The sequence below is a fragment of the Mauremys reevesii genome, linkage group 2 (assembly GCF_016161935.1).
Source record: "Mauremys reevesii isolate NIE-2019 linkage group 2, ASM1616193v1, whole genome shotgun sequence".
Taxonomy (NCBI): domain Eukaryota; kingdom Metazoa; phylum Chordata; order Testudines; family Geoemydidae; genus Mauremys; species Mauremys reevesii.
In genome coordinates this window covers 207,885,249-208,451,803 of record NC_052624.1, presented here as the reverse complement: position 1 = coordinate 208,451,803, position 566,555 = coordinate 207,885,249, and the positions used below count along the sequence as shown (strand labels likewise).

General features: G+C 42.3%; 7 protein-coding genes and 1 long non-coding RNA gene across 21 annotated transcripts; 2 read left to right on the top strand and 6 right to left on the bottom strand.

Annotated features, from left to right (window-relative positions):
- Positions 1-12,646: 12,646 nt before the first annotated feature.
- Positions 12,647-70,288, bottom strand: IMPACT (impact RWD domain protein). Of its 4 annotated transcripts, none has more exons than XM_039527198.1 (11): positions 70,093-70,283; positions 61,966-62,094; positions 61,013-61,065; positions 60,334-60,396; positions 47,784-47,869; positions 45,217-45,348; positions 44,779-44,873; positions 32,277-32,350; positions 26,614-26,704; positions 18,982-19,116; positions 12,658-13,768 (listed from the first exon to the last, which is right to left on the bottom strand). In XM_039527198.1, the coding sequence occupies exons 1-11, from the start codon at positions 70,126-70,128 to the stop codon at positions 13,700-13,702; spliced, it is 963 nt and encodes a 320-aa protein (XP_039383132.1). In that variant the 5' UTR covers positions 70,129-70,283; the 3' UTR covers positions 12,658-13,699. The 4 variants fall into 4 exon arrangements, with proteins under 4 accessions (XP_039383135.1, XP_039383134.1, XP_039383132.1 ...); XM_039527199.1 differs by having other exon boundaries at positions 45,217-45,345; XM_039527201.1 differs by lacking the exon at positions 18,982-19,116 and having other exon boundaries at positions 12,647-13,768; positions 70,093-70,288.
- Positions 70,289-79,438: 9,150 nt separating this feature from the next.
- On the top strand, positions 79,439-202,322 carry OSBPL1A (oxysterol binding protein like 1A). 4 transcript variants are annotated; one of them, XM_039523378.1, is made up of 28 exons: positions 79,439-79,588; positions 87,369-87,491; positions 93,610-93,695; positions 99,952-100,026; positions 103,853-103,964; positions 107,265-107,350; positions 110,423-110,567; positions 112,630-112,697; positions 112,784-112,828; positions 114,227-114,300; positions 114,395-114,458; positions 118,435-118,533; positions 120,323-120,445; positions 127,255-127,336; positions 130,877-130,983; positions 165,375-165,537; positions 171,619-171,796; positions 176,543-176,618; positions 180,230-180,364; positions 181,110-181,207; positions 183,267-183,449; positions 184,222-184,329; positions 184,415-184,504; positions 184,797-184,923; positions 191,380-191,496; positions 192,469-192,592; positions 194,392-194,482; positions 201,155-202,322. In XM_039523378.1, the coding sequence occupies exons 2-28, from the start codon at positions 87,371-87,373 to the stop codon at positions 201,255-201,257; spliced, it is 2,880 nt and encodes a 959-aa protein (XP_039379312.1). In that variant the 5' UTR covers positions 79,439-79,588; positions 87,369-87,370; the 3' UTR covers positions 201,258-202,322. The 4 variants fall into 4 exon arrangements, with proteins under 4 accessions (XP_039379312.1, XP_039379311.1, XP_039379313.1 ...); XM_039523377.1 differs by having other exon boundaries at positions 120,305-120,445; XM_039523379.1 differs by lacking the exons at positions 194,392-194,482; positions 201,155-202,322 and adding an exon at positions 193,922-193,983 and having other exon boundaries at positions 120,305-120,445.
- Positions 202,323-202,984: 662 nt separating this feature from the next.
- Positions 202,985-211,982, bottom strand: CABYR (calcium binding tyrosine phosphorylation regulated). 5 transcript variants are annotated; one of them, XM_039523381.1, is made up of 6 exons: positions 211,873-211,982; positions 210,839-211,020; positions 210,677-210,730; positions 206,799-207,728; positions 204,531-205,178; positions 203,703-203,795 (listed from the first exon to the last, which is right to left on the bottom strand). In XM_039523381.1, exons 2-5 carry the CDS (start codon positions 210,984-210,986, stop codon positions 204,535-204,537), a joined length of 1,776 nt encoding a protein of 591 aa, XP_039379315.1. In that variant the 5' UTR covers positions 210,987-211,020; positions 211,873-211,982; the 3' UTR covers positions 203,703-203,795; positions 204,531-204,534. The 5 variants fall into 5 exon arrangements, with proteins under 5 accessions (XP_039379318.1, XP_039379315.1, XP_039379317.1 ...); XM_039523383.1 differs by having other exon boundaries at positions 204,531-204,683; XM_039523385.1 differs by having other exon boundaries at positions 207,456-207,728.
- A 14,255-nt stretch (positions 211,983-226,237) lies between these two features.
- On the bottom strand, positions 226,238-300,200 carry TTC39C (tetratricopeptide repeat domain 39C). Its single transcript, XM_039526872.1, has 14 exons — positions 299,831-300,200; positions 277,029-277,077; positions 274,988-275,116; positions 267,845-267,959; positions 262,351-262,705; positions 260,689-260,857; positions 246,338-246,431; positions 242,882-242,989; positions 242,271-242,380; positions 241,467-241,590; positions 238,923-239,020; positions 236,936-237,040; positions 228,435-228,473; positions 226,238-227,939 (listed from the first exon to the last, which is right to left on the bottom strand). Exons 1-14 carry the CDS (start codon positions 300,163-300,165, stop codon positions 227,850-227,852), a joined length of 1,920 nt encoding a protein of 639 aa, XP_039382806.1. The 5' UTR covers positions 300,166-300,200; the 3' UTR covers positions 226,238-227,849.
- On the bottom strand, positions 286,157-295,047 carry LOC120399017. Its single transcript, XR_005594887.1, has 3 exons — positions 294,991-295,047; positions 286,675-286,788; positions 286,157-286,553 (listed from the first exon to the last, which is right to left on the bottom strand). It is a non-coding gene; the product is annotated as an uncharacterized LOC120399017 (long non-coding RNA).
- A 20,861-nt stretch (positions 300,201-321,061) lies between the features above and the next one.
- On the bottom strand, positions 321,062-377,119 carry LOC120397875 (laminin subunit alpha-3-like). Its single transcript, XM_039524489.1, has 38 exons — positions 376,883-377,119; positions 374,151-374,264; positions 370,946-371,055; positions 367,073-367,153; positions 365,263-365,369; positions 360,882-360,932; positions 360,372-360,523; positions 359,690-359,800; positions 359,473-359,584; positions 358,806-358,973; positions 356,664-356,860; positions 354,827-354,943; positions 354,397-354,551; positions 352,658-352,799; positions 352,097-352,196; positions 347,957-348,073; positions 347,692-347,871; positions 346,668-346,810; positions 345,296-345,472; positions 343,171-343,322; positions 342,909-343,059; positions 342,536-342,669; positions 341,864-342,011; positions 339,774-339,896; positions 337,828-337,952; positions 337,117-337,237; positions 334,220-334,360; positions 332,346-332,476; positions 331,220-331,354; positions 329,398-329,542; positions 328,939-329,108; positions 327,507-327,696; positions 326,662-326,802; positions 325,631-325,790; positions 325,297-325,427; positions 323,721-323,814; positions 323,217-323,336; positions 321,062-321,433 (listed from the first exon to the last, which is right to left on the bottom strand). The coding sequence occupies exons 1-38, from the start codon at positions 377,045-377,047 to the stop codon at positions 321,288-321,290; spliced, it is 5,157 nt and encodes a 1,718-aa protein (XP_039380423.1). The 5' UTR covers positions 377,048-377,119; the 3' UTR covers positions 321,062-321,287.
- Positions 377,120-383,325: 6,206 nt separating this feature from the next.
- Positions 383,326-497,979, bottom strand: LAMA3 (laminin subunit alpha 3). Its single transcript, XM_039523014.1, has 39 exons — positions 497,689-497,979; positions 488,482-488,634; positions 465,388-465,505; positions 464,422-464,540; positions 462,344-462,514; positions 458,165-458,262; positions 455,623-455,738; positions 448,240-448,358; positions 446,015-446,105; positions 445,377-445,508; positions 439,243-439,305; positions 437,776-437,814; positions 437,501-437,638; positions 436,238-436,372; positions 427,859-427,993; positions 426,088-426,225; positions 425,518-425,564; positions 420,540-420,639; positions 418,987-419,039; positions 418,563-418,668; positions 416,643-416,742; positions 415,281-415,437; positions 412,061-412,199; positions 410,251-410,393; positions 408,362-408,462; positions 408,095-408,248; positions 406,002-406,162; positions 403,611-403,719; positions 401,445-401,542; positions 398,620-398,863; positions 396,952-397,078; positions 396,733-396,872; positions 395,291-395,406; positions 394,546-394,757; positions 393,537-393,741; positions 389,712-389,856; positions 388,432-388,572; positions 386,528-386,692; positions 383,326-383,384 (listed from the first exon to the last, which is right to left on the bottom strand). The coding sequence occupies exons 1-39, from the start codon at positions 497,977-497,979 to the stop codon at positions 383,382-383,384; spliced, it is 5,022 nt and encodes a 1,673-aa protein (XP_039378948.1). The 3' UTR covers positions 383,326-383,381.
- A 21,513-nt stretch (positions 497,980-519,492) lies between these two features.
- Positions 519,493-559,569, top strand: ANKRD29 (ankyrin repeat domain 29). Of its 4 annotated transcripts, none has more exons than XM_039521271.1 (10): positions 519,493-519,745; positions 531,901-532,011; positions 533,996-534,094; positions 539,562-539,660; positions 545,037-545,168; positions 548,768-548,866; positions 553,899-553,997; positions 554,762-554,857; positions 555,867-555,965; positions 558,654-559,569. In XM_039521271.1, the coding sequence occupies exons 1-10, from the start codon at positions 519,725-519,727 to the stop codon at positions 558,735-558,737; spliced, it is 939 nt and encodes a 312-aa protein (XP_039377205.1). In that variant the 5' UTR covers positions 519,493-519,724; the 3' UTR covers positions 558,738-559,569. The 4 variants fall into 4 exon arrangements, with proteins under 4 accessions (XP_039377205.1, XP_039377207.1, XP_039377206.1 ...); XM_039521272.1 differs by having other exon boundaries at positions 519,498-519,745; positions 545,037-545,135; XM_039521274.1 differs by lacking the exon at positions 519,493-519,745 and adding an exon at positions 529,748-529,878.
- Positions 559,570-566,555: the final 6,986 nt, after the last annotated feature.

The following is a 566,555-nucleotide window of genomic DNA, read 5'->3' as shown; positions in this document are numbered from 1 at the left end:
AACATGAGGACACATTTTCAGCCTCATAACTATATACATGAAATTACAACCTATCATAGGTACTGACTCCGTGAGTGCTCCGGGGCTGGAGCACCAACAGGGAAAAATTAGCAGGTGCACTGCACCCACCAGCAACCAAGTTCCTCCCTCCTCGTCTCCTTTTCCTCCCCTCCTAGCATGCCGCATCCCCACTCCTCCCCCTCCCTCCCAGCACTTCCCACCCCTCTGCTGCCTAACAGCAGTTTGGTGGTGCTTAGGACTTTCTGGAAGGGAAGGGGAGGAGCAGGAACATGGCACGCTTGGGGGGAGGAGGCAGAGAAGAGGCGGGGCAGGGACAGGGACTAGGGGGTGGAATGGGGGTGGGGTGAGGGCAATGCAGGGACGGAAAGAGGCGGGGCAAGGGGTGTGGGGGGGTCGAGCACCCACCAGGCAGAGGGGAAGTTGGTGCCTATGCAGCCTATAACATTATTAAAACAACAATGCTCAGTGTATTATGAGCCTTCTGAAGACACCCAACGTGACAAACTTTGTGTTAGATACCACACAATCATTTTATAAGGATGAACATAGGGGTGCTGGGTGTTCCCTCGAGGTACAGAATGTCACACTGTGTTTCCTTCAGGATGATCCTTATCAATGGAGGTCAGAAAAGCTGCCTTGAAAAATTGCTTTCTTGCTCACTCTTTCTTATTATAGACAAGAATTTTTGATGGTTAGCATAGTGTGCGCACCAGATTTTCTCTGGAATTTGTTTCCCATTTATATGTATTTGCAGGGACTTAATTCTAGGGAAGAAAAATAGGTTTACTTTCTAATTTCTTCAGTATTTATTTAGCAACAACAAATTATTATTTCTATTGCTGTAGGACTGAGGTCCCATTTGCTTGATGATGTACAACCATATAAAATGATGTTTTCCATGTCATGGAGATCAGAATTATTTATCTTTTTTTATTATTTTTATTATTTTTTAAAATATTTTCCTGTTCATACAGTCTCTATAGTTCAAAGCTCATATACAGAAAAATTATATCTGATATCTTTTGGACTGATGTTAACCAATAAGAGTCTAATCCTGCGCCCAGTGACAGGCATTGACTTCAGTGAACCAGGATCAGAAGCTAACTTCCTGAAAACGGGGGAGAAATCCTGGCCCTGTTGAAGTCAGTGGGAGCTTTGCTTTTGGCTTCAATGAGGCCATGACTTTGTAGGGCTGGTGATAGAAATGGAGTGCCAATTGTGTGCACACGGATTTTTATTTATACATAAGCCACTCATCGGAAGCTGTGAAACAACTCTGAAAAATCAAGACACTTTTATTCAGAAGCTTAAAAATGGTTTATAGGGTCTAACTTTAGGTACCCAAGTTTGAAAATGCTGGTTTCAAGCTTTGACTCTAGTTACCCATCTTCAAAATGGGAATACAAAGATTTACTCTAGAGGGTGTTGGAGTAAATTCATTATTGCTTGCAAAATGCTTTCAGATAATCGTTGGATAGAAGGCACTATAGCAGGGGTTGGCAAACTATGTCCCGCGGGCCGGATCCGGCCCATCAGGGGTTTGGATCTGGCTGCGGGATTGCCAGCCCTGTGGTGCTGCAGGCCCTGCACCCCTCCCTGAAGCGGCCAGCACCACATCCCTGCGGCCCATGGGGGAGTGGGGAAAGAGGGCTCCGGGAACAGGAAACCATGGCCAATGGGAGATTCGAGGGAGGTACCTGCAAGCGAGGGCCCTCTGCCCCTCCTCCCTCCTCCAGGGTCCGCAGGGACGTGGTGCCTGCTAGTTCCAGGAGTGGTGTGGGGCTAGGGCAGGCTGGAAGCCTTTCCTAGCCCCGCTGCGCGCCACTGCCACCCAGGAGCCGCTCCAGGTAAGTGGTGCCGGGCTGGGGCCTGCACCCTGAACCCCTCCTGCACCCCGCACCCTAACCCCCTGGCACACCCCTCCTGCACCGAGCCCCCTGCTGCACCCCACCCCCCTGCCCTGATCCCCCTTCTGCACCCTAAACCCCTGCTCTGAGCCCCTGCCACACCCCACAGCCCTCCTGCACTCCAGCCCCTGCCCTGAGCCCCCTGCTGCACCCCACCCCCTGCCCTGAGCCCCCTCATACACCCCGCAACCCTCCTCTGCACCAACCCCTTCCCCTGAGCCCCTTCCTGCACACCTCATGCCCTACCACACCCCGTACTCCCTCTCGCACTCCAACCCCCTGCCCTAGCCCTACATTCATGGCCCTGCATGCAATTTCCCCACCCAGATATGGCCCTCAGACCAAAAAGTTTGCCCACCCTTGCATTATAGACATAAAAAACGTTATTATTCATACAAAATCTGCACACTATGTAAGTAATACCAGAATGTAAACTATATAAGAAGATACTCACGTCTACTTTGAGCATTATCTCATTTCCAGGCATCGTTGTACAAACCACAGATCTTAACAACTGCTAAGCAGTGCTGCAACCTGTTTTCTTCTCCCTGCTACCATATACTGAAGTTTGATCTAAAGTAAGCTAGCTGGATCTAATTCAACATGGGATTATCTGGTTGAAAATGAAAAGGAGTAGCATCCCACTAATTCCATATATAGTAATAGAAATGACAGCTTTCATTTAGACATGTGAAAATTTAAGAGACCTGCTTACCATTAGAATTTTTCTTCCTATTATGCATACATTAGCAAAGAAATCCATTAAATTAGACACCCAGGTTAACCTTGTCAGAAGTTTGGAAACATCTTTTTGTTGGATGTTTGCTGATTATAAGACTCAGGCAATGCTTAATAGGACAGAAAAGGCCAGTAAGCAGCCATCAGATGGATCAGCAGAGTGCTGGAAAAGGTATTGGGAGCAACAGGCTGTTTATACTAGGGCTCCAAATACTGTTAGCAACACTGATGTTTCAAAAATATTCCTAATGTAGTCACAATTTAATCAGGGATCCATTCTATTAGTTATTAGAAGAGTTCTGCTGCAGCATTGTAACTATGATGAAACTGGGAGAGAAAATTATTAGCTAGACAATTACTAACTATACTTGAAAGCTTAGGATTAAATAAAATTGTAAATAACTAGGAGAATTTCTAAGGCAGCTAACTGGTACCTAATAGATTGCTGAACATGTGCCTCCAGCAGGATATTGTGTGAAAGGTTTAGTGACAATTCTATAAAAAGAGCAACTTTACTATCTAGCATGTTGATTTGAATGAGAGGTGAAAATCTAATATGCTCAAGTGAGCACAGTCAGTTATGTAGATTTTTTTCCTTGCAGGCATTCTTAGTGAAATTATTCCCGGGGGGAATTCTGCACCACTGCACATGCACAGAATTCATAACCCCTGCAGAATTTTTTCACTCACCGGGGCTACCCTGGTGCCAGAAAAAAGGGAAGCCGCTCCTGGTAGGGAGCAGCCAGCTGCCAAGAGGGAAGTGGGAGAAGAGGCTGCGTTCCTCAAAGCACCTTGCTGGTGGGGCCAGGTGAGGCGGCACGGGATATGGTGGGGACAGACAGTGTGGGGCACCTTGGGCTGCTGCAGGGGGTTGCAGACTGGTGTTTAGAATGGTTATAGCAGTGGCAGACAGGGGTGAGGGCTGAATATTGGTGCAAGGCCACCTGGGGACAGGGCAGATATGTCTGACTGAATGATAGGCTAGGGTTAGCCAGTGTCTGCATGGGGGAGGCTCCGCAACTCCCTAATAATCCCTTCCTCCTCCCCCAAAAAACTGTTCCATACTTCTCCCACCCACATCCAACGACCCTGCAGGTTCACTCCAAGGCTTCTTGCTAGCAATTACTTCCCTCTCCCTCAGCTCCTCCATTAGCCCGGATTCCCCTAAACCTTTGCACTGTGGGAAATACATTTCTATATTGTAGTTTAAATGAATTATTACTCAAAGTTCTGTATTAATATTCCTATTAAGGAATCTATTTGTCAAAAAACATTTCCTAAACCTTTTTTTGTTGTCTGTATTATTACAGACATACTTGCTGACAGGTATTTTGAAATAAATTACCAAAATAATTGAAACTGGTGTGATTATATTGTGGTGTTTTGACAAATAAAATATGTAGAATTTTACAGAATTTTAAAATAGTGTGCAGAATTTTTAATTTTTTTGGTGTAGAATTCCCACAGAAGTATGAACTGCAAATCTAAAACTGTACAGTAATAGGTAACAGAGCTGCACTAATGCCTTTTCAAAGAATTAAGACATTACAAGACCAAACTATTACTACAATTCAAAATTTAAAATTGCTATGTTGGGATAATAAAATGATTTTTTATCTCCTGTAAAAAATAAAAATGGTTTAGGAACAAACTAATCCTTTTTAGATTTATGTACTGAAAAATTCTGAGTACATGTTAGGAGTGTTGGATTAAATGTTTTATGCTATCTTTTTTTCAACTTAAATAACTTTGCACTGAGGGTAATCAAAGTGCATCCTGCATACCATCTGGCCGCAGGACCTTGCAGTTTATAAGACTAGCAGGAACTAGCTCTCAGTATTCTGTCATTCCTTTTGAATTCAACTTGGCTCATGGAGAACCCAGCACTTTGCTAGAAAAGGCTTTTCTAACAACGTTGGGTTTGTTTGTTTGTTTGTTTGTTTGTTTGTTTGTTTGTTTGTTTGTTTGTTTGAAAAATCCATATCGGAGACCAGACTACAAATGTCAAAGGGGCTGTTGGCAGAATGACATCATTTAAATTTTCAATTTAAATACAAAAAAAAAAGGAATGCAGATACTGTTTCTAGGCACTTCGGGGTCCTAGAGTGGTCAATTGGGTTTCAGGTGCAGTCTGATTTCCTTCCAATACAGCAAAGTCATTGCAATCAAAATAATAAAAACATTTTAAAGCACCCTTCCTCCCCTCTGTTCTCCAACTGCAGTTTGCACCCTTTTATGGGCATATTTATATGGAGGAGGTGGCTGTATTTAATGACTTGAGTTGGGATTAATGCCATATTAATTTCTCTCTCTGAATTTTCTTCTGATAAACAGATCACTCAATTTTTCCAGCCTGCTGGAAAATCCTTTCACATTTATTGGATGAAATATGTATTTAGTCCATAATTTGGTATCTGAATTACAGTGATAGGGGACATTTAACAGCATTTTGTTTCTTTGCTTGTTTAAAAGCACCATTATATTTTATTAGAAGTATAAAATATATTTGGATAATGGCTTTTAATATAAAGGAATTAGAATGACTTTTGCACATTTCTTGTTTGATCCTATTTGCCAGTTAAAGTCCTACAAGATTTGTTTAAATCTAGCTGATCCCATAGTAAATGAAGCATTGTTGTGTTCAGAGGGGGAGCATTGTGCTGTATTTAAATTTTGTTTTGTTAATTTTTAAATTCATCCATCCAAACCCTTATGAAAATACAGTACTGTAATATTTTGCGGCCAAGTTCCAAAGCACAACAGCTTGCAATAGTAAGTAATGCTACTGCAATGTTTGTGGCTATTACTTTAGGATACTGAAATTCACCTAATTAAGATAATAAAATGTTTCACTATTAAAGTGAAATATAGGAACGTCTATTTATTTTGGACTAGACTGTGACTTTGCCAAAAGCCCTGATGAGTTAAGGGGCTGACCAGGGACCAAATTCTGACTTAGTCTCAACATACTGCCTCTTTCATCCCTTGCTCCATGGTGGGAGATTACACTGTGCCAACCCTATCCCTGACCCAGATTGTTTCCCCCACATGCTGGCTGGCACAGCTAAACTGGCATGGAGAGAGCAGAGTGAAATCTCCATCCATTCCCTGCCAATCTGCATGGGATGGGGGAAAATCAGCCTTGTAGAGGCTGCTGTTCCCTTGGATATCCTTATCTCACACAGAAGAGACAAAGGGTGTCTTACTCCCCTGTACTCCTCTCAATGGGCGCATACTACAGACCACAACTGTGCCTTTTATTGCCCAGAGCCATATCTCAAAATCACCAAGAAGTTGGATTACATCAGAGCTGTAAATACTAACAGACTATCACAGCTAGAGAGATTAAAGCTAGAAAGGTTCCCTATAATTTATTGATCAGAACAAAACTGACATCCATCTAGAATTTACTAGCACATTAAACTTGAATTAAATAGCACATTCTCAGAGTTACACAAGTTGTACTCCAGCAGAGTATATCCTGGAACACCCTGCACATCGTCATTGTCAGATTTCAATAAATATCTCACTTGTCTTGATATCTACATCAATCCTAAACCTTTTGACATCTGACCTAAGCTGCCCTTCTATGCTTTAAAGGACAATGAAGAGACAGTTGTAGGCAATCAAATGATTGAGCCCAACCCCCTTGAAGGTCTACCAGCAGTTCAAAGTATTACAGGGAACACAAGTTCTTTGTCTGTAAGATACATTGAAGCATTTCTCACGATGTTTGGAACAAAAATCTACTCTCATGCTTTATTGCAAAACAAGTGTTTTGTGGAAAGCCACAAGTAAAACTTTGCTCTCAATCACGCAGCTTTAAATTAGAAAAATACTTTAAAAAAAAAAGAGGATATAACTTCTCTTATCTTATCAGTCCAAAAGAGGTAGTTCACCAGCAGCTAACATTCTGCAGAAGAAACAAATGCAAGCATGATGGCCACTGTCCTGGAGGTGACACAAAGGGGACTGAACTGGGAACATCCAGAGCTAAAAGCAGGAGCTGCTTGAGCTAAAGAGACAAGGCTCAGTAGCTGGCTGCTGTAACAAGTCGTCTATTCTCTGGACTGGCACAGACGGGGATTTACACACCAGCAGTTACACAAACACATACATACTGTCATTTTGACTATTTGCTCTCAGATGTTATTTTCTACCTCAATTAAATGGGATTGTTTTTGCTCACTGATTCGTTGACAAACTTTTGTAATAGGAAAATAAAAGGCAACCAACACTTATCTGAATTTTCAGCTGAATAATTATTTGGGCAAAAATTCATGGAGCTTTTGGGATTCTCTAACATCTTCATAAATAAATTGGCATTGGTCAAGGTATTCAAACAACAAACCATATGACACCATGAATAAGAGCTTAGCAAAGTTACCACATTTATTCACTAAAATATTTGCAAATCATTTTTAGTATTATTTGAACAGCTCTAACTTGGAGACTTCCATTGTTATATCCTTGGGGGCAGCCGGTTTAGGAAGAAATCACTTGAGGCCAGGCAGCAGACAGCTAACAAAACTACCATTTTATTTACAGACACAGAGCTCACCCAACCGGCCGAAACAGGCTGGGCTATCCCCTAATAATCTAACTCAGTTGCCATAGCAACAAAAACCATGACAACCAAATACACAACATATTCCTCCCCCCAATAAGAACAGCCCCTAAATAAAACACACACTAGACTAGAGAAGGAGGGTAAACTGCCTCCATTCCCGGCTAAACCCTGGGGATTATTTTGCCCCATAACCGTGGGTTCGCCCTAGCTAAAGATCCAGCCGATCAGGAGGCCTTCTGTCTCTAGGTGGATTACGGCGAACTACTGGTGTTGTTGCACCCGAAAGTACCATGGGCTCAGGGTCCGCAGCACGAACAGGTGAGGAGGTGGTATCAGCTCGTGCTGGGCAAAGGAGTATCACAGCCGCCGGCAGTAATGGAGGAGAACAGTCAGGAACAGGTGATTCGTGATTCGGTGTCTCACCAGAAGAGGTGAAGTCAGACCCCTCAACTGCAGATGTGTCCTGAGGACTGGCATGACCTGGCAACAGCTGATCTACATGTCGCCGCCAGGTAAGATTCTCTGCAGTCCGGACTGTGTAGGAAACAGGTCCTGTTTGAGTGATGATTGTGGCAGGGACCCATTTAGCTCTGGAAGTATAATTCCGAGCCAAAACTGGCTGTCCCGTGCTAAAGGTTCGGTCTTTTGCTCTGGGTGCCCATCTGATGACTTGATATTGCTGCTGATGTTGCACAATTTGTCGGGGTTCAGAAGGTTTCAGCAGATCAAAGCAAGTGCGCAGCTGTCGTTCCATCATTAGAAAGGCCGGGGATGCCTGGGTCGTAGCATGAGGTGTGTTTCTGTAGGAAAGTAAGAAGGTATCCAGACGCTTTTGAATGGAGTGTTGTCCCCTTGCTGATTTCAAAGCGTGTTTCATTGTCTGCACAAATCTTTCAGCTAATCCGTTGGTGGATGGATGATATGGTGCTGACATGATGTGGTGTATCCTGTTTGCCTTCATAAAATTTTGAAACTCCTGAGAGACGAACTGCGGTCCGTTGTTGCTCACAAGTTGTTCTGGCAGACCAAAATGACTAAAGAGTCCTCGTAGTTTTTGGATAGTACTCTCTGCAGTAGTGGACTGCATTATAGAGACTTCTGGCCATTTAGAATGGGCATCTACTGCCACCAAGAACATGCTTCCTTCAAGGGGGCCAGCAAAGTCAACGTGAATATGTTGCCACGGGTTTTCAGGCCAGTCCCATGGGTGTTGGGGTGCCCATTGGGGTGCATTCCTCACACCCTGACATGACATACAAGCTTTTGCCTTCTCTTCAATAGCACTGTCCAATCCAGGCCACCAAAAATAGCTTCGAGCAATTTCCTTCATGCGCACTATTCCACAGTGACCGGAATGTAGCTGTTCTAACATCTGTGATCTCAATGGTGGTGGAATAATGACACGTCTCCCCCACAACAAACAACCAGATTGGACCGATAACTCCGTCCTCCTGGACATGTAGGTAACAAGGTCGGGTGAGACCGGAGAGGTTTGTCGAGATTTTCCATGCATCACCAGGTCCATAACTTGGGACAATACTGGGTCAACGCGAGTTGCCTTCTTTATCTGAGTAGCAGTGATGGGTGTATTCTCTACCTGGTCAAAGTAGAAGATTTCCTTTTGGGCACTATCTTGATGTTTGACTGGCAAAGGCAACCTTGAGAGGCCATCTGCATTGCCGTGCAGAGTGGATTTCCGATATTTGATTTCATATGTGTGCGCTGAAAGTAACAATGGCCAACGTTGCATACGACTAGCAGCTAATGGGGGAATGCCTGTGTAAGGTCCAAAAATTGACGTCAGAGGTCGATGGTCTGTGAGAAGAGTAAACTTTTGCCCAAACAGGTACTGATGAAACTTCCAAATTCCAAAAACAATTCCTAATGCCTCACGTTCGATTTGGGTGTAGTTCGTTTCTGCTTTGCTTAGAGTGCGTGAAGCAAAAGCAATAGGTCTCTCTTCTCCCGAAGGCATAATATGTGACACGACTGCTCCCACTTCATAAGGGGAGGCATCACAGGCCAATTGCAGGGGTAAGTATGGATCAAAGTGTGTTAGAACTTCAGAATTTAGCAATGCATCCTTAGCTTTGTTAAATGCAACATCACAGGCTTCAGTCCACTTCCAGGCCTTGTTCTGCCCAAGGAGCTCATGAAGTGGTTTTAGCAGTGTGGCTAACTGTGAGATGAACTTTCCATAATAGTTCAGTAGTCCTAGAAACGAGCGCAGCTGGCTTACATTTTGAGGTGGGGGAGCCTCCACAATAGCTTTAACTTTTGCAGGGGCCTTATGAAAACCTGCAGAATCAATGATGTGTCCCAAATATTCAACAGAGGGCTTGAAGAATTCACACTTGTCTTTGCGAACTCGTAGGCCATACTCTTCCACTCTTTGTAGGGTAGCCTCTAAATTCTTTAAGTGATCCTCTTCATTTCTTCCAGTGACCAGGATATCATCCAGATAGCACTGAACTCCTGACAAGCCACACAAGATCTGGTCCATAGCCCTCTGGAACAGGGCGGGAGCAGACGTTATTCCAAAGGGTAGGCGACAGTATCAATAAAGCCCCTTATGAGTCACAATAGTCAACAGCTCTTGGGACTTTTCATCGACGTGCATCTGTAAATATGCTTGACTCTGATCAATCTTACTGAACTTTTGTCCCCCAGCCATGCCTGTGAAGAGGTCATCAATGCGGGGAAGTGGGTATTGCTCTGCACACAACACTGGCAGTGACTTTAAAATCACTGCAAATCCAGAGAGAGCCATCTTTCTTCACTATTGGAATGATAGGAGTGGCCCATGAGCTATGGGTAACTGGTATTAGGACTCCATTGGTGACCAGGCGCTCCAGGTCTGCTTCAACTTTTGGCCTGATGGCATATGGCACAGTTCGGGCTTTCAGATATTTTGGTGGACTGTCAGGTTTAATGTTCAATGTCACAGTGATTCCCTTCATACTTCCCAAATCATCTCCAAAAACAGCAGCATGTTTCCTTAGTATAGGGGTTAGACTGGTTTCTTCTTTAGTCATCCGGTGCACTTCTGCCCAGTTCAGTTGAATCTTCCAAGCCAAGACCTACCCATTAAGGCTGGGTAGTTACCTCTCACCACAAACAGTGGCAATTTAGCAGCCTGTCCATTGAGCTCCACCTTAACATCAATAGTGCCCAACATGGGCACAGCTTCTCCCGTATACGTCTTCAGAAGTTTTTGTTGCCTTAAGCGGAAGATGCTGTAGCTTTTCTTTATACACAGTCTCGGAGACCAGTGAGACGGCTGCACCGGTGTCCAGTTCCATGCGTATAGGTTTGCCATCCAACAACGGGGTTACCCAGTATTCATGTGAGCCCACTGCCAAAGACAAAACATGCAGTGGCACTTCCTCTCGCGATGAGGTGTCACCTTGATCATCCTGGGTCTGCTCTAGGGTATGCAGGGTTCCTCTTTTTGTCGGCCAGACCACAGGCCTCTTTTTCTTTTGTTTACAGGCACACTCAATGTGTCCCTTTTTGCCACAGTGTCAACACACCAGGTCTTTACACCAGCATTCTGATGCCTGGTGACCCGGCTTACCACAGCGGTAACATTCTTGACTCTGCATAGTTTTGTGGGTCGGTTCTTGTGACACTTTTTGCACGCTAGGGGATGCACCGATGTATTGCACCTCCCTTGTAGCCAGTTCCATGGAGACAGCAATATCAACAGCCTTCTGTAATGTAAGCTCAGTCTCTATCAGTAGGCGCTTCCGTATAGCTTCACTGTAGAGGCCACACACTAACCTGTCACGCAGGGCATCATTTAACATCTCTTTAAATTCACAGTGTTCTGCTAGCTTTTTTAAAATTGCTACAAATTGTACAACTGTTTCATCTTCCTTTTGGTCTCTTTTGTGGAACCTATATCTTTCAGCAATTACCAGTGGTTTGGGGGAAAAATGGGACCCCAGGATTTCCACAATGTCACTGTAAGATTTAGTCTCAGGCTTAACAGGGTGTAGTAAGCTGCGTAGCAGGGAGTAGGTTTGAGCCCCTACAACACTTAAGAATATTGGCACCTTCTTCGCTTCTGTAATGTCATTTGCAATAACAAAAAGCTCAAAACGCTCAGTATATACATGCCACTGCTCTATATTCTCATCAAAAGGTTCCAGTGGCCTGGTCAGAGTAGCCATGATTTTTAGTTTCACTTTCACAGTCAGTGCAAACAAGCAGGTTTTTTGTTTGTTTGTTCTTTACCTTGACTTCTACTTCCTTCTGTTACTGGAGCACCGGAATCCCACCCTCATCACCACTTGTTATATCCTTGGGTGCAGCCGGTTTAGGAAGAAATCACTTGAGGCCAGACAGCAGACAGCTAACAAAACTACCATTTTATTTACAGACACAGAGCTCACCCAACCGGCCGAAACAGGCTGGGCTATCCCCTAATAATCTAACTCAGTTGCCATAGCAACAAAAACCATGACAACCAAATACACAACATCCATGTCAACCTTTCCTAAAGATTCTCAAGTCTCTTAGCTTTGCTAGTCTGCTTTCCAATTTCCTTCAACTTGAGGGTTGATTTGTTATAGTTTATTTTAGGAAGAATATAGACCTACATTTTTAGAAGTGACCAAGGATTATGAGTTCCTCAATTTTGGGATGCCTGACTTGACACTCCAGAAAGGCACTTGCTTTTTAGGGAGTAGGGGCTCAGCATTTTCTGAAAATCAGACCCCTTTAAGGTATCTCAACTTGGGCATCTACAAACTTAGACACTTAAAATCACTAGTCACTTTTGAAAACATAAGCTAAAGTGTTCATTTTGGAAGGAGTGAATGAAACATACATATCATCATGGCACTGGAATCGATCGTGTTTGTAAAATATCTGAAGCCCAACCTATTTTTACATAAAATAATTGGAGCAATTTCTACCTCTAAGGAAAACACTGGAATATTGGGAATATTTGTCAACAGTTTACCAGAAGTAAAGGACAGTGTTTTGGCTTTAAATGAATCCATCTGTAAGATAACTAAGCAGCTGCAAAGGGATCTGTGGGTGTTCCATTCTTTTGGAAATGAGGCCATTAGATGACTTAACATGTTTAGTCATGCTAAAGTTATGGATATGAGATTTCTCCATTGCTCTGTGACACTCTGGTGTAACTAGTTTAATCAGCCCAGGTCTATGGTAGAAAATGTTTGTGGGTATAACTGTACCAGCAACTCAAGGGCAGATTCAAGTTATACTAGCAAAAAAGTGCTTTTGCTGGTATATTTTATATCAGTTTGGTGAGCAAAATAAACTATACTGTCAAAGCACTTTTTTTCCTGATACAACTACATCTGCACTAAGGCTTTTGCTGATATATAAATGCCATTTTAAAAAAGCATACCTCTCACTGACAGTGCTATACCACTAAAAGTTTCTAGTGTGAACCAAGCCTATGGAAGTGGCTTTATTGTTAGAACTCAAAAAGAAACTATCAACCCTAGCAATTAAAGATCATAAAAGTTAGAGATGAAAAAGATCCTCAGTTAATTGAGTACATCCCTGAAAGTGAGAGATACAGGAAAAAAACCTCAGGATCTACATGGCAGGTCCTTAATGCATAACAGGAATCCCATTGACTCCCTTTGCAGGATCAAGACCTAGATTTGCATTATAGTGGAGAGAAATCTGGAAGTTCTATGAGAGAGGAAAAATTATTGGCATGAAAGATTCTATACAATTAACAAAACAGAAACACTTGTACGGATACTTGGTATTTAATATTCATTATTAGGTGCAATACACGATTTCAAAATTGCTGTTTCCTGTTTCACAAACATTTGCTCTTCCAATTTTAGGGCACCTCACCTACACAGGTTTCAGCGTGACATGCATGCAACAAAGTTCTCAATGGATTGACAAAGTGACTTTTATAGTCTGTGGATTGCCACCTTTTCTTTTTTTTCTTCGTGATAGCTCTTGAGACTCCATCAAGCAGACTCTGAATTGTATGCTCAAGGACTAGATACACAAAAGAGCCTATCTGCTTTTTTTGTTAGGTACAGAAAGCTTTAAAAGACAATATTCTTTACCAAAGTTTTCATGTCTTCATCCCAATGCTAAAGAACCCTGCTGACTGAGTCCCAGTCCAAGACAGGCACTTGACTAGTGACCTGATTGTATGGAGGACAGTTAATCCATGTTATGCCTGAATCAACTGTAGTTGACAAAAAAAAATGGCTCTGGGTATGCACAGGATCCAGTTTAAAAGTATGAGAGTATGGAAAACTCATTTGTTTAAGCTCTCCATTCCAGAACAGCTGAGGCAACCACAGAACAGAAAGAACATATTTCTAAACCCTTGTTGAATTTTTTACTGAATAAAAATATACATTTCTGAGGATCTTTTCTACAGAGAAAAGATTCATGTTTAATTTTATATAAATATGTGTAAACTAAACGTTTTATGTTATTTTTAAATGAATTAATGTTCAGTTCTCTTCTTGTCCTTTCTTACTCTTTTGTTCTTTCCCAATTGCTTAGATGATTCTTCCTGAAAGAAAAAAAATCACACAAGTATGATTTCAGTAATCTCTTGCCTTCTAGTAAAGACCACCATGCTTTTCTGTGCACTGCTAACATTCTTTTGAGGTGACTCACTACACTACACTTAATAGTGTAATTAGTTTAAAATATTCATAATTCAGAGATTTTTGTGACCATTCACACTTGTATATTTAACAAGCTAACTTGCTTATTAGTAAATTTTTGTCTTGAGCAACTCTAAAACCTTTATTCATAGTTACCAAAAAGGAGTTATTGCCCTGGCTCTGACCTCGCTTACAACCGCTAAGCTCTTCAGGGCAAGGATCTTATCTTCCTCTGTTTGTACATCAACTAACAGAATGGACTACTGAACCTAATTGGGGGCTCTGGGCACCACCCCAATAAGCACTCAGATACTAAGGAAGAGAGCTGAATGAATAGATAAGATAGACATAATAACTTCACACTGGTGTGACTTCACTGTGTTAACTGGGAGTGGATCAACATGTGTGCTTCACTTCACTCACTATCTTGCACTTCAGGACCAAAAAAGAAAGTAAGTGCTCACCCCAATGGGCAGCTGGGGTTTTGGTGGAGGCAGGAACAGTGGAGACAGTTCTCAACCAGAAGCAGCTAATGTAGTGTTCCACATGCCCCCTTGCTTCCCACACTCCCCCTCACCTCTGGTGAGTGGGGGGATAATGCTTCACTCTTCTCCTTGTTTCCCTTTCCCCAAGCTACCTCTCCCAAGGGTGGAGGACTTACATGTTGCATCTATGGGTATGTCTAGACTACCCGCCGTATCAGTGGGTAGCGATCGATTTCTCGGGGATCGATATATCACGTCTCATCTAGATGCGTTATATCGATCCCCGAAAGCGCTCCCGTCGACTCTGGAACTCCAGCAGCATGAATGGCTGTAGTGGAGTCGACGGGGAGCCGCGGACGTCGATCCCGCGCCATGAGGACGAGAGGTAAATCGATCTAAGATACTTCGACTTCAGCTATGCTATTCACGTAGCTGAAGTTGCGTATCTTAGATTGATTCCCCCCCCCCCCCAGTGTAGACCAGCCCTGTGTCCAGGCTGTGGGGCATGACAGGCTCACTCCTGCTGCCACTGGGTAGGTGGACGGAGGAGGGGTGCAGGGTTGGATGACTGGCTCCCATCTGGTGCAGTGGGGGAAAGGGAGTGACAAGGTTTGCTTCCCAGGTGGGGAAGCCTTGCAGGCTCTCTGTTTCAGCCCCACTTTTAAGCTACTAATGCTGGATCTCCTCTGATGCCAGGGGCTAACCTGACTGCCTGTTCTGGAGGGAAGATTTTTCCCCACCTGGTGAAATTAGCAAGTTGCTGTGTGAGTTTTTTCACCTTCCACATGGCATCCAGGAGGTTTGGCTGTGGGAGATTTAATTACAATTATTATAACTTTGGTGTGATCTGGTGTGGCTGGTGGATTAGGAAGGATACAATTAAAGGCCCTAAACCCAGCATGCTGCCTGGGCATTGGTCCTGAGCACTTTCATGGAATAGCCATGCCTATATGTCTCATGGAGCTTGTGCCTTCCCTCTTCGCGTGTCTCCTACCACCAGCATGGAGGAAAGGAGGGGGTCAGGACTCTAGCTTCCAGTCTGGGGTGCCTGGCAGACCTAAGGGTGGCCTTCACTCTCATGTTCAGGTTTATAATACATTGGGGTGTGGGGTGGCTTACCCTAGTATGGTGTGAGTTGTTAATAAAAATACAGCCTCCACATTTAATCACATTATGGTGTCTGTGTCTCACTGTTTCCGTGTTCAAATCAACACACAGTGTTTACGAGCTGAGCACTATGAAGGGCCTCCAGTTTGTCATGTCTGGCATAAGTATCAAACACATCTGAACCTGTTGTGAAAACCTGTTGCCTTCCTACTGGCATGCAATTCTCACATTTTATGCATAATTTACAAAATGCCTTTAATCCTTTACTGGAAACTAGCTTTTAAAATGAAACAGAAAAGTTCATTATTGGAACACATTAAAGAGTACTTTTGCATCCTGATTGCCATGCTGAAGAAAATTAGCAAAAAAGAATACTTTTCCAAGAACCACAATTGCTATCTACAGTACGTGTATCTTTATCAAATGAATGCTAAACAGTTCACTGAATGATGTTAACCTCTATAAAGCAGATCAAATTACACATGCCTTAAAAGGAACCGAGTCAATCTGAAATGAAGTCATTAAAAAAAACGCACCAAAAGTAAATCCTGACTCCCTGAGGACAATTTTCTGTTTTACAATCACATTTTCCTATTTAAAAAAAAATATTTTTCTCTCCCCTGCTGCTGTGTGAACAATCCACAACCCACGCAAAAGAGAGGAAATGGATTGACTATACAGTATAAGCAAACAGTGAAACTCAATATACACAAACTGCTGTGAAATGCACAAAGTAAACAAACAGAAATGGGGGAAAGAAAATTCTCATCTCTTTCAGCTATAACCATCTTAGATGTACTTTGTATCAGAAGTAAGAGAAAAGTTTCATGCAAAAAGTATGATTTTTGAAGTATCCCTTAAACAATTGGTTCCAAGTGTCTGGATCCTTTTAGAGTTGGCAATTACATATCATATACATACATGCATATTTACAAACATAATTTATATCTTCTAGAGTGAAGAGGAGGAAGGGAACAGAAACATTAAGAGACAGGAGAAGCTGGCATGGATGGTAAGGTGCCAGAGGTAGGGAACTTGAAGTTTCAATATTTGAACTGTTTGGGAAAATTAGAGAAGGATATCATTTTGATACTTAGTACTTATACACATAGGTGCCAGCTCCGTGGTTGCTCAGAAATGGTGGGTGCAGCCAGACTCCTCCTCCCGCCCGCTGGTGGCCCTGCCAATCAACTCCTCCCCCTCTCTCCCCGCACATCCTGCCCACCGTGATCAGCTGTTCCACGGTATGTAGGAGGCACTGGGAAGGAAGGGGAGGAGTAAGAGCAGTACACGCTCAGGGGAGAGGGCAGAACGGGGCAGGAAGAGGCAGAGCCAGGGAGTCAAGCACACACCCCAGCACATTAGAAAGTTGGCACCTCTGTTTATACATAACTTCTATTTCAGTACTTTGCAAATATTAATTCATCCTGTGTGAGCAAATATTATTGCTTACACAATGTATTACATAAGTAAGAATTATTATCTGAACTTTACAGATCAGGAAACAAAACCCAGAAAAGTTTAAGAGACTTTCCTATGGTCACACAGGGAGTCTGCGCAGAGCTAGGACCAGAACTCAGATCACCAGACTTCAAATTAGCAGAGCCCTGCAAACCCGCAGGTATCTGCTTTATATCTGTGGAGCATTTTTGCGGATAGCAGCACAGATGCGGATACAAATTTTGTATCTGCGCAGGGCTCTGACGGTAAGAGACGGGCAGGCAGTTGTGAGGAACCCGGCACAGATCCTCCACCTGCCCTGGGCGGGGGACTGGGACACAGGTCGGAGGCTGCTCAGGCTCCCCACCCAGGGCAGGTGGAGGGTCCGCAGCAGCTCCCCACAGCTGCCAGCGCAACTCTCCTGGACCCAACTCCAGCTGGGGATGGGGGGTGGCTCAAAGCCACTGCCTGGCCATGGTAAGAGCCTCCCCTGAGCGGGGGGCCAAGCAGCCCCCGGGCAGCTCCACAGGTCTTCCCCTTCCCCTGGCCAGCCAGCATGGAGCCCAACCGGGGAGCCATGGGGAGTCGCAGCGGACCCTCCACAAGCCCACGGTGCGGGGGTGGGGAGCTGAAAGCAGCCCACAGCCATGTCCCCTCCCCCCATGCTCCCTGCCTGGCCGAGGGCAGGTGGAGGGTCTGGGACTCCGCGTGGGATCCCCACAGCTGCCCACGCAGCTCTCCCCAACCAGGCTCCGGTGGTGGGGGATGCCTTGGAGCCTCAGCCTGGCCCCCAGTGTAGAGCCCTGCTAATCCGTGGATATGTGCAGATATCCGCATACACGGATGCGGATAGCCACAGATAATTTTTGTGGGTCGGATGCAGATACACATTTGTGTATCCGTGCAGGGCTCTACAAATTAGATACTTTAACCATAACCAACCTTACTCTTTCTCATGGCCCTGTTAAGAGTAATGCTCAAACTGGAATATTACTCTGGAAGACTACTTAAAATCATATACATTTTATTGCTGGGATTCTGTGCTAAGCATGAGTGTGGGCAGTTAAGGGAAGATATAGGCGAGGGAATATAGTTTCACCCTAGACTTGAGAGCAACACCACCAGGTGGTTTGTTATCAAGCTGTAAAATGTTTATATCAGCATTGTATAGTGCGCTAAGGTAAACATTTTCAAAAGCAACTAATTGATGTAGGAGGCTAAGTCCCATTCAAAGTCAATCCACTCAGGTGCTTTTGAAAAAATTTTACCCTTAGTCTTTTCTTTGTTCTTGATTTCCACTCTTCTAATCTAGTTTTAAAAAGGGAAAAGTTTGGTGTTTTATTGTTTATGAATTGTTTACATGTTTTTCTGTACATATAAATTTCTTCTGAGAGCTGCCTTCTCTTTGATAAAGCATCAAGAATGTTGAATTGTACAATCAGTGTAGAGTGAATGGTATCATTTCTGAAAAACAGCTCACTGTAGTTAAATAACCTGAGATTCATACTGTGTATCAAAATGAGGTGTTTAAAAAGAAAAAAGAAATAAATATCAGACCAAGTCCTGACCTCTTTGAAGTTAACGTGAAAGCTTCCATTGATTTCAATGGGACTAGAACCTGGCCTCACTCAATCTCTGAGTCATTTGAGGATATGTCCCACGATGGTGCCTATTTGGTTATCAGGCACATACTCTAACTCGGGGATCTCTAACGCCATAGTCTTTACCCATGTAAGGCAGTCAGGTATTTACAAATTAACTTTTTTTCTTTTTTTAATTTTACATTTAACAAGCAATAAAACCAAAATTACACAACACAAGGGAAAATTCCAAAGAAGTAAGAAAACAAAGGGGAGTCTATGGAATCTTAATAAGGAGAAAAGTAGTGAAAGAATCTTTTTAACTGAGCTCTTAGGTTTAGCATAAGCACTCAAAAATTACCAATGGAACAGATCCTCAGCTGGTGTAAACTGTCATAGCTCCATTGACTTCAGCTGAAGTCAACTATGACAATTTCCCCAATTTAAGTACATGGCCCTGTATGTTCAGATATCAACATTGTCAATCTACCAGTAATAACTTACAGCTGAATTTGTATAACTGTATTCCACTAGTATATTTCTGGCACAATTGTTGATGTGTTTAAAGCGATCTGGTCCTAGCAGGATACCTCCATACCAGCGGGATACCACAACCAAAACATTACGGACATTCAAAATCTGTTTTAAAAAAAAACAAAACAGAACATCATTTTAAATAGATAAACACATAAGTCAACAGTGAAACTAATTTCTTTTGAATAATGAAATCTTTTTTTTTCCCAAAGGAACTTGCAAGTGATATTATTAAAGGGATACCTGTTGATTCACATTTATTATTTTTAAATATTATGCATTTTTAATTACTATTTGTATTGAGGTCTGAATCCCTGCCCCATGAGCAGAGCTTCTAGCTGCATTTTTAACTTTATCCTGAAACACTGTGGGGGTTAGGGTAGGTAATTGTCTTGGGTGGTTCTCTGAAGACCTTTGTAAGCTGCATGTGGGGCGTAGTCCAGGTGAATGCTTCTCAGAAATGCTCCAGGCCTGGGCTGCTGCCACTTGCAGGGCAGCAACAATAGCAAATGGAGAAGACATGAAAGGTAAGGAGCACTTCATGTCCGAGTTAGGGTCTCTTCGCACCCTGAAAAAATAATTCTGGTGAGGAGGACTTGATTCTCATCTCTCCACTCAAACAGAAAGTTAAGGCAAATATTGGCCATTTGCCTCTTTTATCCCTCAAAAATACCCTTGCCTAGTTCCTGTGTTTTTCAGTTAAGTCAAATGTATCTTTCCGCTTTACTCCCCCACACTCCCGCCCCTCGCATTCTCTTTTTATAAGTGCACTGGAGCCAGAGAATTTTGCCTCCGGTTCATAGCCCCTCCCCTGGCTTTATGGGGCTGTGCCGCCTTGATCCCCCTCTGTTCCTTAGCATTGAAAGCCCAGACACTAGACTCCGATGAAGAGGAGGATGGGTTGTGGAATACATGTCTGCATCACATCTTGAAGAACCACAGTGACCGTAAGTAACCATTTCTTTTTCAAGTAGATGCAACCATGTATTCCACTTAGGTGACTCACAAGCAGTACCCATAGGAGGCGGAGTCTATCTAAATAAGGATTCCAGGATTGCCCTTCCAAAGTTTGCATCAGCTCTGGAAGATGCAGTAATGGCATAATGGTTCATAAACATATGTATGGACGACTATATGGCAGCCCTACAAATGTCCAATATTGAAATATCATCAAGGGCCGCTATTGGCATTGCTTGCGCTCTCATAGAATTAGCTCACACCCACTCAGTGGGTGTAGTTGAAGCTATTTTATATGAAGACTTGATACAGGACGTTATCCATCTAAAGATTGTTTGTGAAGAGACTGCTCGATCCTTCATACGATCCCCATATAACACAAACAGGTGAGGCAAAGCACAAAGTGGTTTAGTCCTGTCAAGATAGAAGGCTAGACATCAACTGACATCTAATGTATGGAGACGCTGCTCCTCTTGAGATGAATGCGGCTTAGGAAAGAACACAGGTAAATATACTGCCTGGTTCAAATGAAACCAAGAGACCACTTTCAATAAAAATTTTGGGTGTGGATGTAAAGTCAATTTGTCCTTGGAGAACTGTGTATAAGGTGGTACTGCAGTCAGAGCCTGCAACTTGCAGACTCTACTTGCAGATTTTCTCACAACCAGTAACACAGTTTTCTCGCACAAAAGCGGAAAGAAACAAGATGCCAGAGGCTCACAGAGGTCCCACTACGGCTGCCAGAACTGTGTGAAGGTCCTACAGAGGAACCAGCTCTCAGACTGGAGGATGGAGACAAAGAAGCCCTTTTAAGAATCTTGCTACCATGGCACTGGAAAAGACTGATCTTCCAGGAATGGGGGGAAGAAATGCTGAAATTGCTAACAGGTGCATTCTCAATGAGCTAAGCACAAATACCAATGATGCAGGAAGTACTGGTTAGAAGCCAGCATCAGTTGAACTCTGCAGGCTGACAACCACATAGAAAATCATTTCCATTTCACCAAATAGGCAATTCTGGTACAGGACTTTCCACTGTTGAATAGAACCTGTTGAAAGCTACTGAACAATGCTCTTCCTCCTCATTCAACCATGAAGCAGCCAGGCAGTGAGAAGGAAGGGAGCTGACTACGGGGTGCAACCTGTGACCGTGATTCTGCATGAGGAGGTCAGGAGGGAGAGGAAGAGATATGGGAGGCTGAATCAGGAAGGTCATACAACCAAACACTGCTCGGCCATGCCAGGGCAATGAGGATGAGCTTGACCTGATCCATTTTCAGCTTGAAGATAACTTATGGAATGATCAGGTCTAAGAACCTAACTCTTTATATGTCCATCAGGCACCTAGCAAAGTTTTAGAGAACTTGATAAACAGTAACAAAGTGAAGGTAAAAAGAGGGAAAATAGGAGCACTCAGTTATCACAAAATCAAGATGTTGAAAATAAAATTAATCAAAGAACCAAAGGACATGAAAAGAAATTCTTTTGAATTGCTCACACTGCAATGCTAGGAGCCCAGGTAATAAATCAGAGAAATTGAAATTGATAATTTATGAGCATAAATTTAATCCCATTGATATTACTGAAACCTGGTGGGATGATCTGCACAACTGGAATGTTAAAATCAATAGTTATAAGCTATTTAGGAAGGATCGAGTGAGCAAAAGGGGAGGGAGAGTGGCACTCTGTCAAAAATAGCATTATCTGTTTCCGAGTCACAGATAACTCTGAAGAAAATGATCTTAATTGCATTTGGAACAATGTCCTAACAGATAAAGCACAAGATAGAGTACTAGTTAGTATCTGCTACAGATCACCAAATCACACTAGAGACAGACACATAAGGAGTCAGTCATTCTATCTACAATGTGTAGGGAAAAAAGCAGCATGATCACGAGGGACTTCAATGTGAATGACATATGTTGGTGGTCTTATGCTGCCAATACTAAAACATCCTTAGAATTTCTAAACATTATGAGATTTTTTTTTTTTAATAGGAGATATACCAATCTCCTAGAACTGGAAGGGACCTTGAAAGGTCATTGAGTCCAGCCCCCTGCCTTCACTAGCAGGACCAATTTTTGCCCCAGATCCCTAAGTGGCCTCCTCAAGGATTGAACTCACAACCTGGGTTTAGCAGGCCAATGCTCAAACCACTGAGCTATCCCTCCCCCCCACTTTTCCTCACTCAAAAAGTGTTGCAACCAAGAAAGACCTTGCCCTAACAGATAAAGAGGAACTGATCACAGAAGAGAAGGCTGGGGCAATAAGTATGACACTGGCTTGTCCTCTTTGATCTTATGTAAGATTCTGCATATCAGTGGGATGGGCGGAAAAGCATACATGAGTGTCTTGTTCCACAGAATGAGGAACGCGTCTCCAAGGGACACGTTCCGAGTCCCACTCTGGAGCAGAATTTGCAGTTTTGTGATGTGGCAAACAGGTCCACCGATGGGGTGCCCCAGTGGGAGAAGAGCTGTCACAGAATCATGGGGTGCATTTCCCATTCGTGTTCTTGTGAGAAGAGTCTGCTGAGTGTGTTGGCGGTAGTGTTCTGACAGTGATCTCTATGCAATGTTGTATGCATCAATTCCATAGTTGGATGGCTTCTGTGCACAGGGAGTGCGATCCCGCCCCTCCTTCCCCCCACCCCCGTCTGTTGATGTAGAACATGCATATCTGACTGCTCGAAGCTCTAGAAGATTTATGTGCAGATGCATCTCTGACAGGGACCATCAGCCCTGTGTTGTGTGAGCTCCCAGGTGTGCTCCCCAGCCTATCAGGGAAGCATCTGTCGTGAGCATGAGCACAGGGGAATTTTGATAGAAGGGGATGCCCGTGCATACGTTTCCCAGTTTTGTCCACCACTGCAGAGAGACTAATACCTTTGCTGGAGGAGTCAGCATCATGCGGAGGCTGTGCCTGCTGGGTTTGTATATGGAGCTAAGCCAACCCTGAAGGCACCTCATATGTAGTCTGGCATATCTGACCACAAAGCCAGTGGCCACCATGTGACCAAGAAGCTGCAGGCATGTTCTTGCCTCTACTCTGGGACAAACAAATAACATGCATATGAGGTGTAAGATGGCAAGGAATTTGGTGTGTGGGAGTGGGGCTCTGGTCAAAATTGAGTCCAGATGAGCCCCGATGAACTTGATTTGCTGTGTAGGTATCAGGGTGGATTTTTGGAAGTTTATTTGCAGGCCTAGACTGTGGAAGAAGGAGATGGTAAAACCAGTGGCCTCTAATGTCTCGTTGTATGAATGGCCTTTGATAAGGCAGTCGTCTAGGTAGGGGAAAAGTACAATTCTGTGTTTGCGTAGGTGGGCCACCACTACTGCGAGAGTCTTGGAGAACACTCTAGGTGCTGTGGCGAGTCCGAATGGTAGCACTCTGTATTGGAAGTGTTTGTGCTCTACTGTGAATCACAGAAAGTGTCTGTGTGCTGGGAGAATAGATATATGAAAATAGGCATCCTCTAGGTCGAGGGATGAGAACCAGTCCCCTTGTTCCAGCGCAGGTATTACTGCACCCAATGTGACCATCTTGAATTTCTGTACTTGTACGAATTTGTTCAGTCTGCGTAGGTCTAGTATAGGCCTCCATCCCCCACCTTTCTTCTGGGTCAGAAAATATTGAGAGGAAAACCCTTTTCCCCGATGTTGTGGCGGTACAGGTAACACTGCACCGAGCTGTAGAAAATGAGTCACCTCTGCTTGAAGTAGGTGCTCGTGAGAGGGGTCCCTGAAGAGGGACAGGGAAGGGTGGGTAGGCATGAAGTGAAAGGGATGGAGTAGCCCAATTGTACTATTTCCAGGCCCAGCAGTCCTGTGTGACCTGTTGCCAGACATGGTGGAAAAACTGGAGGGAGTGGCCAAATGGGCAAATAAGCAGTGGTGCCAAGGGATGGTCGCTCTGACCCCTGACCAAGGCTTCAAAATTGTTGTTTGTTTCCTGATGTGTGGGATGTAGTCAGTTGCCCTTGGTTGTGTCTGTGCCTGGGAGGTCTGTTGCGGTTCCTCCCATTATCATATGGTCTCGACTGGGGCCGGTGATCAGAGGAAACAGAAGAGCCAATTGCTAGCTGAGATGGAAAGTGTCAGTCAGGGAGCCTGGACCAAATTGCACGTAATGATAAATATAATGAACCTAATTCACCCCAGTGTAACTCCATGAACTTCAGTAGTTACAGTATTGCAACTCAGGCATAAAATTGGAAGTTGTCCAGTGGAAAACATATGGATACATGCGATCCAACACAAATTCACCTGCAATTGTTTTATATGGCAATTTATACAGAGAAACCTTATTTATGTAATTGTAAAAATATTGTCAAATTGTTCTGCCTTTGTATGTGGAAACAGGAATTCAATAAAAATTCCAGAATAAAAAAGAATAAAGGGGCTATGTGGCGAGGTAGTTACCCGCTCCAGCCCTGATAGGGTTAAAACCAGCCCTGACAGAGGGCTGGAGAGCTGGGAGAACAGCTCAGGCTGAGTGGGAAGCAGGCTCAGCTGGGGCCACGCCCCAATTAGGGCCCAGCTGGCCCTATAAGGGCTTGAGCCAGGAGCTCAAGCAAACAGTCTCTCTCTGGCTGTAGAGGAAGATGGGCCTGGCTGCAGGGAGCTAGAGACAGGGTACCTGAGTGGAGCAGGGCTGGGGAAAGGCAGAGGGGCTGGGGACCTCCAGCCTGGAAAGCCCCAGGCTGTGGCCTAGCATTGGGCTAATAGGTACTGGGGGTTGCACAGGGCAGCCAGGGGTAGGCAAAGGCAGCAGGTTCAACCCAACTTTGTCAGCGATGAGTAGGCTGATACTGCAGTCTGCCCCAGGGCGCGGGGGCTAGACAATGACTAGCAGAAGCTGTATACTGAGGTGAGGTGGAGATAGTGGGTGGGGGTTCCCCGGGGAGGGGAGACCCTAAGACTGAAGGGTTACTGCCAGGGGGCAGCGCCCCAGATAACAGGGCACCGGGTCTGGGAGGGACACAGGGGCCAGGTGGCAGCGGGACACCGGTTTGCAGAGGGCGCTCCGGATGGCTGGTGAGCTAATTCCCGAGGACGACCAGCAGGGGGCGCTGCCAGATGAATCTGCACGCTTACTAGCTATCTAGAAAAGAAGCGTTGAGACAATTTCAATACAGTTCATGTTTCACAATATACCATTGTGAGCTCAGTGAATTAACTCTAGCAAAGCAATTCCAGATATCAATTGTTCATAGTAAGCAGGATGCCAAATGGCATTAGGAAATTTTTGAGCTCTCTATCATTTTAAATCTAAAAAGTGTGCCTAAAATATTGTTTTTTCTAACCGGAAAGTACTATCTTGATTGAAGTGGTTTTAGTTTATCTTAGATAAGATAAGAGTCTTACAGAAGAGAAGACCACATCTTCACCGATCATATCACTAGAACACAGTGATATGATCATAGCACTTAGAACCTAGGTGATAAAGAAATATGCCCAAGTTTGTGCAAGAGCTGGGGTAGTTGTTTTTTTTTTAAATGATGTAACACAAGTTCCCCAAACACCACACTTTCCTCAAAACTATTTTTATTCATTCTTCATGAGAATAGGGAAGGATGAGCCATAGTATAGTTATAGCATAGAGTTCAATCCTCCTCCCCAGGCATGAAGTATAATACTTTGTTCAGTTCTATTAGTGGTAGAAGTTAATTTAGTCTACCTTGTCATTTTGGGTGAAGTATCCTATAGAGCTGCTATAAGAATATGGAAGAATTAAAAAGATAGGTAGAATTTATGAAAAAAGAACAAGGAGTACTTGTGGCACCTTAGAGGCTAACAAATTTATTTGGGCATAAGCTTTCATGGGCTAAAACCCACTTCATCTAATTCTGCTCCAATGAAGTGGGTTTTAGCCCACGAAAGCTTATAAACAAATAAATGTGTTAGTCTCTAAGGTGCCACAAGTACTCCTGTTCTTTTTGCTGATACAGACTAACACGGCTACCACTCTGAAACCTGTCACCATGCAAAGTAGAATTTATGGTTTAACTTCTTGCCTCATCAAGTTTCAGTAGAATAGAGACTGCTTAGATTGCAAATGATATACTAACCTGGAAAAACTGCAAACCCCCAAATGAAGATTAAAACAGAAAGAGCAGAAGTGGGTGAATTTCCCAATTTACATTATCAGTCATACGTGTGTTTAAGCAGGAAGTCAAGAGATCTCACCAAAGAGCTACAAATAAACTGCTACTACTCAAGTACTCATATGCTTTTCTTTCCTCTGGGAACTATGCTTTCCTGATCTACACAGAATAACTCTCAAATATCTAATTGATGTGGTGTTAAGCAAAGTGATGGTCCTAAGTAGAATCTTACAAGCTGGTGTGTACTGTTCCTTTGGGAACAGCAGGCCTGATAATTCGATGAGTATTCAGTGGATAAGGGGCTGGACACTGCAGGGAATGCTCTGAGAACCTGGGAGTTGGTGTGTGCCTATCATTACCTAATAGAACTTTTTTTTTAAAAGCCAGGTAATACACAGAATACTAAATCTACAGGGCTATTTGCAGAGCAAGAATTAGAATCAGCTTAAGTGCATAAAGCTGTGAGCCTTATTTATGATCTATGATTTTTTAAACACATTTAAAACTATCTAAAGACAAAGTTTGTTTCCTTTAACCTGCATAAGATGGAGGAGGCGTCCACCTGCTGCTGTCTCCCCATCATCTTCACAATCCTGTAAGTATGTCTGTTTGTCCTCACAGTATATTCTGAAAACAAGCAACAGTATTAGAACCTAATCCAAAAATATCAATCACTTAATATTTTTACAGTATGACACCCTGGCACACCCCAATATTCACCACTCTCATGTAATGATGATGTTTTGTACAAAGTATGCCTTGTGAGGTATCATGCTAAAAGTCTTGATCTGCTAGACAGTAATACCTCATTGGATTGTATGTGCTATCATTGTATGTGAAGTTATGAAGTTTGGCTATGTGTGTGCTACTGAAACATGTTGTGAAGTTGAAGACACCCACAAGCAGCCTTTCAGGTACAACAGTAAAAAGGCCAAGCAATGTTAATAGCTTGTTGAGGAAATGCACACAAGCACAAGTATTACCCCAGGAACTGTGTACCACAGAAACCTCTCAGAGATAGCACTACACAATGGGAACTATTTGACCAAGGTCACAGCAAAAGAGCTTTCAAGCAAGTGGAAAGAAGATATAAAAGGGGAACAATGACATCATGATGGTACCTCAATCTCCCTGGAAACACCTGAGGGGCAAGGACTGAATTGTGGAAAGTGATGGTCCCAGGCTCGAGGGATTTTTAGCCTGTGTATGAAAACCTGCGAAACCCAAGGCAGCTTGTGCCTTAAGAAAAGACCAGCCTGTTTATCATCAGGGTGAGAATCTGTTAATTCATATCCTACTTATCTAATGTGTTAAGCTCAGTTTGCAATTTTGTTTATTTACTAAGGTAATCTGCTTTGATCTGTTTGCTATCACTTAAAATCTATCCTTGTGTAGTTAATAAATTTGTTTTTGTCTAAACAGTGTGTGGAAATTATAACTTGGGGCAGAAAACCGACGCATCTCTCTCTCTCTCCACATTGAGGGAGGGGACAAATTTTATGAGTTTACGCTCTACAGTTCCCTGTGCAGCACAAGACGATATAATTCTGGGTTTACACTCCAGAAGGGAGTGTGTGCCTTAGCAACTGGAAGGTGCCTTAGCTGAGCCTTCTCATGCAGAGCTAATCTCAGAGAGAGTGAGTGAGTGAGTGTGTGTGTGTGTGTAGCTGCAGCTGGGTATGTCCCTATCCGTGCGTATGCTGGTGAAAGAACAAGCTTGAAGAGCTTGGCAACTTATCACAGCACCACAGTGAAAAAGGAAGCCCAGGCTGGTTGGTAAGGCAGGCTCAATGGTACCCTAGTTCCAAGTGGCACCCCAGGGGGAACCTATCACATACAGATTTACTGATATCTTCGAAAACTTTCATAAACACTGTGTAATCAACAACTTTGTTTACCAAGGACATCTGCATGAAAACAGGATTCCTGTTTCTTAAGAGCCCATCTGTAGGGACTGAATGTCTCAGGAGGTTGGTAATGGAAAGCACAGTTTTTTCACTTCTTGGACACTGGCTCATGTCATCCAGGTCAGTAGTGAGTTATTAGCATTTGATGACTGTTCTGTCTGATAGGACTAGGACTCACACATAGACAGAAACTCATCTGAAGTCCCAGGCTAAGCAAAGAAAACCCTCATCAGAGTTCTGCATTTATTTACAACTTTTTTTATGTGACCAAAATAAAACACTATAGAATATGTGGCCACATTCTCTATATGCAGCTCAATAGATTTTAAACACTAAATCAAATAATACAAACAAAGCAGCTCTTATCTCTCCCATGAGAATACAGAATAAAAACACACCTTTTTTCCTATGGGTCCCCTGCAGAATGTCAAAATGTTATTTTGAGAATACAAAGGTTTGTGGTTTACCCTAGTCTAAACCTTAGAGCACATCACAAACATTTATCTGTACCACAGAACAAACATTTGGGGAGTGTCTACCCTTGTTTTTACAAAAGCATTAACCACATCAGGTTAACAGGCAACCAATTAACCTGAGATAAAAACTCTAGTTTAAACAAATCCTTAGGTTCTGAGCCTAACTAGGTTTAGCTGAACTGAATTACATCACAGTACAGGTAGAAGTTATAGATCAGAAAGGGAGTCTCAAGTCTGGTCTACACGGAAAACATACATTGGCATAGCTACATCTCTCAGCAGTGTGAAAAATCCACGTACGGATGTAGGTAGGCCAACCTAATCCCTGGTGTAGACAGCACTAGGTCGACAGAAGAATTTCTTCCATCAATCTACCTACCAGCTCTCAGGGAGGTGGATTAACTACAGTGATGGGAGAACCCCTCCCGTTGCAGTAGTGAGTATCTACACTGAAGCACTACAGTGGTGTAGATGCAGTGCTGCTGCTGCGTTGTAAGTGTAGACATAACCTTCAGAACTCTAATAAAACTATTTTTGCCATCAGTGGAGTCATGATTTCACTGTCAATCTGAAAGTACGAATGAGATTTAACTCAGATTCCCCCGGTCACTCTTTGTCTCTGTGGGGCTTCCCCCGCCTCCAGGAACAGCTCTAGGGCAGGTTGTGTCACGAGTAATGCTCAGATTTTGTCACAGATACAAAATGGGGAGGGATGGCGGTCCAAATGGGCTGCTCTGGGGAGAGGGGGCCCTCACCGCACACCATGGCTGAGCAGATGTGGCGGGACCCCTTGCCACCCACTGTGGCTGAGCAGCTGCAGGGGGGCTCCCACCACCCGCCGTAGCTGGGCAGCTGTGGAATCCACTCACCGCCCACCAGAGCTGCGCAGCTGTGGGGTCCACTCACTGCCCACCAGAGCTGGGCAGCTGTGGGGAGCCCCACGGCCTGCAGTGAGTGAGAGCTCTGGGTTCCCTGTGCTGCCCTTGGCGGCTGGAAGCTCCAGGAGACCCCCCACCACCCACAGGGGCTGGAGCTCCAGGGTCCCCCTGCTGCCCATCATCTAGGAGCTGCCTCCTCTTCCTACCATTTTGCTCTTTGGTAGTACCACCAATAGATATAACTGTCTAGGTCAGTTTCCATGCTTGGTGTTTCAGATCATTTCCTTCTCTGCTAAGACTGCCAACAACGGATAACTGCTAGTATCAGTTGTAGTGATGGCGGTTTCTGTGATGTGGATCTGGATTGAGATCAAGTCATATATGAAGCCTATGTGAAATGAGTTTATGATAGGTAGGGCTGCTGGTAGCACTCATTAAGGTTGCCCAAAACTTCCCATATTAAGACCCCATTTTCAGTTACTTATAACTTTGCCAAATTTTTACCATTTGGGTGAAAGTTTCCATGGCAGGTGTCTGCCTCTGGCTGAATTTTTTTGGGAAAATTTCAGCCAAAATGCTTCATCTGCTTCCAAGAACGAGGCTAAGAAATAATACTTTTTGCACAGATTCAAAAATTCTGGCAACCTTTTTTTTTTTTTTTTGAGAAGCTCTAGTATCCTCATGTTTTGGAGAATGGACTTGAAATTTGGCAGAGGACTGACTTTCACATCAAGGACGTACTTTTTGTCATCCTCATTAAAATATGCCCAAATTTGGTCAAGATATAAGCCTTTTAAAAAAATCACAATTTGCACATGTTCAGCCTTAAACCTTCACGGCAAAACCTCTTAAGATTCCATTCACACTGGGCATACTCCAGCCCAGGGATGAGCAGAAATTTAATGTGCAACCTTAATTCATCCCTCTGGTGCATATGAATTATGATACAGTTCTTAATAAAATGATGACATACTATCATTTCCACACGACCCGTTTTATTCAGTGCACAGGATGGACAGTACTCAATGACTGACTGTTCAATATTTTGTTTCATCCTCATTGTTCGGTGTGTGACGCTAGGCCTTATTTACTGCACACTATTCAGATCCTACTCTGAAGAGAGGAAACCTTAATTCTGGTATTTCCTAACTTTTCAGTGCCTGACTTTGCAACCTTAAAAATGGTTCTTTTAATGTCATTTTTTTGCAAGTCGTATACATAAAATGTATGTTTGTGTGTATGTGTTTGTTTCTCTCTCTCTCTCTCTCTCTCTCTCTCACACACACACACACACACACACACACATAGTTTAACAAACACTCACAAATCCACTGGAGTGTCTTTTTGGAAAACTGGAAATAACCCTGCATGCAAATATTCAGCCTAGCATATTTTATCATCAAAATAAAATAAATAGAAGTGAGGATGTTTAAATGTAGGCCAGGAAAAGAGTTTATGGGATGTTTTACTTTATATTTTATTTATATGTACAATAGAGTAATTGTACATTATCTTCAAAGCAGTATGTCTCTAATGGATTTTGACCATGGAAACGTGGCTGAGATAAAACATTTTTGTCCAAGTACCATCTACACAAACTGATTTTAGACATTTCCTGAGCAGCTTTTAAATATACTGTCCTCTATGTCCCTCTTCGCCATGCTTTGTCCACATGTATGTGGTGTGTGCAAGTGTGCATGTGTGTGTGTATATTTATTTCTCTTCCCACTCTATTCTTCTGGTACCATACATATTTATTATTTGTATTGCAATAGTGCCCTGGGACTTCAGTCAGGGATGGGGGTCTCATACAGATACATAAAACAAAAAACAGGTTTCAGAGTAGCAGCCGTGTTAGTCTGTATCCGCAAAAAGAACAGGAGTACTTGTGGCACCTTAGAGACTAACAAATTTATTTCAGCATGAGCTTGCGTGAGCTACAGCTCACTTCTTCGGATGCATAGAATGGAACACACAGACAGGAAATATTTATACATACAGAGAACATGAAAAGGTGGAAGTATGCATACCAACAGGAAGAATCTAATCAATTGAGATGAGCTATCATCAGCAGGAGAAAAAAAACTTTTGAAGTGTTTTTGAGAACACTTCAACCTCTCTAACCACTCAGTGACAGACAAAAAAACTTCAAAAACAGACTCCAAAGAGAGACTGCTGAACTTGAATTAATATGCAAATTAGACACAATTAACTCAGGCCTAAACAGAGACTGGGAATGGTTGGGTCATTACACTAATTGAATCTATTTCCCTATGTTAAATTCTCCTCACACCTTCTATGGGTCATCTTAATTATCACTTCAAAAGTTTTTTTTCTCCTGCTGATGATAGCTCATCTCAATTGATTAGACTCTTCCTGTTGGTATGCATACTTCCACCTTTTCATGTTCTCTGTATGTATAAATATCTCCTGTCTGTGTGTACCATTCTATGCATCCGAAGAAGTGAGCTGTAGCTCACGCAAGCTCATGCTGAAATAAATTTGTTAGTCTCTAAGGTGCCACAAGTATTCCTGTTCTTTTTGCATAAAACAAAATGTTTACTATCTATTTTTCTTCCTATTTTCATTATGAATTAGTGGACTCTGCTGGAAGGACTGTTTTCATCCAATAGCATTCCAAAGGTGTATGAGTAGATTCAGAATGATCAGTAATTTTCAGACTATATGGAATCAGTGTGTACACTTTTGACTTGTAGTTGTAGATCACTCTTAGGCGTTGTTTGAATCCAAATGCAGTGTAAGAAAATGATATGATGTAAGAAAATTATATGACCCCATAACACAATTTCTGATTTTTATTTTATATCTGTGATCTTCATGGTTTCTATGAGTATGTGTACCCATAACAAAAGTTAATACTCTTAATGTATAGTTAGGGTCAAAGTTACTGAGGCTGAAAATTCTACTCTTCACTCACCTGTATGCATATATGTTGTGGGTAGCGCTTGCTATTTTCTTATTCTCATACAATTTGGCAAGAACCATTTTCACCTTGGAAAAACAACAACAAGGTTTGTAGGCATCATTTGTAAAGGATCTGTATACAGAAGTTAAAATAAACAATTATCTAACATTAATCTTGAATTGTTTTAATGTATCAAAAGAAATTGGTGTTTAAAAAAAATAAGTAAACTATCCAACATAGAAGAACAGATACTTCTATCCCTATATACTCTCGATCGCCCTGATTCAGCAAGGTACTTAAGTATATGCTTAACTTTAAAGCACAAGATGGGACTAGTCAGAGGTTTATGTAGCTTGCAAAATCAGGGCCTATAAGCATTTCTAGAGCCCTCATCATCCTAGAATTTAAGCACTATAGTCTACTGCATACTCCCTTGAAATGCAGGTGTAACTACCTAAAGCAAGCAGTGGTGATTATACAGAGCATGATGTAAAGAAGATACAATAATTTCTTTCTATAACATCAAAGGTGTTTACTTCTGGAAGTTAAGAATGAATTTGCTGATATGTCTCTTCTACATCAATATGCAAAGCATCTGTTGTTCACACTGTTCGTGCAAAACACTCACATAACATATGGGATGGTCTTTAGAGTTGCACATTACACAAGTTGCACAAGCATAAATTTTGCAAACTCAGCAGATTACTAGAATTCTATGATGTATTCTGGGGACAACATGAGGAACAGTTCTAATGTTTTCTTAAAAGGTGATGACCAGTTCATTCAGTAGAGCTTCATTTATTCATAGAGCTTCACTCTGAGTTGAAAGAATTTAAAATTGCTTTTGTAAATGTGGAGGAAGCAGATTTATCTCTTTTAATACATAACACAATATGTGAATAGCGGAGCCAGGCCATCTCTTATTGACTATTGTTCCAGTTGAGCATACTGTTCACATTGTAAGAAATTGATAGGCTGAAAAGGATAGACCTATTTAAATATATAGTATTGATGACTTGGTAATGTTCTTGTTTTACTATGCTGAAAAATAATCTCTTAACAAGTTGCTATCTGTTTTTAACAAATAGCACTTTTTAAAACATTTAGTAAATCAATATTAGTTCCTCTTCTGTGTCTAATTAAACAAAATTGCAATTGTCCTGCCTTTATCAAGTGGGTCTAGCAAAAAAAAGAGCTTTGCTAAAGACACTGTTTTAGTAAACAATGCATGATTAATATTACTTTAAGCAAAATATTATTAAAGTTGTGAGAGCTTAAGAAAGCATACCTGGCAAGCAAATTGTTTTTAATTCAAAAGAAAAAATGTCTGTTTAGAGTAATCAATATACAGCTTCAATATTAATCGTTGCAGTATGGTGCTATACCCATTTTTTTCCACAGTGAAATCAGTAAATGCACTGCCAAAATAGATCTAAATAATACATCTCAACAAACCATTTACTGCATCTCGGAAGAAAACGCTGCTTCAAAAACCTATTTTCCCTCAACAATTTTGTTCCTTTTTAAAAAATATATGTTGAAGTACTATTTATATCACTTTACACACTTTCAGAGCTTTGTCTGAATGGATGCAATTAAATTATATAATGCACAGAATCACCAGTTTTGAGACTGCTTACCCAAAATAGAGCATTATTTATTATCCGTCAGATTCCCAAAAGCGTGTAATAAAGGTTCATTCTAAAGAACCTTCAAGACAGGCACATAAAACTAAGCAGTCAGATAAATTTTTTTGTAACCCATGTCCTCTCTTTATTTCCCCTCCCTACTGATCCTACTTGTTGCATTTTTTGTATATTCAAAACTGTAAGCTACAAGAAGCAGAGAACCTAACTCTTTATATGTCCATCAGGCACCTAGCAAAGTTTTAGAGAACTTGATAAACAGTAACAAGGTGAAGGTAAAAAGAGGGAAAATAGGAGCACTCAGTTATCACAAAATCAAGATGTTGAAAATAAAATTAATTAAAGAACCAATGGATATGAAAAGAAATTCTTTTGAATTGCTCACACTGCAATGCTAGGAGCCCGGGTAATAAATCAGAGAAATTGAAATTGCTAATTTATGAGCATAAATTCAATTCCATTGATATTACGGAAGCCTGGTGGGATGATCTGCACAACTGGAATGTTAAAATCAATAGTTATAAGCTATTTAGGAAGGATCGAGTGAGCAAAAGGGGAGGAGAGTGGCACTCTGTCAAAAATAGCATTACCTGTTTCCGAGTCACTGATAACTCTGAAGAAAATGATCTTAAATGCATTTGGAACAATGTCCTAACAGATAAAGCATAAGGTAGGGTACTAGTTAGTGTCTGCTACAGATCACCAAATCACACTAGAGACAGACACATAAGGAGTCAGTCATTCTATCTATAATGTGTAGGAAAAAAAGCAGCATGATCATGAGGGACTTCAATGTGAATGACATATGTTGGTGGTCTTATGCTGCCAATACTAAAACATCCTTAGAATTTCTAAACATTATAGATGAGAATTTCCTCACTCAAAAAGTGTTGCAACCAAGCAAGACCTTCCCCTAACAGATAAAGAGGAACTGATCACAGAAGAGAAGGCTGGGGCAATAAGTATGACACTGGCTTGTCCTCTTTGATCTTGCGTAAGATTCTGTGCATCAGTGGGATGGGCGGAAAAGCATACATGAGTGTCTTGTTCCACGGAATGAGGAACGCGTCTCTGAGGGACGCGTTCCGAGTCCCACTCTGGAGCAGAATTTGCAGTTTTGTGATGTGGCAAACAGGTCCACCGATGGGGTGCCCCAGTGGGAGAAGAGCTGTCACAGTATCATGGGGTGCATTTCTCATTCGTGTTCTTGTGAGAAGAGTCTGCTGAGTGTGTTGGCAGTAGTGTTCTGACACCCAGGCAGATAGGAAGCAGTGATCTCTATGCAATGTTGTATGCATCAATTCCATAGTTGGATGGCTTCTGTGCACAGGGAGTGCGATCCCACCCCTCCTTCCGCCCACCCGTCTGTTGATGTAGAACATGCATATCTGACTGCTCTAAGCTCTAGAAGATTTATGTGCAGATGCATCTCTGACAGGGACCATCAGCCCTATGTTGTGTGAGCTCCCAGGTGCGCCCCCCAGCCTATCAGGGAAGCATCTGTCGTGAGCATGAGCACAGGGGAATTTTGATAGAAGGGGATGCCCGTGCATACGTTTCCCAGTTTTGTCCACCACTGCAGGGAGACTAATACCTTTTCTGGAGGAGTCAGCATCATGCGGAGGCTGTGCCTGCTGGGTTTGTATATGGAGCTAAGCCAACCCTGAAGGCACCTCATATGTAGTCTGGCATATCTGACCACAAAGCCAGTGGCCACCATGTGACCAAGAAGCTGCAGGCATGTTCTTGCCTCTACTCTGGGGCAAACAAATAACGTGCGTATGAGGTGTAAGATGGCAAGGAATTTGGTGTGTGGGAGTGGGGCTCTGGTCAAAATTGAGTCCAGATGAGCCCCGATGAACTCGATTTTCTGTGTAGGTATCAGGGTGGATTTTTGGAAGTTTATTTGCGGGCCTAGACTGTGGAAGAAGGAGATGGTAAAACCAGTGGCCTCTAATGTCTCGTTGTATGAATGGCCTTTGATAAGGCAGTCGTCTAGGTAGGGGAAAAGTACAATTCTGTGCCTGGGAGATCTGTTGCGGTTCCTCCCATTATCATATGGTCTCGACTGGGGCCGGTGATATTGTTGTGCGCAGGGCCCCTGATAAGGTTGATACCCTTATCGCCTGGGGAGGGACGGGTATATCCCAAGTGTGTGCAGAGCGGCCTTGGAGTCTTTCATAGTGTGAAGGACTTTTTTTTTATTTTTTTTTTTTTTTTTTGGAAAAAAGTTTATCCTTCTCAAAGGGAAGGTCCTCTACATTGATCTGCAGATCCTTAGGGATGCCAGATGCAGACAACCAGGAAGACCTGTGCATCACTACTGCGGTGGCGGTAGTACAGGCTGCTGTGTCCGCCATGTCCAAGGATGCTTGTAGCACCATCCTAGACACCAATTTACCTTTAATGAGGACTGATTTAAAATCTGATCTTCTCTTCTCTGGGATATGGGAGGTAAATTCAAACAACTTGTTGTAATTGTCATAGCTGTAGCCTGAGAGGAGGGCAGAGTAATTTGCAATTCCGACTTGCAGAGTGGAGGAGGTATAAACCTTACAGCCCAGGAGGTCAAGTCCTTTGAGGTCCTTATCTTGTGGAGTGGGCCGGTATTGTGGTTGCTTTGTTCTGTGGGTCGCACAGAGAGTTGAGCTGTGGGTGGGAAGAGAGTTGGGCTGTGGGTGGGAAAATAAGAAGTCTACGTCCTTAGCCGGTACATAATATTTACGTTCAGTCCTTTTACATGTTGGTGGGATGGAGGCAGGGATCTGCCATATAGTGCCAGTGGGTTCCAGTAGGGCCTTGTTTATGGGTAGTGCGATCCTTGATGGCGTAGAGGGTTGGAGGATTTTCAGGAGTCTCTGTTGTCTGCTGCACTTCCTCTAAAGCAGTGGTTCTTAACCTTTACTGCAGCCTGCACCCCTTTGGTTCTCAAAAATATGTTCTCTCACCCCTTATCAAAAATCATTGAAGTAGGTCAGTTCTTTAAACCTAGATATATCATAGCTATAGAATGAAAGAGAGAGAATTATATATTTATTTTAATTTTGCAGTTCAAATTTAATCATTAAATGTATAATGTTAATACATAGGTTTGATTAAACAAAGTAGTTGTACTTACGTGCCTGTGCTTAAATCTGTGTTTTAGATTATTTACCTTCTAAAAAAAATTTGGCATGTTTCGCACCCCCGGAAAGGGCATCTCGCACCCCTAGAGGGTGCGTGCACCCCAGGTTAAGAACCACTGATCTAAAGGAATGTTCTGACTGATTGCCACTCTCTTAAAAAGTTCCTGGAACTGCTTAAAATCGTCCACGTTCTGTGGTGGTGGCATGAGAGCTTCATTTGCAGCTGATGGAGAATTATGATGAGATGATTCAGGGAAAGGTTCATAGCCCACTTCTTTGGGGGTGGGGCTCAGGAGCTCTGGATGTAGATGGAGCTGGAGATAGAAGTGCAGAGCGAGTCTGAGGTTTGGTGGAGGGTCCGTAAGAAGGATTGGCATCATGGGCAGACCAAGGGTACCACTGTGGCCACTGCATAGGGTATGAAAAGTGGGGCCCCGCCTATGGGGGGACAAAGCAGGGAAATTCAGGCTCATTCTTGTGGGGTGCCATGCCTTGAAATAGGTATGGCTCCGGAGGGGGAGGAGAGTCAGGTGGGGAAAACTCTGCCTGCTGTGGCATGTCATTCTCACTGTCAGTGAGTGCAGCTGATCAAAGAGTGAGCACTTGGTGCCTAGGAGAGGAGAGTCCGGCTCTGGGGCCATGGAGATGTCAGTATGATTTAAGAATTGTTGCTGCCCGGGTCTTGGAGCGTGAGCCGACGTCCATAGCAATTTCTGTTTAGCTGGCAGCTGCCTATAAGTGCCCTCCAGCGGTGGCATGTCTGCAGTGGGGGTTATTGTCAGTCTTGGTGCCGACGGTCTTGTCGGTGCCGGGGTGGACCACGCATCCGGTCCCAAGTCCATTCGCGGTGCCGGCAGGGTCAGTGTCGAGGAAAGCTGACGGCTGTGGGGGGTCAAATCCTTGTTTCTGTGCCCTGTGTGAGCCATGTTTGAGGTGCTGGGGCAGTCGGCTGTGCCGGTTTTTGGTGCTGTTAACACTGGGGGAAGTGTCTTCACCGGAGACCTTTTTCATTTTTGTAGGTCTCTATGTGGAGAGGTTGGGGCTTCCTGCCTCTTTGCATGAGGGGGTGAAGCTGCACTCCTGGTCGGTTCCGGGATATTTCTAGCTAACTATTTCTGCTTGTTTCCTTAAGTCACTGGGGAAGAGGTTCAGCACTGCCACAAGTCCCATCTTCAGCCGAGGACGGTTGAGAAGGAACTGAGGAGGTGCAGGACACACACACACAGACAGACCCTAACAGACAGACCCTGCGTGAGACAACAGCTGGGCATGGGCGTCCCAACCAGGCACTGACACCAAAGATCTCCGATCAATGGCACCAGGGCGCACTGACACCTGGAGTGGAGCACCCACAGAGACAGCTTGAGTGGAGCACCCACAGGGACAGAACTGGAAGAAGAACTAAAAATTAATGGTATCTTAGGTATAAACGATCATGACTTCATCACATTTACAATGTGCAAGCAGAATAAAGTCCAGAACAGTAATATATCTACTTGGTACTTCAAAAGGGCCAATTTCACAAAGATAAAAACAATTGTGTGGCACATCAGCTGGGAGAAACAATTTAATCAGAAAAACATGAATGATGATTGGGAATCATTTAAGAACACCTTATTAGATCTCCCAAAAAAACAGGATCCCACAATCAAAGAAGAAGGTTGTGCTGCTTAAAAAACCAGCCTCGGTTAGCGGAGAGATGATGGCAACTGTAAAAAACAAAAAAAAATACTATATAACAAATGGAAGAAAGGTGAAATAATTAATGTAAATCAGAAGTTAGTAATTGTAGAACACTGATAAGGGAAGCCAAGGGACACGACAATATATGACCAGCAGAGTTAAGGACAATAAGAAGGAGTTTTAAAAATATATTGGGAACAAAAAGAATCTTGACACTGGTATTAGTCTCCTGCACTTCCTAGATGGAAATGGTACAACTATCAATAATAATGCAGAAAAGGCAGAAGTGTTCAGTAAATATTTCTGTTCTATATTTGAGGGGGAAAAAGATGTTATAGTCTTATATAGTGATAACACTCTTTCCATTCCTCTAGTATCTTGGAAGGTTATTAAACAAATTAGACATTTTTTAAATCAGCAAATCTAAATAACTTGCATCCAAGAGTTTTAAAAGAGCTGCCTGAGGAGCTTGCTGGAATGTTAATGTTGATTCTCAATATGTCTCAGATTACTGGGGAAGTTCCAGGAGACTGAAAGAAAGCTAATGTTGTGCCAGTTTTTTAAAAGGGTAAACAGGATGACCCAGATAATTATAGGCCTGTCAGCCTGTCATCAATCCTAGGCAAGATAATGGAGAAGCTGATACAGGACTTCTTTAATAAATAAAGGAGGGTAATGTGATTAATGTAAATTGACATGGGTTTATGGAAAACAGGTCCTGTTTAACTAACTTAATATCTTTTTTATGAAGTTACAAGTTTGGTTAATAAAGGCAACAGTGTTGATGTAATATACTTAGGGTAGGTTTACACTTACCTTTCGGGTCGATGCGGTGAGTTCGACTTCTCGGAGTTCGAACTATCGCATCTGATCTAGACGCGATAGCTCGAACTCCGGAAGCGCTGCGGTCGACTCCGGTACTCCACCACTGCAAATGGCGGTGGCGGAGTTGACGGGGGAGCCGCGGAGTTCAACCCCGCCGCGTCTGGACGGGTGAGTAGGTCGAACTAGGGTACTTCGAATTCAGCTACGCTATTCACGTAGCTGAATTTGCGTACCCTAGTTCAACCCCCCTTCTTAGTGTAGACCAGGCCTTAGATTTCTGTAGGGCTTTTGACTTGACACCATACAACATTTTTATTAAAAACTGGAACAATATAAAATTCACATGGCACACTGTAAATTGCTTAAAACTGGCTAATTGTAAATGGGGAATTGTCATCAAGAGGGTCCATTTCCAGTGGGGTCATGCAGGGATTGGTTCTTGGTCCTACACCACTTAATTTTATTAATATCCAGGAAGAAAACAAAATTACTACTGATAAAGTTTGCAGATGACACAAAACCTAGGGGAGTGGTAAATAATGAAGAAGATAGGTCACTGATTCAGAACAATCTGGATTGCTTGGTAAACAGGGCACAAGCAAACTATGCATTTTAATATGGCTAAATGTAAATGTATACATCTATGAAAAAAGAATGGAGGCTATACTTACAGGATGGGAGATTCTATCCTGGGAAGCAGCGATTGAAAAAGATTTGAGGGTCATGGTGGATAGTCTGCTGAACATAATCTCCCAATGTGATGCTCTGGCCAAAAGAGCTAATGAGATACTGGGATGCATAAAAAGGGGAATCTCAAGAAGCAGAGAGGTTATTTTACCTCTATATTTGGCACTGGTGTGACTGGGCTGGAACAGCGTGTCCAGTTCAGATGCTCACAATTAAAGACAAATGTTGATAAATTGGAGAGGGTTCGGAGAAGAGCTATGAGAATGATTAAAGAATTTGAAAGCATGCCCTATGCAATAGCTTCAAGGAGCTCAATTTATTTAGCTTTATAAAGAGAAGATTAAGGGTGACTTGATTACCGTCTAAACGTATGTACATGGGGAACCAATATTTAATAATGGGCTCTTCAATCTCACAGAGAAAGGTATAACATGATCCAATGGCTGGAAGTTGAAGCTAGACAAATTCAGACTAGAAATGAGGCATACATTTTTAATGGAAAGAGTAGTTAACCATTGGAACAATTTACCAAAGGGTGTAGTGGAATCTCTATCTCTGACAATTTTTAAACCAAAATTGGATGCTTTTCTAAAAAGTATGCTCTAGGAATTATTTTAGGGACATTGTATGGCCTGTGTTATACAGAAGGTCAGACTAGATGATCATAATGGTCTCTTCTCCCCTTAGAATGTATGATGTACTATTTTAGGTGATATTACACATAACAGAGTTTCATTCTGTCCATTCAGATGCAAACATGTTATGGCACAGATTTAAACTGTCATCCAACATATACAGACTGAGAGTGAGCGCAGTTATTTCTAGTACAAGTTTTCCAGGATGCTCCATGAATTTTATTTACAGCAGATTGTGAGCAACAGCATGAGGGATTTTTTATTTTTAATCTCTAGACCATTATTTGGGCAGATCTCATCTGTTATTTCAAACAGATGTATCTGGAATGTTTTATATTTCATAATGATTTAATTTTCCATACTCATTACTAGGATACAAAATTAGAAGCCTGAAGTTCTGTTCATTTCAAATTTTGTATGCTCCTAAAGAATTTCCATTAAAAATTTGGGGAGTTTTTCCACACATTTCCCTCCTGTGCTTTTTCAACTTTTTAACTCTGCAATCAAGTTAAATACATACACATCTTTTCCATAACCGATTTAAATCAATTTCTCCCTTATAAAGACATAATCAGTAGCATACAATAGATCTGAAAATTTTTCAGTGTGATTTTACTAAATTAGCTTAATCTGATTTCACACTAGTGGCTAGATTGTTCCCCACACTTCTGTGGGCAAAGGAATGGAACCCAGTAGCTCTCTCAGTTGGGACATACAGGGAGATAAGTAGCCACTGCTTGGCATTTTTTTACCTGGCGCCACCCTAGGATTCCACAAAAGCTCTAGTGGAGCTCTGAAGGATCTGAAGGATCCTTCTTCCAGACTATTTTGGAAGTGGGGCCAAAGGAGGTGGAACAGCACCAGTCTTCTGATGCATCATCCCTAGCTGACCATGCAGATATCTAAGTGGATATCCAATTGAGAGTTAATACAGCATTAACTCCTTAAGAGCTTGGCTTCTCTGTAACTGCTACTGCACAACTCCAGAGGGACTCAACCAATGGATGCATGGGCCCTGAAGGAGACATACTGCCAGGGCTGGGGTGGAAGTCAATGGAGAAGCATGGGGAGAAGCCAGCCCCCCAAGTGGACACCTCTGAAACCACAGCAAGAGGGTTCTCTTTGACTGTGAACCATCGGAATCTGCAAAATTAGGAGCCCAAACACTCAGCCCAATCCTTACTTCCTAAACTCCTCCCAGTAGAAGGGACAATTATCTGACAATCTGGAGTGTAGGCACATATTTTCCTGGCCTTTTGCCCTCCTCCTGTGGGTAAGCACAAACTAGCTTAGGGAATTCATTATTACTTTTTCATCTCCCCAGTAAGAATTTATGAATAATTTTTTCATTTATGAATTATGAATAATTAATTTGTTTGGTGGAAGAAACGAGGATACTCAAAGGGAGATAACACTTTCAAACTGGATTAGTATTTTACACTTTCAAGTATATTTGTGGAAAAGAAGCCAAGTAAAGATACTTTCCAGAATGATCAAACAATCCAGTTGCATAGACTATATATGCAATGTGCATGTTTTGGTTTTCTAAATTTCAAAAGAATACATTAACACAAAATATTAAGTCAGAATAATAAATAACACCCAATGAATGTAGACCCAGGGAGGGTAAGGAAGCCCCTTTGCAAATGCAAAACATAACTTTTGGTCTTTTATCTTCCAAACACCAGGTCAACTCTTTTTAGCACCTTTCAAAAATTTAAATACCAATCATGGAAGCTTTGTGGATTTTAAACACCTAATCCCTTCAGCAAAAGAAGAGTAGAAAAAGTAATGCTACAAAACATATTAAATTGCAGCCATTACCTTTGTTTTCAGTTTTAAAATAATAATTACTATACCAATTAAAAGTACCGGTAATATTATTTAAAACCATAGTAAAGGTTAATTGAAACTGTTAAAAAATGTGAAATACTGAACAATAATTAGAAGTTACATAGCACTTTACATTTTCATAGTGCTTTACAAATATCACTTAATATTATGAGGTAGGCAAAGTGTTATGAATAGATGCTACTCCCTCCATAGTTACTGATGAAGCTAGTTTTTGTTATGATCCCAGTTTTAAACACACATACCATCACTTTAACTTTGCCCAATCAAAACCCTGTCTGTCTGAAATTTCCTAAGTATTTTGAGAGGAGGGATGAAGGGAGGAAAGGAGAATTATTATTTAGTTTTCTGCATAGGTAGCTTTAAAAACCTGTTCAGATGAGTACATCTCTGTGGAGATACTATTGTGCACATCACAAATATATGCTTTAGGAAGCGCATACCCATTGGTTATGGGCTTCCTCCAATCAGTATCTGTGCTATGCATAGCTTAAGAACTGTGACCAATAGGTGCAAGTATCCTAAAGCAAGAAGAGGAAATAACATTGGTGGTACTGATTCCCTCTTTCCTGAAGTCATATTACCCAGAGGGACTTAGTGCCTCTCTAGCCACCATAGTCAAAATAATATGTATATACCTCTACCTCGATATAACGCTGTCCTCGGGAGCCAAAAAATCTTACCGTGTTATAGGTGAAACCGTGTTATGTCGAACTTGCTTTGACCCACCAGAGTGCGCAACCCCGCCCCCCCCCGGAGCACTGCTTTACCGCATTATATCCGAATTTGTGTTATATCAGGTTGCGTTATATCGGGGTAGAGGTGTATGTCAAGTGATAAAGATTCTGTAGCTCACATTATGCCCTCCATGACAACCATGCAACTCTATTACCTCCAACAGGTTTGTTCTATATATCTTAAGTACTCATATGGCTCCTGTTGCCACAGAATCTCAGCACTTCACAATTTTTAATGCATTTTATGCTCAACATGCCTGAGAGGTAGGGAAGTACTATTAGCCCCATTTTACAGGTGGGAAACAGAAACATTGACTTAGTGATTTGCCCAAGATCTCACAAACTTCTTGTGGTGGAGCAGGGATTTGAACTCCCAAGTTCTTGGCTAATGCCCTAACCATTATAACCCTCTTTGTAGCAGCTGTCAAAAACGTAAATGCCAACCACAAAAGTGTTGTGCATTTTAAACAACTAATCCCCTTATGAGCAGAAAAGATAATGCTACAAAACTGGCTAAATTGCGCCCATTACTCTTGTTTTCTGCTTTTGTTCAGGTATAATAGACACAAATGTTTTTGTTAATGATGCACTAGACTCCAGATCACTTTGCCATAGCTGTATTGGCTACATAGTACCAAAGAGACTGAAAAATAATTATTTGTATCACTAAAATGAGAAAATGTGACTAATACAAAAAGATTACAGATGTTGAACTAGGAATTTAATGTGTATATAGTCCCTTTCCAGAGCAGAAACACACTTTAACTGATTTGCCCAAGGTTACACAATATGTCAGTGTCACAACTAGGACTAGAACAGGGGTTCTCAAATCTGGGAGTCAGGACTCCTTGGGGGTCATGAGGTTATTACATGGGGGGGTCGCAAGCTGTTAACCTCCACCCCAAACCCCGCTTTGCCTCCAGCATTTATAATAGTGTTAAATATATAAAAAAGTATTCTTAATTTATAAGGAGGGGGTCACACTCAAAGGCTTCCTGTGTGAAAGGGGTCACCAGTAAAAAAAGTTTGAGAGCCACTGGACTAGAAACCAAGTATCCTCACTCCCAATCCCATGCCTAGTCCACTTGAAAGCAAGTGATAATACTTACCTTCTTCAACAATGAGATGGGACAACTGCATTAATGGGAAGTATCACAGGGAATATATTAAAAAAATAGTGAATGACAATGACTGGTTCTTATCAGAGCAGTATTAGCATATATTTCACAAAATAGAGATGCATTCAGATAGTTCCAAGTACATCAGTGGTATTTAATCAGGCACAAAACTGTAGGATACAAATCTGTCTTACAAGCTTTACTAACCTGTTTGAGGCTCACTATAGGAGCCAGATGTGCCTGAAAAGTACTCCTTCGGTCCGAGATTGGGTTCCCATGATTAATTGGTGGCAGTTCTTCATCTACCGATTTAAAATTAAGACCTCTTTATTTATATTTTTATTTTGGGGAGAAATATGTCTACAACTTCCTAACAGTGTATTTAGCTAGCTAGGAAATAAGGCATACCTCCAAATTCTAAAGAACAACTCAGAAAAAGCTGAAATGACAATATCTCACACACCACAAAAAAAGGATGCTTTATAGTTACTATACAGTACTATAGGCTAGGGAAACAAAATACTTATTTTTAAACCAAATATTGCATAATTATTTGATAAAATATAAAGGATGGTGATAAAAAGTAGAAATATAAAGGTTTTCTCTTCTAAATTTTTACATTAAAATTAGCAGAGATTCTTTTACCTTCTTGGCTTTCAGATATAACAAAATTCAGTGTTTTAATTGTATCTTCTTGAACTGGTTGATACTCCAGGGAATAATCATCTTCATTATCTTCATCAATCTCTTCAGTAATTTTCTCAATGTTTGGTCCTGCTGGTGTAGACAAATAGAATTTGTAACAAATTTTATCAGGGTTGTCTGGCACAAAGTATAAACTCCAATCACTTTGCTCAAAAGTCTCTAAAACCGACAGTACGAATCAGTTTTATGACTGTGATTAAACTATTAAATGTATTTGACAATAACATTAATTACATTACAACTGGTATTTTTAGTGCAATATCTGTGATTGCAATCTTGCTAAAAAGTATTACTGTAATACTGGCAGTATGGTAGACATATGCAATAGGTTATAAAACATGTTCTGTTTTAATATTGGTTTAAAAAAACTGAAGAAAATCATTGTCTACTATTTAGATCAAAAGATTAAAATGTTGTTGTTATTAAATGAATAGTAAGATGAGAATGAAAACTGAAGTTTAGTCATCCAAGTGTCATCCACATTAAACAGGGTTCCATACCACAAAAACAGTCCACATAATTTGGCAAAGATTATATGCTTTGGTCAAGAAAGTGTGAAGACTGACCTACTCACAGAATCAGAAATGAGATGAAAATGTCCTGGTAGGTTATCAAACCTATCCCCCCTGCTAAAGTAGGATTGTTCCCTACAGTGCACTTTTAGTATTTTGTCTACTCTATTTTTAAGTATAAAGACTAAGCTTAGTGACTGTTAGTGACTATTCCCTCCAGCTCAGGTGATTTGTTGAGCATCGTAGGAAAGATCTGAACCTAATGCCCAACTCTAACTAGTATGGGGTAATAAAATACTTCAGGTTTTTTACTATTCCCAATTCCTTTCTGGTCACGTTTAAGTTCTATGTTGGTGAAACATGCTACACTGATAGTGTTGGAGATTGAAGTCTTTTATTCACTGGAAGGATAGTCTCTCTTATGGTTGGTGGCAGTGCCAGTTTCCTCAGTAGCATAGCTACAATGGTGTGAGAGGTGCTGTCATATCAAGGCCCATAAGGTTATGGGTGCCCAACCAGCAGAGGCTGCTCTACCTTAGGGATTGTTGTACTTACACCATAGTCTACCTACAGGCTGACTAGGCAGCTGACAATCAGCTGGGGCTCCAAGGAACAGGAAGCAGCCCCTAGCTGGGCTTCCAAGAAAAATGCTCCCAGAGGCTCTGAGGACCAGGAAGCAGCACCCAGGCAGGCTGTCAGAGAAGCATTCCTGCCCTCTCCACAGCCACTTCCTGCTCCCAGCATGGTACGATCATGGCTGTGGTTCAGGCACCGAGCAGCTCGGAGCTGCTAATGGAGGCACCGCAAATGCTGCTGGGCCTTCATGTTAGCGTCCCAATGCACATGCCATTCTGAAGCCAGACCCCATGGGCCCTGCTGCTTGGCAGTCCGCAGCCCCTGCCCCAGTTGCTGCCTTGGGTTTGCACTATAGTCACCAGTGAGAAGCTCATCTGGAAAGTTGTGTAGGGAGGACTGGTGGTGTAGGGAACCAGGCAGGTAGTATGATGTAGAAGAGGCTGAGGGTGTTGAGGGTGTGGGCTGGTGGCGTGAAGTGCAAGAGGCCAGGCAGAAGATGCAAGATGGGATAACCTGTGGGAGTGGAGTGTGAGGAGGCGAGTGTGGGGTACATGGTGCAAGTATGAAGAGCCAGGCAGAGGCTGGGATGGGCTTGGGGTGCAGGGGGCTCCGGGGGTAAGAAAGGGGATATAGAATAGAAGCAAGGCTGGTGGTGTCCAGGTCCCATTGTGGTTGAGCTGAGTGGCTCCAGGGGCACAGATGGGAAGCAGCCCCTGATTAGAATTAATCTCTTAACTCTGTTAGAATGTGTTTCTCCTAACTAAGCTATTTTCACTGGTGTTAGGTTTTATAACATGGTAACCCATTGAGAAGAAAATTGACTGAGCCAACTAACATTTTTTAAAAAGCCAAGAAAATTTTGTCATATGAGAGTAAGTAATGACCAGAGGTTGTTGCCAACACTTTTAGAGTCATTCAAGCCTTAATATCTCATTATTTATGTCTACATTATTTATTCCTACAGACATCCAGTTGCCTTTTTAGTTTTTACACTCAAATATTCAAAAATTTCACTTTTCAGTTTATTATGGGCTACTGAAAACTAATACTAGATTTTTAATGAAAAAAAGAGTGGAACTATACACAATTAGGAACAATGAATCACAGAAGAGAACTGCTATTGCAGTTGCAGACATAAGACGTAGACGCAAAAGGACAGGCACTCCGACCAACCATCACAGGCAGTAAGAAGGAATGGAGGGCACAAGGCTGGCAGCGCCTCATGTACCAGCGTGATGTGGGACTCAAGAGCATCAGAGCCAGCCCTATGGATATCACTAAGGCAAAAAATTCCAACAGTGGTGCACGTGGACGCGCACACATCCAGTATGGAATCGACATGAGCAAGCGTTCGAAGAAGAATCTTACTTTAAAATTAAAACAAGAGTAAACCGAAAACACCACATTTTTCTACATTACCTGCATCAGATGACTGAGACTTTTCTATCAGAACTTCTCGTATCTTCTCCACCCAGAGGTAAAGGATGCTTTCACCAAGATTCTTCCTAGAAGTTATACAAAATTCACAGTAAGTAAAAGGGCCTTTTCGGAGGCTTCACTTGGGAAATTATTTACATTCAATAAATAATATGAACAAATTTTAGAACTACATTATAGAAATATTATAGACTGAAATGCTGAAGGATTTACACATGCATGTGGGAGTAGAGTTCTTTCTTGAGGCCTGGTCTACACTACGCGTTTAAACCAAATTTAGCAGCGTTAAACCGAATTAACCCTGCACCCATCCACACAATGAAGCCCTTTATATTGATATAAAGGGCTCTTTAAACCGATTTCTGTACTCCTCTCCGACGAGGGGAGTAGCGCTGAAATCGGTATTGCCATGTCGGATTAGAGTTAGTGTGGCCGCAATTAGACGGTATTGGCCTCCGGGCGGTATCCTACAGTGCACCATTGTGACTGCTCTGGAAAGCAATCTGAACTCGGATGCACTGGCCAGGTAGACAGGAAAAGCCCCGCGAACTTTTGAATTTCATTTCCTGTTTGCCCAGCATGGAGCTCTGATCAGCACGGGTGGCGATGCAGTCCCAAATCCAAAAAGAGCTCCAGCATGGACCGTACAGGAGATACTGGATCTGATCGCTGTACGGGGAGACAAATCTGTTCTATCAGAGCTCCGTTACAGAAGACGAAATGAAAAAGCATTTGAAAAAATCTCCAAGCTATGATAGACAGAGGCCACAGCAGGGACTCAGCACAGTGCTGTGTGACAAGCATAACGGAAAGCCAAAGAATCAAATGGACGCTCATGGAGGGAGGGAGGGGGTACTGAGGACTCCAGCTATCCCACAGTCCCTGCAGTCTCCAAAAAGCATTTGCATTCTTGGCTGACCCCAAGATGCCTGATGGCTCCCAATGCCTGATGGGTCAAAAACATTTTCCCGGGTGTTTGTCATCAATTTACACCCTTCTCCCCCCTCCCCCGAAAGAAAAAGGAAAAAAATCGTTTCTCGCCTTTTTTCAATGTCACCCTATGTCTACTGCATGCTGCTGGTAGACGGGGTGCTGCAGCGCTGAACACCAGCCTCCCCTTCCCGGTGGCAGATGGTGCAAAATGACTGGTAGCCATCATCATCATCAGCCCGTGAGTGCTCCTGGCTGGCCTCGGTGAGGTCGGCCAGGGGCACACCTGGGTAAAAATGGGAATGACTCCCGGTCATTCCCGGCAGACGGTACAAAAGGCTTGGTAACCGTCCTCATCATAGCAGCTGGAGGCTGAGCTCCATCAGCCCTCCCCCCTTTCATGTCTAAAGAAGATTCTGTACTTCCTGGACTATCATAGCAGCGGGAGGCTGCGCTCCTCTCCCTCCGACCCTTTAATGTCCTGCCTGGACTATCATAGCAGCTGGAGGCTGCCTGCCCCTCATTTTATCTCACTAAAAACTCTTGTGTTTCTTATTCCTGCATTCTTTATTACTTCATCACACAAATGGGGGGACACTGCAATGGTAGCCCAGGAGGGTTGGGGGAAGAGGGAAGCAACGGGTGGAGTTGTTGCAGGGGCACCCCCTAGAATGGCATGCAGCTCATCATTTCTGCGGGATCTCTGGGGCTCTGACCCGGAGCAGCTATGCTCTCTGGTTCTCTAGTACACTTGCCCCATATTCTAGGCAGGACTGACTCTATTTTTAGACAAAACATAAAGAAGGGAATGACCCAGGGAGTCATTCCCATTTTTGTCCATGCGCCCCCCGCCGACCTCAGCGAGGCCAGCCGGGAGCACCCATGACAGCAGCAGATGGTACAAAAGGATTGATAACCGTCATCACCAATTTCCAATTGCAAATGGTGCAAAATGACTGATAACCATCATCTCATCGCCAATTTACAATGGCAGACGGTGCAATAGGGATGGTAATCATCTCTGCTACCTTGCAAAGGCAAATGAATGCTGCTGTGTAGCACTGCAGTACCGCCTCTGTCAGCAGCATCCAGTACACATACGGTGATAGTGACAAAAGGCAAAACAGGCTCCATGGTTGCCATGCTATGGCGTCTGCCAGGGCAATCCAGGGAAAAAGGGCGCAAAATGATTGTCTGCCGTTGTTTTCACGGAGGAAGGATTGAGTGACGACATTTACCCAGAATCACCCGCGACACTGTTTTTGCCCCATCATGCATTGGGATCTCAACCCAGAATTCTAATGGGCAGGGGAGACTGCGGGAACTATGGGATAGCTACGGGATAGCTACCCACAGCACAACGCTCCGGAAATCAACGCTAGCCTCGGTACATGGACGCACACCGCCAAATTAATGTGCTTAGTGTGGCCACGTGCATTCGACTTTATACAATCTGTTTTAAAAAACCGGTTTCTGTAAAATCGGAATAATCCCGTAGTGTAGACACCCTGAGTGGTGGTTTACAGTTTGAAATTATTGATCACTTCCATTACAAGGTGCTGCAACTGGGGCCTGGTCTACACTACGTGTTTATACCGAATTTAGCAGCGTTAAACCGATTTAACCCTGCACCCGTCCACACAACGAAGCCCTTTATATCGATATAAAGGGCTCTTAAAACCGATTTCTGTACTCCTCCCCGACGAGGGGAGTAGCGCTGAAATCGGTATTGCCATGTCGGATTAGCGTTAGTGTGGCCACAATTCGACGGTATTGGCCTCCGGGCGGTATCCCACAGTGCACCATTGTGACCTCTCTGGAAAGCAATCTGAACTCGGATGCACTGGCTAGGTAGACAGGAAAAGCCCCGTGAACTTTTGAATTTCATTTCCTGTTTGCCCAGCGTGGAGAGCTGATCAGCACAGGTGACCACTCAGAGCTCATCAGCACAGGTTAACTATGCAGTCTGAGAATCGAAAAAGAGCTCCAGCATGGACTGCACGGGAGGTACTGGATCTGATCGCTGTATGGGGAGAGGATTCCGTGCTAACAGAACTCCCTTCCAAAAGACGAAATGTAAAAACATTCAAAAAAATTTCCAAGGCCATGATGGAGAGAGGCCACACCAGGGACTCAGTACAGTGTCGTGTAAAAGTTAAGGAGCTCAAACAAGCCTACCAGAAAACCAAAGAAGCAAACGGAAGGTCCGGGGCAAGGCTGCAAACATGCCGCTTCTACGCTGAGCTGCATGCAATTCTAGGGGGGTCCGCCACCACTACCCCACCTCTGTCCGTGGATTCCGAGGTGGGGGTAATCTTAGCCTTGCCTGAGGATTCTGTGGACGGGGAAGATGAGGAGGAGGAAGAGGAGGACGAGTTTGCAGAGAGCACACAGCACTCCATTCTCCCCAACAGCCAGGAGCTTTTTCTCAGCCTGACAGAAGTACCCTACCAGCCCTCCCAAGCCACTATCCCAGACAATGAAGCCAAGGAAGGGACCTCTGGTGAATGTACCTTTGTAAATATAAAACATGGTTTAAAAGCAAGCATTTTTTAATTTGCCCTGAGGACTTGGGATGCATTCACGGACAGTAAAGTTACTGGAAAAGTCTGTTAACATGTCTGAGAATCCTCCAGAAATCCTCCAGGGACATCTCCATGAAGCTCTCCTGGAGGTACTCCAAAAGCCTTTGCAGAAGGTTTCTGGGCAAGGCAGCCTTATTCCGTCCTCCATGGTAGGACACTTGGCCACGCCATGCATGTAGCAAGTAATCTGGTATCATTGCATGACAAAGCCTAGCTGCATATGGTCCCGGTGTTTGCTGGCATTCAAGCAACATCCGTTCTTTATCTCGCTGTGTTATCCTCAGGAGAGTGATATCGTTCATGGTAACCTGGTTGAAATACGGGAATTTAATTAAGGGGACAGAGATGGTTGGGCTGTTTGCCTGTTGCTTAAAAGAAATCCTTCCCTGCATTTAGCCAAACAGGGGGAAGAGGGGGGGTGATTGGCGCTGAGCTTTTTTGCGTTTGGCTAGCTGGGATCTTCCCTGCTACCAGCCACGTGGTGCGGGGGAGGGTGGCTAGCAGCGATCTTCCATGATACCAGCCACACGGTGGGGGGAGGGGTAAAGCGATCATCCCAGAGAATTGGATGGGAGCGGTTCTGGTCCTGCACGTTAACAGGATAGAAGCAGCACTCAACGGGCTTTGCTTGCTATTTGGGAAAGGAGGGCACTGGATATATGAAGGCTGAAGAAGCTGAAAGACAATGGCTTACCATGGCCGCATGCAAGCCGAATTCTGCTGCCCGGACCTGCGTCAGTGATCTCTAACACCAAAGCCGCAGGCACTCAATATTAAGATGCAAAATGCGACCTTGTAGTGAGATCACATGTGCTATGTAAGGTGAATAGTGTTGTTCACCGTGAAAGAGTATAACCATTGTTCTGTAAAATTTATCTTTTTAAATACTTCTCTCCCTTTTTTCCCTCCCTCCTGTAGCTGGAAATTTTTCAAGTCTCCCTCCTCCGTCCCAAAGGATATCTCAGATAAGGTGGTGGAAAAAAAAGACGCGAGACTAAATGTTCTCGGAAATCATGGAAGTGACCCGCAATGAAAGAGCTCATCTGAATGAGTGGAAGGACGTGGTATCAAAGTACAGGAAAGATGCCAGTGAACGTGAGGAGAGGAGAGATGCTCGAGATAAGAGGTGGCGGCAGGAAGATCTGAGGTGTCGGGATGCAACTCTGGGGCTGCTGCGTGATCAAACAGACATGCTCCAGTTTCTGGTGGAGCTTCAAGAACAGCAGCAGGATCACAGAGTGCCGCTGCAGCCCCTGTATAACCACCCTCCCCCTTCACCATGTTCCTAAGCCTCCTCACCCACCGGACGACTAAGAACACGTAGGGGGAGGCTCCGTGCACCTGCCCATTCCACCCCAGTGGACAGCCCAACCAAAAGGCTGTCATTATTTTGAAAGTTTTTTAGTGGCCTTTTCCTTCCCTCCTATCCTCCTCCCAAACCCCACCCGGGCTACCTTGTCAGTTCTCTCCCTCTTTTTATAATTAATTAATAAAGAATACATGATTTTTAAATGAGAGTGACTTTAATTTCCTTAGGAAGCAAGCAGTAATCGAAGGGGGAGGGTGGGTGGCTTACAGGGAATGAGTCAATCAACGGGGGGGGGGGGTTATCAAGGAGAAACAAACACAACAGTCACACCATACCCTGGCCCATGATGAAACTGGTTTTCAAAGCTTCTCTGATGCGCACCGCTTCCTGGTGTGCTCTTTTAATCGCCCTGGTGTCTGGCTGCGTGTAATCAGCGGCCAGGTGATTTGCCTCAGCCTCCCACTCCGCCATAAAGGTCTTCCCCTTACTCTCACAGAGATTGTGGAGCACACAGCAAGCAGCAATAACAAAGGGGACATTGGTTTGGCTGAGGTCTGAGCGAGTCAGTAATGTGCGCCAGCGCGCCTTTAAACGGCCAAATGCACATTCTACCACCATTCTGCACTTGCTCAGCCTGTAGTTGAACAACTCCTGACTATTGTCCAGGCTGCCTGTGTATGGCTTCATGAGCCATGGCATCAAGGGGTAGGCTGGGTCCCCCAGGATAACTACAGGCATTTCAACATCCCCAACTGTTATTTTCTGGTCTGGGAAGTAATTCCCTTGCTGCAGCCGTTTAAACAGAGTAGTGTTCCTGAAGACGTGAGCATCATGAACCCTTCCCGGCCATCCCACGTGGATGTTGGTGAAACGTCCCTTGTGATCCACCAGTGCTTGCAGCACCATGGAAAAGTACCCCTTGTGGTTTATGTACTGGGTGCCCTGGTGCTCCGGTGCCAATATAGGGATATGGTTTCCATCTATCGCCCCACCATAGTTAGGGAATCCCATTGCAGCAAAGCCATCCACTATGGCCTGCACATTTCCCAGAGTCACAACGTTTCGTAGCAGCAGCTTAATGATTGCTTTGGCTACTTGCATCACAGCAGCCCCCACAGTAGATTTGCCCACTCCAAATTGATTCCCGACTGACCGGTAGCTGTCTGGCATTGCAAGCTTCCAGAGGGCTATCACCACTCGCTTCTCAACTGTGAGGGCTGCTCTCATCTTGGTATTCTGGCGTTTCAGGGCAGGGGAAAGCAAGTCACAAAGTTCCAAGAAAGTGCCCTTACGCATGCAAAAATTTCGCAGCCACTGGGAATCGTCCCACACCTGCAAAACTATGCGGTCCCACCAGTCTGTGCTTGTTTCCCGGGCCCAAAATCAGCGTTCAATGGCTAGAACCTGCCCCATTACCAGCATGATCTCCAAAGCGCAGGGGCCCGCGGTTTGAGAGAATTCTGTGTCCATGTCCTCATCACTCTCGTCGCCGCGCTGCCATAGCCGCCTCCTCCTCCTCAACTGGTTTTGCAGGTCCTGGTTCAGCATTGACTGCACGAGAATGCACGAGGTGTTTACAACGTCCATGATTGCTGTTTTGAGCTGGGCAGGGTCCATGCTTGCCGTGCTATGGCGTCTGCACAGTTCACCCAGGGAAAAAGGCGCGAAATGGTTGTCTGCTACTTGCAAGGAGGGAGGGGTGAGGCAGGGGTGAGGCTGTACCCAGAACCACCCACGACAATGTTTTTTGCCCCATCAGGCACTGGGATCTCAACCCAGAATTCCAATGGGCAGGGGAGACTGCAGGAACTATGGGATAGCTATGGGATAGCTACCCACAGTGCAATGCTCCGGAAATCGACACTAGCCTTGGTACATGGACGCACAACGCCAAATTAATGTGCTTAGTGTGGCCGCGTGCACTCGACTTTATACAATCTGTTTTAAAAAACCGGTTTCTGTAAAATCGGAATAATCCCGTAGTGTAGACATACCCTTAGGCTTTCTTCAGCTCCAAGGGTACCACTCAGATCTCCCTTAGCATCCTAGGGATTTATGTACGTTCATGACTCCCATTACTGCATTGTACATGAAGCCTCTTTAAATGTCTCAAAATATTGTACAATTCTATAGTATAAAACCTGAGTAGAATATTGTCCCTACTCAGAAGGTGATGGTCCTATTTTTGACTTCCATGTTTTTTCCTAAACCTCATGATCTTCAAGGTAAAGCAAGGTTGCACAGATTGCAATCTATAAGAACGCTCAGATCCTGATCCTGCAAACACTCTGAACATGCTTAACTTTAAATCAGTAGTTCATATTGACTCCAATGGAATTATTCATGTGCTTACAGTTAAGTCTGAGCATAAGTGTCTGCAAGATTGGACAGTTAATAGTTACTATTTGGAAAGAACAAAACCTTTCCCAACTCTTTACAGATTAAGGGGAGAAATCCCAGGTAAAAGCCCTTCAACATAAACTTTAATTAAAATGGATCATCGATGGTGTACCTGTACAGGATGGGTTGAAATTAAATTCTAGGAGATTTATTATTATAATCAGCTACTACTTCTATGAAAAATCTCTATATTCTTGAAATAAGGCTGCCCTCTACTTGAGACTTGGAGTTCAGTTCCTACCTTAATGAAATATTACTCTCAATTCTAGAGCTAGATCAGATTCTTGGTTTCTGAAGCTAATCCTTTAATATCTGTTTTAATTAAGCACTCCTCAACCCACCTCCTGGACTGTGATACTTCTACGTAATCTCCTATAGTGTGGATCTGCAGAGGCAATTCAGGATGAAGAAAGAAAGATTACCCGTCAGTAAATGGAGTTCTGGCTGTACTGCTTCTGCAGATCCACACTGATAATTCTTCCTTACTCTATTTTTGAAGGCCTCCGGTGAATATTTGAAGGTAGAGAGGAACTGAGAACTGCTATAAAGACTGCCTTTAGCATTTCCTGGTCCTTGCACTTTCAGATCTTAGACAGACACAAATAGCTTCTAAAACTTTATAACTATCAGCGGTTCCATTGCTCACAAGACATGGCACAAAACTTCTATGATGTGGATCTGCAGAGGCAATAAATTTGGAAAATTCCAATTATTGGTTATGAATCATGTTACTTGTTTTAATTACAGGTGAACAGACTTGCTGACAATACAGTTATTATTTCATAAGCAATAAAGGAGACCATGACATATGTACAAAAAAGCAGATTGAATGCTGCAGCAAATATAAATACTATTATAAAATTAAATCAATTATTTGTTTTTAATTATTTTGTAATCATTGATCCATCTTTCCTCCAAACAATTCAGGAGATCCAACACAGGGAATGAGTCCCTCAATTTCTCTCTGTTTTTTCTTGTGAGTCACAATTCTATAGTGTAAATTTATTTTTATAATCATTTTGATTAAATATGGAGTTATTTCAAGGATTCATACCTCAAATGCTTTTTATTATGTATGAAAATATCCTAATTTATTAAAATTATACAAAGTCAGACACAGAAATCAAGAAAGTGTACTGATAAGGGTGAAACTTACTTCCAATAATGAAAGTTAAATAATTAATTAGAAATAAGTTTATAAATGTACCTCAGTGCCTCTGGGTGTTACAGACATGGTACAGCATGTTTATCTTTACCTGTATATATTCTTTTCCTTCACGTAATCATATTTTTCCCTGAAGTAGTTAAACGAATAACTTGTAAAACTGTACTTGTAATTTACACAGAAAGGAAAATACTTATTCGGAACACTTTTGTATTTTGCACAGAATTCAAAATCTATTACAAGCTGAAACTGCATGTACTAGAAAATGAAAATTTAGAACACTGTAAAAAATTTTTCCAATTATGATGTTTTTTAAAGATGCTTAAAATTCATATGTTTGCCAGGGTCACAAGACCAAAATGCATCAAATGTGCAAGCTCAGGCTTCACTTTCAATAACTTTTTTCAAGCTACTGCCACCTTCTGGAATAATAATGCATAAGTAAAATTCTGTGGCAGAAAAATAGGTTTAAAAATGTAAACTTTCAGTAACTCTGTATATTACTACTGAACATAATCAAAATATTTAGGCAGTAATATTACTAAGAAAAGACTCAAACCAAGAATCAGGAAACTATAGGCTTGTAGCTGTGACCTCAGAATCCAGACATACTCTAGAATGAGTTAAGTACAGTGAAACCCCGCTATAACGCGATGTTTGGGGTCCAAAAAATTCCCTCGCGATAAATCCGGGGTCGCGGTATAGTGGAGTTTCAAGCGAGTCAGTTTAAGTCAGTGGTCCCCAACGCGGTGCATTGATGTGTGCCGCCTAGTGCCCCTAGTGCCTAATGCCCAGCAGGGGACAGAAGCCGCGGCCCCATGCCTGCCGGGGACAAAGAACTCCAGGGCTGCGGGCGCCAGTGCTCTCTGTCCCCGGCAGGCGTGGGGCCATGGCTTCTCTCACCTGCTGGGCACTAGGTGGGGGCACATCAATGTCCTGGTGGGCGCCATGGCATTGGGGACCACTGGTATTAGGCCTTAAAGGGGAGCCAACTTATGATCGCATTATATGAGATTTCGTGTTATGGCGGGGTGCTTTATTGCGTGGTTTGACTGTACCCTGTTTCATGCTTCTTTCTGACTAGTATGTATACCAGTACCATTTTTAATACTTGCCATTTATTACATTCTGTATAATGAAGAGCAAGAATTTTAACTATAGCATCATGAATAATTTTGTTTAGCCGTTCTATTCATTATATTTAATGTTTCCCACTTCATAGCAGATTTCATATTACTGAACACTCATTAGGAAATGTTTTGGAAGGGTGAGATCAGACAAATTTCATGCGGTATCACTGATGAGTCCAGGGAACTCCCTGAGGACTTCTGGAATATTAGACACAGTGGCAGTGAGCAAAAGTCAGACAGATCACTTAAAATAATTAGTGAAAGTTTTGAGAATATAAGTTATTTATGTTTAACAGAAGATTATCCAAGGTTTGGATAGGTCAGAGCTCAGAGCCCTCCAGAAATAAGTAAGTGCTGTAGAGCTACGGTAGTCAATCCTCCTGCCACCAACTTAAAACTGAACCAGGGCAGGCCCAGCGTGTTAGAGACCACTGCTTTTAATACAGACTGCCGAATGAGCTAGAAGGACAGATTTGTTGCTGCAATCAGTTTCTCCTAAGCAAAACAAAGAGGTGGAAATGTCAAACAGACAGTTACATTTCCCAGCCTGGGGACAGTTCTAACTTGCACCAGCTAACTATAGTCCATAAGGGTCCATACACCAGCTAGGAATAGTCTGATGGCTTGTCTACACTGGGTGGTGTGGGGGGGGATCGATCTAAGATACGCAACTTCAGCTACGTGACTAGTGTAGCTGAAGTTGAAGTATCTCAGATCAATTTACCTTGGGTCCTCACGGCGCGGGATCGACGTCCACGGCTCCACCGTCGACTCCGCTACCGCCATTCACGCTGGTGGAGTTCCGGAGTCTACGGGGAGCACGTTCGTCTAGATGAGATGCGATATATCGATCCCTGAGAAATTGATCGCTACCCGCTGGACGTACCCAGAGTATATCACACCCTGGCCACTGCACCCCAAACCCTGTTCTAAATGCTGTGAGTCAAAAGGTGCAGAAGCCAGCTACTGTGTATCTACACATGCTGGAGACTCCCCCATGCCAAGCATCACCCTGGCTGGGGAATCTCTGTTCCATCTGCACTGCTGGGGAATGTATGGTCATTAAAGGTCCCTATAGCACTTTTCATTGGACTAGAGCTGTTAACTCACATGCTGTTCAAATTTTAACTTTGGTAATTACATTCTGCCTGCCTAGCTTCTCCAGGGCTTAGTTAGATAAGGTATCTGCTTCCAGGCCCAAACTAACTACTGTGTTGTTTTGTGCCATTTAAAAGCAACCATAGTCCCCACCAAAGGTGTTTGTATTTCAGTACTCAATGACATGACTTCTGTGCTTAATGTGTATTTCACTTTTGTTAGGTTCATATCACGCTTTAGGATCTGACTGGATAAAATAGACTATATAAAATTATTGTTTCTATTATCCCATGCTAATACCAATAAAACCCGCAAAAACACAGTCTGAGCATTTCTAAATATTTATTTATTCTCACACATTATGAGAAGTTCTGTTATCTGCACATTAGGTTAACAAGCCTCTTCTAGCTACTGAGTGGCTTTATAGTTAATATTTTCTAAAGCTACTTTTATTTAAAATTCACTTTTTCTTTAGCTGAAACATTTGCTTTTAATAAAAACTGGTTTTCTGCCTGTGTTCAAAGGCCTGAGTAGGTATTTTCAGATCCTGCAGTTTAATATATGGATATAGATTGGAATTAAGGAATTTGACTTCCTGGGACCAAACTCTAAAAGTAACCTAACATATATTATAAGTCAAAATAAAGAATTCTATATCAATGGTACAAAGGGTTTAAAGAATATAATTATGATAGAAATTATCCATCAAGATTAATGCTTGTAACTTTATATAATGCCCTGTTCTCAACATAATTTAAGATATGTACAAAATGTACAGTAAATATCTATTTGATTAGATTGTTTTATTTATGCACAAGTCTTACTTCATTTCAGCTGTTGCAGCAATTACCTCAATCCTTCCGATTCATGCATCTAGTACTCCTGGGGGAATTTTGCATCACTGCGTGGGTGCAGAATTCATGGCCCCCGCAGACTTCTTTGCTTACCTGCAGAAAAATGACTTCTGACGGTGACGCAAAGGGAAGTCGCAAGAGCGGTCATGCATCCACTCCCTGGCAGTGCAGACAGGTCAGTTTGGGCATCCAGAGCAGCTGGTAGAGACATAAATCACCGCCGGGGAGGCATGGGGGCTGGGTAGTCATGTGTGTGAGAGACACTCTGTCCCTCTTGCTCGCTATTGCAGCACACTCGGTGTGGAGGGGCAGGGGTCTGGGGTATTTCTAAAGAAGTAGGCGTGGGGCAGGCTCTGTTCCCTGAGGCAGAGCAGAATTTAGCAGCCTGCCTGCTTAATGAATTGTTCCCATTGTTCTTAGTGAATTTCCCCAGAAGTATAAAACAGGTGTAAAATTTTTACGGGTCCTTTACATTGCCAGAGTGGTGTAAAGGAGCCTTATTGTAAAGGACCGTATGACCTTATAAATGCTTATGGTGCTTTAGTGATTAGAACTGGCCAAAATTTTTTGACTGAAAAAATTTCCTATCAAAATGAGCTCCATGAATTGTTTGCTACTGACCTTTTTGGAGATGGTCAGTAGCCAGTATTGTGAGTTTGAGTCCCCAGCCCTCCCTTCAGTTACCTATGATGTAACACTGAGCATATGGCTGCATATATTTGTTGACTAATAATTAGAAGTAAAGGGTCAATACTAGCTACATTACTATTAGACAGAGGGGGTTTGGAGATTTCCTCCAATGCTCCCCACTCCCATTCTCCATCCATTGTATTGTAGTTTAAATAAATTACCAAAATAATTGAAACTAGACAGATTATATTGCATTATTTTGACAAAAAATGCAGAATTTTGAAGAATTTTTAAATATTGTGCGCATAATTTTTCATTTTTTGGCACAGAATTCCCCCAGGAGTAGTTTTGTTAACATAATAGGTTTAGAGAGATGTACAACTGAAAATACAATAAGTAATTTTTAGAATTTTCCATCTTCTGCCACTTACACATAGATTTCTTCCAGGCTATTTGTTAGTTCAATATAATCCTGTCCTCGAAGCCAAGGGGCACTAGAATGACCAAAAAAAAAAACAAGGAAGTTAGTGCCTACAAACTGTGAGTTTTGGTGTCTTTGTTTAGCTCGAAAAATGATTGATTTAAAAAAATTACACTCAAAAGTAAAACCTTTAAGACAAAATATTGTCAGCTGTTCCCACTAATAAAGATTTTGGTTTTCTAACATCTCAGGTTAAGCAGTCTTCCAAGATATTCTACTGCTCCCCTCTAACGCCCTACTTTGGGATTACGCCATCACTCCATTTGAAGAGGGCTCAACACACTTTCCATTAGCATGGTTCCAGAGTTGCTCTGAGCATAACGTAAGCTCTCTCCACTGCCTCCCCAAAAGCTGTGCATGCTGCTGCTTTTGTTCTCTCTGTCCCTGCTGCCATCCTGGCCTAACACACTTGCCCAGTGATCCTTTAATCCTGTAGTGCTAACATTTCAATCCCAAATTAAACTGTAAACTTTACAAAAGTTTGTTAACATCTCTAATTCCCAGGATGTATATGCAATTCAACCAGAGCTACCTTAAACTTCTACAAGCAGCTGCAATAATAATAATTTGAAAAAAAAATGCAGTAAATGTGTAAAATAAAAATCTGTTAACAAAGAGACATCATTTACTTCAGTTGATAAATAGGTGGGGCTGAAGCTGGATATTCAGAAGGGAGAATCACCTAAAAAGAACGTTAAATATAAATATTCATCAAGCTGGACCTCCAAAACTAGCTAAATTAAAAATGGACCATGACAGAACCAATTAGAGTATTTGGATAGTAAGCAGTGTTATAAAAAGGAAGAAATAGGTTGCTCCATTATTATGTGATGATACAAAGGCTGTATTTCTATTGTGAGCGTATAATTCAGGCTTTTGCCCATCTGTGATACAAACAAAGTATCATATGGTCTCTGTAAACAGATAAACATACTCTCTGTAAATAGATAAAGTGGCATACGATATATCCTTTACTATAAGCAAAAAAGGTTAGAAGAAATATAACTGTTTAGGTGGCTATTTGATTTACTAAGAAGTATACGTAGATACTTCAGCCCTGTCTACACTAAACAAAAACGTATTGCAACAAACTATTGCTTGGAGTTCTCTTGGCTTGTAATACTGTACAAAACCATGTAGGACAGATATCCTAAACATTTTAAAAACACTGATTGCAACACCTAATAGAAAAATCTTTCAGTCAGGTCAGGCTGAACTGTAATGCAGTCTAAAATGGTTTCTTTCTAATTCTTGAATAAAGAAATAAGAGAACCAGCTGCACCAATTCAGACAATCCTTCTATGCAAAATACAGTATATAAATAGATAAATAGTGAAAGACACTTTTAATTAAAATATTTAAGGATGTGGAATAAGCAAAAATAATTACTGAAAAAGTTAGCAGATACTGATATTTTATGGAGACAATAACTGAACAGATTGTGAAAAGCCTTTATCCTATGACTGGATCCATAGGAGCAGACCCTTGAGCCTATATGGAGCCCCATTAAAAAAGGCACAAAGATCCACCCTGCATGATTCCGATAGCTGAATTTGGGCCAAACTCTGTACCAACACCATACCTGCAAACGGAGAGTCCATTTTGGCTGCTCCAAACAATCACTAATCTTAATGCAAAATATCCTTTCATCTTCATCAACAACACACCAGTCATCACCATATATAGATGAGAGAGCGTCAATTTCATCAATCTACAAAAAAAGAATGTTAAAAAACTGAAATCCTCTAAAAAAAAAAATCCTCTAAGGCAGTGGTTCCCAAACTTGTTTCACCGCTTGTGCAGGGAAAGCCCCTGGCGGGCTGGGCCAGTTTGTTTACCTGCTGCGTCCGCAGGTTCGGCCGATCGCGGCTCCCAGTGTCTGCGGTTCGCTGCTCCAGGCCAATGGGATCTGCTGGAAGCGGCGTCCAGTACGTCCGTTGGCCCGCGCCACCTCCAGGCGAACCGTGGCCAGTGGGAGCCGTGATCGGACAGACCTGTGGACACGGCAGGTAAACAAACCGGCCTGGCCCGCCAGGGGCTTTCCCTGCACAAGCGGCGAAACAAGTTTGGGAACCATTGCTCTAAGGTGCTGAGCACCCTTGATTCCCAATCACCAGAATTGTGCCCCTATCTGTACATGAAATGAAAGTTGTCAAACACATAATTTTCTGCACTGATATGATTTTTGCATCTTTTCAGTGTAACACATCAAACATTTTAAATGGACACCATCAACTTGAAAAAAGATGTCTAAAAATGTCATACTATAGGTATCCACCTGCATGGAGCCCAGTTAAAGTCAATGCAGCTGGCTCTATGCAGTCACCGGAGTCTGCAAAGAACTCATTGCAGGATTGGGCTCTATGTAAACACATTACTCTGAATTTACCAATTATATTGACAGGACAAATGGTTCTTGAAAAATGATACAGCAGACAAAACATTTAGATTAGATATGGGGTCTCAAACACACGGCCCCGGAGTTATTTCTTGCAGCCTGCCAAACTCCCATCCCCTCTTCCCCCCCCCCACCGCCCCCAGCGCGCCGCGTCTCCGCTCACCCGCCTACCTCCCAGCACTTCCTGCCGCCAAACAGCTTTAACAGAAGTAATTCTAAAAGTAAGTGTGTGTTTTGTGCTTTGAGTGAGCTGCATTACTGAGTGGTTTTTATTTTATTAAAACCCCTCGGAAATTACTTTGGCATCAAAAAAAAGAACACTCATGGAAGAAAAGAGAGTTTTCCCAAGACAAATGGGAGAATTTATATTTTTTTACAGAGGTAAAAGATAAAATTCAATGGCTTATTTGTCAGCAAATGATTGCTGTTCCCAAGGAGTATAACATGCATCGGCACTACGACACGATGCACCATGAAAAATATGATGCATTCACCAGAAAAAATCCAAGAGGAAAAAGTTCGGCAATTTAAAGCAGCATTTGCCAAGCAAAGAAATTTCTTTTCGGAGTTTAACAAGTCTAGTGAAGATTCAGTAAATGCAAGTTTTGTGATAAGCGAAGTAGCTAAATCATTGCTACCTTTTACAGAAGACCTATTCATAAAAGAATGTCTTGTGAAGGCCAGCGAAATTTTATGTCCTAATAGGAAGAAAGTTTTTGAAGGCATAAGCTTGTCTGCCAATACAGCTGCCTTCAGGATAACAGATTTAGCAGATAATGTGCAAAAACAATTGATTCAAATGGCAAAAGACTTTGAAGCATTTTCAAGTGCTCTTGATGAGAGTACAGATGTATCACATACCACACAGTGTGCAGTGTTCATTAGAGGCTTGGATTGCAATTTGAATATAACTTAAGAATTGCTAGACTTATTGCCACTGAAGGGTACCACAATAGGACGTGACATATTTCAAGGACTGTAAGAGTGTATTGAAAAAGCTGCGCTGCCATGGAACAAACTCGTATCTTTGGCTACGGACGGAGTGCCATCAATGTGCTCCGAAAATGTTGGTGTGGCTGGATTATTGAAGACCATACTGAACAACCTCAATACACCAGGAATTAGCTTCACAAGTATACACTGCATTTTGTACCAAGAAGCCCTGTGTAGTAAAAGTCTACAAATGAAGGAAGTTATGGATGTAGTTGTTAAAACCATTAATGCAGTGGTCCCCAATGCAGTGCCTTTGGGTGCAATGGCACCCGCCAGGGCATCTATGTGCACCCGCGTACCGTCCAGCGGACAAGCATCTGCTGAAATGCTGCCGAGAAGCAGCGTAATCCAGATGCGTCACCGCCGAAATGACGCTGATTTTCAGTGGCATTTCGGCGGCGACACCTCTGGATGACGCTGCTTGTTGGCGGCATTTCAGCGGCAACGCCTATTGATGTTGCCGCTTCTCAGCGGCATTTCGGCGTATGCTCGTCCGCCGGCCACGGTCCTTGGTGGCTCGTCGTCCGATACCCGCCATATGAAAAAGGTTGGGGACCAGTGCACTAATGTTATACATGCACGAGGGCTGAATCACTGACAGTTCACTTCTTTTCTAGCAAGTATGGACAGAGAATATGGGGAACATCTGTATCACACTCAAGTTAGATGTCTGAGTCGTGGAAATGTTTTGAAGCGTTTTTTGCATTTAGAGAAGAGATTGATTCCTTCATGAAAATGAAGAACAAGGAGGTTACACAGCTTGCTGATTCCACTTTTATCTGCAACCTTGCTTTTCTAACAGATGTACCTGATCACCTGACTGCACTGAACTTGAAGCTCCAGGGTAGAAAACAGGTGATAACACAGATGTATGATGTATGTTAAGTCACTCAAAGTCAAGCTTACTTTGTGGGGGAAACAGCTGACTGCTAGCAATTTGGTCCATTTCTTGACTCTGAATTCCTTAGGAAAAGTTGAACCTAAATCCTTGAAAGAATATGCAGATATCATTTCTAATTTACGCAAACAGTTTAATGTGCGGTTTAAAGATTTCAAGGCACTTGAACACCATTTGCTGTGGAAATTGACAATGTTGCAGAGGAAATGCAGATGGAGTTAATGGAGCTTCAGTGTGATACTATTTTGAAACAGAAGTATACAGATGTTGGAATTCCAGAATTCTACCGGTTTCTTTCACAAGAAAGATTTCCCAGGTTATTCTCTGCTTCTGCAAGGGTAATGGCAATGTTTGGAAGTACATATATATGTGAACAGTTTTTCTCTTCCATTAAGATTAACAAATCTGTGTTAAGGTCAAGGCTCACTGATGAACATTTGAAAGCAACACTGAGATTGGTTTCGTCTCAGGATATCAAACCTAATATTGCTGCTCTGGTTGATGCAAAAGGCTGCCAGCTAAATGGCCAAAATTAGAACTGACTTTTCACATTACAATTTTTAAAACATTAATATATTGCATACTATATTACTCTTAATTTTTTTTCATTTTTTACTATACTTTTGTATCGTTGTATTAAAAGGTTGCCGTGATGCGGCCCACGGGCCAATGTACTAGTCCTCATGTGGCCCTCGTGGTGATTTGAGTTTGAGATCCCTGGATTAGATGCTGGTTTCTTGGGAAATAGTAACAGTTTGACAGCTTTAATGTAATGACTTTTCTGCTTTTAAACTCTCAACAACAAACTTGCTTTATGCCTGGTCTATACTAGGAGTTTATGTTGAATTTAGCAGCGTTAATTCGACTTAACCGTGCACCCGTCCACACCAGGAAGCTAATTAGTTCGACCTAGAGGGCTCTTTAGTTCGAATTCTGTACTCCTCCCCGACGAGGGGAGTAGCGCTAAATTCGACATGGCTATGTCGAATTAGCCTATGTGTGGACGGAAATCGACCTTAGTAGCTCCGGGAGCTATCCCACAGTGCACCACTCTGTTGACGCTCTGGACACCAGTCCGAGCTTGGATGTTCTGACCAGCCACACAGGAACTTATGGGCTGCTCCCAAGCCGAGGCGGCCCAGCAGAGCCAGTGGAGGGAGAACCTCTCTCAGTACCAGCGCTCAGACAGCGAACGGGAGGAGAGGTGGTGTGAGGAAGACAAGCAGGCACCTCAAACGCTGCTTGGACTAATGAGGGAGCAAACGGACATGCTCCGGCGCCTTCTGGATGTTCTGCAGGACCGCAGGCAGGAGGACAGAGCCCCCCTGCAGTGTATCTGCAACCGCCCTCCCCCGCCACAAAGTCCCACACCTCCCGTCACCCAAAGTAACCAGAAGGAGTGGCGCCAGGGGCCGTGAAAACTGTCACTGCACCCCAGCACAGTGCTCAAGTACCCAAAAGCTCTCATTCCCTAAATTTTGAGAAGTCCTTCCCTTCCTGACTCACCCAAGCCCCAATCCCAGTTTCATCCCCTAACTGTCTAGTTGATTATTAAAAATACTTTGCTGTTAATTACTGTTTCCATCATGTTTTTGTACAGAAGACTGTGATTGAAGGGGGGGTGGGGGTGGGAAGGGGGTTGGTAATTGCATAGGACAGTCACCTTTACCAGGGTACAGACACGGGGGCAGGATCAGCAGGTCACACACACAGTGCAGTCAGTAGTGGGGTACGTGACTTTGTAGCGAGGGAGGGCAGTTACAGATCTTATGCAGCGGTCCTTGTCCTGGACCACTGAGCCACACAGCAGGGGAATCTGTATCCGTCCTCCTCCGCAACAAGGTCACATAGCCCCCGCACACAGAGTCCCAAAAAAGGAGGGATGGCAGGCTCTCTTGAAACAACCAGTGTCATTCCTCGAGTTTAGAGGCGGTCTTTACATCACCGCACACCCTACCCAGCACAGCCTGCGTCCCAGTTTCAACCCTTTAACGCAAAGTCATTAATAAAGAAACCTTTGTTAAGTAACAATGGACCATGGATTTTATTTTTACACGTGTGTTGGAAGGGGGGAAACGGGGTGAACGGGGTATGTAACTGCAGAGGATAGTCAACAGTAACTGGGCAAAAAACAGGGGCAGGTTCAGCTTTTCTGTAAAGAAACTGAACAGTCACAGGTCACGCTGCTCGCTGAGGAACCTAGCTTTCAAAGCCTCCCGGATGCACAGCGCTTCCTGCTGGGCTCTTCTAATCGCACGGCTGTCTGGCTGAGCATAATCAGCAGCCAGGCGATTTGCCTCAACCTCCCATCCCGCCATAAAGGTCTCCCCCTTGCTCTCACAGAGATTGTGGAGCACACAGCAAGCTGCAATAACAATGGGGATATTGGTTTCGCTGAGATCCGAGCGAGTCAGTAAGCTTCGCCATCTCCCATTGAGACGTCCGAAAGCACACTCCACCACCATTCTGCACTTGCTCAGCCGGTAGTTGAAGAGTTCCTTGTCACTGTCCAAGGCGCCTGTATAGGGCTTCATGAGCCAGGGCATTAGCGGGTAGGCTGGGTCCCCGAGGATCACAATAGGCATCTGCACATCCCCAACAGTTATTTTGTGGTCCGGGAAGAAACTACCTTCCTGCAGGCAGCTAAACAGACCAGAGTTCCTGAAAACACACGCGTCATGAACCTTGCCCGGCCATCCAACATTGATGTTGGTAAAACGTCCCCTATGGTCCACCAGTGCTTGCAGCACCATTGAAAAGTAGCCCTTTCGGTTAATATACTGGCTGGCCTGGTGGGCCGGTCCCAGGATAGGGATGTGAGTTCCATCTATAGCCCCACCGCAGTTTGGGAATCCCATCGCGGCGAAGCCATCTATGACGACCTGGACATTTCCCAGGGTCACTACCTTTGAGAGCAGTAGCTCAACAATTGTGTGGGCTACTTGCATCACAGCAACCCCCCCGGTAGATTTGCCCACGCCAAAGTGGTTCGCTACTGACCGGTAGCTGTCTGGTGTTGCAAGTTTCCAGAGGGCTATGGCCACTCGCTTCTGCACAGTTAGGGCTGCTCGCATCCGGGTGTCTTTGCGCTTCAGGGCAGGGGACAGCAAGTCACACAGTTCAAGGAAAGTGCCCTTACGCATCCTGAAGTTTCGCAGCCACTGTGATTCATCCCAGACCTGCAGCACTATGCGGTCCCACCAGTCTGTGCTTGTTTCCCGGGCCCAGACTCGCCGTCCCATAGCATGAACATGACCCATTGCCACCATGATCTCCGCGGCGCGGGATCCCGTGCTTTCTGAGAGGTCTATGCCACTCTGAGACTTCATGTCCTCACCGTGCTGCCGGAGCCTCCTCGCCCAATTTCTCAGCAGCTGTCCGTGGAAGAGGTGGACGATAAGGTGCAAGGAGTTGACAACGGCCATAAGTGCAGCGATGATCGCAGCGGGCTCCATGCTCGCAGTGCTGTGGCGTCCGCGCTGTTACTGACCAGACAAGTGCGCGAACAGATTTCCCGCCGGCGCTTTCAGGGAGGGAGGGCAGGAGTGACGGTTGAATGATGACAGTTACCAAAGACCACTCTCGACACATTTTTTTCCCCCAGCATTCATTGGGGGCTCTACCCAGCATTCCAATGGGCAGCGGGGACTGCGGGAACTGTGGGATAGCTGCCCACACTGCACCGCTTCCAATGTCGACGCTTGCCCCGTTAGTGTGGACTCACAAAGTCGAATTAGTGTCCTTAGCGTGGATACACAAATTCGACTTTGTAAGGTCGATTCCACAAATTCGACTTAAGTTGAATCGAACTACTCTTGTAGTGTAGACATACCCTTATTGTACATTTGATTTCCCTGCTTGTACATATTTTTAACAGACAAAAACAAAGGTGGTGCCTACTACAGTAGTGTGTTTGGTAAATTTCCCATTGTCCCACCTGTGGTAACAAACTGTGCCATTCCTAGCATAGATGAGGCTCCTGCAGCCACTGGCATTTTTAATACACAGTGGCTCTACATAGCATAGCATTGAACACACAGACATGCAAAGGTGAAACTGTGCCAGTGGTAGCAGCCGTGCTGGGAAACGTTCCAGTGGTTCTCAGGCTTTTTGAATTGGGAACCCCTTTCACACAGCAAGCCTCTGAGGGCAACCCCCCCTTATACAGCTCACGACCTCCCAGGTAATAACCTTGTAACCCCCTGAGGGGTTGCAACCCCCAGTTTGAGAACCCTGGTTAAGAAAAAGCTTAGTGGAGCCAAGGACATGGACCCAGCACCCCTGGAGAAGGCTGCTAGGCCTTACAATACACATGATAATGTGAATGGGGACTGGCCAGGCCCCTGGTCCCATGTAACAGCCATACTGTGAGGGGGGGGGGCCCACAGGGGGAAGAGGCTGGCAATTGAGGGGCACGGCCAGGCCTCTCAGGGCACTGGGGGTGGAGACTGAAGGCTGGGTGAGGGGCAGGGGTCTATGGCGGGAGGCTGGTGGGGAGGGGGTAGCCTGGCAGGGCTCACAGGGGGCTATAACCTGGCAGGGCTCACGGGGCTATGGAGGAGGCGGGGGCAGCGCGATAGCCTGGCAGGGCTCGTGGGAGGCTATGGCAGGAGGGGCGATAGCCTGGCAAGGCTCGCAGGAGCTGTGGTGGGAGGTTGGGGGAGGCGATAACCTGGAAGGGCTCACGGGGCTGTGGCAGGAGGCAGGGGCCAATAGCCTGGCAGGGCTTGCAGGGGCTATGGCGGGGTGCGGGGGCGATAGCCTGGCAGGGCTCGCGGGGGTTATGGCAGGGGCGGGCGGGCGATAGCCTGGCAGGGCTCGCGGGGGCTATGGCGGGGCGGGCGGGCGATAGCCTGGCAGGGCTCATGGGGGCTATGGCGGGCGATAGCCTGGCAGGGCTCGCGGGGGCTATGGCGGGGGCAGGGGGCGATAGCCTGGCAGGGCTCGCGGAGGGCTATGGAGGATGGGGGCGATAGCCTGGCAGGGCTCGGGGGCTATGGAGGGATGGGGGCGATAGCCTGGCAGGGCTCGCGGGGGCTATGGAGGATGGGGGCGATAGCCTGGCAGGGCTCGCGGGGGCCATGGCGGGGCGGGGGCGATAGCCTGGCAGGGCTCGTGGGGGCTATGGCGGGGGGGCGATAGCCTGGCAGGGCTCGTGGGGGGCTATGGCGGGGGGGCGATAGCCTGGCAGGGCTCGCGGGGGGCTATGGCCGGGGCGGGGGGGCGATAGCCTGGCAGGGCTCGCGGGGGGCTATGGCGGGGGCGGGGCGGGCGATAGCCTGGCAGGGGGCTGGGGAGCTGGACGGGGCGGGTCTCGCAGGAGGAGCCACCCCCGGCGGCGGGGCAGCGCGCCCAGCCCGGCCGGGGCAGGCTCCGGGGCCGAGCCCTGCGGGTTTACCCCCCGCGCCCCCGTCACTCACTTGTCTCTGGGCCGTTTCCGGGTCACTCGCCGCCATTGCCCCCCCCCCGCGTGCACGGTGCGAAGGCGCATGCGCGGCTGGACTGACAGGTGGCGGCGGAGGCCTTGGGCTGCTCCGCTGATGAGCAGCGCAGCGTCCCGCGGGCAGCGGCGGGAGGGTGGCCCCGGCGGGGCGGGGGAGGGGATCAGTGACCCCAGCAGATGGAGTCGGTGCAATCGGATCTGCTAGTTAGTAACCCGCGGGCCGGCTGCGCTGTTCGCCGTGAAACGTGCCTAAAACCCCCGCTCAAATCCATCCAGCGTGTTGCTATTTCCCTGCCCGCCCGTCCAGCGTCTGCAGCACCAGCCTCTCTTAATTCAGTTGTAAGCACTCCAAGGCCTGGACTCTTTTAAAGTGAGTTCCAAACACGCAGCACGATGGGGCCCGATCCTGATTTTAGCCTCTAGACGTTAATATACGGTGACAAAACTCTCAATGTTTTAATTTCATTAAAGCTGTCACATAATTCGGAGGCAGCCATAGCAGAAGGCAGGGAACTGGTGTCACAGTCACAGGGCCAGCTGCACCTCTGTCCCCTTCCTCTGGTCTCTCTCAGCGCACACAGTTGTCTGGCCTTGTGCCCTTACCTTTTCTAGGAAGGAACTGTGCAATTCTCCCACTCCTAGACTAGGCCCACGGCTTCAGTACTCTTTATCAACCATGCTTGCACAGTGATGAGGGGTTGGGACATGTAGTTCTTCCTTTCAGGAGTCTGTGACCAGTAGAATGCAGTGTTCAGGCAACCTTTTTAAACAAAAGACCTGTTTATTTTAACAGTAGGAAAAAGCATCTATTATTATATTACTGTAGCACTTAGCAGAGCTAGTCATTGACTAGGACCTGGTGCCCAGCAGTGCACAAGCACAACGAAAAGACAGGCTCTGCCCCCAAAGAGCTTACAAACTATAACACGAGACAACAGACAGAGACAAACAGATAAGGGAGTACAAGGAGTCAGCATTATAGGCAATGGTCTCAATCCAGTGCTCTGGGCAGCGGGGCAGACCTAGCTTCTTCAGACATCATAGGTCAGGGGTGGGCAAACTACGGCCTGCGGGCTACATCTGGCCCGCGGGACCATCCTGCCCAGCCCCTGAGCTACTGGCTGGGGAGGCTACCCTCCAGCCCCTCCCCTGCTGTTCCCCCTGGCCTGCAGCCTCAGCTTGGTGAAAATTCTTAGAGACCAGGAATGGGCAGGATATGTAATGCAGTCTGGGGGCAGTGAGTAAATGTGAGATATACTGTTGCATTTGCATTGAGTTAAGTGGAAGTTCTGTGTTTGCAAGGAATATACTTGACCTAAATGGAAAATATTGTAGTTATAGACAAAAAATACTCAGATAATTGAGTCCATTTCCATGAAAAGGTGGGACACATTCCTCCGGTTGAGGTCTTTTTAAATATTAAACTGATACTTCAATCTTAGCAAAAAAATCCTCAGCAATGTTTATATAGCCATTTTGCAAATAAAATGTTCCTTGAAGGAAGAACTTTTTAAAATTGTATTTGTAAAACTTCTGTTTAATTAATGTGTGTGATCATGAGTCAGGAATGTACTTTAGCATTGACTTCAGTGGGACTTCTCATATTCTTAAGTTCCCTTGAATTGGAGCCTGCATGTATAATGACTGCAGCTATATACAGATCAGGGATCAAACCAAAAATCTTCAGCACCAGACTTTGAGAGATCTTTCCTATTTGAGCTAACAAAGAATTTGTTTAGCTGCAAGTAGCAAGCTATTACAGTTGCTGGTGTCATGCACCAGAGAAAGATGTGATTACACACACTGAGGATTTGATCAAAAAAGAAGTAAAGGAAAAAACTCCCTTTGACTTCAGTGAGAGTCAAATAGGATCCTACATCAGTATTCCATATACCTAGTCTCTTCTTTAAATCTTCTGTAACTACACTGTGCATGTGTAATGCAGACTGATACCTCTCTCTCATGTGCAGTTTTAGAGGCTCTTAAAAAATATGGTATGTTGTTCCTTACATTGTTCTAGTTCTAAATAAACACTAATATAAAAAAGAAAACAGTTATGCTCTGTACATGTTATGCAATTTTATAAATTAGTAGAACCATACACAGTGCAAAAACTGCTAGAGACATTTACACTTTGCTATCAAAATAACTGCTCTGAGGGCCAGGAGCTCCTTGTACCAAATGCACATATACACCACCAGCCCACAGGGCAGGTAATCATACATGCTGCACTCAGCACAATAAACTGGATAGCCTCCACTCTGCTGCTGGGCTTCTGCCTGCATTCTCTCCTACAGCTACCTAAGTTAATGAAAGGGTTTTGTTTAAATCAAGAAGTTTTGAATATAGATTGGTTTACAGGTTTTAAAGAACAGCAAGCAAACCTTGCCCCCTTACAAAACTCCCTGTTAGCCACTCCAGTTGTTTGCTCACTGCTTTATAAAGCCCTGGCCTTCTTGATAGCCCCGCCCACTGACTAAGACTCAGCCAATTAACAGAGGCTTTGAGCTTTCAACCCTTACTTTGAAGCTCACAGCTTCCAACTACAGCACAGGGTCCTTCAACTAAACAGACAGACAAACAAACACAAGCTCAGCACACAGCAAGTAACCCCCAAACACAAACACACACTACAGACAGCTACTTACCCAAGGGTCCTGTATTTGCTCCTCTTTCACCTAGAGAACTCCCTTGCAAAACTCCCTGTTAGCAGCCTTGGTCACAGGGTGAGGCATGATTTCACCTTACAAAAACCATGTTGAATCTTCCCCAACAAATTATGTTCATCTATGTGTCTGACAGTTTCAACCAGTTTGCCTAGTACTGAAGTCAGGTTTACCAGTCTGTTTAAGGATTAGGTATTTCCTCCTTATGTACAGTTTTATATTTTTCCAGGAAGAAAAAAAGTCTTAATGGCCCTTCATTGTTCTCTGAAGGTCTGGTAATACTGGGTGTCCTAGTCAGTTGATTTCTTTTGTGTGTTTTTATGTTGTGGTAAGTGTGCGTGTTGGAATAGGCCACAGATAAAAGTGGTATAAAAATGCTAAAGACTGAAGTATACAGATGAAAAGACCAGGTAAGATAATATTCAATGTGGCATTTGCCATCTGTTACGATGCTGCAGCCAGCCACATGTTCCCAAATGATAATTGCTGAGTCATCATGGTGTATGAATGCAAAATCCCAATTGCTAACATCATAGCTAGGGTGTTTGAAATCCTTGCCTGTTGAAATTAATAAGCCACCTAAAATAATATTAAAAGAGCATAAGATATACAATGAAAGCTTGATAGGGCTGGTGCAGACTATTGTGCATATTAGTGCAAGGGAAAAAGGGATTAAAAAGAGAGAGTGCGGTAGAACACAATCCTCAATTAGGCCCTGATCCAGTAAAGCACGGAAACACTTGCTTAACTTTAAGCATATTAGCAGTTTCATTGACTTCAATAAGATTGCTTGTTTAAAGCCAATAGGACTACCAGAGGCATACCTGATCTGGCTTTTGGCCAATGTGCTGCCTCAGTTTCCCTCAATAACACACCTTATTTTCTCCTCAGATGGTTTTCTGGCTCTCAGTACCATTAGGTTGCAGAGGTAACTTAGACCTCTGGCTAAATCATGAAAGTCTACCTCTTCAGAGAGTTAATACAACCTCCCAACAGAAACACAATCCCCACCCCCAAATCTTCTGCCCCAGCCTGTGCCGGGGATAATTTCAGAGATGCAGGATTAGGCCATAATTACCTACCACAGAGTGTCCTCAAAATTTTTGCTTCCTCTCTAAGCATTAGTGACCGCAAGGAAATCAGCTGGCTTGGGAACCATATCAAGATTTTAGAAATACCTTTTTGACTTTGACAATTAATTATAAGGTTTGAGCCATATTTGACAGAAGAGGTGGGGAACAGTACCAAATGCAGAGCAAGTTCTGATCTCTGTTCTGATTGCTCCCATTTTAGTTCAATCTTTGTGTAAATAGACATTTTGCCCAACTCTTGACCATGTTTAAGAATGACCTCTTGATTTACACTGGCAAAGTCATATCTGCTTACTTTAGCACCAGAATAAAGTTCCTTTTAACAATGTAGGCAATGCTTTGAGACATAAAACTGGGCTCTGTTCTGGATCATGCATAATTAGAATGATTGTTAAGTAAGTTATCATTGCAGGGCCAAATCTTGCCCCAAGTTATCTCCATGAATCTATACTGAAGAGAATGGAGCCCCATGACTCAGGGGCTGCCCCAGGGCCTAGGGGCCGCAGAGACCTGGCGGCCACTTCCGGGACCCGCGCAGAGCTAGGGCAGGCATGGAACCTGCATTAGCCCTGGGTCCCTGCTGCGCTGTTGACTGGACTTTTAACAGTCCGGTCAACGGTGCCGACTGGAGCAGCCAGGGTCCCCTTTTGAAAACCGGACGCCTGGCAACCCTAATGGGGAGAGGAGAGCTAAAATGGAAACAAGAAACTAATACATATGTATAAGAAAAGATAACAAAAAGTTAGAAATAAGTTTGTGTAACAAAGGGAGGTTGAAACTGTATTGTCCAGTGCAGCTGACTGTGATGGCATCGTCCTAATGAGCGTCCCACTTGTAAGTAATGGATCACTACTTGCTGAGTGTTTTGCCCTAATACGTATTTGTTAGACCCATCTGTTGATTAAGTGCAGGGGCGGCTCTAGAAATTACGCCGCCCCAAGCAGGGCGGCGCACTCGCCGCCCTTCCCCGGTCCCGCGGCCGGGGCAGAAGTGCCTGCGGACGGTCCCGTGGTCCCGCGGCTCATGTCCGAGCCGCGGGACCAGCGCACCCGCCGCAGTCATGCCTGCAGGAGCTCAAGCGGAGCCGCGGGAAGAGGGGACCCTCCGCAGTCATGGCTGCAGCAGGTCCGCTCGTCCCGGGGCTCCGGTGGACCTCCCGCAGGCATGACTGCAGAAGGTCCGCCGGAGCCAAATGCCGCCCTGCCGGGACAATGCCGCCCCACGCGCCTGCTTGGCGCGCTGGGGTCTGGAGCCGGCCCTGATTAAGTGAATCTCAGCCCAACTTCAGTACATGGTTAAGTACTTTGGTGGATTAGGGGCTAAATCACGGTGAAACTGCTGTAACACCATTGTGTGCACACCTTAGTCACTATCTTGTATTTAAGACTGAAACAAAACTGCTTCTGTTATTTTAGCAAAAAGACACAATAAACAGGCCCAGATCCTGGTCTGTGGCCAAGGACCATTTGGTGCATCTCAGGAGAATTGTGTGTAAAGGTGGCTTTAAGCCACCTTTGTGACCCCCCCCCCTCCGCCCCTCTGATCTTGGGGCCGTCTGTGTGCCAGTCCAATCTTCTGTGTAACTTAGAGAAACCTGAAAGCTTTTCTAAATTGTGGTGGCTGTCAATGGGCCCCAGGGGCCACCCCAGCAACTGAGCATTAGTAAGTACAGGCGCCTTGGCCATGCACATTTTCCTCTGGCCATGCCCATGTGTCATTTGGGAAGGGCATGGCATAATAGCCAAACCAACAGCTCTATATCACCTGATTCACCTCTTCAGGGGGCCTCCTCTAGCGGCTGGCTAAGATCGCTTTAGTACTGTTTTGCGCAGTACAAACTAGTCGACCCCATCAGTAAGTTGGGCTCACAGTGTTCACAAAGAGACCATGCAGCAGGCCTTTCCATTTTGTCTTCCTGTTGGCATGCATTCAGATCTACTTTACAAAGGTTCATACGGGGTTCTGTTGGAGAACGTGGGCCTCAGGCTATGGCTACACTTGTATTTCAAAGCGCTGCCGCGGCAGCGCTTTGAAGCGCTAAGTGTAGTCAAAGCGCCAGCGCTGGGAGAGAGCTCTCCCAGCGCTGTCCGTACTCCACCTCCCTGTGGGGAACAACGTACAGCGCTGGGAGCCGCGCTCCCAGCGCTGGGGCTTTGACCACACTGGCGCTTTGCAGCGCCGCAATTTGCAGCGCTGGAAAGGGTGTGTTTTCACACCCTGCTGCAGCGCTGCAAATTTGCAAGTGTAGCCATGACACTCTGTTATGCCAGTGTAAATCCCTACACTGGCATAAAATGTGTGTATTGGAGTAGAGGACTAGACCTCATGTTTCTATCCTCACTACTATGCTTTCCAAGCAAAAGGGAACTAGAAAAAAGGAACAACTTTCCCAGGAACCATACGCACAATGACTACATACTAGCTATTAGAGCACAGTTTGTCACACTACCATTTGACAGTTCATTTAGTAAACATTTTACTGAAGGATAGCATCTGTACAACAGATCAAATTACAATATTTCAATAGTGAATTACCAGTGTCCAGTAGGGTTGTAGAGTTGGCAATAGTGAATGTATGCGACATATATTTTTTCTAGTTTGAATATGAAAAAGAGAACAAGATCTGGAGAAGTGCACAAAGAAGATGAGGTGTCGGAGGCAGAACTGTGGACGTTTTGTGGAGAATACAGGGGGATATAATACTTAGTAAACCTTAACCCTTTTCAGTTCAAAACACTTTCCAAATATTATTCCTCACTTCATCCCTGTATAAGCAAGTATTAGTACACTTAGTCAGTTGTGCAATGCTATAAAGGGTGTACATGCTTCTTCCTGGCCTGTCTAAGCTATCATTGGTGCCCTGAAGCACGATAAATTATCACCTTTACACCATCTTGCCTTGTATGGCTCCTATTTTCAAACCATATCCAAATTAACTAGTAATTAACATGATTATTTTAAATTGTCCAACCCTTTTATAAGTCTTGTAACAGGATTTGACCTCCTGCGGCAGTGAATTCAACAGATTATGTGCTTCATGAAGTAGAAGTTCCTTTTATTGGTTCTGCATTTACATCCCTTTTAGCCAAGGCTCTCTTTGGTCTTGTATTCTGGAGCAGGATAAAGAGATGGCTTGATCCTTCAAAACTTTGAATTCTTCAGTCAAGTTGCCCTCAATGCTTTACCTTTCCAGGATAAATAATCCTGGCAGAGGAGATGGTGTAAAATATATTCTGCTACAAGATAATCATTGACAAAACCAATTCACATCATACACATGAATTTTATCCAAAGGTGGTTGCCAACACATTCAACCCCAACATAGCTTGTTGGATGTTCCACTTATTATTAACTGCAGCAGGCCACCTAAAAAAGAAAGAAAAAGATACGCCCAAATCATGGGAAACCCATGGTCATGGCAACACTGCTTCCAGACTTTAAAGAGCAAAACTCACTAGATTATTATTCTTTATACAATGCTAGGAGTGTACAACAAGGGGCTGTCAAACTGGTAAACTATGATGAAGAAATAACAGGACTCTGCCTTGAAGAATTTAGAAACATGAGATAATCTAGTTAGCTGCACTACAGACACTGTGTTGTGTGGTAATTATAGCTGGGAAGAGCTAAATTATTGACTTTTTCTGAAGTGAGAATGTGGGGCTTGGCTTTAATGGGAGTCTGTTCCAGACAGTCAGGGTGTTGTGAAAGATGGCACAGAGCCATGAGTGGGCTAAGGAGACAAAGGGAGAGAAGCTTAGGTGGAGCCAAGGGTGTGGCTGGATGTGTGGGAGAGAGGTGCAGGCAGAGCAGTTACGGAGTGCTCTGAAAATGAGAAAAAGGTTGGAGTTAATATGGAAGAAAAGGAGGCCAGTATGAGCGTGGAAATAAGTGAACCCCTTCAGATAGTATATACTAGAGCTAGGAAGGAAATGGGTTTCCTGTCCTAGGAAAACATAGATTTTTTTAAAAAATTTCCATACCGAATCAGGACAAAAAGTCGCAGTCTCAAAAATGTTCACAAACTAAAAATTAAAAAAAAAATTAGGTCAATTTAAATGTTTCCTTTTGATTTCAACCTTTTTATTTAATTTTTTACTGTAAATTAAATTTCAAAATGAAAAATTGTTTTGAAGCAAAAAAATGAGAAAATGTTAACATTTGTAGAAATCAAACCTTTCCCATGAAGTTTTGGTTTTGACAAATCAGCATTTTTTGACGTTTAGTTGTAAAATTCCTGACCAGCTCTATTGCATACCCATTGCTAAAGCCCATCTGCAGAATGATGCCTTACTTAAGATCAGAAAGAACTCATTCTCCAGAGACAACACAAACCAGAACACTAGGTCAGCAAATTCTGATTATTCATCTGTATAGATAGGGAACTACTATATTTCCTCTTTTTATATGCTGCAATTTCATTTTTAGATTTATCATATTTTAATATGTAGAAAATAAATTAAGCAGAGACAGTAATCTACAATAATACATGCTTTCTTACACCCACTTTATGTCATCTTGGTTTCACAATAATTGCTAAGGTTTAAATTTGCCCATTCCTGGAACCCGATGATCCACCCTACTGGGTTGAATGGTTTTCTGACTGCACTTGTAGATCCTGGCCTTTCACCAAATGCAACACAGAGTCACTAATATCTCAACACAGTAAACTACTATAATATTTACCAGCTTCACATGCTCCTGCAAGGCTTCAAGCAGCATTGTGGGAGCATTGTCCAGTGCTGAAGGCAGAACTGCAAATTACCAGATATTATGGGGATTAAATATGGGCAAAAAGGTGGAACAGATCTGGGAAGAGAGTGGTGGAACTTCAGCCTCTGTGGCTGTACAGTCACTCCGAATTTCCTTTCAGTGATATTGTATTTGTATATAAACTGAAGTAACTGAAAAAAAAACAACAAAAAACGTATTTTTTCTGATGACTTTATATTCTTTTTTGAGGGGTTACATTTGTCAGAGTTCTTGTATCTTCAGTGTTATTTAAGCTGGATCAGATATATTGTGCCCTCTTTGTAAGATAATAGGTGGTTGGGTCCAAAACTGATAGACGGGAAACCTAACTCTGTTCCCCACTCAGCCACTCGGTGTGTGGCCTTAGGCTAATGACTTAACATCTTTGTGCCCCCTTTCCCCCCCTCTATAAAATGGGAACACTCATAATTTTAAACGGCTTTGAGCTCATCAAAAGAACGATGCTAGATAAGTATTATTTATTATTAAGGTCAGTAGGCCGTTTAGCGTCGCTATGCCGAGCCTCCCTCGCACAGCAAGGTCGCTTATCAGTTCATTCCCTGCAGTACTCTCCCAGGGCGTTCACACGCACAGCCTTTGGAGAGGGCTCACGTGCACATCAGCAGAACCACCCCGTGCGCGTGCGGGGCTGCGGGAGGGCGCGGACGCCTGGCTCCATAGAACCCAGGGCCCAGCTGCTGCGGCTCCGAGCACGCGCAAGGGACACGGGAGGGGCTGCGGCGCCGCCGCTGGGCGGAGCTTTGCCCCCTCTAGCTTCCCGTTGGGAGTGTCCGTCAGCCGGCGGGGGCGGGGGTGGGAATCCTCCCGGCGGGGGAGGGCGAGCCCTGCGGCCGGTCACGTGCGGGGTGGTTGAGTATAAAACAATCGGGAGGGCGGCCCGGCGCGTGAGGCCGGCCGGGAGCCAGACGCGGTGGTGCGCGAGGGAGCCCGCCTGCTTGCAGCGGTGAGGCGGCGGCGGCCCGGGGCCGGGAAGGGGGGCTCGCTGCTCGCTGCCCCAGCGGCGTTGTTTGGCCCTCGGGGGGGGGCGCGGCAGCCGCGGTTACAAGGCAGCGATGAGCCGCATTGTGCAGGGGGCTGCGGAGCCCTCCAGCCGCGGGCCCCAGGGCTGTGGGGAGCGCAATGAAAGCGGAGCGGCGGGTTGGATCTCCGCGCCGCTTGCTGCCCCCGGGGGACTGCTTTAGTGACCCGTCCCGGGGCTGCGGGATCTTGGCAGAGCGAGCGCCTGCTCCTTGCGGCGCACAGCTGTGTGCTTGGCTGGGTTTCCAGGGCTGCTCGCTCCTGTGGTGCCCAGTGCGTCCCTCCAGTCAGCCGTAGGCGTCTCAGGTGCCCAGTTTCCCAAGTTAAGTCAGACAGTGTTGGAACAGTTTGTATAGTGGGGCTGCTGAGAGCCATTGACCCAAGCTGTAAACCCTGTACATAATGGCAACCACTTCAAGCCAGAGGATGCTGCAGCACCTATGAGTTACATGTTTCAGAGTGGTAGCCGGGTCAGGCTGTATCTGCAAAAGGAATGAGTACTTGTGGCATCTTAAGTACTCCTTGGTTTTTTTTTTATGACCTATGTGAACATCATCTTTACAAGCTGGAGAGCTGTCCCCAGAGACTGAGCCCTGTTCCTTTGCAATAGGAAACATACCCTCCCCTATGACTGATTACAACATACTGCTGGTTAAATGTTGGTTTATAGTTGCAGGAGAGGATGCCGGCACAATGTGAAGCGGTATTGGTCTGTCAAATCATAAGACTTGCTATCAGTAAAAAAAATCTAAACTGGCTGCTTGATGCTCAGGCCCTCAGGAAGTAGCTGACTGTGTTAGGCTAGCCCCGGCACATGCACACACAAAAGAAAGTGAATGTACAGTTCAAGTGATCCCTCCTCCCATTACTGTATAGCTCAAACAATCCGAGTTATGTGCCTGTTGAGTGGAGAACTGTCAGGGTGGAGGTGTCCAGTATTGCTGGTGTTTGGGGCATGACTGTCCATTGTCTAGTCTTGAACGTGCTTGTGTGTGTTGCAGCTAATGTGATCTGCAAGCTTGTTAATCTTCCAAAGATCACTATAAATAATTCGTTCCAAAATGACTGAAACACCACTATCAAAGTAAGGCTTGAAGTCAGTTTGCTACTTTAGGACTGATAGAAGATCTTTACATTCTCAACTCTGAACTTCCTTGCAACTGTACTACCTTCTGCTCTGCTATTAGCTTGCTGGGTGACCTCAGGCAAATCACTTTACTTTTCTGTGCCTCAGTGTCCCCATCTGTAAAATGTGATAATGGTACTGACCGCCTTTCTAAAGGCTCTTTGAGATCTGTTGATGAAAAAAGAACAATGTAAGAGCTAGGTATTTTGCTGTGATCCTGATGTGATCTTGTGAACTGTAGTACAGTTGGTCAGATTCTTGGCTATTTTTAGCATTATATAAGGTTCTGCATGGATTAGTGCTGGTGGCTTCAGTAGACCGCACTCTTCCCATGGCATGGAAGCGAACCAATACCTCAGAGTGGTAAGCTCACGGGCCTGAGTGAGGAACAATCTTCCTGCAGAGAGGTGAAGCCATCCTGGCTATGTGTGAAAAGAGCCACTAGATCTTTAAGAGTATAGGGATTAACCTAAATATCTAGGCCAAAGTCAATGTGATTGCCATCAAAGAGGTGCATTGTTTTCACCCAGGTTACTTATGCTTCAGATGTGGGTGAAATGATTTCTATATAGCCTGACACTGAGTACTCTGAGACTGTGCTATGAAAGTGCACATCTCTGGATTTTAGCCTCTTTAATTTGAAATGGAACATGTTGCTTGCTATACAATATAGTTGGACACTTCAAACTTCTCTCCATTGCATACCTAGTAGCAACTGTAGCAGCCCTAGAGTATCTGTGTTAGTAGACTACTTTGGTTTGTCCTTTATTAAAGCAGCGGCAGTAGGTGAGTGCCATCAAAATCTGCAGAACTTTAACTTTCAGTTAACTCTCTGTTTGAAGTATCAGGTCCTCCTGGTGCTGTGTGTGTTAATCTACCAGAGTATAAATCGGTGTAGTGTTTTAGGATTATTGTCCATTGATGTAAATGGAAAGCTTCCCATAATGTCAGTGGTTACTGGGTCAGTCCCTGTGTGTAAGAATGGCCAGTTTCAGTGCCGCTGTTGCTCCTACTCTTGTCAAGCTGCAGCAGAGTGAAAAGCAACCAGATTCTTGTCAGCTTTTAGTGCTGTCCACAGAGTTGTGAACAGTAGCTGTGAAACAGAGAAGAATCTGGTTGGTGTTCAAATTAGGACTGTCAAGTGATTTAAAAAAATTGCAATTAATCATATGATTAAAATTAATTGTGATTAATCATGTGATTAATTGTGCTGTTAAACAATAATAAAATACCATTTAAATATTTTTGAATGTTTTCTACATTTTCAAATATATTGACTTCAATTACAACACAGAAACCAAGTGTATAGTGCTCATATATTTTATTACAAATATTTGCACTGTAAAAAGAAACAAAAGAAATAGTATTTTTCAGTTCACCTAATAAAAGAAGTGTGCAGTCTCTTTATCATGAAAATTGAACTTACAAATGTAGAATTATGTACAAAAAAAACCTGCATTCAGAAATAAAACAATCTAAAGCTTTCTTTAGTGCCTACAAGTCCACTCAGTCCTACTTCTTGTTTAGCCAATTGCTCAGACAAACAAGTTTGTTTTCATTTGCAGGAGATAATGCTGCCCGCTTCTTGCTTACAATGTCACCTGAAAGTGAGAAAAGGCATTAGCATGGAACTGTTGTAGCCAGTGCCACAAGATATTTACGTGCCAGATGCAGTAAAGATTCATATGTCCCTTCATGCTTTGACCACCATTCCAGAGGACGTGTCCATGCTGATGATGGGTTCTGCTTGATAATGCAAAGCAGTGCAGACAGATGCATGTTTATTTTCATTATCTGAGTCAGATGCCACCAGCAGAATGTTGATTTTCTTTTTTGGTGGTTGTGTCCATAAAGAGACTTTTGTGTGGGAGAAGAACAGACACTTCTAATAAGGCAAGAGAAATACAATAAAGAGATGTCTTCAATGCCTGTTTCCTACTCTTGCTCCTACAACACATGGAAAAGAAGCCATCCTCTATCTTAAGAATTTCAAAAGCAAGAGACTTAAGTAGGAGTGTTTTGAGTAGTATTGGATATAACATTTGACATATGCCACTGATCTGTTAAATTTATTCTGACAAATACTTTCTTGCAATATTAACATAAAACTATTGCATTATATTGGGCAAATACCTTTATGCCTTCATAGCTACTAGCATTCAAATGCTTTTTAGCATTGATGGGCAATATTACACTGAAAGATAGTACACGCTTGCCTTAATCCTTTAAATTGTTGGTAATATGATGGAGTTATGGGTAGGCATGGTTGTCAATACATATTTTACCCTGGCTAGTCAGTTTGGTTCTCAAGTTGGTAGGTGTTGGAGGGGGGAGTTACAGGGGGATGACTAATTACAAGTTATAACTTACAAATTATTCTTGCTGTGTTGATCCACATTAAATAAACTATGAATCAGTCCTTCAGCTTCAGTTGGACTGTACCGCCTTCAGGTGACTGGATGGTTCAAGGAATATGGAGCTTTTTCACCACTAAACCACCTGGCTTAGGAATTGCAGCCTCACCTACAATGGAGAGTTTTGGGTGTGATTAAATAAAATTGACTTGTGCAATTCCTAAATGTTACCCTTACCCAGTGCTCTTGTAATGAGAGTTACTAGTGCAGATAAGAAGCATTGGCTGTCTACTATGAGTATTACAAATGTCCTGCAGCATACCAGTCATTCAAGGGCATATTAATTTCCCATAAGCCAATGCACATAGTGCCAAGAAATGTGGGATAAGTGCATTGCCTTCTGGAAAGTGTCTATGAGGATAAATGAAAGCAAAATAGGATTGGTGGTATGAACTCCCTGTAATGTGCCAGGTACACATGGGCCAGTAATAACACTTAACTTTCATGTGGCACAATTCTCCAGTGTAAACAAGACTTAAGCTGCCACCATTCAAAGACTCTCTCTGTATGGGAATGGTCTCAGCCTTCATATTAGTAAGTGCGCACATTAAACACCCACCACTGGCTGGCATTTTGGTAGTTTCAAGAGAGGACTGAATGCAATTCAAATTTCCCTTCACTCATATTTTCTTGGCCTCTTCAGGGAAGGGATAAGGCAGTCTGGTGGAGGACTCTAATCTTTAGTACTCCTGCCAGGCTGTGTACCTGATCTGTAGATGAAGAGAACTTAATTAACCAGGACTGTCAATGTGGCACCTTCTCACAACTGCTAAACTTGGTGAGAAGGGTTTGGGAAGCACAACTTTTTCTCTCTCCTTGCATGCCTGCCCTTGCCCTTGGAATTTCAGGATTGCCTTTAAACTCATAATACCTGTAACTTGTATTGACTTTTACTCTTTGCTCTCTATTAAAAACAAGATAGGTTTTCAAATAGGGTATGAAAGTCTATCTTCTCAGTCCCTTGTCATAAACTATGCTTTGTGGACATGCATACTAAACTGAATAAATGTCTTTAGTTCACATTTAGCTCAAATCTTAAACTGGAAGAGTGACCACAGGCAGATTCACTTAAATGTGTAAAATTTTCCATATAAATAATCCCGAAGTGGCTATGATGAATAGCCACTCATTCTTCTGCACCAGTTCATATTTTACACTGTGGCTCTAGGTGCTTCAATAATACAAATAAATAATAAAGCTCCTTCTAGGAGGAGAGAGAAGCTAGATAAGGAAGTTCCTGAGTAAACAAACCTTGTTTAATTTTAGCACAATATTTTTATTACTCTTCCAGTGTATACAATTGCAAGAGCAGAAATTGTTTACCTTGAGATAGTAAATCAAGATTTAAACAAACTCTGAATTCTAATGTCGGTTTCTCCTAGGCAAGTGATGCTTGCCCAGTGACTCCACAGCCTTGCTGGTTCTCAGTAGGTCTTGTTAACACTGGCTTTTAGCAGAGTGCTGATCAAAAGGGCACCAATTTTTGCTGCTGCATAAGCACAAAGGAGTGCTGAGCAAATGGACCATTTACAGGGTTCCCTTCTCAACTGCCCAAAGGCAGGGGAAGGGAAGACATAGTGCCAAATGGAATGGCAGAATTGCAACAATTTATGTTGAAAGTGTGCTGCAGTGTTTGCACATTGTCAGCATCCCTTGTTGACAAATGATGCAATGTTGTGATATAAACATTACAATGGAATGTCCCTCTGACTTTAAATGGATTGAGAGTATACTTGAAGAACTGACTTTGTTTTGGACAGGTGGCTTTCCTGCTTTTTCATTCTGCTGACCTGTCCATAAAAGGTTTCCCTCCTCATGGCTGCCTCCTCCTAGGTTCTCACTGCATTCTGGGGGCCACCAGGAAAGGCATCATGCTTCATAGCTTGAGAAGCAGTGTTCCAGACTCTTCACTGATCACACTTCACTCATATTGTCTTGGCTTAAAATAAGGCTTTTGTTCCATGACCTCTGTCATGGTTTGGGTATTCCTAATATACCTGTCCATTATTCCTTGTGTGTACCTGTTCTCAATGTGTGGTAGACTTGTCTGTGGAAGAACTTCTAGTCTGGCATGATGGTATTGTTAAATTGTCTGTATTTGACCCGCATGTGATTGAGTTCCTTCCCTTTAGGAAGTGAGTTTTGTAACATAGTTTCTAGTATTATGGGTGTTGCACAACTAGCATGTGTTTAATGGATACAGAAACTCTGTCTTTGAGAACTAGTACAGCTGCAAAGTAAAGAATGGTACATTACTGAAAAAGGGTCATTCAAGAAAGGCTAGTTCCAGGGCATGAAGATTACCAGAAACTTGTTAGTCAGAGACAGACATAAAAGATGAGGAGTGGCAAAGCCCTGCTAGCAAGGTCCAGTGGTAATGCCTTCTGAGAAGACAAGTTGTGTGCATGATGCCCCCCCCCTTACAATTCCAGTCTGCTGGGATTTAAATCAGGTTACTCTTCCTGGACCCTGCTTCGGGGAGAGGGGTTGCTCAATCTTCCATGCTCGCTTCTGGCAAGGAGGCTTTTGATTCAACCTGAAGATTCCTCTTTCCCCCTCTCAGCTGCTCATCTATCTTCAGAACCAGTGTCTTTGGGAGGCTTTCCTCTGCTACTGTACATTTCCCCAGCCTCTTAGGGTGCTGCAACGTATGTGGTTTTATGTGACTTTCACAGTTTACTCCCCCACCCCCCTTAGCCTTCCTTTTTCTGGGTCCTTCCCATGAGTAGCTCCTTGGTAAAGGGGAGGCCCTTCTCTGGCTGTGGTCCCCCATTGCTGTCCCTCTTCTTTGGCTGGTGCAGTGAGAGCTCCCTACTATTGCAATCTACTGTAAACACTGCTCACAGAACTGTGAATAAGTGTTATGTAACTCATCAGTCTTGCTAGCTTTCCCAAGCACCCAACTGAAATTATGAGACGCAGCAGAACTACTGGAGATCTCTGCTGGCAGGAAAGCTATGCTGAATAGTAAACTCAGTTAACACTTGGTAGTCTCTTTGCAACCATAGGGGCAAAAAGTTAACTTTCACTTACTGGAGATTTTGCTTCTGCAGGATTCAGCATAGGCAATCCTTGCATGTATCTAGTGGTCTTGTCAAGACCTGGTTTCTTTCCTCTGCCAACCTGCTAGTCTGCTGATGCTCTTGGCAACAGTAACTTTCTGCATATTGCAGAAGAACACTCTGCAGGCTATTGTATAAAAGTTGCTCCCTGACTTTTCAAAGAGGTCACACTTCACTTATGATTTGAGGATTTCTTGCAGGTAGTTTTGAGTTGTGCTGTATCTTGAGGCAGTTTTGTTGTAGTAAGCAGCAAGCCAGGAACACATTTTCTGGTGTATAATTCATGGGACATGTGCATGTGTGAGGACAACAAATGGACTCAGTCTTGTTTATATAAGAAAAAAATGCAACATTTGAGAGAAGAATTTGAGTAAATGGTACTGTTGCCCACCCAGTTGCTTAAATTTTTCCATTGGGTTAGCATTGTGCTATTGTCCCTTTTATGAGGTCCTAAAAGTACAACAATCATACAATCTTGGTAATACAAAACCCTCTAAAAGAGCACCCAACAGTGCTGAGCAGGGCCAGTTTTAGTTCACCTCTCACTGATGGGCCTTTTTAAAATAAAGGATTAAGTCTCTTGTGGATGCTTATTTCAATGGCTCATCCTTCCTGTCACCTCAGGCAGCCAGTGGACAATTGGAATTTCCATGCATTCTCATCCCACAAACACTAACTGGCTCTGTTCTCCAGTTGATTTCTATTGCTAAATGGGCTCCAATTAATCCCCAGCCAAGCACTCAGACTAAACAGTATAAACTATGTATGTTGTCTCAAAGCTTTAAGAGGTGGATGGAGGAAAAGGGGAAAGTCATTGATTATATATAGATGACATCTGTAGCAATAGTGTCGTTTGTTCATTAGGTATCTGAACTGAAAGTGGCCAGTAAGTAGAACATCTTTTTCATCTAAGCTATATCTGTGCAGTCTTCAGTATTCTAAATATTCATATCCCAAGCAGAATGAGCCTAAGTGAGCGCACAGCCAAAATATATAGTATATCCTGTTTTATCTTGGCGTGAAGTTATAGTATAACTTTTGTCCTGGGGAGGAGAGGGGGAATAAAGCTATAACAACTAACAGTTGGTATTTATAATCTATTAGGTATGATCACTGAAGCAGAACAGCAGCTTCTCCATGATGCTAGAAATGGAAACTGTGAAGAGGTTAGACAACTACTGGAAACCATGGACAAAGGAGAAGTGGTTGTTGACATCAACTGCAAAGGTTAGTATGATTAACTCTTAGCCGTTAAGGTTATAAACCTTAAGTGATGTAGTGCCCCCTCATTTTCCTCTAAAAGGTACAGTATCAAACTATAACATACCAGGCATGTATTTTTGTTTGGATGTATGTACATATAGAGCAGCGTGTATACGAGCTTCACATAGGGGGTACAGTACAATGCTTTGAAAGTTCTCTTGTAAAAGCGGAGTGAACTACTATATAAAGGACCAGAAAGACTGCAGGAGTCCAATATGTTGGACTGCATATCGTTTCTTGGCTTCCGTGAGTAAGTGGTGCCATTTGCAGAGAACACTGATGCCATCTGCCAGCATTTCCAGTGATGGACATGCCCTAAGAAGTCTTGAACGTGTTCTGCTGTAACTGCTTGTCTGTATCTTGCGTCTTTCAGTCTTTGAAGTACAGCATGCCCCCACTCAATACTTTATTTATAACTCACTGGAGAGATAAGTCTACATATTTGATATCTGTAGAAGTTTGAGATAAATAGAACTTGCACAGAGTAAGAGGGACTCTAGAAAGGGAGGGGATGGGAAGAGATAAATAGCTGATAATGTAGTGTTAACATTACATTAGGGCCTGGAGACGCCAACTGGGACTAGGTACCCCATTGTGGTATACACTGTACAGACACATGACAGTTGCTACCCCTAGTTGGATGAGACCCATGGTGGAAGAGTAAATGGAGGTTTCAGAGAGGTGAAGTGATTGACTTGACCAAAGTCACACAGCAGGTCACTGGCAGCAATGGCAATAAAAGCCAGATATCTTGAGTCCAGTCCAGGGCTTTGTCCCCTGCACCATGTTGTCTCTCCTGTCCATTAATAGGCTATGGATGCTTCACTTATTAATGCCTCCACCTGTAAAATATCTAACTAGCTAATCTCCAAAAAGAATATGCATTTGTTCCACTCTTCTCACTGGGAAGTGGGGAACAAATGGTTTAAGTAGCAGGGTTTTTTGTTTAAGGCTGATGGCAGGATAAAAGCAAAGCTCTCTTAAAGGATCTTGTGTATAACTCAAGCCAATGGTATGTATAGTGAAAACTACACTTATAAACAAATGGACTACTAAGCATAAAGATTCTTGCCTCAGCTGGATTTGTCATAACAAAAAGGTACAGCTATACCACCATTCAACTACCCATTATGAATTAACTTCCTCTGTTATACACATGTATCTATCCACTATTGACATGGTATTCTCGTTTATATTCAGGTGTGAACATTGAGACTAATGCTATAATGTTAGAAGAAAAATGTGCATGGTTTCCCCATTTTTTGAGTTAAAATTTCGGACAAAAACAAAGTAAGCCCTGCAAAGTCCACTGCAAGCTCCACCTTGGGGGAAGAGCTGGATCTCTGCTAGAAAATCAAGTCTTTATAGTCTCCCTCCTCCTCTTCCTCTCTCTCCCCTGCCCCCCGCAAACAGAGGCAGCAGTTAGCTGGACCAACAACCCCGATTTGATCTTCTAATGAATCTCAACTTTTCTCTTGAAGGACCCTCTGAGGTGTGGTTCAGGTACCATGCTAGTTCAGTTCCTGGTCTCTGCAGAGATTGTCAGTAGCATCATTCCACGTGGTGCTGCTTTTATGAAGTGCATACTTGTTCATTGGAAATGGACTGAAGGGTCAGCTTATTTTTCATTAGGCTAATAAACATAAATTAGCCAGTAAAAACCCTGGATTCTATATTTAATATGACTCTCAAGATTGTACTAGGCACTGTAGAGTTAATAACTTCCCTGCCCTATATAACGTCCTGCCTAAAAGAAAAGAGGTGAAGGATACAATTTTAATTTTTGATCCTATGCTCTTTTTTCCTTATCAGCTTTCATGGTCTGACTCCTTAAACTTTTTCCACACTCCCTCCCAGTACTCATTGCCTCTGTTTATTCCAACAAAATGAGTTCAGTGTAAATGAAAAGTAGTGCTGCTGACATTGGTGGGCTGTACATAAATTCACTGTCCAGTTACTGCCTTTCCAATTTCATATGTTTCTGCTTTCCATTTAGCTATTCTGTAGCGGATGTAGTGACTTGCACAAAATGTAAACAGGAAGGATGATCTCTTTTGAGTGGTGGCTAATGAGAACTTCCTGAAAGTACTGTTTCTATTTGAACATCAAAGGCTTTGATGACCAAGAGAGCTTGTGGTTTTCAGTTCTAGGGCTTTCCCCTTGGCACCTTCTTGTATTGTCTGCTCTTCTTGTAAAACACACAGTTTTAATGTGCAGGTATGTCAGCCAACTTCATTCTTTATTTTTGGCTACCTGTGTGCTCCACTAAGCCTTCTCCTAACAGATGGTTTACACATTACTAAACAGTTTGAGATGGCTGATGGAAAAACATTGCTGACCCTCTTCAGTCTGGGTATAAGAATCCAGACTTCAATGGAGTTGCAACAGCTTGCACCCACTGAATTTGGCTCCCTCTTCTGTGAAGCAGTTTTATCCATGCTACAATGGCATAACTCTTCAGATGAATGCAGCATGATACTCCAAGGTCATTTTGTGCTAGCTTCCTTCTCATTTTACATACAAGCACTACAATAGAGCAACTACAGTAACTTGCAGCAAGAACTTTCAGACACTAACCTTAAAGGGCTTCAAAAATGATATACAGTAGTTGTGGCCTTTTAATAAGTTTACTTATAGGAGGCTTATTTGGTAGAGAAGTGACAAATTAAATCACTACTATAAAACCGAAGTAATGCTTCACTTTGCTAAGAATCCCCTTCATTTATTCTGTACAAATGCCTCAATGGCATGTCAATATTGCATAAAGCTACATTTAAAATCTACATGAGTGACAAGCTTCCCCCCTCCCCCCCCCCCCCAGTGTTTCAGACTTTAGAATGCATAACATGCCATTTTTCCCCAAACACCACCTCTGGAGTGGGCAATGCTTCTCTCTCTAACCCACATGTGAGGAGGCAGGCAGGATTTAGTAACCAGAACTAACTGAACTGTCAAAGTGAACTCTAACTGAAGGCACTGCAGTTCTTCAAAAGATGCACAAAACAAGGAGCCTGTTGAGCCTAACCAAAGGGTTCTGCATGAAGTTGAGCTGAGGAAATAATCTCAAATCACTTTCATTTGAGAGGAGATTGCACAATGCTTTACTTTTCTCCTGGATGGCAATAGGAGCTGTAGAGAAAGAAGGAGGAGAGCGTGAATTCCTGGTTCATCTGTTTCAGGGGCTTGTCACAGAAGTCATAACTCAGTTTGACTTGAAGTGCCCAGTTGCTGTTGTGGCATCACAGCCTCTTGGATAAAGGAGTTGATGATCCAACTTTCTTGGATGAGTGAGTTAAACTGTGCCTGTCGGGGTTCCTTCCCCACTCTGAACTCTAGGGTACAGACGTCGGGACTTGCATGAAAACCCCCAAGCTTATTTCTGCCAGCTTAGGTTAAAACCTGGTACGCTGCCACCACTAAGTGATTTAACAAGAAACAGGGAACGGACCACTTGAAGTTCCTCTTCCCCCCAAGCCCTTACATCCCCCTTCCTGGGGAGGCTTGAGAATAATATCCTAACCAATTGGTTACAAAGTGATCAAAGACCCAAACCCCTCGGTCTTTGGACAATGGAAAAATCAGTCAGGTTCTTTAAAGAAGGATTTTATTAAAAAGAAAATGTAACAATCATCTCTAAAATCAGGATGGAAAATAACTTTACAGGATAATCAGATTGAGTGCCCAGAGGGACTCCCTCTAGCCTTGGTTTCAAAGTGATGACAAAACAGGGATAAACTTCCCTCCAGCAAAGGTAAAATTCTCAAGTTGAGAAAACAAAGAAACTAATACACCTTGCCTGGCTGTTACAAGTTTGAAATATGAGGTACTTGCTCAGAAAGATTTAGAGAACATGGGCTGATGTCCGGTCCCTCTTAGTCCCAAGAGCAAACACCACCAAAACAAAGAGCACAAACAAAAGCCTCTTCTTCCCCACCTTCTTCTCCCCCCCCCCCTCCACTCCACAAGATTTGAAAATATCTTGCCCCTTACTGGTCCTTTGGGTCAGGTGTCAGCCAGGTTACCTGAGCTGCTTAACCCTTCACAGGTAAAAGGATTTTGGTGCCTCTGGCCAGGAGGGATTTTATAGTATTGTATACAGGAGGGTTGTTACCCTTCACTTTCTACTTATGACTTGCCAAGACAGTGTTTAGAGGAATGGTTCTTCAGCAGGAACATATCTAACAAATGCTAGAAGCTGACAGCACCAGACGCCTAATTTGAATGGCTAGGAAAAGTTAGTGTTTTGGTGTTTGAAAGTCTGATACCCTTGGTCATATCATTAATGTGGGTTGTTTAACAAAAACACAACTTTTCACTCTAGCTGCTTCTTGCCCTTCAACTCCTGAAACTGTCTCTTGTGCAGAGAAGGAAGACTTTCCAGGTTAACACAATACTGTTGGGTGACTTGTAGAAGTAAGTGAGATTGGGGTGTGTTTTGCATTACTCAGAGTGCCAATGAAGTCTTGGGTTTTCCCCCCCCAGGCTTTAAGTTTTAAATGAAGGCTTCATACTGTTGGCATCTGGGACTTTAGAATATGCTCCTTTCAAAACAATACATTGTAACTATATTTCTGCATTTGAGTTATTGCAGCACAATTTGCTGCTACCCTTTTAAAAAAAAATCAGGCTGGATCACTCTGAGTGTCAAACTCTCTGGTAAAGGCTGGCCAACATGTGCAGTTCAGTTGAGATTCTGCCCTTGGGCCTTAGCAATGACTGCTCTCTCATACATGGCATTCCAATTCTGTGACATGGATGTCATGTTTTGTGTGTTGGGGTTTATAATAAGGGATGCTGGGTGCAGGTTTAATGCTGTCTTAATAGACATTGTAGCAATCCATTTACTTACATTCTACACTGAACATACCAGCAAGTGATTAGATGGAAACAATACAAGTCCTGCCTGAAGAGAACATTGTTACAAGGCTCATGTTGTATGTTTGCTTCAGTTGCTTCTATGCTACTTCTGGCAACCCTTATGCTCATTATTCTTCCTACCCCCTCAGTGATTATGATCCTGCTTTAGATAGTGAAAATAGAACATTAAAACCCTACAGACCTTGCACTTCTGTTCTGTAGGCTCCTGTTTGTTGTGACTGATAGTTGTTGCTCCAGAACTAATACACAACCTGCTGGTGGCATTCAACATGGAATACAGTATATCTTGGTACTAGAGGAATGAATAATTTTCCCTTAGAGAAGCACAATGTCAAATTGTAACAGACAAAAATCAGCAGTAAGGGAGAAGAAGCAGAAAGTCAAACATGCAGCAGAATACACAAGTCCTAGTAACGTAAGATGGTTACTATGCCTTATTAAAGGTTACATATAGCATTGTGTTCCAACAGAACATAAAAAGGCAGACTTAACAATTGTGCTTGCTTTTGTGGGTTTATATTGGGACCCCAATGTTACATATAACTCTTATTTCTGCTGGGCTGTCACTTTAGTGGAGGAGGGCTGATCACTAACAGTCTGCTTCTACCCTTGACTGAGGATGTTACCTCTTTTTAAAGCATGAAAGCCAAAGCCCTGAAGTTGGGAGGGGCAGGGGAAGAGATGCTGAAGACCACCTCAGGAGGCCTGCAGCTGAAGCCTGCTGCCAGAGTCCTGCAGCTGGGTGAGGGGGGACTATAGCCCGTCGCCGGAGCCTCTTGCTGAACCAGGGGTGGAGGGAGGCTGAAGCCTGCCCCTGAGCGCTGCAGGGAGGGGCCACTGCTTTGCTCCCTCGTCCATCTCTGCACAAGAGGCTGTTGTGGCCGCAGGAAAAACCTCAAGTGGCCACATGCAGCCACAGTGGCTGCATTTGAGAAACGCTGATCTGGTTCAACCACAAGCTATGGGCTTTGTGCAGTAATTAGTGTGTGGAAATTTTTATTTTATTATTCTGCAGGAGGTCTGACTAGATATTTATAGTCCTTTTTGGCCTGAAATCTATAAATGGCTGCTCTCGCTGTAGAGACTAAGTGTGCCTGTTTTTTGTGTGAGAGTTCGCAAGATGTTACGGTTTACACTGAACCGTTCCTACTGTCTTGTATTACAAAAGCATTTGTTTACCTGATGTTCTGTTTCATATTTTTAGGCAGAAGTAAATCTAATTTGGGTTGGACGCCTCTTCACCTTGCATGCTATTTTGGACATGGCAATGTGGTCAAGGATTTGCTGAAGGTATACTTAATGCTGTCTATTTCTAAATGAGTCTGAAGATCCTACCTTACTTTAATACTGCTGTTTTATGATACCACAAGTTGTTCAGGTGACCAGTAGCTAGTTGGCTACTTCTGAAACCTCAGAATAAACAGGAAAAGTGGTTTTTCTACTAAAGTGCAAACCGTTTGCTTGAAGAGAAGCAACTGAATTCTAAGCGAAGGCAATGAACTATGCTTCCCACTAGTCATGTGCATGCTTGTATTTAATTACATGCTTGCACATGTACATATTTGCATGGGAAAATAGCAGGGTACAGATTATCCAACATTCTTGGAATGCATGGGAGACAACTCTTTGTTACAGAGGGTACGGAAAGCAACTAGGAGAAGAGGCTATTCTGGTTTTGATACTGACAAACAGAGGAACTAGTTGAGAATTTGAAGTGGGTGAAAGTGATCATGAAATGCAATCGCGTTTGATTCTAATGAATGGTATGAGGGAAAACAGCAGAATAAAGATGATGGGCTTTAAGAAGGCAGACTTTAGCAAACTCACAGAATTGGTAGGAAAGATCCTATAAGAAGCAAGTCTAAGGAGAGAAAGATTCAGGAGAGTTGGCAATTTATTAAAGAAATATTATTAAAGGCACAAGAGCAAAAGATCCCAATGTGGTAGGAAAGATAGGAAGTATAAAAGACATCTTTAATGACCTGAAACTCAGTGTCATACAAAAAATGGAAACTACATCAAATTACAAAGGACAAATATTTAAAAACAAACAAAAACACAAGCATGTAGGGACAAAATTGGAAAGATGACTGCACAAAACAAGATTAAACTAGCTAGGGACATAAAAGATGATAAATCTATGAGAAGCAAGGGGAAGACCAAGACCAGGTAGGTACATTATTCAATGTAGAGGGAAAGACTATAACAGAAAATGCAGCAATTGCTGAAGTGCTAAATGGCTTTTTTCACCAAAAAAGTTAGTTAGCTGTGATTGGATAACTAACACAGGGAACATCACTGTAAATGGGGTAGGATCTGAGGCTCAAATAGGAAAAGAACAAGTTAAGAATTACTTAGACAAATTGTGTCTTCAAGTATGGAGGGGTGGATGAAATACTTCCTAGAATATCTAAGGAACTAGCTGAAGAGATCTCTGATCCATTAGCAATTATTAAGACTACATTTTAGTCATGGGTATTTTTAGTAAAAGTCATGGACAGGTCACGGGTCGTAAACAAAAATTCATGGCCCATGACCTGTTCATGATTTGTAACTAAAACTTGGGCTGGGGCTCCGGGGGTGCTGAGGGAGGGGAATGGCCCTGCGGGGAGGGAGGAAGTGCCTGCCCCGGCCGGAAGTGCCTGCTCTCTAACTCCCATTAGCCAGGAACTGCAGCCAATGGGAGCTGCAGGGGCGGTACCTGGAGGCAGGGGCAGCACACAAAGCCACCTGGCCCCTCTGCCTAAGAGCTTCAGGGACATGCCGGCTGCTTCCGAGGAGCCCCCCCAAGGTAAGCGCTGCCCCACACCCCAACCCTGAGTCCCCTCCCCAAGCTGCTGCGGCCGGGGGGAAAGGGCACAGTGGCCCAAGACTGCCCCAACAGCAGCTGGTGCGGCTGGCCCAGGAGCTATCTGAGCAGCTGCACTGGCCGCTGCAGAAGTCCCAGTCATCATGGAAAGTCACGGAATCCACGACCTCCATGTTCTCAAACTGGGGTAGGCCTCCCAAGGGAGGCGCTGGAATGTGTTGGGAGGTGTGAGATGTGCGCTCTTATTTTTAAGAGCTCTGGCTCTCAGCCCCAGGTGCAACCTGGGCTTGAGTCTCCATCCCTGCCCCCTGGGAGGTGGCTCAGACTCTCCTTGCCACCCCTCCTTCAATCCCTCACTGGGAAGTGCAGCATGGGTTCAGGCTCTCCTTCCCTCTCATCTGAAGGCAGCAGGGCTCTGGCTGTCAGCCTTGGGGTGGCAGTAGCAGCGCAGAAGTAAGGGTTGCAATGGGGCGCTAAGTCTGCTATGAAAAGTGATATTGATGAATATCACTTTTTTTCACAGCGGACTTAGCGCCCCTTGCAACCCTTACTTCTGCTACTCATCAGTATCACTTTTTACATTGCCTCCCTTGCTTCTGCGCTGCTGCTGGTGTAGTGCTGCCTTCAGAGCTGGGTGCCCAGCCAGCAGCCACTGCTCTCCACTCTGCCTTCAGAACCGGGTGGCAGCATGTATGTGGAGGGAGGGGGCCATAAACTGGAAACTACATCAAATTACTACATCAAATCAAATTCAATGTAGAGGGATACTGCAGACACAAAGAAGGGGTACCTGGTCAAATAAGCTTGAGAACCACTGGTCTGGATTATACTTAGTTCTGCCTCAGTGCAGGGGACTGGACTAGATGACCTGTCAAGGTCCATTCCAGTCCTACTTTTCTATGATTCTATGTGTTTGTGTACTATTGCACTTGAAGGCAGCTAACGACATACTTCTGAATGTGTGGCTTGTTCATGCACACCAGATGGTTGCACACACCTAATCTTGAAAATTTGGCACAAGAAGTCTAAAGTCTTTAGTTTAGACAAAACCTTGAAGTAGTTGAAGGGTGGTATTGGCAGGTGTGAGTTGATATTCTGAAGTCTAATGTAAACAAGCTGGTTTGGCTAAAGCCTAGGATAATGTATTTGTTTACACTAAACCACTTTTAAAATGTTGGCTAACAGAGTAATGTAACTTTAAATTCAAGCATTAGGAAACAAAATATGCCTTCAGGTAGACTGAATAAAACAATGATCAAGTATAGTAACAGGAGTTTTATGTTCACCAACTTGTTGAATTCAGTTACATCAGCCTAAAACTCAGGTAATACAGTGAGTTAGGCCTTGAGTCTTTTCAAGAAACTTAGTACCTGCAGTATTTGTCATGACTAGTATTTCAGACCTATGGGATGCAAAAGTCTGAGCTACCTTAACACTTAATTTTAAATTCCAAATAGTTGAGACTGACGTGTGCCATTGATAAAATAAGTCAATGATACTACTATGTCAGCAGAGGAAGCACATAAGCATGTGTATACATTTTCAAAGAAGGATCAGTGTGTGTTTGTTACTTCAGGCACAAGTAATAAGGCTTAAACGAGTCTTTGCTCAAACTTCTTAGAAACATCAGGTTAGTGGAGGAGACCCTCCTTTTTATTTTAATCTATTAATGCTAACGTAAAATAAAGCTTTGTCTACGCTGACAAGTGAACAACAAAACTTTTGTTGTTCAGAAGGGTTAAAAGGAGAAAAAAAACACCCTGAAAGACAAATTTTGTCAAGGAAAAGCGCAGGTGTGAACAGTGCTTTGTTGGCAGGAGCGCTCTCCTGCTGAGAAAGCTACCACCGCTTGTTGTAGGTGGAAGTTTTTTGTCGGCGGGAGAGCTCTCAGCAGCACAGTCACATCGCGAAAAGCTGCATGGTGTGGACAAAGCCTAAAGCTAACCTGGCTGCTTCTGGCATAGCCAAGGCTACGTTTTAGTCATGGAATTTTTAGTAAGTCGTGGGCTGTAAACAAATTCATGGGCCCGTGACCTGTCCATGAATTTTACTAAAAATACCCACCCTGACTAAAACTTGGGCAGGGGGCTGTGGGTGCTCGGGGGAGCAGGGCGGGACCCCCCCCCGGTACTGTGGAAGGCGGAGGGCCAAGTCACAATGCGTGGTCCGGGGCCCCTGCTGATACTGGGGATGGGGGTGGGGTTAGGGCTGGCAGGGGCTTCCTACCCGACTCTGTCCACGCAGCTCCTAGGTGGCAGAGGCAGGGGCCAGGGTGGGGGCTCCATTGCTCCAGCCACAAGGGCTGACTGCCGCAACTCCCATTAGCCAGGAACCACAGTCAATGGCAGCTGCAGGGCTGGGGCCTGTGGGGGCAGGCAGCGGGCTGTGTGGAGACCCCACCTAGGAGCTGCAGGGAGGGCATGCCAGTGGGAGCCTGAGGTCAGTGCCCCCCCCCACTCCCCAACTCTTTGCCCCTAGCCCTCTCTCACACCCAAACTGCTGCTGCTGGCCCTGTGACCTCCGTGACAGACTCGAAGCCTTAGGCATAACCACTGTTGGCAGTTGAGCTCCACAAAAGCTAACCAGCTATTTGCAAAGTGCAGCTAATTGCAGCATTCAGATACATGCACCAAAAACAAATGTGGCTTTTTTTTGCTTTTTTCCTGAAAGCCACAGTGAATGGGAGGGGTGGCTTCTTTTAAACTGATTGGAAATAAAGAGTAAATCCAGGTAAACTTGGACCTGGTTCTACATGGAAAAAACTAATAATCAGGAGATTCTGGTTTGGAAAACAGACTGAGATTTTTCTACACGGATTCCATCAAACAAAGCTAGTATCAACAAATGATACGGTCCCTGACCCAAAGACTTTGCTTACAACATAGAATACACAAATGGCAAGCCTTCAAGGTGGGAAGGGGGGAGATAGCAAAAGTATGTGTTTTATTGTCAAATGCTCTTCATCCATGGATCAGTGTTTTACAGAAGTGGGTGCGTGCTGGTGCCCTTCTTACAGATGGAGTGATGAATGGAGGTTAAATAGATTGTGACTTGCCCTAGGACAGTGGTTCTCAACCAGGGGTCTGGGCCCCCTGCGGAGGGCCCACGAGCAGGATCCAAGGGGGGCTGCCAAGCAGGATCAGCGTTAGACTTGCTGGGACCCAGGGCAGAAAGATGAAGCCCCACCACATGGGGCTGAAGTCCAGGGCCCTGAGCCCTGCCACCTGAGGCTGAAGCTAAACTTAGCTTTGTGGGGGCCCCTGTGGCATGGGGCCCCAGGCAATTGCCCTGCTTGCTGCCCCTTAATGCTGGCTCTGGCTTTCATATGCAGAAAACCAGTTTTTAATAGCACGTTGGAGGGGTCTCAGAAAGAAAAGGTTGAGATCCCCTGTCCTAGGGTACTCTGTGGCAGTCAGAATAGAGCTCATCTCCTGACTTTAGTCCTCATGAGCTCAATCACTAGATCAGTGTCCCAGCTATAGTGAAACCATATAGTCCCATTAATTCTGTTGCATATGCAACTTGTCCTGATCTTTCTGACCATTTTAAGAGTAGGGTTCAGCAGGAGCAGTGTTTGAAGTGGGATTTGAAAAAAGACTGAGAGCAAGGATCTCGGGTGCAGGAAAGGAATGGGGACGGCGGGAAATGGAGCTGAGATTCAGAAAGGAATATGGAGGTACATTGCCTTTATGGTGTATAGAGGAGTTTCCACTTGATGTGGAAAGGGGCAGAGAGCCAGTGATGAGATCATGAAACCTGCTAGTTGTGGCCCATTTAATCTCTTGAAGAGGAGACTGCACTACAGTGTGTGTGTATATATAGTACTACTGTGTGATGTCTTTCAACTAGAGTGAAATTAAAGCTTTAATGGCTGCTGTATGCAGTTTTTGTGTGGAGATGAGTGACAGCAAAACAAAGGCCATGTCTACACCTAAAAAGTTAGGTTGACCCAGCTATGTCACTCAAGAGTGTGAAAAATCCACACTCCTGAGCAAAGTGGTTAAGCCAGCCAAACTGCTGGCATAGACAGCTCTAGGGCTGTGTCTACACTACCACTTATGTCATAACTTATATTGCTTGGGGGGTGAATAATACCACCCCTACCATAAGTTACACCAACATAAGCGCCAGTGTGGACAGTGCTATGTCGGCAGGAGAGTGTCTCCTGCCCCCATGGCTACCGCTGCTCGTTGGTGGTAGTTTAATTATGTCGACAGGAGAGCTCTCTCCCATAGAGCGACTGCACTAGAAGTCTTATAGCAGTGCAGCTGCATTGATAGTGGTGTCACACTAAACTCTCTAGTGTAGCCATAGCCTAGGTTGACTGAAAGTCTTCTGTTGACCTAACTACTCCCTCTCAGGGAAGTAGCTTAACTACAGAGATGGGAGAACCCCTCCTGCTACTGTAGTGAATGTCTATGCTGAAGCGGTAGAACAGCGCTGCTATAGCTGTTTAAGTGTAGACATAGCCCCAGTTTGAATTTGCTCCCTTTCACAAGGGCTCCTTGTTGTAGATTTCCTTTCCTCTAAATCTTCCCACGTTCTCACTGATTAGGCTTTACAACTATACTGGGACACACAGAGAGCCGCCTAATTCATGTAATTCATTCTTGACAAATAGATTATAAACAAAGAGGTGTCAGTAACACTGAGTTCTTTCTGGAAGGAATATTTTTGTAGAGGTAACCTATTGACCTGCCTATGTTTCCAGCATTACTTAACTGTCTATCTTGGCAGGCTGGTGCAGAAGTGAACGTGTTAAATGATATGGGGGACACTCCACTGCATCGTGCAGCCTTCACTGGACGCAAGGTAAAAATACACTATTTTCTAACTACTTATATTCCACCCTGTGTGGTTCACAGGATGCATAAGGCAACCCAGCATAAGATCGTGTCCCCTAAAGGGTGCTATAATGTGTCAATGGCGTCTAAAACTGTTAAGTGGTTTAAAGTAGTAACACGTTGAAGCCAAAGCACTTGAGGTAGGAAAAATCCTTGTAGCAGCGCATTCCAGAAAGCTACCAAAGAGCAAATTTTAATGTGCCTAAAATCTAGATGGTCTAATCCTCTGATTTGGTTTTGGCTTTTTTGGCAGAAAACTGTTTTTTCCACCTGGAAGGCTAGGGGAAATATCAGTCTTCCTTCTCCATAGCTGCTCTTTCCTTTTTTGTTCTCCAGGATGTGGCTGGCAGCTAGAAAGGGTGAACATAGTCATTTTCCTCTGTTGAAGCACTTTACCTGCACCCCTGTCTGTGCAATTACTTCCTATGTTACTCTTGCTATGTGCCTGGGGTAAAGCGCCTTAGTGTGGGAACATAGCACTAATCAGCCTCTCAGCTGTAAATGCTGGTTGTCAGATGGAAGCCAGTTTGGAGGGATGGGAAAAGTAGGTGTTTCTGCATGCAACTTGACAGACCACTCAGTAATCCCTCACAAACCATATCAGAAAGCAGTGATGCTCAGACCTCAGTGGTTCAGAAGCCAAATTAGTGATCAACATTACCCAAATGAGCCACAGTAGTGTGAATTAATTGTTTCTCTTACTATAGTACTATATATTCCTATTTAAACAGTATGATGGAAAATATTTAGTTTTTACTTGTGTGTGTATATATATTTACTTATCTCATAGAACTGGAAGGGATCTTGAAAGGTCATTGAGTCCAGTCCCCCGCCTTCGCAGCAGGACCAAGTATTGTCCCTGACAGATTTTTGCCCCAGATCCCTAAATGGCCCCCTCAGGGATTGAGCTCACAACCCTGGGTTTAGCAGGCCAATGCTCAAACCACTGAGCTATCCCTCTCCCCCCCCATACTTTCCCATCATACTGGTCAAATAGACTAGAATATATATTCTCACAGCAAAATAACTAAGTATTTTATCAACTACAACTGGTTAATAACCTAGTAGAAGCATTCTGAATGGTTAATCATTAAATCAGTATTTTAATATGTGCTGCAAAGAGCCTCTGGAGATGCATTAAAGAGCCCCTAGCAACTCGAGACCCTTGGTCTGAGTATCACTGGCATAAAAATCATTAGACTTAAGAGAAGAATGGCCATACTGAGTCGCACCACTTGTCCATCTAACCCAGTATCCCGTCTCCAATAGTGGCCAGTCCAGATGCTTCAGAGGGAGTGAACAGAACAGGTCAATTATAGTCATCCCTCTCCTGTCATCTAGTCCAGCATCTGGCAGTCAGACGTTTAAGGACACCCAGAGCACGGGATTGCGTCCTGACCATCTTGGCTAATAGCCACCGATGGACCTGTCCTCCAGGAACATATCTAATTCTTTTTTTGAACCCAGTTATATTTTCGACCTTCACAACATCCCCAGGCAACATCTGTGACTCTTCCCCAACATCGTGTTCATTCATGTGTCTGATAATTGTGTTCTAAACTGTAGCTTCAACAAATTTGCTGGATACTGAAGTTAGGCTTACCAGCCTATAATTGCCAGGATTGCTTCTGGAGCCTTTTTTTTTTTTTAAATTGGTAGTGTTGACTATCCTACAGTCATGTGGTACAGAGGCTGATTTAAGTGATAGGTTCACAGTTGGTAGTTCTGCAACTTCATATCTGAGTTCCTTCAGAACTCTTGGGTGAATACCATCTGCCCTTAGTGACCAGTTACTAGGGCCCTACCAAATTCACGGTCCATTTCATGGTCATAGGAATTTAAAAATCCCAAATTTCATGATTTCAGCTATTTAAATCTGAAATTTTATGGTGGTGTAATTGTAGGGGTCCTGACCTAAAAAGGAGTTGGGGTGTGTGTCACAAGGTTATTGCAGGGGGTGTTTTGGTACTGCTACCCTTACTCTTGCAGCACTGTCTTTAGAACTGGGCAGCTGGAGAGCTGCAGCTGCTGGCCGGGAGCCAAGCTCTGAAGGCAGAGTGGCCGCCAGCAGCAGCGCAGAGGTAAGATGGCATGGTATGGTATTGCCACCCTTACTTCTGCACTGCTGCCTGCAGGGCTGGGCCCTCAGTAAACAGCCACCTCTCTCTGGCCTCCCAGCTCTGAAGGCAGCGCAGATGTAAGGGTGTCAATACTGTAACCCCTCTAAAATAACCTCTTGACCCTGCTGCAACTCCCTTTTGGTTCAGGACCCCCATTTTGAGAAATTCTGGTGTCATTTCTCCCCCCTGTAAAATCTATATAATATAGGGGGAAAAGCACACAAAAGACCAGATTTCATGGGGGGAGATCAGATTTCATGCTCCATGACACACTTTTTTTTTTTCCCCATGGCTGTGAATTTGGTAGGGCACTACCTATTACTGTTTAACTTGTCAGTTTGTTCCAAGCTTCCCCTGAGGCCTCAATCTGGGATAATTCCTCAGAAAAGTCATTTTTTAAAAGAGGCTCAGGTGTGGGAATCTCTCTGCAATCTCCTCTGCAATGAAGACCGATGTAAAGAATTCATGGGTGGCAGGTATAATAGCCCAGGGAAGGCTTGGCTGTCTCTCATGCTGCTGCTGACCCACCGCTAGACACCTGGGCTGTGGTGGCCCTGCCCCTTCCCCGAGGCCCCCACTGCCTGCTGCTGCCATGTTTCCTCGGGGGGGATGGACAGGGGAGTTGAGGAGTGGCACACAGCCAGCCGTGGGTGGGGGAGTGAGGATGCTCCAGCTGGCAGGCCAACCCAGTATGGTGTGGGGGGGGGAGGGGTTGGGCCATGTATGGGGGGGCGTGGAGGCTGGGGCTCCTCTGGTCAGGGGAGGCCTCTCAGGGCTTCTGTTGGGGGTGGGGGGGCTGGAGCAGAAGGGACAGAGCCAGTGGGCTAGCCTCTCCAAAGCAGGGTTTCATCTGGTGCTCATGAAATAATTCATTTAGCTTTTCTGCAATGGTCATGTTTTCCTTGAGTGCTGCTTTAGCACCTTGATCATCCAGTGGCCCCATTGGTTGTTTAGCAGGCTTCCTACTTCTGATGTATGTAAACATTTTTTGCTGTTTGTGTCTTAATTCTTTTTTTGGCTTGCCTAATTATAGACTTTAAGGCTGACTTGTCTGGATTAGTTGGACACTAATGCATAGCTAAAGGGGATTGAAATCACTTGTTAAGTGCTTGTTCATATGAAGCACTACATCCAATAAGCATAGAAACAGTATTGTAAATACTGGTCTCCTATCCACTTACTACATAGAATACTAGAATTAAGATGAGTCGATTCAGTAGCTAATTAATGTGAACAGCTTGTTCTTGTTCAAACAGATGCCATTTGCCTCTTACATGCTTATGCCTACACAGTATTAAAGTGTAGAACTGATTCTCATATGACCATATGGTTACACTGCAGAGAGTGTTCTCTGCTCAGATTTAAGTGATACTTAAAGTTCTCCAGTACAAGATTCCTTATTAAGTGTTTGTCACTCTTTAGTAAGATATCTTTATGCCTGACTTTACTGCTGTGTATCTTCAAGTCCAGTCCAGTATCTGTAGTCCACTTAGTCAGAGTCCTGTTGTATTATTCGGACTATCTCTTCCCTTGCCATATTTTACAAACTCATTGTCGCAGTGAACCATTACATGCTGCTAGGTTCAAAAGGGAGGGTTACAAAACAGTGGACCAACCCAATTCTAGGAAAGTGCCATTGTGATAAAACATCATAACTTTTAACTTGTCTTCCAGGAGGTGGTGATGCTGCTCTTACAGTATGATGCTGATACTTCTATTGTTAATGGGGGTGGACAGACGGCAAGAGACGTTACACAAGATAAAGAGATCAAAAATATGTTGGAAGGTAACTTCCTGTGTCTTCGCTGCCTTTCATAAGCATTTGTATCTCTGAAGAGAGCTGCTTCACCTACAAATTCACTTGATTTCAAAATAGCTTCTGGTTAAAAACCAATGTTCAGTCACTTCTATTGTAAAAGAACACTGACCAGTCAGTACAACAGGGCTGTTTTAGTGCCTTTGAAAGAAGCCTTAACCTATTTGTAAATGCTGTTTCTGATTGAAGTTAGGGCCTTAAAGGCAACACAGTTTTTTTCTCTGAGCCCTTTAATGATGTAGACTCTGTGTAGCACTCAAAGCCCTAGCTTGCTGCATAGGGGAAGTAATCCAAGCACATGCTGATAACAAAAGCTGCTTTGTGTGTAACAAGCTGGGATATAAACCACTTCACTTGGATGCAAACTGTAATTTCTAGCATTTTGCAAAAATGGTGGGCAAACTTGCTCAGACATCAGTGACTGTACTAGGTGTCACAGGAACTGGAAACAGAGCTGAAGATCTTTCCTGCAACTCCCCTTCTCTAACCACTAGATAATGCTTAGAGAATAATAATGATCTCTCCACTCTAAAATTCTAACATACACAGAGGCCAAGTAGGTTGTGGGGGCATCTTTGGGCAGATTTCCCTTTTCTATTCTCCTACAATTTAACTTTGAGTACAAAATAGTCAATGGGAGAAGACTAGCTGAATCATTCACAAACTTACCAGGTCTTGCTCCAGACTGTTTCAGCTCTGAAAATGGAGACCCTGTCCAAGTGATTTTGGGTCTCCAGCCAAGGGCGGCTCTAGACATTTCACTGCCCCAAGCACAGTGACATGCCGCGGGGGGGGGCTCTGCCAGTCACTGGTCCCGTGGCTCTGATGGACCTCCTGCAGGCATGCCTGTGGGAGGTCCACCGGAGCCCTGCCTGCTGCCCTCCTGGCGACTGGCAGAGCGCCCCCCGCGGCATGCCGCCCTAAGCACGCGCTTGGCGTGCTGGGGCCTGGAGCCGCCCCTGTCTCCAGTCTGAGATGAAGCAAAGGTGTGACTTCCATAGAATAGGTGCTTCCGATTTAAAAAAAAAAAATTGAGCTTCTTAAAGGTGTCCAAAGCTGAATACCCAAAATTGATTTACTTTTTAAAGTCTTGACCAACACCACTTTCAAAAAGCAAGTATTTTTTATGTATTGATTCACTACTTATGCTATCTGCAAACAAAGGGTAAGAAAGTAACTATCACTTATTCCTGGTGACAATACTGAGCTACTTTTTTAGATGGGGGGTGGGTTCTTGACAACATAACCCTGAATAGACTTTTGAATTAAGATTGATTATTCATAATGTAATTCTTTAGTCTGAACAGATGGTACATGTGGCTCTTACATTCAGAAGTAAAGACTGGAAAACTAAAAATTTCCAAATGAAATCATTACAAGCAGTACTTTTCCAGAAAACATGCTATTCCTTAATTGTATACGAAGTTACAGGCAATTATCATAAACAGATGCACTAAAGATAAATTCTTAAAATGAGTGCACTTGTTAATTCTCCTCATGGTGAAGCATTTATTAAAGCCTTATTAATCTGGCTAACAATGTCAGTTTCACAGTTGTTGCTATGGTTGCAATCTGACTGCACGTGTCTGAAAATCAAGACTTCCTTAAAGTCTGATTAACTAGATTTAAGGGAAAAAGTAAATCCCCCTGCAGGTTAAACTTCTTAAAACACTTGATCCAATTCTGTTGTCCTCAGTAAATGAAGACAAATTTACCAGTGGAATTTACTGTGACATATTTATTAGGGAAACAAGATACATCTATGTGATGGCAAAAACTTCTGTTGTATACGGAGATAGTGTAGAAACACTTACATATGTTTGCACCAAGGGCCTGGAATTTTTTTTAAGAGGATCAAAGCACCCCATCTCCAACTGAAGTCAACGATTTGCTCAGCATTTCTGGAAAAAAGGTCCAAATCGTACAAATGTGCCTAAACCTCTGGCTCCATAACTTGGAATCCCTGGAGTACATATCAATATGTAAACTGAGGAATTCCTGAGCTTTGTCCTCTACAGCACAAACTCATCTACCTCCGTCTGTTATACAGATAAATCAGTTTTGGTATCTATGAATAACAGGAAGTTGAAACAATAGCATCATCTTAATTTGTCAAATGATTATGCCAGTCACATGTCTTTTGACTTTATATGCATGTAAATAAATCACCTTAATAGTAATACCTAGTGCTTTTTTCACTGCTCCTTATAAGCAAACCATTCTTCTCGGAGCATGCCTTTAAAAATAAATAAATCTGTGTGCAAAGCTTGACTATTTCAGTCCAGAGGAGAACTCTGTGTAGCATGGATTGTGCTTAAAGCAAGACTATTTTGCATAGGCTCTTATTAGACACTAACACACTAGGGCTTGAAAAATCCTAGCCCTTGTGGTTGGGAAGAGAACTTTCCAAATGTGACTAGTGTAAACCAGTGCTGTGCCATCATCTCAAGTCTGAAGTCAGTTCCAGTGCTGGTGCTCGTAGCATTGACAAGCACCAGCAGAAGGAAAACAAGCCAGTATTAGTTTTCTCTATTACTATTCAGAAGTACACTGGGTAGTTGTGAAAAGGACAGGGCTGCAACAACACTGCATACAAGACTGGGAGTGGATGGGTCACTACAAAACCTAATTTCCCCCTGCTGATACTCACACCTTCTTGTCAACTGTTTGTTTGAAATGGGCCACCATGATTACATTGGCCTCATTAGTACTACAAAAGTAATTTTTCCTCCCTTGTCAACTGTTGAGAATAGCCCACTTCCACCTTAATTGAATTGACTTGTTAGCACTTACCCCCCACTTGGTAAGGCAACTCCCATCTTTTCATGTGCTGTGTATTTATACCTGCCTCTGTATTTTCCACTCTATGCATCTGATGAAGTGGGTTTTAGCCCAAGAAAGCTTATGCCCAAATAAATTTGTTAGTCTCTAAGGAGCCACAAGGACTCCTCATTTTTTTTGCTGAAACAGACTTCACAGGTTTCAGGGTAGTAGCTGTGTTAACTTGAGTAACATCAGAATTTTTCTGCAGTGATTTGTCACCTTTTAGTCTTGTGCACTGTATTTAATTGACTCTGAAGAGCATGGCTCTTAAGTGTATTTCACCCTGTCTGGTAGGCATAGCCTTCAAGTTAACAAGTGTTGGGGAAACTGTAGGCCCTGTATATAGTGTTTGAACATTCGTCATAGACAAATATCACTTTGCTGATGTAACGTGTTCCTGTGAGAATATTACTGTGGTTGCTGAAGCTATTTTCTCTTTGAAAACAGCAGTGGAAAGGACACAAGAAAGGAAACTGGAAGAACTGCTTTTAGGAGCAGCAAGAGAAGGGGAGACTGCAAAACTTTCAGCACTGGTAAGAATTTGAGATGTTTGCTACATATGCTACCTTCACACCCAGCACCCCTATTGCAGGCAACAGTCCAAACTACAGTGCTTCCTTACTGTTGAAACTCTCCTTTTATTACAGCAGATTACGATGCAAAATTTTCAAGTGTTTTCTAATATCCTTCCTGAGTTAGCTAAAGGTTACTGTGAAATATTGCTTGTTAAATTTCTACATTACCTCAGTCATAGGGCTTACCATGAGAAATATCTGCTGCAGCTGAAATTAGTATAGTACGTGACAAACATTAGTGAGTGCAAAATGCATGAATGCAGCACTAAGTCTGAGACTTCAAAAACACCTCAGATTCATTGTGTATATCTTCAGCCACAAAAGAAATTCAGTCCCTTGTGTATATTGCAATACAGTGGACCCACGCTAGAACGCGGGGTTTTGGATCCATGCGCAGTCCTGCGTTAACTCAGGGACCACATTATAGCAGGAACTGCATTACCATGGATTCCAATGAAGGTAATTAAATTTGGGATCCATGCGCAGTCCCAGGCTATAACTGAATTTGCGCTATAAAGTGCGCGTTCTAGTGAGGGTCTGCTGTACTTGCAGCCAACAACAGATACTGATTCTGTGTCTCCAAGAGAAACTGGTCTGGCCATGCTACTCATCTGTGACCTCCAAGGAACACTTTAGTTCTAGTGGACTTAACATCTATACTGAACCAGTGCCCCTAGGGTTAACAGCCACTTTACTGCTGGAGGTACTTGCCCTTGGATGAGATAGGAAACTAAAATTGATTACAAAACACAAACTTCCATCACTACATGTGATGTGAAACTTGTTACTCATCCACTACATATAGAAAGTTTGCAGACTGAGTAAATCGAAATGTCTTAAATGTGTGGCTAGGAAATATTTTTTTCCATTTTTTTTTTTCTGGGGGGGGGAATGAGATGTTTTTCCCCCTGGTCTACACTAGGGTGGGGTCGAACTAGGGGTCAGTAGTTCAGCTATGCGAGCTGAATAGCGAACCTGAGTTCACTGACTACTTGACTCTGACTTCCCTGCGCCGCGGCGGGTCTCCTCCGCTCTCTCCGCACCGCCGCATCCGCCTGTGGTTGGGTGTGTTCGCAGTCATCGAGATGGCGCTTCGAGACTACATATCTCAGACGATCAGATATCATCCCGATGAGTCGAAAATCGAAAACGACGGCGACCGCGGCGTGCGGTGAGTATGGACCTGCCCTAAAACAACTCTCCAAATGTAATATCAAACATGAAACTTTGTTCAAATGGTATCTTTCTGGGAAAGTTGCAAGTCCATCTTGCTTTAAAGCTTTGAACTAGTCACATTTCATGACATCTGAAATCCAGAAACCCCATCAAATGTGTTGCAATAAATTGACAATCTGTGGCGGTGTGACCTCTACCAATAAGGTTACCAACAGAATTGTATTAAAGATAAACTGACTGCATATGGTAAAGCTTCTCCAGCAGCTTTCCAATCAGTACCTGAATGAGGAAATGGTTCTACCACTTGTATTTTTCTTGACCATGTACCCTTCTCAGTCCAGTTAGAGCTGGAAGGGAACCAATTCATATCTGGGGTTGCTAATTACTTAGAATATTCCTGTCCGTAGTCTTGATGGACTTCTATGGCCTGTGTATATACAGGATGTTTGAGCTGATCAGTGTTCCCCTCTGTCCTTATACTCTATTAACACAGTGGTTCTCAAACTATGTGGTGGGCTCCCAACGGAGGCACAGGAATGTGTCAAGGGAGGTGTGAGCTGTGTGCTTTGTTTTGGAAGAGCTCTGGCTGTCATCCTTGGGTGGCAGGGGTTTGTGCAGAAGGACTGTGCACACTCAGAAGGTGGGGATAAAAGGAGACAGCCAGAACCCTGCCACCTAGACTCAGGCTCTTCTCCCCCAACCAATCCCTCACCAGGAGAGGCATCTTGGGCTCTTCTCCCCCCACCCTATCCCCATTCCTCACTGGGAGGCGGCAGGGCTCCAGCTGTCAGCCCTGCACTGCTACTGCCACCCCAGAAGTAAGGGTTGCAATGGGGTATTAAGTCTGCTGCAAAAAGTGATATTGATGAATATCACTTCTGTGCTGCTGCTGGCGGGGAGCTGCCTTCAGAGCTGGGTGCCCAGCCAGCAGCCTCTGCTCTCCACTCTGCCTTCAGAGCTGGGTGGCGATATATGTATGGGGGCTAGCGGAGAAGCGTAAATAACTACAGACACAAACAGGGGGGCCTGATCAAATACAGTTTTTGAGAACTACTGTATTACCACAAATAGCTTCAAAAGAGTAGGGAACTCTCATGGCAGCAGTTTCTCTACTAGCCATGTACCATGTTACAAAAGACGTATCGGTTTTCTCTTGAATCTGCTCAAATTGTTTATGTATATTTGTTAGTCTGCTGCCCAAGGGACCGAATAATCCCTTCCCTAATGAGTTAGGGTTTCCTGTGAATCTTGTCTTTTATGCACTGGGTTTTTATTAGCAACTGCTTCAGTTTTCCCATTGAGTTTTTTATACTCCTTCCAGACATGCTTCTGAACAAAATGAGAATATCTTGGACACAAGTGATGGGTACACACCTATCTAGAATTACAGATACAGTGAACTGAACACTTTTTTTTTTTTTTGGTAGTACTGTCCTTATTAACTTCAGAAGCCTCGATGGTAAAAGGTTCTCTATTTTAGAATCTCTAAACTCAATTTCTATTGTCTTCCTGTTCTCAAAGGAACACAATATTTAAACTATTAAGAGTACCATAGAAATGCAGCCTGTTCTGTGCTACATTGCACATGGGAGATGGGTTGGGGATACTTAAGCCAAGAACACAGGGAAGTAGCTACTTGTAACTGAACCTCTCACTTCACTGCTGTAGCCCTTGCACTTCCCATAGCATGACCCCCTTTCATACCCTACTTTTCAGTGCTTAGTCTATATTTCAAGATTTCAGGGTAGGGAGCAGATACTTGACCCTAAATCGCTCAGGTTGTGTAGTGCAATAGGGAAAACTAAATTAACCTGTAAATATAACAATCTGGCTTTTTGTTTTGGATTTTTTTAGTTGAACAGGCCAAAGCCTCCTGATATTAACTGTACTGATCAGATGGGAAATACGCCATTACATTGTGCAGCATACCGTGCTCACAAGCACTGTGCCTTAAAACTTCTAAAAAATGGTGCAGACTCTAAAATCAGAAACAAAAATGGTAAGTAAAGTTCTTACAGTTTAAATATGAAGCAAAGGAACTGAACCGGTGTCATTTTATGGAAGTACTCGTTAGTCACTGCTTAACTATTAGGTGTGAGGGCTTCTCTGCATGGTGCAGCAATGTGAATTGCAGGCTATGAATTCTAATGCAGTGGTTCTCAAACTTTTTTTTTGCGGACCTCTTAATGATCTTTCCAAATGTTGTTTGTTCCATTAGCTAAAACTATTGTAAAGCGCTTTGGATAAAAGCGCTATATTTAAAAAACAAATAACAAAAACCCCAACCTTTTAAAAATCTTTTTTTGTTCTACAAATAAAAGCACACACCTCGTATTTTAATATCAGTAGTCTTACCTTTCTAATGCGATGGATGTGCCCTCTCTCCCCGACCACGGCAGTCCCTGACCTGGGGCTGGGAAGGAGGGGAGGTCTCTCCCTCTCTCCCCTGCTGTGGCAGCCCCCAAGTTGGGGCTGGGAATGGGGGGACTCTCCCTGGCAGCCACTGCCTTGGAGCTGGGGAAATGGCCTCTTTCTCTGGCCACCACAGCCCTGCACATCCCAAATTCCACCCACTCCCTCTTCTCACCCCACTGCCCCCTCCCACCTAGCTCGTATTCCCCCGAAGGCCACCACCTCACCTTACATGTGTCTTCTCCAGGGTTCAGGCACCTAATTAGAGGAGCCGTGCCTGTGCGGCTCCACTAATTAGGTGGGTGGCCCTTCATTCTCATGTGCGGCCACCCAGGTGTGCACCTTAGAGGGAACTATCCATGGACCACCTGAATGGAGCTTGCGGACCAGTGGTGGTTCGTGGACCACAGTTTGAGAACCTCTATTCTAATGCACACCAATGTGTTGGATGGTAACTGGCTTATGAAGACCCTGTTGAGGTACACTAAAAGTTCCCTATTGCACTCTAACTCCTATACTAAATTAAAATGCAGTAGGGAGCTCTTAGTGCTCCCCAGCAGTGTCTGGAGGGGCCAGTAAGTGTGCATCATGTTGGTGTACATTAGAATTCACACCCTTGCAGTCTGTGTTGCTGCACCATGTAGACAGGTACTGAGTCACTTCTTGTTGACTCTGCCAGAGATAAACATAATAATTGGAGATATACCAATCTCCTAGAACTGGAAGGGACCTTGAAAGGTCATCAAGTCCAGCCCCCTGCCTTCACTAGCAGGACCAATTTGTGCTCCAGATCCCTAAGTGGCCCCCTCAAGGATTGAACTCACAAGCCTGGGTTTAGCAGGCCAATGCTCAAACCACTGAGCTATCCCTCCCCCCAAAGATAAGCATAGGAGTGTAAAAGCAGAGGATAGAATTTTCAGTTCATGGAAAATCATTGGGACTGATGCTCCTGTGTCACTTCAGGTTCTCTTGAAAATCCCACTTGTTGAGTTTATCTTGTCACTTTTTATTAAATTGACTGTAACACTCTGGTTAAATAACAAGTAAATAACTGTTGCTACCTGCCTCTGGAAATTTCCATTACATACATCTGACGAAGTGGGTATTCACCCATAAAAGCTTATGCTCCAGTACATCTGTTAGCCTTAAAGATGCCACAGGACTCTCTGTTGCTTTTTAAGTAAATAACTGGCAGATGTTGATTAGAATAAAACTAGGCTTCTGTAATCCTAGCAAAACTTTTCCTTACCAATTCTAGCAAAATTCAACTTGCCCACGGTTTTAGCATAACAAATATAATACAATGTATTGGTCAATTAAGAATTGCTCGTCTGGCAAGTGAGCAAATCTTGTAAGGTAGGAGTATTGGTATAGAAACATAGGAAGTTCAGAAGGTGCCTTACTGTAGGAAGTGAATCATAGCTCATATACCGCTCTCCTGCCAGCTCTTCTTTCTATCGATAATGTTCAAACAAGCAAAGGATTGCCATTGCTTTCCCTCAGAGCTGGATAGAAATCATATGCCATATTAAATACATCCAGTGTAATTACTACATAATACCGATCCACAGCATTAAATGTCCTACAATAGATCTAACTCCTAATTAAAGCTAAACTCTCTTCTGGATTTTATTTTGGTTATTAAACAGACCAGACACCGTTTGATCTAGCCCAAGGTGCAGAAATGAAACACATACTTGCAGGAAGCATTGGAAAGGTGGGTACAAAAGATCCTATATTAAACTGTTCAAGAAACAATCAGTTGGATAAGTTTTTATTTTTTAAATATTTTATTTTATATAGGTGATCAACAAACGCCTGAAACGATATGAAGGTCTCCTGTGGAAGGTATGTTTTTCTTTTTACTTTCCCTTTTCATAATATGTAAAACAACCCAAACATTGTTTTCCAAGTCTATCCCAGCAGATTGTATTCTCTGTTCTTGAGAGGGGGCTGATGAATAGTGGCTTTTCTGTGATATCTTGACTGGTATATTACAACATATTTCCAAAACTAATCCTAGGATAGGAAGGCTGGTCCTGGATTCAGGACATCTAGGTGCAATACCTGGCTCAGCCACAGGCTCCCTGTGACCTTGGACAAATCTTGCTTCATCTACCCTGTCACAGTTCCCATCTGTACAGTGGGGAAAGTGCTTGCCTACCTTTTAAAGATCAACTCCATTAATAATTGGGCTGTGCTTCTACTACAGTTTTGAAGGCCACATTAAGATCTAGGTAATCTGACTACTAGCTCACTGCTATTCAGCATTATCATTAGATAAGCCATTCCTAAAAAAAAAAAAAAAAGAAAAATTAGGAAGAAAGCAATAAAAAAATGTTTCTGTTCTCTGTTCTGTCCAGTCCCCAAAAGATGTTCTAGCTCTCATGATTTATTATAGGGAAAATCTTTATGTAACTCCTCTCAATCCTATAAAGATGTGTTTAAGTACAATACATGAAGCAACTTTCTCTCAAGAACTTTTGAAGAGTATATATTTTTAAAAAATCTTGCAAATACTTTGACTTAAACCAAAGTTCAGTGTAATAATTCACAAAGTTGGTTAACTGCTGATATAAAACCACTTATTTACATCCTAAAAACCAAAATATTAAGCTGCAGCTTGTAAAGCGCACTCTCCTCATGCTATCTAATGGGCGATTTAAAAGGCTTGATTTTTTTAGGCATCTCTTAACATTGCTATAAACTCTTAAAAGCAGACACTACTGTGCATCTGGAAACCCTTCACTTCCTACTATCTGCATTCCATCTTCAATTTTTTTGTTGCACGTGTCAGATTGGTTAGCTGAGTTACTTTGATTATAGTAATATGTAAGAAACCTTTATGGTAGTTACTAACAACCACTCCAGTATACGGGATCAGATATGTGGATGGCCATATTCAGTGCTGAACTACAACAAAGCTAAACTTAATTGACTAGGAAGGTTCCTATTGAGTAACAATGCTTCTTAAAACTCCATAAATGTTGTTGTCCTTGTGGATACAACCAAACTTGTACTTGGTTTTTATAAATGTTCTCCCACTTCTTGGGGAAGGAAATAGAATGGTTGAAAAAAGAGATACTGATTTAATGTTAAGAGTTTTAATAGATATGGCTCTTGGATCACATTTGAAGTTTACTTATAGCTTGCAATATTTTTTAATGTAGACTGTTAACTGATAGCAGTACTTGGTGGCTATCAGGAGTAGCAATGGGCTTTGAAATGACTAACATTCTCTTTTAGAGTTTAAGGTTTTTTGGCTGGAAACTTTACTGGGTAGTACTAGAACATGGAGTCCTTTCCTGGTATCGCAAACAGTAAGTGTCACACTTAATTTCTTGATAATTAGAATCTTAATGATCTTAATGACCCCTACCTTTCCACTTTAAAATCTTTTTTTATCTTCCAAAGGGCTGATGCCATAAATAATGATCATCGCCAAGGATGCAAGCACCTAACACAAGCTGTCTGCACGGTAGGATGTGAAGCAGGGCTTCTAAAATACCAGTCATACACTGGTATTATGCACATAAGACTATGAATTCCTTGGCTAAGTCACTACATATGGCTTCTGGCTCAGTTCCTTCAATTTTTTTCCAGATCACTGTGGATTAGATGACTTCCCATATTTCATGCCTTATATGATGCCTCTCTGTAATGTATAGTACAGAATCATTATTTTGTTTGTAATATGTGGCATGAAGTAGCACTTTTTATAAAGAATTTTACACTTTTTTGTAACTATAAATCTACGTCTATACTTACAGCAGTGTGTAGAGTGCAGGCACTACAGGTGTGTGTACATGCCACAGTGCAAGGCAGGCTGCATCCATATTTATCATTGCACAGCGCTACTATATGCTGCTAAAGGCTCTGGCAGGGGGAGGAAGTAGAACACTACGCACCTTAAAAGTAGCAAGATTGATATGGGAGGCACTATCTGGGCATGTAGAAAGCCATGTGTAGGGAGTATACTCTGGGGGCTCAGGTAACAAGCAATAAGTGTAAGGAGTTGAGACGGGGACTATTCCAGTTGCTTTGAGCCTACATCTCAAGTCTGCAATATCAGGTTAAAAAAAAAACTGCCCTCTTTAGTGCTTAATAATCTTAATAAGCAATCTTAAAAAACAAACTCTAACCTGCTATCTAAAGAGAATGTGAAAAACTGTTTGTTAGACTTCTGGCAAAAAATTTGCAGTGAAGAGGAGCTACCTGTGATTAATTTTTAATTAAACATAAATGGTTGGCTTTTGGTTTTTTTAGAAGTGGAACTTCAGAAATATGGTGCTCAATATATGCCTCTAGCAAAATCTAATCTATTTGCAGTAATGACATTACTACTTTGGGTGCGCGTATATGTACATTACGCTGTGTGTGTATCCTGTGCCATGGTGCTGGAGAACTTTCCCTAGTGCTACACATAGGGGTGAGAGTATAAAGGACAGAGAGCACTGCCTCTCTAGTTCCTTCTTACATCCATAGCTGGAGCATTGAGTCGTTCACAAGGAACACCAATCTACCTAGTATTACTCCCCTCCACCCGCAAAAAAAAAAAGCTCTTGATCCTTTTTCATTTTGATTTAGCCCTTCTTTTGGGGTCCTTCCAGTCTGGTGGGTCTTTGGACCTTGCCTGGTACCAGGGAACCTATGCCGAGGTCCCAGGGGTTGAAATCTTACCTAGGCTGTGGGAAGCCTATACTTGTTAGTGACAACCTCCCCCCTCCACCACCAATCCCTCAACTGCCTCAAGTGTTTGGGTGAAGGCTGCATCAGAGATGTAGATCACCTATCTGTTAGTCTTCAGGACTTGGACAAAGTTGAGGGGGGAGTGCCTCTATTATATTCTTATGGAAGCTGTTCTTAGACCAGCGTTGGAGCTACCATCATCTAAGGGAAGCTCTTCAAAGCCTCCTTCCCAAAGTGCTTCCCTGGTTATGTCAGCTGAAAGAGGCTGCAGAAGATCTCAGTCTCCAGGACTGTCCTCTTCAAGGCCACGGAACCTAAGTCCTGGCCTCAAAGCACAAGTCTATGTCCACTTCTGGCTCCTTGAAGCATAGGGTATGGGATTCTTTCACAAAGGATCCTTCAGGTACTGATGGTAGAGTGCATCCTTCGACCTGCTGCTCGCCAGCACAGACTCACTTAGACCTGAGACATTGACCCTGGTCCCCTATCAGGGACCATTGTGACAGGCTACTTCTCCAGTGGTGACAGAGCAGTCTTGGCTGATTGCTGTGGGTCAGCATCCTGTTGGTACAGACTCAAGTGGAGGCTGATGCTGCAGCTAGATTTACTATGCCTGTCAGTATCGCTGTCGTCTCTGCTTCAGTGTGAGCACCCTCACCTGTCACTGACATGCCTTTTAGAGGCACTGGGTCACTTGTCCTTGGCATCGCTTGTCTTAGGCTCAGCACTGCCACATTCCATGGGGACAGATCAAGATCCCCTGTGCCAAGTACTACTGGCTTGGAAGCTGTCCATGCTGCTCCAGTACTGTGCTTCAGGCATAAGTCCCAACTGAGGTCACAGAGAACCTCTGCCAGCACCATACCTCACCAGATTCTCCAAGTGCTCCAAGACTTCTCCAGAATTTCGGGTTTCCCAGTACCAAGAGCGTAAAAACCACTGTTTCTCATTGCTGGGGCTCGGAGGCGGTCTGTCCAGGGATTGGGACACTTGCCCCAGGCAAGCCTGGGGCCTGGTACCATACTAACCCCTCACAATGGCCCTATTGGTTGCAGCTGTCTCCAATTTCCAGAACCAATTCCTCTCATATGAATGTTCCCACAGGTGGGACACTTCTACCAGCTCTGATGGAGAGTGTACACTGCAGTTAGACAACCATGTCTGGCCCGTGCCAGCTGACTCTGGCTCCCACCTCACAGGGTCCCCGAGCCCAGGCTGCAACCTGAGTCTGAATGTCTATACTGCAATTAAAGAGCCCCTTTGCCAGAGCCCTGTGAGCCCGAGTCAGCTGGCACAGGTCAGCCAGGTTTTTTTTAATTGCAGTGTAGATGTACCCTGAGACTGGTGATGGTACTGATAACTCATACATTTGACTTACTATTGCTAGCTCTGGAATAACCACTGGTATTGTAGCCTGTATTGGTACTGCAAGACCAACTCAGAGCCATCTCCTTTGCCTCTGCTGTAAACCACTTCCTCTTCTCTGGTACCAGGGCCTCACTAGAGATGTCATTCCTCCAGTACCAGATAACTACTGGTATCCTTTAAAGTCACTCAGGTCAGTGGTTGCCTCTCCAGACATGCAGGTGTATTGCAATGGCTTATACTGTTAAGAGGAGTAACTCCTCCTCATAGGCTCACAGTGCTGTCCACCAGAACACATTCAACTTCAGTGACATTTCTGGCACATGCCCCAGTTGTGGACATTTGTAGACCAGTGATATGGTCCTTGATTCATATTTTTACTAGATATTATGCACCATCTGCAGCTTCAAGGGATATAATGCAAAAGCAGGCAACGTGGCCATACATCCCTCTTCCAGTGAGCATGAGCTCTGCCTCCTGGGGTAACAGCTTTGGAGTCACCTGCAGTGTAGTGCACATATGCAAGCACCCGAAGGAACAACAGTTATGTAACTAGTTTTTCAGGATGGTTCCATACATCCATTACACAACCACCCTTCTTCCTTGTTGCATCAGAGTCTACCATTGGGTTCTGGTACAAAGGAACTGGAGGAGGGGTGGGGCATCTCTGCCCTTTATCCCTTGCTCACAGCACAGGGAGCTGAGCATGGCTTCCCCTGCGGGTACTGCTAGGAAAAGCTCTCCAGCACTGGTGCATGAAGCGCATGCATACCGCCAATGTTATGGACATATGCAATACATCTTGTACAACAGTTAAGAGAAGGTAAGTACCAGTTTCTTACTGCTTGTGTTTAAAACTATATTAAACTGTTTCTTCAAAGTGAATTTCTAGTCTGATAAATGACTCTCACATTACTTTATGCAGGTCTGCTTCTTGTAGATGGTCATAGCAGCCTTTTTTACTACTCCCTAGTCCAGACGAATGCATCCATAAGCTTGCTAAGTTCCAACTGGCTGTACCTGTGCAAACCATTGAAAGCAGTAGTTGCACAGGGGTTGCAGAGGACTTAAATTTGACGATATTGGGGCTGTGCAGATTTAATAGCTTAGTGGTCTGCACAGGCTTTACTTGTGATGCATGAGATAAGGGCAAGGAACAGCTTTGCTTAGACAAAGCTCCCTTTGTATGGCAGGTGGCTAGTTTAAGTCATCTTTGCTTGTAAACTGAGCACATTTGAATTGAAAACCAGGGCAAACATAACCCATATTACCATTTGTAGGTACTTTAGAGTAGTACTATGCTCTAATATTTTATAACTGCCAGTAAAACTTTTTTTTAAACCTTAGTTGCTGTTTCTGGAATCTGTAAACTCATGATTCTTTTTTTTTTTTAATCAAAGGTAAAATCTACAGACAGCTGCCTTTTCTCTGTCAAATGCTTCGATGACAGTGTTCACAGTTTTAAAGTTCCTAAAAACTCTCCTCCTAAGGCTAGAGAGGTAACTACCAATTTCATTAAGTCTCTAATCTTGTAACTTTTTTGTGTAGATGGACGAGAGAATCTAATTTTGGTTGCATGGACTTTCATGGAGCTAACTCTGAATCCTTGAGCTGTGTATATTAATACTAAACTTTTGGATTCACTAGTAATATAGAGACCTGGCTCATGATGGACACACGGCATTCAGAATAGTTGTATGTTTGTTGCTGTTCCACTGCTGAAATAGCTGGTTATAGGAAAACCTGTTCAGTCTTTTGGCATTGCCTAACTAGTGAGAGGTTGTTTGTTTGAGCTCCTAAACTTCTGTTGCAACTTACTCGTCCTTCATCCCAAAGCAAGAGAGGAGTTAATTAGTGTATTCTTGCAAATAGGTTCAAAGCTGTGGTTAGGACCACGCCTTCTAAACAAGGGATAATGTCCTACCCCAAACTGGGAGCTGGGAGAACTAATAGCACTATTGTGACTAGGGCTCCTAGGTGCTACAGTAATAAATGTATTGAACATACTATTTATCCTTCACCTATAAAGCATGATTCAAGGCTTCTGGAGGTGAAGAAATCTGGGTACAAAAACCTTTTATCTGGCAGTAGTGCCTAAAAGCCCAACTTGGACTTGAGCCCTATTGTGCCAGGCATTGTACAAACAAAATGGCAAAGCAGTCCTTGCCCCAGAGAGCTTGTCATCTAAATAGACAAGACACAGGATGAGAGAAGTATAATCTCCATTTTGGAGACTGGGAACAGAGGCACAGACTACTTGTATGACCTCCAGCAAGTCACTTGGAGTCTAGCAAAACAAGGAAGCTAACTCAGATCAAGAGTCCTTGTCACAAGAACAGCCATGCTGGGTCAGACTAAAGGTCCATCTAGCCCAGTATCCTGCCTTCTGGCTGCAGCCAATGCCAGGTGGCACAGAGGGAATGAACAGAACTGGTAATCCCCAAGTGATCCATCCCCTGCTGCCCACTCCCAGCCTCTGGCAGACAGAGGCTAGGGACACCATCTCTGCCCATCTTGGTTAAAAGCCATTCATGGACCTATCCTCCATGAATTTATCTGGGGTGTGTGTGTATTTTGGTGGTTGGGGGGTTGGTTGGTTGTTTTTTGTTAGTCTTGGCCTTCACAACATCCTCTGGTAAAGAGTTCCACAGACTGACTGTGTTGTGTGAGGAAATGCGTCCTTTGGTTTATTTTTAAACCTGCTGCCTTTCATTTGGTGACCCCTAGTTCTTGCGTCATAAGAAGGAATAAATAACACCTGTCCAGCAACTTAATAACCAAGCCATTCTCCTTTGTGTATTATACACTTTTTGGGAAATGGAGAACTGTCTAAAAACACTAGGCATTTTCTAACAATGTCAAGGAGTCTTTGCTTTCTTCTGAGGTACCAGCTGGCTCTTACATGCAGGGCCGGCTTTAGGCTGATTCCCTGGAATCAGGCCCCATGCCTTAGGCACCTTTTTAATTAAAAAAAATTTTTTTACTCACCTGGTCCGCTCCAGGTCTTCGGCATTTCAGCAGCAGTGGGGGGAGGGGTCTGCTCCGGGTCTTCGGCAGCATTTCGGCAGGGGGGGGGAGATCCTTCGGTGCCGTGGAAGACCTGGAGCAGACCCCCCCACTGCTGAAGTGCCGCCGAAGCCCCAAACCGCCGCCGGGTATTCAAATTGGGCCCCACAGTTCATAAAGCCGGCCCTGCTTACATGTGCCAGTGTTCAGCTGCTGCTGAAGTAGAGGTGTGCTCTTTAAAATGAGTGTGCTGAATTCTTGCAGTGGCTGCTTTACTTTCAGAACTGGCTAGAGGCAATAGAAGACCACTCTGCATACAGCACTCACTACTGTACCCAAGAACAGCTGAGTGATGAGGAAGATGATGATACAGTATCTGTTGCAGAATTGCAAGAAACGCTGGAAGTATGTATGGGAATACATGGCTTTTACATCTGGCAAACTTATAAATTGGTGCTTGCTATTCTTTATAGAATTCTAGAGATCTATTAGAGCAACTGTACCATTTCTAGTTTGGGTAATATTTACTTGGATGTTCTCAGTGGACACAAACACTGATGGCATTTAGAATAAAGTTTGTGATGTCTCATTCATGCTCAATACTGTGTATATAAAATAGTGAATGTATACTACTACTACTACTACTACTTTAAGAATGTACACAAAACTGAACCGTTACAAGGTAAACTGTTTTGAGCACTTTTGGCCAGAAGAGGGAGCTTAGAGGACACTTAGTCAAGTTCTTCAAGTCTTAAAGTCTTCACTAAGGTATTCCAGACTTTATAGTATGTAACCCTCAGCAATATACTGTTCTGATACAGTATGCTTTTGATTTATATATGGCTTAGAAACAAGAGTTAATGTATAGGGCCCTCATCTGAATTGACTTAATGCAAGGCATTTCATATAACTTCAAAGTTGCTTATGAGAGGGTCTTCAGTTTACTATGAAACTGAGTTCTTGCTGTGGTGCTGGCTCTACCATAGAGGTGGGCAAACTACGGCACGTGGGACCATCCTGCCCAGCTCCTGGCCTGAGAGGCTAGTCCCCAGCCCCTTCCCTGCTGTCCACCCCTCTCCCGTAGCCTCAGCTCGCTCGCTTCAGCACAGTGCTCTGGGTGGCGGAGCTGTGAGCTCCTGGGGCAGTGCAGCTGCAGAGCCCAGTCTGACCCGGTGCTCTGTGCTGCTTGGTGGTGGCGGCATGGCCCGGCTCCAGCCAGGCAGTGCGGCTGTAGCACTGCCAGCCAACGGTGCTCCAGACAGCGTGGTAAGGGGGCAGGAAGTAGGGTGGGTTGGCTAGAGGACAGGGAGTTTGGGGGCAGGGGTGTGGATAGGGGTCAGGTGGTTTGTGGGAGAGGAAGGGTTGAATGGGGGGTCAGGGGTCGGGGGGGCAGTCAGGAAGGAGGGGGGTTGGGATGGGGCGGCAGGGGGCAGTCAGAGGCAGGGGTTCCGGAGGCAGTCAGGGGACAAGGAGAAGGGATGGTTAGATGGGCAGGGGTCCCGGGGAGGGGGGGCATCAGGAATGAGAGGAAGGGTTGGATGGGGTGGCGGGAGTCTGGGGGCAGTCAGGGAGTGGGGGTCTGTGGATGGGGCAGGGGTCCCAGAGGGCTGTCAGGGAACGGGGGGGTTGGATGGGGCAGGGGTCTGGGGGGGAGGGGGCAGATAAGAGGTGGGGGCTGAGCCATGACCCCCCTCCCCTAACCGGCCCTCTATACAATTTATAAAACCCGATGCGGCCCTCAGGCCAAAAACTTTGCCTGCCTCTGCTCTACCATCAAACTTCTGCCTTCAGAAAACTTATCTAGTTTATTAAGGAAAGTAGCGGGGTACAGAAAAGTTCAAGGTTACTAGACAGGAAACTCTGAAGGCTACACTAATGAAAAGCAAACCTTTATTTCATTTACATTTTAGTCCTGCAATTTACTGCAATAGTTTAAATACTGACTAGAGCTGATTGGGGGAGACTTTTCAATTTGGAAATGGTGGCTCATGCCCTGTTCTTCACTGTGGGCTGCGCTCCCCAACCAAATTACATGTCCTTTGACGTACCACAGTGTTTGCTTTTTGTTGAGTTGCTGTGGTGCATCATGGGAGAGAGGCCCCTCAGCCAGACTGGCCCGGAGAGGAAGATGGGATGCATGACACCTCAACTATAGCTCCCAAGAGCAGGATGGATTTGATTTAAATCATAACTTAAATCACTAGTCAGGAAGACTCTATTTAATCGTGAATTTCTACATAAGTGCTTTCTTGGTGGTGGTTATAACCTTAATGCATATTCTTCACAACTCAGAGATAGATGTAGGTTTCATTTTAAAAATGATTTATTTTTAAAACTTTTCAGATTAGTTTTACAGCTATATCAGAAAATGAATGATTGTTTGGTTATTTCATTTACCAAAGGTAATTGAAGCAGATATTTATGAAGTCATTGGGAGGTGAACGATTTCCAATTCAACAGGTTAATTAATATTTGGAGGATTTTTTGCCATGCTGTATTAGGAGACTATCACCAGATAGACATTTAATTTGTTTTTAACTAAAACAACATTATGTATTCTGGATTTTTTCCTTCAACAAACATAATATTTTAACAAAACAAGCATATGAATTTTTTAATTTAGTTAAACATTCAAGCTTTTTAAAATCAGGTTTGTTTTTGTTAAAATTGTTTAACTAAAATTAGTTAATTTTTTTTTATATATTTATATATATATATATATATATATATATATATAAAAAAAATAACCAACTGTCAGCCAAGTCAACATGAGAAACTTAAAACACTGGCTTCTGCAGCTAACTCAGTCGTCTTCATCTTGATTTTCCGGTTTATTCATAATCTGGAAAAGAAAAACAAGCTTTCCTGCTTTTTCAGGTCCCAAATGATTTCTCAATTTGGAATGAATTAGTCCAAAGGAAGAAAATATTCTTTCTACACCGGCAGAAGAAGCTACTGCTGTTAAAAGTGAGACTATCACTTCTACAGTCTCTGAATCCAAGTACTTAAGTGACTTCCACCAGTTCACTGGTGTTACTTTCTTTAAAACATCATCAGCAAACATTTCTTGAATGGTTCTTATTCCCAAATTGGGTCTCTTTTATGGCCTGCTGCCATTATAGGTTTCCCTTCTAGTGAGAGAATGGTATGGTAGATCTCAAATCAATGAAGGCTCCACTCAGAAAGACCTCCAGACTTCTGGAATATGCTGCTCAAACAGTTTCACTTTTGTTTCTACTGCCTGTCCCTCCCTTCTCACATTTATCTCCAGACTTCTTCTCCTTGTTCAGATCTATTCTGCTCCCAACCATCTTCTATTCATTGAACTTTTTGAAACTTTCTACTTTTAGAGAGAAGTAAGGGATTGACTCTGTGTACACAAATTTGCAGAGGGACAATAGGATTGAGGTCTGTTATTTCTCACCTCCTATATATTTATTTTAAAACATTTTTTGCTGTTAAAAAGCATGTTATCTCTGGAGATACAAATCCACAGTTTGAAAACTGCAAAACCTAAGCACCTGATATCTTCTAGACTGAGCACCGAGTCCCATTGGGTAGACAGATTAACGTAAATCTATACAGAAGCCCCTGGAACCCCATAAGATTGGTTCCCTAATCCATGAACTATTGGAACTCATTTACGAAACTTTTCTTAAACATTACATGAATATATTGTCTCATACTATAAAATTAGAATTTATAATCCATATTCTATGATGAGATACATTATAGCTCAAAGATATCTTAATTAAAACTATATTTAGATTGGATTTTTTTATAAAATGCTTTGAGGGAAAAAACTATTTTTTAAATTTATTTTAAATCATTGATTTTTATCCACCCTACCCAAGAGGCACTGTGGATGGAATTCCAAATCTTAGTTTATTTTTGACAAAGGTCTAAATTTTTCTGTGGGGAAGCAGACACTTCCCCCCCTGCAAAAAAAACTAATCAAAAACCCAGTTTGCTGTTAAAACAGTCTTTTGATGGAAAAATTTTAACTATCCTTAATATCAATACACTCCTAATTATGTAGAAAAACTACATGAAATGCACATGCTTTTTGGTAAAACGCAACCTTATTTGTGTTCTGGTAGTGTCCACGAAGGAAGAAAATAGTCCCTCCTCTCAAGACCTTATAAAAGAATAATCTGAAGAGAAGCAACATGCAGAGGATGAAAGGGGGTGGAGAGGACAACTATATACATGTTGATCTTTAATTTTATAAAGTTGTATATAATCATAGTTGAAACTCCTCATTCCTTGAAGACTTTTCAGCAAGGGTTCTGAAGAGTCTTTAAACAAGTCCCTGGGCTTTTTACCATGTAGTTTTCAGTCTTGAATTTGACATCTGAGTGGAAGAACCCCCCTGAAACTAATCTCCTCACAGCTTGCTCCACTACAACTTCATTTGTCTAATGAGACAGGGTCACCATTGTTCCTTGGCTACCCCCGGCACTTTATTTCAAACCTCCACGCTGTCTTGCTGCCACCAATGAGAATGCTAGTCTAGAAAGTCTGCTGGAATTTTATCACTGTCTAAATCTTCTTTGAGCAGGGTAGCTAAAATGTCAGAGGCCACTGTACTGGAGGATTCCCACATAAAACAGCCAGCAGCAGGTGGTGCAGTGTCTTGTCCCACACAGCTGGAAAGATGATGATCAGCCCAAACCAGCTAATCATTAATGTCCTAGTCATGCTGCAAAATAATGAACAAGTTACATGAAGACAACACTGTGCCAGCCTAGCCATCTGTTAAAGATGACAGTTAGTTGAACAGATTACTAACCATTTTAACCAGTTTGAACACACCACATTTAGAGCCACTATTCCAGTAGTGTATACGTTCCCTAGTTAAAGTAACTTGAGTGAATTGGTAACGAACACCTTTTGTAAATGCTCATGTGGACCCTCTGTTCCAGGCTACAAACAGATTCTTTACCTTAAGTTGATCCCTCTTTAATTTGAGCAAATATGGGTTTTGGGGTTTTTTGGGTAGGTATTTCTCTTTTCTTAAAGGAGTAGAAGTGCTGGGTTAGAGTTCTAGAGTAGCCTTTCACTCTTAGACATGTAGGCCCAAACAGTGGCTTTCTTTTAAAGAGTATATTTGACTGATGTGCCTCTTCTCACCCCTGCTCTCCCTCCTCCCCCGACAACCTCTTGTCGCAAAGGGTAATACATGTAACTGTTGCCACATGAAATGTTGTCTAGAACTATGTGATGCTTTTTAGCTTTGAAGTGACTTATTACAGCCTGAATGTCCTATATATTATGTAGTATTATGACAGGTTCATGCCAAATAACTTGTATAATGCAACAGCACTAGAGCACTGTTCTCTTTACTGGAGAAACAGCATCATATGTCACTTACATGATTAATGAATAATTCTGCTCTAGTTAAACTAAACTTACTTCATTAGTGCTTAAATTTATGCTGTGAAATCTAAGCGTTCTTAGCTGTGTCACCTTGACAGACTTGTACTCCCAGAGACTGATGCATCTCTGGCAGTAGAAAGCTTTGTTTAGCTATAAATTTCATGAGTGGTCTTTATATTCCCCCTACAAAGGGAGTTTACAGACTCTATTTCTTTTCTTTAACATGTTAAATCAAATCTGAAGTGATGCCAAGTGTCCTAGTTACTCTGACAATACAGCAATGCATGCTGTAATCACTATTCAAAAGCAGAGTGTATTTGGGACTTCACTGGAATGGGGATGTTTTGTGTAAGTAGATGCCTCCAAACTACAATGGAGCCTAAGGACCTGATCCTGAGAGGCAATGTCTTCCCCTTCCTGTGCGTTTGGATATCCAAAAATGAAGCTCTGGGTTTAACTCTTCACTTGCCAGCATTTGTCCACTCTAATCAGCTAAAGCGCTGAAGGAAGCTGCCTGTGATTAGCGTATGTCTTCACTGCACGCTAAGGCACGGCTTGGACTCTGATTTGAGCCCAAACCCCCTTTCCATCCCCACATAAATCAGTCTCACTCAGGTCAGCAAGCACTCAGGACCCATGTTGTAAGGCGTGGATCAGAGCCAGCGTATCACTACGATTCAGGTCCAAGCCGTGTCATTTTGCAGTGTGGATACAGGTCAAGGTGCAGACCCATGTTGAAGGTCTACGTAGTGCAATATGGTCATGTTAGCACAGCTGTGAGAGCTGGGTCCAGCAACTGCAAACTCAGGTTTCTGTTGCAGAGTGGATGCTCAGTCACAGGCTCGGAAACAGAGTTCATGTTCGACAGGCCTGGGCTTAGAGTACAGGGTAGACATACTCTAAGTGGCAAGACTAAATTGGGAGGAAAATAGCTTATGTAACCGTGGGTCTCTGAACAAAACTTGATTTCAATAAACTTTTTAGAAGCAATTTATATACTGTAATTAAAGTGGTTTGGGATATAGCCATTTAAATGTGCAGTGATCCTTCTTGAGAGAGAAATACAGATTAAGCTTTTTTACACACTTCTGAGTCGGCGACATGTCGGGGATGGGGCATGGAGGGTCCAGTGGCCCCCCCACCAGTAGCCACCTTGGTGGGGAAAGAAGGGGTGGGGCCAGAACATCTCCAGCCATGCTGGGACGCTGCCTGGTGCAGCCCAGTGGCTGCCTGGGAGAGGACCTGGCTGTGGTGGTGGCAGGTTGCCCCCTACCTAGGCTCAGCTTCCAGGGACAGCAGCCAAGCGAGCCAGAGGCCCTCCCTTCTCCCTGGCATGCTTGGCCCCGATCTCCGGAAGCTGAGCCTGGGCAGGGAGTTGGGCTGCCACTGCCGCCACCCCTCCCCAGTAGGGCTCCCTCCCAGGCAGCTGCTGCTGCTGCAAGGAGCAATGACTGGGAGCAGCTCTGTCCAGCTCCCCACCTAGGCCTGGTTGCCAGGGAGAGCAGCTGAATGTGCTGGGGGGAGCCAGCGCAGTGGGAGGACAGAGCCCCTCCCCCCTTGCAAGTAATGTGGGGTTGGGGAGGAAGAGCATGGGGGGGCCCCAGGTTGGGGGCAGGGCAGAGGTTGTCCTCCCATTTAGCTGGTGCCCTCCCAATATGGGGAGGCACCAGTCATCTATTGATTTACTGTATAAAATCACATTTTTCTCATCAGAAAAATGAATTTTTTCAAATTGTTAGGTATCTCTAACTTAACTTTAGTATGTTTAATAGAATGTGTGAACTTTTTCCATTTAGAAGTACATGTTTTAAATAGCTGTTTATCTTTGTTTGCAGAAGGCACAAACATGTCAACAAAGGCTAGATAAAGAGATTTCCAACTTCCTCACAATGATTAAATCGTGCAACACCACTAAAGGTAACACTGTTAGTAATTGCAATTCTTTCTGCAGTTTTATGATGTGCTCTGTGTTGGATAAGCCACCTGGTTTTAAAAAATAAAATAAAATCAGGAAGTCCACCCTTTTGTCAAATAAAACTTTTCCAAAATGGAAACAAGATGCCTGTGAGAATAGGACCACTGCTTTTCAATTAGAAATTGAGACTGAATATTTCAGTTTTCAAATAACTGTCAACTTATTACTTACAATAGCTAGTGGTTCTGCTGATGCTTTACATCAGTTGAGGTGGTTAATACAACTTCCTAGAGGGTTAAACTATGGTGAAACTTGTCATAAATAGTATTTTCAGGATAATTGAGTGTATAGGTGAGCTCCTCCTGATCTGGAATCACTTGTAGAACCATATAAATAACACGAGAGCAGTAGCTTTTATTGTCCCCTTAAAGGTACCAAAATCCCTCTTGCTACTCTCCCTACTGCCAAGAGATCAGCTGCTGCTTCTAGTTTCTCTCCTCCCTCGATTTGTATGATGTATTTGCTCATTGTAGTAAAAAAGCTGTGGTGAACTGAACTTGTGGAATAGGGATGCATTAAATGTAATAAAGAAACTAATGGGTCAGTGAGATGACATATATTCCAGTGTCCTTGTATAAAGGTGTCAAAAAGGGGACACAGTGGGTTGGAGAGAGCTTACAAATTTTTTGAAATCACACACTGTTTCCACTGGACACTTGCATACAACAGCAGAGTTCCAGTTTATTGGCTATTATGTACAGGCATCAAACTTCTTAAGAGATACTGACTTACACTTGTTTGAGGCTAGTGCCTTATGTATACATATATGCATAATATGAAATTGAAATCAATGGATTTTTAACTTCTGAAACTGGTAATTTGAGAATTAAAATTAGATTATAATATGAGAAGTGGGGGCTTTAAAAACAAACATCTTTAATAAACAGATCTGGCCTATGTGTGTCCTTGCTACTTTTAACAGTGGTTAAAATTTAGTAAGCTCAAATTAGAGTGCTAGTTGTTAATCGTAGAATTGTAGGACTGAAAGGGACCTCGAGAGGTCAGCTAGTTGAGGGGTTCTCAACCTTTCTCTTGCTATAAACCTTTCTCAACATGCTATAAAGAGGCCAGGGCCCAGCAGGGGTGTGTGTGTGTGTGGGGGGGGAACTTGAGGCTCCAGGCTGGGGGCCACCATTGGGCGCAGGCATAGTTTTACTTCTATGGGGGCGGGGGAGAAGAGCTGGTGGGGCTCGAACCAGCTCCACACAGTGGGGTCCAGGGAGGGAGCACCACCCCACCCCCTGACTCACTCAGGAGGCCACCCAGTCAGTCTGGGCTGTGGTGGGACGCAACCAAAAAAATAACTTAAGGGGGGTTCAAAAGTTTGAAAACTGATCAGGGTGCAGGCAGGAGGTAGCTAGGGGCTGTGTGCAGGCGAAGGGGGGTGCCCAGTGCGGCTCCAAGCTTGGGGGGGAGGAGGGAGGTTTGCTGGCTTCAGCCCTGTGTCGCTTTGGGAGGGGGGCAGGGGGGGCAGCGGCTTTAGCCTGCACTGCTCCTGGCTTGTCACCTACCAATTTCTGTTTGTAACTTGATTTATCTAGGACTGAAATATAGACAGCACATTCAATCTAGGGCACAATCCCAGTGGCTCACCACAGAAAGCATTGCACCAGTACATTTTGGCTTGCACCTCTTCTCAGATCACATACCATTGCCCTGAATTGGTGGTGTCTTGATTTGAAGGACTTCAGTGACTTGTGGTCTGACTGCGTCAGACAACCATGCTCCTATGGGGGCAGTATAGCTCACCTTTCCCAAGGTGAAACTCTTGTGAACTGAAGATGGGACTTTTGCAAGATGGCCCTCTATTGTAGACCTAACTACTGGAAAAGCCTAAAATGAGCCTAAGATTGGCATAGTTGGACCATGTTCTAAGCCTTTTTTGCCAAACATTCAAAACAATTTTGGAGGAAGAGCTTGGGTGCATGTCATTCATATCAAGTAAGGAAAAAAGCAACTGAATGTAGGAGAGGTGAAAAGTAGACTGTATTGTTCATTTTGGAAGGTGCCTATCCAACTTGATGGTCACAGTTAGAACTGTTGAGTCCACCCTGAGTTTTAATTAGGGGCTCCAGAGATGGAAGCCCTTGTATTACACAATATATATAGGTCTAATCAAGCCAAAAACTTTCTTGCCATGTATCAAAGTACAAACATGCACGTAATATCTAGGGTAGTTTCTAGCATGTTGAGTAAAAGTGGTCTTGTGTGGCTTGTAAAAGACACTGGAGGGTGTCATACAACTGGCACCACTGAATTTTCAGACTCTTGTATTTGCACCAGGACAGTACTTACATTTTTAGTGAGATTGATTGTGGTGGTACTTGTATTCTGTGTAGTCACTATCAAGGCCATCTGACCTCTTTGAAATGCTGCAAACTCAGACACCTAGTTCAAACTTAACCTACTTTCTTTCCTGCTTTTGTAGCAGTAGTGCAATGAATATAATGCTTGTAGATGGTTTGTGTGACAGACACATAAGCCAGGCTTGCCACAAACCACTATATAGCATAAACATACTCTTCTTTCAATTTACTACGTAAAGAGTCTATCACTTTTTGCCAGCAGATTCATGGATGGGTGTTTAATTTGCTGTTGCCCAAATGTACAACATAGTTACTGCTGGTGGTGGTTTTTAAATGAACCCTATTTTTTAGGATGAAATAAACCTATTTCTTCTAATTTGGAATGAATAATTCCATTTTTAATATGCAGGAATAAGGGGATTACAGCAAGGACAAAGGGAAACTTGAGTCTTGAGTTGTATCCTGCATAACAGGCTGACATTTATAGTTACAAAATGACCTGAGTACTAATGATTCCAACCTCTATTACATATCCATTTGAGATGGTTGTATTCAGGGTGAAGTAGGGATATTTTTTGCTGTTTGTATAATTTACTCCATCAGGTATTGTCTTGGCCTTATTCAAAGATTTTTCCCCTTCCCCTTGATATTTACCACCAGTGTCTCTTCTGATTCCTGTTTTTGGTAACTCAGTTGTCCAACTTGTGTGGCTTCTTGGTTTTTCTTCAGCTTCCTGGTGTGCCATGATGGCAGTAACTGCACACTATCCTTAGACTACGGATCATGCAATACTTTCACAGGAGAGGTCTTCACACTTTACTCCAGGGGAAGGGGTAAAAAGGAGAGATCAAGGTTAGGGCTGGGTAATCTTATCATGAAGGCCAGAGTTCTCCCATCTTGTGTCCCTAGCCATGCTGTGTGGTGGAACTGTATCCAACTCTATGAATAAATTACCTTTTGCAGCCTTTCCCAAGCTCAGGACAAGGGGAAGGAACTTTCCCTAATATTAACTTGTGCACTGTACTGTAGAAAGAGCATTTTCTAATGTTCTGGCATTGATGTAGCACACAATTCAGTTAGGATTTTTAGTTGACAATTTGGGAGTAAACAATTATGCAAAATCAGTAGTTAAGATGTCTCCTAAAACAGCTCACCTTTGGTACTTTTGACTTTCAGGAATGCCTCCTTCATTTCTTCAGAAAATTGAAGTGGTCTCTGAAGTATCCAAAGAAACTTGTGAGGCTCTGGGTAACTGCCTTAAGCTCTTCACAAAGCAGGAAGGGGTATGTATTGCTGTACTTCACATCCTTATTGCATAAACTATTTTAATGGCATCACTGAAGCCAGAACTAATGTGAGGTAGGGGAAAGGGGGACAATTGTACTGGGGCCCCCAAAGTTTCTTCAACATCAGTATAAAAGAAATGTGCAGGGCAGAGACCCCAGCAAACATGATGTGCCAAGGCCCCAAATTTCTCTTCAGGCCTGCAGCTGCCTTGCTTACTTAATGCACTGAACCAAATACACCTCTAAGGCTTCTGCCTTTACTAGATGGGTTATCTTTCATTTTGCTAACCACCTAGTGCAGGGGTGGACAAACTTTTTGGCCCAAGGGCCACATCTGGGTAGGGAAATTGCATGCAGGGCCATGACTGTAGGGCTGGGGTAGAGGTTGGGGTGTGGGAGGGGGCTCAGGGCAGGGGGTTGGGATGCAGGGTGCATGAGGGGCTTGGGGTGCCGGCTCTGGCCCAGTGCCACTTACCTGGAGTGGCTCCAGCGTGGCAGTGGCATGCAGCAGGACGTCCCTGCGGCCCATGTGTGTTGGGGGGGAAGTGGGAAGTAGAGGGCTCTGTGCACTGCCCTTGCCTGCGGGTACCTCCCCCCGAAGCTCTCATTGGCCGTGGTTTTCCCCCTTCCCAGCCAATGGGAGCTGCAGGGGGTGGTACCTGCAGGCAAAGGCAGCACACACACAGCCCTCTTCGCACCTCTTCCCTCCCCCCCAATGGGCTGCAGGGATGTGGTGCCAGCCACTTCCTGGAGTGGCGTGGGCCGGATCCAAAGCCCTAACTGGTCGGATCCAGCCCGTGGGCTGTAGTTTGCCCACCCTAGTGGAATCTGGTACGTCAAAGAAACATTTTCCTCTGCAGCTAGAAATCAATACAAAAGAGAATCTTGGGTTTGTTTGCATATTGTAGATTAATTGATCTTTTTTCAGCTGTTCTGCTGCCTTCCATGTGTTTTGACAGGTCTCTTTTGATTTAGATAAGCAATTGTTTTCATGGACAGTTTTAAAAAAGCAGTGTCCCTTTTATTGCATTTATTGTTACTAATGTGCAGGGCCCTATGCAGATGGTTCTTCCCTCTATCTGGAATTGGTTAAATCCAAAGTATTAACAGCACCTTTATTCCAGGGAATTCCTCTTTTGTGTATTTCTAGTTTAGATACCCCACCACCACCACCATTGGACTTATCATAGTAGTGCCCTGTGTGTTTATACTATTGAGTGCAATTCCAATACTTCAGTGGAAATGTACTGCATGTTTGTTCATGTTGATCTCTGGAGGGTGCTTCATAACCAAGTTACCATAGATAGACTTGTTCTCCTGACCTGTGGTGACACTCTTCAGTTCAGCTTTGTCTTCATCAGCCATTTGTATTTCAAAATAAGGAAGATTGTGTTGGTGTTGTGAGTCGCTTCCAGCTCTTTAGCAATGAGCCACACACACTGGATCCGTTGTCAAGGCTTGGATAGGAATGAAAAGTCTTAATGCAAACCTCCTTCTTTACTCACAAGCCTGCTATACTTGCATGAGCGAAAATACAACATAATGGAGTGAGTGGTGAAAGATCTGTTTATCTTGTCATAGATCTAGTTTAATTTTCCTTTACCCAGTAAACTTATACCTACTTGTGAAAACTCCATTCGTGAATGAGGGAGATGGTTTTGTGTGGTGGTTCTTATTCTGTGATTATATTTGGTAGGTATGCTGCTCTATATGAAGCCAAATTCATTCCTCTATTTCTATTTTAATGACCAAAGTAGTGTTTTTATAAATACCATATGATGCTAAGAAAAGGGTACCAAACTTTAAATTGTTCATATTTGTAACCTTTATAGTTTGATACAAATAAGAGCTTGATAGCATAATTGTTTCCATAAAAGAGGTGGCAGTGTGGTTGTGGGGTTTTTTTTGTTTTTGTTTTTTGTTTTTTTTTGACAGTTGTCATTATTGCACTATAACTATTTCATGTCGGTAATCTGTTTCGCCCCCCATTGTGTTTGAATAGTTTTGGTAATCATAATAAAGAATCTTAAAATGCCAAGGCAATGAAAATTCTAGTTCAGTTTCATAGCATTGCTCTAACCATCTCATTTCTTAATATAGAAAGCTCTTGAAATATTGAAAAGGAGATATGAGCTTCATGCATTACAGAGCACTTTTAGTTGACAGCTCCTGTCCCTGATGAGCTCAACTTAAACTAATATTGCTACTAAAAAACAGAACTTAGCTTTCTATTGGAAATTCCATTCAACAAAAGCAACATTAATGCTACATGATTAGTCTTCTTCCTGTTCCTGCTGATCTCTCCAATGCAAATGCCATATACTTGGGCTCTGCCCTGGAAAAATGATTTGGCCCTAGCCACATGTTTCTAGCTTCTGCCAGCATGTGTTGAATACTCTCACTACTTTTGTGTAAACCAATGGAGTTCTTCTCATGTAAGGTTTTCATGTGAAACACATATCTAGATGGACCGTGAGCAGAAGAGATTCCAAGAATGCTATCACAAAATCAAGACGCTTATTTTCAAAAATTCCTCTCCTGACACACACCTCTCTAACAGGACACTGAAAAGCAGAGTTAATGTAGGGTATGTCTATACTACCCGCCGGATCAGCAGGTAATGTTCAATGTATCAGGGATTGATTTATCGCGTCTCGTCTGGACGTGATCCGCCAATTGACACCCATACTCCACCTTGGCAGGAGGAGTAAGCGCAGTTGACAGGGGTGCCATGGCAGTTGACTCGCTGCTATGAGGACGGCCAGTTAAGTCGAACTAAGATACTTTGCGTAGCTGAAATTGTGTATCTTAGTTTGAACCCCCCAGTGTAGACCAGCCTTTAGGCTGTCAAACTCCTTTCATGAAGAATCATTTTCAAAGGGTCTTGCAATCTCCTTCAGATGTGTTGTGGGCTTCTTTGACAGTATGTCTGCTGCAATCTCTGGGCCTCTTTTCCTAATCACTACCTGTTTTCATACCCTGTATAGATCTAAGTTCCTTGCCCTTTTTTAGGGCTCTTTGATCAGACTTCTTCCTTGCCTAATGTCCACTGTCTCACTCATTTTACTGTGTCTACTGCACTAATTTTGTTGAATTTTGCAGCCAGTAATCTATTTAAAGCCACCTATCAAACAACAAATTTGTAGTTGTGAAAGAGAGGCCTTATCTCATGCTCAATAGTTTATCTAGTTTTTATCAAAAATTGATTTTTTGCTAGTGTCATAATTTAACTTTTTCTGGTACTAAAAAGTGCAGCTTGCAAACTTGTTAGAATGCAAAGTTAACTTTTAGAATGCTGCTGTGTGTCTGTTGTATTGGGTCCAGTTTTTGACCTTTGAAAAAATGTTAACTAGCAAGAAGGAATGTCCTTTTCTCCATAGCCCACAGTTGTAGCATAATTATACAGTACCTACACCAATGGTACTCCTGTGTCTGAGAGTCCTTACTAATGCATTATAAATCATATGCCTTCCATCTCTGAATTTTTTTAAACTAGTGGGGGAGTTCAGCTTCCTCCACCTGGTTGTATTGAGAACTTCAGCCTGGCCCAACCCCCGCACCCCCCACAAATCACATCAGGTTGGGCAAGGGTGACTTGTGAAGGGTAAAGCTGAGTTGGAGGAAAGCCTTAATCACCCTTTACAAACGTTGCATGTTCTGGATGAATTGGTAAAGGTCGGTCAGTGCCTGGCTGCAGCTTGTCAGAAAGCTAAGGCGGCACTTAGGAATAAGCCAGGGGCAGTGCTGTGAGGATAAGGTTACGCATGTGGAACTGATGCACAAAGTGTGGCGGGACCTTAAAAGAGGGACTGTTTAGTCAATTTCCTCCCCCTTTAAGCCGACCCCATTTTGCCCTACGAGCGCTTTAGGGAGAAGGGCTGCAGCTCCCGGCCGGGCTGGCTCTGAACACAGCGCTCGCTAGGGCCCTGTGGGCACTTGCACCCAGCATAGCCGAGCCCCCGCCGTTAGCCTCTGCAGCGCTGTGGGAATCACCTTCCCCGACCCGTCCGGCCGCGGGTCTCTGTCTCCCGCCCGCGGCTAGAAGGGGCGCGCGGGGGATGGGGGCGGGAGCCGCCCGGGCAGCCCTGCCCCTCCCCGCGTGCTGGCGGCTGCAGCGCTGGCCCGGGGGCATTTTGGAGTGGTGCAGTGACCCCGGGCCCGGGCCGGGAACCGGCTTGTCTGCGGCGGGCCCCGCTCGGCTCTCGCGATACGCCCCGCGGGGGGCTGGGTGCCGCCGCTGCAGCAGCTGGCTGGGATTTGGAGCCGGGAGCTGGCAGCGCTGCGCACGGGTGCCGGGCATGCCCCCGCCGGCTGCGGAGAGCCGCGCCAGGGCACTGCGGGACCCGGCAGCCAGGGCACGAGGTACGGCTGAGGCGCTCGCGTCTCCTCTAAGCTGGGGGGAGCAGCGGCAGCAGCCTGTGGGGGCGAGGTGGGGGGCTGCTCTTATCCTTGCACACTAGGAGACTGGCCCTCAGCGTAAGGCCGGGACACGGGGCAAGGTGAACAGGCTGGACCCTCCGGCTTTCGAGTTGCTTAGCTGCTAACAGTCACTTCATTCATGGTGTCTTTTTTGCAACTGCAAACCTGTCAACGTGCCTGCCTTGGCGTCCACCCTCTGAAAGTTAATGGGTTTATTGCTCTCCTTGTTGACGTTGGGATGAAACCCTCAACATAGAGCGGCTAAAACGTATTCACTAAACCGTTAAAAAGACTAAAGAGTGATTTGGGAAGCTTTTCAGTTATCTTCAGGCTGAATTTTTACTGAAGCTTAGTTTGTCATTGAAGCTCCATCGTCAGAACAAGTGTAACTTGGAATGTTTGTGGTGGTGACTTTGGCACAAGGTTAGTAAATCTCGTTGAAAGCAAGCTTTTTCCTCTTGCTGGATCCAGTATCCTAGCTGAACTTGGGTTCTAACTACAATCTAGGGGCAGTTTAACCTGGTGTTGACAGTGACATTAGTAACATATTGCTACAGTGATACAGTAATTTAGCACAGTTAAAGGGGCTCTACTTAAATGTCCCCAACATTATAAAATTGCATACTGATGGCTACATTCAATATAAACAGGTTTTAAAATCTGAAGTTTGATTAAACACAAGCAAAGCTGATCTAACTTTTTTTCATCCTCTAGCACTATAGAAATACAAAAAGTATGCTGAACAGTAATTTAGATCTTTGTAAAACTCACTTCTTATGATCAAAGGTGGCATTAGTAACAGAGGTAGTAACCTCTTTAAACAGCATGATTTTAAAATTGACATTGCTCCTTTTTAAAGATTGAGATATTACTTGCACTCTGCTTATTTTCAGTTTCAACAGTTTTCTCCTTAGTTAACTTGGCTGAATCTTTCTCACTGCCTGTGGTAAACATTCCAAAAGATGATTAACTGATAAATGACTGAAAGATTTTATTAAAGATGGCAAATGGGGAAATGCAAGTTTATTTTTGCAGATTGTTAGTCAATGTTAAATATCAGGCTTGGTGTGTACATAATCCAGAATAATGCACTCCTTATTTGCATTCTCTGCACTAACTTTTGTCAGGAACTATTCACAGTATATTTAACTTGGGTAGATGTATCAAGGTGTGATTCTTCACTAGTCACATGTGCATAATTAGCACAATATGTTCAGATAAATGCATTTGTAATTTGAATGATCATAGGGCTTATACCAGTTGTTAGTGTAATGTCTATGTAGAAGGCCAGTGGAGAGGTGATTGCTTTTTGTTTTTCATGTTGCTTTAAATAGCTTGGAAACCTCAAGCTGTGCCCAAGGCTAGCCTTGTAAATGTTTGTCGGTGTTGCCTCACTCTGTTCTCATTTTACACTCCTATATTTAAATTGGATTGCATGCTCTTCCAGTACTTTAAACTCTTTCTGTCCTGTACAGCTACTCGCGCAGGGGTGTCCATGTTGTGACTCAGGAGCCCGTTGTGAAAATCAGAGCTCTAAATTATTCTTCAGGGTGGCTGGTAACTGACTTGATTGTGAATTGAAAACTGAACTGCCCCCAGTTTGATTTGTACTGAGTATTGAATCGGCCCTACTGCTTCCTATGGGGAGAAAGTAAGGGGTGCCTCCCCTGCAGCCTCAATGCCCTGGGCATGAGCACTGTTAGAAACTGCAGCAAAGGGACAGCAGCTTCCCACCCCCGCCAGCCCAGTGTATTGCAGGAAAGTAAAGAAAGCAGCTCTGGTTGCTATATTGCCTGGCAGACTTGTGGGACCCTTGAGACAGAAGGATAAAAGCTCAACTGGCTCTCTGAGCCTAGGAGAGCACCTAGTGAAGGATGCTTCACAGCCATCCAGGATATCTGGGAGATGGAATAAAGGTGAGAACCAGCAACCAGTTGATTCCATGATTCCCTTTTCCAGCTGACTCTCAGGTTAGAGCAGTCTGCATGCTGATGTACTTAAACTGGCTGGTTGTGATCCCCAAGGGACCTTGTGCACTCTGAGGTTAGCCAGAATACAGTGTGCTGTGGCCATGCCCTCTTCCCAACCTCTGACTTGCCACCTGTCATGAAGGAGGCATGGAAGCTGGCTTTGGAGCACTGGGGATGCTCCCTTCTTTGCACCCAGTGGGAAACTTGCAGGTCACTTCTGCTGTCTTTCCACCACCCGAGCACAGCAAAAGGGATAGAACAGGACTAAAAATCTGCTGCAAAATAGATATTGTGCCTCCTTTGCCCCTTTAGAGTAGTGTTTTTCTTTGGGCTGAAAACATTTGACACTGACTGGGACCTGTGGTACAACTAAAATGTTCTGATATACAGCTGGCTTCTCTGCTGTTGTTTGTCAGGTCTGAAGGTGCTTCCTATCATAGTCCATGTCATACAGTAAACTTTGCATTCAGCATGGTGATAGGTCCCTACCATTAGGGTTTGCGGTCTGGATTAGGGCTTGTCTGCTTCAGCAAGTTTTACCAGTAATACTAATCTAGTTACACCAGTGTAATGATATTGATATAACATTCCCCGCCACATCCTAGTCTAGACACTCTCTTCTAGAGGAATAACTCTTTTCAGTAAGTAGGTAAACCCCATTTCTCAAGTGACAAACTGAACCAAAGAACAATATTTTTTTTATACCAGAATGAATGTGTCAACATAAGCAGTTAACGTGGTTAACCATATTGGTTTAAATTCACACCTTGGGTTATACCAAAAAAGTAACTACATACATCAAAGAATGACACACCCATATGGTATGGGAGGACAGTTACTGATGAGATAAGCCTTACTATAAGCTTATCACTAACATATTATATTAGTGCTCAGAGGCTCCAGGCATGGGAGATGCTCCTTGTGCTGAGCTGAGGATATGCATACTTAAAAGAACACCTGGTCCTCCTTGCCCAAAGAGTTTAGTGTGAAGAGACAGATGAGTGGGAGGGAGAGGAAATAGACTACTGCATGTGAGAAAAGGTGTAAGGGTGAAGTTGAGCACACATCTTGTTGGTTCCAAGTTTCTATAAAGTCTGTCCTGACAGCATGGTATGTAATATTCTTTTCCACCCCTGCAGGAGAGCTTAAATTTTTTTTTTCTTCCCATGGATGTCCTGAGAGGGAAAGCTAGCCATGTTAGAGGGTTCCTCTTAAGGGGAGAGAGCTGCTGAAGTCCAGTAAGCCCAAGGCCTTAAGCTGCCAACTCTTGAGTAGGGCAGTTGAGGAATGTTCTTCTGATCCCAAGCCTGTCTGCCTGGGCCAGGTTTAAAGTATGTCAGCTGTCTGCAGAACAGCTGATAGACCGTGTATCCTAGTGGACAGACCAACCTGTTCAATAGGCAATTACACAGTCAAAGCCTAGTACCATTATATATTTTTCTGTTGGTTCCATTATGCATGTTGTTGCATATTTCTTTAGAGCCTTGTTTTTAACATTCTATAAAGTTAATTTTTAAAGAATACTATATAGCTACCAGCAGTTCTTGGCCCTACAAGATAATTTCAAATTTCCATCAGGTAAATAGGGCATTAGCATAGGAAAGCTTTTTTTACTCAGAGGCTAAAGACTTACACTTACAGTGCACTATTGCTGTTGTAAGTTCTTTGGAGCGGAGATCCTTCTTTTGTACAGTGCCTAGCACAATGGGGTTCTGACCTGTCACTGGGGCTCCTAAGTGCTACTGTCATACAAATAACTGATATGCTTCTGTTTTTGATAGTTGAAATGCAAACTCTGATTGTTACTCCCTTGCCAAAAGCTCAATTGATGCTATATTTTTTCATTATGCTTTTTTGAAGAATGAATTTTGATTTAAGGGGGGGGGCCTTGACCTCTCAGCGATTTGATTTTTAACTGTAATAGGTAGTATATTTGTATCAACAAAATTCAGCATCTCTAGCTGTGTAACTGCAGTGGAATTCTGTGGGTGAGTTAAACTAGCCTGTGCGAAAGTTTGTATCTGGCTTTGATCAACTTGAGATACGAGACTGAAGGGAAAATGCCTTCAGCCACTCCAGTGCATTAGTTGCTTACTAATGCACATACTGGCATGGCTTATTGCTGATGGAGTATAGCTTGTTAGTTTTATTCCATTATTAAACAGTCCCATGGAATTCATGCAGCGTTTCACTAGGAACTGCTTTACATGGGACTCTGGAGTTTGAGGGATGGTTGAAAACTGTCCTTTTTCTTTAATGTAGCCTTTCATTCTTCCACTTCTTGCTTCACCTCTGTTCCCCACAGGCTGCCCCAGGTAAATATCTTTCCTTTCCCCCTCCATTAACAAACAACAAAATATCCCCACAGCACTTCATGGCTAGAACCTCAGAACGAAATCTTAGAGTTGGTGTATAGCTGTGACATCATAAAGGCCCAAACAGCTTAAAGAATGTGGTTTTGCAAGCAGAGACTAAATAATCCGTAGAATACAGAACCCCTCTACTCTGGAGTGAACAGAACTATTTTTTAGCTCTAGATGGGAAGAATGGAGGCCAAAGAGACAAAATATATTTTATATATATTATAGGCCTACACTACAAACTTTGGTTGATTCGTCTTAACGTTGACATAAAGCAGCCTCAGTTGGTATATTGTTTGTGCACATCCATACCTGGCTCCTTGCATTGGTGCTGCACATATTCATCAGGAATGCTTGTTGATGCAGAGTGGCACACCATGGAAAGTGTGCTGCTTCTTTGAGTGCTTGTTCATGTCCGTTCCAATCAGGTGTGTGCGTGCTGCCTGCACAGTTGCCGGAAATCTTCCCCCTCCCCAGCAACTCCCATCAGGTCTGCTGTGGTGCCTTCATGGTGTTCAATATATAACCCTGCCAACCCAGCCCCTCCTCAGTTCCTTCTTGCCACCTGTGACAGTTGTCGTAACTGCAAGTGGCTTGCGTACAAGTTCTACTTGCTTCCCCAACTTTCTAGTGTAGTTTTTCCTCAGTTTATAGTTCTAGTTTTATTAGTAGTTCTGTTAAGAGTGGGAGGGTTTCCACACTGACATTTCCCCTTGGAGACCTAAGGGCATGCCTCGATCCCCAGGGTTCAAGTCCTGCAATAAGCCCATGCCAACGGGCGATCCCCATGATGCTTGTTTTAAAGTGTGTCGAGGAGGCTCACCAAGCTGATAGACGCAGGATTTGCAAGGGTTTTGACCCAGGACAAAAAAAGCGGGATTTCAGGTTGAGACAGCTCCTCGTGGAGGCAGCTCTTAAGTCGCAGTCTGCCTCGGCACAGCAGGACCCAGCACCGAGCTCCTCAGTGGCAGAATTGGCACAGCAGAAGATCTCAGAGAACAGAGACTCATGGCACCGCCAATTCCCTGTACCTAAGCTTGTGGGAACTGCCTGGTGCTGGTCTCACTCTCTGCTGCTGCAGAGGAAGCGTGCCAAGCAGAGTAGAGGCGGATCTCCTGTGAGACCCTCCCCTGCAGTCTCGGCCAATGGGTCACATCCCAGAGAGGATCACCCGGTCCTGAGACCCTTGGAGTCAGCACCGGGAACTTCAGACCCACAAGGAGTACTGTTGAGCCCAGGGCCGTTGGACTCCCCAATCCATATGGTGGAGGAGGCAGGGCTACCGTCTGCCCTAGACACGTTTGAGGCTGCGCTGGACCTCATTGCCCTGATGGCACCACTGTCCCTGACTCTCCACGACAAGCCCCTGGCACCGCCGAGGGCACTACCGTCCCACGGCAAGCCTACAGTGATGCGCCTGTCTGCATTGCCAGGTCACCGATCCCTGGCACCGAGTGAAAGGAGGTGTCCTCATGAGTCCTGGAGGTGCCGGTCCCTGGATCGTCGGAGGTCCCACTCCCAGCGCTGATCATCATTATGTCTCCAATCCCCTCAGTAGAGATCGAGGTCTCTGCTCCGCTCCCCTTCTTTGTGCCACCTCTTGCCTGGCCAGCTCTGATTGGCACGGCCCTGGCCCTCTAGATCCTGGTCCCCTTCCTCAGAATCAGACACGGGGTCTAGATACTCACACTGGAGCTGGCAGCAGTCGGCACATCGACAGCCCGACGCAGGTACAATGGCAAGGACTAGCACAATGGCCTTTTTTGACTCCCTGGGCATATCACCAGTCACAGGGTACCTTGTCCAGGGGCTCCTGGTCAGTGGCATCTGAGCCCAGGCTGTCAAAGGCCTTGGCCAGCTGCCCCATGCCCAGAGGTGTGGAAGGGATTCTAGCTATAGCACCTTCACCAGCACAGACCCCTGCCTCTACGGTGGAACAGGTGGTCACCGACCCAGAACAGCAGGTTGAGCAGGAGGTCCCCATGTACCAACAGGCCCAGGATGACCCAGTTCCCCTGCCTGCGTCCTTGTCCTCTTTCCCCAGACAAGGCAGTAGAGGGAACTTCAGTCTCAGGACCACCACCCATAGATAGTTGCGCCAACCAGGACCTACTCTGCAGGCTGGTGCACAATATGGGCTTACAAGCAGACGAGGTGGTGGAATAGGAGGACCCAATGGTAGGTATTTTGGCCCTAGAAGGCCCATCCCAAGCTGCACTGCCACTCATTAGGACCATTCAAAATAACACCAAAACTGTGTAGCAGATCCCGGCCTCTAGCCCTCGATGGCCGAGGGAGTAGAACACAAATACTTCATTCCCTCCAAGGGTTAAAGTATCTATAATCCCACCCACAACCCTGCTCCTTGGTGGTGTCTGCGGTTAATGAATGTGAAAGGCAGGGGCAGCAGGGACCCACACCGAAGTTCAGGGACTTTTTTTTTTTTTTAACCTTGACCTTTCCACCAAATAGGTCTATTCCACAGGGGGCCTACAGTTGAGGATTGCTAATCAGCAGGCAGTCCTGAGCAGATGTAATTTTAACTCATGGAACTCCATGCTCAAGTTTAAGGAGTTAATACCATCTGAGTCCAGGGACAAGTTTGGGGTCGTTGTGGAGGAGGGCAAGATAGCCGGCACAGACCTCACTGGACGCCACTGACTCGGCGGTGTACACCTTGTCCTCCGGCATAGCCACAAGGAGGACCTCGTGGCTTCAAGTTTCGAGCCTACCCCCCCAAAGGTCCAGCAGATCCTGCAGGACCTTTCCTTTAATGGGACAGGATTATTCGCAGAGCAGACAGACTCCAGGCTACGCAGCCTAAAGGATTCAAGGGAGACAATGAAGTTGCTGGGGTGCATACCCCAGCCAGTCAATGAAAACACTTTAAGCTCAACCCCCTCAATGTCCTTACCAACCTCACTAGGCAAGACTTTTCTAGAAGGCGAGGTAGGAATGGCAGGCATAAGCCGTCCCAGCCCTCGTAGTCATAGGGCCAAGTGCGCACCTCCTCGGCCTCCAAGCAGGCCTTTTGAAGGTGCACCCGGGGACGACGTGCCAAATGCTGTACTCTGCTTTTGGAATCATCTATCCCACTTCTACCATGCATGGTCCCAAATAACGTCAGCCCACTGGGTTCTCCACACGGTAGAACTGGGATATTCTCTCCAATTCTGCTCCTGCCCTCCCTCCCACCCCCATGTCCCATTGCTCTTCAGTGACACTTCTCACGAGCAACTCTTTATCCAGGAGGTGCAATCACTCCTTGCCATAACAATGGAGGAGGTTCCTCAGAAGCTAAAGGTCAAAGGGTTCTACTCCTGCTATTTCCTAATCCCCGAGGCAAAGGGAGGTCTCAGATCCATTCTAGACCTGCGAGGGCTCATCATGCAGAACTTCAACTTCACCATGAACCTGGTCTCCCTGAGCACTATTATTCCTTCCCTGGATCCAGGAGGCTGGTACACCACCTTCAGCATGAGACGCATACTTCCGCATAGCTATTCAGCCTGCACACAAGTGATTTCTGTGGTTTGTAGCCAGCTACAAACATTATCAGTTCACGGTCCTCCCCTTCAGTCTGTTGACAGCCCTCCAAGTGTTCACCAAGTGTATATCGGTCATAGCAGCCTTACTCTGCAGGAGGCAGGTGCAGGTATATCCCGACTTTGACAACTGGTTACTCAGTGGGTGCAACAGGGAGCAGGTGGGGTCTCAAGTCTGACTAGTCAGAGCAACTTTCCAGAGGCTGGGATGACTCCTCAGCATGATCAAGTCAACCTTGTCACAGACTGAAAGAGTAGAATTCATTGGTGCGGTGCTGGACTCGGTGCAGGCAAGTGCGCTCCTGACAGATCCGATTTCAGACCATGACCCACATTATCCAGAGCCTCAGGTGGTACCCCAACCCTCTACTACAAGGGGATGCCTGAGTCTCCTCGGCCACATGGCAGCCTTCACTTATGTGGTCTGGCATGCCAGACTGAGGCTCAGACCAAGTCAAGCATGGCTCGCGTTTTTATACCGCCTGGGGCACAACAGCCTGGAATCTGTGGTCACGGTGTCAGACCAAGTACTTGAGTCGCTCCAATGGTGGCCTGACCCTCGCACAGTGTGCAAGAGAGTCCCCTTCAACAGCCCCCAGCCCTCCTTGTCCCTAGTAATAGATGTGTCAGCTCTGGGTGGGGGGGCGCATTTGGGAGAGCTCCAGACACAAGGATTATGATCGCAGGATGAGCTCTCCCTGCATATCAATGTCAGAGAGCTCAGAGCAGTATGGCTAGCATGCCAAACCTTCCTATCCTGGCTCCAGGGCCAGTGTGTACAGGTAATGACGGACAACACCACGGTCCTGTTTTAAATCAACAAGCAAAGTGGTGCCCACTCTTCCACCTTGTGTCAGGAGGCCCTGCAGCTATGGGAGTTATACATAGAATTCCTCCAGGTGAATGCAGTGGGCTATCTCCCAGGTGTGCAGAACAAACTAGAAGATCACCTTAGCAGATTGCTAAACAATCATGAGTGGGTCATCTGTCTGGATTTCATATATTCCATCTTTCAAAAGCGGGGGTTTCTCCAGGTCGATCTGTTCGCCACCCAGAGGAACAGGAGGTGCCCAATGTTCTGCTCCTTTCAGAAATACAGCCCAGGTTTGATCTTGGATGTGTTCCTGCTTCCCTGGGGAGACAGTCTCATGTATGTTTTTTCCATCATTCCCACTCGTGCACATAGCACTGCTGAAAATCCGCAGAGAGAGCAAACTGCTGGCCCTGGCATGGCCCCGCCAACATTGGTAGACCACGCTTCTGGAGTTGTCAGTGAAAACTCTTATTGTGTTACCACTCTACCCCGACCTGATCACACAGGACCACAGTCGCCTTCACTACCTGGACCTCCAGTCCCTCTATCTCATGGCTTAGAAGCTTCATAGCTAATCCCAATGGAGCTTATGTGCTCAGAACCAGTAAGGAAGATCCTGCTCAGCAGCAGAAAACCGTCGACCAGGGCAGTTTATCTGGCCAGGTGGAAGAGGTTCACTTGCTGGTGTGCCAACATCACTCCAGGAGTCTATACTACTCATCCTGGAGTACCTTTTGCACCTCAACCAACAAGGCCAGGCAGCGTCATCCATCAAGGTACACCTTGCTGCTATCTCGGCCTTCTATCCAGGCACCTCTTGGATGCTCCATGTTTGCTAACCCTATGGTAGGATGTTTCCTTAAAGGCCTGTAATACCTATATCCTCGGGTTAGACAGCCCCTCTGGCATGGGACCTTAACCTGGTTCTCTCCAGACTAATGGGACCCCCATTCAAACTGCTGGCAGCTTGCTCTCTTCTCTACTGGTCATGGAAGGTAGCTGTGACCAGGGTCCTAGTGGGGAGCCACCTGTGGTCATTCAATTAGGGTGAACTGCAAAGAATGTGGCAGACAATCCCCCATAAAGCTGGTGGATATTCCAATACTTATATTTACCAAGCCAGCATAAAACAGGCCATTTGCTTGTTCCTCCACCATTCACAGTACATTTCAAAGAGAGATGAATACTGAGATATCCCATGTGTTCAATTCATTTACATGATAGGATGTTCTTTTGACCTCTGAATTGAGAATACAGCATAGACAGGGACTGTTGATTACATTGTCCACCTACTCATACATATGTTTGTGTTTTTGTGTATTTATGTATCTCCCTACATGTCTTTTGAGGGTTATTTATTTTGCAGGATGTTTAATTCTTTCTAGCCATGTGTCACATCCCCTACGTGAGACTGGTGTGGAAGGGCAAAATTTGAGCTCCTGGATACACCTTAAGGACCTTACAACATTGATATGAGCTGTGTTTATATTGAATTCTTTGTAAGGCCAAATTATTGATGCATGCTTTGGCCCGACCAAAAATTTAGCCCATACTTTGTGAAACACTTTCATGATTCCAGGGTTTGGTCTGTTTGTTAACTTAACATAGCCATTCATATTTTTTAAAGAGCCCTTACTCTGGCATTCAGCCATGAAGGCTGTGAGGTGTTGTACCTCAGTTTCCCTTTGCGCACAGTACTTCAAGCTTGTAGTGTTTTTTCTGCTGTGTACAGTTTCAAGATTAGATACAGGCACTAACGGTGAAATATCAGTATTATCAGGCCTTTTAACATAGCATGTGTTGTGTAATGAAACAGTATAACCAAGAAGGCTTTTACAACATAATTTCTTGTGTATCACTCCAAATATGTTCAAGGGTTTTTCCAAAAAAAATGCACATTGTACATTTTTACAGTTCTTGGTATCAGCAACAAGTTAGTTACAGTCATTAGCAATAATATCTGTTTTATCACAAGTGTAGATTTACAATTTTTTTTGTCATGCCAAGCCTTTGGTTTAGACAAATCATTCTTTAGGTCAGCTTGTTCAATATCCCTTTTGAATCTTTGTAGCTTTTTCTTGACCTCAGGATCTTCCTTGACATAGGCTTTCAGTTTAACTACTTCCTTGGTGTCTTTATATTTTAGGGTTGACCTGTGGCTTTTATTTGCAAGGTTTAGTCCTTTCCTTCCTCCCTGTCCAGTAGGGTCAAAATCTGAACTCTTTTTTGTGTGTAACAGAATCCATTGGCTAGCTGGGTACATCCTCTTTGCGAATGGCTATGGGCAAGTCTTTGCGCCCCCCCGCCCCCGGGTCAGTCAGGTAATTCGCATCAACACAGACATTAGCTTGTTTACCAGCTTTCAGATCCTGAAGCTTTAAGACAGAGTCCAGCCTTGGAACTGGTGAAGAGATACCATCCATTTTCACTAGCATGTTAGACTCAAGGTTCTTTTGTCCTTCCCTTAACAAACTCTGCTTCCACATGGAATCAGATGTTAAGTCCACTAAGACTACAAGTCATATCCAAAATATCTAGAGATGAGTTTGCCTGCTCTCCCCTTCATCTTTGTAACCCAGTTTTTTTCCCCTCAATACCTGAGTCAGACTGCTTACTTAAAGAATTAACATGGAGACATTCATGTTCCAACAACCTTGTCTCCCCAACAAGCTGGTTAAGCTCGTAGGGAATATAAATAGCCCTAACCATTTTTATTTCATTTGAGACCTTTTCAAAGCTATCCACACTGGGTCTTTCTAAAGCAAAGTCAGTGGATCTATACACCTCAGAAAGACTCTGGCAATTAGGAACTGGAACAAGTCTCCCAAACAAACGGTTGCTTTCTTCTATACCGTGATTCACTGAACACAAATCACTTCCACACCCATCAGTTGCAGCAGACTGCTTGCAAAAACTACCCTGAAGATTTTCCTCTTTAGAAATCTTTCTAAGCAATAACCCATTTTTCACAAAAATTCTGCCCTTATCCTTTTCACCTAGGACTTGCTCTAAAGGAACATTTTTCTGAGCAACAACAGGTTTTTTGGATTTCACTTAAATCCAGAATCACCTCTGTCCCATCAGGAGGATTTTCACAAAACCCCCTTTCAAATAAACTGCTATACTTCATAGTCACAAGATTAGAAGCATTCTCTTCCCTGTTACAAGTTTCCACATTGTCAGTGGGTAAGACGGTCAAATCATCTTCATGCTTTCCTTGTGCCCTGGCTATATCATCACCCTGATCAGACAAGGTTGTTATATCTTTACTCAGCAACACACTAGCAACAAGCAAAATAGAAACACCAGAATTGCTTGGTCTCTGGGGATTATTTATGACCTCATCTGGATGCAACCTCGTTGCAATGTCGTCATCCCTAGCAGACACACATTTAGGATTACTTCCTTCCTGGGCTTTAGTTGTGTCCAAAACCAACTTTGGGTCAACTGATAAATTTTCAACCATCATAGGCTGACAAGCTTTTTCTGTCTGCTCTGCAAACAAAGGAGCTGGAGAACCATTCCCCTTTAACAGACAAGCAGCTTGGGTTATCCTTTCCTTTGTCCTAGCACACATGGCTGGTCATGGACAATTGCTTGGAGATTGGGGTAGCTCCCTTCATTGGCAAGTCATTACCCCTAGCAGACAATTCTTCACACTGGTAACAGGCAAGGTATAGGGATACTCATGTTCCACTAACCTTGCCTTCCCAAATTGCTCAGACAAAGCCATCAGCTCAGAAGGCTGTCTCTGCTCATATAAACGTTTTTCCCTTTCCCTCCCTTAACAGATAAACTGCTGTTTTCCACAAATAGTGTCTTATTACGCTGAGCTACTTTAAGCACATCACTTTTACCTGGGTCAGGCGGACTTTCCCAAGATTTATTAGCCAACATTCCATCACCCATAAAAAATTTACCCTTTTCTTCCTCAGTTAGGGCTTTACCTGATCACCAACTTTAATTTGCTCCTAGAGAAACATCTTCCTGAGCCTTATCTAATGCCAGATTCACTTTTGAGATACCAGACAGACAATTAGGAATTTTTTCCACATATGCACTGCTTCTTTGCACAGATAAATAGCTATCTTCCTCATACAAACATTTGGAGAAACCCTCCCTAGGCAAATCCTTGCCCCTAGTGGACAGAGGCTCAGGATTATTTCTTTCATGTGACTGGTTTAAGTTATCAACTTGGCTGAACAAAGTTTTAATGTCATCCCCAATCAAAAGATTCTTAGGCAGTAACTTCCTTACACCAGCTATAACTTCATGTTTAACACCATTCCATTCAAGAAAGATTCTGGCTAAAGGCACACTTTCCATAAACTCATGGAGGATTACAATATTCACTCTCTGGTAAATCTTCCTCTTTGACAAAATCTGTTCTAACAAGTGTCATGTTAGAAGCTGTAATTTCCCCCAAGCAGGGTTTGCCATTGACTTTTACATTCTCTGCACAAGTTATGGGGTTACCTTCACCTGAGCTCATAGTAAAAGCATTTACATAAAAGGTGGCAGTGTTGGTGTAAATTTGGTTACCCACAGACAACTGCTTAGAGTCAAACATACCAACATTGTTACAAACTGGATAGATTCTATTCCTATCTTCATTGAGAGGAACTGTTTTTTTCAGTATGATACAGTTCCTGTTTCTTTATTCTCTTGAGTTGGAGCTTATGTCTGTCCACTTTTGCCTTAGCTTCCAGTTCCTGCAATTGAATATATGCCATTTTTGTTCATGTTCAAAATAGGCATTTTTTCACCAGCTTTTCCTTTGATATCAACTATTTTTTGCTTTTGTTCAAGTTCTAGCTGCTGGTTTCTCACTGCAAGCGTTTTTGCTGGGTCTGCTTCCTTATCACTGGCAATTAACATATCTTTCAGTTCCTGCTCTGGGCAACCCTCTCTGTAAGCACAATTCTCCCAGGTTTTTCTGTCAGGATCTTGATCATGGGTCACTCACTGTAACTGACTTTTAACCCTTAAACTCTCCAATATCAATTAAATTTTGACAAATGTGTGGCTCTGGTCCAAAAACCCAATTAACCTATGGTAATGTGTATCCTGCCGACTACGCCACTGTGACTGGGGCCCTAGTGGGGCGCCAGCTGTGGTCGCTCAATTAGGGTGAAGAGTGGGGCAGACAGTCCCCATAAAGCTGGTGGATTTTCCAATACTTGGTAAATCTAAGCCAGCATAAAACAGCTTCCTTATTACCTTACTGGTTATTCAGAAGTCCAAACAACACAGTTCTCTTAAAGTGATCCAGCCTCAGGCCTCCATCCATTTTATTCAGTAACTAAACCAGTGCAAAGAATGCTTTTAAATTGCACAGACAAATACATACAAAAACTTAATGGAACGTAACTTAACAAGGGGAGAGAACATTCACATCCATTTTACCTATACTTACAGCAACTGTTGCTTTTACAGGTTGGCATATGTGAAGCTGTGGTTGTCCTTGAAGTCCCCTGGGGTAGAGGGGTAGGAATGGGGCCTCTGATACTATGTGGAACATTTGGGGGGGGAGGGGTGTGCTGTAATAGTTATCCATGGACTGCAAAGGGAGGCAAAGCTGGGATTTTTGAACTTGTAGGGCCACCAGAGTCTGCAGCATCTGCATTTGATGCCAGAGAAGCCCCATATATGTCCTGGTGCATCTCCCTTTCCTTTTCTTGATGGGACATCTGGGCCTTTCTCCTCTGTTTTTTCTTCTCCAGGCTGTCTGCAGTGTTCACCCTCCAAGCCCTTTGCTCATAGTCTGATGCAGGATCTCATAGAATGTGTCCTCCTGAGTCCTTTTTTTTTTTTTCCTTCTCCCCCCTCCCCAAATCTGGCTCAGGGATTTGATGGTGTTGAGTGGGAGTCCCCTCACAGCTGCTGCAGCAGCAGTTACAGATAAAACAGATATCATTGTCAATCTAGTTATGATGGAAAGTGAGTTAAGTCAGAATTCCCTTCCCTTGCTTCCTTGAAGTTTTAACAAGACATGTTTACTGACACCTCTGTTTTGGAGTGCTTGTGCGTGGCACCCCTCACAGCTCCAGCCATGGTGAATGTGGCTTGCTGGGATGAGGGAAATGGGGAGGGAATTGCTCAGTGAACATAAGAGTGACTAAACTGGGTTAGACCAATGGGCCATCTAATCCAGTATCCTATATTCCAACAGTGACACATGCCAGGTGCTTCAGAGTGAATGAACAGAACAGGCAATCAAGTGATCCGTCCACTGGCAGTCAGAGGCTATGGGTACTCAGAGCATGGGGGTGCATCCTGGCCCTTCTTGGCTAACAGCCATTGATGGAACTATCCTCCATGGATTTATCTAGGCTAGGTCTGCATTACAAACCTACATCTGCATAACTGTCACTCAGGAGTGTGGAAAAATCCATACCTGAGTGGTGTAGTTATACCACCCTAACTCTACATGTAGACCGTTCTATGTCAACGGGAGAGCTTCTCCCACTGACACAGGTAGCGCCTCTCAGGGATGTGGATTAACTGCACTTCCAGGAGAGCTTTTCCCATTGGCATAGGAGCGTCTTCACTAAATCGATACAATAGTGCTGTACATGAAGAAAAGCCCCTAGTTCTTTTTTGAATCCTGCTATAGTCTTGGCCTTCCCATTATCACCTGACAATGAGGGCCACAGTTTGTGTTGTGTGAAGAAATACTGCCTTTTGTTTTAAATCTGTGCCTATTTTTTTAATTAATTTTATTGGGTGGTTCCTGGTTCTTATGTGAAGGAGTAAATAACACTCACTTTCTCCACATCAGTCATGATTTTAGACTTCTGTCATATCTCCTCTTAGTCATCTTTTTCCAAGCTGAAAATAATCTCTCCTCATACGGAAGCTGTTCCATACTGCTAATCACTTCTGTTGCCTTTGTGTACCTTTTTCCAATTCCAATATATCTTTCTGGAGATGAAAACTTTTATCACAGATGGAATACTACTAAACTTGAAGGCTTTTGTATCTTAAAATGTAGTTCTAAATATTACTGTTAATTGTGCTGTTCCAACTTATTACCTTGTCTTCTGAGAACTTTATTTTTTTAATTCTGATTGCATTATTGCAGCTATTGTTAAAGGAATAGCTGGTGAATACTAGATTACTCACAATGATATAACTGTGTACATTCTGAAAACCGCTATTATAGTTTGTGCACATCACCCTCATAGAACATTTTTATATATTACAGCCAGATATCTTTCAGTAAATTGCAACACCTATGTCTGTAAAGGGCACTTATGCCACTGTTTATTTGACTTGCCTGCTAAAAGGTTTAAACTAAGTCATACACTTCCGTGAATAAATGTTTTTTGGCCTTGCACCAAAAGGATAAATGACGGCATTGTCATTATGTGGGCAGAGCCAATCAGCACTCTACAAACAAAGTGTCACTTGTGTGAAAATTAGGGGCAGAATATGGCTGCAAATGAGCAATGACCTGAAGGTCTTGTCTTAAAATAGTAGCGTATTCATGTTTTGTCCCAAATATCCTGAATAGCAAGGATAAGAGGAGCATTGCCACTGTAAACTTAGCTTTATCTGGTGTATTTGAGTACTCACCAATGCAGCTGGCTCTTTTTACTCAGTATAGTGCTGATGACAACTGCTGGCTTGACAGCTCTGGAGATAGAATTTCTCCATCACAAATGGATATTCCAGTGCAGGCTTCCTCACACCCTTCTGCTCGTGTGCTCCACCCTGACCTTGCAAGGGCCACCTCTTTAGGTAAGGGGTAATTCAGTCTCCATGCCCACCCACTGTTTCCTGTCTGAGACTGCCAATAGACATGACTCTTGTAGAGGTAGTTGTATGGCATGGCACTTATCCAGTAGAAATTCTTCTGTTAAAATTGCAGCTAGTCTCTAATTGAAGCTTCTTGGGTGTTTGTTCAAATATATCTACTAGGTGAAACTGACTAGAAACTAAAGTGAAAATTGATTATCTGAAGGGCTCAAACAAAATATCACAGTGGGGAATACAACTATAAATATTCATTCTTTGAATGCTCTTATGTCTTCCAGATCTAACAGCCTCACCTAGGCTAAGGGACAAATTTTGCCCTCAGCCATATGCTATGCCTAGTGGCTTCAATGGAAATTTCATGCAAGTAATGAGCTGACTGGGCTGTAAAATACTATCCCAGAGCTGTCCCTCCTTCCTGCCCCCCAAAAACACCATCTCCCGCATCCATATAGAGTTCACGGGGAACAACTCCACCCTACAGAGTAGCTGTAGGATGGACTATTCAGAGTATCTGAGATTATGATAAATGGTCAGTTGGCTCATGGTACATGATCTTTCTTCAGAGACTTCCCCATTTACCAAAAATACATAACAAAACCAAGTTGTACCGTGGAAATAAAGCCTCAAAGTAAATGTTTTCAAACACACACTTTTTATAAAAGATTAAGAAACGTGCAACATTGACTATGGAACAGCTTTTTATAATATTGGCCAGCCTTCATAAGTAACTAATGATAGGTTCGGAATCTGGAACTTGTAGCGTGGAGAACTAAATTTACAGGTAGGATGTCATTGAAAGCAGCCAGTTTTGCTCAGTTTACTCTAAAACTTTAAACACATCTGTGTTAATTATGCTCAAATCTCTGTGCAGCAGCATTTTTTTTTTTTTTAATTTTTGTGGGCAGAGAAGTTTGTCAAAATCAGCTAAAGAACCTGATAGTTGCCTGGACAGGAAAAGCACCAACAAGTGATGTTGAAATAAGTGGACATATTCATATTTTCCCCTGACGAATATGAAATAGTTATCAGAAACACAATCATTGGTATTTTGAAAACTTAAATGTATTAAGGGAAATATAGCTTATCCTAAACGCTCCTTTTATTTCGTTAAACTTTATAAAATCTTAACATTAAAAAGGAAAATGTTACCAGTTTAAAAAGTGCAGTGTCAAGGGATTTTTTTAGATCTTTACACCTTGGTGAGTAAAAGTTAACATTTCATTCTCACAGGCATCCCTTTTATTCACTTGACCATCACTGAAAATCTTCTAAAGTTTATGGCCTTGGCCTGGTTTAATGCTTAACATGTAATCTTATGTATGCAAACAGTTCCATTGATTCTACTGTTTGATGCATGAGGCTATTCATGGGTGTACTGTTTTGAAGGAAGGGGGCCTCATTTTGTAAGGGCTACTCTTTATTTTAAAAAAAAAACTCACTTCTGGCTCTGCAGCAAGTTACACTAACAAAGCACTACTTCCCAAAGATGTGCTGACATAAGTGATGCACAAAGACTTTTGGCATAAGGTACAATGGAGTTGCACCAACCATATTGATTTCAGTTCAACTCAAAATAGCATAGCAATAAAATACTAAAAGGAAATGGACAAAATTGATTCATTTGAATGAGTCTGTGTTTTGGCTAATCAGTATGTGACTAAAAAGATTGGAGTAAATAGAATGGGGGCAATGCACTATTTTGGCATCTTCTATCACTGGTTTTAACCCCAAATTAGAGTTTTTTGTATATTGCTGAACCTCTCCTCCCACAACTGAGTCATCTAAATAAAAGGCAAGTGCAAAAATACTCTGAAGGGGGACATGGCTACATGTGTACCCACTGCAGATCTCTCTTTTTAAAAAAAACCCACCTGAAAGGGGTCTGTGTGGTTGGTTATTTGACTTTGATAAGCATGCAAGGGTTCCTATCCCAGATTTGACACCCATACCATACCATTGGTTAGAAGTACAATGCAAAAACCACTGTAGAATCAAAACAATAGCAGTTCTTCCCCTAAATACACCTACAAGGCAGGAAAACACTAAACAAATCACTGTTCTAATCCCAGCTACTTCAGCCTTCCCCAGAGGCTTTCTGGAAAAGATGCACTTTGCCTCGCCCTGGCTCTCAACAAACTATGGGGTGTATTTCTCCTGCAGGGGTGGTTGGGGTGAATTTCAGTCATAGGACCTTCTTGGAGAAGGTCCTGCTGATAGCAGCTCCCTCTTGTATACCAGAGAGATTCCAGTATTCTTGCTGATATTAACTGAAATAGGATCTTGCAAGGAGAGAATGGTCCCAGGCCATATGACTTTTTAGTTCAAAACAAATTCATGAATTGCAGCCAGTTCAGATTGTGGAGCAGTGTGGTCACATGCTCCAAGAGGGCTACGTAGTTCAAAACAGTTTGTATTTTGTACCAACTTAAACCTATTCAGAAGTTGCAGTAGAACATATTGCAGTAGTCAAGTGTAAATGTGAAAGGTGAGGATTGTGATAGCAAGGCCCATGTCCAAGAGGAATGGTCACAGTCTTCTTTTCAGAGATAAAGGGTGGGGGAGAGTCTTGGTCATTGAAATATTGATAATCTAGAAGCTAGGAATAAACTAGTCCCCTAAGTGGCGAATGTTGGCCATAAATGTGGCCTCAGTTGAAGGAGAGGTGCTAACTAACCTCAGCCAAATCCTCTAGGTGCCTCCCTAAACCCCACCATTATCACCAAGTGTATTCAGATTGATACCAAGCTGACTGAGATGCATCCTAGCCCCAGTCTGAGCCTCTTGCAATTTCTGGGCAAAAGTGGTTTATCAGCATAATGGTAAGTGCAGTGATCAAGAGCACTCTGGTGTCTTGTGGACTTTTCCTATAAACTGTAGGATTTAGTAGGGCTACTTTAAAGTGCTGGGGTGGGCTGTGCTGGTGGCTTGTTTACAATGGGAGAGACCTTATCCACCTGGTAACGGATGTGGACCCCACAAGGGAAGGGGTTGGTTCTTGAATTCCAGGTCACGGTATGGCAGACTGTATGGATAGACACTGTTTGCAAGACTGTGGAGAGTTCCTGCAGGAAGCTTTGGGGCATTGTTTCAGAAGTGTCAGCTGCCTGGTGGGGCAAATCTCTAGTGTGAGTCTTGTGAAATTGACCATCTGTGTGTTTCTATCACCACCTCTGCGAAGCCTGTGGTGTCTTCAGTGAGTTTTGGAGCAGGCTGAGGTGATATAGATTGTCAGGATGCCTGGATTAGTTTTTGGATTTACAGATTAGGTGGCCGTAATGAAGAAACTTTCGATTTGAAGTGAGTATTTCCTGCATTTGAGCCAGGAAGGGAAAGGAGTATCATCTTTGCCTAATGAGTTTTCTGGGTCTGGTTGACTAAAGTATCCTGGCCATGAGGTGGTGAGCAACTTTGAGCCTCTGGTATCGATCAGCCATATTTCCATGATGCAGACCAAGATGCGCTTTTGTAATACAGTCTGTAACATTTTACCTGTCAACAATGTTCTTGGCTTACTTCCTTGATTAGTCACAACGTCGTGTTTTGTGTGTTTGAAGTGTACCCGTTAGTAACAGCATAAGTTGCTTGTTAGTGACACACAACTATTCCTTCTATAAATTTATCTCTGAAATGAGTAAACAGTAAATGTTATCAGAGCTGAGCAGGCATCTCGCTGAGTACGAAATGATTGTTGTAACAAAGCATGATGGATTTAAAAAAAATTGGCTCAGTGTTTCAATGCACTGGCTTACACCGACATGACAGTAATGGTTTGAGGAAAAAATGTTTACTAAAAGCTACAAGGAGGACTTACTGGAATCAGTAAAGGCTCTTGCTGTCTTGCTTTGACAGGGTGAGGCCACATAATGGGTTGTAATCTTCCTTATTGTTAGTGGGTTAGCTTATATGAGAGCTACCGTTTTTAAAGCAATAAGTTGATGAAGGCGTCTCAATGTGTATTTTTCTGTATTGGAAAACTCTTAATACTCCAGGAATTCTGCTATGCTATCTAAACTTTTACATTGATAAGTCTTCATTCTATGATTCTATTATCTTCAGAATAATTGCTTTCACTGAAACTCAAATGTATGCTTAAAACCAGGAGTACTTGCAATATAAACTTATAACTGCGTTCTGCTGTATATGTACCAAATGGCTTCAGCTTTCATTTCAGCACACACCTAGACCAAACTTTCTCAGTCATGTACTTATGTAGTGGAAAATCTAAAAGCATGTCATCATGCCACTGATGCTGGGCACCTTTATGTGACTATTAACATTCAGAAACATGTTAATTAATAAGAAAGGACTCCGTGCCGTCTTTGAAATCTCCACATATTTACACTTGTGCTGCTCAGAGGATGTTGGGAAGGTTTCTATAATCCATCTTATAAATGGGGAAGATACTGAAAGATGTCAATCACTAGATGTAGCTGAACTTTTTAGGTTTGAACAGAAAGCTAGAACTGTATAGATGCAAGAAACTCCAAATATTAAATTTGGAAGCTGTAAGAAGTAGAATGATAAATTACTCGGCACTAGTTCAAACTGGTAGTGACCAAAATAATTCAACTATGTGGGAAGAAACTGGTACTGGGGAAACAATGAGCTGTATTGTAGCAATCGTGTGGGTTTGTTTTTGTACTGGAATATACAGTTGTGTTCATGTTTCAGATTTCTCTCTACGGTTGAAGGCTGACTTAAACTGTTACTCTTAAGACTACCACCAAGGAAGGTTTATATTTAATGCTAAATGTCACAAGTCAAAGAATCCCCTACTTTGATTCCTACTGCTCCTTGTATTGGTAGCTTTACATAAGTTCATGATGCATATTTGGACTGGAGCTGGCTGCAACACTTTATTTAAATAAAAAAAGACTAGCTTTGTAGGTCAAAATAAAAATTCTCTGCAAAAGAACTTTTATTCTAGAAGATGGTTCTGATTTTGGTAAACTTCTACAAAAACTGTTTGGCTTTTCATGGGAAACTAAAGCTAGAAGTTTATCTTAAAGCATATATGAGCAGTTCTAAATATGGTGAAATACTCACTCATGCTACAAATTCATTTTAAATGTTGTAACAAAAGAGTATTAATCTTTGTTATAAAGAAATTGAAACTAGAGAGACATTTCACCTTACATTGCAATACTATAAATGTGTCCAAAGGGTTGGTCTTATCCATGATACCATGCTGTCTATTGGAATACTTGTTTTTTGGTAAATTTAATAGTATTCCTCAAACAGCAGTAGGGTGCAATGCAGAACTTGCAAGTTGAAGGGCTGGTAATCAGAACTAGTCTTGAAGTGGACAACAGGGCAAAATTGATTAAAGGTAGAAAGATTGAGAAAAGGAAGGTTTAAAAAAAACCCACTTTTTTTCTAAAGTCTGGTAGGTGGACATGGATTCATCACTGTGATTCCAACCTCTGAGACTTGCCATAAAGCCTGGGTCTTGTACCAGAAATAACTGCTGGCCCAAAGAACAAGCAACCTGTTTTAAAGACCAGAACTTCTCCAGAACTAGTAGAAACTAATTCTGTACCTCCATCAGAAAGCTGGTAATCTACTGGTGTGTAATGTTGCTTCTAGTCATGGTGCTTCATGATATCAAACCTTAATTGTGCCATTCCATCACCATTTTGCAGCTTATCTTTTTTTCCTCAGTTGTGACCTGACTCTAAGTAGCATTTGAGCAGCGATCAAAAATTCATGCTTTGCTACAGAGTATTTGCTGAGTGGGCAGTGATTTTTCCTGTGCTCATGGGTTATCTACACTCTATAGTAAGTATTCCAAAAAGACACTAGATTTCTTGCTGCTAGATCTTTGAGATCTCAGGAGAAACTGAAGACACCATTACCTTGATGGCTCAATTTATTTTTTCTGGCTAATGGAGGCTTATTAGTGAAATGTACTCTTGCCCAAGGGGTTGTTTGAAGAAATACTATCTGGCTGTGGAGCTTCTTCAGTCATTCTGTTAATACTAATGTGCCATTCTGTAGTGCCTTTTAATGTGTATTACAAACACACAGTCTCAACTATTCTCTGATATAGGATGGGTATTTTTACATAGTCTCTGGGGAAAAAAAAGTTGACTCTCTCCAAGCTAGCACAATGAATAAGTGGAGAACCTACTTGGTTTAGTTGGGAACTGGTCCTGCTTTGAGCAGAGGCGGGGGAATAGATGACCTCCTGATATTCAACCCTGATATTCTATGAACCTAGAAGTGGAGAACTTAGAACTTCTGTCATGGTAGACTATACTACTTTAGGTAGACGGTTTAAACAAGATTGGACAATGAATACCTGGAAAAGTGCAGTATTATAATGTGTTTTTTGAAGCTGGGCATTACTGCAGATAATTCCAGGGAAATATTATGTTTAGGAAGGAAGAAGATCCTTCTTCACAACTCAGAATGTCCAAACGTAAAGCTTCTATTAACTCGTCTAAGATTGTGTTCTTTCAGAAAGCGAAATGAAATGAGCCATCTTGCCCTCTTGACTGCATAAAGACGGGTAATATTTCAGAAATGCCAAAAAATTAAGTCTTGCGCTATTTCAAACTTTATTTTACTCATCTCTCTAACAGCTGCTGGCCTAGTTCTCTTTCCTGAAAAGTCTAGATTTCTTCCTTCCCATCTCTGTCCATCCTCTCCAGCTGCCTCCAGACCTTGGTTGATAAGCAGTACTTCCATAGCGCTGCTTGCAGCTGTGATAGCATGCCACATAATGATCCCATGTATTTGTGGCACTGAAGTCTCAAACATCAGTGGTATGATTCTGCCTGTTTTTGGAATATGCCATTGTTAATGGACCTCAGTTTAAATTTAAACTTGGAAAATAAAATACCACAGAAGGCATTAGCTCTATTGAATTGGGATATATATGATATGAATTGGAAGATGAGTACTGGATTACAGCAGTCTGTAATCCAAACTGCTCTAAATACCAGCAGGTTTCAGGGAACATTTTCTTTGGCCCAGCAGCTTTTCTTTTCATACTTACAGCTGTAATTTGAACTCAGTCCAATGAAGGCTGCAGAATTTTCTGTTTAGTAACTGGAGTTCTTGTGCTGTCCCACTGGGTAGCGTGTATATATTTATTTTGTATTACTGTAGCACCTAGGAGCCCAGTCATGGATGAGGAACGCGCTGTACTGGGCTCTGTACAAACACAGAGTAAAAAGATGGTCACTGCCCTATTGACCCATGTAACTGAAGACTGTGTAGGTATTAAACTTTAACAACAATTGCAGTGACAGTAGTACAGTTCATAGTCTCACAGGTAAAATCATTGTCATTCTTTCTGAGCTAAAACTAGATGGATCAATAGTTTCAACTAGTAACTATCAGATTTACAAACTGTTACTGTAATGGTGTACTCTGTATCATGATACAGAAAGCCTAACTGAAATAGTTAACTTGTCTTAAACCCATCTCGCTGAACTCAACTCTCATAATTCAGCAGTGGAAAAGTTGAGATCTGTATTCTTGACCTTCTACAACTCTACCACAAACTGCACTTTACAGAGCTTATGAATGGAATACATGGTAGGGTACATTACTGTAGTACTTGGACTGGGTTTCCAGAGCTGCACGCACACTGAGATGGATAACATTTCAATCCCAATGTGAGATTACATTAAAAGCAACTACTGAACTTGTTCTTACTGCTGTAAAACAAAAGGTGAAAGGGAAGCAAACAAATGAGACTGCACAAAAGGGAATGAGACAAATACAAGGAAACTCCTCTGGAAACTGTATCATGCTGAGTACATTCCCTTGTCTGTCTGCAAAGTCTAGTTGACAGAAATGCCAGTAATATCCAATAGAATCTTATTTATAAATGGTGGGGAGGCAGGGCCCTGAAGATACTGTAGTAGGAAAGTAACTCTCTAAATTGCAGTGGAGGTTCTGCCTTGCTTTTCTGCTGCTTCATCAGTACTTATTGGGACACTTCTTCAGACCGTTTTTTGAAGACTTTGATGGGGAAAGGGATGGTCATTAGTGCCAATTTACTTTTGTTAATCCTGAGCCAGTATTTTGTATTAGCATTCAAAATATGAATTTTGGACTGAGTTTTGTGAACCAACATAGCAAATGGGCAATTTTGTAAGACTCGAGTAGAAGTGGCCTTTCTTTACAGAAGGCTGTAGTTCAAAATGATTGAAAAATCAGTTGCTTTGTTATGTATTTTTGCTCTTTTTTTTTTATATGCAAAAACTTAATGAATGTAGTGGAAGGAGTGGCTTGCCTTGGAGCAATGCTCTAACTCCTGCTGGTAGAATCAGGGACCAGGCCCATTTAGCTCTAAAGAAAAGTGGCCTGTCTCTGCAAGCAGCTTATTACAAGGTGGGTTTGTGAATGTTGGAGAACCTGAAACGCTCTTGTAGAAGAGAAGTAAATAATGTATGCCTGGTCATTAGCAAGTAGGAAGAAAATAAAATAGCACTGAACATGAATGGTACAGTAAATACATTGCATTCTTTACTTGGGGGAGGGCTGTTAAGTTTCAAATAAGTTTCTTTCAGTGGTGGTTGCATTTATATAGTTTATTTGGAGGCTGTGCAAGGGAACTACAACTAGAGTAAAAAAAAATAAGAGGCTAAAAGTGGAAGGAGGACCAATTTTTTCACTTTAAAGGCATTTCACTCTTTAAAATAGGATGTTGGTTCTATGGAATTTCAGCTGCTTTTTGGAATCTAATTTCATTTGAAAGTCCTTCTTCCTCTTTAAGACTTGCTCATTTAGGCTTCTGTCCTGCATTGAGCTCCAAACTGGTGGACTTCTTTAAATTCTGGGGCTCTGTGTGGGTGTAGGTATCTGCCCACTTCATTAAACTTATAAGATCAGGGCCTGTATTTTCAAGTCACCTTTACAAAGTATCACTGGTTCTCAAGCATCAGCTAGGGCTAAAAGGCACTAAAGCGCATTAAAAGGGTTGGACAAATATTTTCCGTCAACTTTTTTTGGATCGAAAACTAGAGGTTTTTAAAAAGCAGAAAAAATCACGGACAGTGTCTGCTTTCCTTCAAAATTTGTTGTTTTTTGTGTTTTTAATTGAAAAGCTGAAATTAGTCTGCCAAAACCTGAACATGGTTTGGGGTTTCAGAAGCATGTGGCCAAATATTTGCTGCTTGCTGTGTTTGATGGTTTAAAGAAACCATTTAAAAAAAAATTCTGCTTAAAAAAAATCCAAAACTTTTGAACCACCTCAGCTGTGACCAAACACCTGAGCCAGTCCAGTCAGAGATTTTTCCAGGTTTCTGATACTCTGCTGGCTTCCTTGACTCATATCTGTCTCCATAACTTTGGGTTAATTTAGGTTAGAACATAACAATGGCCACACTGGGTCAGACCAAAGGTCCATCTAGCCCAGTATCTGTCTACCGACAGTGGCCAATGCCAGGTGCCCCAGAGGGAGTGAACCTAAGAGGTAATGATCAAGTAATCTCTCTCCTGCCATCCATCTCCACCCTCTGACAGACAGAGGCTAGGGACACCATTCCTTACCTATCCTGGCTAATAGCCATTAATGGACTTAACCGCCATGAATTTATCTGTTTCCTAGAGACTGCTCCATGGGGTCCTTCACAAACTGGAGACAGTTACTGTGGGCTTGTCTTTAGTATAGCTTATGTACATACTCCACAAACTGAGCATTTGAGCTTGTTCCAGAATCTGGGATGAGCCTCTGTTGTGAAAACTGAAATGCTCAAAATAGCACATGCATGTGAATGGACACAAGGTGCTAAAATTAAATTAACTCAGGGGTCTTAAACTGGGGGTTGGGACCCCTCAGGGGGTCATGAGGTTATTACTGGTAGTCTCAAGCTGTTAGCCTCCACCTCAAACCCTGCTTTGCCTCCAGCATTTATAATAATGTTAAATAATATAAAAAATGTTTTTAATTTACAAGGGGGGAGTCTCACTCAGGTTTGCTATATGAAAGGGGTCACCAGTACAAAAGTTTGAGGACCACTGAATTAACCCCTCTGGAGCCTCAGGGAATGCGGGGTGGGGCGGGGGAGGGAATCTCCCTTGGTAGGGTTGGGAAGGAGGTAGGTGGTGTAGGATATTGCTCTTCTCATGTGATCCCTCCCCCATGGCTCTCTTGGCTCTATCACTGTTGATCTAAAGTGGCTAATTTTAAATTAAGCTACCCTCCCCTGACATGAATCTCCCTATGGCACTGAAATTAAATGTAGAGTATAATTTGGCATTTGAGAAGTGAAAGGGATGGTAGCCTTAAGGGAAAAGATAACAGCTTGGCTCTTTGTGTTAAATAGCTGTCTGCAAGCTTCAAACTGCTGAATGAGCTTTTGGGGAGGCACAACCTTCCCTACCCTAACAGCCTGGCCCTGCCCCCTATCTGACCCCCACCCACTTCCTGCCCCCGACTGCCCCACTCAGAATCCCTGACCTATCCTGCTCCTTGTCCCCTGACTGCCCCCCGGGACCCAACCCCCCCAGTCCCCTGACTGCCCTGTCCCCTATCCACTCCCCTACTTAGTCCTGACAGACGCCCAGAACACCCACAATCCAACCCCCTGTTCTCCATCCCCTGACTGCCCCCCCTGAACCTCTGCCCCCTCCCTGTGCCTTGACTGTCCTCGGAACTCCCCTGCCCCTTATCCAACCCTGGCCCCCTTACCATGCTGCTTACCCCCGCCTCCCCACTTTCTGGAGCCTCAGCACGCCAAATCCAGGAGCAGCCCTGGACAGCGCTGTAGTGGCATGGCTCCACGGGACCTGAGCTCCCACCGCTTGGCCATAGCTCGCAGCCCCACCCCTTTACCACGTGGCTCTGAGCGGAAGGAGCTCAGGCCCCGCCTGAGCCACACTGCTTTAGCTCTGTCCAGGCCGCTCCTGGATGTGGCACGCTGAAGCGCTGGGAAAAGGCAGAGGTGGGGGGGGAGCCTCCGACATTCTTGTGAGGGGCCCCTGCGGGGCCTAGGGCAAATTGCCCCACTTGCCCCCCCCCCCCCCGGGCAGCCCTGCTTTGTTTACTAATTTATCTTTTAGCTGCTGTCTAATGCTACAAGGATCAGGGGAGAAACTTTTTATTTAGGTATTAGGAGCGTTACGTTTTTGTTTGGATAAGCGTTCAGCAGCTGTGAAGCCTGACAATTTATGGAAGACAGTTACTGCTGCAAAGCTGGCTATTTTTGAGAAAGGAGAATTCACTTTTGGGGCATGGTACTCATTACACAATTATGAGTAACATTCCATGAATGACCAAGCAGACGAAAGGATTGTAGAAGAGCTGTTTTAAGATTCTGACTCCACCAGTTAAATAAAAGAAACTCAATTACTGGACTTGGTATTGGAGCACATATGGCATGTAAGCCTCACCTACTGTTCCTCAAACTGTCATCCTTTGGTGCTGCGGAAATCTTCTCACAATAAAACATTTAGTTGAGACTTCCTGGATTTTATTAGCTCGAGTTAATTACTTTTGGTACAATTTTCAAAAAGTGCATAAGTTCTATTTGACACAGGCACTTGGGAGCTGAAATCACTTTTGAAAATGGGATGTGGGTGCATTTTGAAATTTTTACCCTTTATCACTATGTTGTGGTAAAGCCAGGAGGCTACATTTTTGCTTGCTATCTTTTATAATAATTTAGATATCTTTCTAATATTTTTTCATGGATAAAGTTGCAACTTTAAGATTTCACCTACCTGAGAAGTTAACATTCTTGCTATTCAACTGGCAAAATTTAAGGGAACTGTCTAACATACATTTTGTTAAAATATCCCCAAGTGAAGTGTTGCATTGAATCTTTTTATAAATTGTGGGCACAGATGGCTTTCAGTAAACATTCAGCTACCTTGTTTGAGACCCAAAGATTGTAGCACAAAGATGCTGAAAGTGAACTTAGCTATAAATAAAAGTGAAACTGACCTAATCAGCTTTCATTGTTCAAGCAGAGATTGATGCAAAAAGTTTGCGAAAAGCACAGAGGCAAGTAAAATACATGTATAAAATTATGATTATAAATAATCTTAGGGCTAGTCTACACTTACCTGCCGAGTCGATGCGGTGAGTTCGACTTCTCGGAGTTCGAACTATCGCGTCTAATCTAGACGCGATAGTTCGAACTCCCCGCGCGCTCCAGTCGACTCCGGTACTCCACCACTGCAAACGGCGGTGGCGGAGTCAACCTTGGAGCCGCGGACTTCGATCCCGCGGCGTCTGGACAGGTGAGTAGTTCGAACTAGAGTACTTTGAGTTCAGCTACTCTATTCACGTAGCTGAACTTGCGTACCCTAGTTCGACCCCTGCCCTTAGTGTAGACCTGCCCTTAGATAATGTTGGTACATGAGCAGTTCTTGCTTACAAAATAAGCTGAAATCGAGTCACTGTAACTCTCTAATGCTGTTTCAGTTAACTACATGTGAGAACTGGGAAGGCTGCGAAGGGGGATACAAAGTGGACTCTGAGAAGGAAATGAGGGGAAAATGGTAGCAGGGGAAGCTGAATGCCTTTACACTGGGTATCTGGAGGAAAAACAGAGTGTGGGGAGGAGGTCGAAGATTGAAGCAGCCTTTGGATTGGAGGGAAGGCAGCAGGTGGAGGGCTTGTGGGGGAGGCTCTCTGGGAAAGGTCCAAGTGTAAATCTTCCCCTAAAAGGAAAGAAAAGGAGGGAATAGCACAAGGAAGAGGAGGAGGGTTAGTAGGGATATGTTACTGTTTTCATGTTAGTAGTTCTTGGAGTTCAGAAGAGATTGACACTTGTAGCACCACAGGAAAATAACAAAGGTTTAATATGTGTGGGGGGGGGCTTAAATGCAAAACCCATCTACTCGCCAGTCTCCTCTTGTCCTCTTCCCTCCCCCAACCCCCTTCTCATGTCAGTTTGTGGTGGTTCTATGAACAGTTTACAATAGGGTGGTAGGAACACCACATCAGAGACAAATCAGCCGGTCACACTTTCTCCTCCTTTCTTCTCACCTCTTTCACTTCCTTAACTTACTTGCAAACAGTAATCCTAGGGGTTAACAAGCTCCAATTTTAAAAATGTTAATTAAATATTAGCATTTATGTAACTCTCACCTGCTGAGAAATGCAGTTCAAATTATACTAGCTGGCCCAAATTAGAGCAGAACAGTAGAAGTGGCTTACTGCATGTGGATCCAGGTTAAACGCTATAACAGGCTTTTTTATTCTGACTACCAACAAATCAGGGAAACATTGTTTAAAATGTAGTAAATGTTTGGAATGTTAGCCAGTCAGAAGCTGTGTGTTGAATCCAGTTGCAGAATTCTTATATATAAAACTTTAATCTTTTTTTTTCCAAGAGACTTTTCAATAGTTTAAAAAATGTTGACCAAAAAATCATGTGATGGGAACAGAATTATCCTGTAATATCGCTCATTTAATCCACAAGTAACTCAGCTATTTCAGTTTCTGTTGTAAATAACTGGTTCAAAGACCAGCTAAAATCTCATCTCTCCCAAGAATGTGTGGCTCAAAGCTATTTAGAGGATAGATTCTATTCATACATGTGTCTACTTATAGGTGAGGAATTTGAAACTGGAGCATGAGCAGGAGAAAAACAAGATCTTGTCAGAAGCACTGGAGACACTAGCCACCGAACACCATGAATTAGAGCAGTCTCTAGTTAAAGGATCACCACCTCTAAGCATCCTTAGTGAGGAACTGTTCTTCGATGCTGTTTCAGGTAAGCAAATAACATCCAGAACTTGAACATGTGGCAAATGTCTATATATTTGTTTCTTTAAAAATGGGATGGGCCCAAATCTAGTTGTACCATCTAGGGCACCTGTATGGAAAGGTACTTCAGCATTTGGTTTACTGCAGCAGGACTTCTCATGAAGGGCCTCCTGCTGCCTGGTCACTCCTCTTGTACTTGTGAATTTTGGCTTCCACTATGTGGACTGGCTTTCTTTGCAGCTAGTTAGATATTCCCCTTCCTCTCTAATGATCGATCTGTTTGTGACAGAACATATAATAATCAAAGGTCTTACAGAAGAGCACTAGAGCAGCTCCAAATCTGACTGCTGTAAGGGAGGGGTTATTGTATGAATACAAGGGATTAATTCAAGAGGGGTTGGCAACAGATACACAGTAAAGATGACGACAATAGCTTTCCATGCAAGCGGGAGAATAGTAGACCCATTTGATGTGTCCCATCACTAACCCCCTATTGAGCTCAGCGAACTAGCTTGTTAAGATGAATTCCAGTTTAACACAGGAGAACTAAAAGTCCTAGAAGCTGAGACAGAACTCTGTGGGAAGGGGGGATAAAAGGAGAGGGGGTGAATGGTTGTGGAGAGTTGCTGACGAGAAGTGGCTCTCTCAGACCCTAGAAGTTAGGGGTCTTGAGTAAAGACGGACTTGCCTAGAGTATGTGCCGAGGGATAGCAAGCCTCCAGGTAAGATAGATAAGCATATTTTCTTTTATTCTTACGATGGTAAATAGACAATACTTTGTTTGGAGAAGTCTATCTGGTCACTGTTTACCACTGGTCACAGGTTCCAAACCTAGTTGGGCCTACAGAGTAATCATGGCTGATAGATTGTGCCCTGGGCTACGGCCCCCTGTGGGAGAATCACAAGATTGCACCCTAGGCAAGGTAAGGGCATGAGACCGTACCACCTGAGGGGCTGTATTCAGACCAGAGGGGGTCAAAGGTTAAAATAGCCTTGTAAGTGACCAACCATGCAAACTGTGTATATATGATAAGCAAGTCTACCTCTTCCTTTTCCCCTCTGGGGTCTTATGGCATATCACAAGTGTATTGTATAGTGGAATGTATTGGAGACCATTTTTGATATCAGAAGGTGGAGAAAGCTGCTAGGGGAGAGGCTGTTCTTACTTGTCAAAACCAAATCTAGGAGAAACTGGTTGAGAATTGGAAAGTGGAAGGTAGCTTAGGTGAAAGTGATCATGAAATGGTAGAGTTCATGATTCTAAGGAATGATGTTAGGGAAAATAGCAGAATAAAGATAATGGGTTTCAAGAAGGCAGACTATAGCAAACTCAAGAAGTTGATAAGTAAGATCCCATGGGAAGCAAGTCCTAAGGGAAAAAACCGTTCAAGAGAGCTGGCAGTTTTTCAAAGAGATATTATTAAGGTCACAAGAGTAAACTATCCCACTGCGTAGGAAAGATAGGAAGTATGGTGAAAGACCACCCTGGCTTAACCAAGGAGATCTTCAATGATCTGAAACTCAAAAAGAGTCCTACAAAAAATGGAAACTAGAACAAATTACAAAGGATGAATATAAACAAATATACTACAAATATGTAGGGACAAAATTAGAAAAGCCAAGGCACAAAATGAGATCAAACTAGCTAGAGATATAAAGGGTAACATTCTATAAATACATTAGAAACAAGACAAAGACCAAGGACAGAGTAGGCCCATTACTTAATGGAGGGGAGGAGGAACAAATTACAGAAAACGTGGAACTGGCAGACATGTTAAATGCCTTTTTTTGTTTCTGTTTTCATCAAAAAGATTAGTAGCAATTGGATGTCTAACATAGTGAAAGCAAGTGAAAATGAGGTAGCAGCAGAGGCTAAAATAGGGAAAGAACAAGTTTAAAAATTACTTAGACAAGTTAGATGTCTTCAAGTCACCAGGGCCTGATGAAATAAATCCTAGAATATTCAAGGAGCTGACTGAGGAGGTATCTGAGCCATTAGTGATTATCTTCAAGAAGTCATGGAAGATGGGAGAGATGCCAGAGGACTGTAAAATGTCATTATATTTGCCCATCTATAAAAAGGGGAATAATGACAACCCGAGGAATTAGACCAGTCAGCTTAACTTCAGTATCTGGAAAGATAATGGAACAAATAATTAAGCAGTAATTTGCAAATACCTAGAATATAATGTGATAAGTAACAGCATGGATTTGTCAAAAACAAATCGCATCAAACCAGCCTAATAGATTTCTTTGAGAGGGTAACACCTTGTGGATGGGGGGGGAAGTGGTAGATATGGTATATCTTGACTTTAGTAAGGGTTTTGATACTGTCTCGCATGACTGTTTCATAAACAAACTAGGGAAATACAACCTAGACAGAGTTACTATAAGGTGGGATGCATAACTGGTTGAAAAACCATTCCCAAAGAGTAGTTACACTGGTCTACAATTTTTGAGAAGTCGTCTGCTTCAGAGATAAAATGTGCTATTTATTATGTATTTTGATGTGCTGAATTCAAATATGACAATTAAAACAACTGGCTACTGTTTCTAAGATATTTAAGTTTTTACATTTTATGTCTATGTATATTGTGTAGATAGTAGAGTTTTAATCATAAATTGTAAACCTAGTTCTTTTCATGTGTTTATGGTTGCTTTACATGATAATATTTCACCTGTCCTGTTTATGTAACACTTTAAAAATCAGCAAAAGGGTTATATAACTAAAATTTATTATGAAACAAAAGGCAAAACTATTATGTACATAGTTTAGTCCTATTCAGTGTCTACTCGGCGCTTCTTGGCTTGTCTCTTGTATTCATTAAATGGAGCATCTCTTGTCATTGTCCAGCAATAGTCTGCAAACATTGATGGGCTCCATTTGCCCTGATAGAGTTTCTCCATTGTTGCAATGTCCTGGTGAAATCGCTCGCCGTGCTCCACAGTTCGGTGGAAAAAAATCTAGATGAGAGTGCAAAAAATGTATCTTTAGTGACATGTTGCAACCAAGGCTTTTGTATGCCTTGAGGAGATTTTCCACCAACAACCTGTAGTTGTCTGCCTTGTTGTTTCCAAGAAAATTTATTGCCACTAACTGGAAGGCTTTCCATGCCGTCTTTTCCTTGCCACGCAGTGCATGGTCAAATGCATCATCTCGAAGAAGTTCACGAATCTGAGGACCAACAAAGACACCTTCCTTTATCTTAGCTTCACTTAACCTTGGAAATTTTCCATGGAGGTACTTGAAAGCTGCTTGTGTTTTGTCAATGGCCTTGACAAAGTTCTTCATCAGACCCAGCTTGATGTGTAAGGGTGGTAACAAAATCTTCCTTGATTCAACAAGTGGTGGATGCTGAACACTTTTCCTCCCAGGCTCCAATGACTGTCAGAGTGGCCAATCTTTCTTGATGTAGTGGGAATCTCTTGCACGACTATCCCATTCGCAGAGAAAACAGCAGTACTTTGTGTATCCAGTCTGCAGACCAAGCAAGAGAGCAACAATCTTCAAATCGCCACAAAGCTGCCACTGATGTTGGTCATAGTTTATGCACCTCAAAAGTTGTTTCATGTTGTCATAGGTTTCCTTCATATGGACTGCATGACCAACTGGAATTGATGGCAGAACATTGCCATTATGCAGTAAAACAGCTTTAAGACTCGTCTTCGATGAATCAATGAACAGTCTCCACTCATCTGGATCGTGAACGATGTTGAGGGCTGCCATCACACCATCGATGTTGTTGCAGGCTACAAGATCACCTCCCATGAAGAAGAATGGGACAAGATCCTTTTGACAGTCACGGAACATGGAAACCCTAACATCACCTGCCAGGAGATTCCACTGCTGTAGTCTGGAGCCCAACAGCTCTGCCTTACTCTTGGGTAGTTCCAAATCCCTGACAAGGTCATTCAGTTCACCTTGTGTTATGAGGTGTGGTTCAGAGGAGGAGGATGGGAGAAAATGTGGGTCCTGTGACATTGATGGTTCAGGACCAGAAGTTTCATCCTCTTCCTCTTCCTCATCTGACTCAAGTGAGAGTGATTCTGGTGCATCAGGAACCGGCAGTCCTTCTCCGTGGGGTACTGGGCGTATAGCTGATGGAATGTTTGGATAATGCACAGTCCACTTTTTCTTCTTTGACACACCTTTCCCAACTGGAGGCACCAGGCAGAAGTATCAATTGCTGGTATGATCTGTTGGCTCTCTCCAAATCATTGGCACTGCAAAAGGCATAGATTTCCTTTTCCTGTTCAACCACTGGTGAAGATTTGTTGCACAAGTGTTGCAGCATATGTGTGGGGCCCACCTCTTGTCCTCATCTCCAATTTTGCAGCCAAAATAAAGGTGATAGGTTTTCTTAACCATAGTGGTTATACTGCGCTTTTGTGATGCAAAAGTCACTTCACCACAAACATAGCAGAAGTTATCTGCACTGTTCACACAAGTACGAGGCATCTCTGCTCACTTTGGCTAAACAGAAATGTGTCCCTTTGCAAAATCAAACACTGACAAATAAGAGAGCACGACACTGTGTGATTTCTAGAGCTGATATAGGGCAATTTGTTCAGCAGAGTGATGTAAGCTTCGTTATGATTGCATCATCCATGACTTCTAGGAATAACATGATGCAATTCATATCATGTATGACGCAATACCAGCTTCAGATTACATCATTCATTGTTTTGCCTAAAAAGCAAGTACTGTCCAAACCCAGTCATAGATTTATTCATAGATCCAGTCAAAGTTGTATTTTAGTCATTTCTGGTTTAAATTGAGATCCCTTCCCTTTATAACTCACTTATCCTTCGCTATTCCCAAGTCAAGGGTCGTATATACTGACCCAATAGCATACCTTGAAAACTAGAGCCAATCAACAATTTTAAGCATCATTTTTGTTCAGTGACCCGGAATTAGTAAAGTTGGACTACATTTATTTCAGAAGCATTTTGCCTGTAGAGCAGTGTTATCAGTGGTTCACAGTCAAGCTGGAAGGGCATATTGAGTGGAGTCCCTCAGGGATCAGTTCTGGGTCCGGTTCTGTTCAGTATCTTAATCAATTATTTAGATAATGGCATAGAGAGTGTACTTATAAAGTTTGCGCACGATACCAAGATGGGACGGGTTGCAAGTGCTTTGGAGGATAGGATTAAAATTCAAAGTGATCTGGACAAAACAGTCTGAAGTAAACAGAATGAAATTCAGTTAGGAAAAATGCAAAGTACTCCATGTAGGAAGGACCGATCAGTTGCGCACACACACAAAATGGGAAATGACTGCCTAGGAAAGAGTACTGCAAAAAGGAATCTGGGAGTCCTAGTGGATCACAAGCTGAATGAGTCAACAGTGTAACATGGTTGCCAAAAAAAAAATAGGGCTGTCAATTAATCTCAGTTAACTCACATGATTTAAAAAAAAATTACGATTAATCGCAATTTTAATTGCACTGTTAAACAATAGAATACTAGTTGAAATTTATTAAATATTTTGGATGTTTTCTACATTTCATATATGTAATTGAAATCAGAGTAAATTACTTTCGATTATCATTTTTACAGTGCAAATATTTGTTAACAAAAGAGATCTTATTTTTCAATTCACCTCATACAAGTTAGAACAAATAAATTTAACACGTACTTCATGTGCAATCTGAGTAGGGGAAGAACAAGAAATTGTTCATTTAAAATGAAACTCTGAAATACTGACTTTATTAACTAGCACTAGTTTCTGGTTGGCTGAACCAATAATTTTAATATGACCCTGGCGCTGAGTTTTAAACGAGCTAAAATGGATTAACTTTAACTAAAAACTGACAACTTTTGGTGTGTGTGTTAGTGGGTTTCAGTATCTTTCCTATCTTCTTTCTTCCCCCCCCCCCCTCAAAAGATCCAGGATCCTTTAATCCATCTCTAGGCATGGCGTATCGGCAGTCTTGAGGTACTAGTAGTTACCAGACGGCTGCTGTCATCAGAACAAAGTAACCTACTTAGGTTTCAGAGTTTTTTGCATGAGGAAGAAGGTGTCCGTTAGTCTGTGAAGTCTGTCATTGAAGTTTATATTCATTAACATGCACCTGCTCTCTTGCAGATTCAGAATCTGAAAAATCATTAAGTGGATTTGAAACAGTAACAGCGTACTCATTAGAGGACAGTGTGGAGTCAAACAATACAATAACCTCCAGCATGTCCGAAGAAAAGGTCTGTGGTGGAGGTGGAAAGGTCTGTGGTGGTGGAGAGTCTCTGTCTAATGGCATCAAAAAACACAGGTAGGATGTTGCCTAATCTTTTTAAAGATATACTGGAAACTTTATTGCCATGTAGGCAAAAACCATAAGAGTCCCATGAAAGATAATTGTAGATATTTTTCCCTTGGGTATAATAACTTAAAAGCAGATAGTCGCTCTGTGCTTTTAATAAGGAATCCTTTCTCCTACAGTAAGGCTGTCACCATTTTGAAGTAAACTATTATTTACCATTTCATTTTGACTAGTAAGCAAGAGTATACATTTTTATATATATATATGTAGATAGCAAATGCTTTAAAATGGACGTGGTTTAACTCATTTAAACAAGTCTTGTTGAAATCGATGCTGACTCTTATTTCTTATTTCATCATGTATTTTTAATTGTGTATCCTATTGCTTTTTCAGTTTCCAGTCACTCGATCTCCCTACTTGTATTAAGAATGAATGGCAATATTCCTAGCTTGACATCACAATAAACCGAAGTCTAAACACAACGGTTTTATTTTAAAACTTATGTACATTGCGTAGGTTCATTTTATGCTGTCAAATTAATCCATTTTTGTTTGTTCACGTCTTTGCCAGTAAAGGAGGACAATAGGTCCAGAGTTAATGAGCTGTAATAGATACCACTATTCTCAAGTTTCAGTGCAGAGGCAATTTAACATGTACATTACAGTCCAGTCCCAACATTGACATGTTTTTAAAGTACCAATCTATAACTGGCCCTTTGGAAATAAGCAAGATCACAATTACTAACAGATGAGCGAAAATGCTATTTTAATGCCTGCCTTAAAAAGTATTATCCCAAGTGCATTAAGAGGTACCTTAGTTACTGGACATCTGCATTTTTATCTAAATCTCAAAGGCCATTGCAGTGCATGGTAATGTAGGAGACTTGATGTCAGGTTCCACCTCTGAACATCAGCTCCTCCCAAACCAAGCAAAGACGAAGGAGTGATGAGTACTAGGGTCAGGCAAAGATGCTGACTGACTATATTGTTTTTTTAAGACCCCTTCCTGATTAACAAAAAAGTATTATTGGTGATCTCTTCTCTACACCTTCCCAGTTACAGATGAAAGTCCTGTAGTGGCAGCTGGAGGGAAGGAGGAAAATGGTAGGTGAAAGTGGAGGTTTCAGAATGGAGACTTGTAATCCCCCTTTGTTGCCTTAGAAACTGGGAAAGAAAAGTTAAGACCCTCTGTAAAAATGACAGCTGTATTTGTTTGCTACAGAATATAAATACAATCCATTGGAAAAGTTTAAATGAGAGCCAGTTTTCTCGAAGTACAGGAAACAGTAGCTTGGCTAGTTTCCACAAGTCTTGTTATAAAACTACATTGTCAGAATTGTAAACAAGAGGTGACTAGAGCCTCTAAGCTCCATTATTCATTCTTCAGTCCCCTGATGCTACTCCACTTTCTGCCTACAAATGTCTCTCATTAGACTTTTTGATCACTAGGCTCCCTTTCCATCCCTTAGCTGCATGTCCTGCCCTGTATCCTTTAATGTTTAGTGCTCTTTCTAAAACTGGTACAGCTGTGACCATTTTTGTAACAATTTCTAATTTGCTGTGGCACATGGCTTGAAGAAAGGCTCAGATAGCGAATATATCTTGTATATTGCGTAGTAACATCAGCTCTTTACCTGGCACCTTGGCAACGCTTTGGGATTTGGTGTCTGCAAATATAGTGTTGCAAGTCGGTTCCCCCTCAGAGCTCCGCCAATCTAAATTTTGCCTAGAAGAGAACTTTCCATGGGGGAAAATGTTGTTCAGTGTTTTGATCTCTGTCTTGGGATTCTTGGTCAATGCTAATGCATTTAGCTGCATGACATACCGTATATACTCGTTCATTAGCCTGTTCGTTTATAAGCCGACCCCCCCCCCCCAAGATGGTTAGGTAAAAAATAGCAAAAACCGTATGACCCTTTCATAAGCCAACCCTATATTTCAGAGGTTGGCAAACTTTGGCTCCCGGCCGTCAGGGTAAGCCGCTGGTGGGTCAGGATGCTTTGTTTACTTGAAGCGTCTGCAGGCATGGTGCCCCTCAGCTCCCTGTGGCCACGGTTTGCCGTTCCCAGCCAATGGAAGCTGCGGGAAGTGGCGCCACTTCCTGTAGCTCCCATTGGCTGGGAATGGCGAACCACGGCCACAGGGAGCTGAGGGGCTCCATGCCTGCAGACACTCCAGGTAAACAAAATGACAATGTATTAGATATTCAATTCAATGATTCCATAGAGTTTTTAAAATCATCAAATTTTGGTGTAGACCCATTTATAAGCTGACACCCGCTCTTTGACGCGTCACTTTTTTACCAAAAATATTCAGCTTATGAACAAGTATATACAGTAATTACACCACAACTGAACTACTGTTCTGTTCATATTATATAACTGGACTTGTAGGCACACTTTTTTTTTTTTTTTACACAAAATGCTGTTTAAATGCAGACCACTTGATGCTTATTTTAGAATATATCCCTTAGATGCAATCTGTCCTCAAAGTGCAAAAACTTAGTTTGGTGATCACCAAACTAACACAAATCTTAGAATGCTTTGAGGAGATGTATGTAGCACCTAATAAGAGAAGTGAAGCTAACAGAGGTTAAGTATGCAAGAGGAGAACTGAATTGGGCTCTAAAAGGCTTAAACAGATTCATCTTCATAGTTTGACATAACTGCTGGCACTTGTTACTTATCTGATTTCCTTTATATTGGACACCGTTCAGACTAGTATATCTCAGTGGCCTCAATTTTTTTACTATTTTAACTCTTGCTTGCTTTCTGGTTTGCCTTTCAACTTAAGTCTCTTGCTGGAGATCCTTGAACAAATGTTGCATATCCAGCCTGCTAATATTTTTACCAGCCCCATTCTCCAGTGTTACATTTGTTTGCTGTCAAAAGCATTCTGGGTTAAAAGTAGCTTGTTACAGCTGCCAGTGAGTTTCCCTGCCATGGTGGGGGTGTTTTTTTTTTTTTTTTTTGTTTGTTTTTAATGATTAAAAATGTTTTGTTTTTCTTTTCTTTTTTCTTTTTTTATTCATGGGTCTTTCTCACACGAGAGAGTTTGTCTATGGGGAGACAGTGTAACAGTGTAAAATGCATAAAGTAAACAAGCTGAAAAATAAATATACTGTAACTAAATATTAATCTTGTGTTACCTACTAGTAATGCTTTTCAGACAGAAGTGACTTTTTTGAGGCGCGACCCTTTAAAATCATGCCACTTTCATTGCTGCTAGTTATCCTGTACAGTAGAACAAATATTTTCATTATGCAAAGCTAAAGTTAACTTTCTGAAACTTTCTTGATCTTGTTTGCCTTCTATAAATGACTTCTGAAAGGAAATCTGCTTACAGATACTGAAGGTAATCTTCTAGTTTACAATCCTTCTCGTATTTAGTGGGACACTGTCAATATGGGTTGGCCTAATATTTGGCTATCTTTATTTTTCCATATCTGTAGGTCTATAATTTTTACTCCCTGAAAACATTTTGATCCATTCAAAATTTGTATTGTAGCAACAAAATAAATGTGAGCGCATTATGGAGAAAAGAGCAGACATCACTTTCAAATGTAGCTGATGTAATTATAAGCAATGAAGGAAATGGGCTTAATCATGAAAGATTACTTTCACACACAAGAATGATTTTTTTTTTCTTTTCCCCTGGCTTGGTGGGGAAACAATCCCTTGCCGATTTACACATTGCTAGCAGCCAGTGATTGGATACTTTTATTGAAAAACAAATATTCCTCTCTTAAACCCACCCTCGTATATAAATCGGCAAGGTAAAATATATTCATAGCTTTCTATGCAGAAGTGCTCATTGCTAAATGCAGATTCACAGATTGTCTCTGTTCCAGTCTATTCTTTAATTAAATACTACAAGTAGATCAAATTTAATTACTTGGTGGACACTGTCCTCTTCTGGACACACACAAAAGCATCAGCAAAGGAAGTGTTTACACTTAGTAGGCTTCAGGATGACCAGTTCACTTCATTTCAGCTTACTGAAGTTTAGAATAGCAGATCTATTAAAATATGTGATTCCTTTCATGTTTGATCCACAAGGAGCTTTCTATTCATTAACACCAATTTCCTCTCTCACTGAACTCCCACACTTCAAAAGGTGAATAAATATTATTGTATAGTTTGTAGCAAATTAGTACAAAACTTAATTTGTTTTCCACAGATTCCTATATACCAGGAATCGGTAGCCTTTGGCACGCGGCCCACCAGGGTAAGACCCCTGGCGGGCCGGGCCAGTTTATTTACCTGCTGCATCTGCAGGTTTGGCCAATTTGCGGCTACCACTGGCCGCGGTTCGCCGCTCCAGGCCAGTGGGGGCTGCAGGAAGCGGCGCGGGCCGAGGGACGTACTGGCCATCCTTTCTGCAGCCCCCATTGGCCTGGAGCAGCGAACCGCGGCCAGTGGGAGCCGCGATCAGCCAAACTTGCGGAAGCAGCAGGTAAACAAACTGGTCCAGCCCGCCAGGGGCTTTCCCGGAACAAGCAGCGGCCCTAGTTTGAGAACCACTGTTCTAGGGGGACTAACTGAAAGTTACCTAACAATTTTTTCATGAAAGCTCCCAAAAGTTACCTGTCGTAACATAAAGAACACTTAACTTGTGTCGGCCTGTCTTATCAATAAGTCAATTCTGAGCGCCTTAAAACTAGAATAGTATTAATACATTCTGCAGCCTTGTTAACAACTGAGATTATTTTGATAAGAGATAAAATAAATGCAGTTTGCTTTTTTCCCCCCCTTAGAACAAGCTTGCCATCTCCAATGTTTTCCAGGAATGACTTCAGTATTTGGAGTATCTTAAGAAAATGTATTGGAATGGTAGGTAAAATATATAAGTTGTGATAAGTTATGGTTGTGGCTATCTCAAAAGAGGACCAAAATGTGAACTGAGAAGTCTGAGTTTTTTTGTTTCGTTGTTGTTTTTTTAACTTGCTGATTATGCTGTGTTCACAACCGAAAAGACCAAGGGTGACTCCAAGAGCCAATCGATTCAGTAGAGCAAAGGCATTTTCTCTTTAGTCCTCCGAGGATCCTGTAACATCCAGAGCTCTCCCCAGTCTCATTTTATACTTGTAGTAGAAAACTTTCCAGATTCACCACAGTACTTCAGATGGGTTAGTGACTAGGTCTGTTGAATCAAATCTGGGAAGCTCAGTGACAGGTCAGCCAGGATCATTCTATTAGATCAAGGTATAATACAAGCCAGTGGTTGGAGATTTAAGTTTGATAAATTTAGAATAGAACTAAGGGCTTGTCTTCACTACCAGGGAGGATTGACACTGCTGGAATCAATGCAGTGGGTGTCAATTTAGTGGGTCTAATGAAGACCCACTAAATCGATGGCAGAGTGCTCTCCGGTCGACTCCAGCTCCCAGAGAAGAGTAAAGTAAGTCACAGCACAATGAAGACACTGGGGTAAGTCGACCTAAGCTACATCAACTCCATCTGTTATTCACTTACCTGTAGTAGCATGACTGAGGTCAACTTACCCCCATAGTGAAGACAAGCCCCAAGTCACAAATATCTAATATACATTCAGAAAAGTTCTTTGGCCTCTGTTATACAAGAAGTCAGACTAGATGATCGCAGTGGTCTCTTCTGCCCTTATCTATGAATCTTAAGTCTACTCCAGTTAATGGGTAATTGGGAAGGCTTCTTTTCTTTCCATTATGAAACCCCACCACATAGGCAGGTTCGTCTTGGCCTCAATGATTAGGTTTCACACTCTAAAGTGCAATGTACCAAACTGAAAGTTACACTGTTGCCTTACTAGAGAATCTGCATAGCTACAAGGTGAAAGCACTTTCTGGGAGTAAGTTTCCTGTGTATCAGTATTACATTAACTTCAAAAACTTGTTCCCCTCTCGCTGCAATCAGAAAACACACAATATGCAAGAAACCTACTGAAAGTCCACACAGGAGATAAGTTTCAGAGTAGCAGCCGTGTTAGTCTGTATCCGCAAAAAAAACAGGAGTACTTGTGGCACCTTAAAGACTAACAAATTTATTTTAGCATGAGCTTTCGTGAGCTAAAGCTCACTTCTTCGGATGCATAGAATGGAACACACAGACAGGAGATATTTATACATACAGAGAACATGAAAAGGTGGAAGTATGCATACCAACATGCCTGTTGGTATGCATACTTCCACCTTTTCATGTTCTCTGTATGTATAAATATCTCCTGTCTGTGTGTTCCATTCTATGCATCCGAAGAAGTGAGCTTTAGCTCACGAAAGCTCATGCTAAAATAAATTTGTTAGTCTTTAAGGTGCCACAAGTACTCCTGTTTTTTTTACAGGAGATAAGATTGCTCAGGAATGTTGTTTTGAACTCTAGAGCACATGGACTTTCACAGAAGCTTTTCAACTTAGGAAGCATTATGATTCTTATCAGATAAGAGTGTAACCTGAAAGCTACAAAAAGGGCTGTTGGCAGCAGGTCTAGCTTGCTCTGCAAGGGAGCTCCTCTGTGCTGTGCACAGAAAGACACCTGATAAAGCCTCAGTGTAATCTGGAAGAAGGAACCAGTTAAAATGAAGCCAGTGCTTTTTTAGGCTTGAGCTCTGCTCTGTCAAATTGCTGACACAGATCATTGAGATCTGTTTGTCCTGGTCATGGATAGGCAGATTTCTCCCTACTCTGTGTTTCCCAAAGAGTATGAACACCATATTGGAAGTAGGTGTCGTGTTGGGCAATTTCACAAGTGGTGCATGATGCTGAGAGGAAATTGAAGGGCAGGAAAAACTGCATTTGGAGAATAAATGACCATGTACTAAAAAGTTACAACACTAAAGGTTTATATTTAAATCTGTCGAAGTATGGGTCGTCTGACTTTTTTACTCTATTCTTTCTATTTTTATTAGACTTAAATACTCTTTGCCAGTTTCTTATCCCCATACTTAATGGGGCCCACTCTTAATAGTAAACAATGTTTCACAAGTAAGTCTTATCTAGAATGCCAACTTTGAGAGAGAGGGGTTTTAACTTGAATGTTAAGTTTACTGTAATAGCAACTGAGCAAAATTGTATTGTATGTTTATAAATTAAATCATTATTTTAAAAAATGTAAAAGCTTGACTAGTTTAGAAATAAATCGTTAGAACTTGGAATATATTCCTTAGTCATTTGGGCCCAAATTTAAACTAAATTTTTAGGTTTTATTCATTTTCATGCTGACTGCCTCGAAACATGGTTGGTTTTTTTCCCCTCTTTTGGGGAGTTGAAGGTTAGTCATTTCTTAGGCCTTGTCTACACTGCCACTTTACAGCGCTGCAACTTTCTCACTCAGGGGTGTGAAAAAACATACCCCTGAGCACTGCAGGTTTCAGCACTGTAAAGTGGTAGTGTAGACAGTGCACCAGCACTGAGAGCTGCACTCCCTGCGCTGGTAGCTATGCTCCTCGGGGAGGCGGGTTTTTACAGTGCTGGGAGAGCTCTCTCCAAGCGCTGGTGCCGCCTTAACATTGCTAGTGAAAACATACCCTTAGGTTGCTATTGGAACTGTCTCGATTTACAAACAAAAAACCTTCAGATGTTAATTTGCATAGGTTAATTAATATAAAATCTGTTGGCAATTAACATAAAGATTATCTAGCACAACCATTATACTCATCCATTAGTGAAAGTAAACACCTTTCTTCTTGCTGAAGCTTGACTGCATGCTCTCAGAACTGTACTAAGAATGAGTCTTAGATTGTTATTCTACAGTGCTATTGCATTAAAGCAAAGTTAAATAAATCCCTTAATTTTTTTAACCCTATAGCTGAGTTTTATCTAATCATACTAGTCTTCCCAACGGATGTAATGAATGATGTAAAATAAATTGTCTGAACTGGAGATGAAATATTCCAGATTCATTAGGTTGGTCAGTTTTTAAGGCAAGAATGTATAGATTTCTTTCAAGACTTTACATAACTTATTCATATTACACACCAGACCTTATTAGCCTTTTTTGACCTGGATTCTTGTGACAATATTTGATCAAGTATGGTTCATTTCAGAAGCTTACTCCTATCACTTCTCATGCCTGTCCTTCCTTCCCGCCCCCGAAGGTTGCCTGTTTGACTAATCAGATGGCCAGTACCTGTTCTAAAAATAGTGTTTCTGAATCGTGGTGTGCAAAGCCTTTCAAAAGAGAAGTCCTGAGAATCTCCTCTCTTCTATGTCCACCATCTTCCTAGTCCTCCTCCCCATTAGGGATTTAGATACACTTCTCTTTTTAGCCATCTTTTCACTAATGCAAGGGAGAGGCTTAGCTTGAGAGATGTGGGTCTCTTTCTTTCAGAACTTGCTGGCCAGGTCAAGGGATGTTGCACTGCCACTAGGCTAACCTGACTTATCTCTCTAATAAGCCAATTAAATTCTTGTTACTTAGTTCATGGTGTTTTAATCTGTTCAGTTTTAATACAACTTTCTATCCTGTGTCAGGAGCTGTCCAAGATCACTATGCCTGTTATTTTCAACGAGCCGCTGAGCTTCCTACAGCGACTTACAGAATATATGGAACATACATACCTGATCCACCAGGCCAGTTCACTTTCTGGCACAGTTGAGAGGATGCAGGTACTTTACTCTGTAGTAGTGTCTTAAAATGCTTCTGGTGGTCTGTTTGAACAGGTTGGACTGTGGTACAACTTTATTTCATCTAAGAACATAAGAACGGCTATACTGGGTCAGATCAATGATCTGTCTAGCCCATACCCTGTCTCTAACAGTGGCCAGTGCCGCATGCTTCAGAAGGAATGAACAGAATGGCAATTCTAAGTGATCCATCCCCTGTCATTCAGTCTCAGCTTCTGCAGTCAGAGGTTTAAGGACACCCAGAGCATGGGGTTTCATCCCTGACCATCTTGGCTATTTCTCTTTTTAACCCTGTTGTACTTTTTGCCTTCACAACATCCACCGGCAGTGAGTTCCAAAGGCTGACTATGCATTGCGTGAAGAAGTTACTTACATTTGTGATTAAATCTGCAGCCTGTTAAACATTCTGTTGGAGAGAAGAGATGCTGTAACCTGCTGCACATGGAACTGCTTTGCTAGTTGTGTTAACTAGTGCTGTTCAGTTAACTCAATGTGTATTCAATTTTTAAAGGCTTTAATATTTCTTAAGCTTTTTGCAAAAAGCTTATAAGATCTGTTGCACTCTTTCCAAAACTTGCCAGGCCCACCTGGGAGGCAATTTATATGCCAAAAACAGAACTAATTTAACAGAGAAAGATGAAGTGCAATAGAAGAATTTTATATTTAAAGTAGAGTATCAAAGGGAAATCCAACAAGGTGAATGTATGTTTAATATTCTGTTGAACAGTGTGTAGCTGCATTTGCTGTGTCCGCTGTTGCCTCACAGTGGGAACGCACAGGAAAACCATTCAACCCACTTCTTGGAGAGACGTACGAATTAGTCAGGTAACAAATAGAAACTGCATTTAAGACCAAAGTGTATTTTATGGAATTTGCGGGTTTATGTAAACACATTGTATGGCTTGTGAATTGCTTTGTGTGTTTGAAAATTGGCTGCATTTTAGGAGCAACTGTTACAAGTGCTCACACTGCAGGTTGTCAGCATTTCTGTTACTTCCCCTTTATGGGAGTCTAACTTGCCTGTAAAAATTGCTCTGGGTTGAAAAGTTATGAAAATGTCTTTTACTTGAAAGCAGCCTTAATATAACCTAAGTGATCAGAAAAATATCAGGGTTTTTTTAGTGTATAAACCTAGGTTTCAGATCTATACTAAACAAAAACTTACCATGTAAACACACATTGCCTGAAAAGAAATTACTTAAATAGTAATAGTTCTTTAAACTATTACACAAACTTAGATAATATATACAGATCTTTTTCGTTAAGAACTAAAAAATAATCTAAGCCCCTTCTGGTTTTGGCCACTCTGGCCTGCTTATTACGTCGGGGTCTCATCAGTCAGATACACACATGTGGATGCTGCAGTGTGTAGTCAAAAATTTGTCATTTTAAAATAGTTAAGCCTGTTAGTATTTCTGCTGAACTTGGAGGGGATGAGGGACACACACACACACACACACACACACACACACACACACACCATAGCTACAATGGTGCAAGTGGTGCAGTCACACCAGAACCCTGGAAGTTATGGGGGCCCAACCACTATCAGATGCTGCTGCTGGTGGCAGTAATAAGGCAGGTGGCACTGCCCAAGGTGCTGTTCTGCTGCCCACCCTGCACTGCGGAGTGCCTGGCTGCTAATACCACTGTCCCAAGCTTGTGCAGGAGCCTGACTGCACTTGCCTGGAGGCTGAGTCACATGGGGCCTATGCACTGTGCTGCAAAGGTGCACAGCTACCCGCACTCAGGCACTGAGCTGCCCTTGCAGGCACTAATGCAGGGCCAGGACATAGAGTACAGAGTGCACGTGAGGAGGAGCCCAAGGGAATGGGTGAGGGAGAGGCTGGTGATGGGAACAGGAAGCCAGGAGGAGTGGGGTGGGGTTCAGTATTGAAGGTGAGGGAGCTGTCAGAGTGGCAGTAGGGACTGGTAGGGGTGTGGGAGCAGAACACCCAGTGGTAGGGAAGAGGAAACAGGCAGCAGCAGGGCACAGGGCTGCTGTGGGGTGAACCTAGGCAATGCAGCACAAAGTGGGAGCAGTGGAGACACAGCTGCCAGCACAGGAAGAATTGGGGGTGGGGGTCTGAGCTGCAGTGTTAGAGGCACGGGAGCCCTTTTCCTGTGACTTGCCTCTCAGCAGAACCCTCCTTGTGTGTATTCTGGTACCAGCACCTAGTACAGTGCAAGGAACAGAAAGCGTGTCTAAAGGCTCCTTGACCCACTGCTCTAATGGCCATGGGAGGATGATATGCTGGGGATGCTAATATATTTTTCCATTTAAAAACACCTCTCTTGATTCTTCAGAAGCTTTCTTCCTCTAATTCAGATCCTTAAAATTTCCAGACCATGTATTCAGGGTGGGAACAAACATTCCCCATTGCCAACATTCTTCCTTGACTTTTTGGGATTAGGGGTCATAGTAGAAACATCTTGTATTCCTGTAACTTTTTTGCATAACTAGTTTAGGAATTCAGTTTGAAGTTCCTTTCTCCCTCTCTTCCTGAAACTTAATTTAAAACTAAGCAGAAGCTGTGGGATGGGAGGGCGGGACTGGAGCTATGGGAGAGTTAGAAAGGAGTTGGAGAGCTGGACGGGGTAGATTTCAGAATCAGGAAGAGACCCCCTAACTTATTCTTGCACCAGGGCCTTCTGGGGGCTTGCAGCATTACAGAGAGAGATCTATATTGCAGTGAGTGTTTTTAAACTAATTGGTAGCTTATATATCTAAATCCATACATAATTGCTATAACTTTTATGCATTCTGAAACATAAAATTAAAGGAAATTCTTTCACTACAGTACCAATTGTATCAGTGAAACTCACTAAATTTGCATTTCAGAGAACAGTGATCCTGAAAACTTTATTTTTATTTTATTTTTAGAGATGATCTTGGGTTTAGACTCCTTTCAGAACAAGTTAGTCATCACCCACCAATCAGTGCTTTCTATGCTGAAGGCTTGAATAACGATTTTGTGTTTCATGGCTCAATCTATCCTAAACTCAAGTTCTGGGGCAAGAGTGTGGAAGCAGAACCTAAAGGGACTATAACTCTGGAACTTCTTGAGTAAGTTGATCAGATTACTGTATTAGACTTTAGTTTTGAGGTTGTGCAGAATAAAGGCTTATATAATGGTCTCCAGTGCTGCAAGATGACTTTTAATATAGCCACTATTTCATATAGATGAAGCAGATGGCATATTTTCTGCTTTTATGGCTCCTTACAATAATTTATCACACACCCTACTGCCTGTTAACCCTTATTACCCACTTCATTTTTACTGGTCTCATACAGCATGTGTGACCACTTATGCTTAACAATGTGTCCTGCCTTGTATTTACCTTGGACACTCCAGTTGTCTTTTCCAGACCTGAGGAAATGCTCTGTGAAGCTGAAAAGCTTGTCCCTTCCATTGGAAATTTATCCAATAAGATATTACCTCACTTATCTTGTCTCTCTCATATCCTAGGACCAAAATGTCTTGAACTTCATTGCAAACAGAATTGTACAGTTCACTGGCACCCTTGAGTTGTATAGGCTTCAGATAATTAAAGCCTTAATCCTGCAAATACTTGCGTGTGCTTAACTTTACTACTGTAAGTAGTCCCATTGATTTGCCAGTAGTAGATGCACTGAAGCTGCCATGCTAAGCAGTTAACAAAATCAGGCAGTGTCTCCTATTTTTGCCACACCATGCATGGCTGGTGCATCTTGTTTCCTTGATTTGTTGCCAGTAACAAAGTTCTAGAGCCAGTTACTTGCTGTAGAGTCATTCAGGTATATTGTTGAAAGGTGTGATTATGCCAGCAGTTGTTGTCCCTCTTTTTTTTTTCTTCAGACACGATGAAGCCTACACGTGGACAAATCCTACTTGCTGTGTGCATAATATTATTGTGGGTAAACTTTGGATTGAGCAGTATGGAAATGTAGAAATAACTAATCACAAGTAAGCTGGCATATGACTTGTTAATTTACTACGTTTTTAAAACAAATTATTGAAAAGTAATTTGAGCTAAATGTTTCTTCCTTAGAACTGGCGAGAAGTGTGTATTAAACTTCAAACCATGTGGGCTTTTTGGAAAGGAGTTACACAAAGTTGAAGGCTACATTCAAGACAAAAGGTAAAAATTCTGTCTTAGATCTACTGTTCAATAAAATGCTACTTAAATATCTAATACAGATATATGTGGGAACTGTTGGAATTAAATACTGTAATAATATTCTTTGCCAAGGACCTTTTATGTATGTATGTATGAATGAAGGTAACTTGTTAGTAACTGTAATGTATAGTAAGATGGGGATTCGGTCTTAAATCTGTTCTTAGAATTCTTTTCATAATATTAAAATCTGAAAACACAAACTAACTTCATAACTTGTTTAAGCTCTTCCTAAAATTAGTCCTTTTTCTGACAGCAAAAAGAAAGTTTGTTCACTCTATGGGAAATGGACTGAGTGCTTGTACAGTGTTGACCCAGCTACATTTGAAGCTTACAAAAAAAATGACAAGAAAAATACAGAAGAGAAGAAAAACAGTAAACAGGTATTAGACATGTAAAGAGGTGGTGTGTCAAAGGCACAATAGAACACTTAGCAGTCTAAGGTGCCTTTAGGCTTGTTACTGTTTTATACTTTTTCCTTAGACTTTTTCTTAGTAGGAACTTAGTAAGATTCAAAAAGGGTTTGGACATGTATTATGTGGATTAATTATAATAATTCTGGCTATTATCCAAACAGTTTTGGAAGGGTTAAAATCCTTGTGCTTCAGGGTTTAGGCCAATATCTAATTATTAAGGATTAGAATGAAACTTTCATGAGAGCAGATTTCCCCATATCTGCCTACTATTGGGTTCTTTCACCCTCCTCCAGAGTCACCAGGTGGGATAGTGGACTAGAGGGACCATGGGTCTGATCTAGTATGGAAACTCCAACCTGATGCTTTCCAGGCCTGTAAGCAGTATAGATAAGGGTCTGTTTAGAAGGATTTCATAACTTGGAGGAATGTCATATTCTGAAGGTTTTGCAAGGATTTTTACAGTCTGCACTGCCACAGGAAATCTTACTCTTCACGTTTCTGTAACCCATTATGTTACTCCTTAACAATTCTTTCAATAGAAAACTGCTTTTCTAAACCAATGACAATGAAGGTTCTTACAATAATTATACATACATGTATTCATCTTAAATGACTAGAGAAAACATTTTTACTTAAAAATTTGAGAACCCCTCCATGCCACTGAAGATCACCATGCTTGCTTTACTCCTTTGCCTGTTAGAGTCTAACCTTTCTAAAGGCAAGTATGCCTGTGTAGATTTACATTATTGCTGTACAGGAGAGCTCTAAAGCTCGGGGGATTACCACCTTCTCTTTGAGGCTGCATCTCTGAGCCTTTGGGAGGAGGAGGAGAAAAGAAAAATATACCCTGCACACTTGTTATCTGCTTGTTTGTTTTCCCTTGCAATACTGAAGATTACCCTGAATGAAATACTTTTGTGTACAAAGCTCAAGTTTCAGGTTACTTTTGGCTTCTCATGGGCTTTTAGTTAGTAAAACATACTTGCCTACTTTGCCTTTTCACCATTTAATTCTTAAGAGAATTTTATACACCATTTCACTGAATCTGCTGCTCAGAATTTTATTCTATTCTCTATAGCTCAACTTTTGAGTGTCTTTTTCCCTCCACTTCTCTGACTGGAAGAGGATCTTTGACATCCAGATCAGGTGTCCAGTCTGTCTGATCTTGGGAGCTGGCATAATAACTTAAAATGCAAAATCTGCTGAAGAATGTTAATTATAACTAGAACTGCTTTGAAAATTGGCAAATGAAACTAAACAAAGAATCTAGTGAAACCGTGTTTTTTTCGGACAGCATCTTAGAGCTGTCAGGACTCTGAGAGAAGCACAGTCTTTATTTAAATTAAAACAAAAACATGCACAAACAGCAACCTGGAAAGTGCCACTGAGACACCCACACTCGGTTGCTGCCTAACTCTGTAGGTGCCTAAATTCCCTAGGTGCTGAAGTTTCCACTAATAGAATCCCCTAGACACCTGTGTTTCTGCCAGTGGCATTCACAAAGTCAACTAAGTCCTGATGCTGCCAAGCAGTTCAGTGCCCTATTTCATGTCTAAGACCTGGCAGGGTTGTCAAACTGGGCTTTCCCCCATTATCTCACCTGCAGGACCCAATCCAGTAGGTGTGCACGGGGCACTCCTAAACCACACAAAAGATAGTCCGGAATGAGCATTTTCATGGTGAACCTTGTTATAGTCGATAGTTATAGTCTTTCACACACCAAGTGAGTGCCTAAATCACCAGTTTATGGGATATTCTGATGTGGGATTCCGTCTCTCCGGTTGAAGCTGTTCCATTTTCTATAAATTGACTATTCGTTGGGCCAGAGAGAGTGACCATATAGGGCACACTCCTGGAAGAAAGGAGATCTGGGTTGCAGTCCTTCCCCAAATCAGGGAGAGTAGAGATTTGAAAACAGGTCTCCCACATCCCAAGTGAGTTTTTCATAACCTTTGGACTACTAGCTAAAATGGAGTAGGGGGGTCTCTACTGGTTTTTTGCAAGAGGACTAACCTTGCTTAGGTCCTAACTCCAGGAGTGTGCTTGGTACTAGTCAATATATTCATTAATGACTTGGATAATGGAATGGAGAGTGTGCTTATAAAACTTGCAGATGAAGCCAAGCTGGCATGGTTTGCTAACACATTGGAGGACAGGATTAAAATTCAAAATAACCTTGACAAACTGGAGAACTGGTCTGAGACCAACAGGATGAAATTCAATAAGACAAGTGCAAAGTGCTTCATTTAGGAAAGAAAACTCAAATGCACAAATACAAAATGGGGAATAACTGGCTAGATGGTAGTATTGCTGAAAAGGATTGGTGGGCGGTAGTGGATCACAAATTGAATGAGTCACCAATGTCATGCAGTTGCAAAAAGGCTAATATAATTCTAGGGTGTATTAACAGGAGTGTTCTACGCAAGATATGGGCAGTAACTCTCCCTCTCTACTCAGCAGTGATGAGGCCTCAGCTGGAGTGCTGTGTCCAGTTCTGGGCACTAGACTTCAGGGATGATGTGGACAAATTGAAGGGCATCTAAAGGAAAGCCACAAACATGTTAAAAGGCTCAGAAAACCTGACCTATCACCCTAAAAAAAAAAAAAAAAAGGGGGGGGGCATGTTCAGTCTTAAGAAAAGATGACGGGGGCGGGCTTCAGATATGTTAAGGGCTGTTATAAAGAGGATGGTAATCGATTTTTTCGCCCCCCCCCATGTCCACTGAAGATAAGGCAAGAAGTAATGGGCTTAATCTGCAGCAGTAGATGTTTAGGTTAGATATTAGGAAAAACTTTCTAACACTAAGGGTAGTTAAACTCTGGAATAGGCTTCCAAGGGAGGTTGTGGAACCTCCCATCACTGGAGGGTTTTAGGAACAGGCTGGACAAACACCTGTCAGGGATGGTCTAGGTTTACTTGGTCCTGCCTCGGGGCAGGGAGCTGGACTTGAAGACTTCTCGAGATCCCTTCCAGGCCTACGTTTCTATGATGGCTGCGAATCCTGACTAGCGATAGGTGCCTCCCTTGGGCCAAAAGTGGGTGTCTGGCTACCTTTCAGTTTAGGCCCCTCCGGGCGCTCCCCTCTCCTCAGCATTTCTTACTAGCTATCTTAAGCAGCTTGCTGATTTCTGTGAATCCCATGCTTAGGCATCTCATTCTCTTCCTGCATTGTATAGAGAGCTTGTGTGCCTGGCTGAGGGTTCCTCCAAATGGCAAGGTGCCTAAAAGGTAGCTGTTGCAATGCCTAGGTCTGACCATGGATCTAGCCCCTTGGTTCTTAAGGCCCACAAAGGATTTCAGTTCCTCTTAGTTTCAAAAACTCCACTGCAGCCCACTTTTCACCTTCCAGTGGTGATGGCACAATGTCAGTGCTTCAAGGAATTGATGTTGCTGTAAGCACACTCTGAGCTTCCAAGTGATGTAAGGGTTGCACTAAGATGTGTCTCACCACTTCATGCTCAAGTGATTTGCTTCAGTACCATGAAAATATATAGTCTGTGGGAAGCCGTACCAAGCCAATTTTTCCAACATCTCATGGCTTCCTGCTACTTCTGCTCTTAGTACTGCCATCATGTAGGTTCACTTCCCTTTTCTTTAGGGGACCTACTTGGATGTGCTGCTGGGGGCCAATGTCTCATCGGCAGATTAACCTGGACCTTCCCATAAAGCCTTTGATTGTATAGGGATAAAATCTTTTTGTGGAAAAACTTGCTATCCTTTTCATCAAAAAGATGTTGAGACTTTAGACCTGTCTCTATATATGCAGAGATGGATATCCTATTAACATACAGACGGATTGAATGAAATGAATACTGCTCCTTCATTATATTAAGGCTGTAACACCATTTAAACCAGGGTGACCAGCTGTGACCCTGGAAACTCAAGAGACTTCTCTGATCAAGTGTGAGCATTCCATGCTGCAGACTGCACCTCTGCATTAAAGATGAGGGCAGTTGCAGTCAGCTTTCTTGTGCATGCTGGGTGCAGTCCTCAGATAAGATAGGTGAAGTCTAGACCCTACTGGATTTAGGGGTCCTAGAATCCTACAGAGTGAAGCTAGAGTGGTATTTAACAATCTGGAACGATGATGTTATTAATATACAAAGTAGTGACGGGTATGTTATTTCAGTGGTTTTCAACTTTTCCAGACTACTGTACCCCTTTCAGGAGTCTGATTTGTCTCATGTACCCAGAGTTTCACCTCACTTAAAAACTATTTGCTTACAAAATCAAACATAAAGATACAAATGTGTCATAGCACACTATTACAGACAGATTGCTGACTTTCTCATTTTTTATCATATAATTATAAAATAAATTGGAGTATAAATACTGTACTTACATTTCAGTTTGATACTTGAGTCTGTTTTTCGCTTGTGAGCCTTGTCGGAAGACAGAGCCCCGAGTGGTGTGGCTGAAATGCAAGCCCTGTCACCTAGGGCTGTAGCATGTAATTTAGCTTTGCCGGGCCCCCTGTGGGATGGGGTTCTGGGCAACACCCCCAAACCATCTCTCAATCCCCGGGTTGAGAAACACGGATCTAGATGAGTTGAGTACCCCCAGGGATATGCGTACTTCTGGTTGAAAAACAGTGTGGTGTTCAGTGCTATGCATCAATTGAGGTGATGTCCAGGGAACTGCTGAGAATGGCTAAAATGTGCTTCTAGTTTGTAGTCACTCTTCATTGTAACGCCAGTGATGTTTATGTACATATTGAAACACAATCTGAAACACACAACCAACTGTTGACAAGCTTCCATGGAATAGAATAATTTTATAAAAGATCTGGTGCTTTGTTTATGGATTAGTTTGTTGTTGATGCGGGGCTTCCTTCTTTTGATCTAGTAGCATTTTACCTCAATTTCTTTGTCATTCTGTTCTGTCGGGGATACTAACAACTCTTTGGAGTCAGTGTGCTAGCACAGCCTAGGAATATCCAAGTGAGAGCTGCACTGGCAGATTGATAGCAGCCAAGGGATTAAATCTACTATGCATGATATTCTGGGCTACTTTGCAGTTTATCCTAAATATTGAAAGCACTAGACCAAAATAATCTCATTACTAAACCAAGTTCTAATAGTTTGTCTTGGTAGCGTGGATTGGCCCAAGTTATGTCAAAAGGGTTCAAAACCATACTCTAGCCGAAGTTTCTCTCTGTGCTGAAATGCAGATACAGCAATTGGCTTTGTCCACATTGCCTGGCCTAACTACCATAGAACCAAGTTCATTCACAAGAGGGCTTAGACTGTGCTTATGCATAACTGGAAACTCTGTTCATTGTGCTCATCTGTCTGCTTTGTTTAGTAGAAATCCATCTCCAAAGAGCTCTAAAGCTTTTCCCATGCTAGGGTGGAACCAAATTGTATCTAGAACTAACCTGTAAACTAACACGCTGGGACAAAAATTGCCATCCAGTACCGCAGCATAACAAGTTACGGTTTAGTCTAGCAGTATAGGGACTGACCAAGCTGTTTGCCCTGTTGTGGCTGAGCTGTTACCAAACCATGCCAACCACTTGGGACTTCAGGTTTATAGCGCAGTTTAAGGACATTGGTTAATATGTGTTTCAGTTCTGTCTATGCTGCTGGACCAAAGCACCTTTTAACCAATTGGAGAACAGTCTGCCCTACCATTATCCTCTACTACTCTAGCTAGTTTGGATGGAGACTTAAGCAGTATTTCCAGAAAGGTATTAACCATGGTACAGCACTGTCATCCTAGCCAGTGTGCATCAACCTAGACTGTTCACAATCAGCCTTCTAGATTGGGTAGCCTCTTCTCAGAAGAGCATTTGTTTAATATGTTTCTTGTTTTCACTGTTGACATCATGTCAATGGAGCCTAAGACTCCACTTGCTGAACATCAATAATGCAGCAGTTACACATGCACAGACTATAGGATGCATGTTTCCTTAATGTCGGAGAAAAAAGAAAAGATGGTCTGCACTTTCAGCATAAATAAAACCAAAATTGATCTATATTTTAAATGGGGAGGGGGAACCCCTAACATTAGTGTTCTCTGTGGTGGTGAGAAACACATAGTAACTTCAAAATGTGGATTTGAAAGCACCTATTTCTCAGTAGCTGCACGCTGAATGAATAAATGTAAAAAAAAACTATTGGCAGAACTATCTAAATAGAATGCTTTTGTTTTTAATTTCTCTGAGGAGTTGATGGCTCTTCTAATCTTGACATGCATCTAGAAAAGCCAGTGGGTGTTAAAATCATTACTTAAGCCAAGGGGACAAAATAAGTACTGGGGCAATGAACGTGTGTTCTCTGTTGGTATGTTTCATGCATTTTTATGGGTTCATGTCTTAGTCTCATTTCACTATAGCTTCTGTGTAGGACTGTTCTATGGTTTATGTTGAAGCAAACAGCCTGTGACTCAGATAAATTTTCTTGTATTTGTGCTTCTTATAGGTGGGCAATTCTGAAGAACCAGATGAGATGCCTTTGCCAGATTCTGAAAGTGTGCATGTTATTCCTGGAAGTATTTTACTCTGGAGGATAGCTCCAAGACCTCCAAATTCAGTACAGGTTAGCCAGGGCTCTGGTTAAATGTTTGGTACTTTGACAATTTGTTGTTAAACTATAAAATGTACAGTGAACATCTTAATCACTGACTTCCCTTGCTCATGATGCAGTGGTTAAAAACTTTTTTTACAGTAAAATCAATTTTTGCTGCAATGATCTTGAACTTCCCCAACACAAACTGTAATGAGCTATGTAATGTGGAACTGAATATGTAGGCCTCATATTGTAGATGGACAGGCCAGCGTGCCGACGTGGCTTCTTTCTAGCTTAGCTTAACTTCTCTACAGACTCACTGATTACGATGAATTAGGCAATTGCTCTACTTAGCGGTGGCCTGGAGAATTCACTATCCCACTCTGTTGCCACTTAAGTACTGCCATCCATTTGGGAGGTGGGTTTAGTGCAGGACAGCCAGTGCATGAGACCTCTCATCAGAGGTGTCCATAGAGGAGCAGAGTCTGCAAAAGCTATGTAAGACAAACCATGGAGTACAAGAACCCATAAGTCAGAGGAATGCTACATAGCATGAGTGGGTAAATGAATATCTACTGAGCTGGATAGACAGCTGAGCAGCACAGATGAGTAGATGTCTGGCTAGAGAGATCTGGAAGCAGCAAAAGAAAATCAGGCAGGGTGGTCATGTAGGTGCATATAAAGAGAAGGGTAGGTTGCTTTAGTAGAGGTGGTAAGGAAAGCCCCTGGAGGATGAATAAGGACAAAGAGAGGGAGGGAGAAAACCTATTTGGCTAGTCAGATCTCATTCTAATTAGACATGAGCATAAATGTTCACCCATGTATACCTGGCACACTTTCACCTTGCATAATAGTTCAGCAATTAGAAAGTTGCTACAATTATATGTTACTACATATCAGTGCTCTTTTGATTTTTTGAAAAGCTCTCTTTTTATAAGTGAAGACTCTTTTCAGCCAAAACTTTCATAAAGCGATCCTTTAATTTTTGTTTGTCTCTTTCAGATGTACAACTTCACTAGCTTTGCTATGGCTTTGAATGAATTGGATAAAGAAATGGAGAGTGTTGTTCCTAAAACTGACTGCCGGTTACGGCCAGATATAAGAGCGATGGAAAATGGTGAAATAGGTAACTTTTTTAAAAATAAAAATACAAAATAACTTGTCAAAGTTGAAAGACTTATGGGAACTCCTACCAAAAGGTTACAGATACTACCTTAAGCAATAACAAGCCATCTTTACAGATAAGCTTTTCTTTTTTTTGGTGGTGGTGGAACATACCTTTGAAATATATCCTTGTGGAGGTGAGTGAAAATGTTTAAATGTATAAGCTTTGTCAGGCATGTTACCCATACCTGCATTATAAGCATTAATTTTTTTTATTGTTAAATTAGAGTGAAGAGACTGAGGCCAGATAGAAGGCACAGAGTGCTGCTTTGTCAAGCTTTTTAATTGGGCCTTTTATGAAGGGCAATAGCAAAGTTGTGAAGTTTGCCATGATTAGAACTTGCCGCTGTACAAAGTCTTTCATTATTCCACTCAAAAATATTCTTTCATTACATCAACCAATCCAAAATACCAATTTCAGTAATGTGATTGAAACTACTAAAGTTAAGTTTCCCCCCTCAAAAGAAGTGCATGCTCACTTGAAAATTGTTCACAGCAAAAGGGAGAGGAAAAAAATAGACTTCATGAGGAAGAAAAGCAATTCCTCTAAAAGTCTGTTTAACTAGTACAAATTGTATGTGTCTCTTAATCTAGAAGTGTCGAAGATGCCTATCGCCATGGTGTCAGTGCAGTGTTTACTGCCTTTTCTATAGTGAGTTTGGTGCTTGATGCTCTGATTTGTAACACTTGTTTGAATGAAAGCAACGTGACCTGGAGGATGGAACTCAGGGACTAAAGACTTGGGTTATATTCCCAGTTGTGTCTCTGGCCTGGAGGGTGACTATGGGAAAGTTACTTCACTCTGTGCACCTGTAAAATGGGGATAACACCTTTTCACTTGCTTTAAGCACTTTGAGATCAGTGACTTTAGAGTAGCTGGGCATTATGATGCTGTGGTACTGAGGAGTTCTCAAAGATGGGCAATGAGATCCTTTGAGGCTTTTTAAAATACACCGTAGACGAGTTGCTTCCTTTGACCAGTCTGATCAGTCTCAACCTTTCCCTGTAAATTGGATTATTCTGTGACTAGTGGAAGTGACTCATACTGTGTTGCATCCTTATTTACCCAAAGTATTTAGTATTACATTCTTAATTTACAGAGTGCACTAACATTCAGTGATCTGTCAATATCGGCAAGCTGTGTAGTGGTGGTATATCTGTTTGTTTCTGCCCAGCAGTCATACTGCCACACGCTGAGTGCTGCGATAAGCCAGTGGAGCTGGAGAAATTAGAGAGGCTGTAAATCAGGAGAATCACTTTGGTAACAATTTTAAACTCTGATCATTTGAAGATTGTCTCTGTCATGGGGAGTTGAGGCCCAAATATGAAGCAACTTGACAGAGGTCACACAAATTTGTGGCACAGGTGGGGACTGAATCCAGGTCTTAATCCAGTCCAGTAATGTAACCATTTTCTCTTTTGAAGGGAATCTTAAAGCCCCTCTTCTCAAGAACTGCAACAAATTCTCAGGTTCCTTAAGTCCTGCCTCAACCCACAGTTTGGCGTACACCGAGACCTGTCTTTGATCAATCTGACTGGTAGAGCTTGTCCTCTAGTTGGCCTTACTTCTAAAACAGAAATGCTTCTCGTAATATTGCCTCTCTACTTTGCTGGGTCTGCTCTTTAGAGGAGGCTTTTAAAACTGGCATGACCTGACAAAACTAGTATTGGAAACAAGTTGAGTCTTCAGTATAACAGGGGCTTCAATAAAAGTGATCAGGAATCTAAGATTTTTTTTTCCCAACTTCTGTTCCTTTTCAGATATAGCTAGTGAAGAGAAAAAAAGGCTAGAAGAGAAACAAAGGGCTGTCCGCAAAAACCGGTCCAAGTCAGAGGAAGACTGGAAAACAAGGTTGGTGCATTTGATAAAGTTCTTGGCTGTTCAGATTAGGTGTCTGTCCACGCACAGGTTATTCTCAATCACCAGAAGAGTTGATGACCTCTCCAGCTCTATTACTATCCTATTTGAGATTTTGGTCAGAGTATTTGTCATGCCTGGTTTAGTGAAGAATGTACTGGGCTCACTACAACATCAGCCCTGTTTCATTTTCTTGCTTAACACCCTCCTCCCCCTTCTCTAAACAGCCTGTCATGCCTCCTGAGTATCACTTGTTCTGTCAAGAACACAGCTGTTGTCACTGACGCCTGCTCACTGTGACACGTGCAGTCTGTGATGCTGTACAACTGACCAATACACATGTGCTTTGCCATACAGTAGAAGAGATTCTGGTTTGATTTGATCTCCTTACACTATCAGTAGATGAAAATAGCAGAGGAGACAATGTGCTTGGCCCCAGAGAGAAGGGAGCTCCTATCTTTTTAATGATTCTTCCAGTTAACTATTATGTATCGTCACACCCATGACCCCCTAAAACCACCCACTTTTATTCCTGTGGGTGCACAGTGGTGCCAAAAACTAACCAAAGGATTGTTCCTTTTCGACTATATTAGAAAGCAATCAAGCATATTTATTTAAAACAGTACTCGCATTATACAGCCTATGATCGGTTTTGCTTCCTGCAAGTTAGTGCAATATGCTGCCTGGTCCATGTACCTGACTGTTGCAGCTGTTTATGATCTAACTAACTTCACAACTAGAAGGGCTGGGAAAAATACTAAATGAGAGCTGAGATTTCGTAACTCCTTTCCCTCCCACCACCTCAAGAAACACTTTGCAACCGATGGTGGCCATGATTCCTGGGTGTTGAACTGTTTCTGTGACCTTAAAGTTTTCTTCTTCACAGTCTCTCCCGACCTCATGTGTCCTCCCGGAAAGCCAAGCATTTTGAAGGGATAAGCCTGTGTCAATAGTAGATGCTTGACCATAAAACCTTATCACAATTTGTGAGCCAATTATGCAGATTATATAAACAAAGCTTTGAGACTTGAAGTTCTGTCTGTCAAGCTCTGTCATTCTGCTAGATTTTTTTTTTTCTTATTTAGGTTACTGAAGTGAATTTTAAGCAATCTAACTCCATATACATATGCTCTTGAATTCCTCACTGAATAAAGAACAGCTTTAGAAAGTGTTCTGCTGGTTCTCCTTGCTCTTCCAGTGTCTGTTAGGTTCTGTTATACAGACAGATTGTAATAATAGAAACCTTAAGCCTTCTCTTTCTAAATTTAAATTTTAATAGTTTCACTGAGAGTTCTGTGACCTACATAATACATAGGTGTCCCTCATAAGGATACTTGGGCTCCCAGTATTTGACATTAAAACCCTTCAGTCCAATAACTTACCACCACCCTGCTGTAGGTAGATGATATGGGAAAGCAGAAGGGCATTGGAGCATTTATTTATCCATTTGACTTTCTCTTATCTTTTTGGGGTTGCACATTAACCATAATGGAGTCTAAGTGCCACCCACAGACTCACCCTTCTCTCAAGAGTTTCACGTAGGCTTCCTGTTACCCTATTGCCAACTAAACTTAGTTGCAAGTCGTTAGAATCTTTTTATAAATTAGTAAAATGGGGCTCCAGTTCTGCAAAGCCCCCAAATTCCTTTCCCCCCCTCCAGGACTGAGAATGTATCCTACTCTTCATCTGGATATTTAGAGCCTTTAAAAAAAAAAAAAAAAAAAAAAAGCTGCACCTGTACGGGACACCCTTTTACTGGGAGGGTCACAGCTGCCATCTGGAATTAGATGAGTCTACTAATGGCTGAGCAAGATAAGAATTTAAACCCACATAAGACGTCTTCAAAGCAAAAAATATCTCTGGACTCAATCAACACATGCTACAAAGTCATAGTCCTTCTGTTTCTCTTAAATTCATCAGCATTATTTTTTTAAAAATACACATTGCAGTAAGGATGTAAGTGCTATTCCATGTTGTTCATGCATGAGTCTAGGAATCCATTAAAAAGCTTTGGCAATACCATGCAGTTCCCTGAAAAGCTTCAGCCTTGTTTGATAGTGCTTCAGGAGAGTAACTTCCACTAAGTGCTGTGGTAACTCAAGGCCACTTTACAGATAACTTGAAGGGGCACCTGCCACCTGCTGTGCCAACCCTTCATCACTCAGTCAGGTGACTGTATAGTTAGTCTTATCAGGCTTTGAGCAGCTCCCGTCCTTCTGGATTAGAAGATTAAAGTGCCTGCCACCCCCCTGGAATTTGAAAACTGATGCCAGCTTCAAAAGCACTACAGCATGAAATATAATGAGGCTCCTCAGTATCTGCAATTCACCTCTGCTTCCAGACTTGAAGACCTGGGATAGTAAACCTGCTGGTTGTTTGTTGCAGAGAACTAAGTGCCTGTTTATATAAACCGGAAATACTCTGGCAGTGGGGAGGAATTTCCTCTCTGTGCTAGGATTCCTATACGCTAACAGCCTTGTTTCTCCTCTCCACCCTCCCCCACGACCCCTCCGGTGTCCAATAGCATGCCACCTTTGATGTAATGACTAGAATTGGAAGCTCCACTGTGGCCCTCAGTGGTCCACAGCCACTATTCTAGCCTTTCTTCTGATGTCAAGGAAGGTATATCTAAGGTGTGGGGTGGACAGCCGAAGTCCAGCTGCAGGAGTATGAAGCCTAAAATTAAGCCCACTGCAAACTTTCCCTATTCCTCATTTCAGTCAGCTTATTTTATTTCCAGTCCTTCCCTGCCATTGAACCCCAGTTTGCCTTGTGCATGAACAACTTATTTTGCAGTTGTTTTCGAATCTCATTAGTTTTGCACTCAATACTGGGATTCGACAGTAGTGCAAAACAGCACAGCAAAAGAAATGTGAGTGAGGAAACCTGGGAAGCAATAGGATGAAAGGATTTAAATCCCCACCCCGTGGGGGAAAAGGGAATTTAAGAGTAAAGGATTTGCGACATGATTCAGAAAAGTCAGTGGGGAATGGACCTTCCAGAGTACGTCTTTGCTGAGCCTCTTACTGTCATTCCTACCCTTTAGCGAGCCAGTATTGCTCTACCCTGACACAGGCAATTGTGCTTTGGAATTTAGACTAGAAAAATCTAGCTGAAAGTTTCCAGTGGGCTCTGCATCAGACTCGTGAGGCTCATCATCCTATTTCTCTTTACCAGAAATTGAGCTGTGCTAACTAGCACACAGTTGGGTGTGCTGGGCTGTATTCCACCCTTTGAGAAATGTTTAATGATCTTATTCCAAGACAAGCGTTGTAACAGTGCTGCTCCATGTTTCTGGAGTGCCACATAGCCTCTGGGGTTGGGTCTAGAAGTAGTACCTTTTTTGAGAACTCTCCACTGGTCAGCAAACCCAGTGCTTCTGCACACCCACATTCTGAGTGGTAAAACCACTTAATCATACTGTTTGTTTTACACAGACTGTCTAGTAGTAACTTTGAGTTGCATTTTTTTCCCCTTTTCCATCTGAAGTCATCTGACAGCCCAGGGTCCCAGGTTTGGACTTGTCTGATGTCCTTCTCTCCCCTCCCCACCCCACCCCACCCCCACTTTTTGCTTGCTTTCTCGAAGTGCTTGGCTTGGTTTGCCCTAAGACAAGCATAGAACAATGTTTTTGTAATTCTTCTGAGTTAATATATGGTGAAGTTCTGGACTCAATTGGTCTCCTCTCCCTTGTCAGAATGCCAGGGCTTATTTGTTTCAGTGACTGTGAATAATCCAGTGTGTATTCTAGGTTTCCTTACCTTAACAATTACTATCAGTATACAAATTGCAGTAGATAGGCACTGCATGCATTCAAGACCCTTCCTATCACTTTCCCCATTCTCATTCTATATCAAGAATTTGTCAGTTTACTTGAAATAAAAAACAAGGGGGAAATTTTTTCTAAGATTGCTAGGATCTAGAAACCATCTGTTGGACAATGGCATTCACATTTGGCACTTCTGATAAGGAGATCAAGGTGTGGTCATGGGAAGCTAGATTGCTTTATGGTCTCTCCATTTAAGAAAATTATGCAGAAAACAATCCATATTTTGAGATGAACCCTTCTACATATTTCCAGGAATATTAGATCCTCTGTTTAGGGAATACATAGCTTAATGTCTGCAACCATCATTAACTACACACTGTAGAGAAGTGCACTTCTTAGGGCAAGATCCTTATCCTCTTGGTCTACTACTTTTCATAATGGGCAGGATTTTCATAGGGTCTAGTGATTTTTGGGTGCCCAGTTTGAGACACCCTAAAGGGGCCTGACGTCACAGAGAGTTGGTTGGTTTGTTTCTGGAAAATCAGGTAGCAAATAGAGCCCTAAAGTCACTAGTCCACTTTTGAAAATCTTGGCCAATGGTCTAAAGACCATGTTAAGCTCCTTGGTGCAGGGACCTTGTCTGTCACTAAAACACAATGAACACCTATGCTGTTGCAAGCAATATTCATGCTCTCCTCTCCCTTCTCCTCCAATCGCTGCAAGGTAGTGGTTGATCCAGTATACTCTCTATCCTTCTCAACCTTAGCCCCCCCTCCATGCTCACTTCATTAGGTGCATGAACTCTAACAACACTAGTCCCAGTAAGCTAAATTTTGCTTCTACAGCACCACCCACTGGAAATAAGGTGTACATTTTTAACAGGAAGGGCAATTAACCATTGGAACAGCTTAACAAGGGCCACGGTGAATTCTCCATCACTGGCAATTTTTAAATTGAGTGAATGTCTTTCTAAAAGATCTGCTCTAGGTATTATATTGGGGCATTTCTATGGCCTGTGCTATACAGGAGATCAGACTAAAGGAACACAGTGGTCCCTTGTGGTCTTGAAATGTGTGAACTAGTACCAGTAGATCAGATACAAGTCGTGCAACAGTTTTGCTGCATCTTCCACAGTCCTTCCTGCTCACCTTAACTAGTACACCTCCACCCAGATACAACGCTGTCCTCAGGAGCCAAAAAATCTTACCGCGTTATAGGTGAAACCGCGTTATATTGAACTTGCTTTGATCCACCGGAGTGCGCAGGCCCGGGCCCCCCACCCTGGAGTGCAGCTTTACTGCGTTCTATCCAAATTTGTGTTGTGTTATATCGGGTCGCGTTATATCAGGGTAGAGGTGTACTTGGCACAGGATAAGAATGATTGATTTAAATACTTGGACAGGTTTTTACATTTTCTTTTAATCCATGCTACAGTTCACCACCTCATTTTATTATGTAACGACTATATTCCATAATAGAATGCACTGTGTGTGTATATAAATATAAAACACTACCAGCCTTTCTGTTTTTTTAAAAAGCAACATTTAATTACCAAACGACCCCAATACGCTAAACTTCCCTTATATTAAATCTTCCTGAAACCTTACGATGATCCTGAAGTGTGTCTCATGCTTGAGACCGTGTTAGTTGCAGTGGCGTATACAAAGCAAGGATTGTTCGGTGGTGAATTAAGCTCCAAAAAGAAGCTGAGGTGTTAACCATAAAGCAGTTTACAGCAGGTGAACTCAGATGCCATGATCATTGTTTATTGTGCAAATACAGCACGCAGATTTAAAAAAAAAAAAATCTAGTTCACCTTTCTGAGGGCTGGTGCTGTGTAACATGTTGGTGTGAGGGAGAGATGTCTAACTGGGCACAGATTTGAAAGTGAATAAAGACTAGGGAGAAGGTTGACATATTGCACATTATGTTAATAGGGGTGTTTGTATTGGAGGGAATACCTTTGAGACTTATCTGGGCAGTGGTAAGATGTGCTTCTTGACATATAACGTACAAAGGAACACATACCATAGGGTATCTTATGTAGTATTGCTGGCGTGAGGGGAGCAGAGTTGCTGACACTCAAGCCATAAAAGGGGACTCCATGCTACATCAGAAGCGTACTTACCAATAGTATGGCTCCTTAGTTACACATTTGTAAGGTAAGATGTACTATCACTGTTCGTGTATATACTGTAGAGCTGGAAACATTTACAGACTTGAATAATAAGTGAAATTATAGTATTTCTGGCAACAGGCAAGCAGCATCTACCAGGAAGCATGAAAATAACTTGATGCAAATGGAACCAATGTCATGCCGTAGAATGGCTCTACAGTGTATGCCTCGCATGTATTTTATAACTATGCAGAAAACTTGCTGGAACTGTTCTGTATGATGTGTTCCCTCAAGAGCGCTGATTTGCTGTTGGGAAGCAAATCACCGATCTCCATTATTGTGAGCTGTGGTATTTGACACTTACCAAAATAATGGTTTCAAAATCTTGGGGAAATCAGAATGCTGGTGAAATAATAGACTTCAGCTTTCAGGAATGCAGTGTATTCGCATCCTTGTGTAATAAATTGTTCTTAAATTCATGCCAAAAATGGCTTGTTCAAAACTGCTTTGAAGTAAATTGTTTCTTGTACAATAATCTCTACTACCTACTCATCACAACATATCCGCATGGATTTCAGCCAGAAACTATTCTGGGATTGTAATGGAGAAGTCTAGCAAATCAAGACAGTCTGAACAGACTTAAAACAGTGCGGGATGCAGCATTGAATTCTCAGTAGACTAGTTTGAAAACCAACATGAAAGATGCACCAAAGCAGCTTTGAACTTTGTTACACTGAAATGTGTTCTAGTCTCCTCACAGCCGTCCTGTCCTCTCTTACAGGTGGTTCCATCAAGGTCCCAATCCCTACACTGGTGCACAGGACTGGCTTTACTCTGGCAACTACTGGGACAGAAACTACTTTAATTTACCTGATATTTATTAAAATGTCAAAGGGAGCCCATGACTAATGCAAATTAAGTCTTAATCTTTTTAATTTTCCTTGTTTCTACTCATCTCTTGGAAAAACTGACAAGTTACTGAACAGTATATTAAGCATCTGCAGTAAATATGGTGGTACAGGTCTGAAAGTGTATGGAGAGGGGGAACATGGACAAAACTGCTCAGAGCTGTCGTTTTTCTGATGGGTTAGTGCTGTCATATTTGCTGAATACATCTGTTAAGTCTCGGTGGATAGCAAATAGAACATTTGAAGGTGTTCTATGAATCCTTTCTTTTAATGATTATGCTGGCACAACAGCCCTTTGGGGTGGATTTATTGTGGCACAGACATGTTTAAAAGCACAGGTATGAATTGCATTATTCTGTGCTTGAAGCTAGGAGAGGGCAAGTTATTTTTGTAAAGATTTACTTAACTTTCATAAGATGGCTTTCTATGAAAATAACTCTCAAGAATCCTGGATTCTGGTCAGTGATTCCAGAACTAGTATCCCCAAATGTTCATGCTGTAGGTAACACTGGTAACATTACTCCAAGTATTTATTCCATGTTTAGTGCAGTGTTTTGAATTTGTTCTTTCATGTTTTGTTACCAACCTCATTTTGTTAAGGAATTAAGAGCCATTTAAAAGTTTAATCTGAACTGAACTCTAGTAAGAGGTTTAAAAAAAAGTCTGTTTACTGCACTAGAAACTATAGGTGCTTGGCACCATTGTTGTACAATTGCAAAAACTTTTTTTAAAAATCAGGACCCAGTAGAACATAACTACTGGAGAAATTAAACTGCACCTGTGTATGCACTGTACAAATGCACAAGACTTCCTCCTAGAAAGTGTGGTTTGGAGTCAGTAGGGCACCTGTATGGAGACTGCTGTACACACCAGCTTTACCCCTTTAATTGGGGTGCATTAAATCTTATGGAAATACATATTTATACAGACCTGGGGTACAGAGCTTGCAGCTGCTCTTTGTATACACTTTTAATTGCTGGCTGGAGGTTAGTGTTAATTACATTAATTGCTACTTAATAAAGGCTTTCAAATGTTCCAATGCTCTGATTGCTCAGATTCATTTTTTTAAATACTAGGGGTTGCATCAGCTGATCCAAGCAGATGCCTTTGCACCTATAAAGTCATCCTGCTGAGTGTGGCTTTCAGCTGATGTGTCTGAAAGCTTGCAGTTCTGTTCTCATAAAGTATGTGTCACAGTGGTTTCCCTGGAAGAACTGTGCTCAGCAAATAAGGAAGAAGCTTTCTAACTACAGAGGCTGAATCACACTGGCATCTCATGCATCACTGCAAGAAATCTGTTCTACTAAAGTTGATGTCTCAAACTTTGAAGGGTTTTGCTATCCTGAAATGAGTCTAGAAACTTTTTTTGGCCTCATTTGGGAGATATTAAAGATTTATTACAATCCTCCCCCACCACACCAGCCTCGTGTGACACCCTTGGGGTGCAACCCACTGGCTCAAACACTGACCTACTGGGGTTTGAAACCCATTAAGTTCCAGGGAAAGGATTCAGTTCCAAATGATTGTTTGGAGAGATTACTGGATAGAAATAGAGAAGGAAGCATTGAGCGGCATATGCCTCCCAGGTAAGTTTCTTCTCCAGAAGCAGATAGCTACTCAAAAGCCCATCTCCTAGTGATTTCCTTTATTTTCAAGCTGGGACAGAGGAGATGGTCCCTGCTCTTCATTTTTCAAAGTAGGAAGCAGGTCAAGAGAAGGAGCAAAGACTAGGGCTCTTAAGAGAATAGAGGCTGATTTTAATTATCCAGTGGAAATTGCTTAGTGTCTGCATCTTCTCTAAACACTTGAAATGACACCACCCCCACACTCAGTGACCATTGACAGACTGAAATAAACTTGAGGCTCCAAAGCTACAGCAAAACTATACAGTGTTTTCCATAGCAACTCTAAGGTCCATTAGAATGGGTTTTAACAAACTCCTAGAGCGCTGGCTTCATGTGTGGCACAGGCCAGCATCTGCCATCTGTTTAGTGACATTTTTACCCTTAATCTCATTGACCACCTCACTTATACTTGGACTGTCCCAAAACAAGAAATTATAAGGACATTGCTTAACGAGTTTAAGGCCACAGCTTTGACTCTGTGCCAGGAACAGATCTGTTGCATGAGAAGTGACCTACGCTGGAAAGGGATTGCGTGGAACTAGTGTGAAACTGAGGGGGTTTTACGGCTGTATGTTTACACAATACTACATGATCAACTTGTCTTAACTAAACATCTCTAAGGGGGCTCAGACATTACTTCCCCCCTGGAGCAGAGGCATTTGGTTTTGCTTTTGGTTATTGCCTGTGCTGCTGCTGATTTTCCCCACCCCCATGGACACTTCATTATATACGTATCTTCAATAATCTGTTTGCATTTCCAGAGCCTTGGCAGAATACAAAAAGGCATTCTAATGGATTGCATTAGTTTTGAGTGCTTGTATTAAGTTAATTTATTTTAAGATGCAGATTTCGATCCTGGGGTGTTCACATGACATCATCTCCTCTCAACCTGTTAAAGAAATAATTTGGTTAAGTATAGAGAGCATTACATTTGTTCTCCCACCACTCCAACACACACATGGTCACTTCCAATCCTTTCCAGAAGGTGGGATGTTGACTACCAGTCCACAGGGGGCAGTTGTGAAATAGGCATGAGCAGTGTCCAGGATGTTGGAAGTGCTATGTCTTCAAGCTACAATTTATACTTTCATGTACCATGCACAGTAACCTGGGGTATAAATCTACAGCGCATGTGCCTGCCGCTGTGATTTCCCATTTCAAACATCTGGCAGAGGATGAAAATAGGTTTGAATTGCTAACTCACGAGTTGCAAATGCCAGGTACAGAGGAGAAACCAGCTCCAAACTTTTCTGGAGTAGTTTTATCTAAAATCAGAAGTCGTACTGAACCTCCATCCCCTAAATGAAAGTAGTGAGTGTTTGCTCTGTCTGCCAGGTAGAGTCGCTCTACACTAGTGCATCAGAATGGGAGGAGGAATTAGGCTGTCCCAGCCACTGTCAAACCAGCTTCAAGTCAAATACACTGGTGGCTAGAATGGTAGCCAAAGCCCAGCAAGCTTAGGTTCAGTGGAAGTTATGTCCTCAGCAACTCTGAAATCCAGGCTACAGTTTGGGAGCCTAACTTTAAGCATCCAAGTTCAAAAACTTCAGCCTCTGGTTATAAAGCAAAACTTCAGCTGTGACCATCTCCCTAGCAGACACGAGCACAATATGAAACTGCCTACCTTGTCACGAGTCTGCTCTGCGGACCGGGGCAGAAGTAAATGTAATCTCTCCTGCTATACCATAGCTTCCTGCAAAGGGATTTATGCCTGCTTGTTTATCACCAGCTGCCGAGCCCCTCTTTGCAGACATTACCTCGTCTAAGGGTATGGCAACTGAAAGAAAAACTGGGGTTGGTGGTCTAGCAGTTTCTTGTGCAGAATTAGAATTGGGGTTTGGAGTGGCCATTTTCAGATCTGCTGGCCTGGCAACTGGTACGGGTACTGTAGTGAATCGCCTCACAGCACTTGTGTCATGCTGTGTAAGGACCGCATGGCCAGGAATAGACTTCCAGTCCTGTACATTCTGAACTGTAGAGCCCACTAAAATGAAAGGTGGTGCATTTCCCCTCTTGCCTTCTTCCATCATCACATAAGTTGGAGAGGATACTTGTGGTGGTGGACCTTGTGGTGTCAGCTGCTGTTGTAGGAATGGTTGTTGCTCCTTCCCACTAGATATATAGAGGGTTGCTTGGGGATAAGGAGCACCAGTTCCAGCAGGAGGAAGGGGTGGTGGTGACTTTCGACCTTGTTGGCTCAAATCAGTTAGACAATAGAGAGTCCACACATTAGAATATGGTGGTGGTTGTCCTGCTTCGGTTGTTGCCATTGCTATAAAATAAAAATTTAAAAAATTGCTGGTATCAGGAGCTATGAATTGCAATCATATTGCAGACTCTTACATATAACATGCCTATACTTACGTATGCCATAAGAAAGCATGTTAGAGAAGATAGATGGAGATTTTTGCATGGCTGAAGTGAAAAGAACAGCAGCAGAATTGGTGCTAGAGTTATGGCCAAAGAGACCATAACTCTTCCAGTTCTAAGTCCCGCTTTTCAGTTGCTTATAGACATTTTCCTTTTAGGCTGCCAAGCCTCAGAGATTCTGAATGACCAGCACAAGGGGAATTGCAACAGTCTGCCCCCCACCCAAAAGTCAGTTTTGTCAACACTTAAATGTTTTGGTTTATTAAAACCATACAGAAAAATGCATCTGGATTCAGGGTAATATATTTTTACAGCTGGACAGCCAGAGTTAGACAGCAATTTCTATTTAGCTGCCACGCAAAGTACTGTGGGCGCTTACATTTTACAGCCAGTGTTTTCAAAGGATAGTTTTATAAAGAAAGTTTATCAACACCTGAACAGGGATCGGAACAAGCAGGCTGCATCCAACCATAACTACAGCACCACTGCCACATGCTACAACATTGTTATTCCTTCGTTTCAGCCATGCAAATCCCTTGGTGTTGCTTGACAAAATAGTTTGGTAACATGCTTTGATACGTCTTACCACCTCTACCTTTCCTGAGGCCTGGAAGGGGCTCCGGAGGGGTTCTGCAGTAGCAGGGGGAGTCAGGCAGGCACTTCTCACTGGAGAAGGGGACACAGGAGGGATTCTCCAGCTGGGAGCAGGGGGTGGGCTTGGCACTTATCACAGAGGATGGAAAGAGCAGGTTTGCAGCTGGGAGTCTGTGCAGGTACTTGTCAGGTGAGGAGTTTGTTCCAGTGGCACTTCACCAGGAAGACAAGTGCCAGGCCCTTTTCCCATCTGCAGAACCCCCTGCTAAGTGCCTCGTCCACCCACCTCAACCCATCTGCAGAACAGGACAGTGCAGGCAACCACCACCATTTCTTTTTTTAAATGCAAAAACTATGTTAATGCAATGGCTAGGATTTAAATCTTTCAAAGTGAGGCCGCATTCAAAGTTCTGGCCACCCCCATCACCCTTCCTCAGCCACAAGGCACATGTATTACACCTTCAATCTCTGCCATTGCCTCAAACTGTGTGGCTCACTTTCAGCAAGACGCTTTCAGGGCTGCTCAAAGGCAAAACACCTCCATATACCTTTTGTATGTGCCACATACCACTCTGGCTCCTGGAGTAAGTGCTGTCTGCACCTCTGATGCCACAACAAATCAATGTGCAAGAACTTGTAAACACACATTCCCTCTGATACAGGCAACACTAATCCAAGAGCAGTTATGGGTCTTGCTCACAATTAGTCACACATTGTGGAACAAATTGCAGAGAGATCTAATACCTGTGCATTGGGGCCAGGCGATTGCAGAGGAAACCAAAGCTCCTTATGTGCCCCAAAGCGAGGAAGTTCAATCTCTTCCATAGCTTTGCACTGGCATAGGTTCTTGCATTTAATAATTCAGCAGCTGAGTTTCAGCATTGTCAACCTGGAATATGAAATTTTCATTAAGATCCGACTTTCTTACCTGACATAATAAAACCTTGCTCAGCTGATGCCATTTGCGCTGTAGTTTCCATTCTTTCAGGGTCACATTCTGCATCATCTGCAGATGGATCTAAGAGCTTAGTGCATGTAAACTGACCTGCATTTAGCGAAGGCATTAGTGGCTGCTGAATTTCTATTAGACAAGCTACTTGTTCTAAAAAGGGAATGACTATTTGCTGCGGGAACTGCTCTATGTAAGGTGGAACCTCTCCTTCAGTAGCGAGCTCATCATCAGTATGTATTGGCATAGCCTGAATGGTTGATGTAACCTCAATTTCGCTTTGGGAAGGCACAGCCTGTAATGGATCTTTAGGAGGTGGTGGTGGAGGAGGAGGTGGTGGAGGAGCAGGTGGTGGTGGTTCATCCTGCAAGGGGGTTGAGGAAGCTTGATCTACATCACTTGTTGCTTGTTCAGCCTGACTGCTGGAGGACCCTAGGACAATGGAGGCCTGACTCTGAACCGCTGACTCCAACCTAACAGACTCTGCAGAACCCTCAGCAGCTGGGGTAAGTGTAGCGTCTTCAGCAGCACCTTCTACTGGTGCAGCTGTTGTGTCCACTGAGCTCAGAGACAGTTCAGGTAAAGATTGCACACTTGTTGCCACATCCTTCAGAGAAGGAACAGAATCAGTGTTACCTAACATCTGTGCAGCAAGCTGTGCAGGATCAGCTGGGACATAGGCAAGTTCAGGTCCCTTAGGGGATGATTCATTTTCTGCAAGTTCACAGTGAGTCGATGGGTATTGTGTAGTTTTGCTGCTGTATTCAGGTTCAGGGCCTTCGTGCAACTGGTCCTCCTCTGTGTCTGTGGATTTTTCCTTTCGTTTGGGTTCCTCAGAAAGTGGAGACACTACACTTATGTCTCCAAGGTCAGCTCTCTTTTCTGGCAGTCTATCAGTCCAGCCCTCTACTAATTAAAAGAGCACGACAGTAAGTTAGTAGGTGCTTCCAACAACCTCTGTACAACCTGCCTGTTTAACACTTCATCAAGCCTTTAAAGCAGGGGTAATCAATAGGCAGATTACGGGCCAAATTCTGACTACCAGAGGCTTTGCACGGACCCTGAAATCTTTTCATTTATTTTTATTATTTTCTCTAGAGTCTGGACCTTGTGCCCTTTGACCTGGACATTTGGATCGTGACAAAAAAAATTGACTACCCCCTGCTTTAAAGTGAATTTGTCAGGTCATTCTAGATTCAAGAGGTACATCAGTTTAAAATGGGATTTCTGTTTGCCTGTTAACATACAGGCTAAACGTCATGGAGCAGGATATGTAAAATTTTACTAGTGCTAAACCCTCTCTTCCCCCACATCATAGCCACTATCATCTTCCCCACAGCATCAAAAAAAAAAAAATTAGCGGTCAAAAAAATAGTCAATAGGAAAAAGCAAATCAAATACTTAACTGAGAAATGTATCATTCCCTTTGGAACCTACCTAGAGCATCAAAGCATTTTGGATTCATACAAAATATGTTGGACACACACCACAAATCCCATGAAACTGGAGTGTTTGCATAAACCCTGCCCTATGGGTCTTACCTAAAGAAGTAGCGTGTATGTGTCAGTGGGAGGCTCGGAGCAAAGTTTTGGCAGTAGAGATGGAGGGGTGGATTTTGGAAAGAGAAACAGGAAAAATTGATGGGCTTTTCATGGCTCTCATGGTTGAAAACATGAAAAACAGAGGAGAGAAGGAGCTCTGTTTTTATTGTGTTTAGTCTGTTGGCCACTGCACATGCAAAAATGGCACAGCTGTAGATATGGGACAGAATGGAGGAGCATGGGAGACTGCAGGAAACAGAGGTAGATCTTGAGTTGGTGGTGAGATGGTACCTAATGTCATGTGTGGATAAGATCAGCCAGAGGAAGGAGCAGGAATGCAGAAGAGCTACAATAAATCTAGAACCCTCTATTCATGGCAAATTTAAACTCTAATAGCAGAAACTCTCTAAATTACACACTCTGAGTGGCAACCCAGCCTCTCTCAATGCACACACCATTTACAACCCAGCACCACACTCAGAAAGCTCCCTTCACAGCTGCAGAAACAATAGTAGATCACTTACATGTGTATCTCCAGGCACAGCAGCTGCCTTGTGTCCTTAGCACCTTCCTCCCCCACCACCCACTCTGTAGCCTTCCCAAGAGCATTTGTTCTGTGCTGGGGCATAGCTGACTAATCCTCTCAAAAGGCAGTTATCAGTTTAGGACACAGCATCTGCGTGCTGAGGATCATTCTCCCTGTACTTAATGTCCAGATGTGCAGCACACTGCTTAATAAATTACATTGTTCTCACCTTTCAGTCCGTCATTATTATTCGTTTTTACTGTAGCACCAAGAGGCTCCCACTGAGATTGGGGTCTGTGTGTTAGGCACCATTGTACAGACTGTGAAACAAGCCCTGCCCCAAATTGCCTACCACAGGGGTAGGCAACCTCTGGCACACATGATGAAGGTGGCACGCGAGCTGATTTTCAGTGGCGCTCACACTGCCCCCGTCCTGGCCACCAGCCCAGGGGCCATTCAATTTTAAATGAAGCTTCTTAAACATGTAAAAAACCTTATTTACTTTACATACAATAGTTTAGTTATATATTATAGCCTTATAGAAAGAGACATTCTAAAAACGTTAAAATGTATTAATGGCAAGCGAAACCTTAAATTAGAGTGAATAAATTAAGACTCAGCACACCAGTTCTGAAAGGTTGCCGACCCCTGGCCTACAGTCTGAAAAGATGGACATAGAGCAGGACATGAAAACAGAGCAACAGAGGCAAAGTGACTTTCCCAAAGTTGTAGCAGATAACGGGGTAGCACTCAAGTCTTCCGATTCCTACTGTGGTATGTAGCCACTGGACCACCTGGCCTCCTGTCAGTTCTTAGAAACTGAACCAGTAATAATTTATTCTCTCAGAGCACCAGCCCAAACTACCAAAATAGCTTTAGAGTCCTTTTAGCTAGAGCCAGGTGCATTTTCAAACCTTACTTTCTGCACAGCTCTACCAGTGATGTCACAAAGACAACTTGCAAGTCTGAGACCTGGTCCAGGCCTGTAGCATCATGACAAACTACTGACGGGGGGTGAGGGGCGAAAGAGACCCTTAGCTTCCGAGAAGCACCATTTCCCCTTCTCTAACTGCTGGGAGGAGAAAAGTCTGCCATTTTTGTGGCCTCCGATTGAATACCTTTCCAACAACCTCCTTCACAGCTCCAGCAGGGTCATATGCAACTGAATAGAAGGGGAGGGGCAGGGATGAGCAAACAGACGAGAAAACTGTGTCATAATGGAGTCAATGGGTGAGCAAAATGTCAGTTCAAGATGATGCAAGCAGGTGATTGATGGGTCTCCAGGCCAATAAGACAGACTAATTTTGGCTATATGACATCACTAATGCAACACCTGCTAGTACCCTACAACGGAGATTTGGCCCCTTGTGACACAGTCATGTTACAATCTCCGCCAGAGAAATTCTTTGCTAAATGGAAATATGGCACTTCAAGTGCCAAAAACAAGCATTATGTAGACAAGACCCTAAACGAGAGCCTGTATTTCCCACTACCCATCTGCAGCACCAAAGGCGTCTGTCTGCAGGGATTCCTGTATGTACTTTAGAGTCCCATCCTGTGAGGCATCAAAGGAAGGCATTTGGCAGTTTATAGCATTAGGCCCATACTTTGTAAAGGTACATTGTGATGACAGGTGCTAAATAATGTTGTTACTATTCATAATGAAAATGGTCAAAAGATCATTTAAAGGGGATTGTTCATGACTATGTAGGTTTGATGCTCATAATCACAATACACTGTATTTTAAAACATAGTTGCTTAATAAGAGCAGCATTTGACACATTTCTTACCTCTGGTGAAATGAAATTCTCTAACCAGGTCTGTTATATCCAAATTGGGATTTTCTGGAGGTAAAAGTATAAGTTAAGATGGACAGTTTGATTAGCATTCTGCACTAACCCAGCTTTTCAAATGTACTGAATGTGTATCACAGCATATAAGCAGGAACAAACCTTCTCTAAATGCAATTAGCTCTCTGAAGTAGAGAGCTGCAAACTCAGTGATATTGCTTGGACTGGTTTTGAGAACCGCTCTGCTCACTCCCTCGAGTAAAGTCTTGAGGCCATATGGAACAACAAGCCTGGGTTTTGAAGAATGCATCTTCGTCAACTGGAGACAAATTACACTCTCACAACTACAAGGAAAAATATCTGAGTAAGTAACTGTGTGTAGCCCACTAGGGTTCCCATAAAGCCTGGAAATAGACAGGTGTATTATCACCATGGCAGATGATGCTGATTTCTCCTGGGCCTTCTCAATCCCCAAGACCCGTTAACTACCAATGGGTTTTCAGTCCATTATAACAACATATACTACTTCAACAATGTCAATTTCCTCTCCGTTTTCACGTGCCCAGATAATCCCCACTCACAAACCTGAAAGACAGTTCAAACGTGGGGCCGGGAAAAGTTCAGCCACTGCCCAAAAGGAAGTCAGCGAGTTCCCATTAAAGCACCAGCTCTTAGGGACATCACCAGTTTTTTAAGCAATTTTTCATTCTTAAACGTCTGTTTGGGGTTATTTTAAACATCATTCAGCCACGAATTGTATAAATCCAGATTTTACAAGACACTGAGCTAAAACCGGGGTCTCGGTTCCCCCGGCTGCAAGGTGGGATCTGCACAGCCCTCGCTGCCGGGCTGGGAGATCCCTGGTGAAAGGGGCGGCGTTACACCCACTTATTAGCGAAGCGCTTCCTCGCAGCACCCGTGGGTGGCGTAGTCCGTCGCCACCACGCCCGGCTCAGCCCGGCCAGGCAGCGCCCCGCACAGCCGGGACCGGCGCCGCCGCACCTCTGGCGCTGTGGGCTCCCTGCCTGCGCCGGGTCCCCGGGAAGGGACCTGACCAAACCAGGGGCGAAATCGGGGCTGCCCGGCCCGCGCTCCCCCGCCCCCGGGCGCAGGTCTTGCCCCCTGCGGAGAAGCCCGTTTCCTTCCACCCTTTAGCCCCATCAACCGGGGCGAGGGGCAGCGGCTCCGGCCCAGACCTTTGCGCTTCCTCCTCCGCCTCCCTTGCCGGAGCCTCCTCTACAGGGGTCCGCAGCAGGCGGGGCCTTTTATAGGTGGGGGGTCGTGGTGGGCGGGGCCAGGGGAGGTGACGGAGTGCCATTTGTGAAGTCACAAGGGCTTCTCCGCACAGACCTACCCGGGCAGGGTGGGCACCAACGGAGAGGGGCGTGGCCGCCGCTGGCTCACAGCCAATGAGAAGCGGGGCTGGCCCATCGCTTTCCCTGGCGGCTTGGGTTGACCCTCCAGCTGTTAGCAGCTGGCTTCAGGGCACAGGTGGCGGCTTCTTGGCCCCGCTACGCCCAGAGCCAGGCCCCCCCTCACTCTCGGCAGCTGGGAGACACTGGCAAACTGGGCCGAGCTTAGTTTTTCCTTCGTTTCCACAATGGGTACCAGGCTGGGTCTGGTTTACCCAAATACCTCTGAAAAACCAATGATTGATAGAGACCTGACCGCCTCCAAACCAAACTAGAGGTTAAGGCTTTCCTTGCATGAGGCGGGGGAAACGTCTGTCGTCAGGAACTTTAATGTTTTTATGCCAGTATAAAAGTGTCCCCACCAGTTAACTCTAATTTTTGAAAGTTTCAGAAATGCCAAAAGTTCAAAACTAGCAGCAAAACGCACCTTGATGAGGCATCTGCCCTAGGCTTTTTCCTGATTCTACATTGGCGCTTTTAGGCAGAGCGGTGCCAGCCCAGTGGGGGGCCCTCAGCAGGAATATCCCCCACCCCCACACTGCAAAGCTGCTCCAAGCCCTTATGCCAAGTACCGGCTCTGCTTTTAGGGTTTTATGTAAGCAGGAGGAAGTGCTGCCGCGATTGAATTGTAGTAGTGACTATTAACCAGGATTGTATTAGCTCTGCTTTCTTACATAACTCAGCCCTTCACATTTGAACAACATTAAAAACTATTTATCTGACAAACTAAACATACCAAGGTTTCTCATCCCCATTGCATATAAAATAATAGGAAAGGCGAAAAGAGAGGGGAGTAGTTAAAACAGATTGGAGATTTTGCTACACTAGATTTCACTTTCCTTGACTATGACAGACTGTCAAAGTCAGCATAATCCTAAAAAATTAGACTTTCCACTTTGTGCTGGGTCGAGGTGGGGCTCTGTCCAAAACATGACCCAGAATAGTATGAGTTCAGATCTGGCTTGCCTCAAGCTGGAGAGCAGTCTTTCTCTAATAGGACTGCTGCTGTACCAGGCTCCCAAACCAAATTTCCATGTCATAAAGGGCAACTTCTTTTCTGGTTTGGTTGTAGAAGCAGAAGACAATTCGTTACATACAGGGGCTTTGCCAGCCTCCCATGGCTATCTTAGGGCTTGTCTTCATTGCAACAGTTAATTCTGGTTGGATTAGTCCAAGTGACTCCTTTGGCGCTAGTTCAAGTGAGTAGCCACATGGCCAGTGATTTGGTTAGCAGAGTAACTGGATTAGTAGTTGAGTTGTAACTCAGCTGCCGTATCCCCTTTGCATTACTAGCTTGAGCCCAGTGCTTAATTTGTAATGAAAGAGTTGCTCGGGCTCAAGCAAGTAGGTGCTGGGCACAAGCAATTTTTTTACTTTCATAACTGACACGGCAAGCACAGAGGTGCCACGGCTCTGAAATGCCAAGCCTGGAGGTGCCAGGGTGCAGCCCTGGCAAAAATTAAGCACTGCTGCAGCATCAGCAGCACTCAAGCGCACCCCATCCCTAAAGGGCCAGTTAGCACCACTTAACTTGAGCTAGAAAGCTGTGCATGGATGGGGATTGCGTTAGGGCAGGGGTGCGCAAACTACAGCATGTGGGCTTTCCCCCTGTGGCGCCGTGGGCCCCGCGCCGCTCTAGAAGCGGCCAGCACTGCAGCCCCCGAGCAGGGGGTCAGAGAGATCCATGCTTTGCCCTTGCCTCCAGGCACCGCCACCTGCAGCTCCCATTGGCCAGGAAGGGGGAACTGGGACCAATGGGAGCTTCGGGGGAGCGGAGCAAAGCGGAGCAGGGCCGGGGACAGGGCAGGGAGCTAAGACAGGGCGGGCATGCAGGGAGCCTGCCCGGCCCTGGCCGCTGCCACGCCGGAACCGCTTTAGATAAGTGGCACCAGTCCAGAGCCTGAACCCCACCTGCACCCTGCCGCCCTAAGCCCCCTGCCTGCACCTCACACCCCTCCTGCACCCCAACCCCCTGCCCTGAGCCCCCTCCTGCACCCCAACCCCCTTCCCTGAGCCCCCTCATGTACCCTGCACCCCTCCTCTACCCCAATCCCTTGCCCTGAGCCCCTTCCTGCACACCACACCCCCTCCCACATCCCCTCCCGCACCCCCAACCCCGCATACAATTTCCCCACCCAGCTGTGGCCCTCGCGGCCCAAAAAGTTGAGTTATAGCTCAAGCTACCATGCGGTGAAGACAAGCAAGTGGAGCTTTATTTCATGTTCCTTCCTCCCCCGCCCCCCTCCATTCTGGGTGCTGAAGGAGTTCTGTAGTTTTAATATCCCACCTATATAGACTACCGACAAATTTACGCTATGGGGATTGTAATGGCATTGCTACAGTACCATAGTTATGCCAGAGTAACTCTGTAGTGTAGACACAGCCTACAGCAATGGACAGGGTTTTTCTTTCCCTGTAGGAAGGAAGGAAGGAGAACGAACACACCCACACCCCTCCCCCCCCCTCGAGTGATGGTAGGTAGGCCAACAGAAGCTGTCTTCCCTCAACTAAGCTGCATTTACACCAGGCGTTAGATTGGCACAGCTATCGTGCTCAGAGGTGTAGATTTTTCATACCCCAGAGCACCACAGTATGTTGACATACATTTTAAGAGTAGCACAGGCCTACATTTTCCTAACAGCACACACTGAATCGCTAGCAGGCACTTCCTCTTTGCTCTTTTATCAGAGAGTAAAATAGGAATTCTTTGGATCACTGCTTACATCAAAACCGGCCTGTAGTGACAGGGTGGTTTTTTTAAACCTACCATAGATTAGGATGTCCAAATGTTGTTAGCAATTTAGACTAAGTTGTATATTTCAGTTAAAAAAACTTCAACATATTTTAGTGCCATTAAGAAAGACAAACATTTGAAGCAGGTCATTATTTTGTTGCTTAAAGCTCTTATATAAAGTTTAAATACAATATATTAAACTCAGTAGGAATTCATTCACAAGTAACAGATCCAACCACATACTGTAATTTTATTACTGTTGTCTCTGGTCATGACACTTACATAAGAACAGCTGTACCGGGTCAGACCAAAGGTCCATCTAGCCCAGTATCCTGTCTACCAACAGTGGCCAATGCCAGGTGCCCCAGAGGGATTGAACCTAACAGGCAATGATCAAGTGATCTCTCTCCTGCCATCGATCTCCATCCTCTGACAGAGGCTAGGGACACCATTCTTACCCATCCTGGCTAATAGTCATTTATGGACTTAACCACCGTGAATTTATCCAGTTCTCTTTTAAATGCTGTTATAGTCCTACCCTTCACAACCGCATCAGGTAAGGAGTTCAAGTTGGCTGTGCGCTGCGTGAAGAGCTACTTCCTTTTATTTGTTTTAAACCTGCTGCCTATTAATTTCATTTGGTGACCCCTAGTTCTTGTATTATGGGAATACGTAAATAACTTTTCCTTATCCACTTTCTCTACACCACTCATGATTTTATATACCTCTATCATATCCCCCGTTAGTCTCCTCTTTTCCAAGCTGAAGAGTCCTAGCCTCTTTAATCTTTCCTCATATGAGACTGTCATAAACAGATAGTTAAGGGTTAATGTCTCTTTTACCTGTAAAGGGTTAAGAAGATCAGTAAATCTGGCTGACACCTGACCAGAGGACCAATAAGGGGACAAGATACTTTCAAATCTTGGTGGAGGGATGTCTTTTGTTTGTGCTCTTTGTTTTTGGGGGTTGTTCGCTCTTGGGACTAAGAGGGACCAGACATCAATCCAGGCTCTCCAAATCTTTCTGAATCAGTCTCTCATGTTTCGAACTTGTAAGTAATAGCCAGGCAAGGTGTGTTAGGGTAGATCTATACTTCCCGCGCGGGTCGACGTGGAGAGTTCGACTTCTCGGAGTTTGAACTATCGCGTCTAATCAAGACGCGATAGTTCGAACTCCCCACGCGCTCCAGTCGACTCCGGAACTCCACCACCGTGAACGGCGGTGGCGGAGTCGACCTTGGAGCCACGGACTTCGATCCCGCAGCGTCTGGACGGGTGAGTAGCCCGAAGTAAGGTACTTCGACTTCAGCTACACTATTCGCGTAGCTGAAGTCACGTACCTTAGTTCGACACCCCCCCCCTTAGTGTAGACCAGGCCTTAGTCTTATTTTTGTTTTCTCAACTTGTAAATGTTCCTTTTTTGCAGAGAGGATTTGCTGTAACTTTAAACCTAAGACTAGAGGGGGTTCCTCTGAGCTATACGAATCTGATTACCCTGTAAAGTATTTTCCATCCTGATTTTACAGAGATAATTTTTACCTTTCTTTCTTTAATTAAAAGCTTTCTTTTTAAGAACCTGATTGATTTTTTCCTTGTGTTAAGATCCAAGGGGATTGGATCTGGACTCACCAGGAATTGGTGGGGGAAAGGAGGGGGGATGGTTAAATTCTCCTTATGTTAAGATCCAAGGGGTTGGATCGGTGTTCACCAGGAACTTGGTGAAAAAGCCTCTCAAGGCTGCCCAGGGAGGGGAAGGTTTTGGGGGGGACAGAAAGTGACCCAGACACTGAAATTTCTGGATGGTGGCAGTGTTACCAGATCTAAGCTAGTAATTAAGCTTAGAAGTGTCCATGCAGGTCCCCACATCTGTACTCTAAAGTTCAGAGTGGGGAAGGAACCTTGACAGAGACCCTCTCCAAACCCCTAATCATTTTAGTTGCTCTTTTCCAAACCTTTTCTAGTGCCAGTACATCTTTTTTGAGATGAGGAGACCACATCTGTATGCAGTATTCGAGATGTAGGCGTACCATGGATTTATATAAGGGCAATAATATATTCTCAGTCTTATTCTCTATCCCCTTTTTAATGATTCCTAACATCCTGTTTGCTTTTTTGACCACCTCTGCACACTGCGTGGACATCTTCAGAGGACTATCCATGACGACTCCAAGATCTTTTTCCTGACTCGTTGTAGCTAAATTAGCCCCCATCATATTGTATGTATAGTTGGGGTTATTTTTTCCAATGTGCATTACTTTACATTTATCCACATTAAATTTCATTTGTCATTTTGTTGCCCAATCACTTAGTTTTGTGAGATCTTTTTTAAGTTCTTCACAGTCTGCTTTGGTCTTAACTATCTTGAGCATCTGCAAACTTTGCCACCTCACTGTTTACCCCTTTCTCCAGATCATTTATGAATAAAGTTGAATAGGATTGGTCCAAGAACTGACCCTTAGGGAACACCGCTAGTTACCCCTCTCCATTCTGGGAATTTACCATTAATTCCTACCCTTTGGTCCCTGTCTTTTAACCAGTTCTCAAGCCATGAAAGGACCTTCCATTTTATCCCATGACAGCTTAATTTACATAAGAGCCTTTGGTGAGGGACCTTGTCAAAGGCTTTCTGGAAATCTAAGTACACTATATCCACCTTGTCCACATGTTTGTTGACCCCTTCAAAGAACTCTAATAGATTATTAAGACACGATTTCCCTTTACAGAAACCATGTTGACTATTGCTCAACAGTTTATGTTTTTCTATGTGTCTGACAATTTTATTCTTAACTATTGTTTCGACTAATTTGCCCGGTACCAACGTTAGACTTACCCGTCTGTAATTGCCAGTATCACCTCTAGAGCCCATTTTAAATATTGGCGTTACATTAGCTAACTTCCAGTCATTGGGTACAGAAGCCGATTTAAAGGACAGGTTACAAACCTTAGTTAATAGTTTCGCAACTTCACATTTGAATTCTTTCAGAACTCTTGGGTGAATGCCATCTGGTCCCGGTGACTTGTTAATGTTGAGTTTATCAATTAATTCCAAAACCTTCTCTAGTGACACTTCAATCTGTGACAGTTCATCAGATTTGTCACCTACAAAAGCCAGCTCAGGTTTGGGAATCTCCTTAACATCCTCAGCCGTGAGGACTGAAGTAAAGAATCCATTGAGTTTCTCCGCAATGACTTAATTGTCTTTAAGCGCTCCTTTTGTATCTCGATCATCAAGGGGCCCCACTGGTTGTTTAGCAGGCTTCCTGTTTCTGATGTACTTAAACATTTTGTTATTACCTTTGGAGTTTTTGGCTAGCCGTTCTTCAAACCCCTTTTTGGCTTTTCTTATTACAGTCTTGCACTTAATTTGGCAATGTTTATGATCCTTTTTATTTGCCTCACTAGGATTTGACTTCCACTTTTTAAAGGAAGTCTTTTTATCTCTTACTGCTTCTTTTACATGGTTGTTAAGCCACAGTGGCTCTTTTTTAGTTCTTTTACTGTTTGTCTTAATTTGGGGTATATATTGAAGTTGGGCCTCTATTATGGTATCTTTAAAAAGTGCCCATGCAGCTTGCAGGGATTTCACTTTAATCACTGTACCTTTTAACTTCTGTTTAACTAACCCCCTCATTTTTGCATAGTTCCCCCCCTTTTGAAATTAAATGCCAATGTTGGGCTGTTCAGGTGTTCTTCCCACCACAGGGATGTTAAATGTTATTATATTATGGTAACTATTTCTAAGCGGTCCTGCTATAGTTACCTCTTGGACCAGCTCCTGCGCTCCACTCAGGATTAAATCTAGAGTTGCCTCTCCCTTTGTGGGTTCCCGTACCAGCTGCTCCATGAAGCAGTCATTTAAAGTATCAAGAAATTTTATCTCTGCATTTTGTCCTGAAGTGAAATGTTCCCAGTCAACATGGGGATAATTGAAATCCCCCACTATTATTGAGTTCTTAATTTTGATAGCCTCTCTAATTTCCCTTAGCATTTCATCATCACTATCACTGTCCTGGTCAGGTGGTCGAGAATAGATCCCTAATGTTATCTTATTAGCGCATGACATTTCTAGCCATAGGGTTTCTATGGAACATGTGGATTCACTTAAGATTTTTACTTCATTTGATTCTACATTTTCTTTCACATATAGTGCCACTCCCACCCTCCCCGCCCCAACCTGTTCTGTCCTTCTGATATATTTTGTACCCCGGAATGATTGTGTCCCATTGATTGCTCTCAGTCCACCAGGTTTCTGTGATGTCTATTTTAATAATATCCTCCTTTATCACAAGGCACTCTAGTTCACCCATCTTATTATTTAGACTTCTAGCATTTGTGTACAAGCACTTTAAAAACTTGTCACTGTTTATTTGTCTGCCCTTTTCTGATGTGTCAGATTCTTTTTTATGTGACTGTTTATCATCTGATCTGGCCCTTATATTATCCTCTTCCATCCTCTGCTCCTGACTATAACCTGGAGATTCTCTATCATTAGACTCTCCCCTAAGAGAAGGCTGTGTCTGATCCACATGCTCCTTTGCAGCAGTCGGCTTTCCCCCATCTCCTAGTTCAAAAACTGCTCTACAACCTTTTTAATGTTTAGTGCCAGCAGTCTGGTTCCACTTTGGTTTAGGTGGAGGCCATCCCTCCTGTATAGGCTCCCCCCATCCCAAAAGTTTCCCCAGTTCCTAATGAATGTAAACCCCTCCTCTCTACACTGTTGTCTCATCCACGCATTGAGACTCTGAAGCTCTGCCTACCTACCTGGCCCTGCGCGTGGAACTGGGAGCATTTCTGAGAATGCCACCATAGAGGTCCTGGATTTCAGTCTCTTCCCTAGCAGCCTAAATTTGGCCGCCAGGACATCTCTGCTACCCTTCCCTATGTCATTGCTACCTACATGTACCACGACCACCGGCTCCTCCCCAGCACTACACGTAAGTCTGTCTAGATTCCTTGAGAGATCCGCAACCTTTGCACCAGGCAGGCAAGTCACCATACGGTTCTCCCGGTCATCACAAACCCAGCTATCTATGTTTCTAATGATCGAATCTCTCATTACTAACACCTGCCTTTTCCTAGCTAATAACTTATACTTAAGTATCTGGCAGATTTTCTATTATTTTAACTCTTTAAATCAAGATTGGACATCTTTCTAAAAGATATGCTTTGACTCAGTCAGAGGTTATGGGCTTTATGCAGGAATTACTGGGCAAAATTCTATTACCCGTTCTGTGCAGGAGATCAAACTAGATCATAATGGTCCTATCTGGCCTTAAAAAAAAAATCTATGAATAATTGCAATTTGTCTCTGGACTGCCGCCAAGCCAGGGAAGGCTCAGCAGCTGTCATCTGATGCAATAAGAGTCTGTACTGCTTGATACTACTTAGGCCTGGTCTACACTGGTGGGGGGAGAAATCGATCTAAGTTATACAACTTCAGCTACTTGAATAACGTAGCTGAAGTCGACATACTTAGACCTCACCGCGGTGTCTTCACTGTAATGAGTCGACTGCTGCCACTCCCATTGACTGTGCCTGTGCCTCTTGTGGTGGTGGAGTACAGGAATAGACGGGAGAGTGCTCAAGGATTGATTTATTGCGTCTAGACTAGAGCTCCAATGAATTCGATCTGCTGTGTAGGTGTCAGGGTGGATTTTTGGACATTTATTTGCAGTCCTAAACTGTAGAAAAGGGAGATGGCGTATGAGTTGCCTTTGATGAGGCAATTGTCTAGGTAGGGGAAAAGTATGATTTCGTGTCTGTGGAGGTGGGGCACAACTAGGGCTAGGGTCTTGGAGAATACTGTCGGTGCTGTGGAGAGTCTGAAAGGGAGTACCTTGTATTGAAAATGGTCATGTCCGAGTGTGAATCATAGGAAGCGTCTGTGGGCTGGGTGAATGGATATATGAAAATAGGCATCCTGTAGGTCAAGGGCTGTGAACCAGTCCCCTTGTTCCAGTGCAGGTATTATTGTGCCCAGTGTGACCATCTTGGGTCAGAAAGTAGTAGGAGTAGAACCCTTTTCCTCGATGTTGTTGGCACAGGTTCCACTGCACCTAGCTGTAGAAGATAAGTCACTTCTAGGTGAAGTAAGTGCTCGTGAGAGGGGTCCCTGAAGAGGGATGGGGAAGAGGGAAGGGTAGGATATAAAAAGGATGGAGTAACCAGACTGAATATTTCCAGGACCTAATGGTCCTTTGTAATCTGCTACCAGGCCTGGTGGAAAATCTGGAGGCGGTGGCAAAATGGGCAAATAGGTGGTGGAGTCAAGGGGTGGTCGTGCAGACTCTCGACCAACACTTCAAAATTGTTTATTTCCCTATGGGTGGAAGGTAGCTGTTTGCGCTTGGTTTTGTCTGCGCCTAAGAGGTCTAGTGCGATTTCTGGGTATATTGTATGGTCTGGGCTGAGGCTGGCGATACTGCTGTGGGCATGGCCACTGATAAGGTTGATATCACTGTCTCCTGGGAAGAGATGGGTAAATGCCCAAGGTGCGCAGCGTCGCTCTAGAGTCTTTCATGGTGTGAAGGACTTCATCAGTTTTCTTGGAAAAGAGTTTCTTTATCAAAGGGGAGGTCCTCCACTTTGGTCTGCAGGTCTTTAGGGATGCCGGATGCAGAGAGCCAGGAAGATCTGCGCATAACCACTGCAGTTGCGGTAGTCTGCAGTCTGCTCTCCTGTCTTCTGGGATATGGGAGGTAAAAATCAAAAGAGTTTATTGTAGTTATAGATGTCGCAGCTTGCAAATAGGGCAGAATAGTTTGCAGTTCTGAATTGCAGAGTGGAGGAGGTATAAACCTTGCATCCCAAGAGGTCAAGGCGTTTGAGGTCCTTGTCTTGTGGGGTGCGCTTTGTGTGGCTGTTTCGTCCTGCGTCTTGCTACATCCACTACAAGAGAATTCAGTTGTGGATGAGAGAAAAAGAAGTCTATGTCCTTAGCAGGAACATAATATTTACATTCAGTCTTTTTGCAAGTCAGTAAGATAGAGGCTGGGGTCTGCCAGAGTGTCAGCTGGTTCTAGGAGTGCTTCATTTATGGGAAGCACAATCTTTGAGGGTGGAGAGGGTTGAAGGATTTTGAGGAGTCTGTATTGTCTCCTGGACCTCCTCTAAAGGGGTCTTGGCTGAGTGCCACCTTCTTGAAAAAGTTCTTGGAATTGTTTGAAGTCATTCACATTCTGTGGAGGCAGAGGCATGAGTGCTCCGTCTGGAGCTGATGGAGAGTTAGGAGTCAGTGAATCAGGGTATGGTCCATAGCCCACCTCTTCAGAGGGGGGGTTCAGGCGCTCTAGAAGTTGACGGAGCTGGAGACAGAGGCACAGAAGGAGCTTGTGGTCTGGTGGAAGAAGCATGAGGGCGAGTGGCAGTAGGAGCTGGCCAAGGGTACCACTGAGGCCAAGGCATAGGATAAGAAAAGTTAGGTTCCGCCCATGGGGGGGGGTGAAGTAGGGAAACTGAGGCTGGTGGTTGTGAGCTGTGGCCTGAGGTCCAAAAGGTTCCGGTGGAGGAGAAGAGGCAGGTTAGGAAAAAACTGCCTGCTGCTGCATATCAGGCTCGCTGTCAGTAAAGGTAGCGAGTTCAGGTGGTGAGAGCGGCTGGTCAAAGAGTGAGCAGTGTGTGTCCAGGAGTGGAGAGTTAGGCTCAGGTGCCACTGAGAGGTCATCCTGACTTAGGAACTGTTGTTGCTGCTCCTCGGGCTGTAATTCCGCTGAGCGCGATCTATGCTCAGAAGTGCGCACATACTTGTTTGGCTTTTCCTGGTGCTGTGGGTCACTTGTAGGCACCCTGCGGGAGGTCCGCTGCTGCTATCAGAGTGGCGGACAGGCTTGGTGCCGATGTTCTTGTCGGCACTGGGGCAGAGCGCGCTGTCGGCACCAGGTCTATTTTCGGTGCCGAGGGGACCGGTGCCAAGGAGACCTTCCCAGCACGGGATGTCGGGTCCCTGCCTCTACGCTCCGTGGGAGCTGTGGCTCAGGTGCTGGCACAGTCAGAGGCGCCTGCCTTTGGCGCTGTCAGCACTGAGAGTAAGGATCTCGCAGGAGATCCTTTATCCTGCGAAAATCTCTGCCCGGAGACAGTTGGACTTCCTGCCTCTCCGCCTGAGAGGCGGAAGCCATGCTCCCAATTGGTTCGGACCTGGCAGGGGAGTGTGAGGGAGAGAGTTTGCCATTGACCGTCTCCAGAGGCAGCTGTAAAGATTTCTGCATCGAAGAAGAATTACCAGCTGCCTTTCCCTAGAAGAACTACTATTGGGTACAGAGGTTGAATTAACCTTCAGAGAGAATATAAATTTGTAAACACACGATTACAGGATTTTAGTCTTTTTTAAAATGGTTGCATTGTTTTTCCAGTGTATCTTGTAAATGGGGCTCACAGATTCATAGATTCCAAGGGCAGAAAGGACCATTGTGATCATCTAGTCTGACTTCCTGTATAACATGGGCCAGAGAACTTCCCCCAAATAATTGCTAGAGCAGATCTTTTAGAAAAACATCCAATCTTGATTTTAAAATTGCCAGTGATGGAGAATCCACCAGAACCTTTGGTAAATTGTTCCAATGTTAATCTACTCTTACCGTTAAAAATTTACACTTTATTTCCAGTCTGAATTTGTCTAGCTTCAACTTCCAGCTCTTGGATTATGTTATAACTTTCTCTGCTAGACTGAAAAGCCTATTATTAAATATTTGTTCTCCATACAAATACTTACAGATTGTAATCAAGTCATCCATTAACCTTCTCTTTGTTAAACTAAATAGACTGAGCTTGTTGAGTCTATCATAAGGCATGTTTTCTAATCTCCTTTAATCATTCTGATGGCTCTTCTCTGAACCCTCTCCAATTTATCAACATCTGTCTTGGACTGTGGGCACCAGAACTGGACAGGGTTTTTCAGTGCAGAGTTATTTTTACCATTACATTTGTTTGCTTTGACACAGATGAAAATTATACAATACATGCAATTCAGTGGAACTTGGGCAAGTCCCTATGATTTATCAATCAATATACAGAGTACTTGTTTTGCAATGTTTTGATTGTGCATTGAACACAAATGGGCTAGAATCAGACCTCTGTTATAAATGGAGTAAATCCCATTGGATTTAGAGGAGATTTGCACTCTATTCATTTTGATGAGGCTCTGGCCCACAGAGTATACTTAGTTCTTGAAATGATTGGATAACCTTGAAACATTACAATGTGAGGCACTGTTGTACAGACACCTGCTCAAGTTATAACCAAGGTAGAAATCCCAGCTTTTTGTTTTGTTCAAAACCATTTAAATATTTATCAACAGTTTTCATTACATAGTATCTGCTGCATGGAGAATTAGAGACAATGTACTGGTATCTTGCTTCTTACTGTTTAAGATTAGTGGAGTCTAGTACGTAGGAGGTTCCCAAATTGTGGCCTATGGAGCACTTGGTGGTGGTTCAGGAATAGCTGGCTCGTCAGATGGCACTGGCTGCTGCTTATTTCCAGCTAATAAATCACACTAAAGACATCTAAACATACATTTTCCTAATATTTTTCCTTGTAGGCAGCTACTACAGTTGCTATAGGGATGTTGTTTTGTGATCATTACTGGAAGGGGAGGTGGTTTGTGAAGTTATTTCATGGACAACCAACCCCTTCACAATCTGCATTAAAATATGTGTACTGTATGGTGCTACCAACACACTGCTTCCCATCTGGAACATCTACAGAGAGTCAACTCTGGACTAAAAAATGCCCAATAAGCTGTTTAGACAGGACTATGTTCGGAAAATGGACAGGCAATTCAATACAAGGCTTTGGGAATTTTATTTAAGAACCAAACATGGCCAGAATACAAAATTAGCATCTCAAGTTAGCAAAAGAAGCAATTAATGTGCTCGCTTGAGAGAAAACTGGAGACATTTTTGGAAAATGGAGAAATACTGTGGGTACATAATTTTGGGGGGAATAAAATTAAAGGTCTTTACAATGAGTGTCAAATCTTCATGTCCATGCCACGACTGAGCTCAATATGTAACCCATTTTCTAAACCAGAAGACTAAAACCATGATGGAAGAACAGAAATTGAGGTAACTGCTGTTAGACAATTCACTAACAGCCAGGAAGTTTACAAAGATGCCAAATATTCATATTCAGGAAGCTACTGACTAAGGGTAATTTTAAAGAGCAAGAGAACAATCTGGTCCATATTTTCTTTTAATTTTACTCAGCAGAAATATAAAAGTGCAATTTCTGTAAATTAATTACATGAACAGTACACCACAATAAATATTCTTATTTTTGGTGACATCTAAAAATTCTAGTTATTTACTTGAAATGAGTCATGAGATAAAAACTGTGTCAACAACCAAAAAATACCTGACCCAATGAAGATAAAATCTTAAATATATTCACCAGGAAGATGCATATTGCATTATTGCAATTAGACCATGCCTCCGAGCTCTAAAGTATAAAAACTTATCCAAGTTATGTAAAATACAGTTGAGACTGTTCTCATCACAGGCATAATCTAATATAAAAAATAACTGACATTTACAAATAAAGAGATTCTCCTCTGAGGGGAGAAAAATACAGAAATAGTTCCACTTCAGTGATGATTTTCTGGACTCCATGGAGAAACAAACGTGCACAGAGCTGAGGTGTTGGATGAGTACATAGTGAGACAAGTCTGTTTCTGTACCACTCCAACTCAACAGGCCCTGTGAGCGGAGTAGACCATTTGGTAAGCCTACTTTCACACTGTGTCTACTATTCATCTGGGGTATTTGGACCCTTCACATCTCAACACAAAGTGAATGCAAGAGTTGTGTGTCCTGGACAGTATGTTCTTGCGTTCAGTTCAAATGGTGTACTACAGGAAATCTGTGGGTAATGTAAAGTTGCCTAGTTGCTGCTTATCCAGAGTGGACTATATTCTTGATTAAAAAACAAAAAATCAGAAATAAAAAGAATTATATTAAGCTCACTTTTAAATCACAATCAGGGTTCTAAGTAATATACAGTATAATGTTTCTATCCAATACTTGTCTGAATTGACCAAGTCAAATAAGGATTGAACTCACAAAGCCAGAATTTTGGTGACTCAGTATTACTGAATCAAACCTAAGGAGAAACATGTTCACTACATGGACTGTAACTAGATCATAAAAACAATAAAGCAACATTATAGCCTATAGGAGTCACCAAGTCTTTCTCCTCATCTTGGACTGCAATAAAAAGGGGAGATTGGACTGCTCCTAAGGGCAGGTCTATACTTACCGGCCGGGTCGACGCATAGCGTTTGACTTCTCGGAGTTCGAACTATCGCGTCTAATCTAGACGCGATAGTTCGAACTTCGAACGCGCTCCCGTCGACTCCGGAACTCCACCACCGCGAACGGCGGTGGCGGAGTCGACGGGGGAGCCGCAGACTTCGATCCCACGGCGTCTGGACGGGTGAGTACTTCGAACTAAGGTAGTTCGACTTCAGCTACGCTATTCGCGTAGCTGAAGTCGCGTACCTTAGTTCGACCCCCCACCCTAGTGTAGACCAGGCCTAAGTAAATCCCTAATGGTGGGAATTCTGTACTTCTAGTTAGAAAGCATAGGTTGTTATCCTCATCTTTTCTCCCTGCCTAGTGAATATACAGCATTACTTCCCCCACTCCATATCAGGTCTCATTTGAGATGCAACTCCTGAAGCAAACCAGTGCAGGTTAGATGTGGGCAAAATACTACATTTTGGAAACATTCTGCAGAGACAAAATGAGAGAGAGAGAGAGAGAAAAAGAAAGAAATTGAGCTAAGGCAACATTTAAAGCAACCTGACTGAAGCAAAGATAAGGCTTTATGCTAAACATTTCCAAGGAAACCCAGTAATCAGTTATGCAAAGCGACAGAACCGACTACCATTCTGGCCAAGTTTCACATTTTTTATAAGTAAAATGTACAGCTCCATAAAATGTAATACTAAAAAGAATGTAACAACATAAAAAGAAAGTGAATATTACTGACTGACAGGTAAACAGATTACGGTATTACTACACTTTTGGCCATGTTTTTAAAGTTATATGGTTGTGGCAAATATTCTTAAGCTGACTGAGATATATGAATACTTTAAACATCTCAGGTTTAGAGTACCATATATGGAAGTAAGGGAAGAGATACCATTCAGTAAGACAACCTTACTTCAAAATAAGGGGGTTTAAAAATTACTTTTTAAGGTTACTCCCTTATCTTACAATATTTAGCAACCTAAGTGGAAAAGAATTTGCTAAAGTTTTGGAACATCTAGCCTAGCAGGCCAATGCACCATGTAGAACATTAAGAACAAAACTAAAATGACCCATACAGTAACTAAATGTCAAAAACAAAATATTTGTCTGGAACATACCAGAAGCAGAGAACCTAAATATTTTCATAATTTATCACAAATATGGGTGGAAGATTTTTAAAATATACACACAGTATGCAGCATCAAGACATTGGATTAACCCAGTAAATATAATGAGCAGACTGGCTATTATCCTGGCTGAACAGTTTTCTTCTTTTGTGTCTCGCTTTTTTGTTGGCTTTTGAAGGAAAAAAAGTTCTGTCCAGCTCTGCAAACTTACAATTTTCAACAATTATTTATATTGAATTATTTTCATCAAACATGAGGTTGTTCTCCCTAGAAAACATCTTTTAGACATATTTAGAACAGGTAAATGATACCTGTTAAAATTGAGCCAATGTTGTTGTGGTAAATCAGATATGTGCTTATTGTGCAGGTAAGGCTACGATCACAGACTACATGTGTTCAGCTTGGCTTAAATTAAAGAAAGAGTTAAAACACAACAACATCACTTAACCCTCTCTTTCTGTCTGACTTATTTTGTTTTTAATGATTAAGATTGTAATACTTTACTACGTCACACCAACTCTGAACATTCTAGGAAAGTGTCTCTGGCACAGGTGGTTTTTAGAAGAAAAGTCAATCTTCCCAAAAGCTTAACCTCTGCTTTATCTTAAAGTGCGGAAACTGTGGGAAAGAATATGTCAAGACTTCCCGGCTGTCACTGTGGAACCACTTCCCTCAGAGAGGCTAAGGCTGCATGTATGCGGACATGCAATCTGTTCTCAAAATCATATCCAGTGAATTCCTCCTGCAACACAAAATACATACAACTATTAACCTCATCGACCTTAGGATGTCAAGGTGACTTGCTGAGGATGCTTAAGAAGTCACTGAGCTACAAAACAGTAACTAAGACAAGAAAAAAGGCTCTTGGAGCTTGAAAATTGCTAATAACCCTCTTCCCTTACCAAAATTAAGCAATGGTGTTGGTAGAGAGATTTCCCCAGCACAGTCCACCAATTAGAAGGTGGTGCAGGAGGTTCCCCTCTACCTCCCAAGTGCAAGCAGAGATCAGTCTACTTCTCTATTAAAGGCTTGCACAGTAAGTGGGAAGTTGTATATGTCCAAAAGCTCCAGGAAATCCCAACCTGCATGCAATGAGTAAAAGGAATGACCAGTTCCAGTATATATATATATAAAGTTGTGGAGCATCGGTGATATACACCAACACTTTAAAACCTGCAAAACAAGCTGAACTGTAAAATTCACTTAACAGCAGGATTAGGTTGTGTTGATTTGTTACCTTTGCCTGGAGAAGTAAGATTTTGCCTCTTGGCACAGTCTAGAAAAAGGAGAAGAAAATATCACTTTAGAAGAATGTACACATGGCAGAAAGGTCAAAAAGAATCTTTTAAAGTAGAATGGTCAGCCAACGAGAACTAAGGTCTCAACCTTGAAAATACTACTGGAGAAAATACTACTGGGTCTACTGGGACTACTCATGGTAGTAAACACCATGCCCTGTAGGTGTTTACAGGCTCCTAACAAGGTACCTGACTGGTCCTGCAGTATGTATTTCTGTATGTACACTTCTACGCCTATATAACGCTCTCCTCAAGAGCCAAAAAATCTTACCGCATTATAGGTGAAACTGCGTTAGATCAAACTTGCTTTGATCCGCTGGAGCGCACAGCCCCGCCCCTCCCGGAGCGCTGCTTTACCACGTTGTATCCAAATTCGTGTTATACCGGGTCACGTTATATCGAGGTAGAGGTGTATTTAAAAAACAACACTTCTGTCTACTTAAAAAAAATAAAATATATGTACAGCTATAAGCATAGAGTGAGCTACCATATCCAGCGAAAACACTAAAGTTATAGGCAAACTAAAGTTTAAGAATAGCAAATTTACTGTTTTGACCAATTCAACTTGCAAAACACATCAATTATACACTGAGATTTCTGAAGAGTTTCAACTTTTTTTCTTATCTGTTTCAGTTTACTCATTTGAACCTTCTCTTTAGAAATATTAAAAGATTTCCATACTTCATACAACTTGCCCTTCTGCAATAATAATCATGGGCTAAAGACAGACCTTATTAGAATGATTTGGAAGAGAAGAGAATATTTTGGTTTTCAATGAGCTATTTTTCTTGACATAGCAAGGGTTACTCATGCTTGTACGAAAAATTTGATATTTTCAACTGAACTTTTATTACTGTATTTGAAGGCTTCTACTCTATTCCCCAGTAAGATAATGTGATTTTTTTTTATTTTAAATCTTCTACAAGTATGCCAACAAAGGATAAAAAAAAAGATACTGAGAAAGATGAAAGTGATTCAAATGAGTATATTACTCCATTTTCTCTGAATATAAATACCTTAAATATTTGTAGTTTTTATTTTGAAATGGTATAGCTACATTCAAAAGTGTATAAAATATTACCCATAAAGTCTGTGTTTTGCACAAACTGATCTTAGTCTCCTATACAGCACCTACCACGATGGTATCGAAGGGCTTAATGAATGGAAGAGTTTAAAAATAATGAAGTTAATTCAGATGAAATGATGTTTGATCTCATAGATAAATATGAATAACTTCAAATTAAATTGAAGTACTTTTTTATTAAAAGTCATGATTTTTATGATGAAAATGCAAATCAGTATCTGTATCTTTCATTCATTAACTTCAGTATGTTTAATCCTTTTCTATGTCCCAAATTAATTTCCAGAGTTTATTTGTACAAGATCTAAAACTCTGGGAATCATATTGTAACTAAAGATGATCCATGCTGATGGGATATGCATACCCCTAGACTGTGAACTCTATCTTCTAGAAAGCACCGTATGCTGGGATCCACTTACCCCCATGCCCAGTTCTGATGGTATAAAATGGTGAGCAGCCCCAACCATTAATCAGTTACTTCCTCTAATCACAAATCTCTTTACAAGAGACTCCAAAAAAGTAGGAAGGTGACAAAGATGTATGTATTACATTTAAAAAAAAAAAAACATTAAAAACATTAGGGTTGAAAGCTCTCAAAAGTTAGTCCTGTGCACTGAATGAGACAGGGGTCCTGTGGAAGAAATAATATGTGATCATATAATTTAAAACTATATCATAATTAGGTTTGGAAGGATTAGATTTTTATTTGTGTCAGTAAATGTCAATTTCACCATACCCACGGAAATGGATAATAAATATTTCCATTGATAATAGTCAAATTTCAGATAGGCAAAGTAAGAAAAATGCTGGCTGAAACCTTATTAAAGTCTGATTTGAGGATATTTACTTTGTATATTTTGATGTTATGCTGACAATTTGCGTTTTAACAGTTATAAAGCTTTAACTTTTTGTATCTCAAAGTTCACAGTCATAAAATTGTCTGACTCTTATTTTCTGACAACCCCACATACTTTTCCAAAAATGAAAATTAAAAAAAAAAAAAAAGGAAAAAAATGCTTTAAACCCGTTGTGACGTTGCAGTCTATATAATTTTATAAAAATATGCTAATGAATGAATATAATGTAACTGGAATATGCTTCATGCAAAAGGTCTCTTGTAAGGTATCATTACAAAGCTTATAATCTACTGAGTGTGATCATCCTATTTGTATAAATGTACCACTTGTATCTGAAACTAGAAATATGAAATATAACTCTGAGGGCCTATTGTAATTATGCAAAGTGTGGGCCATTAATGGTGGTTTGGAATCTTGATGACTCCCATTAACCAGGACAATTGTCTGCAGATGGGTGTGTTTTACCTGTAAGTCTTCCTGTATGTGCATGTGCTGGCAAGTGGGCAATGAAGTCTTGCAGTGACATATGATCATGTCACCTGAACTGGAATCCATCTTTAACCTGGTGTCTTTCCATTGAGAAGGAGGGGGTGGGAATCCAGAGAGGGACAAAGGATTCCCACCTTATGCACAAGATATATAAATGGGTGGAACAGAACAAAGGGAGGAGAGGAGCCATCATAAAGAATCCCCTAGCTACCACCTGAGCTGGAACAAGAGCTGTACCAGGGAAAGAATTGTGCCCAGGCCTGGAAGGTGTCCAATCTGAGGAAAAAACTTACTGAAGCATCTCTGAGGGTGAGATTATCTGTATTCAGTTTGATTAGACATAGATTTGCGCATTTTATTTTATTTTGCTTGGTGACTTACTTTGTTCTGTCTGTTACTACTTGGAACCACTTAAATCCTACTTTCTGTATTTAATAAAATCACTTTTTACTTATTAATTAACCCAGAGTATGTATTAATACCTGGGGGAGCAAACAACTGTGCATCTCTCTCTATCAGTGTTATAGAGGGCGAACAATTTATGAGTTTACCCTGCATAAGCTTTATACAGAGTAAAACGGATTTATTTGGGTTTAGACCCTATTGGGAGTTGGTCATCTGGGTGTTAAAGACAACACTACTTTTGTTAGCTGCTTTCAGGTAAACCTGCAGCTTTGGGGCAAGTAATTCAGATCCTGGGTCTGTGTTGGAGCAGATGGGCATGTCTGGCTCAGCAAGATAGGGTGCTGGAGTCCCGACTTGGCAGGGAAAACAGGGGTAGAAGTAATCTTGGCACATCAGGTGGCGGCTCCCGGGGGCGGGGGCGGGGGGGCGGGTTTGCACTACTGTGAAAATGTAAATAGATAAAAATCTAAAAAAATGCTTAAAATAAACATTGATATTATTTGTCAAAATATAAAAACATAAAAACACAAATTCTGCAAAGCCTAATCATAATTCATAGACGTGGGAAGGAGGTTCACAGGTAATCATAAATCCAACATTTCTTAACTTCTGAGTTCTTTACTTTGCAATTTTAACACATTAAAAAACCCAACCCTAAGTTATTTGTAAAACTGAAAAAACACAAAAAAATCATCATCATATTCACTCCCCACATAGGTCACCAGCAGGGATGGGATCTGTAGATCCATAGCACAGTCCTCTACTACTTGGGCTAAAAGAGTAACCGGTAACAAGTTATCTTTTATGTGGACCCACCACTGGAGGGGGATAAAAACATACATACTTTGCCTAACTTTCATAGCTATTTGCTAGACAGCCAAGGAATGTCAAGACTCAGAGTGACTGGGTTCATGTACTCAAGAAGTTACAGACCCCTGCCCTTCCCAGCCTCTCCCTGTTCCCCTCTATTCGTACTTTATCTGCTGATCATATTGGCAGCTATAAAAAATAAAAAAACAACATAACAAATGTAAGAAAAAGGAAACTGATAGTAAAGAATATAAATTGGAAGTTAGGAACTGTAGAAAATTGATAAGGGAAGTAAAGGGTCACAAGGAGAAATCTACGGCCAGCAGAGATCAGGATGATAAGGAGGTTTTTTAAAATATATTAGGAACAAAAAGAATCTGGACAATGGTATTGATCCATTACTATACGGAAATGGTAGAAGTGTTCAATAAATATTTATTGTTCTGTATTTGGGGAAAATATAGATGATATAGTCTCATCATATAGTGATAACACTCTTTACATTCCACTAGTTTCTTCAGAGATATTAAACAGAAACTACTCAAGTTAGACATTTTTTTTAGACACGCAGGCCCAAATAAATTGCACCCAAGAATTTTAAAATTACAGGTTAAGGAGCTTACTTGACCTTTAATGCTGATTTTCAATAATTCTTGAAATACGGGGGATATTCCAGAAGACTATAAGGAAGCTAATATTGTGCCAATTTTTAAAAAGGGTAAACAGGATGACCCAGGTAATTATAGGTCTGTCAGTCTGACGTTGATCCCAAGCAAGATAATGGAGCAGCTGATAAGGGACTCGATTAATAAAGAATTAAAGGAGGGCAATATGATTAATGCAAATCAAAGTGAGTTTATGGAAAAAAGGTCCTGTCAAACTCAACTGATTTTTTTATGAGATTACCTTTATCAACCACATTTGTAGTGTGGCTGTAATATAATTAGACTTTTCTAAAGTGTTTGATTTGGTACCACATGAGTTTTGATTAAAAAATTAGAATGATATAAAATTAACATTCAATTATTAAAAATCTGGCTAACTGATAGGTCTCAAAATGCTATTGTAAACAGAGAATTGCCATCAAGCAGGTGTGTTTCCAGTGGGGGGTCTTGCAGGGATCAGTTCTTGGCCCTATACTATTTAATATTTTAATCAATACCTGGAAGAAAACATAAAATCACCACTGATAGTGCAGATGACACAAACATTGGGGGAGTGGTAAATAATGAAGAGGAGATGTCACTGATTCAGAGCAATCTGTATCGCTTGGTAAACTGCAAGCAATATGCAAACAATATATGTTTTAATACCGCTACATGTAAATACTGTATATACATCTAAGAACAAAGAACATAGGCCATACTTATATGATAGGGGAACTCTCTTAGGAAGCAGTGATTCTGAAAAAGATTTAGGAACATAATGGATAATCAGCTGAACATAAGCTCCCAGTGTGATACTGTGGCCAAAAAAGCAAATGTAATCCTGAGAAACAAAAGGGGAATCTTGAGTAGGAATAGGGAGGTTATTTGACCTCTGTATTTGGTACTGGTGACCTGCCGCTGAAACACTGTCCAGTTCTGGTGCTCACAATTCCAGAAGGATGATGATAAACTGGAGAGGGTTCAGAGAAGAGCCATCAGAATGATTAAAGGATTAGAAAACATACCTTCCAGTGACAGACTCAAAGAGCTCAAACTATCTAGTTTAACAAAGCGAAGGTTAAGGGGTTACTTGATTACATTTTGTAAGTATCTACATGTGTAACAAATATTTAATAATGGGCTCTTTGATCTAGCAGGGAAATGTATAACATGATCCAATGGCAGGAAGTTGAAGCTAGACAAATTCAGACTAGAAATAAGGCATACATTTTTGACAGTGATAGTAATTAACCACTGGAACAATGCACCAAGGGTTGAGGAACATTCTCCATCACTGACAATTTTTAACTCAAGATTGGATGTTTTTCTTAAGGATATGCTCTAGGAATTTATTTGGAGAAGTTCTATGGCCAAAGCTATACAGGAGGTCAGACTGGATGATCACAATGGTCCCTTCTGGCCTTATAATCGATGAATCTTCCCTCACCCCTGTCCAACTCCTGTACCTGTTCCCTCCCTACACTGTTCACACTTCCCCCTTCTCTATTTCTGGCTCCTACCCTGCTCTCTTCACACATTCATCTCTTCCCCTCCTCACCCCTCTGCATTCAAATCAGGTGGCTTCCACCTTCCCCTCCCCTCCATCCTGCCTGGGAAGCAACATGGGGCGCAGAGAGAGCACAGGACAGACTGTCTTCCTGTACTCCTCATTACAGTCATACCTGGCTGGAGGAGCAATTACAAGGAAAGTCCTGTTCAGTCCCCAGAGCCCCAGCATGGAGCGTGCTCAGTCCTTGTGTAGGGATGCTACATATAGATTCTTCTGAGCATGTAAAGTTGCAAGTAGTTGGAACATGCCCAATAAGAGAATCTTCAGAGAATCAGCTGCAAAACTCTAACAAGTCTCTGCGGAGCATGTGTGAACTGAGAATTTTTAGAGGCTTATTAACTTGGCCAAATTTGTGTGGATATTCACTGGGATGGCAAAAGGATCATCCTTGGCATCAAGGATGGCGAAAGGAACACCTCCGCCAAATTTGGAAGCACTAGAAATTTTCAAAGAAGTGGCTGCCAGAATTTTAATAAGGACAAAACAACTTATTTTTCCCTAGCCTCGTTCTTATAAATTGCTGAACCAGTTTGACTAAAGTTTTAAAAAACTACTCAGACTGAGGCAGATACCCAGCATGGAGAATTTCAGCCTAAATGGTTAACATTTTGCAATGTTATAAACAACTGAAAATAGGATCTTACAATGAAAAGTGATGTGCAACCTTAATAGCACCATATGTTATCAATTCCACCTACTACAGAACCTCTAAGAGCTGGGTCTGAAGAGCATTAATTAACAGCTTTCTTCCCTGAACTGGCCAACTCATTTAGAGGCAAGTGGAAGAAGTAATACTGTTTAAAATAAGTATATAGAGCTCCATGTGAAGGTTTTACATATTTCAACAAGGAAGATAGTGTGAAGCATACTGCAGAAGCTGCCTTAGTTGAATAAATTCTGATATTTTTAGGTGGTCGAGCACCTGCCATGTCATATCAATCACATATACATCTCCTGATCTATTCTGACAGCCTCTGAAGTCAGCTGGATTGAATTCTATTCTTAACCCCATATGCCACCAAAACAAAACAAAAAGTCCGAGGAAACTTATGGACAGATTTGGTTTTCTACAGAGGACAACTTAAGGTTCTCCAGACACCTAATGCAGGGAGCCTGACATACCTAGATGCGAATGAGTCTTAGGGAAATCAGAGACTACTTTAGATATGAATTTGGGATGAGGATGCATGGCCACTTTACCATTATGGAACATGGGATTGGGAGAATCTGGCAACACATCTATAATTCACTAACTCTTGAAGGTTGATGTTCTGGCTATGAAGAATATTGCCTCTTCTTAGATTATACATAGAATAGCCTGACAAAGTTTGAACAGAAGCCCATGAGTTTTGTGAGAGGGAGATTTAAATCCTCTGAGGGAAGTGGTTACTACCCAGATGGAATACATGAAGCAAATGTTTCCTGGTAGAAACTCGGTTACTAGAGTGAGAAAGACTGATAAACCCATACATCAGAAGGCAGAAAGCAGAGAAGTCAGTCGGACTGGATTTTCAGTATGTTCCAAACTTGCTGCATCTTCAGTACTCAAAAGGAGCTTTTATACCATGTGCCGTGAGATAGGGGAATGGATGGTCCCAATAAATATAGCTTTCCAGAAGATTCTGAGCTCATGAGCCAGGCATGTATTTATCCATAGGCGTGGGAATTAGGGGTGTGGGGGGGCACTGCAGCACCCCCAGGTTTCGTGCAGGGTCCTGGCTGCTGCTGGCCCCACACCCAGGGCTCTGCTCCCAGCCCCACGCCTGCGGTCCTGGTGCTCCCAGCCTTAGCCCCGGTCCCAGCCTCAGCCCCCTTACTCTTGTCCGTGTCCTCCCACCCTTCCGGAGCCATGGCCAATCCTGGCCCCAGCTCTGGGGAGTGGGGGCATGGACAGGGGTAAGGGGAGTGTGAAGTAAAAAGTTTGGAGAGCACTGGCTTTCAGCACTCCCACTGTAAAAAGCATTCCAGCATCACTATATATCCCCCACTCTTGGGATAAGTACATAGGGAATCCTTAAAGATGTTTATTTTGACACAGAACTAATTAAGCTCCCCAATATTCTTATATTCTTGCTTCAATAATTTTTGTTGTTCTTTATGTAATTTTCTTTTCTTTTTAAACTTTAGCTATAAAATAGACAGGAACTTGGAGCAGTTCCGCTGATTTTTTTTGCTAGAGTGTCACCAGCTGGTGGCCAGGAATGAAATGTTTCAATGCAGCTGCCTTGGACAGTCTCAGATCCATATCTATTATATAATAGGTAAAAATGAGCAGTAACGAAACCAATCATTATTATACCATCACAGGTACGCAAAAAGCCCCTGCAAATGTCACACTGTACACTTTGTATGATGTGTGCTACTCTCTATAGTATGATATCGCCACATAGACAATAATATGGTATCTATCACACTAAAGACACAAAACTAAAGGGACTCTTTATACACAGGTAGAAACGTGATTAAAATTAACTCCTATACCTGATAATTTGTAAAATAGCAGATTTTCATTGTCTATTTAGAGTGGTCACAGTTGACCCCCTTTCCACTGCCAAAAATGTAAGATGTATTCTAGTGTTACCTCTGGATTGTCTAACAAAAGACAGCCGAGTTCATAGCAAGCATATGGCTGAATGTATAAGTTGTTTTGACGGCACAGTTCATCTTTAACAGCTCGCTGAAAGAACTGTAAGAGAAAAATCAGTGTTTATACATTAAAAAGAGTAGTCTCATTCATTTTGGAAAACTAAATAAGCAGCACCCTGAACATCAAGCACCACAAGCCAACTCCAAAATCATAATCTGAATGGAGCAACATTTCCTATGTCTTAAAGAATCTTTAACAGCAGTGATCATATGAATTCATGTCAGCATTTGCTGTTAGAGAAAAATGTTAGGTCTGTGTCAAAAAAAATTCATGAATTGATCCAAAGATTCTATATCTTTAACCGAAAAAAAAAATACAGGTTTAACATGGTTCTTTAATAATTGGCAGTCATAGACACAGATTCTTTAAACTAAATTGGATAGAATTAGAAATAAAAGAGTTCACCTCCTTCATTGTCTTTGTGTGAATTGGGTTCCATTTGCAAAAATAAAACAAGTTCAAATAATTTGGTGATTGCAGAACAAATACATTAAAAGGGGATCTTTGAAATTTGCTAATACTCAGAAACATCTTTCTTTTCAATTTTCCATTAGCTCTAGAGTAAGGGTGTTCAAAAACTCAGTCCAACTGAGAGAGCTGCATTGGCAGATAGCAAAAGCCTGAGGGATGCCCTAAATTTGTACAGACTGCAGCCACTCAGCTTGGAAGTATAATCCACAGAACTCATAATGTAACACAGGGGTGGGAAAACTTTTTGGCCTGAGGGCCACATTGGGGTTGCAAAACTGGATGGAGGGCCGGGTAGGGAAGGCTGTGCCTCCCAAAACAGCCTGGTCCCTGCCCAGTATCCACTCCCTTCCACTTCCCGCCCACCTTAGAACCCCCGACCCATCAACGCCCCCCCTGCTCCTTGTCCCCTAACTGTCCCCTCCCAGAACCCCCCGCCCCTGGAACCCCACCCCCTTGCTCCCAGTCCCCTGACTGCTGCGACCCCATTCCACACCCCCGCCCCCTGACAGGCCCCCTGGGACCCCATGCCTATCCAACCCCCCCATTTCCTGTCCCCTGACTGCCCCTCCCCAGAACCTCCGCCCCATTCAACCGCCCCCCCACTCCCTGTTCCCTGACTGCCCCCTGGGACTCCCCGCCCCTTATATAACCCCCCAGTCCTGGCCCACTTACCGCGCCGGCCGGAGCCAGACACGCTGCTGTTCTGCTTGGCAGGAGCGCACAGCTCCACCGCCCAGAGCACTGCCCACACAGCTCTGCAGGGGAGAGGATGGGCAGCGGGGGAGGGGGCTAGCCTCCCCGACCAGGAGCTCAGGGGCTGGGCAGGATGGTCCTGCACCCACCTCTGATGCAACATCTTGTTCTGAGTAGCCAGGCCACTCGACTCAAGGTCCTGCTTGATAAAGGCTGTAATCACTGCACATCACACTTCCATAATTATATCTGAGGTTTGATCATAGGCCACATGGCAGAATACAGAGGGCTGCCTTTGTCCTGTGGACCAAATTTTGGACACCCTATTTTAGAGCTTAAGATGGCTTCAAGGTATATCACTGATAGAAGCTGAACTGTCTTTAAAAAAACAAAAAGTCAGCATGCTAAACCCTGTTTAATAGCCCAGAGGCACAATTCTTTTTTGAAATTCTCCACTTCCACTTTTTCCCTTCAACTCTCACCCTGGCTGGCCACCTCAGCTGATACATATGCTAAACATTAGCCCTTAATAGGAACTGGGAGATCACTGAAGCCCATGTTTTAGCCTTTTCCTGTCATACAATATGAAATCCAGTAATACATACTATCTCAGAATACTTTGAAAAGACTTAATATCCTCTACTATCATTCACCCAGTGTGTCAGTAGCAACGACAAACAGAAGTTTGTACTTAATCAGAAATGGGGTAATTTATAAGATAGTTGGGTACATCATTATTGTTCTTGTAACAACTTACCTGAACCGCATCTTCAGAATTTCCTAAGCATTTATGTATGGCACCAAGAAGCAAATTCTTCAAACCAACAGAAGATGAATCATCAACCTCATGACAAGCTTAATTAAAAAAAAATCAAATTAAACTTTTAATCAAATTATACTCCCTTTAAAATAAAAATGATCTTTTGGTGTTTTTTGGTTTTTTTTTTAAACCAGATTAGAAAGTGTCTCATTTCTGTAGCTTAATTTTAACTAGCAAAGGCCAGTCTCCAATATTGTAATCTGTATCTTTAATGTTCTCTCCGCTTTAATTAAAAAAAAAAAAAGTAATTTTCTAGCCCTCGTGGTTGTGGAGAAAAAACTTGAAAAAGTGACCCAAGTGAACCTTAAAGGCTCAAAGGCAGACGACCAATTAAAAGAACCCATTTTTGTTTTGTTTTGTTTTAAACTCAGAATTTTGAGGGCTTGACTCATAATATCTGAATGTTTGTGGGGGTAGCAATACTGGTTATTACTGGGAGAATATACTCACTTCATGTTTTGAAGGTAAGGATGCAGACATATCCACCTGAGTTTGCGCAGATGCTTAAACTATAGGCACCATACATTTCAACAGGTGCTAACTCAGATGCTTTAAACCAGGGGTAGGCAACCTATGGCATGTGTGCCGAAGGCAGCATGCAAGCTGATTTTCAGTGGCACTCACACTGCCTGGGTCCTGGCTACCGGTCCGGGGTGCTCTGCATTTTAATTTAATTGTAAATGAAGCTTCTTAAACATTTTGAAAACCTTATTTACTTTACATACAACAATAGTTTAGTTATATATTATAGACTTATAAAAAGAGACCTTCTAAAAACGTTAAAATGTATTACTGGCACACAAAACCTTAAATTAGAATGAATAAATGAAGACTCGGCACACCACTTCTGAAAGGTTGCCAACCCCTGCTTTAAACGCCAACATTGTAAACCTATTTCACTGTTCACTTAAGCATATAAGAAAAGAGAGGTGGTATCATATTATGAAGATCTATATAGTTTCCCAGTGTAGGCCAGGGCCACATACAGAAGATGTATATGGTAAGTTTTCAGAGGAAGCACAATAGGTTTTTTTCCCCCTGAAATAAATAGGGTTCAGCTTTCAAAAGGGTGGGAAATGTGAGGGAAACAAGATCTAGTATTTATTATTTCAGTTTATTTTGAGTGTCCATTTTATGGATGCTTTACAAAAATTAACAGATATTGGAAACACTAACATATTTACATATCACAGGAATACATAATGGTGTGATCTAAAGGTTTTATCAGCATGATTTTGGGGTTATTCATGAAATATGAGTAGAATACAAGCCCATGCCAAAAGAACCTTAATACTAAACACTATAATTTATTCTGTACGTGCCACCTAAATTACAGAAAAGCTATTTTACAAATGTTTGAGAGAGTTTATAAAACTTACATAGGAACTATTTTTCGTATTTCTTGTCTATTAGAACCAGATACCTTACCTTCTTTAAGTCCAAATGTACAGCGCTCAGATGGGGCTATTAAAAAACCAAAACACCACACACCAGCACAAAAAGCCCTCGGGAAACTATTATTTTTAGACACAAAAATTTATTTAATTAAAGGTCTTTCTAGCACCTTTCAAGGCTAGAAAAATTGAGAATCTGAATCGACCCCTTTCCAATTGTATAAAGCTCCTGCAGGGGCATGAATTAATGTATTTTGAAGTTATTTTTATAGATAGAAAAGTTATTACTGGGGTAGGACTCTGGTCCCTGAGCAGATGTAATTTTCAATGCGTTGAGTGCATGTGTGGCATGCACAGAAATTCAACATGTAAAAAGAGAAGGAGGAGCTATTTCAGTGGCAGGTGGATTAAAAAAAAGGAGGGGGGGATTATTTGAAGCTGCTCAGAAATCTTAAGGGAGATTGTTTAATGGGCAGAGAGGTGATCAAAGGTGCATGATAAATTAATGTAACACCTGGCTCTGTAATTTTACACATGGATATCATCTCCACAGACACTTTTTGGGGTGAGGAGAGAGGATTGTGAGTTGTCTGTGTGTGACTGTGTGTATGTACATACCAACTGGACCGCTAAGCTATTTAAAGTTACCTACAATCGTTACAGTTCCATATCTATTTCTCTAATCCCCAGATATTAATGGAAGTTATGTACACTTAGGTGACAAAACACAAATGGATTGCTGTGTTTTTTGTTTCTTTTGTGGCTATGTTTAAAAAAGAGTCATTAAACAAAGTTGAACTAATCCAACTATCTGCAGTACACTGGATTTTAAATTAAAATGCTGTCATGAAGGTCAACTTTTTTTGAGAGACTGTCACTCTCTATTTCAAAATAAGTGTTAATTTGAGTCCTAATGCATGCCCTTTTCCATAACTATCCAAATAATTTAGCTTACTCATAAAATGTCCACACATTTCAGCCTTCGTACTACTGCAATCAGCTAGTCTTCATGAGAGAAAAAAGAAAACAGAAGAAAAAGAGAACATATTATCTCACTGAAAGAGATAGCCAAGGAAACATATCCTACCTTGGCTCATACGCTGTAGGTTAGAAAAGGAACAGTTTGGAAGGGCTTTCCACAAATACAACACTTCAATGGATGCCAGCACACAGAGCTCTTTGGTTGGTATCTGCTTCCTAAATCTGTCTGCCTGAAAACAGCAAAGATATCAGAAAAAGAGACAGATAAGGGTCACAAACAATAATTCTGATGTTTTCACAAAAGCAAGTAACAGTGTTAAAATGTTTGGGGCGTGAACATTTAGCTTGCAGCTCTATAGACTAAAAATAAGTTGCTGAAATAGTACAATTATTGTTTCTCAATCAAGATCAACGTTATCTGGTACATGACTAACAAGTCTTGAAAAAAAATTAAAATAATACAACCTGAATATTGATGCAGTGGTGGACTAACTATTTTTTCCAATAAAAAAGTTTGTGGGCCTTTCCACATCACTTCCAGATTCCAGAATACCCTAACTACGGGCATGCACAGTAGAGCTAACATCAGGGTAAAATGAAGCAGGAAGAAATGAAGCAGGAAGAAAGACTAGTGCTGCAGCTTTGGTATATCAGTATTTTTTTTTTCCTCTGAAAATTATGTAAACCAAGCTTAGTGGTGAGCTACCAACTTTTTTCCTGTTGGTAGTTCATTAAACTATAAAGCACTGTTCACTTTTTCCACTTAAATCATTTCCACTAAGTTAACACTAGAGAAGATGGCTACCGGAAAAAAATAAACTTTGTTTAGAACCAAATCCTTGAGTAAAGGACAACACAATTGCCAATTGTAGTTACTGTACTGAAGCAACTCAATTCATGCCAACCAAACCTTTTTGACTGAGAATTGTTCAATCTGATTGTTTTTTCTTTTGAAAAGCTTCTGAACTTCCTTGAATACATTCTGCGCATCATCCACATCACCAGTGGCTCCTTGACACACTGTAATAAAGAGCACACACACACAAAAATTCTGCTAAAGATTCCAGCATATGAAAGATAGGGAAAAAATAGAGGGAGGGCATTATGCAGGTAAAGGGGAAAAACATGGTCTTTTGGTAAAGGGAACTCAGGCACACTGTGTTCAACTCCCAGCTCTGCCATAGGCTTCCTGTATGATCTCTCACAAGTCAATTTCTTGGTGTCTCAGTTCCTCATCTGTAAAATGAGGATAATTATACTTGTCTCTGAGGGTTCTTTTGATTAATTCATTAATGTTTGTGATGCACTGAGTAATTATGGTGACAGTGGCCTTGTAACTACGTAAACAAAATCTGAAGCCACAGCTCTTTAATATGGACAGTATAAAAGGAAGAATTAGATGAAGTTCCAAGTGTGCAATTAACTTCCACAATTGCAAAAGTTCATGACCAAAGACTTGTTCACACACACACACACACACTTTAACACATTCATCACTAATTCTATCACTAAAAAACTAACCTGCTGTCAGGTAGGCATAATAGCACTGGGACCATCTCGATTCATTTTTAAGCCTTTCAAAGGATTCAAATGCATCTTTGAAATTCATTTCTATCATGCTGCACCAGCCTAAAAATGAGAACAATTTTAACTTATGACAGAAATCATGTTAGTTTTACACGGTATAGGCAACTACACTAAAAACAAAGAATTAATGTTTGTGAACACTTTGGGTTGTGGCAAGTCCAAAGATTTTAAGACACCCTGAGGAATTCCATAACATTTAAAAAAAATCTTTTCTGAAAAATCTGAAGGGAAGTATAACTAAAACTTAATTGGAAATTGCCTCATTACCTATAACCACTGTATTATACAAGATAATATATTTTTTAGGGATCAACTCTTGCATGTATCAATTCAAACAGGTTTCAAAAGTTTCGAGCAAAAAGATGCATTATCTTATTCAGTTCTCAAACTAGTAACAGAGAACTGCTATGCTCACTTTGTTTATGTGAGGAGGTTCAGTAACAAGTAGTACTTCTAAGTACTTACAGGCGTACCAAGGCTATAGAATCTTCTGTGGTTCTCATAGGGTAGGTCCATACTTACCCGCCGGATCGACGCGGAGAGTTCGACTTCTCGGAGTTCGAACTATCGCGTCTGATCTAGACGCGATAGTTCGAACTCCAAACGCGCTCCCGTCGACTCCGGAACTCCACCTCTGCGAACGGCGGTGGCGGAGTCGACGGGGGAGCCGTGGAGTTCGATTCCGCGGCGTCTGGACAGGTAGGAAATTCGAACTAAGGTAGTTCGACTTCAGCTACGCTATTCGCGTAGCTGAAGTCGCGTACCTTAGTTCGACCCCCCCACCACCGATAGTGTAGACCAGGCCATAGATTCAAAGAATTGTATGACTGGAAGGGACCTTGAGAGGTCATCTAGTCCAGTCCCTTGCACTCATAGCAGGACTAAATATTATCTAGACCATTCCTGACAGGTTTTGTCTAACCTGCTCTTAAAAATCTCCAATGATGCAGATTCCACAACCTCCTTAGGCAATTTATTCCAGTGCTTAACTATCCTGACAGGAAGTTTTTTTTCTAATGTCTAACCTAAAGGCCTTTGCTTCAATTTAAGCCCATTGCTTCTTGTCCTACCCTCAGAGGTTAAGGAGAACAATTTTTCTCCCTCCTGCATGTAACAACCTTTTATGTACTGGAAAACTTATGTCCCACCGCAGTCTTCTCTTCTCCAGACTAAACAACCCCTCTTTTTTTCCCCCCTAAAAACTTGCTTTGTAGGTCATGTTTTCTAGACCTTTAATCATTTGTGTTGCTCTTCTCTGGACTTTCTCCAATTTCTCCACATTTTCCAGAAATGCAGTGCCCAGAATTGTACACAATACTCCAGTTGAGGCCTAATCAGTGTGGAGTAAAGCAGAAGAATTATTTTTTGTGTCTTGCTTACAACTAATACATCCTGCTAATACATCCCAGAATGATGTTTGCTCTTTTTGTAACCGTTTTATCCTGTTGACTCATATTTAGCTTGTGATCCACTATGACTCCCAGATCCCTTTCCGCAGTACTCCTTCCTTGATAGTCATTTCCCAGTTTGTATGTGTGGGACTGAGAGTTCTTTCCTAAGTGGAGTACTTTGCATTTGTCTTTATGTAATTTCATCCTATTTTCTTCAGACCATTTCTTCAGTTTGTTCAGGTCATTCTGAATTTTAATCCTACCCCCCAAGCACTTGCAACCTCTCCCAGCTTGGTATCGTCTACAAACTTTGTAAGCGTACTCTCTATGCCATTATCTGAATCACTGATGAAGAACTGAACAGAACCGCACCCAGAACTGATCCCCACGGGACTCCACTCGATATGCCCTTCCAGCTTGACTGTGAACCACTGATGATTACTCTCTGGGAACAGTTTTCCAACTAGTTATGCACCCACCTTCCAGTAGCTCTGTCTAGGTTGTATTTCATTAGTTTGTTCATGAGAAGGTCATGCGAGACAATATCAAAAGCCTTACTAAAGTCAAGATATACAACATCTACCACTTCCCCCCATCCACAAGGCTTGTTACCCTCTCAAAGAAAGCTATTAGGTTGGTTTGACACGATTTGTTCTTGACAAATCCATGCTGTTACTTGTCATCGTATTATCATCTAGGTGTCTGTAAATTGATTGCTTAATTATTTGCCCCATTCTCTTTCCAGGTATTGCAGTTAAGCTAACTAGTCTATAATTCCCTGTGTTGTCCTTATTTCCCTTTTTATAGATGGGCACTATATTTGCCCTTTTCCAGTCCTCTGTAATCTCTCCCATCTTCCATGACCTTTTGAAGATAATCGCTAATGGCTCAGATTTCTCCTCAGTCAGCTCCTTGAGGATTCTGGGATGTATTTCATCAGGCCCTGGTGACTTGAAGACATCTAACTTGTCAATGTAATTTTAACTTGTTCTTTCCCTATTTTAGCTTCAGCTCCTACCTTATTTTCATTATCATTCACTATGTTAGACATCCAATCACTAACAAGCTTTTTGGTGAAAACGGAAACAAAAAAAATCATTTAACACTTCTGCCATTTCCACATTTTTGGTTATTCTCCCCCCCCCCCAATTTAGTAATGGCCCTACCCTGTCCTTGGTCTTCCTCTCGCTTCTAGTGTATTTGTAGAATTTTTCTTATTACCCTTTATGTCTCTAGCTAGTTTAGTAAGGCTTTGCCTTGGCCTTTAAAATTCTGTACCTGTATACTTGTTTTAATTTGTTTATATTCTTCCTTTGTCATTTGACCTAGTTTCCACTTTTTGTAGAACTCTTTTTTGAGTTTCAGATCATTGAAAATCTCATGGTTAAGCCAGGGTGGTCTTTTGCCATACTTCTTATCTTTCCTACGCAGTGAGGTAGTTGCTCTTAGTTTTGCTAATCATAGCAGATACACTGAAGAAAAAAAGTGAGATCTCCAAATTTGTGTTGTTTGTACTTTAACAGAAGGCAATGGACATGTATGTTCAAGCCCTGGGAGCTCTGAAGTTCCAGCAGGATTGTTAATCCTTGGCATAGAATCATTGAATTCCATGGCAGGCTTTCAGTCTTATGGAGTGGACACTTCTTACTCTGCTTTTTTTTATTAAAGGCAGAGTAAAAAGTAACCAGCTCTAATTTGCGCATTGTGCTCTTAATTCTATGGAGGTTTCTACATGTAGAAAAGCATGAGTTACTACAGGTTGTATGTATGTTGTATGTTCAAAGATCATGCAGTCATCAGATGTTACAATCCAATTGGCAACTAAGGAATCATAAGAAGGAGCATTATTAACAATCCATGCAATTAGGACACTCAAACGTTAATAACTTTTGAGGCATCAAATCAAAAACCTTAACTAGAAAGAGCCAGAATATAAAATGGTGTCATTTAATCAAAATTTGAGAACAGAATATGTACATGTCATTGAAGTTGTATTTACCAATTTCATATAAGCAGACATGTTGGATCTCTCTCTGATCTGTTGCAAGTTCCAAAGCAGTATGAAAGGAGGTCAAGGCACTGTTGATTTGACACTAAGAGGGGAAAACAAAACAAAAAACATAACACAACTACTGTTAAATAAATGCAAATTTGAACAAGTACCATTATAATCACAATTCAAAAAACCTTCAAATACAAATCTCTATTATCAGTAACAATTAAAGAACAAATGATTATCTAGCAAACAGAAGGCCCCATATTTCACACAATAGTCACTGGTTTTCTGGAAAAGAAAGGGGCACAATATTCTGTTGAGTGAGACTTGAGTCCAAGACAAATTCCAAAAATTTCTGACCTTAAGATGAGCAGAGTGGGAAGGACGTGAAATTCATGAAGTATTTGAACTAGTCAAATATTGATAGCTTGGTTGACATAACAGTCTGACTAGTTAGATAACTTGAGGGTGCTTTTGTTCAATTGAATAATACCATTAGCCTGAGCTAAATCAACTATTAACACCAAGCAACCAGAAGTTATTTTCATAGCCAATTTTGTCTTGAGCCAACAATGGGATCTGTGTGAGGAGACCTTTGCACCCATGTGGAGCCCGAGAGGCCTATGGTTGGTTAGCAATAAAAGATTAATGACAGCATACTTGGCAAAGGAAGAAGGGACAGAGTAGCAAACCGATTAGAGTACTTAAGCAACATAAAAGGTACCACATACACAAAAGATAGACTCTCATATAATTTCTGCCTGGAAATGTGAATTTTAGGGATTTTGGCTTTATATTTTTTTTGTAATAGGTTTAAGGGTTTGAGATACAAACATAAGGATTCAGCATGTTTTCCGTAGGCATGTGTATTTAGGGACAAGTAGTTTTTATTTACTTTTCTATTCCACCAGATATATAGTCACAAGTCTTGTTACTTTAGAACAACAATAGTTTGAGATTTATTCCTATGGCAGTGCTGGATATAAGAATTTCTAAGTAAAGTGTAATACTCTGCCATTATTTCCATATCATCATCTATAATGATTTCTGAATTCACAGATTTTTTCATTTTTTTGGAAAGTGTTTGAGCTTTGGATACAAACTGAAAGACTGGAGGGTGCTTCTGGATGAAATTTTCTGTATAAATCATCCCTCAGATCATATTTACATGACAAAGCTGTGAGACAGGACATGAAAAATCTAGCCAGAGGACTAAACCCACTATCCAGAGGCTGATATAAAAGACTGGGGGTGGCAGAAGAGTTCAAAGGGCTTGATGAAAACTCAGCCTCCCCCAATCTGCTGAGAAGAATGAGGGTGTTTATCTCTCTTATCAGGCAGATTTCTGAAGAAATAGCTTGGGAGTGGGGTGGGCTCTATTCTTAGTATCAACCTAAAACTAGTAGATGTCTGATCAATGCTCTCTTTTAGTAGCTAGAAAGGAGATGCACACTTTTCCTTACCTTCCTCATGAATAACTCCAGTACTTTAAATTGTGTACAGTAATTACTTGAAAGGTTTATCCTGCAAAGAACTGCCTCCCCCAGTGATGGCATCCTACATGCAGATCAAGCAGATTTCAGACTACGCCATAGTACCTGTGATCAAGTGCTGGCACTCAATACCCTACACTGAGAATGGCTTTCAGACCAAGCAGAAGACATGCAGTATTTCTAGATCTTGCTGGTCATGACAGGATCCAACATACAGGCCTACTTTACAAACTGTCATTGGTCCTATTGTGGTGCATTGTCATGTCTGTGGAACTGTTCCTGAGAGATCATCAGTTCCAAGTTTCACTTGGACAAAAAAAATAACACACCCCAGTTCCTGGAGACCTTAAAAAAAATTGTCTACTGCAGGGTTTAGTTCTATCACCAACACATTTGAACCTTTTCACAAATGACCTTCCCTACACCACTGCCAGGTGTTTTATCTATGCAGACATCATCTCTCTGGCAGTGCAGGACCAGGATTGCTAACACTTAGAAGTGCTGAATGCAGATGCAGAGAGAGATGGCCCACAATGATAAAAGATGGAGACTTAAACCAAGTGCTAAAAAAAAAAACCAAAAAAAAACAACAACCAGCTTCCAGCTATTTCCATTTAAACCACTCCAAGGCCAACAAACAGCTCAACATCTTCCTAAATGACCACAGGCTGGACCACGATCCAAAGTCTGTATATTTAGATGTTACATTTGACCCCAACTTGACATTCAAGGAACACCTTTCCAAGACCTTGCTGAAAATTAAGACAACAACCTGATCAGCGAGCTAGCTGGTTCAACCTGCGGAGCCAATGAGTAGACATTAAGCAGCTCTGGGCTTACCTAGTGCTATTCTGCAGCAGAGTATTGCCCTCCAGCTTCTCTGACACAGGACTAGTGGACACTCAGTTGAATGAAACTATGCATATAATTGGTACTTTGAGACCAACCAGTTTGACCTGGATGCTGGTCCTGTCCAACACTGCACCTTTGGACATCAGGCAAAAAGTTACCTTGCAGAATCTTTCCCTTATGGTGCAAGACATGCCCATCTACCCATGTTTAAAGATGTATCTAATCCACCAAGCCACCAAATTATTAGCTCAAGGCACCCCATTTGGACAATTCCTTTAAGGGGACCTCAATGTCACCTCCAAGTGGCATACTAGGTGGCAAGAACAAGGTTCAAACATAGCCAATACCTATCTTCTGACAGATTTAACAGTCCAGCCACCTGGTTTTGATTTTCCATGCCATCGGTAGGAAAAGTTCAGTTGCTTCAGATGTAGGGTGATCATATGTGGTACAGATAGGATGGCCAGATAGCAAGTGTGAAAAATTAGGACACTTTTTTCAGGGGAGGGAGGAGAATAGTTGCATATACAAGACAAAGCCCCTAATAGCAGGACGTCTAGTCAACCTCGCTGCAAAAGACTGTAAGTGGGACCTTTGTGACTCTCCCCTCTGCTGCTGTGGCCAGTTAGAAGATGTAGATCACATATTTGCAGACTGCATCCATTGACAAGGGCTGCCTGGCTCCCTCAGGGACTTGAACAATATCCTTTTCTCAGCTACTGAATGGTTAACACATTTACACTGACACACTTGACTGTAACGTCTATTTAAATGCAATCAGAGTACCTTTTTATGCTACGGCTCATAATTTTCTTAAGTTACAGCACAATGAAATTAAAAAGATTCTTGTCAGGTTCACTGCTGTCCACAGGGTTCTGAACGGCAAATAGTCAAGCTGATCAAAAGCCTTGTTAATTTCACTGTGCTGTTAGAGAAAATTATGGACAGCAACTGCACTGAATCTGTGTGTCTGCAGACTCAGGAAGACAATCATGTACCAGTTCACATTTGGGAAATGGATCTTCATAATATTAAGGGCTAGAAAAAATGTTTTCTAAATGTAAGTTTTAATTTTGAAGAAATTGATGGCTTACATCCTCCAACTCTCTTGTCACTCAGGTAATGCAAAAGTCAGATATAATTTCTGGCTTATCAGCAAACTATTTTAGGGTACTAAAACTTACTTTAGAGTCAGATTTAATTTTAAATTCTGATCTCACTGGCTACTGGATTCTCCATTGGCATCCTTGTCCCCTTATTCATTCTGTCTCAATTCCATCTCAATATGTTATTCATTTTTCTCTTATTCTTCCTTCTTTGTTTTCATTTTATACATCAAGAAAGTATAACTGAGTATTGTTTACCTATGCTACAATAAATATTCATGTTTTAAAAAATTTCATTAAAAAAATGAAACACTTTGATTCAAACTATAATATTCAATTTCTTCTAAAATAAATTAATTTAATAAATATTACTTTTAAAATAAGTTCATTTTAAAGAAATAAATCTTTTGTTATGTTTGAACATACTGAATGATTTATCTGCTTTTCTTGGATATTTATCTACTGTTGAAGTGTGCATTGGGAAAAATCATAAAATATTTAAGTAAAAGGAAGATTAAAGTTACACACACATTTCAATAAAAGGTTCCTATTATTTAGGGAAAGTAAAAATTGACCCAGTGATGTAATCTAAAAAACTACATGCTCTCTCCACACAGCTCCTAAAAATTACTAAATGGCTAACTTATTTCTCAAGAAGAATGTTTCAGTTTAGAATTACAAGAGGACAGCTTTAAAAGAAAAGATACCCTGCAATAGTCATTTCCTGCATAAGCGTAATAAGAGTTCTGTATAATCTGGGTGAAATTCCTAGACTCAGACTTCAATGAGGTCAAGATTTCACCCTGTTTGTATTTTAAGGTGAAGTTCTCCACAATCCACTTCTCCAGTTTCCTAAAATCTTTTATTGAATATGTCTCTCAGTGTCTCACAGTGCAAGAATTGTCTCTTTTGTGGACACTCAAATCAGTTTAGAAATTACGTTTATCAATTCAGCTCATTAGTTTTGAATTGGCCTACATCAAATTGATAAAAGCCATTTCTAAACCAGTTTAAGAGGGAGCACGCAGAGGTTTGCAAGGGTTTAACTAAACTAGTGTAAGTTTGTACGCAGACAAGATCTTATGCAAAATCAGTCCCCTATGAAGCTTCTTAGCTGAGCTGATTCACATTTTGACAAAGATTTTTTATAATCTCACCATTTTACTGAGGGGCACACCTTTCAATACTTCACAATCACCATGACCCAGCACCACTATCTCTGACAGACTCACATACACACCTCATGCACCCATACAATTTATTTTTATTCACACACACATGATAAGATCTTCTAAAAAGCCTAACATGTATTTCCACTAGTCAGTGTTGATACTAAGCAGGGGAGTGAAAGGGACCCATCAATGAGTAAAAGCAGCAAACAAACAAGTATAATAATATAGTTTCCAGGAAATCCTTACTAATTGTATGTATCCCATGGCACCGAATGAAAAGATGGTTGTTAATTGCTTTTCATGGATTTGGCATGGGGTGGGGTGGTTTTGTTTAATTTGCTTCTTTGTCTCATCAGGGAATACCATTTTAGTTGCTAAGGAACTATTTCATTGTAATGTACATTTGCAGCAGTGATATACAGCAACTCCCTGTGGGAGTAAACCACAGTTACAATGTAACAGTGTAAACAAGAACAGCCTAAATTATATAGTTTTCTTGTATAGAATGTTTGTTGGTGTGATGAGAGAATATGCTCTGGAGAAAGTGAGGAATTTGTTTTTTAAATGACAGTATATTTAATTATCCAGTGAGATTGCATGAGTGAGTTATGGTAGGTTTTGTTTGCTCTCAAGGTTACCAAGATGTCATCAAGGACCCTGTGCGTCTGTGTATAGTAAATTAACTTATGTAGTATACCTTCTATCTACTTACACATTTTAATAATATATTTTAAAACAACTGGCAACACAGACATTAACATTATAGAATCATATCAGTTTCAGCTGTGGTTAGGCAGAAACTTCCAAAATAAATCTATATTTTCAAAACCTTACAATCTTCTAATCTTCTGAAAAAGGTTTAGAAGAAGCATAAGAAGCTTCAGCCCCATCCCAAAAGTTAAATTTGAGGAATTTGTAAAATTTTATTCTGAACATTTTTGGACAGCTGTGTTAAAACGAAAACAAAACAAACTAACGATTCAGTCCTCTTTTGCATATCTGAAGATTATTTAATTTTCAAATAGAAAGGCTATATTTGCAGAACATCACACACTGTGCAATGATTTAAGCTGATTATGTGGTTTCTAAACTTATACTAAAATGTGGCTGCCTGTGGAGCACTGAAAATTGAAATAAATGCAGCTCTATTTATTTCAAAGTCTGATGCTGTACAATAGAGTCCTACAAACATTTGAGGATGTAAGGGCCTTGAGATCTTGATAAACTTCATCTGTGCATGAGGCCCAGTAGATTTGTCTTTAAGACATTCCTTGGCACAACTAAAATTCCCAGTACCTCCAGATATTGCAATGATGCTTCAATACAGTTTTTTAAGATGCTGGGGTATTGATTTCTGCTTGCAATCTTAAGGTTGCTCCTTAAAATAAATGCACTTCTGAATCTTTATTTATTGGATTAAAAAAATAATCCAGTGGAAATGTAAATGACTAAAAACAAGCTAATGCAACATTAATGTTTAGATCTGCTGACCGCAGAGTGTGAACATCTCAAGTTATGGCTCTCACAACAGCAGTCACTCAGCCCCTTGGCACGTGCACCTTAGCATGAAAGATTACACAATAAACAGTATAACAATCGATAGCCCCCTTACGTATATATAGTGCCAATTAAAACCGAGAGAACCATAACTAATTTTTTTTGACTTAGTACTTCTAAAATTTCAACTACCTGAATGAAGTTTTTATTTATACTGCAGCCAAGATTTACCAAATTTGGTAAATTTACCCCACAGCGTTGTACTGAGCCTCTCCAATGCCAGCTAGCTTGGCCCAATGCTATTATTCTCTCTTCACAGTGACCCAATCTCCCTTCATTGTCAACCAGTTTTGTCAGTTTTAAAGGGGACAAACTAGCAGCTATGGAAGCCGGCCAGCAATCTCTAAAAGTAGGGGAAACTGCCTTGCATGTTTGAGGACTCCATGTGTAGATTTCAAAATCTGGAGGGATTCCTCTGATTTTATATTCCAGAATCCTCCATTATTTTCTCAAGGTTTCAGGTATCACTCCAAACCTACTGAAAATTAGGATTGCAATGTATTACTAAATAGTTTACAGTCCAGAACACAGGTAAAATAATTTAAAAACTTTTTAAAAAGTAAACCTTAGTGTAATAGGAAGAGAGCCTGAGACATATGCCTTTGTATTAAAGGCCTGGTGCGAGGCAGGACCTACTCACAGAATTTGGCAAGAACAGGGCTGATACTGAAGAAATACACATTCCTAAGAAGTGCTAGTCACAGAAGTGCTCATGCAAACACATCCCGATATCAAGAATGGTACAGAAACATTCCCCAAGGATAACAGGAACACACTGACCCCCTCCTAAAAGATAAGGTCACGCTGACAGGGGGAGGGATAGCTCAGTGGTTTGAGCATTGGCCTGCTAAACCCAGGGTTGTGAGTTCAACCCTTGACGGGGCCACTTAGGGATCTGGGGCAAAATCAGTACTTGGTCCTGCTAGTGAAAGCAAGGGGCTGGACTCAACCTTTCAGGATCCCTTCCAGTTCTATGATATAGGTATATCTCCATATTTTTTTTAAAGTATATAATAGAGATGTTCTGATCAAACCAATATGTACAAGGTGATGAGTGATAACTAGCCACATCAGGGGGCAGTAAATACAGTATCTATGTCAGAGGGGCAGTACTAACTTGTGTGTATCAGGGTATAAAGATGTATCTCAGAGGGAGTATCTTTGTGTGGCCTTAGGGAGGAATGGAAAGGCACTGGGCTGGCCCATTGTTACAGGCATACATGTATTAGTGGTCTGGTAGAGTCTGTGGGATACTAGTACCTGTGCTTCATCGACAATAAACCTGGCCAGGTGCCTTTGTCCCCTTAACGGATCTTGTGGTCATTGGGCAGTTCGATCAACATCTGCCATGCCAGCTGTCTGTGCAGGGCTGGGGTGGCACAAAGAGGGAACACAGACACGCAGCCAAACATCTATCAACTTCTAACCAGACTTGGTAGTACAGTATTTTTGGGAAAGTTTTCATCTGGGACATAACTAACCCTTTATTTTAAGAATGATTGGCTTAAGAAGCTCTAAGGCTTATGCCTAAATAAATTTGTTAGTCTCTAAAGTGCCACAAGGACTCTTCGTTGTTTCTGCTGATACAAACTAACAACGCTACCACTCTGAAACCTAATGCTTACTGTTTAACTTTGCCTGTGAGCTGTATATTTTTTTCAGTCAAAGCTATACTAACACCATCTCAACTTTCAAGTAATTTTTTTTCTTTTTAATTCCACAGTGTCCTAGGGATGGATGGCTTTTAAAATTAGTTGCAAATATGAATATTTTAGTGCAAGAAGCTTATGCTCCTGACAAGTAGAGGGTGTTCTCTTGATGGCTAAAAGCTAAATGAAATACAAGAGTTGTAAATACTCTCACTTACGATCTGACAGAAACATACAGTTAAGGCTTTGTTTGTTTACTAACAGAGTCACTAGAAATCTGGGAGCAGATTCTCAGCTGGTTTATGTGGTCATAGCTTTATTGAAATCAATGGCACTATAAAAATGCAATCAGCTGAGGCTCTGCCCACTGGCTGGTGTGGAGGGACCAAAGGGCTTACACAAATTAGGACTCTGTCAGATGTTCATTCTTACTGGTTTATCTTACTTGATGGTATTAATCTGTTGCTTTTAGATATTTCAGTGTGGACATTCACCCCTCCCTCTCTAGGGAAACAAATGGGGAAAAAAAACTGCTGGTGAGTGAGTAAAAGAAATAGGAGAGAAACACCAACAGCAGAAAGGCTGATAAACCTCAGTTAAGGATTGAATACCACCCTTAACTCTGTCCATTTACCGGATACCATTATCCCCATCTATCACCAGTTACTGGCCCCAGACACTAGTGTAACAATTTAATAATGTTGTTAGAAATAAATGGATATTAATCATCATAGTTACCTTAATCAAGTTTTGTCTGGGAATATATTTTTATCTACTTAGCTACAGCACTCCTGTAATGAGAAAGGCTCCAAGGCACAGCCAAAAATGCTGAATTTCAGATAGTTTGATATTAGAAATAATTACAATAACCTATATTTAAATATTCTTCAGATACACTAATGCAGTGGTGCCCAAACTTTTCTTGTCACACCTCCCCCTTACTAGTGATGAAGTCTATTCACACACACACCCTCCATTACTGCACAGTTGGTTCAGCAGCAGAGCTTGGGCTGAAGGCAGAGCTGGGGGAAGAACTGGGGATGGGGTAGGAGCTGGGATTACAGCTGGGCTGGGGCTAGAGAGGGAATGAGAGCAGAGCTGGGCAGGTGCAGGGGGTGGAGCGGAGCTGCAGCTGGGGGCAGAGTGGTGCTGCGGCCAGGGCGGGGCTGAGGTAGATGGCATTCCCTCCCTGCCCCCCATGTGCCCCCCCAAATGTTCCTCTACGCCCCCTAGGAGGATTCACCCCACAGTTTGGGGACCACTGCACTAATGTATCTGAAATGTTCTCATTTTGTATTAGTGGCTTAAAGTTGTGTACAACACCCCTTCTCAATTAGTTTTATTGGACATACTACAAAGATGGAAACAGCCAGACAATTTACAAAGGTGTGCTTGCAGATTTGGCAAAACATATCAGACAGTATCACCATCAGACACACATGAAACATACAACATTCCTGAAAAAAGTGAGATATCTGATCATCCTATCAATCTAGCCTTGAACCTCCTGTCTCACTTTCATTTCAACTCTCCTGTGTCATCCTTCCCTTTCACTTGCAGCCAAAATTCATTCATTTCAACATTTCTAGAAGACATTCAAGACTTCATCCCTCAAACGAGCGATTTTGAGAAAGTGGGAAGATCAGTTCATTATATCCACATTTATACATCCTACAATAAGGCTGTTTCACAGAAAACTACTGTCAGAGACTAAGCCCCCATACTACTCTCTATATGCTTTTCAGAGTATAGTTTCAGAACTTCATAGTTCAGTAGTAAACTCTCCCTTGATATCAGGTCCACACTGGACTTTCATGGCCCTGTACTTTCTTGATTTTCCTCCGTCCTCTCAGACTTGACAGTCCTTCCTCCCACTATTTGTCCGCTTTACATAGCTTTGTCCTTGGACCCCTTTTCTTTTCTGATACATCTTGATGAGATTACAAGTTTGGTTGATAAAGGTAATAGTATTGACGTAATATACTTAAGTCTGCTGTAACACGTTTGACTTAGTACCACACATTTTGATTACTAAACTAAAACAATATACAACTAACATGGCAAACATTAAATGGATTAAAAACTGGCTAACTGATAAGTCTCAAAATGTAATTATAAACAGGGAATAGTGATCAAGCGTGTATATTTTCAGTGGGGTCCCATAGGGATTGTTCTTGGCCCTACACTATTTAACATCATCATCAGTGATCTGAAGGAAAATATAAAACCACTGATAAAGTTTGCAGATGACACTAAAATTGGGGGAATGTAAATAAAGAAGATTTAGAGCAATCTGGATCTCTTGGTAAACTGGGTGCAAACAATATGTCTTTTAATGCAGCTAAATATAAATGTATACATCTAAGAAGAAAGAACATAGGCCATACTTATAGGATGGGGACTCTATCCTGGGAAGCACTTACTCTGAAAAAGATTTAGGGGTCATGGTCGATAATCAGCTGAACATGATCACACAATATGATGCTGTGGCCAAAAGAGCTAATGCAATTCTGGGATGCATAAACTGGGGAATCTTGGGTAGTAGTAGAGAGGTTATTTTACACATGTATTTGGTACTGGTGCGACTGGGCTGGAACACTGTGTCCAGTTCTGGTGCTCATAATTCAAGAAGAGTGCTGAAAAATTGTGGCTCTTCTCTGAATCCTCTACAAGAATGAATAAAGGATTAGAAAACATGCCTTACAGCGGGGGCTCTCAAACTGGCGTATGTGACCCCTTGAGGGGTCACAAGGTTATTATGTGGGGATCACGAGGGGCAGCACCAGCCTCTCCCCGGTGAGGGGAGTGAGGTGGGCTAGACTAGAGGTGTGCAAAGTGGAGGTATGCCAGGGGTTCTATGTGGGGCGAGGGGGGGGGAAGCGCACAAAGAAACTGTGTCAATATCACTTTTCACAGCAGACTTAGTGTCCCATTACCACCATTACTTCTGCACTTCTGCCTTTAGAGCTGGGTGGCTCTGAAAGCAGCACCGCCAGCAGCACAGATGTAAGGGTGGCAATGAGGGGGCTAAGTCTGCTGTGAAAAGTGATATTAACAAACATACAGATACCACTTTTCGCAGCAGACTTACTAGTGCCCTATTGCCGCCCTTACTTCTGTGGTGCTGCTACCGGCACTGCTTTCAGAGCCACCCAGCTCGGAAGGCAGCACCACCTTCAGCAGCAGCGCAGAAGTAAGGGTGGCAATGTGGCGCTAAATCTGTTATGAAAAGTGACATTGACAATGTTTCTTCAGTATTAAACAGTAACTACTTTTTAAAAAAATTCTGCTTTTAATAATTCAATAAAAATGTGTTTGTCTTACTTTAAAAACAGTGAAAAAAAGGTAAATTCATTTTATATAGGGTTATAGACGTAGCAATTTAAAATAGTGTTAAATATAAAACATGTGTTTTTAATTTATAAGGGTGGCCCACTCAGAGGCTTGCTGTGTGAAAGGGGTTGCCAATACAAAAAGTTTGAGAACCTCTGCCTTACAGCAATTGAACTCTGAGTCTACCTAGCTTCATGAAGAGAAGGTTAAGGAGCGACTTAACTACACTCTGTAATTATCTATCTGGGCATCAAATATTTAATAATGGGATCTTCAATCTAGCAGAGAAAGATATAACACAATCCAATGGCTGGATGTTCAAGCTAGAAAAATTCAGACTGGAAATGAGGCATACATTTTTAATGGTAGGAGTAATTAACCATTAAACAGTTTATCAAGGGTTGTGGTGGATTCTCCATCACTGATGATTTTAAAATCAAGACTGGATGTTTTTCTAAAATATTTGCTCTAAGAAATATTTTGCGGACATGTTATGGCCTGTGTTATACAGGAGGTCAAACTAGATGATCGTAATGGTCCCTTCTGGCCTTGGAATCTATGAATCTTATCCCTGGGGGACATCCTCCATTTGCATGGCTTCAACTACCATTGTGTATCTGTGCATGAAACTCTCAAATTTACCCTCCACAGTGATCCTCTCTCTGTGTCCAGTCTGGCATAGCTATCTGTCTCTTATTTGGGTGGCTGGTTTCAGTTTGCCCAACTGGACTGCTTGCTTTTTATATCTTCACATAAGTAACACCCACATGCAGTACAGTATGCAATTGTCCATCCCATCAATTGAAATTACACAACATACACACTGAGCATGTACAGGCACAAAGAATATAAAAAAACCCAGTGCTGCATGCTGCCACTCACAGGACTAATATATAAAGCCTACAAATTCTATTTTTCTATTAATCACTATTAGAACTATTGGCTTTAGCTATATACAAGCTATTTTGAATCCTTGGAACATGTAAAGTACTTTGCAATCAGCCAGCTATTTTGAATATCCACTGCTGGTAAAATAAATGACATTCTAACTGCAACGTTTCCTTTAGAACAAAAAGCAAGGCTTATGTTTAGATGTCTCCCAACATGACCTTAAAAATCAGACGACTCCTTGGCAGATTTGTAGGGTTGGATTTGTCTATGTACAATGAAATTCAGTCCAGCAGTTAAAGTTTCATCAAGAGTTAAACACCGCAAGCTTTTCACAGGCCTCTACTTATGAAATACCCTTTCAGGTGCTGATGACTTAAAGTATAAGTCCAATACACTTCTGTTGCATCAGATTTCTTTCCATGTTTGCTGTTTCTTAAAAACATTTACATTTAAACAAGGGCTTGCTCCTTCCCAGCTCATTCTTCTTCTTCTTACTGGATTACATACTGAAGTCACAATATTGAATTTGTGATATATATAAATATATAACAAATAAATCAGTTATTCAATATTCATTTGATATCTGAGTTTGTAACAGAATATTCTATTTCCACAGCAACACAGTATCACAAGGATTCAATATCATTCAGGATACAGCTGAAAAACCTGGCTTGTGAAGGAAAATCTTCTTATAAAAACAAGTAAGTGCAAGAATAGCAAAGAGAATACATAAAGTAAATCTGGGCATTCTTCTTTCAAGTTCACATTAGTATGAAATTTTCCTTGAAGAGCAAGTGCTTTCTCCTCACTGACTGAGATGGAGGAATACTTTTAAAGTGACTATGTAAAAATGACACCCTCTTACCCACCAGATCTGTGCACTGTCAGTGTTCAGGGTCATAAAGGTTCATTTTATTGACAAAGATGTTTTTACTGATTTTTTTTCTGGTTAGTCCTACAGAGACAATACAGCTATAGATTATATTCCTTTTCCTACATCAACAGACATGTTAACAGTTCCAATTACAAGGTCAGATTCTGGGATGAATCATTACCAACTCTACATTTTTTGAACTACTGTTATGTATTTTGCATATCTATACCTATTCCACCTGAATATCTTCAAAAACCCTTTGAAACACATTCAGCTACATGGAATGACTATAGGATTCAATGAAAGGCAATTAAAATATTTTCCCACCCACAAATAACATCAAAATAATGCCTAAAAAGGTAGTTTGCCTGAGACAGCACAAAATCAGCTCAGATTGGAAACGCATTGGAGTATTTCCAGGTAAAACCAACGAGATGCAAATAAATCTGATCTGTCTTAAGACTGAAAGCCTAATTCTTGTTACCCATGCTTCCTCCCCAGAAACAGCAGGCTCTATTCTGAGAATCAACCACAAACCACAGCAGATATGAGTGCATTAAGGTCTGAACTAGCCCTAACAGTTGTGTTGCGATGGAGCATTTCAGCCCAATGGTGGTAGTTTGCCCAAAAGCAACATTTAGGATCTCTAGGTGGCACAATGCAAGAAGCTAGCTGCTGGTGGGTTTTTTCTTTTTTATTACAGTAGCCCTAGGAATCTTCTGACACCGATGGATGAAGCAGCAGCAGATGAGAGAGGGTGTTTAAAGCTCTGTTGTCTGCCTCAAACTAGTATTGGCACACAGAAAGGACAAGATTCAGGGCCAAAATGTGGGACTGCTGCAATAGCTGAAGAACCCCTTTTCAACACAAACAGCATTAGTGAATCTTGTTTTCAGGGAATAGCCCTATTCAGCTCATATCTCACTATGGGAATTAAGAATACCCTGGTTTGATGTCTAAACAGCAAAGGAAATTACCTAAACTTCAGGAAGTCACTGAAAGGGGCTACCTGTACTTGGCTAGGTCAGAGTCAGGCAAAGCACATCAGAAAGGAAAACAATGTTTTCTACTCATGTTTTCAACAGATTAAATTCAGATTTCAATATGACAAATTCAAGGCTTAAGTACCAATTAATACTTCAAGAAAATATGACATAGCAATAAATACATTTCCTTTTATTAAGGTGCTGCAAATACAACAAGTAGCAAAACAACAAGAGTCAGATCTTGATATATAAGTCAGTTGGCCAGAGCTAAATTGCAATAGGGCTGATTCAGACTCTGGACATTAAGGTGCAAAAGAGGATTTTTCCCCCTTCATGTCTGATTTATTGAAGTCTGTATTGTTCTAATGTAATATATTCAAGTCAACAACATTTACAATACAACAAATTAAAAATAATCTGGAGAATGAAAGCATATAATACCTCTAATCGCTGTATTCTTCCCTTGAAGAACATAAACAAAGAAGAATTTGGATAAGCAGCTTCTTTTTTCAGAAGAATCTCCTTAGCCTCTTTCAGTCCTGCCTTGTTATCGCTGCCATCCAAAGCAAAAAAGGGGCGAACTACTGTGTGGTACCACAGCAAAGCTAATCTGAAAGAATGCACAAAAAGAACGATGATTACAATTTGTTTACAGAGGAGTTCTAGTATAGAGGCACTGACAAAAGATGCAGAGCATGATTCTTCTCTTGCTTGCCCTGACTTAAGCCAGTGTCCTCCATTACCTTAAATTGATTACTTCAAAATTACACCAGAGTATGCGAAAATAGAATTAGGCTCACAATTTCCAAAGCATTAGATGAGTAGGGTTTTTACAATCTCTAGAACTAAGAGCAGGATAACTTTTTAAAATAATTAAGCTTGTAAAAACACCATAAAACAAATAACAATTGAAGATTGAGGGGAAGGGGGAGGGATACTGAGCCTGCTATTCCAAAATGTTGACAAATAAATGACCGATATCAGACTTAATGTGGGGAAAGAGCAGGACATGCCTGCTTCCTGGGCCAATTGGTGCGGAATACACCAAGAAGGGATGGTATTCTCAATTTTCCCACAATATAGATTATATCAAACTGACTAATAAATGAATCTTCAGGGCATATTAAATCTGATTATCAGATGAGAACTCTCCAAGCAGAAAGGATTTAACACTGCATTCCACACTTATTGCAGTGGTGCACTGTAGTTCCTCGGCAAACCCAGTAGTGAAGGTCTGAACTTTGTGGCACTGAATAGGAAAAAGACTGTCATAAAGGGCAGTAAATTGAGACTGGGTGAAACATAAGCCACAAAAAATACCAGAATTCAGCATAAAGAGTCAGGAAATCTTGTTATATGAGGGATGCCCCTCAAAAGTCCAGTATATTGAATACCCTTTTTTGTGTGTAAAAAGCTCAAATGTTCCCAAACTTTTCCAAATGGGAATTGGATACAACTAGAAAAAAGTCATCATATCAAAATAAGTATATATAATGAGAAGGTAGAAGTTTATAGTTTTTATGACATGAACATTTTCCCCTGTACAAGTTGTTAAATAGCAAACTAATTAAATATTTCAGCTTACTGAGGTTTTTAGGATATCCTTTAAATTACTGTTTTAAGCACAATAATTTCTCCCTATTCATAGGAACTAGTCGATGATATAATAAAAGGTTTTGGAGAATAAAATCACCCACACAATCTGAAGGCACATACACCTCTACCCCGATATAACGCTGTCCTCGGGAGCCAAAAAAAAAAAAAACCTTACTGCGTTACAGGTGAAACTGCATTATATTGAACTTGCTTTGATCCATCGGAGTGCTCAACCCCACCCTCCAGAGCACTGCTTTACCACGTTATATCCGAATTCATGTTACATTGAGTCATGTTATATCGGGGTAGAGGTGTATTAAAAAAAAGGTCTTATAATATACGATTAATTTAATAAACAATGGCATGTTAAGCAACAATTTGAAAGCTTTTTACCTGCTGATGTTTCCTTTAAAGCAACAAGCTTTTATTTTATTTTTTTGTTTCTTTGTAGTCCACTAACTTTCACTACTAAGTTATTTACCAAAGAATTTCAATATAGCTACTCACGTAGCTAAAGGGGCCTTCATGTCCTTACTTTCACTTGCATACATCAGTGATGAAAGCCCCTGTAGGCGGTCTCCAGGAAAACCCAGCAGGTTGATGATTTTGAGCAGGTTTGGGGGCACCATGGATATGCAAAGATGAAAAAGTCCATATCCAAAGCTAACAGCACCTTTCAGTCTGTTTAGTGAATCCTCCGTTACACCTTCTGCAGCAATATGATTATCATTTGCAGCATCAGAAGTCAAGGATTCCTGAGTTATCTTCTTCTGATATACTTCCTGAAGTGTATGAATGTCCACGTAGCATTTATTGTAAATTTTCCAGGCTTTTCGAAGGATCCACCCACCTTTTATGTATGCTGATAACAGAAAGAAAAATATATCTCAAGGGTTTATTCCAGATACAGAAACTTAAAGTCATAAATGGTCTTTCATAGAATGACAAATACTATATTGCACTCTCTCTTTATTTAAGCTGATTTCACTTCATGACTACAAAAAAGTTCTGTAGGATTTTGCAGCAATTGACATTCTGTTACCTGGAGATTATCTAATTAAAAGTCAAATTTAAAAGGAATACTATCACATATTTTTTATCTAAAACCCTGATTTGATTTGTAAAATCTAGGGAAGATCTTTAATAGAAATAATACAATGTCTTTATACAGTGCTTTTTAGCCAAAGATCTTAAAAACAATTTATAGCACAAAGTTATTACTCCCTGTAGTAGGCAGACAACAAGGATGATGCAGATGAACAGAGGAATAAACACAAAGTAAACAATGCTGGCTTCTGCAACTTTACAAACACATGGTGTGGAGTAGGATGAACACAGTGCTGGCATATGGAAAGTAGCAAAAACCCAAAAGGGAAAGTGTTTAATTTTAACTCTAGGTGCCTTTCAAAGAATAGAGAATGTGGAAAGAATAACCAAAACTTTATCTGGAGTAGAATACAGTGTTTTTTTGAATAAAGTAGATATATTTTTTCATACAAACTGTATTCAAAAATGGTTTTACACAGTTAAACAGTGACTCATAGGAGAAGAAAATGAAAAAGGTATGAAAGAAGAGGAACATGAAGTACTTTCCACAGATTTGAAATGAGAGCTAGAGCTGCTGAGAAGATATATGGGAAGTGTGTTTCAGACAGCAGAAGATGCAGGGAAGAGTCTAATACCAAAAGTGGGGAGCTTGTATGAATGGACAGAGAAGAGACAAGTCCTCAACAAGTAACAGGGAGGACAGAGGCAGGTTGCAGCATGCGCATGGACAAGGATAATAGTTTTGAACTTGAGTTTTTTGAGGAAGGATGTGAGGTTACACCACCACTCTTTGTAAGTGTGAGAAAGTAGGCAATGGCCCACTGCATGTCTGAAGAGTTGAAGTGATACGATAATGGAGGTGCAGTAGGCAAAGTGGGAGGAAATGTAGGCAAGGATGTATGTGGGTACTGTTGTTGGCACAGGAAGCAGCAGATTTTTATACACAAATTTAGTGTCCAGGTTGAAATGAATTTTACAAAGTGTAAAGACAAATGGGGGCCTGAGACAAGGAAGGAATATGGAGACCAATCTACTCTCTCTGCATATTTGTATATTATTGTATTGCTCTTCACAAAAGAACTCCCTGCACTTACAAAAGGAAGTAGAGGAGAAGGAGTTGTGAAAGAGGATTCTCAACTAGACCAATCTCTTTTAGACACTGGATGTAGGAAATGGAAATGAAGCCACAACTTACTTAAGACTATACATGGAGACCTAATTGCACAATCATAGTACTAAAAATTATGTTTGGACTCTCCAGAAGAAGCCATGTGCAGAGAGAGGAATAACCCATATTGGGTACTGGGAGAGGGAAGGGGAGACTACTGTAATACTAGGGAATGTCCAAAGCTCGCCTGGATGGAGAGTAATGGAATTTTCAGTCAGTGGGCTTTACAGCTGAAGTAACAATAGATCGACATTCTGTATACAGCTCTATAAGGAATTGCAGGAGAGCAGCATATTAAAGGTGAAATTTAATTTTTTTCTTTATTTTCAAGACAAACTAGAGATCTGACTCTAATCTGTCACCATTGATATTATCAGCACCATACACAATGCAGAATACTGCATTCCCTACGTTGTTTTAGGTATTGGTGACACCATGAGCTGTAGCAAGGGAAACAGATCTGTGAGATCCTGGCCTTAACAGATAAATAAAGGAAGATCTGGTTTTTAAATAAAGTATTTGTAAACTGTAAGTCTATTATATTGAAAGTGAACTGAAGTGCTCTTTCAAAATAAATATAAAAATAATTTAACTGAGATCAGATTTCTCATCCCCCATTGCTTTGCTCAGCAGAGCACCCCAAGACTGCAACAGGCCTCCTGGAGTTAAACATTTTGATTGTGTGTGTTGCAAATGAATTTTTATTTTTTTTACTATTTCAACAGGAAAAATTAAGCTATTTATTGCAATGAAATATTCCAACCATGACCATGATTCAGCCATATTGCGAGGCTAATGTTATTTCAATTCTCTAATTAGGCCACTTTTTTGCTGCATAGAATAGTCAGCAGTTATGTGGTTTGCCACAGTCCAAGTGCTTATTCTGTATAGCAATGCAGTAGGGATAGAGCAACGGGAAATAAATAAACAAACCACATTTCACTCATCCCCACAGACTGTGTTTCAGTTAGTGCCTTTGATAAGATCACTGCATCCCTGATGCGTGCACCGCAGAACTTTCATCCTTCCTGCTTACCGAAGTACTATACTTTGAAAATTTTCTGACAAAAACAGCACATCTCATGATATGGTATACTGAGATATGTTAAAATCATAAATCTCAGCCTTATTTATTCATAATGTGGATTACTTAACTCTTTGAGATAACACTTGAGTTGAGACTTCCTGACATTAATTGCTAATGGATTACCTGTGCTATGACTGCAGTGATTAATTTCAAGAAGTTTTAAATCCCTACAGCAATGTTAAGTGCACCTAGGTAGCAGTCCAAAAAAGATCAGATTTGTTTTATAAATTTAGTAAGATGAAAATAGCTACAGTATGTGTGGGAGTAAAACGTTAGCCCAATGAGCTACAAAAAGGCAAACTGTTCATAACCCTGTGTGTTTTCATACAGCTGCCTGTCAAACTGTTCAGCAAAAAGTCAATGATTTCTACCCATCAATTGAGAACCAAGCAATTTACACATGAAGATTTTGTCTCAATAATTTGGTTCTCTCACTATACAAAAATTTAGACATGATGCCATAAAAACTAAGTATGTATATAAAAACAAAAAGTTAATCTGGCCAAAGGCTGGATTTCTAAAATGGTTAATGGGCGATAGACTCAACTGTTCAGCAAGTTCACTCTCACACTGCTACTGAGAAGAAACTGGAGGATCACAGAGGCGGTCTTTAGCCTCAGAGGAGGGTAGCTAAAGATTTCAAGTGAACTGTTCCTGACTGGATAGACCCAGAAGGGCTGTAAGGCCTATTTCTGTCCTGAGTTGTTACTGCTGCTTCTTCAGCATTCTCCACAGCAGACCAGAGGAGGAAAGGAAACTGACTGTTCTCTCAGCTTTTGGGTCAGATGCTGTAATGCAGTTATGGTATAAATTCTGAAAGAAGGGAAGATTTCAAGGGGAAAATAATGAGCAAAGAGTGAGTGAAAGCCATATACTACCCACGTGGAGTGCCAAGAAATCCTAAATGACAGCTTATTGGTATGCAGTCAGGGCCAGCTCCAGGCCCCAGCACGCCAAGCGCGTGCTTGGGGCGGCATGCCGCAGGGGGCGCTCCGCCAGTCGGCGGGAGGGCGGCAGGCGGCTCCGGTGGACCTCCCGCAGGTGTTCCTGCGGATGCTCCACCGGAGCCGCGGGACCAGCGGACCCTCCGCAGGCACGTCTGCAGGAGGTCCACTGGAGCCACAGGACTGGCGACTGCCAGAGCGCCCCCCGCGGAGTGCCGCCGTGCTTGGGGCGGTGAAATTGCTAGAGCCGCCCTTGTATGCAGTGTTGTTGTATCCATGTCGGTACCAGGATATTAGAGAGAGACGGTGGGTGATATATCTTTTACTGGACCAACTTCTGTTGGTGAGAGAGAAAAGCTTTCGAGTTCACACAGAACCACAAGAGATCTTGTAAACTTGAAAGCTTTTCTCTCACACCCACAGAGGTTGGTCCAATAAAATATATTACCTTTTGTCTCATCTTATTGGTACAGCAGACAATCGTCCCTTAGTTTATACATCTTATCTAGAACCATGCAAACTGCAGAAATACTGGTTTTGACGAATAGGGATTTCCATAACAGAAGGCCCCATGTTCTCGACCAATGATATTTACATTATTTTAATGGTAGTCTGGATATTACTTCTTGGATTTTCTTCAGCAGCCCTCCCTCAGTCTTTGTTGACATAAGTGAATACTTAGAAGAATGCTCAGTTAGCACATGACTTGGATCACCTTCTGCATAAATTAATGGGGGCAGAAATGTCTTTCTATAATGCAAGCGATCAAGCAATGCAATGAAATCTGGAAACAGTTTTACAGCTGAGACAAGGAGAGGTTTGTATTCCCTAAATCAGGATTAATTTCTGTGACAAGCAAGCACCTGAAACTGTTGTGCTCCATGTTTTAATGAATAGAGTCTTTAGTACATTAGAAGTCTACACTGTTTAGTCAGCTTTTCCATCTGTAGCACTAGACTTGTTCATTCAAAACCACTTTGGTCAGCGATTTCTTGCTATCTGCCCCATTTCCTGAATAGGACTGCATCATGAGTGTGGGAGACGTAAGCCTGTTCCCATTACTTGGGCTTTGCGGGAGAGAATTTTCTCATACAGTTTCAGCCAGTACAACTTAGATGCACAAGGCACCTATACATCTTTGCAATGATTCCGGAGGTGCCTCTATGAGGATAGGCAAAGTATTCTCAGGTATATATATCTAAGAGAGGACCAGCAGAATGTTGGGTATTGGTATAACAAAAGGCAGAAATCCCTAATTTATACAGATCAAATATACATTTAAAGACCCTACTATATATGTATGCATATTTATGTAAAGAGATATCATAAATATCTTTAATCCTAAATACAAATTTAAAATGTCTCATTTTTGCACTATAGAGACCCAACTTTTAAATCTAGCAAAAACTGGCAAAGAACCCACAAATATACTCTTTCACCTGCAAAACCATCTATTTCTATATGCAAATAAATAATTGCACATAATAGTGCTGCATGCTCGCATACCAAATCAATGTGAACAAATATATGTTTTTAGGGCACAATGGCTGCACATTTTGCAGACACATTCAGTTTTGAAAAAAAATCTAATCCCTCATTTCAAATGCAATATCTCTCTTTCGTACAAAGCAACTATCTTTATCAATGTGGGTATCGGTAATCATTTTCACACTTTAGAGATCAGAAGTTAATACTCACTCTACACGCCAATGGAAAAAAAAAAGCTAAAATATTATTACTAGAGTCATACCACACCTGACAATTCCTGTTTTACAAAACAAAGCACAGCTAGGTAAACTTGACAGTCTGCTACAATTATCTGTCTCTGGAGTCGATCCATCATGGATGGTGCAGATTTTCGGCCATCAGCCTATTTGAAAGATACAAAAGCAGGGTGTAAAAGAAATTATTTAAATTTCAAACTATATTTGAATATATATATATTCTGTGCAATATTTATTAAATCATATCATTTATATTGTATAAATCTTTCAATTTTGACTGTTGGTGCACAGGCAACCTTGATTTTCCAGCAAGTTAAACATATTCTGTATGGGAACTGTAATAATCCACTTATCAAATTATATGGAAAAATATTTATTTTAGAACTTGATTAATCTATAATCAACACACAGAGCAATATTTGCCTGGCTTAGTATAGACATTTCCTGTAGTTCCCCCGCCAAAAAGTGCTCAACTGTATTACCTTAAATAGTCTGAAAAACTATACAAATTAATGCACAAGAGACAAACACTAGTTTTAGAATTTCTAAGTTAACTTCAACCATGTTATTTATTCAAAATTGCACTTAAAATAAACATTATGTATTCTTTATCAGTATCAGATTTCCTCAGTGTTGAAAAGCACATCTAAAGAGAGTACCAAATTTCATTTCATTCAAAAAATTCCCTATTTACACCTACTGTTTCTTTAATTTATTATAGTGCCATAGCTGTTGATGGGTTTTTGGAAAGAAATTTATATTAAACAAAACCAAGACCAAGACTCTTGTCCTTGAGAGACTGCTCAGGTAAACACAGATGTTTTGGTTAAAAGATACCAGAGGAAGTTTTTGTTAAACTCCACATACGTTACTATATAGAAAGGTATTAAGCATGCATAATACTTTACTTACTGATTTATGCATAGATAAAAGTGCAGTTACTCTCATAGTCACTAGAGATGCAATGGCTAGGTGCTGAACGAGGAGACTTGGGCCTGGCAGTCCTTCATCCTTGAAAATCTTTCCAATTACCAGGTAGCAAGATAGTATACCCTCTAAAGCAGGGGTTCTCAAACTTTTGTACTGGTGACCCCTTCACATAGCAAGCCTCTGAGTGCGACCCCCCCCCATATAAATTAAAAACACCTTTTTGTATATTTAACACCATTATAAATGCTGGAGGCAAAGCAGGGTTTGGGGTGGAGGCTGACAGCTCGCAACTCCCATATAATAACCTCGTGACCCCCTGAGGGGTCCTGATCCCTAGTTTGAGAACCCCTGCTCTAAAGAACATAGATCTTTTACTTTGTATGAACATGGCTAACCACCCTTTTTCTGCAACAATAACCCTCAACTTTTCAACTTGCCATGTGAAGAGTTATTTTATACAACTCTGAAAAAAACAGTTACCTACCTTTTGTACCTGTTGTTCTTCAAGATGTGTTGCTCATGTCCATTCCATTATAGGTGTGCATGCCCATGGGCACAGTCGGAGATTTTTGCCTTAGCGATATCTGTAGGGTCAGCTGTGAGGCACCCTTGAGTGCTGCACTTATCAGGCGCTGCCTTCCCTTCCTACTGGCAACTCCGACAGAAGGGCAGGTAATGGAATGGACATGAGCAACAAATCTTGAAGAACAGTTACAAAAGATAAGTAACCGGTTTTTCTTCTTTGAGTGCTTGCTCATGTCGATTCCATTCTAGCTGACTCACAAACAGTGTCAATGGAGGTAGGTTCAGAGTTCACGGTCTTGCAGCTTGCAGCATTGCTCTGCCAAAGCCAGCGTCGTCTTGAGCTTGCTGGGTAAGTGCATAATGAGATGTGAACATATGGACAGATGACCAGGTAGTGGCCCTACAGATCTCTTGGATTGGTACCTGTGCCAGGAAGGCCGCTGACAACACTTGTGCCCTAGTCGAGTGTGCCGTCATGATCGCCAGCAGATGCACCTTCCCCAGCTCATAGCAGTAACGGATGCAGGCCGTGATCCAGGATGAAATCCTCTGAGCAGACACTGAGCGACCTTTCATTCTGTCTGCCACCGCAACGAACAACCACGTTGACTTATGGAACGGTTTTGTTCTATCTATGTAGAAGGCCAGCACCCTCCTGACGTCCAGGGTGCATAGCCTGCTCTCCTCATCTTGCGTACGAGGCTTTGGAAAGAAGACGGGTAAGTATATGTCCTGCCCAGTATGAAACTGGGAGATGACGTTGGGCAGAAATGATTGGTGCAGTTGCAGCTAGACCTTATTCTTGTAGAAGATTTTATAGCGCGGTTCCGAAGTAAGTGCCCTGATCTCGGACACCCTGAGGGCTTACGTTATTGCAACCAGGAATTAAACCTTGCAGGAGAGAAGAAGGAGAGAGCAGGAAGCCAGAGGTTCGAAGGGAGGCCCCATGAGTCTCAACAGCACGAGATTCAGGTCACAGGGAGGGATGGGATCCAGGACGTGTGGGTAGAGACACTCCTGTTCTGCAAAAACTGGCTCATCGTGTCACGAGAGAAGATCAAACTGCCTTGGAACGGAGGATGGAAAGCTGAGATAGCGGCCAGGTGGACCTTGATCAATGACAAGGACAAACTTTGGAGTCTGAGGTGAAGCGAGGCCTGAGCGGCCTGGATACACCGTTCCAAGGCCCAGCACATGAACCTTTTCTACTTGGCCAGGTAAGTCATTCTGGTAGAGGATTTCCTCCTACTCAGCAAGACTTGCCGAACACAGGCCGAGCATTCCCGTTTGCCTGCGTTTAGCAATGTGGAAGCCATGCTATCAATTACAGCACCTCCAGGTTCAGGTGCAGAAGGCTGCTGTGGGCAGCTATCAAAAGGTCCAGCAGCATGCCAAACCAGTGCAGGCAAGGCCACACGGAGGCCATTAGGATAATCTTCGCCCTGTCCTGCTTGCTCTTCAGAAGGACCGTGTTAAGGGACAGCACTGACAGGAAGGTATACATCACAGCCCTGAACCACATGTTCTGTTCATTCCGCGGAATGGACAGGGCCCCTATCCATCCCCCGGAATGAACAGAACACATGGCATTTCCTGTTCTACCTGGATGCGAACCAGTCCACCTGGAGAGTCCCCCAGCTCTGGAAGTTTATGCTGACTGCCTCCAGATGGAGCGATCACTCATGGCAAGACAAAAAGGTCCCACTGAGGTGATTTGCTAAGATGTTCTTGGTTCCGGGCAGGTGCGCGGCTACAAGATAAATGGTATGCCGCATGCAAAAGTCCCAAAGGCCGAGAGCTTCTTGGCAAAAGACCAACAGGTGTCCAATCGTGCCGGTGGACTCTCAGCGAGGGGCTAAACTGCCCTTTCGTGCCAGAGGAATACCCTTCTGGTTACCACGGCAGGGCCATCGACACCTCTGCCTGCCTGCTAACCATTGCCACCAGAGACCGGTGCTTAGAGAAGGATCGGTGCTGGTTTCAGGGGGACCAGTGCCGGAGCCACCAGTATCACGAGAGTAGCACTCCCATGGGGCGAGCGACAAAGATCTGCACCGAGAGTATGACCAGCGGAGGGCAAACAGCGCCGGTGGTATGGAGACCAGCGCCTCCCCCTAGGTGATCCACGTCAAGATGATGGGGACCGAAAACGTGGTGCTGGTGACTGAGAGCGAGCCCAAGAGGATCTGGGCTGTGACATCAGAGATCTGTGGTGTGGAGATGGAGAGCACTGCCTTGGCTCAGGTGATCAGTGGAGCTCCACTGCCTCTTGGGAGGTCTTTGTGGCTGGCCTGCCCTTGTAGGGAGCCTTTGCTGCTTCCTGGGGCATGCACAGTGCCAGTGGCACAGGCGGAGACCATTGCTCTCTCAGTGCCAGGGGAGCTTGGGAAGGCGTCGATGTCGCTACAAGTTTGCATCCCCCACTGCTCCTAGGAGTCAGTTGTGGATCCTTTAAGGGGGTAAGGGCCCCGACTGGGGAGGCACATCCACATGGCTCCGGAGCAGCTGGGCAGCCCAAAGTGTGTCCTTTGCCTGATGCCCCACGTCCTTTCTTGCCCAGTGCCGGGGAGCCATGCTTCTTAGTTCTCTTTCTGGGAACTGGGGATGAGAAGCAGTGCTGGACGGAGCCCGGTGCTGGGGGTGAGCTGTGCACAGGGGCCGAGGTAGGAGTCAAGTCTTGGCGGGATGGCTTGGAAGCCAGACAGAGCGCAGCCTCCAAGAAGAGAGCCCTCAAACGAATATCCTGCTCTTTCTGAATCCTGGGTCGAAAATTTTTACAGATACAATACTTGTCCTTCACATCTGATTCCCCCAAGCACTTGAGGAAGCTTCTGTGGGGGGTCACTTTCAGGCATAGTTCTGTTACAGTCCATGCAGGGCTTAAACCCCGGAGACCAGGGCATGCCCCGCTTGGGGCGAAGTCCCTGATGGGACTCGAACTTCTAACTACACTTAACAACTACTTAACACTAATTACTATAAACAACTATTTACAAGGCCCTAAGGCTTAAAGTCTGAACAGACGAAACCACTAACCTTTGCTATGCAAGGAAATGCGCTCCGACTAACCACCACAGGTGGTAAGGAGGACTGAGGGGGTGTGCGGCCCGCGGTGCCTAATATATAGACGCATGAGCATGGCACTCAAGGAAGTGCCACAGCCAACCCTACGGATACTCTAAGGCAAAAATCTCCGATGACTGTGCACGTGGGCGCACACACACCTAGATTGGAATCGACATGAGCAAGCACTCGAAGAAGTAGTCTAATGGCATTACAAGTTCAGGTAATGATAAAGCACCTCTATAGGTGCATCTTGGGAAGAATATATTATGGAGTTACAGAAAATGGGTACTTCTCAGGGTGGTGGGGGAAACTACTATTGAGATTCAACTAGGCCCACTAAAGGCAGAAAAAAGCAGATTTTCTTTTAACTACACATTGTAGGTAAAGCTGCTCGTTTTGGCTGGTGAAATTCCTTGCTCAGTTTCTAACAGGAATGTATTCCTCTTAAATAACTTTTGGGTTAAGATGTTAAGTTTATTTACATTGAAACCTTTTTGCATACTACACTGTCCACAAAGGCATTGGAACAGATACCTTCTCTAGTTAGGTAATGTGAAATTACAAGAATTTGAAAATGCATATCTTTTCTATTTAGGGCCAGATTCTGCTCTCAGTAGTGTAAATCAGGAGTAACAATACTGAAATCATTGATCTATTATATGACCTTGGACAAATCACTTCACATTTCTGTGTCTGTTTCCTCCTCACCTTTTGTCGATTTAGATGGTAAACTTTTCAGGGGAAGGAATGCATCTTCCTACATATTTGTACAGCACAATGGAGCACCAGTCACAAACAAGACTTTCGGATATTTGTGACCCAGGGACCCCTTAGTGCCAACTGGCAGAGGGCATAAAGGGTGGTGCATAAGGATCTGATGTCTATATAACAATGCACCAAAGGGTGGCATGTGAAGTCTCTACCAATAGCCAGTAACACAGTGGACATCCTAATCATTGCAAGACGCATGTACAGATGTTATTTAAGGAATTGGGTATCTATACTGAAAACTATGTTCTTAAGGTGTGGGAGTTAAGATAGGTCTCCAGAAGGTGATAAACAGGTTCTGTTCAGGCTAGGGGTAGTAGACATTTCTCTCTCTAGCTGGTCACATGAAAGATCTACAGGAAAAAAAAAAACATAAGGTGCCCTGTTTATGAGTAAGGACAATATTTTTGGGGGGGTGTAACTGGGGGTACTGCAGTACACCCCAGGTCCTTCATTGAGGAGATGAATTATCAGCATGTTCTGTCTTATGAAAAGCAGGTCAGATCCAACCTGGCTAGAAAAGACTGGAAAGACTAAGTGAGCTAAACTTTCATTAGACAAGATAGTATCTTGTTAATTAAATCTAGGCTCTAGAAGACATTAGGATTTTATTTTATATGTAAGCATGTGTTTCCGATACTTTCACTTGCTACTTCTAGAATCTCTGATCTTTGTTAAATAATTTTTTTACTTATTTTCACTACACATATTTATGTGCTGTGTGTTAAGTGGAGCGGTGATCCTCAGGTGAAACTGGTAATCTGGTATGTACTGTTTCTTTGACAGCAGTGAATTCTGTGAACCAGTGGTGGACACTCCAAGGAGATGCTCAGGGAGCTCAAGTGTTGGAATGTGCCTATCTCTAATCTGTTGAGAAAGAGTAGGGCGTGCAAAGGCCCGGGGTGCTGGTGTTGCCTGTGGTCAGTGGGGCTGGGGAGCTGACACCTAGAAGGCACAGACAAGCCTTCCTCATGCTAACTGCAGGCAGTACTGATGTACCTCACAACCCTGGCTATCCCTGGGAAGCATCACACGATATTACTATGTATATAAACTAAACAAATAATTATCCAGAGTAATCAGACTGCATGCTTCCTGAAAGAAATTCAGCAGATGGTCGGTCCCTTGAAGAGTATATGTTAAGAGGAAACATATTTCTTGGCATCAATCACAGCTCTTCTGTAGAGTCACACATTCCTTGTACAAAATAAATTTTAAAAAAAAATCAGACTCCAGGTGGCTCCTTAGATAACTCCATCTCAACACAGCGCAACTGATTCAATTCTTAGAGCTCACCATTAAACTCCAATGGCATCCAGACACAAAATCACCAGGTTTCAGTCAGGAAACAGAGTCAAGAGCCTCCTCTAACAGCTGATAAAAGCAGCTGGTAACCTGACAGATACTCCAGTTGGGAGGGTAGACCAGGTGTGTCTCATCAGCAGAGACCACCACAAAAATCTGTGAGGTTATGACTAAACTCTCTGTGTCTGATGCCAATATGGGTATGGGATAGCCTCTGCATTGAAATGGGCCACCCAACAGTATTCAGAATATCTAACCCAGCAAAAGACAACCATATGGGTGACCCTATGGAAGCTGTCCTCACCTCTGGGTAAATCTCTCTCTCAAATTTCTAAAATGCCCATCAGTGTGGTAACTAGCCTCTCTAAACCTAGGAATTCCTGGCCATCTGAGCTGACACTGCAAACTGAAATTTTCGAGAACAAACAAACCACAAGGATTCCCAACAGCAGTTCCGACATCAACTCAGCCATGAAAACCCCTCTTGAATGCCAAAGAGTAAAGGAAAGGTAGAAGGAAGTTTTCACAAATGGTTGCACACAGTACACAATAGTTAATATTTTACAGATGCTCCACTTACATTCCTTTTAATTTTATTCTTGATTGTTTCTATAACTCCAGCTTCTTCACTCTCACACAGTTTTTCTGTGGCTTTTAAATCATCACATGCCAACTGCATTTTCTCTTCTTCAAATGTCATCATGGCATTCTTTCAAAAACAAAATGCAAAGATTTGAATGACAAAACAACAAGAAAATTTACATCAGCTATTGGTGCAGTAATTATAGACAAAAACTAAATAAGTGTTTAAAAAACATGAGGATTAAATTGTTACTCAAGACTCATGTTGTGTATATACACAGCTAGATATATGTACACCCCTTGCCCAACCGCATTTAAGTGTCCCTCACTAAAATGTCAAGAGACTGAAATCACAACTTATTAGCTGACTCTGTTTCTCTTAACAAAACTGAATGTTTAATATATAGTTGATCTGAAAATACTGTCGTATTACATTAGCTGAAAAATGAATTACATTATATAAATTCACTTTCAATTACTGTTATGCAGGATTCAATTTGTGTCTGCGCACATACTGTTTTATATAATGTATCCACGTAAATAACATGCCTCAAAGCCAAGAACAAATAAAACCCACTGCATTATGAGTGATAATGAGCAGAATCCCTATACTTCTTGTTTAAAAAAAAAATCATTTCAGCTTCCATTTAACCTAGCTAAAGAGGGTCTCAGGATAACTGACTTCTTTTTCTGATGCTTTGTCTAATGGAAATTCTGGATGACATAGGCATGCGAAGTGCTGTGGCTATCTTTAGAACAGTAACTAAGCAGAAGCTTTTCAAGATACAGTGATGCTGTACTGTGCTGTTATACTGGTTCAGTAAATCAACTCAGATGACCAAGCCTAAGATATTTTCATCATGTTGGCCTAAGGCAAGAGGAAAAAATCCTCCTATTTGCCTTTCCAAGTCATGTAGTCCACAGACTCAGATGTTTAAAATTTAAATTAATGTACAAAAAAAGCACTTCTGGAATATTATAAAAACTTATCTTTTTTTTTAAATAAATTTTTACTATTCTATATATGGTTGCAGTTTAGGATTAAGCAAGCAAGTCATAATAAGGTCAACTTAAAAACGAGGTTCAAATACTTTCTTATTTGCTATTAAATATGCTTTAAGATCAGCAGCTCATTTTCATCCCTTTTCTCTCTTCTTCCATATATGATGTACTTAACACATTTTCATAAATGTGACTGATCACACATTAATAACCTTTAGTCTATTAGCGTTCTTAGCCCTCAATACCTCTGCACCTTCAAAAAAAGGGTACTAATTTAAGATGTTTTCACATGAAGTCCACCAGTTTTATTCTAAAATGAGACTTTTTTTCTAAGTCTCATTTATCATTAACAGTTTATTATAGGACAAAACTGAATTTATGAATTTCATTTCAATAAGTTTTTTCAGTAAAGCAAGATAATCAGTCTTTGGCTTTTGCTTTTAATGGAACATGTAAACATTTAATAAATTTGAGATGTTGAATTTATAGAACCCTTTACTCCCAATTAAAACCACATAAAAGAGCAAAACAAGTTAAGATTCCATGTATGCAACATATGAGTTATGCATGTTTTATAACAGGGGTTGGCAACCTTTCAGAAGTGGTGTGCTGAGTCTTCATTTATTCAGTCTAATTTAAGGTTTTGCGTGCCAGTAATACATTTTAATGTTTTTAGAAGGTCTCTTTCTCTAAGTCTATAATATATAACTAAACTATTGTTGTATGTAAAGTAAATAAGGTTTTTAAAATGTTTAAGAAGCTTCATTTAAAATTAAATTAAAATGCAGAGCCCCCCGGACTGGTGGCCAGGACCTGGACAGTGTGAGTGCCACTGAAAATCAGCTTGTGTGCCACCTTCGGCACGCGTGCCATAGGTTGCCTACCCATTTTATAACTACATTAATTTTAATATTCTGAAAGAGTTGAGCCTAACAGGAAAAAACAAATTACAATATGCATCATATACACACAAGGAAATTTACAATGATACAAACAGTGAGATGAATTCTCTCTGCTCAATTTGTTCACCCACTTACCAAAAAACTGACAAAACTGGCCCCAAAACTCATTAACGGACTGTGGTTTCTGTAAAAAACAAAAACAAAATGTAGTTATCACATGTATACATATAGTTTACTATAACAAGCACCTATAGAAAATATCTGATATCAAATAAGGGTTACATGTCTGGGAATAAATCTGCTTCATTAGACCAAATTCTGAACTCAAAAAGGTTTTTCAGTCAGTCACTATACCCTCCTGCAAACAAAATCAGGAAGCCAAAAGTTAAGTCCCTTTTGTACCAACAGGCCAGCATATTCTTTCAAAAAATATTTGTGATTGGATTTTCAATACTCATCTAAAATTAAACTTATCATGGAGTATGTTTAAAAAAGAATAACTTATTGTCAAAACATATCTAGTATTGATTAAATGACATGAAAAACTACAAAAGCCTGATGTACTCAAATGTACATCTTTTTGGTGGCTGCTGGGAAAATACTTTATTATAAACTTGTCCCAGCAGATATTCCATTAAAAGAAGATTTTTTTATTTGTTTTTCATTGATTTATGCAAGATCATAGTGTGAAAGAAGAGGGTACATGATACTCTCCAGGGAAAAAGCCACAAGATGGGAAGAACTCAACATAATTCTCTGTGGATTTGAGTCACCTCTGCTAGTACAAGAGGTGGAAACTGAAAATTTCTGTCTTTCAGGGTTTCCGTGCCCCAAAAGTATTAACTCATCGGAGCGGGGAGACAAGCAATAGCCTTGATATTGCAACTGCATCCAATGGGGCTTCACACGAGCCAGAAATTCACCTGCATGTATGCAGTTGCAAATTTGGGACAAATGGGGAACTCCACGGGGGTTCTGCTAGGGAAGGGCGACTTCAGATCTAAGGCCAGAAAACGATAGGATCCCTGAAGGTTGGGGTAGACATGGAGATCAATGATTCAGCAGAGGCAGTAGAGACATACATTTTCCCTGCTCAATGTCACCTATTTCAGGGGCTCCACTCTCCAGCCTGGAGCCCTCTCAACAGAGCAGGTATTGAGGATGCCTTCCACTATTTCAACCCTCTAGTGGATGAGCTCTCTGCTGTTAAGGAACCTTGCAGTTATTGCCAAATTTATCCCTCAGCAGGGACCAGAAAAGTAGCAGAGGTTATGGCCTTCCAATGATAGATCTGAAGGCAACTCAGAGGGTATCCTTGTTGATCTTGGACCAACTTTGATCTCACCTCACTGCCTGGCATTTCACACCTATCCAGCAGCATGTCCTTCAGTGAGGCATGCTGCGATTGACCATACCCCACTGCCCAATTGTTTTTTCCTATCCCTCAACTTTTGAACAGATTTCTATTTGTAAGAGTGATTACAATATTCCCTGGTATTCTATTTCTAGAAGTATCTAATGTGTCTTTCATCTAGTCAAGTGCTCAGGAAATATGGTGATAGACACCGTAGAAATGTGTATATAAAAAGAATGCGACTTGGAGACCTGAAGTTCCATTTTGATAGTTCATAAGAAGTCTGGTTCTTTATCTGCTTTGTTCCAGAGATCTAAAATAGGTCAGAAGTCTCTCTCATTAATTTTTAATAAATGAATTAAGAAATTGTACATCACTGAAGATTTTCCTTGTTTCATGAGAATTAAGGTCTACTCCAAGAGGGTGACAGCAATTCCTGGGCCAAACAGACAGTCAGGTTATATTCAGTACCTGGGTCAGATTTCAGACTGAATGACCACTGCGATCACACAGTCACTATGAAACCCTATCTATGGCTAAACATAGAGCTGCTAGCAGTCAACTTCTCTATAATCTCTGTTTGGCCTTGGACAAATCATTTGTTTTCCAACGTAAAAATATAATTTACTTATCATCTTTTTTTTAGCATATATATGTTTGTGATGTCTAGGTTATATTCAGTACCTGGGTCAGATTTCAGACTGAATGACCACTGCGATCACACAGTCACTATGAAACCCTGTCTATGGCTAAACATAGAGCTAGCTGTCAGGAACTCTTGTTATAATCTCAGCAATGCAACTGATCCACTGTTTGGCCTTGGACAAATCATTTGTTTTCCAACGTGTAAAATAAGTAAATATTATCATCCTTTTCATTAGCATATCATGGTTTGTGATGGTCTCAGAAAGCCAAGATGTCAATGCAGGTTTTTCACAATTTACCCATGTTTTACTTTATGTATTATATGTAACCACAAAGCCAATAAGCTTGGAGGAAGCAAGAGAGGAAAAGGAATGAGAGGGAAATAAGAGACAGAAACAAGAACTGAAAAACCTACACTTCAAATACACATTATAGTCTGTTTGATACAACATTTGTAAATATAAACCCATATATATTTTATAATATAAATCTCTTGCTGTGGGGTTTTTCAAATAAATATAGTAATATACAAAAATCAAAGAGGAAACCACACACTTCAAACAAATATTCTAGATATTTTAATCTCCTGAATGTAAATCAACAGGCAAACAAAGAGTAGCTACCAGAAATATAATTGTTAATTCCAGTGACCTGCTTAAGTACTCTTCTGAGTATAGAGGGCTTTGCCTGAATTGGGGTCTTTATAGCAGTATGAGTAATTTTACACTAATCTGCAAGATATTAAATTATTAGTTTCTCAATGAGCAACCAGTTCTTCTAGCCTCACTCCCTCCCATTCATCCTGCATCAGATTAGACTTCCAGCATTTTACCCATTCTCTCCAATTCTTTGCACTCACATAATTTCTACATTTTAATTTAATAATTTCTACCTTTTTTGTTTGGGTGGGTATTTTGCCCACCTCTTTGCCATGCCAATGCCTACAGCTGTTTCCAAAATTATCATTATCCAGTGGGTTTCTCTTTATAGCAACACATCCTATCCATTGATATTTGTGCCTCCTAATCATCTTAATGTTGCCTGTCACTTCATTTTGCTGCATCCGTTAGTCTGGTTTCCTAGCCAGCAATGTACATTAACATTGTTATCCTCACCATTCTTTTTGATGGTGTCAAGCATCAATGCTATTTTCTTGATGAGGATTTATGGCTTTGAACTATAGATCACCATAAAAAAATATTAGCCAGTAAAGTGCTGGAAAGAGATTTACTGACTTCAAAAGAGTGTATCTCCTTATTTGCTAAGCTTCTCCTGGAATTTAAGAGGAAAACATTGAACTAGAATGCAATGTGCATCAATATATGTTATTTTTTTTAAATAACGTTGGGGGGGTGATTTTTTCTTAAAGACACGAAGGGGAGTGAACATCTATCACCATTAAACCATTTGCAAAGAGATGCAGAGGGACTGTGCTACTGTAGTTTACTCTATTCCCCTTTGTTTTGCTTTGTTTTCCAAAATAATCTTGTGAAGCTCATGTGGCCGTATATTTCTCAAGTGAACATAACACTAAAACTGCTTTAGCCCCACATTTCTTAAAACAGGAACTTATTGTAAGAAGTTATTACTTTAAAAATGTTCATCTTCAAATATGGAATTTAAGTGAAAAAAATCCAATAGCTGAATTGTCTTTGAGATCAACTACTGCAGTGAAATCATGCATTAAGTGTGTTGGTGGTCTCTTTCTAGGTGCTACGCTAGTGATCAATAAGTCTTTAGTTCCTTAGATCTCATTTATCACCTCTCTCATGTAAAACAGTAGTATTACACCAATTCTCCTGCCCTTTGTTTGCTCAAATGCATTCTGTAAACATTGCCAGTTATTTCTAAAGACTTCCCTGTGCTTTAGAAAAAGATATCAAAATCAATACTGCCACACTGGCTATTTACTTTCTTCATCAGTTATTCTACTTAGGCAATTACTTTATTATAACAGATAATAGCTTACTTACAACATTATAAAAATCCTTACCCAGCTTGTTGAATGGAAGTGGAAAAAAAAAGGTTGTATCTGTGCAGTAGATTATTTAAGTAATATTTTGCAACATATTTTCAATATTAAAGTCTACACAACTATAAACCTCAAAAACATGTTTCAAATGAAAAGTACAGAAATATGTTTGAAAATCCTTAACTATTACCTTGGATATCTAGCGGCAAGGCAGAAGGTGTTTTTACAGTAAAATACTGTAAAAACAGGATGAACAAGTATTTACATTATCTTAATGACAGTACTGCTGCTAGATGCCACAATACAATTATGCCAGTGTAGTTCATTTCACTATGGCTCTTAATATAGCTAATTTTGTTTCAGAGGAAAGAGAGGAGCTTGCTCTGCCCTTCCCTGGGGGCTTTAGGTGAAAATAATGCAACAATTAAGGCATTTTAAGAAATAAAGAGATCATAAAAATGAGATTTAGGTTTAGTCAAATTCATATGTCTATGTGATGTGTGCACCACTATTTTTCCATTACCTGTGTACTCTATTGTTGTATATTACAATATTTTGTGAAGTATTTCATTTGGTTTTTATATGTAAGGTTTGATAGCTCCTTACAGAAATTAAGTACTTTTGTAAATGTGGGTTTAATGCATGATAGCTTCAGCAGAGTCTACACCAACTTTCAGACAGTATTTATATACAGTACCACATTATATCAAAGGATGCTACCACTCTCGAGTGTCAGTTGCCTCTGCAAAACAAATGACAACTTGGCTTGCAGATTTTACAGCTATCCACTTCTACAAAGCAGTGAAAATTCAAGCCAGCGAGTGGCCTCCAGAATGGCTAATAGCATATCAACAGTGAAGCAGCACAGTAAAAGAGCAAGTATACAGTTGTGGAAGTTCACAGAATTCAATTTTTTAGGGTTTTAAGCCACCTCTTTTGTTATATGGATTTTAAGAGAATAGGACATATATTTATGTGCACATACTACAGTAGGTAGTGTCATTAGTCTTAAAACAAGAGTCCCTAGAATAATTCTGATACAGCAAATGCAATGTGAAGTTTTCAACAAAGAAGCTGAAGGGAAGCTATTAACTTGTGGCAGCTATGTGGACTAAGTGTCTATTTTCATTCATTCAAGGTTATTTTTGAAACCTAATTGAGGACTTCAAGTGCCTAAGTAAAAGATCCTCTATTCTCTAAACATGAATTTACCCCTTAATGAGGGGAATTGAAAGATCAGCTTCCTTTAGCTAGCCCCTGCTCCTGGTAAGTTAAGGCCTGCTTTCCATCAGAATCTTCAAGCCACTTCTCTGGGTCTTTTCATAACAGAGGCACAATTAGGGCTCATCTCCCCCACCCTTGCAGGGGCATCGAGTTTCTCAGAGCCTGGTTCCCTAGCATCCTTTCCCATGAAATTCTACACTTCTACCCGTTGCCCATTGTACTTGATGACAAAAAAAAAATCCTACTTTTCTCATTTCTGTACTTTCTGCTTAGTATATCCCCCAATTTTGCACTTTTCCTCTGCCTCTCTTCTTACTGCTACAGGAGAGGGTTTTTTTTTGTTTTTTTGCTGTTCTGGATGGGGACTACCAATTCTAACCATCAGGGCCAGAAACCTTACCCTCCAGATTGTTCTGATGTTGTTCAAAGTCAGAAGGACAAAGGCAGGAAAAAAATTCATTTGCCCTGTTTTGTTTTTAAACTCAAGTCTCGCTGATCAAGACTGTAAACCTCTGAACAGTCCCAACAAGAGCATTCATGTGTGTAAATTAGCAAGAATGACAGCTACTAAATCATCAGTTATATCAGACTGCCACCCCCCTTTTTTCCTGGAGCTTCAGAAATATTTCCAACTTTTTCCACGGCCGCTCTTCCATGCCATGGAGTATAAGTTGTCAAGAGAGAAGATACACTTCATCCTTTCCCAAGGAAATGAGCATGGATAATGAACCTGCAGGCCTCCCATCTCTTACCAGTCCAGTGATTAATAAAATGCACATGAAACCAAGATATCATGTATGGCTTTTGAAATACTAGCACCACATACATCGTTATTTTAAGACGGCTCCAGAAATCAGCAATTAAAAAAACACCACTAACTCCCTGCTTCCACAAACACAAGTTCTAAAACCTACCATATTTTAGCTCAGATCAAAATTTCAAGTAATATTCATGCAGCAATATTTAAGGACCTTCCCCCCTTGCTAATTTAGCAGTATCTAGAAATGTATTCTACAGTCTATTAGAATGTGACTGATGAGATTCTGAAGTTGAAAAATAGGCTTATCAATGCATTCAAATAATGAAATAGCATCAGAAGATCATGAACAAAATACAAGATGCATCATCTGTTCCAGAAAATAATTTTAAGTACTTCCCAAACTAACAATGAAAATTAAAATATGATTCCTTCTAAACTTATGGATGGATTGGATAACACCTACTGACATATTTTCAAAATGGCAAACAAATCATTAGGAATACAAAACATTCACAAACAAAATATATACATCTTTTTGGTCTGTTTAGCCAACAATGAATAATCCTTTAATGGATTTTAATGTAGCCTGTGCAAATACAAATATAATCTTAGAAAACATTAGACATACGTACACTATATTAAACACTTCATTCAATATTAGCTGTATTAGCAATTTCATCTCAGAATTAATGAGCTGAAAGATTTTGGTATAATGACTAAAGATCTACTTGAAATGAGGGATCGTCAAAAAATTGCAGCTGAGTTGCAGACAAGCCATGGAAAATTGTGGAAAAGTAATAATGGACCTTATTATTACTGAAAATAATAATATCCATTATTACTTTTCTGTGATTTTTCCTCTGTCAGTTGCCCAGGGCTGTGAACGGGAGCCCAGAGCTAATAACAGGAACATTGGGAGGGAGGGGGGAAAGGCGGGACTCCGAACTGTCAGTCACATGGGGCAGCCAGGGCTTTCACTGAGAGCCACACAGACAGTAAGGCTCCCCCCATCAAAACTGCAGTGGAGGCCTAATAGTCAGGGCCGTCCTTAGCCATAGGCAGAACAGGCAGCCGCCTAGGGTACCACTAGGTCTGGGGGCACTGCTCTGCCCGGCCCGGACAGACGGGAAGCAGTGGAGCATGTAAGAGCAGGGCTGCTGGGTCCTAGGGAGAGCTGAATGCAGCACAGTCTGAGGGAAGGGATTGGCTGCTGGGGTCTCTGGGAAGGGGTGGGGGAAGGAACTCACCTGTAGGGTGACCAGATGTCCCATTTTATAGGGACAATCCCAATTTTTGGGTCTTTTTCTTATATAGGCTCCTATTCCCCCCCACCCCCGTCCCGATTTTTCACATTTGCTGTCTGTTCACCCTAGGTGGGGGTAATTGGTACCTATATAAGACAAAGCCCCAAATATCGGGACTAGCCCTATAAAATCAGGACATCTGGATCTGGTCACCCTAGCTGGGGAGCGCGCCTCTCCCCCAGGCTGGCAGCGATCCATCTCATCTGGGGGGAGCTGCACAGGGCAGGATGAGCTGCTGTGGCTCCATGGGTGCCCCGTCCCTGAGATCAGATGCTGTGCTAACTTCACCATGGTCTGTTGGGCTGGCAGTGGTGCCCATTGGCGTGTGATCAGACCTGAGGGTTTGCTGCTGCTGTTGCCACTCTGCACCCCAAGAGGTGGATTTTGGGGTCCTGCAGTTTTCCACCTATCTCCTCCTCTAGTGCAGCTGTTGGACCAGCAGGCTGGGGGGTGAGCCAAGCATGAAAGCAGTACTGCATTGCCATTTAGATTGTCATTTAACAAATTTGTTTGCCAAAAATGCTTGCTAACAATCCTGAACTCAATTTCAATACTTTTTAAAAAAAAAAAATCAATATCTTAGCCAAAAACAGAAAATTAAGTTGTTGACAATTATTTGTGACAAGTTTGGTATGAGGAAGGGAGTGGGCCCGTTTTCATCAGCGAAACAAAAAACGTTGACTGACTTTCCTATAGCCCTGTTACTGCTAAATAGAGCCCTCCAACAACTGTAATATGCTCCTCTCCTTACTAATGTATAGAGCAGGGGTCGGCAACCTACGGCACACGTGCCAAAGGTGGCACGCGAGCTGATTTTTGATGGCATGCAGCGGTGGGCTGAGCGGCTCAAGGAACCCCAGGCTGGCAGCGGGCTGATACCCTGGCTGAGCCACTCAACCCGCTGTCGGCCTGGGATTCCATTCACTCAGCTGGTAGGTGGGCTGAGCATGACTAAATTCAACGAAATAGGAAAACAAGAGCAACTAATGACAAAGTGCAAGAACATAGAGCAGTGGTCCCCAACCTTTAACCGCCAGATGAAGGACCGTGGCAGTGGATGAGTATCCGCCAAAACGCCGCCAAATTACGGCAGCATTTCAGCGGCGACGCCTCTGGATAATGATGCTTGTTGGCGGCAAGCGGCGTCATCCAGAGGCATTGCTGCCAAAATGCCGCCGAATTTCAGTGCCATTTCGGCGGATGCTTATCTGCCGGCCAGTACGCGGGTACACTGAGAGGCCCCTGCGAGCGCCATGGCACCCTCGGGCACCGTGTTGGGGCCCCTGACCTAGAGAGCTTCCTGAAGCATGGCGATCGTTTTGATTTAAATAGACTTGAACTGTACGAAGAATTGAGTACACTGTCATCAGTGTTGCCACATGCAAAATGGATGATGGACATTGTAAAGTTTACTCATACCAGCAAACTTGTTAACATATATCCTAATGTGTACATTGCCACTCATGTTCTACTGACAATTCCTGTAACAGTAGCATCACGAGAACAGAGTTTTTCAAAACTCAAGTTCATTAAAAACTATCTCCACTCTACAAGGAGTCAGGAACACTTGACTGGTCTTGCTATTCTTGCAATCGAACAAGACATCACTTTGTCATATGATGACATTACTGATTTTGCAGCCAAAAAAGCCAGAAAGATTGCTTTTAATTAAAAACAAATCCTTGTTTCAATACCTCTTCATAGAAATTTCCAATAAAATGTTGACAAATTAAAAAAAAATATTATTTGCATCATTCTGTCAAATCAGAATTTTTTCCTATAGTGCTACTTCTGTAGTGCTAGTCCATCAGCATTACAGTGTGCTTCATTAAGTTAAACTCCTTTTAATAACATGCATGTGGCAAGTTTTCCAGTATTGTAAGCTTATGTTTGTTTTGCTAAGAGCAAGACAGGCACAGGGGCACCAGTTTAATAATCCCACCTAGGGCACCATAAATCCTAAGGATGGCCCTGCTAATATTACAGGATTAACAGTATCACCAGTTAAATTGCATTAAACATTAATTGCAAGCAGGAAATGTAGGATGTGTGTTTAATTTACACTTGCCTAATTAACTTTTAAGTTTGTTTTAGTACTAGTTATAGACTATATCTTACATATACACAATTGCTATTTTTCATGACCAGTAGATACCAAGGTAATTTATTGTATAGTCACAGTAGTTAGCACTACTATTTCCAGTGCTGGTCTTCAGATACCACTAGAACATAGTTTCTGTAACATACATATATTGACCAGTTGCAATAAATAGCATTGAAAAGGTACGTCTCTCAATTAACTTAGCAATGTATTGTGTATATTGCAGAAAAAAAATCATCCTCCCACACATCAACACTGGATGAAAGACACAGACATCATTCTTCTTTTAGTAAAAGCCACCTATGCAGAAAAAGAGAAAAAACAGGAAGAATTAATTTCCACTCAAGCTAAAAATATCTTTAAAAAAATAACAGACATTTAACTTATTTGTTTAACAACTGATCATTGTACTGACTCTTACCTTAAATCTGAGAGAAGCTCTTTTTTTCTAACTCCTTTCTTCATTGCCACTGCAGTCTTCTAATGGACAAAACTCCCATCATTCAGCTGTCACTGCTTTGAAGCTTTACGTTATCTTGAAACAATAAGTTTCTTCATGTTAAATCTTACAGAAATCTTAAAATCTAGCTGCAGTTTTTCTATTACTCACCCAGTGAAAATTCTGGTGTTTGTGTGTGAAAGCTTTTACCTCATTTTCTGCAGTTCTACCTATGATGGTGTTCCAAAAGTCTCTCTTCAGACTGCCCCAAAAAGTATGCAGCAAGTCTCATATTTGTTTTGCTTCACTATTAATATGCCTTCCCCTCTTCACTTCATTCCCTAGTCTTGCAGTCCTCTATACTGTCACTTACAATAACAGTGAATATAATTGAGATTTTTTTTTAAATTCGTCCTTCCTGTTTTTCTATTGCCATTTCTAAATATCTTGCTCTTTACCTTTTAGCCTGAGCTCTTTAGAACTCACTTCTCTTTTTTTGATTTCATTTAAATACCATTTCAACAAACACTTAATCGATGCTTTATGTGCTCTTTCAAATTCAACTTCTGTTCTCTTCTGTAATGAAGAGTTTGATGCTTGTTTTCGTGGACTGTCCTTCTGTTACCCTTTCCCAGAATTACTAAATGACGTCATTATTACTAGGCTTTCTTTCTTCTTTTTTACTAGTTTTTAGACTACTATATTTAGATGCCTCAGAACATGTGACTTACAAAAATATTTGAAAAGAAAGATTAGAATGGTCCATGCTCTGTTCAAGGCAGTCATGAACTCACTACAATAGGTCTTTTCCATTTCTAACTACGATGGTCTGAATAATTAATCCAGAGACTACTAGCTCAAGGAATAAGCCAAATAGCAAGAGTACAGTGTTGCCACATCCTCCCACAAAAGCAGTGCCTTTGCAATTTAAAGGAATGAGATGTATGTACTATACTTCATTGCAACATCAGCAATTTTACTTTAAAAAAAAATGTAATGAAATAGAATTACAATAGAACCTCAGAGTTACAAACACCAGAGTTACGAACTGACCAGTCAACCACACACCTTATTTGGAATTGGAAGTATGCAATCAGGCAGCAGCAGAGACCCCCCCCCCAGCCCCATCCCCCCAAAAAAGCAAATACAGTACAGTACTGTGTGTGACGTTATCTGATAAAACATGACCATGTAGATCATTGTTGCTACCATTGTTATATAATTGCAACAAATCTTGTACAAAGTATGTCAAGTAAGGTGTCTATGGTGAGGTTATGATTTGCTGAATATGATTATGCTATTTGTATGCATGTATCATTTTTGCATCTGAAGTTATGGATATTAACTATGTACCTGTATTTCAAATGTTTGCTCATGTGGTAACATCTACAAGGTATTTAGCCCACACATCTGAAGGGACTATTCAAGCTGAATGGCCCATCAAAGACCACTTAACTCACAATGGAAGATGCTTATCTACATGGACTTTCCTGTGAATGTTCTAACCGAGTATGGGGGATGGCCTCTATTATGACTAAGCGAAGCATGCATAGACATGTGACTTGCCTATGTGACTCCGAACACAATCTTGTTCTTTGTAGTTTTCCACAATGGGTTTCCCTTCACTTGGCAGAAGCTATAAGACCCTGGAAACATCTCCATTTTGCCTCTTTCCTGCTCAAACCTCTAGACTTATACTAATAGGAGCATTCTAACCAAGGGACTGAGGCCCTTCCAATGATTTGGAAACAACCAAAGACTTAACAAGCCAGCAGTTTATTTCTTCACTGCTACAAGCCTGATCCAAGAACTTTGCAATTGTTGTATGTATTTGATTCCTTTAACCAATTTTAACTCTCACCTTTCTTTCTTTTTATGAATAAGCCTTTAGATATTAGATACTCAAGGATAGGCAACAGTGTGATTATTGGATAAGATCTGAGTCATATATTGACCTGCGTATGTGGTTGGTCCTTTGGGATCAGAAAAACCTTTTGTTTGATTAAACTGATTTTAAATAACCACTCATCATTAAGTCTATTGTATGGGTGTTGAATCCAGGACTGGAATACCTAAGGTGGCTGCATTTCTAACTTCTTGTTAGCCAGTGCGGTGAGATAGAATCATAGACTTTAAGGTCAGAAGGGACCATTATGATCATCTAGTCTGACCTCCTGCACAATGCAGACGACAGAATCTCACCCACCCACTCCTGTATCTGAGCCACTGAAGTCCTCAAATCATGGTTTAACGGCTTCAAGGTGCAGAGAACCTCTTCTCCCCAGAAAGTTTCTCTACCACACTTTTCTTATTTCTTACATTTATCTTTCCCCACGCCATGCATGCACCTACAGCTTGAAAATTTTATCACAACTTAGGGCTTGGCTACACTTACAAGTTGCAGCGCTGGTGGAGGCTTTCCAGCGCTGCAACAACATCCCGTCCACACTTGCAGGGCACAACCAGCGCTGCAACTCCCTGGTTGCAGCGCTGGCTGAAAACCCATCCCGGCAGGGGTATAAGGAGTGCAGCGCTGGTGATCCAGCGCTGCTCAGCAGGTGTGGACACTCACCAGCGCTTTAATTGTCCTCCAGGGAATAAGGAGTTATCCCAGAATTCCTGTTCAGCCACTCTGCACATCAGTTTGCACTCTACTGCTCTTGCCTCAGGTGACCTGCCCTTTAAATGCCCCGGGAATTTTAAAAATCTCCTTCCTGTTTGCTGCAGCCAGGTGTGTGTGGAGTGCAATCAGTTAATCTTTCCAGGTGACCATGCCTCCACGCGGCAAACGAGCCCCAGCATGGAGCAATGGCGAGCTGATGGACCTCATCAGTGTTTGGGGGGAGGAATCTGTGCAGGCACAGCTGCGCTCCAGCCATAGGAATTACGATATCTTTGAGCAGGTCTCAAGGTCCATGCTGGATAGGGGCCATGATCGGGGCACTACAATGCAGGGTGAAAGTTAAAGAGCTGCGGAGTGCCTATTACAAAGCCCGCGAGGGCAATCGCCGATCCGGAGCTGCCCCGACCTGCCGTTTTACAGGGAGATGGGCGCGAGGGTGACCCCACTGCCAATCCCAGGACAACGATGGACACTTCTGAGCAGGCTGGGGAGAGGAGGAGGCGGAGGAGGCGGCGGGGAGGAAACGCGAGTGAAGCTCCTGGGATGGGGAAGACACCCCAGAGTCCCTGGAGGCATGCAGCCAGGAGCTCTTCTCAAGCCAGGAGGAAAGTACCCAATCGCAGCAGCCAGCAGTTGCAGAAGGACAAGCAGAGGAGCGGGTTAGCGGCTTTTATTTTCTGGGTGGAAATGTTTCTGGAGGAAGGGGGTTATGGCTGCATGCATGCCAGACTTTAGTAGATGTCGAATAGCCCGTTGATGTGGTCTATCACGTCGCGGTAATCTGCTTCAGTTATCTCAGCAAAAGTTTCATCCAGAGCGTGGGCAATATGCCTGCGCAGGTTTATAGGCAGAGCCACTGTGTTCCTTGTCCCAGTAACGCTGGCGTCGCGCCACTGTGCTGCAAGTGGTGGGGGGACCATTTCTGAACACAGGCAAGCCGCATAGGGTCCCGGGCGGAATCCACATTGCTCTAAAAGAGCCTCCCGCTGTTCCCTAGTGACTCGTAGCAGGGAGACATCTTCCAGGATTAACTCCTGTGAAAAATGTTGGGAGACTCTTTAGTGAAGAGATAGGGAGATAGTGAAGATCACCCCTGCAGCTGCATCTTCACTCAACCCCTCTATCACTCCAGATTACCCGAAGCAACCCGAAGATTACCCCTCTATCAATCAAGCCCCATTTCTCCCTCTATAAGCACCCCTCACTCACCATTTCGTGGCTTCTGTCGTGTTATGCGTGTGGTAAAAGAATGCTAAAGTGAGAACTCCCTCAGTGTAACAATTCATGTCTGGAGATAGTGGATACAATGCTGCCCCTGTTAAATGTTGTCATTTCTGGGTTTCTACAGTGACCTTGACTACTGGACTGAGCAGATGTTCCACAGCACAAAGGCTTCAAAATTTGAGAAAAAATCCCCGAAAGAGCAAAGAGGACATGCTGAAAACTGTTCTTCATCACTCTGCTAGAGAGAGTAAGGAATTGAAGGAGTGGAGAGAGAAGGAAAGCATGATCCGCCAGAGACATTGGCGTAGAAACGCTATGGCAAAGAGGAAAAGCACAAACCAGCTGCTAGAGATCCTGTCGCCAGCGGACTCTCTCCAGGCTATCGTAGCCATGCAGGCAGAGCAGTCCCGTGCTGCCCCACAGCCCCCTGTCCCAAAGCTTTTGCCTTGTGCCCCAATGTCAGCTCAAACCACCTTTCCCCAGCATCCAGGTTCTTACCACCACCAGCTGCCTCCAACACCTGTCACCAACCAGCCCTGATACCTACCACCACCCTTACCCCATTCACTCAACCCCCATCACCATGCAGTATATGCACCCTGAATTGCAGGATTCATTAAACAGCACTCCAGACAGGACATATGCAAACTTGTGACTGTACAGTTCACCAACCCACACCCCTGCCCTCTTGTGTTCATGAAATGTTGTGTGTCTGTCTGTCTGTCAAGGAAGTTTTTTTCTTTTCAATAAAACAATTCTTGGCTTTGAAAACAGTCTTTATTATAGCAGATAGTGAAAGATACCTTAGCCCAGTAAAGAAAGAGGCACTGCAAATCATTTTAGGGATAATAGAATAACAGTGTAAACAGTGCAATTCACTCCCATGCAAGGCAGCAAACATTACTGTTGGCTTTCAGCCTCAAATTCTTCCCTCAAGGCATCCCTAATCCTTGAAGCCCTGTGCTGGGCCTCTCTATTAGCCCTGCTCTCTGGCTGTGCATATTCAGCCTCCAGGACTTGAACCTCGGTGGTCCATGCCTGACTGAATGTTTCACCCTTCCCTTCACAAATATTATGGAGGGTACAGCAAGCGGATATAACCACGAGGATGCTGCTTTCCCCCAAGTCTAGCTTCCCATACAAGGAATGCCAGCGTGCCTTTAAACGGCCAAAAGCACACTCCACAGTCATTCGGCACCGGCTCAGCCTGTAGTTGAACCGGTCCTTGCTCCTGTCAAGCTTCCCTGTATAGGGTTTCATGAGCCAAGGCAGTAACGGGTGGTCTCCAAGGATCACAATGGGCATTTCGACGTCCCTACTGTGATCTTCCTGTCTGGGAAAAAGTCCCTGCCTGCATCTTCCTGAACAGGCCACTGTTCCGAAGATGCGTGCATCATGCACCTTTCCAGGCCAGCCTGTGTAAATGTCAATGAAAGTGATCCACAAGCGCCTGGAGAACCATAGAGAAATACCCCTTACGATTAACGTACTCTGATGCCAGGTGGGGCAGAATAGGAATATGCGTCCATCTATCGCCTCCACAGTTAGGGAAACCCACTTGTGCAAAGCCATCCACAATGTCCTGCACGCTCCCCAGAGTCACGGTCTTTCTTAGCAGGATGCGATTAATTGCCTTGCAAACTTGCATCAAAACGATTCCAACGGTCGACTTTCCCACTCCAAACTGGTTCCCGACCGACCGGTAGCTGTCTGGAGTTGCCAGCTTCCAGATTGCAATAGCCACCCGCTTTTCCACCATCAGGGCAGCTCTCAATCTTGTGTCCTTGCGCCGCAGAGTGGGGGCGAGCTCAGCACACAGTCCCATGAAAGTGGCTTTTCTCATACGAAAGTTCTGCAGCCACTGCTCGTCATCCCAGACTTCCATGACGATGTGATCCCACCACTCAGTGCTTGTTTCCCGAGCCCAAAAGCGGCGTTCAACGGTGCTGAGCATTTCCGTGAATGCCACAAGCACTTTAGTGTCACACGCGGCAGGAGAATCGATATCGATATCATCGTCAGACTCCTCACTGTCACTTTGGAGCTGAAGGAATAGCTCGACTGCCAAACGTGTTGTGCTGGCGACACTCATCAGCACAGTCCTCAGCAGCTCGGGCTCCATTTGCCACAGAAATCGCGATTCACACAGAGAGTAAAACAGAAAGACACTCACAATGGCGCCAAACGTTGCCGGAAAGAGTGAATGCTGGGATGTGAAGCGATGCACCACGGGGCGTTGGCACACAGGAAGCGGAATGACCCGCACACTTCCTTCCCCTTCCCACAATACTCAGCGCCAAAATGGGACGAGGTGCTCTGTGGGATAGCTGCCCACAATGCACCTCTCAATACAGCGCTGGAAAGTGCTGCAAGTGTGGCCACACTGCAGCGCTGGCCCTACACAGCTGCATGACCAGCGCTGTAACTCCCAGCGCTGCAACTTGTAAGTGTAGCCAAGCCCTTATAGCAAAACAATTAAGAAGGGCAACACCCAGGTGAGAAGCCAAATGTCTTGGAAAGGTTTCTGGATTCTTAACAAGAGGCTGTCACTGGACCCACATGGAGGCTTCATCTTTCGTGTCAGTGTCCAGCTAGGAGGAGTCAGAGTTGCAGACCCTTACTCTCTCTGCTGTGGCTAGCAGAAGGGGAAAAGATCATTCTCAGAGTACCAATCTTGCGGCAGCAGATAGGCTTACAGACACTCTCCTCCCACCGCCTTTGATTCTGGGACCCTTTTTCAACAACTCGATTTCCAGGTCTATTTCCATTGTTGCTTTCACAAGCACAAGAATAAAATTAACCTGTTTGTATTATTTTCAGTGTTGCTCAAAACACTCTGAACAGCATCAGTGAAATCTGACAAAACTCCAGTGAGTTTTTATTCTCTGACAACCTGACAAAGATACAGTAGAACCTCTGAGTTACAAACACCTCAGGAATGGAGGTTGTTCGTAACTCTGGAAAAAAAAACATTATGGTTGTTCTTTCAAAAGTTTACAACTGAACATTGACTAAGTAAGGTTTTAAAGCTGTATTATGCAGGAAAAAAATGCTGCTTTCCCTTTTTTCAGTAGTTTACGTTTAACATAGTACTGTAATGTGTTTTATTTATTTAATCTCTGCTGCTGCTGCCTGATTACATACTTCCGGTTCCAAATGAGGTGTGTGGTTGACTGGTCAGTTTGTAATTTTGGTATTTGTAACTCTGAGATTCCTACTGTACAAGTACCCCAGAGAGGCACTGGAGCTGTCTGTCTGCAGAGTTAAGACAACATTTAATCAGTTTATATTTGGTTCATGGTTGTTTAGAAGGTTGTCATGACAACCATTATGGCTAGAATTTAAGCTTTTATTTAAAAAAAGTCTCTACAGAAGTTGATAATATTCATCCAGGAAAGCTGCCTGTTCACTAACATCAAACTCATTTTTCAAGCCTCGATGATCATACTCTGTCAGGTGTGCTTTAACATATGGCAAGTCATAAGTTTTGTCCCAACAAGATGTCAATTAGTTTACAAAAGCAGTCATTCCAGTTGCAATTATTTGCATGACTTGACATGTGATAGATTAGTTCAACTGCCTAGTTTGTTTGGTCTACAAGTAGATATATATTTATATAGGCTGCTTACACAGAGACAAAAAAAAGTTATTACTTTCTTGCTTAAATTTCTGTTCATAGCACTGAGGAAAAATTAGCTCTCTTATGAGTCAGTTCAGTGGTTCTCTACCAGAGCTAGCCCTTGGGGGTATTCAGGTCTTCCAGAGGGTACATCAACTCATCTAGATACTTGCCTAATTTTACAATAGGCTACTTAAAAAGCACTCACAAAGTCAGTACAAACTAAAATTTTATATAGACAATTACTACTTTATACTGCTGTATATACTATACACTTAAATGTAAGTACAATATTTGTATTTCAACTAACTTATTTTATAATTATATGGTTAAAAATGAGAAAGTAAGCAATTTTTCAGTAATGATGTGCTGTGACACATTTGTATTTTTATGTCTGATTTTATAAGCAAACAGTTTTTAAGTGAGGTGAAACTTTGGGGAGTACGCAAGACAAATCAGACTCCTGACAGGGGTACAGTAGTCGGGAAAGGTTGAGAGCCACTGAGTTAAAGTGAATATCCACTGAGAGCCAACACTGTATTACTGGGTAATATGCAGGGAGGTCCAGTTAGGATTTCATTCCCAATCCAATTTTCCTTCCTTAAGAACTGAATTATGGTCAGTTTTCAAATGTGTGGTATTAAAAGCTCATGCGTTTTTGTGGGGCAGGGGGAGATGCAGGGAAGGGGGGGGGAAGAGGGCCACATGTGCTGTAGGTAGGAGGGAAGGGAGCAAGAAAACTTCAGACTGATTTGGGATGATCAGTACTCAGTGGCACATCCAGACTGTCATTATGTTCCCATAAATTGATTATGAATTTATGATTACAGACCTGAATTAATATGCTTCATGGGATCTTAAACAACTCTGACATCATAATCAAAAAGGCTGACAAAGGAGGTGCTATCATCATGAATAGGTCGGAATATGAACAAGAGGCTGCTAGGCAGCTCTCCAGCACCACATTCTACAAGCCATTACCCTCTGATCCCACTGAGAGTTACCAAAAGAAACTGCACCAACTGCTCAAGAAACTTTCTGAAAAAGCACAAGAGCAAATCCGCACAGACAGACACACCCCTAAAACCGCATGCCAGGGTATTCTATCTGCTACCCAAAATCCATAAACCTGGAAATCCTGGACGCCCCATCATCTCAGACATTGGCAGCCTGACAGCAGGATTGTCTGGCTATGTAGACTCCCTCCTCAAGCCCTACGCTACCAGCACTCCTAGCTATCTTCGAGACACCACTGACTTCCTGAGGAAACTACAATCCATTGGTGATCTGCCTAAAAACATCATCCTAGCCACTATGGATGTAGAAGCCCTCTACACCAACATTCCACACAAAGATGGACTACAAGCCATCAGGAACAGTATCCCCGATAATGTCACAGCAAACCTGGTGGCAGAACTTTGTGACTTTGTCCTCACCCATAACTATTTCACATTTGGGGACAACATATACCTTCAAATCAGCGGCACTGCTATGGGTACCTGCATGGCCCCACAGTATGCCAACATTTTTATGGCTGACTTAGGGGACGAGAGGTGAGGAAGCGTTGTTCTAATGCCCCTGCTCTACTTGCGCTACATTGATGACATCTTCATTATCTGGACCCATGAAAAAGAAGCCCTTGAGGAATTCCACTATGATTTCAACAATTTCCACCCCACCATCAACCTCAGCCTGGACCAGTCCACACAAGAGATCCACTTCCTGGAGACTACAGTGCTAATAAGCAATGGTCACATAAACACCACCCTATACTGGAAATCTACTGACAGCTATACTTACATGCCTCCAGCTTTCATCCAGACCACACCACAGGATCCATTGTCTACAACCAAGCTCTATGATAAAATCACATTTGCTCCAACCCCTCAGAGAGAGACAAACACCTACAAGATCTCTATCAAGCGTTCTTACAACTACAATGCTCACCTGATGAAGTGAAGAAACAGATTGACAGAGCCAGAAGAGTACCCAGAAGTTATCTACTATAGGACAGGCCCAACAAAGAAAGTAACAGAACGTCACTAGCCGTCACCTTCAGCCCCAACTAAAACCTCTCCAGCGCATCAAGGATCTACAACCTATCCTGAAGGACGATCCATCACTCTCACAGGTCTTGGGAGACAGGCCAGTCCATGCTTACAGACAGCCCCCTAACCTGAAGCAAATTCTCACCAGCATTTCGGGGAGGGATAGCTCAGTGGTTTGAGCATTGGCCTGTTAAACCCAGGGTTGAGAGTTCAATCCTTGAGGAGGCCACTTAGGGATCTGGGGCAAAAAATTGGTCCTGCTAGTGAAGGCAGGGGGTTGGACTCAATGACCTTTCGAGGTCCCTTCCAGTTCTAGGAGATTGGTATATCTCCAATTATTACCTTTGTAACCACAGACCACACAACAAAAACACTAACCCAGGAACCTATCCTTGCAACAAAGCCCGTTGCCAATTCTGTCCACATATCTATTCAGGGGACACCATCATAGCACCTAATCACATCAGCCACACTATCAGAGGCTCCATCACCTGCACATCTACCAATGTGATATATGCCATCATGTGCCAGCAATGTCCCTCTGCCATGTACATTGGCCAAATCGGACAGTCTCTACGTAAAAGAATAAATGGACACAAATCAGATGTCAAGAATCATAACATTCAAAAACCAGACGGAGAACACTTCAATCTCCCTGGTCACTCGATTACAGACCTAGAAGTCGCAATAATACAACAACAAAAAATTCAAAACCAGACTCCAACGAGAGACTGCTGAATTGGAATTAATTTGCAAAATGGACACCATTAAATTAGGCTTAAATAAAGACTGGGAGTGGATGGGTCATTACACAAAGTAAAACTATTTCCCCCTGTTTATCCCCCCCCCCCCCACCACCACCACACACCCACACACACTGTTCCTCACAACTTCTTGTCAACTGCTGCAAATGGACCATTTTGATTACCACTAAAAAAGTTTTTTTTCTCTCCTGCTGGTAATAGCTCACCTTAACTGATCACTCTCTTTAGAGTGTGTATGGTAACACCCATTGTTTCATGTTCTCTGTGTATATCTATATATCTTCCTACTGTATTTTCCACTGCATGCATCCGATGAAGTGGGCTGTAGCCCATGAAAGCTTATGCTCAAATAAATGTGTTAGTCTCTAAGGTGCCAGAAGTACTCCTGTTCTTTTTACTGATTTCTGCTTCAGTCTTTCTGAAATCAATCCATTTTCAGAAGCCATTTGAAAATGACATAGATCTGTTTCAAAAGCTTAAACTAGCTGGATGAGGAGGGCTATAAAACAATTTCTACCATAGGTAAAATATATATTTGAAGAAACATGCATAAATTAATATGCTAAATGCACATTCTTCCAAACAGCTTTCTGAGTGTCACTAATGTAATAAGATTAACATCTGTCTCTAAATGTGACAAACTGCAGGTCTCTCAATGCAGCAAGAAGCTGTTCTTTGGAAGAACACTCCCAATTAGGAGCTATTTCTAAGACTTTACTTTCAAGCACAAAAGGGATAAAAATATATTGCTAAATGACTGATAGCTACTTGGAAGTTAATGATGTTTCTTCGGTTCTGGTTAGCAAGAACATATCTGACTAAAAACATACAAAAAAGGAAAACTGGCAGGAAAACAGCCTGAAAAGGTAAATACAAATAATATCTATCTTATTTCTAGGCTGGAAATCTACAGTTTATGGTTGAAAAGTCAGCCTTGGACATTTTCTCCCATTTTCATTTCTACATGAAGTTCTGATCACTTAAATTATTTAGGAACAAAGTATTTCAAAAGATCTGGACTTCTGCAGTTAAAGTTGCAACTAGGCCAGTGATTCTTAACCTATGAATCATAACACCACTTATAATCCATTTTCAGATAAATTAGATTTGACCAGCTGCTCACAATTAGTCCTCAAGTGTCAAAATTAACTATGGCATGGAATCACGAGGCACCTCATTTTAAGCCCAAAGGGAAACTGATTGAGACATCTGAGGAGGGATATTTCAGTCACTGAATATGAGTTCATAATATGAACAAGACTGATAAACTATATTTGCCTGGATCAAAGTTTACTAAAATAGTCTGTGTAACTTGATTTTCCCTTTGATACTTACATTGTAATAATCAATTTAGAATAACGAGAAAACTAAATCAACAGATTTTATGAAAGATTTCAGAAACAAAGGTTCCCTATAACAAGATGAACAATCTGCTGAACATGCAATTATTAATACATAAAATAAAATAGTTTTTTTTAGTTCTTAAGTCATCACTTCCCTCTCCACCAAAAATAGTTGTATTTGTATCAAATTTAATTTTTATAAATAAAAAAAAATAAGGAAGCCTATGAAGTACTTGCAATACCACCAACACAGACTTGTTTTTAACTCAATTTAGGTCTTAAATGAATATTCTGCTGTACAGACAATAGCACTGTGGGGCACATAAATTTAGAAAACAACTATAATGCCAGAGCTCCAGCCATTATGAAAAGAGTTAATTCTTCTCAACTATGCAGGAAACTTAACTATCTTAAAATTACTGTAGTCATAGACTAATATCTACTGTTACAACTATATTCAAGTAATTTCTAGAAAGCAACTTCTTTCTTTATCTAGATACAACACATGGTACAGATTGTCTAGTTATTTTATGGCTTCATCACAGTAGCATTCAAGTTACCTCCTGTCACTATCTAGTGTCTCAGTCCAACTCACTCACTCACATATAAGCTTAAACACTAAACATCTTCAGGATGTTTTCATTGGAAGACAAGTGTATTAAGCAAATCTTATTGTTTATTCTTCTGTGCACATGCGTAGCTACTCATCAGTGATCGTGAGATTTACAAGTGCCCATCAAGGAAAGCAGCAAAGAATCCTGTGGCACCTTATAGACTAATGCCACAGGATTCTTTGCTGCTTCTACAGAACCAGACTAACACGGCTACCCCTCTGATACTTGACATCAAGGAAAGGTAAATTCCCCTGGTTTTTATATTTAAAAAAAATGGTGGTTCGCCTCTGTCAAGTCAGGTGATACAGACTAACAGTTTGCAAATATCACATATTGAAATGTTTCCCTAGAGCTCAGATTTATTAACAGAAATCTGTGAATCCTCACTTCTCATGCAAGGCTGGGACCTGTTTAAGAGTCAGAGGCAGGCAGTCTTTTTCTTGCAGAGCAATTCGGGGAAGAAAATGTAGCGCTGAGTGGTTAACCCGCCCTAGGGAACTGAGAGAAAAGCCTGACGGCATCACAAAACCACCTCCTGCCGTAACCGTTTGCACGAGGAAGTGCCCTGGTAGCCCGACACCCGCCATGTGGATGGATGTCCGCCGCTCCCGCTCAGGCGGGGCGCACAGCGAGCGGCTGCCCACGCTGCGTGGGAAGGAGGGAGCGGGCTTCGCACACGCACCGGGGGAGGCGGAGAGCGCAGCGCCGCGCCGCCCGGGGGGGGGGGTGAGCCGGGGCAGGTGTCGGTGGGGGGAGCCGAGGTGCTGCGCCGGGGCTGAGGACTGGCGGCTCGGGCCAGCGGGAAGCGGTATCCGGCGGCGGGGGGCAGCAGCCCCTGCCCTCGGAGCCCGGCTCTGCGGGGGGACAGGGGCAGGGACGCCCGGCGGAGGCGGGGGCTGGTACCGGTATTTCCGGAAGAGCTGGTCGGACTCGCGGAAGCCGTTGTTCAGCAGCATGTTGATCCCGGCCAGCGCCAGCTCCGCGTCCTCGACAGGCAGCGGCGACTCCTCGTCCTCCAGCGGCGGCGGCGGCTGCTGCGACCCGGCCATGGCGGCGAGACCGAGCCGGCTCCCCGGGCTCCTGTCACCTGAGGCGGGAGGGGAGCCGGCCGGCGGCGCCGCGTACGGGAGGGGGGCAGGGGGAGGAGCCTGGGCCGCTCCCTCGCTGTGGTGCCCGCTGCGGTGCCGAGCCTGCTCACGCGCCCCCTGCTCTACAGCAAAGGCTTTGATAACGCGCATGCGCGAGAGAACTGCGCGTGGGCGACGAAGCTGTTGCCCTTCTCGCCCGTCCGCGTTTGCTGCTGCTGCAGCCGGGCCGGGGGTGGAAGGGGGCTGGGGGGGCCGCGCGGCGGCTGCCGCTGGGCGCGCGCGGGGCGCACGAGCGCCGAGAGGGGCGGTGAGGGCAGCGTCGCCGCCAGGAGCAGCGGCAGGGCGCTGGGTCCAACGCCCGCAGCCAGTTCCCAGCCTGGGGTGCAGCCAGCGGCTGCGTGGAGCGATAGCGAACTGTGCCCGCAGCAAAGCGCAGAGCCGCCGCCCGCTGGGCCACCCGGGTGTCCCGAGCCCGCAGTGATCCAGCAGCAGCAGCTTGGGAGGCTAAGCAGGGGGATTTAGGACCCAGTCCTGCAAAGGGATCCGTACAGGGGAGCCCTTAACCGCACAGACTCAGAGGGACCCGAAGAAGAGCTCTGTGTCGCGCCAAAGCTTGTCTCTCTCCCCAACACAAGTTGGTCCAATACAAGGTATCACCTCACCCACCTTCTCCTTCCAGAATCCCACTAGACCGCTTACAAGTACATAACTGCAATTGTACACACAGTGGGTTTTAAGCATTTTCATCCTGTAATGCACAAGAGAATGTCTCATGGACCAGCTCCCTTCCACACACTCAAAATCCCCCCCTCCCTGCAAACTTCCTCAAAAATATTAAATCTGTGGATTCCAGGGAACAGGCTGGGTTGGAGGTTTTTTTGGAGGGGGATGGGGCAGGAGTCCCATGTACAGGGTAGGAGGGAGTTTGTGCCTGGAGCTTTTCTGAGTTTCCTTCCTCACCCTTTGCATTTTCTCATGTCCTCCCAACACTCCCTCTCTTCACTGCATTGGGGCACCTAGCACATGCAGCAGCATGAGTGCTCTCCAGCTGCACAGCTAGCAGAAGAGCTATTAATAGTTCTGAGTCCTTGTGCAGAATCCTCTATTTCCCTCGTATGAGACATAGTGTCTCAGGCTGCAGCAGCTGAGCCCCCAGAGCTGTGTAGCGGGGAAGCTCAGCCTTTTCTTTCTCTGCATTGCAGCTTTCACTTTCCATTGCTTTTTTTTTATTTCATTTTTTAAAATGATTTTACTGCTGGTGAAAGAGGGAGAATTCACTGCTTTACAGACTGAAGGGTTTTGGTTTTTCCTAGTGCAATGCCTTTGCAGCTCTCCCTATGCCATTCTGCCAATGGGCACCACTCATGAGTTTACCCCACTCCTCACTAGGGGTGCTGAGAGCCACTGAACCAGACTGTAAACCGTGTATATAATAGAAACCACTTGAAGCCATGGGGTGTGGCCGCATCCTTAGTTCCAGCACTTATGCCTCTCACCAGTGTACCTACTAGTGGTAATGGGAACTTCCCCCTGAAGTTGACTGTAAAGCCTAACGTCCATGCCAGAGCACCCTTTTTTTAGTTTCATTTAAATCCAAATCATGCAGATCATTGAGTGAGCTATGGACAAGTGTACTACCATAAAGGTATCAATCCTAACCCAAACAATTATAATTTAACACACTGTTAAACTCCCCACATCTTCCTAAACAAGAGACTCTTCTTCCTGGATTCAGTTTTGTTAAGACACAAGACGCCACCATCTTCACAGTCCTGAAACCCTCCAAGAAATTTGAGTGGAGCAAAATACAAATCTGTTTATCTTCAGGGTAGGTACAGAACGAGGAAAAGGCAGCTCTGCAGTATGCATTTTGCTTTCCCTTACACCTAGAAGGGATGGGATTGAGGCAGCATCACTGCCCCTCAACCTGTTGTCAAATAACACTGACTAAGTTAGAATCACACTCTGAGGTGTGATTCTGGGGGCAGCCGCTCTTTGCAACCATGTAACCAGTGAGTCCAAGAAGCAATGCAGCAATACATGGTCTGTGAGTTTCCTGACAGCTACAGATATTGAAGGCTAATCACTGCCACTGAGAAGCAAACAGCCACCCCTCTATTCCCCAAATTCATGTAGTTTCCCAGCCTTTGGTGTGAATAACCCAATAACTTTAGCATAGGGCCCTGTGTTATAGAATATCAGGGTTGGAAGGGAACTCAGGAGGTCATCGAGTCCAGCCCCCTGCTCAAACAATCCCCAGGCAGATTTTTATCCCAGTTCCCTAAATGGCCCCCTCAAGGATTGCGCTCACAACCCTGGGTTTAATAGGCCAATGCTCAAACCACTGAGCTATCCCTCAGTATTCATCACTATTGTTCTGTGGATCCAGTGTGTAAGGAGCTTGGAATCCTTGCAGTTTTGTCTTCCGGCTTCTCTGGACCATTTTGGCAGAGCTACTACTGCTAATCTATGTTCTGTACCAAATGCTGTTGTTACTACTCAGCAACTAGTTGTCTATCTTACAGCTAGGAAATGAATTACCACTTCAGAAAAGTATACATCTATGGAATAGTTTTGCAGCATAAGACTGCATTTCATTCGTACAAGGAGAAATGTAATCTAATTAAACATCAGTGGTAAGGCAATGTGACTTTTGCAGTGTGAGTTTTACTGCCTATTGCCATAGTTTTATATTGCCTCTATTATAAACTGCATTTCAGCTCTTTAGTGCAGAGCAGATCAGCAGTTGAGATCAGCAATGCTGCAAGTTGCATTGTGTGTTGCATAGTGATAAGAGCGTTAGCAGACTGAGGATGGATTAAGGTTAGGTTGATTTACACAGGGGACATGGAGTTGCTGATTCAGTTTACAAGATGGGCTGTGGTAATGTGAAAACCTAAATGAACAGAGCAACATATGGGATTTGTACTGGTTAATGTCACCTTTCCACCCCACCATCCCCCTAAACCACCACTCATCCTTAATGTCACTTTAGTAGTTCATAACATATGAAGTGCATTTGTACAGCATTATTCTTTTTAAAGAGTGTTTTATTACTAATTAATTATTCCTCAATACACCTATTTGTAGCAATGTAGCATTATTATCCCCTTTTTCAGAAACAGAGAAGATACACATCCATACTTTCTTCATTTTCATCTTACTTTGAAGATTTCTAATACTACCATGCATCTGAAGTAAATTTTATAAATAACTGTCAATGAAACATTGATTTTTGGGAAAAAGATCTCAGAAAACTGGCAGAGAAATACATTTTATCAGAAGTTGGACTTATTTTATTTTTGGATAGCTCAAGTCCCACCTATCCTGTTTTTGAACCTTGAGGTCAGCCTAATAAACTTTTCTTACATTCCAGTAACTGATCACAAATGAACTCTAAACAGAACTAAAACTTTGTAAACTTAAAACTTTGTGGATGAAAATGGATCACTAATGAGATAATGGGATATTGGAGCCTTTCACCTCTAAGTCACAAATTCAACTTTAACCCGGTTTGGTAATGGTTGAAAACTATTACCTTATGATGGCTCTTCAAAAGTCTATATGAAATGATATTATGTTTCCAGTCCAGTTTCTAGTGGCTAGATACCCAAACTGTAAAGCCACCATCACAGTTGGCTCTCATTAACATGTATGTTGACAGTCTCAACAGAGAGATCAATCAATCACTGAATGTCCCTGGCAAATTATCCTTTTTCCCTTAGAAGAGCTCCCTCCAGTGCAGTATGAAGAAGCCTGCAATGCTGCTGCCTATCCTATACTTGTTTTATGGCTAGACAGAGATCTTCTTCCTTCTAACTGTCGGACCAACATTTTTCAAGGTCAGTAAAATTCATGGGGCAAACAAGAATTGTTCTCTTTAATTAACTAGCCACAATTTTCACTCTAGCTTCCAGGATAGCTTATTTTAAAAAAGGATGCTAGCTACATTATTCATATCCTTTAAGAGCTATGAGACTGATTTACAACTACCCTGTGTAGTAGAGGAGAATCAGGGTGGTAGCTTATTACACTCACTTTGTAAATGTCTGTTGTCACACTTCAGGGGGAGCTGTATCTTTGACCCCTCATTCAGACTATCTCTGGACACCCCTTTAAAGTGACAGGCCTGCACTTGTGGAACCCTTCTGCCAGGTGTTGACAGCAGTAGAAAAGGTTGGGTTCATTTTCTAAGGGCTTTCTTGAAGACTTAACTAACGCCAGCTTGAGCCACCACCCAAAAACCTAGGAAATTACATTTACCGCCATAGGTATCATCACAGTTGCCAGGAGGACTGAAGTTGGGACTCCTGTTAAAGCCCGCTATGGGATTGGAGTCTTGCCTCAGAGAATTTATGGATTTATTAATATCTGGGTTTCCCAAGTTTATTCTGTTGTATCCTGCCCTCTTTCTCACCTTAATAAAGTTCTCTTTGTTTTAACCCCTTGACTCAGTGCCTACAAGTTGGGAAGTACTGTATATTGCCCAGTGTGGCTGGTGCATTCTAGCCATTTCTCTCCTCCTCACTGGGTTGGAAAACTCCAAGCATGCTGGCAGTCCAGTGCTGCCTGGACTACACTGGGAACTCTACCAACTAACCCAGCTGGAGTATTTCAGCTTTAATTGCATGGTCAGGAGGTCCACACCAGTCTCTTGGGTAGGCTGCTGCTGTGTCTGCAGCATCAACCCAAACTGACTCAGCTCTGCTCCAGCCACTGCTGCTCTGCACCATCTATCACTCCTGTGGCTGCTGCGTCTGTCTGTTTGACCCTCAGTCAGCATCTCCACCTCTGCGTTCACTGGCCATTTTTATCCATTTCCAAGCTCCATTTTCTGTCCTGGGATACCTGAACCTGGGGTATCCAGTTTATGCATCTCATCAGCCATCCAGCAGTGGTTTCACTGTTTTGTCCATTTAAACACCAGCAATTGAGTTAGAGTCATTGTCTGTCTTCTTGGAAATGTGTAAAACCACCCACGATTGAGTTATCTTCCCCCTCCTCCCCCCCATGTAGCAGACAACATAATAATAATCACATAAACAGAGGTACACACAGTATTTATTAAAAATAATACAGATATCTCCCATGGTCTTACTCTTCACAACTGTACAAGGTATAAGACAGTGTAGAATCAGGCCCCCATTACTTTAAAATCCTTTCAAGTACTTGTCACTCTAGTTTAAAGGTCAAATATAATCCAATTGTTAATTCTGAAAAGAGGTTAGAATTCAGGATACAAATGTCACTTTCAGATTGGCCTGTTAGGGATGTTTGAGCTATGTCAGTAATAGCCAGTGAATTTATAACTTTGAATGTTTTCCTCTTTTATTTATAAATTCCACTTTGTAAGAATGATATGAGAAGCCCAAGTGATTCTAAGGAATCATTGTCATTTGTAAGTAGCTAAAGTCACTTAGTCTTTGGTTTTGTACCTCATAATATACCACTGATGCATGCAGTAATGAAAGTCACTGCCTATTGTGTCTAATCACTTAAATATTTATGAGGTGAGCTTTACATCTGTTATCATCATGTGTTTTTTATAAGGCACAGCAGCCAAATGATACTACAAAATCACACTAATCTTCATAGCTTGCTCTCCACAATTTCCTTTTAATGTTATTTGTCATTTTTAGGGCTAAATCCTGACCTTTGGTGAACACCTGAAGCACCTAGTGAAGTCAGTGGGAATACAAAATGTGATCCACAAGTCATTTCACTGTAGGTACTCCTGGCCTGTTTTTCAGTGGCCTTCTCAAAGCTCACAGAGAGGAAGAAAGAAAAGCCAAAGATGATCCACAGGAAATGGGTTAGGGTGACCAAATGTCTCCATTTTATAGGGAAAGTCCCGATATTTGGGACTTTTTCTTATATAGGCCCTTATTACCCCCCACCCCCGTCCCAATTTTTCACACTTGCTATTGGTCACCCTAAAATGGGTACACTTTCAGAGTCGTCTGACCACTCTTAGATGTCCCTAATCTCCACTACTAGCAACTGGTTCTTTTATTACTTGCTGCTACAGGGCTAACAAAATTCAGGCTTTTTCCAGATTTACTATTGCTCTGGACCCAACATTTACTCAATCATACAAAGAGATGAATTCATGGATTTACTTGTTGCTGCTTCTAGACTTTCTGGCACTGACTGTTCTGCTTAAATGTAACAAATAATATATTTTTAAAAAGTCTATAATATAAAACAAAATTCATTGTCATATGCAGTCACACAGCTGGAATTTTGTACTGTAACATATGAAGGTGTGTTATTTTTGCTATTTAAAGAACATTAAATAACAGTTTTTTTCAGAATCAACACCAAACATATGTGCATAATTCCAGAGAAAACAAAGGAAAAACAAGTATTAAATACTAACAACAGCTCTGTTCAGGCAGCAGTCACATGCTGGCCTAGTTTACCAAAATTACTTGGGAAAACTTCTTCCCACACAGACTAATATTATCTAAGGTACCATCACAATATTAGAATTTTTAAAAGACAATTTAAAATGCTTTACTTTCAGAAGGCTGACTTCTCACAGAGCTCAGAATTCCATCTTAGCAGGAGAAAATATCTACTTAGGCTGCTTCTATCACAAAGGACCCTAAATGCTTAAATCCAGCTAACAGACTGGCCTTATTTATGAACGGATAAATCTCTTTCTTTCTCTCTTTTCTCATTTGCAAATACACCCGCAAAATCATTTAAAAAGTGCCATAATGGTTTCAAGCTTCTGATGGAAAATTAATGATCTGCAAAGCTGTAGATAATTATGACAAACATTTCAGCTGTAGTAAAGTGTCTAAATTAGTGTCGTGAAAATGTTCATGTAGTTTAAGATAATAAAAAATGGTTGTAGGTCATAGCTAATAATGATCATAACATAATAAATAACTCACAAGCTCACTCCAACTAAGGGTTATTATGTTTCCACTAGTTTAACAATACTTTTTCAGTACATTTTCACAGTTGTCATGAAGCTTGATGCATTAATATGATTTGGTAGGGAGTTATTTAAAGATTATTCACACTTTTCCTAGCTCACTTTGGGGATTTAGACATATATAGTATCTTAAATATTCAAATGCTTTCATCATTTTGTCCCCCAACCCTGCTCTACAGAAATAGAAACATCACTGGGTGGGAGATTGTTTTGGGTTTTTTGCTTTAATTTATGTGGTTTAATTTTGAGGTCAGATTTTGGTATTCCCAGTGCCTGCTCTTCTTCCCGGTTAGAGAAAGGGGCTGGGTATGTTTTGTTGAAAATGCCTGTGATAAAACCAGTCAGTCAACAAACATAGCATAGTTGTCCAGCCTTGCTAGGCTGGGACACTTACATGCTAGCTTAATTCTTTACATTCAAATTACTCCTTTGTGGCCCAAGCTGGGAGGAGGTGGGTGACACAAACGTACCTTTTACTTGGGAGAGGAAAGTCAAATCAATGCGCTTAAGAGTTGAGGTACACAGAAGGGAGAGACTGAGGGGGATAGCTATAGGGGTTCATAGAGCTACTGAGAACTGACCTTGCTAAGGAGCGGGAGCCTTGAATCCTCTGTAATGGATCTAGTGACTTCTAGCTTCTTTTCCTAAGACTCCTCAACCAATATGTAGTTCCTCTCCTGGCAGATGCTAAAAGCACATCCTTTTTCTTTTTTTCTGAAATATAGTTGCAGGCGGGAACCCCACTTTAAGATCTAGGGCGGAATAAAAGTTTTGGGGTTAAGGCACAGGACTTGCAGACAAGAGATTCCAGCACAACTTTCTTATGTGAACTTGGATCAGGCATTGAACGTCTCTGTACATCAGCGTCAGTATCATTTTACCATCTGTAAAATGGTAATTGTAACTCACATTAACCCAGCGTGGATCTTTATCCCTCTCTAGGTGTCTGGCCCACATAAAAAATATTTCTCAGTATGTTTCTTCCTTCAAACTAATGGACCACATTCTTTAGCTCAAGCAGTAGAGACGTATGTTCTTAGAGCCAGAGGTTCATTCCTCACAAATGACTTGATTAGGGTGTCCTTACAGGATAATAATACTTTCCAACCTCAGAGGTATGTTGTAAGGCTTCCGTACTCCATGTTTAAATGCTCTAAGCACCTTGGATGGAGGACACTGTATATAAGTGTAGATTAGTGTTCCTAACTCTTTAAATATGAACTTGTGAATACTATTTTTATTTATTGTCCCTGCTACCTTTAGGAATCGTGTGCATGTTTCATATTATATTACTGAATACATCCCAGTAGTTAAACTCTCTCATGGTGATTCATGACACTTACTTCTGGGAGAAGCCTCCTTTTCCCCACCCATACTTATTTTCAGTTTTACTCTTCTTGTAACCAGACATTACTGAGGTATGTCAAAAGTGGTAGCCACATTATTTGTCTTCATCACTGAAATAAAGTTGCTACATTTCAAATAAAGTGCATAGGAGATTTGGTTCCTCCATTGGACAGTTCTGTTAACAGTGCACCTTAATAATCCTGAACTGACAAAGATGGCGAGCTTGTTCCTTTGCATATGCAGGAATCTGAACAACAAAAATCCTAGATCCTGGCTGTTTTAGTTACTTACATTTTAAGAATGTGTTCCTGCCCTCCAGTAAGTGGTGTTCTGTGCATCCTTGACTTGATTTAAAAAAATCAGCTCTGGGACTTGCACACATAAACACAGCAGCTGACTTTTCCAAGAAGCAACATGTATTGTTACATACATCATAAGGCAGAATAAAGTCCTAAAACACTCTGAGGGGCAAGAGATGTATCTGATTGTCAAAGTTATTGTTTCTAGTTGCTGGATTATCATCTGTGAAACAGTGCTATGGTCTGAAAAGTTTTGCCACATGTGCTCAGGAAAATAACTGCCTGTGCTATATAATTTAAAGGGGGTGAGAAGAATCATCATTTCCCTTTGTAAGCTCAAAGTGAAGGGCTCTTCCTCTATTAAATCTGTTAAATGTGTGCTTTCAAGCAGGATAATTTTCATGCACAATCAAGTGATAGTAATCGCCAGAGGCAACAGCTGGGTAGTGTTGATCATACTTAAATAATCTTTATACCAATGCCTTTCATTTTTTCATCTGCTCTTCTAATATCAAAAACTAAGAGTTTTGATAAGAGTGGTTCACCCAACAGTCCCTGAATTATAACTACACAGCGAAAAGTAAGGATAATGTTTTTGTCACTTGATGGTATCATTTTTCCTCATCAAAGATAAGATTTAACAGAGGATTTAACACATTAGGAAGCTAATGTTTGGTCAACCAGAAAAACACTTCAATTCAGAAAATTCTAACACTAAATTAAGCAAAATAAAGATCTTATCTGTCGTTTCATCTCTATACTTTGGGCTAAACTCTTCCTCAGTTACTCTGTAGCACTGTAGGTGTAAATGAAGGTATGATTTTTTCTCTGCTTGCTGTGCGGTTTTCTAAGCATCCCTTTACTTTAAAAAAAAAGACCTCCAATTTTGAGCCCTCAATTAGCTCTGGGTTGCGACTGACAGAATTTATGTACCTAACTACTTAGTTACCTCTATAAATAAGACATTAAAATTCTATGCAATGTTGTTGTAGCCATGTCAGTCCCAGGGTATTAGACCTGAAGACGAGCTCTGTGTACGCTTGAAAGCTTGTCTCTGTCACCTAACAGTAGTTGATCCAATAAAAGATATTACCTCACGCACCTTGTATCTCCCTTTTAAATTCTGTCATTTGAACCAAAGATGAAATCCTTGCTTGTTGGAAAGCAATGGCAAAACCCCCATTGACTTCACACTCATCTGTCCAACTCATTAAATCAGCAGTGAGTTTGACAGAGGATCATTTCTGAAGATAATACTGAGTTTCTGAGAGAAGGATGCTGGGGAAATACTAGTGTAGACTATGAAAGCCATTTCACCTCTATCCAGAGCTCTTATTAACATTATGATGAACTATTGTATCAGCAGCACAGAGATGCAGGCAGCTAATCCCACTACACTTAGGTAAATCAATACAAAAAGGCTGAGTAACAAAAACATGAATAATAGGGAGTTTCTCTTATAATTGGAAACAGGATAGCTTTCACTCTTGCATGCCCCTTCCTTTATTGAAATCCACTGACAGCAATGCAGAAAGGTATTTTTTATAGTCATGTACTAAAGCAGGCTAATTATTTATTATGACTGAATTTTATCCCAAGACTGCATCTATCTTCAAGAAGTTAGCACAGCGGCTTTCCTGATGCTGTCATGGCCGGTGCACTGGGAGCTCAGTTGTGCTGGAGCCATGAAGGTAGCCCTCATCCCCCTCATTTTGCTCTCTTCTTGCTCTAATTAGGTGGGTGCCTAGGAGGGCAGCTGGTGGAGGAACCGGAGGCAGGGGAGAGTAGATAAACTGGATAGATCAGAGGCAGAAAGAGGAGAACAAGAGAGAGGAGCAGAAACAGAAGGAGAGAACTGCTGGAGCCTGGAGGTAGAAGAAAAGGAACAAAGAGTAGTGGAAACAGAAGAGAAACTAGGTGAAACAGAGTGGGTAGAGGAGGGATTCTGCATGATTCACAACAGGACTTCATGAAATTATTGTTGAGTGTTATTATAGAAGGTGGCACCATGGGCGTGTGTTGTAGATCCACATGATACCAGTGTTAGCATCACAACAGGGGAAAGATCACATGATTATAGTCACTCCCTTATGCATATACCATAATTGAAGCCCACCACAATCAGGGCTTTATTGAGGCCTGTAGGCACTATGTGACACTTTTTACAAATGCTATGAATTCTACTGAACTCACTTGTATGTGATGTCGATCAGCACATGCCAATGCAGCCATATACCTTCAAGCAGGCACAGATCTACATGTGTCTGCATAGTTTGCCTTCATTCAGATATGTAAGCATGTTTCTGAACTTTCAAAGGGTTCCAAATGAAAGAATTAATTCACTTCTCCTAGAAGTTAGTCTTAACATTTTTGCCTGGATTTGGTAATGGAATGTGCTTGCTTCAGTGCATCTATACTCGAACTACCCATACATGTAATTACACTACAGTGCTAGTTAGTGTCCATCAGTATCTTTGGTCAGGGTTTCTTCGTAATTGTTAAAAGACACTGATGCTTCCAAAGAACCAAATACTGTATTTGCATTAACTATTGATCTCCCAACAGACTTCTTGGCACCCATATAAAACATACAACTATTTTCACACCGGTTTTCAAAAATATGTTTCTTCCTAATTTTTTATTTTCTTTAGGATTTTTGTACCCAAGTTACTATGAGAAATGGTGGTGATACCAATAAAACCAAACTGATAAACTATAGCAGGGATCGGCAACCTTTGGCACTTGGTCTGTCAGGGAAATCTGTTGGTGGGCCAGGATGATTTGTTTACCTGTCTTCAGGTTTGGCCGATCACAGCTCCCACTGGCCGCAGTTCACTGTTCCAGGCCAATGGGAGCTGCGGGAAGTGGCTCGGGCCGAGGGATGTGCTGGCCACTGCTTACCAGAACCCCTATTGGCCTGGAATGGTGAACCGCGGCCAGTGGGAGCTGCGATCGGCCAAACCTGCAGACAGGTAAACAAATCGTCCCGGCCCATCAGCAGATTTCCCTGACAGGCCGAGTGCCAAAGGTTGCCGATCCCTGAACTATAGCAATTGGAAGTTATAAATCTATTAATTACTGTATTGGTAATTTGAAAATGATCTAAAACATTGCCAACAGTTGATCTTATGCATATTTTTAAATGTGTCAAGGCATGATGAAAACCTTCATGATTTTGTTTACTGTATCTGTTTGGTTTTAATTTAATTACTTGAATTGTTTTGATCCTCACCTACTAAAGTTTGCTGGCAAAGTTATGGTAGCAGTAGTTCTGATATTAAACCACCAATTAAGCTGAGTGGCATATGTAATTTGTGTTTGTTCAGTTGTCATAATTTAAAGGGCCTACCTAATAGAGCAAGAGAGAGGCAGCAGAAATCAATAAAATACATAAATAAGTCAGATGGAAATGTTACTAACTATACTGAAGAATTTCATTTCAGACACATTTAGAGATTGCTTAGCAAAGATGCTTGCATATTGCCAGACCCACAGTTAAAGGCAAATCCATTGCCCAGCTCAGCTCAAGAAGACAGTGCAGCAGGCAGATGTGAGGTGTGTAGGATGAATAATCCCCATCTTCAAAGTAAAGTTGTCATTTCATGGAACCTACCACATTCCAATGGCTGTAGTTGCCCTGTAACTTCCTATGGGCCTGCCCTCTCTAGCCTGTCCCTAGTCCCTACCCCTCCCACTGCCTGCCCTTGCAGGAGAGATTTATTAATAGATAGGGTGCCAGTAGATAGCACTCAAGAATACACTGCATATTACCTGGGTTTTGTAGGACCAATACAACTTGTTGCGCATTGCCGGTGGCTTCTTACGTGCAGCTGATAACAACGCTTATTCCACCTTGCAGCTGATAACGCTTCACTTGCAGCTGAGAACACTTGCAGCTGATAACAACGCTTATTCCTCCTGTTCAAAGTACTGGGCTCTGTCACAAAAGGGATGAGGACCTCCCTTATGTTTCCCACTACTGTATGTACAGCAAACTGCACCCATGGTTCCATTGCCAGTGGACTGCACAGCAGTGAAGGCAGTGGTAGGATTTGTAAATTTACTTGGTGTGATTGTGATTCAGTTTGGTTATATGCCTTTTAAGTTGAGATGGATCTGAGGTACAAAATTCAGATCCAGAGCCAAACTTCCCTACAGTTTAAAGGTGCTTGGATTCAGGTTTTTGTTTTGGTCAGATGGAGGGAGACATGGGTCTGCCACAAAGTTCTGAGCCAGAAATGAATCTTCCCTAGAGGTCAGGGGACAGAATTAGGAACCAAACCGAAGGCCCCGATCCTATCTTTTCTTTCAGTGCACGTATTTGATCTGGAGGAAGTTATGGTGCTTGGATTTAGGTTGATTACATCACTTGTTATACAAAAAGCACTGTTGTTCTCAGAATTGATTAAAATAAGCAAAGGTTCAGTCTTATCAAAGCTGCACCAAGGGGTTTAAGCTTAGTCACACGACATTCTTCAGAAACATAAGGAGCTCAGCTTTCAATGTGCCACAGAGGAGATATGTGCTTCAGCTGGCATTCTTAATGGGGACCGAAAAATAGGCAGGAAGAGGCGTGGAAAGCTTTCAGGATGACTAATTGCTGTTTGCAGCTGCAGACAGACGTGTTTAATTAGCTGGTAGTTGCATGCATGTAAATTTGGTTATCTGTCGTTAGAGGCCAGATGTTTTCTTCCACCATTCAAATTGGAGCAAAGAAGAGAAAGAAGGGTCAGAAAGCAGAAAAAAATATGGGGGAGTGGCAGCTTCACACTATCCTTCTTCCCCTCCCTCACCCCCATGCCCTGGGATCCCCTCTGAGTGAACACCACTGTGAGTTTGCAGGGGAGTGTCTGGCCACAGAAGAGGTGGAGCCACAGAGAATCTGTTCTGTGCAGCTCCCCTGACAACCTGAGGCTGGGAAAACTGGCAGGAATGAATGCTGCTCAGCAACAGGAGGAGCTGTGCAGCCCGGCTGCTGGGGGACACGGAAGCAGTATAGATGCACAGGATCAGAACCTGATTTTTGCACAGATTCTCTGTGTTGCAAGGTTTTGTGGCCGGTCCCCTTGCTGCCTCCATGTAGCTTGAACTCATTGCCCCTAGAGACGAACAGGTATCAGATGCAGAGTTTTCTAACTACTTTATCCTGTCCATGGGTTTTTCCATGGGAGGCCAAGAGGCCCTTCCTGACTAAACAAAATGTTTATTTTGACTCCTCATAACAAAGTCACTTTAATAATATTTTTGAGGAATAGATATACAGTGTTCTCTCAATCTCCAGAACAAGAACCAGGATCCCAACAGTTGATTGGACATAAAGGACCAAATCCTTACCTGGGTAAATCAGCATTGTGCTGAGGCTCAGGCCACAGTCAGTCTGATGGCATTTCAGGCTACTGTGGGAGGGTTTAACCTTTTCATTCCTTTTTAATTAATTCATGGTGAAGATTAGTAGCAATTTTTGTGGTGCTTGGTTTTTATTCTCAATACACATGAATCATTTGGAATCACTTTCCCCCCAAGAATGCCAAAGGGGCCGTATGTCTCCTTTAGCGACTAATGCTTGCGAACGGATGCCTCCTTAGCAAGATAATGTGAAGTACAAAAATTTGAACATTCAAAATGTTTCCACTTATGGCCTGATTCTGCTCTCGCAGTAGTGTAAATCAGAAGTAACGCCACTGAAATCATTGGACCAGGGCCTCAGCTACTGTAAATCAGTGTAGCTGTCAAAGTCTTAATCCTTGGCTGATTTTCACTGGCTGAGAATCTGGCCCCCTGAGTAAGGTAGTGGTCCTGTGGAAAAATTAGTATGTCATCATGTAATTACAGATTTTGTCCTAATGCGTAGGCACCAGAGAGCTGAATTCAAATTGACCAGGCAACCTTAATTCTGGCATTTCCTCACTTTTGCATGCTTCACTTTGCAACTTTAATAATGGACTTTTAATGTAGCTTTTGGGTGTGTATGACAATCTGACTGGGATGCGGCCTTCAATGAAAGATGGCTAAGTCTGTCTTTCTGTTCTGTGTTTGTACAGCACCTAGCACAATGGGCTTTTGGTCTATGACTAGGGCTCCTAGATGCTGTGATAATACAAATAAATAAGAATAGTCCTAGAAAATGATTTAAGGGGCCTGATGATTCCCCTCTCCCTTACACTAGTTTTATATTGGTGTATGGGAGAGGAGACTCAGGGTACGTCTACACTACGGGATTATTCCGAATTTACATAAACCGGTTTAGCAAAACAGATTGTATAAAATCGAGTGCGCGCGGCCACACTAAACACATTAAATCGGTGGTGTGCGTCCACGGTCCGAGGCTAGCGTCGATTTCTGGAGCGTTGCACTGTGGGTAGCTATTCCGTAGCTATCCCATAGTTCCCGCAGCCTCCCCCGCCCCTTGGAATTTCCGGGTTGAGATCCCAGTGCCTGATGGGGCAAAAATCATTGTCGCGGGTGGTTCTGGGTAAATGTCGTCAGTCACTCCTTCCTCTGGGAAAGCAACAGCAGACAAGCATTTCGCGCCTTTTTTCCCTGGATTGCCCTGGCAGATGCCATAGCATGGCAATCATGGAGCCTGTTTTGCCTTTTGTGACTGTCACCGTATGCGTACTAGATGCCGCTCACAGAGGCGATTCAGCAGCGCTACACAGCAGCATGCTTTTGCTTTTGCATGCCAGCAGAGATGGTTACCAGCCATACTGTACCATCTACCATACCATAAATTGGTAATAAGATGATCATGGTTACCAGTCCTTTTGCACTGCACCATTTGCTGCTGTCATAAGTGCCCCTGGGTGAGCTCAGCCAGGGGCGCAAAAGCCAAAATTGGGAATGACTCCCTGAGTCAATCCCCCCTTTTTGGTATCTAAAAATAGAATCAGTCCTGCCTAGAATATGGGCAAGTGTACTAGAGAACCACTGTATCAGAGAACCAGAGAGCACAGCTGCTCTGTGTCAGATCCTGCAGAAATTATGAGCTGTATGCTATTCACAGGGGGTGCTCCTGCAACAACCCCACCTGTTGATTCCATTCTTCCCCAGCCTTCCTGGGCTACCATAGCATTGTCCCCCCACTTGTGTGATGAAGTAATAAAGAATGCAGGAATAAGACACAGTGACTTGTTAGTGAGAAATGAGTGGAAGGCAGCCTCCAGCTGCTATGATAGTCCAGACAGGACATTAAGCAGTGTGGAGGAGAGGAGCCCAGCATCCCGCTGCTAGTCCAGGGGCAATTGAATCTTTTCTTTACACATGAAGGGTGGGGGCTGATGGAGCTCAGCCCCCTGTTGCTATGATGAAGACGGCACCCTTGATCGACCTCACTGATGCTAGTCGGCATGGTTACCAGTCCTTTTGCACTGCCCCATGTGCCAATAGGCTGATGATGACGATGGATATCAGCCATATTGTACCATCAGCCACCCATGGCGGGGGGGGAGCAAGGATGTTGGTGTTGAGTGCTGCAGCATCGCGTCTATCTGCAGCATTCAGTAAAGATAGGGTGACATGTAAAAGAGTCAAGAGAGGATTGTTTTCCCTTTCACTTTTGGGGGTCGGTGGGGGGGTGCGTAAATTGCCAAGCTATGCCCAACCCACCATGGACACTGTGTTTGACCCTAGAAGCATTTGGAGCTCAGCCAAGAATGCAAATGCTTTTCGGAGACTGCAGGAACTGTGGGATAGCTTGAGTCCTCCAGTCCATGAGCGTCCATTTGATTCTTTGGCTTTCCGTTACGCTTGTCATGCAGCAGTGCGCTGAGTCCCTGCTATGGCGTCTGTCTGGAGATTTTTTAAAAATGATTTTGAATTTCGTCTTCTGTAACGGAGCGCTGATAGAACAGATTTGCCTGCCCTTATAGCAATCACATCTGCATGGTCCATGCTGGAGCTCTTTCTTTATTTTGATTTTTAACTGCATCGCCACACGTGCTGATCGGAGCTCCACGCTGGGCAAACAGGAAATATTCAAAAGTTCGCGGGGCTTTTCCTGTCTAACTGGCCACTGCATCCGAGTTCAGATTGCTGTCCAGAGCGGTCAGTGGTGCACTGTGGGATACCACCCGGAGGCCAATACCGTCGATCTGCGGCCACACTAACCCTAATCCGATATGGTAATTCCGATACTAGCGCTACTCCTCTCGTTAGGGAGGAGTACAGAAATCGATTTAAAGAGCCCTTTATATCGATATAAAGGGCCTCTCAGTGTGGATGGGTGTGGCGTTAAATCGGTTTTACGCTCCTAAAACCGGTTTAAACGCTTAGTGTAGACCAGGCCTCAGGCTCCTTGACTGTTTTACACTGGCGGAGGGGGCGCCTCTGAAATCAGTGAAGTTATTACTGGCTCACAGCAGCATGAGTGAGAGGAGAATTAGAGCCTTGCTGGTTATGAGTGCATTTGGGACCCGCTCCTTGCTGGAATGCCGAGAAGACTATTCAGTGTGACGTTTTTCGCTATTATTAATGATTTTTTATTATTTATACAGTACCACAAGTGTACTGGCTTTGCTTTACAGACAGAAAGTGACAGGTCACATGGAGTTTACAGTCTAAATTAGACATACCACAGCAGGGCTATAAGGGAAGCCAAACAATGGGTAGGTAGGGGGCACGGCTAGTGAACTGATTCAACAGTGAAGCTTATGAGACTGTTACACACATTATGTTAGTTCCTCCCATATACTGATTTTGTTTGTTTATATCTGAACATCTAAGTATAATCGGGAAGAGAGCAGGGAGGGTGTCAGCAATGGAAGGCTATCCGGGAAGTAATGGGTTTTGATGAAGGAGAATGAGGCAGCTTTGCACACAGGGGCATGGCAGTTCTTACAGAAATAAGGGGCGCTATGGAATTGCTTGTGGGAGACCAGAGATGCATCAAAGTGAGCTGAACTGGCAAATGAAGTGCATATGTGGAGGATCCAGCAATGGTCTGTGTGCAGGGGTAGAGTTGCAGAGAGCTTTGAGGGTGAAGACGAGAGTCTGAATTTGATGTGGAAGGAAATAGGACGCCAGGGCAGGGACTCAAGGTGGGTGGGCAAGGCAGGATGCTGATTCAGAAACCTGATTTTAACAGTAGGATGTTGGACAGAATTGAGGGAAGAAATGAGGAAAGCTGAAGAGGAGGTTGCAGGTTTAGTGTGATTGTTATATTAGCTGTATCTCATTTGCTTCTTGTTCCATCCTCTTTATTGGGAAGATGGGATGCTGGGATGTTATTTTACCAGGCTTTGTATTTTCATATTTGCCTCTCCCTAGTCTCCAAGCCAGGTACTGAAGGTCTCTCTACTCAACCTGCTTTTTGTCTCTCCATTGCCAATAGCAGCCTTTTACTTGTTTTGCCAATGCATGGGTTTAACCTTTTTTCCTATCAGATGTTTAGGCAATGTAAGAATTGTGTTTCTGTAAGAATAGTCATATTTGCTGTGTCTTAGCTATGTGGAGACCGTGTTCCGCTTTTTTATATACGGCAGCTTTATTTTTCAATGCTATATGTGTAACTGGAAGGAGGACGGGCGGATACTATAGAATAGTTATTTAGAAAATATGTATTTTTTTTAAAGTATCCATAAAGAGCCTGATCCAAAGCCCATTGAATTCAGCAGGTCTTTCCGTTGTCTTTAGTGGACTTTGGATCAGTTCCACTCATTGTCTTGGAGAATTGCAGAGGGCTTGGTATGAGTGCCTTGGTAACGTTCATAATTATAATGACATTACTAAACTTGGGCTGGATTGTTATCAAGTACTGCATGTGGCCAACTTTTGATCAGAAATAGGATTCAATCATTCTTGACTTGGATCAAAGTTTTTTTGGGGTGTTTTTACACTTAAATGAATTCTGCGCAGAACTGAAACAAAAGTAATTTTTTCAGTACATCATCTCTGCAGTTGGTGAGCTGGAGCTATTCTAATGAACAAACCCTCATTTTCAGGAAAGAAGATGGTTTTCATTTGGGAAAGCTCAGAATATTCCATACACAGATCAGGTGTAATGTATGATCTGCAGCTCACTGTTTAGTACCTGAATTTCTTCTTGTAATCAGATTTTTTAAAATTACCAGCGTATTCTAATCAGAAACAAATCTCTTCGTAAAGTAGGGTTTTCCCAGTGACTGCTGGGATCTAAACTCTAAAGGATTTTCAGCAGGTGTTTATCAGCCCATTATAGATTTATCTGTGTTTAGGTGCATATATCCAAGCTCTTGATTGTTTTACTTGTTGGCACAAGTTGACAAGACAGACTTTTACTATGGGGTGACCAGTCAATTATGGAAACAACATGACTGAAGAAATGATGAAAAACAGAACTGACTTCGCAACACAATTACAATACATATTACAGCCAGTCAGCTTTTAAAGTAACACTTACTAATCACTAGAGCTTACTCAATAAATATTTCTAAATATGTTTCCAGTCAGCGCTAGAACGAGCCCTGGTTAAATGAAACCAATTGCAAGGGGACTGGAATCCAAGATCTGCCTCGGATTGTGATACTAAATCTCATCTACGCAAAACTAGGAATTATTTTGGGGACATTCTATGGCCTGTGCTATACAGGTGGTCAGATTAGATGATCACAATGATCCTCCCCCGGTTTTAGGATTTCTGAAAAACAAGAACTTGCCCTTTCTGGGCTGTGGGGAGCAGGATTAGACTGACTCATCACTACTTTGTGAGTCAGGGAGAATCTGCTGCAGGGAGCAGTTTGGCAGGTAGGAATTATGGGAATACTGCTGGGGAATTGTTGGAGAATTTTTCCATGTCTTTTACTGTTTTTCCTCTCCTGCACTGGGAAATGTTATTGCCAACTAAGGTTGTAAAATAACTGCACCTTTCAATAGTTTTGGCTAACTTACCCATTGGAAAGCTTCTTTAACAGTGTGAAGACACATCCTATATAAATACCATCTAGCTGCTGCCTGCTCTCTGCTGAAATAGCTTAAGGGTCATTAGACCACCTCCAGGGGTGTGATACAGGTGGATCCATGCAGCACCATATCCTCTAGTCCCTGTCACAGCTAATCCTCTGTGCCGTTTCCCCACACTCTGTCCACCCCTTACCATAGAGCAGCAGAACTACACTGGCTATGGTGCTACAGAACCCTCCATACGGGAAAAGAGAGGGCTGGCTTTGCAAAGAGAGGGTTGGCCTTGCCCCTAACAGAATAGCCACAGAAAAAGGAGCAACACACAGATTTGGTATAATGGAGGGTTTGGGGTTTGATTTTCAAACACACGCATTGAAGCCACAAGATTTTTTATGAAATTAACGCTCAAATCCATAAGGGGCATTTTGCTAGGCAGCATGTTTTACTATCCATATTGCATGCCGTGCCAAACCCAAACATAGATAGCGCTGCTGAATCTTGGGCTGGAAGGCATTGGACACATCATGGAGATGAACCACACAGCCTGTGGGACCTGAGGTCTGTTTATACTGCTATCTTATGCCACCTAGTGGCTGGCTTTAGGAACAACATAAGAGCTTCCAAAGAGACTTGCAGAGCCTTGGAAGATGCCGAGCGAGTGCAGTTTTCAGACAAGGATAGGGGCTGTGCACTGGGGAGTGGACTAATACTTAAATAGGGTGAAAATGCTGGGTTTGAATGAATGTGGTGATTGAAGCCCCACGGCATCTACTCAGCCCAGCCCCATATCCATAATAACAATGCAAACAGGGTTCTGTGGGATAAGGGATCATGGTCAGACAAACTTGAATGTCAAACGAAGCATTTTCTTGGTTTTAGTGTTGCAGTTTGTGCTGTATAAGTGACAGTGTGCTCAGGACTTCAGTGTTAATAAATCGGTCTTGTCTTCGTTTCATCAGGAAAACAAACGGAGCATCTATCCTGGTTCTGAAAGCCACAGGGAAAGTTCTCCTAATCAGAAGTGTTTCATATCTAAATTCTGTTGACCAGAAACGATGGGCCCAGTCCCACTTACTCAGGCAAGCTGTCTCCTTGAAGTCAATGGGCTTACTCACATAAACCAAGCAGGATTTGGCCACGATGAAAAACAAGTTAAGGAAAAAGCCGTGTTAAAAGAATTTTACAACCAAATAAGAATATGGAAGACTTTAAAAGAGCATATTCCATTTATTTGGCCCTAGAACTCTTAACACAGCAACAATCTTCCAGAGTTCCACTCTTTAAAGTGCTTCAAACTCCATTTATATTATTATTAACATTAATGTACACTTCAGTATAAACGCTGTTCATCAACCCAAATAAATGTATATATTTGTATAAAGTTTTTGATATTAGGCCAGATTCTGCAGTCACTCACACCAGCGTAAATCCAAAATAACTCCAGCTAAGTCAATGGAGTTAGTTTAATGCTACACCAGGGAGGATGAAAGCAGCATTTGGCCCACTATGTGTATAAACAATACTATTTTATATTTTATGTATATATCTCACACACCCAATGAATTGCCCGGGAAAGCAGTCAAATGTAATAAGGAGTCTAACAAAGCCAATACTTTTAATTAGCTTTGGCACAGGCCACCATTCCAGAAGATGCATCAACTTGTAAGCCATTTTGAACATCATAATTGACGAGAGTAACACAGTGATCAGGGAAGGAGAACCCATATTGCAGTAATTCATACAGTACATCAGGAGACCCAACGCAACGAGGGTACAAATAATTCCCTTATTATGTAATGGCAGAGTTAATTGGCAGGGCATCCATTCAAGCTGACTGCACCATGAACCTCTGAAATTTTGCTGACAGAGACAGCTTTGTCATTTATTTTAATGTTCTGCAGACAGCCAAGGAACGAGTCCCGAACAGGAAGCAAAGGTGTTTCCAAATCTGCTGTAAAGACAAGGAAGAAAGAGCAGCTAAATAATGGGAGCTGTTTTGTAAAGCACTGAATACAACAGGCTGGTGGCTTTAAGATGTTCCATTTGGTTATTGAAAGGATTGGCTAGTCTTTGCTTTCAGAATGTAATATGATACCAACATTTCAAGTTGAACTAAACTAATTTACTATGGCAAATAAAATAATTAAAAAAATTATTGCACATTTTATCATGTTTTGCTGTTATGAACGGGGTGAAACCTTGCTATGAGTTGAGTTAAAAGCTCAGTGAGATTGATGGGTCTGAATGCACCCTTCAGTTAATAGAACAGGAGTACTTGTGGCACCTTAGAGACTAACAAATTGTACTCCTGTTCTTTTTGCGGATACAGACTAACACGGCTGCTACTCTGAAACCCTTCAGTTAATGTAACTGGAAGGATAAATTCATCTCAAGCCTTCACCTATAACAAAAGGAGTATGTGAACCTTCCCTGGAGTTTTGGACTATATGGGTGGAGTGGCTTTTTGTGAGCATTGTTTTGGTGGGGGCAGAGGGAGAAACACAACCAGGCAGTGACTGAGACAGCATGGAGTGACCCCGAGAGAAGCCTAGAGAGAAGTGCTGGGTTGGGGGTGCTGGCTGAAAGAAGTTTGGGCCTGTAAGCTAAGAAGCTACTCCGTTCTGCTTTTGGTTCCTCCTGCATTCAGAGAAGCAGGACTTTGTATAAATGAAAATATCAGACTACAGCATCAGTTTTTACTCCCAACTGGAACATCCCGAGGACACCTAATGTAGACTGGGTGAAAACAGAGAGGGGGCATCAGACCCAATATAAATACTGTAATGTTTATAGTGTTACCCCCTTTTTACCCTGGTGGCTAGTCAGAGTTCCCTTGGCTCATGGACCTAGCTTGAGGGAGGGGGGGATGCAGAAAAGAGGAAACATCAGGTCTGTAGCTACCTCTGCCTTCCTCAATGCCTCCAATTCATTTCTACAGTAGCATTTTTTCCCTCTCTCCTGCCCCAAATTTCACCTAACAGAATGGTGACTCCTGCAGCACAAAAAAGTTGACCCTGATGGTGGGACTAGGGCCAGTGGCTAGTAGAGAGGTACTGACAGCACAGACCCTGATGGAGCCAGGCAGGCTTGGGGGTGGTGGGGAGGCTGAGAAGCAGTGCAAACACACAGGGTCCACAATGGATGGCATTGACCTCCAAAGATAATATATCTCTGTGTTTCAAGTGGTAGACCCTCTACCAATTCGGGGCTGGGGGGGTGGAGGAGGTTTGGTTGACATATGAAAGTTATATTGGCATAGCTATGTAAGTTGAGGTATGAAAATACCACTCCCCTGACCGATGTAGCTATGTCAGCCTAAGCTCCAGTGTAGACATAGCTATGTCGACTGAAGAGTGCTTCTGTTGAGGTAATTAATGTTGTTCAGGGAGGCGGTGTTCCTACACAGATAGAAAAATGCCTTCTAATGGCGTAGGCTGCATCTATGCTACAGGGCTATGCCTGCCTGTGCTGTAGACGTGTGTGTGTGTGTGTGTGTGTGTGTGTGTGTGTGTGTGTGTGTGTGTGTGTGTGTGTGTGTGTGTGTGAGAAAGCGTGCAAGACCCTGCCTACCTGACAAAAAATGATGAGATAATACAAGTTAAGTCTCCTGTCACCTGAGTGTTTTTTCCCTTATAGGAGATGATATGGCCCATAGTGTGTTTGATTTTTTTCTTTCATAAAAAGAAACAAAACACCAGGAGGAGCAACGAAACATTAACTTGAAGTAATATTACCTGGAACTCTTCCAAAATAAAGTGGATGACCCACGTTAGCAGAATGTGAGGCAGATGATCCAACGGTGTAGTTGCTCTTTGCATCCACATCTAGGTGCACAATGTTCTGTTTCTGAGTTACTGTAAGGAATTTGGTAAATCAGTAACTTTGCTCCAGTCAAGCATCCACTAGCCATGACCTACTATTTTAAGAAGTGTTTGTCTTGCAGGAGTGTGATTTATAGGGGAAGTTTTATTTCACTATATTTCCAAGTCAAACTGACATATACCAAAATACCTATGGGGATGAGAAAGTGTTCAACATAAAAGCCCAAAGGTTCTCTTCCCGACATGCAGTCTTAAATAATTACAACCTGTTGTTATTCTAAAGAGTGTTCTCAGAAAAAACAGCAGTGGAATTATTTAGTATATAAGGGGATAGGCATTAAATTTAGGGCTGCGGCAATCTTTTTTGTTCTTCCCATCCATTCCAGTTTCAGAAGAGCAGGCAAGAGGATACAGTACCTGCTATGGAGTGCCACTGTCCATCACATAGAGACCGCTGAGGAGTGACGGATGTCTGGAACTCTGCAGCACCATTATTTCCAGAGGCAGTGACCTGTAAAACATCTTTCAAGTTACTAGGGAAAAGAAAGGACTGACAAGAGACTATCCGACTCTAAACAATTACTGAACTCACTGACTGGTGCATTTCACCAACACTTTAAAAGGCACAGTCAAAATATTTGTATTCCCAAACAGTCTTCCTTAAAGGAAGGTAGATTCCATTTACAGAGTCCTAAGAGAGGATAGTGTATACTCTATACCAGTGGTTCCCAAACGGGGGTTCACGAAATGTTACAGGGGGTTCTCGGGAAAAAATTCCCTAATGGCGGACAGAGCTGTCCCTAGGGGCCCCTGGCAGCACAGGACCAGCAGCCCGGAGCCCCTGGACTTCCATGAACTAAGCAGATCAAAGCAAGCATATCTATCACAGTGAGAAGATTTAACCTTTAACCTAAGTAATGGAAAGGGAGGTGGATATTTTTTGCTGTTTTTAAAATTAAATAGGCAGCTAGTATTTTTTTTTTAATTATTATGAAGAACAAGTTTAAGCTTTGTTGTAACGTGTGTTGTTTGCCTGAACTGCTCAAGACCTGAATGCTTGTGTAGGAGGAACTCTTTGAGTTGGCTTCTTAAATACCTTCATGCTGTTTCACATCTGATACTTCTTGATGAAACATAGGAGCCTTGTCTTATAACAGGCTTATTCAAAGTGATACAAGCTATGAAAGGGAGATCTTTTGTTGCCATTTTCATAATAATAAAAATAGTGTAATGATAAATAATAATAGTGTGTAATATGCATGTCATAAAAACAAATTTTATATTTCCAAGATCACGGCTTTTATAATTTATACTCAGGTAAAAGAGAAAAGGAGAGGGTTCACGAGACTTGACATTTTGGTGAAAGGGGTTCACAGGTTGTTAAAGTTTGGGAACTATTGCTCTATCCATACATAAATCCACTCCCTTGCCTCCTTCCCCGGGTTTCCTTCAACTCCCCTGATACACCCTTCAGCTATTGAAAAAGATACTAAAATAGAACTGCTGAGATTCTGCAGTGGGTGTGTGCAGAAAGCTACAGAGAAACTACACAGGGAGCTGCACAGAGCAGTCAATGCTCCATGGTTGCACTCTTCCCAGCAGCCTGGTGAAGGCTAAAGGAGAAGTAAGGGCACATGGTTCCATGATCCACTGGCCTAAACCCTTGTAGATTTTTGTAGGAGCAGAGTACCACAGGTGTTCCTTGTCCTGAGGAGAGAAGGATTCTCTGACACTTCCCTTCACCGTGCACTGGCTATCATGGAGCTGCCTGATGGAAGCCTGCGTGCATACAGTGGAAACTGCTCATACTGGTATGGTAGCAAATTTAAGGTTCACGCTCCCCAGAGATGGTTATAAGACACCATCATGAAGTTTTCAAATGTATTTTTAATGTGGTTTTCTTTTGTACGAAGTTAATTTGGTGTTCAAAGTAAGGTGCCTCTCTTCTTAGTTATGGTAATACAATTCAAACAGAAATAAACCCCACACTCACCTTTCCTGCCTCCAAGTAAACAGTTAAATAGTTGCCTTGTTTGTTTCCAGTATGGAGTAGGACACCTGTTAGACTTCTCACACGAATGTTAAATATGATCTTAAATTCCAAATCCATCACAAAAGCGTTATCTGCAGGTGTGAGAAGGGAGGAGGGAGAATAATTAGAATAGCACATTAAAAAGGGGAAGAGTATCACCTATATATACACGTACAACATGGAGCTATATCTATATGATATAATAAACTGATATTTATATATGTATGTCTCTATCTATCTATGTGGATTATATAATAAAGACATAGCTCCACGTAGCGATTGCTACACTACTTACCAATGACAATATATCCCTCTTCATTAAAGAAATATATTCCAGTCTCCAAAGAGCCATCCAAACACGGAGGGACACCAGTGTTTCGATCAGGAGTATTCAGGAGCTTTCCATTCATTTTAAAATTTCTCAGGCAACCTACAAAACTCTTTCTTGGTATATTCTGAAAACATATTTAAGAACATGAGTAATAATAATTAATAATAATATAACAAATTAAAGCATGATGGCTATTATTTTAATAACAGATCAGCCAACCAATTCTTTAGCACTGTTTGATGGTGGAAAACCCAAGTATGAAATGCACCTAAAGACTGTCCCTGATACAGTGAAAATGTGTAGTATGTCATGAAAGAAATACCCGTAAACCACGAAAGAGTCAAGCATGCTAGAAAAGTTGAAATCTTGAAAGGGTTATTGCAAAATCTTATTTGTAGAATAGCTGTCTTCCAATGATACATCAAAATGTTGACGGTCTAACAGTCTAATTCTGATTTCAAATACTAACCACCCACCCCAAACAACTATTGTGTAGTGATGCACATACTTAACAGGTCATTTTTAAAGGTAACAGAGGCAATGCATACCTAAGATTAGACTCAGGTTCTACATCTATAATCCCTCCTAAAATCACAGTGATTAGTAAGTGGGAATCCCTCCCTCTGGTATTGAATATTACTAAATCTAGTTTAGCTGGAGACACCTTAAGTATCTGCTAAAGTGAACACTCTAAGGGGAAGAGGTGCTCTTGGAGAAAAGAGGAATTCAACTTTTGGAGGTAAAGGGGAATCAGGAGAGCACATGGCTGCAATCGATTTATAGACTGAAATGCTGATAATTTGAGGGCTGAGCACACAGTTGGGGAACGGAGGGTGTCTATAATTAGGAATTTGCGGACACCATGTATAGATGACCTTAGTCTAAATGATGATGATCTAAATCCCTCTCATCATTATGACCTCCCTTTACAATACTTCAGTGTCTTCATTTACAGTGCAATGAAAAAAAACACCCTCAAAATCTCCATTATTTACCTGTACTTTCAGGGATGGAAGCCCACCCAGATAGACTGGTGGCTTAGTGCTGAAGGTGGAATTACTTGCCAGTTTTCCTTCCCTGGCCCTCAGACCATCAATAACAAGATGGCCATTCTTCCCATGCATACTGAATACCACCTTTGTGGAGGAAAGCATAATTACCATTAGACACATTGGGTGGGATTTCAAAATCACTTATGTGAGGTAGAAGCACAAGTCCCAGTGAAAGTCAATGGAACTTGCGCTCCTAAATCATTTTGGTACTTCTGAAAACCCTATCCATCAAGTTATAAACAGTATAGTCCTAAAATCAGCACACATTTTTGAGGCTCACTTGAAACTAGCAAAAATATAAAGAAAGTAGGTGGGCAAAATGCTTTTTCAAATACCTTATCATTCAAAAACTGGGAGTATTTTGCACATCAGTTATCCAGGTTCCTTGTTTTTCCTTACTCTGGTATATAACCAGAGTAATTCCACTGACTCTCTAGATATACACCAATGGGCATCAGAAAAATGCCTTATACCATAATGTCCCTACCCCACAGACACATACTATCTACCTTAATGTTCCCTTTTTTGGGGGAACTTTCCTAAAGTAATACAAGTATTGTTACAATACTAACTGCATTAGAACTAGGCCACTGCCATGAGCTTTTTGACAACGAAGACCTGTCATCCACATGAACCTTCAGTCATAATAACTATCTCCACAAGGTCGAGGTGAATATACTCCCAGCATTTTAAAATGCTGAGCACTTACGACTGTGCATATTAAGCGATGGTTCATGTTTTGCAATGGTTCACACAGTTAATTCTGTCCTAACTGTTGTAATACTTACAGTATGCCACTGCCCATCATTGTATTTTGCTTTGCTTTTGATTTTAATTTTCTTTCCTCCAGCACCAAATGAAAAGACAAAACGTCCCTTGGAAATGTAAAGAGCCATATAAGAGCTCTCAGGCTTATTTCCCACAAAAAATATCATTCCTCCCGATGATGCAGTCCGTACGTCTACTGAAAAATGTGACCTTTAGTGGAAAGAGGATCAGAGAAGACATTAAAATATGGCCTTGTTTTGCTTACTGTCATACCCTTTCCATACCCTTTTGAAAGATGCAAGTGGCCAGATTCTGCTCTCACTTATACCAGTGTAAATCAGGAGTCACTTCACTGAAGTTGTTGGAATTATCAGTATAAGGGCTAGTCTACACTTACCAGCCGGGTTGACGCGGTGAGTTCAACTTCTCGGAGTTCGAACTATCGCGTCTAATCTGGACGCGATAGTTCGAACTCCGGAAGCGCCGCGGTCGACTCCGGTACTCCACCACTGCAAAAGGCGGTGGCGGAGTCGACCTTGGAGCCGCGGACTTCGATTCCGTGGCGTCTGGACGGGTGAGTAGTTCGAACTAGGGTACTTCGAATTCAGCTACGCTATTCACGTAGCTGAATTTGCGTACCCTAGTTCGACCCCGCTTCTTAGTGTGGACCAGCCCTAAGACTGGATATAAATGTGATCAGAAACATTATATTTATTGTCATTGTGCTATGCAGGAAGTTACAAGTGAATTCAATTGGAACAAACATACATATTCCTATAATACCAGTACAGCAAAGTGAGATTACTATTAAGTATTTGAATGTTGATGATGTACTCAGTACTGTAGAGAATATAGAGTAGACAAGGCCAGTGGGTATCTTCACTGTTTGTTAGCCACTGAATTTAATTAAAAATCCTCTCTGAACAGAAAGGCCATATAGTGTGTCCTGAATTCTAGCTTTGGCAAACCAAGAGAAGAAGGAACTTTGACAGACAAGGACACTCTTTTGAAAAACCTGGTCATCAGTCTCAGAGTTCCATCCCAGAAACCAGTCTGGTCTTAACTGTTATAATGGAATGTAGGGGGAGAGTGTTTGACCTATAAACACAAGTTGTTAACACAATAGTGGCTTTTGGAATCATAATTATGTGGTACACCATCCACATTTCTGAATGTGGGCTGAAGTCGGCAGATTTAGATTCTTGGATTGGGCCTCAATGTGCACTAAATTCAAGCATCTCATTCCAGGCAACCTGTTCAGTTTTGTTTTGTAGAAACAATGATTGGGAGAAAAAGTTCTCTGTCAAGCCCTTAACAGAACAATCAGGGTGCACCCCATTACTCTCAGAGAGATGCACATTGAGAAATCATAACCCTTACCACCTAAAGGCTAGGCTCAAGGTTCATTGAAGAATACAGCATTAGAAGTTGAGTGGAGAACTGTTGCATTACCTGTCTGTCACTGATGCCTGAGAAAGTGTATACAGCAAATGACTGTTGGGAGTGTTGCCAAACTGATAAGCTCCATTGATGAAATTTAGCTGAGTAGGTAAAGCACAGCTTTTCTGGTCTAGCTGCACTTCAGCACCTGTCAGGTAAGCAAGGTGCTTTTCCTTCTGTAACTGCAAGGCAGAATTTAAATCTTTAATATGGATAACTGAGATGATAATTCAATATACATATTTCATAGTTCCCATCAGAATCAGTCAACACCCTCCTTCGAGTGTCTGATGAACTGTTATCACTCTGGAGAGGTATATACTGGGGATGAGATATGGAGAAGGGAGACCCTGCTCCAGATGCTAGATGGAAAAGGAGTAACATCAGTTCCTCAACCCTGCCAGCTCATGTTGGTGGAGCCTAAGCCTGAGAATCAGTGTGGATTGGAGTTTATAGTAAACATAAACATACCTTGAAAATCTTAGAGCTGTGAGGATCTGCTAATTCTTTCAGCAGCATTGGCTGGGGTGACTTGTATATCCTGCAGGCTCCCACAGATACACCAGTCTTCTCAGTATAATTGACTAGATTTTGAACTTGAGGGAGCTGACCTGTCCTAGAATGAGGAATAAACATGAGGAATGAAAATGTGCAATGAGTGCTATAGGAGACCACCCTTTATCATCCCTATTCTTTAATGAAAACCACCATGTATTCTGCATTGTTTGGACACATAGCCTTACAAGGTAGATCTACTCTCAATTATAGTCTGTTCAAGGGATATCTACCAATTTTCACTTGTCACAATATTATGATTTATATTAGTGATCCTAAACTCTTGGCACAGGCACATCCAGAATTACTGTCATAAGAACTCATATATTTTGTATTAGCATGTGATGTCACCAGGAAATCCCAACCACTTATACAGTAGGTGGCATATAGCATCCAGTGCTGTACCTCTGGGAGTTTTAGCAGGCCAAGCCTAAATAAAAGTATCAGCTGCTTCCTTGGGGAGGGAAAAAATCCTTGAAGATGCTGCATGACCTATTGGGTGGAAAGGTTGTGAAAAATGAAAGGCGTTTGTAGTTCTTGCCTGAAACATCCCACGTCTGCTACTGTATGGTAAGCCACTGCTTGTTGCATCCTCGACTGAATTTAGGAGCCTACCAAAAACTACTTACTTGAAAAAATGCTGTTGCCATTGAGAAAAGGGAGCTGGAATACAGTAACACTGGCAGTGTCAGACCTTCTGGACTAGATTAAGAGGTTTTGTTGATTAGCAATAGAAGAGGATTGGTCAAGTCAAACCTACAGTCTTTCTAAATCAGCCACATTCCCACTCAACTGGATCCCCAAGTGTGAGGGCTAAAAAGATATCAGTTTGTTACTGCGCAACTCTGCCCTGTTGCCAGAAACACTCTTATACCAATCTTCTTTGTGCAAAGGCTAAATCAATGAGAATAAATGTACACATACTGTATGTAGGTTGTAAGGTTAAAGGGATCTCTCCAATTTTGGTAGATCACAGATGGACAGGGAGGTTAGTATACATGTTGCACAACTTCACAATGTTAAGGCAAAGATTTAATGAAGATCTATACAAACCATAAATACATCATAATTTTTGTGACACCACACACACTCACGCACATCTAAACACTCAATAGTCAGCGGAAACAAGCAGGCCCCAGCTGGGAGAATACCTGTGATAGGAATTAACCTAATGAAAGAAAACACTTAAGATGAAATTTCTCTTCTAAATTGGGCTTGCAAAGATGTATCTACCACCAGGTGGATGTGGAGGGAAAAAACTGAGTAACAAATGGGTAACATAAACCAGCTATCGGGTCTTTTTACAAGTACCCCCATATGTTGATGTAATTATTCATTTTGAATATGCAAATGTTTCTTGCTCATGCAATTATCTAGCTGCACATGTATTTTTTATGAGTATAATTTAGACACAGGTGTTTGAAAATTTTGGGCCTTGCAATATACCCATTCCAATATAATGATGCTTTTAAATCAAACTTCTAGTGAAGGAATACAATTCAGAGTGGTCTTCCAAAATATCAAAAGATCAAACTCCATTAAATCTTACAAAAGTGATGAATTGGTCAAATACATGAATTGATTTGTTGTGCAACAAGGTTATGCATTCAGCAAGGTTTCATGTATCTAGAAGAAATGGAGATTAGTGAGAAGAAATTCGAATTACTCATAAAGGAAAACAGGTCAATTCTCTCTTTACCCCAATATCTGCAACTGCAAATATTCCCAAGTTAAGTACCTTTGTATAAAGACATTGGAGATGCAGCCTTCAAAATCATCCCCACCCAATCTTATAGAATAACTTAATTTTTTAGACATTCCTTGAGGTTCAACAGCCATTGACACAGGCAAGTCATCAACCAGCAGCCTGACCCTGAAACAAGATGAATACAAATAAGAGTGAAAAATTTAGGAAAAACACACTACCAGCTAAATTAATTTTTTTTAAAGAAAGATCTGACACACACATGCCTTCCAGTTACATTTTAATTCTGATGGCGTTTACAGGCCTGGTCTCCTATCACTTCCTGGGTTTTATGCCAGTACTAGTTCATTGACTTAACCATATTTAAAATGGTGCAGTACAGTTATAATGAGAGCAGAATGTAGCCTTACATTCTTTGGGTGAGATCTTGGCCTCAGTGAAGTCAACAGCACAACTTCCATTGACCTCAGTGGAGCCAGGATTCTACCCCTTATGCCAAAAGGAAACAGAATTTGACAAGTTGGACACTGCTACTACAGAAAAACTCTGAACTTTATCACTAGCCCAAGGCTTTAATACAATTTCAAACCCTTCTCTTTTAGCCAGCACAAGTTTTTATATAGCCCTATAGAGACCAGTGTGTTTTAGAAGTCATCTAATTTTCAGTAAATTGGATAAATTTTAGTAAATTGTCTCTATATATCAGATTGATATTGAGAAAATTAGGAGAGCTATTACCCTTCCTCCTCAGGCCTGTAAAACAGTTGCATTAGACAGGTTTGCAATTTACACTCAAAGATGCGAAGACTATGAGTGTGAGAAGCTCTCCAAAGCTATGTCTTCCCCAACCACAGAGAAAGACACTTAGTGCACAGAAAAGCAGATTCAAGCCTTTTGGTTTGAAAGCTCAGACTACCAGTGTTGCTGTGAAGTTCAGGAGCTGAACTGGAACTCAGTAGGTACTGACATGCAAATACACAGACCAAGAATCTTCCAGTGCTTCAGAATGTCCATATCCACTGCTAGCATGATTCAGAATTTAGTTTTAACTCTGTACCGTTTTATAACCAAACATCAGGTCAAGCAAACATTCTACAATCTTCTCTTTCTAACCAAGGCTTGCAGTCCATTCAAAAACCAAACACAAAACTGGACTTACATGTTGTCATCTTTGATTACTGACACATAATGCATTGAACCATCTTCATATTTCTTGCTGGATTGTTTTTCCTCATCTGTCATCCTTACGATTACAAAGCCGTCTCTCAGAAAGATGCTAAGCATAGAAGACTAAAAAAATAAAATAATCCTATAAAGTTATCATTATAAGCAGCTTCAGGTTTTACTGATATCACCATGAACCCAATTCCCAACGGTAAGTCAGGATGGCAGCGTGCACTGCTCCCAAGAGTTCTTGGAATCCAACATGGCTCCGTGGGAGGAAAACTTCCTTCCCACAAAACTGTTCTGGGCCACCCCAAAAACTACTTCTCCCAGGCTAATCTCTCAAATCATACTACTCCAGAGCCCCCGCAACTAACACAGCTCCTAGAGAAGAGAAGAGACGAAGGTTTCTAACCATCAGAGGAGTGAAGTTCTGGAACAGCCTTCCAAGGGGAGCTGTGGGGGCAAAAGACACATCTGGCTTCAAGACTAAGCTTGTTAAGTTTATGGAGGGGATGGTATGATGGGATAGCCTAATTCTGGCAATTAATTGATCTTGACTATTAGTGGTAAATATGCCCAATGGCCTGTGAGGGGATGTTAGATGGGGTGGGATCTGAGTTACTACAGATAATTCTTTCCTGGGTGTCTGGCTGGTGAGTCTTGCCCACATGCTCAGGGTTTAGCTGACTGCCATATTTGGGGTTGGGAAGGAATTTTCCTCCAGGGCAGATTGGCAGAGGCCCTGAGGGTTTTTCGCCTAATATCACCATGAACCCTCTGCAGTGTGGGGCAAGGGTCACTTGCTGGAGGATTCTCTGCACCTTGAAGTCTTTAAACCACAATTTGAGGACTTCAATAGCTCAGACATAGGTTAGGGGTTTGATACAGGAGTAGATGGGTGAGATTCTGTGGCCTGAGTTGTGCAGGAGGTCAGACTAGAAGATCATAATGGTCCCTTCTGCCCTTAAAGTCTATGAGTCTCCCTGCCTACCCCAGACTTCGGGATGCAAAAAAATAAAAAAAGATAAAAAAAGTTATTTAAATGTATTTTAACTGACTTTTACCAGAGGTAGGGATTAAACTCCCCACCTACCTAATGCCATTGTTTCCTCCAGAAGCACAAGCACAGAGGAACTTCACTCTGCCCCTCCAATGGAGTCACTTCTCTCTGCCACTTCCTATTAGCAAGCAAGTCATTTAACTTCTCTGTACCTAAGTTTACCCACACTGTCGGAGTGCTGTGCAGTCATGGTTGGAAAATGGGAACGTTTTAAGGCAGTGGTTCTCAACCAGGGGGTACATGTACCCCTGGGGATACACAGAGGTCTTCTAGGGGGTATATCAATTCACCTAGATATGTGTCTAGTATTACAACAGGCTACATGAAAGGCATTAGTGAAGTCAGTACAAACTAAAATTTTATACAGACATTTACTTGTTTATACTACTCTATGTACTATATCAGTGTTTCTCAACCTGGGGGTCATGCTTTATTTTACAATTATACGGTAAAAAGAAAGTAAGCAATTTTTCAATAATAGCGTGCTGTGATACTTTCGTATTTTTATTTCTGAGTTTGTGAGTTAGTAGTTTTGAAGTGAGGTGAAACTTGGAGTACACAAGACAAATCAGCCTCCTGTAAAGGTTGAGAACCACTGTGTTAAGGGACAATTTCCACTACAAGAGGTCTATTCTTTTCAATGAAAAATTTCAAAACTCAATTTTTTTTTTACCAGATCTTATTGTGAGTAGAATTGGGCAGGAAAAAGTTTTCCCATTCTGCAAGAAATTGAGATTTTGAAAAATGTTCCTGTCCCAAACAGACATGAATTTTCTTATCCAGAAACAAAAATGAATGTTTCATACCAATATATTGTAATTTAATAACGTTCCACTGGGTGCCAACGCACGAAAGCCAAATCCGACTTGGAAATTGCTGGGAAATGGGAAACCCTCATTATTCAAATCCAGTATTCCGTTCTTGGAGAAAGTTGCAGATCTCACAAGCTAAAAGGCAACAAGATGATGAATTAGGTTTTCATGTATCACTTTTTTTACTGGACTGCCTAAAGTAAGTTATGAAATTGGTCTCTCATTCTTTTATTCAAGCTAATATACACATGAATGGACTCTACCTGAAAACATATAATAGACAAATTGAGAGTATGGTACCTGAGTTTCCAAGTACAGAACAAGTATATACACTTTGTTGGCATCCATGGAGTCAATCTTGATTTGAACCAGTGTAAGTAAACTGAGGCCCGTTTAGTATAATACACGCTCTGCTCTGTTTACTGTCTACGTTATCAGAAAAGGCCAGCTGATTTTATATTCAAAGACAAAAAGTAGGCCGGCAGGGTTGGATTCCACCTGAATGAATTTTGAACTGGAATGAGTACATTCAGATTTGAATCTCTTTCATTCATCCATTAGGCAGTGAGGCGAAGAGTGCTGTAGTGGCAGCAGACTCAACCTCAGTGAAAAGGGAGGAGGAGAAGTGACAACAGTCTTTCAACAGGAAGTGGCTACCATGAATAAACCAAGTGGCATTCACAGAGTTGAAAGGGAATCCCACCCAGATGGCTGCAGCAGGGAGAATAGTGGTGGCGGCAAAGGGCTCTGGGGATGGATTTGCACGTTTGAAGTTGTAACAGCCATGGGATGCGGACAAAAACTCAGAGGATCCATCAGGGGTAGGAAAAGGAAGTAAGAGATGACTACCTATGCAGACCCCATACACAATTAATGTCACCCAATACGTTCCTCAAAGTAGAGACAGCTACTGGTCCACTAGTCTCATTTTTCAAGATTATTTAAGAATGTCAATTGCAAAAAGTTCATAACTTGAGAATCTGGAAAAATGCTAGAAGACTAGAAGAGTGCTAACACTGTGCCAGTATTCAAAAATGGCAAGCGGTATGATCTGAATAACTATAGACTGGTTAGCCTGACATCAGACCTAGGCAGAACAGTGGACAAGCTGATACAGGATTCAACTGATAAATAATTGAAGTACAGGAATACAATTAAGGACAGTCAATATGATTTTATGGAAATGAAAGTCTGATCAAACAAACCAGATTCCATGCTTTGATGAGATTAAAAGTTTGATTGATAAAGATAAGTGCATAGATGTAATATATTTAGACTTTTGTAAGTCATTTGACTTAGTACGTCTGACATTCTGACTGAAAATTTAGAACTATGCAATATCACAGGTTAAATGGATTAAGAACTGGCTGACATCTCAAAAAGTAGTTGTCAAAGGGGAATCATCATTGAGTGGGGGGGAGTGTAGTGAGGTGGTCACCCCACTCAGGTCCAGAGGGGTTAAAAACAGCCCTGGGAGGGGGCTCTGGCTGGAGAAAGCAGGTTTAAGGCTCGGCTGACTGGGGGAAGTGGCTGCAGCTGGGGCCATGCCCCAAACAGACTCAGCTGGCCATATAAAGGCAGAGAAGCCAGGGCAGACAGGGAGTCTCCCTCTGTTTGTTGAGGGAGAAGGGCCTGGCTGCTTAGAAGCTGGGAAAGGTACCTAGAGTGGAGCAAGGCTGGGGAAAGGCTAGAGGAGCTGGGGAGCTCCAGCTTGGAGACCCCCCAGGCTGCAGGCCTTGATAAAAGCCAGGACAGGTACTGGGGCTATAGAGGGATAGCCAAGGGTAGGCAAAGGCAGCAGATCCAAACCCCCCTTTGCCAGTGATGAGTGGCGTGTACATTGCAGGCTGCCCCAGGGCACGGGGGCTAGATGGTGATTGGCAGTAGCCATATTCTGCCAATAACGAGTAATTCCCAGAAGTCACCAGCAGGAGGCGCCGCAGGGGTGAGTCTGCACCTCTACAAGGTGTTTCTAGTGGGGGTTCCATAAGGTTCAATACTAGTAGGCCCAACACTGTTCAACACTTTCATCAATGATCTGGAAGCAAATATAAAAATCACTGCTGATAATATTTGCAGATGACACAAAGATTGGCAGAGTGGTAAATAATCATGAGGACAGAACAGTCATACATAGCGACCAGGTAGCTTGTAAGTTAGACATTCAGGAACAAGGAACACAAGCCATGACTAAAAATGGAGGGCTGCATCTTGGAAAGCCGTGACTATGAAAAGGATCTTAGGGGTCACAGAAGACAAACAATTGAGCATACCCTCCCAATATGATGCTGTGGCAAATAGGGCTAATGTGATCCTGGGTTGTATAAACAGGGGGGGTAATGAGGAGGGGTAAGGAAGTGTCCACATTTTAAAAAAGATACTGAAAAGTTGGAAAGGGTGCAGGAAAGAACAGTAAAGATGATTCAAGAGCTTGAGAAAATGCCTTACAGCAAGAGAATAAAAGAGCTCAATCTGTTTAACTTATCAAAAAGAAGATTGAAAGGAGACTTGATTACAGTGTATAAGTACCTTCACAGGGAAAAAATACTGGGTACTAAAAAGGGCTCCTTAATCTAGCAGAGAAAGGATAACAAGAACCAATGGCTGGAAGCTGAAGTCAGACAAACTCAAATTAGCTATACAGCACAAATTTTTAACAGTGAAGGTGATCAGTCATTGGAACCAACTACCAAGGGAAGTGGTGGACTCTCCATTTCTTGATGTCTTCAAATCAAGACTGGATGTCTTTCTGGAAGTTATACTTTAGCCAAACACAAGGCTGAGTGAAAGTTAATGGCCTGTGATATAAAGGAAGTCAGACTAGCTGATTTAACCGTTCCTTCTATCAATCTGTGAAAAACAAACATACTAAAAGCAACTTTGCAAATTACCTTCCAGTCATCGGAACATTTCCTACTGACACCAATGGTCTCAGTAAAAGTAACAGATGCAGGGATGGGGTTTTTCACATTCTTCATGCAACCACGGAATGGAGATGTGGAGATATTAAAGCTGGTTTCAGAGAGAAAAAAGTAATTTGTTACCCCAATCACAGAATAGTACAACAGTCAGTCAATAGAATGATATGAAATAGAAAAATAAAATAGCAGATTCCAAGATGAATCATTACTGCACACAAATTTTCACTGTCAAGTCCTGTCTCCAGAGCATATCCCAACTAACAAGGAGCCAGATGATTTTCCACAACTCACAGATTTTCACATGTATCAGAGGGGTAGCCGTGTTAGTCTGGATCTGTAAAAGCAACAAAGAATCCTGTGGCACCTTATAGACTAACAGACGTTTTGCAGCATGAGCTTTCATGGGTGAATACCCACTTCTTCGGATGCAAGAGAAGAAGTGGATATTCACCCACGAAAACTCATGCTGCAAAACATCTGTTAGTCTATAAGGTGCCACAGGATTCTTTGTTGCTTTTACAGAGTTTGACATATATTTACATGTCACATTCAACATACAGAATCTGAGTCCAGTCCTCCCATAGGATACTCTCCAAAATCTTCTACTGATGTCAGTGGGAGGTTTGAGTGTGTACCCTACAGAAAGGTTGGGCCTGCTGACTTTTTAAAATAGTAACTCACCGTTCCCGCAGAGAAGATGGAATTCCACCCAGGTAGTATGTGGTGAACTTAAAGACACTGATGTTGGCTTTAATCCAAGGACTAATCACAACTGATTTTTGTCTACTAGAAATGTATATTTTAATCTGAAATGGACAGATAGTGAGAATTAGTGCACACAAAATAAACAAGAATAATTTAGCACATCAAAATGTGCAAACGTAGCATAATACAAATGGTCTAATTTTGTTCTGATTTACACCAGTTTAAATACAGAGTAACTGCATTGCTTCAAGTGGATTTACTCTACATTTTGTAAGTAACAAATGCTTAAATGAAGTATGTATGCAGATTTTTGTGCATGAGTGGTCTAGCAATGAATAGATATAATCATACTTAGTACTTAGATTATGCATTTTATCTGGAACTCTCAAAGCACTTTTGAAACGAGTAAGTATCATTATGCCTATTTTACAGCAAAAGAGACTGAGGTGATGATGAAAGGTGATGTGACTTTTCTAAGTTTACACAGTGAATCAGTGGCAGAGAGGGAGCAGAACACAGATCTCATATCTTCCAATCCTAGCCACTGGAACCCACTGCCTTCTAGCGAGTATGGCACATAAAGTTGAGTGGCAAAACTGAATACTCACATGGTTTGGAATCATTCTAACTCATGAAGTTCTGAGCATGAGTGACTGGCACCACTGAAAATCAGGCGCTAAGTTTCTTAATTAGCAAACATGTGTTCTGTTTCATTTTACTAATAAGTTCAGGTCTCTGCAGTTTTTCCAGCTACAATCAGAACTTAAGTTAGCCACTCCTTTTTCAGTGCATTTACACACACCTACACACACAAAAGCTGCATGAACTATTCACAGTAACAAGTTATTCACCAAATTTAGCCCTCTTGTTTGTGAGCAAATTGTCTACAAACAGGTTGTGATTTCTACAAATTAATATGGTGTTTGAAATTCCATTCGTATTCTATGCAAACATATCCCTGCCTACCGACTACTTACAGCTGGTTCACTGGGCATACTGCTTTTGGCTTTTATATTTGTAAGTCAAAATTGAGCTGTTTTGATAGGTCACATCTTGACTGGATGAGTGTGACTTTTAGAATTAGGTTTCTGGCATAAGTACTCATGTATATGAATTCAAGATGTGCCTTTTGTGAATGTTCTGCAATATTCTCCTAAAATTTGCTGTTTAGGCATATATTCCTGCCAGTAAACATAGTTGTTAAAATATCCAAGGAAAGCTGAACAAAAAAGTGACACAGACAAGTGAAATCATTTAAAAGTTTGAACATATGTTCACAAATAATTATCGGTAATATTTCCCCGGCTCTAAGTTATACATACATAAACACATACACCGTTGTTATTTTAACTTTTCAGTCACATTTTCTTATTGTTGAAAAATCTGTCTATTTTAACAGTACAGTTTAACTGTACTTTTGGCCAAAATAATCATCAAGAAAGGGATTTGATTATGTTTCATAGCAGACTTCATATAAATAGCTCCACAAAATAGCTGGACTGCTTTTAAGCTGATCAGATTAAAAAAGCGGTTGCATAAAGGTCAGCTAAAAGTTTTTTCTTAAAACAGTTCAGATAAAAATACCAAACTAAACATTAAAATAATGTTGGTATTTACAATCAATATTATAATCCTTAATTAAAGCAATACACTTGCAAGAGGGCAAGTTGTCTGAGTGGTTATTCTGCCAGGAATAGTTTTCCCACAGAAATACATGATATTAGGCAGTGTAAAGATTAATTTCCATATGAGTTGCACACATCAGCCAGTGTTTTTCTAGCCTAATCATCTAAAAAGAAAGGCAAAACTTCACAATCAGAAGAACTTGAAATAGGATGTGTAGCTTCACCCATTATGATCTATATATTTTCAGAAGTTCATGATACTTTTAGTAAAATCTATCATTTGTTTAAATGACATACTTGCTTATATGTTCCATCATTTACAACTGCTTTATTGCTTGCTATTTCCTTTGGAGGTTGAGAGTCAAGTTTGTATCTGAACACCAGATGGCCATTTTCAATGTTCAAACTAATGAAATGATCCTGCAATAAGGAAAAAAAACCCACTGTGTAATATATCATATGTATTTTATTGTCTTGTGAATTACTTTAATAAAGTTAAATAATAATACTACTCTTATATAGAACTTTTCATTAGTAGATCTCAAAGTGCTTTACAGAGCAAGTGTTTACGGATGGAGAAACTGAGGCATGGGGCAGTTAAGTGACTTGCCCAAGGTAATGCAGCAGGCCTACGGCAGAGCTAGAAACAGAACCCAGGTCTCCTGAATCCCAGTCCAGTGCTCTGGCCTCTGGGCCACACTGCCTCCCAGGACAGTAACTCATAACAAGAAAGTTTTTGGCAAAAAGAAAAGATAATACGAAACATTCTAGAATTTACTCTTAATGATAAATATAATTAACTCAAACTCGTGAAAATGAATCAACTCAAAAAATACCATCGTATCTCCACAAAATTTTGATAGCATCCATTTTTTATTTCAGAGTTTAGTGAATTTTATTATAGCAATAAGGCAATGATTTATTATATTAACAAACATATCAAATACGTATATAGCATTCTTATTAGATAAGTAATACAACAGGCAATTTTATCATTAGTTCTAGCACCTAACAGATTACCTGAAGCCTCAAAGTTTATAGGAATCATCACCTATACTGTAAGTTTCTCCTTGCTCTGTTATTTATCAGAACTAGAGTTGTGCAAAGAAAGATAATTACATCTGGCATGTGGGATTTCAATATTTTGAAATTAGGTTTTGTTCCAGTTTGGAACAAACTCTGCAAATTTCAAAATTCTCCAAAGAAATAGAATTCAGCCCCAGAGCTGTGGATCCTGGAAGCCCAGGCTCCCAGCTGACTGGGAGGTAAGCTGTCAAGGAGGCAGTAGGGCAAACTGCAGGAAACCAGGTGGGTTTCCACTGGAACTTTGGCAAAATAAATTATCTCTGCAAAACTTTCCGATTTTTGCAGAATTGGCAACTGCTAATGAAATTATGTTTTGTTGGAATTTTTCCAATCAGCTCTAATCACATTACCTAAATCAAAAAAGCACTCATCTCAGATACCAGTATCGGGCCAAATTTTCCTCTCAGTTACACTGGTGCAACTCCATTGGAGTCAATGGGTTCAACTGGAGTAATTGGGAGCAGAATTTGGGCTATAATTTTGAAAGGCAGGCACAAATGACTATTAAATTTTTTTGGGTTACACAATTCCCTTCGTCATGTACCAATATCACAAAAATAACTGGTTTGATGAAAAGGAAAAATGTATACAGAGTCCTTTAAAAGGAAGGTTTACATTACCAAAATGCCATTTATCTGTAACATGATGCATAACAACAATGTATTTTCCTTACTCTTTTGGGGGGGTCTCTTTCAGAGCCATATACAGGGTCAAAGCAGCTAAAATTGCAGCCCATCTATTGCATTTTCATTAATACTGTTATTCCATCCTCCATTTCCAACTACCTCTCACTACCTCAGTGGCTTTGGGCGAAGTGAGATGATTTCATCCTTACAAATTATTCTTCACCTTCTATTTGTATGGGGCATTTCAGGGATGCACATTACGATAGTAATTTCCTCTTGAAAGCAAGACAAAGCTTTGATTGCCTCAAGAATGGCCTTCTTTAAAACTTGTCAGTTCATCACAACATTACTACCAACAATTCTCCCTCTGAGCCTGTTTCTTCTAAGCTGGAGATGCCATCATTCGAGTGAGTAATGGGGCAATTCTTCACCATACAGTACCTCACACTCTCTGTTCAGTGCTATAATCAGCATCTGTTCTTTAAATGTCTGTTTCTAAAATGTGTTATAATATTCAATAGCAATAAAACATAGGACAGAATTTCTTAATCCATTTCACAGCTGGCTATGGTAGTTTTCAGAGCTATTATTCTGAGCACTGTCTCAATTAATTTCAGTTTTCAAATTATTATAAGAAGTATACATAGTACTCAAAAGAATCACTCCATTAGTTACCTGGTTTTCTGCAAAAAACACCAAGCCTTCATCTGCAGTAGTTTGAATTTCCTGCTCGTAGTACAAATGAAAAAAATTTGCTTCTCTAGCTGTGACAAGTGCATAGCCTGTGCCTTCAAAATAGTTTTGGTCAGACTCTGCTTTATATCTGTAGCAATGAAACATCACAAATCAGAATATATGGGAGCAAACAACTGCTACCACATGGACATAACAAGAACCACAATAAATGTGATTTTTTAAAAAAAGCCTAAAACAAAATATTCAGTAACAGAGGTGACCAGATTCTAGTAATGCCAAATCCTGACCCCACTGAAGTCAATTTCTCATTAACCTCAATGAGATTAAGATATAGTTTCTAGAGAAGAAAAAACCGTATTTAAAATGTTTTAGTGACCAGATGTTTCTTTTTAATGTAATTTTAGGCTATAAAAAAGCCAAATATTGGATGCCGTGGAGCTGAGGCATTCGACTGTGTGTCTGGTTATTAGAATATTTGGGTGGCAGAGCACGTGAACTGAAGTTATTGTGGGTCTGAATACTTTATTAAGTGGTAATTTTCCCTGATGTTAAAGTTGTCACATGAACAGGAAATACAATTAATCTTAATTTATCAGTGATAAAGTTTTTTCAATTTCTTAACGTAAGACACTTGCCGTATTTATTTCTTACCTACTGCATGGCTCCACTTCAGTGGTATTGAGATTAAATGTCCTCTTGAAGTTGTACAGGCTAATAACATTCTCATTTAGGTTGTCTAATTCAATGCAGCCTCGGTAATGACCGTAGTCTAGTGCACTGGGAGGCTGCAAAAAATAAAAGCCATAAAAATACCCCAACCAAAACATCAACATCAATTTAATAATGTTTACACAGACATGAAAATAGTAATGCTGTAACTATTAATGTATTGCAAATAAATGATATTGTTTAAGCTACAGGTATAAATAATCAAAAGTGTTAGCTATAGAATACTCAATGGTTAAAAATTCCCTAGTTATGATGATTAAACACCTTTGTAGGCCAGAATTATATTTCTATTTACCTGAAAATCTAGTGGGTATCCTCCCACATAAAAGACAACACTGTTGGGATCCAGATTTAGGAGTGTGTGACTGCTCCCACTGCTACTGTCAAAAGTCTTTTTGTCTGAGGTGGCTGCTTTAACGTAACTCAACTTTGCATACTGGTAAATCCTAAAAGCAAAGGGAAAAAGTAAAGGAATCGCACGTTTTATTAATAAAGTAACGTCTAAATATGATACAGAAAAAAGGGATAGAGTGGGTTGCATTTTAAGAGTCTTATACCTTTCAAACTTCACCCGATCCAAAGTAGCTTCCTCAGTGTTACTCTCAGTCACTGATGGGTCCACTTCTATTTCAGCTTCATTGCCTCCCAGGTTATAAACACAAATTAGACGACCATTTCTCACAGCCATACCAATGTAGTCCTTGGAGGCCTAAAAATAGAAGAGCAAATCAACTATCAATGAATGATTGATGCTAGAGCTGGTAAAATATAGCAGGATTACTTCAGGGACACTACAATGCTTTGAAAGCTGGAAAGCTATCCTCCTACTGTAGCAATCATTCCATTTAGAAACTTTTTTTTCAGTTTACTAATTTGGGATGGATGTTTTGTAGCTTCATTGGCTGCTCTGTTTCAATAATAATAATAATAACTTCAAATCAATTTAAGAGTCATATGCACTTGGATTGAATGGGGTCCAAACACAACTTTCTTTTATTACTATAACAAAAATATTACTTACCAATAAAAATACTTTCTACTTTTGTAGTGCCTTCCACCTGAGGTTATCAAAACACTATACACATACTAATTACTTTAGTCTAACAATGCCTCTGCAAGGTAAGTAAAATGGAAGAAACAATATTAAGTCCAATTGCTCCTATTGAGATCCCTAGAAGCATTGAGGGGGGAGGGATAGCTCAGTGGTTTGAGCATTGGCCTACTAACCCCAGTGTTGTGAGTTCAATCCTTGAGGAGGCCACTTAGGGATCTGGGGCAAAAATTGGTCCTGCTAGTGAAGGCAGGGGGCTGGACTCAATGACCTTTCAAGGTCCCTTCCAGTTCTAGGAGATTGGTATACCTCCAATTATTTTGATTTTTTTTATTTTAATAATCTTCCATACAATTACCATTTTATTTCTCCCATACAGAGTATTTCAATAAACCTCAACCAAAGCCATCATAGGCCAAATGTTCTGAAAGACTAGAATCATAGAACCATAGGGTTAGAAGGGACCGCAAGGGTCATCTAGTCTACCTCCCTGCCAAGATGCAGGATTTGTTGTGTCTAAACCAGGGGTTGGCAACCTTTCAGAAGAGGTGTGCCGAGTCTTCATTTATTCACTCTGATTTAAGGTTTCACATGCCAGTAGTACATTTTAATGTTTTTAGAAGGTCTCTTTCTATAAGTCTATAATATATAATTAAACTATTGTTGTATGTAAAGTAAATAAGGTTTATAAAATATTTAAGAAGCTTCATTTAAAATTAAATTAAAATGCAGAGCCTCCTGGACCAGTGGCCAGTACCCAGGCAGTGCGAGTGCCACTGAAAATCACCTTGCGTGCTGCCTTCGGCACCCGTGCCATAGGTTGCCTACCTCTGGTCTAAACCATCCAAACTGATGGCTATCAAGCCTCCTTTTGAAAGCCTCCAGTGAAGGAGCTTCCAGACCTCTGTAGGCCGTCTGTTCCATTGTTCTACTATTTTTACAGTTAGGAAGTTTTTCCTGAGATTTAATCAGGAAGATAAAATCCAGCATGGAATAAGTGCACTTAAACTGCATATCCACATTTATAATGAATTCACGTACAGATGGGTAACTGAATATAGAAAACTGACAGGTGGTACCTACATACATAGGAAAATCGGGAAATTGTGCTTGGTGTTTGTGCAAATGAGAGTGCATGAGCAAGAATGTATTGTTTTGCATATGCAGGAGAGGGAAAATAAAGAGGTAAGGGACTAAATTTTAAAGAAGAGGACTATTTATAAACCTAATTAAGAAAAGGTTTGTTATTAGTTATACTGCAGTAACACTCAGAGGCCTGAAACAGGATCAGGGTCCCATAGTGCTAGGGGCAATACAAACACACAGGAAGCCCGAAGCAAACATTTTTACAATGAAGTCCATGGTTGCAAGTTAGGGTCACTGTCAAGATTAACTGGTGGCATCCATTATTGGGAAATAACTTTTAAGGCAGAACAGCAGGATAGGGGAAACACATATTTGCCCAAACAGTTATGTGTCCAGTGGAGGAAAGGGCTATATTTCTTCCCAATAAATGTATTCCTACACATAACTTCCATTAGCTTAATTTTTTTATCTGCATTGACATCCCTTCATACTCCAAAATGCATTTTCTGTTCAAAGTATTGGAGTAAATCAAAAGAAATACCTACATCCTTATTGCCCAGGTACATTACAAACATATTTGAAGACTGTTGCAGGCTCTCTTGTCTTGGCAGAGGTCTTTGGAGAAAAAAAGAAAGGGAAGTATAGCCTCTCAAATCCTCAAGATCACTTGGAGGTCGAACCTCTACCCCAGAACGACCATTGAACCTCATGGGAATAGCAACCTACCAAGAAAAACAAATACAATAGGTTAAACATTTCTACCTTTAAATTAAAAAAGGCATCACCTCCCTGACACACTGGTTTGTGTCTGTGCTAAGTGACCTATGACTAACAGCCTAGGTGGCCATAATGTACCCACTTAGACATGGATTGTCACAACACTGCAAGATCTGACTCTAAGCCAACACAATTATACACAAGTGTACTACTACTCTGCTATTACTAATACTTAGTACTTACGCAGCACTTTATATCTTCAGACATTAACTATTCAGTCCCCACAACACCTTTGTATTGTAATTATTATTCCCATTTTACAGCTGAGGCAACAAAGAGTCCAGGTCAAATGGAGCTGTCAGTGCTCAACACCTCTGAAAATCAGGCCTCTTATTCAGATGCCTACACATGGATACAAATGCCTCACTTTAGACACTTGAGTTGAAATTTTGGTCTCAATGCTTTGCTCAAGCCCTAGAACTCAGGCCCTTTGCTCAGTCCCTTAGCTTCACTTCCTCTCAGGTACTACAACATGTAGCTAATAAAGATATACAATACCAGTATTCTTGAGAAGTTCTCTGTAGGCCAAGATCTGAGCAAAATTTTTTTCAGTGTGGACCACATCTTAATGGAGAGTGTCTCACGGACACGTGCCCTGTTATTTGTGATCACATCATCCCGTGGCAATCAATGGAAAAATGATACTATGAAAGTAATGTATATTTAGCTGCCTTTTAGTGCAATATAGCCGTTAGAAACAAACATCAGCAGCGCTATGTGATCTGCCAGCTCTCTGTGGATCGCCAGTGGATCACAGACCAGTTTGAGAACCTCTGTTCTGATCAGCAGTGACTGGCTTCGAAGAGCAGCATCCAGCCCTCCTCCACTGGAGAGAAGGCCACCACAACAAGGAGCCTTTGAAAAGCGAGGGAATACCAAAATGGGAATTGTAGGGACGATCTTGGCTAGGAGAGGGATCTTGGAGTGGGACAGAAGGAAAGGTATACTATACTGTTGTATCTATTTTATTCTGGTGCCCACCACCACAGTATCTAAAGTGCTCACTAAAACTAGTGGTTTGATTTTTATGTAGTATCCTTCACACATATTATAACAAAATATTTTTCAGAGGGGATTGAAAGCATCCTTGTGTACAAAAATCCCTAATGTTAAGCAATCACGGACATTTTTGTGACAGACCTTGTTTGCAGCATCTCTGGCCTGCTGAATGAGCTCTCTTATGCGGTTTACATTCTCAGATATGTTGCCTATTGGCATCAGCTGTTGGTTGATGCTCTCAATCTTGTTAAACAGGTCCGGGAGCTTGCTTGTTAATTTCTTTACTGTTATTGTGATGAGAGAAAAAAAAATATTGGAGGACTGGAAAGGAGGAGAGATACACATGCCAAAAATGCCAACTCTGATAGTCTTATCATAAGTCTCACAATATTTGGTGTTTCCTTAAAATCCCTGCTCCTGGAGAAAACAGATTACATGAGAATCTCAGCTTTCTTTTTTTTTTTTAATCTAAGTTTTTAACCTTCATGGTTCTGGAGAAAAGCCTGAAAATGTGACACAAGTACCTAACGGCTTAAAAGCCAAATAAAAAGAACTCCAAATTTATTATTTTTTAAAATCTCATGATTTTTAAGCCAATCTCATGGTTTTTGGATGCTAGGGGTTGGCCAAATTTGCTATACATACAGTTGGCTACTGTAATTCTCTTTTCACATACACTCATGTAAATCAGGAGTAGCTCCATTGATGCCAGCAGTTACACTGGAGTAAAACACTTGTAAATAAGCAGAACATCTGGTCCACTGTGTTTCAAACAATGCAGCTGGGCGTACATAAAATACACCATCCAGAAACTCACAATGTTTTTCATTGTTATGGTTTAATTATCCCCGTTCTCATACCACTATTGTTTTAAAAATCACCTCCATTCAAAGCCACCGTTCTTTTATTATTATTACATCATTAACATGGGGTTAATTTCACAGACTCTATTTTATTTTATTCCATCAGACTCAAATTCTACAGAGCTAAAAACAAATTCAGCATATAAGTTCCTTGGGACAATGACTATGCTTCTTATGTTTGTACAGCACCTTGCACTCAGTGGGTACCACCAGAAACAAATAAAAATCATCATCATCACTATGTCTACCTGGTTACTCCGATAGAAATTTGAGAGACATTAAACAGCAAGCACAGCACCCACCTGAATTGTTTGCTTCCATCAAAGCCTTATTCAAGTCAGCACTCTGATTGCTTCTGTAGGTGCCCTTTATTTTTTCCACGTCGGCTTTAATGGGGTTCAGTTCATCCAGTACATTAGCAGTGATATCATTAGCATTTTTTACCATGTTCTTTGCACTGGTAATGACGCTGTCTATGTCATCTAAAACACACACACACAAGTCTAAGTAAATACTCTGAACAATGGCAGAATAACACAAAGTAGATGTGCTCAGTAAATGACTGACCTCTGTTTATCCCATTGAGATTAATTTGAAAAGAATCAAGGTCCGTCCGCATCCTGTTCTTCTTCCCTTCCACAATACCCAGTCTCTGCTTTATATCTTCAAGAGTTGGATTAATATCTGCAAAAACAGTGCACTATGAATCAGCCTGGTAGGTGTTATACAAAGGTGCCTCGGCCATCTGGTGGAATGGCAGCAGCACTCTGCACTGTCACATGAGCATTGGGCACATACCTTTCCCATCCCTGTTAAAAAAACTTAGGTAGTAATATAGATAGTAACCAGGGGTGAAGATACCCAATCTGCCCCTTGGAGTAGGAAAAAATGAGCGATTAAGGCAGCTTAAGAGAAGGGCACAGATTTGGGGGATACATTATTGTGCATATTCAATACATTATGATTATCTATTATGTATATGAGGCCCAAATAAAAATACAATGTCCCATGATGATTATGACTAGCGATTATTATACTGCCACATTGTGGGAATGAGTTTTATGGGGTGAGGTCAAAAGGTAGTATCCTTGCTTAATAGACAGCCACACTCACAAGGGGTGGTTTGCTTCTAGTTGCTCCTGGCAACTCACTCAACTCTCATTAGAGGCTCCAAGTAGCTGAGTGTGCATAGCAATGCCACATCCCAGGACCTTCAGCCACCATGGCAAATCTAGTGATGGTAGCTAGCAAAGATTACTGCTAATGAAGGGCACTTCTGGCTCATCAGATGTTTCTACAAGATTTACAGACAAGACCAAGTGCCTAGCGAACGGGGGGGAAGTGATAATAGTACTGATCTATAAAAAAGGAGACAAGAGTGAATGCAAGAACTCAGAAGAATCAGCTATTGAGTGTGCCAGGAGAAGCATGTATCAAGACGTTGCAGAGGAGAATGAAGAAGTATGTGAAAGTGGCACTTGCAGAACAGGATGAAGTACAATATATCAGCTATTTGTGATAACATAGATACAGAGAAGTACATAGAACACAACTGAACCTGTTACAATAACTTTATAGATTTCAAACAGGATAGCGTTTGGCAGAAAGGATTGAGGCAAGTTATGAGACTGTATGGCATCCCTTAGATATACGTCAAGCTGATGGAAAGCATCTACAGCAAGTTGATGAGTGCAGTGAGAGTAGACAAGAAACAGATGGAATGATTCAGGACTACAACAGGAATGAGACAAGGATGCATGCAATATCCAGTTTTGTTCTACATGGTACTGAAAGCTGTAGCTTTGAGAGATGGAACAGGAGGAGTCACGTTATGGGGAAGGACAGTGCATAATTTTAGATTTTCAGATGATATTAACCTCACAGCATTGACCAAGGAGGATTTACAGAGAATAACTCAAGAGACAAAGTATTAGAACAAGGCGAAAAAACTGCATACCTTGGAAGACTAGTAATGAAGAATGGGAATTGTGAAGACGACATAAAAAAAAGAAAAAAAAAGAACCACTACTGCATTCAGAAAACTGCAAGATCTGGAAGGGTAAAGACATTTTGATAAAAACAAAATGTCCAGCATGTACGGGACAACTGGTGTGTCGATACTGCTGTACAGATTGGAGTGCGAGAGTAGGAGGAAAGCCAATGAATGCAAGATTTGACTGCAGAAATGAACTTGCTGAGGGAAATACTCAGCGTTTCAAGACTGCAGAAAATAAAAAATGAAGAGATAAGAAAATGGCGAGGGCAAGATACATTGGATAGATGTTGTGAAGAATGACATAGACCAAAAAGGTTTAAAGATGAACAAAGCTCTGAAGCTGGTACAAGATAGAAAGTGGTGGAAGGACTTCATTCGGCCCCTTTGAAGCTGTTGAGATGATGGATGGGAATCAAAGAAGAGAAGAAGCCATGAAAGAAGGGAATGGAAAATAGGATGAAATATTATACTATGATCTATATACTGAAAGACTGTATGCTTGTATATCTGCTGGGCCACCTGCAATGAATGTATGTGTGGACCACTGATCTCTACAGGATGGAACATCAGAACTGCTCAAGTGTGTGTGACCATGTCACCCTCTGCAGAGGTGGAGAACTACGGCCCGCAGGCCACATTTGGCCCGCAGGACCCTCCTGCCCAGCACCTGAGCTCCTGGCCCAGGAGGCTCGTCCCCGGCCCCTCCCCTGCTGTTCCCCCTCCCCCGCAGCCTCAGCTCACGGCGCCGCCAGTGTAATGCTCTGGGCGGCGGGGCTCTTGCAGAGCCGTGGCCTGACCCAGTGCTCTGTGCTGCGCAGTGGCATGGCTGGCTCCAGCCGGGCAGCGCGGCTGCCTGTCCCAGTGCTCTGGGTGGCACGGCTGTAGCGCTGCCAGCCACTGGTGCTCCAGGCAGCACAGTAAGGGGGCAGGGAGTAGGGAGGGTTGGATAGAGGGAAAGGGTGGTGGTCGGGGGCTGGGATGTGGATAGGGGTCGGGGTGGTCAGAAGGCGGGGATCAGGGGGGTTGAATGGGGGCAGGAGTCCCGGGGGAGCAGTCAGGGGCAGGGGTTCCGGGGGCGGTCCAGGAGAAGGGGTGGTTGGATGGGGCAGGGGTCCCGGGGGGACAGTCAGGAATGAGAGGAGGGGTTGGATGGGGCGGCAGGGGGCAGTCAGGGGCGGGAGGACCGGGGGCGATCAGGGGACAGGGAGGGGTGGATGGGGCAGGGGTCCCAGGGGGGTGTCAGGGGTTGAGAAGCAGGGAGGGTCAGCTAGGGGGCAGATGCCGGGCCTTGCCTAGCAGTTTAGGGAGGCACAGCCTCCCCTAACTGGCCCTCCATACAATTTCAGAAACCCGATGTTGTCCTCAGGCCAAAAAGTTTGCCCACCCCTGCTCTATTGGCTGCACTCCAGAAAGGGTAAATACTCTACTAAGCATGCACCATTATGAATGTTTCCCAGGTTACTGCTAGCACAGAATATATTCATGGATCAAAATAACAGCGCAGAAAACCTACCTTTACTTTTTATTAACAGACCTGTCAATATTGTGCAATTTAAACTATTCAGGGGTTTGGCAAACAGAAGTGCATGGCATAATCCCACCGGCATGTGTGTGAAACGTAGGATACTCGATAAAACAAAGGGACAAAAAGCAAGTACACTACATGGATCCCGTTTCAGTTAAAGTTACTGAGATGCTTTACTGCAGAATCAGATGTTACATTATAATGGCAAGAAATGGACACACCCTCCCTCTGCCTCTCCCAAGGGCAGAGTAGCTTCTGTTTCCATAAGAGCCCCACTGACAACGGCTGCTGAGGGAATTAATCAGTGCATTCCCTCGCCTCCCTGACCATACCCCTCCTTAGTTAGTGCTGCCCACATTGAGGGGTGCACAGGCCTCCTGGGGCCCCTCTGCAGCGGCTCTTCCAGTGGAAGTGCCAGGTGAATTTAACTCATACTTTATGTCCCAATCTAAAGGATTAAAAAATAAAAAAAAAACTTCTGCACACACCCATAATAATACAAGTAGGTGCATGCTTATAGGTCAGTGGCACTGGTCAGCGGATTATATCTATTATATATAGCCCTTTTGAGTGACTAGTCCCAAATCTTGCCTTACTTTTTTTCCTGTTTGAATATTTTAAATGTAGGTGTTTTAACCAGATCAAAATGTTCCTACTGTATTAGGATTCTGTTCTTGGAGATAATGCTGAACCTTTCTGAGGCATTCAGACTACACTAAGCAATACACTAGATAGTCTTTGCAATTTGCATACTTTTCTCTCTTTGACAATCACATCTGCTGCAGAGACTAAAGCCTGTCTTTAAAATACACTAATATCTAGTTCTTGTATAGTGCTGATCATCAGGAGATTCCAGAGCACTTTACAAAGGAGGTCCGGATCACTATCTACAGGATCTTGCTGAAGAAGAGAATTGTAGAGGAGAGGGCAATGGCAGAATTTGGCATCTCACAGTGTGGACCATAATTGAGTTGAAGAATCCACTCCTCACCCTCTTGCAGAAGGAACTTCTAAACCATAGTATCATGTTCCATTATAAAAGGTAAGAATGGAGCTACCCTCTCCTGCTTACAGTTAAGTGTGTGTTACAGTACTTTGCTAAATTAGAACCATAAACAGTGACTTTTAAATGAGAATTTCTAATACTGTATCAACATTCCTGTTATCATCTTGCTTTTTACAGTACCTTGTAATGTCTTTTGTGTCATTTGTGCTTGATTTAATAGATTGCTGCTTTCAGTGTTCAGTCTCTTGGCTTTTCCTGATAGGTCTTCCCTCTCCACAGTCTGGTGATAAAGCATGGTACTGTAAGATTAGTTTTATAATTGAACTCAAAGCAGAAAAACAAATCAGAAGGAGTAATAATTAATAATCTAATCTAGTTTAAAAAATAAAAGGAATAAATGTTTCCAACAAAAAGTGCTACTGGTGAAGCCCTGAGTATAACACAGCCCTTTGTCCTTAAAAGCAATGTTTGTTCTTAGTGGAAAACTGTGTCTTCTGTCATCTTCTTGTCTACAGTCTATGGACCAATATTAAGATATTGGTAGCACCTAAATTGTGACCAATAATGCACATGCAAAACCAACATCTGAATATGCGGAACAGTAACTGTGCCTGCAAAAGGATAATTTCTACATGCAAATATACCTCTTCTATGCACGGGTTTAACTTCAGTGCCCAGCTAATTATAAAGATCACCTGTTTGTAACAAAATTACCATCGTTTGACAACATAATGCCCTTACCAGTAAAGCTGAATCAGCTGCATTTACAGCTTTGTTGGCTGCTTCCTCAGCTGCGTTGACGGCATTAATAATATTTTCATAGGCAGTAGCAGCTTCCATGGCACAGTTCACCAACTCATCATTGCTGGCGTTTCTCTTAATTCTGTGGAAAACAGGGTAAAAAATACAACCATGGGCAAAAACTACAGGCTAAAAAAAGAATGACTTATTTTAAACAGCATTTAATCTAAATATTTTCTAGTTAATGCTGATGAAGAATATGCAAATACTTTACAACAAAAACGGTGGTTGTAACAACAGCAAATAGTATTTTGACATAAGGGGCCAGTTCTGGTCTCCAGTAACGCTGCTTTACACCAGTCTGGTGCTGCAAAGCAGCATTTAGGTAAAAAGGCTTCCTGGTAATTCCAACGGGACAGTTCAACATGGCCAGCTCTGTGCCACCCCATCACAGCCCCCGTGTAAGGGCACTGGTTAGAGAGCTGCAACCTCCAGTTAATCCCCAGCTGCCGGAACAGCTCTTGGGGGGCCACAGACAGCCTAGCATAAGACAGAGTCACTTCAGGGCTGCTCTATCTTGCACTGGGAAGCAGCCAAGCAGCTCTGGAATCAGGGAAATGTAAGAGACAAAAACCTGTGTGCTCAATTCACCTGTGCAGTGCCAGGTATCCAAGACTGCCTGGTTGATATTTATGACAATACTGTTTTGCTAACTGAACAAGCTGCATGGACAACTGGAAGTTTTCAGAAAAAGTCTGGATCGCCAGACACAACAAATCCTGCATCTTGGCAGGGAGTTAGACAAGATGATCCTTGCAGTCCCTTCTAACCCTATGACTCTATGATTCTATGTTCTATGATTCTAACTAGCCAGTATGATTCTAACTAGCCACAATCTCACCACTGAATTTTTAAGCAAAGTCATTTCCATCCAGATGGCATGTTATGGAGGTTACTTTATCTTTTGAGAGTTTTCTTGTTAGCATTAGGGCTAGGTGGAAGTTATTTGCAAAGAAACAAAATAGAGTTCTGCCCTTTTTTGCTTCTTTAATACATATACAGAAGGTCTCAAAAACTTTATTTATCTAAAGGGTCTCTCCCTTTCCTATCTATACTTTACCTTAGAAATATCAAGTATATCAAGTGTTTTTCCCTGACTTTCCTGAAGGATTTGTTGGAGCACCAGAAAATTAGTGTGAACTTTTACTGTGAGCAAATAAAGGGACAGAGGTGAAGGTTCTTCCACAAAGAAAAAAACTTTTCTCCCAACAGTATGTCAGGCATTGGAGCTAAATAGATATCAATAAAATCAAGCAAAAGGAAAAAAGGCATTTTAAAAAGTTTGACTAAAAATGGCTAAAATTTCCTTCCTTTCTCAATATTCAGGTTTGACTCCCTTGATGCTCATGATCACTCCATTATTATTTATTTGTGTTGTGGTGATAGCCCAAGACCCAATCACAATCAGGCCTGAATTGTGCCAGATACTGCACAAACTCAAGTTCCCTGAAAGTGTCTTTCAGGAAAAACAGACCAAGTCTTGAGACTTAAATGTCTAAGACAAAAAGCAAGCAGAAAAAAAAGAAAACTTTACACACCACAAAGCAGCAAAAGGAGGGACAAACCCATTTTTTTCTGTCTTTACATGTCACCTTAGAGGGAAGTGAAATTATGCACAGTACATTACAATATTGTACATCATGTACTTGAACCGTTCATTTACAGAAATTAGAACATACTCAGCCAGTTGTCTTGCCAGGTCTTGCAAAAACTTGGCATGCTCCTCTGCCCTCACCACCAGTGGCTCTTTGCTAGCTGATAAGGAAAGGTTCTTCAGTTTTTCAATCAAGTCTTTCCTCGCTCCATCTAGTTTGGCAGCTAGATTTTCATATTCCTGTGGTTTTATAAACAGAAATCTTATTTTTATTTGCACATATTACAAAGTGTCTGATAGTCAGCACTTCGCCCTTAGTCCTGCATGTGAAGTAATCCCTATTTCCTTGCACAGCTGTGTAGAGCAAGGGAAAAAAGAAAACCCCTTTGCACAGACTGCAGTTGATCAATCACATTATAATCTATCCCATTATATTTTTACTTCAATTAGAATGATGTAAGTTTCTACTCAGTATTTTTTTAATTTAAAATGTCACACATTTTGATTAACTATACCTCTTTGCTCTTCTGCAGTAATCCAAGTATGCTGTTAGTCTGAGACAAGGAAGATTGGGCAGAGTTGAGATGACCCAAGACATCGTTCTGTTGTTTATTCATCACTTCAATTTGTTTCTAAGGAAAATTGGAGGGTTGGAAAGCATGTGATCAGTTCAGCAATTAGGGGTGAGGGAAAGATCATCTAGCCAAGCTAGTTAGCAGCAGCATTTCCAAAGCTCTCACTGCTGTATTATCTAGGTGTCTTTTGGGGATCTAATGATTTATTGATATTCACAGGTATTTGGGGAAATTTATATTAGCACAGCCCAGTTTGTCAAGCCGAGCGAGGAGCCGACTGGAGCTTTGTTTGCCTATCAGTGTATAGATACAGCTAGAGAAGCTCTAATCAACTCCTCACACTGCCTTGAAGCATTGACATCCTGGGCCTCTCTCCTCTCAACCCTGGAGGATATAAAAACAAGAAACCCAATAGTGACCTAGTCCCCCTCTCCCAAACCTTCTGAAAGACTGAAACCATCTCCAGAGTTGGACTCCCTCTTTGGGTCTTACCAGTGACGGAAAGGGAAGGCTTTCCAGCTTGCGCTCTCTGGAAAGCTCTCAGGGGAGATTGAATGAAGATGCTTGGTTCCAGCATCTCCTGCTCAGTGGAGGGATCAGTGGGGAAAAGAGTCCTACAGCAGCAAGTACAATGGCCCTGGGGTTGTGGCAGGACAATGCACATCATAATCACAGTCACATGGTATTTGTATCCAAGTGTGTGCGCAACTCATCCCAATAGTATGGTCTGCAATCAACCCATCTGTCCCTCTATCGTATCAAATTTAATCTTATCACAAATACACAAACATTTCAACTGGTGGCAGAGGCAAAGGCAGAAATGGATTAATGATCTGTGCAGATACATCCACCATTTAAGATAGTCTGTAAATATTTTTAGCTGTATTTTTAGAAGTGATGCCTACACTGACATGTAATATACTGAACAATTAAATTGACAGTAGAGATTCTACTGTCCAAGAAGTGCTAACAAAGTAGCTGAAAACTTAGCTTTGATAAACAATGCACTGTCCTTTGAATCAGAAATACTATTTGTTTAAGAGAATACAGGCTATAGTATGCTTACATTCTTTGCATTAATTCCATGTCTGACCAGTTCTATTTATTCATTATAACATCTACAAGAGTTCAGGGACTTATTAAATATGTGAAAAGTCTAACTTAATTTTTGCTGCGTTAGGCATCATCACAAACAGTGCTGCAGCATTTTTGATGAGGCATGATGGCAGGCAGCGCTTATTTATCAATAATTAATAACTAGCACTATTGAGTAATTTTCATCCGTAGATATCAAAGCAGGTTAACAACAGTGGCTAAGGATCATTATTCCCATTTTACAGGGCAGTGGAGGCTCAGAGGTTAAGAGACAAGCTAAGAACCATACATCAAGACAGTGACAGGGTCAGGAACTGAGCCTAGAGCGCCTGACTCTTTGTCCTGTGCTCAGTTTACTACACTCACAGAAGACAAAATGAATAATTATAGCTGAAGATGGAAATACTCGGAGCAGAGAGTATCCAGATTCTCATTTATACTAAATCCCTCTACACCACTTTAGTTGTATGAAGGGGCCTTTAAGTGGGAGTTAAGTGGAAAGGGGCCTTTAAGTAGGACAGTTGAGACCTCTTTGCACTGCCAGAGAGGTGGAAAGAGACATTTGTGCAAATGGGAATCAAGCTCAGAATGAATAGAATTTGGCTTTACAAAAAGGCCAAAAGTAAGACAGAAATATTTCCTCCCATCTAATAAGTCCAGGTTTTTTTTAAAGTTCTATTACCTTAATGTCTTCCAAGAGCACTCCATTATCTTTGTTTAAGTTTTCAGCCTGCTTCGTTTGGCCAGTTGCTTCATTCAGAGCTTCACGAAGGTCATTGAGTTTGGATTCATATTTGTTTAATGAATCTCTTATAGTTTTAACAACTCCTTGATTTTCTTGCTGGTGCTTTTGTAGCTCATTCCTAACACGCTCCAGCACTGCAAGATTAGAATTGAAAAAGATTCACAGAAGCAAAAAAAAAAATTAACTTTACCCTGCGGGGTTCTGCCTTTAGGATTAAATAGCCCAGGCTTGTGAGATGCTGAGCATCCTCAACAAATGTAGTTTCAGTGTGTGTCATGGGCATCTCATCCCATCAGTGATAAATGTGTTGCTTTTGGGATCCAGAATACTATGGATAATTTAACATGACAAATCAGCTCTAAACAAAATAGGGTTGAAGGTGAACTTTTGGAAATACTAAATTTAAAAAAAACAACATTAATCCAATCCAGCTTCATCACCAAACAAGGCCAGGGAGAAATTGGGTAAAGCCATCAGATCCAAAAGTGCAAAAAGTCTAAATCTATATTTAAGTAATGCTGAAGTTGTGCCACAAACTGGGGCTTTACAATCTACTCTACCCCCAGCGATGGATATGACTGACTCCTATGTAGCACTCAGAGAACATTGTCATGGTTAACTCAAGCAGCAGGTCAAATTCTCGCCCAAGGTGCATCTATGATACAATGTAACCAGGAGCTCGGTAGGGCACCTCAGCAGCCGCTTGGTTCCAATCCTGGAGAGAAAACCCCTCCGAAGGAGGCCACGTCTACCTCTCTTCTCCATTGCGCCTCCTTCCCAGCAGAGGAGTGTGTGACCCTGCCTTCCCACCTGTTAATTAGAGCAATCTGAAGAATGGTATCAAGGGAGAATGGGTTTTTCCTTATGTCCCAGTAGAGATGGCAGGAGGTGGGGTGGGACGTATTCCTACCCAGCAGCGTGACATATGGGATCTTCTGGGCCACACACAACTCAGAAATGGAGCTGTCAGCCATGGAGAGAATGGATCGGTTAGGCCAAAGCAGGGCCACCCAGAGGATTCAGGGGGCCTGGGGAAAAGCAATTTCGGGGGCTCCTTCCATAAAAAAAAAGTTGCAATACTATAGAATACTATATTTTCGTGGGGGCCCCTGCGGGGCCTGGGGCAAATTGCCCCACTTGCCCCTCCCTCTGGGTGGCCCTGGGCCAAAGACTTCCTACCATGGAAGAGGGAAATACGGTCACAGATGGAATTCTGTGCCCCTATTACACAATTTTTGTCTACAACCTTAGATATGTATGTGCAGCATGCGCCGCTCAGATGCACGACATTGTGTATGCCAGACAAATAGATTCCATGGAAATCATTTATGTACAGTTTGTGCAGTGAATGACATAAGGAATCCTGCTGAGCCCTACCTCACTCAAAGCCTGATCCAGCACCCACTGTAGGCTATGGGAGACTTTCCATTGATTTCAATGGGGCTTGAATCTGGTTTTACTGCACACATAAAAAAGTTGCCAAAAATACATATGATATTATATTGGATTATACTATTTCAGAAATAACATATGGTCATATAATTATAGACCATATCATAATATGGAAGCACGTGGAGAGTACACAAGACTGGGGTGTAGCCTTAACTTTTGTACTTCTTGACCCTTGAGTGCTCAACTATACTGCTTTAATAGTTTCTTAGTGTAGATTTTTTATAGACTATTTACACACACCATATTATTGTATATAATTTATGTTTACACTATTTCTGTGCTTTATAATTAGCTAGTGGATAGATGAATATAGGACTTTTTCATTTAGATTCATTTAGAGATCAAATAATGCATTAGAAAGCAGACATCAGGACACTATTTCGATTTTTCCCCAATTTAACTTCTTTCATGATTACATTAAACATTCTTAACCTCCTTTAGAATCACTATGTTCACTTGAACAAAAGCTGATGACTGAAATACACTGCAAAGGTGCAATCAGATGCTGAAATTCCATATCACTCCCTGAGCGTCATCATTTGTAGTCTCTTACGTTTCAGACATAAGATTTGAACATTTTAAACTAAGCAGAATAACGAGCTAAGAGCTCAAGAAGAACCCCCTTACAGAGTTGAGCTTCTCTTCTCTCCCTCTCTGCATCTATTTGCAGTTGTACGAAGTTGCGTTTTCGCATCTCTCTCATCATCTGTTCTGCTTCGGCCAGTTCCTTGGTAGCATCTCCCATGGGCAATCTGTTGCCTTCTCCATTGGTGCCAGCTATCTGTTCCACGAGCTCTAAAAAAAGGAAATACCACATTTAAACAGAGTAGATACTTAGATTTACACAAGGGAGACAAATCCCAGAGCAGCTCTTCTTTTTAAGCACATGAAGTCCAATCTTGCCTTCGTTACTAAAGGCTTGTCTACACAGGCACTTAGTTCATGGGAGGCTAGGTGAGGGTAGATTTACACTCCAGCTTGCCACGGACGAAGTTTCTGTGTATACCCAGCTGTACTTTGAAATGGGAGTCGATTAAAGCATACTAAGGAACTTTTAGAGAGACAAAACACACTTTAGGTTAATTGCATTAAACTGAAATTTATCAACAGTAATGCCACTGAAGCTAGTTGAATTGCACCAGGTTTGAAATATGCCCATTGTGTCTAACTTTTTATTTTATAAAGTTGAATTCTGAAATCTTCTCCAATTTCAGAAGTGAATTAAAAATATTGTATGTATGGTGATGAGATTTTGTAAAATAAAACATCACATAACAGTAGAAATCACCCTTACCCTGAATATTGATGATGACAATTTGTATTTTTGAAACCAAATCTTTTCCTTTTTGATTAGTCTGACCAAAATTATTAAATAATGTCTCGGCTTTCCTGTAATTCATTTCAACCTAAGAAGAGGGGGAAAACGGACAATTAGAGATAGCACAGAGCAGACAAATTAATATTTTGTTATAAAAAGAGATGATTATTTTTACTTTGTTTTAATAAGTCACCTTTTCTTGTAGTGCATTTACATCCTGATCAAGATTGATCAAGTCTGTCTCCAGCTCATCTGCCTTTGAGCCCTGATTCAGAACAGCTGAACGGTAACTGTTCAACAAGATCTGAAAATAAAGAAAAAACATGTACACGACTGAACCAAATCTACCACCTAGAGACAGTATGTAACTAGAGCACAAGGACTGTATTTCTTCTAAAAAGTTAAAATACACTGGGCCAGATCTCCATCTGGAATAAAGATCAAGATTGCTTCATTAATTTCACAGGTGACCAATTTATACCAGCTGGCCCGTTGAATCCAATCTATTCCACCAGCAATGAGGGGATCTCAACTGAAGACAATTCACTGCGTGAGCAGTGCAGAATATACACTGCCTGAAAGTTGTAGGACTGCAGGAGGGTCTGGATGGCATAGCCCACAAAGTGAATCGGGATGGCCTAGGAGGGGGAGGGGCCACTGATTTTTTTAAGGACCCCACCTGGACCTCAGAGCAGCCCTCCCACAGTGCAACCCCCAGAGAAAAGCAGCAGTGTATTGTGGAGTCAGCAGTTTGTCTGCGTTTGCTTGCACTTCACGTTGACACAAACTGACATGGAATTCTAGTGTTCAGACGCTATTCTACACATCAGCTGAAATCTATTCCTTTACGCTTTTTTTTGTTGAAGGTCACTTACTTTTAACTCCTTGGTGCGTGTTTCCAAATGCCTCATCTGTCCCAGTGTGTGGGTGCTTGCATTGACATTTTGCAGCTGAGACTTAATCAACTGAAGCTCGTCACTCATTGTGCTCAAATCTTTCAGCAAAGTAATTACACAACTATCACAAGCTGAAAGGGAAATACCACAAGCAAAGGAAAACAATGAGAATCATTGCTATTTTGTGCAGAGAACATTTCAGTGGTCACAGTGAATGGAATGGAAGCCCTTTGATACTCTGTCACCAGGCACTACATGCATAACAAATGCAACAGCAAAGGTCACAATACTGAAAGTGACTAAATCCAGAAATAAGGATGCCCATCAGACTCTCTCCTTGTCTGGCATTTTCACCCTATAACATTTTCCCCCATCTCTAAGTGCTTAGCTGATTCTTGTTTGAACTGGTTCATGGTTACTGACATTATCGTTGCCTTTTCTAGTTTGTCTTCTTTCAAAAAATCATCAGTCCACCATGTTATTACCTACCATCGCAATCTTCATCGGGATCCACATCTTTTGGGTCTTGGTTTAAGCATTCTGAAATCAGATACATACAATCAGTAACCAAGACATTGTTATTAAGATTTTGTTATATTAATTTTTGTCTTTGTAAAAAATAATTTTAAACTTTGCACTCCTAGGCCATTAAAATGTGAGGGCAGACCCTGCAAATCTGTTATTCAAGGATAAATAATTTGCATGTTATAGGAGCTGAAGAGCCAGATTCATTCAATTGGTGTAGAGCACTGTGCAGCATGCCCAGTTATGGAAAGTTTGCCAGTGTGTGTGTGGGTTGTGGTGGCACAAGGCTCCTTCAGTCTCAACCGTACCAGGGGGCTTGCAGGCAAAGCCGGCCGTGCTGCTGAGAAAAGGGACATGGCCAGAAAGGTAAGAGACGTTCTGATTCAGCTCCCTCTGGTGGGGCTCCTATGAAGCACCCTAGAGAATTTAAAGCTGCTCTTCTTCAACTCTGCTCTACCTTGGGGGTGACTCCCCCAGCAATTTGCAAATTCCTGTGCTACAGAGGGGGTGAATCTGCACGTATCATATACTTTAAAATGAGAAGTTTTCAATAATCTTTACTAAGACTGTCAGAATAAAGATCCTCTAAACTTGGTATGCTATCAATGCTGGGAAAAGAGTAAAATAGAAATCATTCACTCCTGATGCTGATTTTTAGCCACAGAATTCACCTGACCTTTGTGGATCTATGCTGAACAGCAACTCGGTGAGAATGGCATTGTAGGGTGCCATGTTTATCATTTCAGCACTAATTTCTATTAAAATTTGCTAACACTTCAAAAATAAATATATATATTTTATCTAATCATTAGATCTGCAAACTCAACCTAGGATTTGAGGGTCAAGGGTGTGCACAGGCATGCTTGCAGATGTTAAACAGAAAACCATTTTGTTGATGATTCACAGGTAGGAAGAGAATCCAATTCACCATCTCTTAGCTAAACTGGCTCTTCAATGCTTAGTGGGTGTGAAACGTGAAGAGAAAATATGACACAAATATCTATGTATATACACACACAGGGAAAAGATCTGTGGTGTAAGATGATGTCATTTTTACATGGTCACTTTTAAGAGTAGAACCAGGTTATAAACCCTATTTCAGGAAAGCAGCATGCTTAAATGTTTTCCTAACATGAAGCTTTAGTAATCTCTAAAATCGCAAGGCAGCTGTACTTTTATAACGCAGCTGGTCACTTAAATCTTGACGTTTTACCCAATGAAAATAATTCAGGTATTTTCTCCTGGCTGGCATGGGGATATGGTTGAGTTTGTACCTATGCCCTCGATATGCCAGTGCTGGACCTCATGTGAAATTAAAGGGATTTAAAAGTATCCAGGATGCCTCTTCATTATTTCCCTTTTTCTTCTCCACAAAAAAACATGGACCACAATTAAGTTTACATAGTAAAATACAGGCAATAAATGAGACAAGGGTTCTTTAAGCTGATCACTAATGGTTTACTGTGAGGTGCTAATGCCGTCAATTTCTGTTGAAATCGAAGGGAATTGAGGGCACCCTATACCTTGAAGGAGGCACTTAGGACTGGGCTCCCTGTTGCCAAGAGTCAATGACAACTTTCTATGTGTCAGACTACAATGTTAAAGTTTGACCAAAACTATTATGAGATCCTTCTGCTGATAATAGCAGCATGGAATAGACTAGGATCATAGCCTGGAACTTCAGAATACTCTCAGGAACTGCATGGCTCTACCTTCTCCTTCACCATTTGCATCTTAGATCACTGGTAAGTTCAATTGATTGCTAATGGACACTTCACCAATATCAGAGGGGAGACAGGAGTCACAAGGGAGCTACTGCAAAAGAAGGATTGAATTTATTCTGAATACAGACACACTTGCACTCCTGCTAGTGTATTATCCAGCCACCACTAGAGATATTCCAAGCAATCTCCAAGAAGTGAAAAATAATTATGACTTTTATTACAGTCTCTGGCCCAACTACAGTAGTAAAAAAAAAATTTAAAAAATGATGAAATTAAAGAGTTTTACAGCAAAGAACAGAATGTCACTCACATAACAACCTGCCAAAACACACTGTGCTGCTGATCACAGGGGATTTTAATGCCAATGTGGAGAAAGAGGTGGCTGATCAGAATATAATGGCAGAGAGAAACTGAAAACAAATTGACTCACTGACTGCTGCTCTAAGAATTAACTTGTCCTCGCAAACTCTTACTTTGGAATGAGAGCTGGAAAAAGGATAAACGCTCTTCAGATCAGCGCCATCAAAAATATAAGCCTAATAAAGTGGCATTACTGTAATGACGAAATGGAAAACCAGCATTAGCTAACAAAAAATTCTACCAGGTGCCAACAGCAACTCAGATTACCAGCTGTTTCTGTAATGTCTTAGACCAAAATCAACAGATAAAACAGTCATCTCAGCCACTCAGATAACAACCTGGAGAGAAGCAAAGAGTGGGAAAATCAGTAGTCACTGGTTTTGACTGGTCTGAAACATTGCTAAAAATGTGAGAAGGAAAAGTTGCTTTTGAGAGAAAATGAAGTTGACATACTGAAAATGAAAATGAAATTGACATCAGAGAGAAATCAATGAGGAATGAAAATAAGGTAGAATCAAAGATCTCATCAAGAACAAAGCCCTACTTTCTATGAACAGGTACCAGTGTCCCAAAGGACAGAAGTAGATAAGCTTAAAGAAGGGCTGGAGGGCATAAGATCAAATCCTTTATTCCACAGTGGTAATGGATAAAGCAAACATCATACACAGATGTGGTAAAATGTTCAAACACACCTAGGCAATTTAGGACTCTGAGTCCCATTTTCAAGGTCCTTAGGGAGCTGGAACTTAAATCTCATTGACCTTCAGACATAGGCCCCCAAAAGCCAGATTTACAAAGGTGGAGCCCTGCATGGATACAAATTTATATCCACGGATATAAATCGGTATCCATGGAACCGCAGGGCTCTCTGGGAACCGCAGCAGCAAAGGGAGCAGAATGTGGGGCCACCACTCCCAGAAATCAGTGCACCGCACCGGCAGCTCCTCTGGCATGGCTGTACCGTCTCCAAACAGGGGATGCAGACAGCTGTGTGGAAGGGAAGGGGGACGGGGCTGGGAATGGTACAGCTACACCAGAGGAGCTGCTGGCATGGGGCGCTGGCTCCTGGGAGTGGCGGCCCCATGTTCTGCTCCTTTCACCTCTGTGGTTCCCGGGAGAGCCCTGTGGTTCCGCGGATACCGATTTATATCTGCGGATATCTGCATCCGAGGGTATAAATGTGTATTCGCTCAGGACTCCATAGATAGATGCCTAGTGCGACATACAAAAATGCCCAAAAAATGAGCTAGGGGCCTAATTGACTTTCAAATACCTAAATACCTTTGTAAATCTATCCTTTAGCAGCCTGTGTCTCATTCACAGTCAGGATCTTAAATCTCACTAAGTGTCAAAGTCACTTGAAAATGGGACTTAGTCACTTTTGAAAATTTTACTCATTATCTATCTGAAAAATGTTGACTTTGAGTAGCATGTGCTGCGAAGTTCACAACCACAGTACTAGAAATGGAGTTTCCTGTGTCTGTGGCCATACTGTGCTCTTTCTCATGTCCAGAAAGCAAACATGTGAGGAACAAATGTCCAGGGACAAGTAAGTCCCACCCCTAAGATGTCTTTTGAAGGTTCTTTGTTCAATTTGTATTTCTTTTGTGTGTATTTCTGTCTTATTTAGGGCCAGGTTTTCCTCTCAGCTATACTAGTGAAACTCCACTTAAGGTAGCTGTGATGTCTTCAGTGCAATTACATCAGTGTAGCTGACACTGGAAGATTCGGCCCTCACTTTACCTCTTCTTTAGTTCACTTATAACTCATAAATACTAAACTAGACTGCACATTGTTTAAAAAATCCCACCCTATTTCCTGAAAGAGACAGACCCCTAACACACTAGGGGAAGTTGTGTTTGTGTATCTCAGGGCACAATTTGCCCCATGTATGACATAAAACAGCATTTGATCGTGGCATGTACACTCTGAAGTTACAACTATTCTGTCCCAGGTACATTTTAATGAAGGCAAATCAGGGCTACTCCATGACATATGCTTCATAAGCTTATATACAGCATGGCAAGATCTGGCTTCGAGGTTGGCAAAAGACGTTCAATAATGTACTCAACCATCCCTTTGGTGTGGGATGGAGAAACAGATCATCAATAGTGTTAAGAATTCAAAACTTAACTGCTATTAAATATGAACTATATTTCTCATAGGTTTTCCCTTACATTCAGTTGTATCAAAACTCTTCCATTCCTTCATTGAAAGCCAGAAATTAGTATTCAGCAAATTGTCTGTGTACCCTTACATACCTCCAGTAAGACGATCACAGCTAACCAACTGACCATTATTATTACAATTACACTTCTGACAGTAACCCCCGTATTTTAGTGGATTCCCAAAATATCCCGGAGCGCAGCTAGACAAAAGAAATATAGATATGTTATTAAATACTTGAAATTGCTTCCATCCCTTTTCTAATATATATTTTCATTTAATAAAATCCTCGCCTTCCTTATATACATAAAACTATAACATTTTATATATAAAATTACAAAAATATATAACATTTTTGGGAGCTATGCCTGCAAATCATGTTGCCTGGTATTGTGATCTTGTCAGATCTCATGTGCCAAACAGAATCACGCTGAACAGGAAACCTGCAAGTAGGAGCTAAAGGAAATGGTGCCAGTGGTTCACAAAGGAGTACCCTTCCTTCTGATTCAGCACTGAACCAAGGCTACAGCATTCTGTTAAGGGACACTATGCTGCTGCTGGTGCTGTCTTTCAGTTGAGACATCACAATTTCTTGGCTACTTGTAATTAAAGATTCTTTGGCACCATTTGTAAGAGATGGGGTGTAGTCCATGTGTGCTGGTCAGATTCCAACTCAGACAATTACATTCTGCAAATTTAAATTCCCCCAGCACTTTAAACTGAATAAGATATTCTTCACTTCCTATTTTAAATTGTTGTGTAGTTTGTGCTACTAAACTATTGCAGTGTCTGCAGTAAGACACACTGGGCTCATTTAGGATGAAGGGCAATATGTAGTTGTAACATGATCACCACTGAGTTACAAACACCATTCAGAGAAGTGTGCACATTCCTCCTAAATCACTGAAGATGAAAGGTGAAGTAAACAAACTAATGCCTAAGAAGAAAAGGGAAAATGTTTTTCAACTGGAAACAGAACAAAATAAGGGGGCTATTATTGTTATTACAACGAATGGTACACACAATAAGACTATTCAAAGTGGCTGACTGCTCCTTTTGATAAAATCAGTATATACCAGTTATATATGCTAAAGATAAATTATTCATTTATTTCTGTTCTCTATAGTGTGTATGATAAGTTACTCCCAGCTGTGCAATTAGTACAGTACCCAGCACACTATATACACAGACAAGATTAGGGTATGGAACAGCTTCCACATGAGGAGAGATTTAAAAGACTGGGACTTTACAGCTTGGAAAAGAGATGACTAATGGGGGATCTGATAAAGGTCTATTAAATCTTGATTGGTGTGGAGAAAGTAAATAAGGAAATATTATTTACTCCTTCACATAACACAGGAACTAAGGGTCACTGAATAAAATTAATAGGCAGCAGGTTTAAAACAAACAAAAGGAAGTATTTCTTCACACAACGCACAGTCAACCTGTGGAACTCTTTGCCAGGGGATGTTGTGAAGGCCAAAACTACAAGGTTAAAAAAAGAACTAGATAAGTTCATGGAGGATAGGTCCATCAATGGCTATTTGCTAGGATGGGCAGGGGTACACCACCACACTCTGGGTGTCCGTATACGCTGTTCGCCAGAAGCTGGGAATGGATGACAGAGGATGGATCACTTGACAAGATACCGGGCTAGATGGACCATTGGTCTGACCCAATATGGCTGTTCTTATGTTCTTCTGACAGATATTTATGTCTATATAGTTACCTAATTATACATGCATGCATATTACCCACAATATATATAAATACATACACAGTATTCTGCAGCAACATGCTTAGGTAAATTTTCTAGTAAATAAATTAGGTAAATAAATAGGCATGTGTGAAGAGATACTCTTTTCACTGTCCATTTGAAAAGGCTTTAAGAGACAAGTCACTTACCTTTCACAATGTACTCCAGTATAACCTTCTTTGCAGAAACACTGAACTTCTTCACCATTTGCCACACAGCCAGTTGCAAAACTGTGAGAAGATAAAAAAAAATTCTTTTCACTAAAGCATAATCAAGCTGTTCAGATTAGTTAGAACAGGGGCCAAATAACTTTCAGGAATAAAGGGTAATTTGGTGGTATAAATAACCAATGATATAGTTTAACAACCACAGGACAAATTACAGCAAATTATCCATTGATGCTTCAAATTCTTCTACTAAATTCACTTCTTGGCTATTTTAAATACACTCCTGCCCTTCTAGAGAGAACAAAATAGCTTATTCTGGAAAGGAATGCATACAACAAAGCTTCTTAACAATAAGATTGTGAAATAAAACAGGTCTATGCAGATATTATTTTACTAAGCAAGAACCAACAGTTAAGTGCTAAAACAGCTCTTTGTTGATTGTGTAGGCCTTTTGTACTTATACTTAGAAGATTTTCATCTCATTTTAAATGAATTTCAAGGGATAACATCAATGTTTATTATACATCCAGGTGTATATAAATGTTATCAATGTATTTCACATGAAATAGAAATTAAACAACCTCACATACAAATTATTTAAATGTAATAGTCAAGGTTCATATGAGATTTCAAAGTAAAATCACAATATTAATTTCTTAGCATGGATAGCAAAATTTTCCTATGAAAGCAAAAAAGAAAAAAAGCCTCCCAAAGTACTAAAGTTCCCATGTAAACATAGTAATTTAATTGACGGCTCAACAGTTCTAATATAAAATACTGTCCTTCCCTCCCCCCCACATGGAAATCATCACAGGGTCTTGTGCTAACAGTTGTTCTTGAAAGGTTTAGAGCAGTGGTGGGCAACCTGTGGCCTGTCAGGGTAATCCGCTGGTGGGCTATGAGACAGTTTGTTTACATCGACCGTCCGCAGGCACAGCTCCCAATAGATGCAGTTCGCCGTTCCTGGCCAATGGGAGCTGTGGGAAGCAGCACGGGCCGCAGGGACATGCTGGCCACCACTTCCTGCAGACCTCGTTGGCTGGGAATGGTGAACTGTAGCCACTGGGAGCTGCGGGCGGCTGTGCCTGTGGACAGTCAATGTAAACACTGTCTTGCGGCCCGCCAACGGATTATCCTGACAGGCCATGTGCAGCCCATGGGCCGCAGGTTGCTCACCACTGGTTTAGAGCCCACACATGCTAAATCCACTTTTCCTATAATTGACATTTTTATTAATAATAATGACTTAAAACAACAATTTATAAATCAGTGGGGATTGATAATTCTTGCTATAAATTTTCCTCTGCATTTGAAATGTTTAAAAAGAGTATTAAGGAAGAAGGAACCGATCAGCTACGCAGATGTCCAATGCACCCACAAAACTAAGAACTTAATTGTACCTAACACTAATTTCCTTTTTGCATCGAGGTAGTAGAGAGGTGCACAACCCAAAAGGGAGCTCTGGGAGTGATGGTACCTCTTGAGCTCCCTAGTACACAGAGGGAGAACTCATGTTGGACCATGCCTGCTCTTCCTGAGATACCTAGCTAGCTTCAAGGTCCATTGTAGAGGGACTACTATTGCTTGGCTGTAGGATGGGATGTGTGCGATGGAGATAGCCTACTAGTGCTCCTTCCATCTTTTGACCATTCACCTGGGCCATAAGCGCCTGGATAAAGTAATCTGGTCTATGAAAGACTGGAATCAAATACCCTTTCCCCCACCCACCCTTCCAAAAAATATATATTGCTCTTACTTTGGAGGAAAAGTGGATGACTCCACCAATGCTAGGTGGAACATTCCCTGTCCAGAGAATGGTAGCTATTAGATCAATACGGACTTATGAATTGAATGCAGGTTTCATGGTTTCACCAATTATCTTAGCACTCTTAAAATGAAAGATGAATAAAAATATGTTCAGCTGACCTCAGGCAAACACCTGCAGAAGAAGTCAATGCCGTCAGGAACAGATCCATCAAAGAATTCTCTGATATATGAAAAGCCTGTCTACTGCTTACCAGTGAAAAAAATCTCTTACTTAAGGCTATCTAGCCTCTGCCTCTGCACCTGGCAAATAATGTGTAATAGTCTTAGCAATACAGCACTTAGGTTTTATTAGAGCTATTATTTTTTCTTTACCTGAAGACACTATCACTTTCACATTTTAGCACTGAGCAATCACCACAAACAGGTGGCTCAAAACAATATGCATTTACAGCCCATTTTACTGCTAATGACTTTAAAAATCTAGTAACATTCTTAAGATCCTAGCAAATATAATTGTTTCTCACCATTCAGTAGTGTTTACTGAGCTGCAGTTTGGTGAGTATGTTTGCACTTGTATGTATGTTTCATCTGCCAAGCTAGTGGAATCTTTCAAATATAGTCAGACCAACATAAATCCACTTACATGTTTACAAGTTTTAATTATTTTTCTGAGTGCGTACTTTACAGAACACTAAATCTCTCTGCACTCACACAAAGGCTTGTTTCCTCATAGCCAATTATCTCCTCTCTACTTTGGACACTAAACGGGACAGCAAAAATAATTTCCATGCCATGTCTCAGGAATATGGCTTCACTAGCACAGAAAGCGGGCATGGATTGCAAAGGAGAAATTCCTATTGAAAACACATGTGTTTTCAACAGCTAATGGAATACAGTAACTCCTCACTTAACATCCTCCTGCTTAACGTTGTTTCAGTTACGTCGCAGCTCAATTAGGGAACATGTGTGTTTAAAGTGGTGCAATGCTCCCTTATAACGTCGTTTGGCTGCCTGCTCTGTCCCCTGCTTGTAAGATTCTGTGGAAGAGCAGCAACTTTACAAAGGAGCATTGCACAAGTTCCTCTTCTCTGCCTCCTCTCCCTCCCTCCGAGCGCTTGCCCCACTTAGGACTTTCTGGGAGGGAGGGGGAGGAGCGGGTAAGCGCTGCGTCTCCATTCCTCCCCCTCCCTCCCAGAAAGTCCTAAGCGTGAAGTGCTGGGAGGGAGGGGGAGGAGCAGGGAAGCGCCATGTCTCCACTCATGCTCCTCCCTCCCAGAAAGTCCTAAGGACTTTCGGGGTGGGGGAGGGGGGAGAGAGCGGGGATGTGGCATACTCTGGAGAGGAGATGGAGTGGGGGTGGGAAGAGGTGGGCCTGGAGCATCCCCCGGCACAGTCGGTGCCTGTTCTTCTCCAGGGAAGCTGCTGCTGCTACTGCGAAGGTGCTTCCTGGTGTCCTTGTCTGTAGCGGGCTGTGCTTGTGTGAGGTAAGCCAGGGGCACTTCCCAACCACAGTACAGTACTGTACGGGATATAATGCCTTTGTCTGCCCCCCCAAATTTTTTCTTGGAACCTAACCCCCTGCATTTACCTTAAATCTTATGGGAAAATTGGATTCGTTTAACATCGTTTCACTTAAAGTTGCATTTTTCAGGAACATAACTACAATGATAAGTGAGGAGTTACTGTACATGAAAGCCCTGGGAAACACTGACATGTACGGGGACAGATGCCGCATACAGCTCATAAACAAAACAGGCCTCACCCCTGCAATTCACTGCACATGGGTTCACCACTGTGCCTGTGCAGAGCCCTACCGAAGTAAGGGGGTTACCCTGGTGCTCCGCAGGGAGCCCTTGTGCAGTCAATTGCAGGATCAGGGCTACAGTTAGAATCTTGAACTTATTAAAAAAAAACAGTGACATAAGTTACAGCACTTAGTTATTATTGTGTGTATGGCACTAGTGCCTAGATGACCCAACCAAAACTGAGACCCCAAGCTCAGAGTAAAACACAGTCTCTACCTACTTACCGTAAATAACTTCCACCCTCCATACCTTTTTTTTAACTTGACACTATATTGTACAATACCTGTTTGTGTAAGGACAAGAGCACACCCTACAGGAACCTTGACTGGCATCGCCAAAATAACCTTCTTTACAACGGTCACATTTTTCCCCAGCAGTATTATGTTGACAGCCCTTAAAAATGAAACAAGACAATTAACTGTGGCCTAACTTTGTAGGGTTTATCATCATTACCGCTAGGAAATTATAGCTGATCTGTTTTAAACCTCTGAGGGTGTATTTTTTTCACCCACAGTTACGCAGCTATTGCAAAACGGCCTGTGCTACAGAAATAAATTTGTTCCACCCGTTGTCTAGTTGTAGAGAGCACATTTTTCCACTACTAGTTGAGGACAAACAGACAAAGTAAATACTATTAAACTTATTTTAACAGGATACTCAAAGCAGCAGTGCAGTTGCTTAATAAGTGTTGTCTCTTACGCGTGTATCTGTATTGATATTTTGAGTGAATCCATTAAAAATTCACTAGGTCTGAATGCAACTTTAAATTTTGCATTTTAATGTATATTATAAAATCTGGGAAATTATGAACAGTTTTAAAAACACACATTTAATTGAGTCCAGATACACTTCCTCCCTAAGTCCCAGGAAATTAATTTTAAAAGTAGTCTGCTTAATAGATTCAGTTAAGATTTTAATTTCATGTACTTTTCCCAATATGCATGTAATTTGTATTTAATTTACTAATTGGAATGAACAATTATTGAATAATGAATGCTGAGAAAACAAATCTAACTGCTGTAGCCAACGTTTCCACGATAAGACTCCAAAGAATAAAATCTCGTTTTAGAGACGTTCTTATTCCCATTAGTGTCAATGAGTCATGTGTGTATTTGGTGGGCAAGTGGGACATCGCTTTTAGCTTCAACTAAAATCTTATACACAAAATAATTGTTAATTTACAGCTGAAGTTGTTCAAACTCATTTTCTAGCAGACATAGAAATCCAGGAAATTACCAATAAAGCCAATATTTGCATCCACATTCATCTCCAACCACATACCCTACCATCTAAGCATCATAAACCTCTAAAACACTCATACTCCTCTGCTCCACAGCCATACTCTCTTAGTACTCTGATGTACAATCTATCTCAGCAGTGCACACACTCAGTTCCTAACAGTCAAATGCACAATCTGATCTCTGACATCTGCATTAAGATGCCGCTATACCAGGAGTGAAAGTAGAAACAGGGACTTACCGGTACGGGGCTGGGTTGGGGCCGGCTCTGGCCCCCAGAAGGGGCGAGGCCTTGGGCGGAAGTGGGCTCAGAGCTAGCCCCGGCCTGCCCTGTACCGGTAAGTGTCCTCCCCCTTCCCCGCTGGGGTAGCAGTGGCAGCCAGGGGCTCTGGCAGTAGTTTAAAGGGCCCAGGGCTCGGCCGCTGCTACCACCCTGGGCCCTTTAAACCGCTGCCAGAGCTCCTGGCTGCCGCTGCTACCCCAGGGCTCCAGGGGCTATTTAAAGCGCCCAGAACTCTGCTGCCTCTACCGCCCCAGCCCTTTAAATAGCCCCCGGAGCCCTGGGGTAGCGGCGGTGGGGCTCCGGCGGCTATTTAAAGGGCCCAGGGCAGTAGAGGCAGCGGGAGCCCCAGCCCTTTAAATAACCCACGGAGCCCCGCTGCCGCTACCCCAGGGGTCCAGCAGCAGGGCTCTGGCGGCAATTTAAAGGGCCTGGGGCTCCAGACGCTGCTGGGAGACTCCCCTACAATGAGAGTGGGCAGGCTTTGGCAGGAAACTGGGCCGTTGGTGGAAGAACAATTGGTGGAAAAAGAGTTCAGGGAGCACAACGGAGAGTGCACAAATGTTTTGATGTCTGCCCCAGGCTCCCCCTACAGACAGACAAACCCCACCCAATGGGGTCAGAAGCTGGCAACTCTGGGCCTGATCTAAAGCCCACTGAAGTCAATGGATAGACTTCTATCAACTACAGTGGGCTCTGTGAGTATCCTCTGCACCAAGTTTTCCTGCATGACTTTGCTCACCTTATAGTTTGTCTCTAAGGTAGGGGATGTTTTATCTCAACATATTCAGAAGTTAATTGTGCTTGCATCTAAATGACATATTTTAGGCTAAAAAACTGAAGTTTACACTTTTCAGCCTCATCTTGAACTGATCTAAATATCCTCATCTCTATCTTTCTGCTGCAGTGCTTTCCTGTCATGACCTGTCCTGTCTCCCAGTGAAGCACATTGTGAGTCATTCCCTGGAACATGCTGAACTGTCTCATAACTAACATTTAACCAAAAGGATTTGTTGAAACAAAGTCAAAGGGTATTGCATATTGCAAAGGAATGCGCTGCAGGCAGAAAGAATTAATAACTTACAAAAAATAAACAGGGGAAAATAAATCATGAAAAGAGAATTTGGCAAGGTGTTTGTTTACATAAAAAGGGTGCAGTTAAGAATTAGCAAAAATTTTCAAGTTGGAATTTTTCAGAATAAACCATAAGAACTAAGGTGTTATTTAACTGTCAAGAATATAAACTAGAAAAACACAGTAGGCCAAATTTCATGCTCACACAACCACTGGGGTTCCTTGACTTCAGTGGCGTTATTCCAGACTTAAAATGCTTATCTAGGAGCAGACTTCACCCCACTGTACCTACAGTTCAGTTGCAGATTTGTAATTTGTCTTAACTTCTCTCCTGCTAGCCCAATCCTGTCTTCTCCGGTACATACTATCCGTGTAATTGTAATCTAAGATTTGTTTTGCAAAATGAGCAAGCAAACAGTGTCTTCGTTTTTCAATAATGTAATTATTTATTTGAATATGGGGTCGGCTCCTGCAAACCCTTATGTGCATAGTGCTACGGACTACCCATGAGAATAAAAGTTTGAGGGACCGGACTCTATAAGATAACCAAGGCCCTGATCCTGCAAACACTTACCCATGTGCTTAACTGAGGGGACTGGGGTAGCCTGGGACAACTGGAGTTGTGGGAAGAGGCACAGGAGAAATGTGGAATGAAGACTGAATGAAACTACTGACCTGTGCAAAGTTAAGCATGTGAAAATGTTTGCAGGACTGGGACCTAAATGCATACACAGTAAAAAATTCAGGTATTATAATTCAGTCAAAGAATTGAACTAGTTACACATGAATCATTTTGGGGCAATAATGAAAAAAGGAATGTTATGTATTCCACAGTTCAGTAAAGAAGTGGATATTCTGCTTTTCTACATTAGTTTCAACAATATTGTTTTACTTACAATACATATTCCAGAACCATCCTGGCATCTATTTGAATTTCCATTGCAATTGCAGGGTACACAGCGTCCTGTAAATAATCCTTTATTCTCACGGTAAAATCCAGGGCTACATTCCTATTAAGTATACAGGAAAATATACATGTTAAATAAAAGTGGGGGAAAGAAGGATTCCATAGCCTCCAAAGGTCAGTATTTTAAAATCTGTTGGCCACACCCAGAAAACTATAGTAGAAAATGTTTCCTGATAGGCTTTTTTTTTTTTTGGAGCAAATTGTTACTTTCTTAATAATTATTATTTTAGCTTATAAAGTAGCATCGGAGCAGATGACAGGGACTCCAGCTGCGTATCAGCTTGTGGCCAATCATTTCAAATAATTTTATAAAAATAATGCAGCTTTCAAAGTCGGATTGTATCACACAGGCTTTGGGGGTTGGGTGTGGTAATAGACAAGTGAGTTTCTTTCTACAGAGGTCTGCTGGCCAAACCACAGAATCATGGCGGGGGCGGGGGGTGGAGGGTATAGGAAAATACCATTACTTGAGCCCATGAACTGTTAAAGCACTTGGGCCCTGATCCTGCAAACACTTACGCATCTTCTCACCTTTATGCCATTGATTTAAATGGGACTACTCACAGTACTCAAATTAACCATGAGCATAAGTATTTGCAGGATTCGGGCCTTGCTGAGTAGCTGCACCGGTGCTTCCTTACTCCGGCAGGGGTATTCCATCATCCTGACCCTCACAGAAGACCACTGAGCAAGACATTTCCTGCGGCTAGCAAAGGGGTCTAGAATTTGGCCTTTAAACAGCAGCCACAGAAGATATTAATGTAGATTTATACCAGAAGGTTCTGGAAGGGCTGCCTATAGGCGCTTCACATATTACAATGGTTACATAAAATCTTAGTGCCCAGGTAACTACAGTGTATTCTTTAGAAACACTTCCAGTGTATATTAACTCATCATGATTTCCAAAATTACTCCACCTGGAGCTATATGAAGCCACATTTAGGCAGAGTGAGACAAGGTTCCAAAATATGCAGCAGTTTGATTTTAAAGTACAGGCTTGTCCTAGGGACCAGTGACACATGAAAAGAATGTTCAGTCACTGAAAGCACGTGAGCAGAATTTATATTGTATGTCAGATCAATCAAAGTCAATTTTAAGTAGGGAAACAGAGGAGCTGAACTGGAGAAAGATAATGAAAAGGAAGCAAGAGACAACTGTCAGCAGTATTAGCCTATACCATTTAGGTGCTAACTAATATGTTGAGATCAGGTCATTACTGGCATGGGAACAGAAGCAGGGAGGGTGAAAAGAGCTTTCTCCACTATATGAGCCTCTTTATGCATGGACCAGTCTTAACTGCAGTACCTGTGTTCTTCTGACTGCTCCCTGTGGGGGCCTTCTGGAGTACTAGGCACCCCAAAAATGGCATGGCGTGGTCCTTCTCCCCAACCCCTCCTCACTGGGAGCTGAACTGGCTGACTGTACAGGAGATCACAGGCTACATCCTTCTAAGAGGTGGTAGGGGAGTGTGATACCTGGGGCACACTGTGCTTTCCAAAATGCCTCCAGGAGTTACCCCTCAGGCAGTGCAGCTCTGCACAGTCCCCATCAGGCCTGTGCCTAAAGGGCAGAATCTGGCCCAAAACATATTTAATAAAATAAGTGGCATGTGAACTACAAATCCTGCAAATTCTTGCTCAAATGAGTCGTGCCACTGAGCTCCACGGGCCCACTCACGGGAGTAAGGGTTAGCATAATCAGGCCATACACCGTAGTCTAAGTTGCTTTAGGCATGAGTATTTATGAAAGATTCTGAATGAGAATTAGGAATTTATTAAACACACATTTGGCAGAGAAAAACTTCAGCCCCGCAGCAGCACAAGGATTTTAACAGAATACTGCAATGAAAGTTGTTGATGTTTAAACAATGAGCGTTCACATGTGATCTGTTAGAAATTCCACCCTCGCTTTCAGTGGTATGTGGGATTAATGTAATTAAATGTACATAAGGTCTGATCCTGCACCATTTAAATCAATATGAGTTTTAATATTGACTTCACTGGGAGCAAGGGCTGAACCCATAATTTGCCCCACTCTGACTTTTTTCAGATACATTTTAATAAATGCAGGGACCTATTCTTCCTGGATTTATACATTATAGCCAACAGGCAATCAGTATTCCTGCTTTCTGAGGAGACTACCCACCTCAATATTTGAAATAGCTCAACCAATAGAAATATAGCTTTACAAGGATTATTTATCACAAGTACCTTACAGGCAAAGCAAAAAAGAATATACCTACTTTATTAGTGTATCCACATGCATTTGAACAAATCTATGCTTATGGCATTAGTATGAGGATTCTGAATTTCCTCTTTCAATTTTTACTCTCTTTACATTTAAAATTTGTAACAACACTAACATACACACTGGAGTACTGAAGCACTCTGATTTGAGGACAACTGTCACCGTAGCTTCATTTTGCAATATTCACCTCTTATGAACAAAAAGCTCTTAACCACTCAAAAGTCAAACAGAAGCTGTTAGACGCTCTGGCTGTTTGTGGACAGTGGTAAACAACCTACAAGAAAGATCATCCGTGTACTATCGGTAGTAATGTAATTCAAGGTTAGGAGATTCGCATTCTTATTGTTTGAATTTCAAGAACTCCATAACTCAGTGAGAAAGAAAGAAAGAAAGAAAGAAAGAAAGAAAGATTACCTCTTTTGGTTTAAAATCCAAATGAGTTTGTTGCTGCTGACCTCTGCCCTGCAGGTGAGGAAATGCTACCCTCTGTTGTACATCTTGTCCCAAGCAATGCCCCAGAGCTATTAATAAGACAACTAGCCCTCCTATGTTCTTTGGCCTCTGTATTTCGGCCGTCATTCTGCTTAGCTCTTAGCTTGATTGTTCACGTACAGTATTCTTTCACTACTCAAACCTTCTCTTATACTCCGCCTTATTGTTCGGCTTCTGACTCAGATAAGTGAGGCTGTATGCTGCGATGGGCCCCACCTTTAAACTTTATACATGAGTCAGGTTGTACAGCACAAACAACAGTTCCTGAGGTTAAACGACCATGCTGTAACTCCTGTAAGTTAATGTATAGCTAATGTAAGGTGTGGCAGGCATCACCTTCTCCCCACCTAACATAGTCAGACAGAGCTAGACGATTAGAACAGTAAATCATAGATTGAGTAATACTGCAAAAACGTGAAGGGCTTATGAGCTACATTAAGTCCGTGGTTTGACTGCTTCCTTTGGGCTATGTATTTTCCTTAGTGCAGGGGAGGAAAAACGGATAGTATAAAGACAGCACATTGCAGGTGGTGGGGTGGGAATGGGAAAATTTCAGTCTGTATTAAATGCAAGTCCCAGTGTGCTAATCAGCTGGATTTCATGTGTAGTGCAAAGCACTGAGTGCATGAAAATAATTTCTGAAAATATTTTGAAAATGATATTCAGCAAACAATGCCCTATTACTGTGGCCAGGAGCCAAAAATGAAAGACCCAGACCAATAATCAATGCAGCTAGTTCAATCAGTCTCTCAGTGGCTGTTCTGCTCCGTTCACTACTCTTTCATTCTCATTTTAAGACGTATTGTTTACAGGTTAGTGTAGTAACTGCTACTTTAACTCTTAAGCATTTTTGACAGATCCCGAGCAAGTAACTAACTCTACACATTCTGTGCAATCTGTTCTTTGTTTCTCACTTACATATTTCACTCTGTTCCTAAGGGTCTGAGTAGTCAGCATATTACCATTACCAAGAATGGGACCCAGCTCTCTAGAGTCTCCAGTCAAGGTTTGAAGTTTAAAGCTTTGCCTCTGCTGCTACTGTACAATATAGTCCACTTGGATAGGTTCACAGATTTCAAGGCCAAAAGGGATCAATATGGTTATCTAGTATGATCTCCTACATAATACAGGCACTAGAATTTAACCCGGTAATTCCTGCATTAAGCCCACAAATTGTTTGAGCTCTCTTTTATAGCATATCTCTTGGAAAGACATCCAGTATTGATGTAAAAATCTCAAGTGATGGAGAATCTTAGGTGAGTTCCAGTGGATAATTATTTTCGCTGTTAAAAATATACAAATAATTTCTAGTGTGAATCTGTCTTCCTTCAGCTTCTAGCCACTGTATCTCATTATGCCTTTGTCTGCTAAATTAAAGACTCCTCTATTATTAGAAATCTTCCCCCCCCATGTACGTACTTATAGACCACGATCAAGTCAACACTTAACCTTCTCTTGGATAAGCTAATTAGACTGATCTTCTTTAGTCATGACAGAAAATATTATTCATATAACACACACACTTTATACATGCATAGTCGCAGCTAAAAGGAGCACAAATTCCACAGAAGGTATCTAATTCACGCAATTAAAGGATTTTAAGCCCAGATCCTTAAAGGGAGTTAGGTGCCTAAATACCTCTGAGGATCTGGGCCTTAGCTATCAAAGCTGTACATAAACTTACCTACAAAATGCTTAAAATTAACCAGTACTGCTAACGATTAGTCTTTTTTCTTTAACTAAACCAATACAGTTGTGAGCAACATATCAAGAATGACACAATGAGGAGGCAAAGAAAATTTCCTACCTGACATGAGTCACCCACATAGTCAGGGGGACAGGAGCATGTCTCTACATTATATGCAATGCTTCCACTTCCTGTACTTGTGGCTTCTTCCAGCCCAACCTCACCCAGGGTTAACCTCTGACTCTCTGTGTAGTAAAGACCTCTGATGTGTAAGCCATCTAGTCTAGACAGGATCATCATCAGTTCTTCTCTAGATACCAGGTTATTGTTGCTCGCATGTCTGAAGTTTCCCTGTACATTAATGATATAAAATAAATATGGCTCGGGGGTGAGTTAACCTTCAATTAGCTTGGTGGAAACAGACACTGCAACAAAAAGGGAGGATGGTAACAGAAAACAATCACCTAGCACCACTTTCTGCAGACTCAGGGAAGGGAGGGTGAAACAGATGTGAGGAAAGTGGGTAGCAGGTATGTAAAGAAATGAAGGGTGGGAAAAGGAATGGGGGAACATTGAGAAGGGACATAAGAAATCCATATACATACTTTGTATATTTGCTAGCCAAGCAACCGAGACTATGTATCCGCCCCAATTCACTATAGAAACCTGTGAGGGAAGTTTGGAAGTCAGCTGGAGAGCAGTAGAGAAAGAACATTGATAGGGATGTCTCCCCCAGGAAGAAAGGAGCTGATTAAGCATTTTTGGTGGTTGGGGAATGTCAATCAGTGATTCAACGAACAGGAGATGTTTTTGGTGCCTGAAAGCCAACAGTAGAAGGAAATGATGCCACAGAGAGTTGTTGAAATAGAGTGAGACTCTGTAGGAAGCGGACCTGTGTAATGAGAGGCCTGGACTTGACATGACTCACCGCCATCTTGTGTATCAATTTAGCATAACTCACAGCCATCATAATTTGGAAACAAAACTATAGAGTCAGGGGAATTCGGCCTTGGTGTAGGCAGACAGATAGAAAAGCATTAGCTGCAGATGCAGCCCTATTAACAGGAGATAGATATATATTCACAAAGTCAAGCAAATGGGAGAGAATGGACAAACTAACCTTGAATTTCTGTAGTTTCTTCCTGATAATAAAAAAGTATGAGGTTTTGCTATTGCAAGTGTATCCCACTAACAAAGCATAAAGATAAGGAGACCTTGAGAAGTTATTACTAACTTCGAAAAATGCAAAAGCTAATGAGTAGGCTGTCTTAGGCATGTGAACCCCTGTATTGTGAAAATGAAGGTTAGTGTTTTTTGCATAGCTATGTTTTAAGTAAAATAATTAGTTAAGACATAGATAAGAGAGAACCTCATTTTAACTATATAATGAGGGTCAGAAAAGAAACACTTTGGAACTTAATTCCGGGATACACCTCCAGATCAAAGCTGCCTGAACTTTTTAACCCCTGCATGATCAGACTGTGTAGACGCTGGAGTCCCAGACGACATAAGCCTGACTGGCCACCAGGAGATGTCTATCTGTTTTATTGGGAGTGGTGAGCATAAGATGCTTGGCATGTGTATTCTGTTGATTTGTTGCTAATTGTTAATAAATACTTGTATATATTTAAGGATATTCACTGTGTGAGGGCTCTTTCATTAGGAAAAGGCCTCACAGGCCCATAGAAACCTGAGTCCACCGGGAATGGATGTTAGCCCTGAGCCCACAGAGGGGTAAAGTTGGGTCCTGTATGCCCTGAATACCCACACTGAGCTTCTATCCCTGGAGACAGTCTGCTCTTCCATCTAAGCAAAATGATTCACTTGGCTACAAGCACTGCTCTAGAGAACCAAGCCTTCCATGAGTTGGAGGGTTTCCAAAATGGGATATCACCCAAAACACCATTCCGAGAACTAATTTTTAAGGAGGTACCCATTACCATATCAATCCTCCTGCCTACTTCTAGCCAAATGGATTGTATCTTGGGACTATCCCAAAACATTAGCCAGTGTGACTCCAGGAGAACCACATCTCCAGCAGCTGCCTGTTTTGGCTATGCCGATGCACTCTAACCTATGCGATGAAATCTTAAACTATTCCATTTATATTCTTACCTCAACTAGCTGCAAACGGCCGTAATACTGTCGGTCAGGCAATGGGTTGTTAGGATCCACATAAACTATTTTCATTTGCTGACCCTGTGTAAGAATAATGCTTTCATGATGAAATTTGAATACTTTTAATGTTACGGTATTGATATGCAGTATAAGATGCTGAAGCACAGTAATTCTGTCATTCAGCAGATACAAACTTAAGTTACCATACTTTAATGGTATTCACTCTGACAACAAAAAGATGCACTTTTGGGTGAGGATGGGGAGGGAAGTAAAAACAAAATATGACCCAGAAAAATTTCTGACCTTCAATCCTGATGCAGTGAGAGAGTCAGATCAGATATTATTACAATGCCCTATGCAACATATTTCTCAGCCAGCACATTAGAAGGTTGGATTAAAATTAAAGATGAGCTGAAGAAGCTGTATTCAGATTCCCATCAAGTTTAAGCTACACTCTGAGTTTGTATTTGATAGCATGGAAATCTCTTGAGAACAGATATTCTTGTAAGATTTTAGCTGCATTTGAACCAGAAAAGAAAATGCCCTCCTAGTTTTGTGCCAGGTTCAGACAAGGGGATTTAAATGACAAATTTAAGGATCTAACTTTGGCCCATAGCTAGTTAAATTCAAATCTGGTTGACCTGAAGTATATTTCTACCCCATTCAGCAAAATCTAATGCTTATGCTTAACTTTACACAGATAAAAAGTCCCTGTGAAATGAATGGGATTAATCCCACATGTAAAATAAAGCACACATAGAAGTCTTTCCAAGATCAAGACCCTTCTTGGTAACAAATGTGCAAGGCTATGATTTATCTTTTTAACGGGTGTATTTTAAGGGGAAAATTCCGTTTTATCTTTTTGTGCACTCAAGTCAGATATGTGTAATAAGAAGTTACCTTAGCAAAACAGATAGATACGAGAATGGCTTTGAACAAAAGGTAATAAAAATGCTTGTAAAAATGCAGCATCACGGTAGTATACATTTTTAGAATGTTTTACTAAAGAGCAATCTTTTCCAATTGTACATTTTAGATAACAGAAAAAATAGCACTGTGTTAAGATTTCTGAAAAAAAATTAAATGTGAAACAAAGTATTTCCCTGGTTTCAAAAAGCAACAATATAATACTTACTGTTAGCTGTACATCAGGTCTTTTATCTAGAAGAATCATGCCTTCACTAGGTAAGCCAAAAGATTTCACTAGGTAACTTAGGTAGCCACCATATGAAGAAAGCTAAGACAAAATGTTCAAGATGATAAAGAGTTTACTGCAGTTTTGCTAAATACTAAAATCATTTTGTATTTGTTCTCCCTCCCACCCCGCCACGCATTGTAAATAGCGTAGTTTCTCTTTGTTCCTCTATTCTAAATATGCATTGCTTGAAAACAAAACCTGGAATGAATAGAACAATCATCATTACCACTTTGGTGTCTCTTATTCTGATAGCCAGTTTATATGACTCTTGTTTAAAGGGTCACTGTCAACTTGAAAATCGTATTTCCATCTGCGGATTTTGGTTCTAACGTTGTAAGTAACCGTTGAGATGACACTAACCGAAAGACTTTAGAGATTTTTTTTCTCTATTTTTGAGTTTGTTTATTCTATGCATTTTATGGCATTGTGTGTAGTCACTTTCATTATTCTCCTGAAAGTCAGTTGCACCTTCTCTCTCAAACACTGGCGCAATGATATCACCCTCATAAAATGCTTTTGGGGGTGGGGAGAGACAGGCTTGGATACATTTTCTTTCTCAGGATCTTCAGAGGGTTTTATCAATAGCAGCAGCAGTAAAGCCGACAATGAAACTGAAGAGGCAACAGACAACCATATGCCCAGAGAGGAAAGATGGCCAAAGAGAGGCCAGTTTGAGCACGTTTAGTGGTGGTTTTCTTAGGCCAGCCCATCCTACTCTCATAAACATCACACCTCACTAGGAAATCTTAGCTCAGCTCTACTTATGCGGACAGAGCTCCTACTGATGTTAATGTATGCAAAAAGAGGACACTATTGTAATCAAGACCAACTGTACAGATTTCAGAGAAGAATTTTCTCCAGATTGTAAAAACAGGTGTTTTACTGCTTTTTCTACAAAGCTCTGTTCAGTGCAAAACTTTTGGAATCAAACACCCCATTTATTTTGGGTTGCTCTTCAGCAGGAAGGAATTTGTGAGAATTGATGGAAGTTCACTAGAGCTACATTTTGACTAATAAATCCATTTTAGTTGCTACACAAGTCAAACCCTTTTCTCTGGAGGTGAGTAATTAGTAAAACAAACTCTTTTGGCTGAAAGGCAAGAGTAGCACTATTGCTAAATTGCAATCGGTTTTTTTCAAAAGGTGCTAGTAACAACATTTTATCAGCCAATTCCCATTGCAGTCCACATTGTCTAATCATACAGTTGTTTGTTTTTGTTTCTGACAAGACATGCAAGATAAAGCAGAACTGCTTCATCAGTTTTAGTCTCTTGTGAGTAAACGCATTTTATTCTGCACATCACAATATCAAACTGTGCATGCCACACACACATCCACTATAAATAAAATAGTTACTTTTTGGTCTGTAGTTTTCCTTCCTTTATGTGTAAATATGTATTTTAGTAGGTTGGCTGTGATCACTATAGTTAAGGTGACAAAAGAGTTTGCATTGTAACACTCTGGTTTTACAATCCCATAACTTTCCAAGTATCAGAGGGGTAGCCGTGTTAGTCTGGATCTGTAAAAGCAGCAAAAAGTCCTGTGGCTCCTTATAGACTAACAGACGTATTGGAGCATGCATGCATCCGACGAAGTGGGTATTCACCCACGAAAGCTCATGCTCCAATACGTCTGTTAGTCTATAAGGTGCCACAGGACTCTTCATAACTTTCCAAAACATTCACTTTTTTGGCTGGGGTTTTCCATGCTTGGTCTCTATCCAAAGATTTTCTTTTTGGAAAAGAGATACCTCCAGGAAGTTCAGACTTTGGGGAAAGTGAAAATAAAAATACACTTTCATTATATTAAAAAAAATATTAACCATGACATTCTCTTCAGAGAGGCATGGACTCTTAACTTGTTCGGTTCAATGTTAACATTTAGCATAGTATATATTTCTTCTCTTCCTTCTTTTTTTTTTAAAGTTGTAATTAATATAAAGAGAACCTCATAAAATTAATAAGGAGTACCCTAATCAGTACTTATCTGTGGTGATATTCACCAGTGTGCAGTGGGCCAGCATAAGAACATAAGAACATAAGAATGGCCGTACCGGGTCAGACCAAAGGTCCATCTAGCCCAGTATCTGTCTACTGACAGTGGCCAATGCCAGGTGCCCCAGAGGGAGTGAACGTAACAGGCAATGATCAAGTGATCTCTCTCCTGCCATCCATCTCCATCCTCTGACGAACAGAGGCTAGGGACACCATTCTTACCCATCCTGGCTAATAGCCATTTATGGACTTAGCCACCATGAATTTATCCAGTCCCCTTTTAAACATTGTTATAGTCCTAGCCTTCACAACCGCCTCAGGTAAGGAGTTCCACAAGTTGACTGTGCGCTGCGTGAAGAAGAACTTCCTTTTATTTGTTTTAAACCTGCTGCCTATTAATTTCATTTGGTGACCCCTAGTTCTTGTATTATGGGAATAAGTAAATAACTTTTCCTTATCCACTTTCTCAATATCACTCATGATTTTATATACCTCTATCATATCCCCCCTTAGTCTTCTCTTTTCCAAGCTGAAGAGTCCTAGCCTCTTTAATCTTTCCTCATATGGGACCCTCTCCAAACCCCTAATCATTTTAGTTGCCCTTTTCTGAACCTTTTCTAGTACTAGAATATCTTTTTTGAGGTGAGGAGACCACATCTGTACACAGTATTCGAGATGTGGGCGTACCATGGATTTATATAAGGGCAATAATATATTCTCAGTCTTATTTTCTATCTGTGATTCCTAACATCCTGTTTGCTTTTTTGACCATGAGGTATATGCACTACTTAAATCCTCAAAATCCTCAAAAATGGGGCCCATTGCATCTGACAATCAGAGTATTGAATCTACGTGCTGTATAGCCAGCTACCATTATAAACAGAACTGGGACCGCAGTTGGACAGAATAATATGACAATGAAGCCACAAGCAATCAGCAGCAATGTGTAAACTGGTCAACACGATCCCCACAGTGGAATGATGACAAGTTTAATATACAGCAAGCTGCTGCTTCCCTTAAGAAAGCAGAAAGAGCGGAAAAGAGCTCAAAGAAGTTGATGGTTAAAAGAAGAGATAGTGTTCTCCTCATATGATGCTTTGACCTGTTGCAATTAGTTAATAAGCACACAGTTATTAAGTAGGAAACACGGTAATATTTTCACACAGCCATACAATCCAAGTTATTATATCAGACAAACAACAATACATTAATTTAATACTCACACCACCTGGAACTGTGCATTCCTTTCTTAAATCAGCCCTGACAGTAAGGGCTTGGCTACACTTGCAGATGTGCAGCGCTGGGAGTTACAGCTGTGTTCGTACAGCTGTGTAGGGAAAGCGCTGGTGTGTGGCCACACTCACAGCTACCAGCGCTGCAGTGTGGCCACATTTGCAGCATTTGCAGCGCTGTTGGGAGTGGTGCATTATGGGCAGCTATCCCAGCGTTCAAGTGGCAGCAACGTGCTTTTCAAAAGAGGGGGGTGGGGTGGAGTGTGACAGGGAGTGGGGGAGAGAGAGAGAGTGGATTTTTGGAGCCGACACTTCAGCTCCCTGCCTTGCAAAATCTGAAAATTTCCTTGACCCCTCATTTACTCTTAACTGCAAATAGCCTGCAGACCAGATAAGCAGCTGCTCCAACGGACTCCCTTTCTCCCCCTCCCCCTGCTGTTTCTCTCCTCAAGCAAACACTCATCCCCCTGCCTGCCTCATTCACAGCAAGGTAGTGGGTTATCTCAATTGATTGTTCACAGTCAGTTACAGATTGATCACAGCAAACAAGAGCTGTGTTTGTTTTTTAGATAAGCAGCTCCCGGAGCCCCGAGTTCACAACAAAACAATGAGAGGCATCATAACAAAACAAAGAGTAATTTAGTTAAAAGCATTCTGGGATATCTCCTAATACCCTGGAGGCCAATAACAGAGCTGGTGTGTGGCCACACTTGACGAGCAGTGCTGCATCACCAGCGCTGCACTCGTTATACCCCAAGCAGACCAGGTATACAGCCAGCACTGCAGCCAGGGAGTTGCAGCGCTGGATGTGCCTTGCAGGTGTGGACAGTTACTAAGTTGCAGCGCTGTAAAGCCTCCACCAGCGCTGCAACTCTCCAGTGTAGCCAAGCCCCAAGATATCAACAATAAAGGGGAAAGTTTTCAACAGCAGTTGAACACTTAACTGCCCTTTATGTTTTTGAAAATCTCCCCAAAGATGTTCAGTGAATCTTAAAAGGTACCATGGGACAGCGGCAAGATATGAGGCTGTGGTTCAGAAATTGCCTCAAGAACACCAGCTCCCAAAAACTAGCCAGGCCAGGAACAGAGTCGACCATAGAGTTCATGTAAACATCTCCCCAACATCCACCAGGATGATTAATCCAGCATTATAACTGAATGCACTTTCAATGATGTCATCAAAAGCCGAATGCTGTGATTTCAGGAAGGTCAGAGGAGGGTTAGGAATCCATGGGGAAGAAAACAAACACCTCTTAGAAAGATAGGGTGCATTCTGCCAATGATCTTCGAAAAAACATAACAAATATTATCACAACAGATTAGTTAGGTGTCAGTTACCTTATCTCCCAAGTAGGACTGTGGTGCCACCCAGTATAAACTGTGCACAGAGGAAGGCAACTCTTGAACATCAGCAACTACACTATTGCTGCCTGGATTGAAGGTTACGGGGACATCAATGTTATTGTCAGCTGTCTCCACATGCCAGTTTCTCATATCAACAAACTAATTACAAAATATAAAAGGGAAATTAGGGCATGTTTAATCATTTATTAAAACTTTTCTAGGTTCAGTGTATAGCGTCATTTATGAGACATACCATATTGATTATACAATGTACTGAGGATAAAATTCACCCCTCCAGAAACAGACATCACAAAGCCTATGCAACACTTGTGTCCCACTTAAAAATGCCTCAAAAGGGGCTTAAGTGGGACATAAGTGGTACATAAGCCTACTGTTTGCCTTCTGCACAAGGGTGTTTGATTTGTTACTGTGGACTAAATTCTGTCCTTGGTTATATGTAAACACAACCCATACTGAGGTCAATAGAAGCTGCATGTATACAACCAAGGATAGAATTTGGCCTTATATTTTAAGTCCATAAACAATTTCCCCCCTTTAAATCATAAGTATAAAAAAGTCTTCCTAACTCATCTACTTCCTGAAACCTCCTGCACTAGTGCTGCACTAACCCTGTGCCAAAATCAACAGTGCTTTGTTTAGTCCATTGTTTTAAAAAACTCTTTTTATTTTGCAGTTTTAAACAAAAGCCAGAGCAATAATGTTTTACAGGAGTAGGTGTCCTCTGCAGGGATTGTGTCCAATACTACAAAGAAAACCAAACAGATCAAATTATATCATTTGAATAGCAGAAGGAGAATTATTTTACAGTATACTTCAGGCCTTGACGTCTTTTACAGCTTAGCTGGAAGTCTCAACATTAGAATTAATTATCTTTTGCTTGGGATGAGATAGCTGGCATCTTTCATTACACTACAGAGCAGAATGGCTATATGGACTTACAATGGCAGAAATAAAAATTAATGCATGTGTCTCAGAATCACTCACAGAACAATCTGACATCAAAATATCCACACGCTCAACAACAGGTTTCCGTAGGAACAGCTACTACAGTCATTGGGTGATATCCTGATTCCACAGACACCAACGAGAGCTTAGTCATTTCCTTCAGTTGGGCCAGGATTTCACCCATTGTGCTTAAATAATAAAGTGCCACAATCCAGATAACACCTAGTCTACATCTGACAGTGCTTCAATAACTTCCCTTAGAACATTTTTCTTCTGTCTGTTATTAGAAATGTTTCTTGTAGTGTCCAATTTAAATATTCCCTTGTTTATTTTCAGGCTGTTGCTCCTTGTTTTCAACACTTATCAGCCTTAAATAATTCCTCCCATTCATTTATGTTATCATATGAGTATATCCCAATTTCCCTCCTCCTCCCACCTTCTTGTGTCATGTTTTTCCCTATGAAAATGAAGAAGGGCAGAGCCTGTTCACATAGACAGCTCAAGTTGAATATTACCATAGGACCTCTTGCACACTATCTAGGTCTCAAATACACCTGTAGTGCATATTTCCTACAGGCCAGATATCAAATTAATTGCTTCATTAACTTATTGGAAAAGTACATTGTAACTAGATATCTCACTTCAACAAAGTCTTTGATGGCTGTAGCCACCTAGAATAGACTGGCTTCAGCTCTAGATGAAATGGAGAGGTAGACAGACCATTTTCCACAAGGCAGCACTTTCAGATTCTGCACCATAATTTGCAGAGAAAGCATCTAATGGGAAACATAACACTTTTCAGTGGTTTCCCGAGAATATTTCCCATTCTCATCATTCAGTAAAACACAATTTGTCATTTGGAAGAAATCTGATAGTTTCTTAATGGGATACATGCCTGTACGATAGTAACTAAAAATATACATTAAATATACCTTAGTTCTACGATTACTTGTGCTGTGACAGTTGCTAGTAGCTCCAAAACAAAAGCAAGAAGTGCAGCCCTTGGGATTAGAAGGATCCAAATAAAATGATCCTTGACGGCAAATGTCACATTGTCTACCTTCAACATTCTCCTGTTAAAGAACCATTGAAAAAAGTTATTAAAATTTTCCATGTGTTATTGGTCAACCTGCAAAATACCAGGCACCTAAAACAAAATTCCTACAGGAACATTTAAATATTTATAAAATATAAGAGAATATAAATGTGAAATTGTTACTTATGGTCTTCTGTAAATGGTATTCCAAATGCAAATGAAATAGTCTCCTCTTGAAAGGGAACTTCTGTGCCAATAACTTATTCATAGGTTTGTCTCTTGCATGCACAACAGGAAGGTCTCTTTTCTAGCTACTAAGTATACAAACCCAATTGAATATCAGCAGGGGATACAGGGCCGCCCAGGGGGTGGGGGAGCAGGCCCCCACGAGAATATAGTATTCTATACTATTGCAACTTTTTTTTATGGAAGGGGCCCCCAAAACTGCTTTGCCCCAGGCCCCTTGAATCCTCTGGGCGGCCCTGAGGGGATATGTTGAGTATATATAAAAATACAGTTCACTGTGATTTCACATGGAAAAACTTGTTTTTGAGAAGCCTTTCCACTAGATCTGTATAAAGATGTAGTGGAATTACTGTAGCTCACTGTTGAGTAATTAACATTGATCAGTGCCAGCTCTGAATACTACTAGGTGATTTCCTTACCAAAATCCTCAAGCTGGCTCTTCCAACCTACATGTGAAAGGTCACATATGAAACTTCACATTTATAGAGTTCAGTCTATGCAAATCACAGCAATGGCAAACATCATGCATACACTGGGGCACTGAAATGTCAATTACATCATATGACCAAAAAAAAAAAAAAAAGCCTGAAGCCCGGTGGATATAAAAAAAACCCAAACTGCAGATGCAAAACAGAGATGTGTATGTACATAGCGTTTCAACACATATGTGCACACATAGCATGTAGTACCTTAACGTACTAGGTTTTCTCTGTGAAAAGGATCAACATTAAATGTATTCTACAAACTTCTTAATTGCAGTTTATTTGCAATCCAGGCAAGTGCTACAATGCATTTTTGATATAACTGTATTTAATTCTTATCTAACAACTGCAAATAACAAATTCACTTTATTATACCCATTAAATATGAAACAGCCACTGATATGGAAACTGATATTTGTGAATGCACAAGTATCTTGATTTATCTGACCTTGCAGAGACAAACTCCTGTCTGTGGATGACAAACATCTGGCTCTGTTCCATCTCTGTTACAATTACAGGGAATACAATCCGGGAAACTGTAAGAACCAGGACTGCAGCGATCACATTGTCGCCCTGTTATTCCTGGCCTGCACCTTTACCAACAAAACAAACAGAAACATTTAAGTTTGTTTCTGTAGAGAGAAGGTGTCACAGGGGTGGGAATAAAATAATGCAAAGGATCTGAAGTGATCATCTGGTCATTAAACACCACTCATGGGGATCAACTGAAACAGATTAGCGTTTTTCGCAAATTGTGAGGAGTATTGCAATTCCTAACAATGGTCACTCAATCCAATGGGGGTGGTTTGATTTTCAACACTGCAAATGTTGAAGTTGGGGTTCATGTTCTGAAGCTGTTCAGCATCTGCAGTGGGCAGGGCCCCCCTGCAAACACAGGAGTCTGAAACCAGCATGCTGTATCCCAGGCAGGAGTCTGCACTGAGAAGAGCTATAGAGCTAGGAGTGAGTTGCCATTTACCAAAGCGCCCAGCTGCTAACAAGATGGGGTTTCCCAATGAAAAGATTATATAACTTACTGGGCTGTAAACCTTGTCTATACAAAACTGTTCACACTGGGTAAAATCCACTTGGCTCAGACACAAAGCCTGAGTAACTTGGCTTTATCTGGGTGAAGGGTGGTATAAGATGAAATCCAACCCCAAAGTCTGGACATGAGATAGCAGAGCACCTCCTTTTGTGAAAGCAGCAACTCCTCTCCCATAGTCCCTACTCCAGCTTCTGGAGTGGACCTGCATAGTCTGGTGAGGCCATTGGATCTACAAAAATGTGGATCTTGTGACCTATTTCCCACCCCCACCCCCCCACCCCTGATCTCCTTGCTAGCCTCTTCCCACAGCCTCCCTCTGCAACTCCAGGGCAGGGCTTCAGGGGAGCAAAGGCTCCTTGTACAGGAAAACACTTCCAAAGTCTAAAAATGTTAACATCTGCATCTCTAGGCTTTATCTGTGCTGGAACTCTTTTTAAAATCCTTTGGCAACCGGGGGGGGGGGTGTCTTTGGCTCTCAGCACCCACGTTTTGAATATGTGGGTACCCAAGCACTGGGAATTTACAACTAATAAATAGTTTTAAAGTGCTGGACTGAATACAATGGGCTGCTTTTGATGCAGCACATGAGCACAATTAAGCATTTCACCATACACTGGGGGAGGTTTGTCACACTCTAAGTACATTACCCCCATAACCTGATAATAGAAAGTAAATTTGCACATAGAATTAGGACTTTGGACTTTGATGTAATCCACTGAATTGAATATTTTAATCAGCATGTAATGGGTAACATGGCAGTTTAATGATTAGTGCTTTGCAGAGAGAGAGAGAGAGAGAGAGCGCTCTGCTATACCATCAAGTATTGCTCATTTATCTTCCACCATATAGTACTGCTTATTTAGATAAGACAAGGGCCGTTTAGGTTGGACATTTGGAAAAACTTCCCAACTGTCAGGGTGGTTAAGCACTGGAATACATTGCCCAGGGAGGTTGTGGAATCTCCATCACTGGAGATTTTTAAGAGCAGGTTAGACAAACACTTGTCAGTGTTGGTCTAGACAATAATTAGTCCTGCCATGAGTGCAGGGGACTGGACTAGATGACCTCTCGAGGTCCTTTCCAGTCCAACGATTCTATGATTCTCGTGAGCTTTCTCTAATTGGCCAACAAGTGAAAAATATCACCCTTATGGACAGATGACAAAGCTTTTCACAGAGAGAGGGTGAAAAAGGCAAAATTCCACTTCTTTGGCAAAATAGTGAGTTTGCCTCAGGCAGAAATGTGTTAATTTCTTAGTGATAAGAAACTTAGGGCCATTCAGAGCATGGGGATGCATCCCTGACCATACTGGCTAATAGCTATTGATGGACCTATCCTCCATGAACATATCTAATTATTTTTTGAACCCAGTTATACTTTTGGCATTCACAACATCCCCTAGCAACAAGTTCCATAGGTTGACTGTGTGTTGCATGAGGAAGTACTTCCTTTTGTTTGTACACTGGGAAAATGAGGGCTTTGTTGGTAAACTCCATTCACGGGATTAACAGCTGATGCTCCATTTTTGGGAGTGACACATGAATACGTAAGTTAAATTCAACCAGCCTTGAATACCTTTATTGCATCAAAAATTAAGTCAGAGTGAGAAAAATACCCTACAGCCTCTCCAAGGATTTGTGCTTGCCACAAAGGGCTCTCATATTTACAGGCAGGTAAAAGAATGGTGACTGTGATGGGATTGAAGAGGCTTCAGAAGTTAAGAGAATTCACTGCAGTTGCAGTTGTACACAATAGTTTTTCATATAGTGTAAATCAGAGGATACATCTAAAGAGTGTATTCTCATCACACTGTGCTGGCAGTCAGACACATATGGCTTCATTTCAAAGGTGCTTAGCACCCACACCTCCGTCCCAGTGAATAATATCATGCAGTGACACAGAGTGTAAGTTTCATCAGAGGATCTCAAAGCTCTTTTCAAACATTACTTAAGCCTCATAACACCTTATGGGGTAGGTAATTAATATTTTAAGAATTATGGAGGGAGTATTGTTACAAAGTGGGAATTTTCTGTAATATTTTTATGAAGCCTATGTTTGCCTCAGTTTCCCTGTCATTTGCATTGCTACTGAGTGGGGGAAAAGGGTTAAGTCTTCTCCTGGGGGGAATGCAGGACATGAGGTGTGGGTGTCACCTAGCTGTCTGGGCTGCAGTGAATGGGATTATTTAGGAACTGGTAGAATGCAACTCAGATTAACAGAGGGTATAGAGAGACAATGATCAACACCCAACAGTGGGAAGCTCAGGCATGTGGGGATGTAAACTCAGCATGGCCCAGCCTGGAGACAAAGGACTGAGATGTGAAAGGCAGGTGATAAAGTGTTGGCTTTTGAAAGAGGCTGGCAGCTTTCACCTGGGACACACAAAGGGGTCAGAGGGAGATAGAGCCTAAGATGGATTCAATAACAGCTTTCATTGCACTGGCTTGGCCAGGATGAGCTCTGACTTAACCTTTGCCTCTCTGTGCTAACCCAAAGGCTTTCAGATTCTGTATACCAGGTGACCAATACACTGTTACCTGGTTAAGTAAAGGCTGCCTGGTGTCACTGCAAATACTCAGTGGGAGTACTGCACTCTAAAGGGGTACAGTACAAGCCTCAAAGGGGAGTTTGGCTTGGCTGGATTCTCTGCAGGGAGCCACGGAAAGAGACAGGGATCGCTGATGCCCAAAGGCCCAGTCTTGGAGGCCATGGGCCTGTCCCTGTGGAAATGTGTGCACCCTTGGGGCCCAGCACACTAATGGGATCACTCCCAATGGACTGGTTACAGATTGGGACATAAACCAGACCCTGTGAATCCATGAGAAGTGTATCTAGTAGTTAGAATACATGTCTGGGAGCCAGAGTTCTTCTGGTTTCTATTCCTCAATCTGACACGAATTTGCTGTGTGATATTGGGCAAGCCATTAGAAGACACCGAGGGGTTCAATGATATACTCAAACTCATATGGCAAGTCAGTGGCAAAAATAGAAAAAAAGCTCACTAACCAGTTACCAGAGCAAACCAAGTTTGTATCCTTTTCTAATCCCCGGATAGCACCGCATACATCTCTTTACATCAAAATAAGAATATATCCGCCCACCCTTGCAAGTATGTAAAAAGACAAGTGAATCAAACCCCTCAAGTGAATCAAACCCCTCAAGAATATTCCAATGTACATTTTTAACATTAATAACAACAAGTTTAACCCAATCATGCAAACTTACTTGCACTGCCCATTGTTTTTATCACATTCTGGGTTTGCCAAATTAACTATTCCTCTGCTTGAGCAGTTGCAAGCTTCACAGCCAACAAGGGGGTGGTAGTTGAAAAATTGTCTTTCACATGCTTCACACTTGGGCTTCACCGTTTGAGGGGGGCAAATACATTGACCAGTTATGTCATCACAAAGACGTCGGCCGCAGCTGCATACTGGGTTGGGGGGAAATGTTTTACAGATTAATCATATTTGATTTAAAGAAATGACTCTCATTCCATTCAAGTCAAGTCGTAAGGGGCCTCATTCTCTTCTCTCTTTCACCAGCTTTACACTGGTATCATTTAACCGACTTCAACAGATACAGCAGCATAAGTGAGAAGAGAAGCAAACTCCTGGAAACTAGCCAGGTAACAACAACTAAGGTTTCAAGGAGTAGCCTGGGACCTTGGGCCTTTTCCACAAAATTGTTCCTCAAATTCAACACAAATATTATTTAGTACTCCCCAGGACATTTTGCTACACATTGGGCAAACCACTGTTTTGGTGAGAATGTCACCACTTTATCAATGTATTCAATGTAGAATATAATATCCAGGAAAGGCAGATAGTCAAGGTTACTTCATGTAACCAATAAATCTGTCAGTGCCACCAGGTTAATGCTACACCCTGCTTATTTATGAAAGGGTTTGTAGCCATGAGTTGGGACACAACAGCTGGTAATAAATTAGAAAATATTATTTACTAGGGAGTGGCATTTGGGTTCTGTCCAGCAAGGAAATAAGCACGCTGGCCCTGATCCAGCAAAGCACTTCAGCGCATGCTTCACTTTAACCATGTGTGTTTAAAGTGAATGGGCCTAATCATGTTAAGGTGAAGTGCATGATTAAGTGCTGTGCTGGATCAAAGTTACATTAATCAGCACCTTGTAGGATTGAGCCCCATATGCAGAAAATGAAGCTGCAGCACATATTGAATAAGGTCACAAAATACTTCCACTTAGAACAGAATGTACTTACACTTGCAGAATGGAAATCCGTAATACCCAGTTTGGCATCGGCTACACCGACGGCCAATGACGTTAGGTTTGCAACTACATTGTCCTCCCAGAGGGTTGCAAGCTGAGCTAGTGGCACCTGATTTATGGCAATTACAGGGCAATGCTCCATCGTTGTAAAATGCCACTAGTGACCTTACAGAATCCTTACAGAATGCTGACGATGTTACTGGGCTAGTGGAAGAAAAATATAAATCACGTAAGAACTAGAATTAGGAAGTTATAATGACTACATTCTGCACTAGCTTAACGAATTAGGAGACTTATTTCTACTCTAGTTCATATGCATAGTAGCAATATCAATGTACACGCATGGACATATTTAAACCAATTCACTAGTACTGAACTGATTTGACATCCATTTTTGTAAATAATTTTTTCAAAGAATATCTTCTGTTCAGCGATACCAAGAAGATAGGCACTTCAGCAATACCAAAGCTAGATAGCACAGCTTTTCCTTTTTTTTTTTTTTTGTACAATATGCAATGGTACTCCACCTTTAAATTTGATTAACAGAGCACAGTCATGGAAAAATGTAGACTCATATTTTAATGCCCTTTGTAATTTCAATGGCCCAGCATAAGCCATGTAAAACATGCCCATGTAGAACTGTGATAGGTATGGTATAAGTATTTTAATATACAGTAAAATATTAATAATTTACAACTTTCTGTAAAATGTTCAGTGTCTTAGAAAGGGATGCTTACTCAATATAAAAGCTGTTTCCTCCACACTGGTTGATAAAGTCAATCGACTTGTCCACAGTCCTTTTCTGAAGTAGGCTATGACTGTAGCTATCTGCTGGAACAACTAAAACGTGTTCCTTAAAACAACAAGAAAACTAAACTGTATATTTAATAGAAAAACAGAAGAAATGAACCAAGGTGTTTATCTACAGTTAAATGCATTTACAGTATCATCCTTGGATTTTTCTACAAGATCCAAACTCCTGTGTAGAAGTTGGTAGGATGGAAAAATCATTGGAACGTAAGCTGCATGTTAAGCTATTTTCAATTACTTGAAATGATGATGGGTTTCTCCTCCAAAATTCATATGAAGACTGTATTCAAAATTCAGCTATCTTGAAACAAGACAGTTCTTCAGATTTCTTACACAAATTTCTACATTTCTGAAGCCTGTGTCCCCCCGCTTTCTATGGACTGTAGGAGTATATGTCTGAACCTTTAGTATTGGGGCAGGAGAGTGAATATGGCTAGGTACAATATTTGTGGAAGCTCAGTATTTCCTCATGAGCATTTTTCTGGGTCAGACCCCAGTCTAATAGATGCCTACTGTATTGTGGAGAAAAATAAACTACCAGTCACATTAAAAGTTAGGAGCAGAACTTGATGATTAAAGTCATGTGCCACAGACAAGCTGTTGTTATTACAGTATCGCAGGAGTATCCCGAAGCCCCAGTTCAGAATGGGGTTTCTTTGTGCTTGGTGCTGTACAAACACAGGGTGAAATCCTGGGCCCATTAAAATCAATGGTAGTTTTGCTACTGACTTAATGGAGGCAGGATTTCTCTCTCAGTACAATACAGTCCCAACTCCAAACAACTTACAATCTAAGACAGGCTGCAACAAGTGGATTTAACACCAGAGTCAGGGGAGTCAGGATTATACTGACTTGCTCTGGCCCTGATCCTGCGACTGGCAGCGTGTGGGCAGAGGCTGCTGTGACATGCTGTACCCCACTGATTTCAGTGGGACCACTCACATGCTTAAAAAGTCAGTCACATGCTTAAGCTCCTCCCTTTATCAGGGCCTGAATGACTGTTTCAAGAGAAGAGGAAGATTAACATCAAAGAGAGCCAGATTCAGAGCTTGCTGAAAACTCTGAAATTTGACTAAATTTGTTATCAACATTTTTGATTAAAAAAAGGTGTAAAATGTTGTGAAAGTTTTCACCCCACTTTTTTATCAGCTTTGTAGCTGGTCAATATTTGGGCCAAAAGACAAGACAAGACAAGACAAGACAAAAGTGCCCCCTAAGTTACAATTAGCTCTTTAAAAAATACAAAATAAATTAAGAAAAACTATTGCATTCACAGTCATCCATTTCCAAGTAAATAGTGAACCTGAAAACCTCTACTATTCAAGAGGTAAAAAGAATACTTTCAAATCTTGAGGTGTAACAAACTTACCACAACCAGTGTTTTTTCATTAGGAATCTTCACAGTAACAGAAACCTCAGGGCCAGGGATATCCAGTTCAATTTGGTTTTCTGCAATCACCTGGTCTCGACAGCCAAAAGCGTGAGGGCAGAAAGAAGCACTGAAGGAACCTAAATGAAATTTTAAAATCTAGTTTGCTAAAATGCTGAGAAAGAAAAAAGAGCTGAATTAATATAAAGCATGGCTTACCTGACCATAGGCGTCCCCCATCCACAAGCACCTGCACAGGAAATGTTGGGTGCTCTGGCTGATGGAAATGTACAACAAATACATATCTGCCTAAACTTGGCACTTTCCCACTCAAAGTAAGCTGGTTCTGCAGAAACAAGGACAACTAAGCTTATGCATTTGTTTTATTAATTCATTTTTACTATGGGCCTGCTCCTACCTGCAATGGGAGTTGAGGGAGCTCAGCATCTCTCAAGAGAGAAAAGGATCTTGCAGGATCTGTCCCTATGTTTGCATACTCTTATCTACATAATAAAACAGTAAAGTATGTATCTGTCTATGCCAACGGACCTAGACAATTGTGATGTCAGAGGTAACTCAACCAATCACCACCCTTACTCTACAGCTAATTTGCATGCAACAATTTCATTGGTTGTAATAAGTCAGGGATATGAGGGAGACTGGTGAATTACTTGGCTCAACTGCCACAGTTCTTCACAGGTTGATTTGCCACCCATACAACTCAAAATCCTCAAGCACAACCCCCACACAAATCAACATAAAACAATCAAAATCTAGCACAACACGACTCCCATGCAAGTCAATGCAACCATCCACACAACACAACCAACCCCTCACACACACAATAACCCCAGACACACATACCCCCTCACTGCAACACACATCCCTCTTTTGTTACACACACAAACCAGAACAAATCCCCCAGCACAACACACACAATCGCCCACCCTCACTCATACTTACTATAAAACTATTCACTTGAGCGGCAAAGCCGCAAGTCATCATAGGTCTATTTACATTATAAAATATGTTAATTACTGTGCAGAGCCCAGCAAAATGTTTTTTTCATTAGTTGGTTCTGATTCCTTTGTTTCTGTTTGTGAATATTATCTATCAGACTTCCTCATCCTGCAACAGCTTGGCCCTAAACAGGGCCGGTGAAACCCATTAGGCGACCTAGGTGGTCGCCTAGGGTGCTAGCATCTCGGGGACAGCATTTCGGATCCTTCAGCGGCGACTGCGGTGGCCGGCTCTTCGGCCGCCCCGGTCGTCGTCGGCATTTAGGCGGAGGGATCTGGGGTAGGGGGGCGTGGGGAGGGCCGCCTGCAGTAAGCAAGGGGGGGCACGGCATGCAGGGGAACTGATCCCCGCCCCAGCTCACCTCTACTCTGCCTCCTCCCCTGAGCACGCCACTCTGCTCTTCTTCTCTCCCTCCCAGGCTTGCGGCACCAAACAGCTGATTGGTGGCGCAAGCCTGGGCAGCAGGAGAAGTGGAGCAGTGACGGCGTGCTCGGGGAGGAGGCGGAGCAGAGGTGAGCTGGGGCGGAGAGTTGCCACGGGGTGCCTCAAGGTGGAGGGGGGGAGTTGCTGCGGGGGGGGCGCCTCAGGGTGGAGAGGGGGAGCTGCCGGGGGTGGGCGCCTCAGGGAGGGAGGGGTGGGAAGCTGCCGCGGGGGGTGCCTTAGGGTGGGGGGGGGGGCGGAGAGCTGCCACAGGGCTCGGGGTGGGGGCACAAGGTGGAAGTTTCGCCTAGGGGCGCAAAACATCCATGTACCCGGCCTGGCCCTAAAACATCATTTAGCTTTAATTCTCATGTTGTTCTCAGTCTATTTAACATTACTGACAACATATTTTGTGCCTTAGAAATAATACAGTCAAATGTGAACTACCTGTAATGAGGTCAAGGTTACTCCATTAACCCGGTTAGCAGAAGGTAAAGGGACACTCAGTGGATTGTATGGTACATTTCTCTGCACTTCTGAAATTTTTCTATCCCTGAGCGCATCCAAAAGCAAGGCCACTGGTGGAGTTTCATACACTGAGGGAATGCATGATGCACTAAAAATAGGATTATAGTAATTATTCGTGCAGTAGGAAGAATTCTTTATGTAAAATAATAATGAAGTTGTAGGCCTAGTGGTGCAGAACAAATACGAAATAAAAATTAGTCAGAGTGGTAAAAGTCAATGCATTAGAATGAATACACTTAAAGACACATTAATAACTAATGTCACTGTTTTGCATTCTACATAGTTGATATCAATTAAGCAAAACGAAGATATATGGATTTAAATCACTGAATGGATGTGTAACTAAATTTACTCAAACCTTCTGTATCATAAACAGCTTACCTGTTAAATGTTTGTTAAATAAGATGCAAAAATACAACCAATGGTGTCAGAACACATAACTAAATTTTAGTGGGTCAGGTTAGTTACAAATTAAAGAATCTAAACTACTAGGAAATATCCTGATTCTAAAAATACTTGCATACATGCTCAACTTTAAACATGTGAGTAATTCCACTGAAGTCAATGGGATTACTCACACACTTAAAAGTTACATACATGTGCAAGTATTTGCAAGATTAGAGCCTAAGTAGGTATATGGACAACATACCATATATACTTGTTCATAAGCCGAATATTTTTAGTAAAAAAGTGACGCATCAAAGAGCGGGGTTCGGCTTATAAACAGGTCTACACCAAAATTTGATGATTTTAAACTCTATAGAATCATTGAATTGAATATCTAACACAGGGATCAGAAACTTTGGCATGCGGCCCACCAGTGTAAACACCATGGTGGGCCAGGCCGGTTTGTTTACCTGCTGCGTCTGCAGGTTCTCTCGGCCTGTGCCGCTTCCCACCGCCCCCATTGGCCTGGAGCGGCGAATCGCGGCCAGTGGGAGCCACGATTGGCCGAACCTGCAGACACGGCAGGTAAACAAACTGGTGCTTACCCTGGCGGGCCACGGGCCAAAGGTTGCCTATCCCTGATCTAATACATTGTAGTTTTGTTTACCTGGAGGCATGCCACTTCCCGCAGTTCCCATTGTCTGGGAACGGTGAACTGCGGCCACAGGGAGCTAAGGAGCTCCATGCCTGCAAACACTCTAGGTAAACCAAACGGCCCAACCCACCAGCAGCTTACCCTGACAGGCTAGGAGCCAAAGTTTTCCAACCCCTGAAATATAGGGTCAGCTTATGAAAGGGTCATACAGTTTTTGCTATTTTTACCTATCCATTTTGGGGGGTTGGCTTATAAACGAATGGGCTAATGAACGAGTAAATGTGGTAGCTCCCCAAAAGGGACTCTATAGACCACCCAAAATGTTTAACTATCGATTTCTAGGTGCATTTACTTCTGACCATCTAGATTGAAAGAAATCTTTTTTAAGGCTTCAAGTGAAAATGAATTTGGTAATTTCATTCTAGTCACTCATGGATATATATACAGTTCTGATAAGCATGCGGCAATCATCAATGTCTGCTCAAGAGAGGCATAGAACTGGAACAGCAGGTTTGTTTCCAGTCCAGAACTGAGGTGCATTTGCCAGGCCTGTGTGGGAAATCTCTTAAGGCATCTGCTCATAAAATAAGTAAACTGAGCCAATGCCGTTAATCTTTCAATTTCATGAACATTAAGCCCATTTACAAAATTAAATATGAAGCCAGCTAATAATATATTTAACAACAGAACAAAACTGTAACATAAATTATTTATGCTGGAACTAAAGCAAATATGAAAACATATAAACAATGTATTTCCACAAAACTAAAAATAAAGATATATATTCATAATATCTTCATAGTCATTTAATTGTATTTTTTCAACCAACCTGAAATCCTCCTTTTATTCAGATTCAAGAGTTTCAAAACTACATTGCTGTGAGGTCCAAGATTTCCTATGTTCAGCCCTCAGGAACTAGTCCTAGCTATAAAAAACTGATCCCTACAGGATAAGCAGAGGCTGAAAATGAAACGCTGTGCACCATGTGGAAGCCAAGAAAGATGTTGTATTGGACCTTAAAGGCTCTTCATTCTGATTACCATCCTGATTTTTCTCCCTTCCGCTTCAATTCAAATATTATTTTAGCAGCTACTATCTTGAGAATTATTAGATTTAGTCAACAATTCTTTCTACCTTCTGAAGAGTTGTAAATTACAGTTACACTCACTTTAAGCCCCCTTTACATTTGTCAAACAAGTAGAAAAAGACCTCAGTGTAAAGGAGAATCATTTTAAGTCTTGAAATGGCATACATCATTAATATCTAAGTTCATGGGAAGCAGCTGCTAAAATCCTAGCAGAAATGAAGTGGTGAATAAAAGTTCACAATAAAACTCATATCAGAATAATGGTCATATAAGACCATTCCATGACCTGCCAGGCTAGAAACAATGTATTTCTGCATCCTGGATGTCCAGGATACTGCACTTTATATAGTCACATTTCTCCCAAAAGATTAGCATACAATAGTTCAGACCGGCTAGGAATCTGCTATTGAGGGTATTAACTAAATCCTAGATAAAGACTGTCTAGATTAACACTTAAACCTTTTATCAAATACTACCCTGTAATATCTTGGCCTACATTCATCTCTGAGTCACAGAGCAAAGTTTCAGTCATATAGGCATTAAAATACCACTCAGTGCATATGTCTGCCCTTTCAAGGACTCTTTCATAAAAAAGGAAGGAAGCATGCAAATTACCTTTGATTAAGAAAGCTCCCATAAGTGGCTATGCAGTATACTTTAGGATCCACATATTCTAGAGAAAATTCTTCAGCTGATACAATGCAAATTTTGTGCTGCAAAACACACACAATTACAATGTACAATGCCCAGTTAACACTGTGACCTTTTTAGTCAGCTGCAAATAAAGGGGCCAGTCCCAAAGAGGAAAGATGATCAGTAGTTAGGGCACTACCTATAACACTAGGAGACCCAGGTTCAAGCCTCTGCCCTGTCACAGAACTTCCCTACCTCACAGGGGTATTGTGATGATAAATGCATTTTTTTTAAATAGCAAAGTGCTTTGGTATTTACATAGTGCCCACTACTGTAGTATCTAAGATGGGCAGATCTTCAGCTATGTCCAGAGAGAACACCGCACAAGTTTGGAAGGAAAGGCCATAACTCCCCCATTTGCTGTCCAATGACTTTTTGGACACGGGGTGAAATCCTGGCCCCAGTGAAATGGGAGAAGCAGCTGCTACAATGAAGTCAATAACAAAACTCATTATCAGTGGGTCCAGGATTTCACCCACTGTGTTCAGAGTTAGTCTCCAAGTATATGGTAGGGCAACCTGAGTTAATTTCTCCCATAAGAAAACTGATAAAAACGAAAGTGAAAAAAATGTATTTGTGCATGAACTACTGTAAAAGGAAGCAAAAAATGCCAAAGGAGCAGCAAAGAAGCCAGCAGCAGTCAAGTGTAGAAATATCAGGACAGCAAAGCCTGTGTTTTAGCACCTGTGAATGGGAAATACAGACTCTGGAGGGTAGAGAGTTAAAAAAATTCTTTCCATATGCAGAGTCAATTGAAGATGCCTGTCCTCATAGTAAGGAATCATGGGAACCCAGCCAGTGGTGGAATGGGGCTAGGCTCACCTGCAGTGAATAATACCTTTAGGAGGGGCTAATAAAGGGAACCGTTGACAGTTACTCACTGTCTGGATTGGAACAGCTCATTTGACTCACTGTGGAACAAAAAGAAACCGGCTGCAAGACCCCTTGTTTTTTTATTTATTGAACTCTGACTGCGAGAAGCCTGTTTGCCTGCTATTTGAACCAGCTCTCTGTGCTCCAAAATTGTGTGTTGCTTCTCCAATCTCAATCCTTGGTATACCTGACCTGCCTGAATCTTTAACTCCTAAGCTGCTGGGGCATTAACGGCATGGTACTGGCAGTCAGGAGTGCTCCCCTCACCGCCACCCATAAGCACTAATACATGTTTGTCTTCACTTTGAGCACTGGGAAATCACATTTTCTGCAGCTAAATAGAGTATTCAGAAATATAGGGCAAGTATTATAGGGGTTTGGTTTTTTTTCAGAGAAGGGGAACTCTCATTATACATAGAATTAAAAATAAAAGAGATAAAAAGCCCCTGCTCTAAGTCAGCACAAGAGGTATTGGTTTTATTCCACATCTTTTGGATCTGAATCTTGTCAACACTATTGAGAGCTAACAGAGATTTCAGACAGTATTTGGTAACACTGAACAATGCCTTGCAACAAGAGGATATAAAGCCATCCTATGTTGTACATAACAATCTTAGGCTAGATTCTATTCTCATTCCTTGGACAGATCCATGGAGCTGCTCTGAATTTACACTGGATTTTCACATAGAACAGAATCTGGCCCTATGTCTCTAAAATAAGAAACACAGGAAACAACTTGAAAGAAAAGTCAGCCCAGGAAAGAAAAATTCTTCATGTGACCAAAAGATGGCAGCAAAAGATTTCTAATAAAAAATGTTTAAACGCCACTTGTGTTTCAAAAACGAAAGCCTGAAACTCTGAGGGAGAGCTAGGAAATTCCCGTAAAGAATTTCAAAAGTAAAAAAATTAAAAGGTAAGAAGAAAAATATAAGCCCATTGATAAAGTATGAGAGCTACTATAAGATACTTCCTTTAATTGTACATACAAGAGAAATTTGGGTAAATGAAATAAAGCAGAAGTATGTTGGTGATGCCTTTGCCAAGAAAGATTTTTTTTTACACTTTGAAATTGAGCTTATATGAATCCTAGCAATCCTCAAACTGTATCCTAATCACCATCCTCAAGAACTTAAAAAATCACCACACAGCATATAAAAAAAGGATAAAAGTCTCTCTCTTTATCTCTTGAGGAAAGTATTACAAGAAGAAACTTACCAGAAGAAAATTTATCAGTGATGCCTTAAGATGTAACTTTGCATCAGCTAAAAGATCATAGATTGCAATGCGATTCATATTATCAACCACAACACTGCGACAAAGGAAGCTGCAGCAAAAGTAAAATAAAAAATTAGCCTCTTGCCAGTGCCATATTTTGTATTGCACATGCTAGTGCCAACATGTTTATCTTTTCTCTTGGATAATGGACAATGAATACCCTCAGTCATTGATAAAAATGCAGCATCTCAGTAGCTAGACCAACTAAAGGGGAGGAGCAAGAGGAGTCATGTGTAAAGCACTGCTTCCACTTTGGCATATTCTATCCATAGCCCCAAGCCCAGATTTTAGTTCAAGTCTCCACTTGAATCATCACTGTATGCAGGCTTTGAAATGGGCAGCAAACATTAGTCATTTTTAGCAGCTTTAGTGCCCTGTAGCATGCTAGATAAGCAAGGCCTTTCATTTTCATTTTATGCTGCTTTTTACTGAATAATTCTCTGGGTTTTACAAAAGCTATTATTTGGTTTTTAAAAATTTTCACCATAATTTTGGACATCTACATAAAAATACTCTTTATGGTAAGAAAATCCAATACATTACGTTAGATAGATGTGTTTATGTTAATAATCAGTCTAATGGTGTCTGTTAAAGCAAGGCAAAAATGTAGTGGAAAATACAAACACAGACATACGTGCAGCATATGTGTACATTAGTGCTTGAGTCCTAAAAAAAAGAAGTGCCAGAACTCCTGGGACCCGGCTTCCTGCTCCAGAAGGAGAGGTGGTGGCTTGGTGACCTGGACAACTTAGTTAACTGCTCTGACTTCCCACCTTCCGAAGCAGGCCCAGAAGTGGATGAGATAGAGGCAGCAGCATGAGGAGATGACACCTTCTCCTTATCCACCTCTTCGACTTTCAGGCCTGCTCTGGAAGGAGAGATGGTGGCTTGGTTACCTAGACCACCCCCGGTACTGAGCCACCATCTCGCCTTCTGAAGCAAAAGGCAACCATTCCTTTACAGTCTGTTGGCTGTACATATTGGCCTAGAATCTGTATTGGCTGTATTAACTTTTCCTGATAAGTTCTGTAGAGGCAGTGCAGCCTTCATTTCACATGGAGGGAAGATGCATATATGGAGGATGTGTGGCTCATGGGATTCTGTGCTTAATAATTCATAAAGATTTGTAACTAAATTTTAAGATGCAACATTTTATGTGAAGATACAGTGCCCAGTTAGCTGAAGTAATAGTAATATTAAGTGCACATATGCCACAGTATGGAGCATGGTATAAAAACCTAGATAAAGAGAAGGAATACAGTAACTCCTCACTTAAAGTCATCCCGGTTAACGTTGTTTCGTTGTTACATTGCTGATCAATTAGGGAACATGCTTGTTTAAAGTTGTGCAATGCTCCCTTCTAATGTCGCTTGGCAGCCGCCTGCTTTGTCTACCGCTTGCAGGAAGAGCAGCCCGTTGCAGCAAGCTGGTGGGGGCTTGGAACCAGGGTGGACCAGCAGCCCCCCCTATCAGCTCCCCCATCAGCTGCTTGCTCCCCTAAGTTCCCTGTGCAGAAGCTGCCTGCAGTTCAGTTGTCCCTCCCCCGACTGCCATGTGCTGCTGCTTGTGCTGTCTGCCTTGGAGCTGCTCCCCAAGACTCCTGCTTGCTGTGCGGGGGGAGGGAAGGAAGAGGGGGGATAATGTCAGGGTGTCCCCCTCCCCGCTGCTCCTGCACCCCACTTACCCTATCTTCCATAGAGCAGGGGGGACACACCAGAGCTCACGACAGAGGGAGCTTGCAGAAGCTGCGGTCTCAGCAAGCTGATCTAATTAACAAGGCAGTGTACTTAAAGGGGAATGCGCATATCTCCCTCCATTCCTTCTGCCTTGTAGAGTGAGATAGTTAACTCTTGAGGGCTCAGCCAATTGCTAGTTCATCATTTAGCAGTAAGGGAAATATCCTACCCTCTGACTCCTCTACCTCAATCAAGCTTCACAATCATCATCACTGTGAACCAGTATTAAATTGTTGGTTTAAAACTTATACTGTGGGTGTGGGTGTGGGTGTGGGTGTGTGTATATATATAATATAGTCTTTCGTCTGGTGAAAAAAATTTCCCTGGAACCTAACCCTCTCATTTACATTAATTCTTATTGGGAAATTGGATTTGCTTAACATTGTTTCGCTTTTTTCCAGGAACATAACTACAACGTTAAGTGAGGAGTTACTGTATAAACTGTACAATTCAAACGTACAGTTCAGATAACTTAAAAACCTTAGAAAATAAAACAAACTATACACCACAATTTACATGTATTACAAAGAAATCTTTGATTAAAAAGTATAAAATTCCATTCCACCTGATAATTTAACCATTCAGTAATCCCCACCTGTATTTACAGCTGTATATGTTCACTCTGGCCTTCAGGACAGGCCCAGGACTATTCACTATCACTTCAGCAGTGTATAATTGATCATCTTCATTAGCATATTCAAGAACTACCACATAGCGACCGACTTGGGGAATGTTCAGTCTCAGGTGTAAATCAACCTATTGGAGATTCAACAAGAAAACAAGCTTAGCATCATTGGGGGGAAAAAAATCGCTCAATTTATATATTACTTTTCACAAACCTTAAGCTGCTTTTCAGAAATAAAACTGTATATACAGAGATTACTAAGCCTGCCACCAAAATGCAGCCATCTCTGGAAACACCTGCCCTTATATTAGTGCCAGGAATATTATATGACAGTTTTGGACAAAAGAATCTTACTCTATCCAACAGACATAACACGAGAAGGAATTTTTATAGGTGGAATGTACTTTCCCAAATTTTGCCAGGACATGGGGTTATCATCATTCCTCTCCACATGGAATTTTTATTGCCAGGTCAATACTGTTTTTATGTCTCAACTGAAAGAAAAGCCTCCAGTTCTCCATGAAAAATGCTGGGCTGAGAAGAAGGTTGTTATCTAATAAATAACCACCAGCACTTTCTGAAGCATGAAGTTTTCCTTTGAGTCCTAAGCAAACTACTTGAAAAAAATTTAAATTTCTATTTATTGAGATACTGGCATGAAAAGTGCAATACAACTACACACTTTTATTGTTGCTGAATTCAGTATAATTCTCCTGAATTTTCATCATTATTCCCTTAGGCCCTGGTCCTGTGAACACTTAAGTATGTATATGAATCTGTTTATGTGAGTAGTCATTTTGATTTCAATGGGAGTACTCACATGGGTAAAGCTAGGAACATGTATAAGTGTTAGAAGGATCAGGGTTTTTGGTGTTTGACTGTTCCTGTTTCAATACAGATTTTCAGGAATGAGCTGTGCCAGAGGATATTAACAGGAGACAAAAGGAGTTATTATCTTTATGTGTTGTTCCTATGTACAGAATTAGATCAATAACGTACTACTACAAAACTTTTTATGATAAAACATGAAACCCTGTTTTAATGGATATACTTTGGCATAATTGTTCTGTTTCTTTGCTTTTTTTTTTTAAATGCAACCATTAATAAAACAAATGTACACAGATGTACATATATATATTTAAGAAATCACAAAATATTAAATTTTACATTACTTTTGTGTGTTATTGTTACTGCCAAATGATACGATTTGTTTCTAAAACAGACAGTTTGACAGTACATGTACTACTTTCTAACTGAGGGATTTCAGTGAAGGATTCTTTACAAAACCTTTTGACGTTTGGTAGAATAAAGCAGTGCTTCTCAAAGTGGGGCTGCCACTTGTTCAGGGAAAGCCCCTGGTGGTCCGGGCTGGTTTGTTTACCTGCCGCGTCCGCAGGTTCGGCCGATCGCAGCTCCCACTGGCTGCAGTTCGCCGCTCCAGGCCAATGGAGGCTGCGGGAAGGATGGCCAGCACATCCCCCAGCCTATGCCACTTCCTGCAGCCCCCATTGGCCTGGGACGGCGAACCATGGACAGTGGGAGCCGCGATCAGCCGAACCTGTGGATGTGGCAGGTAAACAAACTGACCGGACCACCAGGGGCTTTCCCTGAACAAGCGGCGGACCGGCTTTGAGAAGCACTAGACTAAAGCATTCACTTACATCACAGTTGTATATTTACTGCAGCCGTGTGCAAGATTAGTCAATGAACCAGATTCTGATCTTAAGGCATGTCCACACTGGCCTGCAGTTTGGACTAATGGGGCATGAGTAGGTAGTGTGCACAAAAGTGCTGTGCTGTAATTTCCCCATATGGATGCTACAGGTGCAAACTTAAAAGGTCCCTAGCTCGCACTAATGTCCCTTTAGTCCAAACTGCAGACCAGTGTAGACATGCCCTAAATTACACTTCTATAAACCCCAAGTAACTTCATGGAGGCTAATGGACTTGCTATGAATTTGCAGCGGAATCGATCTCAACAAATTTACAATTAGCTAATTTACAATTGGCAATAAAAACATGACTATAATTAGTATCTGTTAGTATGTATACAGGAATCTGACCTCTATTCCACTGATGTGTGACATCACTGGATGCTCTGGGGTTGGCTGTCGGACAGCTATTTTTCTGTACTCTCCACCGAGCAAGAAATGTGTCGCCTCTGAACCGAGGACACAGGAAAATCTGGCTAGTGGTAAATGCTGATAAAGCAAGCAGCTTTAAAACAAAGCAAAACACAGTGATATCATAATTACCAATTACAACATTAAAGAAAAATCATTAAAGTAGTCCAGGGTAATCAGCTTATTAAATACAGTGTATATACTAACTTATCTGTCATAGCATGTCCTGAATAGGTGCAAGGGTCTGTAACTTGTAATTGCAAGATGGGTGCTTCATAGTAATCACTAGGTAACAGCACCATGTAATCCTAAAAACAAAGAATGTGATTCATACAAGAGCACACAGAAAATTATAAAATGTACATCTCTAAAATGTATGCAAAGGTCTTCCAAGAGGTACATCAATTCATCTAGATATTTGCCTGGTTTTATAACAGTCTACATAAAACGAACTAGCAAAGTCAGTACAAACTAAAATGTCATACGACTTGTTTATACTGCTCTGTATACTATGCACTGAAATGTAAGTATAATGTTTACATTCCAATTGGTTTAATTTATAATTTTATGGTAAAAATGAGAAATTAAACAATTTTTCAGTAATAGTGTGGCTGTGACACTTCTGTATTTTTATGTCTGATTTTGTAAGCAAGTGGTTTTTAAGTGAGGTGTCACTTGGGGGTACGCAAGACAAATCAGACTCCTAAAGCAGAACAGTAGTCTGGAATGGGATGAGAGCCACTGAGGTAAGAGACCCAGATTTCTCAGCTCAGGGCTGCAGCTGACTCTCAAACTTCTGTGCAGTCAAACCACTAGAGGAGGACAGAGTACCACATGGTGTAAGCATGGGTTACATAAACACTACTTTATGTACACAATTGCTTCTGCACACTATTTACCTGTGCATGAAAGATGTCGAATTTACATGCACAAAAACACTTGTGATTGACTAACATATGCAAAAAGGGTTCTCCTATGTGCACCAAACTGATTGTGCATACAAATTCAGTGAATTAAATAAAGTCAAACAGGCATAAAAAGAAGGCACATTTTAAAACTCTGGCTCTACCGGTCTATCAATTTCAATCTATATACTGATGTTTATTTGATTTTAAATTTTTATTTATTGACGTTTTATTATTAAAAAATAAATAATATGATTTGTTAGGATAATCAGTAAGTCCCCTTTCAAAATTATGGACAGAACAGACAACAAAAACCTAATAAATATTGCCATTATAGATAAGAAACAAGGTTTAATAGTACTGTGGTCATTATGTTATCTATTCCATATATTTTAGTACAGTCATAGGCTTGATGATTGAAGGTGTTCATTTCTGATTCATGCTAAAAAATGTTAAAAAATACAAATTGATTTCAACATGATTTCATTGTGATTATATATATTTTGGGTGTTTCATAAGTGAGCATTTGAAACATTCTGCCTTTGTTATACTTTGCACTAACTTTTCTGAATCTTCATGATGCACAGTTTGTCAGTTTCGTAGGCAGTGGAAGGAGGTCACAGCATTTAGAAAACAACTTATTAAAGGCGGAGTTCCTCTTATATTTTCTCTGAGAGAGCTCCCTTTAATAGGATCTTCATCACTGATTAAGGGCTTGATCCATCAAACACATGAAAGCTTGGATTGCGCTCATGAGTGAAGTGACTCTTGTGCACGTTTTCAGGATTGGGCTCTAACTCCATGGAAAGAGTTTCAAATTATAACTGACCCAGATTTTGAATAAGACATCTGGATAGGGCCAAAATGTGATGATTACAGGTTTGTATAAGCACCCGTGAATTTTTTTAAAAGTGCATCCATTGGAGGGGCACAGTCGATATATATTTAGAAATCTGATACATACAAAACAAGGGCAGGTGAGATTCAAATAAGAAAAAAAGAAGTGAAATGCAGAATTGTAAAATTTCACAATTTGTTATTCCAAAATGTCCTCTGGTATTGAGTTTCATGTCCATTACAGGGCTCTTCCTGGCACCTAACTTGGAGGTGGTCCTTTCATTCTCTCTCAAACTCTCCCAAATAAATTGTACTCTCAAAAACTTTTAAAAAAAATTTCAGTCATTTTCTTACCAGGAGGACTCCCTCTGCCATAATATTGACAATCCATGTTCCTGGAATAAGTGAGAAGGGATCTGCAAAGCTGTTTCCTGGGACAGTGGCAAAAGCCGGCTTCTTACTGGGTGGGAAGACAATGTCTTTGCTCTGAGTAGCCCCTGACAGCAAAAAATAAATTAATAATAATATTGGATTACGTCAAAGGCTTAAGACCAATGCTTTCATTCACTAAAATCAGAGTCACAACAACTGATCAATGCTGCTCTTTCAGCACGCATTAGGAATATACTTCATAATGTACATATTAAGCCACAGATCTGTGTGATTATTGTCCTCTTCATTCTCACTAGGCTCAAGTGAAGTGATTTAGAAAAATAGGAAACACCTCAATTTCCCTCTGAACTTTTGCTGCAGCTTGGGAAGGTTCTAAAACATTACTTTCCTTTTCCCTTATTTTTCATTCCATCTGTCTCACACTGTTTTAATAAAGACAACAAAAGGCCAACATTGTGGAATTTTCAGCTGATCCAAAGCAGCAGGTAATGGAAATCTTAGGAGACAGCCTGTTCTCATGTGATTTCCAGCCAAATTCTGCAGACTCGAGAGGTTCTGATAAGCATCTAAAATTTTAGTTACTAATTGTAACATAAGAGGACTTCTGTTCATTTGTACAGAGTGAATATACAGAAATACCGTAGCTGCAGTGTCCCTCAGGGAAGAGAAGAAACGGGAGTCAGTTGCAATGACTATAGAGAGCATTCTTTATCAAAGCTACAGATCACAGATAGGACCCCCTGTATTTCCTTTTGGCTCTCATCTCCCTGAACAATCAGCACAGCCTGTGCTGCTGCGTCAACACACAGTCTCTAAGGGTACAGCAGCATGGCAAAAACAACCTCTGCAGCAGTGAGTCTCAGAGCCTGGGTCTACAGATTTGGGCTCACACTATGGCGCTAAAATTAGCCTCTACACCCCCCCACCCCACCCCTGCCAGACACAGAGGATCTGGAATCCTTATCTCCTTAATGGTGTGAACCAAAACCAACCACTCCAAATTCTGTTGACATCTGTAACCGGATCCAACATTTGTGGATCAGGACCCGTTGTTAAATATTAGTTACTCGGTGAAGACAGGAGCCAAGCAGCTTTTGAATAAAAATATTATTTGTAGCATCAAAAAGTAACTGAGTCCTGTTAAACTCGCTGAAAGCTTCACCTAACTATCAGTCTGAACCACCTACGTCAGTACTGAAAATATTCAATTTGGTAAACTAGACATCTAAAAAAATTATTAATAAAGTCAATAGGTATCATGCAAACACAGGCAGCATTAGTCACAGCAAAGTACACTAGAAAAACACATAGCACTTGAAGTTGTTAAAAACAATACATTTAAAATGACATTATTAGTTGAACTTGGCTGAAAGTATGAAAATGCTTCTCTGATCTGACACTAAGTCATCTGCTCTCTTCTGCCCTTATGTTTTACCTACCTGTTTCAGACCGAGATTGGTAAGCAGTTATGCGGCCAGATACCATTTCAATTCCAGGGTTAATAAATCTCAAGATTACATGAAATAAGTAGAGGTTTGATTTCTCCACATTCAGAATTATCCTCACTTCATTCTGTAAAATGGAAGTTAATAAACACAAACAGCCATAAAGTGCCAAATGGATAAACAGTTAGAAGCCATGCAAGCAAAATGCTAAATTGCTAGAGAAAATAAACACACACACATATACAGACAAATATGTACAAAAACAGCGATTCTGGTGTATGATGGGCGAAGATAGACAAGCCTAACAAGAAAATTAATTCACTTACAAGTATAATTAGTGTCAAAATGTTTCCCCTCAGCAACTGAGATCCTCCCTTTAGAGCTCTTTGAAACCAGGCTGACATAGCGGAGTACTAGGTGGAAGAGCTTAGAGGAAGTCACAGTGACAGGCACAACCACCTCTGGCTAGGAAAAATAAAAAGAGGGAGAAAAAAGGAAGAAAGGAAAGTATATTATTTAACACACTACCACCCAAAGAGAGAAAAGTTATAGAAACCATTTAGCAAGGACAAACTCCATAACAGGAAAGAAAAGTTATGGTAGCGTACGAAAGAATATAGAACAAAACACTCTGCTGAGGTAAAACAGTGATATTGAATAGTGTCTTACCCAGCTAGTCTTGGAAAAGCAGAATTAAGGGTTCATGTTGATACTACTCTGTGAATGGTGGACAGTACTTTGTTGGAATCCTGCAATTGCTCACACAATGCTTTAAAGCAGACGTATTGTAACAAGGGTTTCCTGTATTCCTGGATTCCAGGATAATAACCCAGAATTACCCGTCCAAGTCCTGGATCCCACACAAAATTCTAAAAACACACAGAAGTCTCAGAATGTCATTGCACTTTCTTCTGATTCCCAGCAAACCTCCTAGCCTGTTACATTCATGGCGGCTCTGGTTACATTTTTGCCCTTCAGCTGAACTAACATTTCTGGAACCAAGTGTCTCTTCTCAGTCACTGACTGGCAGTGCTGCCCCCAGAAGACAAATCACATGGCACCTTATCTACGTAAAGCTTGCACAGCAGCAGAGTGGGAGACTTATGCCAAAGGTTCTCAAACTGGGGGTCGGGACCCCTCAGGGGGTCACGAGGTTATTACATGGGGGGTCGCGAGCTGTCACCCTCCACCCCAAACCCCGCTTTGCCTCCAGCATTTATAATGGTGTTAAATATATAAAAAGGTGCTTTTAATGCATAAGGGGAGTTGCAATCAGAGACTTGCTATGTGAAAGGGGTCACCGGTACAAAAGTCTGAGAATCCCTGACGTATGCAGACAGGCAGAGGGGTTCAGTAATTGGTGGTGGAATAGCAAATGAACAGACTTAGAATGACCTCAAGGGTTCCCCTTGCCTTGTTCCTCCATTCTGCCTTATGCTTCCTCTCTTCAAGGTTCACACCTCCTAACCCTCTCTCTCCCCCTTTCAACATGCCCAGGTGACTGTCCCCTTATACTACCACCACCTTCTTGGTCTGTTCTCCCTTTCAGGCACACACACATTCCACCCTCCCTACCTTCTGGAACAAAAGACCACCCAATAGGGCTGCCCCTTCTAAAGACCTCACCTTCTCTGATCTCTGAAAGGTAGCTAATAGCTAATGCTACCAGGACAGGCCTTGCTCATTTTCAGAGCATGTGCTTATTAGTCATCATTAGAGAACAAGAGTATTTGCATACAGCACTCCCCTTTATTAAAATAAAAAGGAAAGCAGGAGAGCAGAAGGGAATCTAGAAATGGGAGAGCTATAGAGGGCACGTGTACAAATACTTTAAGTATAACAGAGGGTAGAAGGAAATAGGAGAGCAGAAAGGAAAGTTCAACAGAAAATATGGAAAAATAGGAGAAGCTTTTACAACTATTTTTGAAGGGAGGGGAGTGATAGTTCAGAGGAGTGAGGCTGGGAGAGAAGCAGATGAGGAAATATTGAAAGAATATATATTTGACAGAAAAAAAGCAAAAAGGAAAAGAAGCCTGAAGCTTTACTGACAGAATAGTGTTTGAGACATGATGGGAAGGTTTGAGACTATAGACAGGAAAGCAAGTGTGAGGAGACAGAAGGAGGATACCTGTGGGGAAGGGTGGACAGTCTTGTGTTTAAGGTAAAGTTGGGGAGGTGGCCCTAGACCAAGGTCTGGCATAGGCCAGATTGCTTAGGCCAACATTTTAAAATTTGGGTGTCACACTGAAGTATATTAAAACACATTAGTGGCATGACAGTGCACTCGCAGCTCCTGCTAAGGACACACACTGACTAATTATTTCATTTGAATGACAACATTGCCACCTTTTAGATTGTCTCCTTCCACAAAAGTTGTAGCATTAGTATATCGTGTAACAACGTGTCAGCCCCAAAGAAATTTTGAGATAATTGTTTCATTTCCCTGCAAGACATGGGTAAGCTATGTCAAAATCCAGAATGCCCTTTGATATAAGGAGTGTGCAGGTAATTCAGCTGTCCTACAAATACTTGCATAAATGTATAGCTTTACTCATGTGTATTTACAGGATCAGGGTCTAAATTATTCATAAGAATGGCCATACTGGGTCAGACCAAAGGCCCATCTAGCCCAGTATCCCCTCTTCCGACAGTGGCCAATGCCAGGTGCCCCAGAGGGAATGAACAGAACAGGTCATCATCAAGTGATCCATCCCTTGTCACTCATTCCCAGCTTCTGGCAAACAGAGGCTATGGACACTATCCCAGCCCATCCTGGCAATTCCACTACCTCCTTCATAAAATGTCAAGTGGGTATGAAACAAAAGAGGGACAGTGTAGAGTGGAAGTTAAGAAATCAGATCTTCGAAGAATAGCTTTTGTGAATGTGGGTGAATTCAAAAAGTTAACAAAAAGAGCCCCCAATTGAAAAAAAAGAAAAAAGAACAAAGAGGAAAAAGGAAAATAATGACTTGCCCGATTGTTACGTACTTACCCTTCAGTTTATGGTTGCCCCATTGGTCCTCAGATACCCTACCAAAGCTGGACATAAATTGTTCTAAGAACTGCAAATCTAATCTGCACCAATTTAATAACAGAACCACACATTCAAGGATGGTGACCAACTAGCCTCTATTGCTTAAATGTACTGTTTTATAACTGTCAGTTCCTTTGCTCTGAATTCAGTGCAAATCTTCTAATTCCTGCCCTAGACACAGCAGAAAATGGGCACTTTCTTCTTCTGATTTACTCACTTGGACTCTGCTCATGATAAATTAACTTGTAAACAAATCACAAGACTGTAATATTCATGCACAGTCACAGTCTTGCTTGGATGCTGCTGCTTTATTCAACAATCAACAGGCCTATTTGCTACAATGCAAATATGTCAAGCCTACTGAAGTATGCTGCTGTCTCTCAACCACTGTAGTAGCAAGGGCATACTTTATTCTGACCTCCTCCATGACTTTACAGTCAGGTAGCAATATTAAGTAGACATAAGCCCCAAGGGCTGCATTTTCATCCAGCAGCATTTAATCAATGACGTACTTGTATGGAAGACATCTGTGCATATCCTCTCCAACTAAAGCCAGGAAATTCCTGTGGGTCATAACCAAACCGAATGCCTCTTCCACTGGCAGTGGTACCATCTTCGATCTCAAACTTCATGTGGTGTAAATCAGGGAAAAAGTGGTTCTTTTCAGGCCTTTCATAAAGAAAAAACAAACATGGAGGAGCTATTTATTTTCTCTGAATGTCTGAATTTCTCCATATAAAAAAAACGTAACACCCCCCTGTCAGCAGTCATACTGTTACCAACAAAATACAATTACAACTGCTGACTGCACCTCAAATATCATTTTGGAAGTAACTGTGTTTTGGGTCATCTGATAAATTCATGTGTTACCTCACCACTTGTGAATAATGAGACCAACCCAAATTCATTATTGTATCAATCTTCATCATACCAACACCTAGGCCAAAGGTGCATGATATTTTTATGGTATTAGTTTACCTGCAATGTATTGCCTGGATATCAGCTTCCCAAGTGGATGGGGTGCACATGTTAATACTCAGCATATCAGGAAACCTCCACCCAGCAATGCAATTTGAAGGCACTAGCTAATCTCTGTATGACTTTCCTCTGAGAAAATGAAGCACTGAGGTGGGGACAGGCTGATGACAGTGGAATCCTCTGAACTCTGGTTAATTCATACATTCCTGGTGTCACCAGGAATGTATGATAATAGGAAGGATTCAAACGGCTTCTGTTAATGAGCTAAATTCTATTCTCCGTTATACTGGTGCAACTCTACCGACATAACTGAGAGGGAAACTTGGTTTATTTTATTTTTTAAAGCAACATATATAATGCTATTGCAAAAGATGGAGATGATTGTTAATTAAATGAGTATCAAAAGCCATAAATATAAAGTTGAAGAAAAGTGGTGGGCAGGAAGCATCTGCAGAGTAGCTGATATCACAGCCTACCAGCTAATTTATCAACAAATCATGTGAAAAAATACCAAGGAATCCTGGGCAGTTTTAAATGATTGTTTTGAAGCATGAACTGTGGTTATGTCTGCACTTGGAGCTGGGATACGATTCCCAGCTTGTTCAGACATACTTACACTAAATCTACTTCAACTAGCTCAATATAAATTGTAGTGTAGCCTCGGTAGCACAGGCAGTGGCAAGTGGTGGGAGGGGCTAGATGTCCCAAGTATGTACCCAAGGGGTCTGAGCAGTTTTGTGCTCAGGGCAGCTAGCCTGCCCTGCTGCTCACCACTGCCTGTGCAACCATGGCTACTATTTTTAGCAAGCTAGCTTGAGTAGGGCTAGCACGAATATGGGAATCACACCCCCCAGCAAAATGTGTAGACGTAGCCTAAAGGTCTCAGCAAGACTTACTGCTGACAGGTCGTTCCCACTATGTGGTTTCTGCACTGGCAGGCACCTGACGGCTCACTGCACACAAGATTGACAGATCCTCCAACATCACATTGGCAGCCTATCAGGTAAAGAACGGAAGCCACATATTTCGTCAGAAAATGTAATAAACATTACCAGAAAGCACACCTCACTTCCTCTAATTCAGTGGTTCTCAACCTGTGGCCCAGGTGCCACTTGCGGCCCAATCAGCACACAGCTGCAGCCCATGTGACATCCTCAGGGCCATACAGGTAGTATTGGATGCAGCCCACATAACATGTTGTGGGCTGCATATGCCGCCCATAATGGTAAATTAATTGAGAACCACTGCTCTAATTAAACCGCCATTAAGTGGCAATGCAAATTTCCCCCTTCAGACTCCCTTGTGAGATTTTCAAACAAATGTTAATACAGTTGTACATATTTCAGTTATTTCTGGTTTCTCATAAGGGTTTTTTTTTTAAACATGACATAAAATTTCTTTTCCTAGTCAAAATATTAAATAGTAAATACAAGCCACGCTTGCTGTTTGCTGTGATTAAGGTTTATCAATATAAGCATTCAGTTTTTCTATTCAATGGGACGGATTTCTATAATGACGATTAAAATAAGCATGCAGTGGGAATACAGTGGCAATTTATTTTTTAAGAAAATAAAGAACAAATGCATGTAAAATACAAAACAAAGTTTATTTTTGAGGGACAGCTACCATAATGTTTTGATTTGTGGTACAAAAATTATATACAGTATATAATCATATATTTGTATATACATAATTTTTGAAAAAATACTGGACAAACTATGGACTTGATACAGCAAACAGGACTTCAGGCACAAAATAAGGACATCCTTAAAAGTATATCTAGGTCAAAAAATGCAAAGCCAAATGCTTCAAGGTTCTTAAGTCAACATTGGCACATCAAAATAGAAGTGACCTATTTTTCTGATGTGCTGAGGATCCATAAATCTCCTTGGCATCAATGGAAACTTTAGGTGCTCAACCCTTTGAAAATCAGCCCACTTTTGCTTAGGTACTTTACTTTTATTATCTAGGTTTGATCAGCTTGGCCACAATTTATAACTCCACACACTGAAAAAGGGATTGCTTAAAGAACTGAAATGATCTAAAAATATATTTTAAAGTCTTAAATCATTAAGGGACTGATCCAAATCCTAATGACGGCTATGGGGATGTTTCCAGCAATTTCAATATATTTTGGGCTAGGCCTCAACAGAAAAGACTTAAAATGACATACAAGTACATCTCGGGGTTGGGGGGAAGCAGTTTACAATCTGCTAGGATCTGAATTAAGCATTTCACAGTTTTCTTGCAGCAGCTGATAACATTACAAACAGCAAAGCACAGCATGGAGCTGCAGTTCTAATAGGCATCAGTGATGTTATTAATTCTTGCAGAAGAGACAAATAACCCTGATCTAAGGTCCTGAAAGGAAAGTAAAAGGATAAATAATTTTCAAATATCTTGTTTTAAAGTCTATTTAATTGTGATATTTAGGTCTTTCCACATGTTTTGTTTGGGTAAAATTTATCTCAGCTTGGAGACACTTCACAGGGCTTTCCATTTCATTTAAATGTCTTCCGAGTGAGGGGTGGGAAAGGTATCAGCCTTTGTCAGAGAGGCTCTGTATGCTATAGAAACAACTGCTTGCTCATGAAACTAATTGCTCATGAATGAGCTCAGTCTGCACACTCAAACTGGGGATTGCACTTCTACATTCATGACATGCACTCACAAGTGATAGTGTAAAAAAATGCACATACGGGTGGTTTAGTGTTCAAACAGAGGCCTCATTGTGAAAATGTGACCCTTGGGATTTTAAAGACACTTTAATTACCATGTGTAACTACTCTGTTGGAAACACTCATTTTCCATTTTACCTTGACACCCAAAGTAATTCCTGTTTTCCAGAGTGTAATAGCCAGCTTCACAAGTGTCACAGGAACCTCCACAAACATCAGGCTTGCAATGACAGTCACCATTCTTCTGCGGAGAAAATGATTTAATCAAGATGGTTTCAACTTTTTGTTCAATGTTTCTTATTCAAAAGGAAAAAAAAATCCTGACCAGAACAAATAAGCTATTTTCAGGGTATTACTATTGCTATCTGTCACCTTGAACAGACAGCCTGAAGGATATGTGCTCAAGACCCTAAAACAACTTGCCAGGGAAGTTTTATATAATACTGTATATCTGGAATGTCACCAGTTATTTGTCCATACAAGGACAATAACCATTTCTAGCAATTCTACCCTACTGAGTGTTAAAACACTTCCTTTTTATGCAAACTTAATTTCTCTTTACCTGCTGACACTCTCCGACTCCACTTAGTGTTCCGGCCACATCACATTGGCACTCTGCGAAGACAGACACATTGACCTGAATTTCATCTTCCTAGGAAGCCTTTGGACCAAAAGCAACAGAATCTGAAATAGCGATTCACTGAGCATTAATGTGAATTTTCCTCTGGAAGTCACACTGCCTTCTGGAGCTCTAAGACATGAAGGAGGAACACCCACTTCTCAGGAGTGCAGAATACACTGCTTTATGGCAAGTGTGAGGGCAGAAAGAGAGTAAGGCCAGGCCATAACACTACTGCCCCACTGCCACATTGTTGATGGCTCGCACTCCAGAGGATGCTAACACAGAGCAAGCCCTTCCCTCAGGATAGCACAGGAAATACAGCTATGGCCAGTCCCTGAATTGCAGGAGGATAATGGGATGAGGGGAGAGGAAAAGAAAAGGGAGAAAGGGTGAGGGCTTCTTGTGTCCTTCTCTCCCCTACACAACTGGGCAGTTATCATCCACACACTGGTCTGAAATATTCCGATTTGTTTTTGACAAAGACAGGCTTGAACTGAGATTGAGGAATTCTTTGCCCTTCCTTCTATCCAGAACCAAGAGTGATATTGCTCTGATCATTGGAGGTACTTATGTGGAGAGAGAAAAAGCTTCTTCTGCCAGAGTGATTGACTATTCCTTATTTTCCAGTGCTACCCTTGGGACAATTACAGCATGTTTCATGAAACAGAAATGAGACAAATATCACAGGAATCATCTTTGCTGACATAGGTGCATTGTGCAGCCATGGATGTGCCCCTACTGACACTGGGACTATGGAGAGGTGATGTGACTGGTCTCTGGGGAGAAGATACAGACTGAGCTATATCTGGATTCAGTGCTGTAAAGATAGTGGTGGTAGCTCTAGAGCTGGCTGTATACCTCATCTTTCCACCCATTGGGAGGTTGCTGTGAAGCAATCCACTAGAAGAGAAACATACGGAAGAAGTAGGACTTTAAAAATAAAATGGTTGCTCTGCAATTTACAAATAGATGGTACACCACATCCTCATTAACTGCAGCTGTCAGCTGCAGAGTACCAACTGCAACCCTCACACTGATCTTACTTAGACATAAATAACAGCAGGCTGTGCAAATTGTGAAGCCAATAAGAATGTTTTCTCGCCCTTGATAACTTAGGAGAATAAACTATCAGAGGAGAAAGAACATTTTCTCCAAACTCTTGGGCAAATTCTGCTCTAAATTATAATGGTATAAAGTTTGCATAACTCCTCTGAAGTCACAATGGGATTACACCTGATTCATACCAATGTAACTGAGAGCAGAATTTGGGCCAACATCATCAAATGTTAGTGCCAGGATAGGGTCTGAGTTTTGAAAACAAGTGTAAGAATCATGGGCAATTTGGTACCAAATGTCAGCAGTATGAAAAGTCTGCTCTTACCATACAATAACCAACATAGAAGGTTTGTGTCACTAATTATAGCTGATGAAGATGGATAAAAAGAGTTTAACTGTCTTTGATGACCTGAAGAAATGCATGCATGAAATCTTACTTGTACATCCATCAGGGTTTTCTCTGGCCAGATTCCAGTAAAGTGGTTTGCATCTGCTACATATAGGACCTTCAACATGCTCCAGACACCGACAATAGCCCTAATGGCAGAAAAGAATCAAACATTGGGCATCCCAGTGTCCACATTATTTTAAATAATGATAAGAATGTTCTTTGAACAATGAGGCATACTGATATTTCTTCCTACTATGGAACTCTAAGGAATGTGAATAATGTGCAACAGAGGGGGAAAGCACTAGCTTACACCACTCTTGTTTATCTCCAAAAAGGATATTTTATGTAGTATTCAAAAAGAAGCATGCTAACTTACATCCAGAAGACAGGATACAGAACTTTTACTATATTGATATTTAAACAATAGATGCTGAGGCAAATCTCAGAACAAATTATTGGGAAAAAACATCTTTGCTTTAGTATACTAAAATTCACTGGGCCCAGGAAAGTGCACCCAGGTTAGTTACCAAGTAAAGTCTCATATTATAACACTGTAGGCCTGGCTTGACATGGATGTGGCCTTATTTCTTGGGAGACAGGATTAGGGAGGTAAACAGATTAGCAAACTGAAAACAGAATGTCTGTGCTAAAATAGGTAGATGCGTCAGTAATATATCAGACAGAATGTCTATACTAGCTAAGATAAGAGTGAATACCCAGGGAACCATTTACAGTGAACAAGTTAACAATGGACAAAATAAGCCCAGAATGTGAGATGAGGAAAAGCATAAGTCGTGCACAGACAGTTAGTGGACAGAGCATGCAGTACAGGGATTGGTTCCTGCAAAGTAACCAAGCCAATCCCAAAATGTGTGATGTACAGTAAATGCAATGTAATGTGTAAATGTATATACAGTAAAGGAAGAGGTTTTCTGTGTAACTTTGGATGTGTGGTTTGCCCTACACCCTATGGACAATTTAGTCAAAATCACGAAAAAAAGAGGTTTCCATTTGAACTTGTCTGCCTGTGAATGTACAAGTAGGGAATGTAATCTAGGTACAGTTGTGTAAAAAATACTTAGAGCAACACAAGGGACACTAAGCAAAATATTCAAAAGAAATGCAAATACATTTGTGTACTTATGCAAAGTTTTCAGGACCTAAACAAACACTCCTAGCATCTAAAACCCCATTTTGAATGTTTAAAATGAATTGGCTTTTAAAAAATTCCACTAAAAATCCTTTGAATCTTTCATTCAAAGTTATAAAAGCTGACACACACACTTTTTGAACAGCTGTCAATGTTTCCGGGTAGTCTTTGCAAAATTGTTTTTTGTTTTTTCCTCATGCCAAACAAAGTAGCTGGAGTTATTTGGCTTTGTTATTTAGCATTTAATCATTTGAGTACCTCAGTGTTTTTAGGAAGTTCAACACTTTTTTAAATAAGGACTAGAGGATGTGGTTGTGGCTATGGCAGCGATGGCCAGAACCAGGACAGTAGGAAGAGACTCTAAATCCTTCTGACTTAATAAAATAGAAGCTAAAAAGGCTGCAAAAGAAAAAGAAAAAGAAAAGAAAGGTGAGGTGGGGGAAAGGGTACTCACAAGAATAGCAAAGTTCAGAACACCGAACCTTAAGGTGGCTCTAAGTAATCAGACAATCACTTTGATAGTAGATGAAAATTCTACAAGCACAAAACAAGCACTTCATATAAAAATTAATATGGCTAACAATTTTATGGCTAATAAAGGGTAAAGAGTGCACTATGAGAAGAAAGTGCATTCCCATGTAATATGTAGTGTATAGCACAAAAAGAGTAAAACAAATTAAATAAAACATGCAATTTAATTAAAATCTTATAAAGGCTCCAAAGAGAAACCACAATAGGGTTGTATTTTCTTTTTCAGATGGCTGTGTGTTTTGGAAGCCAAAAGCAACCCAACACCCAAAAAAATCAGTAAATATAAGAAATAAAGCTTAACCATTAACATTCTTGTCCAAAAAATCTGTTTATCTTCGGTATAAAATATTATAGGTTTTTACTTTCTATTGTATTAAAACTAAACAATTATATAAAAAATAAAACACCCTTAATTAAAAACAAATCCAACTAATAGCTTAAAATTAAATCTATTAAAATATTATTTAATAATATCAATGTGCTAAATGTTATTAAATTTCACCAATCTTCAGTCACTAACATTTAGTGAAAAATAGTTAAAAACTATTAAAACACCTCATAAAAAATAAAAGTAAACTTTTAAAATGCATAAGCCTGCCAAGGTATGTCATAACATGATTATAAAGTGCAAACAGAAAAAGTCCAAACCAGTAGTATATGTACTTGGTGTTTTAAAAGGGCCAACTTGACAAAGCTGAAAATAATTATGAGACAGATCAGCTGGGAGGAAGAATTTAATCAGAAAAATGTGAATCATAGAATCAAAGAATTGTAGGGGTGGAAGGGACCTTGAGAAGTCATTTAGTCCAGTCCCCTGCACTCACGGAAGAACTAAGTATTATTTAGACCATCCCTGACAGGTATTTGTCTAACCTGCTCTTAAAAATCTCCAATGATACAGATTCCACAACCTTCCTGGGCAATTTATTCCAGTGCTTAACCACTCTGACAGTTAGGAAGTTTTTTGTAATGTCCAACCTAACCGCCATTGCTGCAGTTTAAGCCCACTGATTCTTGTCCCATCCTCAGAGGTTAAGGAGAACATTTTTTCTCCCTCCTTGTAACAACCTTTTATGTATTTGAAAACTGTTATGTCTATCTCAGTCTTCTCTTCTCCAGACTAAACAAACCCAATTTTTTTTCCAAACTTCCTTCATAGGTCATGTTTTCTAGACCTTTAATCATATGTAAAAGCGGCAAAGAGTTCTGGGCATCCGACGAAGTGGGTATTCACCCACAAAAGCTCATGCTCCAATACGTTTGTTAGTCTACAAGGTGCCACAGAACTCTTTGCCGCTTTTACAGATCCAGACTAACATGGCTACCCCTCTGATACTTAATCATATGTGTTGCTCTTCTCTGGACTTTCTCCAATTTCTCCACATCTTCCAGAAATGTGGTGCCCAGAATTGTACACAATACTCCAGTTGAGGCCTAATCAGTGTGGAGTACGGCAGAAGAATTACTTCTCGTTTCTTGCTTACAACACTCCTGCTAATACATCCCAGAATGCCATTCACTTTTTTTTGCAACGGTGTTACACTGTTGATTCATATTTAGCTTGTGGTCCACTATGACCCCCAGATCCCTTTCCACCGTGCTCCTTCCTAGGCAGTCATTTCCCATTTTCTATGTGTGATCCTTCCTAACTGTAGTACTTTGCATTTGTCCTTATTGAATTTCATCCTGTTTACTTCAGACCATTTCTCCAGTTTGTCCAGCTCATTCTGAATTATAATCCTATCCTCCAAAGCATTTGCAACCCCTCCCAGGATGGTATTGTCCGTAAACTTTAGAAGTGTACTCTCTATGCCATTATCTAAATTATTGATGAAGATATTGAACAAAACTGGATCCAGAACTGATCCCTGAGGGACCCCACTCAATATGCCCTTCCATCTTGACTGGCGTTAAATCGGTTTAACGCTACTAAAATCAGTTGAAACACGTAGTGTAGACCAGGCCTGAGAGCCACAGATAACTACTTTCTGGGAATGTATTTCCAACCAGTTATGCACCCACCTTATAGCAGCTACATCGAGGTTGCATTTCCCTAGTTTGTTTATGAGAGGGTCATGCGAGACAGTATCAAAAACTTTACTAAAGTCAAGATATGCCACATCTACCACTTCCCCCCCATCCACAAGGTTTGTTACCCTGTCAAAGAAAGTTATCAGGTTGGTTTGACATGATTTGTTCTTGACAAATCCATGCTGACTTACTTATCACCTTATTATCGTCTAGGTGTTTGCAAATTGATTGCTTAATTATTTGTTCCATTATCTTTCTGGGTACAAAAGTTAAGCTCACTGGTCTGTAATTCCCTGGGTTGTCCTTGTTTCCCTTTTTATATAGAATGACAATTGGGAATTGCCTAAGAGCACTTCAGAAGATGCCCAAGAAGCCACAATCCCACGAATTGAGAAAGAAGGCCATATTGGTTAAAAAATGACCTCGTTTAGAGGGAAAGTGAAGGTAGCTATAAAAATTAAAAAATAATATATTACCAATGGAAGAAAGGGGAAGTTGACAGTAATGAACATAAATCCAAAGCTAGAAGTTGTAGAAAATTGATAAGGGAAGCAAAGATATGCAAGGAGAAATCTATGGCCACCACCATTAAGGACAATAAGAAGGAGTTTTTAAAGTATATTAAGAACAAAAAGAATCCTAACAATGGTATTTGTCCCTTACTGGATGGAAATGGTAGAATAATTATAAATGGGGAATCATCACTTGGGGGCGTGTTTATTATATGCAGTTAAGAAACGTTTATTAACAAGTTTTTGGTTTAGCTTATTTAATAGATGCAGTACTTTTGCTGCTAGCTTTTGTTTTAAGCCTAGCTATGTTCCCACAGCATCTTATGTTGGCTTGGGTATAGAGTGACATACAATTTCAAACAGCTTAGCTTTTATGACAGTTTTACTAAGCTCCCTCAGGTTTTGTTGCTGCTCTACTTTGTGCAAGTCACGATCACTTGTACCAAAGCTACCATTAATTTTTAGAAGCAGCAAAGAATCCTATTCACCCACGAAAGCTCATGCTGCAAAACGTCTGTTAGTCTATAAGGTGCCACAGGATTCTTTGCTGCTTCTACAGAACCAGACTAACACGGCTACCCCTCTGATACTTGACATTAATTTTTAGTTATGTGACCAATTCCTCTTTATCTATCAAGACTAGGTGTAATACAGAATTCCCCCCATGTCCATTACAACACTTCTTGACGTAGGTTATCATCTATAATATTTAGAAATTCCAAGTCAAAGTATTCAGTAATTACAGATATAGTGAATCAATTCTTAACATTTATTGTAAATGCCAAAAATATAATACTTACAGAATGGGAATCAAGAGTACCTGCAGGGTCACAGTCATTGTTTACTCCTTTATGTAATTAAAAAAATAAACATATGATCATTTTTTTAAATGAAGCAATGGAGCAGTTGCGAATTCCAAACTTTTTTATAATAAGGTTGCCCAGGGGTGATCTTGATATTTTAAAATGAGTTGAAGTCTTTAATATAACGGTGTAAAGGGATAATTAGCATCAATGCATAGTTTAGAATTTTTATTTTTACATGTAACCTCATCAGGATTATTTGCAAAAATATGGCAGGGATGGGAAAAGAAAGAGAGAAAACACTGAATAACCAAGGGTATTTTTTCCTAAATCTACAATGCCACCAGCTAAAAAGTGCCAAATTCCCTCAGTGCAGTTTATGAAGCATGGACGTGAGCAATAAATAAGACCTATTAGATCATCCAGTCTATCTCCCTGATGTGTCCTGTACATGTTTCAATGGGGGTTCTATGGAGCTATCTATACAGTGGAGTACTCTGGGGAACACAAAGGTAAAAATGTATATATTTTGCATCAAGATAAAGTATTTTCCATCGTAAACCTTACCTTGGCAATACGGAAAACTGTAGGCTTCTGAAAGGCATCTGTCACACTGCTGCCCCGTAATGCCTGTTCGACACTCACACTGCCCTGTTGTTGACTCACATATGTTCTTGTAGGAACCATGGGGAGAACACTGACAAGCTGAACAAAAAATCATTATTTGGTAAGATTCAAGCTACATTTAGTAAGAAATAACCTGTTTCGGGACTGTGAAGTTTTAAAATTTAACATTACTTGTCTGGAACATTCCTGATTTTCTTTGCAATAAGACTGTTAAAAAAAAAACAACCTCTCTGCCTAGGTACTTATTAATAGTGCACCCATCAATATGAAATCTAAGTGCCTTATTTCACACAAGAGTTACATGATGACTTGATTTTTCCCTTCTTAACAGAAGCAGGTAGGATTATCAGGAACTTCACTGCACTCATTCTTCTGTTCTTTGCTTCCATCCAATGGCAGACTGAAGTGGGGATTGGTTTTCATTTGCTGGTTCTGTTTAATGTTACAGATATCTTAAGGAAAAGGCCTTTTCTAGGCTAGGATTTAAAACTGTGAGATAGCACATACTATGTTCTAACATCAGATCTTTAATCCTTGACTAGGAAGGGCTAAAAACGGGGTCTTGCCTTTTACCCGGGGAGCAGTCACATTTGTGGTCATCTTCATGTTCCTGTCCACACTACTGACCCCAGTATTGCAATGACTTACACACATGCTTAATTTACGCATTGTGAGTAGTCCCACTGAAGTGAATCGGACTACTCTCAGTGTGTGTGAGGTTAAGCATGTGTCTTTGCAGGATCAGTGTCTAAAGCTGAAACTTTTAATAACAATTGTCCTTGAAGAGTAGCAATTGGTTCCCTAAAAGTTGTTGGAATTTTGTCCTGAGAATTGGTTATAGCCATACTGTAAAACAATATAGCTCCTCTGTACTGCCAATCTGAAATAAATTTTAATGAGCCTGATTTTCAGGAAAGAAATGTCCCTCTTAATGATGGTCAGTAGTACCAGGCACATGACAACCACGCCTATAACCACGCACATAATAACCATGTTTAAAGTACTTAAACATCTGATTTTAATTATAGTGTAGACAGGGCCTGAATGTTTCACTCTGCTTGAGAACTTTACTGTCTCTAGGTTTCTGTAATATCAATCATATAATTCATTTTGGGTCTGATCAGTAGAACTGCTCAGGTGAGTAAGGTTACTGAGATGAGTAGGTTTTAGGATCGAGCTCTTTTAGGTCTCATGTAGACTAGGAGATAAGGTGTGATGTTAGCACGTGTGAGCTAATGCATGCTAATGTGCTTTAAAAGTCTACCAGGCAATGTATACTTTAATACATGCCAAACTAGTTGAGTTAAAGCTGAGTCTCCCTGTTGGCTTGGACTTGACCAAGTTAGACTTGCTAGAGGCAGCGAGCAATGTCTACATTAGACTTTTAAAATATGTTAGTTAGCACGTTAGCTAACATGTGCCTACATCACACTTTAAATCCTAGTCTAGACAAGGTCTGAGAGGTTAATGAGGTTTTTAAAAACTATAGTTGGTAGCCTCATCTACCTGCCCCAGAGAGCTGCTAGATACCGTGTACCAAATAAACAGGGGAGGAGGGAACCACTTACTGTTTCTGCCTAAAATGACTCACACTCTTCCTTTGATTCTTGCAGTTTTACATGGAAAAGCTTTTGAGGAAATTAACTGATTTTCTCTGTGTAACAGAAAACAAAAGGAAAGCAAAGCAAAAGAAGGAACTACTGTTACTCACGCAAGCAGTTGGGATAGCTGAAATAAGCTGGAGCACATTGGTTGCATCTAAGTCCAGCATAGTTTTTATGGCACCGACACTGACCGGTGGGCCCACATGTATTGTCCAACGAGCCAAGCGAATCACAGTTGCATTCTGCATGGGGGGAAATAATAAATAATTATTCATGCAGCTATTTGTCTAAAGCAATAGTTATTTTAAAATAAAATGTTCTGAAAAATTCACCTTTGGCTCAAAAACAAACACAAGACATTCAGCCAAAACCATGATTTTACCAGTAAAAATAAACATCTGCAAACAGTGGCTTAGAATACAATTGCCTGATCAGCCATATTATTAGTGTCTTATTGCAATGCTATAATTTATTGCTTAAAGAAAGATTTCGTTTGATCATTTGCAAACTATATACAGGATAGAAATTCACCTTAAAACTGAAGGAAAATTATTTGAGGAAAGTACTTAAAGTCTTAAAAGATAACCTCATGTAGTAAGAATTGAGGAAGTAGAGCAGCATTTGATCTGGCATAATGACTAGCTAATAATTTATTTGCATAACAATTTGATACACAGTGTTCATGTTAAAAACTGCTGACCAGCTTTAGTTCAACAAACTCTCAAATGAATTGCTGCCACAGTGCAAAAAAGCTAGTTTATGTGCTGTGAAGTAATGCGTAAGAACTAGCATGTGGTTTGTGAATCAGTGTCAGAATATAATTGCTGTCCAGCTGGGTGTTTTTACTGGAGTTACCACTATTTTAAACGTTGTTTCCCTGTTCTGTGTATGTGTTTCTGGTTTCCCTCTTTCAGTTCCTCTCTGTTCAGCAGCCAAAGCTGTCTTACTCTGCTGTGTTTATTTCACAGGATTAAGAGAAGCAGCAGGACTCACTACCCAGTCAATATGTGAGGGAGAGAGCTGCTAAAGCAAACTCACTTCCCACCTCTCCCAAAATCATTTCTTCAGTGGCACCAATGCCTACAGTTGAACATTAGATTGTAAACTCTTTGGGGCAGGGCCCATCTTTTTTGTTCTCTGTTTGTACAGCATCTAGTACAATGGGGTCTTGGTCCAGGACTGGGGTTCCTAGACACTACAGCATTACAATAAACAAATAAACAAAGTTAAATGTAGAGAGTTAAATTCTCATTTCATTTAAATGTAGTTACATCAGTGTAAGGGCTTAATCCTACTCCCAGTGAATCAATGGTAATTCTCCCATTGACTTCAATGGGGCAGGATCAGACACTAAGTGAGAGGAGAATCTGGCCCAGGCTAGTGTGTATAGCTGGAGGAACAGTGATTTGATCTTAAGTGGGATTGGCACACAGATGGATAATATTATACTAAGCCAAATAGTTTTTCTCACCCCTCCTCCTAATCGAGTTTTCCAAGGAACTCTGCTGTTGCACTACATAAAAAAAAAACTTTCCAAACTTCCTGCCATGTCCCATTACATCAGTTTTATGATCATGCATAGGTAAACAATGGTTAAAGAAGAAACTGTGTCAATCCCTTTTTCACTTTGACTGCATGCCCCCTTTTAGTTTTTTCTTTTAGATTTAATATCTTTTACAGTCTTTTGTGACTTGTTTTTGCATGATCTCTTATGCCTTTTATGTTTCATTAAAGATTTCAGTGTTAAAAGTTTAAACCAGTTCAATATGGGCTACATTTGCTACACTAGATTGCCATTTGATTCGCTTCCAACTTAAAAAAATTATAGCATGGACGTAGTATTTTAAAACCACTGAACTGTGTGTACCAATGTAGAACTCTGATTTGATGTTTTTCATTAAAACATTTTAATGTACTCCAGATCTGTAAAATGGAGAGCCATATGGTAATTCTTTACTCCATCCATTTTGTTTGTTGATTCAAAACTAGTACTTTGGATTTTTCTTCTAAAGAGCATAAAGAATTCTGTAGTCCTTTCATAGGTATATATTGAGAATGTAAGCCCATAATGAAGGTGTCTGTTATATTTACTAATCCAAAATAATGATTGTGACATTCTGAACCCCCTATAGTCAACCTTTTTACAAGACTATGATAAATTTTGTACAAAGTATGCCTTGTGAGGTATCATTTAAAAACTCATAATCTGCTGAACATTATTGTACTGGTAAAATATCTGTGGCAACATTGTATGTAAAGTTATAAAATTCTACTTTATATGTCATGTTCCAAGTCTGGTGAAACAGCTTCAAACTAGTTCCCCAGAGACAAAAGGCTAAACAACATCTCAGCCAGGTGTCAACACAATCAAATGGATTATCACCTGGTTAAGCAACCATTCTTTGGCAGGAAGAAGGGTGCAAGCGAGAACTTTACATATTAACAGTGAAACAGTAGGAGGTTCCCATCCCTCAGACCTCCTGTCTCCTGAACACCAGCTGGAGATGATCTTCAAAGGGAAAAGAGAACTATAAGAAATGGCAAGAGAAGTCCCAAAATACTCCTCTCTTTCTCTCTGCTCACAGGCATCAACAGCACCTGAAAAGACACTGGACTGGGGGAGGAGTCCTGACTGAAAGAGTTCAGTCACTAACGATTGCAAAAGTATGTGGTGAAAAGTATTCATTTCCTTTGAATTCATTTAGCTTGATAAGTTATATATTAGTTGTGTTTTACTTTTTATTTTCTTTGTAACCAATTTTTACTTTTATGCCTGATTACTTGTAATCACTTCAAAGCTTTCTTTCTGTAGTTAATAAACTTATTTTATTATTTTATCTAAACTAGTGTGTATGGAATGAAGCGATTGGGAACCTCCATTTGAGATAATGGGGTTTGTGCATATCATTTTCTATTAATGAAATGACGGGCTTTCTATGAACTTATATCGTCCAGAAGAAAATTGCTAGGCACTATAAAACACACATATCTGAGGACAAGTCTGGAACTGGGAATTTGCTGGTGTCACTCTGCAATATAACTCAGGAGTGACTAGCTAGAGCACTCATACAACATAGCTGGGAGTGATTTTGCACGCTGGAGGCTGGGTGTGACAGACCAGAAATGTTTTTTCTGACAGTGAAGCAGTGTAAAAGGCACCCCAAGTTGGAGAGTTGAGGGGACACAGCTGTTCAGTAGTCCAGACTGTACCCTGTGTAACATCACAATGATACAACAACTAGGAAGCAAATTCTCCTGTATCTTTCTATATGCAACATGTTCATGTGTGTACACAAGCATACATCAAAACGTATTTTGACATGAGACATTACCTTTTCTCACTGGGTGAAATTCACCTCAGCGCTGAGGGCCTGCGCCACTTAAATCCTGAATTAACAACTTCACACACTAAACAATATAGCGATGTCTTGCCAGAAGCAGACACTCTCTAACACAAACTGGTGACAAAAAGAGACTTGACTGGTTTCTTGTACAGACACAAATAGTTACAGGGGAGTTTTGCGAGGGAGTTTAGAAGGGAGGGGCTAGATACTCTTCGTTAACATTCCTTAAGCTTAAGGCAATAAACACCCCCTGATAAAAAAAACCCAGCAATAATGGAAAGAGTTGCAGGAGTAAAAAGATAATGCAGACTGAAGTCCAGCAGCAGGATGGGGGCTATTCCGTTTATTGCATTGAATGCAGCATGTATGATTACCTGCCTTATGGGCAAGTGGCATATGTGTACATTCCGTGCAAGGAGCTCCTGACCCCAAGAGACCACATATGGGCTTTGGAGACCAGAATGACTGAACTGGAGGAGCAAAGGAAAAAGAGAGGCACATAGATGAGACTTTCTGGGACACACTAGATGGGACACCATCCCCAGTCTGACACCCTCTGTGCTCTTGAGAAGGATGTAAGTCTCAGGGAAGGAGAGCATCAATCTGGAGCACAGGGAAACGATCCCATAGTTGGGACCCTCTTTCCAGATGAATCTATGGTATCCTCTCTCACTGAGGATACCTCTCCAGGGGAGGGAACTTCAGTTATTAGGAAGAGTAATAGTAATGGGGGATTCAATCATTAGATACATAGATAGCTGGGTTTGTGATGACCACGAGAACAGCACAGTGACTTGCCTGCTGAGTATGAAGGCTGCAGATCTCTCAACACATCTAGACAGACTTATGTGTAGTGCTGGGGAGAAGCCGGTGTTCATGGTACATGTAGGTACTAATGACATAGGGAAGGATAGGGGAGAGGTCTTGAAAACCAAATTTAGGCTGCTTGGTACGAGATTGAAGCCCATGACCTCCATGGTAGCATTCACTGAAATACTTCCGGTTCCCACGCAGGGCCAGTTAGACAGGCCAAACTGCAGGGTCTCAGTGCATGGATGAGATGATGGTGTAGGGAGAAGGGGTTTAGATTTATTAGGAATTAGGGAAACTTTTGGGAAAGAGGAAGCCTATACAGGAAGGATGGGCTCCACCTAAACCAATACAGAACCAGATTGTTGGCACTTAAAATTTAAAGGGTGGTAGAGCAGTTTTTAAACTAAGGGTTGGGGGAAAGCCAACAGGTGCGGATGACCATGTGGTTTGGGCCCAAGACATCCCTCTCAGGAAGATCTATTAATGGAGATTCTCTATGTCCTAGTAAGGAGGAGAGGCTTGAAGATGATAAAATATGGGTAGGATCTGATGAGAAACAGTCAAATGAAAGAGTCCCATTCAGTTACATCATATAATGGCAGACACCTAAAAAGTGACCATTTTAAGTGCTTATATACAAATATTAGAAGTCTAAATAATAAGATGGGTGAAGTTGAGTGCCTCGTATAAAATGAGGATGACCAGATGATAGTGACTGTGAAATTCTTAGGGAGATTAGAGAGGCTATAAAAATAAAAAACTCAATAATAATGGGGGATTTCAACTATCCCCATATTGACTGGGTACAAGTCAACTCAGGACAGGTTGCAGAGATGAAGTTTCTTGACACCTTAAATGACTGCTTCTTGGAGCAGCTAATCCTGGAACCCACAAGAGGAGAGGCAATTCTTGATTCAGTCCTAAGTGGAGCACAGGATCTGGTCCAAGAGGTGAATATAGCTCTACTGCTTGGTAATAATGACCATAATATAATTAAATTTAACATCCCTGTGGTGTGGAAAATACCACAGCAGCCCACTACAGTAGCATTTAATTTCAGAAAGGGGAACTACACAAAAATGAGTAAGTTAGTTAAACAGAAATTAAAAGGTACAATGTCAAAAGTGAAATCCCTGCAAGGTACACAGAAACATTTTAAAGACACCAAAATAGAGGCTCAGACTAAATGTAGACCCCAAATTTAAAAAAACATAGTAAGAGAACCAAGAAAGTGCCACCATGACCAAACAACAAAGTAAAAGAAGCAGTGAGAGGTAAAGAGACATCCTTTAAAAAGTAGACGTTAAATCCTAGTGAGGAAAATAGAAAGGAGCATAAACTCTGGCAAATGAAATATTAAAAATATAATTAGGAAGGCTAAAAAAGAATTTGGAGACAGCTAGCCAAAGACTCAAAAAGTAATAGCAAAAAAAACTGTAAGTACATCAGAAGCAGGAAGCCTACTAAACAACCAATGGGTCCACTGGATGATTGAGATGCTAAAGGAGCATTCAAGGACAATAAGGTCATTGCAGATAAACTAAATGAATTCTTTGCATCAGTCTCCATGGCTGATGATGTGAGGCACTCTTTTTAGGTGACAAATCTGAGGAACTGTCACAGATTGAGGTGTCATTAGAGCAAGTTTTGGACCAAATTAATAAATTAAACAGTAATAAGTCACCAGGACCAGACGGTATTCACCCAAGAGTTCTGAAGGAACTCAAATGTGAAATTGCAGAACTACTAACTGTAGCATGTAACCTGTCATTTAAATCAGCTTTTGTACCAGATGACTGGAGGATAGCTAATGTGACATCAATTTTTTAAAAAGGCTTCAGAGGAGATTCCGGCAATTATAGGCCGGTAAGCCTGACTTCACTACCAGGCAAACTGGTTGAAAGTATAGTAAAGAACAGAATTATCAGACACATAGATTAACATGTTTTGTTGGGGAAGAGTCAACATGGTTTTTGTAAAGGGAAATCATACCTCACCAATCTACTAGAATTCTTTGAAGTGGTCAGCAAACATGTGGACAAGGGGGATCCAGTGGATATAGTGTACTTAGATTTTCAGAAAGCCTTTGACAAGTCCCTCACCAAAATAAACTGTCATGTGATAAGAAGGAAGATCCTCTCATGCAACAGTAACTGGTTAAAAGATAGGAAACAAAGGGCAGGAATAAATGGTCCATTTTCAGAATGGAGAGAGGTAACTAGTGGTGTCCCTTAAGGGTCTGTACTGGGACCAGTCCTATTCAACATATTCATAAATTATCTGGAAAAAGGTGGCAAAATTTGCAGATGATACAAAACTACTCAAGATAGTTAAGTCCCAGGCAGACTGCAAAAAGCTACAAAAGAATTTTAAAACTGGGTGACTGGGCAACAAAATGGTAGATGAAATTCAATGTTGATAAATGCAAAGTAATGTGCATTGGAAAACATAACCCCAACTGTACATATAAAATGATGGGGTCTAAATTAGCTGTTACCACTCAAGAAAGAGATCTTGGAGCCACTGTGGATACTTTTTGAAAAACATCCACTCAATGTGCAGAGGCAGTCAAACAAGCTAACAGCATGTTGTGAATCATTAGGAAAGGGATAAAATATTAGACAGAAAATATCATATTGCCTCTATATAAATCCATGGTATGCCCACATCTTGAATACTGCGTGCAGATGTGGTCGCCCCATCTCAAAAAAGATATATTGGTATTGGAAAAGGTACAGAAAAAGGCAAAAAAAATGATTAGGGGTATGAAACAGCTTCCATATTAGGAGAGATTAATAAGGGTACGTCTTCACTACCCGCCGGATCAGCGGGTAGCAATCGACTTCTCGGAGTTCGATATATCGCATCTCATCTAGACGCGATATATCGAACCCCGAACGTGCTCCTGTCGACTCCGGAACTCCACCAACGCAAATGGCGGTATGGAGTCGACATGGGGAGCTGCAGACGTCGATCCCGCGCCGTGAGGACAGTAAGTAATTCGAGCTAAGGTACTTCGACTTCAGCTACGCTATTCACGTAGCTGAAGTTGCGTACCTTATATTGACCTCCCCCCACTAGTGTAGACCTGCCCTAAGACTGGGACTTTTCAGCTTGGAAAAGAGATGACTCGAGGGGACATGACAGAGGTCTATAAAATCATGACTGGTGGGGAGAAAGTAAATAAGGAAGCGTTATTTACTCATTCTCATAATACAAGAACTAGGGGTCACCAAATGAAATTAATAGACAGCAGGTTTTAAACAAACAAAAGGAAGTATTTTTTCACACAACGCACAGTCAACCTGTGGAACTCTTTGCTAGAGGATGTTGTGAAGGCCAAGACTATAACAGGGTTCAAAAAAGAACTAGATAAATTCATGGAGGATAGCATCAATGGCTATTAGCCAGAATGGGCAGGGATGGTGTCCCTAGCTTCTGTTTGTCATAAGCTGGGAACGGGCGACAGGGGATGGATCACTCGATGATTGCCTGTTCTGTTCATTCCCTCTGAAGCACCTGGCACTGGCCACTGTCAGGATACTGGGCTAGATGGACCTTGGTCTGACCCAGTATAGCTGTATAGGCTTATAGTCTGTGAGTACTAATCAGTACCTGCTCTCTGTATCAGGGCAGTAACGTAGGGTGTGGGAGTTGGATATGTGGGCCAAATTCTTCCCTCAGACATAACTGTGCAACTCTAATGATGTTGATGGGCTTTCATGATAGAAATGAGACAACAGAGACTGGTCCAGTGTCTTTCATTTGCTCTCAAAATACACATGGAATAAGGGGAAAATGGATTCTTATACAAAATAAAAAGCAACTTCTTTGTACATTTTACAAAACAGAAAGCTTATAAGGATGTAAGCGCTCTTGCTAGCAGAGACCCTCTTAAAAAACAAACAAATCCTTCATAGCACATCTTTGTATACTTTATTTCTTCTGATGTCAATGATACTGCTAGTGCTGTAAACATCTATGTGAAAAGGGTTTTCTTAGCCTTTTATTTAAAAAAAAAAGCATTTGTGCGGATTGTTCACCTCCACTACAGGGTTCGATCTGTCCATGAAACAGAGAAACATAAAAATAAGATCTAATAACTAGATTTAGAGGCTTGCCTGCAATTAGTGTTCTAAATAGTCAAGCGCAGTGACAGGACAAGGGGAAACTATGAACTTTCACCACACAGAATGTAAGAGAACCTTACCTTGTTACAATAATGAATACTGCCCCAGTCAATGCAAATACAGAATCTTAAAGTACGGTCATTCCAGTCCAGCCTCTCAGTGGCCAGTTCAATGCTATACGTATCACCTGCAATCTTACCTTGACAGATAGGGAAAGAATGGTAGCCAGGACGACAGCTGTCACACTGAGGTCCATCAACCTCAAAGCGGCAGAGACATTTTCCAAGGAAATCACAGATTTCAGGGAGGGCACCAGCTGAATTACATGCACACACTACAAACAAGAAGAGAATTTTAGAGGCAGTTGCTGCAGAGATATTCCTCTTCCTCCTTCCTAAAAACATTCTCTTCTTCCTAATCTCCAGTATTAAGGGCCAGATTCTGCCATCCTTATGCTGTTGATTAGCTTTATGGATTTCGAAGTGATTATTTGTGAAGAAAGGTATTAATCAGTGTGAGTAAGCATGGCAGAATCTGGCCCAAATGTCAAGGAAGCACCATACTGTTTTCATTCAGGGCCAGATGGGGCAGTACACTACACTGGAAGTAGTTCCACTGTTTTCAAGACTACTTGTGAAGTAAACAACAGTGGTCTGGTTTTATAATCTCAGTTTGGAGTCTATTTCCCCATGTTAAGTTCTCCTCACACCTTCTATGGGTCATCTCAATTATCACTTCAAAGGTTTTTTTTCTTCTCCTGCTGATGATAGCTCATCTCAATTGATTGGACTCTTACAGTTGGTATGGGTACTTCCACCTTTTCATGTTTCTGTCTGTGTGTTCCACTCTATGCATCCGAAGAAGTGGGTTTTAGCCCACGAAAGCTTATGCTGAAATAAATTTGTTAGTCTCTAAGGTGCCACAAGTACTCCTGTACTTTTTTCAGTTTGGAGTGGGGCTCCTGGAATACATTTTTAAAATTCTCTATAGACTATTACCAACACCAGTATGTAGGTGTATAGTAAAAGTATTTTAAAAAACCAAACAGCTTTCTACCACTGACTGTAGCAGTCGTAGCTTGATACATCAAAGGGGCATTGTCAAGTCAAACTAGGCCCAAAATTATGGTTTTGTAAAACCAAGGTAACGGATTTTTTTCCGTTTTTGTTAAACTGTTATTAATCAGACATTATTAAAACCATAGTCAAATCAGTATCTGATAGATGCATCATGTGTTAGATAATAGTCAATGAGTTGAAGGTACCTGTATGATTTAGGGGGAAAAAACCCTCTTCTGGACCTTTTCACTTTTTGCTTCCTATCATTCTATGCAGAATCACTTACTAAAGTCTCAGTCCTGCAAAAGGACACAATCCTTACTCCCCCTGAACTCTACATAGAACAAGGATGCATCCACAGGATCAGGGTGATATTGACAGAAAGAGAGAGTATTGTTGCTTACTCTGACAGAAAGGGTATTGAAAATACCCTACTGCACAGGCATCACAGGAAAGTCCCTGAAATCCAACTCGACATCTGCACTGTCCTGTCTTTCCATCACAGTTGCCATCCAGCACTCCCGAGCTATAGCACTGGCAAGCTAAACAGCACATTTTGTAAAAGAAAACATTTTCTGCGTTACAGTCTTGAAGTTCACATTACATTTGGATTTAAAATTTTGGCATTTGTATGTAATTTGGGTTCAGACTGTTAAAAAAAAACAACTATGGAACTTACGCTGGCATTGAGGGCCAAAAAATCCTGGTTTACAGCCATCTGCAGACATAAACAGAAGAAAGAAAGAGCTGAACAAAGCTGCAGCACAAACCTATAAAAACCCTTTACATTTTGTGCAGCATAACAGACCCGGGGTTAATACTGGTTAAAAAACACTGCTATTACTCTGTAACTAATACAATTACTTACATGCCACTTGCACACAAATCCCATTTTCAAAACGTGAGCAATCACCTATTTTTCTGCCAAATTCCTTTATAATCAACGTTGTCAGGAATACAAATTTACAATTTGTATAACCACAAAAGGACACAATCCTTACTTATTTACAATAATCAAGAGACAAGTCTCTCTCTCTCGTGCCTCAAATTTTCGTGCTACTGGTTAAAGCTTGAGCAATTGTAGTTCTGTTTCTTCACATGTATATTTATTCACTTAGTTATCACTCTTTGCTGTTCTTTTCATTTTAGAAACATGAACAAGAAGGATTTACCCACAGGGCTATGCAGGTTTCTGCAGAAAGCCATAATTCTGAGCCATAGGTTTGTCAGGGAATATATTTTTGAGGTCACACATCTAGTGTTATTCCTCCCAGCTGAATCAAACAAAGAGGAGATGACTGGCTCTAAATGAACAAGCTTTTGGGTGAACACAGAGGGATCTAGCACTCTACAGACATTTTCAGGAAAACCACTAGGACCTGTAAACATGGAAATGGATTTATGTTTGTCTGATTATATCTAAAAAAATTCACTAGTTCAACAGATGAAAGCCCTTTTGTCAGCACACACATCAACAGCAACTCAACAAATGCTACTGAATATTAAGCAAATATTACATTTTCTAGGATCTTAAAAAGGGTGCTAGATTTTTTAAATTATCCGCAGCAAAATGCATTTTAAATACTTATTTACTTGAGTCACATTTGTAGTGTTCTGTAATGTGAAAGTATATACTTGAGTTGGGGATTACTGCAAAACCCCTTGAATTGAATGGAATATTTCCATGGATTTCAACTGGTTTTGCATTGGCCTTTAAATAAGAAACATATAGCAGTTATAAAATCAAAATGCTGCATTGCCAAGGGCATTATACAGTTTTTGCCAGGTGCAGGAGACCAGAAGCATGGGTCAGGTAGACTTAAGTAAGAGATTTTTCACTGGCAGACAGTTAACAAGCTGTTCACATATCAGAGAATCCTAAAATGGATCAGTTTATGATGGTGTCAAGCAAAAAGGTCAGCTTCATCTGCAGGTGTTTGCCTGCGGCCAGCTGAACTTATCTTTACCCATCTTTCATTCTGGGGTCAGCACATTAAATTGTTTAATATAAGCATGAATATATGTTGGGTTTCTGGTAAGAAGACAAATATTGCAAAAGACATTACTGCATTAGCACCAAACATGACAACATAACAAGAACAAACACTTCTGAAACAATTAAAAAAAAAAAAAAAAAAGAACTTGCCTTTCATACCACCAGCCACAGGGTATTCTGGATTTGGAGTAGTAAAAGGATAAATAGGAATTCCTTTAAAATAACAAAACGTTATTAGGAATACTGGTTACAAATAAGATCCTAGATTTCTTTCACTTAAGATCATGCCATAAAACCCATGTGCTTTTTATCATAAATAATATACGGTATTTATATGACTCCAGTAACCATGTCAATTTTTATATTTGTTTTCAAGGAACTGACAATAGGGAACTGGTAATAACAAGACTTGGAACCCTTCATCTCCATGTTCCCAATTCAAATCCAAACCAGGGCCTGATTATTCCCTGAGAGGGGACAACCACAGGAGACCAACCATCAGCTGGAAAATCAACATGGTACCTTCCTGTTCCCCCTCCTTTTGCAGAGGGGTTTCTGATACCATTTACTGGGTAGAGATGTTGTCTTCAATGCTACTGCTTTCAGGAGCTGTGTTGCCACTAATTCTATCTTCTGTTCTTGTCCCCTACCTCTGCCCTGTTCTGAAGAGATGGAGTTAATAATGGTGCTTGCAATAACTCCTGGGCAGATTTCCATTTGGAAATCCACCAGGTAAGTAAAGGGAGATATACCCCCACAAGATTCTCCTCTGCCCAGTTTGATTATGGACCTGACTCAAAGCCTGTGGAAAGACTTCCAAAGACTTATGTTTCCAAAGACTTACTCCTCCAAGAAGGAGTAGGAGGGTGGTGAAGCACTGTGAGATATAACCAAGAAGGAGGAGTGCTAGGCAGAGACAGGCTCCACCTAATGAAGAGAGGGAAGAGCATCTTTGCAAGCAGGCTGGCTAACCTAGTGAGGAGGGCTTTAAACTAGGTTCACTGGGGGAAGGAGACCAAAGCCCTGAGGTAAGTGGTGAATTGGGATACTGGGAGGAAGCACGGGCAGGAGAGTGCAAGAGGGGAGGACTCCTGTCTCATGCTGAGAAAGCGGGAGGATCAGCGAGTTATCTTAAGTGCCTATACACAAATGCAAGAAGCCTGGGAAACAAGCAGGGAGAACTGGAAGTCCTGGCACAGTCAAGGAACTATGATGTGATTGGAATAACAGAGACTTGGTGGGATAACTCACATGACTGGAGTACTGTCATGAATGGATATAAACTGTTCGGGGAGGACAGGCAGGTCAGAAAAGGTGGGTGAGTTGCATTGTATGTAAGAGAGCAGTATGACTGCTCAGAGCTCCAGTATGAAACTGCAGAAAAACCTGAGAGTCTCTGGATTAAGTTTAGAAGTGTGAACAACAAGGGTGATGTCATGGTGGAAGTCTGCTATAGACCACCAGACCAGGGGGATAAGGTGGACAAGGCTTTCTTCTGACAACTAATAGAAGTTACTAGATCGCAGGCCTTGGTTCTCATGGGAGACTTTAATCACCCTGATATCTGCTGGGAGAGCAATACAGCGGTGCACAGATAATCCAGGAAGTTTTTGGAAAGTGTAGGGGACAATTTCCTGGTGCAAGTGCTGGAGGAACCAACTAGGGGCAGAGCTCTTCTAGACCTGCTGCTCACAAACCGGGAAGAATTAGTAGGGGAAGCAAAAGTGGATGGGAACTGGGAGGCAGTGACCATGAGATGGTCAAGTTCAGGATCCTGACACAAGGAAGAAAGGAAAACAGCAGAATACAGACCCTGGACTTCAGAAAAGCAGACTTTGACTTCCTCAGGGAACTGATGGGCAGGATCCCCAGGGAGAATAACAGGAGGGGCAAAGGAGTCCAAGAGAGCTGGCTGTATTTTAAAGAATCCTTATTGAGGTTGCAGGAACAAACCATCCCGATGTATAGAAAGAATAGTAAATATGGCAGGCGACAAGCTTGGCTTAACAGTGAAATCCTTGCTGATCTTAAACGCAAAAAGAAGCTTACAAGACGTGGAAGACTGGACATCTGACCAGGGAGGTGTATAAAAATATTGTTCAGGCATGCAGGTGTGAAATCATGAAGGCCAAATCACAATTGGAGCTGAAGCTAGCAAGGGATGTTAAGAGTAACAAAAAGGGTTTCTTCAGGTATGTTAGCAACAAGAAGTCAGTCAAGGAAAGTGTGGGTCCCTTACTGAATGAGGGAGGCAACCTAGTGACAGAGGATGTGGGAAAAGCTAATATACTCAATGTTTTTTTTGCCTCTGTCTTCACAAACAAAGCCAGCTCCCGGACTGCTGCACTGGACAGCACTGCATGGGGAGGAGGTGACCAACCCTCTGTGGAGTAAGAAGTGGTTCGGAACTATTTAGAAAAGCTGGATGAGCACAAATCCATGGAGCCAGATATGCTGCATCTGAAGGTGCTAAAGGAGTTGGCGGATGTGATTGCAGAGCCAGTGGCCATTATCTCTGAAAACTCATGGCGATCGGGGGAGATCCCGGATGACTGGAAAAAGGCTAATGTAGTGCCCATCTTTAAAAAAGGGAAGAAGGAGGATCCGGGGAACTACAGGCCAGTCAGCCTCACCTCAGTCCCTGGAAAAATCAAAGAGCAGGTCCTCAAGAATCAATTCTGAAGCATTTAGAGGAGAGGAAAATGATCAGGAACAGTCAACATGGATTCACCAAGGGCAAGTCATGCCTGAATAATCTAATTTCCTTCTATGAGGAGATAAGTGGGTCTGTGGATGAGGGGAAAGCAGTGGATGTGTTATTCCTTGACTTTAGCAAAGCTTTTGATATGGTTTCCCACAGTATTCTTGCCGGCAAGTTAAAGAAGTATGGGCTGGATGAATGGACTATAAGGTGGATAGAAAGCTGGCTAGATTATCAGGCTCAACGGGTAATGATCAACGGCTCCATGTCTAGTTGGCAGACGGTATCAAGTGGAGTGCCCCAAAGGTCGGTCCTGGGGCCGGTTTTGTTGAATATCTTCATTAATGATGTGGAGGATGGCATGGACTGCACTCTCAGCAAGGTTGCAGATGACACTAAACTGGGAGGAGTGGTAGATACACTGGAGGGTAGGGATAGGATACAGAGGGACCTAGACAAATTAGAGGATTGGGCCAAAAGAAACCTGATGAGGTTCAACAAGGACAAGTGCAGAGTCCTGCACTTAGGATGGAAGAATCCCATGCACTGCTACAGGCTAGGGACTGAATGGCTAGGCAGCCGTTCTGCAGGAAAGGACCTAGAGGTTACAGTGGACGAGAAACTGGATATGAGTCGACAACGTGCCCTGGTTGTCAAGAAGGCTAATGGCATTTTGGGCTGTATAAGTAGGGGCACTGCCAGCAGATTGACGGATGTGATCATTCTCCTCTATTCGACATTGGTGAGGCCTCATCTGGAGTACTGTGTCCAGTTTTGGGCCCCATACTACAAGAAGGATGTGGAAAAATTGGTAAGAGTCCAGCAGAGGCCAACAAAAATGATTAGGGGGCTGGAACACATGACTTATGAGGAGAGGCTGAGGGAACTGAGATTGTTTAGTCTGCAGAAGAGAAGAATGAGGGGGGATTTGATATCTGTTTTCAGCTACCTGAAAGGGGGCTCCAAAGAGGATGGATCTAGACTGTTCTCAGTGGTACCAGATGACAGAACAAGGACTAATGGTCTCAAATTGCAGTGGGGGAGGTTTAGGTTGGATATTCGGAAAAACTTTTTCACTAGGAGGGTGCTGAAGCACTGGAATGGGTTACCAAGGGAGGTGGTGGAATCTCCTTCCTTAGAGGTTTTTAAGGTCAGGCTTGACAAAGCCTTGGCTGGGATGATTTAGTTGGGAATTGGTCCTGCTTTGAGCAGGGGATTGGACTAGATGACTTCCTGAGGTCCCTTCCAACCCTGATATTCTATGATTCTATGACTTCAGTGGGCTTTGGATTAGGCTCCATCTGAGCCAGGGCCAGCTCCAGGGTTTTTGCTGCCCCAAGCAGCACCAAAAAAAATAAAATAAAGCCGCGATCGTGATAAGCTCTACCGTCGCCGCTTCAGAATTCGGCGGCTGGTCCTTTGCTCCAAGAGGGAGTGAGGGACCCGCCGCCGAAGAGCCGGACGTGCCACCCCTCTCCGTTGGCTGCCCCAAGCACCTGCTTGCTGGGCTGGTGCCTGGAGCCGGCCCTGATCTGAGCAGCTTTCTGACGGGGTGTATTTGGCCCTTGTGGTTCCTTGCTGGAGGCCCTTCAGTCCTACTACTCCCTGCCCCAAGAAGCAGCAAGTTGAGAGGAAAAGAGCAGTGAAGGTGGGTCCTCCAAGCTTGCCTAGAGAGGACTCTCTGGAGCAGCCATTTTGGAAACCACAGAGACCAGGTCCTCCATGGGCTAGAAGGACTAGCAACAGCCAATCATGTCCTGCTGGCCCAGATAAAAGGAGCAGCCAGGCCTTAGCAGTTCAGTTGGGACCAGAGGAATGAAGAAGGGTGCTCCTCTCTGGCCAAAGGAGCCTGACAATCAGACAGTATTTACAGCTGGGATTCAGAGGGAGAAGGACCTGGTGATCAAAGGGCCTGGTAGGAAGAGGCCTAGGGAAATAGCAGGGCAGGGTTGAAGTTGAGCAGTGCATAGCTGCTGTGTGTAGAGTCCCTGGGTTGAAACCTAGAGTAGCAGGCCGGCCTGAGTTCCCCCACCAGTTACTGGTAAAGTGGTGTATACGTCAAGTAGGGGACAGGGCTTATTTGTAAACCTGAACAAAAGGCTGAATTTAAAGGGCTCGGAGCCACTGCTGAAGACCCCACCAAGTGCAAACAGACCATTTATTGGACTCATTAATACCCCAGAAGGGGTTCATTTGGACTTTGTTGGTCAGAGAGTCAAGCCACTGAACACCTACCAAAGTTGGCCAACAGCCTGCAGGGGGCACCAAGGGCAAGAAAAGGACTATGGTACCCCACCCAGCCACTTGGCGATGCCCCAGAGATGAGCACCCCTTAAATCAGGACACATGACCCTACAAAGCAAGCTTTGGATAATCTAAGTTGCATTGTATTGGGAAGATATACTGTGTTGCAGAAATTGGCCTCCATCAGCATTCAGTTTCTGACATTTCTCTTTCTACTGTATTGTGCATATAGATCCAATTTTACAACATAACCTGGAATATCACAGTGGTGAACCACGGCCAAAGTCGCTGATCCAGGGCAATATGTAATCACCCACCAGAAACACAATTCTCCTTTGGGCTAGAAACATTTCTAATGGATCAACTTTTTTGGAATCCACTCCTAGTAACATTGCTTTTATGCAGTAAACACAATTCTGGTGCTGTTACATTTTTCTGGATTATATTTAATTTGTTCTTGAGAGAGGCTTTTGAGGTACACTGCTCTTCTTTGTTTCAACATTCATCACTCCATTTTAAAGTAACAGCCTATTTTTTATAAAACCATAGATCTAGACACAGTTTAGCTGCAATTTTGAATAGGGGCAAATTCTACATACTCAGATACTTCCATGCCACATCATTTTTAATTAATGTATTTATTTTATTTTCATTATACACACAACCTTGCTCCAATCACCTTCTGACAATTCTTAAATATCAGCAAAAACCTAGCAGGAAAAGATATATTCAAGATCTTCACAATTTCCCACTAGAGCCTTCCCAATGTGCAGGCCCTGCAACATCCCTAGAAAGTTAACAAACCAAGGCTATTTTGGTCCGTGGGGGGTAAGTTTTAAAATTATGGGGTCCTCAAGGAGAATGCCTGGCAAGTTGCTCCCTTTCTCTTACAAGAGTCATGTTCTACTTCAGGTACCAATTCAAGTGAGTTAAAATCCCCATTTTATAGCTAGAGAAACTCAACCACCGTTAAATGACTTCCTCAAGACCTTGCAATTTCTCCATGGCAGAGCCAGTATCATGAGTTCCTGGCTTCAAGACTTGGGCTCTATCCACTTCGAAAGTATCTTAAATGAATGTCAAAATCTGGGAATGTAGCTAAATCTCTGATTTCTAGCTTAACTTCTGTTCTTATCCGTTGTGTACAACAGGGATAATAATACTTACTTGTCTCACCTGGGTATTGTGATAATTTATTAAAGTCTGTAAATATTTGAGAATATGAAATGATGACTGTTTTATACACATGCAGTGTAATGTATAATGACTTATAACATAGATGCCTATTAAAATTAGTAGAAGCCTGTGAAACAGAGATACGTCTCTCTTCAATACTTACGGACACAGAATGGGAAACTATAGTATCCTTCAGCACATTGTTCACAGTTTTCGCCGTGGAAATTCACCTTACAATGACAGCGACCAGATCCTTCCTCACAACCATCTGAATGCTCTGGATTACAACTGCAAGCTAAATAAATAACAACAGTTAAATGCATTCTGCAAATTAATTGATTTGTTGCTTTGGCAAAGAAACATAACATTGTAACTATAGAAGTTTCAATTGTACTTGTAAATGCATCATTATTTAAATAATGCTACAAATTAACAATTACATATTACTTCACATCTTCAATGTGCTGAATAAATTAATTAACCCTGGGAGATAGGTAAGTATTATTATTTACAAATCCCTTAACTCAGAGCTGTATTTTTCTGCATATCTTCCTATCATCACCTCCAGACAACATTGGTATTTGCATGCCACTGCCTCTCCTCCACCAGTGCAGAAACCTTCCCAGGCCTTTGTCTTTGAACTACTGCAACTGCCTCATAGTAGGAATCTAAGTCTCACTAAAAGTCAATGGGACTGAATCACTTAGGCACTTCAGAAAATTTTATCCCATAAGACACAGTCCTTGCCCTGATTGACAGGAAATACCACTGTGAGATATAACCAAACAGAGAAAGACTTACGTATACAGCCACCAGCAGCTCCCACTGGAATGCCATAAGGACGATAGTACCCCTTTGCACATTGTTCACAGTTAATTCCAGCTGTGTTATGCTATGCAGAATAAAGTAAGAGAAAAATATAAGATGTGAAAGAAAAACAAGCGGAAGGATACATAAGCAAATACAGGACTGAAAGATGGTAATTTAGGTTCTTCTTATATACAGTCAGGCTCAGTATGGGAAAAATCCAGCAAGACTGCAATAAAAAGTGCATTTTATTCTTGTTCTTTACCTGTCTGATCTTTGCATGACATTATGAATCAGAGTAATTTCACATAAACACATGGAATTTTTAACAATTAGTAAATTTTAAACATTGCACAAAGTCCCTAAATCAACATTCTGTTAATTTAAATCAGGGAAAAAGCACTGTCTTTTTTTATACTATTATCAGATATTTCTTTAACTTTCTTTTCATTTTGCCTTTTTATCATTACATACATACATATATAGTTTGACTGCAAACAGCATCATGCTGTTTCCATATTGAAAGGTACATCTTTGTGACTAAATTACTCTCAAACTAAGGTTAGAAACTTCAAATGAATGCAAAACTATCAGTCTAGAAATAAAATTAAAAGCACAAAATAAAGTTTCTGTAAGTAGAGGAGACAGCCTTTTAAACATCTTAATGTGTCTTACACTCACAGAAAACATAGTGTTCATTCATTTGAATTACAACAAATTTCTTGTGTCATAGGGTAAAGTCCTTAGTTGACTTCAGGGTATCTCTGTCTCTTCTCCCTTTTAAGGCAATATAGGGGTTTATGTAAGGGAGAACATGGAAAGCACAGTTCTCTCTCGTTAGCTAAATCTCTTTAACAGCAATATATTGTCTGACACAGATATATAGTACAGAATATATGGAGCACTGTTGTCAGACTTTAAAGAAACAGAATCTAGTATATGTGTCATGCATCAGGTTCTATTAGTTCTTCATTCAGGCATGTACTTTTTTCCATGACACAAATGGAAAAAGTAAAGTAAAATCCATGTGCCTTATCATCTATGAAGAAAATGTTATAATTAGATTTCATGGTTAATTCATTTAATGCAATTTAATTTCCACAAAATCAAATCACAGACAATTATCAGTTGCAGGCTTCATGGATTTAGGTCAGGTTTGCTCTTTTATATACTGAGAGCAATTTAGGAAACATGATCTTTCACAAATAAAGAGCTAACAGGAAGCACCAATATGACAAATCTTACAGCATTGGTTGAACAAAGCCCTACATAGAAACGTTAAGTGGAAGACAAAGATCTCTTCTTCCTCTCTTTAATAAAAAGAACTTTTATTTACTTCTGACTGCCTTTTGGGCAGTAGCGGATTTTATTTTAGCAATAAGATGGAAAAAATACTCAAACTATAGTTGCACTGCACATTTCCTTTCCTTGTTCCTTAATTTTTGACAGCGCAACTAAACTTTTTACTTGCACAGCATGCATCATTTTCTTGACTCTGTGTCAATGCTATTCTTAAATTGTGGGACTGTATTTTGGTTCAAGCTGGTGTGATTTATAAATTAATAAACAAGTTCCAATGGTTTGAATGAGGAAAACAACAGTGACATTAGAGAGGGAACAGGCCTTGGTTGGAAGCAGGGGTTATTATCTATCCATCTATCTTAGGGATTTTTACCACTGTTCATCACTATAATATCTGAGCGCCTTCCGCATAAAATAGATTAGCAATAGCAAAGTCTCTAGTGGACTTCATGGTGTCTGTCTCTAGCCCTTTTTAAAAGAATGCAGGCATTATTGTAACGGGAACTGGAGGAGACCCAGCTTCCCCTTTTCAACTACAGCAGAGGGAGAGCTCTCTCCCTCTCCTCTTGCTTGCTTGGAGAAGCACTGCTCCCCACAACTCCCTCTCCTCCTTGGCTGGTGCAGTGAGATCTGCTCTTCATCCACCCTGCTGTAACCACTGAAGTAGGGAACTGCAGTAGTGGGTTCTCTTTAAAAGTGCGATAGTTGTAGTTAGGTGATCCCTTTTCAGGCCTCATAGAACATTAATTACTTTCAATGATTTTTCTTTCTGGCTGGAGCATGAGAGATTATGTCATTGTAATGGTACTATTCAAAATGGCCATCTCAAAAGTGTCAGCCTGAGAAAAGTAAGTCTTCTATGCACACTTTCCAAGTCCCATTAATGTATAACCTATGAGATAAAAGCACTTTATTACCTGGCAATTAATGCAGACCCCTCCACCTTCATACCACCCATGGACATTTAAGCTTCCTTTGCGTCGATCAACATCAGGATCATAGTAGCAATCAGTAGCATGTCCATGACAGTTGCAGGCTGAGGAAGAAATATTACAAGTCAGCTTTCATTATTAGGCTGTAATTCAGTAACCTATTATAAACAAAAAAGGATGCTCACATTTTTTTAAATCAGCCAAGAGCCTTTCAAACTAGAGCCAACTTGAGATCATCTCTAGACATAAGACAGCATGTGCTACCAGGCTTGCCAGAGATAGAGAGGCTGTGCCCCTCTCTCTCTCAATAAAAAGGTTAACTAGGTTTCCTCTCTCTCTCTAACTGTGCCCCTCTCTCTCTCTCAATAAAAAGGTTTCCGTAACTGTTCTTCAAGATGTGTTGCACATGTCCATTCCCCACTGTAGGTGTTTGTGTGTACCCTGTACACAGTTGTCAGAGATTTTTCCTTTAGCAGTACCTTTGGGGGCAGCGTGAGTGCCCTCTCGTGCCCCCTGCTACTACACACAGATACAAAGGGCAGCACTGCCTGACCCCCCTCCATTTCTTCCTACTAGAAAGACTCTGATAGAGAGGGGAAAGAGGCAGGTCATGGAAAGGACATGTGCAACACATCTTGGAGAACAACAGTTTGGAAAGGTAGGTAATCATTTTTTCTTCTTTGAGTGTCTGCACATTTCCATTCCACTACAGATGACTCACAAGCAGTTTGAACTAGTGGTGGGCTCAGAGTCTGCTTGAACAAGGACTGAAGGACTACTCCTCTGAATCTTGCATCTTCTCTGGATTGATGAGAGATAGCATTTGAGAGGCAAACATATGGAACAATGACCAAGTTGCCACCCTACAAATATCCAGAATGGGAAGCCTAGCCAGAAAAGCCACAGAAGCTGCCTGCAACTGCATCAAATGAGCCATCACCTTTTTCAGAGGTGCAACATCAGCCAATCGGTAGCATAAACAAATACAGCCAGAAATCCAGGCAGAGATCCTCTGGGTGGAGACTGGGTGGCCCTTTACTTGGTCTGAAATCATGCCAAAGAGTTCAGAGGAAGACCTGAATGCTCTACTCCACTCCAGGTAAAAAGCCAAAGCTCTATTAACATCCAGTGTATAGAGCTTTTCCTCCTCTTTGCTTGAATGGGGCTTTGGAAAGAATGTTGGTAAATAAATTGCTTGATTCATGTGAAATTCAGAAACCACTTTAGACAAGAATTTAGGGTGAGGCCAAAAGAAAACCTTGTCCCTAAAGAAAATTGTATAGGGGGGCTCTGATACCAAAGCTTGCAGTTCCCCTACTCTCCTGGCTGATGTTATAGCAACCAGGAAAATTACTTTCATTGACAAGCGAAACAGAGAACAAGTTATTAGTGGCTCAAAATGGGGACCCATCAACTTTGTTGGCACCAAATATACACTCCACTGTGGACTAGACTATGAACCCACGGGTACAATCTGAACAAATCCTTTAGAAACCTGATGGACAGGGGGTTTGAACAAACTGAACAATTATCCACAAGCAGGTGGAACTTCAGGATATTATCCCACAGGTTGCAATCACATTGACCCAGCAGAGCTTGCTGGTTCACAATCCTGAGTGTAAACCTTCTGTGGAATAAAGTTTCCTGTCAAACAGACCTAGGGTTTTTGCTTCCTTTCTCTTCGGAGTAGAGGCTCTATGTCCTTGCCTCTTCGTTTTGTTAGCGGCTGTGACCACCAGGAAGCTGGAAGCAGGTGGCTGTAAAGTGTTCAAATTACTGTGATGGGATATAATATCTCTTCTCCACTCTTTTGGGGGGGGGGCAGAAAAGAAGGAGTCTGCCATAAAATCTTGATGGGCTCCAGGATAGCCTCATTAATAGGGAGAAGAGGGTCCTGCAGACACTAAAATGTCCACAAGCCTGTGTGATCTTGTACCTCTTTCTGGCTGGATATCCAGAGCTGCAGCCACCTTCCTCAACAAGTCTTCATGCGCTCTAAAATCATCAGGAGAGGGAGAGGCAGATTCAGCCACTACAGCCTCATTGGGTGACAAAGAAGGAGAAGCTAAAGGTTGCTGAGGAGGTCCCTCCTCCAATTCGTCCACAGTGGAGTCCTGGGCACACAGGCTCTGCCTGCATGGTACCAATCCTAATTCCAGGGGAAGGAAAATGGAGTCCTGCCTGCAGATGCTCCCGAGCAGTGCCTAGCTGATGTAAAAGTGTGGGAAGGGAGCAGAGAGTTTCTGAAACATGGAGGGAAGTCTCAAGGGGTTTAGAAGGGCCATTGGTACAGAGGTGGGGCCCAGCCCTGTGTAGACCACTGGGTCTTAGAATGCTGAAACTGTGGATGGTACCACAACAGGCAGGCACCCCACTGGGGCTGCTGGGCATTCTCAGGTGGGGGGAGATGTTCCAAGACTGGAGAAGAGATAGTTCTCTGAAGATGTCCACGCAGTGTGCAGAGGCGGTCAAAAAAGCAAACAGGATGTTAGGAATCATTAAAAAGGGGATAGAGAGAAGAACTGAGAATATATATATATATATATAATCCCACACCCACCACACCCTCGACACTGTGTACAGATGTGATCTCAAAAACCTCAAAAAAGCAAAGAGAAAAAAAAGGAAAAGAAAGACTAAAAAAAAAATTAGTTAGGTTTAGAGAGGGGTGAGGAGAGGAGAAAGAAGAAGAGAGACTAGGACTCTTTTTGGAAAAAAGAGAGAAGGGGACACATGAGAGGTATATAAAATAAAATGATGAGTGATGAAAGTGAAGTGGATAAGTTATTTATATATTATATTCATATAATACAAGAACTAGGGTCAAAAATGAAAATAGGCAGCAGTTAAAAAAAAAAAAAAGAAGTTCTTCTTCTTCACGCAGCACAGTCAACTTGTGGAACTCTACCTGAGGGAGGAGGTGAAGGGCTAGACTATAACAATAAAGGAAAGGGGACTTGGATAAATCTGGTGGTCTAAAAATGGCTATGGGGGCTGGTGATGGGTGGGTGTGGGTAAGCCTCCTGTCCTCTGTTCTGTTCGTCAGATGATGGAGATGAGAGAGGAGAGATTCATCATGATCATTGCCTGTCACTCCTCCTGGCTGGCATGGCATTGCACTGGTAGTAGACAGATGATGGACCTAGGGACCTTTGGGACTTCTGACTGACCTTGCTTTTTCTCTTATGTTCTTATGTATTGGAGAAAGCATTGCTGGCTTGCCTAGACACAGTCCTCCACAGGGGTATCAAAAGTATAGAAATGGTCAGTACAGAGCAGTGCCCTGGAGCTGAAGCCAGGACTATAGGAGTGTGCAGTTCCAAAAATGGTGCTATGCAAGGCTTTTGAATCGTGAGAGAAGCCAGTACTGACAGATTATGCAACTTGTCAATGACACCAGAGAGGGCTCCTGAGCCTGCAGTACCAAGAGGTGCACCGATCCTTCAAGAATTGGTCTCAACAGACCCTTCCTGCGTTTCAGAGTCAGCAAAACCTCCTCATTCACAGACTGCTCCTGGGGTTGTGACTTTTTTGAGCACCCCTCCGAGTCCTTGTGAACACTCAGCAACTTCCTCTCTGAGGGTCCTGGTACCGAGTCCCTAGGAGACGTATGCAGTGTCTCCCTAAGCACCGGGGATGCAGATCTGCCTGAGGACTCTGCCAGAACAGGAGGAGCACTCCTAACAGACTCAGACGTGCTTGCTACCTGTTCGGAGCAGAAGGATTCCAGTGGTGGATGAAGTGCAGACTCCAAAAGCAGATAGGCATGTTTCCTGACCAGATCACCTAATCTGGGTGGGGTATTTTTCAAAATAAAAAATAGCCAAATATTATTCTATTTTTTAAAATTTACAAATATATTCACATCTGGGCTGACACTTGTGGGCTAAATCTTCAGTCAGAAGAACAATTGTTTATGTATAATAACAAGGCTTACCAGAAGGAACTCACATAGCCCTAATTGCAGCGATGCCAGCAAACACAACTAGTCTATTACCAGAGAACTATTCACTGCACAGATATGTTTAAATCAAAAAGTCTGTCACATTTTCTAGCATTATGGATTTGATCCTGCTCCCATCCGTGGCAAAACTCCAAATGACTTAAAGTAGTAGGCTCTAGGTGATCATGTAACAAATGACCCAATTACTTCATCAAGGATTAGGGGTAGAGCAACTGTGGTAAATAACTCAGTTTCCTAGTTTATATGGGTTTAGAATCTCAGATATGATGTGTTTTTATTCTGTATGGTTGGTAAGGTTTTTTAATTTATATTTATTTATTGGGCCAAATGAAGGTAATGAAGTTGTACTCACACTAGTTCTGAATCTTGTCCAACTCTAGAAATTGTGTCCTAACTTTTGACCCCTTCCTGACTGAAGTAATTTTCCATGCAGTGAACAGCATAAGATCAAAGAACACTTCTCAAGGCCCACTAGACTAGACTACATATTCTGTCATCATATGCAACATAAACATTTGCCCAACTGATAGCTCCCTGACCTAGGAGTATTGTTCACACACTGGAAAAAAAAATATGAGGTACATCAGGTGATGTGCTGTAGCCTTTTGTGAATATCAGCCTCTTTGTAGTCTGAAAAATATTACAGGTCCATTTATATGAAGCTGGTAGGTCTAAATCCAACAACCGCCTTTGTTATTTTGTCATAGCCTTTTGCTAAAAGTAGTCTAAGTCCCATTATTGACCTAAAGTTCTTGCCTTGGTTGAAAAGTAAGGGTTAATCTGAAAATAGCTCAACACTTTGAACAGTTTCTGCAAATATGTATTGGGTAAAGGGTGGTGGATGGATAAAATTCCTAATCTAATTCTTTTGTCTTGCCCTGTTACCCCAGTGCAAACTAATGAACAGCACCTCCCAATCTGTCCATCAGGCGCAATATCAGCCTATCGTAATCTCTTATCTTCATTCCATCAAATCATCTATTAGCTTGTGCTCTCCTTTCTCCAGTTTCCAGACATCCAGAGTTGTAACATAATTCAGAGTAGTGACTAACCAGAATACCAAACAGATGCAACAAACCAAAGGCTAGCCTGTGCCTTTGTCTTACTCGAGCTCCTTACTCTCACCTTTACTTAGCCTACCGGCAGTGCTTAATTTGTAATGAAAGAGATGCTGGGGCTCAAGCAAGTTTTTTATATTCATAACTGATGCAGCAAGCCCAGAGGCTATGAACTGCCAAGCCTAGAGGTGCAGGGCTCAATCTTGGCAAGTCCTGGCACAAATTAAGTACTGCCTACTTGGATCTCTTCATCTTTTTCACTGAAGAAGAAGACAGGAAAAACCTCTCCAATTTAAATAACTCAAGAAGATGGAAAAGATATTGGCTTCCTCCTTTTCCACTCTCATTTGAATATTAAGGAATCAGTGACCTGCTTAAATAAGAGCCAAAGAGCCTTTGTAGCTCATTTTCCAGTCCATACATGAAGTTCTTCAAGAAAACTAAACAAGATTCAGAGGGAAATAGCGGGGCCAAAAGCTGCCAAAATGGCTGGGCTACCTTGGCAATACTGCTCTTAGAAAAGCCAGGAAGGGAAAGGAAAGTGTCAAAAAAAAACCTCAAAGTCATTAATGACCAAAGGCTACTGGCATCCTGAGCCATCTACTATGTCTCTTACTATAAGGTCAAGTTACCTGCTTTGATCAAAGTAATGACACTTTTACCAGCAGGTAGGTAAATACCCTTCATACATCACAATACAATTTCTTGAAGCTTTGACTATTTGCTGAAAAGTACAATATTGTGGACGTATACAAAAATTTGCAGGTTTGGTAGGTCTCCCAGTCTCTCAGGGACCCACTGATTTTTCAGTAGGAGAGTCAAGAGTTTCTACAAGGGATACAGAGATTTTGTGAAGACTTGCAAGGTTGCTCTAATCCCCTGACCCACAGGCTGTAAATGAAGGGTGTCTGCAGCTGGTGAGTACTATCCTCAGTGAATAACTTAAAACACACACACACTTTCAGGCTCAAAGGATCCCTTTTTCAGGTAGCAGTAGATGTTAAACATTTTTGGCTCAGAACCTTATGAATTATAATGTAAACATTGACCAAGTCACATGCCTAGTTTCTATCTACTGCTTATACTTTTTTTTGTCTGTTATTTTTACTATCACAATTGGTAGATTTTGGCAGATCACCTCTGAACTTTGATTAAAATAAAACCCCTTTTTATTCCTCATTTCTTCAATAATATAAATATACATCTACTTGACACTCTAACAGGGTTACAACTTGAAGTCACATCATCTGCCTTTTGGCCTGCCAAGACAATATGGGAGAAGAGAATCCTGTGTGTGTTCAAAAGAGGGGAAGACACAAAGACAGCAAATGCTATAATCACCATAGTTATAGTTTTCATGCCATGTGATTACACAGAGTCTATGGCAGGCAGAACAGCCTCTTCAAGACCCAGAAAAGGGCCCTAGTGGTCATGGTTCCCCATGTCCCAGTTTTCTTAACAAAAGAATGAAATGTTTGTCTGAAATGCGGGAAGCTTGGCTGCAAAGGAGCTCCTCCATAGGAGCTCAAGGAAAAGAAGACAGAATATCTGCATCCATTTACCAGAGGCATATGTCAAGAGACCAGATTATTAGAAAGAGTGACTGGTGTTGCTCTGAAGACAACAACTCTTCACTCCCATCTATGTAGTTTTGTTTTGAGTGAGCAGATTGAAAATCCAGGAATCTTTTGAAGAGACTAGATTGTGTGTTGGCACTCTTAACATAAGAAAGCACACCTCTTCCCCAAAAGATGGTTTTCCTTATAAAGTACCTGGTTTACTAGAAGGATTTTACAACTGGGCTATGTCACAAAGCCATGTACAGTAAATAACTCTGATTCGCCTTCCAACTCAATATATTGTTTCCTCACTAAATATAAAAGTAGCAAGGATCTAAATGCACTGTTATGAATATTTCAGTGTTCCACTAAATGAACTTGGGTGCATCAAAATTAGGTTTATAGTATCAGGCAAGGTAGTTCTATGGAAGTTTCCTTCTCCTCTAACCACCCCCATATCACCAGTGCTCAAAATCTAGGGGTCGGATTCAGAGCCTGGGCTGGGCACAATTGAGATAAATGCTAACAAATATGAAAATGGATTCAGCCATATTCCTTCAGGGTGCACGATTCTGGGCAATCCAGCTGAAGGGTGTATGTGAAAGAATGGGAAGGTTTGAGGCAGTGCCAGGCACCTGCAATCTCTGATCTGCTGGGGGCTTTGCAGCCAGCCAACGCAGCTCTGCTATTTTGCATGAACATGTATGTGCTGGAGGTACCTCCCATTTGTACATCAAAATCTGTATGAATTGTCACCTTTTAACTAGCATCTTTTCATGCTACTCACATTCACACTCATTTGCGTTGTTGGCAGTTGCAGGTTGCCATTGTTTCTGATTATATCCAGGGCAGCAGTGATCACAGGTTTCCCCACAAGTGTTATGCTGACATTCACACTGAAACCTGGATATTGAAAAAAATCTCATTTAATTGAAATAGGATTTAAAACTATATATATATTTTTCTTATTTTACTACAACCCAAAATTTACTTCTAACATGAAAATGGCAAGACCAAGTGTAAAGAGGTCAACACGAAACACTAAACCAGGGGTCGGCAACCTTTGGCATGAAGCTTGCCAGGGTAAGCACCCTGGTGGACCAGGTCGGTTTGTTTACCTGCCACGTCTGCAGGGTCAGCCAATCACAGCTCCCACTGGCCAATGGGGGCGGCGGGAAGCGGTGCGGGCCAAGAGATGTGCTGGCTGCTGCTTCCCGCCACCCCCAATGGCCTGGGACAGTGAACCACGGCCAGTGGGAGCTGCAATGAGCCAACCCTGCCGGCCCACCAGGGTGCTTACCCTGGCAAGCCGCATACCAAAGGTTGCTGACCCCTGCACTAAATCCTTTCACAATCATCCTAGCATTCCTCACAATAGAGTATCTCACTCACACCATTTTGAGCATTTTAGCACAAATGATTTATAGAGGTCATTTGTAATTGGATTAAATAAACACGGGCTTAAGAAACCTTATCCTGACCAGGTATTAAACGAGGATGATATGCCATAGTTGCAAATATATCTTATTTTAACTCTTGATCCAAGGCTCAAGCTTGCTGTACTACACTATATCAAAATGTTTGTTACCGTTACACTCCGGACTCAATTTTTCATTATGTTTCATTAAAAAAAATTATTAGAGCTTTATAACATACTACGATGGGGTGACCTTCCCACACCAGCTCTGAGAGAGTTGAATTAGGCCAGGTGAGCCTAATCAGTCAATTAAACTGCAAAAAGGGGAAATGTAAGCTGTGTGGAGGGTGCTAATTAGAAGGAAGCTCACCTGTGAGGGAACAGATGGGGCTTCCATAACACCAGGAGGCTGGCATCAGAAGTGGCAGGGACGAAGCTGCAGTTTCTATCCCTGAGGTAAGGGAGAAGGAAGGGGAGACAGAAACCCACAAGGAAGGTTTACCTAATAGGCCTAAGAAAGAGGGGTCTGGCTAGGAAGGTTGGTGAAGGAGAAGCTTAAAGACGCATGGGAGGAAGTTGTCCAGGGAAGAGAGCAGTAGGGTTGCTGAAAACCCGGACCTTAACTGCTCACTATAGGGCCCTGGACTGGAACCCAGAGTAGAGGGCAGGCCTGGGTTCCTGGTACTGCTTGGGGCAGTGAACAGGGAGACTACTTGAGTCACTGTAGGAATAACAGTCAGGGCTGCAAGTGTGAGGACTGCCTGATACTGCTTGAGCAGAGAGACTTTGAAAGACTCCCCTACAAGGGGAAATCAGTATGACCTGGCTGGAGGGCTGAGTCATGAAGAAGCCGTACCACAGGAGGAGAGCTGCAACGATGGAAGAGAAGAAAAGGGGTGCTGAAGTGGTCAGAGCTAATCCCCAGAATTGCCAGAAGAGGGTGCCACCCAGCGGTGAGTACAGTGCCCCATTTCCATATCTAAGATCATAACATCATCTTGTTCATAAAAATAATGCAAACTAAGGACTATTAGAGCATCAGAAATAACCCAAAGTATAAAAATTAACAGTCATCCTCCAAAAGGAAAAATTTTGTATTTATTTTGACTTCATCCAAGTGCCTATCTAAGGGCTCAGTCCCGTAAGCACTCACTTCAAAGTCTGTGACAATAATGAAGACACTTATGGAATACTTAATGGTATCTACACAAATATATATATTTGAATTGTTTTTTCCCTTGCTACAGAAGGTTGTGCATTTTCCTTGATATTACTATATAGTCACCAATTCTAGTCAGAAAAGGTATCACATAAATGGCCAAGGGGATTAGTAATAGAATCTACTGCATTTACTTTCTTGTTGGGATTTTCAACATAATGACCAAAAGTCCTGATGTCTGACTCTGATCTCAGTTATTCTGCTGTAAAGCTGGAGTAACTCCACTGAGAAGCTAGCCCATTACAGAATCATAGAATCATAGGACTGGAAGGGACCTTGAGAGGTCATCTAGTCCGGTCCCCTGCCTCATGGCAGGATTAAGTATTGTATGTGGCTGTTTGATGGCTTATGTGAAATAAATTGGTGCTCTTGCAGCAGGGTCTCAGTATCCAAAAGAGGTGAGTTTAACACAGCAGTTCCCAAACTTTTACTAAGGTGACCCAACAACTGAGGTCTAGCAAACCCTCATTTTAATTTAAAAAAGACTTAATGCACACTCTTTTATTGTTAAACTAAATAAACACAGAATACCTCTCAGCATATCTTCATATATGCCTTACCATGCTTCCGCTTTAAAAACATTATAAAGAAAACTATAATACATCCTTATTTTATCATTAAAAATCGTAATTTGAAAATACCTGTGTATTGGTTTATAGTCTGTGAAATGAGCATGCTGCTCAGTTTACTTACTGGTACAGGTTTTCAGCACTTTTTGCATTACAGACTTCTGCATGACCATTGCAAACACATCGTCCACCAATACTGATGTCCTTTATGCTGTAGTAATACTGTAAAACAAATCAAGAGGTATGCGTACATCTTTCCTTTGTCTGTAGGATGGCAGCCACAGTAACATCAGAAAATCATTACTATCTCATTAAATCTTGCCTGTCAGAATAGTAAACAAACATATCCATAAAGGACCAGATCCAGCTTTCCTGAAGTCAACAGCCAAACTCCTACTGACATCCATGTTGCAGGATCAGGCCCAGATTCATTAATCAAAGCCATTTCACACTCTAGGTCAGTGTTACCCACTGAACAGATACCGCACAGACAGTGGTATTTCACCGTTCCCCATGATGTCCTTATAAAGTGTCTTGGCCAATTCTAGAAGCACAGCCCCTGGAAGTAATAGTCAATCTCTATTCCTAATAAGTTGATGACCTCTCTACTATGTAACTGCCAGCAACGTTGCCAGTTGTGATGGTGAGCTAGGATCGTGCCAAAGGAACTCTAGGAACTGAACTGAGCCCACCTGCTTGCTTGCAATTATGACTGATGTGACCTAGATTTGAACTAGTGACCTAGAGTTGAAAAGCTTCATATCTCATCACCACTCCCTGCAGTAATCCAGGCAGGGGCAGATACCAATTTAGTTATTTGGACTGACTCAGTGTAAATACCACTATTTATAGTAACTTCTGTGTACATTTAAGAAACTTAAGAGCAGACTCTCCACTCTGCTCAGTGGCAAGGGAAGGCTGCAGGGAGCCTGTTGCAGCTCCCTGATCCTCAGCTGCCTGGCCCCAGTGCAAGTTAAAGAGGCAGCTCTACTTTATGCCAGGCACAGCTGAGCTATCTTCCACTGTGTCCTCTCCTCTAGCCCACCTCACCCCGAGATGTCCTCTCCCTCTCCTTATGCCAAGGGAGGGGAGATGGCTGGCAGAGAGCTCCCTGCATAGGGGGACTCCATTGGCTGGCTGCTTGCAGGCTACTTTGTGCCAGATAGGTGCAATAAACTGGCCTTAGTAGACCAGAGAATCCAGTCCATATTTTTATTTCCTGGACTAGTTCTATTTGGATGTACACATTCACATCTAATCACATCTAGTGTGGTTTATTTTTCTTCTTCACACACACACACACCCACACACCCACACACACACCCCGTGCTTTCAGTGTCTTGGTCAAAATTAAAAATGGTCCCTGACACTTTCTCTGGCAGTATCTCATCGTGTGTTAGCTCCATAATGATTACTTGTAACTCAATCTCTGGTTTCTTCTTACTTTGTGGCATTACACTGGATTAACAGTGTTATGCCCAAATTGTCAGAATTCAAATACCACATTGCTTGTGCTGCAGATAATTTCCAACCGTATGAAATGAATGCATAACTTGAGGAAGTATGGCAGTTGTTTGTACAGAGGGAAGGGGATGGGCTGGTTTGGTTTGGTTTATACAATAGATTTAGCACAATGGATCTCTACTAGAATGCTGAACTACTGCTAGTTTTCAAGAGCATCTGATAAGGAAAGTCTTGACACTCTTCTGGTCAGCAAGGGTATGGCTACACTTACAAATCTGCAGCGCTGGTAGTTGCAGCGCTGGTCGTCCAGCTGTGCAGGGCCAGCGCTGGTGTGTGGCCACACTCACAGCTACCAGCGCTGCAGTGTGGCCACATTTGTAGCATTTGCAGCGCTGTTGGGAGTGATGAATTATGGGCAGCTATCCCAGCATTCAAGTGGCAGCAACGTGCTTTTCAAAAGAGGGGGGTGTGGGGCAGTGTGACAGGGACGGGGGGGGGGAGAGAGAGAGAGTGGATTTTTGGAACCGACACTGGGCAAAATCAGAAAATTTTCCCACCCCCTTACTGTTAACTGCAAACAACCTGCATCCAACATACTCTTTCCCCCCTCTGCCCCCTCCCCCCGTTTCTCTCAAGCAAAGCAAACACTCAACCCCTGCAGGGGTTATCTCATTTCATTGTTGACAGTAGTTACAGATTAATGACAGCAAACAGGAGCTATGTTTGAAGCAGCTCATTGACAACAAAACAAAGAGAGGCTGCATAACAAAACAAAGGGAATAATTTAGTTAAAAGCATTCTGGGATACTCCTTATACCCTGGAGGCCAATAACAGCGCTGGTGAGTGTCCACACTTGATGACCAGCGCTGCAGAACCAGCGCTGCAACCCTTATACCCCAAGCAGACCTGGGTGTACGGCCAGCGCTGCAGCCAGGGAGTTGCAGCGCTGGTTGTGCCCTGCAAGTGTGGACAGGGTGTAATTGCAGCGCTGGAAAGCCTCTACCAGCGCTGCAACTTGCAAGTGTAGCCAAGCCCCAAGTTAATGAAATATGTTACCTTATATACCCCTCACCATCAGATTAGACTATTTGATTACATTAGGCTGAAGTTATGGTGTTTGGCAAGCAGCACAACAAGTACTCCATTTATTTTAGTCTGTAGGTAATATCTTAAATAAAATCCTACAGCTGCACTTAAGTCTTACAATCTTACATAATGTATGTGCCAAGCAACTGGAATGGGTAAGATTTTGTTGTTGTTGTTGAGGAGAGCCATATGTATTTGTACAGTCCCTAGCCAAATGGCACTGACTGGAGCCTTTGGGTTCTATTGCAGTATAATTGATAGGTAAATAACCACATTGGATCAAGAAACTCTACAAATTCCAATGCATAGAGATTCTTATGGATTATTCCATCAGAGCGTCTGCCCCTCTCTTATTTCCCCACAGAATGGGCAGGGGACTTCTAATCTGTGGAATTTCCCAGGGGTACCCAGGGTTCAGACACACTTTGCTACCATCTTCTCTTAGTGTGAGGAAACCTTGTCTGTGCCTGCCATGGGTCAGCTCCCCAACTCCACCAGCCATGGGCAGTACAAACACTTCCCCCTAGACCTTGCAGGACTCCCTGTCACCCTACAGGCTAGCAACTGGCACACCCCAATCCTCAATCCAAACATCTCCCTTGTCCACCGGACAGTCACAGTATTCACAGATTGGCTGCTTCCAAAGAAGCAGTACACCCCAGTTTACCAGTTTCACCTTGGATCACAGCTCTCCTAACACACAGCACTTAGATATGTTTATAGTGAAATTAAGTTCATTTAACAAAGAGATTCAAATAATAGCAAGCAGAAGTATTGGAAACAAATGGTTACATATGAAATAAAATCATATCATGCATTCTAGAGATTTGACTTAATTAACTAAATACACTCATGTCTTGTAGAATATTGCTCATCCAAAATCCTTGCAGCACTTTACAGCAAAATTGGCTGTGACTCATCTTTTATGAGACATTTTGTTATCTATCTCTTAGGGGATAAAGGGAATAGGACCTTCTGATTATGTGAAAGTTGAATCCTCCTGAAGAGCTGGAGTTGCTGGTCATGTGATGTAAGTGAGAAACTGTTATAGGCAAAGATATCACTTGCTAGAATTCAATTTCTGGCACTAAAAAGTGTTTTTCTTTTGTTTGAAAGCATACCCGTCTCTTTTTCTCTTCCTTAGTATCACATAAATCTCTCTTGGTTAATAAAATTATTCTTAGTTTTTAATATAAACCATCTCAGTGCTATTATATTAAAGCTAAGGCATGCATCTCCAGCTGAACTAACAAGCAGTTGTATATTCTGTCTCTTTGAAGACAGGGAACTTGGTTAATTTCTGTGAGTGTCCACTGAGAGCGACTGGGCACTGCAGAAAGATGTCGCTGGGGAACTCAGGAACTGGAGTTCACTGGATGTTACCTGCAAGGCAAGGTTTAGACTGACAGAGACTCAAGGGGTTTGCCGGCAAGGCCAACAGACTGGCATGGCAGGGAGCTGTCACACAGTTTAAGCTCCAGCAAAGCTCTTTTGCTAATGCAGAGAGGTAACACAGTAGATTACAGTTCTGGGTGCCCTGAGAGAGCACCACACTCCCCTCTGAGCACACAAGCCACACAACTCTGATCTGTCCCCACTAGCTTCCCTCTGCATGTGGAGCTGGAGGGGATCATCAGGACCGTACCTTTTTTTGTTCTTGTTTTGCAAACTAAAGACATTTGTGTCATTCCATTCACTGTAATGGAATGAAGGGCAACTGTTGCACATCCATTTGTGAAAAAAGCTACTTACTCTGCGGGTTACAGTGGGGTCCCGTTGAGCTTTGGCTATCAAGTGTCCAAGAAGGGTATTGGTTCTGAGAAAACGCAAGCGGATGTTTGTTGCCTTGGTAAATTCCCTAAGTATTGGAGAGTGAGTGAAGTTTTTTGCTCCTGGACGACCATTTACCAAGGATACCACAATCTAATAAAAGAGCAAAGATCTTTTTGTCAAACAGTTAACATTAGCAGTGTGGAGTCATCCACAGGTTTCGATAATATAAGCATCCAAAAATTTGCAGATTGCTCGTTTCTAACCATGTCTAGTATTTATGGGAGTAAGGTTACAGACTCAGGCCTCTACATTTCAGTGAGAAGTAACTCTTCTATTTAAAACAAAATTTAAATGCTTTAAGTATATAATATAATATAATATATAATTAATATAATATGCTAATACAGGCCGTTCTGCTCTGATTTAGCAGGATGCTCCAGCAATCACGGGTTCTATGAAAATTATTATGAAGATATTCACAGCAAAACCTGAATATTGAAAAAAATTCCCATTCACTTAGGCACAATTTACTTGTGTTACACATCCATATAAGAATGGCTTCATGTGTCTTGAATGGATTACATCAGAAAGTACTGAAAAGATACATGCAATTTTACAGAAACCAATAACAATAAGTCAATCCTAACACATTACTAACAGCCAATGATGTTTTACCTAAGTAAGAACTTCAGGATATTGCTCTTTTACCAACATGCATTCATTTCTGGGTTAAGGCACAAAAAATCCCGGAATAAATTTCAGTTAATAGCTACAGTGCCTGAGAGTATCTTCATGTACTTTTGAAAGTGAGTTCATGATGTTACTTTAGAATTTTCCTCCATGCAAGAGCAGGTTTGTATAATAATTCAAAACAAATGCTTCAGTGCTCTTATTATGAAAAAGAAATTGATGCCAAGAGCCCAGCAATCATAAATGAACCCTAAATTAACAAATAAGAGTGTGTGTACAACTGAGCAAAAGCTATTTATTTGTTTATAACTGAACAGATTTCAGATACAGTTTATAGTAGCCACTTGGAAACATGAAAGTACATAAAATTGAATCACTGAAGTTTCCAATTACAACACAACTCCTTTAGAAAAAGTCATACACTAATTAATAGAGGATGATGCAACAGGATTCTAAAGAAATTAATAAAAAAATCCATAGAATTTAATAGAAAATGCTAATATTTCCGTAAGTTTTTGGACCACTCTGCAGAAATGTTCATAGACCATTATAAATCAAAACTGGAACACTGGATCCAAACCCCCAGAACTTTCAAGAAGTTTGGATCTGGATGCAAGCTTCATCACAAGCCTCTCTTTGTAGTGGCATGTCACATAACCTCCAATTCCAACAACCCTGAATAATGAGGAAGTTTGGATTCTGATCTGACACAGGCCTATCTCCAATAAAAGTTTATGTTGGAAAGAATGATAAATGCAACCACTAATAAACATTCGGATAAAGGGAATATAAATCATATTTCCTAGTGGTAAGAAGCATCTTGCTAAGCCAGAGTAGTATGTCCTGTGTTAGCTTTTACAGACACACTTATATTATACTATACATTTACAGCTTTTTTCTCTTTTTAAAATAGAGTTACTGCTCATTGAAATTTAGAGGTCTGATTCTGCAACCTTTACTTCCATCAGCAATTCTCACACAATTAGACCCATTGCAGTCATTGTGACTACTCAGAAAACAAAGCCAAAATTTTCATACCTGGATGCCCAAAGTAAGGCACCTAAATTATATTCATGAAGTTAAACAAATGGCCTAATTTCAGAGGTTCTGAGCACTCACTTCTCAATGGGAGTTGTGAATGTTCAGCACGTCTATAAATATTAGGACATTTTCTCAAATGCCTGAATATGGATTTACATACCTGATGGATTTACATAGGCACCTAAGTTTGAAAATTGGCTTAAAAGTTCAGGTTTTATTGAAATAGCAAATGTTTCATAATAACATACTAATAAGCAAACACTGTATAACACTGTTTATTTCCAACGTGAAAAATTAAATTTCCCAGTCTTCTGAAAAGCACTTACCTCACCATTTTCAAGAGGCACAATTCGAGAATACTCTGTAGTGCAAATAACATCATCATCCCTCCTAATATGAGCACTAACTTTTTTTCCAAAATGTTCCAAACAGTCTGCTTTAGAATCTAGTAAAGTAAGAAATCAATTTTTTTACATATTGAAACATCCATTATTGTGCTAACATAAATCCATAAAGAACTATCCTCACGCTTTCTAATAGATTATCTCCCTGAATCAAATTACATCTCTGTATGAAAACAGAAATATTACTATAGAAAAATGAAAAATATTAAAAGCGAATGAACACATTCTTCTTCACTTTCTGTCCTAAACTGTTCTTAGTGTTTGGCAATGCACTGAAACAGCTTCCCCATATCACAACAAAAATGGCTGCATTGTAGGGTGCTTGTACATGTATTCTAGTTTAGGTTTACAAAGAAGACTGGAATCCTGAGGGGGTGAAAGGCACTATTAAGACATGAACAAGATAAAAGGAAAAATCCCAAGGGCAGTTTTACATTTTTGCAATACTATATTGGGTTTTAATAATGTGTTCTCTACCAGTTTAAATGAAAGTTGTCAGATTAAATCAGTATGCCTTGCTTTGAAAATTTACCTCATCAAAGACTTCTCTCAGAAGAGAGGACTACTATATAAAGCAGTTCCTTTTATGGCTCTTTGGAAGAAAAATTACTGGCAACAAAACCTGTTTAAGTGTATGTCTCTGGGCTAATTTAATCAAAAAGATTCTAAACTTTCAAACCATGTCATGTTCATTTTGCTGATGAATGCTAAGAATGGGGCTTTACTGAAGATAACTAGTTAACAGTTATGCCAGACCCCTTCCAAACACATCTCACGTTACCATACTTTATTCAGGGAAACCACTAAGTTGATTTTTGTTTCTAAATTCTACAAATGATTAAAGCCTCTCTCCTATAAAACTGCAGGGATGCAAGAATTAATACTCACGAGCAAAATATTGCCAAGGTGCATAGGTTCTTCCAAAGTCCACTGATCTTTCTAACACCCAGAGATCTGGGCGAGGAGAATTTGCAAACTTGATAAGGATGTAAGCAACATGGAAGAGCTGGTAACAAAATACATATATACATTAACATAAGTAATGCTGGAAATAAACAGCAGACCTTGTTAAGTTGTGTAAAATCAAGTAAATAGAACTGACATTCATTAACAACTTGTCTTTGTAGAACAGCAAGAAAGTAAATTGTTTTCCAGTTCAGTGCTCACAAAAAGAACAGGGCAGATTCTCAGATGGTGAGTTCAGTGGAGCTATACCACTTGGCACTATGGCCCAACACACTGAAAAATCTGCAGTGTGAGTATGCTAAATGCCATCTTTTCTGTATCAAAGTAGCTCAGTCTAGCATATGCTTAACTACATGGATGTGTTAGAATAACATAATTCAACAGTGAAAGGCTGGAGATTCAATTAATCAATGAATAGAGCCACAAACTAATCACAGTGCCCCATTCTCATCCCATTGCAATACTTGTGTCACTGACACTCAACATCACCATGATGCAGTCAAGCAAAATCACAATGAAATCCATAAAAAGCAATGTCAAAACAGCATCTCACATTTACTTTGTAGCTCTCTCTAGCTCCACTCGATGACGAAGGGACTGTCCAGCTCTCTCACTGCACTGACACATCTGCATAATTTATGCCATGGTAAACCTTACAACTTGCAGAAGCAAGTCTTCCCACAGCCATGTGCGTATCAAGGAACACAGGGAGCAGTCATGTGAATGACATTCCACGTACTCTGAGACCAAAGACAGTTTGAAGAGCTCCTAATAGAGCCTAGTCTCCTCCCCAAACCTCAAGGCGCCTCCTGCGTCTTTATAAACACATGTAGCGTGTTAGACCACAGAAGACTTTAAAAAATAATAAAAAAAATAAAAGCGTTCTCCCAAACATTATAGCAAAAACAGATTTTACCAAAAAAAAAACACCTAACTGTAAGCACTTTGGAGGAAATGAAGCAATTCCTGGGAAAGCCAAATGACATGAAACTTCAATCAAGACTTTACAGTAGACAACTGACTAAATATGAGGTGCATCCTGGAAATGTCTTCATATATTCCAAAGGTTAAATTAAAATACAAAGTACTTCATACTATGGACATGATATTTGTCAGTAAAAAAATACAAATAGAAGATTAAGGCCTGAGACATCTTTTAAAGGAAAACACCATTTAAATGCTACTATCAAGAAGACTGTTCATATCTTTCCACACTATTTTAAGGAAAACTCCACTGTCACATACGTAAATGAAGCTTTGCAACCAACTTTGCAAACAAGTGCACCACCAAGTGCTCTCTACACTAGTGCAGAGTGAGCAAGTGGCAGGTGTCAAATGCTACCAAGCCAAAATGGTAACTTATTGTACCCACTTTGAACAGGTGTAACTGACCACACAAGGTGCAGGACAATGGAGAATTGGATCTTACATACAACTGAAAGAATAATTAACAAAGAGGAAGCCACTACCTTGACAATAGCATGACACACAGAAAATGAAGTTCAGCATTTGAATGCCCTAAGAAAAAGCAAGAGATTTTCAAAAGATGCCATATGGTAATGTCTTGTCTTGATTACTTTTCAATACAAATTACACAGTTGAAGTGCCTTTTGCTTTTCTCATAAATTCAAGCAATGCTGTTCCTCAGACTACACCATCAGCTTCCACCTGCTCCTGGGAAAGTAACAATACAATGGCAGCTGTAAGTGAGACACAACGGCGACATTAATAATGAAATACTAAAGCCCTGAATTCAGCATGGGAGGAAAACATGCGTCTATCTTGATGTCAACAGGACTATTCACATGATTAAGCTAGACCCATGCAGTGCTTAATTTATGCCAGTGCTTGCCAGGGTTCAGCCACAGCATCTCTAGGTCTGGCAGTTTATAGCCCCCGCAGCACCTGGGCCTTGCTGCATCAATTTGGAAAGTAATACAATTGCAATAGCTCCGGCACCTAATTACTTGAGCCCTGGCACCTATGTCATTATAATTAAGTACTTGACCCATGGTTCAGTGCCTTGCTGAAGTTAGGCTTAAAACAGCAACTGTTATTTCTAAAAACAACTTTGAAAGTTCAATTTAATTATATATTCTTAGCAAACATTTAACTATCTAAGGTCCTGATCCCACTGACTTCAACAAAAGAAGGATCAGGCCGTAAGATATAATACCTAATCAGTACAGCTTTCCTTAAACAGTCTGTCATTCTCTATCAGTAGGATCTTCTTAAGTAAACAACTTTCCTTCAAGTTCCAAAAATTATTTCTTTTGCTTCTTTGTAAGACAAATTTCTGTCATTACAGAAAAAAAAATCCAATCAGAACTGCTCAGAAACTTATCAACAATGACCCTTTTCCTGATAACTTTTGGTATGAAACTTTTATCAGTTTCAGCTTCAGAAAGAAAACTTGAAAGATTATTGGATTAAAAAAAACACTGATTTTTTTAATAAATCAAGAGACAGAGCATGATTAAAATATAAGCTATATTTTAAGTGATTTTTCCCCTCAAAGCTTCCATATTTTATGTCACTTTTCCAGATACTATGTGCTGCCTTTGAAGTAACAGAACATCTGCACAAAATCCAAATACATAGCAGGTGAAAACATGCCACTGTATAATTTCTCTGTATCTATTAATATATGCTGTCAAAGAGAGATAATTTAAGATCACCATAGATTGAATGAACTTCTAATCTTTCAGCATCTACTGGTTGGAAAGCTCCACACTAAAATGCTACATATCACTTCCATGTCTCGTGGTTTGTTCTGAAACCACACACACAAAGTTGCATTAAAGTGGTCAAACGAACAGGGCCGGCTCCAGGCACCAGCCCAGCAAGCAGGTGCTTGGGGAAGCCAAGGGGAAGGGGCGGCACATCGGGTTCTTCTGCGACAATTTGGCGGCAGGTCCCTCAGTCCCTCTCAGAGGGAAAGACCTGTCACTGAAGTGCTGCTGAAGAAGAAAGCAGCATGGTGGAGCTGCTGCTGATCGCGATTGCGGCTTTTTTTTTGCTTTTTTTTTCTCTTTGCCGCTTGGGGCGGCAAAAATCCTGGAGTCGGTCCTGCAAATGATCTAGCTAAAATCATTTCTGATATCCATAAGCTATCTGCTCTAGAAAAGTATGCTTGAAAAAAGGATGCATGTTTGTCAGTAACCTCACACATTCATTACTCAATAACTAGTTTGAGCTTCTTTCTATTTAAGACAGGAAATGTGTCCATATCAATACGGGAGGAAAAGGATTACAGTGATATGATCAGGTTTCAGAGTGGCAGCTGTGTTAGTCTGTATGAGCAAAAACAACGAGAAGTCCTTGTGGCACCTTAGGCCTGGTCTACACTAGGACTTTAATTCGAATTTATCAGCGCACCAGGAAGCCATTTAATTCGAACTAGAGGGCTCTTTAGTTCCCGGCAGGTGGAGTAGTGGATGCTAATCGAACTTAGCAGCTCGGGAGCTATCCCACAGTGCACCACTGTGTTGACGCTCTGGACAGCAGTCCGAGCTTGGATTCTCTGGCCAGCCACACAGGAAATGACCCGAAAATTTGAATTCATTTTCCTGTCTGGGCGGTTTGAATCTGACGTTCTGGTTGCACATCTGCAGAGCTCTCCAGCAGAGGAGTCCGCAATCCCAGAATAGAAAGAGGTCCCCAGCATGGACTGACCGGAAGTCCAGGATCTGATCGCTGTGTGAAGGTCTCTAAAGCCATGAAAGAGAAAGGATACAGCCGGGATGCGATGCAGTGCGCGGAAAGTGAAGGACCTAAGACAAGGGTATCAAAAGTCAGCCCAGACATGCCGCTTCTACGAGGCACTGCATGCCATTCTAGGTGGGTCTGCCACCAGTGCCCCACCAGTGACGGGAAGATGAGGAAGGGTCTTTTGAGGACGGCGCAGGCGACATCGAACCCACTCCCCGCTTCCTGACAGCCAGGATCTCTTCATCACCCTCACAGAGATGAATCAGGGAAGGATCAGAAACATTTATTTTTTAAGAAACAGGGATATATATAAAAAATAGAAATACTATATAAAAATTTTTAAATATGAAACTATACAAACAGCAGGTCTACACATATAGGAATGGAGCAATAGTCCTCTGGGGATAGTTCAAAAAAGCTCTCAGAGACCAGCAGGAAAATCCTCAGCAAGAGTATTCTTGGGAGAGGTGCTTTATTCATGCCATCCTCAGGTACAGGGGACCATCGCATGGCATCGTAGGGTCCTGGTCTGTGCAGGGCTTCTGTTAACATCCGCTCTCTCTGTGTGCGCCTGACACGCCTCAGGGTGATGTCGTTGTGGAAGTGCTGCATCTAATTAGTGGAATTAGTGTACTGTTACTATTGTGCATGGTAGACTTTTACTTTGCATAAGAATGACCCTCGCTTAACAGAGTTTTACTTTGCATAAGAATGACCTCGCTTAACAGAGTTTTACTTTGCATAAGAATGAAACAGAGTTTTACTTTGCATAAGAATGAAACAGCCACTTGTGGCAGGCCTCAGAGGAAAAGCATACAGGGTCTTTCCTCACTGGCGGGAGATGCCGCATAACGCCATCTTTTCTGCTTTGCACATTGCCTCCAGCAGGAGAGCACAGCTAAGCACTAACTGATAAGCACTCTGTACTGTAAGGCTTACCAGGACTTTGTGCAAGAGGGATGCAGCTATCTTTCAGTGCAATGGCGGAGCGTATTCAAATCTCGGACTAGTTCTGAGATCTCCTGAGACTTGGTTCCTCTTTGGTCTTGTTCACTGAAACTGACTAGACTGTGTTTACTGTTGGCAAACATGTATGTGTTCAAGGAAATCACCTACTTTTTCACATCACACAGCAAAAGACAAGGGACGACATGTTCCAGGAACTGATGGCCAGCTCCAGAGCGGAGGCAGAGCAGAGACAGTCGAGGGAGAGCCTGTGTCAGCAGCATCGCACACACCTGGAACGGGAGGATAGGTGGCGGCAGGAAGACCAGCAGGCGACTCAAACGCTGCTTGGTCTAATGAGGGAGCAAACGGAGACGCCGCGCCTTGTAGATGTTCTTCAAGACCGCAGTCAGGAGGAGAGAGCCCCTGCAGTGCATCTGCAACCGCTCCAACGCCAAGAAGTCCTGTCCCCTCACCCAAAGTGACAAGACGGAGGCGGTAGGGGCCGTGAGAACTGTCCCTGCAGCACACCGATAATGTTAGAGACAACTGTCGTTTACAAGCTCTTTCTTTACAGCATCAACCAGTCCCAACTCCAAGTTCAAACCCCCACTGTGTATTACATGATTAAAAGCGGGTTGGTGTGACTGACAGTTACAGTCACTGTTCTGGTGTCAGAAGACTGTCTGTTGTTCTGGGGGGGGGGGGGGGGGTAATTGTAATGTCACTGCATAGCCCACAGTGCCATGCTACAGACTTGGCTGCAGGGTCAACTGCAGGGCACACACAGACTGCAGTCACTAGGCACCAGGGACAGTCTGTGTGGTGTATGCTGCCCCGGTCTTTCCTTGAGGTGTATGCTTGTGCAGGGTCCTGGTGCCTGACATCCCGAATGTAAAGGCAGGCTTCCTTCACATGCATTTGGACCGTAGTCACGATCCTCCCAAAATAGACCTCATCCAGGGCAGATACTCACCCTTCCCCACACCCTCACCCCTTCCAACGCCCAAACCCACAGCCCTGCAACCCCACCCATCAGTGCACACCTTAACCAGCACAGAATGCTTCCATGTTTCAACGAATAAACAGAAATGCAAAGTCAACGAAAGATTTATTATTAATTACTAAAACATGTCCTTAGTTTTAAAACGTCCTTGGAAAGTGGGGAAAACTTGGTTTATGATCAGGCTCTCTTAAAATCAAGTGGACAGTCACAGGTTACCCTGCTCTCAAAGCCTCCCTGATGCATATCGCTTCCGCTGGGATATTCTCTCAGCACGGGTGTCTGGCTGATCGTAAACAGCAGCCAGGCGATTTGCCTCAACCTCCCTCACAGAGATTGTGGAGCACACAGCAAGCAGCAATAACTACGGGATATTCTTTTCGCTGATGTCCGCCACCACCATTCTGCACTTGCTCAGCCGGTAGTTGAAGAGTTCCTTTTCAGTGTCCAAGGCGCCTGTATAGGGCTTCATGAGCCAGGGCATTAGCGGGTAGGCCGGGTCCCCGAGGATCACTGTAGGCATCTGCACATCCCCAACCGTTATTTTGTGGTCCGGGAAGAAAGTGCCTGCCTGGAGGCGTCTAAACAGACCAGAGTTCCTGAACACACGCGCCATGAACCTTGCCCCCCCCCCACCCCGTTGATGTTGGTAAAACGTCCCCTATGGTCCACCAAAGCTTGCAGCACCATTGAAAAGTAGCCCTTCGGTTAATGTACTCGCTGGCCTGGTGGGCTGGTGCCAGGATAGGGATGTGAGTCCCATCTATAGCCCCACCGCAGTTTGGGAATGCCATCTATGATGGCCTGGACATTTCCGACAGTCACTACCTTTGAGAGCAGTTGCTCGCACAGTCAGGGCTGCTCGCATCCTTGTGTCCTGGCGCTTCAGGGCAGGGGACAGCAAGTCACACAGTTCATCCTGAAGTTTCGCAGCCACTCTGTGTCATCCCAGACCTGCAGCACTATGCGGTCCCACCAGTCTGTGCTTGTTTCCCGGGCCCAGAATCGCCCACACCATGAACTTGACCCATTGCCACCATGATCTCCACTGCCCGGCGTTCTCAGCATCTGACTGTGGAAGAGGTGGACGATAATGTGCCGGAGTTGACAATGGCCATAAGTGCAGCGATGATGGCTCCATGCTCGCAGTGCTGTGGCGCCCACGCTGTAACCGACCAGAGAAAGGAAGACAGGAGGAGGGCGGGATTGACGGTTCAATGACGACACATTTTTCCCAGCATGCATTGGAACTGTGGGATAGCTTCCCACAGTGCACCGCCTAAAGCTGGCCCCGTGAATGTGGAAATTTGTGTATTTAGTATGGATACACAAATTGAATCCACAAAATCGACTTAAGTAGATTCGAAATAGTCCTGTAGTGTAGACAAGCCCTTAGAGACTAACAAATTTATTTGGGCATAAGCTTTCGTGGGCTAGAACCCACTTCATCAGATGCATGGAGTGGAAAATACAGGAGCAGGTATAAATACATGAACAGATGTGAGTTGCCTTTACCAAGTGTGAGGTCAGTCTAACGAGACAATTCAACTGACAGTAGCAAGAACCCATCTGGAGGTTCTAATTAATATCTGAATATAGGCAAATCCTGTAGAAATGAGTTTATAGGGAGGGATTTAAATGAAAAAATGGGGAATGGATTAAAAATCTGTATGATTCAAGCTACTGGATAAATGCAAAGGATTATTTTATTACTGATAAAGTCTAAATAAAATATATGAAAAAGGCTTTAATCATTCAAAATCTTCACATTTTAAAGATCAGTAGTGGCAAGACTAGGACTTTGAGAGTGAGTTCCATGCACAGGGGTTCCCAAGGCAATAGACCCAGAATGGGAAAAGGTAAGAAAGGGGTATCAAGTAGGGTTGCCAACTATTTGCAGAGAACCAAAACACCCCTGCCACACCTCATATCCTGCCCCTTCTCTGAGGCCCTGCTCCCCGCTCACTCTATCCTCCCTCCCTCCATTGCTTGCTCTCCCCCATCCTCGCTCACTTGCTCATTTTCATGAGGCTGGGGCAGGGGATTGAGGTGGGAGAGGGGGTGACAGCTCTGGCTGGGGGGGTGGGCTCTGGGGTGGGGCCAGAGATGAGGGGTTGGGGTAGTAGTCTAAACTCCTTACCAGCAGACATATGATCTAATTTTATTTATTGCCTAGAGAATGTGAGAGAGGGAAAAGAGTATGAAGACTTTCTAAACATATAGTAGCCTACCCAGATAAGGGCCCAATCCTGAAAAATGATGAGTGCCTTTTGGGAGGTGCTGAGTGCCTTCAATAACCAACGAGAATTGAAGCCCTAAGTCAGGAAAGCACTTAAGTACGTATTTAACTTTAAGCACATCCTAGTCCCATTGATTTGAATGAGTGTTAGGCACATGATTACCTTTAAGTATATGTGTAAGTGCTTTGCTGAATTAGGGTCTCCACCACTACCCAGGAATCACTCTAAAATGAGCCTATTCTTTTAAATTAGTCAATATATGATCCTGTGCATTTTGGTTACTGTTGCCAAATCCTGTGATATTGCTATAAATTAAACATCTGGTTTCTTCAGGGATGGAATCAAGGTTATTTCCATCATTCTTTGTTAACATCTCAGCAAGACCTAAGAGCCACCACAATTATCTAAAGTGGTAATTACTTCTGCTGGAAATTAGTATTTGCCAAATCCCAAGCCACAAATTTTGCAGCTGAAACTACAGTACAAAAAACCCAACCCTGGGCAAGCTGAACCAGGTTTCTTACCACGTTTGCTTACCCAGAAGTGATGAATTCTAAAACCCAAGTTCCATCTGCCAAAACCACAAGAAGAGATAATTCTTCCCATTAGGATTCAAGTACCCACGTGTTTACATTTACAAGACTTAATATGCTTTCAACGTTCATGTCATTTTAATACTAGCAAGTAGAAGCAGCTGCCCCACAAATTGCTTTGGGTTTAAAGCCCCTTTCAGGTAATGGTGTAGATAATGAAGTCAGTGATTGTAAATGACAGCTCCTTACTCCTGCAAAGAACTACAGCGCAATAATGTCTTTTTTTATTTCATTGTATGCATTCAGTGTTTGTGAAATGTGCCTGACTGACAGCACTAGAGATCCCAATTCTTTGTTCACTGAACAGGGATCATATCTCACCAGTAGTGTAAGGTTCCCCATACTTTTTGGCCAATGAACCTTCTCCATGTTCCGGAAGAAACACTTCCAGAGGTGAAAGGGTAGTTCAATATCCAGGCCCATTCAGCCATTGGTCTTCCTGTCAAGACAGCTGACAATTGTACTATTTAGTGACTATTATAACTATGTAGTTTTTTCATATAGGCACTTTTCCACTGGAAACTGGACTGAGACCAAACTCAATGTACATAATAATTCTTATGTGTTGACTATTTCTTCACAGAACAGCAAAGCTATTCATATGAGTAAGGATTTGTGGGACTGAGCCCATAGGCAGGAGCTAAAACAAATCCTTTTATGAGGGCTCAAATCTGGAGGGACAGGGAGAATGGCAGCCTTGTCAACAATGACAGAAAGCAGGGGGGAGGAGAAGGTTTGGCAGGAAAGATCAGGGGTTCCATTTTGACCATGTTAATTTTAAGATGACAGTGAGATATTCAGGAGGAGATGTCAGTGAGACATGTTGAGATGTAGGATTGGACTGGAGAGAAAGCAGGAGTGGAGACTAGAGGTACAGCTATGAGTCATCATCTTAAAGATGGTAATTAAAGCCATGTGAGTGAATGAGATCAAATGCAGATCAGGAGGGGATGAATGACAGGACTCAGTACAACCCATAGTCGAAGTAAAGGAAGTCCTTCCAAAAAGGATGCAGGAGGAGCCACCTGATAGTTAGGAGGAGAACAGACGAGGGCAAGGACATGAAAGCAGAGGGAGGACAAGATTTCAAGAAGTATGTAATCGTCATGATGCATGTATTCAAAAATGTCTTTCTGTATATTTTACATGAGAACAATCTCATATCTGCCAACATACACATTTAATGCCAGCAGACAGATTTATGCAACTATGAGAAAAAGAACAGTAATGAAATATTAGAACAGTTAATGAGGTTTTATAATTAAAGTTTTATTGCTTTTAGAAAAAATAAAATCAGCTCCACCTTCAAAAATAGTATATGAGTAAGAGAGGGTTTATTTACATTGATTTATAACTGGTAATTCAGTGCAGTATCTGATATTTATAGTCTTAGTGTGGAATCCATGAAGTCACTTGGATGCCTAAACCCATATTTAGATGCCTAAGTCCCACACTGAGATGTGCAAAATTCCCACTGAACCCTGTAAGCGCCTAAACTCACTTGGCACTTAAGTTTTTCAAAATAAAAGTTCCCTAGATCCCTAAGTTTCTGCCTCTGGGCACATGCACTGCTGACTCGCTTTAGGCATCTGGATGCCTATCTTTCACCTAGGCCCAAGAATGATTCACAAACCAGGGGAAGAAAGACAGGCGTTCAACCACCTAACTTGCACATGGAGCATATCCAGTGGACATGCTTAGAAGGTACTGTCCAGATTGGACTCCATTCAAACTCCAGCCAGAGGAGGAGGTGGTGCCATCGCCCACCTTATAACTTTTAGTCCAGGGTTCACAGGCACTGGCTTCCTCTGGGTCCCAGGGGTGCTCAACCCCCTGTTCAACTCCAGGCCCCACCCGCACCGACCCCTTCTCCTAAGCCCCCGCCCCACCTCTTCCCACACCCACTCCACTCCAGGCCCTCCCCTACCCCACCCCATCCCTTCGCCCAAGCTCCTAACCCCGCTCCACCCCACCTCTTCCTGCCCAGTTCTGCCCCCTTCCCCTAGCACGCCCCGTCCTCACTCCTACCCTTTCCCCCTAGAGCCTTCTACACTCCGCAGAACAGCTGATTGTGGTGGGTGAGAGGTGCTGGGAGGGAGGGGGAGGAGTTGATTGGTGGGGCCGCTGGTGGACAGGAGGCGCTGGGGGGGTGGAGCTGGTTGCCAGTGGGTGTTTAGGGCTGGAGCACCCACAGAATCCGTGCCTATGCAGTGGTTAGAGTATTTGTCTGGGATGTGGGAGACCCCAGTTTCAATTCTCCCCCCCCCTCACAGAGGGGGAGAAAGAATTGGAAGTGGGGCTTTCCACCTCTCAGGAGAGTGCTCTGACCGCTGAGCTATTCTGATGTGGGGCTCCATCAGGCTTACCTGTTGAAGTTGTTGCACTGTGGATAAATAAATAATGAAAGAATGATTGGAGAAGAGGCATTTGACCCAGAGTCTCCCACTCTCCAGCTGGGTGTCCTACCCACTGAACTACAGGGTCTCTCTCTCTCTCTCTCTTTGGCTCAATCACTCTATTTATTTATCCAGTGTAACAGGTTCAACAGGAGAGACTGAAGGAGCCCCACATCGCAATATCCCATAGTTCAACAGTTAGAGCACTAGTCTAACAGGTGAAAGACTTCATTTCCAATCCTTTCTCTCCATCCTGGATCTCCCACTCCCAGGTGAGTTCTAATGACTTGGCTAAGAGTTAGAAGGTGGGTGACACCATCACCAGCCATTTTGCGTGGAGCACAGGTGCCTAACTCATTTCCAAAAGAGACTATGTAGGCGCCTAAGCCAAGAGAGGGGTTCCTGTTCATGGATCATTAGCAGAGTTAGGTGCCTATCTCTGAGAAAGGAGAGGGACTTATCATACCTTTGTCTCTCCTGGGCTAGCATAGGCAAGGAGCCACCTAGCATGGTAGCTTTTGTGGATCACGTTCTTAGGGTCCTATCTCTCCCCATTCATTGTATGGGGAGCCTAGGTGCCTAACTCAGCTTTGTGGATCACTATGCTGTTCCTTTGATTTTCTAGACACCTGAAAGTTAGGTGCTTATAACACTCAATGTTGCAACCTCTAAGTCTCTATAAATAAATGGACCGTTCATTATCAGATAGTATCTTTAGTTAGGTCAGCCTGTTTATTTATATTATAACGCTAAGTTAAACTAGAGCTCATGATTGGTAATGCATATTACTCTAGTACAATCAAACATTGTGATGTGATCCCAGCAGAACGCTCAAGTGAAGTACAGAAGAACCTCAAGGAGAGGAACACCAGAGTCACAGACTTACCCGTCAACCGGACACCCTGTGGAACTGGAAGTAATCAATCAGATCATAGCCCAGACCAAAAACACCCTGCAAATACTATACAGTACTGCCTGCGGGAGTTAGCCTTGGGACTCAGGGCTTCAGCCACAGGAGGGTTGGGACTACAGCCGGAGGGGGATGGGGAGGGATCAGGACTCTGGGCAGAGGGTGGTGTGGGGATTCTGACCATCGGGAGCACCAGGGCTCAGAGCTTTATATGTGGGGAGCATTAGGGCTTTAGGCTTCAGTCCCACAGCTCCACTCCCAGCTTCAGCACTGCAGGGGGTGGGGGTGTGCCAGGGCTCAGGGCTTTAGCCCTGAAGGGAGTGCCGGTTTCAGCCCCAGCACTTCCCCCATAGCTAAAGCCCTGAGTCTCGGCACCTCTGCCCCCTGCCGGGAAGCCTGCTCCAGCCAGGGTCACTGGACCCATGACACTGCGGAGGCGCTGAGCACCCTGGCCCAATCTTGCCAGGAGATGGGGGTGCTGATTCCCGCTGGGCCCAATCCTGCATGGGAGCTGATGCTGGGCCTGATCCTGCACCGCCCCATTTATGCACCCCATCCGTGACAGGTGCTCCTCCTGCCATGCCTTAGTTACGGCTCTGAGGATGTCACATGGGCCACAGCTCTGTGCTGAGTGGGTCACAAGTGGCCCATAGGTTGAGAATAACTGCCTTAGAGGAAAGAGCCAAGTGTGGAGGGCTGTGGAGTGCCTCCATGCCAACTCTAGGGCCCCTGGTGTTTCTTCTCATACTCCCAGGCAACACAGCTCCTTTAGAAATGTGCTGCCATAACTTCCTCTGCAAGCTAATGCTCCCAGAACCAAGTTTCCCTTACGTAGTGAGAGGCAGGGGATGGGAAAGTTTCTATGATCTTTTCTGCCTAATTGCTGTGGTACTGCTGAGGCAGTGATGTACAGCCCTGCTCCCAGGCCCCCAAAGTCCCCAACTCTTTTCCATGAGGATACCAACCCCAGAGAGAGCCAGCCAAAGGGGCAATGCTACACAGGAACCTCTACATGTGGGTCTGTGAGAAAGCAATGTGGCCCATTATGTCAATCTGAAAATCCCCCTGCAGGTTCAAGAGAATATAATACTGTTCTTCAATTGCTGTCCTAATGTTACATATGGAACTCATCTGTGCTCTTAAAGAGCTGCTGCACTCTACACCAGAGCTAGCTGCATTTCCATGGTGAGTGAACTGATTCCTGCATATCCCTTATTCATTTCACAGAGGAGTTGTGATGCTTAATTATTTAAAAATGCTTTAAAATCTTCACTTGAAAGATGCTATAGATGTGACAATTATTATTTTTTGTGAACTGAATCTTACAGTCATCAACCAGGCAAATCTCCAATGGGAGCTTTGCCTGAGAAAAAAGACTGGACACTTATTTTACACAGAGCTTTGTGTAAGCTCAAAAGCTTGTCTCTCTTACCAACATAAATTGGTCCATCCACATTGCCTTTCTAATACCCAGGAACCAACACAGCTACAAAACTGCAAACTACTAATATAAAGTGTCAGATTTACGAGAAGAGAGATTTAAGAGAAGAGATTTTAAATCACAACATGTAACCAGACAGCTGATTAATAGTTTCAGCAGAGCCTTGCTAATTTGAGCATATAAAAGGTTAGTCATACAGGACAGATTCAACCCACAAAAAGTGCCTAATGTAAAAGCACTTCACAAGATTTGCCAAGTTGTGAGTAATGTTTAAATATTTTAAAACCTTCATTATCAGCAGAACTTGTAAAAACCTCAAGTCTTCCAAAGATCATACCACTGGCTTAAGGTTCTTGGTTAGTTTGGGGAAGGTGTGAATATTAATTAACATTAAATTTAGGTGTAAAACTGGATAAAAGCAAAATCATAGTGTAAACCAAGAGCTGAATCTCAGTTGCTGAGCTTTTCTGCTTGTGGTTCTGCCACTGACTTGTGTAATCTTGAGCAAGTCACGCAGATCTGTGACTCAGTTTCCCTTTTTTATAAAATAGGGACCGTAATAGTTTATAGATGTGATGTGAGGTTAATTCATTAATATTTGTGAGGTGCTCGCATACTAAAGGGATTCATACCATAGAAAATAAATACATAACTACTGTATTGCAACGCAGTTACTTGGAGAGATTTCGTAACCATTTTCATGGTGCTGTTGGTCTGTTTACAGCCCATATAAGGTAAAGATGTGATAATGGAAAAATAAAATCTGAAAAACGTTTTCCTGATCTGAAGGCAAGTAGGGACCTGATCCCTATTGCTAGATGAGGGCATCACATTTGCTGAAGCAATTAGTTTCACCAAGTACTTTAGGGCTACGCTCTCTGCTCATTGGAGAGGCCTGTCACACAGCCGGTTGCCATGCAGTGATTTTCTGGAAAGTACTCAAGAATAAAAAAATCCAACTTCAACATGCAAGATGCAAATTCCTCACTTTTATGAGAATTTATTTCTTCAGATGCCAAATGCTCCTGTAATATTCTGAATACAGCAATTAAAAAAAACCCAGTCAATTGTGCTCAATCTTTTTCTTGGAGATTCAGGTCCACCACAAACCATTTCTCCTCATATATTCTATGCTGTTCTGACCTTTTACTTTGGGGAGATGACTGTGTCTGTGTACATAGGCACACATGCACACAGAGTTCATTCCTGAGGCAATGAGGCCAGCTGAAATCCACAAGAACTCCATTGAAGACTATGGAGTTACTGCAAATATACACAGAGTAAGGGAAAGCAAAATTTGACCCATATGCATCTATGTACAAAGGAATCTCAGCAACATTTTTTGAATTGGTCTTTCTAGAGATTTCCCTAGCATTATCACTGACAGATGAACTATAAATCAGCTTTTAACAGTGTTTCTCAACATTTTCCATACCATGGATCTATGTTACAACAGAAAAGAGTTTCAGGACTCCTCTCCCATCTAGCCATAAGGGAAGACACTGACACATGTCTGTTAACCTCAGGTTAAGAACCTATGGTTTAAAGAATATATCATATTTTACTTAAAGAGAGAAAAATAGTATTTTAGACATAGCAATCCACTCCATAACATCCGTTTACCATAGAAGTTTATTTAAAAGATCATTAAATGGAAGAAATTATATAGCACATTTTGTATTTAGTGCACAAAATCTTACTGGTTCTGGACATTTGAGCATTTACATTACTATCAATAAAGCACAGTAAAGAGACCAACCATAACTAAGAGCAATGATAAATCTTTTTTAAAATCATTTTTAAATCATTTTAGTTGTCAGACATCCTTTTCTCAGCAGCCACCATTATGCTGCTTTCCTGCACCTTCACCTCCTCTTTTTGAGATACTTGGGACAATATTAGAGCAGTGACTGATGGGCTCTTGAAGAGTTTAATCTCATTGGAAGCCAAATCTGAAGACACATCTGCTAAAATTAAGCAACCCAGGGAATCAAGGGCAGATCAATGAACTTCAGCCAGACATTCTGGATTCAAAGGGACAAAAGATGCAGAAACCAATTTTGAAAGAAACTGGCCTGCTTCAATGAGTAAAAGCAACAGTGAGGTGGCAACAGTGCATATCAGCAAACTTAAAACAAGTTAGGAACAGTCACAGTGTAAGTAGGCATGTTATCAGGAGGGAGAGATTGCCTCAGGTAGCAGCATTACGCTTGTCTTATTTTTCAGGAGAATTGTGATTGATTGGAAAAATATAACTATAATACACCCAGCCAGAAAGGAAAGTATGGCAGGATTTTTGCATTAAGGAGTCTGAAAGCACAAGGGCAGCCCTCACAATAACAAAATGTTACTTTCTGCAGTAGGCAGATTTTGAGATCCTGGAGGGATTTAGACTTTCAAAACCATCTCAGTCTCTTGTGAAATGGAACCAACAGTGGGTGGTTTTCTGTTTTAACCAGCTTTCAAACATTCTCATAGAACAAATATACAGTATAAGAAAAATGTCCTCTGAACAATGACATTAACATAGGAAGTGAGAGACTCCACAGAGAGTCTTAAAATGTATAATAGCAGGAACACAGCACTTGAAAAGCATTTGATATTATGTGTAACTCTGCTTCCTCTAATTGTGGGTATTTGATGACCAATTCATAACTGAGCCGCTGTTGTTCCATACATTAATATACTTATTCTTGGTCAATATGACGGGAGTGCGGTACAATATGCGCACTTCATCTGCAGGGAGATTTGCACTGTGTTAAAATAAAGGGCAGAACAATTGTCCCCTAGATGGTTAGTCATATTTCCCTCTTCCTTTCAGTATTACAGCCCCCAGTTCTACAACACTTTTAAACAAGCAGATGAGTAATTCCATTGAAACTAATGGGTCTACTCACATGCTTAAAATTAGGCCTGAGCTTATACACCTTGCTGTATTTGGGGCCACAGCCCTTACCATGTCTTCTTCATTAATAGCACTGTGCCAATGGCCTTTATTAGAATGTTTTATACACATCAGACTGATGTGGAGTAGGTGTGTGGGTATCATGCAAAATACTAAGAGTGAACCTCAAATTCAAATTGATCCTGGAGTTGAAGTTTAATTCATTAAACAGAGAGGAGTGGGACTAAGTCTATAAAGTGGGAAAAGAACCCACCGACCTATCTTACCCCCATGTCTACAAGCATACCCCACTACCACAAGACCCAAGGCCATCAGCCTATCGGCTCTTGGGGTTCCTTAGTTCCCATGCTAGGGAACGTGGAGCCATCTCTGTCAAGTGTGCTGGAGCAGCAAAGAGAACATAACCTTCTGCCCAGAAAACCTTTATTGACTGGGAAATAATAGTATATATCAGGTAGTCTCTGAAGAGTCTGATGGACAGAGAGCACACAGCCTGCATCCTTCCCCCAAAACATGAAGGGAGGGGTGCATCCAACATCTAAAAAAGAAGGGGGGGAGGGATAGCTCAATGGTTTGAGCATTGGCCTGCTAAACCCAGGGTTGTGAGTTCCTTGAGGGGGCCATTTGGGGATTGGTCCTGCTTTGGGCAGGGGGTTGGACTAGATGATCTCTTGAGGTCCCTTCCAACCCTAATAATCTATGATTCTAAGAACATCAGTCAAGCATCTGCCACCAGATTCTCCATAGAAGCAAAGGTTACATAGCAGGCCCGGTGCTTTTAGTAGAAGCAAAGTAGATCCTGGGATGAGAAATAGACAGGATGCTCCTTGGGACCTCTGGGGATTGGAGACCTTCAAACACAAAGAGGTTGGTAGATTGCAAACCAAAGGGTAGGGTTCAGTTTGCAAACTACATTACATCACATACAGAATGCTGCAGGGTGCCCACAACTGGAATCTAACTGTCTCAAAAAGCCACTGTTTGCTTAGTGAGAAAATCTATTTAAAACCTAACAACATTAAAATAAAGGAAAGAACAAAATTAACAGATATTTCCTACATTCATAAAACTAATTATTGCATGTATATGTTGGAGTGAAAATATCATGTCTGTACCTCAGAAGGTAAAGGAAGCTCACACATCAACATTAGCTGTATGCCTCCTGCTGAATATCATGTTACCATTGTGCAGACTTAAACTGACAAATTATTAGACAATGTTATCAATACCAGGCAAAGTAGAAGTCCTAAACTTTCTATGAATATGTCTTCATTGCAGAAGTTTCCAGAGCTCTTACTCAGGTGTTGCCCCTAACCTGTCAGGGATGGTCTAGATAATACTTTGTCCTGCCTTGAGTGCAGGGGACTGGACTAGATGACCTCTCAAGGGCCCTTCCAGTTCTATGATTCTATGATTTATAACTTGGATATGGCTTTTCGGTGTGGCCGTTCACACCTGGACTAGGCTAATCACCAAATTAACTGCAGTGAAGACATGGCCTATGCCTAGGGCCCTACCAAATTCATGGCCCTGAAAAACGCGTCATGGACCAAGAAATCTCGCTAAAGTAGAAGGGTTGCAGAATTGCCTTCAGAGCTGGGCGGCTGGAGAGTGGTGGCTGCTGGCTGGGAGCCCAGCTCTGAAGGCAGAGCGACTGCCAGCAGCAGCACAGAAATGAAGATGGCATGGTATGGTATGGAATTGCCGCCCTTCTGCGTCGTTGGCAGCAGCAGCAGCGCAGTAGTATGGGTGGCAATATCATACTATGCCGCCTTTAATTCTGCACTGCTCCCAGCCAGCAGCTGCCACTCTCTGGCCACCCAGCTCTGAAGGCAGCACAGAAGTAAGGGTGGTAATACTGCGAACCCCCCACAATAGCATTGTGGCCCCTTTTTGGGTCAGGATCACCAGATTGAGAAACGCTGACTTAAGGGCTTTGCATATTTATATTTTTAAATACATAATCATGATTTGTGATAACCCCTGACATTTAAGATTCAAATATCTGTAACTGTGAAATTCAAAATTTTTAAAATGCTAGGACTGTGAAATTTACCAAAATGGACCGTGAATTTCGTAGGGCCCTACCTCTGGCTCTCGCCATAGAGGTGTAGTGGAGAAATGTAACCAAGATATAATACAGACATGTATAATTCATTTAAATTTGTTTTAAATAAAAAAATTCTATAAAACAAAAATCACACAAGTTTAGTTTAACTACTGAAAAACCTCCATTTCCATCTTGCATTTCTGCACCACTTTTGCACAAGTATATTAAACGGCTCCAAAAACACTGTGGAATTAATCCTGAACATTTGTGTGAGGTATGGAAGTATTAACCCCATTTTACAGAAGAGAAAACTAAGGCACAGAGACTGATTTGCCCAAGATCACCCAGTAAGTCAGTGGCAGAGCTGCATACAGAACCCAGCCTTTATCTTTAATTAGTAGACCATGATCCTTCCCATAAAATCAATTCACTTGAAAGCTTATTAAGCAAGAACTGAACAGCCTATATGAACAATGTCAATGAATAGTTACTGTAGTCAAAAAGAGAATCTTCTGTAGCACAATGTACTGTACTTTTATACACAAATTTCCAAAAATGGCCACTGACATGGGGTCCCCAACCTGAGACATGTTGGCCCAGATCCTCAAAAAAATATTTAGATGCCCACTGATTTCAATAGGACTTAGCTGCCTAAATATCCTTTGAGGATGGGAGCTGTTAGTCCTGATTTTCAGAAGTGCTGAGCACCTGCAGCTCCAACTGAAATCAGCAACTTTGAAGAATCAGGGGTCTTCAACCTGGGTTGAAGGTCATTCAACCTGGGTACACAAAAACTCAGGCAACTAAAAGCAGTGACCCCTTTTTAAACTGGAAGCTCGAACTTTCAAGTTATTCTCAGATAGAAACACAGAACATCACTAAAAGATGTGGTATATAGATGTGTTTCCCCCACCCCCTCCACCCCACCCCATCCCAAAAAAAGCCTTCTGTGCTATCGAACTACCTTTAGTTCAATTTTCTATTCCTATTTGTTGTTCTGGTCTATATTATGTTCACCTGTTTTTATACTGAATAGAAGCAAATGAAAATATATTTATAAAGCATATAAAACAGTGGAGATGCAAATTAAGAGGGTTCCCGCTAAAGATTTTATTACAAAATCTCATACACGGAGATATGAATAAAACTGAGGAATGTTTTCCCTACTTCTGAGTTGGAAAGCTTAGAGAAAAGAATCGTGCGTATAAAAAGTACAGGCCAGAGCTATCAGCCTGTTTCCAGAACTCAGACAATGGCAATATTATGAAATAACTGAGAACGAGAAGAGCATAATAGGCCTATTTCCAATTCTACACCAAGTGAACAGTTCCCACCTGGTTTTTCATCCCATTCAACTTTCTATAAACTGAGGGCCAAATCTTCAAATCTTACATTTCTAACTTTAAGCATGAGAATAATATCATTGACTTCAAGGGAACTACTCACATGTGTGTTTGCAGGATCTTGGCAGAAGCTTGCCTAAGATCAACAATGGCTATTTTACTTTTAATATACACTGTATAATGTAGTAGTAATTTGTGCCTGTTCCAATTTTTTTTTTGTGCTTTAGAGATTTTATCATCAGTAAGGCTACATTTTAGTCACGGGTATTTTTTGTAAAAGTCATGGACAGGTTATGGGTAGTAAACAAAAATTCACAGCTCGTGACTGTCCATGACTTGTACTATATACCCCTGACTAAATCTTGGGTGCCCTGGGGTAAGGGGCAGCCTGGGGGCATTGTGGGTGCTTGGGCGGGGGGCAGCCCAGAGGCATTGCAGGTGGTTGGGGGTGCACGTCCCGGGCCCCCTACTGCTGCTGGGGGGATGGGGCAGCGTGGTGGCCCAAGACCCCCACTGCTGCTGGGGGAGTGTGGCAGCCAAAGACCCCCTCTGGTGCTGGAGTGGGGGAGGAGAATGTGGCCCGAGACACCCGCTGGTGCCTGGATTTACTTCAAGTCACAGTTGCAGAAACTATCAGAAGCCTGCATCCCAAGAAAGGGGAAAAAATCATAGGCAGGAGTTGTAGACCAAGCTGGATGAGCAAGCATCTCAGAGAGGTGATTAAGAAAAAGCAGAAAGCCTACAAGGGAAACACAGTGGATCTAATTTACCTCTATTTCAGTAAGGCATTTGATACAATTCCACATGGGGAATTATTAGCTAAATTGGAAAAGATGGGGATCAATATGAAAATTGAAAGGTGGATAAGGAACTGGTTAAAGGGGAGACTACAACAGGTCGTACTGAAAGGTGAACTGTCAGGCTGGAAGGAGGTTACTAGTGTAGTTCCTCAGGGATCGGTTTTGGGACCAATCTTATTTAATCGTTTTATTACTAACCTTGGCACAAAAAGTAGGAATGTGCTAATAAATTTTGCGGATGACATGAAGCTAGGAATCAAGTATCAGAGAGGGCAGCATGAGCTTTGGTGGGTGAATGAAGACTCTTATAAGGTGCCACAGGATTCTTTGCTGCTTTTACATGAAGCTAGGAGGTATTGCCAATACAGAGAGGGACTGGGATATCCTACAGGAAGATCTGGATGACCTTGTAAACTGGAGTAATAGTAATAGGATGAAATGTAATAGTGAAAAGTACAAGGTCATGAATTTAGGGATTAATAACAAGAATTTTTGTTATAAACTGGGGATGCATCACTTGGAAGTAACAGAGGAGGAGAAGGACCTCGGAGTATTGGTTGATCACAGGATGACTATGAGCCGCCAATGTGATATGGCCGTGAAAAAAGCTAATGCGGTCTTGGGATGCATCAGGTGAGGTATTTCCAGTAGAGATAAGGAGGTGTTAGCACCGTTATACAAGGCACTGGTGAAACCTCATCTGAAATATTGTGTGTAGATCTGGTCTCCCATGTTTAAGAAGGATGAATTCAAACTGGAACAGGTTCAGAGAAGGGCTATTAGGATGATCTGAGGAATGGAAAACCTGTCTTATGAAATGAGACTCAAAGAGCTTGGCTTGTTCAGCCTAACCAAAAGAAGGCTGAGGGGGGATATGATTGCTCTCTATAAATATATCAGAGGGATAAATACCAGGAAGGGTGAGGAATTATTTAAGCTCAGTACCAATGTGGACACAAGAACAAATGGATATAAACTGGCCATCAGGAAGTTTAGACTTGAAATTAGAAGAAGGTTTCTAACCATCAGAGGAGTGAAGTTCTGGAACCGCCTTCCAAGGGGAGCAGTGGAGGCAAAAGACATATCTGGCTTCAAGACTAAGCTTGATAAGTTTATGGAAGGGATAATATGATGGGATACCCTAATTTTGGCAATTAATTGATCTTTGACCATTAGTGGTAAATATGCCCAATGGCCTGTGATGAGACACTAGATAGGGTGGGATCTGAGTTACTACAGAGAATTCTTTCCTGGGTGTCTGGCTGGTGAGTCTTGCCCACATGCTCAGGGTTTATCTGATCACCATATTTGGGGTCCGGACGGAATTTTCCTCCAGGGCAGATTGGCAGAGGCCCTGGGGGTTTTTCGCCTTCCTCTGCAGTGTGGGGCACGGGTCATTTGCTGGAGGATTCTCTGCACCTTGAAGTCTTTAAACCACAAGTTGAGAACTTAAATAGCTCAGACATAGGTCAGGGGTTTGTTACAGGAGTGGGTGGGTGAGATTCCGTGGCCTGCGTTGTGCAGGAGGTCAGACTAGAAGATCATAATGGTCCCTTCTGACCTTAAAGTCTATGAGTCTGTGGTGCTGGGGGTGGGGGGCATGGCAGCCCGAGACCCCTGCTACTGCTGGGGAAAGGGGGTGTGGTGGCCTGAGAATGCCCCAGCAGCGGCCAGTGCGGCGGGCCCAGGGGCTGCATGAGCTGCTCAGGCGACCCCCGGGCCAGGCACACTGGCTGTCGCAGAAGTCCCGGAAAATCACAGAATCCGTGATTTCCATGACCTCTGTGACAGACTTTCAGCCTTAATCATCAGTAAAGATTCACAGGCTTCTACACCAAAACACTTATTGCCTAAATGATAGAACCCTACAACTAAACTGGTTCAAAGAAACATTTCTAAGAAACCCCTCATTGAACAGATCTGGACTGAGACTGAGCAAGAACATAATGGGAATGAAGACTATGGGCCATATTCTCAGCTGGTGTAAACTGGCAGAGCACAGCTGACTTTAATGAAGCTGTGCCTATTTATGGCAGCTGAGAATCTGTCCCTATAGCTAAAAAGCTGAATTTACATATGCAGAGTCTTTAGTGTTAGCTACTTGCTTCTCCCCTGCAGGGGAAGCCTGAATATTTGTATTAACACCCATCTACCTGCCTCTGTTGTGTCTTTCTTTCTGGGCTGCTCTAAATCAATAATTTTCTTCTTTTAAGATAGTGTCCACCAGAGAGCAGAAGGCTTGCTGTGGATGGCTAATGGAATCCACCTATTGTTAAAGTAATCCTCTTCCAGCTACTGTCATCAAGAGAGTGTGCAGCATGAATTTCCCCTTGAGCCATGGGGGAAGAGCTTATGGAATAAAAGGCAAAGCCTGAGTTCCACGGGGGTGATCCTATGCAGCTTTAGATTAATGAATTGTGTTTAGATTCCAGTGGCGCCAATTCATAGCAACCAATATATTGTCTGTGGCAAGAACCCACAATCAACATTCCTGAAAAAGATAATCACTTAAGTAAAGTTAAATCTGTAACAATCGCAGAACATAAACCACAAAAGACTCACATGGCAGACCAAGATTCTTAATTCAAGCATTTTCATCTTGCTACTGTAAGACTTTTGTATTGATACAGTATATGGCCAAACCCATTAACACTCCACATAAAATGATCACGTACTCACCTGTCCAAGATCTAAAGTGACATTCACTTCATTATACTGTAAGCCTAAAGAGAGAGGAGGACTTTGCCACCAGCGTTCAGTTCCATCAATAGCACTGGTTATTGGGTGAGCTTTATTGGGATCAGCTGCATTGCAATAGTCACAAAACTGTCCCTGAAAGACAACAGAACAAAAGATTTATGCTCAGTTTGCTCTGACTGAGAATTAGACACATCTTTCCATTAAATTATGAGTGATGGATCCTACTGCTAACTATGATACTTAGGTAGGGCTTTGATTGGGTGTGTGGTAAGATTTTGTTTTGCTTTTGATGGTGTATTTCTGGTTTTATGTAAAAATATTTTCCTAATAACTAAAATGGAATGCATAATTAAAATATCATAAGCATTCATTTTCTTATATATTAAACTATCATTAAAACAAACCTTTTCCAAAGAAACTACAGTAGACCATGATGATATTAATAATTTTACTGACATTTTAGTGAAACTATCAAGGCCCACTTTTGCGATGACATCAAGATATGCACACAAATTCAGTAATGCACTTAAGCATGTGCAAAGCCCGTTTTTATTCAAGAAAGCACATAGGCCCAGATCTCAAGGGTATTTATGTGCCTAACTCCTATTGAAATCAATGGGAGTTAGGCACTAATGACCTTGGAGGATCTGAGCCTTACCCCTCATTTAATTTTAAGCACATACTCAAATCCTACACTTTTGCTGACGTTGCCATCGGGTCTGTCATTATGTTTGTAATATTGTAATCCATTCACTGGAGTCAAAACTTTTCAGGGGTTTCCAAATTATTTGCATACTGGATTCTGCATGTGGACTTCTGAGATAGCGGATAACAGGATAATGCTACAGACATCCCCCGAATGACTAAATAGCAGCAGATTCTGAAGTGTACAAGTTATGCCAGTGATACCACAGTCTACAGTATTTTGGGGTTCTCCATTTTCATTTTAGTAGTAGATGACAAGAGTAGACCAGAGATTTAGGTTTGGTTTCTTTCACTTAAAACAGTCTTTATTAAAAACCGATAAACAACATGCCTAAACTGCTAAAAGTTGAAACAAAACATCGGAAGCAAAATATAACACTAACATACAAATCACACCAAGGAATAGCTTCTCAATTCTTCTAAGACTTGAGAAAGAGGCCCTGTTTATAAAAAACCCAAGACTCCTCCCCATTTCCCAGCATGCTCCAGGAGCAGAGTAATCTGCATTTCAAAATAGTCAGTTCTCTACTGGGATTCAGTTTCACAGCCTGCATTATTACAAGGCTACTGGCCCTTCCATTCCTCTCAAAATGAACACCTCCAACAATGTGTAAGTAAGTAGTCCTCTATATACGTTAGTTCTCTTTATCTATGTTCTACGGTACTTATATGGCCCTCAGTGACATAGTATCTAAGCACCTCATCATTTTTTAAATGTATTTAATCCTCACAACACCCTTTTGAGCAAGAGAAGTACAGTAAAAGCTGTTTTATCCAGTATGTTGGGAGAATGGGGGTACCGGTAAATTTAAAATGCCAGTTAACTAGGAGAGAGGGAGTTTGGGTGCAGGAGGGGGCTCAAGGGCATGAGGAGTGGGGAGTGGGAGGGGGCTTGGGGTGTCAGATCCAGGGGACACTCACCTCAGGCAGCTCCCTGCAAGTGGTGACCTGTCCTGGCTGCTCCTAGGCAGAGGAACAACAGGCAGCTCTGTGCGCTGTCCCCAGGGGCGGCTCTGTGTTTTTTGCTGCCCCAAGCATGGCAGTCAGGCAGCCTTCGGCGGCATTTCTGCGGGTGATCTGCCAGTCCCGCGCATTCGTTGTACCCGCCGCCAAATTGCTGCCGAAACCACGGGACCGGCAGACCTCCCACAGAAACACTGCCGAAGGCTGCCTGACTTCCGCCCTCACAGCAACCAGCAGGCCATCCCCCGCGGCTTGCTGCCCCAGGCACGCACTTGCTGTGCTGGTGCCTGGAGCCACCCCTGGCTGTCCCCACTGCAAGTTTTGGCTCTGCAGCTCCCACTGGCTGCAAACCATGGTCAATGGGAGCTGCAGGGGCGGCTCCTTCGGGCGGAGACAGCATGCAGAGCCGCCTGTTGTGCCTCTGCCTAGGAGCAGCCGGGACAGGTCACCACTTGCGGGGAGCCGCCTGAGGTGAGCGCCCCCCGGATCCAGCACCCCAAGCCTCCTCCTGCACCCAAACACTCTCTCAGAGCCCGTGCTCCGCATCCCCTCCCACACCCCAATGACCTGTCAGCCCCGTGCCAACCGGACTATAGACCGGACTTTCAATGAAGATCAGAAATGCCCGTTTATAGAGCTTACCAGTTGGTGAAGTGCCGGATAAAACAGCTTTTACTGTACTAACATACCCATTTTACAGACAGGGAGTGGAGGCACAGAGAATCATAGAATTTAAGGCCACTAGAGACCATCAGATCATCTAGTCTAAACTCCTGTGTATCATAGGTCACCATCACCCACATACTAAATCCAGAGAAAGAGCAGGGCAGATAAAAAAAATCTATGTTTTTTTTAATTAAAAAAAATCAGATATTTAAATTTAAATCAGATTTTTTTTAAATGTAAATATGGGTTTATTTTTAAAAATGAATCTATTTAGAATTAAATTTGAAATTATGACAACCTGTGTTAAGGCTTAAACTCATTATAATCTATTAAAGTCATTTAAATTAAATAAAAAAGTAATATTAAGCAGTACATTTTTGCTGCCAAGTTTTCAAGAAAGTCAGCCCACTGAACTGGCGTGGAAATCACTGCCTAAGCATCTGGAACCAGAGTCTGTTGAAGTACTAACCCTTCCTAAGATCAGTGAATCTCAGAGACAGATTCCTCTGCCATACTTTGGCCTAGAGTACACTGTTACTAACACAGGTTCAGTTCCACCACTGTTAACATTTGGCAGCCCTAGTCTAGACTGGTCAGCAGCTAGTACCAGCATTTTAAGAACTGTTTTAATTAGTTTTCCTTTGCACAAGATTAGATAGCATAGTATGCAAAACACTGGCAGCAGCTGGCCTACAGCAGAGTTCTTAATGTTGCTAACAATGAGGCTTGGTCTGCACTAGCAACTTATGTTGGTTTAACTACGTCGCTCAGGGGTGTGGGAAATCCACAAGTGCCATTCTACCAACTTAACTCCCAGTATAGACAGTGCTATGGCAACAGGACAGCTTCTCCCATCAATACAGCTACTGCCTCTCGGGGAGGCGGAATACCTATGCTGAAGCTCTCCTGTCAGCATAGATAGCATCTTCACTGAAGTGCTATAGCATTGCTATAGACAAGTGTAGACAAGCCCTGAAAAAGGTGAACTGGCATTAACAAAAGTGGGAAAAGTTGCAAAAACTGGCATAAACAAGGCCTAAAGTGGACATTAGCTTATACTCAAAATTTCCTTCAAGTTCTGTCCATGTCAGGCTGTGTAATATGTTTTGGTGCTGAATCATGGACTTTTGACAAAATGCACCCCAAGAAAAACCAAAGAACATGCAAATTTGGAGAAATGCCTTTTAAGACAATTAAAGCATTTATTTATGGAGGCTGCCAGCCCTTTAAATACATAATTAAAACCAATTTCTGGAAATCCTCTGTCTCTCTCTGATAATATATAAAGCCTATTGTACTATAAAGGAATAATAATGAATACTCTTTAGAAAATCTAATTGGCTTCTAATTTAACTGCTAGTGGAGTTAACAAAGCTATATTTTTCCTTAATAAAACTATATTCTACTATCCAAATACTCTTAAATAGTTAAAATTAGTAAAGTCAGTTTCCAAGGGTCTCTCTCTCCCCATCACATTCTATTCCAGTAATGTTATTTTTTATCTACCCTATCCACTGATGATAGCAAAGTGAGAGCAAGAGTGGAGACAGGACACTAGTGCATGTTCACCAGTGTTTTTACCACCATATCATCTAGACCTACTCTATTCAGGTATAATTGACACAGTGGTAAAAACACCAGTGTCATCATGTCTACTCTTTTGCCTTCACCTTTGCTACCACAGGTGAAGCTGCCCTGGTGCTGGTGCAATGGCTGGAGATTTCCTGAAGAAGTCTACTGTAGACACAACCTAAGGCACCTGTTGTGATATCGAAGGGTTGTGAACATGTATAGGGTCACGGTATAGGTAGAGATTATAATAAAGGCAGCCCTTTAGCCTTGTTTATACCAGAACATTCTGTTTCTGCTATCAGCAAAGGGTGCAGCAACACAGTGCAACAACTGGTTAGCACTTGTGATACAAGGCTAAGTTTGTCACTATTTCAAGAAGACTTCATCCAAGATTTAATGTAGTGTTGAAAATGATTTGGTCCTGTCTACACTAGCATTTAAACCATTGTCAACATCAGTGCAGCTGCAGCTGCCCCACTTTCTGACAAGTATTGAACAAGTATAGCATACAATATAGACTTCACAAGAAATGGAGTCTGAGTTTGTGTCAGTCAATACTGTATTTGTCAGCCTGGGTCAGGGATTAACTCTTAAGAATGTCAAGGATCATTTAGAAAAAAGGCTTGGGCAAATCATACACAGGCTGATGAACTATCCAGGGATTATGTGATAACATGATGCTCCTCCAATCATGCTAAAACCGGGTTTGGTTTTACTTATGTACAAAGGACCAAGTTAAACCAGGGTGCTACTGTAAACTCAGGCTGTGCATTAGTGAGGTTTGCCAGCATAGACACAACTTGTCATATACTGCACTACGGGTCAGTGATACCATTTTCTATCACAGCCAGAAAGAAGCATGTGTAATAGTGACCAGAGCATGGTTTTATAACAATATTGAAGCATGAGTCTTTAAAAGAAATCCATGTCCACACTGGTCATGCTAGAATTATGCAGCAACAGCCTTGTTTTAACACAGTTCTTGCTAGTGTAGTTTCAGCATTTTAAACTACACTCCCATGATAGCCTTAAAGTAAAGATGAGAGTGAACATATAACTGAATTAGGAATATAAAATGCACGTGTTGGGAGATGGGTTATTGTAAAGAAACTGCAGTACTTGAAGATCTGAACTCAAGATTTAATAATTTTCCCAATACATAATTCAAAGAATGATCCTGCAACAGCTGGAGTTTCAGTTATGTAAAGTACATTCCACATACCTGCCAACAAAACAGAGAGCGAGAAATGAAAGAAAATAAATTGTTAGACAAACCATTCTCCCTTGCTTCCCACTGGCAATATCTACAGGCATTCCACACTGAAGCCTGTCTGGTAGACTGCACATGTCTAAATTTCAAGGTACTGAGCCTCAAGACATTGTTTGATTTTGGCTTGAATTCATCACCAGGGCAGGTGTGCATTTGCTAGTGATTTAATTATCCTTGTCTCCTGCAGTTCTCCCAAGTGTGCAGAATGCAGTTTCAGTTTTCAAACTGAGATCACCAACAAGCAATCTATGGAAGTATGCCAATGTACACAATTTACACCCAGTGAAGATAAAGGTCCTATCTACACAACAGAAAAGAACCTCATTGCAGGTCTTGGTTACATCATAATAATATCTGACAGTTATGTGCCCCACAGCAGACCAGGTATGCTACCAAATGCTAATTCACATCTGCGCACTACTACTATCAGCCAGTCCCAGACACGCCATTTATCCATCATTGTGAATCACTGGAATGCACAGCATTGCACTGAATCTGTTCACTGAAAATCATCCTAATTTAGTGAATGGCCAATTTACCAATATGCTGATTAAGGGAAACAGACTGTATGCTATACTGTGGGTTGGACAGTGCCTTACAGGCTCAGCCCATATCAGGTAGCTGAGTTGTGTGGAGGGGCCTCACTGCAGTGGAAACCCTAGGAGGAATGGTGGATGACTCACGCTGAATTCTTCCTGTAGCTCCCTGGGAGCGCAAACTCCAGTAAACACTATGCCATGCATTAAAAGTGTACACTAAGGGTGCCAGGTTAGCTCCAGAGAGCAAAGCTGAGGCCATTCTGCTCCTCCTCATCCTCTTTGGGGAGGCTAGTGATGGCACTAGCATAGAGCAGTGACTCCACTCCCCATCCACTTTGTGGTTACCCCATGAACCAGGCATAAGACTAGGAGAAACTGCTTGGACTGTCTCCCCTTGCACTTACAAACTTGTGTAGGGCCAGCCACAATCCAGACCTGGACATACCTCAATAGTAAGGTACAATGGAGGGAGTTAAGTGTACAGTATCACCTTAACTTGGAATTTCTTTTGTTATTGTGGCTATGGTCAATATCAGCCTTAACCTTACATAAACCTTACATTCTCTCCCTGTGAGTTTTTTTAATACAGAGTACTATATATAAGTGTGTGTGTTTGTTAAAATCTTATGAGATAAGATTTCATAGGAATTTAATGCACTTTTGTCCATTTTTGCAAGTCTTACCACAAAGATAGATTCTCTTCTCTTATTTAAAGTGTATTTGAACTTTAGAGGTGGAGCAGTTTGATAATATGTACACTGTGCTCTTATCACATTTTCTGTGGCTGGATTTCCCTGGCCTTTTGAAAGAATTTCCAACCCCTCTTGAATCACAACAACTGCTGGTAAACTACAGAAGTATTTATGTTATGTATCTCAATGGAGCTTTGTTGAAACTGGAGAGAGACTCTGCTGTATCCACGTTTATACAAATACTGTAAGAAGCAAAACATGTTTCCTTGAGCCAGGTCTGAGAGATCAGTAATTCTTCCAGGAATTTGGATCAGGCACAAACCACAACTGGCTTCTAACCCAGGACCTGTAAGGTAAATATTTAACAAAGGGAATTCTCCTTCTTTCTATCCTCTCCCTACATACAGTAAAACCTCATTAGTTCACACTTACAAGTGGTATAGTATATAAAAAGACAAAAGACAAGAAAGCAAGGATATTGCATCATGGAATTAACTTTGTTTACTTATTTGATTTTGTTTATTTGTAGTTTATATTTAATGACTTCTAATACTTTATAGAATGTTAGTAGTATGAGATCACACTACACTATTCTGCTATTAAAGCACTGCTGAGAAATAGGGAGAGATTGCTGCATTTTCTGTTCAAATTATGTGGTGTCTGTGTTAACCAAGTATCAAACAGCAAGGTTCAGCTGAATATGTAAGGGAGAAGGGATAGCCTTATGCTTAAAGCACAGAACTAAGAGCAAAGGTATTCCTGCCTGTCACAAACTTCCTCTGTGACCTTGGTCTGGTCACTTAATCTGCATCCCAGTTTTCCCATCTGTAAAACAGAATGTTGTGCAGTTTGTTAGTATTGGTAAAGCACTTTGATATTTTCTGATGAAAGGCATTATAGAAATACAAAGTCAATTGAGAACAGATTATAGTGTGATATGGAAGAAAGGCACTATCAGCATTTGTTGAGGATAGCACATTCCTCTTGATCTTTCCCCTGAAAAAACTATGGAGAGAAACTCCCCCCCCCCCCCCCAAACAGGAATGATTCTTGAAATAAAACTGACACAACACAACCCCTTTTTCAAGTTCCTGTAAAAATGACTTGCCTAGTCCTTCTATCAATTGTAGTCACAAATTTGACCCCATAATTCTGTAACAACCTATTTTAAATCCTATTTTGACCCTCTTCTAACTCTCTCCCTCACTCCTACCCCAAAACAAATTCCTTTGAAAGTCCTAAAGAATGTTTGTCAAACTATCCCCAACATCTCCCCTGTAGTAATGTACTGCCAGAGCTGATACTGCATGTCCATTGCATTGGATCAGTGGTTAATGTTACTTTTTACTCACCTTCCTGACAGACAAGTTCACACAAGTTTCTGCCAAACCACCTGGAGAAAGTGTATTTCTATCAACCCATCCCTGGGAATTTTGCTTTCTTTTTTTCTCTTTGTGGCAGTCATAAGGTGCACCTAGGTCTCATGACCAGATAGGTCAGATCAGCATCTGCAGCTTTCTCATTATCCTTTCCTACCACCCCTCCCCTCACACTCTCTTCTCAGAGAGAACAACACCCTCCCCCAACTCCCACAGGAATCTCTGGCATCATCCCACAAGTAGCTTAAGGGGTACATTATGAGGCTCAGGATTCAGTACTTGTAAAAACCAGGACACGTGTTGGGTCTTCTTAATACAACTTTAAAAGGCATTTCCCCCTCCAAAGCCTAGAGGGCCCTTTCCTGATGCAGCAGTTATTAGTATACACCTCTGCCAACACTGAAGAATTGGGGATGGGAACAAGCATAAAAGCCGTACGGCATCTGATCTACTCTGCCCAACCCTTCAGTGCTTGGGAGAGATTGGGAGAGCAAGGCGATCCTGCACCACACAGCTTTCCAGGCAGGTGGAGTGGAGGGAGATTGCTTTCCAAACTGTATTAAGAAAAACTGAGTAAGTGGGATTGGGCAGCTGGGCTCCTTCCCTGAGCACAGAGGAAATCAGGATCCAGAGGTTATAGCTTCACATCTGTCAGCTCTTCAAACACCAATGCAAGGGTGTAGGGAGGGCTGAGGGAAAACAGGCACAGATACAGGAACATACTTGTGCCCCTCTTCTTCTGCTCCCTATATTTTTTCCTACAAACAGTAATGAGATCACTGGATCCTGGCTTGTCTTCCTGCCCCACAATATAACCCGAGCCACTTAAAAATATTCAGGGAAACATGGCTTAAAGTAACCGCCACCATCAGTTGCTTACTGGGGACTAGTCTTTAACTAGAGGTCAAACAAAATTATACTGCAAGCTTTGGGGAGACTACAAAGTGCTCCCTGAGGGCAGAGGCTGTGCAGGCAAGGTGCGGTCCTGAGTTCAAGTTGCACCTCTTGTCTATTACCTAAAGAAGGGCCCGCACACCACCGCACCCAAACACGCCCAGACTTTGGGGGAGCTGAGATTCCGATGGGCACTTTGCCAGGCGGGCCCATCCAGGCTTTTAAGCCTAAACTAACCTGGCCCTTCTGGAGCTCAACCCCCAACCGCTCCCCCTCCCCACGCAAAATCTCTCCGGAGTGGGGTGGGGGAATCGCGCCGCGCGGGCCACCGGCCGGGCAATGAAAGGCGGGGAGGAATGAGACGAAGCCCAGCGCTGCCTCCGGTGCGCACCTGTCCCGCTTCTCCAGGGCGGGCAGCCCGTGCGCCATGCCCCGGAGGCCCCTAGCCCGTGCTAACCCGCGCCCCGGCCGGGGATCCCCGCCGCCGCCGCAGCCAGGGGAGGTACCTGGATGGTGTGCCCCGCGGGGGCGGCGGCCGGGCCTCCCACCAGCTTGCAGTACAGCTCCAGCCGGGGCCTCCCGCCGCCGCTCTCCTCCCCGCAGGTGGCCGTCGCCCGGATTCTGGCTGTCTCGGCCAGGTTGAAATAGGGCGGATGGAGGCTGAGCCCGGGCGGCCCCACCTGGGCGGCCCCGGGGCGCAGGGTGAGGAAGGGGGACAAGACCACGAGGAAGAGCCCGGCGCCCGGCGCCAGCGGTGAGGGAGCGGCGCGGCTCCCCTGCGGCGCCGCCGCTGCCATGCTCCGCGGGGTCCCCTGGCGCTGCCGGGGCGCACGCGGCGGGGGCAGCCGGAGGTGAGAGGCTCCGTGCGCTCTGCCTGTGCCTCTGCTGTGTGCACGGCAGCCCGTCCCGAGGCGCCGGGGAGAGACCACCCCCCCTGGTGCACAGAGCGAGACGCGCAGGGCAGCGCACGCAGGAGGGCTTCTGGCTTGGAGTGAGGAGTGAGACAGGCAGGAAATATTTGGGTCCTGAGGGCTACGAAGTGGGGCAGCCCTCTTCTGCTGGACCGACAAATAGTGGCTGATAACCAGAGCCGGGCCCAGTGGAGGAATCTGGCTCCCAATCCACAGAGCGCTTGGGAGAGGAGGGGAGGGGGCTTCTGGTTGGGTCCATTATAGCAGCGGTTTTCAAAGTTTTTTTCTGGCGACCCAGTTGAAGAAAATTGTTGATGCCTGTGACCCAACTGAGCTGGGGAAGAGGGGTTTGGAGCAGGGGCAGCTCTAGGCATTTTGCCGCCCCAAGCACGTCAGGCAGGCTGCCTTCCACAGCTTGCCTGCGGGAGGTCCCCGGTCCCGCGGATTCGGCGGCAGCCTGCGGGAGGTCCCCCGAAGCGGGGGACCAGCGGACCCTCTGCAGGCATGCCGCCGAAGGCAACCTGCCTGCTGCCCTCGGGGCGACCGGCAGAGAGCCCCCCGTTGCTTGCCGCCCCAGGCACGCGCTTGGCTTGCTGGTGCCTGGAGCTGCCCCTGGTTTGGGGTGTGGGAGGGGCTCAGGGCTGGGACAAGGGGTTGTGGTGCAGGAGGTGGTCAGGGCTCTGGGCTGGGGTGCAGGCTCTGGGGTTGGGCTGGGTATGAGCGGTGTGGGGTGCAGGAGGGGGCTCTGGGTTTGGGGGGGCTCAGGGCTGGGGCAGAGAATTGGCATGAGGGAAGGGGTCAGGGCTCTGGGATGAGGGGTTTGGGATTCAGGAAGAGGCTCTGGGTTTGAGGGGGCTCAGGGCTGGGGCAGGGGATTGAGGCACAGGCTTACCTCAGGCAGGTCACAGTCACTGGCGCAGCGGGGGTACTAAGGCAGGCTTCCTGCCTGTCCTGGCACCGCGGGCCGCGCTGTGCCCCAGAAGCAGCCAGCAGCAGGTCTGGCTCCTAGGCGGAGGCGCATGGCTCTCACCCACAGGCACTGCCCCCCACCCCAGCTCCCACTGGCCAGGAACCAGAGCCTCATCCCCCACACACACCCCTAGGAGGCAGACCTGCTGTAGGCAGGGGCGGTCGAGAAATTAGGGCCTCCCAGGCAGCGCCGTGTGTGCTGCCGCTCCTCGGTCCCCCCCCGGGTCCCCCTCCCCCCGCGCCCGCCACTCTCTCCAGCGAGCGGGACCCGGCCCGGGGACGAAGACCGCAGCACATGACTGCTGGGAGCAGCACCCGAGCCGCGGGGAGCAGGAACGCGAACCGCGGGGGCGGCGGCGGCGGCGGGGTCCCGCGGCGCGCAGCTGCGCCTGGCGCAGCCGCGGCGCCTGCGGAGCGTCGCCCGAGCGCCGCCCGCGGCCCTCATGCCTCCTCGCCCGCGCCCGATCGCCGCCCCGGTGGACCTCCCGGGCGCGCACTGCGGCAGCCCGCTGTAGGCCACTTCTGGGGTGCAACACAGTGTTGGAACAGGTAGGGACTAGCCTGCCTTAGCCAGGCAGCACTGCCAATGGGATTTTTAATGGCCCGCTTGGCAGTGCTGACCAGAGCCACTGCAACTCAGTGCCTTACATTCCGTGACCCAGTATTGGGTCGTGACCCGCAGTTTGAAAACCACTGTATTATAGAGGTAGGCCCAAGTCACAAAACTCACAACCAGATCTGTATCCAAATCTTAATTTCTGCAAAGTTCATGGGTGTTTGGCTTCACCATTCTTGTTCAGCCCAGAGATGGGCCTTGGGTGACCAGATGTCCCAATTTTATATGGACAGTCCCAATATTTGGGGCTTTGTCTTATATAGGTACTTATTACCCTCCACCACCCTCTGTCCCGATTTTTCACACTAGTTGTCTGGTCATCCTGGATGGGCCTGAGTCACAAAGTTCAGATCCAAGTTTCTATTCCTTTTATTCTTTATAAGAAAATAAGAATGGCCATAGTGGGTAGGAACAATGGTCCATCTAGCCAAACATCCTGTCTTCCAACAGTTGCCAATGCCAGATGCTTCAAAGGGAATGAACAGAACAGGGCAATTATCAAGTGATCTGTCCCTGGTCCTCCATCCCAGCTTCTGGCAGTCAATGGTTTAGGGACACCCAAAGCATGGGGTTGCATCCATGACTATCTTGGTTAATAGCCATTGTTGGACCTATCCTCCATGAACTTATCTAATTCTTTTTTAAAACTCAGACTTTTGGCCTTCACAACATCTCATGGCAACGAGTTCCACCAGTTGACCTGTGCATTGTGTGAAGAAGTACTTCCTTCTGTTTGTTTTAAACCTGCTGCCTATTAATTTCATTGGGTAACCCCTGGTTTGTGTGTTCGGTGACAGGATAAATAATATTTCCCCATTCACTTTCTCCATGCCATTCATGATTTTATATACTGCTGTCATCTAGTCCAGTCCCCTGCACTCAAGGCAGGACTAAGTGTTATCAAGACCAGTGGTTTTCAAACTGCAGGTTGTGACCCAGTATTGGGTCGTGGAACGGAAGGCACTAGGTCGCAGTGGCTCTGATCAGCACCGCTGACTGGGCCATTAAAAGTCCTGTTGGCAGTGCTGCCCGGCTAAGGCAGGCTAGTCCCTACCTGTTCTGACACCACGCTGCGCCCCGGAAGTGACCAGCAGCAGGTCTGGCTCCTAGGCAGGGGGGCCACGGGGCTCCATGCACTGTCCCCACCGTGAGCACCGGCTCCGCACTCCTGTTGCCCAGGAAGCAGCCAATTGGAGCTGGAGGAGTCAGTGCCTGAAGGCAAGAGACATGCGGAGCCGCCTGTACACCTCTGCCTAGGAGCCGAACCTGCTGCTGGCTGCTTCCAGGATGCAGCATGGTCCGTGGCACCAGGACAGGCAGGAATCCTGCCTCTGCACCCCTGCTATATCGCTGACCAGGAGCCACCGGAGGTAAGCCCATGTCCCAAGTCCACACCCCAACCCTCTTCCCCAGCCCAAAGCCCCCCCCAACCTGGAGCCCCCTCCTGCACCCCAAACTCCTCATCTCTGGCCCCACCCAGGAGCCCTGACCCCCTCCTGCACCCCAACCCCCGCCCCAGCCCAGAGCCCCCACCCACACCCTGAACCCCTCATTCTCGGCATCACTCCACAGCCCTCACCCCTGCACCCTAACCCTCTGCCCCAGCCCTGAGCCCCTGCCCCTCCCCAAACCCCTCATCATCAGCTCCATTGGGTCGCAGGCATCAACAATTTTCTTCAACTGGGTTGCCAGAAAAACAAAGTTTGAAAACCACTGATCTAGACCATCCCTGAAAGGTGTTTGTCCAACCAGCTCTTAAAATCCCCAATGATGGAGATTCCACAACTTCCCTAGGCAATTTATTCCAGTGCTTAACTACCCTGACAAGAAGTTTTTCCTAATGTCCAACCTAAACCGCCCTTGCTGCAATTTAAGCCCATTGCTTCTTGTCCTATCCTCAGAGGTTAAGAACAACAATTTTTCTCCCTCCTCCTTGTAACAACTTTTTATGTACTTGAAAACTGTTATGATGTCCCCTCTCCGTCTTCTTTTCTTCAGACTAAACAAACCCAATTTTTTCAATCTTCCATCATAGGTCATGTTTTCTAGACCTTTAATCATATGTGTTGCTCTTCTCTGGACTTTCTCCAATTTCTCCACATATTCCAGAAATGTGGCACCCAGAACTGGACACAATACTCCAGTCGAAGCCTAATCAGCGTAGAGTAGAGCAGAAGAATTATTTCTCGTGTCTTGCTTACAATACTCCTGTTAATATATCCCAGAATTATGTTTGCTTTTTTTGCAACAGCGTTGCACTGTTGACTCATATTTAGATTGTGATCCACTATGACCCCCAGATCCCTTTCCACAGTACTCCTTCCTAGGCAGTCATTTCCCATTTTGTATGTGTGCAGCTGATTGTTCCTTCTTAAGTGGAGTACTTTGCATTTGTCCTTGTTGAAATCATCCTATTTACTTCAGACCATTTCTCCAGTTTGTCCAGATCATTTTGAAGTTTAATCCTATCCTCCAAAGCACTTGCAACCCCTCCCATCTTGGTATCGTCCGCAAACTTTAGAAGTGTACTCTCTATGCCATTATCTAAATCATTGATGAAGATATTGAACAGAACTGGACCCAGAACTGATCCCTGCGGGACCTCACTCTTTATGCCCTTCCAGCATGACTGTGAACCAAGGATAACTACTCTCTGGGAACAATTTTCCAACCAGTTATGCACCCACCTTATTGTAGCTCCATCTAGGTTGTATTTCCCTAGTTTGTTTATGAGAAGGTCATGTGAGACAGTATCAAAAGCCTTACTAAAGTCAAGATATACCACATCTACCACTTCCCCCCATCTACTTGGCTTGTTACCCTGTCAAAGAAAGCTATCAGGTTGGTTTGACATGCTTTGTTCTTGACAAATCCATGCTGACTGTTATTTATCACCTTCTAGGTGTTTGCAAATTGATTGCTTAATTATTTGCTCCATTATCTTTCTGGGTACAGAAATTAAGCTGAGTGGTCTGTAATTCCCTAGGTTGTCCTTATTTCCCTTTTTATATATGGGCACTATATTTGCCCTTTTCCAGTCTTCTGGAATATCGCCTGTCTTCCATGACTTTTCAAAGATAATTGCTAATGGCTCAGATATCTCCTCAGTCAGCTCCTTGAGTATTCTAGGATTCATTTAATCAGACCCTGGTGATCTGAAGACATCTAACTTAGGTCTAAGTAATTTTTTACTTGTTCTTTCCCTTATGAATATGTTGAACAGCAGAGGTCTCAGTACGGATCTTTGGGGGACCCTGCTATTTCCCTCTTTTCTATTGTGAAAACTGACAATTTATTCCTACCCTTTGTTTCCTATCTTTTAACCAGTTACTGATCTATGAGAGGTCCTTCCCTCTTATCCCATATTGCTTTGCTTAAGCCTTTTGTTAGGGACCTCGTCAAAGGCTTTCTGATATGTAACTTAATATTTTTATTTTTATGGACGAAGTTCTAACAACTCAATGCACACTGAATAGCACCTTCCTTCAGGATGAGCAGTGCCACTGAAAATAGTGGGGACACTTGTAGAGGAAGGTCTACTCCATGAGTAAGGGTATCAAAAATCTATTTATTAAATGTATACCACAAAACATGGAGGTTCAAGCTTATTCATAGTGCAGATCATATCTTAATAGAGATTGTCTCATGGACATACACCAGTCCCATGCATGATCCCCCCAGACTTGCTTCCTTGTACAATCCACAATTACAGGGACCACCTAGCACACCAGTACTCTTGTCTTCTCCATTCCCTGAGGGCTCTGCAGATTCTGCCATCACAGAGCACACAAGGGTGCAGCACACGAGGGTGCAAAGCACATGAGGGTGCAAAGTCTCCCTATACAGGTTCCTTGCAGGTTGTTCCTGCTCATCCCTCATCCAGCAGACATGATTCCCCTGCTTTTCTGATCTTGTTTTGAGCATGGTTGGGGCATGGTTTGAGTAACACTGAAGTTTTTCAAGGGAGCTAAAAAACATATCATTATAAAAGGCTCCACCACATTAGTCAAATTTCCATGCTGTATTTAATTCCAATTTAATTTCCTTCTCTTTCTCACACAATCAGTGCTCATTTTACAAATAACATTTGCAGGAGTCTAGCGCAACCCTATGCTTAACCTGTGATGTGTACACAGGGGCGGCTCTACCAAGTAGGCTGCCCCAAGCAGCGGAGCGCGCCGCCGCGCCTTCCCCAGTCCCGCGGTCCCCCCCCCCCCCCCGCCCTGGGGGGGAGGAGGGGGGAGGCCTCGGGCTGACTCCGCGCATGCCCGCGGCAGTCCACCGGGACCGGAGAGCGGCGGCCGGGACCTGCCGGAGCGGGCGCGAGCGGGAGCGGAGCCGAGGGAAGAACGGGCCCCGCGCGCGCCGGGCATGGCGGAGCGCCAAATCACCGCTCCCCAGCCCCCCCCCCCCCCATGCCGCCCGCTGCGCGCCTGTGCCTAGAGGTGCCTGTGTGTACATACTAAGAATACTTCAATAGTGATTCAAGAGGAGTTAAGTATTTCATAACTTTATGAGGGCTTTGCTACATGCTGTGCAGCACTTTCCAGGGGTATCCTCAGTACCAAGCATCAGCCAACTGCCAATAATTTTAGCTGCATATGAACAGCGCCACTCACGTGTGCCTTGGTCTTGTGCCATTGTAGCTGTTAGCACTAATGATGTCCAAATCCCATCCAGGGGAAAGCACTTTCATCTTTAGCACAGAAAAAGTTATCATTCATTAATGTAGGACGTCATGGGTTTAAATACAACAAAATCTTATTTTCTTCTATCCACTGATAATGACAATTTCTAGAGGAGCGATAGACCTCAGTGATAGAGGAGCCAAATTAGCAATCAGCATTACCCAAAAGAGCCACAGTAGTGTAAATTCATTGTTTCATTTACTATATATATATATATTTATAATTCTCACAGCAAAATGACTGACCAAATATTCTACAATTGGTCAATAATAGTAAAAGCATCCTGATTGGTTAATAGCTTAGATACGCTCATAATTAAATCACCATTTTTTAATATCGTGTGCTGCAAAGAGCTACAGGAGACTCATTAAAGAGCCACTTGTGGCTCCTGAGCTTCAGTCTGAGTAACACTGTTCTAGAGCAATTTACAGGTTTCTTAGACCCTAAAGAAAGAGGAGGTATTTTGTGTCATTGCTTCATCATGTACCAGCTCCTGTGAGACTACATGTAGTCCAACAGTATTAGAGGTCTGAATCACAAAAGCCATAGGAATATCAAATATTATTGACATTTCTTTGTTCAAATGCTCCATCAAAGGAGACACTACCACCAAATTCTCTCAGAGGAGAGATATTATATTATCTTAAAGAGCATCAAATGGTATTTTCAACTCATTTGTTGCTGCCGTTAGGAGGCTTGGCTTGTACCCACTAATACAAATAGAAATCTAAAAGTATAGGACCTTGGTGGCCTTAACATGCATAGCCACCACCTAACAACAGCATTCTACTGTAGTTGCCTTGTATCAGTTCACACCCTGAGTTGGGAGGTGGCAGTGAAAGCGTGGAGCCAAGAAGTAAATACAAATTAAAAACTGAAATTAATCAAATCTGGACTGAGCTTGTACTTGGTGAAAAGTAGATGCTTGGGGCTTCCATGGAATCCCACCACAAAGTTATTGAGAAGGATGTAAAGTGACAAGACCACAAAGAAACACCTAATCAAGAGAATTACATAATCATTACAAACTCTTTTTGATACTGTGGGCTGGGTGCTTTATCTATCAGTTTTTTGTAAGATGTTGTCCCTGTACATCGTCTGGCATACAAGGAAATAGTTTCTCCCTTTAACTGAAAAGTGTGTTTGCCTACCGTGATCTTCTGCATAAACATTTTGGAGGCATTCATATACTTTTTAGCTTTTAGGGTAACTTGCAGACTCCTACAAATGTGATTCCAGTGATAGGTTTGTTGATTTTAAAGAAAAAAGGCTCTTTCATGTCAGAATCTGAAATTGTTGCAAACAGACGCTAAAGAAATATGTGACGCACTGTTATCTTCTTTAAGATGACCAAGGGAGTAAACCTGCACTGGTAGCTCCTGCAGAAATACAGTAGAAGCCCCATGCTGCCTTGAAGCGACCTGAACTCAGAACTGTAAGCCACTGCAGAAGAGACAGTGGAGCATCAGTTTATGGGTTGAGGAGGGAACCTCCTGACCCTTTTCTAGTGGCATGTATTGTGGGCTGATAGCCACGCCTACACTATGTCTCTGGGGAGGCAGGGATGCGGTAGGAAGTGACCCAGGGAATAGGCTGGGTGGTACTCTTGTCCAGGTTGCACACCTGAACTGCCTGCCCATGGCCTTGGGTTGAAACCTGGTAGAGCAAGAGGACCTGGGTTCCCCTACTGCCAACCCCTGCATCTGAGCCACTAAGTGCCACCGCTAACCCTGGATTTAGGCCACTTTTTGCTATTGCTAACCAGTGCTCTGGCCACTACAGGATGTGGTTTAGGGAGATGGCCCTCCATCTCAGGGAGTCAGCATGCATGAGAGTACTTCTCTGAGCAGAAAACACCCTCTTCTCTCCATCCCAATCACTCTGCCCTTCCTTTTCCTTCTCCACCTCTCCTCAGAGCCATTAGGAGCTGGCATCACTTGAATCTTCCTGGCCACCAGGATTAAGTCTGTAACACACCTAGGTGCACTTATATCCATCAAACACTTTGTTGAATAAGTTTAAGCAATTTTGTGCCTTGTACATGCACACGAGAATTTGTTGCTTGGTTCTTATTTGGCTTGTGTATAGATAATCCTTAGTGATGACATTATTTTATATTTTAAATATATTAAACAAATGTAAGATTGTAACTGAAAATGTTGGTTTCAAAGTAATTAAATTGGTGTATTTTAGTTTAATTTTGTTTCCAGTGTATATTAAATTATATAAATATTTATTTATTTAATTTAGGGTAAAGAAACTATGTCATCTTGTGCTGGCATCGCATAAGATGGGTTTGTCATGTTTAGAGCACAGCTAGGAAACCTCAAGTGAAAATCAGAGTTCATCAAGAAGTGGTCTTGGTGAGTAATTTCATACTTAGTTCTTATATAATATTTTTCATCCATAAATCTCAAAGCACTTTGCCCCAGTTTTAACAGGTGGGGAAATTGAGCCACAAAGAAGTTAAGCCAGTTATCATAAGTCTCATAGCAAATCAGTGAAAGAGCTAGGAACAGAATCCCTGACTCCTAGTCTACTGTCCTAGCCATTGTACTTCATTGCCTCTCTCAGTAATGAACCAATGCATGAGTAAGTAACTAGAGCAGAGCTTCTCAGACTGTGGTCCGTCTACCACCAGTGGTCCTTGAGCTCCATTCAGCTGGTCTGCAGATAGTTCCCTCTAAGGTGTGCGCCTGGGCGACTGCACACGAGAGAATGAAGGGCCACCCACCTAATTAGTGGAGCCACGCAGATGGCATTATGGGGAATAGGAGATAGGTGGGAGGGGGCAATGGGGTGAGAAGAGGGAGTGGGGGGAATTTGGGACATTTAGGGCTGTGGTGGCCAGAGAAAGAGGCGACTTTCCCTAGCTCCAGGGCTGCGGCTGCTGGGGTGAGATGGCACTCCTTCCCAGCCCCAGCTTGGGGGCTGCCATGGCACGGGAGAGAGGGAGAGACCCCCCTCTTTCCAAGCCCCAGCTCGGGGGCAGCCACAGCGCGGGAGAGAGGGCACATCCATTGCATTAGAAAGGTAAGACTACTGCTATTAAAATATGAGTTGTGTGCTTTTATTTGTAGAACAAAAAAAGTTAATTATTATTAAGGTTTTTTTAATATAGTGCTTTTATCCAAAGTGCTTTACAATAGTACAAACAACATTTGGAAAGATCATTAAGTGGTCCGTCGAAACCTTCAGCAATTTTCAAGTGGTCTGCAAACAAAAACATTTTAGAACCACTGAACTAGAGTCTTTCAGTTGAGATGAATCTGAGTTTCTAACCATTTATGATCAATAATGATCTTATTGCACTCTGTGTGTCTTGGTCAAGTCACATATTTACACTGTGTCCTACCAAAAATTCAATCCTGAAAGGTACTAAATACTTCCTGCAAAGTTCTGAAAACCCTCAGCTTCCACTGAGTTCAAATCAGCCTTGAACACTTAGGTGGACTAGAATTTTAATACATGACTTGAAAGAATCAAACCCTAATTGTGTCCTGGAGTTTCATCAAATGAATAAATCATTCTTCATTTCCTGTCCTAAATTGTTGTTATTCAAGCCTTAACTACACATAGACTTGTACTGCTTTAAGTAAAATGGGTGTTCCACCAGTTCGTTACTAGATAAAGTTAAACTGAAATAAACCACTCAAGGTGAAATAAGAGTATCTACACACAGACTTGCACCACCATACCTAAATCTGTTCAAAAAACACCTTTAGTAAACTGGTGCAAACTTGCATATAGAGATGCATTTCAAGGGTGGGAAAAGATAAAGTAAAGCATTTTTTGCTCTGTCTTCTGCGTGAAAGGATCTGTTTTACACTAAGGTGCATGATATCTTGAAATTTCTTGTGAAAATCCTTATCTATCTAAGGTACTTATATGGCCCCCATTAGCACTTCACAATCTTTAATATATTTCTCCTCATAACACCCCTTTGAGGTAAGGGAGTATTGTCATCTCCATTTTAGAGATGAAAGGTTGAGGCACGGAGAGACTAAGTGACTTGCCCAAGGTGATGTCAAAGTCTGTAGCAGAACAGCGAATGGGACCCTGATCTTCAAATTCCAGGATAGCACCCTAACCACTGGACCATCCTTCCTCACCTTATCAATGCAAGAGTCTCATCAGACGCCCACTTCTAGAAGAACCAGAACAACAGCTGTGCTAGTCTGGGCACTTTCTGTTTTCAATTTAATTCAGTTTCACGTGGACCAGATGTTCCCCACCTTTCATTAATGTCGTTTATTAACTCCATTGAGTAAATTATTTCAAATGTAAAGTGCAGATCTGAGGGCAACGTCTGACCACTATAAATTAGAATTTTCCATCTATATTTCATTTGGAAAAGTTATATTTATTCAGGAAAAGAGAAAGCAAGGGAAAGTAAAAGAAAGGAAATGTTCACACTGAATCATCCTACCTCTGATGAATCAATCTGCTATCTCAGCTGTGATACCAGAAGCAGATGCTGACACTCATTACTCATAAGAATAATGTTTTAAAAATTAACTCTTTATTTAATCTTTAACTAATCTTTCTAATCAATCATGCTTTCCCTTGGCATATAAATAAATATGCATGGGTGTTTAATAATAGTTAGTTACATGGAATGTAAAAACAAGTTAAATGAGAACAGAATCACGCACTCAAAGTTGTATCTCCATCTGGAGTAAGGGGAGAATAGTGGGCTTAATCTTATGATGTGCTTAAATGCTTTGTTGAATATGGAGATAGGGTTTCCAATTTTGGTTGGATGTATTCCTGGAGATTTCATCACATGACATAATCTTTAATTCCTGGAGACTCCAGGAAAATCCTAGAGTGTTGGCAACCATTGGAAAGGACTTAATCACCTGCTTAAAAGTTAAAATGGGCATTTACAGGCTTTGCTGAATTGGGGCCTTAGGAACATGCTTAGCTTTAAGCATGTGAGCAGTTCCACTGAACTGAAGTCAATGGGACCATGCATATGTTTAAGAGCCAGGGGCATGCACAAGATGGGGCAAGCAGGGGTACACTGCCTTCCCCCAATAATTGTCGGGAGCATAGAACTCCTCCAGCCTGGAGGTCGTGGTAGCAGGGAGAGCAAGCTCTTCCTGGCCCCAGGGCTGCGGGGAGGAGAGCAAGCTCCTGTCAGAGGGGGAGAGTAGGGCGAGTTCTTGCCGGGCCAGGGGGTGGGAACAGAATATGTCCCCCTAAAAGGGCTCAAAGTTAAATTTCTGCGCACACCTCTGTTGAGAGCTTTGGTGGATCTGGACAGAGGGCTCAGTACCTTACAGGATTGATCATATAGGGTAAAATCCTGTCTGCACTGAGTGAATGGGAGTTTTGACGTTGACTTCAGTAGGGCCAGCATTTCACCCATAATGGCCACAATGTTTTACTTCAAGAGGCAGTAGTTCCCTGGGATCCCCAAACTATCCCAACTAGAGAGAGGGTCCAAATCACCCCCCAGATATGGCTAGCTACAAACTTTGGTAGTGATGGGGACTGGGTTCACATTCTGCAGCTGGTGTTCATCTCTAATCACGCCACACAGTAGCTAATTTAAGACTCTCTAAACAAATTACACTTGGTTGTCCTCTGTGGTGACAGGGGCCTTACTGGAGCTGGGCCCATTTCATTTTAATATGAACATAAATATGGAGACAATAATAATTAGATAGCCTTGAAGAGCCCAATCCTGTTGTCTTTTGACTTGGAGGCAAAGGTCCCACTGGGAAGAGGGTTGGAAGCTAAGTCTCTGTACTTTTATACCCAAGAGGAATGTTTTATAGCCAGTGTGAAAATACTGGCTCATGTGTACATTTTAATCATGTACTGCTGTACATGAAGAAATGCTATCTTCACACTGGTCAAAGTTCTATATGCTCTGCTAGTTTTTTAGTTTTTTAATGAATTTTCTTCTTATTCTTGGCTTTCCATTTGTTCCCATACCTTTTCTGGGAGCTGTTTAATTGATTTAAAGTTCCAAAACATGAAAGGCTCTTCTCTAAGTATCATGGCCAGGTAGCCCCTGCTCCTTTATCTGGGAAGCACATTTTCATTATGATTGACTCCTGTCCCCTGGCCTGAGTTACCAACCAAACATCTGGGAAAAATAAAATGTTTAATCTCTTGTATTTCACGTCCTGTTTTTTCTCTGGTGCTGCCAATGTTCTCTCTTTGTCATAAAAGTCAGGAAAAGTAGCTATTTATGTACTCCTTGCCATTGCATTCTGAGAATTACCCTGCCACACCATTTCTTCCTAAACAGCCTTTTTTAAACAAACATCCATAATAGTGGTAGTATTAGTTGGCATATGAATTCCACAGAGTTACACACTTAATTCTCCGCAAGATTCTCATATGGTCTGTTGTTTTTTTTAAACTAGGCAGTGTATTTTCTGCCATTTCCGGATTCTGTTTCCAGAAAGCAGCAATTATCAGCATTTTGGTTATTTTCAGCTATTTTGTTTTTGCAAACATAGATTCTGCCTTTATTTTTCTTCATCTTTTGCTTCAGTCTTACTATATAATCAAATTGTCCGGCTTTAAAGAAGAATTTTCTACCTAATGATTTAATGAAGATGGGGGCCAGATTCTCAACTGGTCTAAATTGTGAAGACTCCATTGACATCAATAAAGCTATGTCAGTTTATACCAGCTGAGGATCTGGCCCAGAATGTTTTCCATAAATTAAAACTGATTCCATGCACCATAACATTAAAGCACCATGTTAAGATCCACTTTGTTGGGTATGGGCAAACTGGTGAGCTTAGAGAATATTCCTAATGGAAAAGAATGATAACTTTGCTATAAAATTTTTAAACCAACCTATAGATTTCTATAATAGGAATATAACATGCCATTCAAATTCTATAAGATGGTTTAAAAATCTGTAAAAAAAATATTATTTATCAATTAGATGGATTTTTAACATACTTTCTGAAAAACTCTCTTGGTTTCATCTCTATTAAATTTTACAGGCTCTTTCCATGGGGAGTATGATACTGCTAGCTTCTTGGCTCTGCTTGTGATATAGACAAAACACGTGATCTGAATAACTTTTAATTTGAGGCATGTCTCCATGCAGTTATGGCCCTGTGGTTACTTGGCTAGGTTCTACTCTTTTAATAAGTAGATTGCTGGCTTGACTGGCATAGTGTAAAAATGGATAAATTGACCAAAGCTGTGTGAGGAACTAGCCAGTAACCATAATGTCAAGTTTTGTCATCTGACACACAAGTTTCGACATAATGTGAAGCAGTAGACCTCAGACCATCATCTTGCCATAAGAGGGATGTTTGGGGACAAAATTAATCATTTTTGATTACACACATCATCTATGTCTTTATACATGACTGTACCGAGATATATTCTGTACACATAGACATGCATTCACTCCCTCTCACACGTTCAGTCTCCTGTCACTCATCCATATTCTCATAGACTCATAGACTGTAGGGCCAGACAGGACCATCATGATTTAGTCTGGCCTCCTGCACATTGCAGGTCACAGAACCTCACCCACCCACTTCTGTAATTGACCCCTAATCTCTGGCTGAGTTACTGAAGTCCTCAAATCATGATTTAAAGACTTGAAGTTACAGAGAATCCACTATTCTGTCATTCCCAGTCTCATGCTCCCTCTTCCTCTTTATAGTGAATGTTAAAAACAATGCGTTTTCTAGTCATTTGCTTTGAGGATTTCCACTCTTGTGATATGACAAAGCTTATCTACCAGTTTAGTTCTACTAGCTAGTGCTGGGAAGCCCATGCAGGCTATATGGAGCCCCACATGTTTCACAGCTATGCTCGGCAGAAGCTCCTGCACTGTCAGGGAGTCGGGTTTTGGGGGTTAGCAAGGCATGGCCAGTGGATCCATAGCTACATAATTCTGCCATCCAAAATCCACCACAGTGAGTGGAAAGGCAGAAACCTTATGCCCGCTGTAATGGCTACAAAACCAGTTTCATTGCTGCTATCCAGCCTTGAGAGAAGAGAGTGTTACCACCTCGCTCTTGCAGAATCCCTTGTGCCACATCTGCGTACTCAGGCTTGGCACAGGGACCAGAATTTGGCACAATGTCTTAAAAGAAGTCTATTCTTTCTTTCATAGAGAAAATATGCATAATTTCCATTATTGTGAGTGGTAGTTAAAGACATACATTGTGTAAAGAGCTGTCAGTAGACCCTAACTGAGATACTATTTTTCCTAGCTATTACAGCACATATAATACATAAGGTCATATATTGTTCTCAGACTCATGCAATATGTAAAAAGATTGTATCTGTTGTGTGGATTGTGTTGGGGAGGGAGGGGGCAAACACAATAGGTAAGAAAGATGATCATGGTGTAACTTAATTTCAATGTGCCTTTACTTTTCAACTGCCCTGTTGGCCACCAAAACCACAAAATTTATGTTCCCCATGGCTTCCAATTTTAATGTTCATTTTCACAAGCCTTAGTTATGTTCACCCTGATGAGGAAGCCTATGAACACAATAGCAGGAAGCTCCTTAGTGAAGACTCACAAACTTCAATTAGCTGCTTTGGCTGAGCTGACTGAGGACGGATAAATAGCTAACTTCAGACTGAGTCATAAAATCTACCTATACAGAGAACAAAGGCAAGAGGAAAGGGAAAAGTTGGCAGAAGCATGAAGTTACAGCCTGAACTACAATGTACCAAAGCTGTAAAAATATACATAAGGAAAAATACCAACCTTGGGAGGGGACAGATAAAATATTTTTTAAACAAGCTGTATCTTTATATATGCTAAAATGAGGCATTTAGGAACATATATACTAAGGATGAAATTCACTCAAAAGCTAAGGAGGGAGTGTGGGTGCTTAAAATTGGGGACTTGGCATTAGTTCCAGATTATTTTCCCAGCTCTGCCATTGATTTATCTTGTGATCTTGGGCTAGTCACTTAACTGCTGTGGCTAAGTCTGTGCTAGCCTTTTCCTACAGATTTGCCACTTGTGCACTCCCACTGGTACAGTTTCACCAGTGGCAACATCTGTAGATACATACAGAGCACAGCCTCTTTAACCACCATGTTGTCTAACTCTGCTCAGACCAGGTCTAGATGAAAAGGAGGCTAAAACGACAGCTTGTCTGTCTGAATGCTCCCACCATTACTACCACTGATGGAGCTGCAAATATGAGGGGAAAAAGCTAGTGTGGATAATGCCTCTCTGTCTTTCAGTTTTTCTATCTACAAGAGGCAGATAATTGTACATACCTCACAGAGTTGTTGTGTGGCTTAATTAATATTTATGAAAGTCTTTGAGATTCTTGGAAGAAAGGTGTTAGCTAAGTGCAAATTATTATTACTACAGTTCAGCAACAGAGCAATAGCTGCATGAAGCAAATACAAGGCCAGAACCAAAGTCCTGGTTGCTGACATGGAACAAAATAGAAATCACATATATTATGCAATTGGGCCATTGTGTGTATTATGCTTCCAAGTAGAGCTAAACAAAATATCTTGCAACAGTTACTTTATTCAAATAATGTTGCCTATTTTTCTGTTGCTAGAAGGTCTGCAAACAGTCCGTGAGATTTTTTTTCAAATGCATTTGAATTTATTTGATAAAAGTTTTCATGAATTTCAATTTGGCTTTCTATTTGAACTGTGTTACTCAGCTGCGATTGGTCACCTAAATCAATCTGACATTTTTTTTGTTCTCAAACTAAATGAGCATAAATGCTATATGCAGATTTCTGGCATATGTGCTCGTGGAAAATGAATGTAGTTTTCTGTGAGCATTTGAATGTGCAAGCTCAAAATTCACTTTCCATGAACACTTGGGCTAGTAAAATTCAATTGCACAAATATCTGTAAAAAGCAAATATGCAAGAGGAAAGAAAACGGGTGTGGCAAATTCATTCAGAAATTCAAATGAAGATTTGTGACAATTATTTTGTGTGTTATTTACTCAGGTACAGAGCTAATGTGCCTTTCCCTTCTAGGACACTAGCTCACGTCCAACCTACATCAAAAAATAACCAGACATCAGTTACATGGTGTACATGAAATAGATTAGTGAAATCAATATAGTTCCTAGTGGCCGGGTATCCTCATCATAGAAACTGCCACCAAATTTGGCACTAATTGTCCTATTGCTGGCAGTTTTGACAGAAGAACCAAGGACTGAATGGACGGGGAGAGATTGGTCTGCCTTCTGATCCTAAAGATAATCTCTCCATAATAGGATTAAAACACATTTTTAGGGTAGTGCAGGGAAACTTGTACTATCACTGTCTGAGCTTTGCCTTTTCCGGGCCCAATTTTGTCAGCCCTCTACTTCATGTGAACACGATTTATGGGATTAGGCCTTTTGTGGATAAATATTTGACTTCAGTTAGAGTTTGCCTGAGTTCAGACCTCAGGGTTTGATTCTAAAAAAAACATTTATTATTACTGTTATTATTATTCTTACTATTTTTAAAACACTACATCCCAAAATCAAAAGCTAATAGCAAATTGTTTACATAGTACATTTAATCATATACTGTAGTTCTATATTTTTATAAAGATTAAGGAAGCAAGAAATACCAGCACTGACAGATTATGTTACAGTCTTGTAATGGAAGGTTTGTAATTGACAGGTCAAATGGAAATTCTACTGTTTTATTACTAAATTATCAGAGTTACTTTTGATGAGGTAATGAAAATACAGATTATCCCAGAAATGTATTCTCTCAGGACATTTATATTTGTTGTATTTTATGGAAAAAGAGAGAGATTAACTATGATATACTGTAATTGGTTTAATCTTTGGTTACATGGTTTGAAAGGTTACTATTTCCCAACTATGAGCATGATGTAACCTATGTGACTTTGTCAGTCTGGTATAAGTAACTGACTCATTTAGCCAATGCAGTACAAACAATACATTTTAAATGATTAACAGCATGCTAGATAGATTCCATTGTTCCAGCATTAGCCACCACAGAATTAGATGTACAATACTAGTATGCAGATTTCATGATATAAAATTAAACATATCCTAAATTGTTGCCTCCTTTGTTACAAAATTAAATTAGTGCCTAAATATAAAAGAAAACTAATTTTCACAGATGGAAACAGAACCTAGTCCTGATCACAAACCACTAGTCCGCATTTCTGACCTCAGCATACTCCATCAACCTATGTCTTGCATCTTAAGACAAATTATATTGTTAATTGAAAGAAGAAAGGCTTTAAAAGATAGTAACGGAAACTGCTGCAAGGGAAATTACTCTACATTTTAAAATCAATTTTATTTTATACTTTTGGATAAATCAAAATGTTTCTGCAATATTCCACAGAAGCATTTAGACTCTAGATTATCTAAATAATTACATGCATATTATCATTTACATGACAGGAAAGAAGACAATGCAAGTACAGCTGTAACCAATAAAGCTGTATTAAGATCTCTACTTTTTCTTTCTTATGTTCCTAAATGAAGAAGAGAATGTATGTAAAAAAACATCCTGGGCTCTATCTAAATGATCATTGCCCTGTACAGAGGAGGACCAGGGGAAAAAATAAATAAAAACAAGCATTTACATACAGTAATACACCTTGGCACATGCAAATATGAGTGACTGCAAGTGAAAATGGTGCACTAGCAGATTTAGTGGGCACACGCTCAAAGGGCCTTTGAAACTTTGGCCCTCCATATCTAGATTTACAACAGTCACAAAGAAAGATTGGATCATAATATTCTCCATGTTTCTTTGCAGTTCAGCCAAGAGGAATTCTTTTGCTTTTCTCTCTATCAGAAAGCTAGTGTTTTGGCTGTTGAATGTCTCTTGGCAGGCGTAAGATTCACAATAGATTGCATGAATACTGGGATTTTCCAGGGGTGGAGCAGGGACAAATTACCAGTATTTTCCTCATCAATGAGCAAAGAAAACTGTGCAGTCATCAGCTGGATCAGAATGAGGATGATTCTAGCTATAGGATCTACTTTATTAATTCAGTACATTTTACGTTTCAGATAGAACTAAAATGATCATCCATGTCTATACATCCATCTCTGATCAAGATTAAGGTTAGGCTGACAACAGGCCATACTTTTGAAGTGGAGGGGAAAGCATGGCTGGAGCATGAGGCTATAATATATCTGCCTTCATCTAGAATGCATGTAGTTTGTTTTACTATATTCAGAGACTTGTTTAATTTTGCCGTAGGAAAAAAATTCTGCAGAAAATCCTGCAGTTGTAGATATGTAGCATAAGCTATTTGGATCTCACTGCAATATACTCTCCTCTCAATAAACACATGGAACTCCCATTAATGTGAATGCAAGTTACGTATGCATATCAATGGGAGAACAATATCCCTAAGGGCCTAGCATAAATTAACAAAAGCAAATACATTCTAAAACCTCCAATCTTAATGCACGCTGTTCTGTCTGTCTGGGATCATACAGGTTTTCAAGGAGGTCTGCAACATCCAGACAAAATCGGGCATGTTATGGACAATATTTCAGCATTAGTTTTAAAATTCCACACGTTTATGGATTTAAAATTAAGCCCTTAAGTAAGAGTCTCATCTCCCCCAATGAATGTGCATCATTCACATAAAAAGATAATGGAGTTACACACCTGTGCAACCACATGAGAAAGGAGATTATTACCATAATGTAGATTATTGCCTTTGGAGTTCCTTTTTAGAGTAGTGTTTCTTCACAAATACATTCCCAAATCTTCTTCCAGGTCTTTTGGAGCTGTACCAATTTGAATGGAAGTCTATGTGCAACACTAAACATCTTTTGTGGGGATGACATCGGAAGCACAGAATAAGATGAAGACTAGTAAAGCAACTGGTTAAAATGTGATAACTGTTGATATTATTGGAGATACTGCAGTAAGTGGCTTTCATAGATTACTATATGTTTACTGGAATCAAGCAAGGATACCAGATGACTGGAGAGTAGGGTTGATTGTGCCTCTTTGGAAGGGTAAGGCTGATGCAAATGATCCAAATACCTATTGGGGCATCACTCTTGTGAGTCAGCATTTCAATGTCCTTGAGAGTCCTTTGAAGGCAAGGCTGACGTGCAAGGTGGAGGAAAATATAGTAGCAGAGCAACATGGCTCTAGGAAGGGAAGGACTACTATAGATGCAATATGTGCAATGAGGCGGTGTGCATGGAAGAAATCAGGGGGAAGATGAATTTGGGACTCTCAGTGATTGGCTGGGTAGGGCACATTTGAGATGTGCTGGACATGTGATAAGTATGGTAGCCCAAGGCCTGAGCTGCTTCAACAGCTGCTGTGGGAACTACAAGTTGTGGACTACAAACTGGGGCATGTTGGGAAGAGCTTCCTGGTTCCTGCCAGGAAGTCACCTCTGCCCCTCCCAGCAGGAAGTTTTTGCACTGCCTGAAGCTGGCAGCAGGAGACAAGCAGTAGAAAGGAGTTGAACTGTAATCCTCTTCTATGGTTTTTTTACAGAATAAAACCTTGTTCCTGCTGGTTTCTCTGAGTGGGTCTGGTCTGAGGTGAACACACACAACGCAGAACACACAGAGACATCTCAGACCCAGCTTCCAAAAGTTGTGTAAAAAGTCACAAGGCAGACTTTCCATACGTTGAACACCATATTTGGCAGTGAACAGGAGGGGGGGCTACAAATGGAAGAAGAATGACCAGTAAAGAAAGCATGGGAGGAAGAGAGTGGCAAGAAAGGATGCACAAGACTGAGGATAGAATGGAAAGACTCTGTCAAAAGAAGTTTGACAAGAAAAGGACTGGAACACCAAGACCCGCAAATGCATGCCATGGCCTGGAAGGGGTAGCAAAGAATTGGGGCATGTAAATGGAAAAAGAAGTCAAGAAGTGAAGTTTCGTGAGAACGACATCAGTGCATCTATATAGACTTGTCTACACTCAGATTTTGTACCACTTTAACTATATCTGTTTGAAACCACTATAAAGTTATATGGTACCCCCCTTAGGGTATGTCTACATTACCCGCCGGATTAGCGGATAGTGATCAATCTATCGTGTCTTGTCTAGATGTGATAAATTAGTCCCCAAACATGTTCCCCGTCGACTCCAGAACTCCACCAGGGCAAGAGGCGGAAGCGGAGTCGGCGGGAGAGCGGTGGCCGTCGATCCCACGCTGCGAGGATGCGAAGTAAGTCAATCTAAGAGACGTTGATTTCAGCTACGCTATTTTCGTAGCTGAAGTTGCGTATCTTAGATCGATCCCCCCCAGTGTAGACCAGGCCTTAGTATGGAAGTGGTTATACCTGTATAAAGGTGCTTATGTAGCTTATTCCTGTAAATTTAGGGGAGAAAGCTATAGTGTGATAAAGCACCTTTGTACCACAAGACACCTCTACCCCTGTATAATACGACCCGATATAACACAAATTCAGATATAATGCAGTAAAGCAGTGCTCGGGGGGGGGAGGCGGGGCTGTGCACTCTGGTGGGTCAAAGCAAGTTTGATATAATGCAGTTTCACCTATAACATGATAAGATTTTTTGGCTCCCAAGGACAGCTTTATATCAGGGCAGAGGTGTAATTGCATTCATATTAGGGAGTTGTGCTGATTTAACTATTTTGGTTTTTAAAAAAATCGCAACCCTAAGTGAAACAGTTAAATTGGTGTAAAAACTGTGTGTGGACTAGGCCTAAGATTTAGAACAAAACAAAAATGATAGCATTATAAAAATAATTTATCTTTGATCATATTGCTCATCCACTTGATATCAAAACTCCACCTTTGGAAGGAAAGTGTAGTTTGGCTCAATATGCTCTCATTTTCATGGTTTTGTGTTTTTACAATGCATATGTCTGCATTTGGTTAGTGTATATCGATAGTGTCTGATCATGCATACATTTATATTTGGGAAGTGTATATCATTAAACATCTAACTTTATCGGCTGCATGTGTGTGCACACATGTGAAAACTGTATTACCTACATGTGTGTGATGCATCTGTACCTGTGTGTGTTCACTTGGAAGTGTGAGAGTCAAGGAGGAGGCATCTGTGTGTACTTCGCAAAGTGTCCGTCGTTAGGCACACGGGTTTGCATGCTGCAGCGGTGTATGTATGCATTGGGTCCACACGCCTGCATTGTTCTATGCTGTGACGCGGGTACACGGCATCTGTGGGTATGGATTCCCGCGCGCGTGGACGGTGCAGCGTGTAGCTGCTGTCTGGGAGCAGCTGCTATCTCTCAGGCGCGATGCAGCATGCAGCCCCTGCAGACGCTGTGCTCCAGTCACTCTGCAAAGCGAGTCTGTGATCGCCACCCTGGCCAGTGGGCGAAGGGCTGGAAAGTGCGGGAGAGGAAAGCCGGCTCTCTGCTCGTCCCCCGGGCTAGCTCGGAATGAGCCGCTGCTGTGATGTGCAAGATGTCTTTCAAGGTAAGCTTTGCTCACTCCCTTGCCGAGCTGGAGAGATCCCATCCCGCCCTCCTCCTCTTGCTGCTGCCGCCGCTGCTGCTGCTGCCATGTCCCGTTAGCACTGCAGATGCTGTGGCTTTAGCAGGCCTGGCTGATCGGCTGCAGTCCGAGTCTGCCTCTGCTTCTCTGCATACGGCCTCGGCTCTTGTTTCCCTCTGCCATGGATATATTTCCTCCCCCCGACCTTCCGTCTGCAGCCGATGGTCCTGGGGGGTAATGGGGCAATTGTTGTATTTCATAATATGTTGATCTTTCTGTATATGAAGCAAGGAGGAGGGGGGTGGTTAAAGTCTAAATCTATGTGGACTTTGGTGAGTCATTGTGAGATTAAGTTGAGTACGGGATAACTCGTGAACATAATGGGTGCAGATTGTTAGGGGCAGTAGTGGAGTGTGGAGGAGCACAGCTATTCGTAATACAGAGCACAAGAAAGGGGGCATAAGGAAGGAACTAACTTTAGATTTTTCCACCTACAAATCCATAAGCTGTTTTACATTATATCTCATTACTTGTTTTATACTTTGTCACAAAAGCCCATCTCTTTGTGAAACTCTCCATAGTATTTGTTTAAAGAAAAACTGGGAGTGTCTGACCTCAAGGGAAACAAGTAACAACTCTGTAGGTTTATGGGATACATAAATCTTATTATTTTAGGTGTTAATGGAACTAACATTTTGTCTAGGAATTAAATTTATTAGCTCTATAATTTATATATAAATTATAGAGCTAAGTTAGTCTGTACATTTGCTTTAGGACAGTCAGAATATACACATGTATATTGTGTATATATTATTTGTAATCTTAAAACCCTTACTTGTCATTGACTTTTAAAACAGATAATTAAAAAAACTGAATTTATTTTTCCCAGCTATGCCATTTGTTTACAATCTGCATTCCACTCAGTTAGTTAAATTAGACTGGTTAGTCTCATTTTCTGTTTCTAGTCAGTTTCACTTTTGTGAACACTGTTAAAACAATGATGTTTTAATTGGGTTTCCATATCCCAGTGGAATGTTTATATTTAAAAACCTGAGTAGGCTTTGTTCAGAGTCATCTCAGTGGAAACATGCATGAGGAAGGATTGCAAGATCTGTCCCTTATACCTGATCTCACAAAAGAAAACCCTAGATCCAAAAAGGAGATTAATAAGGACCGATAACTAAGGAGGAAAGCAACAAGCAATTTATAGATAACATTGGCGAACATTTACTCTGGAGATATAGCTCCTTGCTAGTTGTGCAATTTTCATATCATTTACCTCCTCTTCACTTATTGATTGCCAGGTCAGCACCAATTCTTTGCTTTGCATTGCTTTGATTGATTATTCATTGTTATTTCCCCTCTTTCCTGTAAATCCCTTTATTTGCTCCATTGTCTACTCTTCACACTAACTGCAGCACCTGCCCTTTCTTCTGTACTGCCTTTCTGCAGCTCCCCTGTATTACTTGAATTGTGGTAGTGCTTGAAATGTGCGGGTTTCCAGACACAGTTCCTACCCTGAAGAGCATACCCTTTCTTACAGTGCTCTTCACCCTTATTCTCACCTGTGAAAACTCCATGGTCATGTCCCTTCAGCCTTCTGTTGTCCTCAAAACCCTTCGTCATCTTACCTCCCTCTACTGTTTCCATTATTCTTATCCTTCTGCTAATTTGTCTCCTCCTTCTTGGCCTCACAGATATTCATCTCATTTCCCCCTTTCTCTGTGTTTCATTCTCCTGGATGCTGGTGGTAGCTTTTCTACATAATTCCAGTCCTGTATCTCAGCCAGTCCTGCTGCCTCCTGCCCTACCCCGCAGGCTTTGCTCCTCTAACCTTGTTTTTGTCAGCTGCCTCTCGCATGCCCTACTTCCCTTTTCCTGCCCCCTCTGGGATTTTTACTGTAGCTCACTGCTTGACTAATATAACTCTTGCAAATTCCATCTCCCCACCCTTCCCTGGCTATGTCTGTAGCTGCCTTGTTTTATGGTGTTCTCTCCTTCTCCCACTTCCCTGCCCAGAAGGCTGCAGTGCCTCCTCTCTCCCTTGGCTGTTATCTGTCTCCCTTCTCCTCTTCCATCTCCACCTATGAATTACACGTGATTTTGATTTTCTTGTCCAATAATATTTCATATGGCTGTCATCTTTTCTCTGAGCAGCTCCTCTGCACTTTTGCATACTTATGTCCTCTTTTGCATCTCCACCTACCACCCTCCTCTCTTCTTGGGATATTAGGCACCACATTGACAGTATCCACAAAGCCCTCGACTCCTTTCTTCACACTTCCACCTTTCATTGTATCCTCCTTGATACAAGTCTCCAGCTCTACTTCTTGAATCCCTCAGCCAAACCCCCTAGCATCTAGTGGGCTTGATTCAGGGGCAATTGAAGGAAAAGGGAGATTTTCCATTGACTACTTTGGGCACTGAATCAGACCCAGTCTGGTTAGATCCCTTTCTAATCTTCTCCTTCTCTCTTACCTTCAACCGCTCTCTGTCCTCTGGCTCTTTCTCTCCATCTTCAAGAACACTTATTTCCATAACTAAGAAACACACCCTCTCTATTCAGCTGTCACCCCATCTGTCTCCTCTCAGGACAAACAGCAAGTCAGAGATAGAGCAAGGAATTGAACCTGGGAGTTATATAATGTAAAAAGTATTAGCATTATTTTTCTTCTAGCTACCACTAAGCTGGTACATAAAATTACATTATTATTTTACTTTTTTCCTTCACTGCCATCCAGAGATGGACTGTCTGATCTAGAAAATATCCATGTTTTCTCTTTTTGAAGAAGTGCTTATGATGGGTGCCAGTTTAAAATGTATATGGTACCCCATATCGCCTTTAAAGTTTACTGAAAGTATACATGATCAAAAATATCAGCACAGCCATAGTTTAGAATAATGTTTTAAAACATCTTGATGAAGTAAAGGAGAGCAAATCATATCGTGGTGCCAGAACAAATGACACATTGAAATAAATAAATCACATTTTCACCAAAGCTATCAGATGATAACTTTTCCATTATTATATTCTCTGTCACAATTGTCAATGTTAGGGATTAGTTGTATACTTTAAAGATTCTTTTTTCTAGTGTTTAACTAACTTTATAAATATGTCACAGTTTTATCTAACATCCCTTGTAAGTTAGTAGTACCAAAAAAATAAAAAGAATAAAACCAATTGTTCAAGTCAGATATTTTTAGTGCTGCACCTAGCACAATGGAGTCCAGGTCCTTGACTGGGGCTCCTAGGTGCTGTGGTCATACAAATAAATAATAAAGATAGGACTGACTCAGGAACTGAGCAATAATGACCAAAGCTTGTGGCATTTCCTGGAGATTAAAAATCAGTGGGGAGGAGTTCATTGCTCAAGGGTCATTAAATCCAGCTGGTCAATAGTCCCAAAATAAAGCCCTGCTCTAAAATTACTATTGCCCTATAATCTGAAAACGAAAATAAAAAAACATAGATGTATAGACAGGGTGGATAAAAAAAAAATTGGATTTTTTTATTTAAATTGGATTTTTTTTTATAAAAATTTTTTTGAGGAAAAAAACCTATCTAAAGATAGTTTTAAGATACATTATAGTTGAAAGATCTCTCATCATGGAATAGGGATTATAAATTCTAATTCTATCGTATGAGACAATATATTCATGTAATGTTTAAGAAAAGTTTTGTAAATAAATTCCAATAGTTCATGGATGAGGGACCCAATCTGATGGGGCTCCACAGGCTTCTGTAGAGATTATTTAGGTTAATCTTTCTATCTATGCAGTGGGACTCAGTGCTAGTCTGGAAGATACCATCAGAGATGCTTAGTTTTGCAGTTCTCAAACTGTGGATTTGTGTTTCCAGAGGTAACATGCTTGTTAACAGCAAAAATGTTTTAAAATAAATAAATAAAATATAGTGGTGAGAAATAACAGACCTCAACTCCATTGTCCCTCAGCAAATTTGTGTACACAGAGTCAATCCCTTAACCTCTCTCTAAAAGTGCATAGTTTCAAAAAGTTCAATGAATAGAAGATTATTGCGGGTGGAATAGATCTAGACAAGGAGAAGAAGTCTGGAGATAAATGTGAGAAGGGAGGGACATATGCTTGTTTTGTTAAAATATTAGATAATTGCTGTTGAAGAAAAAAATCCAGAATACTTAACGCTATTGTTTTAGTTAAATAAACAGTTTAAATGTGTGTCTGGTGATGTTCTCCTCCTAATATAGCATGGCAAGAAAATCCTCCAAATATTAATGATTAACCTGTTGAAATGGAGATTACTGTTTAAAAATGTTTAGTGTGTACCTTCTAAAAATGAAACCTACATCTATCTCTGAGTTGTGAAGAATATGTATTAAGGTTATAACAACCAACAAGAATGCACTTTTATGTAGAAAATCATGATTAAATCGAGTCTTCCTGACTAGTGATTTAAATCAAATCCACCCTGTGTATAGATCTTTGTTTTTAACTTGGTTGTGTAATTCCAGTTGGTATGTACAGGGTATTTTGATAGGATTAATGTCCTGTTTGCTGGCCAGATTGCTTGAATCATCTCTGTACATTCCATTCAGTTTAGAACATAAAATAGCAAATATTTTTTCTCATCTTATTGTTACATGGTTGATGCTCTAGGTCAGTAGTCCCCAGACTTTTTACCTTGTGCCTCCCTCTACCCCTGTCTGCACCCCTTCCCATTGTGGTTCGGAGCTGGGGCTGGAATTGCAGCTGGGCTGAGGAGCCGGAGGCAGAGGCTGAGGCCACAAATGGGGGCAGGTCTGTGGCTGGGAGCGGGACCACAGCCAAGCTGGGGAGCAGAGCCATGGCCGGGTCGTGACTGGGGCCTGAGGCTGGGCCTGGGGGCATGACCAGGAGTGGGGCCAGGAGCTGGGTCTAGGAGCAGAGGTGGGGGCAGAGTGGGGCTGGATGGCACTCCCTCTCCACCTCCAATGGCGGCGGGGCTGGGCTGGGCCCCACCGTGCCCCCCCAACCATTCCTCCACACCCTCTTAGAGGGCTGCACCCCACAGTTTGGGGACCACTGCTCTAGGTGTATTGCATACTTAGCTTTTGCAAGGAATATCTGACTATACAGCATGAGGAGAGGAAAGTGCATTGCTAGCAGGGCAGCTCCAACCACCTGAGGCTGGGAAGCAGTGCTTTGAAAAGCCAGATTCATGTCCTTGGTATATTTGACAATGCTACCATGGCTTGATCTGATTCAGAAGGTATGGGGAAGTTTTTGCTGGAGGGTTAGTGCAGGATTTATTCCCTAGCAGGGCCGGGAAAACTGTTCACGGGCAGAAGGAATGAGGAATTTCATGAACCACAACGTTAAATGCTCTGGGTTTGATTCTTCTCTCAGACTGGTTTTACACTGGCACAACTCCTCTGATTTTGTTGGAGTTATTCCTGTCTTACATTAGTGTAAGTGAACAGAGAGTTAGGCACTCTGCCTCCTTCTGCTTAGTCTCTGAATCCTGATTCCAGATCCTAGCTAATTCATAAAGGCCCTGCTGTAGAAGTCAGGCACAGTAGTATGGAGTCAGACAGCCATTATGAGTGGTGAGAAGACTGTGGCAGGTGAAAGAGTCTTTTCCTATAACAAGCACATACTGCAAGTCCCAGAAGACCTTCAAAACATTTAAGGTCAGCGTGAGATGATAAAACTAATCCAAGGAGTATTGTCCATCAACATTGAACTCCCTTCCAGAGAAGCTGAAAATGACTACCAACCTCATCACCTTCAGGACAAAAATGTCAGGCCCCACCTTTTGCAATAAATTTTCCATAAACATCATAACAACAATGTTCTAAAAAATTAACTAACTAGATGTCTTCCTCTGTTTAGTAGGTAGGAGAGAAACAGGCAAGATGGATCAACTGATTGTGTAGGTCACCTGGCTGGATTTATGTAAAACTGTCCAATGGCACAAGTGCGGTAAGAATAGATAGACCATCCCTCTTCACCAATGGCTAGCAGGGCAGGCTAAGACTGTTAGTAGTTTTGAGCCAAGCTCTGATGTCAATGTGGAGTTAGTCGATTGTAACTGAGATCAGAAAATCTAGCCTATTGTGCCAATTTCTATGCTCCTTCTCTGCCTCCTGCCATCCATCTCTTGCTATGTAAAAGTTCAAACCACTTTATGAAGTGTCATGTGATTTATGAATCGGTTGAAACTTCTCATGCAGTTACCAATTGTCCTAGTTGCTAACAAAAGCTGTGTCCTAGGGTAGAGTGTCTGAATGAGGTGGAAGCCATACTTGCAGGGAGATTGAGCTAGGCAGAATCTATGCTCCTGAGCAAAGGAGCCTGAGCCAAGAAGCTGTGTTCCTAGGGAAGGAAACCTGGATAAGCAGAAGGTAAATTCCTAGAGCAAAGAGCCTAAAGCAGGACCCTGGAAATAGCTCTGTGGGGAGCCTGGAAGGAATGCTTTTGGAGAGGGGAGAACCCTAGTGAGAGAGTGACAGTAGGCACACAGCCCAGCTGACCCCATTAGTATTTGGCGTGATCCTTGAGAAACCTCCATGGACCATGATGTCAGAGGAAGACTCCACCCAGGCAGCATCAGGAGACCTGAGATGAGAGCAATTAGAGGAAGTACCTGGATGGAGATGAATACTGAACTCAGGACAGCTGACAGTGAGTGCCTCAGCTCAGAAGGTGAGGTGTGCCTGTGTTAAACAAAGCAGAGCCTCTGGGGGAAGTGCTCTCTATTACCCAAAGCTGGTTTGAACTTGTTTATACTCTGGGTGAAGGGAAATCAAGGCAGGACTCACCTGCAGTGCTGCACCCAATCATAAGGTGATTACCAAGGTGACTTTCCACTCCTTTACAAGCCAGTACTAAGCTAATTACATACTTTGAGTGTGACAGATACAGAATACGCATACTAGTGAGCTTATGTCTGCAGGATTTTGTGCAGGAAAGAAAACTGAATCGGAGCTATGATATGGTTTTCTGTTTAAATATCCTCCTATGTGGCACTGAGCACTCAGCAGCACTGATCTGCCATTTCTTTGCTCAAACATCTTTGCTGCCTTCTGCATGGGCTTGTTACAGTGACCAGGAATTAATGGGCTGTCTGTACCCTCTCTCCCCATGCAAGGCAATGATAATTTTGCTCTTCACATTGGGTGTCATTGAGATACTGGCTGTGTTCCTAGGATTGAGGCCCAGGGAGATCATTACTGTAAAGTGATGTCTATCTGTACTTTAGCTGTACTAGCTATATTGTGTAGCTGTGTAACAGGTCCTCTGCCCGCCCCTCTTCCTGGAGCCCACTGGCTGCCCCAATAAAACACAGACAGGCTTCTCCTTCTGCAGAACCCGTGGCTTTATTTACGCATGTTCTCTCACCACCAGTGATATACTATATAGAGAGCAGGCCTTACAATCTCCTCTTCTGCACAGAGTCTGCCCTCAGCCTGGAGACTGACCTTCCCCTGTCTTCTGGCTGCCAGCCAGCCTTTATAGCCCTTGAAGCCTCAGGCCCACAGGTGCAGCCAGTTCTAAAGGCCAGGCACCAGACTTCTCCCCAGCCCCAATCTATTTCCCCTGATTGGGGCTGGCTGAGCAGGGGCTAATTAGGTGCCTTTGCACCAGCACCCTGCTACACACCTCCCTCTTAAGCTGGTGCCAGGCCTGGTCTTCCTCAGCTGGGGATTTTACTCTGGGGCTGGGCCCCCTACCCAGCTGAGGGATCCCCAGGCACAACTCCAGGGGACTTTCGTACACTCCACCCACAAAAGGTGCATTGGGTAGAGGGTGGGGCACCCCACAGGTCCACGCTCACGCGGAGGTCCTCACACCAGTCACACAGTTGGGCCAGCCGCTCCAGAGGCTCCCCTTCCTTTTCTAGTGGGGGTGACGGCTCAGAGCCCACTGCCCCGCGTCAGCCCCCCCTGTCTCTGGTCTAGGCCCTCTGTCCCTTTGATGTTGGGCCTCCCCCTGTTGGGTTTCTTCCACCCTGCCTGGGGTTCCCTCTCCCGGGTGGTCCTGCCCGGGAAGCTCCCTTGGCTCCTCGGTTACTCCCTCAGGCTCTCTATTTTGGCTTGGTTGTCTAGGCTGCTCGGCTTTTCCCCTTGGAGGTTGTGGGGCCTTCCCTTGCTCCAGGTCCACCTCCACCAGGATCTTGCCCTCTTTCCAGGGTTCTCTTTCCCCCTTTCTTCGACGGTCCCCTTTCCATGGTCTCTCTCCCCTTTTGGAGAAGGCGCCAGTCCAGCCCCAGGACCACAGGGTAGGCCAACCCTTCTATTACTCCCACCCGCTTCCAGGTAAACCACCCTCGCACTTCAAGGGGTACCTGGGCCCGGGACAATAGTCCTTATCCCCGTGGATGCATTCCACTAACATCCGTTCCCCAGGGATAAGCCAATACGGTTTCACTAAGCACCACTGTATAAGGGAGCAAGCGGAAGCTGTGTCCACTAGACCCCTCTGGGGCCTTTTTCCAACCCAGATAGTGGCCAACCTATGCCTCTTTTTCCGCCCCCCAATCTTAGTCCATCCACAAAATTCAGCTACTCCACACTCCATCACTGGGCAGTCGCGGCTTTTATGTCCCAGCTGTCCACACCGCCAGCATACGAGCTGCCCTGGGTGGTTGGGGGTCCCCTGGGTCTCCTCCCATCACCTGTCTACCGGCTTCACCCCGACATGCTCACGGGGTCTCCTGCCCCCCTCTGAGTCCCGTGGGGCTCAGTGCTCCCTCAGTGGGAAGTCAGCCTCTGCATACTCCTCCGTTCTTTGCACGGCAGCTTCTACGATGGCCGGCTGATGTCGCCACACCCAAACTCGCACACTATCGGGGAGGCACTGGATAAACTGTTCCAGGATCACTTGAGGCCTGATGCCCACACTGTGGGACAGATAATGGATCAACCACCGTGTTGCCCAATCTGTTAATTTTTTAGCAAAGGCCCAGGGTCACACATCCCCTGTCCACCGGGCTGCCCGAAACTTCTGGCGATACTTCTCGTCCGAAAGCCTGGGGCGGTCCAAAATCGCTGCCTTCACTGCATCATAATCCCTGGCTTGGGCATCCATCAGGACCATATATGTGGCCTGTGCCTCCCTAGTGAGATAGGGGCCAGCCACAGGGCCCAGGTTGTCCGGTCCCATCCCATGCCCAGGGCCACCCGCTTGAAGGTACCCAAAAAGGCATTGGGGTTATCAGCTGGGGCCATCTTACAGAGGCTGAGGTCCGGGTGCCATCTCCCCCAGCAGGACTCACCAGCTTTTGCAGGAGCTGCTGCTGCACGGTCAACTGCTCCTTGATGAAGTCCTGTAGGGCCTTCTGCTGCTCTGCCTGCCAAGCAAGTAGGGCTTGCCGCTCCACCTGGTGGGACTGCTGGAAGGACTGAAGTGCCTTCTGCATTTCTGTCTGTTGCCAGTGAACCACTGCAGGGTACTCTCCATTGCCAGGTTGCCAAACTGTGTCTTTGGCACTAGATCGCGGACAAGCCCCCACTTGTAACACATCCTCTGCCCACCCCTCTTCCTGGGGCCCACTGGTTGCCCCAATAAAACACAGAGAGGCTACTTTTTCTGCAGCACCCATGGCTTTATTTACACATGTTCTCTCACCACCAGTGATATACTATAGAGAGAGCAGGCCTTACAGTCTCCTCTTCTGCACAGAGTCTGCCCTCAGCCTGGAGACTGACCTTCCCCTGTCTTCTGGCTGGCTGCCAGCCAGCCTTTATAGCCCTTGAAGCCTCAGGCCCACAGGTGCAGCCAGTTCTAAAGGCCAGGCACCAGACTTCTCCCCAGCCCCAATCTATTTCCCCTGATTGGGGCTGGCTGAGCAGGGGCTAATTAGGTGCCCTTGCACCAGCACCCTGCTACAAGCTGTCATAAACATACAACTAAGAGTAGCAAAAATCCCTCTTTATTCTGTAAAGAGTTAATTCCTCTTTTACCTGTAAAGGGTTAAAAAGCTCAGATAACCTGGGTGATGCCTGACCAAAAGGACCAATAAGGGGAGAAGATACTTTCAAATGGGGGGGGAGGGAGATTTTGGTCTGTGTCTCTTGGAGCCAGCCAAGAAACCAGGCAGGGAAATTACATCGTCTTAAGTATATCTGAACAAAGCATCTAGTCTTGCAGAAATAGTAAGTAATAGCAGAAAAGAAATGCATTAGATTACCTTTTGTTTTAGCTTGTGAATTTTCCCTGTGCTAAGAGGGAGGTTTATTCCTGGTTTTGTAACTTTAAGGTTTTGTCTAGAGGGGAAATCCTCTGTGTTCTTGAGTCTTTTGTTATTCTGTAAAATACTTACCACCCTGATTTTACAGAGGTGATTCTTTTACCTTTTTTTTAATTAAAATTCTTCTTTTAAGAACCTGATTGATTTTTTTCATTGTTCTTAAGATCCAAGGGTTTGGGTTTGTGTTCACCTGTACCAATTGGTGAGGATATTATTCTCAAGCCTCTCCAGGAAAGGAGGTGTAGGGACTTGGGGGGATATTTGGGGAAGGTAGGGCTCCAAGTGGCCCTCCTGAAATGTTTGTTTAAATCACTTGGTGGTGTCAGCGATACTAAGGCTAGAAAGGAATTTGTGTCTTGGGGAAGTTTTTAACCTAAGCTGGTAAAAATAAGCTTAGGGGGTCTTTCATGCAGGTCCCCACATCTGTACCCCAGAGTTCAGAGTGGGGAAGGAACCCTGACAGTAACATTCCTCTTTTGCTGTTATATCTGCCCAGGATGTTGCTTTACATGTCTAATAAATGCTATTATAGCTCTCTGAGGGCATCATATTTAAGGGGCATCATCTCAAAGATATATCATACACAAGAGAATCTGTGTCTTAGGTGCACATCTTTCAGGCCCCACTAGCTGAGTAGAGAAGAGAATGTTTGAAACATAGATTGCATTCAAGACAAATTGGGGAATTTTTTCTGAGCCAGGTATCCTTGTGAGACTCAGACCGAGTACATGCTGCCTGAATATGATCTTGAAGCATCAGTGGGAGGGGTTTGTATATGAAAATTAGCTTTTTTCAATTTTTAAAATCACTTAGTGTGAAGAGACTCATTTTAAGTGTCAATTTTGTAAGATTTCAAATTCAGTTTACAGCCCTGTAAGCATCTCTGCCTTCAATACACACAACTGGGATTCTTTAAGTTTAATTTGTTTTTAAGTGAGATGTTAGTGTTTAAGATGACAACTGATAAAAGCCCACACAAACCCTCTCCCCACTGATGTTTAACCATGCTTGGAAAGGGTTGCTCAGTTTGTACTTTAATGAGTGCCCCAGACACAGTCCATTGAAATGTGGGATATGCTAATATGATGTATTTCAGTATATTGTCGTCATGTTTCCTGCATTGCTTCTCTTTGACGCCGATATCACTTCCTCTCTTCTTTGCCTTTTTCGCACCCCTCTTTTTGTCCCCTTCCTTTTCCATCCCTTTTTATCCACTGTAGTTTCTCCTCCCTCTTTTCCCTTTCCTGTGTCCCTGCTGTTTCCCCATCACCTTTCTAGCTAGTATCGCCTCTCTCTTTTTTGTGGAATGGTAGCATTTGTCATGCAGCTCCCATACTGCTAAGTTTACTCTTCTCCACACCCCCTGTCCTGCGCACAGTTGACAGCAGAGTGCTAACTAAGGGGAGCAGGCAAACCCAGTAGTCTGGGAGTTAGGTGACCAGCGTATTTCACATCTTGGGACTTATAGGTAGCCGGGAAGGAGGTGGCCAGGAAACTGACTGAAAACCAGGAAGTCCCACAATGGGACATTTGAGTTGTATGGTTGAGTCTCCATGATGATCTGGTCTTTGGCTTCTCTGCTGAGACTGTCAATATGGGTAACAGTTGTCACTGTTGGTCACACTTAGTTGTGATGTGGACTCCTTTTCACTGGGATGTGGACTCCCTTTCACTTTTGACTGAGATCACCAACTCGCATTACCTAGGCAACCAAGAGTCAACCGAGTATAATGACTTTCAGTCAGTACTGACATGGGACAGATTGGAAACAAGATAGGGCAATTTATAGAGGCCAAGGTTTCTAACAAAGCAAAGTAAACCTCTTGCCCCAACCTGGTTATAAAAGAATGACACACTGGTTTGAACTGAGAGCATGTGATATTTGTACTTGCTCTGAAACAGATTTCAATCCTTTTTGTATTAACAGAGGGAAACACCGCTCGCAAATGCTGCATTCTGGGCTGCAAGGAAAGGAAACCTGGCTCTTCTTCAGCTGTTGTTGAACAGTGGGCGAGTAGATGTGGACTGCAGAGACAGCGTAGGCCCTCAATATGTGCATGCCGAGAACATATGCTTTACATCACTTTACACAGCTTTAAACACTTTACTATGGTCATTTGAGTGTCTTATGTTGCTTAAGCAAGATTTAAAACCTTTAGCAGCCATAAAAGCAATTTACAAAGCTGAGTTGTAACAACATGATGAATTATATCAATAGCAGGTTTTAGAGTGCTCACAAATTTCTTAATCCCATCCAAAACCGATCTGTTAATTATTTCTTTCTTACACTGACTTTGCACTGGTGTAAATAATTCATAAGGTGCAGGGCAATGCAGAATCCGGCTTAATAAGATTTCCTAGTGAAGATAAGCCCAGATACCCTGCAAATATATATGTGATTCTTTTCTCTATGGATGATCATAACTTCTATTGGCATCAGTGGGAATTAGATATGAAGTTAGAGGTGGGCTGAAATCAAAAATGCCCTGTGTCCTGTTGCTTCTGCACAGCATATACATACAAGGAGTGGGCTGTATTTGGATTTCCAAAAAAGGCAGGGAAAAACAAGGTTAAGACATTACTTGAATTGAACAAGTACTTTGTGCTTAGTTTAAAATGTGAGCTGTTGAGAGAGACTGCCATATTGGACGATTTTAGTGCCACTCTGGTTTATAACACAAACCTAGCCAACATCGCTCACCTTGAAAATAGCTTAGGGGGAGATTTTTCAATAGCACAAAAGAGAGTTAGGTACTTAACTCCCATTGACCTTAAGTAAAAGTTGGACCTTGCGGCCCTTTTGCCTTTCAGAATCTCCCATGTTGTACTTTAGGGATCAGTCCTGTGTGTGTTATTCCCAAGTTGAATTTTGCATGTGGAAGGATGGTGAGATCAGGGTGAGAGTCAAACTGGAAACAGATGGAATGTGAAGAAATCAGAACTATTATTGGTTAATTGTTTTTATCAAATCAGTGCTTAATTTTGATCCAGGTTTATGCAAAACACTGTGAGAATCTGGCTTGTTAACTCGATTAGGCCTTTGTTTATTATAGCAGAACTACAAGTTTTCTAGACTAAAATATTTTAATGTGATGTAGGCTATGTGCTCTTTCACTAGTAATGTCTCACGTTCGCAAGCACAATCAGTGCATACATTTTTCAGAAGGGGGGTGAATTTTATCTCTATGCAAATGGCCTCTGCACAACACGTACACCCCTCTTACATTCCACAAGGCTTTAATTGGATTTAACTGGTGCATTGAGCTTGTGTGGTTGTCCTTTGCACAGGGTTGAATTCTACCCACAAAGCAGATTTCTGGATATGGAAGTATATTTGATCTAATTTCAAACACTACAGCATCTGAGACAGTGTGATCTGGTGGTTAATGCGGGAATTAGGCATCAGGACAACTAGGGTCCTATTCCTGACTTTGTCTCTGACCTTACTGTGTGACATTGGGCAATACCATTCACTTCTATGTTTCAATTCCCTCCCCTATGAAGTAGGATAATGATGCTAGTCTATCTTTGCAAGGCTCTTTGAGATTCCCTGACAAAAAAATTGTATATAAGTGAAAGGTATTATTGATTATTATTTATTAATAGGGACTATAACATGAGATCATTGCATAGTAATTATACCCCATTTGGGGTACACTGTTAAGCTCTGATCCTGCAGTTGGCTCAGTGCAAGGGGCACCTTGTTGCAGGATTGGGCTTAGCACTGAAGGCAAGTGTGTGAATGTTGCTGTAACTACTTTTGTTTATTTATTTGATTTGTTTACTTTTCAAAGGATTTTCAATGGCAAATTCTTAAATCTATTTTTTTAAGTAATTTGTTGCCCCACAGTTATATGTAAAGAAATAAGAGGGGAGAACAGTGCTGTTTTCTGAGGAAATTATAATCAGTTATCAAAAGTGTCCCCCCAGTTATGCTGAGAAGTTGTTGTCTGTTTTAGACTGTCTGATTTATTATTAGAGGTAATAGTCTAACATACTGACTTGTTTTTCCTTATGCCCAGCTTGGCACAACAGCTCTGATGGTAGCTTCTCACTATGGCCACATAGAATGTGTGCGGGAATTGGTGTTACAAGGAGCAGATCTCAATCTGCAGAGAGAGGTAAGAAACGTTCTGCATTTAAAAAAGATTGCAAAAGCAACCATTACTGATTGGAGTGATAGACACCATAGAGGAGTATTACCAGTTGCTTATCTGTTTGTTGCTATGCAGTATAAGTACAAACAATATCTATTCAGTAGGTTCTCCTGAGAATACGTAGGATTCAGATTTCTGGAATTTTAAATTGAAAAATGAGGTGCAGGATCTACTCCTATAAATAATCCATCAAGAGTTTCTAGTGCACCCAATTTGTGTGGACCAGTTTCATCCCTACTGTAACCCCATTGATGCCAAGGATGCATTGACTGTTCTATTAATTGACGCAGTAACATGCAGATTTCAGAAAGTGATTAATAAGGAGAGGTCTCTTATCATGAAATTATAGAGGCAAGCTATTAAAATGGATTTGGCAGAGTTACCTCAGGAATTATTCTGGCCCATTGTGCTTTGTAATATGTTCATCTCAGCTGGCAGCAATAGACTCTATCACACATCTAAATCAAACCTTACTTTGTGAGGACAGGACACAGTTGCCTTCAGTTTGTTTGTAGAACATTAATTATAACTTTAAGTCAGGGTTGGCTTTTGTGCATGTCCCTCCAGTAGCAGCATCTATAGTCATTCTGATCTGTGGGCTGTCTAGACATACAGCAAAATTGCTTTGTTGGCTAATGGTCCTGAGAGAATATAATTTAACGAGAGTTTGCAGTAATGTTGGCTGATTGAAGAATACAGTGATAGCTTAAAGTCATGGCACAGTTCTCTGCACTGTAATGGTAAGTGTATGCATTTCTAACCTCTCTTGGTTACCTGGAACTAAGACATAAATTCCCTGCTAACAGCTGGAAATTATTGCCTCAACGAATGTAACAGTCGATGATATCAGTTTTCTGGAATTGATTTAACTGGTATAAAATTGCTTTAATAGTGATTACGGGTAGACTTTCAATAAGGCCCCAATCCAGCAAAGCACTTAGCACAAGCTGCTGCAAAAGCAACACCAAAAGGACAGGAACGATTTGAACAACAGACTTTTCTGAACTCATTTTTGTGCATCGCTTTGGACATGTTAACTGAGAAAGGCAGCAAATAAAGGAACAGAACCTCTCAAAGGGCAAAATTCAGCCTTGTGCACAGAGTTCCTATGGTGACAGGAATACAGGAGACCCTAGATGAAGTTTAAACCCTGCATCAAAGACTTAGGCCCTTATCTTGCAAATAGATCCACATACTCAGACTTGTATTCTTGCAATCCTATTGAAGTCAGTGGGATGCCGCATAGGAGGAACGGTCCATACATGTGGATCTGTTTTGCAAGACTGGACCCTTGGATGGTACACTGGGCCTTGTAAAGGCCTTCTGCACTGCAGTGAATTTCCACATGTAGTTCCCTTTTCCCTGCCTCTCCAGATGAAATAAGAAAGCCACAAGCGAGGAAGGCAAGAATTTCTGGGGATAATGATGCTAACCTTCCTTTGCAAAGTGCTTTTGAAATCTACTGATGAAAAGTGCTATATAGCTGTGATATATCAGTGGGATAATACATCCATAAGAACATAAGAAAGGCCGTACCGGGTCAGACCAAAGGTCCATCTAGCCCAGTATCTGTCTACCGACAGTGGCCAATGCCAGGTGCCCCAGAGGGAGTGAATCTAACAGGCAATGATCAAGTGATCTCTCTCCTGCCATCCATCTCCATCCTCTGACAAACAGAGGCTAGGGACACCATTCTTACCCATCCTGGCTAATAGCCATTTATGGACTTAGCCACCATGAATTTATCCAGTCCCCTTTTAAACATTGTTATAGTCCTAGCCTTCACAACCTCCTCAGGTAAGGAGTTCCACAAGTTGACTGTGCGCTGCGTGAAGAACTTCCTTTTATTTGTTTTAAACCTGCTGCCTATTAATTTCATTTGGTGACCCCTAGTTCTTGTATTATGGGAATAAGTAAATAACTTTTCCTTATCCACTTTCTCAACATCACTCATGATTTTATATACGTCTATCATGTCCCCCCTTAGTCTTCTCTTTTCCAAGCTGAAGAGTCCTAGCCTCTTTAATCTTTCCTCGTATGGGACCCTCTCTAAACCCCTAATCATTTTAGTTGCCCTTTTCTGAACCTTTTCTAGTGCTAGAATATCTTTTTTGAGGTGAGGAGACCACATCTGTACACAGTATTCGAGATGTGGGCGTACCATGGATTTATATAAGGGCAATAATATATTCTCAGTCTTATTCTCTATCCCCTTTTTAATGATTCCTAACATCCTGTTTGCTTTTTTGACCGCCTCTGCACACTGCGTGGACATCTTCAGAGAACTATCCATGATGACGCCAAGATCTTTTTCCTGACTCGTTGTAGCTAAATTAGCCCCCATCGTATTGTATGTATAGTTGGGGTTATTTTTTCCAATGTGCATTACTTTACATTTATCCACATTAAATTTCATTTGCCATTTTGTTGCCCAATCACTTCGTTTTGTGAGATCTTTTTGAAGTTCTTCACAATCTGCTTTGGTCTTAACTATCTTGAGAAGTTTAGTATCATCTGCAAACTTGGCCACCTCACTGTATACCCCTTTCTCCAGATCATTTATGAATAAATTGAATAGGATTGGTCCGAGGACTGACCCTTGGGGAACACCACTAGTTACCCCTCTCCATTCTGAGAATTTACCATTAATTCCTACCCTTTGTTCCCTGTCCTTTAACCAGTTCTCAATCCATGAAAGGATCTTCCCTTTTATCCCATGACAGCTTAATTTACGTAAGAGCCTTTGGTGAGGGACCTTGTCAAAGGCTTTCTAGAAATCCAAGTACACTATGTCCACCGGATCCCCCTTGTCCACATGTTTGTTGACCCCTTCAAAGAACTCTAATAGATCAGTAAGACACGATTTCCCTTTACAGAAACCATGTTGACTATTGCTCAAGAGTTTATGTTTTTCTAGACTAATGAGCTGCTGTGTCACCCCTGCCCTTCAACCGTGGGTGCCTTACAATGCTTTGCTGAAGTAGCTCCCACCTGGATGGCTCACAAACAGCCTTCCAGTGTGCAAGCCACACCCTGGGTGTAACTGCAGTCTGCCAGCCACATTTGGGTTACACTCTGCCTCTCACCAGCCTGGGTTATACTGCAGGGTGACCCCCACACACCCCCAGTCCCAGATTTCCCCCCAGACATGTATATTCTGTACCACCCAGCTCTCTCCTGGACAGTACAAAATATTTTAAGTCCATTATTCCTTTAAGGGAACAATATGCCAGCTTATTATTATGAATAGTTATTCAGACACTTCAATTTAAACACACTGGCTTAGATAAAAGTGTAAAACAAGTTTATTAAGAGAGACTTTAAGTGAGTGCAAATAATGAGGAATCAATGTCAGAAATGGTTACAAGAAAAATAAAGATAAGATGTTCACTAATATCTAACTTAAACTATATCAGATTCAAGCAAAGTTTCTCACACATGCTTTCAGCAGTAGCAGTCTTACTGACCAAACCCTGTAAGTCAGGATCCCTCCCCAGCATTTCCAGCTGGAAGCAAGGCAACAGACACTCTGTGTGGAAGGGTACTCCATGCTGTTCCTTTGCTAAAATGTAGATTTTTCCCCCCCTTTCCTGATCTCTTTCCTGCTAAAGAATGGCCGCTTAGCAGGTAATAGTCCATCAGCCTTGTTTACACCTGGCTGAGACCGCAGTTTACACATTTTCTCTGAGAAACTGGTCTGGCCACTCCCCAGACTTCTCTGGAAAGTATGCTTTTAGTCATGATCTCAGCTTATGTTTATAACTTCACATGTAAAGCTGGTACGTGCATTTTGCCAGAATATTATTGATCAGCAAACTATGAGGTTTTAAAGGAAATGATACCTCACAGGACATGCCTTGTACACAACTATTACAGTAGTGTGTGGGGTGTGAACACAGGCGCATATTCTGTCACAATAGGTATCAATAATAACAATAATATTCTCTGGTAATTTTTGTATCCCAGAAATGTAAGTCTTAAAGGATGGATTCTCACGTTGATTTACTGGTATTTTAGTGACCGAACTAGGTGTGGAAAATATTTGGGTTTTGATTCTTCGCTGTATGTGAGCTGAGTTTGACAGTGAGAGTTGATTTCCTGATTCAGGCCTGCCTGGCGTCTGTGCGGGATAGCATTGTCCCTGTACAGCCCTAACTTATGCCGATGGTGGGGACCTTGCACCAGTGGAGGATAAAGTATAGAGGAGCATTGCTGTGTGACGGCCCCTCTGCTCTTACCTATACTCCACTCCCAATATATCCCCTTGTTCCCCTTTCACTGGGGGTAGAGTGGTACCTAGTGCAGGATGTGGTGGGAAGTTCTCCTGTGCAGAAGGGATTCTCCACTATCTATCTTCAGCCTGTTTCAAGCCACTTTGCTCTGTTTATACTGACTGGACTGGAGAATCTGGTCCTGAATTTCTTCAAAAAGAAAAATATATCGGGGGGGAGGGAAGGTGAGGTAGGAGAAGGAATAGTCTGTAAAATATCATCCATAGACATGGTAATGGTAATAGCCTTTAAGATTTAATGAGCTGGGATACAAATATTACCAGAGAAAGAAAGAGAGACTCGTGCCTACCTCACTTTGGGCTTTCTTGTTTCACTTGAACACAGGACAAGGAAATGAATAATATAGTAGAGGCTTCACAAAGAAGCCCATTTATGTGAATGGAATAGAGAATATGGATTTTATGCAGGTAAACAGGATGTGGGATAAACATCAGAAAGGAAACTATTCTGTCACAGATTCTGTGATTTTTTTTTTTTCCGGGATCTCCAGGACTTGTTCTGCTGAAAGGTTGGAGCAGTTGTCAACCCCGTGGCAGCTGGAGCAGCGGCCGCCGGAACAGCTGACGGGTGGCCGGCCCACGGGCAACCGGAACAGCTGATGGGCAGCCGGCCCCAGGGTTGATAGCTGGCCGGCCCCAGGTGCAACGGGCCAGCGGCCAGCCCCAGGCAGAGTGGCCCTCTGGGGCTGGAGCAGCAGTGGTCACCCCCTGCTGCAGGAGCAGTGCAGGGCTGGAGTAGCTGCAAGCCTGGGCAGCACTCTGTTTTTGTGTGTGTATGTCCCCCTCCCCACCCTATCCCACCCCCCCCGGGATATTTTTAGTAAAAGTCAGGGACAGGTTGCAGGCTTTCGTTAATTTTTGTTTATTGCCTGTGACCTGTCTGTGACTTTTACTAAAAATACTCCTGACAGACTCTTAACCTTAAACATCAGACATTTCAGTGCAGTGAGATGAGAAATGACCTCCTCCTCCAAATTCTGTTGTATCCTCTACAATGCCAAAGATGATCATGAGTCTGTCCAGCTCTTGTTCAGTTATTCAAGTTCAATCCATTTTAATTCTGTTTAAAAATGAAGTGTATACTTTAGTCACATTTTATCCATTTGTTTGTTTGAAATATGTTTCCTTTTTTCTTTACAGTCAGGCACAACTGCTCTGTTCTTTGCTGCACAGCAAGGCCACAATGATGTTGTGAGGTTTCTCTTTGAATTTGGCGCCTCTACTGAATTTAGAACTAAAGTAAGAGATTGGTCTGCTTTACTTCCAAAATTCACTTCTGCGTTAATGGCTTGTTTCCTCTTGATCTGCAACATGGCATTACAGCAAGAGGGTCATAAAAGAATTTCCCTGCTTGCACATTTTCAAAGTTATATGAGTAATGCAGTCCTCTGGCAAAATATTAATTCAAGGCTAGTTTGTATTGTCTAGGCTTGATTGCTTGAGTTTGGTACCATTTCATTACAATGTATATTTTCACCACGTACACGCAGGGGCGAAAGAAAATGCAGGCCTGTTATTTACCAGGCAGCACGTGGCAATAGACTATATTGGTAAGGGATGCAAGGAGAGTATGGGCCACGATGCAAACTGCAGACACACACACACAACTAAAATTAATCAATTTAAAGTTTTATTGGGGATAATTACAAGGGGCAGCGTATGATTAGCTAATAGAGTTATTGAAACTTAAAACACACAATGACTAAATATCTACTAACAATATTTATAAACAAAGTTGCAGCATTTAGTAATAACTGATACTTACAAACACGAACCAACGCATAACGACCAGCAAACGTAGAAACTCTGTTTGAAACACGTGAGCTGAGAGAGAGGCTTCGAGGTGATCAGGCTCGGTTACGGGTGTACACAGGATACACAGGATTCGTTTTTCTTTCTCCTCTCCCTGCCTGCACATGACAGGCAGGCCTAAAGTACCAACTATGACATCATAGAAGTGTCATAGGGGACGGAGCCCAAAACCTGTTTGTGTTCGTTTCTGATTGGCACAAGCAAAGTTTACACCATGTAGGGGAGCAGGTGCCTTAAAGTCTGGCTTCGCCCCCAAAAGGTGAGGAAATGCATATTGTTTTAGAATGCGTTCAACACTGAATGACAAAAGAAGAGGCCAGGGCAATACCGGTATGGGCAAGTTTTACAGGATGCAGACAGGAACTCATCTCAACAGATTGCTTGAGTTTGGTACCATTTCATTACAGTGTATATTTTCAGATTGTGAAAGCTGCAGTGAAGAGATCAGCCCATCCTCTCATAATATGAGCACAAGAGGTCACACAATGAAATTGTTGACAAGTAAATTTAGAACAAATAGAAGGAATTAATACAGTGGTGAGTCTGTGGAATTCACTGCTGTAGGAAGTTACAAATTTAAATACTGTAGCTGGATTTTAAAAAGTGCTGGTTAATCATGTCTAATATAGCTACATGAGTAGTTACTGTATGTGTGTTAAGAGAGGGGTAATTAAATCTGTTTGCTTGATGCTTAGGATGATCATGAAAGAAATCAGGAAAACTTTTTCCCTTCATGTTCAGCATTGCACTGTTGGCTTGTGGCACTGTCTATTATTAAGGCAGCCTGATACTTTCTGTTATAAGACCCTGTTATAGCTGCAAAACTTTCATTGTTTGAGCTGAACTCTTCCAGGCTGGGGGTCTGCCTCAGACTAGTCAAAACAGTTCAGCTGTTTCAAAGAATGTTCAAATGTTCTGAGGAACTTTTCTTTGAAAAGCTCTAGCCCTTAACCCCTATGCTTTAGAGCAGAGACTTGCAATTTAATGGAATGACAGCCTTACTATTAAGGATGTACCTTTTTGCCATCCCTTGGAAAATCCACCCAAATCTGGCCAAGTGATAAGCCTTTGAAATATTGCAGTTCATGCATGTTCAATAGAGATTTATTCTATTTTTAGCAGCTAAAACCTCCAAAGATTCCATCCTCATTGAGCATGCTCCATCCCCTCCCAGCTCCTGTGTGTGACTGCACTGTGCATGTGTTATCCCCACAGAGCACACTCCAGACCAGAGCTGTGGGAGGCTCAGAAAGACTTTCTGTGTAATGGCTGCTCCCAACTGTTCCAAGCCAGGGTGGTACATGGTTCCCTTGTTCTCTGTAACCTTTCTGCTGGCACTCGGGAAGCTGTCTTATTTTAATGCAGTGGGGATGAAAGCTAGGCTGAGGGGGGAAGGAAAGGAGTAGATTGGGACAATGAATCTGGTGAGACTGGGACTGAGGGGCAGAGAAACTGGGACTGGCTGGGCAAGGAGACTGGGAGGGCAGGGAGGCTGGGACTGGGAGCTGGACAGGGAAGGAGTACCCTGGGACTGGTTGGGTAAGGAGACTGGAAGCTGGGAGGGAGGCAGGTGAAGGTGTGACTGAGATTGGGTGGGAGGAGTGTTGGCAAAGGAAACTGGGTGCCGAGGATACGGACTGGGATCCAGAGAGTGAAATGGGGGATGGGAGTGGTAGCCAGTTGGCAGGGAGGTGGGATAATATGAGTCCATGAGAAGCTGGAGGTAGGAAGGCAACTGGGACTGGTAGGACAAAGAGACTGGGACAAGGAGCCTGCGGAAAGATGTGGGGAAAGAGACTGAATGAAGAGCCTGGGGAGGGAGCTGGGACTGGGAGCCAGTCTGATCAAACAAGGAGCTGGGAAGGAGGGAACTGAGAGTGGCTCAGGGAGGAAACTGGGTGTGGGTGTGGGGATGGGGCGAGACTGGGAGTTGGATGGTGAGACTGGGACTTGGACTCTGAAGCTAGATGTGGAGACTGACTGGACAAGGAGACTGGGACGATAAATCTGAGGAGTAGAGATTGGAACTGGCTAGGCAAGGAAAAATGGGACTGTGACAAGCAGCCAGGGGTAGGGAAGAAACAGGCCTGGGACAAGGACAGTTTGAAAAGGACAGAGCAGAAGGGGTCAAGTTTAGGGGAAATGAGGTGAAAAGTCTGTACCCCCTGGAACACCCTCCCGTCCACAGCTTGGACTGGAACCCCAGGTTCCCAAGTCTCACCATTCCTCTGCAGTCTGAAAATCTCTGTGAAACCCACTGGCAAAGTGTGTGTCTCATCCCCCTCTATTACTGGTCCACATAGGGTATGACAACCTACTACTGCTATCAGTTACACCATTAGCTCAAGGGGCAGAGGTCTGTGCAGTGGATTTAAAGATTCCAACCCTGCTGATGACCCATGTAGCATCATACTGACACCCACATAATGGAATTTGTTTCTAAAGTTTGCTTTTTTTAAATCTATAAAATTACACACAAAACTCCATTAAAAGGGCACGATTATACGGTTGCAGTCAAGCACTCCAAAGTTAGGAAATGCCAGAATTAAGATTCTGTGGAATCTTAATTGGGGCATTTGTGCATATGCATTACAATATGTCTTTAAATACATGATCACTGGGATGCTTTAGGGTTCAACCCAGACCAGTAAGGGGTTGTCACCGCCTGCCCTGCAACCCTGGATGCTTGTGTGCTGTGCAGCTTGGGCTCAGATCTCTGACATGAGCAGCATTCTCAGAGCACAGTGGCCTCACCCTGGCTGCCACCAGTTTGGTTACCCCTTCCAGGATGACACCAACAGCCCTTCTAGCCTTGTAGTGTCCAGTCCCTCTCACTGAAGCACTCACAAAACCTTACAAGTTTGCTGCTCCTTTAAAGAGAGAGTATACGGCACCAGCCAGTTAGTTTGGCTGAGGAGTTCACTCTTCAGTTTGAAACACTGCACTGGCATGGCTGTGTAATAAAACAAGATTAAGTGTATTAGCAAAGAACAGCTATTTAATTGATACCAAGTGGAAGTAATTGGGATAGAAATGGTTACAAACAAGCAACAGTAAAAATACGGTTCTAAGACTCAAAGCTAACTTAGAGCCTTTTGTTCCAAGCCGTTTTCTCACCACAGTTCTTCTTCCAGCATGGCTGGCCACTCCTTAGCCAGGGTCCAACACACAGAGCCCAGAGTGCTTCATTTCTCTGTCTCCTCAGGTGAAAAATCCAACATAGCTTTTTCTCTCTCTGCTTTTATCTTTCAAAGTTAATAGTCTTGCTGGAGGAGGCAGGAAGGTTTCCTGGAGATGCAGCTTCCACCCTTGTTCAGTGGGTAAAATGGCCATCCCCCACACAGGTTCTCCTGATGACTTGGTCTACCTTGCATGTAAATGTCATTTGTCCCTCCTTGCTCAGTTCACATTGGAGACACATTCAAGCAGGTGGAACCCACATTCCTTTGTCTAGGACAGTGTGATTTAAGCCCTGGCTGCCAAACACCTTTTAAGAATATATTTCCAGCACATATTAATATTTTTTCATATAGCACCCCTACATGCTCCATGCAGTAATATGAATGACCAGTATATTTCCAGTTCACATATGATACCTTACATGATACATTTTAGTTACAGATTATGACAGTGATTTGGGGTATACTGAGCTCATCAGGCCTAACTGCTACATATGGGGGAGCCCCTTGCCCTCTGAATTGGGGTGGTCTTAGGGTCACAATCACATACTCTTCCAATTTTGCTAAGTCATCCTACCCTCTCTCCCATAACTTCCCAGAGACAGACCTGGTTGCAGCCTCCTCCCCCTCCCTGCTCTTCTGTTGCTGCTGCTGGAACATCCTTACCCTCTGCTTTGGGAACAGCTCTCACCTTCTGCACTGGTAGCTATTTGAGTGGTGATGGGGGATGTCAGACCTGGAATTACCTTTTTTTGGCACGGGCAACAGTGTTTAACAACATGGCAAGCCAGATGTTCTGTTGCTAGTTATTGCTGGTGAAGTCTCTATCCTAGAGGCACTGCAGCTGTTTTCTGTCTCAGATGGCAGTTAAGTTACATGTGAGGGAGCATATCCCTGATTTTGTACGCTGATGTAATGAATGGCATCATGTCTCCCTCTAGTGCTTCACTCAAAGTGCCTATAACAACCTGGGATTGCTGACACCTAGATAAATTACCTTTAGCTGAAGTGGTAGGGACTTGTGCCTGTGGTCTCTGGTCTGAGTGTTGTGTGTGCTTCCACAGTTCAATACACATCTCATCTAGCAGCACAATCCTGTGTCTGACTTCCCCTGCTGCCAGTTCTCAGGCAGGGAACCAGTGAGTGGGAGGCAGGGCATATCAGGAGGTTAGGCTATGGCTAAAGGAGAATTGCAGTTGAGGTGGATCTAGTGGCTGCTAGAACTGAGTTCAGCAGCATGCAACTTAGTTCATTGGATCAGAGGCAGAGTGTTCTGGGAGTAACTGTGTGGGATGGCGTGTTAGATTTGTGAGAAGGACAAACTAGGAGTGGGGAGGGAAGTAAGTTTATATGAGAGGAAGAGGAGAGTCACAGCAGAATTTTCTTGGTTCCCATTCCTCACAAAAGAAACCTCAGGACAAGAATTCTCCTAGTGACAGAGCTAAGGTCTGATTTATGGGGGAAAGACTCAAAGTACAATTTATAACAATTTACTGGCTAGATATTGCATAACTTCTGCGAGCCAGATTTTGAGAGGTAGTTAGCACTTGCTTAGTCTTACAAACCCATTCTGTATAGCACTTGCCTTCTCTTCTTATAGTGCCCATTCTTTGCTTGTTTGCAGGATGGCGGTACCGCTCTGTTAGCAGCTTGTCAGTATGGCCACACACGAGTGGTGGAAACTCTATTGAAGCATGGTGCCAACATACATGATCAACTTTGTGTGAGTTCATTGGAAGTAGATATAAACACCATGGTCAGTGGAACAAACAAAGTGTGAGATTTTACAATTCAGCTACTACAGATGGTCTTAGCGCCAGTGCAGTAGGGCGTTTACCAAAGGTTCTCTCTTTATACATTTTTAATGTAATTGTTTTTAACTGTGTGCTCCTTATCATACTGGGAGAAAAGTACAAAGCCAAGAAAGGTGATTTAGTTGATCTATATTTCAAAGTTAGGTCATCTGAACTACACCACTCAGGGCTGTGAAAAATTTCACTCTCTGCGATGTAATTAAGCCAACCTAAGCCCCAGTGTAGATCCTGCTAGGTCGACGGAAGAATTCTTCTGTTAACCTACCTACCATGTCTCAGAGGTGGATTTACTACAGTAATGGATGAACCCCTTCATTTGCTGTAGTAAATGTCTGTGCTGCAGCAGTGGCGCACTTCTATTGTATACATATCCTTAGGTGTACTGTGGCTAAAAGGGAAACTTTCAAATCTTTGGGCCTGATTCTCCTTGCCCATTGTCATTTTTACAGCTGTTTAAAGTGAGTGTCAAATGCTAGCACGTCAGAATGGTAGTGTTTACACGCCGGAGTAAATAGCTACATAAGGTGCAAGGCAGTGGAGGGTCAGGCATTTAGTTTTTCTTCGTAACATGCGGATATCATTATAGGTAGAACTGCAGTTACATTTTCTTAACAGCTTTACGTGCTGACATTCAGGTAAAGTGAAGATATTGGGGGAATGTACCTCTCTCACCTGATAGTGCTTTGAAAACAAATTAAAATAAATAACTGGTACAAATGACTTGATGGACATAATTTAGCTGGATTTTCAGAGAGCTAGAAGGGGCTGATCAGGGCGTGGATGGATCCCCATCTGATTTACTGTGGTGGAGTTGCATACAAGCTGGGCTATAATAAAACAAAAATGCGTGGCAGATGGTGAAAAGTCACCCTTCCCTAACTCAAGACAACCCAGACATAAAGGAAGTCATCCCCTGTGGGGTTATAATGTTCTCTCAGCTAACTCTACTGGAGCTAACTCCCATGATAGGGAATGCTCCCATGAGGTGCTAAGTGCCTTCATCTCCATTCATTTCACAGCCGTATTTAACATCTTACAGTTTCAGGCCCTAAACACACATTATCCCGTGTGTGACATACCTAGCTATGACTTCCTGTAAAGAAGGGTGTTCCATGTTTGCTGTTGCATAGTGATTACTTTTTTATCCTGAGGGGCCATATTTAGCCATGTTTGTCACTTCCTGGTAAGGAGTGCTAGGTATTTCCACTGAGGTCTAAAATAACATTTGCCACACCCAACGCATGCACTTAGATCTGAAGGCAATAAAGTAACCTTCCCGCCATCTCTCCAGGAACGGAGCAGCATTCTCAGTTGTATTTATAAGCTTGTTTTGATTACCCGTAGCCAATTTTTTAGAAGTTGTGCAATAACACCCTTATGCAGGCAATTAAAAAATTAAAATTAAAAGAGAATTCAGAGGGAAAACAAGTATTAGCTCTGTTTCTTTTGCATGGCGGTGCTGAATTGAGTTTGCAAGGTGGTGGTGGTGTCTGGCTGCCTACTTGATTTGGCAAGCTTCCATGCAAGAGGGAGCTCAAACCCACGGCTGTCAGAGCAATTATTCCAAAAGCATCAGGATTTCACTTTCAGTCTTTAAACTGACTAACCGTTAGCAGTGTGGGGAAGAGAAGGAGTCCTAATTAAAAGGAAACCTTTTTTGCATTGATTGGTGCTGTAATAAAAAGTGGTTTTCAGATTACTAAACATTATTTGTTCTGAAAGAGGAACCTGAACAGAAAGACTCCTGTTGTGTCTGTCTGGTGCACAAAGCCTGCAAAAGGGGCTGAATGCAATTACCCAACCCTGTGCGCCTGCTTACTAGCCAGACACAATCTAGCCTTCAGTGTGCCCAGTAACCCATACATTACTTGTATGTTGGAACAAGTCAGTGTGCAGTCAAATATAATAATCAAATGGCTTGTCCAGATAGCACGTAACTGCATGACAAGCCGTGGTGTGAATCTGTAAACCACCAACTTGCCATGCAGGAACATCCTGTGCGGACGCTGCTAAAGCGCAGTGAAAGTCCCAGAGTGTGGCTTAGCGTATTGCCCTTTCAAGTAGTAGTACTTCAGCTGCACTCCGGGACTTTCACTGCACTCTAGCAATGTCCACATGGGATATTACTGCACAGCAAGCTGTGTGCTGTAGATTCATATTCTGGCTTGCCATGTAAGCAAGCCCTAAAACGCATGAAGTGTAAGAATCCCAGCCAAAGAGAAATATGGGAAATTAAATCCCGTCCATTAGACACCTCTTCTGATTCCCAAGTTCTCAACCCTCTTGGCATCAGGGGCAAACTTTCCAAATCTGGGACCTGAAGCAAGGACCACTGCAACCCACTAATGCTGGATCAAGCCCCAGGTGATTGGAAAAAATAAGGTCTTCTATAGTCTAAGTAGCCCAACTGAGTATAAACAACTGCAGTTAGTCCCAGTGTAGTGATGTGCCACCAACATTTAAGCAAAGGGCTTTTGCTAAAATACTCCCTTTAGCCGGTGATAAACTTAGTGTGCCCAGGGAGCATGCAGTTGCAGAGGGAGGGTGGAGGGGCTTTAGCATCTTATTCATTTGTTTACCCCATTTAAACCAAAACGCTTCCTCTTAACCATAGGGAAGACAAAATTCCCTTAATATGCACTTCACTGGGAACTACACAGGCAGAGACTGCATCATATCTGAACGCCTGTCCCAACACCAATGCAAGTTTCCACTCCTAGCTAGACAAATAAAGCATTACAGCTGATTGAAATTTTGAAACTTTTTTTCATTGGAAAATGGCCTTTTTTCAAAGAAGAACCGAAAAATGTTTGACTTTTGAAAACCTAACACAGAAAATGTTTTGGTTGTTAAAAGCTGAAAACATTTACAATGAAAAAAAAAATTTTTTTGTTGAAAAACCAAAAACTGTCAGTGAAATGTTTTGAAAAATCCCAAATTGTTAATTTCTTTCAAAAGCTTTTAGAGAAAATACCATTTTCCAACCAGGTCCACAAATTACCTTGCTGTGTGTAAGCCACTGGTAAGTGTTTATATTGTAGGTCCTCCTTTTATGGCTGCTTTACAGAGATGAGTCTACTGCAACTGCCAGCCAAAGGAGTTACTCCTTCAGCTCGACTGGTAGAAGTTAGTGCTTTTAGGCCCCAATTCAGCAAAGCGCTTACACAGATGCTTTAAATTAAATAGATGGTTAAGTCCATCCTTCTTTAGCAAAGCACTTAAGAACTTTGCTGCAAAGGGATGGATTTAAGTATGTGCTTAAATGCTTTGGTGACTTGGGGGCCTTAACATGGTAGGCCCTGGGTTCAAATCTCAGCTTTGACCAATGATCACAGACATTACATTTGTATACTTAAGAGGAATGCTGCACACCCAGTCTTGTTTGTTGTGGACTAAATTTAGGATTTCGGTGATGATGAATTTCTTGTGTGTAGCTATTTGTACGTTATTAAGTTGCTTAATGGCACAGAAAGGGAAATACGTTTTGATGTAAATATCTAGTGTTGCTTTACCAATTAAGCTTTATTTATTTTTTACTCAGGATGGCGCTACTGCACTCTTTCTGGCTGCCCAAGGCGGTTATCTGGATGTCATCAGATTATTGTTATCTTCAGGAGCAAAGGTCAACCAGCCAAGGCAGGTAATGTTCAGCATTGCACTACCAAAGCAGAGATGGCATTTAATTAACGTTCTCTTGCTAAAAATATGGTTGGAATTCTCAAAGGCCCTAAGGGAGTTAGTCTTTCAGTTGGAACTGGGCACCTAATGACCTCAGGCCCCTTTGAAATTCCATCTTAAAACACTAGCAGTAAATAGCACTCCACATATCCCCTGCTAAAGTCAACCAGTCTGACTTATGTACTTATTAAAACCCTACCACAACTGTGTCTTTAGTATCAAAGTTAATCTTTGATTAAAAACCTTTGACTCTGAGTTTACTTCATGCTGTCTATATACACATTGTAATAATCAGTTGTAAATTGTAGTTTTAACCTCCTTAAACATTTGGTACCTGTACAACTGCCATCTCTGTTTCCACTTAGTTGCGCTCTAGGTTCTGATGCATAACCACATGCATAACTTTAAGTATGAGAGTAGATCCACTGAAGACAATGGAGCTACTCTCATGCTTTGTTACACAATGTGCTTAGTGCTTTGCTGGATCCGACACTAGTGCTCTGGGGACCTAATCCCACTCCCATTAAAGTCAAGTGGAGTTGATTCAGGCCTCAAGGGAATGCAAACATTTTAAAGTACATCAGGAAGTAAATACAGATGAAAGGTTTCTAACATATCCATAATTTTGCCTCCTTGAATCTGAACACAGTGGGCCTACTTTTCAAAAGAGGGAGTCTTAATAGGTCAGCCAGTTTTTTGCCTTTGGATGCTGAAATCAGCACTTAGATGTAAAATGAGCACTTATATACCTAGCTACCAATTTGAGCATCCAGATGGGGATTTGCACATCCCACTTAGATACCCATATTAGAAAATGGGCCTTCCCAGAATGCTTGATTTTTACATCAAAAAGCCTCACCTAAGGGTTGCTAAACCAGTTCAAATTAGCTAACTACCCTGAATCTTCATCACACTTAACCTGTACATTTAAAAATATTTGGATAATGTTCCCTTCTTGCATTGTTCATGTATGTCTCTGCTAGCTGGCTGAGGTTTACTGGCTTCAGCTGGATAGGAAATCAGGAGAAAATGGGATGAGAGAGCCCTAATACAGTGCAGAATGTAGCACGTGAATAGGCTGTCTAGCTTTTCCTATATTTCCTGACTTCCTACCCAGAAGAGCCAAGCAAGTCACAGCCAGGCAGCAGAGAACTACATGTACTTCTTCAGCAGCTTCTTTGAGGGCTATGGGTGTCTTTTCACTGGAAAAATCTCTGCTGCTACTTAGCACAAGGAAATAGGACCATACATTCATATACCTGTATATCCACATTGAGACCATCCTACTGCTCTCTCTGTAGCCTCCCTCAGCCACCGGACTTATCTTTATAGGTAAGAAGGTTGGCAGGTGTTCTCTGGGCTGATGCTTAAATTACTCCTTGGCTACCTGTGATAATACTGTCTCTCTGGCTTTGTGTAGACTGTGATTTGTTACAAGGTGGTAACTAACACATTCTAGGTATCTAGGACAGTGTATACTTTAATATGAGCTAAACCGGTCAAGTTAAAGCCATGGGAGCAGCCTAGCTTTAACTCGACCGTGTTAAAGTGTACATTGCCTTGTCTAAACTGGACTCTTAGCTAACATGTCAGCTAAGTAAGATGTTCTAACACCTACTAATAACATACTCTTAAACTGTAATCCAGGCTGAGCCTCTCAGATGTATCCTTAGAGACAAGACAATGTGTAACCCATGCCCTAAGTTCCCTGTAAGCTGTGCGGCGGCCGCAGCAGCCTATTTAGCACCATGCAGGCACTCGGGGAACCCACCCAGGGACCTGTCACCTGCCGTGACTGGGGGAAGGGCGCCCCTCCTCCAGCCCCAACCTGCCATGGCCGGGGTGGACCCTCGGCCCCAACTATGCTGCAGCCCAGACCTGCTGCGGACGGGGCGTCCCCACCCCCGCGTGAACCAGAACGGGGCGGCCCGGCCCAAGCCAAGGTCGGACCCAGCCACGGCCAGGATGGCCCAGCCCTGACCGAGCCGCTGCTGGGGTGGCCCAGCCTGAACGTGGGCAACCCAGACCCAGCCGCGGCTGAGATGGCCCTGCCTGAACCCAGCTTCGGCCCTGACCTGTCGCAGCCGGGGCGCCCTCCCTGAACCCGGCCCCGGCCTGGACCTGTGGGTGCCGATCCTGCAGCTCCAGCCCCGGAGCTGCCACAGCAGGAAGAGGCGCCTCTTCCCCTCCACCCCCCCCAGCCCAGGTGCTGCTTTGGGGAGAGAATGCTGGCAGGAGTCCTCTCTCCCCACTGTAGCCACGGAGCACCGTCCTGCTCCCCAAATCCCTCATCCCCAACCCCACCCCAGAGCCCACAGCCAGAGCCCTCATACCCCTGCACTCTGACCCTCTGACCCCGCCCTGAGCCCCCTCCCACACTCTGAACCACTCACCCCCCTCCCCACCACATGAATTTTGTTATATGTCACACAAAATTCATTCTGCACATGGGTGTGAAAAATGAGGGGGAACACTGTGTGCCTGCAGGGTGTGGCGCTCTGTGTACTTCTAATAGCACCTACACAACCTAGAGATTGATGAGTCTGTTACCGCCTTGGTTAAGATCGTACAGTAGAGGCCCTTGCACTACATTTCAGAGATCCCAGATTCGATCCCACCGGCCGACAACCAGGGTCTGTCAGTATTACAGCTACATAGTAATTAAACACCTGCAGCTGGCCTGGGTCAGCTGACTCAGGATCGCTGGGTGGGCTCGGGCTGCAGGGTTGTAAAATTGTGGTGTAGGCATTCGGGCTTTGGCTGGAGTCTGGACTCTGGGACTGTCCCCCACTTACGGGGTCCTAGGGCCCTAGCTCCGGCCCAAGCCCAAACATCTATACAGCAATTTTACAGCCCCACAGCCTGAGCTCCACGATCCTGAGTCAGCTGACCCGGACCCACCACCACTATATTACAGATCTTTTATTCCAGTGTAAATACCCTAGCAGTCTAAACCTAGATTACTGAACCTGGCTGGTAACACACACTGGTGAGCTGTTACACAATTGGGAATGGCTGAAGCGCAGCAGCACCTTGGCAGTGCTTACTATGCTGTGGGGTGGGAATGAAATTGTTTAGCTACAGTGAGCTGGCTCTATGCTACTGATGAGTCCTATATACAAGTGAAATCCTCAGCTGGCTTTTTTAGGGCAGCTTCATGTCTTTTTTGCACCATGGACCTGTGCAAAGGGGACACACGTCAGGGGCCAAGCAGCTGGCCTAATGTGTAAATATTGTACCTATTTGGATGGTACCACTCTCCTCACCCACTGGGGACACCAATCTCGGAGGAAGAAGCTGCAGCTAACAATTTGCTTGTGTACTGTATCCTCCTCTGCCCCAACTTCATTTGTCTTTTGTCATTTTAGCTTGTAAGCTCTTCAGGGCATGCACTGTCTCACATCTGAAGAAGTGAGGGTTGTTTGTTTTTTTTACCCACAAAAGCTTATTCCCAAATAAATCTTTTAGTCTTTAAGGTGCCACCGGACTCCTTGTTGTTTTTGTGGATACAGACTAACACGGCTACCCCCTGATACTTGTCTCCTACTATGTGTTTTAACAGCACCTACCATAATCAGTGCTCTGAGCCTTTCAGCACTACTTCAATATAAATAATAGTGTTATCATTTCCTTCTACTTCTTTTTATTCATATAGGTAAAACCTTAACTTAGCCTCAGCTAAGGAAAAGCTACCAAGTCCCCTGTGCTAAACTTGTCTCATCGTGTTTTGCAATTCTTATATAAGTAGAACCACAAATTGCACAATACATGTTCTATGTGCAGATTTCCCTGTTTTGATGGGACTTGAATTTTTTCCAAACTTTTGCAGCTCCGGACTATGGTGCCATATCCTAGCACTCTCTGCTGGACAAAGTTTAAAAATAATTATGAAACCCTTGAGTTATTGAGGGAGGAAAAAACTGTACATTGGAGATGGACAATTTTTGCCATCCCACTTGTTATGCTTGAGTTATATACTCTGTGTACAAGAGAGCCTTTGCATTTTATTTTTGGATCACAAAGAATTCATTGTGTAAATAGGATGTATACTAGGGTGTGGGCAGCCATTGTAATATCAATGAGAACATTTATGCAGAAGTTATGCAAGAAGGGGAAAAGCTCATTTTTTTATTATTACTGTGTATGGGGCTTTGACTATGAAACCATGATTTCAGGGTGTATCTTGGCTCTTTCTGTGCATCAGAAAAGACAGAAATGTAAAGGCTAGGGATGTACCAATGAGACAAATGTTCTGTCCATTCTACCAAATTTGGTGAAACTGGTTAAACACATGTGCTAAACAGCTACCTGATGTGCACACAGTTGAGAATAAAAAAGATTTAACAATAAAAAGGAAAGTAGGGTTCTATGTATGTAGTGTAAAATGTTCAGCTTGATTATGCATGGGGAATTAGGTTTGATACTTCCACAACAATGGGAGGAGTCTGCCTAACACACTCAGCTCCCAAGTGGTGCTTAAATTAAACCATCTGTGCCTAGTTATGGCAGTGCTCACCAAACTTTTCACAGTTGCGCTCCCCCTTCCTCCTGTCCACCCCCTCCTCTGCATGGAGCCAGGAGCAGGGCCATGGCAACGGGAGTAAGGGAGCTGAGGCTGAGGGCAGGTCTGGGGCTGGGAGCAGAGCCGCAGCCGGGAATGGAGCTGTGGCCCGGGGCTGAGGCTGGGGCCAGGAGCAGTGCCGTGGTTGGGAGTGGAGCTGCAGTCAGGAGCTGGGGCTGCAACAGGCTGGGGGCAGAACAGGGTTGGGTGGCACTTCCTCCCCACCCCCTGTGGAGGCTGCTGTGCCCCCCAACCATTTCTCTATGCCCCCCTAGGAGGGCAAGCCCCACAGTTTGGGGACCACTGTTTTTATGGCAATAAGATTTTATTAAGGAATCCAAGTTCACTCCTTCCAATAACCAGAATCTAGCAGTGAACTGTCAGCGTGCAGTGTCACAAAGTGAAGCCTCTATCAGTCTTGTTTTGCTTGAAGGACGGGACAGCTCCTTTGTGGATAGCATCTCAGATGGGTCACAGCGAGATAGTGAGGGTAATGCTGCTCCGGGGAGCTGATCGAGATGCCACACGGAACGTGAGTAATTTTCACTTTTGGAGTGACTCTTAAAGGGAGACTGCCTCCAAGTTAAAAACATTCTGCATTTTCATAGCAACTGTCATCAGAGTATCTCCACACACTATACATCAATGAATTTAGTCTCAGAACACCCCGGTGAGGTAAGCAAAAAAAATTATGCCTAATGTCCTGTTGGGGAAACTGAGGCAGAGACACATTGCAGTTAGCTGAAGATCACACACACAAATTCTATGGTGGACATGGAAATAGGACTTACATCCTCTGGAATCTTCTAGGGCCCCAAAGCCATCTGCATGAAGGCATTACACCTCTGTGCAAGTTTTGGGATCCCTGTATCCCCTCTCATTGTCAGGCAGTGCAGCTCCAGTGGAGCCAGGATGCCATGAGCTGCCCTTTTCCTCGGTTCCTGGGCCCATCTTTTTGTAGGGGTTCTTTAGTGTAGGGGTAGGGGAACGAAAAGTTCATATAAATTCCCTGTGGTGTTTGAGATGAGTGAGACTGACGATGATGCACATTGTCCCCAGCTTTACCCCTCCTGCATTCTCCCCCCCTGCTCCCCATTCAAAGATCCCTGGACCTGCAGATGGCACACCATGAATTCCAGAGACACATTTAATGATGCTGTGGAGGTGGATATGCAAAGATCATGTATGGAGAGGACTATCCCTACATGGAGTCGGAGGGGACAACCTTCCATTCAGTCAGAGAGCATGTAAAGCTGTCATAATAACTGAACCCTTTTCTTTCTCTCTCCATTAAAGGATGGTACCACCGCTTTACTTAAAGCTGCTAACAAAGGGTATCATGACGTTATAGAGGAATTACTCAAATTCTCTCCTGCACTTGGCCTGTTGAAGGTATGTACTGAAGTATGTTGGTATTGGCATATAGCGTTGGAGAGACAAAAGGCCTGCTTCTCTACTGCCTTCATTGACACCAGTACAAAGCGAGTGTCCTGATTTGATGCTGATTCAAAACCATTTTATAGGTATTTATGACTATGCAAAGGGAAGGCAGTGAAGATCCAGGCCCAGAGAGTGCAAGAAAGACATGAAATCTATATTCTTTTGATTTCAATACTCTTTAAATATGATTAAAACTCTTCTTAAAAATCCTCCATACTAAGCTTTGGGAGGAGGATGCATACTGTGCTGTAGATAGAATTCAGCTTTTTTTTTTTCTGCTATTTTTGTCTGAAATAAATAGATTGATGTTTATGATGCAATTTTAATGCCAAATCCTGGCCTCTGTTGCACTAATGTTACTGAGGGCAGAATTTGGCACAGCAAGTTAGACAGCAAACTAGAATTCTAAGGGTGCTATTCCAGACAAAGCAATTCTGTATTTGATTTAGTTCTCTTTGAATGAATGTAGTGGCTTTGAAAATTACATTGGCTATTTGGGGGCAGATTTTTAAAAGCTGATTTCATGTGCCCATAGATTGCAGGTGCAAACATTACTGGCATAGTTTTGCAGCTATTTTGGGGTGTAACTAATGTCACTTGGAGGTGTTAGTACCCAGATCAACCTTTTGTTGTTTATTTAACATACTTGTAATTCTATTTTTCAATAAACTACAAAAAGAACACTGTTACTTGGTAATGTCAGCCTGACTCTCATTTACACTAACACACCTTGAATTACATTTATACCCACTTTAAAGCCCCTTTACATTGCCAGGAAGGAGACTCATTGTTAAGGCCCTGTGTCTTTAAGTATGATCAGATCACTTTGATGGCCTAATCCCTATAGTGTTGTTTCTCTTTTCCTTATACGCAGGTCTGTTCTTTGCTGCTGTTTCTGTTTTTGTTGTTTTTCCCTATGCACCTGGTACAAATGTTTTAGATGTATGTTTATATTTTCTAGAATGGGACTTCTGCTCTCCATGCAGCTGTTCTGGGTGGCAATGTTAAAGCAGTAGCACTACTTTTGGAAGCAGGAGCAGATCCTTCTCTTAAGAACAAGGTACATTTTGGTGTTTTATCCAGAGTTTGTAAAAACGTACCTGTGAAAACATTAAACATTGTTTCTTCCATGTTACTACTAAACTCATTTTGAACAGCAGCAGTCCGCACTTTTGCATGTTGTCTTAGCAACGTGCCTCAACTCTCATCCAAAGAAATTATTCTCCATGCCCATTCAATCTTTAGTTTCTCTATAACACTGATTACAAGGATGCCAATTAGTGCCACTAAGGATAGCGGTATTAGTGATGTGGACGTTAACCCAAGAAGAATTGGATGGGGACATATGCTCATTCAATATAGATAGACCACCAAAGATTAAATTGTCACAACTTTCCATCATACCAACTCAAACCAGTCAGCTAGAAGTGAAAAGCTCCGTATACCATTACTGCTCCCCTGAGCTATCCAATCTCACTAAATCATAAACTCTGTGTTGGTATGCAAACTATATTTGAGAGAAACTGTGACTAGCTAATGTTCTTGGACAATCATAAATTATGGAGATCTATGTACGAGAACTGGGTTGAGCCACAGGAGTTTGGATCTGAAATTTTGGATTAGAAACAGCAGGTTAAAATCGTATCTTGTTATTTTCAAACTTTATATAGCAGAGTGCTTGAGAAGATTCAGCTTCCTGGGTCTCCCTTTATTAATTACGCTTGGGAGACAGAACAAATCACTCAGATCCCATAACTGCTTACATGAATTCAGCACTTTTCATGTTTGCAAATGAGCTTTTACTTGATTCCATTAAATATTTTACATTATATATTGCATAATTTATGCAAATGTTTCTTCCTCTGTAGTTTGTTTATGAACTATTTGTTGCAAATAGTTTCTCTCAGGTTGGGTTGGTTAGTTGTGATTGGACACGGGTTACATGGTATTGTTTTCTGTTCTCTGATTGAATGAGTGAACATTTCAGAATCAAGTTTCTGGTACAAATATTCTTGTTTATGAATTCATCAACATTTATTTTCTGAGTATTCTCTAACAGTTGCTTAAAATATGCTGTTTCCACGAACACTCCTCCCAGTAAGCTCATTTGCTGAAATACAGAAGAAAAAGGCTGCAAACAGAGGTGGAACAAACTCTGATTTTAAATCAAGAGAATAGTTGCATAAAAAATTTAAGTAGTCAGACTGGTTAATATTGGGAAAGATAGTGATTTTGTAAAGCATTTTAAGATTTACTATATAAGAACTAGGAATCATAATTATCTTGAATAAGGGAAATACAATTTACATATACTATTTCCATCACTTTCCACTAGATGGAAGCAGAGCCAATCTCTTTAAAACAATAGTTTACATTTTATTAGTAGTTCATATTTTGTTTTGATAATATTATCCAAACAAATGTGCCAGATTTTGCAACTACTAACACAGTTATTTGCAGATGATAGAGGGTGATAGAGTCCTTTCCTTGAGCTTTATTCTATAGTTCTTCCCCTCCTCCCATCCGTTGGAAAATATTTGGAAAATAAAATGCTATTTGGTGTAGTTGGGTGGATTTCCAAAACAAGAACATTACTCTGAAGGAATATCTCCTTAATATCTAAATGTTAATTTCTACAGGTCTTATTCCCATCATTTTTGTTTTCAGTGGATATAAAGTAGGAGACAAAAATCTTTGATATCTTGGTCACTAAGAACCTAATACAAAGCCCATTTGCTGCTGGGTTTTTGTTTGTTTTTATTTGTTTTGTTTTGCACACAGTACAAATGTTAGATGCTCATTTACTTCTGTGGGCTTTGGATAATGTCCTAAAGATCTGCCCCTGCTCCCATTGAATTCAATGGCAATATTCTCCTTTGCTTCTATGGGACCATCATAGCGACCCCAAAATCCAGCCCCCGTGCCCAGAGCCTGTCACTGTTCAAATTTCACATAAGCCTTATTTTGAGGACTTGAGTGGAGCTTACATGTTGTGTAGGCCTTGTGTTGACCCCTTTGTACAGGAGAAAATTTCTCCTGGCCTCTCTACACTGTCTAAAATTTGAAATGGTTTTAAAAACTGGTCCACTAAATGATAAAGGAGCCATACAGTAGACCAGGCTTGAGTAACCTGAACAGCTTGTGATGAAGTGGCTTCAAAACAAGCATATGGCAGGATTATAGGAAGTGAACACAAGAAAGAAAGAAATAGTGATTACTCTTTCAGGACTAGATTTTAATTAGCCCTAATAAGGCCACACAGGTAAAGAAGGGGGGCAGGGCAAGTAAGGTGAGTGTGGCCACATTAGAGGTACCCAGAGCACAGCATGTGGGGATGGGGCGTGAACAGGAGCTACATGGCCAGTACTCTTCCCCCTCCCATGAGCAAATGGGTAGAACCACAGCTCTACTGCATGCTAGCCTATGGAGCTGTCCAGACCTGTGGGAGGGAGGGAAATAAGTTGCACCCAAAAAGAAGGGGTGAAGTAATTTATTCCTCTTCAAAGCGTACAGGGAAGGAACTGTGACTGAGTCACAGTCACTGTTGCGTAGGGTTGAGCCTAAAGGTTTATCTTAGCCCATAGTAGCTAGAGTGCAGCCTACATTTAAACACAAATGATTCTTTATTGTGCCCAACGTTTTCTCTAGGACTTTAATGCTTTTAATGTCCATGCTTCCAGGGCTTTAATGCTTCCATGTTTTGGAAATTCTGCCATGCATTTTCTAATCATGCTGTTCCTTGTTTCAGGCAAATGAACTGCCAGCAGAACTAACGCAAAATGAACGCATCCTCCGGCTCCTCCGGGCAAAAGAAAAGCACAGGAAAAGCTAACCCAACCACTGTGTCAGATGTGGTTTGACAGAGAGGAGCCATGTCCACGCTGGCACTAAAGCAAATCTGGTTTTGAAAATGGCATATTGAACCTGTTTGCAGAATTGATTTAGCATGTCCAAGATACCACTCTGTGAATAAGGTCAGCCTTCAACACAGAGCAGGGGTGCACTAAAGCTTCAGTTTTGCACCATTAAATCTAAGAGGAGTTTTTGCCATGGGCTTCAGTGAGAGCAAGATAGGGTCCTAAAGGCCTGTTTGCACCACAACCCTGTCTATACTTGAAAATCCCAGCATTCCCATAAATCCTAAAATGTGTGTACTACACCTTATAGCCACACACAAGTGCTCCAACCATTTCACAGGCATTCCCACTATTGTTATGACTGCACTAGCTGAGATCAAGTCTTAATGCCTCTTTGTGCACCTGTTCAGTTTGAACCATTCAGCTTGTATAGGTGGGAAGCACACATGTTCTAGCTGCACTGGTTCAATTAATCTCCTCAGCACAGTCCCACAAGGCTTCAACGCACCCTTCAGGCTTTGGCAGTTTGGAGACCAGGCTATGTCCACCTTCCTCCCTGCTGCCATTTCATGCAGACCTGAGAGAAAGTGGAGGGGTGTTCATCTGATCTCAGCTGTGCCAAATAACTCCTTCCCTGTTTGCAGCCACGTGTAGGGCAGGGATATAGGACACAAACCAGACTATTTAAATAAAAACTTTAATTAGAACAAGGAATTTTTTATTGGCTAGTAGAAAAATAACCCACAACACAATGGGGAAAAGTTAGGGAGTGCAAACACCACAGCATCTACACACCCACACTAGAAACCTCAGTTACATATGTAATGGACGACCTTACTCTGGAGTTGGCATGGCTCTGAAGTAACTGTTTCATCTGTATCTCATAGGTGCTTGAGACCTGAAAAGGGGACTTAAGTGAAAACATATCCCAGGCTACTCCACCCCCATCCCAAGTAAATCCTAGTTCTCTTGCTTACCAGCACGGGGAGGTAAATAACTTTTGGTTCTCCCCACTATCCTTGAGGATCAGAACATATGCTAGAAGGGTGACTACCTGAGGTGGGGGAGAAGGATTGGAAAAATTGGCTGTGTACCAATGGATACCTCAGAGGGGTGTCCTCCCTCCAGCCCCTGGCCTTGACTGCTCTGTTTGGATTGTAGAGGGAGACACAAGAGAAAAAGTTGCTGTTACTTAAGCAACAACTCATTAAAACGATCCAAAACTTTACAGTTTACCCCAAAAGTTATCAAGCAAATGAGAGCAAACTCGTCTCCTCCTCAGAGTAAACTCTGACCTGTGTAGTACCCCAATCCATCCAACAGTGGGTATGGGGGCAGCTGGTGGCCTTCTGCAGTGTAATTCCCTTTCACTCCTAACATATGCTCAAATCTATGGACAGAACAGAACCACTGGAAATAGTCACTGGGCAAACCAAACGTAGCATGTTGTTAACATATATTTAGCTGTGAAGCCTACTCGTGTGGGTGTTATAAATGTACAGTATACATTGTACACACAAACACGTGTATACGACACGGTTTAGTGTTCACCAGCTACTATACAATGCAGCTGCTGCAGGGACCTGTGCCTGGAATTATGGGAGAGGGGCCACTATGAGCAGGTACATCAGCAGTTGGTAGGCCGTGTGTAATGTGGGCACATTATACTCCTGAGGGCATTCTGTGCCAAAAAAATTAAAAATTCTGTGCCAAAAAAAATAAAGAAATTCTGCGTACAATATTTTAAAATTCTGCAAAATTCTGTAAATTGTATTTGTCAAATAAATGTGGAGGCTCCAGCATGGCATGGGGGAGCACAGGCCACTCGCTGCATAGAGGTGGGAGATCACTCTGCAGCTTCCCCTGGGCATGGATTCACTGGTGAGGCTGCACCCAACCCTGACCCAGCACAAGGACTGGGCCTGCCCCACAAACACCCCAGGGCCCTGCTGCTCCATGCCAGGTGCACCAGGTATGGGCAGGCAGGTTCAGTCCAGCAGGATCCAAGTGTGGAGGGGCTTAGTGTGGGGGGATCCAGGTGTGGTTTGAGAGGGTTCTGGGGGGGGGCATGTGGATGCAGGTAGCTCAGTGAGGAATTCAGGTGGGCGGGGGGATATGGATGCACAGGGACTTGTTTGGTTCTGGATGCAACGGTAATGGGATGCTGCAGGAGGGTCCAAGTGAAGGGGGTTGGGGCTCAGCAGGGGGGGGGGGCTCTAGGCATGGGAGGGGATAGAGCTTAGCAGAGGGGTCTGGGTGTGGTGGGATAGAGCTCGGGGGTGGCGATCCAGGTGCAGCTGGTTGGGGCGAGGTGAGGTGGGGATCTGGGTGAGTTATCGGGGTGGTCCAGGTGCAGGGGGAGTGGAGCTCCTCGGGGGGTTCTGGGTGCGGGGAGTGTGAGGCTCCGTGGGAGAGTCTGGGTATGAGGGGAGTCTGGATGCATGGTGGATGGGGAAGCAGCTCTCTGTACAGTGATCCCTCCTCCTGCAGCTGAGGAGCGATGGATGCAGGAAGTGTGTGTGTGTGGGGGGGGGGTAGTTTGCAGAACTTCCTGCAGCTGGGGAAGAAATCTCAGGGTGGGTCTGAACCAGCCCCGAATGCTGTGCAAAGGAAGAGGAATTCCCGTCCTCCCTAGCCCAGCCAGGACTAGCAGCTGAGCCTGGGGCAGGGCAGGAGCCACCTGCCAAGTCTTCTCCAATTCTGCCCCTACCCCAGAGAGATTTAGCTCTCTGCTGGTTCCCTTGGGCACTCAAAAACTACGCTGGGGAAGGTCACGTGACTGCTCTTGTGGCTTCCCCATCAGAAAGTCATTTTTCTTCAAGGAAACAAAGAAATCTGCGGGGACATAAATTCTGCATATGCGCAGTGGTGCAGAATTCCCCCAGGAGTAACATTACACCAGTTTATACAGTATAGGTCCATTAGTGTGGCCATAATAAATGGCTGCATTAATAAATAGTGCTAGAACAGTCAGCTGCAACCTTTAATCTTGCTGTGCTTCAGACCTCTAGTGTAGCATGGTTAAGGTTCTGTAATGTGGATAGGACCTTGACATGTTTTAACCATGGCCCTGTACCATGTTACATCAATATACAGTAGTTATTGCAGTCAGTATAGGCATGCCCTAAATCATGTTAGTCAAACCCATGTTACAGATTTCCCTTGGTGAGGTTCAGACATGGTGCTAACTCAGTACGTGGACACACACCATTCAGCCCACCTCCAAATCATGGCAAGTTGCTTCAAAGTATTAGTGTAGACAGGGCTTTTGTTCCCAAGGAAACATGGACTGCTGCCCTGTTAAAATTAGACTGCAAGTCTGACATTTAGTTGAATCATTGCACTCTTCCTTTAGTGAATAAAAAAGAGTCACTTTACTATTGCTTGAGGGAGTATAGTTCACTTTAGTGCAAACTGTTTCCTCCAACATATGGATCATAGCCATAAAACCAGGAACCTGCAAGTTAGTGTTTTCTTGAGGGCAAGGGAGGTGGGGGAGAATCCAGATCCTGGTTAATAGAAGAAGTGAATGCATCTTTGCTTGCAAGCTACTATTGTTATATATGGTATTAGAAGGGAAAGCCGAATGCTTTCCTGTTAGCGTATGAGATGTTACCAGAACAATCTGCTTGGTTGGGTAATTAAAACTCTGCTTTCCTTGAATTAAAGCAATACTTTTGCCTAACTGAATCTTGTAGACAAGTTAGTATGGGATTAAAGAATTATGCATAGATACTTAAAGCATTGCTGTCTCCATGACACTCAGGATCTTACCCTGCAAGAGGCTGGGAAGTACTAAGCACCCTCAAATCCCATTGACTTAAGTAGGAACTTGGGTTGTGCGCACCTCACGGGACTGGACTCAAGCTTTGTGTTCATTAATAACCCAGTGTGGGTCTCTGGGGCCGTTTTCTGAAGTTGTTGTTTTGGGGGAAGTTAAGGGATTCTAGGCAGCCTTGCCCCCTCAGGAGTAAGTCCTCTCCCCTTCCTCCCCCCAATCACTTCAGAGAAGAGTCTCCCTAGAGCTTCTTCAGAGCAGCAGTGGGTGGAAGTGACTAGAGGCAATGAAGATCATGCAAAGAGAAGCCAGTTGTGAGGCAGGCAGACAATCACTTAAAGCCCTCAATAGCCAGCCTCAGTGGGTGAGTCAAGGTCAAACACACCTTAGTCATACAGTATTGGACAAGCCACACTCCCAAAGGGAGGAATATTTGGCTTCTCTGACTCCAGAAGAGAGAGGAACTGGCCACTGACAGCCCTCTTTTCTCACACCAGCTCAAAGTAGAGAGAGAGAGTAGCCAGCAGTGGCCCTGTCTACAGCTGGAATAAAGGCACTGAGAGATCAAAGCTCAGGTGGCCAGTTAGCAGCAGCGTATTATCGCCTAGGCCGACAAGGCCTAGGCCTAGGGCAGCAAATTTGAAGGGGCAGCAAACTTGAGCACCCACGGAGAAGCTCTCCTGCTCCAGCTCACCTCCTCTGCCAGCGTGCCGCCGCATCCTGTTTCTCTCCCCTCCCTCCCAGTGCTTGCGCAGCGAAACAGCTGTTTCGTGGGGGAGGAGGGGGAACGGGTGCGCTGGGGGAAGAGGTGGGGCTGGGGCGGGGATTTGGGGAAGGGATCCAATAGGGGCAGGGAGGGGGTGGAGTTGGGGTGGGTCTTTGGGGAAGGGGTTGGAACCGGGGCGGGGAATGGGTGGAGTTGGGGCAGGGCCAGGGGTGGGCGGGGCGACAATTATTTCAGGGCCTAGGGGTGGCAAAATCATTAATCCGCCACTGCCAGTTAGTGAAGGTTTCTCAGTGAGTATTTGTCTCCAGTCCTGCCCAAGATGAGCAGAAATCAAGGAGGGGGCTGTTCCAGGCCTCTCCGTGGGTGTCTCCCCCTGCATTACTACAGGACTTTTCAGGTTCTTGAGTGTGTTCCCCATTTCTTCCACATCTGGCTAACTGTTGGGGCAGGGAGACTCTGACACAGCTGTTGACTGTCTGGGATTCTTGCTGCTATGAGGAAGCCCTAAGGGCCCCTTTTAGAGATGTCCACAGCAGAGAGTGCACTTTATCCCTGAGTGGAGAGGGCACTACCAGTCTCCTTGATCCCCCTTTTAAAATAGAACCGTATTGGGCTTTGTAAAAAAGGGAGGATCAGGGCAAAAGTGACTTCAGCAAGACTGGGACTGAAAAACAGGAAAGATCCCAGCCCTTTACTTTGAGTATTTATTTGAGCTCCATGCCTCTGAAGGAGGCTGTTTCAGGGTCAGATGCCCATGAGGAAAATAATCAAAGATGCACAGTGTAAATGCCGATAGGTTTGGAAATTGCAGTAGCATACCTCCCCATGCAATGAAACATCCCTCCTCACAGTGAAAGTGTTAAAATACTTCTGTACACTTAGCCCCTTTCGTCTTCACAGTGTTGCACATACATATACTAACAGGATTTGTTGATTATTCCAAAGAGGAGACCTGCTTTCTCTTCGTTGCTGGAGTGAGTCAGCATTTATATTAATCACAATCACAGAATCATAGGACTGGAAGGGACCTCGGGAGGTCATCTAGTCTAGTGTCCGGCACTCATGGCAGGACTGAGTATTATCAGACCATCCCTGACAGGTGTTTGTCTAGTGTGCTCTTAAAAATCTCCAATGATGGAGATTCCACAACCTCCCTGGGCAATTTATTCCAGTGCTTAACCACCCTGACAGTTAGGAAGTTTTCCTACTGTCCAACCTAAATCTCCCTTGCTGCAATTTAAGCCCATAGCTTCTTGTCCTACCCTCAGAGGTTAAGAACAATTTTTCTCCCTCATCCTTGTAACAACCTTTTATGTACTTGAAAACTGTTATGTCCCCTCTCAGTCTTCTCTTCTCCAGACTAAACAAATCAAGTTTTTTCAACCTTCCCTCATAGGTCATGTTTTCTAGACCTTTAATCATTTTTGTTGCTCTTCTTTGGACTTTGTCCAATCTGTCCACCTTTTTCCTGAATTGTGGCACCCAGAACTGGAGACAATACTCCAGTTGAGGTCTAATCAGTGCGGAGTGGAGCGGAAGAATTACTTCTCGTGTCTTGCTCACAACACACCTGCCAATACATCCCAGAATGACGTTCGCTTTTTTTGCAACAGTGTTACACTGTTGACTCCTATTTAGCTTGTGGTCCTCTATGACCCCCAGATCCCTTTCCGCAGTACTCCTTCTGCAGTTTTGGTCTCCCATGTTTAAGAAGGATGAATTCAAACTGGAGCGGGTACAAAGAAGGGCCACTAGAATGATCCGAGGAATGGAAAGCCTGTCGTATGAAAGGAGACTTGAGGAGCTTGGTTTGTTTTCCTTAACCAAAAGAAGGATAAGAGGAGATATGATTGCACTCTTTAAATATATCAGAGGGATAAATACCAGGGAAGGAGAGGAATTATTTCAGCTCAGTGCTAATGTGGACACGAGGACAAACGGATATAAATTGTCAGTCAGGAAATTTAGGCTTGAAATTAGACGAAGGTTTCTAACCATCAGAGGAGTGCAATTCTGGAACAGCCTACCGAGGGAAACAGTGGGGGCGAAGGACCTCCATGACTTTAAGATTAAGCTAGATAAGTTTATGGAGGGGATGGTATGATAGGATAACGGGTTTAGTCAATAGGTCAATAACGTGCCACAATGGTAATTAGTACAAAGGGTCAATGATGGGATATTGTTAGCCTTTTTCCAGAGGGTCTGGCTGGAGAGTCTTGCCTGCATGCTCGGGGTTCAGCTGATCACCATATTTGGGGTCGGAAAGGAATTTTCCTCCAGGGTAGATTGGCAGTGGCCCTGGAGGTTTTTCGCCTTCCTCCGAAGCATGGGGCAGGGGTCGCTTGCTGGTGGATTATCTGCTACTAGAAGTCTTTAAATCATGATTTGGAGCATTCAACAGCAGAGTCAAGGGAGAGAATTATTTCAGGAGTGGGTGGATCGGCTTATGTGGCCTGCATCTTGCAGGAGGTCAGACTAGATGATCATAATGGTCCCTTCTGATCTTGAATTCTATGATTCTATGATTCTATGATTCCTAGGCAGTCACTTCCTATTTTGTATGTGTGCAACTGATTGTTCCTTCCTAAGTGGAATACTTTAAATTTGTCCTTATTGAATTTCATCCTATTTACTTCAATGCTATTCACCCTATTTACTTTGCACTGCTATTGTACATTTTGTCCAAGGATTGCAAAGCACTTTACAAACATTATTAGCTTCATGAGCTTCAGAATGTACCTGTGAAGTAGGCAGGGAGATATATATGAATCACTTCATCCACCACTAAATTGCATTCACTTCTGGGAGGGTGGAGGTGGGAAGAGAGCAGCAGCTGTGTAACAGCTCACTGCAGCACTACACAACATTTTAAGCCACACATTAAGGTATACTGTACCCAGCTGGAATAGCAGTGGAAATGAGGGTAGGCAAGTGAATTAAAATGTGGCCAGGACTTCAGAGTTAATACCTTACTCTCATATAAAGTGCCGCAGGGTCTCGCATAACCACCCGTGCTTGGGACCTTGGTTTTACATTTCACCCAAAAGACAGCATCTCCAGAAGTACAGTGGCCCTGATTTGGCCACTCTGCAAAGTAAGATTCACGGGGCCCCCTCCAATACCCCTCTCCACCTGTGACCTTTTCAGGTGCTACACCCTCATGACCTCTCCTCAGCAATGAGTGAATGCACAGTCTAGTAGAGTATGTGCAAGCTACAAACACAGTGAGTAAAAAAGGAGGAAAAGATCTCTAGCACCACCCCTTTCAAGTACTAATGTCAGACCATA

Coding starts and splice junctions, on each gene's coding strand:
- LOC120397875 (XM_039524489.1), bottom strand. CDS start 377,047: ATGACGGCCGAAATACAGAGGCCAAAGAACATAGGAGGGCTAGTTGTC. Junction 359,585..359,689: donor TAAATGCACTACAAGAAAAG/GTGACTTATTAA, acceptor CCCTCTTCTTAG/GTTGAAATGAATTACAGGAA. Junction 347,872..347,956: donor TCTCAATGGGATAAACAGAG/GTCAGTCATTTA, acceptor TGTGTGTTTTAG/ATGACATAGACAGCGTCATT.
- ANKRD29 (XM_039521271.1), top strand. CDS start 519,725: ATGTGCAAGATGTCTTTCAAG. Junction 532,012..533,995: donor ATGTGGACTGCAGAGACAGC/GTAGGCCCTCAA, acceptor CCTTATGCCCAG/CTTGGCACAACAGCTCTGAT. Junction 539,661..545,036: donor CTACTGAATTTAGAACTAAA/GTAAGAGATTGG, acceptor GCTTGTTTGCAG/GATGGCGGTACCGCTCTGTT.
- TTC39C (XM_039526872.1), bottom strand. CDS start 300,165: ATGCGCGTTATCAAAGCCTTTGCTGTAGAGCAGGGGGCGCGTGAGCAG. Junction 277,078..299,830: donor CAGCTCTTCCGGAAATACCG/GTACCAGCCCCC, acceptor TGTTTTTTACAG/AAACCACAGTCCGTTAATGA. Junction 237,041..238,922: donor ATTCTGAAGATGCGGTTCAG/GTAAGTTGTTAC, acceptor TTTCTCTTACAG/TTCTTTCAGCGAGCTGTTAA.
- CABYR (XM_039523381.1), bottom strand. CDS start 210,986: ATGCATTCTTCAAAACCCAGGCTTGTTGTTCCATATGGCCTCAAGACT. Junction 210,731..210,838: donor GCTAATTGCATTTAGAGAAG/GTTTGTTCCTGC, acceptor TTTTACCTCCAG/AAAATCCCAATTTGGATATA. Junction 207,729..210,676: donor AGAATTTCATTTCACCAGAG/GTAAGAAATGTG, acceptor TCTTTTAATTAG/TAGAGGGCTGGACTGATAGA.
- OSBPL1A (XM_039523377.1), top strand. CDS start 87,371: ATGATCACTGAAGCAGAACAGCAGCTTCTCCATGATGCTAGAAATGGA. Junction 103,965..107,264: donor GATCAAAAATATGTTGGAAG/GTAACTTCCTGT, acceptor CTTTGAAAACAG/CAGTGGAAAGGACACAAGAA. Junction 120,446..127,254: donor AATTGCAAGAAACGCTGGAA/GTATGTATGGGA, acceptor CTTTGTTTGCAG/AAGGCACAAACATGTCAACA.
- IMPACT (XM_039527198.1), bottom strand. CDS start 70,128: ATGGCGGCGAGTGACCCGGAAACGGCCCAGAGACAA. Junction 44,874..45,216: donor TATATCTGAAAGCCAAGAAG/GTAAAAGAATCT, acceptor TTAAATCGGTAG/ATGAAGAACTGCCACCAATT. Junction 32,351..44,778: donor CTATAGTGAGCCTCAAACAG/GTTAGTAAAGCT, acceptor TGTTTTTCCAAG/GTGAAAATGGTTCTTGCCAA.
- LAMA3 (XM_039523014.1), bottom strand. CDS start 497,979: ATGGCAGCGGCGGCGCCGCAGGGGAGCCGCGCCGCTCCCTCACCGCTG. Junction 396,873..396,951: donor TGGGGGACGCCTATGGTCAG/GTAAGCCATGCT, acceptor AATTTCATTTAG/GTTCCTTCAGTGCTTCTTTC. Junction 395,407..396,732: donor ATGAAAAAACACTGGTTGTG/GTAAGTTTGTTA, acceptor TGTTGTTTTAAG/GAACACGTTTTAGTTGTTCC.